This window comes from Lynx canadensis, chromosome A3, assembly GCF_007474595.2.
Source record: "Lynx canadensis isolate LIC74 chromosome A3, mLynCan4.pri.v2, whole genome shotgun sequence".
NCBI classification, from domain to species: domain Eukaryota; kingdom Metazoa; phylum Chordata; class Mammalia; order Carnivora; family Felidae; genus Lynx; species Lynx canadensis.
The window spans coordinates 72,799,720-73,335,360 of NC_044305.1; the positions used below are offsets into that span (position 1 = coordinate 72,799,720).

At 40.1% G+C, this 535,641-nt stretch overlaps 3 protein-coding genes, 1 long non-coding RNA gene, 1 other non-coding gene and 2 pseudogenes across 8 annotated transcripts; 3 read left to right on the forward strand and 4 right to left on the reverse strand.

Annotated features, from left to right (window-relative positions):
- Nucleotides 1-22,869: 22,869 nt before the first annotated feature.
- Nucleotides 22,870-22,975, reverse strand: LOC115511369. The gene has a single exon (XR_003968030.1). It is a non-coding gene; the product is annotated as a small nucleolar RNA SNORA1 (small nucleolar RNA).
- Nucleotides 22,976-137,034: 114,059 nt separating this feature from the next.
- On the forward strand, nt 137,035-306,677 carry EML6 (EMAP like 6). Its single transcript, XM_032592775.1, has 41 exons — nt 137,035-137,165; nt 139,230-139,389; nt 143,080-143,178; nt 145,786-145,854; nt 153,019-153,204; nt 155,037-155,172; nt 189,848-190,049; nt 192,615-192,752; nt 194,482-194,738; nt 197,160-197,372; nt 201,930-202,097; nt 203,184-203,290; nt 206,981-207,099; nt 209,563-209,749; nt 211,006-211,111; nt 218,000-218,093; nt 228,201-228,301; nt 229,594-229,796; nt 232,201-232,312; nt 232,576-232,703; nt 237,092-237,233; nt 240,194-240,346; nt 240,510-240,641; nt 247,308-247,396; nt 251,716-251,892; nt 260,469-260,670; nt 260,778-260,904; nt 284,327-284,405; nt 287,066-287,195; nt 288,664-288,762; nt 289,773-289,946; nt 293,791-293,999; nt 294,296-294,453; nt 295,084-295,198; nt 296,775-296,963; nt 298,645-298,817; nt 299,240-299,402; nt 301,006-301,109; nt 302,022-302,175; nt 302,578-302,678; nt 304,900-306,677. Exons 1-41 carry the CDS (start codon nt 137,035-137,037, stop codon nt 304,922-304,924), a joined length of 5,811 nt encoding a protein of 1,936 aa, XP_032448666.1. The 3' UTR covers nt 304,925-306,677.
- A 281-nt stretch (nt 306,678-306,958) lies between these two features.
- RTN4 (reticulon 4) lies at nt 306,959-380,985 on the reverse strand. Of its 4 annotated transcripts, XM_030310594.1 has the most exons (9): nt 380,203-380,985; nt 357,579-357,635; nt 354,517-356,907; nt 322,606-322,813; nt 318,225-318,363; nt 309,384-309,453; nt 308,600-308,646; nt 308,333-308,391; nt 306,959-307,954 (listed from the first exon to the last, which is right to left on the reverse strand). In XM_030310594.1, exons 1-9 carry the CDS (start codon nt 380,759-380,761, stop codon nt 307,912-307,914), a joined length of 3,573 nt encoding a protein of 1,190 aa, XP_030166454.1. In that variant the 5' UTR covers nt 380,762-380,985; the 3' UTR covers nt 306,959-307,911. The 4 variants fall into 4 exon arrangements, with proteins under 4 accessions (XP_030166454.1, XP_030166455.1, XP_030166457.1 ...); XM_030310595.1 differs by lacking the exon at nt 354,517-356,907 and having other exon boundaries at nt 380,203-380,969; XM_030310597.1 differs by lacking the exons at nt 354,517-356,907; nt 357,579-357,635 and having other exon boundaries at nt 380,203-380,968.
- Nucleotides 380,986-448,407: 67,422 nt separating this feature from the next.
- LOC115511236 lies at nt 448,408-449,247 on the reverse strand (annotated as a pseudogene).
- Nucleotides 449,248-464,259: 15,012 nt separating this feature from the next.
- LOC115511402 lies at nt 464,260-464,456 on the forward strand (annotated as a pseudogene).
- A 1,662-nt stretch (nt 464,457-466,118) lies between these two features.
- Nucleotides 466,119-472,991, reverse strand: LOC115510586. The gene is made up of 3 exons (XR_003967771.1): nt 472,789-472,991; nt 468,716-468,792; nt 466,119-466,135 (listed from the first exon to the last, which is right to left on the reverse strand). It is a non-coding gene; the product is annotated as an uncharacterized LOC115510586 (long non-coding RNA).
- Nucleotides 472,992-529,779: 56,788 nt separating this feature from the next.
- On the forward strand, nt 529,780-530,275 carry LOC115509718 (40S ribosomal protein S18-like). The gene is given in 2 exon segments (XM_032592748.1): nt 529,780-530,178; nt 530,180-530,275. Coding segments are annotated over 2 exon segments (456 nt in total). The 5' UTR covers nt 529,780-529,818.
- The last annotated feature ends 5,366 nt before the right edge of the window (nt 530,276-535,641 follow it).

Consider the following 535,641-nt stretch of genomic DNA (forward strand, 5'->3'; position numbering starts at 1 on the left):
AGGTTTTGGGGATGAAATGCTCCTGATGTGTTTGAGCAACAAAGTAAGGCCAGAGTGGCTGGAAAGAAGTGAGCAAAGGGAAGGGAAGGAGGAGGAGGTAGACAGGTAAGAGAGGCTAGGCCACAGGCAAGATAAAATTAGTACAATCCACCCACTTTGCAATCCAAACCATGTTTTTATTTCAATAGGCCATGGTAAGAACTTGGACTTATATGCTGAAGAAGAGAGGGGATCTTGAAGGATTTTGAACAGAGAAGTGGTTTGGTTTTGTAACACAGCTTAATTCTAGTTGCTGTAGGGAATATCAACTGGGAGGAGGTGAGGCAGAGCAGTGAGGTACATACGTAGCCCCTGGAGAGCACCGCCGTTCTAGTGAGGAGGATCAAAGCAGGCTTTGGGCTTTTTCTCTTAACCTAGAAGTTACTTCAGTGTGTTGGAAAGCTGAGAGAGTCATCAACACAGAGAGAGGCTGCTTGACTGCCTTGCTGCAGAAATGAAAGGGGTGGGTCTTGGAAGGTTGAAGTCTCTGATGGGTCCAGTAAATTTAGCCTCCTCCCAACCATGTTCCAAACCGATGGGAAAATAAGAGGTATGTGGAGAAAGGCCAAAATATCAGGTATGTTACAGGGTCAAGGGTAGGTTAGAAGAAGTGGCTTTATGTTAGGGCACATGGGCTTTGTAACGGAATCTGAGCATTAGACAGATGTACCTACCGGTTACAGAAAGTGCTGGACTTTCTCAGGCCTCATCCTGTGAGGGCAAGACATTGTTGTGTTTTGTTTTGTTTTAAAATGTTTATTTATTTTTGAGAGACAGAGTATGAGCTGGGGAGAGGCAGAGAGAGAAGGAGACACAGAATCTGAAGCAGGCTCTAGGCTCCGAGCTGTCAGCACAGAGCCCTATGCGGGGCTCAAACTCACAAGCAGTGATATCATGACCTGAGCCGAAGTCAAACGCTTAACCACCTCCAAGCTCCACACAAGCAGACTGGGTTTCTAAGAACAAAATGGGTAGGGAGGGGCTGAGCTGAGCTTGAATTCAGACAGAGATCAAAAACGATACTAATTTAGCTCCAAGAAGAGGCGGGGCGGAGGGAGGGTACATGTCCTCTTAATATTGCCCAACTTTTCATTCTGTTGACCTCTCAGGTTTAATGACTGATGTACTGTGTAATTTAAGTTCTTCAGAATAGGCACTGTGATGTAAATATGTTCTTTAATCTACACTCTGTGAGTATTCAATTTTCCTAATTCAGGAATACACTCCATGGGTCATTTTGCTACTAAAAATGCTTCAGCTCTCTTAATCTCTGATTAGCAACAGAGGCTCTGTTAATTAGACAAATGGATGTCATCAATCAAATGAGAGGTATACAAGATGTGGGTTGGAAATTACAGACAATTCCACTATTACCTAAACAGGTTTTAAAATTTTAGTGATAGTGGATCATAACTCATTGTACAGCCCAAATAAAAATTTCATGAGTTCATACTGAAACAAATAAATAAAGTTCTCCATTTAATGGAAATTAAACAATAAAGATAAATGATTGAATTAGAAACTCACCAATGTTACCCAAAATAGTGGGTGAGTTTCATGACAAACTGTATTTTTACATAGTCTCAAAGGTCTTTCCTGGACATTGTTTATTCATCCCGTGAGAGGAAAGTGGTGACTTCATAGTGAAGAATCTTGGAGTGCCCCATTGTAACCAAGCCATCAAAACTAATATCACCCAATATTGGGGAAAAACAATATCATGTGCTTCCTGATATGATGCATAGCATCATTTCTGTAGCACCAAAAATATATAATCTTAATTTAATCACAAGGAGATATCAGACAAAGCCAAAATGAGGAATATTCTACAAATGAACTGGTCTTTACTCTTCAGAAATGTCAAGGTTGACAAAGGCAAAACAATAACTGAGAAACTGTTCCAGGCAGAGAGATTTCATGACCACATGCAATCTGTGATCCTGGAATGGGTCCTGGACCAAGACAAAAAAATAGGTATAAAAAACATTACCAGGGGGCACCTGGGTGGCTCAGTCGGTTAAACATCCAACTCTGATCTCGGCTCAGGTCATGATCTTGTGGTTTGTGGGTTTTAGCCCCGAATTGGGCTCTGTGCTGATGGCATGGAGCCTACTTAGGATTCTGTCTCTCCTCTCTGCCCCTCACCTGCTTGTGCTCTATCTCAAGATAAATAAATGAACTTAAAAAAAAAATAAAAGAACATTACTGACACGATGACAAAATTTGAATATAGACTATGGATTAGCTAATAGGTAGGTGTCAATGTTAAATTTCCTGATTTTGATATTAGTACTGTTCTTGTGTAGGAGAATGTCCTTGTTCTTAGGGAGAAAAAAAAACCACTCTGAAATCCTTGGTGGACAATCCTTGGTGGATCTGAATCGACTATATCTTGTCACCATAATATTGTCATATTTGCATCTGGTTAACCTTCCATGCAGAGAACAGAGATGGGACTTCATAGATCCCAGAACAGGTTGTAGGACTGTGTCATGCCTGCTTGGTAATCAACATTTCCATGAGTGGAAGAATTCTATCTAAGACTCACTTTCCTTATAACTTGGTAGTGAGGTTACAGTGGAGGCCACAATTATTGGTGAAAGGAGTCAGTTATGAATAACAGCATCGCTTTATATGGGTTTTCCACAGCTGTTGAGTCTGTGATCCACCAGGGGGTGCAGCTATCTGGGGAGAGGTCAGCAAGTCTTCCGGGAGGCTCCTGCTCCTGTCCTTGTGGACTAAGCCAGTTTCTTTGGGTGTCCTCAAGACCACAGGTGGGCAGGGGGGTGGATTTAGCAAAACTAAGGGCACTGATGCTACAGGACCCTCACTATTCAGCTCCTTCCATGGCCCTATATCTAATTTTGTAGTCATCATTTTATGTTCCTTTTTCCTTAAACTGCTCCCTCCCTACACATTGTATAAGATTCAGGTCCCCCTAACCCTGCTGGGTAGTTTAGGTGTTGTCTTCAGAAGGCTCTGAGATGGATCAGAACTGCACACGAAGCCCCAAGGTTACTCTACACAGAGCTGGAAATTCACATCTGTCCTGTTTCCAGCCCGCATTTAAGTCAGTCACATTGTCTATCACCAGAGGTTCTTTGATGAGGGCAAATGCTGACAGTAAGATATGCCATACATAAAATGCAAACATTATGAAGAGGCCCCAGATGTGAATATAAATTCTTCGTCTGTTACAAATTGTCAGGGAGAAATGAAAGTTTAAAGAATAGACCTAGGGATATGGTAAAGTCCAAAGACAGTAAAGTCCAAAGGAATTAAAATTCGAAATCAGATAACCCTCCCCTTGAGTCAAAGTCCAAATAAATGGAAGTCTAAAATTGAAAACAATACATCTCTGCACCCCACTCCCAATTCCTAACAGCTCCCTGACAGATGGAGGTGTCTCTAGGCCTGGGTGAGTTGAGGCCCTTGTGGAAACTCTAACTTGGGCCGTCTCTACCAGGAACGGAGGCAGTTCCACAGGGCACAGCCTTGGTTTCCAAATTGAGGAAATTAGTGACTCTCCAATCCTGGATCCATTTTCCCAGGAAAAATAAATAAATACATAAGTTCTTAGTGTTGACGGAGATCACAGCTGAGACAGTGGTATCTAAGGAAAGGAAGATAGAAGAAAATACTCCCTGCCTCTGTAGTGGACCCCAAGTTCTAAAACAACATTCTGAAGGATCAGAGTTCCTGTGGAGCTGCAGGAGAACAGATGAAAGGTTGGAAATATAGTTAGGCGTTGCCTTTATTCAACAATTTACTGTGACCCATGGTGCCATACACTGTGTCAGGGTCTGGGGTGCAGTTGTGAACGAGGTGGGACTGTGCATCCCCACATGCATGTGGTCAGATTTCGCTTCTGGCTTGGAGGAAGAACAGCTTTGCCAGAACAGGATATCATCGAACTCATCTCTCCCCCTGCCCCTGTAACCAGGAATGATAGTGCATCCTAATTTTATACCAGAATAATCCACAAAGAGAGCACCTATCTAGGAGGAAAAAGGGAGAGAGTCACTGGGTGAGAACATACAAATAAAGAAGAAAAGCAATTAAATATTTGTGTCTTCTGACCTTCCAAACACTAAGCTGTGGCAGCCTGAGGGGGCTTCTCCAAGATGAGGTGTGCCTCTGTCCATCCTGACACCGATTTTCAGGATAGGGGTTCTTTATTACAGATCTTATTAAAGAGATTGCCTGCTTTACTCTTAATTTACTATTGTAAAAAAATGACCTTTTTCCAGACGCCTGGGTGGTTCAGTTGGTTAAGCGTCTGACTTTGGCTCAGGTCATGATCTCACAGTTCATGAGTTCAAGCCCTGCATCAGGCTCTGTGCTGACAGCTCAGAGCCTGGAGCCCACTTTGGATTCTGTGTCTCCCCCTCTCTCTCTGCCTCTCCCCCTCTCACACCCTGCCTGTCTCTCTCTTTCAAAAATAAGTAAACATTAGGGGTGCCTGGGTGGCTCAGTCGGTTGGACGTCCGACTTCAGCTCAGGTCATGATCTCACGGTCCGTGAGTTCAAGCCCTGCGTCGGGCTCTGTGCTGACAGCCCGTTTCAGATTCTGTGTCTCCCTCTCTCTCTGACCTTCCCCCATTCATACTCTGTCTCTCTCTGTCTCAAAAATGAATAAACATTAAAAAAAATTTAAAAAAAGTAAACATTATTTTTTTTTTTTTTAAATGACCTTTTTCTATCATCTTCCTGCTGCTTCTCAGGGCACAAGTCATTTCTCTTAGCTCTTTGCCAGCTGTATTGCTTTGAAACGCCTACCATGTTACTGGCACTGCTCAGTGAAAACACTCCTAACGCATGTGTCTCACTTGAACATTTATCCTCTGCTACACTGCTGCTCCATCTTGACTTTCTGCTCACTGATCTCGACTGCGAAACGGAGTTATAAACAAATGCAGCTGTTTACATGTTAAATCCTTTCTCTTCACCTTTTTCTGGGCCTTGGAGATACACATTGTTAGGTAACTCATCAACCAGGTCTTTAACAGGAAGGAAGTTGCAACAATTATCTGAAGGAAAATTGGATGTTAGATGCTGGAGCATACACAGAACACGGAGAACATAAACAATTCTTAATTTACCCTTAAGACATCTGTTAGTTCATATCAGGCTTTCCATTTCCCTCCGTCCCATCCCCCCTCCTAACTGCTCTCTCAGTGTTTGTATTCCCTGTCATCCCTGTGGGTCTTCTTCACTGGGGTAGAATGCCCTGCTCCCATCCTTATAGTCAGGAGCTTGGGTAAGGTGGCTTTTTGCACCAGAACACTGTTGGCCACGTTGGTCAAAATGAACCAGCGCCCACTTCTATGTGTATCTACAGGAGGCTTGCAATGAAGAGGACACAGAATGACCTCATTTCTTGGCCAGGAGGAAAGGAAAGTAATATGGGTAATCTCTGTAGCAGCACCAAGGGATAAATCTCCACGTCTTTCCAGTTCTCTTAGGAATCTTTATCTGTACAAAGGTAGTATGATAGAACCAATTAAATATGGAAAGTACTCAGACATCTGGGCAGGTAATTAAAACCAGCCACTGATTCAGGCATTCTGCCGATTTCTTCAATTTCCTTTCTATTTTAGGATTCTCACCTTTCCTCACCTGCGATTGTCAAAACAGAGTGAGTTAGCTGGGTGCACTGCTCACATCTAAATCAAGGACTGTTCTTGTATTTGTAATTCATCAGCATACTTTCACATTTCTATTTTTACAAGGTCCCATGGTAACATCCCTAAAATAGGCTGTGTCCACAAAACAGTAAAACTGATGGGAAGTGAACATTTAGGTCACCCCATTAATTGGCCATTGTGACACCATTAATGATTCCCCCCCGACTTAACAGTTTCAGGCCAATTTAAGTGTTAAAACAACCTGTATCCCCAGAAAACCTCAACTGGAAATTGTTTTCCAGGATAATAAAGCCACCAAAAGAACCAGATGTGATATATATATAGATAGATAGATAGTCACTACCATGCCTCTAGCTGAGGTATAATCAGCTAGAAAGATATAACAAAAAAGAGACCCCATTCACAAAACAAAGCACATCAAGTACTAAGGAGTGCTTTTAATGTGAAATACAGGTGACCTACAAGAAGAAACCTAACCAACCAATGAAATTAACAAACAAAAATGGTGGCAAGCTGCAGGAAGTGCTGACTAAATGGAAATGAGAAGCATGTTCCTTTTGGAAGCAAAAATATTAACAACAAAAAACAAAAAACGAAACACCAATTTATATTCAAACTACTTCATAAATTTGACAAATTTCCAACAAAAACCATGGAATATTTTTGAAAGATAAAATGATTTACCTGAGGAAGCTGATGAATAAACCTCCAATTAAGAGGTGGCATCAAAGAAATGACCATAATAATCATGATGGGTTGGAGCACTGCCATTTGTGAAAAGATATTCTCAAACTTTCATAGAGAGTGTGATACTGATGTAAATCAGTGGACATAGTATCTATTATAGAAATGGACACTATTATGCATAATAGAACCAAAATATTATAGAACCAAAAATATTATAAAGAAGGCCACATGATCAATGGGAAAAGGAAAGATTATTCAATAAAGGTTTGTAAGGAATGTGAGTAGCCTTAAAATTACCTATTCAAATCTTCCAACATTGTACACAGCAATTAGTTCTAAATAAAGAAAAAGGTTTTTAAATAAAAATATATCAAATTAGAAGAAAATAGAAGTGAATTTTTATTAGACCTCTGATGCAAGATGAGCAATGTCAAGGCATATAAAATAAATATGAATAGGGGCACCTGGGTGGCTCAGTTGGTTGAGGACCCGACTCTTGATTTTGGCTCAGGTCATGATCCCAGGGTCATGAGATTGAGCCTCGCGTCAGGCTGTGCACTGAGCATGGAGCCTGCTTCAGGCTCTCTCTCTCTCCCTCTCCCCCTTCCCTGCTCACCTGTGCTCACTGTCTCTCTCAAATAAATAAAATTTTAAAAATTAAAAAAAAAAGATATGAATAAAAACCTAATACTCTAAATGCAATAAAATAAAACAAAATGCAGATGACAGAGGAAAACTATTTCCAATGAAAAGGACACATAAGGTGGTTCACACTTGCTAATGACTAAAATATACTTAAAAACCTGTAAATAAAGAAAATTCTCTAAAATCTCCATATGGGCAAAAGACTTGAAAATGAAATTTTAGGGAGGAATTGAACTTGTCAACATATAAGTAGAAAAATGTTCATCTTCATTAGTTGCAAAAGAAATAGAAAGACAAGTTATAAAGAGATTCAAATTTAGCCTATTAGCAAAGATTCTTAAAATGTTAATCAATGCTAGTGATACCTTAATGAACCTGGAGTTCTCATAAATTTCTATGGGCAGCAATCCCTTTGGAAAACATTTAGACAGTACATATCACACGTCTGAAAATGTTTATACTGTTTGAAGCAGAATTTCATTTTTGAAGATCTAACGCACAGATAGAAGACTTTTTATATAAACAGATGTATTGCATCATCATTTACGAAAGGATACAATAAAAAAATACTGAAGTGTTGGTGCACCTGGGTGGCTCAGTTGGTTAAGTGGCTCTTGATTTCTGTTCAGGTCATGATCTCTCAGTTTGTGGGTTTGAGCCCCACTTTGGGCTCTGTACTGATAGCACAGAGCCTGCTTGGGATCTACTCTCTTTCCCTCTCTCTCTGCCCCTCCACTGCTTGCAATCTCTCTCTCTCAAAATAAATAAATAAACTTAAAAAAAAAAAAGACAATCATCTCTTTTAAAAAATGTCAGAGTGTTCACCTCCAGGGAAATGGTTAAGTAAACCTTGGTATATTCAGATAAGGGATACATATACTTTGTGATTACAAAGTTTATGCATAGAAAAATAATAATTATGGGGCATCTGGCTGGCTCAGTTGGAAGAGCATGCGATTCTTGCTCTCGGGGTTGTGACTTCAAGCCCCATGTTGGGTATAGAGATTACTTAAAAATAAAGTCTTTATTTATTTTTTTAAAAAAATTTTTTTTAACGTTTATTTATTTTTGAGACAGAGAGAGACAGAGCATGAATGGGGGAGAGTCAGAGAGAGGGAGACACAGAATCGGAAGCAGGCTCCAGGCTCCGAGCTGTCAGCACAGAGCCCGACGCGGGGCTCGAACTCACGGACCGTGAGATCATGACCTGAGCTGAAGTCGGCCGCTTAACCGACTGAGCCACCCAGGCGCCCCAAAAATAAAGTCTTTAAAAAAAATTTAAAAAATAGTTGTATCAGGATTGAATGGTGAGACTATCAGTGGATTTTGGTTTTATTTGGTAACTTTTAGATAATGCTTTCTAAATTACATGGATGGTTTTTCTTTTTGCAGAAAAAATAAGATATACAAATAAACAAAAAGAAAAACATATGTGAAATCTTATCACCCAGAGGCAATCACTGTTAACATTTTAGTTCATGTCTTCCCAAACTTAAACAACTTACTTTATATTTTGAATAGGTGGCACATTAATATGGTTTAAAAACCAGAAAGTATAAAAAGGTATACAGTGAAGTTTCCTTCTTGTGCTTATTCCTTCCGACCCCAGGGTCAGTTTCCTACTCCTGTTCTTAGATTTTTAAATCCATTACACATACACGCAAATACAAATATAGATTTTTTCCCTTTTAACCCAAAGAGTAACATACCATACTCGCTGTTCTGAAATTGCTTTTTTTTTAATTTAATATTGTATCAGGGAGCACTTTCGATATCAATATTATAGAACTTACTCATTTTTGTATAGGTACATAGCACTCCATTGTGTGGACATACTGGAGTTTATTAAACTAGTCCACTGTTAATGTCCATACTCTTTTTGTAGGTAAACTTTTTTTTCTTTTTTTTAGTTTTCTACAGTTTCATAATTACCTTTTGTAAATTTACATTTGAAGAAAAAGGAAACTTTGGAGTCATAGGAATCTAAAAAGATAAGCCCAAACCCTGCAGAAACCTGCTACCATGAAGGCAACTCAATGTTCAGTGACATGGTATTATGACAATGTTCTGTGGAATAATCTGTCAGCATTTTCCGAAATAGGATTTGCAATGCCTAGAGCACTAGCCAGCCAGGCTTCCTGGTGGAGATGTCATTGAGGACAGGGCTGCACTGGGTGACATGTTTTTAAATAGCTCAAAGGCCAAAGCACAATGCAGGGTGTCAGGCATCATTCTGACATTTCAGCTGGATATAAATTTAGACCTGAATCTTCATTAAAATGAAATGTGTACACAGTGATGCTGCCCTTAGAGGAAACCTAGAGTAAATGCCATGTGTAATTAAGAAAGTACTTTGTTACCATGTGTCCAAGCTATCTATTGCTGTGTAACAAGCCATCCCCAAACATAGCAGCTCAACAACAGCTTGTTACTTGTCATAATTCTGTGGGTTGACCTCCACTCCATTGGGAGGAACTTCTGCTCCATGTTGTCTGGCTGAGGTCACTCATGCTCTTTTACTCCATTGACAGCTTGGTTGGAGCTGGAAAGTCCAAATGGCTCCCATGGTTTCCCTCCATTTGGCCTTTCAAGGGCTCTAAATGAAGCATTCCAAGAGGACAAGACCCCATGTGCAAGTACTTATTAAGCCTCTGGTTGTGTCACACTTGTTAATGTCCCATCGGCCAAAGCCAGTCACATGGCCAAGGCGAGAGTCAAGGGCTTGAATACACAAGGGTGCAAATACCAGGAAATATTTCACTGGGGGCACCAAAGTAACAGACTGCCATACCATGTTTTTCTCTAATATTTTGTTTGAAAGGATGGGCTTATTTTCTTTCCCCTCTCTAATAAAGTTGCAAGTAGGAAGCAAGTAGGAAATAGTACCAGAGATCACACAAGTCAAGTTTCTCTGACTTTAAAAACCATTTGTCAAAAATCTTAGCGTGCAGCCAAGTAATGTTGATTACAAAGTAAAATGTGTAAACTGCAGCATAATTTTAGAAAGTGTCAGTTTATACAGTTAATGGGAGACAAGCTTTACTATATAGATGGGTTCTTTTGTCTCTCCTTGCCCAAGGTTCTTAGGAGGATCTCTGCCTGTGGTTCCATATTTCTCTGCAATTTCTGCCATCAGGCTGAAGCAGGGAGACATGAATATGGATGGATGACACAGGGCCAACTGTCATGCTATGAAAGGGCTTCAGTCTCACTGCTAGTAAGTAGAAAAAAATGAGAAATGATTCTATCAAAAGCAAAGCATTTTCAAAAGCAAACTCAAAAAACAATGCTGTGTAGAAGATAAACAACTAATTAGCTGAGGGAAGCTAGCAAGAAACTTGGGATTTTGTAGATAAATTGAACTGTTTAGAAGGAAAAACAAAACAGATCAACCAGATCAACAGACTAACTGAATCTTGACCAGCTGGGAGCAGGCATGTTGATATGGAAAGTTATTTTGACGATTAAAAAAATTAATGACAGTGGAAAGAATGAATGTTGAAAGAACTGCTTAAACCCTGAGAAAGTTAGCAGTATCAAGAAGGAAAGACAAAAGGAGGATAGTAATAAATTAAAACCAAGCATCTCCTACAAATATGAGGAGATTAAACTTGTTCATGAAGGCTGTGTAATTTGGAATGATAATTTGTTAAGGCAAAAACTAAAAAGATTCTAAATGACAGTTAAACAAAATGAAGTGATTCATTGATCAAATTATTTGATTGCAACAGAATGAAAAACTGAGCAATCTGAGTTTTTCAAAATGTTTTTTCATTTATTTTGAGAGAGAGAATGAGAGTGTGTGTGCACTTGGGGTGGGGGTACAGATAAAGAGGGAGAGAGAGAGAATCCCAAGCAGCCTTCATGCTATCAGTGCAGAGCAAGAAGTGGGGCCCAATCTCATGAATCATGAGATCATGACCTGAGCTGAAATCAAGAGCCAGACGCTTAGCCGACTAAGTCACCCAGGTGCCCCAACAATTTGACATTTTAAGCAATAAGCCAGATATCCAAATTATACTGCTTAGCCCGAAAGTATTCCTCCTTGTCTGGGGTTGGCCAATACCAAGTACCATGCTTCTTCCTAAAAAAAGGTGAAACAAATGTTTCGATGAGTCTTTAGCTCATGTAGTTGTTGCCATGATGGTGGTTTGGTGGTGAGTGCTGATTTATTGAATGCACGATATGTGCCAGGTAGTGTGCTAAGTGTTTTACATGCTTATTCTCAGTTTATCATCATCCTCATTTTACAAATAAAGAAACCGAGACACAGGGATAGATGTTAACTCCCTTGGTGAGAGTCACATGTTTAGTAAATGGTGGCGATAAGATCTGACCCAGGCAGTCTGACTGCATCCCCAACATTCTACTGATTTCAGAGCCCTATTAAAACAAAGACTGAGTAAATGAACCTGGGGTTCCCATAGCAACCAAAGAAAGGAATCTGAAGAGTTGTTGACATACCCATCTCAATACATAATCTGCAACTCTGATTTTCTTCTTTCTACTCCCAACCTTTTTTTTTTTCCTTCCCTTGGTGCTACTTTTACAAAGCACACAAGCTATCCAAATAATTCACTCTTTAAACCAACAGGATACTAGAGAAATGTAGCCCTGTAGATGTCAGTTATTTACACTTTTTTTTTCATGTAGATTTGGTAAGGAAATAAACTCTTGAATGTTCCATTTATTTAAACAGCACAGAGTTAGGACACAAGCTAGATCCCTGTTTTAAAGACACAGTCCTATGTCGCCATCTGGAGGAAGATGTATAAAAACCTCCTTTATCTGTATTTGGGCGGTCAGTCTTTAGCACCTTCATGACTCAACTGCAGATTATTATTTATTATGTACAGAGAGATAAAAGCAGAATTAAAAAACAAATTCTGTAGTTTACTTCATTGAATCCCAGTATGTCAAGAGGTCTAAAAACTAGACTATAGTTTAGAGAAAGAAGAGTGTTATGAAAAGTTGATTCTCACACTTTTAAGGAAAATGTGTGGTTTTCATCAAGTTCTAATGTATTGAGCTACTTTTTCATAAAATACTCCTGTAAGCACAGTCCTTGCTTTCTAAAGGTTTATGTTCAAGGAGGAGATGAAAAACCACATCTCTTTCCAAGGCTATTTCTGTTGGCATGAGGCCCCCTCTGTTCCTTTAGAACACACTTAGCTCTTTGCTGGCAGGACCCTGTCCATCTGGCTCACTCTATCCCTAGCAACCAGCAAGGTTTCTGGCCTGTCTTAGGCACTCAGTAAACACTTGTCAAGTGAATGTTTTCTTTTCTGTGTTCTCTTAATTAGCCTTTTCTGTATAACTGTGCAGATAGCCTAGAATATACCAAAACTCTTGGTCAGGCCCTGCCTGCTTGTTTTTTATCAGTGAACAAAATGAGATTTCTCCAAGGCAAGTCAGCCTCCAGGATTAAAAAAGTAAATGCCCCTTGATTTTCACAGGACCTAAAATTCCATTATGGGCAACTCGCCTTTTTGAGTGTTACCCTTTAAGAATATCTTATGAAAATGTCACACTTCCTAGGAAAATTAACATCTTGAGTACTGTTAACTCTAATTTTGTCTGGGTCAAGGACAGCCTTAACCCCTGAGTACTCTAGGGATTGTGAAAGACGATTGATTGAGGTATGCGAAGAAAATACTACAATAGTATATGTATATAATTTACCTTTCTGTGTTTCCACATACATTGGCGTATTCACTCAAAAATTTTTACTAGTAAGTTTGAAGACCAACTGGTGAAGACATGACTTTGGAATTAGGCCTCAGTGTGAAGTTCTTTAACCCCTTGAAGCCTTTATTTCCTCTCTCATAAAATAGGGATAATAATTTTACTTTTGCAAAGTTGTGGTGAAAACGGAAAGAACTGCCTGTGAAGTGTTCTGCCCTGGGCCTAGAAAATCTTAACAATTCAGTAAATACAGTTGGCTCATAGGCCTGTGACCCATGTGGTCACAAAGGGTCCCATGACCAGAAGGGGCACGAGCTTGTTTAACGCTGTGCTGTCACTATGTGGAAATTATTCACAATTTTTGACCAAGGGCCTTGTATTTTCATTTTGTCCTGGGCCATGCAAATTTTGTAGCTGGTCGTGGTAAAGGGTGATTTTCACTGTTGGTCTAGCTAAGTTGCTGCCCTGGTTTTCTTGGTTATGGTATGAAGGTTCATACTCTGGTTCACGTCACTATTTAAGCTTCTTTGGGCTACCTGAGATGCTCATGGAAGATGAGCAGTCTTTTTTTTTCTTCTTCTTCAGATGTAATTCACATACCATAAAACTTAACATTTGAAAATATACAATTCCACTGTTTTAAGTCCCCCCCCCCCAGTTTTATTGACCTATAATTGACAACACAATTTTACGTATATTCACAAGGTTAACCCAGTCTTTTTTTTTTTTTTTCAACGTTTATTTTATTTTTGGGACAGAGAGAGACAGAGCATGAACGGGGGAGGGGCAGAGAGAGAGGGAGACACAGAATCGGAAACAGTCTCCAGGCTCTGAGCCATCAGCCCAGAGCCTGACTCGGGGCTCGAACTCATGGACCGTGAGATCGTGACCTGGCTGAAGTCGGACACTTAACCGACTGCGCCACCCAGGCGCCCCAACCCAGTCTTTTTAAAGAGCCCACAGTGGGAGTGAATAGTTCAACTCTGCCTTGTTTTCACCACTCTCTGAAGTAGGATGTCAATCAGTGATGTCAAATGACACGACTTCCCTAAAATACATATTGCCAAGAACAAACTAATGCTTTGAATTGGCCATAACGTTTTAGCGGTGGAAGAGGTCCTACAGGTCAGTCTGGCTCCTTCACTTTACAGTTGAGCAAACCAAGACCTGAAGAGACCGAGTGCCTTGTCCAAAGGCATGCAGAAAGTGATTAGGGCAGGACCCCAGGTCTTGTTTCATTCCGTGTGCCCCTGGCTCAGTAATTCTGCCCCCCTCCCCATTCAGATTGTTCACCTTTTGTCCAAGGAATAAAAACTCCTCACTAAAATGGAAGATCAGGTTGGTATTTGTAGGCACCAGAAGGGCCCTTCACAAAAGTAAGTTTTTTAGTTTCCTTTCCATTAGTAAAGTGTTTTCAGAAATCCGGGGTTTCAGGGGCCAAGCCATTTGATTTTAAATGTGTCTGTGGTTTCCTAACTCCAGGGCACAACTTCTTGGTTCTGAGGACTCTGCTGCTGTTAATTTGATGACATAGTACGGTGCCGTCTGTGTACAATTTAAAACCTTTTGGGCTACATTCAATAACGGTAGCAACTTAATGAATTTGTGGCATATTATTCAGCTCATTGAAGTCTTTGCATATAAGTAATGTTGATGCTTTTAAGGCCGTGGAGAATTTTTACATTGATGCAGCATCAGTTCTAACATATTCTACAGCTTTATCCGGAAACTTTGGTTCCATGAACAGATGCCAAATTCATGGCCAGGCAGCATATAAACACAGCAATAGTAACTCAGGCAATCACACAGGCTTGGGCATAACTAAGTTAAAATCTTATTTTAAATTCTTTGGTGGGAAACTTCTGTGGGCAGACATTTTAAATGTTGGTTATATTTACTATTATTGGCAGATATTTTAAATGTTGGTTATATTTACTATTATTAACAATAATAAATATTTTGGGTATTTACTATGCTCTGGGTATTCTCAACACTGCATGCATTATGTCAATCGCTGAATCCTCACATGTTTATGAAATGGTTATCAGTATTATCTCCACAACTTGCCCAGGGTCTCATATCCAGATGGCAGAGCTGGACATGAGTGCAGCCATCTGACTCCGGAGCCTGAGTCCTTAAGTCGTGCTGTATTTGCTGTTTCTCGTTGGAGGAAATAATAACCCAAGATTTTACTTGACCCATTTTAATGGGACCATAATAACAAAACACTGTGCACAGGGAATGGATAAACGCCTTCAGATGGAAATAAATCCAAAAGAAGATTCTGTAGAGGATGCTGTTTTTCTGATGTTCCACTTAGAATCTTGGCTGTGACAATCAGAGAGGAGGGGTCCTGTCCAGAGTCCTGGCTCTAACAGTATTCAAAGCAGTTTTTTAATTGGAAATATGAAACATATGGAACATTTCAAACATTTAAAAAGCAGAATAGGGGGCGCCTGGGTGGCTTAGTTGGTTGAGCATCTGACTTTCAGGTCATGATCTCGCGGTCTGTGAGTTTGAGCCCCGCGAGGGGCTCTGTGCTGACAGCTCAGAGCCTGGAGCCTGCTTCAGATTCTGTGTCTCCCTCTCTCTCTGCCACTCCTCCGCTCATGCTCTGTCTCTCTCTCTGTGTCAAAAATAAATAAACATTAAAAATAATTTAAAAAACAGAATAGTATCGTGAACCAACTTGTAGCCATAACCCAGCTTCAGTAATAACCAATTTAGGGCCAATCTGATTTTACCTATAGCCCCACCCACTTCTCCCTATCCTCTCCAGATTATTTTTAGCAAATTAAGCAAATTCAGACCTCAAAACTTTTCCCACATAAATCTTTCAGCATGTATCTCTAAAAGATAAGATTCCTTTTAAAAAGCATATCATACTGCCATTATGACACTTAAAAATTAATACCTTTAAAACCATCAAATATTAAGTCACTGCTAACATTTCTATGGTATCTCACAGAGTTTTTTTGTTTTTGTTTTTGTTTTTTTTTTAAGTTTGTTCAAATCAGAATCCAAATAAGCTCCATGAGACTGGTATGTCTTTTAAGTATCCTTCTAATATACAGTTTCCCCTTCACCTCTCTCTCTCTTTTTTTAATGCTTATTTATTTTTGAGAGAGAGAGAGAGAGAGAGAGAGAGAGAGAGAGAGAGAGAGAGAGAAAGGGAGGCACAGACAAAGGGGGAGACAGAGAATCCCAAGCAGGCTCAGCATGGTGAGCCCAGAGCCTAAGGCAAGGATCGAACTCAGGAATTGTGACATCATGACCTGATTGGAAATCAAGAGTTGGTTGCTTAACCAACTGAGCCCCCCAGGGACCCCTCCACCTCTCATTTTTATTTCTTGTCATTGATTTTTTAAAATACCAAAAACAGGTTTTCCTTGGGAAATGCCAAAAGTCTGGAATTTGCTGACTGTATTCTGGTCATATTATTTATTATGCTCCAATATGACAACTGAAAACATTTTAATTTTTTTTTTTTTTAACTTTAGACTCTATCCTCCAGGACGTGTCCATTTTATTCTTTTCATCCTTAGGTATCCTTGAGACTGTACAGTTGATCTTCCATGTTTTGAAATCTGTGTAGTTTTTAATTTGCATTTCTCTTATTTTGACCATTCCTTTTTTCACATGATTAAGGGCTATTTTGATTTCTTTTTTTTTTTTTTTTTCAACGTTTTTATTTTATTTTTGGGACAGAGAGAGACAGAGCATGAACGGGGGAGGGGCAGAGAGAGAGGGAGACACAGAATCGGAAACAGGCTCCAGGCTCTGGGCCATCAGCTCAGAGCCTGACGCGGGGCTCGAACTCCCGGACCGCGAGATCGTGACCTGGCTGAAGTCGGACGCTTAACCGACTGTGCCACCCAGGCGCCCCTATTTTGATTTCTTATGTGAAGTGCCTACTCACTTTTTTCCATAGAGTGAGGGTTCTTATTTTTGTCAAAATATTTTATCAAAATTTTTATCAAAAGAAGCTCATATATTAGAGATATTTCCCCTTTCTTTGTGATATTGATTACAAGTATTTTTCCTAGTTAATAATTTTTCTTTTCACTGTCATATGGAATTCCCTGCCATGCAAAAAGTCTTCATTTTTTTGGTAATTGAATGCATCAATTTTTGCCTTTTTTAGTTCTGGAGTTTGCATCATGATCAGAAATGTTGCTCCAAGTTGTAGATGAATTAACTCATGTTTTTGTTTTATATTTCCACGGTATTATTTTTCCATTTATATATATATATTTTTTTTAAGTTTATTTTTATTTATTTTGAGAGAGGAGAGAGAGAGTGAGAGAGCACAAGCTGGGGAGAAGCAGAGAGAGAGAATCCCAAAACGTCTCAGTTCTGAGTCGGTTCTGCTCAATTCTGTCAGCGCAGATCCCAATGCAGGTCTTGATCTCATGAACCATGAAATCATGACCAGCAGGTGTGAGGTGTAAGGATTGGATCAAATTCTATCTTTTTCAGAACACGTTGTAAAATTCAGGACTTTATAAAAATAACAAAGGAATCTATTCGGAATGCCTGGAAGCACATTCTCTGCTATATTCAAAGTAGATAGTGAAAGACAACAGTAGGGTTCTGTTCCACTTCCAGCTCATCCTTACTGAGGAAATGGTGCTAAGGCCTAGCCTAGCCCTGGAGGCCGGGAGAATAATCCATGCTCTGCTCTCCTCGGGTCTAGCTTCCTCTTCTGTCAGATCTGACAGAATTTGTCACTGTCTTGTCCTCTCTAGGATCACTCTCTTGTCCTAAGGACAGTTACCCTGTGCAGCTCTGTGCTGGGAGTGTGGTTTCGTTGTTGCACAGGCCTTCCCTGGAAGCTATTCTTCACATTTACAAATGCTGATGCTCAGTTCATGTTTAGTATGGAATTTCTGTCAGTTGATCTTTGCAAAGGGCTTTGCTTACCTCTCTGTTGTACTTGCTAACCTGAAAAGTGGTTTTGCCTCTCTGTTTGGGCCTTAAGAAATCTCTAACCTGAGAGTGCTTGTACATCAGCATTCTTTTGGCAGGCTGTATTCTCTCTGGTGAGTGAGGGAAAGGAAAGATTTTATTTTGCTACCTTTTGTGATAACAACAGCAATAATAATGATTAAAATGTATCGAATGCTTACTATGGGTAAGGCACCAGGCTTACCCCTAACACCAGTTGGGGCAAGGCAAGAATACTAAAGGGGTCCATGCTATATGTCTATACACTTAAAAGTTAGATATTGAGTAGACTATCACATATGTTCTTTCCTTTTACCTTGTCAAATGTGCCTTCATAATAACCTGGAAGGACAGATTTAAATGCAGAATTCTTAGAATTCCTTGAGTTCCATGCCAGAAGGTGACAGTGTGAGAAGAATTCGTCCCCTGCCTCTAGGCTGCCTCTCTTCTCATCCTACCTCCTCCTGTGTCCACGATGGGCCTTGCATACAAGTTTGTGGACATTCAGCCCATGTACCCAAGTTTCAGATACATGCCTTTCACTCCACAAATAGCTGTCCCTTCGGGTCATCCTCTGACCCAGGAGAGTACACTCCAGCGGAGCAGTCCAAGGTAACCCTATAAGTGGGCTCAGGGCCATTTGTGTTGATAATTCCAGTGTGTTGGATATCTGGAGTATGGTCTAGAAGAGATGGGGGAGGTGATGAGTTCTGGGTGGGCATATCTTCGTATTCCTGCAAAATCTGCTCCACAAGGAAAAGGAGAGTCCCTATGAGACTCCAGGTTGCTTTATATGTATTTAACTCATTCAATCCTTAACAACAATCCTATGAGGTAGGTGCTATTATGTCCATTTTACCAATGAGGAAACTGAGGCTTAGAGAGATTAGGTAAACTGCCCAAGGCCAAGAGACTATTAAATGGAAGAGTAAGGATTACAATTTGGGCAATCTGGCTCCAGAGCCTTGTCTTCTGAACTGAAAGGATTTCCCCCTCACACTGTTCCATGATACTTTCTGTGTAGCATTATTAATCCCTCCCCATAGCAGTACTAAGGAGTTATCTGCTTGACTATACAAGTACTCAACAAAGTTGTTAGGGATCTTCATTCTTGACCATCACTTGAACCTCCTTTACTAGTAAAATTAAGGTATCTCTAAGATGTTTTTCAGCTCCAGAATCCTGTGATTCTAGACATGATTACAAATTCCCCTTCAGTGTAAGCTTGAACAATGCTCCAGAAAGTGTACCTGAAGGCATTACAAAACTACTAATAACAATAATTAGTAATAATATTATAAATTATAATTATAGGATCCTACCTACCATTGAGATTACCACATATTTAAAACTTTGAAACACAAATTAACATCTTCTATAGGAACTTCTCATTGCTCTTAATAGGAAACACTGCAAAAATTTTACAGAAGACATATTAATTAGCCTATAGGGTCCACTTAGGAAGAATATATAATGATGTCAGATACAGTGATCCACATTTAACAACTAGATGTTACCCCTATTATAACTGACCTAAACCATTTCAAGTGTACTGAAAGTATGGCACATATTATTTGTTGTATGACTAATTTTTCATAGTCTCTCTTTGAGATTAGAGATCTCATGCAAAAGTTTCAGTGGAGGCTTTAGTAGGAAGGAACACTGCAACTGAATTATTACCAGGAATAGAAAAAAAGAATTATACCAGGACCCATGTTTGGAGTACGAAATATCAAATGTGCTCAAGTTGGATGTCTGTACATTGCAAGTTGGTCTTGAGGTAAACTAGACTTTACATAGAATCATAGCTAATTACAATTTGAAAGACAGACTCTCTCTGGGTATCTGGGAATGCTTTTTAGAATAGTTCCTTTTCAAACATGGATTAAAGAGGCCTTTTCCTACTTGTCTGATCTAGTTCTTTCATGTTATCCTTATTGAATAGAGAATATAGAGAAACTCTACCTTTAATGAAAAATCCTGGAAACTTTTTATTGATTTGATCTTAGACTGTAGTGTCTATTACAGCTCAATAGAGCTTCTTTATCCTTTGTTAGAAGTGTTTGAAAAGAGGTGGGGAAAAAACTTGAGAAGTTCTTTTCTCCACAAATGACTGATAAATTCCCATTTCTTTAGCCTTAGAATTTGTTCCTTCTGATGTGACTTCTATAGTTTACCCAAAATGTTTGATATTCCTATAAAAATATTTAACATAGGATACATTCTGGATGATAGTCTAAAATGATAAACTTAAATTTTAAAATCAATCTTTTCCTCTATAAATAATAATATCTTCTCTAAAAATGAATGACATTTAAGGAGTTGCATGGAAATGGTTATTATGTACAATACACAGGGAATCAACATGCAACAACCAAATAAAATAAGTGAAACACTGATTTTATTTTTATTAGTCCTATTGAAATTTACATACTATAAATTCACCCATTTAAAATATACAATTCAATGCTTTTTAGTATATTCAGAGTTGTGCAACCATCATCACAATATAATTTTAGAACATTTTTATCATCCACCCCCAAATCCCATACCCATTAATAGTCACACACATTTCCCCCACCTACCCATTCTTTCTTGTAGAAAGCCAGTACTCTACTTTATGTTTATATAGATTTGCCTCTTCTGAACATTCCATCTGTAAATAGAATCATCCATCATGTGATCTTTTGTGATTGGCTTCTTTTGTTGAGAATATTTTTAAGGTTCCATGTTGTAGCTTGTATTAGTACTTCATTCCTTTTCATTGAGGAATAATATCTCATATGGTTATACATATCTTATTTGTCAATCAGTTGATGGACATTTGGATTACTTCCACTTTCTGGCTATTTATGAGTAATTCTCCCATGAACATTCATGTACAAATTTTCATGTGGATGGATGTTACATTGCTTGGTATATGTCTAGAAGTGGAATTGCTGGGTCACATGGTGACCCTATGTTTAACTTTTTTGAGGAATTGCCCAAATGTTTTCTAAAGCAGCTGCACCATCTTATAGCCTCACTAGCAACATATAAGAGTCCCAATTTTTCCACATCCTCTCTGATGCTTGTAATTGTCTTTTTGATTACAGCCATTCCAAAGGGCGTGAAGTGGTATCTCATTGTGGTTTTGATTTGCAGTTTTGTGGTGCTTAATGATGTTGAGCATCTTTTAATGGCCTGTTTTTAAATCTTTTACTCGGTTAAAAATGTGGACTCTCTGGGGCACCTGGGTGGCTCAGTCGGTTAAGTGTCCAGCTTCGGCTCAGGTCATGATCTCACCGTTTGTGAGTTCGAGCCCTGCACTGGGCTCTGTGCTGACCACTTGGAGCCTGGTTCGGATTCTTTGTCTCCCTCTCTCTATGCCCCTCTCCCACTCCTTCTCTGTTTCTCAAAAATAAATAAACGTTAAAAAAATTTTTTAAATGTGGACTTTAACCCCATTAGTTGATAGCTGGTAAAATATCATTGTCAATTTTTAGTAGTTCATTTATGATGAGATCAAGACTGCAAAGTCTAGCTCTAATAAATTGGTTAGCTTTTACAAAGAAAATGGTAGTTAAATAGCTACACTCATTGGTCCTAACTCTGTTGTGATCTGACAGGACTTTGATCTTGCCAGTTAAGAGGGTGTGCGTGTATCAACCAAAGGGTATGTCCTAATGACTCCAAATATTATTCCAATAAAAATGTAATTTATTATCAACACATATTTTCAAGAGCAATGACCTATTGTTTTATTGAAAATGGTACATGCTCATTTCAAACATTTTTGAACCATCAAAAAGATATAAAGAAGAAAGCAATAAATTGTTATTAACCTCACTTTTCCAGAAATAACCAGTTAGGTTTTGGGGAAGTATAATACTTCCAAACAGATACAGTTAGATTCAGGGTCAGATGGTTGAATGGGTAGAAATAATTTCATGAGAATGGGATCATATTATATCTGCTTTTTAAAAATAAAAAGGTTTTAATTTTACTTAACAATAAAAAAAGAAAAAAAAACACAAGTGAAACTGAGGAATGAACAGAGAAAACTCTTTCTCTATAAAATTGATTCAAAGCTCACCTCCCATCTTTTTATCACGACTTCTCTAGTTCTGACCCTCTTGTTCACTTCTCGAGTTGCTGAATATCATCAACAGAGTTTTTTTCATAAAGGACCCATGAGTGTGATAGTAGAAACTACTGAACGGCAACATTACTTTTCCACTGTTCAGTATAATAGTCCTGATTTTATTTATTTTTTTTAAGTTTATTTATCTTGAGAGAGAGAGAGAGAGAGCGAGTGCTCACATGTGCACATGGGGTAGGGGCAGAGAGAGAGGGAGAGAAAGAATCCCAAGCAGACTCTGTGCTGTCAGTACAGAGACCAACTTGGGGCTCAAACTCATGAACCATGAGATCATGACCTGAGCCAAGATCAAGAGTGAGATGCTCAACCAACTGAGCCACTCAGGTGCCCTTAATACTCCTGATTTTAAATGTACACATTGCCCCCAAGAATACAGTGTTTAAGCATAGCCTCCCTTGCAGCTAGATGCTAAGTAAGTTCTGGCCAATGAGATATAAGCAGAAGTGTTGTATGAAAATTACAGAAAATATCCTTAGAGAGGATATGCCCATCTTCTGCTCTTCTTCCTGCTAGCTGTTACCGCAAATGTAAACACTGAAGTTTGATTTGTCATCTTCAACCATGAGGTGGAAGATCTGTACTGAATGTAGTATAACAACAAGATAAAAGGATTCTGAGCAGCCGACCATTTCTTTAAGCTGCTATACCTCCAGACTTTTTATGAGAGAAACTTTTTATTTTTGTTCTTTTTAAAGTCAATTTTTAAGGAATTTCACATGTGATTCCTTCTACTGCCAATCACTTTGGTTCCTCCAAAGTCAGAATCATAATCTTCAAAACAGCCCCTTTAAAAAGAACTTTTGTTCAATCCGCAATTGTCACTGTCAGTCAGTCCACAATTGTTTCTTTTGGGCTTCTTTTGATCTCCACTTGAAAATGGACATACTTCAAAAATTCCTCCCTGTAATCTTTGGAATCCAATTTCTTCAAGCAAATTACTTTAGGGCCCTAGAAGTCAAACTGTAGGAAGCACATTGATTGCTATTTTGGCAAATGACCTAAAATATAAGTATTCTTTAATTGCTTTTAATGTTGAAAAGTCTTGTTACTTCCACTCTACCCCATGGGCCTAGCAGAAAATGTTACAGGTCTCATTGTCACCACTGCAATAAACTTGCTGTGATGGAAGAAGCATAACTTGTATTTCAATGTAGCCACAAAATCTCTACCTTTTTAAATGGCTTATTTGGGGTCCTTAGTCATTTGCCATTAAAATTCATTATAATTGTCACAAGTGCTAAACAATGCCATTAGGTTCTTTAATGCTAAGAATGTCTGTTGCCTTTACACTTACACAATTTAGCTGTGTATAATTCTGATGTTATACTTTGCTCCTCTATCAGTATATATAGATACTATTTCATTTTTTCTGGCATTGGAGGTTGCAGGGCAGATAGCTGAAGCCAGCCTAATTTCTTTCCGTACCCATCCTCCATTTTTGTTTCTGGCTAGATCAAAAAACATTCTTTTCCAATCTTCTATTAAAAAAAATTCAAACATGAAGAAAAAGTTAAAAAATAGCTAGATTTAGCAATTGCTAATATTTGCTTTATTTGCTTTATTTCTCCTTATGCATATGTGCATGTGTGTGTTTGTATGTATACAGATAACACTTCTTTCTGAATCTTTTGAAAGTAAGTTGCCGACATAACATTTTACTCCTAAATACTTCAGGATATATCTCCAAAGAATAAGATTTTCTAAAAAATAACGAATTCCCTAATATCCTCTAGTGTCCACTTTGTGTTCAGATGTCCCCTATTATTCCTTCTACCCACACTATCTTTTGTAGCCTTAAAAAATACCAAAAGGACCCAAGATCTAATCACATTGTATTTAGTTTTTGTGTCTCTTTAGTCTCTTTTAAACAAGAATAATTCTGCACTTTGTTTTGTATTTTTTGTTGTTTCATACATTTACTTTTTTTGATGAGGCCAGACCAGTTGTGTTGTATCCTCTCCTATCTTCTGGCTTTACCTGATTGTTTCTCCTTGTGGTTTCAATTAACTTGTTTGTTCACCTATCCCATATTTTCTGTAAACTGAGTTAGGTGTTAAGACATGATTGGACTTGGGTTCGATATTATTTGGCCAAAAATATTTTATGCAGTATTTCATATTGCATCATATCAAGAGGTAGAAGATGCAGTTTGTTCTGGTATTGGTGATACTAAACTGTTTTTTGTGTGTATGAAAAATAACTATATTTTCCAAAACAAAACAAAAACTTAGTAAGAAAAGTGACCCTGTTTTACAGTTTTGCAAATCTCTGAATATCTGGTTTAACAGAAGATGGAAGGAAACTTACATCTGCCTTGGCAGTCAGTCCACTGAAATATCACATATCATGCAGCCTCTGGAAAACATCACTACACTCTCCTGCAAGAATGAGATTTCAAAGACCAAATAGTGTCTTAATATTAGTATGGAAATAGTTTTGACCTTGCGGACCCCTTAAAAGCCCCTCAAGTACTCTCAGGGGTTCCTGGACCACACTTTGAGAACCTCTGCTTTACATTCAACAGACTGAGAAAAAAATTTTTTATACTAAACTGTTTTTTTTAAGATTTTATTTTTAATTAATCTTTACACCCAATATTGGGCTCAAACCCACAACCCTGAGATTAAGAGTTGTATGCTCCACTGACTGAGCCAGCCAGGCACCCCACTGATACTATAATTTGTTTGAGATTTTGACCTCCAGATCTTTCCATTTAAATGTACATAATCTGTGAGTGACTCTTTAGCATTACTCTTTCATCTAATCATTTTCGTGTACATTTACGACCTTTGTCTGCATCAATTACATCATTGAATAATTTTCTAAATCTACCATTTTTCTTACATTTATTAGCTGGTATCCTTAGGTAAATAGCTTTCCTTTATCAACTGAGGATAAACCTCAGTTCCCCCCAAAACACACAATAAATGCTTAAACGTTTCCCTTTAATTACTAATTGGCAGAGTTGGTGCAATAGTTCTCTCTAAAGTTCATGAATGATTTTGAAGTATTATTCTTGAAGTTAAATAATTTTGCCTCCATGGAGACTTTATCATCTTTTTTTTCCTGGTATACACTGTATGCCTTTAATGTGCAGATTCAGTTAATATATTACTTTATTTCTGAATACTTTTTCTGTTCCATTTGTTGACTTTTCTAATTTAGGAATACCAATGATCTATATGCTGGATTAGCTTTGCTCTCTTAAGCATCATCTATTTCATTTTTTTAATGTTAATTTATTTTTGAGAGAAAGAGAGACAATAGCGAGTAGGGGAGGGGTAGAGATAGAGAGGGAGACAGTGAATCCCAACCAGGCTCCACACTGTCAGCACAGAGCCTGATGTGGGGCTTGAACCCACAAACCATATCATGACCTGAGCTGAAATCAGGAGTCAGACATTTAACCGACTGACCCACCCAGGTGCCCCTCATTTCTCTTGAATCTCCTTTTTCTCTCTGCATTTCTTGTGATAATTTCCAGTGTTTTTTCCATACTGGTAATTTGATTTCCTTTTTTTTGTTGTTCTGTTGTTTCAAAGCTATTCACTAGATCTGAAACTGTGTTTATATTTATTTTTTTAGCTTGGCTTTTATTTTTAGTATCCATCTTTAAGCTCTTGGTATTTTGTTATTGTGTTACTTTTATTATTTAAAATAAATTAAAGTTTATTTATTTACCTTGAGAGAGAGAGAGAGAGAGAGAGAGAGAGAGCGCGCGAGAGAGCACATGAGTGGGAGGGGCAGTGAAAGAGGGCAAGAGAAATCCCAAACAGTCTCTGTGCTGTTAGCATGGAGCCCAACTCAGGAATATCTCAGTAACCAGGAAATCATGACCTGATCTGAAATCAAGAGTTGGATGCCACCCAGGCACCTCAAGCTCTTGATATTTTGAGTTCATACTATAACTAAATTCTTCTTTGGTAGACAATCTGCTTTTTTGACATAAATTTTCTTCCAGATGGGGTTCTACATAATGTAACTTTCAGGATCTTGTTTGCATTGGTTATGCCCTGTTTTGCTGCTTGTTTGGTGGGACAGCTCTTTCCAGAATCATTTATTCTGATACGCTGTGCATGAATTTTTGACATACTTCCTACTTTATCTAGGAATAAGTTGATCTTCTTAGAGTCATAGTTTGGTGGCTGGGCATTGTTTTGTCTACTTTTCTATAGTCTAATATTGGAAAAGGATGGAGTAGGGACAAGGGTGAGATCTATTGGGATTCAGTATAGCCTCTGCTAGGGGACAGGCCTTTGCTCTTTCTTGAGAGCCTATGAAACATCCTGTTCCACAGCCCTTTCCATGCAGCCAATTATGTATCTTAGTTCCATATATTTTGGCTTATTCCCCTGGCTCTGCAGTCCCCTGATAATGGGCAGGTCCTGATGAAACTTTTTATTCCTATTGAAGACTACTGTTTTTATTGTTTTTCTCCTTGTCAAGGAAAAAAAAAATCAACAGCTCGCCATTATTTTAAGGATATAGTGGAAACCTTTAGGTTCAGCTCCATCCACAATCTAACCTTTCAGGTTTATGTCCCCTTTTCATCTTACGTGAATTCTCTCTCACACGGATTCTATTCACTGTTTCTAAATCCATGTTTTCCTACATCTATCTTTTTATTCCATAGACCCATGTAGAGTGTTGTTTATCTTGATTGATCTCAATTCTACCCGTGCTTCCTATTTCCTCCATGAAGTCTTTCCTGACTTATTATAACTGGAAAAGCTCTTCATCTTTTGAATTCCTGTATAGAATCTATTGTCTCTACATAATTCATTGGCAGTGTTTTATGGTAAGGCATTACTGGTCATTTATATTTTTGCTTATGTCTTAAATCTTCAGGAATTTTGTTTTTGTTCTTGGTAGTGCCCTTATCTGCACAATGCCACCTCACATATTTGTAGATTCCTGTTCCCTTAAAAATAACATTGAAACCAATTCACATCTTCATTGTTGCAGGCAGCAACTGCTCTTCCAAACTCTGGCACTTCTAATCTTCTGGAGGTTTTCCTACTGCTCAGAGGGCTGTATTAAAACTTGAGGTAGTTGGGGGCGACTGGGTGGCTCAGTCGGTTAAGCGGCCTACTTCAGCTCAGGTCATGATGTCACGGTCCGTGAGTTCCAGCCCCGTGTCGGGCTCTGTGCTGACAGCTCAGAGCCTGGAGCCTGTTTCAGATTCTGTTGTCTCCCTCTCTCTGACCCTCCCCCGTTCATGCTCTGTCTCTCTCTGTCTCAAAAAATAAATAAACGTTAAAAAAAAAAAAACAAACAAAAAAAACTTGAGGTAGTTGAAGAACTAGTTAAGTGGTTGCAGGAGAGCTCAGAGAGGAAAATAAACGATATGCTCCCAATATCCCTTCTATCATCCTTTGAGTCTTTAGTCACTGGAATTTTGAAATCTCTTTCCACAGGTCTGCTGTGGTCCCAATACGAAAATGGGCTACTCCGGAATTCATAGTTCACTTTGGGCAGTGGCATTCACAGACATCCGTATTTGAAGGCCAAGGCTGGTTCTCACCTTCCCATTTTCAAAATCTGGTTGTCCTTCAATTCCCCAATCCCGTCGTAATTTAGGAGGTAGCTCACGGAAGGCTCTGGTTAAGGCAGAGTGAGCCCACATCCCCCAGCATTTTTCTTAAATGTGGCAGCACCGCACTTTAACAGATTAGAACCCATCTGAACAAAAAGGAAAACTGAAGTAGGAAACAAACTTGGGCTCCAGTCGGCTAGCTAGAGTAACCCTCAGGCACTGGTGCAGAAGAAATTCTCGAGGCGGGCCATAGAGATTATCTCTACTCCGACTCCACTGCTCTTCTCCATAGATACACACGCACGCACGCCACCGCCTCAGTCACTTAGGGATCGCAGGGCGGTTGACAAGCGTTCGCCCTTGATGCGCCTTCCTCTGCTCAGCGGGAGAACGGGAGGCACCACCGACGCCGGTAATGGCCTCTGCACGGCCCCCTCTGGGCGTGCGGAATCCTGGGACTTGTGGTCCAGCTCCGAGGGCTCCCTGACCGAGTAGGCATTGAAAGGACTACAATTCCCAGAATGCATCGAGGAAGGGAGAAACCTGGGCGGGGAGAGAGAGGGGCGGCCCCAGGCTCTGGGGCGTCGCGGTTTCCAAGCGCCGTGATCTCGCCTAGTAACCGGCCGCCGCGGTTCCCGAAAGCTGCGCTGTGGCCCCGCCCCCGGAGCGCCCGCTGGAGGAAGAACCCGTCTCCCGCTGCGCCCCAGTGACGAAGCCCATCCTCGGGTGCGGGAGGTGGGGAAGGGAGGGCAGGCAGAGGATTTCGCTCGCCCGTGCGAGATCCGGGACGTGCTGGCGGCGCCCGCTCCGAGCAGAGGTTAGATGCGGAGAGAGCGGGGATGCTCTGCAGACTAGGCTGGATCCGGTGTGGGAGGAGTGCAGGACGTTGACAGGGAGGCAGTGCGCGCGGGTCGGGCTGTCCCTGGGGGCTGGCATTCCCTCGGACCTGCGGCAGCCGAAGCTAGGGTAGTGTGGGCGCACGTTGTTGGGAGGTGGGGGGCGCGGAGTGCGTCCCGGCCCCCACCCCCCGCCTGGCTAGAGGCTGACCTTTGAGCCCACGGGTCCCCGTAGCTAGTTCAGACCTTCGTGAAGCGGGGCACTCGATTTTTGCCACTTGTTAATTATTTAATTTCTTCGGGACCAGGAGCGTTAGTAGGTAGCGCTTTCCTGCCTCCAACTGCACTAGTGTCTCGTTTCCTCCAATTCAGAAAAATCTTTCATGACGCTTGCACTTGGAGTTGCTGATTAGTGAGAACTGCTAAGTTTTTCATGATTTTTTTCGGTCAAGAGAGGTTTCACGGAGGATGTGATTTTAAAATACTTACATGACAACTAATTGAAGCATCTAAAAAAATGACCGTTACATATTCACCCTGATTTAATGGGGAAACAGCAAGTAGTCTCTTCAATCATATCAGCAACCAGAAGCATTTGGGGCATATTTCATATCATTAAGGAAATGGATCTGGAGGGAGAAGGAGAATAGTTGACAATTAAAAAAACAAAAAACCAAAAACCTTGGTTTAGTCTGGGGATCATTTTCTTGGACTGGTGACTTATACAAAAAATCTGTTTCTTTCTTCCTTTCTCCTGCATCCTGGGTATAGACTGTCAGTTTCGGATCCAAGGATGGTGATGGCAAAGCTTACCCGGGTTCTCTGTCAAATCAAAGCTGTCACAGAATAAATCCCGTTGCCTGCTGCGAAGCCCCCACGCACTGCAAACTTCAGTGAGCGAACTGGGTAATCAGTGTTTGGATATGCAGATCCCTGATTTAAAAGGCGGGGTGACCCCCCCAAGAACCTCTCCTGGGGGACGAAGCCCGCAGGTGCAGTGAGGCGTGTGCGTGCGGGTGTTGGCGCCCGCGAAGACGCCTTGCCCGGGGAGAGGGAGCCGGGGCGCCCGGCGGGGTCTGGCGGCCGCGCACTGGCGGCTCATCTCCGGCGGCGGCGGCGGATGATGGTGGCGGCCGGCGCACTGGGCTGTGTCTGTGCGTCGCCGCGGAAATCAGCGCCCAGCGCTGCACACTGAGCCCTTGCAGGTCCTCCGCAGCCCGAGTCTTGGCGAGGACAGACCCGGAGCGCAGGGGCCGCGGACCCGCGCGCGGGGGGGCCGGGGGACGAGTGGGGTCGGCTTATCATGGCGGATCGGACAGCTCCCAGCTGCCAGCTCCGGCTGGAGTGGGTGTACGGGTACCGGGGTCACCAGTGCCGCAACAACCTGTACTACACGGCCGGCAAGGAGGTGGTCTACTTTGTGGCTGGGGTCGGGGTGGTTTACAACACCCGAGAGCACAGCCAAAAATTCTTCTTGGGACACAACGACGACATTATCAGGTAAGGAGGTGGCCCGAGGTGGTGGGGAGGGGTTGGTATGGAGATTGGAAGCGTGGGGAGAAGGATGACCAACCTGGCTTTGCTGGGGTCAGATCTAGGAGCCCTGTGGAGTAAAGGATTCTCTCTGGAACTGCATGGAATTACATGGCTAGGGCACACACAGGGTGGGGGGTGAAGGTGGGGAGGGAGAGATTTCTTTCCTCTTTATTCCTCTGGAAGTCTTTTAAATCTCTAAGGAGTTGAGTGTCCTGATGTTTTTTTTCTTTGGTGTTCATTCCTGCTACAAGTGGAAGGATCCTGGGTAACCATCAAACACTTCTTCCTGCCCTAACTAGGTAAATGTAGGACCAATAATCTGAACTGTGGGTGTCATCTTTGGCAGGCTCCTCAGTAGGTTCCTCAACAAGCAAGAGGATTTTAAAAAATCTAGAAGAAATTTTTGCTACAGGTAATTTGGAATCTTCATCCCAGATGCTTTGAAACTGGAAAATTTCTGCACTGGGTGGGGAGTTTGTTCTCTAATATTTCACTTGGCAGTGTTTTAATGCAAAAAAAAAAAGCATATTTATACACTAAATGGATGCTTCCACAACATCACTGAGGTTATGAAAGGCTGGCAGCTGCAGGACCACAAAATCCTACCAGTTAGTCCCCAGAATGACCAACATCTGCCGGTGAATGGCCAAGACTGATTAGAAAAACATGACTGGATAAATAGCCTTTTTAAGGGGCCCTCCCCATCAAATTTTAGAGGGGCATATTTGATTCTTGGCCCTGTCCTCTCATCTCTGGACCAGACGCATTTTCCTCCAGCTCTTGTCAGCTGCTTGTGTGACCAAACAAGGTGTGGTCCAGATGCTGTTCACAGGGAATCCCATGCAGCCTTGGGCAGTCAAGGAAGATTTCCATATGGGAGCCTCACCCACAGGGCTATTGACTTGCTGGGGGCAGACTACAACTGACAGCGACCATATTTGTCCCTTCCAAACTTGTATGTTCACTGATGTAGAACTTCTATGACATTTTCAGAATATTACCACTGTGCTCTAAGTTTGCCTTGCAGAGTGAAATAAATGGTTATGTGGCATAATGTAATGGTTTTGATTTCTCCTTGGGGAGAATGGTTCAAACATCTCACTGCCTCCCCCAATGTTCTGCTTATTCTAGAGCCTTTTTTTTTCTGAGCCCTAAAGTTGAAAAATTGTTACAAAATGTAAAAACTTAATATTTACAAATACAGTAAGGTATATATTTTAAGAAAATCTTTTGACTTTTAGAAAATGAAGATTTTAAGTGCTAGGAGCTCTATTCTTCCCAAGATTGGGTGTTACTGACATGTAAAACTTTCTTCGTGTCACATGTGAGAAAATCGCTTTCTTCTTTGCTCCTTAATACAATAATGGTTGTGATTGGGGCATCTCTCCTAGATCTGTCCTCTGATTGCCAGGCTGATGATTAAAGTCACAGGTGCAAATGATTAAAAGTGACTGGTGAAAAGGTTAGATGTTTAAAAATTTAAACCGATTATGTTTTCTCTCTGTCTTTCTTAATGCGGTGCTTTCCATTACACCATTGAAAGAAGATGTAGCCCTTTGGGGGAAGGGAGAGAGTGGCAATTAAACAGAAAATTCCCTGGGGTTAAATGATATTATTGTGACAGTTCACTGAACTACTTTGAGGATTGGAACTCTTCATCTTAATTTTTTTCTCTGATAGGAAAAAAAAATGAAATGCACTGTTGAAGCTGAAGGTGGGAAAAGGGTGGAGTTGCAGTAAACCTCTGTTCTGACAGACAGCTGGAGTAGAGGGGTTGCGATGATCTATGGCTTAATTAAACACTCAGATTTGAAGAAAAGGTGAAGGAAGTTGTTTATATGACTGGGTTTGCAGGAAGCCTCAAGTGATGCAAAGAAAAAAAAACGATTTAGCTTCTGTCTATTATGAAGGCAGTTGTATCTTTACACTGAATAGTGGCGTAGTGGTAAGCCTGCCTTCAGAGACTGGATTTTACTGCTAAATGTTTCATGATATTTGGGTCTGAATATGCACAGGTGAGCAGAATTCTTTAATATCCACGTATGTGTTTGCACATAGAAATAAAATTAAATCCAACAGATTAAAAAACACAAACCACAGATCATTATGTAATTAAGAGCTGTAAAATTAGACTTTTTATGCTGTTACTTTGCTTTATCATAAATATGTATATATGATGTATAGACATATATATGTATGATATATACACATATATATAGACACATGTATGTATATACATGTGTCTATATATACATCTTTTTTTTGGTGAATGCAGTACACAAACCATGTTTGTTTTTATCCTTAGTAAGTGAGACTCTAAGGTGCCATTTCTTTCATAATTTTATTCTCAGAAACACATTTGATATTTCAAATTAATATTGTAAATTGTTGGGAATATTCATGTATTAACTTGTGGATTTGGACAGGAAAATTATACTCTTTTATCTTTATGAATTTCAACTCTGCGTGTTCCTGTTCTACTACTGATTTCCCACTGAACATATTGCAGTTAGCTATTGAATGAGGAGCACTATAGCTAAGGTTTTAATGCAAAAGTGTTTTGGGTTTTTGGAAAAATTACATGAATGTCCAAGCTCCTAACTCTTAATTCCGAAAAATGACATAATGTTAAGTAATTGTCTATTTAGCTTTTGCCTTAGCTTGAAAGATATATTCATAAAGCATGTATTTCCTACTGCTTTATTATGCAACTTTCTCTAGAATATTAACTAGAAAGCAGCCCAACAAATATTGATACCGCATTCCATTTTATAAAAATGTGTGACCTCTGAGCTCAAGATGAACTTTAATAATAATGTAGGATTTGGCAGAGCTCATTAGAGCTTAAGCGTATGTGTCCTCCTGTTTTGACAGACTATGTGTTTAGGTCAGATTTTTTAAAGCGTTGATATGTGAAGCATAATGTGATTTATTGGATGTGGAGGCTTAGTTTTATTCTTTTGAATGATTACCCTTCAATACAGATAACAGATTAGAGGATGATGCCATATTTTAGCCCTGATAACACTGTGACGGGACAGGTAAATACTAAACGCAGTGTTCGCTCTCAGGCTAACAACAGGGCTCAAATCAGGCTTACAGGCAAGGCTGGTAATAGAAACTGGAATAATTACTAACTTGGTTTCTACTTCAGGGAGCAGATCATGACACAGAAATGGAGTAAATGAAAGAAAAGGTCATGAACACATTTGCTCTTTGTCACCTCCCTTCCATTTTCAGTGACTCCATTTAAGACATTTGTCTCCTTACTCTGGATTGGTATATTGTTTCAGACTAGTTCCCTCTGTTTTTCTTTTTCTTTTTTTCCCCCACTCTCTTTTGCAAGGGAGGTTTTTCTGCAGTACTCTTTTAGAGGGAAGTGTATTGACTTTGACTTTGCTCACACTCACTTATGAACCCCACCATGCTGGAGTCATCCCAGTGAGGGGCTTGACCACTCAGGGCTTTGTTTATTTGTGAAATGGAGGTAATAATACCTCAATTGCAAATTGTAACTTTTGGAAGTAATGTATGCAAATGGTTTAGCCTGGGACCCAACCCTTAGTTGGTATTCCATAAATGCTCTTGGTAGTGGTGGTGGTGGTAGTATTTGATCAAACGCACACACTTAAACCACAAACAAAACAGATTCTTCATTGTCCACAGGCTGAAGCTCAAACTCCGTAGCTTTCCATTCCCTGTGGCTCTAACCCACCTTTCTACCCTTATTTTCTCTTTTTAAATTACATATTGTTTGCTTCCCACTTGCCATTTAATAAGATTACTTTGTCCCTTCCTGCCTCACAATGGAATGATTTATCTTCCCGTCAACCCTTCTTCCCAACAATGGCACAGTGATGGGTTGTCAGATGGGCATGATTTTAAACTTCCATCTGCCACCGGTTGGGTGACTTGGGGAAATGACTAAACCTGTGTGAGCTTCAGCCATTATCCGTAAAACAGCTTCTCATCTATAAATTGGGGATTTAAAGGTATCTACCTTGTAGCTTGTGGCGATTACATACAAGGTGCCCCACTGTGTTTGGCAAACAGTAAGTGCCCGCTGCAGGGGGCCTGTAGTCCTGCACGGCCCCATCTGCTTTGGTTTTACCACTCCCAGGAGACCTTCTACCATCCCTAGATGAAGGGGTGCCTTGCATTCCTAAAAGTTTTGCATCTTTCGTGACCAGTACTGCTCACTTAATATGTATCATTTAGTACCATTCTTTCCTTCTGAATATTTTCATTGATAAGTGTATATAAGATCTTTGAGGATGAGAATCAATTTAATAACCAGAGCCAACATTTTTGAGTGCAGACTCAGCACTAAATGTGTGTACAGATTTACCTTAACCATCTTCTCAACAACTTCCTGACATCAATACTGTTGTTACCCTAGTGTACTGATGAGGAAACCAGGGCACAGAGATGTTGAGGATCTTGCCCATGGTCACTGTTTAGCAGGCTATCAAATGGGAATTGGAACCCAAATCTGATTCCAAAATTGCTTCACTGTTTTACAAACTCTTTATTTTTCTCAGTTGCTGTGGTCACTACCACTGTGCCTTGTTTCTAATGAGTACTTAGGGAGCTTTTTGCTTCTTGTAACTCTGTTTATCAGTCCGGTGCTTTATTCAGGAGCATTTGAAGCAGATTGCTACAACTCAGTCTAGAAATGGAACCATGTTCAAGTTCACCTCAGGAACATTACCAGCTTTGAGACAATGACCTGAAACAATGATCTACTGGAGGTATTCTTTAGAAATTAAATTAAGTCTCAATTGTGATGTGGCTGAAATAATTGGTGCTGCAAACACAGTTGAACTTGCTGAATTTAAAAAGAGGGTTCTAACAGCTATGGCTGGGTCTAGAGTGTTGAGTAAACAGGTTCACATGAAGGCCTGGAGATGTGATTTCATATTCATTGACCAGTTTGAATAAGGGAAGCACGGGGGTAACTATAAAGGATGAAGCCCATATTGAGTTGAGTGCCTGTTTTGCATCAGAATATATATATATATATATATATATATATATATATATATATATATATATATATTTCATCTTGCATTTCCCTCTCCCCCAATTCTGAGATATAGTCTTCTCGTTTCACTCTGAGAGGGAATGGCTCTGAGAGGGAAGAGGCTCTGAGAAGGAAAAAGATTTAAGCAAAGTTATCTCGGTAGTACTATCAACTATTTGTTGGATCCTGTTCATTTGCAAGAGCATGAAGTGAAAGGTTCTGATGCAAGTTTATGATCTGTTCACAAATGATCTTATTATTGTTATTCTTACTAATAAGCTATAGTATATTTGGTGATTTTTATTAATATTTATTTATTCTCTAAATTGGGTACATTTTACTTGTTTATTCATCAAAAACTCATTTAATTTCTAGAAGGCACCAGATGCAGGGAGTGCGTCAGTGAACAAGACCACATTCTTGCCTCCGTTCTGGTGGGGGAGGCCAACAGTGAAAGAACAAGAAGACATGGCGAATAGAGATTGTAAAAAGTGCTGAGAAGGGAATGATCATAGAGAGGGGCTGGGTTGGTGGGTGCTACTTGTCATAGAATTCCAGAGCTGGAATTCTCTGTTCTCTAGGGAGATGGCATTGGAGCGGAGACCTGAAGGATGAGATGGGGCAGACAAGTGAAGATGGCATGGCAGAGGAGAGGTTACATACAAAGCACCAGGGTGGGGAGCAATGTGGTGTACCCAGAATTCTGGTGTAGATACCCAGAGAAGGATCAAGGTCGTTGTAATTCTCATCCAGGTCATTAATGCCTCAGGGGTCTTGGTACCATATGTCCTAGATTTCCCTGGACAGTCACAAATATTCCATTCCATTATTGTGATAGATATCTTTGTTCTTATCATATCATGGGTGTCTATTTTTAATTCAGAATATATGACTATGTTTTTATTTAGAAAATATGGTTACTCCATAAAGGGTCATTGTTTGAAAAACGTAATAGCAGAATATACTCTCTTACAAAGAATGATATTGGTCCCACAGGCAATGGCCAATTGGAATGTGGATTATACTGTGGTAATTGAAAAACTGTCCCGTGACAGCATCTCTAAGCAGAGTTGTCCTAGGGCCTCTCCTACCCACCAGGATTTGGATCTGAACACTCTTGCAATGTAGGTGACATTTTTGCCACCAAAAGAAGGAAGCTGCTGGGAAAGCTGACTTGCTGGCTTTGCTTCTGGGACTTCCTCTTCCTGAAGCCATGTGGAAAACCATCCGTAAGCCACCAGACTCTGTACAACTTCAGCAGTCAGGCTCCTCTTGTAGGTTTAACACAAGTTTGTCATATGTGGATTGGTCTTAAGTGTAATTAAAATGTTTGAGAGCAAACATTTCTTCTCAAATATCCTTGTTCATAGGAGTCACCTGAGCACTTGCTAAAATCTAGATTCTGAGTCAGTGAATCTTATATGAGGGCTGACAGTCTGCATTTCCAACCATCTCCCAAGTGATGCCATTGTTTCTGGTCCACAGGCCACAGCAAGATTTTAGGGACCTCACTGGTGTGTTTCAGAACTCAGTTGACCAGTGTTTTTTTCAACCCACGTGATATTTTCAGCTGGTGAAATAGACTTTTTAAAAAAAGTTTATTTATTTATTTTGAGAAAGGGGAGAGAGAGCACTCACATGTGCACAGAGGAGAGGCAGAGAGAGAGAGAGAGAGAGAGAGAGAGAGAGAGAGACAGAGAGAGAGAGAATCTCAAGCAGGCTTCTCACTGTGAGCGCAGAGCCCAACATGGGGCTTGAACCCATGAACAGTGAGATCATGACCTGAGCTGAAATCAAGAGTTGGACATTTAACCAATTTAGCCACCCAGGTAGCCCGTGAAATAGACTTTTAATAATATATGTAATCTATACATTTATTAAATTCTTAAATTAAGAGAATTGATGTTTTCATTAAGGTGATTCCTAGCCCCGTGTTGTAAATTCTCCAGAAAGAACCAAGCAGGCACTTGTTGGCTCAAGTTAAGGAAATGGTGAGCTTGTCCCTGCAGGCAGTGGAAGAGTGTGTCCACTGCCTTCATGTAGACATACATTTTTCTAGTCTCTTGAGTATATACCTAGGAGTGGACTTGCTGAATCATATGGTAACTGTGTGTTTAACTTATTGAAGTCCTGCCAGATTGTTTTCCAAAGCGATGTGTAATCCCACCAACAATGTCTGAGAGTGCCAGCTCTTCTGTGGCCTTGCCCACAGTTATGTTCTGTCTTTTTTGATAATAGTTATCTTCCTGGGTGTGAAGTGGTATCTCTCTGTGATTTTGGTTTTCATTTCCCTGATGACTAATAGTACTGACCATCAATTCATAAATGTATTGATGATTTGTATATTTTCTTTGGGGAAAATGTCTACTCAAATCCTTTGTCCATTTTAATTGTTTTTTATTGTTGGGTTGTAAAAGTTCTTTATGTATTCTGAATATGAGTCCTTTATCTGCTATGTTATTTGCAAATATTTTCTCCCATTCAGTGAGTTGTCTTTTCACTTTCTAAATGGTGTCCTTTGAGGCACAAAGTTTTAAATTTTGATGATGTCCAATTTCTTTTTTTTCTTTTGTCCCTTGTACTTTTGGTGTTAAACTAATAAACCATTGCCTAATTTAGGGTCGTGAAGATTTAGGCCTGTGTTTTCTTCTAAGAGTTTTAGCTTTGACATTTAGACAGATGATACATTTTTAGTTAATTTTTATGTATTGTGTGAAGTAGGGGTGTCTAGCTTCATTCTTTTGCGGGTGGATATCTAGTTGTCCCAACACTATTTGTTGAAAAGCCTATTTTTTCCCCATTGAACTGCCTTGGACGGCTCTAACCTTTGAATTCCCCTGGTAGAGGGCCCATTGTTTTCATTTAGAAGATACTGAACATTTGGAGACCCAGAAACCGTGAAACAGTCATTAAAAAGATTAACCCAGAAGTAATAGAAATCTGAGGCTTTGGTTGCTATCCTGTTTGAAAAGATGGTGTTAGAAACTATAAGGATATTAAGATTTTTAAATATTTAAAGAATATAACTATATTTATACTTTGAGGAACCAGTGCAGTAGTTAGTAACTGCTGGTTTAGGAACCACCGACAGTCTATATACGTTAGCTTTGTTTACTCCCAAAGATTCTTGCTTTTTAAAAATGAATTTTCAGCCTTCATCCTTGCTGCTCAAGACAGATCTATTGAGGCAGAAGAAGGGAAAGCAGAGGGAATAGTCAGAGAATGTGAATGTGCCCCTTGACCTCTACTCCTTTTTCAGTTCATTCCTTTTTTCCCCCAGTGGGAGGCAGGCACCTGGATGACCTAAACACAGAAATTGAAGTATTCCACAGTTACCCCCTGGTGTGTTTGTTTGTTTGTTTGTTTGTTTTTTGCCACCTCTCTTCCCATTAGCATGAAGGAGGGGAGTGGCGGGCCAGCAATACCTCCCTGAGATGAAAGAATCTTTCTCCTGACTGGCAGTACATAATACGTTGGTCAGAGAATTTTTCTAAAGCTATTGAGAATTGTTTTAAGGCATGAGGATTCTTGTTAAGTTTAGCTGCTACTCAACAATGTCATTAAAACATTTTTCTGTGTTCATTGTGAATTGATTCTATTGGTAAGATGAAAACAACATCCACAAATGACAGGATGCCTTCTAAATAAGCGATCAGTTGCAAGACTGAAACTTTTTCAAAGAAATCCAATTAAGGAGAGGATCATAAGGTGACAAGAGAATCTTTTGGAATTCAATTAGAGGGAGTGTGGCTGACCTTTTAGGCATTGTGCGGTTATTAGGGAGCTAGTCTTTCCCTAGTTCTTTCTCTTGTAAGAATCACAGGGATTCATACCTCTGCCTCTCTCTGGATAATATATGCTTTGATTTTTTTATGACTGCAGACTGTCTTCTTAACTCAATGATCCATTTTGCACATAGTCACCCCTCTCCAAAATTCATCTGGGCCCCTCAGCACACATGACTATCCAGCTTGGGGTCCTATAATACCAGTTGAATCGATTGAACTTTTGAATCTTAATTCCAAATTCCCAGGAAAGAGAATCTAATTGACCTAGCATTGGTCACCATGTCCACCCAGTCCAATCAGCTGTAGCCTAGAGGGTGGGACCATGTTTCAAAGGGCTGCCCCTTTAATAAAGTTTGTCTAAGACAACATCATACTCAATGGGGAAGAACTGAGAGCTTTTCCCCTAAGGTCAGGAACAAGACAAGGATGTCCACTCTCATCACTTTTATTCAACATAGGACTTCAGCTGGAAGTCTTAGCCAGATTGCAATCTGACTAAGATTACAATCTTAGAATACAAAAAGGAATAAAAGGTATCCAAATTGATAAGGAATAAATAAAATTTTCACTACTTGCAGATGACATGACACTATATATGGAAAACCTTGAAGACTCCACTGAGGAACTATTAGAACTGATAAATTCAGTAAAGTTTCAGGATCAAAATTAATACACAGAAATAGGTTGTTTCTGAAATACACTAATAACAAAGTACCATAAAGAGAAATTAAGGAAATAATTCCATTTACAATTGCACCAAAAATAATAAAATACCTAGGAGTGAACTTACCAAACAAGTGAAAGACCTGTACTTTGAAAACTATAAAGCACTGGTGGAAGAAACAGAAGATGACAAAAACAAATGGAAAGACATTCCATGCCATTGGATTGGAAGAACAAATATTGTTAAACTGTCCCAGTAACAATACTGGTAGTATTGTTAAATACTACCCAAAGCAATCTACGTATTTAATGCAGTCCCTATCAAAATACCAACAGCATCTTTCACAGAGCTAGAACAAACAATCCTAAAATTTGTGTGGAACTACAAAAGACCCTGAATAGCCAAAGCAATCTCGAAAAAGAAAAAACTGGAGGTACCACAATTCCAGACTTCAAGTTATGTTACAAAGCTGTTGTAATGAAAACAGTATGGTACTGGCACAAAAATAGACACATAGATCAATGGAACAGAATAGCAAGCCCAGAAATAAACCCACAATTATATGGTCAATTAATCTTCGATAAAGGAGGCAAGAATAGGTAGTGAGGAAAGGACAGTCTCTTCAACAAATGGCGCTGGGAAAACTAGGCAGCAACATGCAAAAGAATGAAACTGGGCCACTTTATTACATCATACATGAAAGTAAACCCAAAATGGATAAAGAACTTAAATGTGAGACCTGAAACCATAAAAATCCTAGAAGAGAGCATAGGCAGTAACTCTCTGACATTGACTGTAGTAACATTTTTCTAGTTATGTCTCCTGAGGCAAGGGATATCAAAACAAAAATAAAATATTAGGATTACCTCAAAATAAAAAGCTGTACAACAAAGGAAACAACTAATAAAACTAAGAGACAACATACTGAATGGGAGAAGATATTTGCAAATGACATATCTGATAAAGGGTTAAGTATCCAAAGTATATAAAGAATTTATACAACTCAACACCAAACCCCCTACTATAATCCAATTAAAAAATGGGCAGAAAACATGAATAGACATTTTCCAAAGAAGACCTACAGGTGGCCAGTGGACACATGAATAGATGCTCATCACTCATCATCAGGGAGATGCAAATCAAAACCATAGTGAGATGTCATCTCACACCTGTCAGAGTGGCTAAAATCAAAACACAAGATAATGAAACACCTGGGTAGCTCAGTCAGTTGAGCATCTGGCTCTTGATTTTGGCTTAGGTTATGATCTCACAGATTGTGAGTTTAAGCCTCACATCAGGCGCTATGCTGACAACATTAAGCCTGCTTGGGAATCCCTCCCCGCCCCCCCTCTCTTTTTCTCCCCCCCCCCCCCATTCAAGGTCCCTCGCTCTCGCAAAATAAATAAACTTAAAAAAAATTCTCTCTCTCCCTCTGCCCCTCTCCCCCACTTATACTCACTCTCTCTCTAAAAAAGCCCAAAAAACAAAACAAAAAGGAATAAAAACAAACAAACAAACAAAAAAACAAGACAAAACAAGTGTTGGTGAGGATGTGGAGAAAAAGGAAGCCTCATGGACTGTTGGCAGGAATGCAAACTGGTACAGCCACTGTGATAAACAGTATGGAGGGTCCTCAAAAAATTAAATATAGAACTATCCTATGATTGATCTAGTAATTGCACTACTGGTATTTACCTAAAGAATATGAAACACTAATTCACCAGGATATTTGCGCCCCTATGTTTATTGCAGCATTATTTACATTAACTAAACTGTAAGAGCAGCTCAAGTGTCCATCAACAGATGAATGGATAAAGAAGAGGTGGTATTGAGATACAATGGAATAGCATTCAGCCAAAAAAGTAATGAAACCTTGCCACTTGTAATGTCATGGGTGGATCTAGAGGGCATAATGCTAAGTGAAATAATCCTGTCAGAGAAAGGCAACTGCCATATGATATCACTCATACATGGCATTGAAGGAAGAAAACAGCAAGCAAAGGGGGGAAAAGGAAAATTAAAACAACAGACTCAACTATAGAGAACAAACTGATGGATACTAAAGGGGGGTGATTGGGGGGATGGATAAAATAGGCAAAGGGAATTGGGATTATACTTAATCTTGATGAGGACTAAGTGACATGGAAGTGTTGAATCACTGTACTGTACACCTGAAACTAATACAACAGTATGTTAACTGTACTGGAATTAAAATTTAAAAAGAAAGATTGTCTAAGAAGGGAGGTATGGGCTGAGAATGAATAAATGGCAGCTCTCCTAGAGGAGGTAGGTAAGAAAAGGAGGCAAATGATTTCTTGATAGATAGAAAAAACAGGAGAGTGATGAGTCGAAGGTGAGAAAAGGCAAGGAAAGAGGATATGAAGAGGGCTTTAAATACAAAATATTGGTGATGAAGGGGCACCTGGGTGGCTCAGTGCGTTGAGCTACCGACTCTTGATTTCAGCTCAGGTCGTGATCTCAAGGCTGGGGGATGAGCCCCGCATCGGCTCCATGTTGACTGTGGAGCCTGCTTGGGATTCCCTGTCTCCCAGTCTCTTTGCGCCTCCCCCACTTGTGTGTGCAGTTGCTTGCTCTCTTTCAAGATAAATAAAATTAAAAAAAACCCAAAATATTGGTGATATGATACATCATGGGATTTTCAATTCTCATCTGAGGTGATGCCAGGGTGTGCTTAGGGAATGCTGTCCGATGGCTGGCGACCACAGCCTCGGAGGGTAAAGTGGACATCAAACATTTTCCTCCTGGAGTGTCAGTACTACTATCGAGGGTGTTGTCTCCCTGCTGGGGTCTGGTGGTAGAAGGGAGAGGGACGTATATGGGAATGGGGGCTGATGCCAGCAGGTACCAGCGAGGTGGCCAGATGGCACTCATAGGAGGGGCCGGTGCAGCCTGCAAGATGATGGAGGTGCAGCTCTTTGCCAATTGGTGAAGAAATATTTTCATACTATTTACCTGACATACATACTGTTGCACATCTGCTGAACACCAGCCCTGGCCATGAGTGACATGAGTGGATCCTTAGATGATTTTGTGAGGTTGGCCATCTAACAGGTACTGAAATCGAATCTTCCTAAAGCCAGACTTGGACTCTGCTTAAGGCTCCCTGTTGCACAGGACAGGGTTCAGACTTCTTTCGCAGAGTCTCCAAGGCTTATAACAATCTGGTTCCTTGCCCCTCCTTCAGGCTGATATCTCTCCCTGTCCTAACATCCTCCAGCCACAACAAACTCCTTGTTGTTCCCTGAGCCTGGCTGCCTATTTTGTGTATCTTCGTCTTTGCATGTGCCATGTTGGCTGCCTGAAATGACCCTCACTTCTCTGCTTGTACAGTCTCTTTCTTCCTTCAATCTCAGTGTAGTGTCCTCTCCCCCAAAGCCTTACCTGACACTAAAGGGCCTATTTTAGGCCCTTCTTTCTCTATACATCCAGGCAACAATGCAAGTACCTGCCTTCTGGAGTCATTGGATTGTGTTGTGTTTGTTGGCTTATTCATCTCTCTACCTTACAGATCTTGACTTATAGATCTACTCTGATCTGAGTTCTGAGTGTGTCCCCTTGTGTCACATGCGTTGTGGGCTTAGTAAGTGCTTAACATATTTTTACTTGTGGTTCTTCATATCTCAAATTATTTGGAAGGAGTGAGGTGTAAAACAGATGATATTTCTATAGAACTCATTCCATACATACTTTGCAGAGAGAAAATCCTGAAGATATACTGTCAGCTGGCATGTAGAGGCAGGATGCAGAATCTTGTTTTTAAAAAATATTTGGGTGACAATAGTGACCTTCACTGTTCTTAAGTCAGACACCAAATCCTATTTATCTTCTTCCTCCTACTGTTTTCCTGGTCTAGATGGAAAATCTAGCCATTGAAGACATAACGTGTTTTTCTATTGAAATATATCCATGGATCTTATAATGAATGAAACACTTTTTTTGAATGACTTAAGATTTTTGACTGTGTTATGAGGAAAATCTTGATTTATATCCCTTTAGCTTTAGGAAACATCGTGATCTTTTAAGCAACTTTTGAAAACATGATGGAATGCTTGTAAGAAACATGTTTGCAGAGATTGTAAAGTAACATCTGCTGGCTCTTCGTTCCCATTCCAGAAGAGTTCCCCCCCCCCAAAATACAGAAGTAGGTGTTCAAGGGCAGGCCTCCTGGGGCAAGTGACTTTTGAAGGATGAAGAGCAATTTGGCAAGCAGGTGGAACAGGACTAGGGAGGGAAGGAACACCAAGGAGGGCACAGCTTGTGCAGAGGCCCAGGGGCTTGGGAACAAGGTCTCCTGAAGGGAGAGGCAGTGGTTCAGTATTGCTGGAGTGAGGAAGATGTCGCGGGAGATGAAGCCAGTTACGTGGCCTGGGACTAGATCACGAGGGCATTTGCAGTTCCCCCCACGAATTATGGGGACCAGTGGGAGGATTTAAACAGGGTGAGACAAGGCCAATTTACATTTTAGGAAGATCACTGAAGGCAGAGAATTTCTACTTTATTTATATTAACCTTTTCTTTGAGATTCCTCCCCACTGAAGGCTTTTTTCCTTCAGTGCCAAACTTCTCAGAAGCGGGAACACGGCATCATACGGTGGATGGAGTCCTGGGGGATCTAACACAGCACTGGCCCTGTCTCTAGCCAGATGAGTGAGTTTAGGTATGGTGCTTAATGTGGGCCTCATCTAAAAATGAGCTGGCAGACTGTGTGATCTCTAAGACCCTTCTAAAATCTTTTCTAATCAAAGTGCTGTGATTCGGAGTTGTCTCCATTTACTGCCTTCATATCCTTACTCACTCCTTAATGTAAAGAACTGGTTTCTCCTTCTACCAGCCACTGCAGTCATTTCTGAAGCAGCCCCAGTGACCTCCAGTGCTGAAGGAGGCCGCATCAAGTTTAACCTCTTCACACCATTGGGTACTGCTAGCCAGCCTCTACTTGACAGTCTCCCTTTTCTGTTCCAGAGGTTGTAGCCCCTGTTTTTCTCTTATCTCTCTGTCTGACCTTGGTCTTCTCTTCCCTAAACCCACCTTTTATGTGTAAGGACCCTCGACATTGCTCACCAGGTGTTCCTGCCCCAAATGCATGATCTGAGGGTAATCATGAGGAATACAAAATAAGGGACTTTCTTCAACACGGCTGGCCTGTACTTTGCAAAAAAAAAAAAAAAATGTCATTCTCATAAAAGACAAGAGATTGTAGAGTGGTTCCATATTAAGGGGGACTAAAAAGATCCACCGTAGTGCAGTGTGAGATCCTGGATTGGAGTGGGGAGGATGGTTACAAATGATGGTATTGGGATAATTGGTGAGATTTGAAGATGGGACCACATTTTAGGTACTAGCAGGATTCGACTCTAGCAATGCGGTTATGTAGGAGAAAGCAGCAGGATTCTACTCTAGCAATGCAGTTATGTAGGAAAAAGCTTTTGTCTTAGGAGATACATGCTGGACTATTAAGGAGTGAAGAGTCATGAAAGCTGCGAATTGCTCTCAACCATTTAAGTAACAGCAGCAGCAAATATGACAACAATAATGTGTCTGTGTGTGTTTGAATGTGTGTCTGTGTCTGTGTTCCTCATGGCATCTGTTCTTTCCTCTTCTTATTCTATGCTCTTTCCCCAAGACCTCTTACATTGCCTCCTCCCTGCCTCCATTCTTGCCCTCACATTCTGTTCTCAACATGGCAGGCAGTTGATCTGGTTGCATTAGGAGTCAGGTCATGTCAATTCTCTGCTTGGAATCCTCAGACTACAAACCAAAGTCCTAATAATGGGCCTCTAAGCCTCTATGGGGGAATTTGGCCTACTGTTGTTACCTCTGTGATCTAAACTATTTTTTCCCCATGCCTTGCTTCACTCCAGCCTCACTGACCTCTTGACTGCTGCTTGAAAACCCAACTGCTTCTCTGCCACAAGGCCTTTGCACTAACTGTTCTTTCTGTCTGGTTCCTTCTTCCCCCAGACATCCATGTGACTTTACTCATCTCTCTTAGTTCCCTGCATCAATCAGTGAGGCCTTCCCTGATTACCCTATTTAACATTCAGACCCCTCTTCAACACATTCTTTATTATCCATCCCTGTTTTATTTTTCCCCTTAGTTCTTATTTATTTTGTTACTTGTTGTTCTCTTCACTAGAATCTAAGCTCTCTTTGGGCAGGACTGTTTTGTTCACTGCCCTGCCTGCAGTGCCCAGATTGGTGCCTGGTATGTAGAAGATACTTAGTAAGTAATTTTTGAATGAATAAATGAACAAATTGTGTTTTCTCATTTAATATAACCCCTTTGGAATTTCTGCTTAGAATAGGACTTCTTTTTTGGATCCCCTTTGATAGATTGTGAAGCCTATGGATTCCATCTTAGAATAATGGGTTTGTTTGTTTTGTTCTATCCTTTGATCAAAGTGTAATATAGGTACTGAAAAGTTCACATTTGGATCGGTCTTCACAAACTAATGCACCTATAAACCTCACCCACATCAAGAACCAGAACATTACCAGCACCACAGAGAACCTCTGGTGCCCTCTTCCAGCCGTAACCCCCATTGCAAAGGTAACTTCTATTCTGACTTTTAACAGGGTAGATTAGTTTTGCCTAATGTACTTTATTATTTTTTTTTATTTTTTTTTCAACGTTTATTTATTTATTTTTTGGGACAGAGAGAGACAGAGCATGAACGGGGGAGGGGCAGAGAGAGAGGGAGACACAGAATCGGAAACAGGCTCCAGGCTCTGAGCCATCAGCCCAGAGCCTGACGCGGGGCTCGAACTCACGGACCGCGAGATCGTGACCTGGCTGAAGTCGGACGGGACGCTTAACCGACTGCGCCACCCAGGCGCCCCGCCTAATGTACTTTAAAAAGGAATAGTACAGTATGCATTCTTTTGTGTCTGGCTCCTTTCAACCAACATTACATTTATGAGACGCATCTGTGTTTCTACATGATTATTCTCAGTTCGATACTATAATTTATTGATCCATTCTACTGTATCTGGGCACTTGTGTGGATTTTTGTTTCTTTTGGCTACTTCGCCATTCTAGTACAAGTAAACATATACATGTAATTCCACACAGGAGTGGTATTTCTGGGGCACTGGGTGCACGATAGGTCAGTGTTGCTAGGCCCCCCATACAGTTTTCCAGAGTGCATATATCAATTTATACTCACACTATCACAGAATAATGTTTCTTAATGCATATAATATAATACATAAGGAGGATTATAAAGAAAATGAGCTGTTTTGAAATATAGTTATAAAACTGTTTTTAATATGTCATGGTGTATTACATGTGCTTTATTAACTCACACAACTGAAAGGTCTAGCAGTCTTAATAATTATGGATTTCAAAGTAGTGATGAATATACATGGTGTTTTAGGGATCTGCTACAGCTTTAATGTAATATGAAAATATCTGTGATGTTATTGGTCTCAGGGTGACAGGTGCTGCTAATACTACTCTAATTTGTTGCCTATATTCTGAATGATAGGCAATACTAAAGTCTGTTGCAAGCTGGTAAAAGTAAAGATTTTTAGTAGTTTTTAGTCGGAGTACATAAACCTTCCTGAATTCTATTAAGGGGTATTTGGACTCCAGGTTAAGACCCTCTAGCTTAGAGGAACGAAAGTGATTTACAGCAAAGATCTCTTGAGTGTTTACTATGTGCCATTCACTGTGCAAGGTCCTGAAGGCCCATCAGTGAAAAATATGCATCTCCTCTCAGGAAATTTATGATCATGAGGGCAATATTCATAAATGAATGAGCGACTGGATATGGTGTGTTTAGTTCTATGATAGGTAGCTCAAAGTATATGAGAGCCTTAGGACATACACCTAACTCATTCATGAGAGGGGGTGGTGGTCAGAGAAGGTTCTCTGGAGGAAGGAGCATCACTATATTTAGGCTTTGGGCTGATTACTATACAGTGTGGATAATGGATTAGTGCAGAGAAGAGGCACTTGAAGTTATTCAGGGGTGAGATCATTATGGTGGTATGCAAAAACACAGTGAATATATTCTGGAGATTCTAGATTCCTGGTGATTGGAGATAGGCAGTGGGAGAGAAAGAAGGTGTAAGGAAATGGTCTAGTTTCTGTCTTAGTCACCTAGTTGGAGGGTGGTTATTATTTACTGAAATAGATTGAGGAACAGATTCAAGGTCAGGCGGTGACGAGTTCAGCTTTGGACATAGTTAAATTGAGGTGTCTGTGGGACATCCAAGAGGTGATTATACATATGTATGGGTCGCTTGCTTAGGAGAGAGCCATGGGAGTTGCAGTGAGTATGTAGGGGTGGATGAGGTGTCTCAGAGGCCACAGGGAGGAAAGAGAAGAAGCCAGGGTCAGGATTTGAGGACAATCAACTTTAGTAGATCAGCAGAGAAAGAAGTGCTTGTGACAGATGGGAACAGTCACAGGGGTAGGAGGAAAACCAGGTAAGAGGGGTGCCCTGGTGGCCAAGAGCAGAGAGGGTGTCAAGGAGACCTCAGCAGTCTGGAAAAGGGCCCCGTGTACTGGCTTTGAAAGATCAGTGTTGAATTGCTTTTACTACACCAACAGTGGAAATGATTATTTTTCTCTGGGTTGTACTTTTATCTGTATTTTAAACTTTCTGTTATAGCAGTTAGAATTCAAGGGTCATTTGCTTTTAGCTCTGCTTTTCTTCTTACATCTTCTTTATGTATTTTGCTCATGCTCCAGTGAGTTTTATGCTGCAGTGATAGTAAGCAGTCATCTCTGCTTAATGACTTCTGTCCTATCTGGAGCAGACTCTAGCTCTCTCTCTCTCACTTCCCCCCCCCCTTTTTTTTTTACTATACGAGATACTATTATATTGCTTCTTGGTAAAAAGCCTTCCGGATCTATTCTGCATAATAGACATGAATGCAATCACTTGGGCCAGGCTATGTTTATCTGTCCAGAGACTGCCCTGCTGACAATGAATTCATGAGTCATCCTTCTTGCCTGGAGTAACACTCAGCTTTTAGTCCATACGATACAATGTAATGGAAGAGATATAAACTCCAGAATGTTTTATAATTATTTTCATCCTGAAATGTCACTTGGATTTTTATATAATCTATAGGAGGAAAGTGAGAGGATGTTCAATTAAATAAACATGTGTTTAGTGCTCACTGTGTAAATGACAGTGTGTGGGCCTCAGCAGTGACATTTATCTAAGCAGGAAACATTGAGTGCCTCTCCCTCCCCATCTCATCTCCATTATCCAGCCGGCCCCAAGTGAGGTTCCTCATGTCCTCTCTATCGTGCTGCTTCCGCCCTAGTTCATACCACTGTTAACCTTTGTCTGGACAGTTGTAGTGGCCTCCTTGCAGGTCTGCTTGCCTCTGCTGTCACTCCCCTACTCAATCCTCTGTTTAAAAACCTGGCTCAACTTTTAAAAAATACAGATTTATGAGCCCACTTCTAAAAATTCTGATTTAGTAGGTCTGGCTAGGAGCCCTCCCAAGAAATTTTAAAGAATTTTCCCCTAGAAATACAGATGCAGGTGTATACAGACGTGCACACATGCACACACCATTTCCTTGCTCTCTCCATTAAGAGGACTGGCAAGCAATGACACACCGATAGCAAGAACACATCTGGCACCCAGAACTTGTTTCTAAATACCATTCCCACTCCCCCCTCCCCCCCACCAAAAGTGAGAGGTTTTTTTTTTTTTCAAAAAGAAGCTGAGTCTAAGCCTAGGGCAGGGAAGATGAGTTTGGAATATCTTCTTGTGCCAGAAAGTACAGCAATGCTCAAAGAATAGGGGAGATATTAAAATGACATAGGAGCCAGCTTAAAGGAACTTCTATTGGCCACATCTGGGAAAATTTGAGCATAAATTATAAACCATTGAATAAGATAAAAATGCCTGCATCTGTAATGTTATTTTAAATTTTTTTTTCAACGTTTTTTTTTAATTTATTTTTGGGATAGAGAGAGACAGAGCATGAACGGGGGAGGGGCAGAGAGAGAGGGAGACACAGAATCGGAAACAGGCTCCAGGCTCTGAGCCATCAGCCCAGAGCCCGACGCGGGGCTCGAACTCACAGACCGCGAGATCGTGACCTGGCTGAAGTCGGCCGCTCAACCGACTGCGCCACCCAGGCACCCCTGTAATGTTATTTTAACTAATGAGGAGAAGAGAAAGCTCTTATTCTTTTTTTTTTTTTTAATTTATTTCTGAAAGAGCAGGGGAGGGGCAGAAAGAGAAAGACACAGAATCTGAAGCAGGCTCTATGCTGTCAGCACAGAGCCCAATGTAGGGTTCAAACCCACAAACCGTGAGATCATGACCTGAGCCAAAGTCGGACAGTCAATCTGCTGAATCACCCAAGCGCCCCAAGAGAAACCTCTTTCTTTCTTTCTTTCTTTCTTTCTTTCTTTCTTTCTTTCTTTCTTTCTTTCTTTCTTAAATGTTTTTATTCATTTTTGAGAGAGAGAGAGACAGAGAGACAGAGAGACAGAGCATGAGTTGGGGAGGGGCAGACAGAGAGGGAGACACAGAATCCGAAGCAGGCTCCAGGCTCTGAGCCATCAGCACAGAGCTCGATGCAGGGCTCGAATTCATGAACCTTGAGATCATGACCTGGGCCAAAGTTGGACGTTCAACCGACTGAGCCTCCCAGGCTCCCTGAAAGCTCTTTCTTGAGTAAAACATCAACTATTAAATATAGATGGAATGATGTATTTAGAAAATCAATAGATGTTATAACTAGTGATGAAAGTTTGTTGAAGAACATGATGTTTACATAGTACTTCACCACAAGATACTTAGTGTAGAAAAAACTTGGCAGACACCACCTTAACCAGATGATCAAAGTTAACATTAATTATCAAAGTTAAAACAATAATTAATAATCAAAGTTAATATGATAATAATCAAAGTAGCTAACACAACAATGATACAAACCAAGTTATAAAAAAAAAGAAAGAAAAGAAAAGAAAGAAAAGAAAAGAAAAGAAAAGAAAGAAAAGAAAAGAAAAGAAAAGGCTTCCCAAACTGGTTCTGGGTTCCAGAATTCCTGCACAATCCTAGCACTGAGATTATCCTTCAAAAGCACTGATCTGATCTGTTCCTGCCCTGCTTCAAAATTCCCTCTGGCTCTGTTGATTCTGGAATGGGATTCAAACACTCGAGCATGCCCACCCCCTACCTTTTTGCCATCGTCTCCTACCACAACTCCATTACCACCCCTTCCCCACCTTTACTGCCATCACATCATACTCTTTGCAGTGACTCAGATGGTTTGCTCTCCGTTACTGCTCATGGCATTGCTGCTTAGAATGCCCTTCCCAGTCTGTCTGTGGGGCAGATTCATATTATCCAAGAGGCAACTCCAGCACACCATCTCTGGGAAGCTGGGGCTTCAGAGCTGGTCAGACCTAGGTTTGAATCTGTTTCTACCATTTATCGGTTGTCACCCAGCCAGTCTCAGCTTCTTTCTTGAGACCTGCTGGTAGGTTACTGTGAGAATTCAGTGAGATAATGCATGTAAGGAACTTTGCAAAGTAAATTAAAGAGAAATAGAGAAAAGAGAGCTCACTAGGTGCTGAGTAAGTTTTAGAAACCCATACATGTATTTTACATATAAACATTTTCCTGATAATCCTGCAAAAATTTAAAGGTATAGTCACATATCTCATAATTAACAGACCCAGTTTGGAGCTCATTTCTATTGGACTCCAAAGCCACACTCTTTCTGTTAGGTGGAGACAATAAACCAGGAAGGACAGGACAGAGAGTCACAATCACCTTAGCTAAGTAGCCGAATGTGAAAATGTTTAAGTAGAGTTGGAGTCTCTAAGTCACCCCTTCATGGGAGCGTGGACTGGTCAGAGCAGGTAGGCAGGTGGAGACCCAGAGTAGACAGTGTGTGAGTGGCTGGCAGAATGGATGAGGGTGAGAGTCCTGTCACAGACACTGACTGAGTGCCTGCCAGGAGACACTTGTGATTACCATATTTGCGACATCAAAGGACAGCACGTGAAGTGAAAAGGACAAGGGCTTGAGATAGAACCTGTGAGACACCCTTACCTTCAAGTTAGGAGCAGAGGACAAGGGGCACAAAGGCACATGCAAAAGAGTAGGCAGACAAGAGAAGGCAGGGAGTGCAGGGACTGGGGATCAGATGTGTTGTGGAAGGGCTCTGAGGGGATGGCAGAGGGGTCCGCTTTGAAGCTCAGCAAAGAAAGGGACCAGGATTAGTACTCAAAAGAGGTCAAGGGGAGAGCATTTTCACTCTAGTAGCGTGGGGACAGGACCCAGATGGCTAGAGCAATGAGTAAGAATAAACATGTGGAGGCAACAGCAAAATGTAGCCTAATTAGGGTACATACTTGGGCAGACACTTCCTGGTACCTGGGGAGATTAGAAGAGCCATCTTGCTCATAGGCACCTATTCCGGGAGATGAAACACCCCCAAGATGCTATCTGTTTCAGTAGGGAATACTGAATGAAGGTACGAGTGACCATCAACTGTGTCTCTTCCTCCCAAACTGTCCTTAACCAAGAGGCATATCTGCTTCAGTGGAGCAACAAATCAGAGACTTGAAAATCCATGTATTGTTTTCTTTAGGACAGGCTTGTGATTTCATAGGCAAATATTATTTCAATTCAAGACTGTACAATATTTGATTTAAATGCTTTAGAGAAAAGGAGGAAAAGAAAACAGTTTTTGTTGTTGTTGCTTGTCCTTATAGTCTGTCAAACTGCAAAGACTAAATTAAATTACAGGCTCAAATTTCACAAAATTCAGAGCTTATTAAAGAGAAAAGTAGCTTTTCTCTTTAAGTCATTGCTTTTTTTTTCTTGTTATTTTACAGATGGAAAATGATTATCTGCTTACAGGTATTTTGATTCCATACATGTCCTAGTTTCATCCAAATCTCAGAAGCTAATTCAGCAGCTTGGTTTTTCCTTCTGGGTGCCACAAAAAAGTGGAAATCATATTTCTAGCAATAAATCAATGAAAGTATCAAGCAGTAGCATGCCGTGAGGGATCTCGCAGAGGAGCCATATCAAGGAGGCAATCACTCAGGAGATCTTCCAGAAGAGCTTACAGGTTGTCAGTTAGTGGAAGTCTGAGTTATGTTTTCTCCTGCTCTATGTGCATTTCAGAGAGACTGCAATATAGCATTGTATATTTTCCAAAACCTGTGCTCATTTGAAATGAACACAAATCCTTGGTCTTTTCCCTTAAACATTTTTGGGAATTGTAATTACAGGATTTTGAAAAGTAATTTCATGAAGTATCGAGATACACAATATTTTGATAAATATGTAAATATATAAAGAGTAAGTAATAATAATTATAGAACTTCACCAAATGTCTCCATTATGTAAGTGAATAAAATGCTTCATTTGTTTTCATAATAAGGCCACCCTGTACAGTGACTTGAGAGTCTAAGGTCTTCACATGTTCAGAGCAGTCCTCTTTTTTTTAATTTTCTCTTAGAGAGCTAGAGAGAGAGAAAGAGAGCACGTGCAAGCTGGAGAGAGGGGCAATGGGAGAGAGAATCTTAAGCAGACTCCACCCTCAGCATGTAGCCCAAAGTGTGGCTCAATCCCATGACACTGGGATCATGACCTGAGTGGAAATCAAGAGTCAGACACTCAACTGCCTGAGCCATTCAGGTGCCCTGCCACTTTACTTTTCTTTCCCACAAAAGAAGCACATCTACCAAAGGGCATCTTTCTTTTCATAACAAGTGTGCTTTCTGAATAATAAGGTAAAAGGTCTGCTAGATTGATATTTGGGTAGTGGCGGATGAAAGCCAGAAATTATACTACAAGACAGAATCCCAGAAATTCACAACAGTTCAAATTAATAATGAGATCAAAAACTCTATTTAAATAAAATTAAATTAGTTTGTTCGGGGTTCCAAAAACCCTGATATAGGAGCTAAACAAATATTTGTGAAATGACAGAAAACCAAACTGCTAACTCTTTATGTATTTCTGCTATAACCTTGCTTATTGCTATGTTATGAAAAAACTAGCATGTATGTCTAAAGCTCACACAATGAGTGATCTTTTCTTTTTATGTTTGTTTTTGAGAGAGAGAGGGAGTACAAGCAGGAGAGGGGCAGAGAGAGGGACAGAGAATCCAAAGCGGGCTCCTAGCTGACAGCTGTGAGCCTGACATGGGGCTTGAACTCACTAACCAAACCATGAGATCATGACCTGAGCTGAAGTTGAACACCCAACCAACTGAGTCACCCAGGCGCCCCTAGTGTGATTGGTTTTATGGCATGTTATTTATCCTTGAGATATGTGGGGGGAAAAAATCTTTGAGGCATATGTGGAAGAATGTTAAAGAGTTCTTGTTTTCATTCCTGTACTTATTTTAATCCTATTTATTCATAACTTACATTATAGAAATTTATCTAGGATTACTACTTCATATTGTTACCTGGATTACAGAACTGAGCCACTATTACTCATCCTAATTTTGTGCCTGGTTATATTTTCTATAATTTATAGGTTAAGAATACTTCACTTTAATATATGCAAGGTGTTCCAGTAATTCTAGAGAAAACAGATTCCTTTCAGCACAGTTTATTACAAAAATTGTAAAGGGCAAATTGTTTATTGATTTTTGGCAAGCTACCAAAAAGAAATTACAGCTATTTGGCAGAAACCTCAGGAGAAATAAACAGTAAGATGACATAAGATATGATCAAAACTGTGATTCTTATAGTGCGAAAGAAAGACTCAATAAAGATTTATTTCCTTTCATTGTCCCCATGCTTTCAGTTGGCATCATTTTTAAATGAACCTTAGTTGAAATTACAAAATAAAATCACAGTGCTATTAGAAAGTCTTAATAAGAACTTACATGTATTAGGCAAATATGGAATCTGGTTTGGGTTTTCTTCTTCTAGCTAAAGGGTCAGAATCTCTTATTCATCATTGTCCACACATGCCCAGCACAACATCTGGCACGGGGCAGACACTGAATATATTTTTTTCGACTAGAATGGACTCAGAGGCCAGAATCTCCCTGAATATGGATATCAGAAGGACCCTTGGGCTTCTAGTTCATCAATTCAGTCTCTGTTTTGTATTTCTACATTCCTTTTTTTTTTTTTAATGTTTATTTACTTTTGGACGAGAGAGAGAGAGACAGAGCATGAGCCGGGGAGGGGCAGAGAGAGAGAGAGAGGGAGACATAGAATCCAAAGCAGGCTCCAGGCTCTGAGCTGTCAGCACAGAACCCATGTGGAACCCACAAACCATGAGATCATGACCTGAGCCGAAGTCGGACGTGTAACCGGCTGAGCCACCCAGGCGCCCCTCTGCATTCCTGTTGATGGGCACTTTTATTGTCCACTGTTGCAAGCAATACTGTAGCACACATCCTTATATCTGCTCTCTAGAGTATTTCTGTAGCTGACATATATAGTAGAGTGGCTAGGGTCAGAGAATGTGTACTTTGTATATTGTGATAGATACTGGCAAATTACATTCCAAAAAGAGATGCACCGATATACATGTAGAGAGAGTGACCTTCCTCTGCAGCTTCTACTGATCTGCATGAGATTCACTTGAACTCCTCTGAAATCAGAACGAATGTAGACATTTTATAATTTAAGAAAGTGAGACATTCTGGGTGAAGGTAAACATAAAGTTTCTTCTTTTCTGTTTGGTCCCTTTTTTTGAGAGACAGAGACAGAGCACAAGCAGGGTAGGGGCAGAGAGAGAGGGAGACACAGAATCCGAAGCAGGCTCCAGACTCCCAGCTGTCAGCACAGAGCCCGACATGGGGCTTGAACTCACAAACCATGAGATCATGACCTGAGCCGAAGTCTGACGCTTAACCAACTGAGCCACCCAGGTGCCCCTGTTTGGCTCTTTTAATGGTGATGTCTACATGTATAAACATGTGAAGACTCACAGAAATAGATTCAGTTAAAATATTAATAATAAATATTCAAGTGTTTTTGGCTTGATTTAATATTATTTTATTGATATCATAATATTATAATAAGAATTTATTTATGATATTGTCTGCAGAATACTTCTACTAATATATATTGTTGATGGAGAGAGAAGATAAAAATCAAGTTTTTGTACATGTACTACATTGGTTAATAATACATTATTATGTGCAAGCACATTGCTGGGCATTTTGTATACATTATCTTATGTATTCTTCATAACAAGACTTTAAGATAGATGCTCCTATTCCCCTTTTACTGAAGGAGAACGTGAGGCCTAGAGAATTTAGTAATTTGCCTAAGAACAATAGCTAAAACTGTCAAGTTGGGATTCAAACCCAGCCTCTCTTACCCCAGGCTCCAGTTGCCTAGTTTATCATTTACCTAATTGCCTGGCCTTTTCAAAAAAAGTTTTTAAAGATTTTATTTTTAAGTAATCTCTATACCCAACATTGGATTTGCACCTACAACCCCGAGATCAAGAGTGCCATGCTTTACTGACTGAGCCAGCCAGGCGCCCCAAGGATATTTTCCAAAGAAAAATACTGGCATGCATCTAATACGAATACCCATTAAGGATACTTCCTCATGGCAATCAGAGTGGTCCCAGTTGAGGAATCTAGGTCTCCTCTCCCAAGAACTTGCTGGGCTCTAGGTCCTGAACAACTTTTTTTCCTTGATGGATCTGCTGAAAGCAAAGGTAACAATCCCCCATCACCTATCCCTTGAACAGGGCGCCCATTTGCTTTACCCAAAAAAGACATTGGTGATGACAGAAACACCGTGCTTGGGCACAGAGCAGGCCCTGCTGCAGTGAGCTCCAAGACAATTCAAAGGTGTCCCTGCATCCCACATTCCCTGGCCCTGCGGCCCAGCTGGAAAGCCTGGGTTCTGGCTTCTAGACGTGGCCTAGGGAAAACTTCGGGTGACATGCAGATTGATAATCCTTGTCTCCTGGGACTGGATTCATTTTTAGACCCAGAATAGCTGACCTGGAAATCTACCATTCAGAGTGGTTCCATGGTCACTTATTCAGCCATCAGACACACCCTGAAATACTCGCTCCTCTGGTAAGCCATAAGGAGTTGATGTGGGCAGCTAGTGGTTGGCATCACCACCACTACAAGTTTGTGATGTTTTCAGACTTTTGGGTCAGAGTAACAGGACCTAGTTTAAATTGGCCTGAGGAAATAAAGGATTTTAGTACCTTATGTCACCGGAAAGTTCCAGATGGTGCTGACATCAGGGCCTACAGGGACTCAAATGACATTGTCAGTACTCTCTTAGACTCTTTGTCCAACTCTTGGCTGTTTCTCTCTGGCCATTGGCCTCCTTCTCCTTTTGATGACAAATTTCTTCCAAGCCAGGGGATGTGGGCAGAAGTGATGCCATGGCCATGGAGGGCTGCAGATTTTCGGCGTCTCAGCTCTGAGACCCTCAGAGGAAACAGGGAGTTTTTCCATATCAGATTATAACATTGCAGGGGACACTCTGTGATTTGCCTTGCAGGAGTCATGTGTCCATCCTTTGGATCTAGAATCTAGGTATCATGGTTGTTTAGCCAGTGTAAGGAATTGTGATTGACAGTCCCTCAGAGCTATGTGGCCGGGGAAAGGTTAATACCTACAAAAAGGTAAAAGTGTTAGTACCAGAAGGAGAAAGAAATGTTGGGTTGTCTCTCCAACATCTTTCTAATTTAAGAATAAAAGCCCTTTTTATTTTATTTATTTTGTTTTATTTTATTTTATTTATTTTATTTTATTTTATTAAGCCATTCTTAGTTCAAAGGGCAGATGATACGGGCATGTGTAATAGGGAATATGAAACCTACCACTGGTGTGGAGGACAGGGCTCACTTGCTTGGTTTAATTCCTGAGAAATAGACCAAGGGATGAGGGAGTTTGGGCACAAGCTTATTCTTGTCAGGGCTCTAATGGAGTAAAATGGAAGCTGCTTAACAGAAAAGTACCTTACATTACTGAGCAGAAGTGTCACAAGGAACTTAGTTATTTTATGCAAATCACAAGGGAACAGAGAGGATTAAATTAGCGGTTCTACATCTAGGGAAAAAAATAGGATTGGGTTTAAAGAAATTCACAAAACGTAGGACAGATGCTCTGCAACACACAGTATACCCACACCGTCCCCCACCTCCTTATTAAACTTTAGGTTCACTTTTAAAAATCGCTGAAGCTATTTTGTGGTGTCACATTTAAAATTTATTTTCAGGGGCCCTAGGTGGCTCAGTTGGTTAAGCATCCAACTCTTGGTTTCGGCTCAGGTCATGATCTCATGATTCATGAGTTTGAGGCCCCACATCGGGCTTTGTGCTGCCAGTGGGGAGCCTGCTTGGGATTCTCTCTCTCCCTCTCTATCTGTCCCTCCCCTGCTCTCTCTCTCCCTCTCTATCTGTCCCTCCCCTGCTCTCTCTCTCCCTCTCTCCCTCTCTCTCTCTCTCTCTCTGTCTCAAAATAAATAAACTTTAAAAACAAAAACAAAATAAATAAATTTATTTTTTCAGTTCAGACAGAATGTTATTCCATGTTGGCACACAGTAGCCTAAATGTTTTCCTGGTTGATCATGCAAGGTTGGGATGCAGAGTGTTCTGTGCCATTTATTCTTGCCTTTTAGCTAGTAAGTACCTCCAGTTTGCTTTCTGAAAAGAAAGGCAACAAGAGAGTATCAAAAACAGGATGTGAATTTTGTAATCAAGTCCCAAGAAATAAAGGCAATGGACCTTTAGGGTCTCATAATGATGTCTGAAATGTTTTAAGTATGTGTATCCCATGGTGAGCTGCTTTTAAGGAAAACTTTCACATCCTCTGTTTGTAACTTAAGCTTCCAAACTTTTTTTCCGCTTCCCCACCTTAAGGATGAGTTCATTCTAGGGCATCATTTTCACCATGTCTAGCAGCCCAGTTACACTGTGTTTTCAGTTACACTGTGTTTAAATTACACACTGTACTTAGATTGTCAGGAACCTCACAGAATCTCAGGTTCTTCTGTTTTCTAAGAGTTGCTCTCCTTTCCCCATTATAATATCTATATATGCCCATTAGACACAATTTGAAATAAGACAAGAAAGAAAAAAATTGCCCATAGTTGGACTCAATGTCTGTCTAGATTTTTGTAAATGTTACAGTTTAAGTATATATATATAAAAGGCACACAAATTGTCAGTGGAACTTAGTAAGTGGAATACACCCATTTAACTACCCTAGAGATCAGAAATACAACATTGCTATGCTCCAGAACCTCTCACCTGCCCCTCCCATCTTATCCCTTCTTGAAGATAATCACTGCTCCCTCCCTTCACGTGGAGATGTTTCACTTGTCGAGGAACGTTATGTAAAGTGAATCATCATACAATGTGTACTCTTTGTGCAAGGCTTGGCTTGCCCAGCAGCTTGTCTAGGAGATCCATCCCTGTTGCTGCATGTGGAAGTAGCTCACTCTTTTTCATTGTTGTATAGCATTCTATTACATGAATATAATTTTCCTCTGTTCACTAGTGGACATCTGGGTTGTTTCCAGTTTGGGGCTACTATAAATACTACTCCGTGGACATTCTTTTTTTTTTTTTTTTTTTTTTTTTGAGAGAGAGACAGAGCATGAGAATGGGGAGGGGCACAGAGAGAGGGAGACACTGAATCTGAATCAGACTCCAGGCTCTGAGCGGTCAGTAGAGAGTCTGACACGGGGCTTGAACTCAGGAACGCAGGATAATGATCTGAGCTGAAGTTGGACACTTAACTGACTGAGCCACCCAGGTGCCCCCCATGAACGTTCTATATATGTCTTTTGGAGGATGAATGTATGCTTTTCTTTTGGTATGTACCTAGACAATAGAGAAAGCATGTGTTCAGCTTTATTTAATACATATGCTACTGAACAGGTTGCCCGAGCGAGTGTGTTAATTTATGAATCAGCCATATATAAGAGTTCTAGTTTCTACACATTCTAGCTAATGCTTTGTATCATCTGTCTTTTTCAGTTTTTCAGTTTTAGCCATCTTTGTGGGTAGCAGCACATGGTACTTATGTTTTCTCTGGTAATCAATAAAGCGAGTACATTGTAGTCAGAATAATGTCGCTCAAAAGATGTCCATGTTCTAATACCTGGAACTTGTGAATCGTGACCTTCCATCACAAAAGGGACTTTGCAGATGTTAATTAAATTAAGGAGCTTGTTAAAGCTCAATCTTAAATTGAGGAGCTTGTTCTGGATTATCCCAAGGGGCCCAATGCAATCATAAAGTCCTTACATGTGAAAGAGGGTGGCAGGAGAGTATGGGAAGGGAGTGTCATGGAGGAAGCAGCCATGTAGTGTGAGAGGCTCTGAGTGGCTGTTGTTGGCTTTGAAGATGGAAGGGGCCCACTAGCCAAGGATGGGAGGCAGCCTCTACAGAGTTGGAATGAATTCTTCGCTAGAGCCTCCAGAAAGAACACAGCACTGAGGGTATCTCAATTTTTGCCCATTGAGGCCCACTGTGAACTCCAGACTTCCAGAACTGTGAGGTAATACATTTGTGTTGTTTTAAGCCACCAAGTTTGTGGGAACTTGCTGTTAGGGCAGCAATAGGAAACTCATGTAAGCACTTTTCATATGCTTGACCATTTGGATGCCCTCTTTTGCAAAGTGCCTGTTCAGGTCTTTTGAGCATTTAAAATAACTGATTTTCTTTTTCTATTGATACACAGGAATTCTGTATATATTCCAGAGATGAGACCTTTGTCAAGTCTGTATTGCAAATATCTCCTTCCATCCTGTAACTTGCATTTTTACTTTTTTTTTTAAGTTTTAAACATTTTTAAAATTTATTTTTGAGAGACAGAGAGAGACAGAGCTCGAGCAGGGGAGGGGCAGAGAGGGAAACACAGAATCTGAAGCAGGCTCCAGGCTCTGAGCTGTCAGCACAGAGCCCACACAGGGCTCGAACCACAACTGTGAGATCATGACCAGAGTTGAAGTCAGACGCTCAACCAACTGAGCCACCCAGGCGCCCCGCCAGCAGTTTTACTCTTAGTGGTGCCTTTGATAACCCAAATTCTTAATTTAATGAAGTCAATTTATCATCCTTACACTTTATGGTTAATACCTTCTATGTCCTGTTTATACAAGTTTGGGTCCTGATTTTATGTTGTTTACAAATAGATTGCTTAACTATTTCTCTTAGGTGGTTTCTTTTCTTTTCCTTTTCATAAATGAGGCTCCAATGAGCACTTTTATATAAAAATCCTGTTCTGGATTGGGATATTTACTTAAAAGTAGAATTATTCATTTATTGCTGTTCATGTTGTTATTTTCTCTGAAACTTTTAGGAACTTCTCTTTATTCTTTCATGCTGAAATTTAATAATCATATGCCTGTTTAAGTCTCTTTCTATCCATTGTTCTAGCCTCCTGTCTTGGGACCTTTCAGTTTGCATACTCATGAGCCTCAGTTCTGGAATGTTTTCTTGCATTGTTACTGTGATAATGTCTGTCATTCTCTCTGATCTTTTTTTTTTTCCCTCCAAAGTCCTTTTAGTAGTTTTGAGACTTTCTATAGATTCATCTGTGATTGTAATTATATTTTCCTTATCATTGTTATGTTCCCATTTTCTGGTAGATTTTTTCAGTTCTATCTTCTAAAACTTCTATTGAATTTTTATTTCGGTTACCATATTTTGTATTTTGAGAAGCAATTTTAAATTTACTGACTGTTTCCTTTTTATAGCTTCTTGTCCTTTTTTTAAAGATTTTAAAAATTATTGTTTAGAGAGAGAGCACAGGGGGAGGGGCAGAGAAAGAGAGAGAGAGAGAATCTCAAGCAGGCTCCATGCTCAGCACAGAGCCCGATGCAGGGCTAAATCCCACGACCCTGGGATCATGACCTGAGCTAAAATCAAGAGTCAGATGCTCAACCGACTGAGCTGCCCCAGCATCCTACAGCTTCTTGTTCTTGTTTCAGTATATTCCAAGCATTTTCTCTTATTTCTCTAGGGATATTAATTATTGTTTTTTCTTCTGTCCCTTTCATGTCTCTATACTTCAGCATATTCCTTTTTTTTCTCTCTATATTTGTATTGGTGTTTATCCTTTTAGGTTCGAGGCTTTTTCATCACATGTTGGGTAACCTTTGGTTCCTTTTATATTTAAGAGCAAGACTCTGAAAGCTTAGGGGAAGCTCTGTCGGGGGGTGGGGGGTGGGCAGGGCTGTTCAGTGGCCTTACATAGGGTGCTGAGGAGGGTAAGCCTGTTGTTTTCATTGAAGGATGATAAAATGCCAGAACTGAGAGGTATTTTCTCTTGCATTGGCCAGTTTCCCAGAAACGTACCTGAATCTCTTGCCTGGGGGTGGGATAGGTGGGCCCTGGGCTTATCTGCCAGGATTCCAATAGCCAAGTGGGGAGGGGTTTTACAATTAAGCAGACACACTTAACCCTCTGAATCGGCATCAACCCTCTGCCCCGTGGGCAACCTCCCCCAGAGAGGTAAACCTCTAGACTTCTGTGGGTGGGAGGAGGGTATCTGGTGGTCTAACTACTTTATTAGACAAACTCTCAGCCAGTCCCTCCTCTTTTCCCTCACCCTATTCCTGCCTTCAGGGTGATCTCACACTGCTAAACCCGAGCCTTTTCCAGATTCTGGCTTCCTCACACTCCTCCTCTCCTGCCCTGTAGGCTTAGATTTCAACGTTCTTAAGGCTCTCAAATCAGTTACCACTTTATCATTTGCTTTTGCCCCCTCCCCCCTCCTTTTTTTAAAGTTTCTCTTGGATATTATTTCCTTCCTGTTCTCTTGTGAGTTTGTATCTTTTAAAACAAGTACCTATCTTTTTAGTTTGGTTTTGCGAAAAACATAGATGATACTTTAAAAACTAGAAGTCTTGTGCTGGACTTTTTTTTTTATATGTTTATTTATTTTTGAGAGAGAGAGAGACAGACAGAGCATGAGCAGGGGAGGGGCAGAGAGAGAGAGGCACAGAATTCAGAAGTAGGCTCCAGGTTGTCAGCACAAGAGCCCAACACGGGGTTCGAACCCACAAACCATGAGATCATGACCTCAGCTGAACTTGGACACCCAGCCGACTGAGCCACCCAGGCGCCCCAAGGACTTTAAATGCCAATGACTGTATTTTTCATTTCTACAAGTTCTATTTGGTTTTCAGTTTTCTGTGTTCTGTTTTATTCTCTATTATTCTTGCCATGTGGTAATTATACCTCCTTTTATCTTTTTATCGACTTTAAGTATATTAGAATCTTTTAATTATTCTATTATTTCCAAGTCTTTGGGTTTGTGTGTGTGTGCTCATCTCGTTTGCTCTGTTTCCTGACTCTTCCTTATGGTGGTTTGTTTCCCTTTGTGGTATGTTTTTGGTGGGAATATTGTTTTTTCTGGAAGTCCTGCCTGTCCTGGTTATGGAGACATCCCTACCAAGTCAGCTTAGCCTTTGCTTCTGTTTGGCCAGAATGTGCCCTATGGTTTCTCTTATTTCTGGGCCTCTCTGTATACATGTGGTTTCTGGAATGTTCTATTTTCTCATCTTTGCTTGGCTCTTACTCATCTCTCATGTCTCAGTTTAGAAATGATTTTCCCTGGGACTCTTTTCCTGATCTCCGTTCCCTATATTCTCCCTCAGTAGCCTATACTTCCTCCATCATAGCACTTCTTACCCTGTACTATAGTCACACATTTATTTCTCTCTCTTCTGCATGACTAGACTAAATTCTGGGAGGCCAGGATCATGTTATCTTATTCACCATTAAATGCCCAGTTCCTACCAAAATACCTGGCTGAACCAGGTGTCAGTAAATATTCTTAAATGAGTATGATGCTGTATCTTATTTTAAGAGGCTTTGCAGGAATGATTACAGGTTGGTCTGAGAGCATTGTTCTTTGTCCTGGTTTCACTGTACTCTAAATGACAGTCCTTCATAGAACAACATAGGGTGATTCAGGGAGGCTACTGTCCAAGCAGAAACTGTGCATGGCTCATAGGTGCCTTTTGGAGCTATAGACTTTCTTCCTGTTGTTATCACTTCCACATAATAGCACATAAATGGATCCCCTGCTTGAAAACAAAAAATTGTGGTGGAATGCTTGGCACTCAGCGTATGGTACAGCTTTCTACATGGCTCACTCTTCCCACCCACCAACAAAACCTCTCAGAGGGCATCACAGGGAGAGCATCCTGCAGTTCAGTGTGACTGCAGCCCTGGAAGATGGACAGACTGCTGACACTGACCAATGCAAGCCTGCAGCAGCCTCAGGCAGGTCCCCAAAGAGCACAGGAACCAAACCTGCAGTGTGCCCACTACAGGCAAAATGGGCCATTGCAGCTAACTGGACTGAGGGCAAACTTGGCTCAGACAACACAGAAGAGCACAAGCAGCCCACTAGGAGACATCCCTGGAGTGCCTGGTTCTGGTGCACTGTGCTCCAGGGAACCACAGGGTCTCTTCTTCATAAGGCCACTACTTTCAGATGGTGAAGATGTAGCTGACTTTCCTAATACATAGAAACAGACACAGAGTTAGACAAAATGAGGAGACAGAGGAATATGTCCCAAATGAAAGAACAGGATAAAACCACGTAACAGAACTGAATGAAACAGAGATAGGCAATATATGACCTGATAAAAAATTCAAAGTAATGGTCAGAAGGATACTTACTAGACTTGAGGAAAGAATGGAGGATTCAGTGAGACTCTCAACAGAGATAGAAAATTATAAAGGAGCCAGTGAGAAACGAAGAGAACTCAGTAACTGAAATAAAAAATACCCTAGAGGGAATCAGTAGGAGATTAGTGAAGCAGAAGAAACAGATCAGTGGTCTGTGTGTCTCACTCTTATGCACAATGAAACAGCTTCCATTAAGTGAATGTTTTCAATTCATCTCTCATTTATGAAATGTGTGACTATAGAACAGCTGTGTAAAAACCTGTTGTAGTTATAGTGCCCTCTTTTCAGGTAGTAAGAAATGACACATTCTTAGTAGGTAAATAATAATGAGCATATCTGATAATTAGGCCCACAGTTTGCAGTGGCTTTGACTGGTACTTCTTATAGCTACCCCTCAAAACTTGAGTTTAGGAATACTGCCTAAACTGCTGTGTGTGTGGTGTGTGTGTGTGTGTGTGTGTGTGTAAATAACTAAATGAATGAGTGATTTGAGTTTTCTGGAGTATTTCTTTTGGTAATACTAGAATTAAGAATAGTTGTGGTAACTTGTAAGGTTGTGGAAGAAAACTGTAAGGATCCACTTGTTTGGAAGGTAGCAATAATATTTACTATTGTTTATTGAGTGCTTAGTATGTGCCAGGCACTCTTCTAAAAACACCATGTGTGAACTTATTTAAGTACAAGAAAAAATTGGATTTGCATCAGTAAATCTTTATCATCAAGCTGTGATGTGAGTGCTCAGAAAGAGCCTCAGAATCTGTTTGGAATTGGAGACATTTTAATTACATCCAATGTTAGGCTGTGCTAAGGTGATAATTGCTGCTGTAAATCCTCTGACCGTGTTCTAGTAATTCCTAGTAATGGTAGACTGGGCACTTCGAGCCAATTCTCCCAATGAAGATAACTAAACAGTTAGATGAAATAAATAAATAAAATCTTCTGAAAAGCATCACAAAGTTAGTAATATAGTGAATAGTTACTAGAGCTGAGATTTCAGAGAAGCGGAGAATCCAGAGAGGGTTGCTGTTTTCTCCCTGGGGTTATCTCTAGAGGAGTCTGAGAAGCTGGGCTTTTGGAGACCATGCTAAATGAAGAATATCATTAGAATTCTTTTAGTGTGGGTCTACTGGTGGCAAATCCCTCAGTTTTAATTCTAAAGGATATTCTTTAGGCAGAAGGAGAATGATCCTAGTTGGAAAGCTAGAGATAACAAAGACTAGTGATACATATGTGGATAAATAAACATTGACTATATGAAACAATGGTGGTAATATCTTGTTAAGTTTTAAGAATGTGTGTAATATTTCAGGGCACCTGGTGGCTCAGTCAGTTAAGTGTCCAACTTCAACTCAGATCATGATCTCATAGCTCATGAGTTCGAGCCCCACGTTGGGCTCTGTGCTGACAGCTCAGAGCCTGGAGCCTACTTCAGATTCTGTGTTTCCCTCTCTCTCTGTCCCTCTCCTGCTCTCTCTCTCTCTCTGTCTCTGTCTCTGTCTCTGTCTCTCTCTCTCTCAATAATAAATAAATTTAAAAAATTTTAAAAAGATTATATGTAATATTTCAAAAATGTGTAACAACAATAGCATTTAAATGAAAGGGGCCTAAATGGACTTAAAGTCTTCCAAATTTTTCTGGGAAGTGGGTAAAAGTATGGATTAACATTAAGCTTTTAGTGGTGAAGGTGTATGTTGTAATTCCTGGAGTAATGACCAGAAGAATTACAAACTAATAGAGCATAAATAAATGTCATGATAAACTTCTGATCTTTTCTAGAAGATATATTATTTGCCAACCTTCTTGCCAACAAGAAACTAGCCTTCTTGTCTCCTAGTGCTATTTTCTTTGCATTTAAGGAAATAAATTTACATATGTGAGAGAATAGTTCCTTAAATTTTACTAAAGAGGGTCAAAGAAAGTTGCAAATTAATGTATCCATTTTCTTTTCAGAAATTATTTAAAATAAGTGGATCCCTTCATCTTGCTAACTGCCTGTGTGTCCTAAATGTATTTCCCTAGACTTTGCGAGTTGTTTCTATAACCGCTATTGAAAAAGAGTTGATAATTTCAACTCTCTAAAGTCTGGCAACCTCAAAGTCTCTGTAGTAGAATGTCCCCTCCCCTCTTGTTTTGTTGTTTTATTTTTTTCTAAAGTTTATCGATTCACTTTCAGAGAGAAAGAGAGAGGAGAAGGAGAAAGAGAGAGAGCATGAGCAGGGGAGAGTCAGAGAGAGAGAGAGGGGAGAGAGAGAGAATCCGAAGAAGGCTCCACACTGTCAGCACAGAGCCCAACACAGGGCTGAAAACCACGAACCTGAGATCATGACCTGAGCTGAAATCAAGAGTCAGATGCTTAACTGACTGAGCTGCCCAGGCGCCCCTATGTTTTATTTAAATCAAGGGTTTTTGAGAGAACTTTCTGCTGACATTCCTCTTCCCATCACGCAAATCTTCTACATGATCCAAGATTGAAGCTTGAAGTCATACAAACAAATTAGGTGTAAAACTTGGGGAAACTTCCTTCCCTCCATCCCTCCTATGTTCCTTTCCTTTCTTTTGAATGGTTTATTAAAATTTTTAAGTATAGATGAGGAAATAAGACAGTTAATTCTCTTTAGGAGTCAGCAGGATTCATTATATGCAAAAAGATCGAGATTCAGGCTATGATTCTGAACCATTGTTCTGATGTATTAAAAGTTAGTAATTCAAAGTTAGCCTAATTTTTGCTCTTTGTCACTTCTACCATTTTATAGTCAAATGGCCTCTGTTTTAGATTCACTTGGTATTTAATTTGATCCATCTTTTTAATCTTTGAAAATTAATTTTTAATTACTTAACTAACACATGAATACATTTTTTCTTTAAACTTAAAACATCCCAGATAAGGCTTTATTTTCTATTCGTGCTCTGCCTCCAGAATCCCCAGAAGTTAACCACTGCTATGAGTTTGATGTATATCTTTTTAGATCTTTATATTCACATATCTCCCTAAGAATTGACATAGTTCTTTGTGCATCGATTTTTCTTCTCTTTCTAAATAAATTCCCCTGCTGATAGACATTTAGGTTGTTTGCTTTGTAAACAGTGTTTTGGTAAATACTGTACACACGGGAGAATGTACTTCTAGGGAAGTATCTAGAAGTGGACCTGGGCTACCTGTTTCATTTGTGATATATTCTGCATAATTGCACTACCAAAAGGCAGCAGGCTAGAAGAGGACCATTTCCCCACACCTTCCCATATACGACACTGTCAAATGTAATTCTTTTTGCCAAATATAATTCTATGGGGTTTCTTTTCTACATAAAGAAGTAAGCCTGTGAATGTTCCATCTTTTCCTCTCACAGCAAACCCTAACAGCTAACTGCTCCTCATACCTTAGAATTAATAAGACTTCAGAAATGGTGAATGTGCACATGAGCCACCCCCCAATTCTTTCCCCTGCTTTGGACTGAAGGGACTGTATTACTAGTAGACAAGAAATAGAATATATTTACTGGGACCAATGGAAAGAATGGAGGTGCCCTCTGTGTCTGGGGGAACCCAGACATACAAACTTCCTGAATAAAGAGAAGAGATGAAGGCTTAGCCTAATGAATGGTGATCAATGATGTTTTAATTAATCGGGGAAATTCTGAGTTCAGTAACCAGTTATCTTTGAGGTTTATGCCAGTGAAATAATCCCAAGTTATTTAAAACCTAGATTCCCAGCTTCTCTGCTTTATGATTTTAATTCTGGTTATTCGCCTGAGTAGTGTAGCTGAATGACATTGAATCTCATCATTGTTATGAAATTGAGAAGTTGTTTTTCATACAGCTATTTCATCTGAGAATATGATTTTAAACAGATTACAAATGTCATGATACTCTGAGTTTGTGGAGGTGAACTTGTTCAGTGTTATAAACTTGAATTTGTATGATTTTGTAGACTGGAGAGTAGAACAGTGAATAATATGTGTTTTTAAAATAAATGCTATTGCAAAAATGCACAAATAAGGTGCCTATTTCTTACTAACCTTGGGGAAATATCCAGGGATTTAAAAAAATGTGGTTACTCCCATGTTTATGATTACTGATAAGAAGGTCAAATAAGGTATTATCCATTTTCAGAGGAATTTACCAGTTTATCTAAAGTATGCTTTAATATATGAATGTACCTGAGTACCAAATATTTGCTTCATCATTTTGAAAACCACAATGGCATAAAAGTAGATATTTATGAATCACATGCAATTTGATTGAAAGTGCTTCTTTCGCTAATATGAATCATAAACTCTGCAGATATAGCTTGACCTTAATTTGTCTGAGTTCTATTATGGAACATTTAAATGGTTTTAAAGACTAGTTATAGGCACCTATATTGTAAATTCAAAATATAAAGTCTTTTTCAGTTTTTAATTTTGAAATAATTTCTAACTTACAGAAAAATAGCAAGAATAGCCCATGGATTTCATCCATCTTCAGTATTTTGACATACCGGTTTTCCTCTTTTTTAGATACATATTAATGTTGCTTTTTTTCCCTGAATCATTTGAAAGTAGGTTGCATACATTATTCCTCTTTACTGTTAATATTAAAACATGCAACTTCAAGAATAAGGATATTCTCTTACATAACCACAGTATAGTTATTAAATTCAGGAAATTTACTATGATGTAATACTTTTATCCAGTCTATATTCTAATTAGTCAGTTGTCCCAGTAATTGCCTTTAGGCAGTTTTTTTCTGGTACAGGCTCCAGTCCACATCATGTATTGAACTTAATTGTCATGTTTCTTTGTCTCCTCATCTGGAGAAGTATCTCAGCTGTTTTTGTTTTTGTTTTTTGTCTCTTAGGATACTGATGTTTTTGTGGAACACAGGACAGTATCTTACAGAATGTTCTTTCAGTTGGGTTCATGTGTTTCCTTGTGATTAGGTTCAGTGTATGCATTTCTGGCTGGAGTGCCTCAGGAATGATATTGTATCCTCCTCGGGGCATCACATCTGGAGGTGCCTGATGTGTATTCACCCATTATTGGTGATGTTAAGTTTGATCATGTTAAAATTGATCGTTTAAAGTGTTACCCATTTTCCGTGCTGTATATTTACTGTTTTTCCTTTTGTCGTTAATAAATAATTTGTGGGTAAACACTTTAAGACTATGTAAATATCTTAGTCCTCATCAAGCTTCTCTCACCCCCAAATCTGGGATCCATTGCTACTAATTATGTCTGAATTGATAATTTTTAACTCTATCATTCCTTCTATGTTTATTACTCAGCATTCTGCTATAATGAAATACTTCCTGCTTTTATTTTATTTAGTTTGATGCTCAGATTATCCCCAGGCAGCTATTTCCTGCATCCTTTTTCACATGCTCTTATAATTTTTTAATATTTTATTACTCTTTGGCATAATTAGATATTTGAGGTCCATCTTGTACTTTCCATGCCCCAGTACTGGAATCAACCATTATTTTCCGAAGGAGCCCTTGTCCTTTTATTGGGGACTGGAATTGAAAGTCCAAGATTGTGATCACTGCTGAACTGCACTGCATTGCTTCTGATCTTTTCAGCAGACAGATATGGGAAATAAATATACATACATATTCTCATAGATGCAGCTAAAAATGAAGATATATTAAAAATCCTGAATTTATACTGTACTTCCAATTCCAACGTAGCTCCTACCCTGGGTTCCTCCTTGTCTTCCCCCATCCTTATTTGTATCTCCTTCCTTCCATAGTGAAAACCTGGCTCACAAGAAACATTTAGTCCTTTGATCAGGTCTGCAATACATATAAAATAGTTTCAGGACTGCTATATACTGACTAAAAAACAGACCTACTAAAAGAATTCAATTATTTGCAATTATTTTACTTTCCTTTATATTGGAAGTAGAGTTCTGTATTCAGAAGTTACTTGGGTAAGTTCTGTTTTTTAAAATTTAGCATGGTAATGTTATTTATTTTAAATATAGTTGGGTTCATTTATTTTAATTTGCATTCAGTTTTAGGATCTTCCCCACCTCTCTGTGGATCTAATTTAATTTTTTGAATATATAGAACATAATATGATTTTATTTTATTTTTTAATTTAAATTTAGTTAATATACAGTGCAATTTTGGTTTCAGGAGCAGTAATGTGACTTTAAACTTGACTATAGAAAACAGTGTATACTCAGAAAGTATGACAACTTCTTTACTTTTTTATTTTTTAAGTTAGTAATCTGCTCTTAAGGATATGATAATTTAAATAGCATAAATAGCATAGCATAATGATAATTTAAAATCAAGCAAGGCTAAAGGCCTTTGTGTTTTTTGATCTGAGTAGAGGATATTGGTGTCTCTTCTCTAAGTCATAGAAAAAATGTAGAAGTGAAATACTAGGAGCCTAAAAAACTGAATGTAGTTCAAAATGGTTAAGGTCCAGATTGGGAATAACATTAATTTCTTTGGAAAAAAAAGCCTCAGGAGGTTTGGGGACTCTGAAGAGCCATGGTGCTTTCCCGGCTAGGACACTAGGGGGCGCGTTGGCTGAGATGCACCTGCAGGCCTCCTCTCTCAGGCTGAGTGTGGGAGGAGAGGTGCAACATCCCCAGCCCTGGAGGCCTCCCAAAACTTTCTTGGTGGTTCCGTGCTGTCTGTTAGATTGACCCAGGAATGAGGCGGAAGTTGATAGGGTAATTCTCAGGCCCCGGTTCTTCTTCTTTGATCTTATCTGCGTGCTTTTTTAGTCCATGTTTTATTTTCCTTAGTTTGGCAAGAATGGCTGAGTTAAGTAATCTGTCCAAGGTCATAATTCAACCTCACGCTTTCTAATGCTTCATTCTGCCATTTAAAAAATGTTGTAAAGAACAACCATGTATACTGTGTGCCTGTCTGCATGTAAAATTAGATTGACTCCTAAAATTTCCTCATACCACACAAACTGGCACAAAGTGGCCATGGTAGAGGTATTATTAGTCATCCATTATGAAATCAGAAAATTCTAACTAGAGCCAATTAAAGTAAATATGGAATTAATGAGATTAGACCAAGAGGAAAAAAGTGAAATTTGTAATTAACTCAACATCTGATTCGCCCAAAGTAATCATAAATAAATTCATTATCCCTGGTTGCCTGTAAAACTTTGGGGCACTCCACTGTATAAGGAATCTGAGGTACAGTAACCTTAATGCACTTGCTTGCCTCTTGTTGCTTATGTAGGCTTATTTGCATTGCTTACATTAATGCTTAGTCATTCAGTGGCTAAAGTGATATCCTCTGGCTTTCACTTTGAGAGAGACAAAATGGAATTGTGCCCTTATCAGTAAATACAAGGATGAACTGAAAGATGGACTTGATTTTTAAGAATATCACCTATCTCATCAGTGCAGTGACGAAATAATGTCCTCCCCATAGCAGAATTGAACCCAGGTTGGGGAAATGGGGTAACAAAAGGTCAAGGTGGCTTTTTCAGCTTCTATCAGTGTATGAGTATAAGAGACACCAGATTCTCCTATTTAACTCTTCTGTTACAAAATTGCTTATGGTAAAATTCATCTATGAGTGCTTGCATAAAGCTTTTACAGGATTTTCTTCCTCTGGAGTTGTTGATATTGATTACTGGGAAATGGTGAAGTCACACATATGAATGCTTAGCTAATGTATGTGTTGGCAGCGTGTATTTGTTTCTTTTTTTCTAGCACTTTATTTTTGCCATCTGAGTATTCTTTCTGTTTTCCACTTTATTATATAGTAACATTTTCTGGATACCTACTTTGAGTGGAAAAATTACCTGTATTTTAGATCCAGGTGATTACAGAAGTTTTAGAAGCAGTAAATATTTTATTATAGTTAGCCTCTAAATTCTTATGTGTGATTGTGTGCGCACATAAGCATATCTTTAGAAATTATTTACAGGGGCGCCTGGGTGGCGCAGTCGGTTAAGCGTCCGACTTCAGCCAGGTCACGATCTCACGGTCTGTGAGTTTGAGCCCCGCGTCAGGCTCTGGGCTGATGGCTCGGAGCCTGGAGCCTGTTTCCGATTCTGTGTCTCCCTCTCTCTCTGCCCCTCCCCCGTTCATGCTCTGTCTCTGTCTGTCCCAAAATAAATAAAAACGTTGAAAAAAAAATTAAAAAAAAAAAAAGAAATTATTTACAAACATATTTATAAGAACAGAAATGCTGTTAGATCTTATATTTTGGTATGGTTTGTCCTTATTTTAAGTCTTTAACAGTGGCTTAAAATTATTATGAATCAATTATGCATACTTGTAATCTTTAGCATTTAATTAAATATCTACCCTTTTGAACTGCTCTCTGATTACTTTATTGTATTAATTCTTTTTTCTCTATAAGTTTAAGGAAAAAAACATTTTATACATTCTTTTTTGTGTAGGTACTTAATACTCAATTATTATTTTTAATTCTTGGCCATTCTTTATGCACATATATTTACTTCCTTTTTTAGTTTACCTTTTATTTTGAAATAATTTCAGACTTACAGGCATGTTCCAAGATTAATACAGCGGACTACGCATATATGCTTCACCCCGATTCCCCAAATGTTAATATTTTGGCACGTTTGCTTTAATATTTTATCTTTTTCTTCCACCTCCTCCTTTCATCCATTCTTTCCACCCTGCCTCTCCCCTTCCTTCATCTACCTCCCTTCCTCCTCCATACCTACTTAGCTATGTATCCAGCCATCTGTTCTCTACCCATAATACACAACACACACACACACACACACACACACACCACGCATACACATTATACAAGTATGTATATGTATATACATTTTTGGAGCCATTTAGAATAAGTTGTGGACCTGTTCTATAGCTCTTTTCCCTGATTACTTCAATGTGTAGTTACTAACAACAAGGACTTTTTTTAAACCTAACTACATACAGTTCTCAAAATGAGTGAATTAACATTTAACTGACCATTATTCTCTGATCTACAAATCTGATTAACATTTTGGCAGTTGTCCCAATAATATTCTTAAGAGCAAAAGAAAATCCCAGATCACGTGTTACATTTATTTAATTTTACTGTTTATTTATTCATTTTGAGAGAGAGACAGTGGGAAAGGGGCAGAGAGAGAGAGAGAGGGAGGGAGAGAGAGAATCCCAAGCAGCCTCTGCACTGTCAGCACAGAGCGCTATGGAGGGCTTGATCTCAAGAACCAGGAGATCATGAATTGAGCCAAAATCAAGAATCAGATGCTTAACCAATGGAGCCACGCAGGCGCCCCATCTTGTGTTATATTTATATATCAAGTCTCCTTTGTCTCCTTTATTCTAGGACATTTGCTCCATCTTTCCTTGTCTTCCATGAGCTTCACATTTTTGAAGTATACAGGCCAGTTCTTTTGTAGAATGTCTCTCAGTTTGGCTTTGTCCAATTTTCTTCACAATTTGGGTTATACATTTTTGGCAGGAATATCACAGAAGTGATATTATAGTCTCTGTACCTGTTATCAAGAGGCACATAATGTTGATTTGTACAATTACTGGTGATGTGAACTTTGGTGACTTATTTAGGTGGTACCTGTCAGATTTCTCATATAAAGTTTACTATTTTATCCTTTGTAATTAAGAAGTATCTCTTGGGAATATACCTTGAGACTATGTGAATATGTTTCTCATCAAACGTTCACTCGGGAATTTAGCATCAATTGATGATTCATTACTATGATGGTCTCCAAATGGTGGTTTTCTAATTAGATTCTGGTTATTATTTTTGAGTATAAGTATCCTTTATTTAGCTTCAGATTCTCTCATAGTTCTCTTAAAAATTTTTTTTGTTTTTATTTATTTTTGAGAGAGAGACCGAGGGGGGGGGGGTGGGCAGTGACACAGAATCGGAAGCAGGCTCCAGGGTCTGAGCTGTCAGCACAGAGCCTGACATGGGGTTGAACTCACAAACTGTGAGATCATGACCTGAGCTAAAGTCAGATGCTTAACCAACTGAGCCACCCAGGCACCTCTCTCATAGCTCTCTTAAGTCAACACTATGCATTATTCTATTTGTGCATTACCTGGTGTTTACCACAAATAACTCATGACGAATGCTTTTTTTGATGATAGAATCATCTGTTCCCCTTATTTGTAATAGCCTGCTTTCACATCATTTTGTCAAAATTACTCTCCTTAAGTGAGGTGATCATGGTAGGTTTTTTGTAGAGCATCTATTTGCTGTCACTGTTTTCTTTTGAAGCATCTCGAATCCTCTTCAGACACTGTTGTTGTGACAAAGTATTAACTTGTGCAGCATAAATACAGTTTAGCTCAGTATTAACATGACAGTTTGACAATTGCTAACCTCTTCAGGATGCTGTATCAATGAAGAAGAATCTGCAGCTAAGAAAATCCTAGATTCTCAGGGATGCACACAGAGATACTTTTGCAGTTTTATTATAGGGTGATAAAGTAGAATCTGCTAGATAAAAATAAATAAATGTATGTAAGTATTTTTATCAAGACTGGAAGCATTTTTATTTCATCTAAAAAAACACCCAAGCTTATACTTTTAGTCTGTAGTCTAAAAAGATATTTCACATGCAGATGATTTTATTTCTACTGTTTCTATTTTAATTAGTTCTGTGTAACGCATATTATTGAATAGCCTGCCTGGGCCTATGCAGTAATTAGTAATGTGAAAAATAGGTATGTATATGTATATTATACACATTGCATGTATAACATACATACACACACACACACATATATACAGGTATGTATACATATTTGTATATGTATAAACATATGCAATTGTAGGGGCGCCTGGGTGGCTCAATCAGTTAAGCATCCGACTTCAGCTCAGGTCATGATCTCACAGTCTGTGAGTTCGAGCCCACGTGGGCTCTGTGCTGACAAGCTCAGAGCCTGGAGCCTGCTTCAGATTCTGTGTCTCCCTCTCTTTCTGCCCCTCCCTGCTCATGCTCTGTCTCTCTCTGTCTCAAAATAAATAAAAACATTAAAAAAATTAAACACATGCAATTGTGATAGCTTTAACTTGCAAAAAAATATTTAAAGAATATATTTTTTTTTTTTATTTTATTTTTGGACAGAGAGAGACAGAGCATGAACGGGGGAGGGGCAGAGCGAGAGGGAGGACACAGAATCGGAAAACAGGCTCCAGGCTCCGAGCCATCAGCCCAGAGCCTGACGCGGGGCTCGAACTCACGGACGTGAGATCGTGACCTGGCTGAAGTCGGACGCTTAACCGACTGCGCCACCCAGGCGCCCCTTAAAGAAATATTTTGATTGATTTTTTGTTTTAAGTTTTATTTAAATTCTGGTTAATTAGCATATAGTGTAATATTAGTTTCAGGAGTAACATTTAGTGATTCATCCCATACATATAACCCCCATGCTCATCACAAGTGCCCTCCTTAACACCCATCACCCATTTAGCCCATCCGTCCCCATCACCCCTCCAGCAACCCTCAGTTTGTTTCTCTATAGCTAAGAGCCTATTTTATGGTTTGCCTTTCTCTCTCTCTCTCTCTCTTTTTTCCCCTGTGTGCTCATCTGTTTCATTTCTTAAATTCTCACATATGAGTGAAATTATATGGTATCTGTCTTTCTCTGACTTATTTCATTTAGCATAATATTTTCTAGCTCCATCCATGTTGTTTCAAATGGCAAGATTTCATTCTTTTGATGGCTGAGTAATATTCCATTGTGTATATATACTGAAATACTTTTCATTTAATGTTAAATTCCCTTACAGACATCTGTATGATATTGCATTCTGGAGAATATTCTTTCAAAGATTATGGAACTGTCTTCTAGGCAAGTTTTTACATTGTTCAGGAGTGGACATCCTGAAAGGTAACCTTGTGGATGAGATCATATTTGAAGGATTCTTCCTGACTTGTGATATTCCGTTTTAGTTCTCCTCCCTAAGCAGATCAGAGAAACAAATTTTTTGATGACTCACTGGTCTTTGAGAACACTGAAAACATTTTGTTTAGCTTCAGCTGATCCCAGCAATGCCACTCATTTATATTTTAATAATATTTATATCACTTATATTTTAATTAAAAGATTCAGCAACTATCAAAGAATCAGACTGATTTAGCATTGTCTTGGCTTCTATATTGCTAGAACTTACTGAGAGATATGGCATCTCAAGGATTATATGCAAGGACCTACTAAGTTTGTCCTCACTGCTATTCTTGTCAGTGGGAGTGAAGGCATTCTGAACTGACTCTTGAAAGGTTTTCAGTGTGGCAGGCAACACAGCTATTACACTTGTAAATGGTTATTACATTAAGTAGATTATATTTCATTATTGTATAGTCAACTTGTATAAATATCTGTCTGTGAAGTGTCCATCCGAATTTACTTTTTTCATGGAAAGCAAACATAGTAGAGATATTAGGAGTCAGGAGACCCAGACCTCTAGTCCCAAGATTTGCTTTTAACTTTCTGTGTGATCTTGGACAAGCCACCATCTCCTGTCAATCTGTTTTCTCATTTGCAAAAAGTATAGATTAGATCAATTCTAAGGATTCTTACACTCTTTTCTAGTTCAATATTTTTATGTAATTGGTTCTACTCAAATTATATCTTTTTTCTCAGAAAATGAATGGAACTTTGGTTTCTATGCATATGAAAATCACACAAAATATTCTCAATCCAAAGTGTGTGGCATATTGGTTCCAACAGAAGTATGTCAGGTTTATATTTCCATAATGCCAACACATGTGGATAACGATGACTTAGAATCTTAGCATGACATGGAAAATGTGGGATGGTTGTAACAGGGTTACAGGGTTGTGCCTGTTGTAAATAGGGCTCAAATAGCTTCCCATTCAATTTCCTGCTTCTGATCACAGAGCTAGAGTTGATACAAGCTTACATATCTGTGAGAGTGGCAGGGATGTTGTTTGCATAAGATTTTGACTGTGCAGGTCTTAACTTTTAGCTGAAAGCTGGGCATCTGAGAACCACACCAGCCAAGAAGCTGGGAAATGACTTATGCTCATAATAAAAATATAATGTACAGACAAGCTGGTTGAGATACCAGAATCTGATGAGACTTTGTAAATAAACTGGCAGAGATTTATATGAGTCAGCCTAGCTGCATTATGCACCTGGTGGGTTGTCAGGAAGCTTCGATGAATTAGTGATGTCAGGAGACTTCACCATAATTCTAGGCTTAAATATTGCCATAGAGGGTTCTGCAGAGGACATCTGATTTCACTTCAATTTATCTATCAGAGATAAAAGCGTCGGGTGCTATGGGACTAGGCCTGGAGGTAGAGAGTTTAATACCGTGCACCTGAATCTACCATGGATTCTTATTCTTGAGAAATACTTAGGTATTGGTTTAAATAAATGTAAGAAATGTAAATCACAAAAGTAATACATGTTCACAGTAGACATAAAACAGTGAAAATACTGAAGTGTATAAAATGAAAAGTAAGACTTCTTACTTTTGGTGCAGTGCTGGTTAAGGAGATGGTGAATTATAATAGGGTAGCAATATAATTTATCATCCAAACCAGGACACTTTGAGAGACCCTAATAATTACACTGGAATAAGATATCAACTGGGACTATGAACACATATCATCACTCTAGGTTAACTTGGGACTACTAGCTATCCTGTTCTGTTCCATGATTCCTGGCTCCTGTTGAATTACATGGTTATGAACTCTGCTGCATCTGGGCACTGGCCCTAAACTACAGATTCTTCTCTTGCTCTTTGGTGTTTCTAATAGGGAATCTGCATTAATTCTTAGGATAACCTACTAGCACTCAGAGCTCAGACTCTTACGTTTCCTTAACTCTTAATGCAAGAATAGTCCACGTTCCTTCTTTTCCACTTTCACTTCCTCTTCTCTCTTCAGTCAGCTCCAGTGGGCATCTCTTACCACCATCCATCAAATCTGCCCTTGTTAATGTATGTAATAAAGGTATGCTTATAATTTCAGTATAGTTAACATACAGTGTTATATTAGTTTCAGGTGTGCAGTATAGCGATTCAACAGTTCTATATGTGACCCAGTGCTCTTCATGATAAGTGTACTCTTAATCCCCTTCACCTATTTCATCCATCACCCCACCTGCCTCCCCAGTGGCCAGAGAGCTTTTAAAAGAAGGTACTTTCCTATTCAAAATTGGCTTGAGGCATCACACTGCAGATAGAAAAAAAAAATCCAAACTCCTTGCATGGCTATCTGGCTTTTTGTTTAGCCCCTCTCTTGCTCTCCTCTGATTGCTGAGCACTGACAACTCACTGGTTTTGTTGGTCCTCAGAGCCACCAAACTCACCCTATGTCATGGTCTTTGCACCTGCTATTCCTTCTGCCTGGGTTTTAATGCATGAGTGGTTTCTTCTCATTCAGGTTGTAGCCTAATTTCATCTCCTTGAGAGGACTTTCCTGACTTTAGATAGTAGTAGTCCCCATCCAAATCAGTGTTTATGCCATTACTTTATGTACTTTTCTATAGGGTATGTATCTATTGTCATCTTCCACCTCCTTTGCCTACTAGAATGTAAACTTCTTACCAGCAAGGATGGTGTCTATTTTGTTTACTTTAGTGTCTCAGCACGTATAACGGTGCCTGCTGCATGTTAGGCACTTGATTCTTGTTGAATGAACAAACACGGGTCACTCTGACCTGGGATGACTTGTGTCCCAGGCAGCTCTTCAACATCATGAGTGACCCATATTCATTTCAAAGCCAGCACTGTTTATTGTTCTGTCTCCTCTATCTCTTGTTCAGCCCTGCATAGTCTTCTGGCTGCGGGGCTTTGTAAGCTTTGTACGTGCTTTTTCTTGTAATGATGTCAAATCATTATCTTCCCCACAGTGTTTATGTAGAGAGTGGCCCACTTGTTAAGACACCACTCCAGGCTGTTTGCTCCATTAAGCTAATTTGAGCATCCACGTAGTCAGTTTGAAAATTGATTCTGTAACTCCCCTCACCTATTCCTAAAGAGTTTTCATTAACTCAGCACTTTGTGGAGATGACAAAAGAATTAGTCAAGAGAAACTGAGCCCTGTCATCCATCCTGTGTAATTTATTGTGCTATCCTCATGGTATGCTACAAACTTGGCAGTTCTAATTACAGTTGGGGTTCGCTACCTACTCACCAGATTATCCCTAAGGCCCTTAACCTGCACCAGATTAAGTGTTCTTTGGTATTCTGGTCTCCAGTTCTTTTTTTCAGCATGCTCATTCTCTGTCATCTTCTGAGTCACCACGTCACTTTTTTTTTTTAACGTTTATTTATTTTTGTGACAGAGAGAGACAGAGCATGAACGGGGGAGGGTCAGAGAGAGAGGGAGACACAGAATCTGAAACAGGCTCCAGGCTCTGAGCTGTCAGCACAGAGCCCGTCGCGGGGCTCGAACTCCCGGGCCGTGAGATCATGACCGGAGCCGAAGTCGGACGCTCAACCGACTAAGCCACCCAGGCACCCCACCACGTCACTTTTAATGCCCCAGGCACCATTTCTTACTCATACCAGAACAGATGCATTAATTGTAAGTATCTCATGCTCTGTCTGCAGTTATGCAAAAACCAATATTTAAACTATGTAGCTTTTCTGCCTCAACTAATCTTTATCAAGTATTTATCAGCTGCATTTCTATTGCAAATAGAAATATGCTAATTACATAAATAAATGCAAATGTAGGTAATTCTGGATGCAGGATGCCTTCTGTGAGAATGAATTCTCTAATGACATTTTTCAGAATGCCTTCTATACATATGTGTGGTTGTGCATGTATGTTATATATATGTGTGGTTACACACACATAGACACATATGTAGTTGGGGTTGAGACAGTTCCTCACAGTTGTCCCAATAATCTGTTGACTGATGTAGTGTCCACACAGTTTCCTTGATGTACAAAATGACCGCACACTGGGCAGCAAGACTGCAGCCTAGTTTTCTACTCTGATGGTTTCATTTGTGTTGCCTCTTCAACATGAGGATTAGAATTGAATTGACTAGGCAAGCAAAGCTGAAAATTGAATTAATTTCAGGTTTGTAATGAAAAAATGGGATCTCTCCTACTCAGTGTTAACTAGGACCCTGTGGGCTATACAAATGAAATTGACAGTCTCTCATTAAAATGAAATTTTGCTCCAGTGAAATGTACTGGCACTAAGTAGTGTCTGAAATGCTTTATGCTCTAGGATCACAGTTGCCATAAGGATTATAAAACTGAGAGCGGTCTTTAGAAATACATAGAATCCACAGCATTTATTAAATTCGGTATAGTTTTGCCAAGTATTAATGGAATTCCTCCTCTGTGCCAGGCACTGTGCTAGGCAATAAGAATTAAGGATGGTCACGAATCATGAGTCTTATCATTGAAGGGCTTCCAATCTAATGGGAGAAATAGCTATCCGTAAAACCAAGTCTAGTGTCTTGCTTAGTGGTGTGAGAGAAGTCCTGTGGAAATATGGAGGGAAAGGGGAATTAATTCCACCTGCTTGTCTTGGACCAAAATGAAATAGGTAATAATAGATGTGAACTTCAATGAATAACACCAGCCAGAGAATGATCATCCAGAACTGTGGAAATTACCAAACATTCCATGTAAAGTAAATACCGTGGGACCAAGTTTAACTTTAACTGTGTTTTGTTACCTTTAGAGAGATTTCAGAATTTCATTCCAGGATAAAATTTTCCCTGAACTGAGGCTACATTTTTGTTCATGAGAATAGCGAACATTTATTGAATACCTACCATGTGCTGGATGCCTTATGCACCTTCCCAGATACTACTCAACAGAAGCTCTGTAATGTAGATAATATTATTAAAATAGTTTAGATGGGAGAGGTCAATAGGCTGGCATATAGGAGGTAAATGGCAGAGCTGGGCTTCACACCAGGTCTGTTTGACTTCAGAGACCATGCTTCCTCCCCCAGCCCCAAGAATATGGTCTCTTTTACACACAGCTGTTATACGTGTGCCTGCTGGTTGATGCAAGTGATGCTGTAGGCAGAATCCACGTGTACTATTCTGGATTAATTTAACCAAATGTTACATTTGGCCAAGTCTTGGAACCAGGGTTTCCAATATTTTGTTGGCTCAGTGATCTGAGAGCTCAAGTACTGATGGCTCAGGACAGGACAACACTGGCCTATTCCTCTGTCCCCTTGTAAGAGGGCAGCTGACTCATGGAAGGTGAGGCCCAAATGCTCGAGAGTAAAAGGGCCCCTCAGCGATCCCAGCCATGCTGCCTCAGCAAGGGTCAGCCTTTGTGAACTAACTGTGCCACTAGAGGCTAGGGGTCTTTCCAGGTGCTGATGCTGCAGGCCTCTGGCTACACTAAGAGAAACCTTTTCTCTCAAGAGAAGCTAGAGGTACAGTAAGTGACCTAAGTTCTTAGGGATCCGAAGGCACCACTTAGCCGTGAGACCAAAACTGGGAGGACCAGTCATGTCAGAGAAGCTTCAGAATTGCTTTTTCCGGGGCATATTGTGTGCCTACCTCTGTCTGCCAGTATTCTCAGCCAGGCCATCATGCTGCTTATCTCACATCCATAACTGAGCCTGGTCTTCCTCTCCTTAGCCCATAGCCAGGGATGACTCCTCCCTTCCTCCCCCATCCCTGCAGATCATGCCCGAAGGGCGAGCTTTCTTCTACCTCTCATTACTCAAGACAGAAAAAGGCATTGCTCATATTTAGAAGGAATTGCGGGCCTAGAAGATTTATGAGCTGATATCTCTGTCTGTAGGCATAGCATCATTAAATAACTGCCTCCCATTTACATTGTCTAATCTCTCAGATCTCCAAGGGAGGAGCCATATCTCTGTCCTCTCTTGTTTAGTCTACAATATTTACAACTGGGAACTTCTTTCTTGCAGCTGACTTAAAGTCTGCATACTTTATTTAACATTCGTATCTCTATTCTGTGCTCAGAAGAGATGGATAGTCATAATTTGTACTTCCGCTAAGCAAAGTTATCCCTAAATTTTTCTCTCAGAGGCAGCTCATTGTGGTATAAGATCATAAACTTGGGAGTCAGATCTGGATTCAAATCTAGTGCTGCTGCTTACCATCAGTTTGCCTTTGTGCACAGTTTAACTCTCAGTTTCTTCATTTGTAAAGTGGGAAAATATTACCTACCTCACTGGATTAAGTATGAAATACTCCTTCTGATGACTGACACAGCCTCTTTTTATCTTGTTGCTTTGCTATCCTCAAGAAGGTGGCTGCTCCTGCTCTGGGCTTCATGTCTGCATTCCGGCCAGCAAGTAGGAGAAAGGGGGGCAAGGCCCTTCTCCTCCCGGTAGAAACAGTCCTGGAAATTGTAGGACTTCCATCTTCACGGTGTTGGGCAGAGCTTGGTTACAGGCTCTCACTGGCGCCAAGGGAACCTAGGAGATATAATCTTTATTCCTGGCATTGTGCCCAGCTGACACTTGGATGTCCTATCTCTGAGAAGGAAGGGAAGTAGCATAGGTTGAATTCCCCAGGGAGACAAACTTTAGGTTGTGGGATATTTATTAAAGAAGGGTGCTCTATGTGTCAGTAGTGATTGAAGAGAGGCAGAAAGAAGAGTCCCTGACAGCCTCAGTGGGCCACACAGGTTGCTTTAGAGATGAGATGGCCAAGCCTTTATATTCCTGTATTGATCAGTTGTTGGTTATGGCTGGCCTGGCAGTAGGTGTGACCTTGGGCAAGGCAACTCTTGTCAGTTAAAGTGACCCCTGAAGACCAGTAGCTGGAGGTTGTCTGCCAGCAGCACTACCGGCAATTGGGCCCACACGTGCTTTATGGAAGGGGATTCTGGATGACTTCTCTTGTTGTCTACCACAGGGAGAATGAGGGAGCTAGAATATCTGCCACACTACATCACAGAGTGGTTGTGAGGAACACACAAAATGTCGAGGGCTTTTGCAGAGGACTAGACTTATGGTAAGTATCCAGTCAGTCCTAGATGTGGTATCAGCATTTCCCTAAGTTATTTTTTATTTAATTTTATTTAAAAAAAATTTTTTTTTAACGTTTATTTATTTTTGAGACAGAGAGAGACAGAGCACAAGCAGGGGAGGAGCAGAGAGAGAGGGAGACACAGAATCTGAAACAGGCTCCAGGCTCTGAGCTGTCAGCACAGAGCCCGACACGGGGCTTGAACTCACGGACCGTGAGATCATGACCGGAGCTGAAGTCGGACACTTAACCGACCAAGCCACCCAGGCGCCCCTCCCTAAGTTATTTTAATGGGATGTTTTTCTCCATAGCATCCTGTGGGACTAAAAGAATTGACCATCCCTAGTCTAATGATCAAATTTAGGAAATATTGGGTTGCATAATCTTTGATTTCTGTGGTTGATGTTTAGTCAAGGCCTCTTCTAGTGAGTTGCATTAGAAAAGAGTGTTTAGGGACATCTGGGTGGCTCAGCTGGTTAAACATCCGACTAACTCAGGTCGTGATTTCACAGTTCGTGGGTTCAAGCCCTGCATCAGGCTCTGTGCTGACAACTCAGAGCCTGGAGCCTGCTTAGGATTGTGTGTCTCCCTGTCTCTCTGCCCCTCCCCTCACTGTGCTCTGTTTCTCTCAAAAACAAATAAACATTTAAAAACTTACAAAAAAAAAAAAGAGTGTTTACATTGCTTTTGATTTTGGTTTTCACCAAAGTGGAAATTCAGAAAGAGCTTTTCTAAACTTAAGATTCTGTATCATTGATATGCATTGTTTCTGTTAGCAAATGTGTAACATAGAAATTTACTGAAAATAAGATTAGGAAATGAAAAAAAATCATTCGTTAAACAAATACTTATTGAGCATGCACTCTGTGGGTGGGTCTGCCCCAGTCGTGCAAGCCAGGATCTCTCTCCCGTGCTCTGCCGTGCTTTCCTATCTGGTGTCAAGTGTTTCCACTTCTGCTCTCTGTAGGGTGTTCTTGCAGCAGCCGGAGTGATCCTTTAAACGTTTAAATCAGTCTTCTCATTCCCTTTGTTCTCAATCCTGCGATAGCTGCCCAGCGTATTTCCAATGAAATTCAAAGTATTGGCCATCTCTTGCCAGGCCCTGCGGTTCTGGATCTTGGCCACATCTCTGATCTCATTTCCACCCAGCCAGTTTGCTCCAGCCATGCCGGCCTCTGTCGTCTGGCAGATATCCTAGCAAGTTCCTGACCCAGGACTTCTGTCCTTGTTCTTCCCTGTGCTGGAATGCTCTTTCCCTCTGTCTGTGCGTGGCTTGCTCCCCCATTTCATGCAGGTCTCTGTGCCCTGCTACCCTATCAGAGAGGCATTTCCTGAGTCCTCTGTCTAAGGTGTACCATTTGTCTCTCTGTCTCCCTCTTTCACCCCACTTTACTTCTCTTCATGGTGCTTATTATTTCCTGAAATTGTCTGTTTATTTGGTTATTGTTCATTGTTTGTCTCTGTAACCAGACTGTAGGATCTGAGAGAACAGGACTTTATTTTTCATACTGCTTTTTCCTCAGAAGAGTGTCACCAAGCAGGCACTCAATACATTTTTGTGAATGAAGGAGTGAGTATGCTAGTTTCTGGGAATTCAGTGATAACTAGGACAGTTGTGGACTCTGCCTTCATGGGATATATAGTCTACAACCAAGGCGCATTTGAACGGAAGGTGCAATGAAAATGATAGAATTTTCTCTTGTAATATATTATAGTACTCAATAATTTTAATAGAGCTTCTAATGTTGAACTATCCTTGTATTCTTATGACAACCCTACTTGGTCATGATATACAACTTTTTATAGAATTTTGTTGCTTATTTTGAGAGAGAGAGACAGACAGACAGAAAGAGAGCATGAGTGAGAGAGGGGCAGAAAGGGAGACAGAGCATCCTGAGCATGTTCTGCGCTACACTGGGAGCACAGAGCCTGATGCGGGGCTCAAACTCACAAGTCATGAGATCATGACCTGAGCCAAAATAAGAGTCAGATGCTTAACCAACTGAGCCACCCAGGCACCCTGATATACAACTTTTTAAAATGCTCTTCTTGGGTTTGCTATTATGTATTTTATTTAGTATTGGCATGTAAGAACAGTTTTCTGTAGCTTTCTACTATCTTTATCCAGTTTTGATAATCATTAACATTGTCATGGTTATATCAGCCTCATAGGAGGACTTGGGATACTATCTATCTACTTCTGTTTTCTGGAACAGTTTAAATAACATAGGAATCCCTGTGTTATCTAGGTTTGGTGAAACTTGCCTATAAAATTGACTTGATATCTTCGTGTTGGGTAGAAGTTTGATTATCTTTATAATTTTTATGATTTTTGGCCTATTCAGTTAGTTTCATTTTTTTGAGTACATTTCTATAATTTTATTTTCAAGAAAAGGTTTCATTTCACCAAGAGTTTTGAATATATTTTACATAATAAGTTCCTCAAGTTTTCTTGTATCTATAATTGTGTCTCCTTTATCATTCCTAATATTGCTTATTTGTGTTTTCTTTCATTGGCTTTAATCAAGCTTGACACAGTTTTACCTACTTTGTTGTTATTTTAGAAAACCACCTTTGATTTTATTAATCAGGTATGCTTTGTTGTTGTAACAGTTGTTCTTTCTCTATTTTGTTGGGGGCCTCTTTTTATTCTACCACATTTGTGAACATAAGGACACATGTACTTCTGGACACAGCATTGCTGTCTGCCTCCATCCCTACCCGTAGAGACCTGGCATTACCACAGTCTCCAACTTCCTTCTCTTTGATCTCAACACTTACAGAAGGGAAGTTTCCCAGCCCTGAAGACGCATTTGGTGGACATCTTAAGGTTTTAGCATGGAGCCAAATGTCTTTTCATTGTCGGCTAAGTATTGGGGTGGGGGACTTTGTTTTGCAGGAGGTCATTTAATGGAGTATTTTGATGACTCCTGCTTCCTACCTTTGTTTGACTCTAAGCTTGAACTTTTATGCCCATATCTAGTTTGCAGTTTTTTGCTTCAGGTTCCATGTAAATTTGAGCCCTTTGCTTTCCGTATTCCAGATATGCCTCAAAAGGTTTAGTCTACTATTAGCACCCTTTTTCAGTATTTAATGTCAGCAAAATAAGACTCTAGTGTGATCTTTTTTATTTTTATTTTATTTGAGAGAGAGAGAGAGAGAGAGAGAGAGAGATAGCATGAGCCGGATAGAGGGACAGAAGTAGAGGGAGGGAGCGCAAGAGAGGGAAGGAGAGAGAGAGACAGCATTAGCTGAACAGAGGGACAGAAGGAGAGGGAGGGATAGAGAGAGAGAGAGAGAGAGAGAGAGAGAGAGAGAGAGAGAATCTTAAGCAGGGTCCATGTGCAGCGTAGAGCCAGGTGTGGGGCTCAATATCATGACCCTGGGATCATGACCTGAGCTGAAATCAAGACTCGGATGCTCAACCACCTGAGCCACCCAGGTGCCCCAACTCTAACATGATCCTGACAATGCAGAAAAAGCTCTGGAAATCAGAAACACAATTATTGTTTTTGTTGTGTCCTTAAGAGGCCTCATTTAACTTCTTTTGTTGTAATTGGCTATTTGGGAGAGACAGAGTTGTGAGTTCCATCCAGCAACTAGAATCCTTTACTCACCCTGAGAGTGACAATGACTCTCAGTGCAGTGATTCCAGTGGCAGAAGGAGCTTTCTCCATGCTTGGGATATTGGCATGGAATGTTATATTAATGCAAACTCACTTGGAAGTACTCACATTTTCTTCAGTGAAGAAATTATTTTATAGTATGATTTATTTATAGGTTTCTATTGCCTTCAAAATAGACTTTCTAAATGCATTTAATAAAATGATTGGGCAATATTTACATGTGAACTAATACTAATAGGAGTTCTATTTTCAAATCTAAGCTTATAACTAGGAGGAAAAATTATTTTAATGCTTAAATGAAAAGATAACCTGTAGTTTATCATGTAAACATACAAAAGATTAGAAATTTCAACTTGAGCAGACTTTCCTTTTTTTCTCCTCATTTAGACATGTTGGAATAAGAGTTCTTTTCTATTTATATGTACCTGGGAATCTCAAAATGTTTGATTTGTTTGGGATTATGTCAGAGTGTGCAAATCCAGCATTAATTTTCAAAAGAAAATGAGATAAAATCAATTTAAGACGACAGATGAAAGGTTTGTGTTAGATCCCAGTAAAGCTTATTAAGTGCTAAAATGTATTACTAAAGAAGGTTCTGAAGAGAGAGAGAGAGAGAAGATAGTTTTCTGTCAGGAAAGTTCCATACCCGCTCCCAAGGTGGGGCTGAATCATAATTTTGACTCCTAAAGCTGCTCTATTCCCAAGTGATGGTAATGATCATAGTCCATTTTTTTTAGTCTGCTTGAGATGTGGAAACCAGGCTCTAAGTCAGGTCCCATGTATCTCTTTTTATTGTTTTCAGAGAGAAGAGAGAGAACTGAAATATAATTAGAAGTGCATTTTAAATAATAAAATTTATATTTTTTAAATGTATAAAAGATCCTACTTTACACTCTTTATAATTGCGATGATAAAAAATGGTGACTACTTCATGCTTTTACCTGAGAAATAACAGAGCTTTGGAATTTGATTTCTTTAAGTACAGTGTAATAAAATCTGAGTAGGTGTTCTAAATGGTGGAGCCAATAGGTGAGGAAAACCATTGTGGTCACAGTCTCATGAGGTCATCAGTGGTAGAATTCAGGAAGAGAATCCAAGATCTTGACATGTTTCCCTTAGCCTTGTCTGACGTGGCACTGCTTTGCTCTTTTAGAATATCCTTTAAAAAACCAAATCTTTACAAAAGTTGAAAAAGTTACACGAGATGATTGTAAAACTTTCAAATAATACAGAAACGTACAATGTGGAATGAGACTCTCCTGTACCCCCCAACTCCTGATCTTGTTTTTCAAAGGTCACTGTTCTTCAAGTTGGGAGTATATCCTTATAGGCAGTTATCTATGTGGATGCCAGCATATATGCATTTAACTGAGGGATGTTTTGTTTTTACGGTTTTTCACTGTTATAAATATTACACAACTAAGAGCCTTTTAACCCAAATAGCATAATATTTATTGAAATGTAATTGGAAATCAATAATTAATTAGATATGATAAAAATTATTTCAGTCTGTGCCACTTAAGCCTGAACAATTTACTGGACTAGGCTGTTGAAAATGACATTTCAAAAACCAGAGTGATTTAATATCCCTTAGTATTTAAAGTGCATTGGCAGAAATGATGGGTATAGCTTTAGGTTTACACGAGTAGTTGGTTGACTGTACAGGAAAATTATTGACTTTCGATGCAGAGAACTTCTTTGCATGTTCTTGCTCTCCAAAGAGGGCTGCTCTGGGTGAGTGGTTCAAAACGGCTCTTCTTCCTATGCTATTTCTTTTCCCCAGAAATTAAGGAAATGATAATATCGGAGATCTGGAGAATTCAAGGTTGAAAAAAATACACAGTGGTTATGTCTTTCTCTAAGATAAGGAATAATAATTACAATTCTTTAGGAAAATACCACAAATCCTACCTAGTTTTCCAGTGGAATAATTGAACCATAGCTTTAAATATGCAATGGTGATCTGAACAAGGTATTTTCATGGAAACATGGTTAACGGATGGTGCTTAAGAATAAACTGCATTTTTGCTTGTGCATCACATGAATAGTAGTTTAAATTCTGTGAATGCTGGAATTGTTGCAGGAGTATGGTAGATGGTTGGTTCTTGCCTCTAAGCAGTTGGCATGCTACTTGATTATAAAGGTCCAAATCCTATACTTGTTTACAATTTTTATTTAGGCAGTAGGAAAGCAATGATCATCTTTGATATTATGGGTTTGTATTTAAATTTTTTTAAGTTTATGTATTTATTTTGAGAGAGAGAGAGAGAGGAGGAGGGGCAGAGACAGAGACAGAGAGAGACAGAGAATCCCAAGCAGGCTCCCCTCTGTCAGGGCAGAGCCTAATGCAGGGCTCCAAATCACCAACTGTAGGATCATGACCTGAGCCGAAATCAAGACTTGGATGTTTAACCTACTGAGCCAGCCAGGTGCCCTGTATGTGAAATTTTTAAAGGTAATACTAGTGTATAGTTTTCTGTACATGAGGAGATACTACCAAATAATAAAAACGATTTGCCTTTATTGATTGCTAACTATGTGCCTGCACTTCTCCGAGCACTTAAGCATTGAATGATCCCCAAAACCCTACTAGATAAACCTATATTATCCTCACTTTACACATGAGGCATAGAAGGGAAGTATCTTACGCAAGGAAAGAGAGCTAGTGAGTGGCGGGACTGGCTAGGTGGTTTCTTAATAAGAAGATGCAGCTTGTGACTAGGAAATGGAAAACATTTTCATTCCCATAATTGGCTCACATAGAAATTAAAATATTACCACCATGCTTAAACAAAATGTCTGAAACTCTTGCCCAAATGATGGCAGTTTTCCTCTACTGGTGAACATTTTGAAATATAACTGTATCTGGGCAGTAGTGACAAATTATTGAGGTTAGTGAATCCTAAATATGTTTTAAAGCTTATATATATCTAATACTAAAAGCATACAAATGTTATAGTAAAATACATGTATAAATTTACAAACACATTTAAAAATATTAAAAAATTGGTTCATATTGAGTTATCTTTGCTACTTTTGGTAATAGTACATGTAACAAAAGGTTATGTCTTTCATGCCAACAGATTGCATTCTATGTTGTATAGAAATCAGGCATAAAATAATAAAACATTAAAAATAAATCTGTGCTTTTACCAACTTATATTCTAAATTTCTGTATCACCTAATAAGGGTCTTTCTGCACCTATGTTAAATTTTAGCTCAAATATTAAATTTTCTTTTGTTGCTAATCTTGTTTGATGATTAGTTTGGTAATTAGTTTCCTTTGGTATTCCTCTAGTAAATGAAACCTTTAAAATATTTATAAAGTGTCATTTCATTTGTTGTGAAATATTATTTGGTGTTTTAAAAATCAAATTAAATATTGGGAAGCATGTTAAAAATGAGATGTTAGAATAATTGACATAGTGTTTTGAAATATTAGGAAGGTTTCTTAGGGAAATTGAAAAAGACATGCATTAAAATGCTTTTCCCAGAAGATTGGGATCATTTCTTTTTTCTTGATCAAATTCAGGGTCTTGCTTTTAATTTCAAAGGTCCAGTTCTTCTTGCTTCTAGAGCCCACCTAAGATACATGCACTGATCGTCCATTAATTACTATGGTCTTCTGGATGCTCTTTCGACTTCTCTAACAAGTAAAATGAACATGTCTAATCAAAGCATAAGGGGTTACAAATAACTCTACTGGATCAACTTGAATTTTTTTTTTCACTAGGTTCTGTCTTTCTGTCTTCTTCTCCAAGATGCTTCACCCTTCCTGCCTTCATTCATTGCTCATCTCCCCAACTCCATCTCCATTTTGTAAACTCCTTACCTGATTAAAAGCCATAACCTCCACTATTGAGAATGTTTGCAGGGGATATTAGAGTGTTCTGATTAATTAATTTTAAGTTAATTGAGAGCCAATATATATATATATATATATATATATATATATATATATATATATAAAAAACTTATTGCAAAAACCAGGTTTGAAGTTTTTCTAAGCTGTATTTTTACATTCTTCCCCAAGAAGTATATTTACTGAATATAAACATAAAGGTTATTATCTGTAGGTTGAGACAATGTTATGTTTCAGACCTTTACTACCATCTGTCTATTGTGTAACCCATGGTAAGCCCCAGGTGTCTCATTTGTAAAGAGAAGATGAGGGTAGCACCTGCCTTAGGGCTGTTGGGATGATTAAATGAAATAATCCATGTAAAGGGTTTAGCATCCTGCCCAGCACACCGGGAAAGCCCAGTAAATTATAGATATTTTTATTGCTGTCAGTGACCGTTAGCTTTGTCCCTATGTATTATTCTACATGATGGGGAAGTTAATATATGTATATATGCGGGCATACGTTATGTCAATCAGTAAATAGTAACCGAGGAGAGCCTTATACTACATCATATCCTACATGTTACATGGAAGGATACTTTTTTACAATGCCTGAGAAATGTCACTTACAGTCCTCCTATCTTGTCTCATGAAACAAGATATTATTCATATATGATAGCATATGATGTATATGCATATTTTTTGTTATGGATGATATATAAGTATGTAATGAAACAGTATAATATATTGCAAGCAAAAACCAAGCTTAAGTCTATATTTTAAATTTATACCTTATAATCTTCTCTTTAGTCAATATTTTCAGTAATCCTCTGAACATCACAAATAGTTTTCTGTATTACCATGTGGTCAGTTTGTGTCCAGCTTGTAAAATCTTTTTTCACATCTTGAACAAAATTATATTTGATTTTAGGAGCTTTTCTAACTAGAAAGGAGATGAAATAGAGACATATGCCTGTTCTTAATCTAATTTTTAGAATGTAGTTGAATGTGGGTATCTGGTGTTGCACACAAAAATGTCCATAAAGTTAGTTGCTGTTTATAATGAATTGAGGCTAGCTTGACCCAACTGTGACAGAGTCATATACACTGAAAAGTTTTGAGGCTTGATTTTTTAAGTTAGTTAGTTAGTTTGTTAGTTAGTTAGTTAATTAATTAATTTATTTATTTAGTGAGAGAGAGAGAGGGAGAGAGATAGAGAATCCCAAGTAGACTCCATGGTGTCAGCATAGAGCCTGACGTGGGGGCTCGATCTCATGAACAGTGAGATCATGACCTGAGCCAAAATCAAGAGTTGAACGCTTAACTGATTGAGCCACCCATGCTCCCCAAGGCTTGATTTTTCAAAAAAAAAAAAAAAATAGATTTGGGGAAGACAAGGCTTTTAAATATGATATTAAAATTAGTCATTTTTTTACCACCCTAAAAATATTGACTATTTTTCATTTTGTATAAAATGAAATATGTCTCTGTTGGCATATATCATAATATAGTTGTAATGGGACTGTGATGCTATTTTATATTCTGCTATTTCATTTAATATTAATATAAGTAAATTCACATTGCAACATAATTATTTTAAATATTTGCATTCTAGTGTATCATGTTCATGTCCCATAATTTATTAAGCTGTTTCCTTAATGTTCCACCTTTATGTAGTTAATGTTTTTAAATCAGTTACCAGCAATTAACTCTATTATGGCTCTCTCTTTTATGTTAAATTAGGATAAATAGAAGTAGAATTACCATGTGAATTAGCATAAATAGTAATAAAGCTTTTGCCACACATTACTATGTTTCTAAAAGTGTTGTAATGTTTTACTATACCACCAAGAGTGAATATGTATAACCCTGCTTTGGCATCATTGGATGTTGTATTTTTTTGCACTTTAGGAATGTAACATGGCTTTTAAAAATATTCTAATTTTGTGAATCAGGAATAAAAACACCTTCAGTTTTCTCTTGACCTCTTCTTGGGCATATTGTTTGTCCAGAATCCCTGTTCACCTTCAGAGCTGTATCATTTCTTGAAGTCCTTTGTCATGTTCCAGGCATTGTACTAATAATGCTCCCAGCAGCCCCATGAGCTAGCAATTCTTATGTCCTCATTTACAGATGAGGAAACTGAGTTGAAGGAGAAGTAACTGGCTCAAAGTTACCCAGCTAAATAAGTAGTAATTAGAAATTTGAACTCAGGCCATAGGATTCTAAAATTAAAACTAAAGTCTTCCTCCATATGTACAGATTTTGACATTGGTTCCATGTAATGCAAATATTTGCAGGAGTCTTTGCCCTCTTAAATGTTTAAATGTGTTCATTTTTAAAAATGCGATCTTTTTCTTTTTTTTTTTTTTTCAACCTTTATTTACTTTTGGGACAGAGAGAGACAGAGCATGAACGGGGGAGGGGCAGAGAGAGAGGGAGACACAGAATCGGAAACAGGCTCCAGGCTCTGAGCCATCAGCCCAGAGCCCGACGCGGGGCTCGAACTCACGGACCGCGAGATCGTGACCTGGCTGAAGTCGGACGCTTAACCGACTGCGCCACCCAGGCGCCCCTAAAAAATGCGATCTTTTTCTTGATGTCTGTTGCTTCAAAGCTAAGAAAGTTATTATCTTTAACATATCTGATAGTCTGCATTTTTTGCCAGTAATTTCAATTATTGTATTTATTTAAGATTTTGTGATTCCTCTGTAGTTCATTTTGGTGAATAGATGCTTTTGAACTCCCCTACCCAACATAATGTTTTAAACAATCCTTCCTTATTCTTTGTCTTAGAAATAAAAATTTATGAACTGTTAGTTTATGTGTATATATTTCTGTCTCTATATTTGGATTATTTCTCCACTGTCCATTTTTTCTCCTTGCTGTATTTGTCACTTATTTCTTATTCTGGTGATTGGTTATGGTTTCGATACATGTAGACTACCATGCCAATTTACAGAATTTGTGTATTTACAGTTCATCATTGCTTTTGGGACTCTCTTGCTGGGCCACAGTGAATTAGATTCCTGGACCTTTTTGTTATTTTAGCTCTACTGTGGTCTTTGTCGAGTCAGACAGAAGGCAACAGGATGGTTAGTATGTCATAGACAAAATTCTGTCACCTTCCTTCCATCAAAGATGCTATCTTTCCTCAGCAGAAGTAGGGAGTGAAGGACAGGACCTATGTGGCCTGGACACCCCTTACCACATTGTCTTGCTTATTCCAAATTAGACTTAACGTGACAGGAACTCACCTTTGAGAGAGCACTGCACCAGCGGTAACACGTAGACCTTGGACTGGGTGGAATTATTTTGGTTTCTTTCCAAAGACAAGTTCAATTTTGAAGGCCCTCACTTTTTCTAAACTAAGACGTAAACACTACATAACATGTTATTTTAATTTTAGTTTTAAAAACTAAGATCATGAAGAAATGAAGCATCTTGATGAAATTTTGGGGGGATTTTCTATAATTTTACCTCAATTTGTCTATTTTGCGCTGTCATGATTAAGATGACTAAATGTTGGGGCGCCTGGGTGGCGCAGTCGGTTAAGCGTCCGACTTCAGCCAGGTCACGATCTCGTGGTCTGTGAGTTAGAGCCCCGCGTCGGGCTCTGGGCTGATGGCTCAGAGCCTGGAACCTGTTTCCGATTCTGTGTCTCCCTCTCTCTCTGCCCCTCCCCCGTTCATGCTCTGTCTCTCTCTGTCCCAAAAATAAATAAACGTTGAAAAAAAATTTTTTAAAAAATAAAAAAAAAGATAACTAAATGTTGTGTAGATTATTGCATAATTGTGTCATTTGTAAAAATATAAGCTATTAGAGGTGTAAACAGAATAACTGTTGGGCTCGAAACCTGCCTCTACTTCCTGGCCTATCTAAACCTTCTTTCTACCACCACCCTTCCAAAATTAAATGCAACTCTAGCAGCCTTGCAGAATAATGTAAATCCTGGTTATAGCTTTCCTTAAAGAGGTTATACAGAGCTTTACACAGTATACCATTGAGCAAAATATCCTATTTCATCTGTCTTCCCAAAGTGCTTCCCCAGTCCTGCTCCTCTTTGTTCACCATTCACGTTTGCTCCTATCATATCCTCTCTCATTCTCACTTTCCCTCTCTTCCCCCACTTTCTCCATGGCATCTGCTTTTTCCTCCTTTGTTTCTACTTCTTCCCTACAACTCTCTCCTGACTCATGAACCTCCCTGCTGGGTGCCGCCTCCTCGGAAGTATAGTCTGGTTTCCAGTTTTACCTGCTTTTCTCTGAGGAGAAGCAGAGCAAACCTCCTGGATAATAAAATCTTCTGTCTTACAGGGATGGAGCTAGAATGTATTGTGCTAAGTGAAATAAGTCAATCAGAGAAATACAAATACCATATGATTTCACTCATATGTGGAATTTAAGAAACAAAACAGATGAATATATGGGAAGAGAGGGGGAAGAGAAGAGAGGGAAACAAACCACAAGAGACTCTTAATGATAGAGAACAAACTGAAGGTTGAAGGAGGGAAGTGGGTGGGGAATGGGCTAGATGGCGGATGGGCATTAAGGCAGGTACTTTGTGATGAGCACCGGGTGTTGTAAGTGATGAATCACTGAATTCTACTCCTGAAGCCAATATTGCACTGTATGTTAACCAACTAAAATTTAAATTAAAAGCATATTTAACTAGATGAAACAAACAAAAAATCCTCTGTCTTATTAAAGAAGTGACAAAGAACATTAATAAATATTCAGGGAGACTTGGTTTTATAAGTGATCAGCCCACATAAGCCAGTTGCTTCCAGGAAGAAGCCAGGATGGTTGCGACCAGGAGAGAGGAGCTGGTTGGGCCTGTGCAGCAGACACAGGGAGCACTGGCTAGGATTAGCAGTGACTGGGGATGGAGTGGCTGTCGAGAGTGCTGTGGTAAAGCAGTTAACTGAGAGCATTTAAAGAACCTTCTGTTTCTCTAGTATAATCAATTTGAGATGTGCAAGGTTGGCAACAGAGAAGGTGAGATGACTGGACCTTGTGGCTCCTCTGCTTTTCCTAAAATATTTCTCCCTGTACTGCTTGAAGGAGGCTGCTCCCACCTTAAGTCTTTGGTTCCAGCCTTCCTTTGCTGCTCTTGTCTTCATTACCCTATGGCAGTAAAGAATGTCCTGGGCTGAGGTGTCAGAGTGCTTGGCAACAAACAGAATTTATTCTTGGTAGTATAAGCAGAAAAGTCACAGGTATTGGGATGTTCAGTGAGTCTCTAGAAGAGCCAGAGACCACACAACTCAGAACAGAGCCTAGCCACACTGGGCTCTCCCGCTCAGTTGCCATATTGGACTCCTACCCATGCCTGTAGTGAGTTGTGGTGAAGGAAGAGTCTGTTGTGCCCTCTCAGGGGACATCGGGGTGAGTGAACAGTTTGCACAAGATAAAACCCACCACACACATATCAAAGTCTTTAGATTCCTTCCTCTCCATTAGAGTAAGAATTTTCTGGCAAATAGTATAGGTCACCATCGAATCCAGATTTAAGTGAAGAAATAGAGCAAACAATTGCAATTACTCCCAGTTGCTAGAGAGTTGAATCGAGAAGCTCTGTTAAGACAACTGATCTGTAAAGCCTAAGTTAGAATCATGTTCTTCCCTTCCTTTAGAACGCTTTCCCACAAAGATTCTCCAAGCTTATACTGGCCAAGTGAAACTTGTTCAACTTTTACAAGTTTGTAAGTTTATAAAAGTATTGCCATTCTTTTGGCGTGTTAGCCTTTTTCTCTAGATTTTACTTTTTCTTTGGTCTCTAGTACAGTTGAGATCAGGCTGCGATTGTGGGTTCTATCTCAGGTAGCTTGTGCCCTTGGGCAAGTCATTTCTCTGGCTTTGGCTTATCTATGAACTATGAGTGTGGGATGAGATTGTATTTGGGTTTTCTTTTAGTTCATATTCTATGGAGTAATAAGTCTTGTTTCACCCAGAAAATCCCATCAGATCTCTTTAAGGTCTAGCATAGAATTTTTTACAGGGAGCTCTTCAGAAGCTTCCACATAAGCAGACATCAGAAGTCACCAGGACCTCCCAAAGTCATCCCCATTCTCTTCAACAATCTTTTTAAAGTTCAGAAATGTGATTTGTAAGAGGAGTAATAGAAGGAAGTTTAAATTACAGCACTGATGGGAAACATTAATCTTAAAACCATGTATTTCCTTACTGCTTTTCAACATCTAATATTTCCTCTTATTTCTGTTGTGTTGGGCAGAATGAAAAATGGATCTTGATACGTTTTGTCCCTTCACTTCTAGCCTACTTTGTTAATGTCCCTTGGGCTGTCTCTTTTAGTATTGGTGCCAATTTCTCTTTTTAGTAAGTTATTATGCACATCTTTGGGGATGACTGTCAAAATGCTTAATAAAAAGTTTATATCTAAGCTAACTCTTGCTTTGGGGCTTTGAGTAGGGAACTGGTGACCCAGCAATACTATGCCTACATATTTACCTAAGTGAAATAAGGACTTCTGTTCACACAGAAACCTACGTCACAAAGTTTATAGCAGCTATATTTATAATTGCCAAATACAAGGGGAAGAGTCAACTAAAAAGGGGCAAAGACAGAACTGTGGAGGGTGGCAGAACTGTTGTGTGTGTGTGTGTGTGTGTGTGTGTGTGTGTGTGTATTAATGTTTATTTATTTTTGACAGAGAGAGAGAGAGAGAGCGAGCAGCAGAGGGGTTTAGAGAGAGGGAGACACAGAATTTGAAGCAGGTTCCAGGCTCTGAGCTGTCAGCACGAAGCCCAACACAGGGCTCAAACTTTTGAACCACAAGATCATGACCTGAGTCGAAGTTGGCACCCAGGTGCCCCAAAACTGTTATGTATCTTGATTGTAGTGGTGGTGGTTATATGACCACAGGTGTTTGTTGGAACTCACAGAACCATACATTAAAAAGGTTGAGTTTCCCTTTATTAAATTATAGCTCAATTTTTAAAAAAAATGAATTAAAGTTACTGTTAGAAAAGGATCTGGAAAGACAAGAATATTTCAACTATTTATTGAGGTGTTTTTTTATGCCTGATACTCTGTTGGGCACTTTGGGATAATACAGAAATAAAGATTTTATAGACAAAGAAGTCATTGTTCACAAGCAATTTATACTTTATTTAGGAGATCAAAATTTAGAATTTTTAAAAGGTATATTATTAGGACACAAAGATTTATTGGAAGCAGTCACTTTTTGCTGTTGTTGTTGCCAGACAGCTGGAGTTAATGTAGGAGTGGGAAACCTGAAACATGGTTAAGAAATAAACAAGACATAAACAATGTTTAAAGTATGGCATCTGGGTTTTTTTATATGTTGGTTTAAATTTTTTTACTTTTCAACCTTGAGGGACAGGAGAGAAGAACCAAGTCATAAAATAAATAATAAAACACAGATTAGCCTTGTTTTTCTGAAAAGGTACAAGGTCAGTATTTATGAATTTAATTTTGGTGACAACACCACCTTTGATGACCTTTATTTCAAAGAACATTTACCTTACGAAGCATATCTATATATATTTAATTTTTCTGTGCAATTTAAGAAAGATGAATGATTACTATAAACACTAAATCCTGTTGAACTTCCTCACGCACACTCAGCACAGGCAATTATCATCTCAAAGACTTGGAAAGACTGCTGGTTGCCTACCAAATATCTTTTCTCACCCTCCTTAGCAACAGAACCCCATTTTTTTCAGGGTAGCAATGTATCCCTGAAAAATGGCATTTACCAGCCTTTATTGGAGTCAGACATGGCTGGGTGACACTGCATTAAGTGTTGTGTGGATTTCCAGGAAGTCACTCATGGGGGAGCTGGCTCTGCTAGGGTGGTAAGGGCCATGGGACCTCTGCCTCTCCCCTCCTCCTGCTGCCTGGAATACAGGCATGATGGTTGGAACTTCAGACTAGTTTACTTCTCTCCCCCTGCCCCCTCGATGAACCCCTAGAGCACCACACTGTCTCCACACTGAGAGAAAAATTCTTTTTTTTTAAATGTTTATTTTGAGAGAGCCAGAGAGGGAGAGAGAGAATCCCAGGCAGGCTCCATGCTGTCAGTGCAGAGCCCAGTGGGGGCTTGAATCCACAAACTGTGAGGTCATGACCTGAGCCAAAATGAAGAGTCAGTCACTTAACCGACTGAGCCACCCAGGCGCCCTGAGAGAAAAATTCTCTACTTAACAGTTGATGAACAGTCCTCATCACTGGTTTCCTTTAAATGGCTCTTCGACCCTCTCTCTTCACCTGCCATGACCCAGTAAACATGAAAAAAGCTGATCCTTACTGAGCATTTAATACTTCCCCGGCAGTGCACTAAACACATTCCATACATCTTTTCATATAAGTCTCACGTCCCTCGGAAGCAAATCCTGTTAGTACCAACATTTCACAGATAAAGAAATTAAAAGGCCAGGACAGATTACCTAACTGGCCCCATAGCTTCGTTGCACAGCATGGGAGCTGGGATTACAGCTGAGGCCTCTTTGCTTCCAGACTGGCCCATAACGCCATGCTGCCCGTTCATCTTCACTCAAACTTTTGTTACTATAGATCATTTAAATACATTAGAGACACCAATTCAGCACTGCAGAATCTATCCGTCACCTCTTTCTCTGCCACTGAGTATCATTAACCTATATTTTACAATTTTTTTATAGCAAAAGTCTAAATTTGACCACTTGCCATCTGTGTGACTTCATTATTAAAATATTAGTTCTCAATCCTCTTCTCTGGCAGAAATGTCTGAGAGTATATGTTTAAGGGGTGGAGAGGAGAGGGCAAGAGTCAACTCAGTTCTCTTTAATCCAAACCCCTCCCTCTACACCCCTCTGACTCCTTAAACTGGTCCACATGCTCTACTAGGGATCCTGTCTGTCTAATGTTTCCCCATAAAACCTTCTTAATGCCCAGCAGTCCCCTTTTCCTTTAAGTGGAGTAAGGTCTTGGTTTTCTATAAACATTTGGTGAGCTCAGGAATTAACTTTAATAATAAAAGGTACTAAGCATTCTTACATGACAAATGCCATATTTGTTGTGTTTTGTAAATGCCTAAAGGAGGGTCACTGTGTCAGTAGGTTCCAGGACTGGAACTGGCTCTATTATGACAGCAGCTAAATTCAGAATGCTGATTCACTTGTTAACTCTGCTTTGACCACACCATCTGCCATTGACCTATTCTTCTTTAAACTCCTTCATCAATGATAGCCTTTACCCCAGACTTTTGCCATATCATTCAGTTATTTGGCAACTGTGCCTGTAGGTTGGTTTTCCTTCTTCAACGAGGTTGTAAGTTTCTTGAGGGTATGAAACTAACATAGTGAGTCTTATCAAACACACATTTAGCTCACATATCCTGGAAAGAGAGAGGGTGGGGTGGAAGCACGGCTGGCCTCCTACCACTCCCTGCAAGGAGTGTATATCCCATGGAATGGTTTGGTTTCTTCAGGGGACCTCAGCGCTGTTACAGAGTCATATACACCAGCCACATGCACTGCTGTTCCTGATGGTAAGCTAAGGGACTGACTAGAGCAAGATGTCAAATCCAGCCCCTTGTAGCAGATGTGACTCCACATATTCAGTACTTGATAACTGAGTGAGCCCGATTCCCTGGTCTCTGGAGGAAATAGTGATGAAACAGAGGAGCAGGTTAGTGAGGTACATTTTCAATGTTTAAGACAAATGGTACTCATTTGGCTTCAGAGGAAGCTGCTTCTGTGGAATTTGCATAATTTCTATTTCATGGACAAACTTAATCAGCAGGTTGCAATCGTCAGCATTAAAAAACCAACACTAAAATGTAGATGAGATGCTCTCATTATCTAAATTTATTCAAAGCATTGGATACTAGATAAAATTATATAAATAAATGAAACTTCTATCTTTCTATATATGAAAGTTTAAGGAGATAAAGATTTCGAAAGATTCCAAAAAAAAAAAAAAAAAGGCAAGTATGATACATAACCCATCTCGTGTATAATTAAAACCTCTAGGGTATCATATCTATATATGACATCTCAATATCTCTATATCTATATCTAACTTTAACCAAAAGTAGTCCCCTTGGGAATCAGTCTGATTAATGGATTCTAAAAATGACTGATGAGAGAGAAAATATCTCCTCCTGAATTTCCTATTCTCTTCATTTCTTACTTATTACACTCAAAATAACATAATAAGGGCATAAAAAAGCTAAATGACCTATTTCTTTAGAGAATCTGTTTCTTAAAGGAGAAATGAAATATTCCCACTTCAGTTGGAATCCACGTTTATGTGATTTGTGCCTTTTTGAAGAGCATTGAGTAAATTGAGAGTTTTCGTTTTGGTTTTAGTGGATTTTTTGGTAAATTAAATCCTGTTTGAAATATGCTTGGAGATTTCACTATTTTATTTTATTTTATTTTATTTTATTTTTTTTTTTTTTTTACGTTTATTTATTTTTGAGACAGAGAGAGACAGAGCATGAACGGGGGAGGGGCAGAGAGAGAGGGAGACACAGAATCTGAAACAGGCTCCAGGCTCTGAGCCATCAGCACAGAGCCCGATGCGGGGCTCGAACTCACGGACCGCGAGATCGTGACCTGAGCCGAAGTCGGCCACTTAACCGACTGAGCCACCCAGGCGCCCCAGAGATTTCACTATTTTAAAGGAAGATTTTAATCCTTTTATAAGAAAGGTTGAATATAATAAACATGCCTGAACACACACACACACACACACACACACACGCACGCACGCGACTATCATTGGCTCAGCACCAAAAGACTCAGTTACAGGGCTTTAAGCATACTAGGCATACTAGGCACAACCCCACTTAGAAGAAATTTTCGGGGCGCCTGGGTGGCGCAGTCGGTTAAGCGTCCGACTTCAGCCAGGTCACGATCTCGCGGTCCGTGAGTTCGAGCCCCGCGTCAGGCTCTGGGCTGATGGCTCGGAGCCTGGAGCCTGTTTCCGATTCTGTGTCTCCCTCTCTCTCTGCCCCTCCCCCGTTCATGCTCTGTCTCTCTCTGTCCCAAAAATAAATAAACGTTGAAAAAAAAAAAAAAAAAAAAGAAGAAATTTTCAGTTTGTGTTGTAGTGACATGATGTGAATGCATAGAACAAGCCATTTTAGAGCACCACCAGACCATATAGGATCCAGTGCAGGAGTAAGTGATTCAGACCAGCACTTTTTGCCTTTATTATGCTTCTTACCCTGACGCTTGAGTTATGAGGTGGGAGTGGGGGGCTGGGGTGGTCATAAGGGGGGAGGGGAGGTGTCTGGGATCTTTTTAAAAGGTAAAATCGGTCTGAAGGGGGACCCGAGGCTCTACATTTATAAAAAGCTTCACCTGTTGTCAATGCTACTGGTCTGAGGACCACGCTGGGGGCTAGTGTAGAACAATAATAACCATAGGAGTTCAAAGAAGGAAGAATTGAAATGGTCTGGTATGGAGACCTCTCTCTGATCCTCTTTACCTTTAGTAATATGAATAGGTATAAATCAAATAAATAAAGTACTGAACTTTAGATTCTGAGTTAATTTTCTACATTTGCACCACAGTTGACTTTCTGAAAAATAATGGTATTTATTTGATTGCCCTATTTTTGAAAACATCTTTTGTCAGTCATTGTAAATCTACATTTGTGCATCACATCATGCAATGTAATCATGGGTCTGGATGTCTTGTTTATTTAGTGAGAAAATAATTTTAATCTCTAAGTTTATAGGAAATCATTTAGTGACTTAGAATTTTCTTGGGAGTTGTTTGCAGCTTGGTTGTCAGTGTTCTGAAGTTTCTTAGTGACTGTCTCAAGGATTTTGGATCATGTTCACATTTGATTTCATTGAACATGATTGTCTTGGGGAGTGCATGGCATTTCAGGCCCAACTGTACAGTTAGAGGACAAAGGTTTCACATAAGACCACCCTTACCTCTGACACCAACTGCCAAGTTTGAGGGTTCCCAAAACCACTCTGGATGACTAGCTAGAAAGACTCATAGAACTCCCTGAAAGCTGTTATACTCACTGTTCTATTATAAGGAAAAGATACAGATTAAGATCAGCCAAAGAAAGAGGGGCATAAGACAGAGTCTAGGAGGTTTCTTTTTCTTCCTTTTTTTTTTTAAATGTTTTTTATTTATTTTTTGAGAGAGAGAGAGAGAGAGAGAGAGCATGAGCAGGAGAGGGACAGAGAGAGAGGGGACAGAAGATCCGAAGCGGGCTCCATGCTGATAGGCTAACAGCTGCAAGCCCGATGCAGGGCTTGAACTGATGAACGGCAAGATCACGACCTGAGCCCAAGTCGGACGCTCAACCGACTGAGCCACCCAAAAAAATTTTTTTTAATGTTTACTTATTTTTGAGAGAGAGAGACAAAGTGCAATCAGGGGAGGGGCAGAGAGAGGGAGACACAGAATCTGAAGCAAGCTCCAGGCTTTGAGTTGTCAGCACAGAGCCTGACATGGGGCTCAAGCCCACAAACCAGGCAATCATGACCTGGGCCAAAGTCGGATGCTTAACAAAGTCCACCCAGGCTCAGGAGTCTAGGAGGTTTCTAAATGCAAAGCTTTCATTGTCCTCTCCTTGTGGAGTGAGGGCATGTTACTCTTTGGATATTGATGTGTCACAATACATACAGAATGTTGACAACCAGGGAGGCTCACCCAGGCTTCAGTATTCAGAGGTTTTACTGCGTCTCCATGATTGATTGAGTGATTGCCCATGTGTTTGATCTCAGCCTCCAGATGAACTGTATGACCTAAATCCCCATTGTTGGTTGTATTGTTAGACTCTCTGAATGACCCAAGGGCCCCAAGCAGACAAAGACATTCTTATAAGGCATGACATTTTAAGGGTCCAGAGATTATCCCCAGTAGCAGAGGGCACATGCCACATCTTTTTGGACAAGACCACATTTTTTACTACACCTGGGAGTATTTAGATTCTACATATAAGTGAGATCTTATGTTAGTTGTCTTTCTCTGACTTATTTTGCTTAGCTTAATACCCTCTGGGTCCATCCATGTTGTTGAAAATAGCAAGATCTCATTCTTTATTTTATGGCTGAGTAGTATTCCAGTGTGTGTGTGTGTGTGTGTGTGTGTGTGTGTATCACATCTTCTTTATCCATTTTTTTTATCCATTCTTCATTCATCCATTAATGGACACTTGGGTGGCTTCCATATCTTGGCTATTATAAATAATGCTGTAGTAAACATAGGGGTGCATTTATCTTTTTGAATTAGTGTTTTTGTTTTCTTTGGGTAAATACTGAGTACTAGAATTACTGGATCATAGGGTATTTCTGTTTTTGATTTATTGAGGAAACTCCATACTGTTTCCACTGTGGCTGCAGCAATTTACATTCCCACCAACAGTACATGAGAGTTCCTTTTCTCCACATCCTCACCAACACTTGTTATTTCTTGTCTTTTTTATTCTAGCCATTCTGGCAGGTGTAAGGTAATATCTAATTGTGGTTTTAATTTGCATTTTCCTGATGATTGGTGATGTTGAGTGTCTTTTCATGTGTCTGCTTGCCATCTGTATATCTTCTTTGGAAAAATGACTGTTCAGGTCCTTGGCCAATTTTTTAATTGGATTCTTTGTTTTTTTGTGTGTGTTGTATAAGTTCTTTATGTATTTTGGATATTAACCCCTTACTGGTCATATCATTTGCAAATATCTTCTCCATTCAGTAAGCTGCCTTTTCATTTTGTTGATTGTTTCCTTTGCTGTGCAAGAGCTTTTTATTTTGGTGTAGTGCCAATAGTTTAATTTTGCTTTTGTTTCCCTTGCCTTAAAAGACACATTAGAAAAATGTTGTTAATGGCTGATGTCAAAAAAATTACTGCCTGTGTTTTCTTCTAGGAGATTTATACTTTCACATCTCACATTTAGGTCTGAAACCATTTTGAGTTTATTTTTGTATATGGTGTTAGAAAATGGTCTAGTTTCATTCTTTTGCATGTAGCTGTCCAGTTTTCCCAGCAGCAGTTATAGAAAAGACTGTATTTTCCCCCATTGTATATTCTTGTCTCCTTTGTCATAGATTAATTACTTATACAAGTGTGAATTTATTTCCAGGCTCTCTGTTCTGTTCCATTGATCTGTGTCTATTATTATGCCAGTACCATGCCATTTTGATTACTACAGCTTTGTAGTATATAAATCTTAAAATCTGGGATTGTGATACCTCTAGCTCTGTTCCTCTTTCTCAAGATTGTGTTGACTATTTTGGGTCTTTTGTGGTTCTATAGAAATTTTAGTGTTTTTTGGTTCTAGTTCTATGAAAAATGTTGGCATTTTGATAGAGATTACATAAATCTGTAGATTTCTTTGGGTGGCATGGACATTTGAACAATATTTGTTCTTCCAATCCATGAGCATGGAAATGTCTTTGAATTTGTTTGTGTCATCCTCAGTTTCTTTCATCAATGTCTTATAGTTTTCAGAGTACAGGTCTTTTACCTCCTTGGTTAAATTTATTCCTTAGGTATTTTATTATTTTTGGTGCAATTGTAAGTGGAATTGTTTTCTTAATTTCTCTTTTTGGTATTTTGTTATTAGTGTATAGAAACACAACCAATTTCTGTGTATTAATTTTGTATCCTGTGACTTTACTGATTTATTTATTATTTCTAGTAGTTTTTTGGAGGAGTTTTTAGGATTTTCTATGTGTATTATCATGTCATCTGCAAATAGGGACAGTTTAACTTCTCCCTATCAAATATAGATGCCTTTTTTTTTTTCTTTTTCTTGACTGACTGATGTGGCTAAGATTTCCAGTACTATGTTAAATAAAAGTGATAAGAGTGGACATCCTTGTCTTGTTCCTGACCTGAGGAAAATCCCTCACTTTTTCACCACTGAGTAAGATGTTATCTGTGGGTTTTTCATATATGGTCTTAATTATGTTGAGGTATATTCCCTCTAAACCAGCTTTGTTGAGAGTTTTTATTATGAACAAATACTTAATTTTGTCAAATGGTTTCATTGCATCTATTAAAATGATTATATTATTTTTATCCTTCATTTTATTAGTGTAGTATATCATATTGATTTATTTGCAAATATTGAACCATCCTTCCATCCCTGGAATAAATATCACTTGATTGTGGTGAATGATCCTTTTACTGTATTGTTGAACGTGTCTTGCTAATATTTTGTTGAGGATTTTTGCATCTGTGTTCATCAGTGATATTGGCCTATAATGTGTGTGTGTGTGTGTGTGTGTGTGTGTGTGTGTGGTGTCTGTCTGGTTTTGGTATCAGGGTAATGCTGGCCTCATAGAATGTATTTGGAAATTTTCCCACTTTTCCTATTTTTTGAATAGCTGAGGAGAATGAGTATTAACTCTTCTTTAAATATTTGGTAGAATTCGCCTGTGAATCCATCTGGTCTTGGACTTTTGATTATTTGTAGTTTTTGATTACTGATTCAATTTCATTACTAGTGTTTCTTTCTGATTCAGTTTTGGAAGATTTTTTGTGTCTAAGAATTTATTCATTTTCTAGGTTGTTTAATGTTTTGGCATATAATTTTCCATAGTAGTCTCTTATAATCCATTGTATTTCTATGGTGCATAATGTTATTTTAGTATTCTCTTATTATCTGTTTAGTCTGCAGGATCTGCAGTGATATCCTTTCTTTCATTCTTTATGTTGATAATTTCTTTTTTTGTTGTTGTCCATTTATTTTGAGAGAGAGATCATGTGCATGCATGCGAGCAGAGGATGGGCAGAGAGAGAGAAAGAGAGAGAGAGAGATAGAGAGAGAGAGAGAATCTCAAACAGGCTCCACGCTCAGTGCAGAGCCCAATGCGGGGCTCTATCCCACGACCCTGGGATCATGACCTGAGCCAAAATCAAGAGTCAGATGCTTAACCAACTGAGCCACCTATGTGCCCCTATATTGATAATTTCTGTTCTCTCTTCCTCTTTTTCTCCCTCTCTCTTAAATCAGTATTTCTGGTGGCTTGTCATTTTTATTAATCTTTTCAAAGAACCAACTTTTGAACTGTTAATTTTCTGTATCATTTTCAGTTTTCTGTTTCATTGATTTCTGCTCTTACCTTTGTTTCTCCCTTCCTGCTTATTTTTGGTATAGTTTGTGGAAGCCAATTTAAGGGTAATTTATTCCAATATTTTCAATTCTTTCTGCTTGCCATGATTTAATATTTAGGTAGTTCTGAAAATTTGTAACTTTTGAGAGCTTTTTCATTTTCTGATAGGTGTGTTCATTCATCTTTAAGAGTGTTATCTACTCCCTGTACACTGCTTAGATTTTTAAATAGTAGACTTTTTTTCTATTTAAATTAGCAATTCACATAAAACTTCAGTGAGTAAAAAATTTTCCATTTGATAATTATTTAGGACTCCTACATTTTTTTTTCCTGCAAATGGAATCATTAAAGAGAATACTACTTTTGGAGAAATGGCAGTGAATAAGAAACTTGGCCCAATATTAGGCTTCAGATGTCATGAAAATTCCATGCGAATCTGTAATAAATGATTAATCTCTGCCAGTAACATTAATACTTAGATTTGAGTTTAAAAGAATATCTTGAGTTCACTCCTAAATTGAGTTAACTTTAACTTCAATTAATAACCCTTCTGTGAGTTCCTGTCAGCCCTTCTTTTCTCCTTACCTCTGCAGTACCCATGTCTCAGCCCATAGCTAAGACCATTGTATCCTCTACCTGCAGACTATTCTGGCTGAGCTCCTGAGACAACTCTGATGGAGGTAGTTCTAGCCCCTTTCTTGGCTCCCTGAAACCCCTGCCTATGGGCTTGTGTATTGTTCCCCACTTTCATACCTGTGAGTTGAGGTTGCTAGTATGTACTCCGTTCTTAAGTTCCCTTTAGGAACTTGTTAGTTACCTTCTATAAAATGTTAAAACCAAGAGGGTGAGGCTGGTGAGTCTGAAGACGTATCTTTTGGCTTTGGCCACTTCATCATGTAACTTCCAAATCTGTGTCTTTAGTCTTAACCTCTGCGCTTATTAGTTATCTTCCCTAATATGGGACCTTGCTCCTGGGCCTCCCCTAGTACCTATGGCATCGCTAAACACAGCTGATCCTTCCTCAGTCCTGCTTGGCTGCCTAGATTCTGAAACATTGTGCCTAGCTGTTCTTCATCTACCTCCCCATCTGTCAGACTATAGACCCCAGGGAACCTGGTTTCCTCTCCTCTTCCTGCCTGTCTGTCCCCCACTGTGAGCCCCTGCAGTGTGTGCATAGCTCCTAGTCCATGTGACTGAAATCCCAGGCTGAATCACACCTTTCTGTGCACAGTCTTTTCACTTCAAGTAAATGGCATTGCTTTGCTATATCCTGAGAAATGGTCCTTCCAAACTGTTTGTACAACTTTAGAATTTTGAAATCTAACGGTGTACTTTGATGTTGACATTACAATAATGTGTCAGTTGTTTAAAATTATACGGATTTTTAAAAATTTGTTTGTTTATTTGTTTACTTAGAGAGAGAGAGGGAGAGCAAGTGTGAGGGGAGAGGGACATAGAGAGAGGGAGACAGAGAATCCAATGCAGGGCTCGAACTCACAAACCTTGAGATCGTGTCCTGAGCCGAAATCGGATGCTTAATCAACTGAGCCCCCCAGGCGCCCCTATTTATACTGATTTTGTATAATCTTTTCATGCATATGAGAATTTAATTTTTGTGCATTTATTCAGGTATGTAAGTGTCTGATGCCCGTACCCAAAAGAGATACTCAATAAATAATGTTTATTTTAGTTTCCTTTATTATGTGAGGTAGGAAGGTCTCTCAGGAATTTGCAATGGATAACAAATCCCTTTTCATAAAAAGTAATTTTATAAATATTTTGTTAAAATATAATAAAATACTCTAAGCATTGTATAACCCAACATACTAGTCTTCTCAAATCTAGTATTTCAGTAAACACAAGCTCACAATATTTGCAGTAATGATAATAATCCTAAGTTAATTGATGAAAATTTTTCATCCATATATGTTCATTACTGGAGGAAAAAAATAAACCATTGTCATTTCATAACATATCATAATCTTCCTGGCTTAATGAGAAAGAACATTCTCCAGAGAGCCAGAATGCCTCAGTGTATAGTGAAAGTGTGTAGATTGAAAGAACAGTGCCCTGGCATCTTCTACAGTCAGGAGGAGAGTATCTGCTGTGGAATAACTGAAGAGGACTTATTAAAGATAACCCCAAGGGAGAAAAGTGAACCCAGGAATGTTAAAATTACTGAGAATGCCAAAACCAGGAAAGCAAGGCTGGTGAGACTGGATGTATCATTTGGCTTTGGCACTGGCGTGACCTTCATCATGTACCTTCCAATCCATGTCTTCAGCCTTAACCTCTCTCCAGAGCACCAGACAGAGATTTCCAACCCCTTGCTAGACCATCTGAAGCTGCTCAAATCTCAGTCTATCCAAAATGGAAGTATTCATTATTTGAGCAGTTTTTCATCAGATCCCACTGTCTGTCAGGCACAGTGAACAGAAGAGACATATTCCCTGCCTACAGTTCATCGTCTCTCCCCATTGGCTTCCTTCCTGGGTTCCTTTGCTGTCCCACCCTGAGAACTGTACTCCATCCCATCCATTCCTCCTGCTGTTCGTCAGTCGGCTGATCCCATCTGTGAGGTCTGCCTCCATGTCTATCCTCCCCTTTGTGTCCCTGCCCACACTGCCCTGGTTCAGTGGCCTCCTAATAGTTTTTTTAAAAAATTGTTTTTAAAAATTGTGGTAAGAACATGTAACACGAGATCTACCTCCTTAACAAAAATTTTGAAGTGCATATTACAGTATCATAGGCACAGTTTCGTCCAGCATGTGTCTAGAACTTGTTGATCTTGCATAACTGAAACTGTGTACCTGTTGAACAGCAACTTCTCATTTCTCAATAGCTTTCGGAAAGGTCCCAGCATCCCCTCTGTTGATTGTTCATTCTCCTGTGCTTCTTATGCATCCCTTAACTCACTGTATTTGCTTGTTTGTCTGTCTCCTGAAGTATACTTTGGATGATGTGACATTACAGACTATCTTATTCTTTAGTATATCCCCAGTACCTCCCACAGTGGCATTCAGTAAGTATTTGTTGAATGAATGAATGAATGAATGAATGAATGAAAACCAGTTTCATTCATGTCTTGGTAATGTGATTTAGTGAATATAGCATGGTATTTGAATTTGAGTCCCCTCCTTACCTGTGTTGTGATCTAGGCCTCACTTTCCTTATATTTATAATGAGTATGTGGGGCACCTGGGTGGCTCAGTTGGCTGAGCATCTGGCTTTGGCCCAGGTCATGATCTCATATCCATGGACTCAAGTCCTGCATCGGGCTCTGTGCCGACAGCTCAGAGCCTGGAGCCTGCTTCGGATTCTGTGTCTCCCTGTCTCTGCTCCTCCCCTGCTTGTGCTCTTTCTCAGTCTCTCAAAAAATAAAATAAAATGTAAAAAAAAAATTTATAGTGGATATGTCAATACTACATCTTGTCCAGGTTGGTGTGAGGGTTAAAAGTATAATATATATACTTAAGTGATATAATAATATCACTTAAAAAATTATCAAGCTGCTTAAATGTTGTTATTAATACACAAAACATTTTTTCAGTGGCCTCCTTCTTTCTATTTTATTTGATTTTTAAAAATCTATTTGTTTATTTTAAGTAGGCTCCACACCCAATGTGGGGCTTAAACTCATGACCCTGAGATCAAGAGTTGTATTTGTCACCAACTGAGCCAGCCAGGCCTCCTGCTTTTCAAATTGAAATTTTTCAGTATAGTATTTATGCTAAGCATGGTTTGATGGTCAGCTTCTTCTTCGTCCTACATGCATGTGAACTCTGTCTATACTTCCTGGTTCTCATTTCCTGTACACTCTGGACACCCCCTGCAGGTAGGTGCATGCCTCGGTATCTTTGCTTATCTTGTTTCTCACCCTCAATTGTCTTCCCACCCCACAGCCTTTACCTAATACAGTCCTCCTAGGTCTAACTTAAGTGCCACTGTTCCTGAAGACCTCTATATCCTTCTATTCTTTAGCACCATTCAACACCTTGATTATTTTTCCTTTTATTATACAGCCATTGGTTCCTGTGTTGTCATTAATGCTATTCACAGATATTCCAGTTGTCTCTCCTTCCTGGCACAAGGTCTGATTGCACCTCCCCACCCTCTTAGAGTTAGGTATGGCCATGTGACTTGTGTTAGCCAATGAAATAGGAGTAGAAGTAATATGTGTTGCTTAAGTTTTAAAAGCCAGTGGTACTTTACCATGTTTTTTTCCTTCTGGCATGTTCAAGATAGTGGCCACTTGATCAGCCTAGTCCCTGAGAGAGCCCTTCTGCTGGACTCACAATAGCCAGGTAGCATGAAGAAGGACTAAGCCACTGAGACTATAGAGTTCTTGGTTACTGCAGCACAACCTAGTCTATCTTATACCTTGTTTACATGCATGTTTTTCTTACTGAATTTACATGTCTTAAAGTCAGGTTCTTTAACTCGCTGTATACCCACACTTACTTCTAACTTCCCTGTACCTAGTGGGTACTCAACATAATTACACTTGAATCTTCCTGGAATCCTGGAGAAAGATATTGGGGAAGAGCTGTGTGTAAATAATATTTTAGAGTATTACATTATATTTAGAATATTCATAACATTATGTTGGAGTAAATAGCGTATTTCAGAATCTTAGAAGGAAAGAATTTTGGGGAAGAGAGGAAAAGCTCCAGGGTGTAGCCATAGAAATAGATGAACTCTGCCACAGGGTTAGCCATATTGTCACTGGGGTGTGTCAGCTTTGTGCTTTTTAACATTGGCAAACAGGTTCTAGAAAGACACTTGAAGTTTTAGCTGTATCCCAACATATTTTCCATGAAATTATAAGATGTACATGCCATATTTTATTCTCTTGCTTTTTATTTCTAAGTACATTTTTTCATTTCTAGGTCAATCAGTAATTTGCAGCGAATTTTAAAGTCATTAGTATAAATTAATGCAACAATGTTGTACGGATACTTTTTCCTAGATTTATTAGTGAGAAATCTTGTTTTAACATTAATTTACAGATGTATTTTTTTCATAAAGGACCCGAGTCATTCTAGTTAGATAAATATACAATTTCAGTAGCATTAATAGGACTATTCATTTTATTGGCACGAAAAGAAGACTGGTGGTTCACATCACTTGAGTTTCAATCAGTCATGTCTATGATTCACTGGTATACCTTCCAAGCAGCTGAATTTGGGCCTCCATGCATAACTCTGTAATCCATTTTTCTAGAAGAGGAAATACTTTCAAGCAGTGAAAATTTGCCCCACCTCGACTCCTGTCACCACTATTACACTCTCCGAAGGGATTCACTTGCAGCCTTTCTCTCTCTCTCCTGCCCTCTCTCTCATCCGTGAACTCTATGTATGTAGATCATATTTGAGATTGATAACTTCCCAGAAGATACGTTTTTATTTAAAGAATTTTGGCATTTATTTTTAAACATCAATAGACTATTTGAAATCTAATTTATATTTTTAGTTAGAAATCTATTGTTCTTGTTTGTTTTTTCTTTTTACTTTTTTTCCCTCCATGTTTCCAGTTACACACCTTTGCTCTTTTTTTTTTTTTTTTTTGAAACAAGGTTCTGCCTGGATCCATTCGGAGCCAGTGTCTCAGAGTAATATCCTCTGTTTTCAATCAGGGAGTCTGGTCGAGTCCTTGTGACTCTGGGATAAGTTTTGCCATAAGGCCCCTCACCATTTGGTTTCAGAAATCTATTGTTTTTATTTTATTTAAATTTACTGCTGAATCAATTCCACATACCATGATGTCATCATCCATGCTCTTGTGGGTAGATATATTGACTGCTTTCTTTCTTTCATTTTTCTTCTCTTCCTCTTCCTCTTCCTCTCCTTCTCCTTCTCCTTTTTCTTTTCTCGGTACAGCCATGCCCAATGTGGATGGAATCCCACAATGTAATGTTGAATGAAAGAATGTGAGTCCTAGAAAAATACATATAATAATACACCATTTAAATAAAGTTCAAATACAAACTTGCATACATGCATAATCAAACTATATATTAAAAAGACTAATGAATGATAAAGACAAAATTCAGGATACTGGTATTTCCTTGGGGAGGGAGGAGATGTGATTGGGGAAGGGTAGGCAGGAGCATCATTGTTTGGTAATGTATTTCTTAAACTGGATAATGGGCCCATGGGTGTTCATTTTATTGTTTATGCCTTATATATACATATTATATGTACATATGAGTATATATATATACATATTTATATGTTTGAAATATTTTATAAAAAAAATTATTTTCCCTTGTAAGCCATGTGCATAACATCAAAATTAAGGATTTTGGTGCTGAGAAGTAAAATAACCCTTTGACAAACTAGATTTTTAGGAAACCTTCTTAATTGACTGTTGGCATCCAGTAGATACTAAAAGAAGGATAATATAACTCAGATTATTAAACAACATCCCACAGGCCAAATCCAGCTGACTGCCTGTTTTTGTATGGTCCATGAGCTAAAATGGTTTTTGCATTTTAAAGTTCTTTTTAAATGAAATTTTCATTTTATAGAAAATCTTTTTTAGATGTTTATTTATTTTGAATGAGAGAGAGAGAGAGACTGTGTGGGCATGCAAGCAGGGGAGGGTGCAGAGAGACAGAGAATCTCAGGCAGGTTCCAGCTGTCAGTTCAGAGCTCGGCATGGGGCTTGATCTCACAAACCGTGAGATCATGACCTGAACTGAAATCAGGCATTGGATGCATAACCAACTGAGCCACCCAGGTGCCCCTAAATGAAATTTTCATTTTGAATGAAAAAGATCCAGAGAAGAATAATATCTCATGACATGTGAAAATTTTATGATATACAAGTTTCAGTGTCTGTAAATAGAGTTTTACAGGAACATAGATGTGTTCATTCATTTACATATTGTTCTTGGCTGCTTTCACACTACTATGACAGGGTCAAGTAGTTGCAACAGAGACGCTATGGCCTTCAAAGACTAAACTGTTTACTATCTGACTCTATAGAAAAAGTTTGCTGGCCTCACATGTGATGGAAAGGAAACTGGTGTGGAGAGGTAAAATTAATTGGTTCTAAACTCACTTTGAATCTTGGCTCAGCTCCATATTATATGGTGTTCTCTGCTCCTCAATAGAACTTCTTTAAAAGGACAGTCAGTGTGAAAAGCACTTGCAAACCACTGGCACACATTAAAGGCTTAATTGTTTCTTTCCTTTTGAGATCAAAGTCTGTCTTATAATCGCCTGAGGAATCTGAGTAAGACTTTTCTTGATTCCTTGCAAGTTTATATTAGTCATGTTTGGATAATTTGCATCTATGGACTGAACTTAGACAAATCACTTTATATTTTGAGCCTCACTTTCCCCATCTGTAAACTAAGACCATGACAACTATCCCCCAAGGTTATGGGGGGATTAGCAAAAGCAATCGTTGTTAGTTCAAGTCCTTTGCTTACAATCTGGTTATTTATATGGTACCTTTTTCCAGAGAGCATGTCATTCATTTGAAATCCAGCCTTTTTTTGTTTTGTTTTTGTTGTTGTTGTTTTGTTGTTTTTAAGGCCAGCAAGGGAGATGATCTAGAGGTATAGTGGTCAACCTGATCTAGGGCTTTGCCACTAATTGGGAGATTTTGGGCACAACACTTAACTACTCTGTGCCTTTTTTTTTTTTTTTTTTTTGTCTTTGAAGAAAGATCAGATAGCTGCCTAGAAGGATCAAATAAGCTCAGGACTTAGGTGTTAAAGGTATCCCCCACTATTCCATCGAAACAAAGCTTGAATTAAGGCGTATACTTTAGCCAAAATTTTTGGGGGGAGTACCCGTTTTAAAACTGTGGACATTTTTTTTTATCATCAAACAAGTCCTAAAATAATCACCATATTCAGAGATCCCCACCACAGGGTGCTTTCATTATTCTTAAAACTAACAGACATCACTTTGCCTTCCAAGATGGTAAATTCTTTTCTGGGCCTGTTGACACATCCCTTGCATTCTCATTGCACCCCCTGACATATCAAATATTGGGATAGGGAGATAGATGGACCACCATTCTGGACAGAGTGCAAAATTTTTGGCCTCAAACAATTTTTTTTTTAATTTTTTACCGTTAGTGGATAAAATCAGATATGGTAGAATGTGAGGGAGGTAGAGTACTCTGCACAGTACATGTATAGGACCCGTAGTTCCAGGCCAGCTAGACCCTTCTTTTTTTTTCTTTTAACTTAAATTTTGTTTTGTTTGTTTTTTTTTTTTTTTTTTTTTTTGATAGAGAGAAAGAACTGGGAAGAGAGAGGGACAGAGGGAGAGGGAGAGAATCTCAACCAGGCTCCACAGTCAGTATTGGAGCCTAACACAGGGCTTGATCCCACTTCCCTGGGATCATGACCTAAGCTGAAATCAAGAGTCAGATGCTCACCCAACTAAGCCACTCAGGTGCCCCCAAGCTAGACCCTTCTTGGAGGTTAAACCTGACCATGCAGGCAAAGCCTCTGGAATAGGAGCTGGCAGGGGACTCCCATTGCATTAAGGATTGAGGAGTCAAAATAGAGTTTTCCTTCATGTACTTTGTTTTCTTGAATTTACTTAACCCTGGACATTAATTTCTGCTCTGTAAAAATTGCTCATTAGAGTTGAAAATCATTTCCCATGACATATCTGAGATTATGAATTAATGCAAGTGGGCTAGGTTGGCCTGGACACTGAAAGGCTGCTTGCATGAATTCCTGTCTCTGGAGGGAGCCTTCTTTTAAAGTGGGAGTTTATTCATGCTTGACTCTTCTCTTGATTCATCCCTCTGCTCGGAGAAGGGCACGATTCCTTTCTGTAGAATAATACAATATCGACAAAGCTCTTTTTCTCCTGGATGAACCACTTGTGCTGAACTAATATACAAAAGAAAATCATTGACCTTGAATTAGGCTTGTTTGCTGTGTTCTTGGCTTTCAAAGACCCTTTCTTCATCTCCGTTTAACATTTTTGCTATACAAACTCTTGTAAGGAATCTAATATGCAAGTTTTCAAAACCAGTATCACAAACATGGTTATTTTAAATTTTGTACCTAATTTAGTCATAAAAGCTTGAGGCCCCATGAATTAAAATGTTATGCCATAATTCCCAGAATGGCACTTACAAAATTGGATTTTAATCTTCTGGATAATTTTAAATAAATATTTTGGGGGAACTATTAATCTCAAGTACAAATTGCATTTTTCATGATCTTTCTTCTCTGCAGAGTTTATGACAGGAGTTATATGCATGAAGGGTGCCTCTATCATTTATGTATTCGCATACCTGTCTTCCTCTTATTCAGACATTTAGAGCTATGTGTGTAGATGTATTTACTGATTCAGCAAGTATTTATAAAGCATCCATTAGGTGCCAGGCACTGTGCTGATCCAGTGTCACTGATGAGAAAACAAACTAAAATCCCTATCCTCTTGTAGCTAACATTCTTTAGAAGTAATGGTAGAATTATAACGAGTCATCCCTAGAAGAGAAAGAATGAGAAAACATGTTCATTTCAGTTTTTATTTCCCACATCTAAAAACCAAAATAAATAACTTATCTTACATGTTTAAGGCTTTGTATTTAGTTCACTAAATTTAGTGATAATTTTAGTGGTCACTTATAACTTCTATTTGTTGAGTGCTCATTGAGTCCCAGACCCTGTGCTAAATGTTTACATTTACCCCATTTAACAGATAAAAAAAAAATTGAGGCTCAGAGAAATTACTTAACTTTTGACATTCCTATAGTCAGTAAGTGGTAGAGTTGAGATTCAAACCAAACGCAGGTCTATAGGACTCCAAAGTCAGAGTTCTTATCCATCATGCACATTTCTTCCATTGAGGGTCACAGATCAGGAACCCAAATCAATGACATTACAATATATACTCAGAACAAGATCCTAGATGACCACCAGATCTAGAAATCACAGAGTTCACAAAAACTTGATATAAGTTGGGCATCATAAGTTAAAGATATGAAAATAAAATGTGATTCACCTAAGCCTGTATTGAGCATTTCCCATGCAAGGTACAGTGCCATGCAATGTGTGTGTGGATGAAAACATGTGAGTCTGTGTGTATGAGGGTAGGTGGATGAGTGTATGTAAGGGGGTCAGTGTGTGTAAGTGTATTTGTATTTGTGTGCTTTTTATGTGTAGTGGATGGTGGCATTGTGAAATAATAATCAATAATCAGACTGTCCTTGTATAGCTCACAACATGAGATGCATGTTCAAAATAGGCCTAATTATGATTCTAGATAGACTGTAGTAAGTGAAGCAGTGAAGGATTACAGAGTGATTTCTAAACATTAGCTAGGAGTAATAGTGAGATTGCAGAAAAAGGGACAGATTTCATATTTTTAGTGATGTGCAAGATCCGATAACCTGAACAACTCTCCCACTGAGAATGATTGAAAATGCTAGATAAAATATTTAAAATATATTTTATTTTATTTCATTTTTTGCTCCTGGACTTCTTATTTTCACATCTGATTTTTTTTAATTTAGTTAGCATACAGTGTGATATTGGTTTCAGGAGTAGAATTCAGTGATTCATCACTTACATAAAAAAAACCAGTGCTCACCACACCAAGTGCCCTCCTTAATACCTATCACTCATCTAGCCCATCTTCCCACCTCCCTCCATCAACCCTCAGTTTGTTCTTTATCACTAAGAGTCTCTTGTGGTTTGTTTCCCTCTCTTCTCTTTCCTTGCCTTTCCTATGTGTTCATCTGTTTTGTTTCTTAAATTCCTTATATGAATGAAGTCATATGGTATTTGTCTTTCTCTGATTGACTTATTTTGCTTGGCATAATACATTCTAGCTCCATCTATGTTGTTGCAAATGGCAAGATTTCAATTTTTTGATGACTGAGTAACATTCCATTGTGTATATATATATATACATATATATATATGTATATATATATATATATATATATATATACCACATCATCTTTATCCATTCATCAGTCAATGGACGTTTGGGATCTCTCCATAGTTTGGCTATTATTAACAATGCTGCTACAAACATTGGGGTGCATGTACTCCTTCAAATCTTTATTTTTATATACTTTGGATAAAAACCTAATACTGCAATTTCTGGATAATAGGGTAGTTCTATTTTTAGTTTTTTGAGGAACCTCCATTCTGTCTTCCAGAGTGGCTGCACTAGTTTGCATTCCCACCAACAGTCCAAAAGTGTTCCCCTTTCTCCACATCCTCGCCAACACCTATTGTTTCTTGTGTTGTTAATTTTAGCCATTCTGACGGGTGTGAGGTGATATTTCATTGTGGTTTTGATTCGCATATTGTTTTCCTTTTATTCTCTATTTTTTATGGTTTTTAAAATTTATTTTATTACTTTTTCAATTATTTTTTTTTACTTTTTACTATTATTATTTTTATTATTTATTTATTGTTAAGTTTATTTCTCTATTTTGAAAGAGAGAGAGAGAGAGGAGAGAACGAGCCAGGGTGGGGCAAAGAGAGAGGAAGAGAGAGAATTCTAAGCAGGCTTCATGCCCTGCACTGAGTCCAATGTGGGGCTTGATATCATAACCATGAGATTACCCTGAACTGAAATCAAGACTTGGACACTTGGGGCGCCTGGGTGGCGCAGTCGGTTAAGCGTCCGACTTCAGCCAGGTCACGATCTCGCGGTCTGTGAGTTCGAGCCCCGCATCAGGCTCTGGGCTGATGGCTCAGAGCCTGGAGCCTGCTTCCGATTCTGTGTCTCCCTCTCTCTCTGCCCCTCACCCGTTCATGCTCTGTCTCTCTCTGTCCCAAAAATAAATAAACGTTAAAAAAAAAAAAAAAAAAAAAAAAAAAAAAAAAAAAAAAAGACTTGGACACTTAACTGACTGAGTCACCCAAGTGCCCCTATTTTTTATTTTTATATATACATTTTATATATGTACATATTCTTTTAATTTTTATTATTTATTATTTTATTTTATTATCTAAATTCTTTTAATAAACAGACTAAACACACCCATGATCTACTTTTTTTGTTTTTTTGTTTGTTTCTTTGTTTTTTGTTTGTTTTGTTTTCTTTTCTGGGCAAAATGATGAAATGGAGAAACTCACCCTGAAAGAAAGAATGGGCAATAGAACTCATGGCCAGGAATTTAATCAACACAGATATAAGTAAGATGTCTGAACTATAATTTAAAACCATGATTATAGAATACCAGCTTGGGTTGAAAAAAGCATAGAAGACACCAGAGAATCCCTTTCTGCAGAGACAAAAGATCTAAAACCTAGTCGGGTTGAAATTGAAAATGCTATAACCAAGATGCAATCTGAAATGAATGCCATGATTGTGAGGATGAACAAGGCAGAGCAGTGATTCAGTCGTATAGAAGATAAAAATTATTGAATATAATGAAGCTGAAAAGAAGAGGGAAACAAAGGCAGAATATCATGATACAAGACTTAGAGGACTCAGCAACTTATTAAAGAGGAATAATATTTGTATCGTAGGAGTCCCAGAAGATGAAGAGGAAAAAAAAGGGGCAGAATGTTCATGTGAGCAAATAGATAAAAACTTCCCTAATCTGGGGAATGACAGAGACATCAAAATCCAAGAAGTCCAGAGAACTCCCATTAAATTCAACAAAAGCTGACCATTACCAAGGGATATCATAGTCAAATTCATAAAATACACAGGTAAGGAATCATGAAAGCAGCAAGGGAAAAAAAGCTCTTAACCCACAAAAGAAGAAAGTTCAGGTTCATAGCAGATCTGTCCACAGAAACTTGGCAGGCCATAAAGGAGTGACAGGATATATTCAATGTGCTGAACGGGAAAAATATGCAGCCAAGAACTCCTTATCCAGCAAGGCTGTCATTCAGAATACAGGGAGAGATAAAGAGTTTTCCAGACAAACAAAAACTAAAAGAGTTCATGACCACTAAACCAGCCTTGCACGAAATTTTAAGGAGGGGGATCTTTGAGTGGAGAAAAAACAAATGAAAAAAGACCAAAAGCAACAAAGACTAGAAAGGACCAAAGAACATCGCTAGAAACACCAACTTGATAGGCAACACAATGGCACTAAATTCATCTTTCAATAATCACTCTCAGTGTAAATGGACTAAATACTCAAATCAAAAGACATAGGATATCAGAATGGATAAAAAAAAATAAGATCAATCTATATGTTTCCTACAAGAGACTCATTTTAGACCTAAAGATACCTGCAGATTGAAAGTGAGGGGATCTGTCATGCTAATGGGCATCAAAAGAAAGCTGGAATAGCTATACTTCTATCAGAAAAACTAGACTTTATTTTATTTGTTTGTTTGTTTATTTATTTATTTAAAATCCAATTTAGTTAACATGTAATGTAATAATGGTTTCAGGAGTAGAATTTAGTGATTCATCACTTACATATAACACTCAGTGCTCATCCTAACAAGTGCCCTCCTTAATGACCATCACCCATTTAGCCCATCCCCCCACCCAACACCCCTCCAGCCACCCTCAGTTTGTTCTCTTTATTTGAGTCTCTTATGGTTTGCCTCCCTCTCTGTTTTTATCTTATTTTTCCTTCCCTTCCCCTATGTTCATCCATTTTGTTTCTTAAATTGCATATATGAGTGAAATCATATGATATTTGTTTTTCTCTGACTGACTTATTTCACTTAGCATAATTCATTCTAGTTCCATCCAGATTGTTGCAAATGGCAAGATTTCATTCTTTTTGATCGCTGAATAATATTCCGTTGTGTGTGCATATGTTATCCATTCATCAGTCAATGGACATTTGGGCTTTTTCCATAATTTGGCTGTTGTTGATAATGATGTTAATAAACATTGGGGTGCATATGCCCCTTTCAATCAACATTTTATATCCTTTGGATAAAAACCTCTAATACTGCAATTGCTGGATCATAGGGGAGCTATATTTTTAATTTTTTGAGGAACCTCCATACTGTTCTCCAGAGTGGCTGCATCAATTGGCATTCCCACCAACAGTGCAAGAGGGCTCCCCTTCCTCCATATCCTTGCCAACATCTGTTGTTTTCTGAGTTGTTAATTTTAGCTATTCTCACAGATGTGAGGTGGTATCTCATTGTGGTTTTGATTCGTATTTCCCTGATGATGACGAGTGATGTTGCGCATCTTTTCATGTGTCTGTTAGCCATCTGGATGTCTTCTTTGGAAAAGTGTCTGTTCATGTCTTTTATCCATTTCTTCACTGGATTATTTGTTTTTTGGGTGTTGAGTTTGATTAAGTTCTTTATAGACTTTGGATACTAACTTTTTATCTGATATGTCATTTGCAAATAGCTTCTCCCATTCCATTGGTTGCCTTTTGGGTTTGTTGGTTGTTTCCTTCACTGTGCAGAAGCTTTTTTATCTTGATGAGATCCCAATAGTTCATTTTTGGTTTTGTTTCCCGTGCCTCTGGAGACAAGACAAACTAGACTTTATAACAAGGACTGTAACAAGAGATGAAGAAGGGCCTTATATCATAATTAAGGGGTCTATTCATCAAAAAGATCTAACAATTGTAAATATTTATGCCCCAACTTGGAATCACCCAAATATATAAATCAATTCATAACAAACATAAAGAAACTCATTGAAAATAATACAATAATAGTAAGGGACTTTAACATCTCACTTACAGCAATGCACAGATCATGTAAGTAGAAAATCAACAAGGAAACAATGGCTTTGAATGACACACTGGACCAGATGGACTTAACAGATATATTCAGAACATTTCATCTTAAAGAAGCAGAATACACCTTCTTCTCGAGTGCACATGGAACATTCTTGAGAATAGATCACATACTGAGTCATAAATCAGCCCTTGACAAGTACAAAAATAACCAGATCATACCATGCATATTTTCAGATCACAATGCTATGAAACTTGAAGTCAACCACAAGAAAAAATTTGGAAAACCTTCACATGCGTGGAGGTTAAAGAACATCCTACTAAGGAATAATGGGTTAACCTGGAAATTAAAGAAGAAATAGAAAGAAATACATGGAAGCAAATGAAAATAAAAACAAAGTCCTTTGGGATGCAGCAAGGGCAGTCCTAATAGTAAAGTTTATTGCAATTCAGGCCTATGTCAAGAAGCAAGAAAGGCCGTAAATATACAATCGAACCTTACATCTAAAGGAATTAGGAAAAGAACAGCAAGTAAAGTGTAAAGCCAGCAGAAGAAGGGAAATAATCAAGGTTAGAGCAGAAATAAACAATATAAAAACAAAAAAACCCAGTAAAACAGATCAACAAAACTAAGAGGTGGTTCTTTGAAAGAATAAACGAAATTGATAAACCCTAGCCAAACTTACCAAAAAGAAAAGAGAAAGGGTCAAAATAGATAAAATCACAACTGAAATGGAGATATCACAACCAATACCACATAAACACAAACAATTATAATAGAATACTATGAAAAATTATATTCCAACTGGAATTATGTTCAAACTGGGCAATCTGGAAGACATGAACAAATTCTTTGAAACTCAAAAAGTATCAAAACTGAAAAAGGAAGAAATAGAAAATTTGAACAGACCCATAACCAGCAAAGAAATTGAATCAGTATTAACAAATGTCCCAACAAACAAGAGTCATGGGCCAGATCCCTTCCCAGGGGAATTCTGGCAGACATTTAAAGAAGAGTTAAAAACTGTTCCAAAGAAAAGAAATGGAAGGAAAACTTCCAAACTCATCCTACAAATCCAGCATTACCTTAATTCCAAAACCAGACAAAGACCCCACTAAAAAGGAGAAATACAGGCCAATATCTCTGATGAACATGGGTGCAAAAATTCTCAACAAAAAACTAACAAACCGATTTCAAAAGTACATTAAAAGAATTATTCACCATATTCAAATGGGATTTATTCCAGGACTGCATGCTTCAATACTGACAAATCAATCAACACGATATACCACTTAATAAAAGAAAGGGTAAGAACTATATGATCCTGCGAATAGATTCAGAAAAAGCATTTGAAAAAATACAGCATCCATTCTTTATTTTTTTTAAGCTTATTTATTTATTTTGAGAGAGAGAGAGAGGGAGGAAGGAGCAGAGAAAGAGGGAAAGAGAAAATCCCATGAGGGTCAATCCCACAAACTGTGAGATCATGGCCTGAGCTAAAATCAGGACTTGGATGCTTAATTGACTGAGCCACCCAGGTGTCCCTAGTGTCCATTCTTTTTTTTTTTTTTTTTTTTTTGAGACAGAGAGAGACAGAGCATGAACGGGGGAGGGGCAGAGAGAGAGGGAGACACAGAATCGGAAGCAGGCTCCAGGCTCTGGGCCATCATCAGCCCAGAGCCTGACGCGGGGCTCGAACTCAACGGACCGTGAGATCGTGACCTGAGCTGAAGTCGGACGCTTAACCGACTGAGCCACCCAGGCACCCCAACCTAGTGTCCATTCTTGATAAAAACCCTCAACAAAGTAGGGGTAGATGGAACATACTTCAATATCGTAAAACACATTTTTAATTTATTTCTGCATAAGCTGGTAAGTCAAGGAATGCTTAGAGGCCAAAAATGAAGTGGAGGTCAAGACCCAGAGAGATTAGTCAGTATTCAAGATGATCTTTTCTCTGGGGCATGTGCTAAACTCTGATGTTCTTGAGCTTCCATTTGGATGACCTCATGGTGACAGAGGAAAAATTGTCTAATAGCAGATGCTGGTGTAACTAGAACCCCAAAGACCTGGACCCACATTGTAATAGTAAACTAGAAACAAAACAAAACAAAGCCAATCCCTTGCATAAGAGGTTAGTAAGGAAGAGAGAAATAAAATCTCCTTTTTGAAAATTTATGATCATGTGATGGCTCTCATATAGGCTTAAAACACAAATTCACACTGCTGTGCGGTCTCACAAAACCTCACACAGTGATCCTTGGACAGTGGTGTTCCCAAGTGCCCAGAAAAGCAAGTATAAGTACTCTAAAGGAATGTACTTTTTCCCTGAGTCTCAAAGAAGTCCCACAGGTAAAATTCCAAGAACCACGAAGCTTCAATAAAAATAAATAAATAAGTAGGGGCTCCTGGGTGGCTCAGTTGGTTAAGTGTTCGACTCTTTGGCTCAGGTCATTATCTCATGATTTATGAGTTCAAGCCCCATATGGAGTTCCACACTGACAGTATGGAGCCTGCTTGGGATATTCTCTCTCTCTGTCTCTCTCTCTCTCTCTCTCTGCCCCTCCCCTGCTCACACTCCCTCTCTTTCAAAATAAATAAATAAACTTAAAAAATTTTTTTAAATAAATAACAAAAATCACAATATATATAAGAAAATAAGACATCATAAGTGGAGATAGGAAAACGTAGGGAATAGAATAAGGTCCATGAAGACTTTATATATTAAAAATGAGTATGATTAATGTTTAAAGAAATAAATAAGGAATTAAAATATGAATTAGGAGCAAGACACTATTTAAAATAACTAAGATTTGAGGGGTGCCTGGGTGGCTCAGTAGGGTAAGCATCTGACTTTGGCTCAGGTCATGATCTTATGGTTCATGGGTTCTAGCCCCCCGTCAGGCTCTGGAACGTACTTCAAATTTTGTCTCCCTCTCTCTTTGCCCCTCCCCTGCTCATGCTCTGTCTCTCTCTATCTCTCAAAAATAAATAAATGTTAAAATTTTTTTCAAATAACTAAGATTTGAAAAAGAACCAATTAGAGCTTTGAAATAAACAGCAGAATAAACACAATTGGATAAAGAAGGTATATCTGAATAAATGGTTTAGGACAGAGAGGTTTAGAAATGCCGAGAATAGAGTGACAAGTCTTATTAGAATTATGTATCTGGTGAGACTGAATTTCAAGATCAGGGACAAAATAAAGAATTTTTCGGGGCGCCTGGGTGGCGCAGTCGGTTAAGCGTCCGACTTCAGCCAGGTCACGATCTCGCGGTCCGTGAGTTCGAGCCCCGCGTCAGGCTCTGGGCTGATGGCTCGGAGCCTGGAGCCTGTTTCCGATTCTGTGTCTCCCTCTCTCTCTGCCCCTCCCCCGTTCATGCTCTGTCTCTCTCTGTCCCAAAAATAAATAAACGTTGAAAAAAAAAATTAAAAAAAAAAATAAAGAATTTTTCAGGTAAAACAAGAATCTTTTCAGACCTCCACTAAAAGAATGTGAGGGATGTACTTAAGATAGAAAGAAAATGATCTGAAACTGAAGTGTCTTAGAGGCAAGACAAATGTGAGCAAAGTAATTGGTCAATGTATATGTTTACAACTAAATAAACATTGACTGCATGAAACAATAATAATAACGTCTAACTTGTAAGTTAAAAAAAAAAAAACAAAAACTAAAATAATGGTAGAATTAGAATGTGAGCCAGGACAGACAGGAGTTAAAAAGTGTTCTCAGGTTCTTCCATGATTAAAGAAGAAGGTACAGAAAACTCTTTTAACTTTAGATTTTTGTAAGAACATATGTTAACATTTCTAGAGTAATCAGTAAAACAATAGAATGGAGAAGTATAATGAGAAAGAAACACACTTTAAAAAGATTAAAAAGGGAAGAAAAACTAGAAAACAAAAAAAGGATGAATAATGCATAAAATAAGTGGCAGAAATAAATCCAAAAATCTCAGTGATTATATGAAGTACAAATAAGCTGAACTTTTCCAGTTAATAGATACAGATTTTCACTTGAGGTTAAAAAAATCCAGCTATATCTTTTTTGAAGAGATACCCCTAAAGGTTAAGAATGCAGAAAGGTGGACGGTAAAGACAGGAAAGATATACCAGGCAAATTCTAGCCCAAAAGAAGCTTATGTAACTCAATATCTTATAAAATATAATTTAAAGTATGATCAAATACTAGGGATAAAGAGAGTAACTACATGATGATACAGTTGTTTACCAGGAAAATAAAAAGTTCTAAGCTTGTATGTACCTAATAAAATAGCCTAAAAAATGTAAACCAAAACTCAACAGACCTACTTGGAGAAATTGATCCATTCACAACCAGTGGGAAATACTGGCACTCCTTTCTGTGGTTGATAGATCAAGCAGTCAAAAAAAAAAAAAACAAAAAACAAACAAAAAAAAAAAAACAGCAAAGGAAGGAGCAGCTTGAAAGACTCTTCTTTTTTTTTGGTCAGTCTTTTGAGAGTCCAGTCATCAGAAGAGTACTCCTCCTTTCTTCTCTTTTAGCCCTGTGGAGTCCAAGCTATAACCAGTCGTTTCCCTGGACTGAAGGTCAATAGTGCTCTTTGGCACCTGGTCTGCTAGAGGCAGAGGCACTAGACATTTGCTTAGCAGTTTTTTATGGAGATCATCCCTTCTCTATCCTAATTCATACCCACATGAAAAAGCCAGTTTGCTGATTCTGGCCCCTTCTAACTGGGCCTCTGGGATCACATATTCTTGCTTTACCATAGAGCACAGGTGGTTCAAAGATAGATGATCCCAAAACCCATTTTGAATTTTTTAAAATGTTTTATTTATTTTTGAGAGAGAGAGAAAGAGACAGAGCTCTAGCAGGTGGGGAAGGGGGGTGTGGGCATAGAGAGATGGAGGGAGGAATCTGAAGCAGGTTCCAGGCTCTGAGCTGTTAGCACAGAGCCCAACGTGGGGCTTGAACCAATGGACCATGAGATCATGACCTGAGCCAAAGTCAGATGCTTAACTGACTGAGCCACCCCGGTGCCCCCTGAATCCCATTTTGATCTTTCCAGCTGTTGCCCACATTACATTGAAGGTGTCGGCAGTGATGAGAGATAATGGTAGTGGTAGGGGGCATTGCTCTGCAACCATCTCTACTCAGTAGAAACAGATACACATGCAGATCTTAAAAAGATTTTAATTAGTCATTATACCAAGTTCAGTGTTAGCTCTACAATGATAGAATCCCAGCTGTTCAAAATTGAGGGTGGTGGTCAGGAGTCAAGCATGGACTTGCCGTTCTGGCAACATATGGGACTGAGGTGACAGACACATACCTTCTCACCCTTCCTGCTCCTCTCCAAACACCTAGAAATGCTGGAAAAAAACCTAACACCCCAGAGTAAAGATAGAGAAAAACTTGAAAAGGAGGGAAGTCAGGAAAGGAAGAGGAATAAAGTAAAAACAAAGGAAAGTGCTGTCAACAAAGCATAAAATAAAAACAAAGCTCTAAGTGCAAAAGTTGCCATAGTTCCCAGATGCTGAGGGGTTGGTCTTGGTAGCAACGTTTCCATGAATGTAAATTCTGATTACAGTCAACTCAGTCAATTAGATATGCAAATATGGCCTTTATTAGGAGAGAGTGGGGCTTCAGCTCAACCTAATGCTTAGCCTTAGAATAGACTTGAGAGGTTGGAGGTTGAGAGTGGCAATAAAATTTGGGGCTCTTTTCTAGCTTTATCTTTGCCTCATGTCTTCATCAAGCCACCCCTTACTCTTCTCCAGCAATTCCAAGTCCCCACTTATGATTTGGGCTTAATTATTTACTTTAGACACCAACTGATGAAGTGATCTTATTAAATTTGCCATTGTTAGGGTGTCTGGGTGGCTCTCACAGTGGAGCATTCGACTCTTGATTTTGGCTCAGGTCATGATCTTGCAGTTTGTGAGATCAAGCCCCGCTTTGAGCTCTGTGCTGACAGCATGGAGTCTACTTGGGATTCTCTCTCTTCCTCTCTCTCTGCCCCTCCCCCCCCTCATAAATATCTCTCAAAATAAATAAATACACTTTAAAAAATGAAATAAATTGCCATTGTCAATGTGTTGGAGAATACCTTGCATTTTGACCCAGCTGGTTGGGAAATTAGTAAGTCAGAGGTTAACTCTGCATGGTCAAAGAATCAAAACAAAGTTAAATTAGTCATTTTATGGCACTCTCACAGGGCTGTGTGACTCTGTAATTTAAAAAAATCAAAACTGGCCACTTTTCCATTTAGATAACCATCTACATGGAGGAAGTACTTCCAGGGTTCTCCTTATCTTGTAGTATTATAATATCATGGATGTGAAATACATCTGGTTACCTCCCCCTGCGGTTTTGACTCTCCAGTCACGAATGAAGCACCATCTGAAACGCTTGGCAAAGAGCATTTTAAGGAAACGGAAATGACGAAATCATTTAGAATTCAACAATGCAACAACAGGCTGTTTAATACAGCCTTAGGATCTTGTGGCTCAGTTGGCATGGTGTTAACACAGTCGTGAAGCTTGCCTTCCACCTTTCAGATCCCTTGAGAATATAAACTAGCAAATGAAGACTTACCCTGAAAAGAACTGCATGCTATTTTACAATAGAAGTAGAATATTCCAAGAGCAGAACAGATAGAGGTAGTAACATTTTGCCATCTGGCAAAGCCACTAGACCAGATGGATTCACTAATGACTTCTCTAAAGTATTTAATCAGACCTTACTGAAACACATGACTGGCATATTTAATTATCCTAAATTAACAGGACTTCTGCCAAATATAGCCCTCAATGCTTGAGTCATGCTCCTTGCTTGAAGAGGAAAAAACAAGATGAATAGCTCCAGAAAGCTGGGTTTCACATAGACCCCTTTCATTAGTGAAACTTCTCATTACCAAATTGTTGCGTTGGAGTCTTAAGGCGGTATTTCTCCTTTTTCAAGAATGAATTGTAAGACAAGCCATGCTGATCAAATTCATTTTATCAGTAACAATTGTACTTGATGAGAACATCTGGGGGTTGATAAATCTGACAGAGTCATCAGATATCCCTTCCTACTTCCTGCCTGTGGAAGACTTCTAAACCACCAGATACATTCTTTTTTGCATAAGTGAATCCATTTTTATTTCTCTGTAAGTGCTTTTTTGTTTTTGTTTTAATTTTATATTTGTATCAAAGCAATATAGATACACAAATCAAAGAGTACAGAAGGTAATTTTCATTACATAATGAAAAAAATGTAAATGTAAAAACAATGTAAATGAAAAAAAAATGCCTCTGCCTTACCCTTTCCCATCCGCAATCTACTTTCCAAAGGAACACTTTTAACTCTTAGGACTGGTTTTTTTTTCTGATGGTTACCTCCACATCTCAAAACAGTGGGATTAACTGCTATTTTGTGCTTAATCTATTTTAGATATAATCCATGATTGACTTCCTTCTAAAATACTTGAGGATGTAGTTTACATATACCATTCTTATATTCCTTTCCTTCTCTACACAAAGGGTTATTTTACTTTTAATACTCTTAACATTTACCTTTGTAACTTTAAGTTATATTTTTATACCTTTATTTTTGGGGTCATCAACTTTGGACAGTATCTCTTGGCTGCCACCTTTGTATGGTGAAGATACTGATGTGAATACTCTAGGATTCTTTCAGTCACTGTAATGTTTTTGAGTCATCCATGTTGACATGTATGTCAGTAGTTCGTTCTTCTTTGTTCCTGGGAACTATTCCACTGTATGAATGTATAATAATTTCTTTATCCATTCACCTGTTGATGGCCATTTTGTACATTTGTATAGGTCTTCAGATGCACTATTTCTCTTGGGTAAATATATGGAAATGGAATTGCTAGATCATATAGTAAGTATATATTTAACTTTATAAGAAACTGCCAAATACTTTCCAAAATGATTTATTATTTTATATTCCCATCAGCAAAGTATGTGCCTTCCAATTACTCTACATCTTTCGCATCACGTAGTAATGTCAGTCTTACTAATTTTAGATGTCTTTGACAATGTTCAAGTGTTTTGGCCATATTTTAATTTTGGTTTTCTTCATACTATTGAATTATAAGCATTCCTCTTGTATTATGGGTAAAAGTCCTTTGTGAATTTTCTTTTCCAGTCCTTGGCTTGCCTCTTCCTTTTCCTTTTCCTACTGGTGTCTTTCAAAGAGCAGAAGTTTTAATTTTAAAATCCAATTTATCAATTTTTCTCTCTATGGCTCATGTTTTTTGTCTTCTCTAAGAAACGTTGTCTTTCAAAGATTCCAAAGGTTTAGCTATGTGTTTTTTTTCTATCAGTTGTAGACTTTTAGCTCTTATACTGAGGTCTCTGGTCTTTTGAGATAATTTTTGTGAATAATGAGATGTAAATGTTAAGGTTCTTTTTTTTTCCATATGGATGTCTAATTGTTCCAGCACTATTTGTTTAAAAAACTATCCTTCCCCCTTTGAGTTATCCTAACACCTTTGTTGGAAATCAATTGACCATAAAAGTGTGGGTCTATTTCTAGACTCAATTCTGTTCCATCAATCTATATGTCTATCCTTACGCCAATACTATACTGGCTTAATTCTGACTCTTTCCTATAGAGGATTTACACAGAACTTCCCCTTCTATTAACATTTTTACTCAGATTTATTGATTTCAGTAGTGGAATCTAAATTATCTGTTGATCATGAGCGGATTAGATTTTCAAAGTCTGTTCTTGTCTGATATATTTTCTCCTTAGGATAACTTCTTTAGAATACCAATCTTGTCCATTTTATGTGGTTCTTAACTGTTTAATTCTCAGAGGGTAGTCTTATTTTAAAATTTTGCAGGTTAGTTCACAATAACTTCTCTGGGGACTAGTTTCCTTGGCTTAGAATGTCAATCCTCAGGGGTGAAGGACAGGCTTCATATGTGTTTGTTTTGAGCAGATTCTATCACATAGCAGTTAATTAATAATAATATCTATTTGGTGCTCACTAGGTTTTAAGCACTACTGTTTTAATTACTGCCTTAGGATTTATTAAATCCTCACAGTTATTCCTACCTTCTTTCAGGTAGGTACTGTTATTATTCTTATTTTATGGAAGAGAAACTGGGGCACAGAGAAGTTGAGTAATTTGCTGAAGATGATTTGTGAGGAACTTTATGTGCCAGTGAGTAGAGGAGATATGCTTCAGTGATGTATTGATGACTGTTTAACAACCAGCTCTTAGAAAAAATGTATGCATATGCCCTCAAAGGTTTGTGATAAATTTTACTGGTAAAAATGATGGGTGGCACACAGTTTATAAGTAAAAAAATATATATAACCATCTGTTGTAAATCCCATACAGCCAATCGATTCCCTTAGAATGCTTTCATTGATTTTTGTTGAACTCATGTATCTGTGGCCAAACTTTGCAGTTCAACTATGATCTGACAAAGTCAGACAAGGAATGAATGCTTGATTACTATCTGGTTCAGAAAAGAAGTCTCTCACATCATTGACAAATGAGTGTAGTTCTGACATAAATGTTGGTATTTTCGACTATGTTACTAAGACAAAAGTGAAACCACAAAGACATATATCAGAACTTGAATCATTTGCCAATGATATGAGCGACTCCTTTGCTGAACTGGATGATATTTTTTGAATACTGGAAGAATATTTCTCATTTTTTGTGTTATTCAGAATGTAACAGCTACAGACATGACACCCTTTTAAGTTTATTCTGCATTATTAACATTTTATCTTTCTATGTCTTAAGTGCAGACAACCAACAAAACAACAAGTCAATCCTTAATTTGAAGTGTTTGTTGATTTCCATGATGTAAATGCTCCCGTAGCGGTACGTCACTCTATAGTATTTCTACCATAGAGAGAGGATAGTGGTAAATAACCTCAAGATAAAGTCAAATGTAGTAAAATAATTAGGAAATAATTAATTTTAGTATATATATTTTTGTTTTTAATATAATTTCTTTACTTGTAAGTTTATATAATTTACTATCTAACAGTGGTCGTGTTTAACAACTGATTCTCAGAATTGCTAACATTTAACAGCTCTGGCTGGTCAGTCTGAGCCGGCTTCAGCATGCCACTGCACGCTTTGATCCCAGGCAGCAAAACCACTATGCTCTTAACCACTCTTTGATGCGGTATTAAAGTATTGCTAGAATATGCTTCCATACCAATACAGGTATGGTGGTACTAAGCATGCAAGATATGTTGCATTTCTTCATTTTTCTAAATTGCATTAATTCCTATTAGATGTACCACTCATCAAGGTTGTTGAGAAGTCCAATGTGAGGGACCGTCATGCTCAGTCGTGGATTATACAGGTACCCTGAGGCTCACACAGGTCAAGAACATGGCAATGGACGATTGGTAGTCTGTACGTGTTGCCATCACTTCCATTCATCCTGCTCAGTCCCACCTAGAAGGCAGGGCCCTCCCTCACAGTCCCAGTGATGGTACTCCAGTGCTAAGGGTATCCTGGGGTACAAGGACTAGAGCACAGCCACCTCCGTTTGTGGCCACACTACCTCCAGACGACTGTGTTCAAATAAAGCCTTCCTTTGCCTTTTCTTCCTCCAGTGCCCATCCACTAAGGCTGGCCATTCTCTCTCCAGCCCAGAAAGCAGCCACCTCGCTGCTGTTCTCAGACAGTTCAGCCCAGTCACCAGGATGCACTTATGCCTCAACACTGGCAAACTTCTCTCAGTGTTATCTGTAGGGTAGGCAAAGAGAAACCTTTCATGCTTTCCTGGTGAGGGTACTTTAAAAAAGAGATAATAACGTAAATTTATTACTTAGAGAATCACTGAAGCAGCCTGGGCAAAAATGAAATGAGGCTTTAAAAAGTGAAGTCAGAATAATGAACATTTTTCAAATGCTGGACTTGGAACAAGTACTCAAATATAATTTTTTGCCTTTAGGAATGATTAGTGTTGATTAGTGTTTTCTCTTTAACCTATATAAGCAAGCCTCCTTCTTTCCACAACCCTATTAATTCTCATCTTCTCCTCAGACAACATATTTGGAAATCTTCCTGATTTCATTTGACATCAGAAAGACATGGTTTTGCCCTCCTGGCATGCTGGAGAAACAAATCAATTCCTTCTCCCAGATAGGGTGATGAAAGTCCTTCTCTGCAGTGCTTTCTATTGCTATGGTAACAGAAGATGGGATTTCCTAAGGGAACCAGATTTTTATATACACAGAGAAAAGCAGTTCTTTAAAAGCTTGATCCCTTTTTTTGTTGCTGTGTGTATAATATAATCAATGTAATAAACTGAGCACCAAAGAAAAAACAGAATGACACCAACCCTTTTTATATAGGTGTGGAATGAGACCTTTAGTGAAAGAGTCAATTTTTAAAGTTTTAATATTGTGGCATTGCTATTAAAACGATTTGAAAAAAAACAATTTGTAAAATTTGCAAGTTTTCTTAGAAAAACAGAAGAGATGGGAATTTATGGTCTCTCTAATGGCAGATAGACTTAAAATATAGGTAAACAGCATCAATACTTTCTGTCACCAAGACTTACAACACTGTGATATGGTAAAGAAGATGTTGGGAAGTTCAACGTCAAACAGGTATTTTGTGTAATGACGGTACTTTCCACTTCTGTCATTTTCTCCCTGGAAGTACATAATAGTTGACCATTTCATAGATGAAATCTTATCAGAAGGAACTCAAGAGGCATGATTCTTTCCGTGACAGACCCTTAATCGGATAAGGGGACCTAACCTCTTTTAATCAGTTGGCTCATCTAAAGGCATTACTGTAGGGTAGCTTTTTAGGCTCATGGCACTTCTGTGGAAGGAACAGATTCTGAAGTATGCAGCAGGGGGTGGGTTTGGTCTTGATGTGAGGAAAATGCTACATATATACACATCTGTCACTTGAATGCCTCTGAACTAACATTCCAAACATGTTTTGGGATTTAAACAAAAGCAGATCCTGCTCAAAATGACTTTTCATGAAATTCTTGAGTTCCTGAATGCAAAGATGTGAGAAAGGATTAGATACTTTGATGGTAACTTCCAACCTGCTTATGCTGTCCCTGCTTCTGCAACTGCCCTATTACAGATACCTTTAACACTATGCTCTTGCAAATGCAGGGATTAAAGTTTGTTGGTTTTCCCCCCGGAAAAGGTTGTTTAAAAGTGCTGTTGAAATGATATGACAAATTTAAAATAAAAATAAAGTGCCACTTGGCTGTGCTCTAAAAGATACATGGATACTGTTGTTCTCTTATCAGGTAGAAGGAGTGATGTTTCTGGGGAGCTGACCGCGAGGTAACAAACGGCAAAGTGAATAAAGTCTGTGTTCCCTGTTCTCTTTATTCTTGATATGGACATGGATAAACAGGAACATTGGGAGTCATTTTAAGCAATCAAGTGGCATGTAAGCCAGAGAGGTCAGGTCAGAGACTCTCGGCTTACAAAAGGAGAAACTGATAACTGATAATGTATGCAAACAGCAAAGGAGGAAGCTAGATCGGTGAATATCATGTGCTAGGATGAGAGGATATCAAGAACAGCATAAAGAAACTTCTGGCAAAAAATCCAAAAATGAAAATTTCCAATGTGAACTTTTTAATGAATGTGATAAATTTATGGGCTTTGGTATGAGGGAAAAGAACAATTAATAACCCGAGTAAAAATACTTGAAATCCATAATGGAATGTTTTTGGGTCACACTACTAACTGAGTAAGACTGGGAAGTTATTTTGAAGGCCTCTTTAAAGATTTGTTGAGGGCTCCTGGGTGGCTCAGTCCGATAAGCGCTGGACTTCAGCTCAGGCCATGATCTCACAGTTCATGAGTTCGAGCCCCGCATCAGGCTCTGTGCTGACAGCTCAGAGCCCGGAGCCTGCTTCAGATTCTGTCTCCCTCTCTCTCTGCCCCTCCCCTCCTCGTGCTCTGTCTCTTTTTCTCTCTCTCTCTCAAAAACAAACTTCTAAAAATTTTTAGAAAAAAAGAAAAAAATATATTTGTTGAAAGCTGTCTCTTTCACTACCCCCCCTCCCCCCCCCCCCCCCAATTCAAGGAAGTGAGAAAGGTCAGGAATCCTGACATTATAGTAAGGACAACTGCCTGGAAGAGTGATTTTTTTTTTTTTTTTAAATTCTGAGTGCTTCAGGACCCCAGGAGTTTACCAAATATCTCAAGCATTTTAAAACAGAAGAAACAGGGGTGCCTGGGTGGCTCAGTCGGTTAAGTGTCTGACTCTTGATTTCGGCTCAGATCATGATCTCATGGTTCGTGAGTTCAAGCCCCACATCGGGTCCTGTGCTGACTGTGCAGAGCCTGCTTGGAATTCGTTCTCTCCCCCCTCTCTCTCTGCCCCTACCTCACTTTCTCTCTCTCTCTCTCTCAAAATAAATAACTTTTAAAAAACTTAAAAAAAAAAAAACAGAAGAAACAGAAGCTGTGATCACAGCAAGAGTTTTGTTTGTTTCTTGATAGCGTCTCTGACCATCTAGGGGGAAAACACTCATTCCTCTTCATTTTCTAGTTCCTGTATAGAACTTACTGTCAATGTTGTCTCTTTAACAAATGGTGCTGGGAGAACTGGACAGCAACATGCAGAAGAATGAAACTAGACCACTTTCTTATACCATTCACAAAAATAAACTCAAAATGGATAAAGGACCTGAATGTGAGACAGGAAACCATCCAAACCCTAGAGGAGAAAGCAGGAAAAGACCTCTCTGACCTCAGCCGCAGCAATTTCTTACTTGACACATCCCCAAAGGCAAGGGAATTAAAAGCAAAAATGAACTATTGGGACCTCATGAAGATAAAAAGCTTCTGCACAGCGAAGGAAACAATCAATAAAACTGAAAGGCAACCAACAGAATGGAAAAAGATATTTGCAAATGACATATCAGACAAAGGGCTAGTATCCAGAATCTATAAAGAGCTCACCAAACTCCACACCTGAAAAACAAGTAATCCAGTGAAGAAATGGGCAGAAAACATGAATAGACACTTCTCTAAAGAAGACATCCAGATGGCCAACAGGCACATGAAAAGATGCTCAACGTCGCTCCTCATCAGGGAAATACAAATCGAAACCACACTCAGATATCACCTCACACCAGTCAGAGTGGTCAAAATGAACAAATCAGGAGACTATAGATGCTGGAGAGGATGTAGAGAAACGGGAACCCTCTTGCACTGTTGGTGGGAATGCAAACTGGTGCAGCCACTCTGGAAAACATTGTGGAGGTTCCTCAAAAAATTAAAAATAGACCTACCCTATGACCCAGCAGTAACACTGCTAGGGATTTACTCAAGGGATACAGGAGTACTGATGCATAGGGGCACTTGTACCCCAATGTTTATAGCAGCACTCTCAACAATAGCCAAATTATGGAAAGAGCCTAAATGTCCATCAACTGATGAATGGATAAAGAAATTGTGGTTTATATACACAATGGAGTACTACGTGGCAATGAGAAAGAATGAAATATGGCCCTTTGTAGCAACATGGATGGAACTGGAGAGTGTGATGCTAAGTGAAATAAGCCATACAGAGAAAGACAGATACCGTATGTTTTCACTCTTATGTGGATCCTGAGAAACTTAACAGAAACCCAATGGGGAGAGGAAGGAAAAAAAAAAAGAGGTTAGAGTGGGAGAGAGCCAAAGCATAAGAGACTCTTAAAAACTGAGAACAAACTGAGGGTTGATGGGAGGTGGGAGGGAGGGGAGGGTAGGTGATAGGTATTGAAGAGGGCATCTTTTGGGATGAGCACTGGGTGTTGTATGGAAACCAATTTGATAATAAATTTCATATATTAAAAAAAAAAAAGAACTTACTGTCAGTGTGGAGAGGCAGTATGGCAGCCATGATTGGTGGCATCATTTGCTCCCTCTTTGGCAAGCACTTTGTTAGTGAATACTCTGCCGCGTGAACTCTGCCTCAGGAACTATGTGTAGAGTGATGGAAAGAGCCCCTGCCCTCGTGGATCATACTGTCCAATCAGATCCTCTTTTTTTAGCACTTAGGACTCTAGGTGTGGTGCTAACTTGAGGGGGGTCTCCTTGGTTTCCCACTAAAAATTGGGTTAAGGCCATCTTTTCCCAGAATCAGGCCTCATAGGCTTTAAACTCTAGTGCTACAAGTTCTGTGACTTTAAAAGTTGCCCAAGCAAAAAATTTCAGTCAGCTCTGACATGCTCAGCCTTTTCCTTCGCTTTTGGCATTTTCAACCTCTTTACCTCTTTCCCTTAAATATCTCTTAACTGATCCTTTTTTCTGCCCCATCTACCTCTTCTTACCTCACTGTCTGTCACCTGTTCCCTTCCTGGCCTCATGGCCTCCTCTCCTAACATTTCCCACCCATCTGTCCTTCCCACTGCCTCACTGCTGTTAGAGTTACCTTACTAAAATACGTACCTGTTCATGTCACATCTTCTAATAATTGTCAGTGGTGTCCTAACTTCCTGGCCTGCTTAAAAAGACTTACAAGGCTGCCCTGGCTTACCTGACCCATCTCATTTTCTGCTATTCTCTGCAAGACTAACTGTGAGTACCATCTTTTCACCTGGATGCCCTCTGCACCTTTTATGTATGTTATTTTTCTCTGGTTCTCCTTATAAAGATTCCTGAGGATACATTTGCCAGCAAGCACTTGTTAGATGGCCACTCAGATCTGGGGCACCCAGGTGTTTCTTATCCCAAGCCTCTTCTTACCAGTTTTTAGAATTCCCTAGATCTGGTGAGGAGGGGCTTCCTCTGGGGAGAGTGGTGGAGGGCAGTACCAGGGCACCTGATATCTGCACTCTGAGCTGCTCTGGCGCTCAGCGCCTACCAGTGCATCCCCTCCCTGCTGGTGCATCTGGGTCTGCACTCACTCCCCCCACGTCGTAAGCCGCAGAGCACACCTGCCCCTTGTTTGCCGTTATGGGAAACGTGCACCACTCCCACCCCGCACAGGCTTATGGGCATCCAGAGCCCATTCACAGGAGAACATTTGCTGATGGAGGGGGCTGGGGTGGAGAAGCCAGCTGACCCATCGCAGAACACTGGCAGAATGCTTGCAGAACGCTACCTCAGAGAGAGGGAGACCAAAGCCCTGAGAATGTTGTTCAGGGAGAGGCTCAAGGAACAGGAAGCACTGATCTCCTGGGACAATTCTAGACACCTTACTGCTGCCAGGAGAAACCACTGGCCCTGAGGATGTACGATGATGGTGCATTCTTGTTGCTGTGGGCTTGGACCTTTGCACTTGTTGGATTGGGCCCCAGGGACCCCTGCAGAAGAAGATTGCTGTCTGAGCCCTTCTTCCTCCTGGAAGGTGGTAGACTTGTGGCTGGGGTATGTGCATTTCACTCCCTAGCTCTGGCCTCCAGCAGTACCTCCCAGCCTTTGGGCCAAAACCAGGTCCCCAACACCAGGACTGGCCCCTGGGACAAGTGCCCTACGTTGCAACTCTGAGTGGAAGGGAAGGGGCAGGAGGCATTGTGGAGGATTGGGGTTTGGCTTGACAGGTGATGTGAGCCAAACTTCTTATAGATTAATCCTTCATGAGGGGCCTCTGGCACCTGGGGCGCCCAGGTATTACTCCCTGTACTCCTCCACCGCCTCCTGCAGAACTCTTGAGCTCCCCTTAGATCAGACTTCTGGCAAGAGTAGTTGTGGCAGCAGCACTTGGGGCCTGATTTCTGGTCCTCTGGGCCCCTGATGCTCAGCGCCTCCCAGCCATCCTCTCCCTGCCCCTGCATCTAGCCCCATAATTGCACCTTCCTTCCCCACAGCGACAGAGCACCCACTGTAGGCTCCACCTGCACTCTATTTGTCTAAGAAGACAAAAACCCCATATAGCACCCAGCCTGGGAGGAGAGTGCAGATAGGAGGCACCTCCAGTCTAGGGAGCAGTTCCAGGAACAAGGACGTGTGCAGTGACAGGTGTTGGGAACTCCTGGGAAGACCAGCTGCACTCCAGCACCAGGGTGCAGGAGTCTGGGAGGACGCTCAATGCTGAAAGGGTATAGTACTCCCGGTCCCGTGCAAAAGACACTAGGTTTGGTGGAGGCCCAGGAAGGGAGCATGGTGGAAAGAGTGCCGGGGGGGATAGTTTAGGGGCTTGGTTGCTGCAGAATTTGTGGAGAACACACGTGGGCCCTGAAAGAAGCAGGAAGTAATTTGTGTTTGAAAGAGGCACTGTATCCACCTAGCTGTGCATATGTTAATTGTATCTAGATGTCAGTTACACAAAACAATGATGATAATGATACTTGCTTTGAGTGCTTACTCTGAGCCGGGTGCAGTGCTGAATGCTCTGTGTTCTGTATATTGTCTACTTTTATGTAATAACTCCATTTTCTAGATGAGGAACCTGAGGCAAAAGAGATCAACAGGCCCAAAGAACCAGAGGTCATAGGGGCATTGAGTGCAAATTCAGGTATCTGATTATAGAGCATTTACTTGTATTAAAATCATGCTGAAGTTGAAAAGTAAAAACAAAACAAAACTCTGCTAATTGTGTAAATAGATGCTGAAATCGGAAAAAGAAAAAAAATTCCGCTTCTATTGTGTAAACAGTAATCTGCTAGTTTTTCATATAGGTATGTGCCCTTTTGTTTTTTTCAATTCCCAACACCTGTTTTTAGAAAGGCACAACTTCTTTACACAATGATTATATAACATGAAGAGTCCTTGCTCATCTAGGAATAACAATAATGACATTTCCCCCTCTGGACTAGTACAGACTCCCTGAAATTCTTGTTGGCATTTGACAAAGTTTTATTTTGACTGGACTACAGAGGAAAAATGTTACAAAGACCACAAGCATAGTAATTTGTGGTTCTCTTGGTGTTACAGTGATTTGTGTAAAATAGGAATTGTCATTGAAAATGCATAATCTGTGGTAACAGACACAGAAACAGCACTTGACTCTGGGACCCCTTCGTGGTTTGAAATCCTAATGAAGTTGGGATCCAGCACTTGTGCAGGCAGGTTTAATTAATTCTGAGCAGCACATTGTCTCCTAGCAACAACGTTTTTTCCCCCTCAAATTAAAGTCAAAAGCTAACTTGAAAAAGCTGAGTAATACTTTGAAAGTCATTAAGTAAATATCTTGACATAAAACAATTCTAGAACCATGTAGGTTTTCTAATCCTGGAATTATAATAGTGTCTGATTTTCAAGGTAACCAAATGGGTAAAATCAGATGAAATTATTGTTAAACTGTGCTAAGCCTCTCTTTTCCATTCAACATTTCCATCAGACCAGTCAGGTAACTTACTACTTTGAGGACAGTTCAGACTTTTTCTCTTGAGATTATCTTGCTAGATGATTGAGAAATGTGGATAAAAGAAAATCAATATTTTTCCTAACTTTGTTCAGGAGGAAATGAAAAGAGGCTTTTTTATTTTTCAGCCTTGCCTTACACCCAGATAAAACTCTTGTTGCAACTGGCCAAGTTGGAAAGGAGCCATATATATGTATATGGGATTCCTATAATGTCCAGACTGTGTCTATTCTTAAGGATGTCCATACACATGGAGTCGCCTGCTTGGCTTTCGACTCAGACGGACAGGTATGTATCTTTTTCCATTTCTGTTTTCTGTAATGACTTCTCACGAGTCACCTGGAGTTACAGTGCATGAAGCTTATAGGCTCAGAAAGTCTATTAACCCTTGCCACCTCCCCTTGTCTGCCTCCTAGAATCATGTCGGATCCTTTTCCAAGCTGTGGCACTGATACCCAGCTCTGGGTAGGCCCCAGTTTTGGTTCCCCCAGTCTTAGCGTTGGTTGAAAAGCTTCCAGAAGGAAGTCATGAACTCATGCTGATTGGGTCCATCGTGACCCAGGTCCAATGTTAGCTTCCTATTTGGAATTAGTGTTGGCCCAAACGTTTTTCATATACTTCAAGCCCTGAGCATCTCCTTGGTTCCCTTTGCTTTGAGAATGTCCTCTCTTGATAATTCACCACCTCCTAATAATTCACTGAGAAAATTCTCTTTGACTTTTTAAGTTCCTCTTCTAACTCCTCCTTCTCCCTACCCACTCCCCACAGTTCAAGCTGCCACTGATTCATGAGTGTTTGTGAGTATCTCTACAGTGACCCTTACATGCATTCTCCCCTCCCATTCTCTGCCACCATCCTGTAAGTTACAAATCCATGTCCTGCCTGACATTTGAAGTATCCTCTGACTGGTCTCCACACAGTTTCTTGCTAATGTATTTCACCAACTAGAAAAAGTGTGAGAGCATTATTTTAAAAACAACCAAAGCTTGGAGAACACCGTGAATAAGTCTATAATTTGTGTCTGGGTGTTGTAGGCTGACTCTTCTAGCCTTGGCTTCACTATCTCCTTGAAGTCAGATTGGACAAGGCGGTGAGATTCCTCTACCAGACCTTGCACTTTGGCTCCTCCAGCCCCTCCCTCATGCTGTGTTTCTCCGTCTCTGGTGCCCTACTCACCTTCTTTGCCCCTTAAAATGATTCATTCTTCGAAGACATTTCAAAGGTCTTTAAGGGACATACTTCATGAAGCCTTCCCAGGACCCCTAACAAGCTTTCTTTCTTGCCTTTGACTTCCAGCAACCCTTGGCAGAAAAGGTTTGTTAACGTTACAGATGTCAGTTACATGTCCATTTTAAAAATATGTTACAGAAAGGGCAGTGCACACAGAAAGGCACCTTTCCTGGCTTCCACTGCCTCCACCTCCTAACTAGGGCTGTGACTTTTCCCCAGCCTTCTCCATGATCCTGGGCCACCCTTCCTCTGTATTTCTGCCAGTTAATATTTCATTCCAGGTTTTGTCAAATTTCAGCGTTCATTTTGTAAGTCCTTGCTGTGTAAAGACCTGTGAAATTCTTCATAGAGGCTTGACAGGCCTGAGAGTTTGGGGCAAGTTGAGTGATCACGGGACTTGAGCTGGTTTGAGTCACTTTTTAAACAGCTTACTTAGTGTTTCCTGCTGTTTTGAGAGGTTAATGATCACTATTGCATTTTTCTTTCTTGGACTAGCTTCACTACATATGTAGACCCCTGGAATGTATAGTTTTTTTATTTTACTACTCTAATCACATCTACTTTAGTTAGGATAATGCATCCATTCCACTGTGATTCCATGTATAAGGAGAAATACCTGGGTAGTCACATTTGTCCAGATTTGTAGTTCCGGACTTCCTGACTAAATCAATGAATACCAGAATGCATATACAAGTCTAAGTGTAAATGTATGCTTAGATGTGTACTTATATGCACGTTGTCTGATTGTGTTTTTCTAGCAAACATTGTCAAAAATGTGTTCAGAAGCATCACAAGAAAATGCCATGCAGCAGAAGGAAATCCAGCTTTAATGTTTAATTCTTTGTCCATGTGATTTGTGTTGGAATCTTACTTGTTCACTTGTAGGTTCCATTTGGAAGAGTGACGTTGGGGGTGGACTGCATGGCACTTAACTGTCAGTTGAGAAGAATAACCTATTTGCTTGCTGTGATGAATTTCTTGGCTTGTTGATGCCTACTGCTTCAGATCTGCCTTATTCCTTGGACAGAGTTCACTGGAATCAAGTGATATTTAGAAAATGACAAATGGCCCATCACCTCTCCAACAACAAAAGGCAATAGAAATGCTTTTTAGGTAGCTATGGGGCCTGTCACTGTCTACAAATGAACAAAATAGATAACTTTTGGCTTTTTTTTTTTTTCCATCAGGAAATGTGGATTTTACTTTAGTGCCTGTGTTTATTAAAAAAAAAAAAAAAAGCAAAAGAATAAGCCAAATGAAATTCACCACTTTAAGTTTTTTTATATGGATAAAAATGCAACCACATATTACAGTTTTCATTGCTTGAATGCACAATTAAAACAGGGGAAAAAACACCACAAAGACCCTCTTTCTTGAGGGCATATTTTTAAAACTTCCAACTATATATTTTTTATACTAAACATTACTAATAGAAGCCATCTTTACTGAAGAAACCTGAGTAATCCCTGCATAACAACACATATATACATGTAGCTATATGTGGCCATATGTCATCCCACATATATATACACACATAAACACACACACTCAAACATAGTGAAACACATAAGCTCAGATACTCTTAAACTTGAGTGACACTGTATTTTCAAAACACTTTGACTTACATCATTTCACTGATTGCATTGACCCATACAATAATCCTACAAGGTAGACATAACAGATATTTTGCATTTATTTTACAAATGAGAAAACCTAGGGGCGCCTGGGTGGCGCAGTCGGTTAAGCGTCCGACTTCAGCCAGGTCACGATCTCGCGGTCCGTGAGTTCGAGCCCCGCGTCGGGCTCTGGGCTGATGGCTCAGAGCCTGGAGCCTGCTTCCGATTCTGTGTCTCCCTCTCTCTCTGCCCCTCCCCCGTTCATGCTCTGTCTCTCTCTGTCCCAAAAAATAAATAAATGTTGAAAAAAAAATAATTATAAACAAATGAGAAAACCTAATTTAATGAGGTTAATTAATTTTTCAAGATCTGGTTCCTCACAAGTCAAAACAGAAGCCAAATCTCATTACACCCATTCCAGACCTCTATCCATGACACAGGGCTGTTTCCTTAGGTGTGGCATCCTACTAGGTCCTCTGATGTTGGTGTTTCTAATACATATTTTGATACTTTTGATGTTGTGTATACTTAAATGTGTTGAATTTTCTTTTTCCTTGAGAACGAGTTCTGAAATGAACCCAAAGAATGTAGACTGGAAGATGAAGTACCAGATTTCTTTTACCAGCAGTATATACTCTCTTTAGTCACCTGAAATGTTTGTGAAACTATGAAGATTAAGAATGAATGTAACGTTCATTTATGGGTTTTTCTTCCCTATGTGTTCGTCAATCCCTTTGATTTTAGCAGTTGGGCAAGGCTTTTAGATTATGGAATCCTAGATTATCTTTAATCTCACATTAACATTTTAAATTTAAAAATTAAAAAATCTGAACCTTGTCTTCAAGTTGTGTTCCTCTGATTTCACCTGCTTAAATCAGAGGCTTTGTGACAAACGAGTCACAGCTTTTGGGTTTTTGAAATTGTAGTATATGCTAATGGAAGTCATCTGTGATGCCTTTAGCAGTGGACTTTAAATAGATTTTGAGAAATCATTTGTTTGTTTTTTTTTTTTTGCATACATTCAATGCCTGGCCCAGAGTAGGTAATCAGTGACCATTTGTTGAAAGAAGACATGGATAGTCAGGAATGTGCCTGTCAGTTTCAGCTATTAAATTATTGTTCTTATTCTTAGCGTTTGGCCTCTGTGGGACTGGATGCAAAAAACACAGTCTGCATTTGGGACTGGAGGAAGGGAAAACTTCTGGCCTCAGCCACCGGCCACTCCGACCGGGTAAGAAGAGCTTGTTGGATCAAGCCACGCAGTTTTCATAACTATGAGCGAATTGTGAAGTAGCTTCCCAGATTTGTACTATTTTTAAAAATAAATTCTCCATGTAAAGATTTCTCCTACATATTCAACCTAAAAACTGACTTTAAAAACAAAAATCAATTCCTGACTAATAGCTGTGTTGGCATGATCTCTTCTGGTGATTGGATGCTTTCTTTAAATTGTTACTACCTTTCATAGGCAAAGCAAATTTTTGATACTGGCATCTAGCTTCTTCATCATAAAGTCAAAATAGAATTGAATTTTAAATTGTAAAGTTTTGATGTATTCCTTTAGAAATGGAATTAGTTGTTAGAAAATAATACTCACAAAATATGTTTACAGGTGTATACATTTTAACTTCAAATGAGTATAATGACAACTTAGGGATTTTTGTTATATTTGAGAATCTTAAGATTGTGCCTTGCTTATCATATTGAAGTTAGTGTGCTCAGAAATAATTTCATACAGTCATAGCAGGCAAGGTAGGTTATGAAGCAGGTCAGAAATCTATTTCTCCATTCTCTTGCATAATTAAAATAATGTGACCACTTTATTTTTTATAATTTCAAACAAAGTGAATTGGCATAATTATCTTACATTGATTAATAGTTTTGTATTTCTTCTCAGTGTAAGTGAGAATGAGGCCTGAATTAAATATGAAATTCATCATCTCTTCCTTAGTGTGAACTCTGAAAAATTTTTTTCAAATGAACAGTATATTCTTTGAGGGAGAATCATAATTTTAAGGTGACCCGATAGTTGTTACAGCACATTTGAGCAAATTGTACTCAAGGATTAAGTTCTCAGAAAGTCCAGAAATGACCAGCCTTGGAACTTTAGTGTTGGAGGAGCTCCAGCACCCTTTTGTTCCCAATGGTTCCTACCCCTGGCAACATGTAAGAATTCCTTAGGGAGATTTTATAGTGCAGTGATGCTTGGGCTCCGCTCCCAGATTATTAACTTACTGGTAATTAATCAGTATTAACTTAGTACTTAATGAACAGTTTGAAAATATTTGTAATGCTCACATTTTGTATGTTACTGTTTCTGCTTATGTGATAATCCCATCGTATCATATAAAGTAAGTTGAGTTAGACTAGATCAATGTGAATTTATTTCTTACTGTTTTGTTCATGTACTTTATACCTTCCACTTAGAAGTAGATTATGAAAAGTACAATGCTACTCTAGTGCAAATGTATAATTTTCAGATCCTAGAATGTTTTAATGAAATACTGTTCTTTTTGAACACTGTTCTTCCAGACTCCATGATTTGTCTGGGAGAAACACAGTGTCTCCCAAAACTGGGAGAACACAGTTTTGTTCTTTATTACTGGTGCCAGTATGAATTATTAATGTCTCCTTATGGGCAAATGATTATCTTCAAGATTATTTTAGTGGAGAAAATACTTAATCCCTAGCACTCATTTTTGTAATTGAGTGCTCATAACACTCATTGCCCTCATAACAGAACTGAGGTGGTGTCATGTATTTTAGAGATGATGAGACTAGCCTGAGGTTGCATAGCTAAAATGGGCACTGGACCTTATTGAAACTTGGTACTTGGACCAAGTGCTCTTTCTTCAGTGCTGTTTCTGTAGTCCTCCTTTTCTCTCTGATGATTGATCCATATTGCTCCTTCCTATGTGATGAGAAATTAGTGTCATGAGCTCTTTATCTGGCTTAGACATTGGCCCTAACAATTACTCTTTTTTTCTATTAGAGCTTCACAGAATGCGGTCCTTGGACTGACTGCATCAGAATCTCTTGGGGTCTGTTTAAAAATGCAGCTGCATGGACCAAATTTCAGACCCACTAGATACGAATCTTTCAGTTTGGCTGGTGAAATATGTACTTTGCCACAGGTGATCTGACCCTCAAGGTTGACTGTCTTCTCTTCCTTGTTCCAAAAATGGAAAAAGAACTGCCTGCAAACCGTCTAGTAGCTTTCCTTAAAGAACATTCAGTAGTGTTAATGGATATGTTTTCAGTTCCTTGGGGAATGCAAAATAGAATAGTATTTTGGGTCAGATTAAAATGAGAGGCTAAAGGACTATTTTTAGTGGGCTAATTTAGGTGCCAAATAAATGCCCCTGCCCATGATTACAAGAAAGTGTTGGCCACATTGAATTGCATTTGACTGTTAAACATTTTCCTACTCCAAATAAAACACTTCATACTTCTTTTGATTTTTTATTGTAAAGCTATGTCAAAGTATGTTACTAGCATTGTGTACAGGTATAGAAAAATTGGATCAAAAAATTATTCTAAAGCATTCCAATTTGTTTACCCTGGATGAACCAAGTTAAAAATATGACACCAGTTTGTCTCATTGATTGCGGTTAATTATTATTTCTTTATTCAGGTCTAAGGTAAGTAGATAGGAGGCAACAAAATATGTGTTAGCAATTCCTGAACCAACCCCAGAGCCAAATCGCCCATTTTTCAGTCCATCCAACTAACAGTGTATTCTAAATTTTGGATAGAGTCTTGGCATTTGAACTGATATCTGAAAGAAGGCAAAAACACATATATTACCAACAGAGTAATTTTTAATTCTTTTAAACAGATTTTTGATATTTCCTGGGATCCATATCAGCCAAACAGAGTGGTTAGCTGTGGAGTAAAACATATAAAGGTAAAGTAGTTATTTAAAAAAATTTTTTTGGTAACTTTTATGTGAAGAATTTAAGGTGTTTATATATATATATATTTTTGATGTTGAGGAATGGCTCTATTTTTCTAAAATTTGGACCCTTTTACTGTATTGATCTTGAAGCAAGCTAACATCAGCTGAGGGGGCTCTCTTTCAGAACTACAGTGTAAGGACCATCGGGTGAAGTGCCCAGCAGGCAGCTGAAAAGAAAACTTTGTGTTAATCAAATGCTAAACCAAATACCCCTAGTATTTCAAGGATTGCATGCTTTAAAACAGTTCTGATTTTAATATTGTAAATTAAGTTTTTACATTTTGATGAATGTTTACACATACTGCATATCAAAACATTTTCTGTCATGTTGAGAAGTTATTTTAGAAGGAACAGCGTTGGGTTGGACATAAAAATAGAGGGATACACAGTACGAGCCTACCTGAGCCATTGATTTTTAAATGCCTCTGTCTTCCCCTAGAGTACACAACCTCAAATAACACAGGTAGCCCAGGACCTACCTTTAGCTATTTGCTTCTTTCTACTTTGTTAAATGGGTAGCACAGTTAACACTATTAACTTTCTTTGCTCCAACATAGCAGAAATTTCCTCTGGACCCTGGGATGTGACCCAGAATCTTCTGTCTACAGATTTGTACACAATAGAGATTAAAGTTCATAATTGAAAGAGTGTGAGGATTACTTGCTTGACTACAGCATGTTTGGATCTCTGCTAGTACCAAATTGCTGCATTTTTGTATGAACGGAATAGGTATCTGTATTATTTCCCCAACCAACTCCTCCTGTTTCCCTGTTCTTTTGTTCTTTTTTCAGTCTCATTTTTTATGATCCTTCCCATTGTTCTTACTTAATTGTTAGAAAGGGACAGATGATCAGATGTCCAGAAATAAATATAACAAGAGATATGCAAGACTTGCTTAAAGAATATTACAAAACTTCACAGAGGAATACAAAAGGCTTGAACAAATGGAGAGACAACCTTGGTTCTGGATGTGAAGTCTAAAAATTAAACACATCACTTCAATTATATTCAGTGCAATTTCAGTTAAAATCTGAAGAAGTTTTGTTATTGTTATCTGACATTTCCTTTTAAATTATTCTGAGTTAGTCTAGATGGATAAAAGAATGAGAATAACCAAGAACTTGAATAAAAAACGGATAATGAAGAGGAAAATACTGTATTTACTAAAGCATATTACGAAACTAAAATAATTAAAATGTATCAGATTGGGATAAGGATAAATAACAATACCCCCCCCAAAAAAAAACAAAGCTGAGAAATAGAGGTTATTATGTGTAAGAATTTAGAATATAATAGCATCTTGACCAGTGGGCCCTAGGACAGTTTGTTATCTATTTGGGAGAAAAAAGTTATATATCATTACTTCATACCATACATTAAAATAAATTCTTTATGAATTAAAGAGTTAAGTGTTTAAAAAACTATAAAATAATTATATGAATATCTAAGTAAATGTTTGACTGCTCTCAAGTGGGTGAAAGGCCTTTCTGAATGTAGAAGCAAAGTAAGAAACCATAAAGATAATATTAAAGATTCAATTATATAAACATTAAAACTTTCTGTCTACCTGCCCCCAACTGCTAAGAAACAAGAGAGACAAACCACACATGAGCAAAGTATAAGCCACAAGCGTGTTAGATAGAATTTTGGTTTGTTCTTGAAATGTAAAGACCTTCAGCAAACCCGTACAATGGAGAAAGGACATGTATAATTGACAAAAATGGAAACGTTGGCTACCAGATAGATGAAAATGCTAAATCTTCTTAGTTAGAAATAACAATTTTTAAATAACAATGTTTAATCCATCAGAATTAGGATTAAAGTGTATCCAGTGTTGACAAAGATTTAGTGACTGAACACTGTCAAACCTTGCTGGGGGAGATGTAAATGAGTACTATAAATGAGTATTTCTAGTCTTTCAGTCCAGAAATTTGATAATATCTATCGATAGCTTTAGAAATGTTAGTATCCTGGGGTGCCTGGGTGGCTCAGTGAGTTAAGCCTCCGACTCTGGCCCAGGTCACAATCTCCTGGTTTCCGGGGGTTCGAGCCCCACCTCTGCCTCTGTTATGATGGCTCAGAGCCTAGAGCCTGCTTCAGATTCTGTGTCTCCCTCTCTCTCTGCCCCTCCCCCACTCGTGCTCTGTCTCTCTCACTCTCTCTAAAAAGAGTAAACATTAAAAAAAATTTTTTTTAATTAAAAAAAATGTTAATATCCTTTGAAGTAGTGATTTTTTTTTTCAGTATTAGTATATGTGCTGCTGTGAAGAGAACACAGCCCATATTTTCACATCTTGGAATTTATCTCAAGGAAATTATTAGGAGTGTGAACCAGGATAGGTTCATTGCTGAATAACTTACCAACAGCAAATAAAACCAGACTAAAGAAGGCCTGAAGCCACCAAACCGCCCCCAGGTGGTTAAATACAATATGGTAGATCCATAGGAAGAAATACTATACAATCATTATAAGTCATGGTTTAGATGATTATTTAATGTTATTAGGAAATATTCAAGATTTATTTACAGTCTACTAGGTGAGGTAATTTTTTTTTTTGATTTTTTTCTTTTTACTTTAGAAGTAAAGTATATTTTTGTATAGGAAATAAATTGGAAAGATACCAAAAAATGTTAAGCAGTTAACACTGGCTACGGAGTTTATGATTAAATTGTCTCTTTATTTTTAAAATTATTTTACAATAACATATTTTTTCCAAAATCAGAAAAAAGTAATGAAAAAAAAAACAGAAGAAAAAAGATAAGCGTATAGGTTCTATTATTCAAAGGTATCAAGTGTCCTACCAATAATTCCCTTTATAATTTTTATTAATCAAAGATATATATCCATCAACATGAATTTCTAATCTGTCTGACAAATGGCAAAGGCACTGAATTGTTCTTTTACCCACAAGCAAAGAATTATGTGAGTTCATGATGAGACTGGTTTCCATCAGGTGATGGTGGCTTTATGGAAGTCTAGGACTCTGATCACAGGGCCATCATCCAGTCTGCATATTCTACAGTGAGGAAGCCAAGACCCAGGCGGTTATTTGACTTGGAATCCTCTTTGTATCTCCTGCTTGTCTCTGGGAAAGCTGTTCAATCTCCCTGAGGCTGAATTTCTCTCCCAAAAAACACCCCCATGAAACCAGGGGGTTGTGGATCACTACTTTATGAGTGTGTTAAGAGTTACATTACACAGTGTGTGAAACCAGTAGGGGCACAATGTTACTTTCTTTTCCCATCTTCTGGGATCACAAAAATGGTGGTACAGATAAGATTTAAACTCAGTCTCTGGCTCCCTGTGTAGAGGTCTTTCCATTGGAAATTATTTCTTCAATAATCTATTTTGGCATGATTTTCCCCCAAAAAACAAAATATTAAAAAAATAGATTAGCTGCTTAACTGATGGAATTCTCCAGCTTCTTCCCTGTTTGTTTTCATCCTTGGTTAACTCTTCTAATCAGTTAATTCCAAAAACAAAGACATATAAAACCCAGGAGCTTCATTTGAAAACACTAAGAGCTGTTTATCCCATTAAATTTGTTAATTATGGGGGCACCTGGGTGGCTCAGTCGGTTGAGTGTCTGACTTCGGCTCAGGTCATGATCTCACTGTTTGTAATTTCTAGCCCCACGTTGGGATCTGTGCTGACAGCTCAGAGCCTGGAGCCTGTTTCCGATTCTGTCTCACTCTCTCTGCCCCTCCCCCACTTGCAATCTGTCTCTCTCAAAAAATAAACATTTAGAAAAATAAATTGTTAGTTATGTTTTAGCAGACAGGCACTTTTTTTTTCTAAGCAAAATTAAGTATTTTTACCTCAAATGGAATAATCTCCCAATGCCCATCTACCCATCTTTATTAATTTTGTTTAGAAAGAAATCCACAACAGGGGCACCTGAGTGACTCAGTCAATTAAGCATCTGACTTCGGCTCTGGTCATGATCTCGAGGTTCGGTTCGTGAGTTCGAGCCCCACATCAGGCTCTGCACTGACAGCTCTGAGCTTGGAATCTGCTTCAGATTCTGTGTCTCCGTCTCTCTGCTCCTCCCCGCCTTGTGCACAAGTGCTTGCGCTCTCTCTTTCTCAAAAATAAGTAAAAACTTAAAAAAATATTTTAAAAAGAAAGAAATCCATAACAAATTTTAGCAGGCTTCCAACAAATATTTTCACTATCTTTATTTTCTACAAGCAATTCCAGGATCCCCACTCCCCCCCCCCCACCCTGCAAAAACCTACCTAACAGCAAATGAATGATTCCAGTCACAAGCTGAATGCAAAATCTTTGATGTACTCCAAGAAAATATGTTTATGTGGCATTTTTGTAGCTAGGGTAAAATCCTTTGTGTTTTTGCAAATCCCCAGTGTTGGCAGACAGGCAAATAACAATTATCTGAAATGAAAGCTTGAAAACAGTAGCAGTTGATCATTGTCATGCTTGGTTGGTTTTACAGCAAATGAGCCTACCAGGTTTGTGGATATTGTTGATCCTTCTCTAGTCTCTAGTCACAGACAGAAGGGACTTTGGAGATTACCTAGGGCCAAATGAACTCCAAGGTATCTGCCAGTTCTAACAAAATTTGCATTACAATCTGGGAATGGAGACTGGGAAAGATAAACTACATCTGTTCTTTTGATGTGGATTTCCTGGTATGTTGCTATCCAAAATTGTCACTGTTTTCCAAACAGGAAGCGCTTTTCAGGAACCGAGAATTCAGAGATTTGCCATTTCTACAAAAACTCTCATACCTATCCTGGTGTTACATCTATATGTGCCTTTTTAGAGAGTCATTTGATTATTTGGAATGTTTCATGTTGGCCTTGTTCCGTCTGACTGGGTGATTTCATTAGAAACCTTTGTGTCTGAGAATAATGGTCTCTCTATGCTTTGTGGTTTTTCATTAGAATATTTCAGTAACTCACATCAGAGGTGCACATTCTAGAGTTAGATAAATAATAACTGCAAAGTAATTACCCTTCTTTAGGAATAATGATTTTAAAATTATTGTCCTTTTAATCTTCGTATATGGTGAGAAAAGGAAACATCTGCCTTTGGGTTTTGGCATGTTTATACTACCAGTAGGTGTTTACATTTAATAGTTTGTTCAGGTTCAAAATTATTTTATTTTTTTTTTAAGTTTATTTATTTTTGAGAGAGAGAGCGATTACAAGCAGGGGAGGGGCAGATAGGGGGATGGGTCAGAGGATTCAAAGTGGGCTCTGTGCTGACAGAAGATAACCCGATGCTGGCTCAAACTCAAGAACCGCAAGATCATGACCTGAGCCAAAGTCCGACGCCCAACTGACTGAGCTTCTCAGGCACCCCTGTTCAGGTTCAAAGCTAATACTTAAATGTTTTCCCAAAGCTAATACATACTCCTCTTTTCCCCAAATCTTTTTGTTCTTTCCGTATTATACTTGAGTACCTTTTCATAGAAATAGTAAATACCCAAGAAACAAATCACTGGAGTTGACAGAAGAGAGAAGAATTGCTCCTTAATGAGAGAAGAATTCTATATTGTCTCAAGTGGTTGCACACCTGCCTCTCATCCTCCATAAGGGCCGTCACCTCCATAGCTGCCAGAGTCCTACACCTCCAAGGTAGTACAATCAGCCCAGAACTCCTTCCCTCAATACTTAACTAAGAGAGCCACCATTTTTCCTCTCCTAAGGCACAAAATATTTGGCTTGTCACTGATTTTTCCTCACACATTTGTCACCTGGACTTGCCTGATCCTGCTCTCCTAATCCCAGATGCACCTTGTTTCTCACCACTGATCCAAATCCTAGCTTTGCTCATTCCCGTTAATTCAACATGGTTCTCTCTGAATTTTCTTGGCACTTGTATTAGGTCTAAATATGCTGCTTTGAAATTATTTCTGGTTTTACACGTATCTTCATTAGATTCAAAGTTCTCAAGGCAGGGGTGCCCAGGTGGCTCAGCTGGTTAAGCATCTGACTCTTGGTTTCAGCTCAGGTCATGATTTCACAGTTTGTAAGTTTGAGCCTGGAGTTGGGGTTTGCACTGACAATGCAGAGCCTGCTTGGGATTCACTCTCTCCTCTCCTTTTGTCCCTTTCCTGCTCTCTCTCTCCTCTCTCTCTCTCGTTCTCTCAAAATAAATAAACTTTTAAAAATGATTGAAATTTCTCAAAGCAAAGATCAAGACCTCAGTATTTTCTCATGTATAACCCCCATTGAATCCTTACCTTCAACAAACCACTTAGGCCCCCTTTCCCTCACTTCCAGGTGGGGATGATAAGAATAGCTGGTTTAGCCTGTTCTCAAGAGTATTATGAAAATCAAATAAATGTAAAGAGCCTTTATAAATGTTGAGGGGCTATATACTTAGCAGTAAAGTTATATCAGTTCATACATTTTAAAAACTATGGCAAAAAAAAATACTTTATTTCTGTATAGCCACAGAAGTCTACTTGTTGCTTTCTATAAAGTGGCTCAAGCTTTATGCTTAAGGTCTTTCACATGATAAATTATTCAGTGAAAATTGAAAAGCTTAGTTATTTGGCTATATGGGAAGATAACTCATTTAGGAAGCTTTTGAGTAAGATTTCTACAGTGAAGATATATAACATTTCAAGTTAGAAACACATGATATCCAAATACATGCATACACACACATGCACGCACACCAAAAAAACATCTGGAAGATACATCCATGTGTTAACAGGAGGCTGTAGATACTTCATTTTTCCTCTTTATACCTTTCTTTATTTCTAAACTCCTCTACAATAAACCTATACTGCTTTTGTAATTTGACCAAAAGTTAAAGACATGATGATTCACTCACTTTATTCCAACTCTGAGAACATTGAGCTTTTGTATTTAATCACCGTTAAACAATTAGCAAAGTTTGGAAATTTTGGAGCTTGGAAAGTTTTAATAACACTGCTAAAAGTGTTTATTATGCTGCTAGTAGTTGGCTAAAAGGTTTTGCGATTCCATTGGTTGCCACAGAACAAGTTAAATTACGTGTGCCTAGTTCAGCTATAGCAAATTATATGAAACGTACTCAAATGTAAGCAAATACCAATGATGTGATGCATCAGGATGAATACGTTATTTTTGGATCTATGTATTTTAATCACTTTCCAGTTTTGGACACTCTGTGGAAATGCCCTGACTGCAAAAAGAGGGATATTTGGCAAAACAGGGGATCTTCAGACCATCCTTTGCCTTGCATGTGCCAAAGATGACATCACCTATTCTGGTGCTTTAAATGGCGACATCTATGTCTGGAAAGGGCTCAATTTAGTCCGCACCATTCAAGGAGCACACAGTGTGAGTATGCCCATGTGGAAATTTGGTGATTATTAAATAAGTTGATATCACAAATAAGTGTGTTTTCCTGTTGTATTAAAATCAGCAGAACTCTGCTGAAAACTACCTAAACATTCATCAAAGATTTCCCCAATTATAGCTATTTTTGTTCACCTTAAAAGAAATAGTTCAAAAGCTCAATAATTTAATTAACCTTCACCTCAATCATTGATTGGTTGATTAGTGTTATTCATCCACATCTAGAAGAACAGGACTGTTTAATCATCAGTTTTATCTTATAGATCAGTACTTCTCAAATTTTAATGTACCTGTGAATTTCCTGGGGATCTTGTTAAAAATGCACATTCCGATTCAGTAAGTCTGAGATGATGCCTTTGCTGCTGGCCTGTGGCCCATATGTAGACAACTCTTGTTTTTACATTTGTTAGTAAGAGTAGATTTTCTGCACTCTGAGTAAGTAACCTCTAAATCCAAATCACAAGTTCTTAAAATGCAAACAGAAACCATTGACACACTTCTTTTTTGATGATCTGCTCTGTAAGAACATGGGCAAACTTTACTTCTGACCATTCTGCTCTTTTGACACCTATGATAATGGTTACACTGCTGTATCTATAGATGATAAAATGGAAATGCCCAGAAGAATGGGGAGATGTGAAAGCTAAAGCCTATTATAGTAAATGGAAATTTGGTAAACAATTTTTAGAAACTCACCAGACCTGTAGCTTAGGTCCTGACTCCAAATTGGTCCCCATTACTCTTAAATAAAGAAAAGTTTAAGCACGTCTTAGCAAAAGAGCTGTAAAATTTTAGATCTTTCATTGGCTTGTATGTTGAACCAATTTTCTTGGCTTCACTAATTATGAAACCGATCTTGAAACCATTCAGAGGTCAGCATTTGTCCCCATGCATAAAAGCAGCTGCCTTAGTAACCTCATTTCTCTTCACACTGGATCTTAGGTCAACAGTATATTCTTAACAGCACTTCTCAATAGACCAGGTAAAATATTTTCCTGTGGAGAAGCATCTTTAAGTTAAGGGACTATTTCAGGTGTGGGAAAAAAAAGTATCTTCATATAATGCTTAACAAATTAACACAAATGTAATTTGTTTTCAATTAGGCTCAGGTGTTGCCTTCTTGAACTCATTGAGATGCATTTCAGGCACCTGTGTACCAGTAAAAGTGTTTCTGTTCCTAGCTCAAATATCTTTGCCTGATTATTTTGAGAAGTGATTTATATGAAACAGATCTATTGTTGTCTTTTCTTTATAAGGATCAGTTGTCACCTAAAGGAGTTTGATCTTCATATCTACTTTAACCAAGGAATTAGTGAATAATATTTTTTTCAAATTGCCATCAGTTTAGTAATGGTAAAGGAGCATTTGAACTGATTTGCTTTGGTGGTAGTCATGATTAATTTTTACTTTAGCCAAAATGAAGGATATTATAAATGGCTACTTGTTCTATTGTCAGGATTGCAATAGAGAACAAGGTTTTTTGTTTGTTTTTTTACATTTATTTATTTTTGATATTGTGAGACAAAGTGAGAGCGAGGGAGGGGCAGAGAGAGAGGGAGACACAGGATCGGAAGCAGGCTCCAGGCTCTGAGCTGTCAGCACAGAGCCCAACGCAGGGCTCGAACCCACAGACTGTGAGATCATGACCTGAGCTGAAGTTGGACGCTCAACCGACTGAGCCATCCAGGTGCCCCGGGAACAAGGGTTTTTAAAAACATTTTTGTTTTTGCTTTTTTTTTTTAATCATGAAGCTCCAACTATAATGACTATTTAGAATCCTTCAAGTATTGAGTATAATCTGCCTTACTCAACAGGCTGGAATCTTTAGCATGTATGCTTGTGAAGAAGGCTTTGCCACTGGTGGACGAGATGGGTGTATTCGATTATGGGATACTGATTTCAAACCAATAACCAAAATTGATCTCAGGGAGACAGAACAAGGATATAAAGGTAATGCATGTGGTAATAATTACCCATAACTCTAAAAATGTTAAATAACAATGTGAAATTCTGTATTTGTATTTGTTTCTGTACCCATCTTATTCTGGAAAGGATTTAAGGCAGTTTACATAAATGGATTGCATACACGATCAAAAGTGTGTTAAAAACAAATGGATACCCCTTCTTTCTCATTTGCATGAAGGTATCTGTGTACTAGCAATGGTCCTGCTACAAAGATCAATAACATAATGAGAAAACCACCGAGTGGTATCTTGGGAAATGAGACTTTGAATTATAAAACTGGGAAATTCTGGACAAGTTGGTGACCCTAAATGAGACTGCACCCAGCCTCTGAAAATAAGTAAATAAATAATTGCTAGGTAAAACAAGACCAAAAAATTAGCTTTAAAGTAGTAGCTATCATAGTAGTAGAAGTTAACTTGGGATCAGGGCTGGGGACATGGATTCAAATCCAAGTTTTGCCTATGATAGATTTGAGTCAAATGTTTAAAAATCTCTGGGTCTCAGTTTCCTCCTCTCTAAGATGAGGATAATACTAGCAACAGCCACATAGAGTTGTGTGAGGATTAAAAACATGTACAGAGTGCTTAGACTAAGTCATGGTATAATCAGCCCTCAATAAATATTAGCTATTATTACAATATACTGAGTATGTGTACCAGGCAATACAAAACAGTTTATATACATTTAAATTTTCATCATAGGTACCAGGCAATACAAAGCAGTTTATATACATCTATTTAAATTCTCATCATATTATAATCTCATCCTTACAGACAAAGAATTGGGGTTTGAGAGAATTTAAAGTGGAAATGTAAACAGAAAAGATAAGATGAAGTCCTAGGCGATGTTGGTACACTAAGTATGTGGAGGGGGGGCTCTACTATTTGCTGCAGAGGGGCCCCAGACGCTGCTCTTGGCTCCTCCAGCCATCGCTGAGGGAGGGGGTGCTCAGTACCGTGACTTATGCTGTCCACAAGATGAAAACTGACTCACTGCTCAGGTGAAGGGGAATTTCTCCCAGTGCTGAAATGAGAGAGAAATTTCCCAAGGATCTTCCTAGAGAGTGTTCTGTGACAGGAGACCCAAGTCCTCGAAAGGCCTGAAGTGAGCCGTTACTCATCATGTTCTTTTCCACGAAGCCCCTTGATGCAGGCTGACAGCAGTGTGGCTACAGAGGTTTCTTCAAAGGCCAAGTGGGTCTGGTGGTGCTCAGAGCTCTCTGCTGACCTGAGGTAGATTCCAGAGGACTGAGAGAAGAATACTACCTATTCTTTAGGCCATCCTCTTTGAATAATATTGTTGTCAACCAAAACTTTCTTGAAAATTATGCAGTACAGAAGTGAGCTGGATCTTGTACTTCCTATATGTACTCAGAGTCCGGTTTCCTAAAATATCTTTTAAATACAAAAAGCTAATCTGGAGATTGGATTGTTATTTTCTTATGGAAGCTCAGGATCATGTTTGGATGCATTTCTGAATACCAGGTACAGGGGTCACCATACCAGGTTGTAAAATGTAGTGTCCACTTCATTGCATTGACAAGGAGACAGTTGAGGCCCTTTAGTTCTCTGCCATAGTGCATGAGCCAGTATAACTTTATTCAGAAAAATACTTAAAACAGATATGAGCAAGCAAGCATCCATAAGAGCAATGTAAAAAATATTGGTAAAGCAGCCAAAAACGTTTGACTTTGAATCATGAAACTTCTTGGTATATATTTCAAGGTAAATGGAGAGAAAATCATGTACTTAGACAAGAGATGAGTTAATTTACTAGGTGGGATTATTGACCACAAACTGGCTAGATGTTGGGGAGCATAAACCAGCAATGATGATTCCTTTTTGGCACTTTATCCAGCTCATCCAGAAACTATATCACAAAATTAAAAGATAGATTTTAAAGTGGATATCGTAGCAGAAGCCATACTTACCGTGTTGTACTTTTCTACCTGATACTGAGTCCCTGACTTAAGGGTCTCAAAGGAGAGTTCACAAGCCAGTGCATAATGTGCATCCAGGTAAGTGGGGGTTTATATTGATTGCATGGCCAACTCCTGTCCCTGGAGTCAGAGGAAGATGGTCAGGAACAGCCTGCATTTTTTTCCACTCTCAACAGATTCCTACATACATGTCCCTGCCAAGGTCAAAGCAGATAGAGGTGGTGCATGGTAGACAGGAAGTGTGCCTGTACATCGTAAATGTGGCCTGTGGTGCCTGGACTTACAGTTTATCAGGAGACAGACTGGCATGCATGCATTTGTAGATGGATGACCAGTGAGACAAGATCCCTATTTCCATGGGAGTAATGGACTGTGCTTTCAAAGGATCTTAAAGACCATGCTGCAGTTTGAACCCAAGGGAGCCTTGAGAAGTTGTGCCATTCCTCAAATGGCAGCCACTTTCCTGTCACCTTCTTGATTTTTACAATCACTGCTTACTTCCAATACTCTTATTTTCTCAATATTTTATTTTAAATTTATTTTATTTTATTTATTTACTTATTTTAATGTTTATTTAGTTTTGAGAGAGAGAGAGAGACAGAGAGGGGCAGAGAGAAAGGGAGACAGAAAATCAGAAGCAGCCTTCAGGCTCTGAGCTGTCAGCACAGAGCCCTACGTGAGGCTTGAACTCGTGAGCCATGAGATCATGACCTGAGCTGAAGTTGGACTCTTAACCGACTGAGCCACCCAGGCACCCCCAAATTGATTTTAATACATCTCTTTTTTTACTTCTCCTTACTATAAACAGTAAAACACTTTTTAAAAAATATGCATCCTTTATAAAGCCTTCACTACTTTTTTAAACGTTTTATTTATTTTTGAGACAGTATAAGTGGGGGAAGGGCAGAGAGAGGGGAACTGAAGATCTGAAGCAGGCTCTGTGCTGACACCAGCAAGCCCAATGTGGGGCTTGAACTCATAAGCCCTGAGATCATGACCTGAGCCGAAGTTGAACACTCGATGAACTGAACCACCCAGGTGCCCCACCTGTCACACTTTGACAATGTTGTAACAGAAATCCACTATGTACTGCCCAACTTGAAAAGATTTTTATTTGAGTCCTCTCTATCTTTTTTGGTGAGTGGGGAGGTGAGACTGACTAAAAGTTAATAAATATTGTTGCTCTTTTCAAGGAACCAGCTCCTGGTTTCTTAATCTGTTCTATTGGTTTTTTTAGTCTGTTTCATTTATTTCTGGTTTAGTCTTTATTATTTTCTTCCTTCTACTGGTTTGGAGTTTTGTTTGTTGTTCTTTTTCTAGCTCCTTTAAGTGAAAGGTTAGGTTGTTTATTGAGATTGGTTTTTTTGTTTTTTGGGGTTTTTTTGCTTTTTGGGTAGACCTGGAATGCTATAAACTTCTTTCTTAGAATAGCTTTTGCTGCATCCCAAAGATTTTGGACCTATATGTTTTCATTTTCATTCATTTCCATGTCATTTTGATTTTCTCTTTGATTTCTTGGTTCACCCATTCATTGTTTACTAGCATGTTATTTGACCTCCCTGTATTTGTGTTCTTTCTAGATTTTTTTCTTGTGGTTTATTTCTAGTTTCATAGAGTTGTGGTCAGAAAAGACGCATACTATGACTTTGTTGTTTTTTAATTTGTTGAGAGTTGTTTTGTGGCCTAATACGTGATCTATTCTGGAGAATGTTCCATGTGCACTTCAAGAGAATGTGTATTATGTTTTAAGTTGGAATGTTCTGAATATTATCTGTTAGGTCTATCTTGCCCAATGTGTCATTCAAAGCCACTGTTTCCTTGTTGATTCTCTGTTTGAATGATCTGTCCATTGATGTAAGTGGTATGTTAAAGTCCCCTACTGCAACTGTATTACTATTGATGATTTCTTTTTTGTTTATTATTAGCTGCTGTATGTATTTGGGTGCTTCTATGTTGGGTGCATAAATATTTACAATTGTTATGTCTTTTTTCGGGATTATGCCCTTAATGACTATATAGTGTGGTCTTTGTCTCTTATTACAGTCTTTGTTTTAAAAAAATTTTTGTAATATTCATTTTTATTTTTGAGAGAGAGAGCATGAGCAGAGAAGAGGCAGAGAGAGAGGGAGACACAGAATTTGACGCAGGCTCCAGGCTCCAAGCTGTCAGCACAGAGCGTGACACAGGGCTCGAACCCATGAACCATGAAGTCATGACCTGAGCCAAAGTCAGATGATTAACTGACTGAGCCACCCAGGCACCCCTTATAGTCTTTGTTTTAAAGTCTATTTTGTCCAATGTAAGTTTTGCTACCCCAGCTTTCTTTTTACTCCCATTTGTATGATAAATGCTTTTCTGTCCCTTCCCTTTCAATCTGCATGTTGCTTTTAGTTTGAAACAAGTCTTTTATAGGCAGTATATAGATAGGTCTTGTTTTTTATCCATTCCATCACCCTATGTCTTTTGATTGCAGTGTGTAGTCCATTTATGTTCAAAGTAATTACTGATACGTATGTACATAATGCCATTTTATTGCTTATTTTATGGTGGTTTTAGTAATTCTTCTGTGTTCCTTTCTTCTCTTGTTCTTTTGTCTCAGTTTGTTGGCTTTCTTTACTGATATACTTGGATTCCTTTCTCTTTGTTTTTTACATATCTATTAGTGGTTTTTTATTTGTGGTTACATAGCATCTTGTGCGTAGAGCATCTTGTGCATTGATTTGTGGTTACATAGCATCTTGTACATAGCATCTTGTGCATAGAGCAATCTATATTAAGTTGGTAGTTACTGAAATTTGAATCCATTATTTACTCCTGTCCTCTCCTCAGGTTTTAGGTGTATTGTTTCATGCTTTATATCCTTTTATTTTGTGAATCTCTTGACTGAATTTTTATAGATATACTTAATTTTACTCCTTTTGTGTTTCCTACTCTTTGCACTACTGCTTATGGTCTTTCCAATCAGTCCCTTTTAACATTTCCTGTAGCACTGGTTTAGTGGTTGTAAGTTCTTTTAACCTTCTCCTTCATTTAAAAAAAATTAATGTTTATTTATTTTTGAGAGAGAGAGAGAGACAGTGTGAACAGGTGAGGGGCAGAGAGAGAGGGAGACACAGAATCTGAAACAGTCTTCAGATTCTGAGCTGTCAGCCCAGAGACTGACGTGGGGCTTGAACTCAGGAAATGCAAGTCATGACCTGAGCTGTAGTCAAATGCTTGACGAATTGAGTGGCCCAGGCACCCCAACTCTCTCCATTTTGAATGATAGCTTTGCTGGATAGGATATTTTTGGCTTTAAGTGTTTTTTTTTGTTTTGTTTGTTTTTTTTTGTTTGTTTTTCAGCACTTTGATTATATCATGCCACTCTCTTCTGGTCTGCAAAGTTTCTCCTGAAAAATTAGCTTATAGTCTTATGGAGTTTCCCTTGTATGTAACTTTTATTTTCTCTTTCTGCTTTCTTTTTTTATTTTAGAGAGAGGGAGTGCAAGCAGTGGAGGGGGAAGAGGAGGGGAGAGGGAGAGAGAGAGATTGAGAGATCTAGAGATCTTAAGCAGGCTGCATACTCAGCACAGAGCCCAACACAGGGCTTAATCCCATAACCCTGGGATGATGGCCTGAGCCAAAATCAACCAACTGAGCCACCCAGGCACCCTTCTCTTTCTGCTTTTAAAACTCTCTCTTTATGACTGCTTTTCACCATTTTAATTACAGTGTGTCTTGGTGTGGACCTCCTTGGTGTGTGTGATTTTGTCAGGGCCTCTCTGTGCCTCCTGGATCTGGATTTCTGTTTCTTTCTCCAAATTGAGGATGGTTTCACCTATTATTCCTTCAAATAAATTTTCTGTCCCCTTTTCTCTCTCTTCTCTGTCTGGGATACCTATAATGCAAATGCTATTATGCTTGATGGTGTCACTGAGTTCCCTAACACTATTTTCATTTTTTATTATTTCTTTCTTTCTCCCAGTCAGCTTGCTTGCTTGCTTTCCATTACTTTGTCCTCCAGATTACTGATCTATTCTTCTGCCTCCTCTAGTCTGCTATTTATTTTTTCTAGTGTATTTTTAATTTAGTTATTGAGTTCTTCACCTCTGATTGGTTCTTTTTTTGTTTTTGTCTCTTTAAGGGTCTCACTGAGGTCCTCCATTCTTTTCTCAAGTCCAGTGAGTATCTTTGTGACATTTACTTTAAATTCTATATCAGGCATATTACTTACCTCCATTTCATTTAGCTCTTTTGCTGTGATTTTGTTCTGTTCTTTCATTTGACACTTCTCTGTGTCCTCATTTTGTCTAACTCTCTTTATCTGTTTCTCTGTGTTAGGCAAGCCAGCTATTTCTCCTGTCCTTGAAAGTGGTGGCCTTATGTAGAAGAGGTCCTTAGTACCCTGAAGTTTAATGTCCCCTGTTTTCCAGAACCTGGCACTTCAAGGGTGTCTCCCATGTTGTTGCATGTGCCCTGCTGTTGGGGCTGAGCCACTTTTGCTTTCATTTTTGTCATCTGCATTAGGTCTCTTGCCTGTTATAAGCAGTGTTTGTCCCATATGTTGTTAGTGGTCCTGTCTGGATCCTTCTTGGGCTTGAGTTCAGTCAGACCAAGCATTTACCAGAGATGCGGTAGCAGTGAACTGCAGAAGAACATGGGGGTGGAGTGCGTGGTGTTAGCAAGGTCTGCTTGGGTCTACTGTGGAAGGGAACCTGGAGCTGAGGCCTTTCTGGAGGGGTAATATCCACAAGGGAACACAAGGGTAGGATGCAGTATTAAGCAAGGTAGGTAGAAATGTTCGTGCTGTTCTGGTTCCTGCAGGTGTCCATGTGTCTGGTTTGGGGATGGATGTAAGAAATAGTGCCTGTGTTCCTGGAGAAGTCGCCCAATGATCCTTGCCCCTCCTGCATGCTCTGAGATTAGTAAGCAAATTTCCTTCCTGTATACCACTGGCATTCTTCAAACTGCTCCTTTCATGCTATATCTCCACAGGGCTGTTTGTTGTGCTCTTTAAGGGTGGGGACTCAGTTTCCTCTCATCCTCCTGGCTCTCCCAGAGCCAAGCCTGCTGATTTTTAAAGTTCCAGGTTTTAGGCCCTACTGATTGTAAGAACTCACAAAATTTGGCCCCTCTGGTTTTTGAAGCCAAATGTTATGGTGATTGATCTTCTCTCAGTGGGTTCCCTGGTGTCAGAGTCTATTTTTCTGTTTTCTGTTCCTGCAGTATCCCTCCCTCCCATGAACAGTCTTGTGGGTCCATTTAGCTCCCAACCACATCTCTGCTCCTCCTATCCTCTTTGATGTGATCTCTTCTGTATATTTAGCTGAGGAAAGTTTGTTCTGCCAATCTCTGGGTCCTTTTCTGGGTTCCTTACACTGATGTAGGTATTATCTAGTTATATCTGTGGGTTGAAGTGAGCTTAGGATCTTCCCACTCCACCATCTTCCCCAGAAGTCTTCCACTTTAACCATTTCTAAGTGGATATAATCAGTGGCATCATTTAAGTCCATTCACACTGTAGTACAACCATCATGACCATTATCACCAAAACATTTTTCATCTTCTTAAACTGAAATTTCATACCCATTGAACAGTAACTCTCTTTTCCCCTCTTCTCTTGGCCCCTGGCAGCCACCGTTCTACTTTGCATTTCTATGAATTTGCCTGTTTTAATTACCTCATATAAATGAAGTCATACAGGATTTTCTCTTTTTTGACTGACTTCTCTTAGCATGTCTTCTCTTAGCAACATGTCTTCACATGTTGTAGCATGTGCCAGAATTTCCTAAGGCTGAATAATACTCTGTTGTATATACTACATTTTGTTTATTCATTCATCTGTGAAGGATACTTGCTTCCACCTTTTGGCTATTGTAAATAATGCGGCAATGAACATGGATGCATAAATATTTCTTTGAGACCTAACATTCAGTTCCTTTGAATATGTAGATAGATAGATCTAGATAGAAGTAGAATTATTGAATCGTATGGTATTTCTATTTTTAATTTTTTTGAGAAACTGCCATACTGTTTTCCATAGCAGCTGCACTATTTTACATTCCCACTAACATGGCACAGAATTCCAATTTCTCTACATCCTTGCCAAATATTATTTTTTTTTTACTAGCAGCCATTCTAATATGTATGAAGTGTTATGTCATCATGGGTTTGATATGCATTTCCCAATGATTAATGATGTTGAGCATTTTTTGATAAGCCTGTTGGCCCTTTATATGTCTTCATTGGAAATTTCTGTTCAAGTCTTTTACCCATGTTAGAATCAGGTTGTTTAGTGTTTTGTTGTCATATCTTAAGAGTTCTTTATATATTCTAGATATTATCTCTTTATCAGATACATGGTTTGCAAATATTTTTTCCCATGCCATAAATTGCCTTTTCACTATGTTGATTATGTTCAAAAGTTTTTTTTTTTTTTATTTTGATGCCCAATTTTTTTTGTTACCTATGCTTTTGGTATTATATCCAAACAGTCATTGCCATAGATACTGTATCATGAAGATCCCCCCCCATATTTTCTTACAATATTTTATGGTTTTACCTTTTATGTTTAGATCTTTGATCCATTTTGAATTAATTTTTTTTTTTTTTGGAAAGAGAGAGAGAGGGAGTGAGTGAGGAGCGGAAACAGGGAGAAAAAGAATCTCACAAGGGGCAGAGAGAGAGAGAGGGAGAAAGAAAGGAAGAGAGAGATGCAGGGTTCACTGTACATGGGGCTCATGCTTACCTGAAGCAGTGCTTGTGCTCACCCGAACAAGGCAGGGCTCAAGCTCACCAGGGGTGGGGCTGGAACTTACTAACTGTGAGATCATGACCTGAACTAAAGTCAGATGCTTAACTGGCTGAGCCACCCAGGTGCCCCTTGAGTTAATTTTTGTATATGGTATAGGGCAAGGGTCTAACTTCATTCTTTTTTTCTCTAAAAAATTTTTAATAACTAATTTAGCAGTGAAACTTGACCTGAACTTAAATGAGGCTCTTTGTCTTCAGATGTGTGAATATTCTTACACATCACTACAGAAATATTTGATTTCAAGGTGCTGCCCCAGACCCCATTGGATGTATTAAATGAGTCCAAAACCCAAAATTTTCTGAATTCCACAATTCCAAGTGCAACCTGCCCCAAGGAATCTCAGATATATGGGATAGTGGAACCCCTAAATGTTTTTCAGTGAAAAATTCTGGAATTTGCAAGCTGGTAGAGACATTGGATTTTGGAGTGTAGAGCTCTCACCTTATGGATGAATACAGTGAGGTCAGAGTCCTTGGCATTCAGCTAATTGTAGGATTCAGGCTCTAACTCCTATCTCACTTTAAACTTAACAATGCATTTTGAGTTTGATCATTTTTATTTTTTTTTTATTTTTTATTTTTTTATATATATATATGAAATTTATTGACAAATTGGTTTCCATACAACACCCAGTGCTCATCCCAAAAGGTGCCCTCCTCAATACCCATCACCCACCTTCCCCTCCCTCCCACCCCCCATCAACCCTCAGTTTCTTCTCAGTTTTTAACAGTCTCTTATGCTTTGGCTCTCTCCCACTCTAACGTCCTTTTTTTTTTTTTTTCCTTCCCCTCCCCCATGGGTTCCTGTTGAGTTTCTCAGGATCCACATAAGAGTGAAACCATATGGTATCTGTCTTTCTCTGTATGGCTTATTTCACTTAGCATTACACTCTCCAGTTCCATCCACGTTGCTACAAAAGGCCATATTTCATTTTTTCTCATTGCTACGTAGTATTCCATTGTGTATATAAACCACAATTTCTTTATCCATTCATCAGTTGATGGACATTTAGGCTCTTTCCATAATTTGGCTATTGTTGAGAGTGCTGCTATGAACATTGGGGTACAAGTGCCCCTATGCATCGGTACTCCTGTATCCCTTGGGTAAATTCCTAGCAGTGCTATTGCTGGGTCATAGGGTAGGTCTATTTTTAATTTTCTGAGGAACCTCCACACTGCTTTCCAGAGCGGCTGCACCAATTTGCATTCCCACCAACAGTGCAAGAGGGTTCCCGTTTCTCCACATCCTCGCCAGCATCTATAGTCTCCTGATTTGTTCATTTTGGCCACTCTGACTGGCGTGAGGTGATACCTGAGTGTGGTTTTGATTTGTATTTCCCTGATAAGGAGCGACGCTGAACATCTTTTCATGTGCCTGTTGGCCATCTGGATGTCTTCTTTAGAGAAGTGTCTATTCATGTTTTCTGCCCATTTCTTCACTGGGTTATTTGTTTTTCGGGTGTGGAATTTGGTGAGCTCTTTATAGATTTTAGATACTTAGCCCTTTGTCCGATATGTCATTTGCAAATATCTTTTCCCATTCCGTTGGTTGCCTTTTAGTTTTGTTGGTTGTTTCCTTTGCTGTGCAGAAGCTTTTTATCTTCATAAGGTCCCAGTAATTCACTTTTGCTTTTAATTCCCTTGCCTTTGGGGATGTGTCGAGTAAGAGATTGCTACGGCTGAGGTCAGAGAGGTCTTTTCCTGCTTTCTCCTCTAAGGTTTTGATGGTTTCCTGTCTCACATTTAGGTCCTTTATCCATTTTGAGTTTATTTTTGTAAATGGTGTAAGAAAGTGGTCTAGTTTCAACCTTCTGCATGTTGCTGTCCAGTTCTCCCAGCACCATTTGTTAAAGAGGCTGTCTTTTTTCCATTGGATGTTCTTTCCTGCTTTGTCAAAGATGAGTTGGCCATACGTCTGTGGGTCTAGTTCTGGGGTTTCTATTCTATTCCATTGGTCTATGTGTCTGTTTTTGTGCCAATACCATGCTGTCTTGATGATTACAGCTTTGTAGTAGAGGCTAAAGTCTGGGATTGTGATGCCTCCTGCTTTGGTCTTCTTCTTCAAAATTCCTTTGGCTATTCGGGGCCTTTTGTGGTTCCATATGAATTTTAGGATTGCTTGTTCTAGTTTCGAGAAGAATGCTGGTGCAATTTTGATTGGGATTGCATTGAATGTGTAGATAGCTTTGGGTAGTATTGACATTTTGACAATATTTATTTTTCCAATCCATGAGCAGGGAATGTCTTTCCATTTCTTTAAATCTTCTTCAATTACCTTCATAAGCTTTGTATAGTTTTCAGCATATAGATCCTTTACATCATTGGTTAGATTTATTCCTAGGTATTTTATGCTTCTTGGTGCAATTGTGAATGGGATCAGTTTCTTTATTTGTCTTTCTGTTGCTTCCTTGTTAGTGTATAAGAATGCAACTGATTTCTGTACATTGATTTTGTATCCTGCAACTTTGCTGAATTCATGTATCAGTTCTAGCAGACTTTTGGTGGAGTCTATCGGATTTTCCATGTATAATATCATGTCATCTGCAAAAAGCGAAAGCTTGACTTCATCTTTGCCAATTTTGATGCCTTTGATTTCCTTTTGTTGTCTGATTGCTGATGCTAGAACTTCCAGCACTATGTTAAACAACAGCGGTGAGAGTGGGCATCCCTGTCGTGTTCCTGATCTCAGGGAAAAAGCTCTCAGTTTTTCCCCGTTGAGGATGATGTTAGCTGTGGGCTTTTCATAAATGGCTTTTATGATCTTTAAGTATGTTCCTTCTATCCCGACTTTCTCAAGGGTTTTTATTAAGAAAGGGTGCTGGATTTTGTCAAAGGCCTTTTCTGCATCGATTGACAGGATCATATGGTTCTTCTCTTTTTTTTTTGTTAATGTGATGTATCACGTTGATTGATTTGTGAATGTTGAACCAGCCCTGCATCCCAGGAATGAATCCCACTTGATCATGGTGAATAATTCTTTTTATATGCTGTTGAATTCGATTTGCTAGTATCTTATTGAGAATTTTTGCTTCCATATTCATCAGGGATATTGGCCTGGAGTTCTCTTTTTTTACTGGGTCTCTGTCTGGTTTAGGAATCAAAGTAATACTGGCTTCATAGAATGAGTCTGGAAGTTTTCCTTCCCTTTCTATTTCTTCGAATAGCTTGAGAAGGATAGGTATTATCTCTGCTTTAAACGTCTGGTAGAACTCCCCTGGGAAGCCATCTGGTCCTGGACTCTTATTTGTTGGGAGATTTTTGATAACCGATTCAATTTCTTCGCTGGTTATGGGTCTGTTCAAGCTTTCTATTTCTTCCTGATTGAGTTTTGGAAGAGTGTGGGTGTTCAGGAATGTGTCCATTTTTTCCAGGTTGTCCAATTTGTTGGCATATAATTTTTCATAGTATTCCCTGATAATTGTTTGTATCTCTGAGGGATTGGTTGTAATAATTCCATTTTCATTCATGATTTTATCTATTTGGGTCATCTCCCTTTTCTTTTTGAGAAGCCTGGCTAGAGGTTTGTCAATTTTGTTTATTTTTTCAAAAAACCAACTCTTGGTTTCGTTGATCTGCTCTACAGTTTTTTTAGATTCTATATTGTTTATTTCTGCTCTGATCTTTATTATTTCTCTTCTTCTGCTGGGTTTAGGCTGCCTTTGCTGTTCTGCTTCTATTTCCTTTAGGTGTGCTGTTAGATTTTGTATTTGGGCTTTTTCTTGTTTCTTGAGATAGGCCTGGATTGCAATGTATTTTCCTCTCAGGACTGCCTTCGCTGCGTCCCAAAGCGTTTGGATTGTTGTATTTTCATTTTCGTTTGTTTCCATATATTTTTTAATTTCTTCTCTAATTGCCTGGTTGACCCACTCATTCGTTAGTAGGGTGTTCTTTAACCTCCATGCTTTTGGAGGTTTTCCAGACTTTTTCCTGTGGTTGATTTCAAGCTTCATAGCATTGTGGTCTGAAAGTATGCATGGTATAATTTCAATTCTTGTAAACTTATGAAGGGCTGTTTTGTGACCCAGTATATGATCTATCTTGGAGAATGTTCCATGTGCACTCGAGAAGAAAGTATATTCTGTTGCTTTGGGATGCAGAGTTCTAAATATATCTGTCAAGTCCATCTGATCCAATGTCTCATTCAGGGCCCTTGTTTCTTTATTGACCGTGTGTCTAGATGATCTATCCATTTCTGTAAGTGGGGTGTTAAAGTCCCCTGCAATTACCACATTCTTATCAATAAGGTTGCTTCTGTTTATGAGTAATTGTTTTATATATTTGGGGGCTCCGGTATTCGGCGCATAGACATTTATAATTGTTAGCTCTTCCTGATGGATAGACCCTGTAACTATTATATAATGTCCTTCTTCATCTCTTGTTACAGCCTTTAATTTAAAGTCTAGTTTGTCTGATATAAGTATGGCTACTCCAGCTTTCTTTTGGCTTCCAGTAGCATGATAAATAGTTCTCCATCCCCTCACTCTCAATCTGAAGGTGTCCTCAGGTCTAAAATGAGTCTCTTGTAGACAGCAAATAGATGGGTCTTGTTTTTTTATCCATTCTGATACCCTATGTCTTTTGGTTGGGGCATTTAATCCGTTTACATTCAGTGTTATTATAGAAAGATATGGGTTTAGAGTCATTGTGATGTCTGTATGTTTTATGCTTGTAGTGATGTCTCTGGTACTTTGTCTCACAGGGTCCCCCTTAGGATCTCTTGTAGGGCTGGTTTAGTGGTGACAAATTCCTTCAGTTTTTGTTTGTTTGGGAAGACCTTTATCTCTCCTTCTATTCTAAATGACAGACTTGCTGGATAAAGGATTCTCGGCTGCATATTTTTGCTGTCTAGCACCCTGAAAATCTCGTGCCAATTCTTTCTGGCCTGCCAAGTTTCAAAAGAGAGATCAGTCACGAGTCTTATAGGTCTCCCTTTATATGTGAGGGCACGTTTACCCCTTGCTGCTTTCAGAATTTTCTCTTTATCCTTGTATTTTGCCAGTTTGACTATGATATGTCGTGCAGAAGATCGATTCAAGTTACGTCTGAAGGGAGTTCTCTGTGCCTCTTGGATTTCAATGCCTTTTTCCTTCCCCAGATCTGGGAAGTTCTCAGCTATGATTTCTTCAAGTACCCCTTCAGCACCTTTCCCTCTCTCTTCCTCCTCTGGGATACCAATTATGCGTATATTATTTCTTTTTAGTGTATCACTTAGTTCTCTAATTTTCCCCTCATACTCCTGGATTTTTTTATCTCTCTTTTTCTCAGCTTCCTCTTTTTCCATAACTTTATCTTCTAGTTCACCTATTCTCTCCTCTGCCTCTTCCATCCGAGCTGTGGTGGTTTGCATTTTGTTTTGCATTTCATTTAAAGCGTTTTTCAGCTCCTCGTGACTGTTCCTTAGTCCCTTGATCTCTGTAGCAAGAGATTCTCTGCTGTCCTGTATACTGTTTTCAAGCCCAGTGATTAATTTTATGACTATTATTCTAAATTCACTTTCTGTTATATTATTTAAATCCTTTTTGATCAGCTCATTAGCTGTTGTTATTTCCTGGAGATTCTTCTGAGGGGAATTCTTCCGCTTGGTCATTTTGGATAGTCCCTGGTGTGGTGAGGGCCTGCAGGGCACTTCCCCTGTGCTGTGGTGTATAACTGGAGTTGGTGGGCAGGGCCGCTGTCCGACCTGATGTCTGCCCCCAGCCCACCGCTGGGGCCACAGTCAGATTGGTGTGTGCCTTCTCTTCCCCTCTCCTAGGGGCGGGATTCCCTGTGGGGTGGTGTGGCCCATCTGGGCTACTTGCACACTGCCAGGCTTGTGATGCTGGGGATCTGGCATATTAGCTGGGGTGGGAAGGCAAGGTGCACGGCGGCAGGGGGGGCAGGCTTAGCTCGCTTCTCCTTAGGTGATCCACTTCAGGAGGGGCCCTGTGGCAGCGGGAGGGAGTCAGATCCGCTGCCGGAGGTTTGGCTCCGCAGAAGCACAGAGTTGGGTGTTTGCGCGGAGCGAGCAATTTCCCTGGCAGGAACCGGTTCCCTTTGGGATTTTGGCTGGGGGATGGGCGGGGGAGATGGCGCTGGCGAGCGCCTTTGTTCCCGGCCAAACTGAGCTCTGTCATCCGGGGGCTCCGCAGCTCACCCTCCCTTTGTCCTCCAGCCTTCCCGCTTTCCGAGCAGAGCTGTTAACTTATGACCTCCCAGACGCTAAGTCGCGCTTGCTGTTGGAACACAGTCCGTCAGGCCCCTCCGCTTTTGCAAGCCGGACTCGGGGGCTCTGCTTGGCTGGCGAGCCGCCCCTCCGCCCCGGCTCCCTCCCGCCAGTCCGTGGAGCGCGCACCGCCTCGCCGCCCTTCCTACCCTCTTCCGTGGGCCTCTCGTCTGCACTTGGGTCCGGTGACTCCGTTCTGCTAATCCTCTGGCGGTTTTCTGGGTTATTTAGGCAGGTGTAGGTGGAATCTAAGTGATCAGCAGGACGCGCGGTGAGCCCAGCGTCCTCCTACACCGCCATCTTCCCTCCCCCCTCCGAGTTTGATCATTTTTAAAACAAATTTATGATCTGCATAAAATAATGAAGCTTAAATGACTTACAGCGATACCAAAAAAAAGCCAAAAATAACTCTTAAGGCAACCAAAATGAATTACATCAATGGTAATAAAATACTTGGATATAGTGGTTGTAAATGATTATGTCTAAAGAAATAGGGTAATTATTCACACAGTATAGGATGTATTATATATTTACTCATTGAATAAACATTTATTAAGCATTTACTAAGTGTCAGATACATGCCTAGCAACTGGATGAGCTCATCTAAAAAGCATGTTTCAGGCATTTTACTTAGGAATTTTTTGTGTATTTATTTTAACTTCAAACACATATTTGTTGAATCGTAGCTCTTTCTAATAAACTATATAAACTTCAAATCCAGAGATGTCTTGTATTAGGTTAGGCAGCATTACCTCAGCATTAAGCAAGAGTAGGAGGCTCATGTCCCCTTACAAGATAACCCTTCATAGACTTTTCATCACATCTGCTGCCCCTTTGGTGGCCCGAACCACTGTCTTTAACATAGATTTCTGCAGTTGCTTTATATTTATACCTCGTGTCCCTGCTTCTCAGAATAGCAGCTACAGAGATTGTTCAAAATTTATGTGAGCCAGGGGCACCTGGGTGGCTCAGTTGGTTAAGCATCTGACTTCAGCTCAGGTGATGATCTCATCATGGTTCATGGGTTTGAGCCCTGTGTTAGGCTCCACACTGACAGAGCAGAGCCTGCTTGGGATTCTCTCTGTCTTCCTTTCTCTCTGCCCCTCCCTGACTTGGACTTTCTCTCTCTCTCAAAATGAATCAACAAACTTAAAAAAAATCTTACATGAGCCAAATCACATTATTCTTCTCGAAAAAGAGTCAAAGTCCTCCAGATGGCCTACGAACTCCTCCCCTTCATGCCTTCCTCCTTCCATTCTGCCCTCTGCCCTGGCTGCCACTGTCTCCTGTGACCTCTGAGCTCCCAGGCTGTTCTCTCTGCCTGCAACACTGTCCCCAGGGGTCTGCGTGACTACTGCCCTCCTCTTTAGGACTTAGCTCAGATGAACCTGTCCTAATGTCTTATTTAAAATTGAAATCCCCTCAGCCTCTACTCCCCCAGGCACTCCCCATCTCCTTCTGCCAGATGTCCTTCTCACCTTGTAACAAACAATATAATTTGCCTTTTATTATGTTTACTGCTCTTGTCTGTTTCCACAAGAGCAGGAAATTTTGTTCACTGATGCTTCCTAAGGGCTTAAAACAGTGCCTGGCACCTGCAGGTGCCCTGGAAATAGCTGCCAATGAGGGAATGAAAGGTGCGTTATGTGAGTGACTGGGGTGCAGAGCCTTGGGAAGGAGCACAAGTGACAAGGACACAGAGGGGACACAGAGCTTGGTTCCTTTCTTTGGTCAGCCTGCTGTATTCAAGCTTAAGCCCTTAAACACCAGTGATCGGAGGTCAGAGAAAGGTTTAGGGAGGCACATATCATGCCCATCACCTCAGATAGGTCACCCTGTTCTGGAGCACAGAGGGAAGGGTGGAGGACAGGATTGAAAGTGGCAGTCCAGGTTATTCTTCCCCACTAATCTTAATGCCCTTTGGCTTCCTCAAAGTACACTGAGGATCATAGAGTGAAGTGGTTCTCAGTCATGGCTGGTTCTGTCTGCTAGAGGACAGTTGGCATTGCTTGGAGATGTTTTTGGCTGTCACAACTGTGGAGTGCTACTGGCATATCTGAGTAGAGACCAGGGATACTGCCGAACATCTTACAGTGACACCTTGCAATGATCACCATCACGAGGAAGAACTATCCAGCACTCAATGTTAAACAGTGCTGTGGCTGAGCAGACCTGGTATAGAATATTTAAGAGACCAACTCTCAAACCTGTGAGCACCCTGGTTTACAATAGAAACAGAGAAAGCACCTTCTTTTGTTCTGGTGGTTCCTTGGCTGGCTTTCTTACCTCCCTCTGTCACCTCTCCCCCTGTCTGCCCACCATTGTCCTTGGGGCCAGGCCACCTGCTTCACTGTTGTTCTGCTTAAGAACTGGAGGTACTACAGGAGACCAAGCATGAGCAGAAGGTGGGATGGTGAAATAGGCCGCCAGGGGACATGTGCGGTGTTGTTTATTCAGACTCGAGGTGGAATGTGCTGTCACACGAGCAGAAGCTGACTGTCTGGTTTGTTCTGATAGTAATTCCCCTGTGAACACTCTTCTTGAACGTGTCTTAGATAAAAACCAGCCTGGGAGTTCCTTTGCTGTGTGGATTTGGTCATGTGTTTCTGCCTTCAGAGGTCCTGTTAGGCTGTGTGGATTCTTCAGAGTTCCTATGGCCACAGGATTTGGAATCTTGTGGACTGAATTTTGCAATAGCCAAGGATTTAGTAAAGAGTAACTTTCATTATGAAGTCTGTTGGAATTCTCAGGCAGAGAGCCCTTAGAGACATGAGCAGCCGGCCATGAGTCCTTCCTGCTGCAGGAAGCCTGCAGACTAATTTAGGACTAGCCCCTGCCCAGCCTGTGGCAAGGCCTGACAACTCATGCAGCAGCTCCCAGTGTCCATGGAGGCCTTTGTGCTAAGTGCTCTGCAGGATCCCATTTTACATTTTTTCAAAATGTTTATTTATTTTTGAAGGAGAGAGAGACAGAGTGTGAGGAGGTGAGGGGCAGACAGAAAGGGAGACACAGAATCCGAAGCAGGGTCTAGGCTTTGAGCTGTCAGCACAGAGCCCGACGTGGGGCTCAAACTCATGGACCACGAGATCATGACCTGAGCCAAAGTTGGTGCCCAACCGACGGAGCCACCCAGACGCCCCTGCAGGATCCCATTTAACCCTTAACCGGGGTTCTCCAGGCATGGCAGCTCCCAGGGCATGAGATCTGTGTGGTCACAGGGACCCCTTCTCAGAAGGGCTCAGCACTTGGTTGAGTGCTTTTCTGTGGCCATCTTTGAAATTCTTAATGATTTTTTTAACAAGGGGTCCCATGTTTGCATTTTGTGTTGAGCTCTGAAAATCATAATGCCAGGCCTGTCACTTAGTTGTCTGTGCTCACAAATCCCTGGAAGATGCACACCTTCCCTCCCCCTAGTTTCCTCCAGGTTCCCAAACTCTGCCTTCAGCATTATTCTTAGGACATCAGGAGTCCCTGGCCTGCTCCAGACCCCTTTGGTGGCCTCAGCCACTTTATCCTAAGATGAATCAAGGGGCATCAGAGGTCCTTGCTGTCATGTCCCCATCCTCCCCCTACATTCCCTCCAACTGAGTGAATTCTCTCTTGTGTTTTTGTTTTTTTTTTATTACCTTTTACCTCTTTACTTAGGGTGCTCCTTAGTAATCCATCTTTAATAAGGTTAGGTTTATAGGTGAAAGCCATCACCATATCTTGTTTCATTATTGGTACCATGTCCTGGAAGCATATCCACGGAGAAGGGCATTACCTTTGTGGGGAAGAGTGTTTGCTCCAGACTTGGTCTGCCCTAATCCTCATTTTTGTTCTCTGTCGCATGATCACTCTGGGACTTTGGGCTATTAATATATATGGTCATTGCTGTAATTTCATCATTTATTCAACAGGTATTTACCGTCCCCATTTAGGGCCTGGTGCTGTCCATGGGGCCTCCTCCCGAGTCGTGAACATTCCCAGCATATATGTGCGATTCTGGACACAGGCCTGGGTAATGCCAGTGAGGATCATGCCTGCCCATCTACACAGCTGGCTTGTTTGACTCAGAATTGACTTCTCATCATTGCACTTTCTTTTGCCTTCTGGTCATCAGACTTGGACTCTCTAATCCGCTAGGGCAGAGTTTTCCAACCTGTACCTGAAAAACCATTGCATTAGAATCAGCTGGTGATGTAGCTGGAAATCTGAATTTTCAACAATGGAACTAAATCTGATGACACACGCTGGCTTGGCAACCACTTGGTAGTGGTTCTCAACAAGCAGTCCTCTGCCCTGGGGTGCTAAAAATACCTATGCCTAGCCCCACTCCCGGCCAACCAAGAGGAATTTCTTGTTGGGGCTTAGGCACCCATATTTTTAAAAAACACTTTTTACGTAGCCTGCTTGGGATTCTCTTTCTCTCTCTCTCTCTCTCTCTCTCTCTCTCTCTCTCTCTCTCTCTGCCCCTCCTCTGCTCGCATGCTCTGTCTCAACATAAAAATAAATAAAACATTTTTAAAAAATGCTTTTCTTGTAGATTATAATGCACAATGAGGACCGAGCAACTGCTCTTGTCCCTTTGCTGTATAGCAGACCTACGAGCCCTGGATTTAAGAACACAAATATCCCCCCACTCCCCCATCCACACACACACTGTCTTCCCTTCTTGGACCAAATAATTGGTGGAAAAGACCATTTTATTCCCCATATAGTTTGTTCTGTCTTTGCGTGTTGGACCATAGCCTTTCCTTCCACCAGTCTGTGGTGCTAGCACATCAAAACAACAACAGCACCTAAGATATAACACAAGGAAGTAACTGCAACTTCTTTGTGGCTCCTGGTGTTAAATCTTCCTGGAGCTGGACTCGAACTGCACATACAGTAAGGTGCATTCCACTGAGACTAACAAAAACTTGCTGGTTAAGGTAACAACTCAGATTTATTAATTTCTTAAGTGCCAAACACTAGGTGAAGTGTTTAAATATATGATTGCATGGATTCCTCATAAGAGTGCTGCAAAGTATGAGTGCTGATATTCTCTCCACTTCACAGACAGGGACACTGAAGATTTGAAAGATTAAACAGCTTGCCATGGTCACAGCTGGGAGGGGTTGGGGCTGGCATATAAACAGCCCAGATACTCAACCACTTGGTGAACTAATGGAAAATAAGTAGTGTCCTCTAGGTCTGTATGGATATTCATGTACTCATGGACTAGATCTACCCCTGCCCTGGTTTCAGGACATGCGCCAAAAGGATTAGAAGGATGCTGTTTACCACTCATTCTCTGCTCTGTGTATGAAACTGTGCGAAGGGTTGGCGAGATTTTGGTCTTTGCTGTAGATTTTTGTTTAGGTGGGTGGTTGCTCTTTACTGCCATCTGCTGGCTATCTGGACCAAGCACAGGCCAGAGCCCCACATTTCTCATAGAGTGCCCAAGAAGGCAACCTCACCAGTTCACAATGCCTTCGGCCCATACTGTCAAAAGTCTCTGAAACATACACTTGTCTAGAAGAAAAGAGAACTGTGATTTTAAATACTTAGGATGGTTTTTCCTGGAGCTCTCTTTATTATTAGTGGATTTCTATCCGTATTTAAAATAATAGCTTATGTTTTTCTGACTCCCATAGCAGAAGACAAAAAGCAAAAATAGCTTAGTCATTTCCCAATGCAATGGCAATCTTGGCCAGTCTGGCTAGGAAACCACGATTACATTACTGTTCTCTGCATTTGTGTCAGAGAAGGTAAAACCGAGTCTTAGTAGACAATAGAAGAACAATACTGTCAGAATCCTGTCAGGGATCTGCCACAACACCAGGGACTCTCCAGAATGTACCCAGAAGAGACTTCGCTGTTCTCTTCACCAGTCTTGCATGCAGAACAGCAATTAGGCTCAGAAATGATGAAAATAGGATATTATTAGGAAATTTGAATACAGTTCTATGCCTGCTGAGGTGTTTTCAGGAAGTGATTCCTATTTTAAACAGTTACCTTGGATGTCAGAGTGGTCCAGTATCCTATCCATTTTTTTAGGTAGACTCCTGGGATTGACCTATCTGATGTGGCAAAACATAATTTATCTGTTGGAAGAACTAAGTATTTGTGGAGAGACTGAGTTGGTCTCTGAGAGAAAATGTTCACATCTCATTAAGTTTATATTGCAAACAATGAAAATGTAACAACTCCTTTCCTCCTTCTTTCTCCTCCCTCTGCCCATATTTAGTCAGAAATTATCCATATCAACTTTATTCTATTGCTTTTGCCTTCTGTAAAGCCTCTCCCATATGTTGATTAGTTGAGTGGAATCTTTTTTATCAAATGAAATCTTCTATGAAACAAATTGTGAGGTGCTGAGGGAAGACAGAGGTGGGATCCTCAAACTCTGACTCTTGGTCTCTTGATTTCCCACCCTCTCCTTGCCAAACCCTGTAGGCCCTATGGAGGAATCCAAGAACCCTCTGGACACAGTCTGAGAACACAGTGGGCACTGTATAACTTGACAGGCTCATCAGTCTTCATTGAGTTGGAAAGTTTTTCTTTGTTCCTAAACCTCTTTTTAAAAGACAAATCAGGGGCGCCTGGGTGGCGCAGTCGGTTAAGCGTCCGACTTCAGCCAGGTCACGATCTCGCGGTCCGGGAGTTCGAGCCCCGCGTCAGGCTCTGAGCTGATGGCTCAGAGCCTGGAGCCTGTTTCCGATTCTGTGTCTCCCTCTCTCTCTGCCCCTCCCCCGTTCATGCTCTGTCTCTCTCTGTCCCAAAAATAAATAAACGTTGAAAAAAAAATTAAAAAAAAATAAATAAAAGAAAAATCAAACATTGTAAAAATGTTAACATATGTCACTTCCAGGTGGCAGATTGTTTTTTATAATCTTTAACCTTTCTGAATCTGTTCCCCAAAATAAGTAGGTAAAAGAATAGTCGGGGTGGTGGGGAGAAAAAACTGTTTGTATACTGGACCAAATAAAATGCCAGATCTCTGGGAGAAATTTCAGTTTTCGAGCCATTTAGCCTCATGGAAGAGGACGTGCTGTTGGAGGCCATGGGGAGAACTGGCATACTCAGGCTTACGGGACAGCCACAGGTGCCAGGCCTGCTCAGAAAGGGGGAGTCTTGAAGACAGTGGAATTAGGAGGGGATTGGGGTTTGGCTCTTTCAATAACAGTTAAACACACTGCTGAGACCTGTGCATATATCTGTACGTGTCCATCATTTTTGTTGAGATGTAATTGATATGACATCATCTCAGGTGTACATAATGATTCAATATGTGTATATATTGCAAAATGATCACTGCAGTAAGTGTAGTTAATGTCTGTCACCACACAGTTACAGTTCTTTTCTTTTACTGCGAACTTTTAAGATCTACTCTCCGATCAAGTTACAGATACACAACACAGTGTTGTGAGCCTATAGTCATCATGTTGTTTGTTACATTCCCAGGACTTAACTTATTCTAGAACTCTATGTTTGTATGTTTTGACTACTTCTTGCCTACCTCGCACCCCCACCCCACACCTGAACAACCACCAATCTGTTCCCTGTATCAGTGAATTCGGGTTTGCTTGTTTGTTTTTTAGATTGCACATAAAAGTGACTTCATACAATATTTGTATTTCTCTGACTTATTTCACTTAGCATAATGCCCTCAATTGGTGTCTCCTTTTTTATGGCCGAATAATATTCCTGTGTGTGTGTGTGTATGCATGTATGCCACATTTTCTTTATTCCTTTATCCACCGATAAACCCTTAGCCCGAACATGGAAGCAGCCTATTGTAAATAATGCTACAGTGAACATGGAGTTTCATTTTCCTTTTGAATTAGTGTTCTTGTTTCCTTTGGGTAAATATCTGTCTGTGGAATTGCTTGATCGTGTGTTAGTTGTATTTTTAATTTTTGAGAAACCTCCATGTGGTTTACTACAGTGGCTGCGCCAGTTTACCTTTCCGCCAGCGGTGTACAAGGGTTCCCTTTTCTCCACATCCTCGCCAACACATGTTATTTCTTGTCTCTTTAAATGATAGCCATTGTGCAGTGGTATCTCATTGTGGGTATGATTTGCATTTCCCTGATGATGGATGATATCCAGCACTTTTTCATGCATCTGTTGATTATCTGTAGGTCTTCTTTGGAGAAATGTCTATTCACATTCTCTTCCCATTTTTAAATTGGATTCTTTATTTTATTTTATTTTTTTTTGCTTGAGCTGCATGAGTTATTTATGTATTTTGGATATTCACATCTTATCAGATATTTGATATGCCAATACTTTCTTCAGTAGGTTACCTTTTCATTTTGCTTTTGCTTTTGCTTTCGTTTGCTGTGCAGGAGCTTCTTAGTTTGAAGTAATCTCAGTTGTTTATTTTTGCTTTCGTTGCCTTTACTTTTGGTGTCAGGCAAAAAAATCATTGCCAAGAGTCACTTCAGAAAGCCTACGTTTCCTTCTAGGAGTTTTATGGTTTCAGCTCTTATGCTCTTTTTTGTTTTTAAATGTTTATTTATTTGTTTTGAAAGAGAGTGTGTGTGAGAGTGTGAGTAGGGAAGGGAGAGAGAGAGAGAGGGAGAGAGAGTCCCAAGCAGGCCCCATACTCAACATACCACAATCACCATGAGATCACAACCTGAGCTGCATTCAAGAGTCTGATGCTTAACCAACTGAGCCACCGAGCTCATATATTCTTGAATCCATAAGGAGTTAACTTCTATGTACGGTGTAAGATAGTGGTCCAGTTACATTCTTCTGTGTGTGGCTGTCCAGTCTTCCCAACACTCACTATTGAAAAGACTGTCCCTTTCCCACTGTCCCTTGATTCCTTTGTCATAAATCAATTGACCATATATCTATGGGTTGCTTTCTGGAGTCTCAATTCTGTTCCACTGATCTGTGTATCGCTGTTTATACCAATATCATACTGTTTGGGTTACTGTAGCTTTGTGATAGAATTTGAATTCAGGAAGCATGTTGCCTCCAGCTTTGCTCTTAAGATTGTTTTGTCTATTCAGGGTCTTTCGTGGTTCCATACAACGAATTTTAGGGTTGTTTATTCTACAAAAAATGCCATTAGAATTTTGATAGGGATTGCATTGAAACTGCAAAGTGCTTTGTGTCATATGGGCATTCTACTTATTTTAACAATCTTAATTTTTTTCAGTTCATAAGCATGGAATATCTTTCCATGGATTTGTGTCATCATCAGGTTTTTTTCATCAATGTCTTATAGTTTTTAGTGTACAGGTCTTTTACCTCCTTAGTTAAATTTATTCCTAGGTATTTATTCTTTTTGATGCAATTATAGGTGGGTTTGTTTACTTAATTTCTCTTGCTGATAGGTCATTTTTAGCATATACAAATGCAGCTGATTGGGGGTATTGATTGTGTCCTGCAACTTCATTGAATTTGTGATTAGTTCTAAATTTTTTGTTATCCTTTAGTGTTTTCTATATATCAAATCATGTTATCTGCAAATAGTGACAGTTTCACTTCTTCCTTAACAATTTAGTTGCCTTTTACTTCTTTTTTTTGCCAAGTTGCCCTGAGTAGGACTTTCAAATACTACACTGAATAAGTGGCAAGAGTAGGCATCCTTATCTTGTTCCTCATCTTAGAAAAAAGCTTTTAGCTTTTCCCCATTGAGTATAATGTTAGCTGTATACTTGTATGTAGCCTTCATTATGTTGAGTTACATTCCCTCTTTGTGTGCTTTGTTGAGAGTTTTTATCATAAATGAATAATGAGTTTTGTCAGATGCGTTTTCTGTATCTATTGAGATGATCATATGACTTATATCCTTCACTTTGTTAATGTGGTGTACCATATTGATTGGTACATAGATGTTGTACCATTCTTGCATCCCTGGAATAAATCCCTCTTGACCATGGTGTAATAATCTTTTATGGTATTGTTGAATTTGATTTGCAAAAATTTTTTCATGACTTTCAAATCTATGCTTATCAGGCAAGTGGCCTATATTTTTTTTTAATGTATATAATTTACTGTCAGATTGGCTTACATACAACACCCAGTGCTCATCCCAACAAGTGCTCTCCTCAGTGCCCATCAGCCAGTTACCCTCTGCCCCACCCCCTCATCCACCTTAGTTTGTTCTCTGTATTTATTTATTTTAATTAATTTTTAAAATTTACATCCAAGTTAGCGTATAGTGCAACAATGATTTCAGGAGTAGATTCCTTAATGCCCCTTACCCATTTAGCCCATCCCCATTCCCACAACCCCTCCAGTAACCCTCTGTTCTCCATATTTAAGAGTCTCATGTTTTGTCTCCCTCCCTGTTTTTATATTATTTTTGCTTCCCTTCCCTTATGTTCATCTGTTTTGTATCTTAAAGTCCTCATATCAGTGAAGTCATATGATATTTGTCTTTCTCTAATTTCGCTTAGCATAATACCCTCTAGTTCCATCCACATAGTTGCAAATGGCAAGATTTCATTCTTTTTGATTGCTTAGTAATACTCCATTGTATATTTATACCACATCTTCTTTATCCATTCATCCATCGAGGGACATTTGGGCATTTTCCATACTTTGACTATTGTTGATAGTGCTGCTATAAACATTGGGGTGCATGTGCCCCTTCAAAACAGCATACCTCTATCCCTTGGATAAATACCTATTAGTGCAATTGCTGGGTCATAGGGTAGTTCTATTTTTAATTTTTTGAGGAACCTCCACACTGTTTTCCAGAGTGGCTGCACCAGTTGGCATTCCCACCAGCAGTGCAAAAGAGATCCTCTTTGTCTACATCCTCGCCAACATCTGTTGTTGCCTGAGTTGTTAATGTTAGCCATTCTGACAGGTGTGAGATGGTATCTCATTGTGGTTTTGATTTGTATTTCCCTAATGATGAGTGATGTGGAGCATTTTTTCATGTGTCGGTTGGCCATCTGGATGTCTTCTTTGGAGAAGTGTCTATTCATGTTTTTTGCCCATTTCTTCACTGGATTATTTGTTTTTTGGGTGTTGGGTTTGATAAGTTCTTTATAGATTTTGGGTACCAACCCTTTATCTGATATGTCATTTGCAAATATCTTCTCCCACTCCATTGGTTGCCTTTTAGTTTTGCTGATTGTTTCCTTTGCTGTGCAGAAGCTTTTTATTTTGACAAGGTCCCAATAGTCTATTTTTGTTCTTGTTTCCCTTGCCCCTGGAGACGTGATGAGTAAAAAGTTGCTGCGGGCAAGGTCAAGGAGGTTTTTGCCTGCTCTCTCCTCAAAGATTTTGATGGCTTCCTGTCTTACATTTAGGTCTCTCATCCATTTTGAGTTTATTTTTGTGTATGGTGGTAGGAAAGTGATCCAGGTTCATTTTTCTGCATATCGCTGTCCGGTTTTCCCAGCACCACTTGCTGAAGAGACTGTCTTTATTCTATTAAGTATTTGTCAAAGATGAGTTGGCCATATGTTTCTGGGTCCATTTCTGGTTTCTCAATTGTTTCATTGATCTGAGTGTCTGTTCTTGTGCCAGTACCATACTGTCTTGATGATTACAGCTTTGTAATATAGCTTAAACTCGGGCCTGTAAATTTTTTTTGTGAAATCTTTGCCTGGTTTTTAAATCGAGTTTATTGAGGCCTCATACAATCAGTTTGGAAGGGTTTCCTCCTCTTATATTTTTTGGAAGCATTTCAGAAGGATTGATAATAATTCTTTAAATGTGTAGTAGAATTTGCCAGTGAGGCCATTTGATACTGGGTTTTCCTTTGTTGGAGGTTTTTGATTACTGATTCAATTTCCTTACTCAGTATTGGTCTGCTCATATTTTCTACTTCTTCATAATTCAGTCTTGGTAGATTGTATGTTTCTAGGGATTTTTCCATTTCTTTTAGTTTGTCCAGTTTGTATGTATATCTCTTTATAGCAGTCTCTTACAATCCTTTGTATTTCTGTGGTATCAGTTACAAGGTCTCCTCTTTCACTTCTGATTTTATTTAAGTCCTCTCTTGTTTCTTGGTGAGTTTAGCTTAAGGTTTGTCTATTTTGCTTTTCTCTTAACAAAAAAAACCAACCAAACAAACAAAAAAACACCCAACTCTTAGTTTTGTTGTTATTGTTGATATTTTGTTGATATTTTCTATTGTCTTTTAGTCTCTTAATTTATTTCTGCGATGCTCTTTATTTCCTTCCTTCTCCTTACTTTGAGCTTCATCTGTTCTTCTTTTTCTAGTTCCTTGAAGTATAAAGTTAGGTTGCTAATTTAAGATCTTTTCTGTTATTTAATGTAGGTTTTTATCTCAGTGAACTTTGCTCTTAGAACTGCCCTCGCTGCATCTTAAAGGTTTTGGTATGTTGTATTTCTATTTTCATTTTTAAAAATTTATTTTGATTTCTTGTTTGACCCATTGATTGTTTAGTAGCATGTTGTTTCATCATCACATATATGTGAATTTTCTAATTTTGTTCTTGTCATTGACACCTAATTTCATACCTTTGTGATCAGAAAAGATGTTTAGTATGATTTCAGTCTTCTTAAATTTGTTAAGAATTGTGGCCTAATGTGTGATCTATCCTGGAGAATATTCCATATGCACTTGAGAAGAACTCACCTTCTGTTGCTTTTGGATGGAATGTTTTTTAAATGTCTTTTAAGTCCATCTGTCTAATGTGTCGTTTAAGGCCATTATTTCCTTATGATTTAATGTCTAGATCATCTATCCTTTGAGGAAAGTAGGGTATTAAAGTCTGCTACTGTATTGTATTGCTGTACATATTTATCCATTTAGGTCTGTTAATGTTTGCTTTATATATTTAGGTTTTCCTGTGATGTGTGCATAAACATTTACAAATATGTCTTCTTGCTGGATTGACACCTTTATCATTATATAATGACCTTCTTTGTCTCTTACTGCAGTGATTGTCTTCAAGCCTATCTTGTATAGGTATCCCAGATTTCTTTTGGTTTCTGTTTCCATGGAATATCTTTTTCTATCCCTTTACTTTTAGTCTTTGTGTGTCCTTAAATCTGAAATAAGTCTGTTGTAGGCAGTGCATAGATAGGTCTTCGGGTTTTTTTTATCCATCAGCCACCCTGTGTCTTTGGATTGGGGAATTTTTTCCATTTACATTTAAAGTAATTATTGATCGGTATTACTGTCATTTTGTTCATTGTTTTACGACTATTTTGTAATTCCTTTGTTCTTCTCTTGCTTTCTTCCTTTGTGATTTGATGATTTTCAGTAGTGGTATGCTTAGATTTCTTTGTCTTTACTGTATCTATTACAGTTTTGCTTTGTGATTGCCATGAGGCTTTTACAAAACAACTTATAACAGAATATTTTAAGTTGATAATAGTTTGAATGCCTAATAAAGCTTAACATTTTTACTCCTCCCTGCCCCCCTATTTTGTTTTTGATGTTACAACTTATTATCTTTTTTCTTTTGTCCATTAACAAATTATTATAGTTATAGTTTTTATTACTTTTGTCTTTTAACTTTCATACTATCTTTATATGTAATTAACCCACCACCTGTACAACATTAAATTATTCTGAATTGTACTCTATATTTGCCTTTACAGATGGGATTTAAACTTTCTTATGTTTTCCTATTATTGATCAGTGCCCTTTTATCTCAACTTGAAGAAGTCCCTAGAACATTTCTTGTCAGACTGTTCCAGTGGCGATGAAGTCTTTGAACTTTTAATTGTGTGGTGAAGTCTTTCTCTCTCTTTCAATTCTGAAGGACAACTATTACAGGTAGTATATTTTTAGTTGGCAGTTTTTTTCTTCAGCAAGTTAAATATATTGTGCCACTCCCTCTGGACTGCAAGGTTTCTGCTGAAAATCTGCTTTAAGTCTTAAATTGTTTTTCTCTTGCTGCCTATCAGATTCCTTGTCTTTAACTTTTGACACTTTAATTATAATAAGTCATAGTATAGGTTTCTTTGGGTTACCTTATGTGGAATTCTCTGTGTGTCCTGGATCTGGATGTCTGTTTCCTTCCCCATGGTAGGGAAATTTTCAGCCATTATTTCTGCAAATGAGTTTTCTGCCCCATTCTCTCTCTCTTCTCCCCTAGGACCCTTATAATGCCAATGTTAGTCTACTTGATATTGTTGCATAAGTCCCTTAAGCTGTCTTCACTCTTTTTCATCCTTTTTTCTTTCTGTTGCTCTCACTGGGTGAGTTCCACTGCCCTGTGTTTGAGTTTACTGATGTTTTTCCCTCCTCATCTAGTCTGCTGTTGAACCCCTCTAGTGTATTATTCAGTTATTATATTCTTCATCTCTGTGATTTCTCTTTCGTGCTTTCTTATAGTTTTAATTTCTTCATTGAAATTCTCACTTTGTTCATGCTTTGTTCTCCTGAGTTTAGTAAGCATCTGAATGGCTGTTATTTTTGAACTCTTTATCAGGTAGATGACTTATTACCAATTCATTGTGGTTTTTTCTGAGATTTTTATGTTGTTCTCTTGAGCATATACTTCTGTTTGTTCATTTTTTCCTTGACTCTAATTCTTGGTTTCTCAGCTTTAGATAAAACAGCCACCTCTCCAGTCTTAAAGAGATGGCCTCATGTAGATGAATCTTATTGGTTTTTTTTTTAAGTTTTTTCTTTGTAATGTTTATTAGAGACAGAGCATGAGTGGGAGAGGGGAAGAAAGAGAGGGAGACACAGAATCTTAAGCAGGCTCCAGGCTCTGAACTGGACAGAGCTGGACATGGGACTCGAACTCACTATCTGCCAGATCTTGACCTGAGCTGAAATTGGATGATTAGCTGACTGAGCCACCCAGGAGCCCCTGAATCTTACTGTTTAACACTGCCCTAGCTCTTGATTGTCTTTCAAACCTTTATGATGGTATAAACAGCCTACTTCGTTCTTTGTCACTTCTGGTAGTTGAAGGTAAGCTAAGACCTGTCAGTGTCCCAAAAGGTAGGATCTTAGCACCTATATTCAATGTGACTGGGAGCCAGACCTCAGACAGCAGCTTTTAAAGTAAATACATGTAGGGGCACCTGGGTGGCTCAGTCGGTTGAGCGTCCGACTTCGCCTCAGGTCACGATCTCGCGGTCCGTGAGTTCGAGCCCGCGTCGGGCTCTGGGCTGATGGCTCAGAGCCTGGAGCCTGCTTCCGATTCTGTGTCTCCCTCTCTCTCTGCCCCTCCCCCGTTCATGCTCTGTCTCTCTCTGTCTCAAAAATAAATAAATGTTAAAAAAAAATTTTTTTTTAAGTAAATACATGTAGCTATTTCAGAGGAAGAGCCAGAGATGGGCATTTTTGTTTGTTCTCTCTGCACTGAGCCCTGGGGTGATAGCTAGTTAAGAATTTTTTGTTTGTTTGCTTACCCTGCCATTGCATCTGTGAACACAAGCTCTGGTGGCTTTCAGAACCAGGTTATCAAGAGATGTATCCTTTGAGGGCAAGGTACAAAAGCTGGGGTCCCAGACCTGTGCATAAGCTCCTTTCTTGGAGACACTGATGACCTGGTAGGACAGAGGGACAGTGTAAAGATGGTACCCACCGGCCTCCCTGATCTCTGGAGAGGATTGCATTCAACCTCTAGATGTGTATTTATTTAGAAGTTGGCCCTTCAGGCCACAGCTTTGAAGATAAAGTAATTGGCCTTTTCTACAGAAAGATGGTACCTCAGTCTTCTTTGTCTCTGCTGCCTTAGGGGGTAGTTGATTAAGAATGGTTTCTCAGATTTCTCCATTTGCCTCCGGGTGTTGTATGTAAGTGATGAATCACTGAATTCTGCTCCTGAACCTAATATTGCACTGTATGTTAACTAACTAGGATTTACATAAAAGTTTGAAAAGGAAAAATAAATAAAAGTAAAATATATTTTATAGATAATGGAAATTTTATAGTGAACTGGACGATACCAAATTTTGTCAAGTATGGTTATGGTACTATGGCTATATCAAAGGTCCATATTATTAGAGATGCCAACTAAAGTATGGGAGGTACAAAATTATATGATTACTGAAATTTGCTTTTAAAAGAAAAAAGAAATAGAGGCTTATGTGGGAAAATTTGATAATTATTAAATCTGAATGAAGGATAAAAAATAAAACTGTTTTTCCATTTGTTACAGTCCTGTAGGATCAATGAATGTAGGCACTGCTGGCGGAAAGTTCAAGGGGTGACCCTTGGGCAGTAGCCACAAAAACCATGGTGTCTCTTGTATCTTTCCTGGAGGTAACAGCAAGCTGGAAGGCAGAGGGAAGTGTCTATGTGGCACCCTCCAGCCTCTTCAGTCTTTGCAGAGTATTTCAGTAGGCCTCTAGATGTGTGTTAGGTTAGATGCCTGCCCTTCAGACTGAAATTTTAAGCAAATAGGCCTGTTTCACAGAAAGACTGGGTATTTCAGCTACCCCTGCACCAGACCCTGGAATATAGGCACAGTGAACCCACTGTTTTTCAGTTTGCTATAACCTTGTGGATCTTGTGGATACAAGCCCTATTGGCTTTCAAAACTAGGTATTTGGGGGGTTCACCTCTCAGGTGCAGGTCTTAAGTAGTGGAGTGCCGGATGTGGTGTTCAAACCCTCCACTTCTCAGAAAGAAGCTCATAGTTGTGAGCTTCCCAATCGTGGGTTACTGGCCCAAGGGTGGGATTTATATTGAGATTATGTCTGAGCCTACCCTACTCATTTAGATGTGAGGGTGTGTGTGTGTGTGTGTTTTGTTGTTTGCCTGATACATAGGAATTGTTCAAGTACTTTTGGATTTCTTTCAGAGGGAATTGTCCCATATGTAGCTGTCGATTGGGTGTGACCATGGGAGGAGGTGAATTCAGGATCCTCCTACATTCCATCTTGAACCAGAACCTTGTATATATCATTTTAATTGATTTTTGGTGTATAAATGTCTGCTTATAAATGTCTTGCTCCTCTTTAGAATGTAATTTCCAATAGGGCATGGGCTGGCTTGTTCACTGTTCAAGCTCTGGTCTTGGGCACATGGTAGGCACTTAATAAAAATTGTTTGAATGAGTGAGTCAATATATCCCTCCTTTAAATGGTTTCATTGAGGATGAGGATATTCTTTTATTTCTTGGTTATCTCCAAGGACACAAGAAATGTTTGTGATTCTAATGTTTTATTTTATTCAGCCATTTTCATTGAGCATGTACTACATGTCAAACACTGTGGTAGGTACTGAGGATACAACAGTGTATAAAACTGAGAAAACTCCTGTATTCACAGACATTAGTGAGATGAAACGGACAATAAATATAACAAAAAGTAAATTATTTGAGATTTTACTGATACTGCAGTGGAATTAACATCCCTCTTTACTTCCTGTTTTCTGAAGAACAAGGTGTTGTACCTCTTCTGGAATAAAATCATAGGTGATCCTAAGGGAGGATCTGTTGGGAGGACAGCAGGGAGACAAATTGACTCCCCTCCTGGAAGAAACTGGACTGTGTTAATTAGAGAGTGGTAACTAAACCTCTAGAAAAGCGTGAGAAAGAGATAAGGACAAGAAAGGGACAGGGCAAAGAGATTGTTGCTATAAGGCAGAGTTGCCTGCCGCTAAGCTGCCCGCCCTGTCATTCTGCAGTCTTCCTCTGGCTGCTTTCACCACGTCCCTGTCCGTCCCAACCTTGAAAGCCTGTCACGATGTTTGCTAGAAAGGTTTTGAATGACCCTGAACTAACCGTTGCCAAGGTATCTCTACTTACTAAAAGCAGGAATAATAAATCTGCCGGTGTGCTTTCTCCTTCCATTTCAAGACATGTAACTGCATTCAGAGCAAGGGGTAAAGAGAGTTACTGCGTGTAAAAACAGGCTTGTGCCTCAAAAAAAAAAAAAAAAAAATACTTTTTTTTTGTAAATAAATGCATCATCTCATCGGATCCTTTTAAGGCCACTGTGAGTTGATTAAAGTGAGGATTACAAAGTGTGCCCATATACCCCCAGTTAACCCTTCTTTTGTCCCAGCATCCCATTTGCTTTAGCATTTGTCCTGGATTTTTTTTTTTTATGGACTTAATTTTTTTAGAGCAGCTTCAGGTTCACAGCAAAATTAAATGGAAGGTATAGAGATTTCTCCTATCCCCCCTGCCACCATATATGCCCCGCCTCCCTGACTATCCACACCCCCCACCAGAGTGGTACCTTTGTTACCATGGAAGAAGCTACATTGATGCATCATCACTCAAAGCCCGTAGTTGGCATTAGAGTTCACATTCAGTGTTGTATATTCTGTGCATATTACATGCATAGTAACATGTATCTACCATGATAGTGAAGAGTTTCAGGGCCTTGGAAATCCTCTGTGCCCTGCCTATTCGTTCCTCTGTTCTGGACTTTTCATTTTGTAATGCAGTGTCACTATAATTTTATCTTTGAAAATATTTTGATAGAACTTTTTATTTTAACATGGTAAAGCTGCTTTCTTGGGGAAAAAAATAAACATTTTTGAAGTATGTAAATTTAATTTGACTTTCAAAGTAGTCACAATTTGGATGATAAATTACATGGTCTCCTTAATTATAGTCTGCATTTAATGCAGAGAAAAAAACGGTCTCCAGAGAGAAAGGGACACTCCTGGTGTGTCTGGCCAATCAAGTGTAGAGCAGGACTAAAGACCTGTGCTCTGACTTCTGGTACTTTCTACGCCGAAGACACGAAGCCCACTGGGGAGACGACTCAGATCTCAAAGCTTACCACATCCCTGCCTTATTTACAGTACTTATGAAAGTGGGATTCTATCTGTATTTCTAATTCAGACCTGAGAAAACTCACCAAGTGAACAATTATTGTACCTGGTAAGCAACAAAACTGACAAGAAGTTCAAGAGATCACAAATCAGACAGGCAAATAAAGACCTGCCTGGAGAGTATGAAGTACTCCTGAGGTGGAAGAAAAGAAGTACTGTGCCTTTAGAGAGCATTGTATAAAATGTTAAGTGGGGGAAGAATAACATCTTCACTGACAAATGTTTGATGGTATTTTGAGACTGAAATCAGTTTCATTTGCATATTTCTGGGACATGGTACATCTGTTTATCCAGCAAAATGAGTCTAGGTTCTGATCATAGTAAACTTACCCGACATGACAATTAGCCATTCTGGAGTATCACCCACATAGAATTTTAACATAGCGTTAGGGGCGCCTGGGTGGCTCAGTCAGTGAAGCTGTCCGACTTTGGCTCATGTTATGATCTCGCAGCTCATGAGTTTGAGCCCCGCATGGGGCTCTGTGCTGACAGCTCAGAGCCTGGGGCCTGCTTCTGTGTCTCCCTCTCTCTCTGCCCCTCCCCCGCTGGTGCATGCTCGTTTGCGTGCGTGCTCTCTCTCTCTCTCTCTTTCTCTCCCTCTCTCTCTCAAAACTAAAACTAAACATTAAATTTTTTTTTTGTTTTTAAGTTTTAATACAGTGTTAGCATCCTAAAGACTGAAGTGACTGTTAACTTTTCCGTAGTAAATCAGAAGTACATTATTTCAAAAAGGGATAGGTTTTCATAAAGACCTATTTCTTCTCATACTCATTTTAAGATGTAGTATTTCACATGCATCCTGACGTAAAAACACATGGTTATCCTAAGTCAGACAGGAAAGAGTGACTACTCATGTGTAAAATCCAGATGGTGAGGGGTAAGGAAATGGTAAATAATACAGGATGGCGTGTGGTGTTGGTGTTTCTCCTTCAGGAGTTTTTAAGATGTGTTACATCAGATGCTATCCTGGTGAAAGGACATGTAGGTGTTTTCCTTTCTTCGTCAATGGTGTGAATACACGCTTTCATTTTATTTAATTGCTTGTTTCCCTCAGGCCTCTCCATCCGGAGCGTGTGCTGGAAAGCAGACCGCCTCCTAGCAGGGACCCAGGACAGTGAGATATTTGAAGTGATTGTGCGCGAACGAGACAAGCCAATGCTGATCCTGCAAGGCCACTGTGAGGGGGAGCTCTGGGCTCTGGCCCTGCACCCCAAGAAGCCCCTGGCTGTGACGGGAAGTGATGATCGCTCTGTCAGGTGAGGCCTTGGCATTGGCGGTCGTCATGCACTGACTGCCTTGGGACAACACAGTTACTGTGCCCAAATTGGCTTGTTACGCAAGAGACAGATAAACCACAGTGTAGAACCACACGTGTTCCAAACAGAACATTGAGACACTGAGCCCAACCACACTTGGCTTCTTAGCATTTTGGTGTTGCCGCCTTTCTCTGGCTGTATCTTAAGTCGTGAAAGTGCTCTGAGTGAGTGAAAATACACTGCTTCTGGTTAGATAGGCTCCCAGTTCTCTTTCAATCAAAGATGAGAGCTCAGCGCATTCATCTGTGCTAAGATCATATTTGCCCCTCATATGCTGGGTCATCTGCAGGGGGCTGCACATGGCATTTCCATTTTCTCCTACCTTCATCTCCACTGGTGCATTCATGAACTCGTCTTCAAAAGAACTTAAGTTCTGATTTTCAGAGTTGCCTTCAGTATGTGAGTAAACAGTTCTTTCTTTGCAAATTCTCGAATGGAATTTTGGACATTGTCCTCAAATCAAAGTAAAGTGCTGGTTCCTGAGAAAATAGGCAATTTTATTAGGGCTTCAAGGATTCTTGCTGTGGATCATTTGTTATTCTTTGAGAGCACAGCATTGCATAAAATGAGCAATACGAGGACACCTCTGATGTCCTTGTGACTGTTCAAGGACTGAACACAGGGTTTAGAAGTGTGTGATGAAGTTTGTTACACTGACTTCAATATTTTTGTATTTACTGCTGACCTTTAAATGTGCCCAATGACAAGCAGGCCAGAAAGAGTGTATGCCAGTGGGAGGGAGAGGCTGGTCCATCAGTTTGTTGATTGATTACTGCTTCTGGGCTCTAGTAGCTAAATTAGAATTTTGTAGACTAGAAGCAGGTTCCTGCTTCTCCCTTGCTCTTACTCTGTATGTCTGTGAATCTGATCAAGACTCGGTGTGCTCATTACTGAGGTATAATTTTAAAAGTAAATCCATTTTGTGATCTTTACCAGGCCCTGAAGCCCCATCAATCTAAAGATCAGTGAAAACACAGTGTGTCTCCATGTGGCATCAATGTTTATTTGGCTTAAGTTTCTCTTTACCCAACTTCCTCCTCTTCTCTTCCTTTTCCTTCCTTTACTCTGAGCTTTCCCCGAACAGGCAAAATGGTACCACCAACTCAAACACCTGAGATACTCGATTTATATTTATCCAGGTAGAAATGATTTCAAGAAAGTCTTTGGCTTTTGTATTTTGACAAATTAGTTGAGTCTCAAAATTGCAAACATCTCCAAGGAGCCCTGGCTGTCAGAATTTGTCTTATTCCTCTTAACCATTAATTTGGCTCAAATGACAAATGTTATTTTACACGGAGTATTGAAATTTAAGAAGGGTCTGACTCCTAATTTCTTGAGCAAGATCAGCTTAGTGACTTTATAGGATGGTACAGTCTACTGGGGAGTGATGGTTTCTGCATGCTAGTAAAGCAAAGCTTACGTTGCTTAAAATAGTACAAGGCTAAAAGCAGCATGAGATTATGAATAATGGACGAGGTATTGAAAGACTACCATGAGCTTTAGGCTGAACAGTGCAGGCTGCCTAAGGGATCAGTAAGCTCTTCACTGTGCAACTCTCCATTTTAAGGAGCATGCCCCCGTCCGTCCTGATGGCAGAATGCATTTAGAGAAACCGCACCACATGTGACTTATTCTTGCTTCCCTATGGCGGAACTCGAGATTCTCTGTCCCCTCTGGCAGATACTAATGTTTGTATGTTAAGAGAAGCCTGTCTTAAGAGTACTAACAGATAGAGGTCAGTTACCCAATCACAACTGACATTTAAATGCTTATTTGCATCTTCAAATACCTAGTCCACGTTCACTCAGTCTGAGGTGCCTGGATTAGGTGTTCCAGGAGCTGCTGCAAACTGTGTTAGGGGCACGTGCCCCTTGACCTCCATTTCTCCAGCAGTAGCTGTGCCCATCAGCCAGGGGCACTTAAAGTATCTGCCTCAACCAGGGCGAGTGGATCTATCTGCAGTGGGACACCCAGAGGCCTTGTGAAGCATGACAGCAGGTGACTGTAGACAGATACTCTTTCTTGCCAGGGAGGCCAATAAATGTAATGTGTGTTTCCATTTATCTGCACTTAAATAACACAGTTATTAGAAGGACACTCATATTATTTTAAACAAACTAACAATAACACCTAGTAGTACTTCTTTTTCTCTAAATGTTATTAACAATTCTTGGTATAAATAAAGAACAATGTTTAATTTCCAAAGAGAATAGCAAGATGTTGTGTGAAGTAGTGTTTAAAATGTCTTTATTTGATTAATCTCAAAATCTTTGGAAATGGTTTTCTGGTCTTAGAGTTCTTGCTGGGGATTTCAAATGGTGCAAATGACCCAATGATAATCTAAACACCTTCTTAGATTGCCAGACATGCCGTGAGGAAGGACACTAGTATGAAATTAGTGCGTCCTGTGTTGTCATCATCATCAGAGTGGTGAACAGCCTTTCAGCCTAGGGCTGGCTGATGGCTGAGAAACTGGTTTTGTTTTTACTTTGTCCTTGTGCTTAGGCTATGGAGCCTGGCTGACCATGCCTTGATCGCCCGCTGTAACATGGAGGAAGCAGTTCGCAGTGTGGCCTTCAGCCCGGATGGATCTCAGCTGGCCCTGGGCATGAAGGACGGCTCTTTCATTGTTCTCCGAGTCAGGCACGTGCTGCTAGGGAAAATGATAATCAGAAATGCTCTTGTGTTAAACTAGTTCTCCTGGTCACAATGTATGCCTGGACTTTAGGAAAAATGCATTTATTCTTTCAAGTAGGAACATTCTAGATTCAGTCACCGATCTGTAATTCCCAAATCCAAACACTCTGAAAATCCACCGTTCTTTGGCAACTTCTTTGACAGCCCGTCTTGACCCAATGAACTGATCTGAGACTGTTTATTGCCTATTAATCTCCTAGTAGGAATAATTCTCTATAATGTGATTCACTACAAAAATATTAATGTTTTTAATATGGGGTGTTGCCCTAGCTCCTGTGGAGGGTATTACATAATATATTGTATATGAACCTTTCTAAAATCCACTGAATAATGAACTCCTAAGCTCATCTGGTCCCAAGGGGGTTTGGGCTTATAGGAAGCCAAGAAAAGAGAAAGAAATGAGAAAGCAGTCTCTAGCAGTGCCAGATTTTTAGAGGTGAGCTTGAGTCAAAATTTCTTCCACCTATAATGAAAAATAAAATGGGATATTTCATATTTATTAACACGCTATATTTACTGGACAAAAATTATGACCCACGCTTGTAATTTCTCTAAATAACACTGGTTGTTTTTTATGGCTTCTACAATTTGTGATTACAGAAAGAAAATGCAGCTGTAAATTAGATACTGCATGTTTTGCACATAGAAAATTCTATATAGGTTTGAAAAATGATCTTGGCACAGTTTATGACACTAAATTCTCCTTACCAACCACACATAACTTAATGCTGGGTTGATGGGCAACGTTTTCTTTCTCTGCTTAGTGATGGTATGGAAAGATGGCCAGTTACCAGATTTTCTTTTCTTTTTGATGGATTTCCCAAGCCAAAACAAACAAAAATCCAAAAAACCTATTTGATGACATTAAACATTGTATTATATAATAAATTGCTATTAATAAGTGATAGCTGGTGAGGGGAATTACCACATAGAAGCACATATTTGCCATCATGTATGCACTGATTGTGTTGGCAGTGGGTGAAGTCTTCGGTGCTGGCCTAGGAGACTGCTAGCCACAATTCTGTCTCATGGTGGCAGCTTTCAAATGCAGGCAGCATTTCTTACCAGCACCTGATCGGAAAGGATACAAAATATTCCAGTGACATGACGTATGCATTGTTGACCTTTCCTGGTAACAATTAAATAATGACATAAGAATTTAATATTTAAAAAGAAATTTTCCTCTTATGCTTTTCGGACTTGCTCTTTTTTGCAACAGTAAGCATCAAGCTTCACAGCCACTGGTTACTTGATCTTAAAGTATAAAAAAGATGGTTGATGTTTATGCTACCCTTGGTGGACATTTACATTTCTCCAGGGCATGTTTTGAAAACAATTTTACAAACCCCAAATTTTTGAAGCACAAAGTTTTAGGGGAAAATAACAATTAAACCTGAAAGCAAATATGCATTTCATTAAATTTTGTTTTGTTTTGTTTTTACTTTGGAAGCCCAGATAGTATTTAAAATGTTGGTTAATTTTGCCTAAATTGGCCACAAACTAAGTAAATAGTTTTATATTTTTCCCCAAAAGTTATTCCTTTAATTCTTACACGTGTTCTCTCTCTTTTGAAACATTTTTTTTCTCTGACATACAAATTTTAAAACATGGCTTGGGGTTCCTATTTCTAGATTTGCTGCTTATCACTTTTTATTGCTGGTTTTTATTCTTATAGAGATATGACAGAAGTGGTTCATATCAAAGATCGAAAAGAAGTCATTCATGAAATGAAATTTTCTCCAGATGGCTCTTACCTCGCGGTGGGATCCAATGATGGCCCAGTGGACGTGTATGCCGTTGCCCAGCGGTATAAGAAAATTGGAGAATGCAGCAAGTCGCTTAGTTTCATCACACACATTGACTGGTCTTTGGATAGCAAATACTTGCAGACCAATGACGGCGCGGGAGAACGCCTGTTCTACAAGATGCCATGTGAGTCACGCAGGCCCTGGATGGTGGTGAAAATCAAAACTTCGAACCAGAGTCAGCAAATGTATGAGAATGTCATCATGACCTCAGGGCAAGGAATGTTTTCAGAAACACGACCCCCCAAATCTCACACTCCCAAAGAAAAGATAACTAAATTGGAACACGTTAAAATTTTAAAAAATACTGCACAGTGAAAGAGATCATGAAAACATGAGGCGCAGACTGGACGTAAATACTTGAAATGGTTATAATGGGCAAAAGATATATACTTAGAAATTAAAAGAATGCCTAAAGATAAGTGAAAGGAAAAATAGCCTAGAAAAATACTAAAAAAAAACGCTAAATATTTGAGGATCACAGTCCTTATTTACTATGATGATTTTATTCCAAAATCTGTGTTCTTCATAATTGGAAGCCCTTAAGGTATTATTTGGTGAAATATGCTAATTAGGATTTAAAAAACACAATTTCTATTTGTGACCTCCACTGTCTCTTTTAGAAGAGATTCATCAGACTTTGATAACATTCAGTAACATTTAGTTTGTAATACTAAAATGGTAGAAATAAAAGACAAGTTTCTGTATTGTAATCTGTGACTAATGATTTTTTAATGTAAGTGGAAAAGTATAATATTTAACATGAATCTTGTCCTCAAGTAATTATATTTCATCTTAAAATTTTTATTGAATAATTAATTTATATGTAAAATAATATATACCATCTAATGTAACTTCAGCTTTTTAGAGTTCTCTGCCCTGTCAAATCATTAGCACACCATTACTAGGAACATATTTCTTTTTTTTTTTTTTTTTTTCAACGTTTATTTATTTTTGGGACAGAGAGAGACAGAGAATGAACGGGGGAGGGGCAGAGAGAGAGGGAGACACAGAATCGGAAACAGGCTCCAGGCTCCGAGCCATCAGCCCAGAGCCTGACGCGGGGCTCGAACTCACGGACCGTGAGATCGTGACCTGGCTGAAGTCGGACGCTTAACCGACTGCGCCACCCAGGCGCCCCACTAGGAACATATTTCTGTGTGTCTACTTTCTTTGCTTGAAATTATTTCATATATATTTTCTGTATGTGAAAAATTAAGGAATACACATTTCTCACCTGCAGTAACAAAGTAAAATCCTCTCAGTGATAATATCACAATTTGCTATCTCATTCTCCCGTTAGTGAGCATTTAGGTTTATTTCCTGTTTCTTTGCTGGTACAGACCGTGCATCTCGAAATATCTTGGTACAGGTGGGATTTTCTCTTCTGAGTCACTTCCTTGGACGATATTCTCCAAAGGGGGAATGCTGGGTCAAGGACTATGTTCTGTCAACTCTCTCATTTTATGGTCATCTTAATGAATTTTTATGTCATGCTGTTCCAGTCCAGAATTTCTGCATGCCAGTTTGGCAGTGCACCAGTAACGCATAAGAGCACCTACTCTCACAGATGATTCTTTATTTGAAAATATTTATTTTTGAAGAAGAAACTCTGAGGTGGTACACTAAATTGTCTTGATTTTGAATTTTAAAACTGTGTATGGCTGGACATTTTCCCAAGCATTTCTGTATCAGTGTGGTTCTGCCTTTGCATGCCCTCTGGGGACATCCCTCACCTGCTTTTGGTACAAGCCGGGAGTTGCCACACATTTGAGAACATATCGAGCACACTGTCAAGCTATTTTCCCCAACCACTTACAGTTTTCATTTTCTAATGCTTTTAAATTTAAAATCCATTAACTTTTCATACTAATTTTTGAGCCTAAATTTTTTTTTAATTTTTTTTTTAACGTTTATTTATTTTTGAGACAGAGAGAGACAGAACATGAAGGGGGGAGGGGCAGAGAGAGAAGGAGACACAGAATCGGAAGCAGGCTCCAGGCTCTGAGCCATCAGCCCAGAGCCCGACGCGGGGCTCGAACTCACGGACCGCGAGATCGTGACCTGAGCTGAAGTCGGACGCTTAACCGACTGCGCCACCCAGGCGCCCCATTGAGCCTAAATTTTAAAAAATCACTTCTATGGTTCCTTGAATTATGAAAGGTAGAAGTCCAGAATAAACTTAGAAATCAGGCAAAATGTTGGTGACTAAACGTGATAACATACGATTGCATAAAAGTCAATATGACTTTCAATAATCAAAGCATACCAGCTGTGTAGTAGTTTCAGATATTACATTGAGTACAGTGATCATTTTCTTTCTTGTCTCCGTATCTGAGTTTTGATCATCCACTTTCTTTAAACCCTGCTGGAAGAAAAAAAAATCATAAATTTGGTAAAGAGATTACAATCTACAGTTTCCTTGATTTATGGAAGTTTTTTTTTTAAACCCTCATATAGACCTCTATATGGAAAAGGAATAAAACAAATTAGAATATGCTTTTTATTTAAATGTAACATTATGTTGCTATGTATTGATTATTTTCAGCTGGGAAGCCTTTAACAAGTAAAGAAGAAATCAAAGGGATTCCCTGGGCCTCCTGGACATGTGTGAAAGGCCCCGAAGTGAGTGGAATTTGGCCTAAATACACCGATGTCACTGACATCAATTCGGTGGATGCAAATTACAACAGCTCAGTGCTGGTGTCTGGAGATGATTTTGGACTGGTTAAATTGTTTAAATTTCCTTGTCTCAAGAAAGGTAAGGCCAAAAGAGATATTTCATTGAATAAATATTTAATCTAGAAGGCATACACAGTGTAAACCAGACTATTTGATATTCTAAAATTACTAATTTAGGGGCGCCTGGGTGGCGCAGTCGGTTAAGCGTCCGACTTCAGCCAGGTCACGATCTCGCGGTCCGTGAGTTCGAGCCCCGCGTCGGGCTCTGGGCTGATGGCTCGGAGCCTGGAGCCTGTTTCCGATTCTGTGTCTCCCTCTCTCTCTGCCCCTCCCCCGTTCATGCTCTGTCTCTCTCTGTTCCAAAAACAATAAATAAACGTTGAAAAAAAAATTTTTTTTAATTACTAATTTAAGGCAGAATTTGTTCACAGTTATTACTAACCAGTTTGTAATTCATAAGCTTCATGTTTTACATTTTAACCAAATCATAGTTTGTTTTGTTTTTATTTATGTGAATAAATACTCATAATTTAAATCACATATTACATTAAAATATTGTAATTAAAATTCTCTTAGGCTTCACTGCTAATTGTGCTTATACATGGAAAGCAAAGCAAAATCTTTTTAGATAAAATCTAAAAGTGAATACTCTGGTGATAACACAATTCGTGGACTGCTTGTTGTAGTGCTTATTTTGCAAACCCAATTTACATAACTGGTGAAATTTTTGAGAGTGAAGATTGGTTCAAAAGAACTCTTCCTCCTCTCACATTTTGTTGTTTTGTCTTACTGTTGTTAAAATGTTGTCGCTTTAATTTTTGTTGCACCTTTAGACTTTGTGGAATGTGACTGAGTTAACCATGTAATGACCCTGTCTTCTTTTTCCTTAAAAAGTTTAGACAAAGCCCATACACAGGCTTTTCTGAGACTCCCCACTAGCACCCTGAAAATCAGATGTTTGGAAAGTAATCATCAGGGACGTGTTATTGCTTGAAAATTCATTCACTTGAACAATTTTTAAATTAAGAAAGGGAAGGGATGGAAAAATGTAATCAGAATGTCATTTTCGGCTAACTGGCAGTTTTGAAGCAGCAACAGTTATGGTAGAGAATTGAACATAAAATGCACAGCAAACCATCATTTACGCTTGACAGCATGGCCATCAGTTTAAAATGCTTGAGGCACAAAATTACCTCCCCTGCCTAATTCACACTCTCCTCTCCCTAATGGGCTTTTTGAGTAATAGGGTGTGTCCTGTTGGATTGAGTAATGTACTTGCAGAACGTGAGTTAGGCAACCGGTCTGGGAACTGAGAAGAAACATACATCCCTGAGGCCAGAAACAATACTGTTGGCCTCACATGTGAAGACTAGGAAAGAAGGTAACTCACCCAGAATTGTTATTTCCTGCGTATTCCCAAGCCTTGTAGAGTGGATTTGGGTCTAGAAATGGAGATCCTGAATGTATTGATAAGAATGGGGGAAGGGGGGTGGGAGGTGATGAATAGTGTTGCCTGTCCAAACAAGACCCCCTGATGGGTAAACTGACCCTGAGGATGATGGAACCCAGGAGACACCTGCAGAGTAAGGGGAGGTTGACTGCTGAGTGATGGTATCATGGGAATAATAAAACCCACCTCAGCAATCTGTGGAACTATTCGTATTCTCATAGCAAATTTACTTGTTCTACTCTTCATGGCAAGTGGTTTATAAATCTTGCAATTTGTCTCAGAGCCATTCAGGCTTTTGTGGCCTTTCTGTGCCAGAACTACTGGCAGGGAAGTTTCTAAAGGGGGATTGTTGAAGGGAATGGTGACAATTGGTAGCTCTTGTCTCCCTGTAGCCCAGCGTATCAGTGGTGGGTAGTCCCCCAACTTTTGAACCTGTAAACAGCCAAGTATGAGAAGGGGCTAGTGACCATGAGAAGTGTAGAGACTGAGCAAATATTATAGTTCTCTGTGATTAAATCAAACTCTCAACCAAGTTCATTGACACATTTACAAGTACTTGTGTATAGGATTCTGCTGTATAGTATTGAGATGTAAATGTTCTGCAGTTAATGAAAATGACTACAATGGTTATTATTTTTACATGGTCAAACCAATTTTTCTCATTTCGTTTTGACAGTTTTCAAATCTTTTCATATAACTAGTATCAATCCTGATCATTTTCCCTGGTGTCGCTTAGACTACATTCTGTTTAACCATCATCGCACAGACACTTCCATGAGGTAAAAATCCAAAGCCTAGCTCATTGACATTTGCCGTGTCTTACCACCCCTTCTCCAAAGGAAGGCTCAAGGCTGAGGATCTCCTGTTTCACCTCTGTGCTGCTGCCCCATTAATCCTTCACACAAACGTGCACATGCACACACACACACACACACACACACACACACACACTCATACACACTCCTTGAAGAACTCCCAAGAAAAATGTCCTGGATGTTGTAAGACATGAGTTGCATAAGGTCTGGGCCTTGAAGGAAAAAGCATTGGCCTCCAGTAGAGCTTGAACGAGCTTGAGGCAGTACAGAAACAGAAAGGTCAAGGTGGCCACAGCATGGTGAATGAGGGGAGCATTGTGTACTCAGAGTCTGCAGAGGGCAGTGGGGACTATGTCACAAAGGCCTTGTAGCCATTGTGAAAAATTTGGGTCTTCTTTTAAGTGTGGTAGGAAACTATTGAAGATTTAAAATGGAGGAGTGACATGACCCATCTAAGTTGTTAAAAGGCCACTTTGATAGCATGTGGGATGAATTAGGGAAGTGAAGGCTCCAAGTAGATTTTCACATAAGTCCAGGTGAGAGATTTTGTGGCTTGGACAAAGGTATTAGGAACAGATGTGAATACAGGTGCATGAGGTTAGGAAACAGTGTCAAGGTAGAGCTGAAGGTATTGCTGATGGATTTGGATGTGGGAATAGAGGCAAAGAGCCAAGGATGAGTTTTGGGCGTGAGCAGTGGGGGGGTGGATGATGACACCACTTATGAAGATGGAAAAATGAGCAAGGAAAAAGGTTGTGTGTGAGAGAGAGAGAGAGACAGACAGACAGACAGACAGACATGGGGATAAGAGAGAAGGGTAAGGGGCACTCCTTGGTCTGTGCTGTCCATGATAAGTTTGAGGCGCCTGTTAGATATCCAAGTAGACATGGCACACAGGCCAACTGCAGTCCAGGGAGAATTGAGAGCTGAAAAATGAATGTTCAGCAATTGAGGGCATATTGACAGTATGTAAAGCCGTGGGAGAGAGGACCAGCAGAGAGATAAGAGCCTTCCCTGTGGTTCAGAGAATAAAGAGAGGCCTTAAAAAGTGACACTGTCCTAAGGAAAGCCTGGGAAGAGATGGATGTGGTTTTCATGTATTCAATAAATATTTGTTATGTGCTATTCTAGAGGCTGGAGATACATCAGTGAGTAAAACAAGCACAAATCCCTGTCCTCATGGAGCTTTTGTTCTACTGAAGGGACACAGTCAATAAACAAAATGTAAACACATCTGGTGAGAAAGGCTATGAAGGAAACAAAAGCAAACAGTAGCAGGAGCGCTCAAATCAGGCAGCTTGGTGGTATATTTTAAATAGCATGGTCATTTTCACCTTCATATAACTTTATTTTTTTAATATTTTTTAATGTTTATTTATTTTTGAGAGAGAGAGAGAGAGAGGGAGGGAGGGAGGGAGACGCAGAGAGAGGGAGACACAGAATCCAAAGCAGGCTCCAGGCTCTGAGCTGTCAGCACAGAGCCTGACTCAGGGCTCGAACTCACAAGCTGTGAGATCATGACCTGAGCTGAAGTTGGACACTTTATCGACTGAGCCACCCAGGCGCCCCACCTTCACATAACTTTAAATCATTACCTCTCCAATGGGTTTTTGAATTTTAAACATGTTTTAGTTGAACAGGTGGCTTTCTCCCCCATTAAAGAGGCTCCATTACAGGGCCTGCAATAGGTAGAATGATTTCTGAAGGAGGATTGCCGGCCCCTGAAATCTCCCGTGGCCTTTGGAGTATGAGGCCTCCAAACGGTAGCATGGACCCTGCTTACTTCCCTGACTTCCTTCATGCTGCCGTGTACCAACTACATACTGGATACTTTACTGCAGTAGTTCAGCTACAACCATAAGTGCAAATAGCTTTTCTTCTGCATTCATGACCTTGGGGATGGTGTTTACTAAGTAAAGCAATCAGGGAACCAAATTTAATTCTTCCAGCTCTATATCCACATGACCCTGAGCAGTAATTTGACTGTTTTTTTTTTTTTCCCCACAGAATGATTCTCTGTTTCCCTATTGCAAAGGACCACCTGTCTTATCTTGTATTTAAATAAGAATGTGTAAGATAATCATGCTTAAGCATTTTAGTTGCAGAATCAGTGAAGCAGTAGGCATTACTGGAAAAGGTTCAGATGTGTCTTCAGCTGCAGGACTTAAATTTTAAGGCCATTTTTAGCTTAATCCATACTGGAATAATTGAGATAATTTTTGGAGGCTTTGCTTGTTAAGATATATAATACTGAAAATTATGTTTTCTAATGTATTTAAAGATTTCACTTTTCAGCATGAATCAAAATGTAATATTTTAATCAATGAATTGTATTTTTTGCATTACTAATCTCTTCAAAATATCTTTTCAGGAGCCAAATTTAGAAAGTATGTGGGCCATTCTGCACATGTCACAAATGTCCGCTGGTCCCATGACTTTCAGTGGGTATTGAGCACAGGAGGGGCTGACCACTCAGTTTTCCAGTGGAGATTTATTCCAGAAGGTGTCAGCAACGGTCTGCTGGAAACTGCACCCCAGGGTAAAACCAATTATAATTTTTCAAGCTTTTTTTTTTTTTGGCAATAAAAATTTCAAAGAATGTTCTAACATCTCTCCTGGACATAAAGAGTTAAAGCAACTTTTGAAAAATTCATCCCTATAATAAAATTTAAAATTAAAAGTAAAAACAAAACTTTTGAGTTATATGTGAATTAGTAGGTTAATTTCCTTCAAAAGATTTTGTTTATACCAGATGCCAGTTGAAGATCAAAGGTTTACATGAAGAATTAGCCTTTGAGAATGTCAGGAACAAATCTACCTCAGCCTCCTTAGGACAACTATAACTGTGGTGGGTCTACTCAGGCTGCAGGGGGACAGAGGGACAGAGTGACCTTAGGAGTTGGCTCCAGAGTGAAGTTCAAAGAATGGTCCACAGTTGGGACTGAAGTCTTCCAGTTCACTGGATGTGTAGTCTTTTAATTTACTGTCATGCCAGCAGGAGTAATCAGGTAATAAAATTTGAAACCATGTGAGGAAATGTTTTCATTGGGACAGTTTCTGCAGGGGTTTTGACCCTGGCAATTACTGCCACTTGGTAGATGTGGCAAAGGCTAAGAACTAAGTGGTTAGATTTCCCTTTATTTCAGCCTTCATTTTGGTAAAACGTTCCCCTGGCCTTGCCTTTTCTTTCTCTCTCTCTCTGTTTCGTTCTTTCCCTTTCTTTTTTTTCTTTCTTTCTTTCTTTCTTTCATTCTTTCATTCTTTCATTCTCTCTCTCTCTCTCTCTCTCTCTCTCTCTCTGGCCCTTTTCAAAGCAAGATTTAAAACACAAAGATTTGTTACAGAAGTGTGGCAATGAGTTCTGTCTGCTGGGGAGGGGTGGGGGAGAATTGCCCAGGTCTGTTAATGCTACTGTAAGGGGTGAGATGATGTGCTGAACTTAACCAAAAGATGGAAGGGATGGTGGCGGGGGGAGACGTTTTAAGAACCTACATCAAAGGAAAACTAAGCTATATTGATTTTTTTAATTTACTTTGCTAGAAGAAAGAAAATATTTTAAATAAATGTATAAGCTATTTTGGGTCTCAGAACTTTTGCTTGTTTCTCACGGGTTGTGTTTCTGCAGAAGGTGGCACTGATTCTTACAGTGAAGAGTCTGATTCGGATTTATCTGATGTGCCAGAGTTGGACTCTGATATTGAGCAAGAAACTCAAATCAATTATGATCGCCAGGTCAGTAAGCAGAGGGCCTCCTAACAAATGCTTTACAGCCCAGAATGTCGATCTCCCTGGATTTGGATGTTGCACTAAGAATGGCTGGTACTTGAGCAGAAGAGACTCCAGACAAGAATAAGGAAAATTACCTACTTCTTGTCTTTAAGCACAGATTGAAAATAAGGCATTTACCCATTCACATTATTAAAAAAAATTTTTTTAGTGGAAAGTAGTACCAAATTTTTAAATTGAACCCATGACAGAGTTTTCTGCCTTTCGAGCGCCTAAAACTTAAAATATTTTTTTGCAGAAAAATGTGCAAGCAAGCTAAATAATTCTTAATTTCCTTAGCAGATCTGAAAGCATATGTTTTCTGGGGTGCCTGGGTGGCTCAGTTGGCTAGGCATCCAACTCTTGGTTTTGGCCCAGGTCATAATCACATGGTTCATGAGTTAGAGCGCTATGTAGGGCTCTGTGCACTGACAGTGTGGAGCCTGCTTGGGATTCTCTCGCTCTCCCTCTTGCTCTGCCCCTCCCTCATTCATGCACACACTCTCTCTCTAAATATAAATAAATAAATAAATAATAAAATTTTAAAGCATGTTTTCTTTACAGAATTGGTAGCTTTAAAGCCATGGTAGTTTTCAAGATAACTAGCATCCTGGTTTCTCTCTCAACTTCCATATACCGTTATCCATTTAATTGAAGTTAAAACCCAAATACAATACGTATGATCTCTCCAGTCCGAAATTATCGCTAGTAGAAAAGTTACACAATTTCAAAAAAATTGGGTCCTAGTTTTTTTAAAGTAGACATTTCATTTTAGTGCTGAACAGTGAGTGTTAAAGAGAACATTCCTTCATAGGAATCTGGAGACATCTCACCTTTTTTATGGTTGGTAACTGAAGGTGTTCTATTTTCTTTCTTGTCATATCATGAAAGTATGTGAAGCAGACTCTGTCAGTGAACATGGAGTAAGATTTCCGGTTTCAGACATAGCAAATGTCACTGTTGCCCATGGAGACTTACCATATAGGCCTGTGGCAGCTGCTGTGTATTACCTGTCTCTACAGGGCCGGATCCTGCTCTGTATATACACCAAATCCAACCTCACAATAACCCTGAGATGTTAACTATTTTGCCCAAGTCCACCTCACCCGTAGTATTGAGATAAGAATGAGGATCTGGGCTGCTCTCCAAAGCATACATTCTGCATATTGCTTGGCTTTGCCACTGCGTAAGCACTGAAACTTTCCAGATGATAATTATCACTCATTGATTTAGTGTTTGAAAAATTAGAGGCAGTCTGACTGATGGTTTGGGTCAACTTCGTGACTAAGTCAGCTTGACCATGTGTTGATACAATGAATTATGCAACAAAACTAAAGATGAGGATTGAAAAGAAATTATTAACGTAGAAATGTATACACAGTGAATAATGTTATGTCCTCATATCCAGGGGACATGGAATTTAAGCAAAGTGAACATAAAATTTAGGAAAAAAAGAAAAGCAATATCTTAGTTGGGATTTTTTTTATGTAATAAAAGGTGTTAGTCAAAGAATGAAAAGACTTGACTATACTGAAATCCATGCCTAGGATTTATATATTCTCCCTGGTATCTTAGTTTCTGAAGCTTTTGTCTATATTACTTGATTTACATTATTTTTTTGTTCTTGAATTACTCCTGAGCAGAAAGTTTTATTCTATTCTACAAATGAGAATCTTAGGTCCACAGAGTTTATGAGACTTGTTCCAATAACCTGTAGAAATGCCAAGACCAGAATTCAGTGCTCTTGAGGAGTTGATGAGCTGAAGAAAGCATCATGGACTCAGATGGATAATTAGCTTAAGATTTTACAAGCTTAATTCATTGTATCTGCAGTAGACAAAGCAATAATGAGGTATCTTCTGAATCCTTTTTTTTTAATTTTTTTATTAAATCTAAAACAGACTTAATTATAATTTATCATCTTTCTAGTTACATAGCTTTATCAAATGAAAATTTTCCCTATGAAGATGAGCAATTACTAATAGATTGTACTTCATTTTGAATGTGTTAAATTGATACCTGTTGATAGTAGGGCATATATACATGGTAGCAAAACAGACTAATTTTTTATCTACATTTAAATTGTAGGAAATGTTCTCTGAATCAGCAGCACATTTTAGGTCCTAGGTTAGACCAAACTTTGCTCTAAATCTCAGAGTCTAATCTGTCAAGATGCATAAGATTATGACTGAAGATAATTCCAGAGAGTGATCACCATGATTCATGAGGTCTGTGTTTTGCAAATGAATCAAGAGATTTCTCACCTTAGAAAAAATTACAACAAAATATTTTATTGATTTTTATTGATGATTTTATCAAGTAATTTCCTTTCTTATTTACCAGAAAATTAATACCATATTTTCTGAATATGTATTATTTAAACTTAAACCCCAGTGATCTTAAACCCTTGATTAAAATCTTGAACCCAGTGATTTAAAAGATATTTCAAGTTAGTTTTGTTCATTAGGAAGTAAAATGCAGTCTCATGTAGGTATTCAGTTCGGTTTATCTTTTCAAAGAAGCCACTCTTGTTTGTCTTTTCTATTGTCTGTTTTCTATTGTCTATTTCATTTATTTCTAATGGTTTAAAAAAATTTTTTTTGATGTTTATTTATTTTTTGAGAGATAGGACAGAATGCAAGTTGGGGAGGGCCAGAGAGAGAGGGAGACACAGAATCTGAAGAGGCTCCAGGATCTGAGCTGTCAGCACAGAGCCCAATGCTGGGCTCAAACCCACAAGCCATGAATGAGATCATGACCTGAGCCGAAGTCGTCACTAAACTGACTGAGCCACCCAGGCACCCCTCTACTCTAATGTTTATTATTTCCTTCCTTCTGGTAACTTTGTGTTTAATGTATTCTTTTTCTTGTTCCTTGAGGTACATTGTTCCGTTGTTTATCAGAGAGGTTTTTTTTCCTTAATGTATGTTTATATAGCTACACACTTTGCTCTTGGAACTGCTTTTGCTGTATCGCATAAGTTTTGTTACATTGTTTCCATTTTCTTTTGTTTCAAGATATTTTCTATGTTTCTATGTTCTTCTTTGATCCACTGGTTGTTCAAAAGTGTGTGGTTTAATTTCCACATACTTAAGAATTTTCCAGCTTTCTTCCTGTTACTGATTTTACTTTCATACCACAGTGTCCAGAAAATATACTTGATATGATTTCTATATTTTTCAATTTATTGAGACATGTTTTGTGGCCTAACATATGAGGCATCCTGAGAAGAATATGTATGTTGCTACTGAGACATGGAATGTTCTGGTTATGTCTGCTAGGTTACTTGGTCTGCAGTGTTCTTCATCTGCTGTTTCCTTATTGATTCTTAGTCTGGATCATCTATCCATTATTCAGAGTGACTCTTCCCGACTATTACACATTGATGTTTATTTCTCCTTTTAGTTCTGTTAGTTTGTGCTTTATGTATTTAGGTGCTCTGATGTTGGGTGCATATTTAAAACTCTTATATCTTCTTGATGAATTTGACCCCTTTATCATTATATAATGACCTACTTTGTCTCTTGTGACCATTTTTAGCTTCTCATGTTCTCAAAAACTTGATTTCCTACAGTTAAAGACCTCCTGAGAATGCCAAGATATTAATAATTTTGAAACCTGAAGAGTCTCAACTAAATGTTTCTGCTATGCTTTAAGGTTTACAAAGAAGATCTACCTCAGCTAAAGCAACAAAGTAAAGAGAAAAACCATGCAGTGCCCTTCCTCAAAAGAGAAAAGGCTCCTGAGGACAGCTTGAAACTCCAGTTCATACACGGGTGGGTGCCTGTCACCAGCCTTATCAGCAGAGCAGTAGGGTCCTCTCTTCTTGGTGCTGACCCACTTCAGGCTGGCTCTTCTCTCCAGTGTGTACTTACCTGAACTTGATATTTTAACCATGATTATCTGTCCAGTATTCTTAGTTGATGTTCTCTGGCCATAACAGTGTGCGTATCTAGATGTTTCCTGCTTCAGTGACTTCCATGATGGGTATGTTTCTGTGGCCCATTGTTATCATGCTCCATTGTCTCTGCCATCGCTGCTCCCATTATCCCCATATCTCCTGTTCTATTTAGTTGACTCCACTCTGACAGTATTTCCTTTAAACAATTTTGCTCACATATGGCCAAAATAATTTTGAATTTTGAAAATCATATCATACACAACCTATCACCCTTGAGGTTGACATCTAAAATTTTTTGGGGTGCCTGCGTGGCTCAGTTGGTTGACTGTCCCAACTCCAGCCCAGGTCATGATCTCACAGTTCATAAGTTTGAGCCCCACATTGGGTTCAGTGCTGACAGCTCAGAGCTTGCTTTGGATTCTGTGTCTCCCTCTTTGCCCCTTCCTGGCTCATGCTCTCTCTCTCTGTCTCTCTTCCCTTCAAAAATAAATAAACATTAAAAAAATAAAAAATTTTTTTTCAACATAAGGTTAAATGATTGTGAAGAATATAACATCTAGTGTTTTATTAATACATCATTCATTTACGTGGATCAGTTGGAACCTAAATGTCATTGATATTTGTTTCTCACCATCATCAATTTTAAAAATACATGAGCTCATATTTCTGTTCCACTTCTCTCATAGAATATTACATGAATATTACACTAATGTAATATTTTTATGCTTGAAAACCTTTTGTTGATCACCCTATCATACCTTCTGCGAGGGAAGAAATGTATATAAGTGCAGTTTAAATTTAATTGCCTGCAATCCTAAGTCTCTAACTCGTGTTATCTAGTATGGTACCCACTAGCCACTGAAAGCCACTGAGTGCTTAAAATGTGGCTAGTGTCAATGCACACGTGTTGTACGTGTAAAATGCACACTGGATTTCGAAGACTTAGCATGAAAAAAGAAAGAAAGAGATTTCATTAAATGTTTTCTATTGATTGCATGATAATACTTTAGACATAATGGGTTAAAAGTTCTTAACATTTTTCATCTGTTTGTCTTTATCTTTTTTTAATATGACAATAGAAAGTTTTCACTTACCCACACGGTTTGCATAATATTTCTATTGAACATTGCTGCTATGAGTGTTAATTTTTTTCTGGATTGAATTCTTGTTACAACTATTAGTATTACAAAGTTTATCAGACCAACATAAATATAGTACAGATTCTAATAAGTAGTTACTAAATGTAAAAAATTTTATTGGAAAAAAATTAAGTTTTTTTCACTGAGTTCAGATATGCATGTGTGTGTGTGTGTGTGTGTGTGTGTGTGTATTATTGCTAGATTGTGACAGTTTAGCATTGGTTCTATTCCCATTTTTCATTTTTTAATAGTTACAAGCACAGAGAGAGTTTATTTACATGAATAAGTAAAAGAGAATGGAAGCAACTTTATCATAGCAATGTTACTCACTTCTTTAATTTTTCTTGCAATACAGATGATCTATTTCATGATTTTGATACATCACACAATAATATAGTTTAATCTGCCACCTGTCAATTCAATCAAATCACTCTTCAATTTTGTTAAAAGCAAAGAATTGGAAATGACTTGACTTACAGAAGAATTTCATACCTAGTTGTTGGAATTATTCACTTTCAACATCCACACTTGAGTTTGTTTTGGTGTCCCTGGATGGTTTGATGCCCCAGGGTAATACACCACAGTGAAAGTCCAGGTGGACAAGAGGAATGACTTTCTAACATGAGAGGAAGGTGATTGAGAAAGGGGAGGTGAGAAGGGAAACCTCCCCATCATAGATGTGTTCTCAGACTGGTCAGTTTTAAGAAAGAGCACATACATACAGGCGCACCTGGGTGGCTCAGTTGGTTGAGCGTCCAACTTGGACTCAGGTCATGATTGCACGGTCTGTGAGTTTGAGCCCCACGTGGGGATATGTGCTGACAGCTCAGAGCCTGGAGCCTGCTTCAGATTCTGCGTTTCCCTCTCTCTCTGCCCCTCCCCAATATGCTCTGTCTCTCTCGCTCTGTCAAAAATAAATAAACATTAAAAAAAAAAAAGAGCACATACAGTAGTTGAGGATCTAGAAACAAGTTCTGTTAAAATTATCAGCACACATTAGCCCTGTTAGAGAGTTGCCACATGTCCTCAGACGCCCTCACACCCGTGTTGAAGACAACTGTCCTAGGCAGCTATGGAGATCCCTGGGATTCTCCTTGTGCATGTCCATATCAACATGTTAGCTTTACCTCCTGACCTCTCCTGCTCTGTTCGTTCACTGTTCATTCAACTACCATGCATGTCTTGGACCTGTGCTTCAGTTACAGGGGCTACGACTGTAGAAACAATCTGTTCTACACGCAGACCGGAGAAGTGGTCTATCACATTGCTGCAGTTGCTGTTGTGTACAACAGGCAGCAACACTCCCAGAGGCTGTACCTGGGGCACGATGATGACATTCTCAGCCTGACCATCCATCCAGTGAAAGACTACGTGGCCACCGGGCAGGTGTGTAGTTCTCCTCTAGGATGGTGGTCTAGCCCAAGAGGATTTCATTTTGAGTCCACTTTACATACTAGTTCAAGAAATACTTGGTAGAAACAAACAAGAGGCAATAAGCTGAGGATTCAGTAAATGCTGCGTCATTTCATGATAGTAGAAGAATTAACCAGTACATTACACAGCACTGTTGGGAAGACTCTGAGAGATTTCCTTCTGACATGAGATCCATAAATAGGATTAGCTAAAACTAAAGTAAGTTCCATGGATGCAGTCTTAATATATTTTCCTCATCACTGTATACCCAGTACTTCGTATATCCTAGGTAACCAGTGAGTGTTTATTGAATGAACCATCTTTTAGTGCTAGTATAACATCTAGTGAATAGTTATTTTTATAAAACTTAAAGTCATGCATTTTGCCTAAATCATTATTTTATATTTTAACCGATATATTGGCTAACTTTGCTAGCCAGTGCATGTGTGTATACTTAATACACCACATTCTATACTGTATTGGTGTGAGGCAGACCATTGACAAACCAGTGCACCAGTAGCCATTCCAGGGGTAACTGGGGCTCCAGACACCAGTGAGGCAGTTGGCTGGATTCTGCCCAGTTATGTGCATTGTTTTATGTCCCATTTTCCCTTTTATAGTCACTACACCCAACAAGGTTCTTCTTTCCCTTACAATTAAGTGAGGAAAACCACTTTATTAAAATTTTGTTGTTGGGGATTAGTGTCAGAGAAGCTTGTATTCCCTCAAGGAGAATCCATCCTACCAACAGGTAGGCCATGAAACTGTCATTTCCTGGGAGGAAAAGCAGAGCCAGGCCTTCTTGGGATGAGTAAAATATTTGAGATGGTGAAAGAACTCTGAAGATATTGCTGTAACAACACACAGGTGACTTGCTTGACCAGGAAGTGGAATCTTATGCGGAGTTGGAAAGGCAGGAGAGAAAAATCTAGAACTCATACAAAAAGCACAGTGGACGTTTGACTTGCAGTTTTAAAGTACCTTGCCTGGGAGCCATGTACCAGGTTAGGCTGGACTGGCCCCCAATTTGATGCCCAGAACAAGCCTCTTGGACTCTTTGTACCTCAGTTTTATCATCCTGAAAACAATGATTTCCAAGTGTCTTCCTGCTCCCCAAATGTGTGGATGTCTGGGCAGCACTTGACTCTAAGGAACTCTGAAAGTGATTCTAAGGCATCATTCTTGTTATGATTTATAAGTGGTTAATTACACTCATCCTATTATTTCAGGTTGGAAGAGATGCTGCTATTCATGTGTGGGACACACAAACTCTAAAATGTTTGTCACTATTGAAAGGACAACACCAGAGAGGAGTGTGTGCACTTGATTTTTCAGGTAAGCACCAGTTTTCTGCTGAAGTCATTGATGGTTCTGCTTTACTTAGGGCTGGGCTTTGTTTTGTTTTGTTTTGTTTTGTTTTGTTTTACAACCTCCTATTTAGTTGAGTTCTGTTTGTAATAAGGTAAGTAAGCCCTTTGTATGTTAGCTACCCATTCTTAGACTGGAAATCAGATATGTGAATACCTCACAAAAAAAATATGTGGCCTTTGGATTATATGAAACGCCTTTCCCAGTCTTGTTCATTTCCTCTCTCCCAAGTCATTACCCAGAGCTCACACTGTGTTCTGCATTTGCTTGAGCAATTTGAAATCCAGAGCAGCTGTTGCTGTAGATAGTTTTAGTTGCAAACGTCTGGCAGTGACTCAGAACATCAATTTCATCTCTCCAAAGAGGCGGGAGCACAGCACTTGCAATTTAAAATATAAAGAACTAGAGGGAGGGCTGCAAATTCTCTGCAAAAGGCCACTTGACAACACTCGTGTTTTGAAAATAAATTTCATATTTGAAAAATATAACTGGATTTTCCATCTCTTTAATTTAGAATTTGAACACAGTGCTAGTAGAATACTAACTGATGAATGTAATTTTCTTTAGGGTGAGGCCGTTTCTTTAAGCTAGAAAGGAGAATAAGGGCCTGTTACAGAAGGTGTTTTTACCTAGAATTTTTAATCCCAATAGTAGAAGTTAGTTCGGTAGAAAAAAAAGTATAAACTTTTTACTGAAAACTGATACTGTAATTTCTTTATTTCTAAATCCCATTCAAATGTTTAATATGTGCAGTGTGTGTAATGGTAGTCATTAAATTCCATGACTCCACAACCGCATTCTCTTTCCTACATCCCTCACTCTCTACTCTCCTTGCTCAAGCCCAGACTCCCTCTCATCTCTGCCATATTGGTCTTTGATTCCATTCCCATGTTCTCTGGTCCATCCTACCCAGTTCTGGAATCTTCTGGAAGCACAGTTACATTGCCCCCCTGTAGACTCATGTCAGTTGACTGACTCAGGGCCGAGCCCTTGGTTGGACATTCATGACCTTCCATGATCTGGCTTCAACCTTCCTTAGCAGTGTTTCTACCCACTTACCCATTCGTGTTCCTTTACATCTCCCTAAATGCAGGACTGTCCTTCTTTTTGCCCGTGTCCCTTTGTTCATGCTGCTGCCATGTGTCTGTTCAAGTTCTACCATCCTTTAAGACCAAGCTGAAAGTTTCTCCTACAGCCTTCCAGGGAGAAATAACCTTGTCCCTTCTTCTACATCTCTTAGCCCATTGTTGTCATTGCTCTCATGCTACCTGTTGGAGTCCATGTGGTACAGTAGCTGTCTGGGTCAATGTTTCTCATTCAATAAGCTACTTGGGCAGTAGAGCCCATGTCTCTCTTCCCCACTGCACATATTGTAGTGCTATGGACACAGAAGCTCTTCCAAAAATGTGAAGGCATGAATGGAGCTTTGCCTAATATACTTTGTCTTGCCTTTCACTATTACTACTGGTACTTCACATTGTAAACTGTGTTGGGGTGAAAATTAACTTTATTTTTTCACCTATAGCAACATGGAACGGTTTGGGGCAATATTTTTGTGACATGCACATCCTCACATACTGTAAACTGCTGTAGAAATCTGAATTGTTACATCATATTAGAAGTTGCTCAGTACTCTCTGTGGTTATTGAACCAGTAAAACTTAAGGCTAAAGAGTTCCTACTCCACACTGGCAGGCATGTGAGGTCGAGAAAGCATGTGAATACCGAGGAAGCGAGAACAGTGGGAAGCCCAGATAACACACCAAGTCACAGCAAATACAAAGTCCTAAACTTCCAGAAGTTTGATGGACATACAGTTTTAAAATGGAAGTGTCATACATCCTTGATAAAGCAGTAAAATCTAAAAGGAAATCATAATTTGAGTTCAAACATGGTTCTCTTCTAAGGATGTGAGTGAATTTCTTCTGCTTTTTTCCCTCAATAGCCAGACCTCCCTTTTCCTAAAATTAACTTTGCTAGCCAATACATATGTGTATACTTAATGTAAAAATTGTGTTAATAAATATACTCTGAAAAAGTAGTAAGACACCCATTAAAGTAGCAAAACTAAATAAAATAATAAAACCTAATTGTGCACTAAATTATGGAGAACCTAATATACAGTATTCATATTTTTGGCAACATTAAAAATTGACTCAGTAACTCCAGCAGACAATTTGACAGCATATAATAAAAGCTGTAATTCAAAATGACAAGTATGTTGACTGTGTGTATTTCATACATATTTCTATGTATCAAGTGAAAGAGAAAAATAGAACTCAAAATAGCATCTATTCACTGATTTCCACTGAAAATGCGTGTATGTAAATTAACATATAAACAGAGGGGCAGGAAATTTAGAATAATATAAATAGAATTTAATAATCATTAGAATCTTTTCTCTGTAAAATTAGTTTCTTGGTTTTTACATTTAGATACATCAAAAGGTTACTTACATACCTTTTAGGGATGGCATTAGAGGATCAAAGACATTGAATACAGATACACTGGTACCCAGTAACTTGACCTCTGTATTTCCAGGAAGTAAGTTCTCTCTCTTCCGTACCTAGTAGTTTGTAGAAGGAAAGATCAAGAGAGTTAAGTGAACTTTGAAATCTTTCCCTCATAAGGTAGCCCCTCACACCAGTTGCCTGGGGAGAGAAACCAGATGTTTTAGAAAGAGGTTGAGAAGCTGATTCTGTCATTGCTTCTAATTCCCATTTTGGGCAAATAAAGGAATATTGTGATACAAATATTCTCTGCATAAAAAGGATATTTCAGTCTCAACAATATAGTCTCTGTTGCCCAGATAACAATGACTGGGGTGGTGGTGGGGGGAGGGTGAGCCATATTTCTTCAGCAACGATGTACTGGAAGCCCTATATCACCTTACCAGCCAAGAATGGGAGATCCACAGAGTTTGGTGGTTTGGCTGTGGTAAAAGTCAAACCATGGCAGATCCTGAGCTAGAACCCACATCTCCTGGCCTCAGTGCAGGGAAAAGGCCACTAAGCCTGGGGTTGTGAGCTGGCAGAAGCTGTGCCTAGAGCCCTCCCCGCTGAGTCCTCTTGTCTGCTGCTGCCTCTGTGCTCCACCAGGGCTAGTGTGAACTCTTAGCATGAGAGTCCTACCTGGAGCCCTCATTGTCACCGACTCCGCCCAAAGGCACGTGTCTCCACCTGCCCCATCCCCATTCGCCAGTGTAAAGGTGGAATGGACAGGTGGTACAGAGAGGCTTCCACATGAACATCCCCCAGTGAAAAGAGAGTCTTGTCCTAGAACAGCCTCAGATCACACATGTATGTGAATTGGAACAGGAGCAGCTCTACCTTTCTTTTGAAAAGTGATAGAAAAGTGAGTAGTCAAAACAGGAGATTATTAAGATTTCCCTACTTAACCATGTGAACAGGGCACCAACATTGGTCATTACCTAGCTGGTGGCACCATCTGTGTACTCTGGACCCCATATCCAGCCATCTCTTATAAGCCAGCTCGTTTGAGGAGGTTCTGTGGAGACCTGATAGTACATTTGCCCCTTATTAGAAAAAGAAATTATCATGGAAATACAAAACAGGCAAATGATGTGAAAAATAGACAACAAATAAGCAATTATACATTGGGGTTTAGATTAATCTATACTTGCCACTGTTCCACAGCAAATGGAAAGACATTTTTAATGAAAAGCATTTCTTACAATATAATCCGTAACTCTCTGTGAACAGGAATGAATGAATTTACATTATCTCACTTAATTGAGTGACTCCTTAGCTTTGTGAACGTATTAGCATTGTCTAGGGAAAATGGGCCCATCTTTGTTTTTGTGCTTACAAGATAGAAGGTGCTTCCACATGAATAGAAAACCAGAGTAGAAACAGAAAGGTTCAGCCATATAAATCTTTTTTAGTTTAATATTATCCTCATATTTTTTAAAATCTTCACTGAATAATACTGATTTCCTCAAGGACACCTCTAAGACTAACTGGATTTCACTGTGTTCAATTCTGAAAATCTATGCATTTTTTTATGAGCCCTGAATGCAAGGACCAACTTGTAATTGGGTAGAAATTCTCTCTTTCTAATATGCCCTTTACTATTGACATTAAGTACCTTAGAATTATTTCTGGACTTTGTCACTATCCATAATTAATACATACTGTGACTGGAAAGATTTAAAAGGACATTACCTCGACTCTAAAAACATGGCAAACCCCCCCCCCAAAACCTCCAACTGGTCAAGGAACAATGGATTTTCAAAGCTAAAGCCAAGTCTCTTTGGGGGGAGGGGTTGGGGTGTGAAAACTGGGAAAAAATAAAAATGTAGCCAATTCTATTTCCAAACCAGGCAGAAATAGCCTCCACCTGCAGAATTTTAGAAAAGGTCACTATCTTAAAGAAGAGGTGTGATTGTAGAGGCGCCCCTGGATTTGTGCTATTTCTTTGTTTCTCGTCATAGTCACAGACTGGAGTAGAAAGCTGTATAATCGTGAAGACGAGCTGATGAGGCCTTGCAGAAATTCCAATAAAAAGCCAAAAAAATTAATGTACCCTGAGAACTTCTTTAAAAGACATAAAACTTGAACTGCCATTTTAAATGTGTGGATGCTTGCCATCTAAGGACATATTAATAGAGCTACACAGGTTACAAAGGAAAACACAAAAGGTAGACTTAATAAATGGAAAAAAGACACTGAATACCAGTGCCATGTTTTTTAAAGAACTGATCATTAAAACAATTAAAATTTGTATAGCTAGATAACATAGCACATTTCTTTCCCTTCATAGCATCCATACACACATTCTATCTTTATCTCCCTCGTCATCCTCAGTGTCACCAATCTCCTCCACGCTCATTGGAAACTAGCTTAGTGGGAGGATCACAGAGGAAATGTGATATGATTACTATAAGCCTTAGCAGAGCTTATAATCTAAAAACAGAGAGAGGAAGCTCCAATCTGTCAATCAAATCACAAAAATACAGAAGCATGCTAATACAGAAGCACAACCAGGCCATCCCAAAAGGTATGGAAAGAGTGAGTAATATTGGTAATGAATAGGAAGCCATTACCAGTCCCCTCTCCCAAACGTATAGAGAAAAGAGGCCTTGAGGACACCAGGGTGACTCAGTTGGTTAAGGGTCCAACTCTTGAGCTCAGTCAGGTCTTGATCTCAGGGTAATGAATTTGACCCCCAACTCTGTTAAAAAAAAAAAAAAGAAGAAGAAGAAGAAAAAAGAAACCTCACACAATTTAAAGCCTGATAACGGTTCAGCGTAAGGACATATCATTCATTGTGATTCAGAAGACACATTTGTTTATAGTAATCACCTGATGATCATTTAGGACTTGTGGAAAGCATGAAATGTCTCTTCTAATACTGAGCCTAGTAGCTTGAAATGGTTCATGTAACTTCCAAATCCTTGCCTCATACTTACCAGCAGTCCAGGATTGAGGAGGATCTGTTAGTGAAGCCAGGCTCTTCCTTCCTCTGACTCTGCTCCTTCCTCTGGAGAAGGAGCAGACCATGGTTCCCAGTAGCTTGGGGAATAGTGTCTGGCCCCAGTAAGGGCACTCACAGTTTGGGCATTGGTTAGCATTTGGGGAGCGTTGCCAGATGTAGCAAATAGAAATACAGGAAGTCAAATAAATTTTAATACAAAGTATGTCTCAGGCCATATAAGTGTAAATACATAATTTAAATATTACATGGACCTACAATAAGAAATTACTCATTACTTATCTGAAATTACAGTTTAAGTAGGCTTCCTTTATTTTACCTGGCAACTCTAATGTGGCATTGACCCCAGACTTGGAAATAGTTGATCACATACTTGTGTTTCTTTATCCTCTCATATTGTGGGTCCTCCGTAGACCAGGAAGACACTCTGTTCAACTGATACGTCTGGTCACCTATATCCTAACCAGCACGAAGCTAGGGTAGAATCGCTGACTCCATATACTCCTCCTATGAATCTGGCTTGTGAGGAGGCAGCAAAGGAAAGACTGACTGCACGGCTTCTTTGGTCTTGAAGGGAAAAAGCAAGTTAACAATTTTGGTTTTCAAATTTAATTGTACATACAAAGTGTTTTTTTTAAGTTTTTTTCTTGGAAAACAACCCAAGTGTCTACATTATAGTAACCATTGGTAATCTTATAAATAATATTTAATACTAAGGGAAAATGTTCACTATATAACAATTGAAAAAAGATCAGGAAATAGGATGTTCATTATCATCCTGGTTTTGTTTTTCAAAAGCACATTTATGTAGAGAAAATGACAGGAAATACACCAAAGGTAGGCCTATAAATTGAGGTGATTTATAAATTTCCTTTATCTATATTTTCTAAGTGTCCTATAACAAGCCTACTACATTTAAAATAGGGAAACAAAGAGGTTAGGATTTTTTAATTATAAAATCATCTTGTGAAAGAATTTTTGAGATTAAATTTATTTTCTACAAATGCTCTTATCTTGGAGGTTTAAATAGAACCCAGTTTTTTTAAGCTGAAAATATAGTCACAAAGCCAAATGGTTCTTTGAATAAATGTCATGAGATTTGTCATAAAATAGACAAGGTTTTTGAGATATAACTGAGAGGCTTCTCCCGGCTCCGTGTCTGACACTGGAATGTTAGATCAGTGATTTAATTCATCAACCAGTTGTTGTACATTAAGAAGCTCAGCTATCACTGTTACACATTTCATTCAGTGAGGTCCCTTCAGCATATGATACTTCTAATGTATTGGAGCCTAAATAATATTCTTAAGGTCAATTTTGTATTCATCATTACAGTGAATGAAATGTTTTGGTGTTTCATCGAAGAAATGAGTCACTTGACATTTGTGTTGTTTTCATACAGCTGATGGAAAATGTCTGGTGTCGGTTGGTTTAGACGATTTTCACAGTATTGTGTTTTGGGACTGGAAAAAGGGAGAAAAGATAGCCACCACAAGGTAAGAAGGTGCTGAGGTCTTGCAGCATCCTGCTGATTATCTTGCTCCAGTAAAGGTCACTAGTTTTCATTTTCTAGGGAGATTTCTTTCATCTTCAAACTCAGATGGAATTCACACAGAAAGCTTAACACCTGAGGGAAAACATACTGCAATATTTCCTGGTGACAAACCTGACTTACAGCAGTTAATGTTTGTTTCAGGGAACTGGAAAATTCTGAAACACTTTCCGGGGAGTTACTTGTCACTTGGGTTTTAGTAATACATGTGCTGTCTTTATCAAAGCTTTTTCCAGCAGTAGAAAAGCAGCTTTTCTCAGACTTGGGCCTTGTCCCTTGTTTTTCTACAGTCTTGCATCTGGTGAAGGAGTGTCAATGTCACTCTAGTCAGAGGTACCATTTGTCATGAAGCTGTCGCATGCTGGAAAAGGAGGCCCCATCGTGTGCATCTGCCACTCGCTTTCAAAGCAGGCAAATTGTTTCCCTAATCTCCCTGTCTTATAAATAGACTTTTCTAAGACCGTCTGCTGTTTATAGACCACCTGTCCTCCGTTACCCCAGGCTCCCTCCCTGCTGAATCAGCCTGAAGTCTCAACACTACTTTCTACTCCTACTTACATAGGGCTTAGCTGTGTGCCCAGCCATGATCAGAGGTCAGCACGGTTGGCAGCCAAGGCCCAGTGATCGAATTTGTTGCCCAAGACAGGTTATCACTTTCCCTCTCCACTAGTTCTTGTCTACATTAACCAATTTCCCTTCTGTCTTTCGGTATAAAATCATTTTTAAGTTAATGGCTTTGAACCCCAGTATTCACTTTGTGAATTAATACTTCCCTTCACAATATTACATAAGAAAAAAAGGGTTTTTTGCAATTTGATTTAGTAAACGAAAATCTCTCCGTTGCCGGGGACTCAGAGGAGGAGCAGATGGAGCCCTGAGGACTCCAGCTGACTGTCTTAGGAGAAAAAGAAAAGCTTTTCTGATAAGTGTGGTTGAGATTAAATTCTTGGCAGCAAAAGACAGCTCCCAAATCTGCCTGCCCAAGTGGGCCTTCCTGGTATCTGTCAAGTATTCCTCACTGTTCTATCACCCCCAACTGGCACTCGGATTCCGCTCTTAATTAGAACTCTCCTTTCCCTTTAGACTCATGTACTGAATTTTAGTTTAATATTTCTGATAACATACCAACTGCAGTGCAGATTATTGCAGGCAAAGCCTTTGTCTGCATCTCCAAAGCAACAGAAAAGCAATTTTCCTGCTAAAAAAAAACCCTGTGCAACCTTCTGTGTCTCCCCTGTTGTATGCCAGAAACATTCATAGAAATGGAAGAAAGAAATTTTTATTAATATGTCAAAGGTATCTATTCGATATGCTTGGTAGTGTCACTTCTATTTAGTTAACACAAAGTGACTTAACATCATTATGTTAGTAACACACTTTATTTGTGGAATTGCTCCCAAGCCTTATGTCACATTCCTAAAACAGGACACCTGCAAAATTGCCCTCCAAGAATATTTTTGCATTGTAATATTAACCAGGGCTCTTTCCAAGAAGGAATGTCAAGGATTGCTAAAATTCTTTGAAGACTACTAGATTTTAAAATAACAAATAAGTAAATATTTCCATAAATGCCTATTTCCATCACATTTACACATATTTATATGATCATATAAATATACACATAAATAAAAACCTATTTATGACATTAAGTTACATACTTAAGCAGATAGAAACATTAAAAACTGAGGCATAAGGGTGTCTGGCTGGCTCAGTCAGTAGAGCATGCAACTCTTGATTTGGGGTTTATAAGTTTGAGCCCCATATTGGGTGTAGAGAGTACTATATATATATATATATATATATATATATATATATATATACACACACACACACACACACACACACACACACACACACACACACATATGGGACCTGAAAGAAGTGACAAAGGAAAACAGGTGATACTTTACTGATGGTACCTTACTGGCTTCAAGGAGTCTTCTTGGTTCCTGAGAGGGCTTAATTTACTCTTAGAAAGGCCAGATTAGTGACACCCCTCCTTTGCACTTTTGTGTGTCAAATCATTGCCAGCGTTGGGCACTAGCAAGGCTTAGCAGTGAGCCTGCTTCTGGCAGCTGGCACTGCTTTGGCCAGACGGTCTTCTACAATAATCCCTCTCTCCCAGGATGTGAGAGTTCCCTGTGGAGGGATGGACAAGTCAGTAGCCATGATGGTGTCACCACCAATGCTGCAGGTGCCCAGTGGGAAGGTGTGCCTCCAGAACAACACTGCACTCTCCAAACCCACCCCTCCATTGTGAAAATGTTTAATCGAAGCTTCTTTTTTATCAGCTCAGAGAAATTAGAAAAACTCAAGATTGGCATGTAGAGATCTTATTGCACGATCTCTCTGAGACTTGATTAAATCTCTTGGAACAATTTTTTTTTCCTCTTTGTTAACTTTCATAAAAGATTTCAGTTCCCTCCATTAAAAATGAATTTTTAAGTCTTTTTTTTTCCTTTTGAAGTTTGTTCATGTTTTAGTGTAACCTACAAGTAACCCATTTAATAACCAAAGTCAATCTCTTACGGGCCATGATTAAATGGCCTAATGTCAGTGTCAGAGATGAATAATGAGATAATCTGGTACCTTTCTTTCCCTTTACTTGCATTTCTAATGCACCAGTAATAGGGCTATGGGGGACAGTGGCTAATTATTCTTGATATGTTTCATCTCAAAAGTTTGAATGCAGTAGATGAAAGATAGAGTTATCAAGGTGCCTAACAAGAATAATTGGGCTGTCAATGTGAAATAACTATGCTACTGGAAAGCCTGGGACACCATGTAGGCCCAGGATGAGCAGGTGTGTATGTACTTCCGTTTTAGCTTTGTTGCTTTATTTATTATAGGTCCCTACCTTTACACACCTTTAGTGAATATGACGAAGCCTCCTGTATACCAAATTGGCACATTTCTTTTCTCACTTTCCTTTTTAAAAATGTGTATTTTTTTTTTAGAATAACATTTCTTAAAGTGAAAACAGAGAGTTTTCAAAATAGTGTGTGATCCTTACAGAAATTCAAAGTCCAAAAAAGCACTGAGAAGAAAATGAAAATCACAATTACACTGCCCACAACATAGCCAACATTTTAGCATACATTCTTCGGTAAACATTGGTCTAGTATTTTGATCCATTTTTATTCATAGGTGAGATTGTATAAACACAAAACAGTGTTCATGTCTGTACAGGGAATGTAATTCGTTATACCTGCTCTCAATTTTCCTGTCAGTTTTCTCTAGCATCTTTTCTTTAAAGTTTTTATTAATGATTTAGAATCTGTGGGGATTTTCCTCCAATCAAGAAATCTTTGGATGCTTAAAGTCTCTTAGGGTTATCTGGTTTATTTGTCCTCTTGGTGTTCAGCACATTTTCTCTTCTTACATATCTAAACTTGTATCTCTGTCTCCTACTTGTTTCTAATACTCCCAGTGATGTGTCTTGGCCTTAGTGTCCATGCTTCACTTTGGACTTTGATACAAACGAAGGGAGAAAGTTCAAAAATCAATTCCTTCTCCTTTCCCTGCCTGTCATTCTGGGGCCCATGCAATGGGTATGGAGATGTCTGTCCTGTTCTTTTAACTTACTATGGAAAATTTCAAAGTTACGCAGAAGTGGAGGAAACAGCATAATGGACTCCCTTCAGCCCTGTTGCATCAACCTACAGATGGTACAGATCTCTCCCCCCTCATTTTTTTCTCTTATTACTTATTTGCTAAAATATTTTAAAGAAAGTTTAAGACCACTTGTCATTTGACCTGTATATACTTCATTAAGCATTTCTAATTTTAAAAGCATATTTTTATTTTATTATTTAATTGAAGTAGAGTGTACAATATTATGTTAGTTTCAGGTGTACAACATAATGATTTGACATTTATATACATTATGAAATGCTTACCATGATAAGGGTAGTTATCTGTCACCATACAAAATTTTTAAAATACTACTTTGTTTCTTGCTGTCCTTTGCATCAGTGACTTAGTTATTTTGTAACTTTAAGATTGTACTTCTTAGTCCCTTTCAGCTATTTTGCTCATTCCCCACCAGTATGTTTTCTGTACTTATGAATCTTTCTATTTTGTTTGATTTGTTCATTTGCTTTGGTTTTTAGATTCCACATGTGAGTGAAATCATATGGCATTTGTCACTGTCTGACTTTTTTCACTTAGCGCAATACCCTTTATGTCCATCTATGTTGCCACAATGACAAGATTTCATTCTTTTTAATAGCTGAGTAGTATTCCAGTGTGTGTGTGTGTGTGTGTGTGTGTGTGTGTGTGTGTGTGTGTTTGTACACACCACATCTTCTTAATCCATTCATGTATGGATGAACACTTGGGTTGCTTCCATAGCTTGTTTATTCTAGTATATGTGCTGCCGAAGCGAGCACGATAGCTTGTTTATTCTAAATAAAGCTGCAGTAAACATAGGGGCACATATATCTTTCAGAATTAGTGTTTTCATTTTCTTTGGGTAAATACCCAGTAGTGAAATTACTGCATCCTATAATATTTCTGTTTTTAATTTATTGAGGAACCTCCATACTATTTTGTCAACAGTGGCTGCACCGATTTACATTCCTACCAATGGTGCATAGGTTTCCCTTTTCTCCATATCCTCACCAGCACTTGTTATTTCTTGTCTTTTTTGATAGTAGTCATTCTGATGCGTGTGGGGTAATACCTCATTGTGGTTTTGATTTGCATTTTTCTGATAATGAGTGATATAGAACATATTTTCATGTGTCTGTTGGCCACCTGTATGTCTTCTTTGGAAAAATATCTATTCAGGTCTTCTGCCCATTTTTTTTAAAACTTACTTATTTATTTTGAGAGACACAAAAAGTATGAGAGCGGGGAATGGGCAGAGAGAGGGGAAGAGAGAATCCCGAGCAGGTTCCATGAGGTCAGCACACAGAGCCCAATGCAGAGCTTGAACTCAACAAAACTGCAAGATTATGACCTGAGCCGAAACCAAGAGTTAGATGCTCAACCACCTGAGCCACCCATTCATGCCTGTCCATTTTTTAATGGGATTTTTCTATGGTGTTGAGTTGTATAAGTTCTTTATTCTGGATATTAACCTGGATATGTCATACTGGATATGTCATTCGCAAATGTCTTCTCCCATTCACTGGGTTGCCTTTTTGTTTTGTTGACAGTTTCCTTTGCTGTGCTAAAGCTTTTTATTTTGGTGTCTTGATAATTTATTTTTGCTTTTGTTTCCCTTGCCTGAGGACACCTATCTAGAAATACGTTATTGAGGTCAGTGTCCAAGACATTACTGCCCATGTTTCATTTTAGGACTTTGATGGTTTCAGGTCTCACATTTCGGTCTTTAATCTATTTGTGTTTACTTTTGTATAAGATACAAGAAATTCCTTTTGGGGCGCCTGGGTGGCGCAGTCGGTTAAGCGTCCGACTTCAGCCAGGTCACGATCTCGCGGTCCGGGAGTTCGAGCCCCGTGTCAGGCTCTGGGCTGATGGCTCAGAGCCTGGAGCCTGTTTCCGATTCTGTGTCTCCCTCTCTCTCTGCCCTTTCCCCGTTCATGCTCTGTCTCTCTCTGTGCCAAAAATAAATAAACGTTGAAAAAAAAAATTAAAAAAAAAAAAAAAGAAATTCCTTTTCGTGTACCTTTCCAATTTTCCCAGCACCTTTCATTGAAAGGCTGTCTTTTATCCATTATAAATTCTTGCCTCCTTTTTCATAAACTAATTGACCTTATAGGCATGGATTTGTTTCTAGGCTCCTTATGCTGTTCCATTGATTCATGTGTTTGTTTTTGTGCCAGTACCATACTGTTTCGATCACTATAACTTTGTAGTGTATCTTAAACTCTGGGATTTTGATAACCTCCTGCGTTGTTCTTTCCCAATATTTCTTTGGCTATTCAAGGTCTTTGAGGTTCCATACAAACTTTAGGATTATTTGTTGTAGTTCTTTGAAAAGTGCTATTGATATTTTGATAGGGATTGCACTGAATCTTTAAAGTGCTTTGGGTATTATGGGCATTTTAACAATATTAATTCTTCCAATCCATGAGCATCATGTATTTTTCCTTTAGTTTGTGTTGTCTTCAGTTTCTTTCATCAATATCTTACAGTTTTCAGAGTGTAGTTCTTCAACCTCTGTGGTTAAATTTATTTGTAGATATTTTATGCTTTTTGGTGCAATTATAAATGGGATCTTTTTAAATTTCTCTTGCTGCTGTTTTGTTATTGGTGTATAGAAATGCAACCGATTTCTGTGTATTAATTTTGTATTCTGCAACTTTATTAAGCTCATTTATTAGTTCCAATAGTAAGACCATATATGAAACACCCACGGCTAACATCATACTGAATGGTGAAAAACTGAAAGCTTTTCCTCTAAGATCAGGAACAAGACAAGGATGTATACTCTTACCACTTTTATTCAACATAGTACTGGAAATACTAACTGCAGAAATCAGGCAAGAAAAAGAAATAAAAGGCATCCAAATTGGTAAGGCAAAAGTAAAACTGTCACTATTTGCATATGTCATGATTGTATATAGAGAAAACCCTAAAAGACTCCACCAAAGGTTCCTCCATGTCTTCTCTTTGCCAATTAAAGCTGCTGTAAACATCCATACAGATTTTTGTGTGGATATAAGTTTTCAAGTCCTTTAAGTAAATACTGAGGAACACAATTGCAGGGTATCATGGTAAGAATATATTTAGTTTTGAGGATTTTTTTTGTTTTGTGTGTGTGCGTGTGTGTGTGTGTGCGTGTGTGCACATGTGCGAGGTCGGAGGGGGGGTGGTTCATTGCTTTTTTTAATCTAAATTTTAGTTAGCTAACATATGGTGCAATATTGGTTTCCAGAGTGGAATTCAATGATTCATCACTTACCTTCAACACCTAGTGCTCATCCCGTCAAGTGCCCTCCTTAGTACCCATCACTCATCTAATCCATCTCTCACCCACCACTCTCCATCAACCCTCAGTTTGTTCTCTATTGTTAAGAATTGGTTGTGGTTTGTTTCCCTCTCTCTTCTCCCCTGCCCTTCCCATATGCTCATCTGTTTTGCTTCTTAAATTCCACATATGAATGAAATCATACGGTATTTGTCTTTCTCTGATTGACTTATTTGGCTTAGCATAATACATTCTAGCTCCATCATTCTAGCTGCCATCTAGCTCCAATACATTCTAGCTGCCATCATTTCAAATGGCAAGATTTCATTTTTTGATGGCTGAGTAATATTCCATTGTATATATGTACCATATCTTGTTTATCCATTTAACAGTCAATGGACATTTGAGCTTTCTTCATAGTTTGGCTATTGTTGATAATGCTGCTATAAAAATTGGGGTGCATGTACCCCTTTGAATCTGTATTTTTGTATCTTTTGGGTAAATACCTGGTAGTGCAATTGCTGGATTGTAGGGTAGTTCTATTTTTAACTTTCTGAGGAGCCTCCATACTGTTCCCCAAAGTGACTAGTTTCCACTTCTACCAACAGTGCAAGAGGTTCCCCTTTGTCTGCATTCTTGCCAACACCTGTTGTTTCTTGTAGTGCTAATTTTAGCCATTCTGACACGTGTGAGGTGGTATCTCATCATGGTTTTGATTTGTATTTCCCCGATTATGAACGATGTGGAGCATCTTTTCTTGCATTTGTTAGCCATCTAGATGTCTTCTTTGGAAAAGTGTCTATCCATGTCTTCTGCCCACTTCTTTACTAGGTTGATTGTTTTTTGGGTGTTGAGTTTGATAAGTTCTTTATAGATTTTGGATACTAACCCTTTATCAGATATGTGGTTGTAAATATCGTCTCTCATTTCATAGGCTGCCTTTTAGTTTTGTTGAGAATATGTTTAGTTTTGTAAGAAACAGCCTGTCTTCCAAGGTACCTGTACCATTCTGCATTCCCATCAGCAATGTACAAGAGCTCCTATTGCCCCACATCCTCCAGCATTTGGTGACATACACCAATTACTTTAAAAGTTCATCTTTTCCCCCTTGATTTGAGATCCTATCTTTGTTATATACTACATTTTAATATTCATTTGGGTCTCTTTACACATGTTCTATTTTGCCATTAGTTTATCAATTTGTGCACCAATACCCCACTGTTTTAATTATGGAGGCTTTATAAATTATATTAATACCTAGGAGAGCTACTCTTCCCACTTTTCCTTTTTAGAGTTTTCCTGATGATTACTGCTGGTTTATTCTTCCATGAGAACTTTAAAATCAAGGAGTCTAACCCCAGATTAAAAAGCAAATAAACACCAAAAGCTCTTTTTTTATTGCAATCAAGTTGAAAAAAATTTTTTTAAGTTAGGGAGTATTTACACTTTTATGATTGAATTTTCCAACCAAGAACATAGAATGTATTACCATTTTTTAAGTCTTTTTTTCCATCTTACAGATGTGGAGTTTTGTTTCACTCACTTATGTTTGATACAAATTTCTTGTAAATTTATGCCTTGATTTTTTTGCTGTTTATAGAGTCATTTGTTATTACTTTTTGGTTGTTTCTTTTTTGTATATATTAAGGTTATTGATTGTTTAATTTTATACACTGCAGCTTGACTAAATTATCTTGTTTGTCATTGTTTTTACATTACTTCTTTTGAATTTCCTAGGTAAATAATTATATTATCTGCAAATAGAAATAGTATTACCTCTTCCATTCCAGCTCCTAAGCCTTTAATTTTAAAATCTTACCTAATTGCATTTGTTAATATGTTCAATACAAGGCTAAATAGCAGTGGTAATAATCTTGTTCCTGATTTTATTGGGAATGACATTAAGTAAGAATCTGACTTTGCGTTCACACACACAAAAACACATCTTGAATAAGCTACCGTTTCAGCACTTTATTCTTCTAAAGGATAATGGCGCATAACATATGGAGAGTCAGCCTGTGTATAGTTATTCTTGAATGAATCTGGGTTTTTCAATGAGAGCCAAAGACTTGAGGGAAATATAAATGTCTAAGAGATAAATCTCCATTAATTCCTACTTTACTGAGTGTGAATTGACTATTTTTTAATCACACATGAGTGTTAGATTTTTGTAAAATAACTTTTCAGTATCTGTGAAATGACATAATTTTTCTTAGGCATGTTAATATGATGAATTGTACTATTTGAGTCCTTCATAATAAACTACCCTTGCATTCAGTCATAAAGTCTGATTGTTTGATGTGCTAGTGGATTTTCTTGGCTAGAATTTTATTCAAGGTATTACTATTTATATTCATTAGAGATATTGGTCAGCTGTGCTCTTTTTGTTAACTGTTTTAATTTACATAATGAAGGTTTTGTCATAATATACCAAAGAAGACCATCAAATAGTCCATTAAATCCATTAAAATCTATTAAGTCCAGTAAATCCTTAAATTCTAATGTGATTATAGTCTATAGCAAAATTTTCCTGGAGCTATGGAACACCAGGTCTAAAGCTCCAGGTCTACAATCAGTATTTTTTTATTTGTCCTTCTGTATCTTTGGTTATCAACTCGTATTTCTGAATGCAGAGCATCCTAAAGTACCTTGAATCAACATACAACATCCTTTCTCTCCCCATTGGTATGAGCCAAGGGCTTCCATTCCTAGTTAACAATTTCTAGCTGAACTTTCATATAACCTAAAGTTATGCTGCCCACAGCAAAGAACATTATATTTGAAGCTTCTCATTAATATGACTCCAGTATCTTCCCCTTTTTCCTGTACAAGACCTCTATATCCTGAGAATTACAATCTTATGCTGGTGGCATGAATTTTATCTTGTGGAGACATTCTGATCCATTATAAATACTTTGTTAATTTGTTTAAAACATAACTGAATACACTTTGGTAGCAACATTAGAGTAAGAAGAGAGGGCTCAAACGTGCAAAGAAAAGCAAAGCTCGTGATTTTAATATAGACCTCATGTGTATTTTAAACTATTTTCTAATTTACTTGTCCTGTTACATGTGTTTGATGAAAGTTAAACCAAATGTATACTTTTAATAAAACTCTGTATCAGTGCTTCCATGAAAACTGGATTTTTTTTTCTTGTCGGTCTCTTGCAGAGGACATAAGGATAAGATATTTGTGGTAAAGTGTAACCCACACCATGTTGACAAACTGGTTACAGTTGGGATGAAGCACATCAAATTCTGGCAGCAAGCAGGTACTGTTCTTTGGGTTTATCGTTTATGTGGTTGAAGAGCTTTAAAAAAAAAAAACAACCAAAATCCAACTGAAAAAAAGGCCACCACCACTACCGAGCAATTTAAAATTAAAATGTGTCAGGAAGACATGCTATCCCATATTCACTCGGCTACTTGATGTCTAAGTTTTAAAACACTTTATATGTTGCTAAGCATGTTTATCGATAACTAGAAAGCTTTGGGAAATGTTCTACTGTGAAAATAATTATTTTCATAGTCATCTGTTCTGAAAGCAGTCATTGTGTTAGACTACTGAGCAGGAAATAAAATAATCACTTTGACTGGGTGGATAAATTTTTCACTACTTTGAAGGTTCTTTTATTTATCACTGAATTTAACACATGAATTAATCCCTGACACTATACACAGTAGGTGATCCGAATAAATTTTTATGCATCATAATGTTGATAAGGATGAGTAAGTAAGCATGTCAGAACATGCACGCACATTTTATTTTTCTCACTAATAAACCAGACCTGTTATTGGGATTGTGAATTCTTAGTATTGGCTTTGATACCAGGCTTAATCTTACACTGAACAAAACATAAACAACTGTTCCAGTGCTTTCTACTTTTAAAGAAGAGACAATGGCATCCAACATGTCTGGAGAACCAGCCTGTGCATAGTTTTCTGGAATGGGTATGGGCTTCTCAATGCTAGTTGGGAAGTGCAGGGAAATGTGAACATTGCAAGGACAAATCTGAAGCATGTACCTTTTCCTACACAGTGATTCATTCTCTTACCCTAAAGGTCTTATGATAATAATTGAGGTAAGACATACGTAACATGTTTACGTTTTACATTCCTGCCAGTGCTGTTTTCATTCTCCTTGGTCAGCATGCATGTAGACTTTCCTAGTTACCCCTGGCACTTAGTCACTCCTTCCTCTGTCTGGCACAGAACTGGCACTGAACCTTGGTTAGCCACATGTCTTGTTGGACCGAGATGGCGTCCTCTCTCCAACCAGAACCTAAATCCATCGAATGAAGAAACTTCTTCTTCTCATCTTTATACCCCATCATCAACCACTGTATCTGCCGCAAAGGAGGGATTCAGTAAACATTGAATTAATGAATGTGTAAATGAGAAGCCCTCTTAAAATATTTTTATGACTCTTCTGCCATATTTATACATCTGTACATATGTATATATAATGTAGACACCCTGGGTTTTCATTGAAGACAGTCATTCCAAATGCTCATAGAAGGTGTCAGTTTTTCAAAAAATAATACATATTCTTGGTCCACTTCAGGTGGGGGCTTCACCTCTAAAAGAGGAATTTTTGGAAGTGTTGGAAAATTGGAAACAATGATGTGTGTTTCTTATGGGCGAATGGAAGATCTAGTGTTCTCAGGAGCAGCTACTGGAGATATTTTTATTTGGAAAGATATCCTCCTACTGAAGACAGTGAAAGCCCATGATGGGCCTGTGTTTGCTATGTATGCATTGGATAAGGTATGACATATTTTCATCATTAGCTTTCAAAAATTATAAATTAGTCTTTGGAAGGCCCACGTCAACAGGATGCTTGTTTCTAAAACCAGTCCTATCTGAATTGGGAAGTAGTTGTCATGAATGTAAATGAGTACAAATATTTTTAAAATTTCACTCATTTATAATTATTTCTTTACATGCAGTTTCTCTCCACTTTATTCACACTCCTTCTTCATGGCTCTCACCTCTGAAAATCCCTTAAGAAGTGTTGGGATAATGTACACACCCAGTAGCAGATGAGTCCTGAGGAATATTTCAGCACTCTCTTCCCCCTTTGTACACAATAAGGAAAGACCTCAAAGTACCGACCAGTTCAATTATTATCCTGCTCAGCAATCTGACCAAAAGTCAAGTTGATAACCAGTTTGTTCCTGTGTGGACAGGTTCAGCTTTCACAAGAGTGTTGGAGTGAAAGCTTTTCACTGGCTGTATAAGGGTTTTCCAGAGAAACAGAACCAGTGGGATTACAGATTACACATACACAAAAACCAGATGTACTGTAAGGAGCTGGTCCGTGCAGTTATGGAGACTAAGAAGTCCCACTCTGCCCTTGGCAAGCTGTAGACCCTGGAAAGCTGGTGGTATGATTCACAGCAAGTCCAAAGGCCAGACAATGAGGGATGCCAGTAATGTAAATCTGTCTGAGGGTGGGAAAAGATGATATGATTCAGCTCAATCAGTGAGACAGGAAAAACAGGGATGAATTCCCCCTCCTCTGCCTTTTTTATTTGGGCTCTCAAAGAATTATCCAATTCTCACCCACCTTGGGGAAGGCCATCTACTTTATTGAGTCCACCAATTCATCGCTTCTCGGCCTTTTGGCTAAGGCCAAGTGTGTTGAGTCCACCAATTCAAATACTGCTCTCATCTGGAAATACCCTCATAGATACATAGAGAAATAGTATTTGATCAGAGCACCCTCTGACCAATCAAGATGACACAAAATTAATCATCACATCTGCTATATCTCCACTTAAGTTCACCTTTGTCCTGATCTGTCCAGCTACCTTCCTGCCTTGCAGCGATTTTATTTGTTTGTTTTTAAGAAAGATCACACTGTCAGTACTGCTAAAATACTTTGTTCAACCCATTTGCCAGAAAAACCTGTTTTTCAATCACCACCAGCTTGCTGGTGGTACCAGTTTATCTGTATTCTCTGACCTCCAAACAGTGGAGGCCAACAAACCTAAGCCAGTCCTCATTTTGCATTTACCTGTTCCCAGGAGGGAACTCCTGATCCAGGTACAGAAGTAGGTCCTCATTAGATGTGCAATTATAATGGTTGTTTTAGTGGTTAAGCTGTTGCTTATTGGCAAATTTGTTTTGTGTGAAAGTGCACATTGGATAAGATTAAGGTAGAATGCAAAATTTGTGCAGGTCTAGAAGTTCATGTGCAATAACTTGTTTGAACTCTTTTATTGCTTGGTAAGTTAACCTGAAACATCATGGAAAAGATGAGGATGACACAGCATAATAAACCGGATTTAAGTTTAATTTGGGAATTAAATCTTCCCTACAAACCTGTAATGAGAATACAGAATTTAAGGTAAAAAACTTTAAAATATTATTTCCACGTGAACTTCGCTGAAGTAAAGTAAACTAAGTCTCCAAGAAAACAATGAATTACTGAGTATTTTTCATCCGAAAAAAGGATTTTCCTAAGAGCAGTTTGGTATATGTATTTGCCGGAAAGGAAAACTAGTAAAGCCAAGAAATCATAAGCCTAGAAGACAATAAAAACCACTGTTCAGTAAAACAAACAAACAAACAAACAAATACTGTTCAGTAAAACAATATGTTAGGCATTTTACTTTCCAGGTTTTATAAAAATTAACCTGGAAATTGATGTTCACTGAACAAAATAGGATAGTTTTGTTACATGAACTGCCTAAGTTACTCTTAGTAAATAATGGTGTTCTCTCCTGGAAGTAAGTGTTTAATTTTAAAGTATTTAATAATCATTTTTAATTGTAACATTAATTCCAGTTCATTCACTAGGAAGAGATGAGGTACCAGAAACTCTGCCAGGCTTTCAGGCTGGTCCTATTCCCCAGGTACCCACATTGAAATAGGGGGCTGGGCACAGAAACGGCCATCCATGACCCGGGGTGCCAAGTGCCAACCAAAGGTCTGAGGAAAATGTCAAGAATACACAGTGAGAACATGCTATCCACTGCAGAAGTAGGGGAGCGTGCTTCCAGCCAATATTATATTAATATTCTATGTTACTAGGTTTTTCAGTCTCCTATACTTAGGAAGAAAACACAGACAAAGCTGCTTTTCCCAAGGGGGACCCCTTTTGAGGCCAGGTGGGTAACTTGTCATTTTGATGTATATTTAATTCTTCCCACGTGTGTCTTTGCAGGGTTTTGTAACAGGTGGAAAGGACGGAATTGTGGAGCTCTGGGATGACATGTTTGAAAGATGCTTGAAGACTTATGCCATTAAAAGAGCAGCACTGTCAACCAGCTCAAAAGGTGCCACTCCCAAATACGTAATAGGAATCTTTCTTTTCATAGGAATGGAAAAGATGGTACCAACATTCTTAGACGACCGTTACCAAATCACTTCTCCTTCTTCTGCATTTAGAGCTCTTAGCCCCTGGTAGAAATATCAAGGGGGATTGCCTAGTATCTGCTTTTGAACTACAAAGACAGAATGTATATAATAATCAGGCTTCTTGTTGTTGTTCTACTAAATATAATATTTGCAATATTAAGTACTGTATTTCCCCCCTCAGGCTTGCTTTTGGAAGATAACCCTTCAATTCGTGCCATTACTTTGGGACATGGGCATATCCTGGTGGGAACAAAAAATGGGGAGATCCTGGAAATTGACAAAAGTGGCCCAATGACACTGCTCGTTCAGGTACAGTTTACAGATTCTAAAGCACAGTTCCCATCAGAGCCGGGACTAGGGTGAGGCAAGGAGGCCACTTAGGGTTCAGTGTGTAAGTAGGTACTCAGTCTCAGGGTTATGCAACTGCTGTGTTAATTACCTCTTGCTGTATAATGAATTACCACAAATTTAGCAACTTAAAACAATACATGTTTATTTGAAGGTTTTTGTGGGTCAGGAGTCCAAGTGTGGCTTAACTGGGTCCTCTGCTTAAAGTTTCACAAGGTTACAGTAAACGGCTGCAGTCTCATCAGAGGTCCACCTGAGGAAGGATCTGCCTCCAGGATCACTCATGTTGTTGGCAAAATTCACTTCCTTGTTGTAGGACTGAGGGCTCCATTTCTTAAAAAAAAAAAATTTAATGTTTATTTATTTTTGAGATAGAGTGCGAGTGGAGGAGGGCAGAGAGAGAGACACAGAATCCAAAGCAGGCTCCAGGCTCTGAGCTGTTAGCACAGAGCCCAAAGCAGGGCTCAAACTCATGAACCATGAGATCATGACATGAGCCGGGGTCAGACGCTTAACCAACTGAGCCATCCAGCGGCCCCAAGAGTGCTTCATTTCTTGTTGGCTGTTGGCCAAAGGCCACCTTCAGCTCCTAGAGGCTGCACACAACCTTGCCACAGGGGATTCCCCAACATGGCTGCTTGCTTCCTTGAGGCCACCAAAAGAAAGAGGAAAAAAAAAAATAGGCAATATGGTCTTATATGACATAATTATATCATCAAATACATGTAATCTTGAACATCCATATCCTTTGCCATATTTTATTGGCTGGCAAATAGCCACAGGTCATGTTACACTCAAAAGGAGGGCTTACGCAGGAGTGAAAACCAGGAGAATCATGAGGGTCACCTCGTGAATGTGTCCATTGCATTCTTTTCTCTGGTCACTGATTATTACTATCCCTACCACATGCAGAGTACATTCCTCTCCCCCAGTGTCCCCAAGAGTGTTATCCCATTACAGTATCTGTTCAAAGTCCGTAACCTCATTGTCTAAATCAAGTCCAGCTATGGACAAAGCTTTTTAGGTATATTTCTTCTCAATCTCTCAATCTAGAAAACTGTCAGAAAAAATTATTTTCTCGACTCACGCCAAATCTGCAAGTGTCTCCTTAGATTTTATGCCTCAGTCTAGTCTCAGTCTTGAGGCATGTAAATGTATGACCTACTTCTTACCCTCCCTCTCCCCTCAAGAATTATATGCAGGTAAAATCACATTAAAATAAACATCAACAGAGTCTTCAAAGATCAGTGAAGTGAAAAAATCTCACTTGAGGGGGTGGGAGTGTGTGGAGATGACAGATAGTCCTGCCCAATTTGGTGATGGATGGACCTTATTTATGGGTGGAAGAGGCTCGTGGAAGAGGGTGGGGGTACATTCAGAAGGTGGAGTGAAAAAAAATACGCACTGATTATATAAGTTTCAGGACTTCTGTGGGTCCAGTGGAGGAGCTCCATCTCTGTCTCCTACAAGCTTGCTATGTTAGAGATGAACCCCAAAATCCCACTGAGAGTGGCCCTCTGATTTGCTGCACCTTGGAGACAGGTGTGCACACATAACCATGGTTTAGAACACTGTGAGGTTTTAAAAATGCATGTACCCAAGCCCCACTCAGTATGTCCCGAATAAGAATGTGTTTAAAAAAGAATTCCGTGTTAAAAACAAACCTCCAAAGCTCTGTCGCTGATTGTGCCTCAGAGACAGGATTGAGAATGTGCTGGAGGTACATCCAGGAGGTGTCACTTCTCTGTTCTCCAGCTGATCTTGATTTTGTTTCCTTCCTGATGAATCTCTTTTTCTTTCTGGCCATGACTTCTTATTGAATTTTATTGAAAAGTGACTATTTCTTTCTAATGCCCGAGTGTTTGAACTTTAATTTGTTTGCACACATGCTGTATTGCTAAATATTTGTTCACATCCTTACTATATTATGACTTAAACAATACTGTAAGATTTAAATTGTTTTCTAATTTAAAAAATATTACAGTTGAGCTTAATTTCATTTAAATATCTTTTAAACTTGAAAATAAAAGCTTTTAGCCTTTCATTCTCTATAATTCTGTTCTTTCCCCTATTTGTTTCTGTTGCTCTAATAATAAAAGCAGCCACGAGTACCACTTACTGAGTGCCTACTATGTGTCAGGCAATACTGTTGCACAGAATTTATTTCTCCACAACAGATTTGCTCAGTTGAAATTGTTTAAAAGATGAGGGACCGACTGCCCAGTAAATTGTCCACATCCATGTGCTAAGAACTATAGAGCTGGATTTCAAACCGAGGTTTGTCAGATACCAGAGCCTTTCCTTTTGCACTACACCGGGCTGTTCTCCAAATGTCTCAGCATGGAGACTGCCAGAGAGCCATGCAGAAGGCGTGGCCTCCTGATCCATGGGCAGGCAGTAATGCTGGTGGAACCTTCAGAAAAAATGTTGGTTACCACCATCTTGTCTCCTTACGCTTGTACCATTCTTTTCCTTTTCTGTCAGCATCTCTCTTTCCTCTTCTTGTCTATCACTCCTTTGCCATTTCCTCCTAAGCAGAACTAAGTAGTTCAATTCAATCAGTGTTTGTTGGGCTCCTGCTGAGATCAGCCTTGTGCTACGTGCTGTACACAGTGGAATAGGGCTTCCTATCCTCTTGGGGCTCACAGGCCTGCTCTGAGAGAGGTTGGACACTGAGGGAAAGTTAAGGAACAGGAAGCATGATTAAGACCATCAACTACCCTGCTGTGGGAAGATGTCAGAACCACTTTGCCAGTTTCAATAACATGGCAACTCAATGTCACTTGAAATAGATTCCTTATTTTTTTTAAGAGAAGGCAGTCTGGGTTGGGGGAGAGAAGTGATAGGAGATGAGTTCTGAAAACTCCCATTGTGTATTCTTTGAATATAATCGACTCTGAATTATGCACCTATTTACTACCAGCTTTATGGGTGATCAGTAGGAAGGTAAGATTCCAAGCTCATTCCTCTGCCACTTGAGATACTTCCAGCCTGTCTTGCTCACTGTCCATTCCTATGTTACACAGAAATTTAGTCCTGTCACGTTAGGGAAATATGATGTCTAAGTAAATATATGAGACAGTTGTTGAAAAGGATCTCAGAGGTGTGTCCTGTCCTCAAGCCAAATGTAAAAGGAACTTGGTCTGTGAAATGGCTCCAAGCAGATCCATTCTGGGGGAACACTGGGGTTGACACCTGACCTGTCCTCTGACCATGACCTTTGTGGTAGGAGGCTTCAGATGGGAAGACAACTAGAAAACTAATGAGGTGCTCCAGATGCAATATATTCACTCTTTGGCCCTTGTCAGCTAGTTGAATGTCAGCTCTATTTGGAACTTTGTATCTTCTGCCAAATTACTCTTTTGCTCAAACAATTTCCCTGTTAAACCAGAATCATCCAGTTTCTCTCTGGAAAGCCACCTGTTCCCTGAAGCATTCCAAGTACAAACACCTTTCACTTGCCTGTATGGTCTTCCTTTTTGCTTTACTAAGCAAAGCCTTTTTATAATTAGCCACTAAAAGCAGAAATTCAGTGAACAGTCTGGTCTCTTTTATTGTTCTGTGCACTAATCTATTCTCTACACTGCTTTATCAAGTAATAAATTGTAGGAATCAGAGTCATTTTCTTCCTAATTGTTCATTTTTAAAATCATTTTATCTCAATATTTCTAATCCAGTTAGGTGTGTTTGTGATATGATATAGGTATATGGAATTTGTCCAATGTCAATTAAGCACCTTTCAGTTTTCTGATATACACTGGGTAGAATAATTTCTGAACCAACACTGAACTTGAGTTATTCCCAGGACGCTTGATTTGAAAACTGAGCTCTCTTTACTTTTGTTTTGCCAAATATTATGCATTCACAGGACTAAAATGGAATTAAATGAACAAGAATATTGCTCTGATAGAGATAGGTGGTACCTATATCTTTTAGAAAATGAGTTTATCGAAAAAGGTGCTTTATGTCATGATCAAGCTGTTTTCCAAGTATATTTGTATCTATATATACTGGGTTAACTCAATATCAAGCAAGAGGATAAAATGATGGCATTTCCTTATTCATCCAGAGGTTTCTAAAAGGAAAGATGTTTGGCCTCATATGAACAAAGCTTATGAGCAATGAGTCCATGTTTTGCTTTACAGTGAATGCTTCAGCATCATGTAGGACCAGCTTTAGACTCAAGTTCAGATGAAAAAAAAAAAATTAGTGCCTTCATCTTGGCTCAAGGAAGCTCAAACTGTGAGCTGTTTAAGATCCTCTTCGGCTGGGTATGCAGCGCAGTGCCACCAAAGGGCTAGCCAGGAAGCGTGAGCCACGTTTGTCTTGCCCTGTTTCCTCTCCCACAGGGGCACATGGAAGGAGAAGTGTGGGGGCTGGCAGCTCACCCTCTCCTGCCCATCTGTGCAACCGTGAGCGACGATAAAACTCTCCGGATATGGGAATTATCCTCCCAGCACCGCATGCTGGCAGTGCGCAAGCTCAAAAAAGGTACATGCAATCACCTTACACATCTGTAAAAGTATTTACAAACAACAGAATGTGGTGTGTTCGTTCATTCGCTCAAGTAATATTTCCCGAGTGTGCCTGTCACATGCCCCCAGATCTGCAAGGGAATGGGAATTCAGTGTTCTTCGCTACAGACGTAAATTCCAGAAGGCTGGCCTCATCTACTATTTCCTTCATTTCCCTTGCATTGCACAGACGTTTGCCACCTGGGGGCAATATGTCCTTCTTCTTCTCATGGAGAGCTATGGGAATCTGTTGAAACACATCAGATTTCCAGAATGCTGTTTATCTTTATGTCTAACAGATTCTAACAACTGATTTTGTTACTGAAAAACAAAAGTCAGTTTTATTAAAAAAAAATAGTTAATATCAAAAAAATGAGTAAACCTGTATTTAACCCCTATGTGCACCAGAACAGAGAGGTATACCGGGAAGTACAAGTTAGTGAGTAGCTGCTATGTGTCAGGTACTGGGGATCCCACAGTGAGTGGTCCCATCTCTAGTGTCAGAGGTGGACAAGAGTTGAACAGAGCCCAGCAATAGACGGTCCATTCAAATACAGCAATCGGAGGAGAGTCTCAAAAGGAGACCATTTGTTAGAGGAGTGGGCAGAGTGGTGAGAAGTGACCAGGGATAGTGCAACACCAGTAACAGCCTGGTGCCTTTACCAGCCCTGGGCCTGAGGAGCAAGAGGAGAGAGAGAGCAGTGCCGGAACTTTGAAAGTTAGAGCTGTATGAGATGATGGGGCTGGCAGGAACTAGGACCATCCGTCAGCCTGGGGACGCAGCCAGCATGCAGTGGGCCCACAGGAAGGCTGCTGGGGGGGCACATACCCCAGACTCTCTGTTCTCCCTTCTTTCCTCGTTCCCTCCCACGAGCCTGCTGTCCATGCTCCCCCTTGGCCAAAGGCAATCAAAGCCAGAAGGCAAAGGAACCTGTCGATGCCATCTACATAGGCCTGCAGAAGACACAGAGTGGGGTGGAGAGTGCTGTGGAGAGACTGGTGAGACTCAGAGGAAGGCATGCTGCCAGGGACAACTTCATCAAGGAGGAAACATGAGAGCTGAGGCTCGGAGGATTTGTAAAAGTTCTCAGGAAAGGATGCGATTGGGGTCTGGCCCTAAAATACTTGTACCTGGTAGCTTTACAAGTGAGAGAGATGTGGAGAATGTACTCTAGGGGGATAAAATGAGAGAAGATGTCAAGACGATAGTAACAATGGTGGCTAATATTGTTGGGCCAGTGACTACTAACAATTTGCATTTGGTCTTGCACCGCTAGTAGGTGACGGAACTGAATTCAAACCCAGGCAGCATGGCTTCAGAGAGCACACCTGTGGCTACTGCTTGAGGCTGTTTTTCTCTGCCATACTATAGCCTGTCTTTACAGTGGACTTGTGGACCCTTAGTAAGTGGTGGAGCCGGGATTCAGACCCATGTCTGAGTCCAAAGCCTGTGCTGTTAAACCACTACCTGATTGAATCATTTGACCACTAATTTATACTGGGAAAATGATACACCAAGACCTCCTTGTGAGTGACTTCAATGTCAGACAGTGGGCTTTATTCACTAGGTTAAGTCCTAGTTCAAAAGAACATCTACTAATGTATCTTAGATGGGCTGACCTTTCCACCCAGTTTACTAAGCTTGTCCCTGTGTAACTATTAATAGCTTTTCCTTTCACTCTCAGAAGTGTCATGGTTTGTTCACTAAAATATATGGCTAACCTAATCTTGATGACTCTCCTCAAGGACAGGTTTGTCTTTTGTCCTCTTGGCCCTAGCACCGTGCATGACTCATAGCAGTACATAAATAACTTATTACTGAGTGAATGAATGAAGATACAATTTAGATAAGTCAATTTGAAGTTACTGGTATAACATGGCTTTCAGCATACCATGAACAGTGATGGAGGGGAGTGTGTGGAAGCTGACTTTGGAATGCCTTAGCACAATGCTGTGTGACTTTTCCATGCCCGGAGCTCTGCTTACCAAAGCCTTGACAGTAAGGTGGGGGGGGGGGTGCTATTCTTAAACAGATATCCTATTAAATACCACTCCCCCAACAGAGTCCATACTCATTCAGAAATATCTCCCTATGACCCTGCAGAGAGCAGTATAAAACATTGCTCATGGAGCCCTGTCAGCCCATACTGTTTAGTTTTGTAGACACCTCTTGAGAGAGTGTTACCCAGTACAAAGAGGCAAGATAAAATCTTTCACCTGTAGAATCACACATTATGATCCGTGGATCAGACTTGGAGTGACTACAAGATCCACAAGGTCTCTGAAGCAAGTTTTGGGTGTAGGTCATGATAACCAAAAAACGGTTTCTAGAAATTGAATTCCAGAATTCCCATTTGTAAGTATCATCTCTTTTCTTGGGAACAAAGATACTGGTTTTCTTAATCTTTCGCTCCTTTCATCCGTTGACTCCATGTGTCTTTTGAAAATCCCAGTATTCAAGTAGTAAGAAATGAATGGATAAACCTCAAAGTGAAAATGTTTTGTTTTGTTTTTTAGCATTCTGATCTTTGTCCTTGGGTTTGAAGGGAAGATATGTTTTTTAAATTGTTTTTAATGTTTATTTTTGAGAGACAGAGACAGACCCTGAGTGGGGAGGGGCAGAGAGAGGGAGACACAGAATCCGAAGCAGGCTCCTGGCTCTGAGCTGTCAGCACAGAGCCTGACACGGGGCTCGAACCCACGAACAGCGAGATAATGACCTGAGCTGAAGTCGGACGCTCAATGGACCGACCCACCCAGACACCCCAGGAAGATATATTTTAAATGACCAAGTTTTAGTTTTCCTCACAAGTAGTGTTAAAGGCACAGTAACATGTCTATGCATAATGCACATAGGCACATTTCTCCATCTCTTCATTGAATATGTTTGATAGTAGAATCCTGGTTAATAACTGTTCTTTGTGGATTCTTTTGTAGGTGGAAGATGCTGTGCCTTCTCACCTGATGGGAAAGCCTTAGCAGTTGGCTTGAATGATGGGAGTTTCCTGGTCGTAAATGCTGACACTGTTGAAGACATGGTCTCCTTCCATCACAGAAAAGAAATGATCTCTGATATTAAATTTTCAAAAGGTAAAGATTAAAGCAGAAACTTTCTAGAATGTGTTTGGGGCAAAAATTTATGAGAGTGGACTCTTTAAATACTTCCTTGACCTTTTCCCCATTTGAAATAAGTTCCTGGAAGTAAATTCTTGTCTAAAATGTTTGGGTGTTAATTGCATGTTTTTCTTTACAGATACAGGAAAATACCTTGCCGTGGCATCCCATGATAACTTTGTGGATATTTACAACGTACTGACAAGCAAACGGGTGGGCATCTGTAAAGGTGCTTCTAGTTATATTACCCATATTGACTGGGACTCTAGAGGTAAAGTATGTTGTGGCTTTCACGACAAAATTTTTGTTTCAAAAAAGTCAATATCCATTCATACATGTTTCCAGAGAGAAGAACAGTGGAGCTTTAGAGAGAGACAGAGTGGAGAACCCACAGCAAATATAAGCAATTGTAATTTTACAACGCAGGGGCACCTGCTGTTAACATTTTGCGTAGTTTTTCTGTCTTATTACCACCACCACTACTCCTACTATTATGATTGTTAATTCAAGCCATTGAGTTTTAAGACCATTGAAGATACACGATGCCTTCTGTTACCCTGGCAAGCCACCACTTCACCTTTGGGTTTGGCGTTCCTTGTCCTTGCCTTGTATCTCCTCCTTACTGTTTTCCTTTTTCTACCAATGCTTCACCTCCCCGAGAACTGCCCAAGAAGTCTCTAGCAATTTTCGTCTTCTGACAGAGGTAGAACTCTGCACGCAGCTCACCTGAAGTTACCCTGCTCTCCAAAACTCCCAGCCGACCCCCTACCTCCTGCAAGTCATGCCCACAGATGCCATGGGAATTTGCCTGTTTATTTAACAAATGTAGTTTCTACATGTGCAAAGTCTTAAGGCAGGAAATGTGGATGATTCAGAAGTGAGACACAGTTCCTGTAGTAGTCCACAAGAGTTTATAATTTAGTGGGGGAGACATACTTGTGCTTGAAAAATATAGACGCCCAAATGTTAAGGCATGGGGACAAGAACTGGAGAGTCACAGGGAGGTGTTATGCAGGGCCTCTGAGTGGGCCATGTCAGCATTCAGCACCCAAGATGGAGCATTATTGCCCCAGGGGGGGTCACTTTTAAATCTCATCCCAGGGACTTAGCTGTTGTTAGAGTTTGGAGTAGGCATTTAGGAATGGGCAGGGTCCCAGTTTTGAAAGGAGTTTTAGTTGACCATGGTAGAAAGCACCAAGCCCAGTGGTGTCTCTAAGGGAGGAGCTCACAACAGGGGAGTCCATGGAGCCTCACAGAAGCAGTGTCCTTTAAGGTAGATCTTGAAAGATGACCAGAAGTTCACCAGATGGTGAAGCATTCCAGGCTCAGAAGGAACATGACATGTCAAGATGAGGAGGTGGGAGAAACAGGGGAAATTAAGAAATAATAATATTGAGTGACTAAGGGCGAGAAGAGAGATGAATGTGGAGGGAAAGACCAGGACAGGATGCAAAGGAACCTTTACCTCCTACTAGGAAGCTGAGCACTGAACTTTATCCTGGAGGTAATTAAGTAATTCTAAAAGATTTAGAGGTGGGGCAGGAGGGGGGGTGTTCTCTGCCATCTTTGGAAGGATGAATAAGCCTGGAGTGGAAAAGCAACTAAAATCAGCCAGGAGAAAGAGGTGCTGAGATCTTCCACCAAATAGAGATTATTTCAGAGTTGCCAGAATATTTTATTTCAAGTATTTTTTTTGAAGTACTGGCCATAGACTGATCCTTCTGCCAAGCAGGTATTCATGTGTAACTGTACTTGATGCATTGGAATTTGGACTTTATTTGAGCCTTACAACTTTCAGGCACTTTATATAGTGCAATAGATGGAAGAAAGCATGCTCTTTACTGCGAGAGGTGCAAGTCCCAACAAGGGCAAAAGGGAGATCAGATAAGTCTCTCTCACTTTCATGTCGGAGCCCTCCCTGCCAGACACAGCGCCGAGGGCTTAGGCTGGCATTTGTGATCAGAGGTGACACTGGTGGCCTGACAGTCCTCTAGGAACCATTGAGGCCAAACAGATAGAGGGAGACAGCTGCTTCTCAGCCACACTTCTTGGACGTTCTCTGCTTCATTGTTAAAAAAAAAAAAAAAAAAAAAAAAAAAAGACAGTGATTTCCCCTGTAAATTCTCTTGCTAATGTCCCGATTTATGTCATGTTGGGAGGAGAATTTAGAACAGGCAGGGGCAGCCTTATGCATCTGTAGAATAGAGTACGGTGTGTTTTGTTGGGAATCCAACACCCACAAAATACATAGCACAATATGTGAAATCCCACCATGACAGTGGTCACTGGAGGCTACACTTGGTTCTTATTTACATGTTACATATTATTTATAAGAGAAAATGGGACATAGGAAGAATCAATTTCAATGGGGAAGACTCTTTTACATTTGTTTTAATTTTGGTAAAATACACATAAAGTTTACCATCCTAACCATTTTTAAATGTACGGTTCAGTGGCATTAACTGCATTCATACTGTTGTGCAACCTTCACCACTGTCCATTTCTATAAACCGAACCTCTATACCCATCAGACAAGAACTCCCCTTTTCCCCTTCTCCCGGACCCTGCTAACCACCATTCTACTTTATGCCACTATGAATTTGACTCCTCGAGGTATTTCATGTAAGTGGAATCATATGGTATTTGTCTTTTTGTAACTGATTTATTTCACCTAACATGATGTCCTCAAGATTAATCCATATTATAGCATGTGTCAGAATTTCCTTCCTTTTTAAAATTTTTAAAATTTATTCATTTATTCTGAGAGAGACAGAGACAGTGCAAGTAGGCAAGGGGCAGAGTGAGAGGGAGATAGAGAACCCCAAGCGGGTTCCTGTGCTGCCAGCACAGAGCCTAACGCAGGGCTCGAACTCACAAAAACGCAAGATCATGACCTGAGTGGAAACCAAGAGTCAGACTCTTAACTGACTGAGCCACCCTGGCACCCCCTCCCCTTTTTTAGTATTAAAAAAAAAAAAAATTCTTGTTTATTTTCCGTCCTTTTTAAAGCTGAATAATACTCCAAAGTGTGTATATGCCACATTTTGTTTATCTACAGACAGATACGTGTGTTGTTTCCACCTTTTAGCTATTGTGCATAATGCTGCCACGAACGTGAGTGTACTAGACCCTGCTTTTAATTCTTTTGGGGCATCTACCCAGAAGGGGAATTGCTGAATCAAATGGTAATTCTATTTTTAACTTCTTGAGGAGCCACCATACTATTTTGCACAGCTGTTGTGTCACTTGACATTCCTACCAACAGGGCACAAGTGTTCCAGTTTCTCTACGTCCTCACCAACACCTGCCATTTTCTGGTTTGGGAGGAGGTCTTTTTTATAATAGCCATCCTTATAGGTATGAAATGGTATCTTATTTTGGTTTTTATTTGCATTTGGGGATTTTTTTTTTTTAACCTGCAAATGTGTAGGTCCTGTGTTGGATGTTAGGGCTATAAAGAGGAGTAAGTCCTAGGTGGAAAGAACAAGATCTTGGCCAGGATCAGTGGGTTGCAATCATGGAGGCGATAGTCTTTATATATAAAGGCCCCCAATGTAGAGCCATCACTTTGCAGGCAGAGGAGCAAACCTCACTATTTCCACAATTTTGCCCTAAGCCAGCTTCTGTGGTCCAACCAGAGCTCAGGGTGATAGAAAAGGCACTGGGAGTAAGGAGGCCGAGGTCTTTGAAAACCTACCTCATCTCCTGTCCTATGTGGCCCCTTTGGTCAGGTGAGAGCGTCAGACCAAATGTGTTCTATGGACGGAGAGGAAAATAGAATACTTTTGATTTTCAGGGAGGAGTTATATTACCTGGAGAATCAAAGCAAGTATGCCCATGGACCTTCCCTGGTTTAACTCCAATTTGATTACCATGAGGCATGTGTCATGTTGGTATTGTGCTCCTGATATCCCAGTTCCCAAAGTGGCTGACCTCAGGAATGTGCCATACTGCCTCAAGATCAGCCTAGTTTTTCACAGCAGGGCCTTGAGGGTCTGGTAAGGGCAGAGAGCAGAATTTAGGAGCAGGGTTCTATTTCATGCCTTTGATCTTGTCAAAAATAGTGAACACATTTGCTAGAGCCAGCTGGCTCATCAGGGGTGGGGGGTGGCACAGCCTTTCGTGTCCATGGCAACCATGGGTCCTAAGGAACCAAAAAGCCCATCAGCCTTTTGCAGGAATGTCAGCTGCCCCTGAATGAAAGCTGCTGAGAAGGGGGAAAATGTGGAGAGAGATAAAATTTGGAAGAATATTTCCTAGTTGATATTAGTTCATTGCTAGAAATATCAGGACTATAAGTCCAGTCAACAGTTTGGGCCATAATAGAACTCTCATTCCCATTTTCATTGCAAATGATCTGATGTATTTGGTACATTTAGTATGAATTTTGGAATTGTTCTAACTTAAAAATTATATAACAACTAGAATGATGGGTGTGAATCATTTCGTGGATTATATAGCTCTATCCACCTTCAGGGTGTGTGGTTTCCTATACCTGCTTAGTAGTGAGGACATCTGGCTCTTCTGATTCTCTTCCACCTTGTGAGTAGACATTTCTAGTGAATAAAAATGTGACACTTCTGAAAGAATAGAGTTATTGTTACTAAGTGGCAATTATACATGGATTATACAGATTTTTTGCTCTTTGCTTCTGTTCTCAGAATATTTCAGTGCCTTTATGACAGAGCAGAGGCAGCAGAAAAAAAGAGTGGTGACCTAAATATTTTCTGTGTGCTTGAAAAAAAAAAGTAGTAACTGCAGTAAAGAATATGGTAGGGGGTTGGGGTTGGGGGTGGGAATCATACCCATAATTCCTCTTTCCTAATATAAGAATAGCTGCAGTTTTAAAAATTTCTTCACATCCTTGGTTGCAAGGAACTCAAACCCACTCAGCTTAAATTTTCTAAATAATAGTAAAGAATGAGGTTATTTGGAAGATATAGGGATAGCTCATAGAATCTAAGAGCAGGAAGCAACATCTCCTGAGGAACTGGCTTTAGGAATGAACCAGAAAAGCAAGCAGGCACTTCCCTCCTCTCTCTTCTCCTGCTGTAAGGCAGCTCATTTCAGAGTCTCCTGCTCTCCTGGGTCTGGTGTCTGTTTTCGGCCCCTGTCTCTGCAGGACAACTTTCTTTCATTCATTTGCACGTGGTCTGTTCTGTTGCCCCCCAAAGTCACCCTAAGTTCCAAAGTCCATCTTATCCCAGCTAGGCACCCACTGATTGAGTTTCCCAGATCCTAAGTTTCCAGGAAAGAGAATTTGAGTGCCCACTCCCATCTGCAGCCTGACTGGGTCAGGCTCTGGGAACGTCTGGGGCAGCGTCTTCTACCAGAGGACAAACACAACCACAGGGGTCCAGGCAAGGTGGGAAGGAAGTTCTTAGGGGTGGGACATGAGCCAGGTTGGTACCCCACAGGTGTCTGTGGTGCTACACAGCATTCTGGTGCCTGTGTCTTGTGTTTAGATCCTCTAATAATCTTGCAGTCTTAAAGTATTTCACTTTACTATTATGATAATTTTGGAGTTTTCTTTAAAATACTAAAAAATACTTTGTAGGTCTGTTAGTTCATTGGAGAAATATTATTCATTTTCTTACAATACTAAATAGCCAAAGCTAATTTAACTACCTAGTTTGTTTGTATATGTTCAGCCATAAATTCAGGGAAATGTGCCCATTTCAAAAGAAACTTTTTCAAGTTCACTTGCTCCTCACAGTCGAGGCCCCTCATCACCATATTATAACCCAGCAAATTAGAAACAATTAAGGTTTTCAGTTACAAAATTAGAGAGCCTTATTTTTAATTATTCACTGAGAAGTAGACCTGTAACTTCTGAAGGTTAGCCAAACTAGATTTCAGACCCAGGTGGCACCCACTTAAACGTTAAAGACCATGACAAGTTATTTTGATATTACTTTTGCAAGAAAGACATTTCAAGACTACTAGATGTACAGAGTTATGGGGGGAAAGAGAGCAGGGGAAGAAATAGTATGATGTAAATGTACACTGAATTTTTTACCAATGAAGTATTGGGACATCTGCTTCGAAATCATGTGGGGTGAAAGCCTTGAGTGGAGGCTCATGAAACAGTGGAGGCTGGCCATGTGCTAATAACTGTTGAAACTGAACATTAACTGGGCGGTAGGGTTTTTTTTTATATTCTTCTTACTTCTATATGTGTTTGAAATGTCCCATGATTTAAAAATGCTGAAAAAAATACTAGAGTGTGTGTCTTTTGAGTCATTTAAATTTCAAGCCATAAAGGATCAATGAGGTGTAAAGAGGAGAATCAGGGTGTCCATTCTTCTTCAACATTAATCATAGTGATTTACTAGATTTTAATTTTACATCAGACCGAAAGACTGTTTTTGCTCAACGTGTTGTTTTGGGAAAATCTTGGATTTCTTTACAATTTTTCAAGTAAGATAGGGGGAGAGGGCAAGCATTTGTATGTTGTTTTATGTGTCACTATCTTCTAGTTTCTAGGCTTTAAAGTACAAATTTAGAATTTAGACCTGGGTAAATGTGAGTGCTTACCACAAGGTTCTCACTTATGATGCCACAATTCTTGCCAAAGCAGTTTCCTTTTACTACACATTTGTGCAACCAGGAAAATGAGCAAAAAGCCTAGATTTAGTCAAGCTTTTGAAAAACAGATATTCCTTTTATAACAGAGTAAAACCTAGCAGGCTTGATTCTATGAGGGGTGTGCAAGGTCGGATTTTATGAGGCCCACATTAAAAAATCCATAGCTTTGGGGTTTCTGCCCTGCCATATAATTGACTTTACGTGCACTTCTGGATAATCCAGCATTCGTTTGCTCAGTTTATGAGCCTGATTAAAATGAATCAAAATAGTTGCAACCGTGTTTGTATCTTTACAACAGAAAGATAAATGCAGATGTTAATTGTCTTTTTGCTTCATTCTATCACACTAGGAAAATTATTGCAAGTTAATTCGGGTGCCAAAGAACAACTCTTTTTTGAAGCTCCGAGAGGCAAACGGCATATAATAAGACCTTCGGAGGTAACAGTCATACACAGAGCTTTTTAAAAGTGTTTCATGAAGATTTAATATGTGCATTTTTAATAAAGCCTGTCCATTATTATCCATTAGTATGGGTTATATTTAGTGTACCTTTAAGCTTGATTGTTTCTTAAATCTGAGTGCTTAATCTGGTTCCCTACATTCTGAGAACCTACAAATTCACTGGTCTGCTCATGGAGCATTGGACAGTCAGCCTTGTGCTTAATCTTCCTCTGCTGCAAGACAATGACTAAGCTTATAATTTGAATGCTACATATTACTTCTTCCATTGGACATGCCCTGTCCCTTGGTGCAAAGCTTTCTGTGAACATAAACTTTTGAAACTTACTTTCTCAGTAAGTATTTGTAACAACACTATCTTCTGCGGTAAGAAAAATTACTTTTTAAAACAAAAACTATGTACAACCTGACCATCCATTTGTATCACACTGTTTCCCTTTTCCCTGTTTTCCTCATGTCTTTGGCCACATACATAATTTCTTAGTTGTTGAAATCAAAGCCTCTATACAACTTTTGAATCCATGAACTAATGCCTTTCTAAAGGCTAAGGTGCTTTTGTGGCCAGGGTGCTTTTGCTTCTTCCAGGGTCTGTATGGAGGTTCCACAGAGTGAACATGGATGGCTGAAAGGTGGTTGCCTGGTTGAGCATTAAGGACCTCTTCTTAGCCCCAGGAGACAACCTGAGTCATTTATTTGCTATATAACCTTTGATGAACGAAAAGGAAATAATTGCTTCCTTAGAGGGAAAGGTGTCAGAGGGTACACCACTGAGGGATAGGCATCTGCCTCTAACTTCAGTCTGTCATTAAGAGAAACCGTCCCATCATTGCAAAGTACTCCCAGAAACATTGGGATATGTGCCCATTCATAATGTTTTCATGGTTTCTAAAAGAAGTCTATGTGCGGTACTTAAGAAGTATAAGTTGTTAGAGATGATGGCATTATATTAATGGAAATTGTTTGCTGATCAATCGATCTCACTCCCAGATTCCAATGTATTTATCTCTGATCAGTCGTCATTCTAACTTTTTTAAAGAAACTTCTGTAGCCTTGAGTAAGAGATACTTTAAATTAAGTCCTTTATTCACTGGACACTTCGTACGCCTGTGTTATTGTCTTGTGAACATTCTTGTGTGATGGCTGTCAGTCTCATTTTATAGACAGGGAGATTAAGCCTCCAGGAGAGTAAGAGGACCATGGAGCTGTGGTCCCAGTCTCGAGGGGCCCACGTGTGACTACTTGGCAGCCTAGACCATGGGGCCTTTTGGATTTTTCCTGTGTATTTAAGCATCATTTTACATCACTTCATCTGTGTTTTCCCTTCATGTTCTGGTGCCCCAAAATAAGTGCACTAAAATAAAATTCAGTCGAACCAAATGGTGGAGGGGGCAGGATACCAACTTGGGACCAATGAGCAATTACTGTGTTTAAGAATCTGCACAAGAGGAAAATTTGTGTTATAAGAAGGCTTCTTCACATACCAGACTCTGGCTCTGAAGAGTTCATCTGTCACTCTGAGGTACACAGTTGGTATTCCAGAGGCTGATCTCTGGTGCTGCTGTTTGCGGAGGCCATCCAGCTGATGTTTTCACGCCTGGGATTCTCTGGTATTGCCACCTAAGGGCACTGGAGACGCAGCTCAGCATTTCTTCCACCAGTAGTGTCAGGCCCTTCAGCTACCTATGAAGGATGAAAAAATCCTCTTAAAAAAAAAAAAGTTTATTTATCTTGGGGGAGTTGGAGGGGAGAGAGAGAGAGAGAGAGAGAGAGAGAGAATCCCAAGCAGGCTCCACACTGTCAGAGAACAAAAATGTTCTTGCTATAATAAAGCCAGTGAGGCAGAATTGAGTATTTTCTTTTTTCTTTTTTAAGTTTATTTATTTATTTTGAGAGAGAGAGACAGAGAAAATGAATCCAAAACAGGCTCCTCACTGCTGTGCAGACCCAACATTGGGCTCGAACTCAAGAACCACGAGATCATGACCTGAGCCAAAATCGAGAGTCAGACGCTTAAACAACTGAGCCACCCAGGCACTACAGAAACCCTTGTCAAAAAAGGGTTTTTGTTTTTTTGTTTTTTTTTTTTTTAACAGCCATGGTGAAACTAATACAAACCTTACTCGGCAAATTGTTAAGTATGACGAATACTAAAATGCCCATTTAAATCCATCTGGTACAGCACAGCACAGTCAAAGCATCACTAAACTAGGAGGCCGGCTCTCTTGAGCCCATTTCCCTCTGGCTCCTAAACCAGCTGTGATTTAAGTGACTCACCTGTCTGGATCTTCCTTCCCCTGGAAAATGATGATGGCAATGACACATCTGCCCAAGGCAAGGTGCTATGGAAGAGACCCTTTGAGGACCCCTCTTCCATCTAAGGTTCAGGATTTTTAACAAGTTTGCCCCTTTTGGGTTTTGTGGGTTAGAGGGATCATTTTTTAATGCTCCCTTTTAAATGCAATTTCTGTAGCTTCCAACAAATTGGGTATTTGCTTGGGGACCTCAGTGTCCAGATCTGGCCAAGGATGATCTGCTGGGGTGATCTCAGGGTGAGCAATAACAGCTCACCCCCACCCCAACCGCCCACTTTTGTGCCTAGATAACGAGGTCAGGGAAACTGCCACCTAGAGCGCTGGCACTGGGGATGGACAGGAAAGTCTCAGAAACAGAATCTGGAACGTGGAAGGGAGTCAGTGGCCAGAAAGCCTGCTTGCAGAACCAGCAGGAGCGTTTGCCTTCTCTTCCTGCAAAGGCCAGTTTAGTGGATAAGAACCCCAGAAAATGGAGATGATTGCTGAGGAGGCACCTCAAGTCAATTCAGTCTGTGGTCCTGCCTGAGGCACCCCAAATCACCAGGGCCAGCGCTGCTTTTTGGTTCCAGTTCTGCATGGTTCCAGGAGGAGCACAGAATGTTAAATGAGGAGAAGTTTGAGTGACTAAAATACATTTAATACCTCCGCACGTTATGACTAAAACCCAACTGCATCTTTATCTTGCCATTTCTCTGTAATGCGTAGGTGCGTTAACAGATCAAATCCCCCAGGAAAGTCTAATACACAGTGTTGTTACTATTGTTTATTTTAAAAAGGAAAGCCTAGATTATATCAGGATTTCAGCCTATATGAATTTCAAATCTTTTGTCCATGAATTTCAGAGAAAACAGTTTTAAAGGATAGAATATAGTCATAGTAATGCAATATGAACAGCTCTTCAAGTTTGTAAGGTAGTCTCTCTCTAGCATACAGGATATTAGGCTAGCTGCAGAATCTTATTACTCATTCCTTCTAGAAAGCACTCCTTCAAAAAAAGTTACATCTTGTGAGTTTTTAAAATAATTTGCTAAATAATCAGCCCCATTGATCAATGCAGCTCAGTGGTTCTCATTTGGGAGCAATATTGCCCCTTCCCCCAGGGATATTTGCCAATGTCTCGGGAGAGCTTGGGGAGGAGGGCTGCTGACTTCCAGTGGGTAAAGGACAGGAATGCTGCTAAAATACTACCATGCACAGGACAGCCCTTGACAACAAAGAATCAACTGTCCTAAAACATTAATAGTGCTGACACTGAGAAACCCTGACCTAGCGTATGGCTTAAATGATGCTAAAACCTACAAGAACTAAAAAACTATTTTTTTAGATTTTCTATTCTATTCTATTCTATTCTATTCTATTCTATTCTATTCTATTCTATTTATTTTTTGAGAGCCAGAGAATGAGAGAATCTTAAACAGGCTCCACAGTCAACCCAGAGCCTGATGATAAGGCGTTCGATCTCACAACCATGAAATCATGATCTGAGACGAAATCAAGAGTCAGATACTTAACTGACTGAGCCACCCAGGCGCCCCCTAAGAAACTTTCTTATTGTCAGATTTCCACAATTCCAAAATAATGATTTTATACATAGAAAAATGGTTATCTGACTGTAGTGTTTACTTAGATAATCCGTATGCCACTTAAAAACTGCATCTTAGAACTTACACACCTCAGATCACAACACAATTGCCTAGTGCTGGCAAAGTCATCAGTAAGAACTATTCAGCTGCATTTTTTATTGCTGTTTATTTTTTTTTAAATAGTATGGCATAAGGAATATAGTCAGTCATTGGTAGTGTAACAGAGTCACGTGGTGACAGGTGGTAGCTACACTTTTGTTGAGCGTACCTTAATGAACACGTAGACTTGTCGAATCATCATGACGTACACCTGAAATTAATGTAACGTTGCATGTCAACTACAATAAAGAAAAAGGTCTCTAGGTTGTGCAAAAATATATTGATTTCTTTCCTTCTTTTTAAGATTGAGAAAATAGAGTGGGACACGTGGACCTGCGTGCTGGGGCCTACGTGTGAGGGAATCTGGCCTGCACACAGCGATGTGACTGATGTAAATGCTGCCAGTCTTACCAAAGACTGTTCCCTCTTAGCCACTGGAGATGATTTCGGTTTTGTTAAGCTTTTTTCATATCCTGTCAAGGTAATACTGCATGTTTATTATATTTACTTGCTCAGTCTCATTAATAACCTAAAATCTATGCATAGTATCTAAATGGATATTTATTTTTATTTTTTAAAGACTTTTTTTAAGTTTATTTATTTATTTTGAGAGAGAGTGTGTGAGTGGGGGAGGGCAGAGAGAGAGAGAGAGAGAGAGAGAGAGAGAGAATCTCAAGCAGGCTCTGAGCTGTCAGCATGGAGCCCAACACAGGGTTCGAACTCACGAACCATGAGATCATGACCTAAGATGAAACCAAGAGTCAGAAGCTTAACCTACTGAGGCAGTTAAGGTGCCCCTCCAAGTGGATTTTTAAATATAAGCAATCAATAATGTTATCTACATCACCATTGTTATTTATGCTATCTAAAAACCTTTATGACACTGTTTACTACTAGGTGTCAGATTCTCATGATATAGAATTCCTCCTTGAAAGGCCTTCACTGGTCATCAAATCCAACATCTCACAAACTGCAGAGGAAGAATTTCTTTACAACATCTTGGGCCAGTGCCTTCCAATAGGTACTTCCTTGGAGAGAGGAAGGTCTTACTACCTCACAAAGCAGCCCAATTCATTTTTAAATAGTTCAGTTATTAAAACGTTTAGCTCTATATACAGCTGAACAGCCTTCATATGGAGCAAGATAGTCCTCGACTCCCTGAAATCTCAGTTTCTCCAGCCTAAACGTGTCCAGTTCTTCAGCCATTTCCCACAGGACATGGTTTCCTGCTGCCCCTCCCTCTAGGCACACTCCATGTTATCAATTCCATTCTAAACTGTCTCCTCTGAGAAGGAATTCACCATCTCAGATGTAATCTGACGAGTTCAGGGTCAGTGGGAATTTTACCTTCTTGTTTTGTTTTTGTATTTGTGTTAAATCAAACTAAAATGGCACCAACTCTTTGGGCTGCCACACTATGCAACTGAATCCTAGATTTCATTCTAAAGAAATGTTCAGCTTATCCCTCATCTTGTCCTTACACAATTGATACTCTAAATTTGAGCACAGAACTTTATATTTGTACCAAATAAGATTTATCTTACTTCACCTCCTTGTTCTAACCTGTCAACACGTTTTAAGTACCTTTTAAAAATGTTTACTTTCCCTTCCAGCATCATGTCATCTTCTCATTTCACAAGTGTAAGTTTTAAATCACGGGAAATAAAAAAAGACCAGGACAACCAAACATCACCGTCAGGAGCCCTATTCAGTTATTCTGTTTATTTTTTTTTCAACGTTTTTTATTTATTTTGGGACAGAGAGAGACAGAGCATGAACGGGGGAGGGGCAGAGAGAGAGGGAGACACAGAATCGGAAACAGGCTCCAGGCTCCGAGCCATCAGCCCAGAGCCTGACGCGGGGCTCGAACTCATGGACCGCGAGATCGTGACCTGGCTGAAGTCGGACGCTTAACCGACTGCGCCACCCAGGCGCCCCAGTTATTCTGTTTATTAATGTACACATTGAGTTCTAGTTCTTCAGTCAGGATCAGACATTTACATTTACCCGACTGTGCTATCTTGGAGCTCACGTTTCTATCCTACTCCGGATAACACATCATTAATGATTTGGCAGATATCTTGCTGAAAGCAAGCAAGCAAATCTCCCCTTTTAATAAACCAATCGGTAAAAGACACGTATTTCACACGGAACCCTTGTTGCTGTCTAGTGATCATTACTTCCTTTTCCAAGTGCTTATTGACCTTTTGTGTAATAATTCACCCTAGAATTTTCCAGGGATTGCATCAACTCATGAATCAATATTTGCCAGAGTCTGCTTGTTTTCCCTTTTGGATACAGGAACCTTTTTGTGTTTGAGGCCACCTCTCCTGGCTTCTAAACTCCTCAGCTATTCCTGACTTTACTTGTGTGGTCATGTTAAAAGAACCTGCACTCAAGCACATAGTTCTTTTTTGCCCTTTCTGGTTTGAAGAGCATTCTCTTTACAGAGGAGATAAGTAAATCTCCTTTCCGTTTGTATGAAATCATGTGATCTAAGATGTGTTCTAACTTTTGCCTTTTTTTTTTTCTAGTCCTCCCTGTATCTTTGAATTCTTTACGGTTATCTTAGTTTTTGACTTTAGCATTCCTGAAACTATATTAAAGTTTTCTGTGCAAGACTTCTGCATTCATCCTTGGTTATCCGCTCCTCCATCATTTGTGCGCTTAAGACGTTGAACACACCAGTTCCCTCGGCAGCAACTTTGGTTTCCTTAAATGCCTTCCTCTTTAATTCTTCATTTGTTAACATCCTGTCAGGGTATGATTTTGGTAGTTTTTCTAAGATACGCTTCTGAGTATATCCAGTGTTCCCTTCATTGTCCTTCCCATCAATTCACCATCACTTATCGGCACCCCCTTCCTGTGTGGTCACAGTTCAGTTCTCTGTAGCACTTTTCCTTCCTACTTTTACATTTTTTGGAAAAAGATTGCTTGCAGGACAAGTCAAAAAGTTAGTGATACCCTGGCTTTAGTAAATGGGTTGTGGCAGATCTTTAAGTAGCTAAAATCCCCATGGTACAACTCCATCGTGCTCCTGAGCTACATTTGTTGTTGGTCCTGGGAATTCATCATCTGCATCCCCAGCCTGCCCAGGTAGGCTGTCTATAGCAGAAATTTCAAGCTGTGTTCCTCCAACTCCCAGAGTTCCAAGGAGGCTCCTCAAGGACAACCTCAACAAAGTAGGGGCCAACTGAAGGGGCTCTGGGACCCCACCCCTTCTACCCCAGAGCCATTCTGCATTTTATATTTTATACATTGAGTTTCTGTATAAGATTTTTTTTCCCAACATTTTGTTATGAAAATTTTCAAGCATACAGGTAAGGCAAAAAATGATACAGTGAACTCCTGGAGTTCTATACAGAATTCACAGATTCTATACATATTCAAACTTAAAATTTTTTAAAAACGTTTATTTTTGAGAGAGGGAGACAGAGCACAAGCAGGGGAGGGGCATAAGGAGAGGGAGACACAGAATCTGAAGCAGGCTTCAGGCTCTGAGCTGTCAGCACAGAGCCCATTGTGGGGCTCAAACCCACAAACCACGAGATCATGACCTGAGCTGAAGTCGGAAGCTTAACTGACTGAGCCACCCAGGCGCCCTGATTCTATATATAATTCAAAGTAAATTGTAGGGGTGCCTGGGTGGCTCGGTTAAGCGTCCAACTTTGATTCAGGTCATGATCTCTCAAGTTGACCAGTTAAAGCCCCACATCGAGCTCTGTACTGACAGCTCAGAGCCTGGAGACTGCTTTGGACTCAGTGTTCCCCTCCCACTGCCCCTCCGTCACTCACACTCTGTCTCTGTCTCTCAAATAAATAAACATTTTTTAAAAAAATGTTTTTTAGGGGCACCTGGGTGGCTCAGTCGGTTAAGTGGCCAACTTCAACTCAGGTCTTGATCTTGCAGTTCATAAGTTTGAGTCCCGCATCAGGCCCTGTGCTGACAGCCCAGAGCCTGGAGCCTGCTTCTGATTCTGTGACTCCCTCTCTCTCTGCCCCTCCCCAGCTGGCACTCTGTCTCTGTCTCTCTCTAAAATAAACATTAAAATTTTTAAAAAAAATTTTTTTAAACAAAGTAAATTGTTGATATAAGGATACTTACCCCTAAATGTTTCAGCATGTCTATCATTACCTGTAGTTCAACATTTGCTTATGGTGTTTTTATTTTAAGTTTATTTATTTTGAGAGAGAGAGAGCAGGGAAGGGGCAGAGAGAGAGAGGGAGAAAGAATCCTAAGGAGGCTCCACACCATTAGCGCAATGTGCTTATGGTGATTTTTTAAGTAAAATTTATATATAGTTGAATTACACAGGTTTTTTTTAAGGTTCCTTTTGATGAACGTTGACAAACACATGCACCTACATAATCCAAACACCTGTCAAGATACAGATTCAAGATATAGATCACTATCATCACCCCAGGAAGTTTCCTCATGCTAAATTCTGGGTCAATCCCCCCACCCCCCATCATTCTCACATGAAAAGACTATTCCATTGTTTTCCACAATAGATAAGTTTTACCTGTTCTAGAACTTCATATAAATGATCAAGTAGGTACTGTTTTGTGTCTGGCTTCTTTCACGCAGATAATGTTTCTGAGATTCCTCCTAATAGTCTGTTCCTTTTTATAGCTGAGCGGAAGTCCATCGTATGGATAGAACAGAGTTTGTGTACCCGCATGGCTGTCAAAGGGCATATGCTTTTCCAGTGTTTCGTTGTAAGAAAGCTGCTATCAACATTTTTTGGACAAATCTGTGGACATGTTTTCTCCTTATGTAAATACATAAGAGTGCAATTTCTGGGCCATAGGGGAAAATGCATGTTTAACTTTTTAAGAAACTGCCGGACCTCTTTCCAAAGTGGTTGTATCATTTTATATTTTCATAATGAATGTAAGAGAGTTCCAGGTGCCAACATTCAGTATTGTCACACTTGCAAAATTTAGCTGTCCCAGGGATCTCACTGTGTTTGCAATTTATGTTTCCCTGATGACTAATGACGCTAAGCACTTCTTTGTTTCCTTACTGGGCATTTGTGAAGTGTTCATACAAATCCTTTGTCCACTATAATAAGTTGGATTGTTTCTTATTATTCTTGAGTTCTATGTAAGATTTGATGCAAGAAAGAGTTTCATAATTTAAAAGCATTTGAAAACCACTGGTCAATGTAAACAACTTTGACAGTGTCACTTCTCTTCCTCTTCTTAACCTGATTTTTCTGGCACACTTTTGCTCCCAAATATGTGGACCCAGGCTGATGAATAGTTCTAGCTTTGTAGTCCTCCTCCTCCAATGCTTTGAATCTGTTGGACAGAGCTCACCGTCTGTTATAGACTGAATGTTTCCCCACCAAAATTCATGTATCGAAGCCCTATCATCCAATGTGACTGTATATGTAGAGAGGGCATTTATGGAAATAATTAAGGTTAAATGAGGTCACAGGGTGGGACTCTGATCTGATAGAATTAGTGTCCTTCTAAGAAGAGACACCAAAGAGGGGCGCCTGGATGGCTCAGTCAGTTGAGCATCCGACTTTGGCTCAGGTCATGATGTCACGGTTTGTGAGTTCAAGCCCTGTATCACGTTCTGTGCTGACAGAGCCTGGAGCCTCTTCAGATTCTGTGTCTCCCTCTCTCTCTCTCTGCCCCTCCCCCCCCCGCTTGTACTCTGTCTCTCTCTCTCTCAAAACTAAATAAACATTAAAAAAAGAAGAAAAAGAAGCAGAGACACCATAAAGCTCATATTCTGTCTCCATGCGCACTGAGGAAAAGCCATAAGCACACTTTCTATGTGCTCATGCGTGGTATGAGGCCAGGAAGAGAGCTCTCACCAGGAACCAAATTGGTCTTATACTTTCCAGCCTCTTCCCAGAACTGTGAGAAATGAGTTTCTGTTGTTTAAGCCTCCCAGAATGTGATATTTTATTAGGACAGACTTACCACTTTAAGACACCATCCCACTGTAGTGTTCTAACATTGAGTTCTATGTCATCAAGTCTTAATGATACTTATGAGATCTCAACACCACACAGCAATCTCTTTGCCCAAAATTCAGGTTGCATTTGTTAGACTCTAATGTCACATCTTCTTCTTGACCCTTTTCCCTGTTCTCCTTTGCTAGGAGTTACTCTGTCTCTCTTCCAGGCAGTATTCTCTCAATGACAAAAAGGTGTTCTTTTCAGTTTAAAATATTCTCAATGAGGTCATTAGTCCCTTGATAATCACATTATTGCCAGCCTCCATAAAACAGACTCTCCTTCCCAGAGCCCGCCCATTTTTCTAGTACCTTAAATCATGTATCACAAGACCCAGTTCCATCCTTGGACACCTGGCCCATTACTCCCATAGCCTCCCTTCCCTTGCAAAGCTGTGCCTCTCCACTATACCAGAGCGGTTAAAATGCCACCATGTCATTAACATTTCTAAAACCCACCCTCACGTTCTCAAGTCTCCTCCCCAGAAAGTCAAAGACTCTGGAGAATGGTTCTTCAGAGAGGAACCTTCTCTCTGTTAAATGTTACAGACAGAGAAACTATGTAAAACGTTGTGAATGTGGGAGAGGATACATAGGTTTCCATCAAACTCTCAGGAATTTCTCACCTAACAGCAGTTAACACCCAGCCTTGTGGAGACATTCTCTGTTCTTTCATGACTCAGTGGAAGAGGAAAGTTGTGGTAGTGAATCTCTAGGAGTGTTACAGAAATGCGTGGTTTGACATGATGACCCAGAAGGACAGCTCATCTGACCATCTGTGTCACGTCTTCACGAGACTCCTTCCACAGGTCCTAAGGGAGCCACCAAACATCCCTGCTGGCCTTTTCCTCGTGGGGGAGCAGCTGGTTTCCTAGAAACTTCTAGTAACTGCAAATTCCCTTTATTGTTCTACCCAGCAGTTATCTTGTTCCTATTCTGAGAATCTTGAATCCCCCTCTGCTGCAAGAATCCCAGCTTTGTTAAATAGCTTCAGTGACTCAGAATTTTTTCCTCTTTCTCCTCTGTTCCTTTCTTTTCCTTCACAACCTGATTATGATCAACTTAGGATAATTTTTCTCTGAACTTTTGTTTTTGGATTTCTTCTTCCACCCTGTCTAGAAATCCTGTAATGCTTTAAATAAGTCAGGGCTTGGAGAGGCATTTTTCAGGCTCTTTTACTTTTTCCTCCTCAAGAAACCGGCTTGTGTTTGTAGTAGATATAATGGGTAGGTTCCTGCTTCCAGCTGGAAGACCAGCAGGACACATGGCTGCAGCCACTATGACTGTCCTCTTTGTTTCCATGCCTTCTGGATCTCACATAGTCACGTAGTGGTTTCCCTTGGAAATCCTTATTTTGCTCTGCCTATTTTCTAGCAAACTAGTGGCTCTGGAGGGCTTCCTGAAAATATGGCCTGCCTATTTGCCTCCCTAACCTTTCTACACTCACTACTCTGCGACAGAGTGGGCATTTCCACTTTGCTGTCAGGTAGATGTCTGCTAAATACAGAGAGATCTTGAGTAAGAGAATTTCAAAGTCATGCAGTCTGCTGCACCTGTCTCCTGCCATGTATCTGTGCTGGTTTCGGGTTCCCTAGCATGCCAGTCCAAAACCCTCTGGAAGTCTCTTCCGTTATTGAGTCAAGTTTTCAGCGGGGACACTGATGGCCCTCTCACAACCTCAGAAAGAACATGTGGCTACCCACATTGCTTAAGGTATTCTCCAAGAGTCGCTGAGAGGATGGAAAAAAAAAAAAAAAAAAAAAACTCCCTCTTTAAATGGTCTCACTGGAGCTGTTTTTGCCAGGCTATGGCTCATGAGCCAGAAATGGAAGCTGGTTTCTGGTGGCAGCTTCGGCTTCCCCCCACTTGTCAGGATTGCACAGTGTGAGCAGCCAACTGCTATTCCACCTCATCCTTCCCCACCTGGAATGAATGTTGTATGGCCCTGTGTGCAGTGCTGAAGAGCTTTCCATAATTACTAATAAACCGGACCTTTTATTTGGTTTGTTGAAAAGAAGCTTACTAGGGCACCTGGGTGGCTCAGTCAGTTAAGCGTCTGACGTCAGCTCAGGTCATGATCTCTTGGTCTGTGAGTTCAAGCCCCACATCGGGCTCTGTGCTGACAGCTCAGCCTAGAGCCTGCTTGGATTCTGTGTCTCCTTCCTTCTCTCTCTGCCTCTCCCTTGCTCGCGTGCGCGCTCGCTCTCTCTCTCCCTCTCTCAAAAATGAACATTAAAACATTTTGTAGTTTAATTTTTTTTTTCAGCGTTTATTTATTTTTTGGGACAGAGAGAGACAGAGCATGAACGGGGGAGGGGCAGAGAGAGAGGGAGACACAGAATCGGAAACAGGCTCCAGGCTCCGAGCCATCAGCCCAGGGCCTGACGCGGGGCTCGAACTCACGGACCGCGAGATCGTGACCTGGCTGAAGTCGGACGCTTAACCGACTGCGCCACCCAGGCGCCCCAAAACATTTTTAAAAAGAAAACTAACTCACTTTGTTTTAAAACCAATTATTTGTGTTTCCAGTATCCAAATTTGTTTCAAACATCTGTGGCAGCAACTGCTGTGTTTGTTTTAAATCTTACTTGAGGCCCCAGAATTAGAAGAAGTCCCTTGCTCTTCTGTCTTAGCCTGGGCTGTGGTACAACTGTGGGGCTGTGGGGATTACTGGGAAGACACTTGTGATGTCAAATGTCAGCCAGACTCACCATCAGGAGTTTACACAGGAGACCTATGGAGAATGTACGTTTCATATTTGAGAGAAACAGAATCAAGCTGCTTCTATTTTGTTAGGTTCTCAGAAATAGGTTCTGTAATCTAACATTTCATTTGTTTCCTCACAAACCACCTACTGAGGACCCATGATGAGCCAGGTAATGTTTTATTAAAAAAAAAAAAAAGACCTAGTTCCTGCCCTCATGGAGCTTACCCTCTAAAGAACGGGAGGAAAATTGCTGCTTGGATGAACTGCTTAATTGGTATCCACTAGAAGCCGCTCTGGAAAATAATATGGATGAAATAGTCTGGAGACAGGAGTCATGAGACTGGTTGGGGTAGTCACCAGTTCCTGGGCTTTACAGGGCCAGCATGCAAGATTCAAGAAGTATGTGGGGCACAGCGCACACGTCACCAACGTGAGGTGGCTGCACAACGACTCTGTGCTGCTCACAGTTGGTGGTGCCGACACAGCCTTGATGATCTGGACGAGGGAGTTTGTGGGGACCCAGGAGAGCAAGCTGGTGGACAGCGAGGAGTCGGACACCGATGCCGAAGAGGACGGAGGTGAGTGAGCCCCATGTGCCAGCTGCCCATTCCACACATCCCACCCCACCCCCCAACCCCGTGCCACTGCCGACCAACCCCATGCCCATCTCTTTCCGTTGTTTGAGGCTATGACAGTGACGTTGCCAGAGAGAAGGCCATTGATTACACCACCAAGATCTATGCTGTGAGCATCAGGGAGATGGAAGGCACCAAACCTCACCAGCAGCTGAAAGAAGTTTCAGTGGAAGAAAGGTATGGTGTCACCAGGTTTGCATTTATTATACCTGATTTCAACAAGAGTTCATTTTCTTTGCCCTCAGAGTTGTTACTTAAGCTAGTCTTTTGTGTCTATGCGCAGAGTGTTAACCTGCATACAGAGTTAAGCCGCTGAAAATCATCCATGGCCCTTGATATGTGGCAAAGGGTGGGTTACGCTTTGCAGAAGTTGGTTGTGGAATATGACTTGAATAGACATGAGGTTTGATTGGACCAGGCTTATCCTTGCCCAGAGAGGATGTCAGGGTAGCCTATGCACTGTCTGAAATGTGATGGCCAACAGGAGACGTGCTGATCAGCGAGGGAGGGTAGGCTTCTAAGGTCCAGAAGGAATGTCTGTGGGTCCTGAGAAATAACCCTCTGTTCGAACCAGAGTCTGTGATTACACGGGGTCACTTGGTGGTACCATCTCATACTGTGTTTTCACCTGCCCCAATTTGTTCCGTTGGGTTTGGTGACTCCAGACCTAACCAATTTGATTTGGCTGCCTTGGGATTCTTATACAGAAAGAAGGTTTCAGATGTTATTTTAGGCCTTTTTGATATGTTATTGTAAGTATCAATAAGAGAAATAGCCAAATATTTAGGCTTTTTTTTGGAAAAAAGCTCATCGTTTCTACAGTTATTTAATTTACCATATTCATACTAGAAAGGATAAATACTCAGTAAAAACTCTCACATCTGAAGAGAATTTCATGGATCCCAAAGATGTTTTGCCATGGGTTGGTTGTTCACAGGTACCCTGGATCCACTATAAGAAATGAGATTCAGGTTGTTTTTTGTTGTTGTTTTGTTTTGTTGTGGTTTTTTGTTTTTTGTTTTTTGTTTTGCATTCAGCATGGCTTTCTTCCTAATAGTAATTATTTCAAAAATTTATTCTATCACTTTTTACTAGTATGTAGGAATATAAATATAAAGAAGTAAAATATTTCTTCCTCTTGCCTCAGTTCAGTGCCACATGTTAAAATAAGCTTGATAGGGGCACCTGGGTGGCTTAGTCAGTTAAGCATCTGACTTTGGCTCAGGTCAGGATCTCGTGGTTGAGTTCCATCTTCGCATCAGGCTCTGTGCTGACTGCTCAGAGCCTGGAGCCTACTTCAGATTCTGTGTCTCCCTCTCTCTCTCTCTGCCCCTTCCCCACTCATCTCTCTCTCTCTCTCTCTCTCTCACTCGCTCGCTTTCAAAAGTACATAAATAAACAAATAAATAAATCAGCTAGATAAAAAGTGGGTGTGCTATAGGCAAAAAGAGGGACTCTGATGCAAAACTCCCTAACTCATCCCTAGCATCTTTGTTAGATGTCACTACGAAGGTTCAGAATTCTCTTTTGATGAAAAAAAATTATTGAAATTTTCTTTTTGCAGTAGTCTATAAATTACAGTTTATCTTGCTTGCAACATAGTTTTTTAGTGGTCACAAAGATGAAATAATTTTAAAGGACCTAATTTTAAGAGTAAAGAAAAAAAACCCATATGCATGTTAGTGCCTAAATAAGCCTCCCCCTTAAATAATGAACTCTTAAAAACATTTGCCCTAAATTAAACATTCTTTTGAAAAAAAAATTACCCAACCTCTCCAATGTCACATAACATTATGAAATGAGTTGACTTGGCTATTATTCCAAGGTTGTTTCTGGCTGATTTGTACAAGCCAGTGCTTTGTCATGCTGAGACTTAGGCCAGCCACTAAGATTTAGAAATCTAAGCAAAGTCCCTGGCTGCCAGAGGGCATTGATGGGGAGTGACAGCTAATGGGTACCAAGTTTCTTTTTGAGGTGATGGAAATATTCTAAAATTATAGTCATGATTGTACAACCTTTTACATACTAAAAAAAAATCAAAACTGAATTATATGCTTATAGCGGGTGATTTTCATGGCATGTAAATTATATCTCAATAAAAGTTGTTTAAAATGCAAATAAATCTATCTATCTATCTATCTATCTATCTATCTATCTATCTATCTAAGCAAATTCACAATTCCAAACACTGCAGCTGGTTTCTGACCTAAACTGAGGGTCATCTTAACCTTTCTGTGTTGTGATGTCTCTTTGGGTAGGTCTGTAAAGATCTCAAACCTGTTCAGCTTAGGAAAAGTTATGAGAGGTGAAGGTACAGAGGACCCTAAGAATTTTCAGTCTTAAACTCCAGAATTCTGAAGCGACCTCATCACATCAGTTGGGGAACTTGCTGTACATACATTAGCATCCACAGGATTGACTTTCTTATATATACAAAAGAAAACTAAATGCTGCATGGTATTAAGAGATACAGGGGTAGGCCTTTCAGTACTCTGTTGGCATTTTAAAAAATAATTCACACCAGGGTGTAGTGAAGAAAACATGTAGCGAACAAAACATTTTTTGAGATAAATATAGGGTCTGGAGGAATAATCAAGCCTTCTTTACAGAAAGCAACATCCTTGATAACTTAAAGGCCTTGATAGCTTCAGTTGCTAGAGTGGGCTGTAACCAGAGAGCAGGGTGCCAGCTGCACAGCATGCTGGGAGCAAAGCTCGACCACAGCAGGAAGGGGTGAGCGGGGAAGGAGCAGCAATTGGTGTCTGAATCCACAGCCTCCATGGAGGCAAATCCTAATCAGAACCAAGAATCGTCAGTCTCCACCAGTCCTCCTCAGTAATTTTAGGGGAACTTGAACCTCAGAGATAGGATGGTAGACAGCATCTAAACTGCAGAAGAGGGAAGAGGGTACAGACAAGGTGGGTGTTCAGAGACTTTGTGAGAAAGCAGGATGAGAGAAGGAAGGCGGGGTAGGAAGGGCTCTTGGCAATAAACTGGGAAGACACCTCACCTGAGTCCTCATCTGGGATAAGAAATGGGCTCTGTGGATTCCAGCATCCCAGGCAGAAGAGAGAGGCAGGGACAGAAATGCTGGGGTCCTTCAGACCACAGGAGTATGGGGGTCAGGCAGCACCTGCCTTTTCCCTGACAGTATTCAGGACTGTCAACCCTGACACTCTAACCTTTGACTACTTGACGCCCTCCTGCGTGGAGAGACAGAGGCTTTTCTTGACCTGTCCTTCATTGTTCCCTCCTGTGTGTACCTGACGATACCTACGTATACCTGTGTGCCTTTTCTAAACACCTGGGCCAAGACAAGTCCCAGTAAGACTAACAGGAGACAAACACTTGAGGATTGCAAGAGAAGTGAGCTTGGAACAACCACTCAATGCACGGACTTACTTTGCCTCTTACCAGTGTTCCAGAAAGTTCTACTCCCGGTTTAAATCCTTTTCCTCTTTAGAACCATGTGATGAGCACAGGATCCATCATACTGAAAACAGTGCCTTGCAGACAGCTGTACATTATGCATCGGTTATTTTTTAAGCAAATGCGTTTCTAATTCCTAACATTTCAGATAGTCCTAAATTGTTTCTAATTAGACTCAGTTATTTGGTTTTAAAATAACTGTGAGGCTTTGGATTGTGCTTCTTTATACAATGTCTACACACACGAGTTGTTATTTTTCAGAAGTCGTAAGATCTTTAGTTCAATTCTTCTGAGAAGTGGGAAAGTGGAGAGAAGCGCGTAATTGCTCTCAAAAGAATACTGAGTTTTACCTACCAAGCATGTAATCCCTTGTGGGTGTGCACCCTGGTCACCCACTTCAACTTTGCTCTAGCACCCTTGCCTCTTTCCCGTAGCCACACTTGGCTAGCCAGTGCCCAACTTGGCTGAACCCTTGGGTAATCCTGCTGGTCAGCTGCCCATGTGTGGCATGTGGCTGAGGAAAGCCGTGGAATCTTTTCCAGTGCGGGGAACCAATGCTTTAGGCCTTATCTGGACGCTCAGGCCTGCCCCATAGTGCTTTCCTTCTTCCCCTGCTGTTTCCAATTCTGGTCTACAGCAACCTTTCCAAACCTCTCATGTCTCTCAAGTTCCCACCTCTACCCTGACACAGCTTTCAACTTTTGACCTCATTCCTACTTGGCCATGTTTTCTCAATATTACAGCTGTCGCCTCCATCCGCAAACTTAAATTATTACTTAATAAGTACTTGAAATGCCAGTTCTTTTTCAGAAAAGGAAAAACAGGAAGGGGGAGATGTAGTCTTTTAGAGCAATTTAGCATATAAAATGCCTACCACTGTCACAGCACAAGGGATAGTACCCAAACACTGGGTTCTTACTTCAGTAAAAAAGACTTCTTCTGAACTCATCAGATGACACATCCCTGAAATTTCCTCAGCATCAGTACTAGAGTTGCCTATAAAATTAAGAAGTTTCTTTCACCACTTTACCAAGGACACACCAAGTTTATATGTCATTTTTTTTTTAATTTATAAGGCAGGACTTTTAGTTTCAGGGAGCTCCCAACACAAACTGGCCTCAGCAAAAGGAACCTATGGGCTGAGACACCTGAAATCCATGGATAGAGTAACTTTAGGTGTCACTTGATATAGAAACTCATCTTGCTATTCTCTCTGTTCTCTCTCCATATTTCGGTTCTGCTTCCTCTAGGTTTTTGCAATTCAGGCAGCAAAACGACTGCAGTGCCTGGACCTTACAAGTGTCTGTGGCTCAAAAGAACTGCATCTGATAAGTCCTCACAAATGTTTTATGATGTGCTACTGGCTCTGGTGGGTCACGTGACCACCCTTGAAGCAGTCACCGGTGACCTATAAAATATGAGCCTTTTATTGACTGTTCGTAATTAGTCACATGCCACCTGTAGACTAGCGGTGTAATCACCTCCACCAGAAGTAAAAGTCCAAGGTGGCTAACAAAATTTGATTTCTGGATAGACCCAAAAGAACACACGTCTACTCCGCTCCACCTTTTTTTTTTTTTTCATATGCACACTCTTGAAATGCTCTAATTTAGGGGTGCCTGAGTGGTTCAGTCCGTTAAGAGTTTGCATTCTTGATTTCAGCTCAGGTCATAATCTCACAGTTTGTAGGATCAAGCCCCTCACAGGGCTCTGTGTTAACAGTGCAGAGCCTGCTTGAGATTCTCTCTCTCTCCCTCTTTCTCTGCCTGTCTCCTGGAGTACGTGTACTCTATCAAAACAAATAAAAATAAACTTTAAAAAAAGTTCCAGTTTAAACTATCTACATGAATGATTGAAAATGCAGGTAGCCCCTCCACAAAGAGTCTTGGTCAGTTACTGTATCCAGCCTCACGTCCAGAATCTTAGGGAGTTGTGAAGTCTTCTCATCCAGGTTGGGATAAAGCTCTTCACAGTCCTGTGACTAATGATAGTGTTGACCACCATCACATACCAAATAGACGGTGGTGAAGAGAGGACAGAACGAGGATAGTTTGTTGGTTTGTTTAATTGCCATTTGGAAAGAGAGAGTGAGACACAATATGTAGTAGTCACTGGTCCATGTCCATATAATCCTTTGCTGGCTGAGATGGTCACAGACTCCTGCCCTTGCCATGCGCGTGTTCTTGCACAGCTCGACAGCAATACAAATGTTGGAAGATGTCAACAATCGGAGGATGTAAAGCTTGTGTTGGTGATGACAAAAGATACACCAAGTGAAAACATAAAGTAGGAAGTGACACAATGTCCTCTAAGAGAACCAGCTTCCCCAAGCCTCTCAAATACCTCCTGGAATGTAAAGGATGCCCCTGTGGGGTAAGAATTCTCCCAGGCCAGAAACTCCTTAGTCATTCCCATGGGAGAATTGAATCCTCCCACCCTCCCCTGAATTCCCTCCCTACCCACACCAACTCTTGCAAAAACTCTTTCTCTGTGCTTGGAACTCCCCAGATGACTATGACCGGTGCACACAGTCAGACAGGGAGGGGATGGCCAGTTTTTAGAGACATCTCCCAGATGGCCCAAGCTTCAGGTCCATCTAATTCCATTTTTACCATTTACCTTCTGGCCTAAGATTTGGCATTTCATAGCACACCTTAGCAAGAAAAATACTTTTGACATCTCAGACTGGTAACTACTTGAGTTCTTAAAGTATCAAGTAGTTAAACTTCATAATTAATTATCATATCAATTAAAGAAAATAACTGTTTTCTTTTTAAAAATCAATTAAATTATTTTTCATTCTTTCCTCATTTTTTTGATGATAAACTGAGCACCAGCTAATTGTTCACTGTTGGTATGTATTCCCTTTTAAAAGCATACTTATTATTTGTATAACCTTGAAGTAATAGTATAACCTTTTTAGGTTCAGCTGATTCTGATGGTCTGTTATTGTTGTCATTGTTTAATGTTTAAATTGTGACTGTGTGATCTTTAGCAGACCTTTCTTTGGGTTGGTGTATGTGGCCTTTCCACAAACACTATCATGTACTTCTGAAATCGTCCTTGTTTTTTGACAAGAGGTCCCATGATTATCGTTGATTTTCCTGTCCCAGCAGGGAATCTGGTTTCTGTGAGGGCACATTAGTTCCCCATAACTACTGGAAGTTGCTTAAATTATTGCAGAACTAAAACAGAAAAAGAAAACACTTTTTTAAAGGTCATCAGGTATACTGATATTTTATTTTATTTTATTTTATTTTATTTTATTTTATTTTATTTTATTTTATGTTATTTTATGTTATTTAAAAAATTTTTTAATGTTGGGGCACCCAGGTGGCTCAGTCGGTTAAGCTTCTGACTTCAACCTGGTTCATGATCTTGCAGTTTGTGGGTTCGAGCCCTGTGTTGGGCTCTGTGCTGACAGCTCGGAAACTGGAGCCTGCTTCTTTTTCTGTGTCTCCCTCTCTCTCTGTCCCTCCCCCATTTGCCCTCTGTCTCTCTCAAAAATAAAAATAAACATTAAAAAAAATTTTAACAAATTTTTTAATGTTTATTTTTATTTTTGAGAGAGAGAGAGAGACTCTCTTTTTGCCTTGTTTTAATAGGAGCTTTGTCATGCTATCTTTTCCTCATATACTGTATTTCTAAAGATTATATTGGATAGCATGTTGTCTAAAAGATGAGAAAGCTTCTTTTCCTTTTCTGGTTTTGATTCTTGGTTCTAGCTCTCTAGCTTCAAAGAATGTAAAAATGCAGGGCAGCTAGTATCTTAGAATTTCTTAGAGTTAGTGGACAGTGAGAGGTATAACCTAAGTCTTTTAGGTTTGACCCAAGTCCTCTGTTGGTTGTGGCCCCAGCAGGAGATAAAGCACTCTGAAAAGAAAGTAATGTGGGGAGAGTTTAATGAAAGGACTAGTAACAAAGGTGTGGGCAGGATTAAGAGACAATAGGGATGGGGTAGCACCTCAGAAATAGCAATGGCTGGAAGCCATCACCACCCTTGGGTCTGAAGGGGCCATGGGGGAAGCTGTTGCCAAATGTGGGGAACATTAGCTGTAGGAGCAGACTACTTACAGGAGCTGAGATCTGAAGGGGAAGGTTGAAGGTAAGGGCAAAAGAGTCTATTGATGTCATCCCTGAAGGCCAGCTGTGGAGGGCACAGCGCAGGAGGAGAGAAGGGTGGAGAGTAGACATGGAGGGGTGCATGGAAAATATCCAGCTCATGCTCCTTACTTTTTTTTTTAAATGGAAACTGATATTATTATCACAGAAAAGAACCTCTTGCCATTTTAACATTTGAACAGTAATTCCTATCATTTATAAATGCCTTTGAATATATACTATCAATTAAAGATAGGACTAGATATAACCAAATCGATATCAAGAATCATTAGAGACATTTAAAACTCTACCCAATTTAAATGGATCAGTTTTGATGACCCATAGTTTTACACCACTGTCTAGGGGTGCCAGAAGAATTAACTTATAGAAAACATGAAGTACACTGAGAATGGTAACTTTTTTAAACTGATATTTTATATTAACATTACATTTTTGTATTCTCACATATCTTCAAAAATAATGTGTAAACATCTTTGGCCTATGTCCAGAGGTCTTTATTTTCACATTAAGGGAAAAAGCAAATTAGAAACTTAAAACTGTGCACATGTCTAGTGCAAATACCCATTTTTTGTAAGGGTCAAATTATCGTACAACCCAGTTTTGGATGTGTGATCACCACAGCGGTGGATGACAAAAGCATCTTTTTCATGACGTATAGATAGGATCTAATAATGTCTCCATGTGGCATGTGGTCTATTAGTAAAATCCAGATGAAGTGACCAGCCACTGGTCTTCCAAGTTTCACCTGGTTGGGCCATGGTTCATAATTTATTTTTAAATATGTACTGTTTGATACACTTAGCGCATCTCCTCCTCCCCCAACTGCTTAGATTAACCATCTGAATAGGGAACAGAAATAATGGAGATTTTTTTTTTTTAATTTTTTTTTTTCAACGTTTATTTATTTTTGGGACAGAGAGAGACAGAGCATGAACGGGGGAGGGGCAGAGAGAGAGGGAGACACAGAATCGGAAACAGGCTCCAGGCTCCGAGCCATCAGCCCAGAGCCTGACGCGGGGCTCAAAGTCACGGACCGCGAGATCGTGACCTGGCTGAAGTCGGACGCTCAACCGACTGCGCCACCCAGGCGCCCCAAGGAGATTTTTATTTGATATATTTAGCTATAACATGCATTCAGACAAAAACCTAACTCTGTGATGAAAGAGACAAAATAAACACCAATTGAACTATTTTAATGGAAACTGGCATATAAATATTCACCAACTTATGTTTTTCTAAGTGGATGTGATCATTAGCTCAGGGGTTGCTTTCTCACTGCACCTCAGTCAGCAGTCTGTATGTTTTCAAGGTTCTTCAGTAATAAGTGCTGAGGCTTGCAGCTTTTGGCTGCTTGTCCAGGGGTAAAGAGAAGAATGTGGGATTAACCCTTCCAGGTTCTATCTTTATAACATTATGTTTTCCACCTTTTCCTTAAAGAAGGAGAGGTTCGAAACCTTCCCCCTGACCTCTCACCTCAGAAGCTGCATAAGTTATGGCCACAAATCTGAATCCCAAACCGACCTAAACCATGTTTTCCCTTCCACAGCAGAGCCCTAGGCTTGCTCTCCCCTTTCCTGCCTGTCTCATACTGGGAAAATCATCTCTCCCTTTAAAAAAATGTCCAGGGACGCCTGGGTGCCTCAGTCAGTTAAGCGTCCAACTCTTGATTACAGCTCGGGTCATGATTTCACAGTTTGCAAGATCAAGCACCGTATTGGGCTCTGCAGTGACTGCTAAATAAATAAACAAATAAGTAAATAAATAAATAGATGTCTGAGGTAGAAAAGTTCACTTTTAATACTGATATTATATTGTCTTAGCACCAGTTTAGTGTAGCTTACTTAGGAATTATGGATAACTAGAAATTGGGACATTTCTAGTTGTGGTCATCATTTTATTAAACGTATTTAGTCTAGATGTTGAGCTGTTTTACCTGGGACTAGGTAACAAGCACACAATCATGTTGTAAAAAGAAGTTTCAAGAAACAGTGCTTTCATACTTGTATCAAGCAAGCTTTGTGTCTTAATTAAATACTATTTGTTTTCCAGAGAAGGGGTATGGAATATAATTTAAAAACTGTTTTTAAAGTTGAATATCACCTTTAGTGGGATGTCTCTAAATAATATCAAATTACAAGGTCCAGCTGCTGTCAAGGGAAATATTTAGTACACACACATATACATATATATTTTTTCATTTCCCTGTCATCCAGTATTGGGTAAATATCAACATACCTCTTTTTTGTTTTGTTTTTTTCCTCCAGTTTTATTAAGAAATAATTGACATTACTGTATAAATTTAAGACCTGCAGCACAATGGCTGATTTACATATATTTTGAAATGATTACCACAGTAGGTTCAGCTAGCCTCCATCCTCTCATAGAAATACAGCAAAAATGAAAGAAAGAAGAAAAGGGAGGAGAAAAACCTACTCCTTGTGATGAGAACTCTTAGGATTTCTTCTCTTTCCCATTTTTCATACAGAGGTATTCACTATATAGTTCCACATGCTCCACGTGATATCCCTAGGACTTACTTATAACTGCAAGTTTATACTTTTGATCACCTTCTTCCAGGTTCCCTTCATCTCCCCCTCTACCTTTAGTAACCAAAAGTTTGTCTCTTTTTCTGTGGGTTTGGTTTGTTTTAGATTCCATGTAAAAGTGACAGCACCTAGCAAATGCCAGGATTCCCTCGGTTTTTAATGGCTGAATAATATTGTGTGGTTATACCACATTTTCTTTATCCTTATCCCTTGAGGGACACTTAGGTTGTTTCTGTGCCTTGGCTATTGTAGATAATGCTGCTGCGCACGTGGGGGTGCACATATCTTTTTGAGTTAGGGGTTTTGGCTCCTTTGGATATAATTCCCAGATATAGAACTGCTCAATCATATTGTAGTTGTATTTTTAATTTTTTTTGAGGAACCTCCCTACTGTTTTCCATAGGGCTGCATCAGTTTGCATTCCCCACAACAGTGCATGAGGATTCTCCTTGCTCCCCTTCCATGCCAGTATTTATCTCTTGTCTTCCTGATGATGGCCTAACAGGTGTGAGATGACATCTCATGGCAGTTTTAATTTGCATTTCCCTCATGCTAGTGATGTTTACCATCTTTTCACATACCTATTGACCTTTCATATATCTTTTCTGGAGATATGTTTCTTTAGGTCTTTAGCCCATTTTTTTTTTAAGGTTTTTGTTTTTTGCCACTGGGCTGTATGAGTTTTTTAAAATATATTTTGTATATTAACCCCTTATCAGATACATGGTTTGCAATTATTTTTTCCCATTCCGTAGGTTGTCTTTTCATTTTTTGATGGTTTGTTTTGCTGTGCATTAGCTTTTCAATTTGATGTAGTCCCACTTGTTTATTTTTTAGTTTGTTGTGCTTGTGTTCTATCCAAAAACTCATCACCAAGACCCATGTCAAGGAACTTTGTTGTTCTGTTTTCTTCTAGGAGTTTCAAGGTGTCATGTCTCCCTTTTCAGTCTTCAATACATTTGAGTTAATTTTAGAGAGTGGTATAAGATATGGGTCCAGTTTCATTCTTTTACATATGAATATCCAATGATCCCAGAACTATTTATTGAAGAGACTGTCTTTTCTTCATTGAATATTCTTAGCTCCTTTGTCAAATGTTAGGTTGACTACATATGGTTGGGTTTATTTCTGGGCTCTTGATTCAGTTCCATTGGTCTGTTTATCTGTTTTTAAACTGGTACCATTCTGCTTTAATGACTGTAGCTTTACAGGATAGCCTGAAATAAGGAAGTGTGATGCCTCCTGCTTTGTTCTTTTTTTTATCAGGATTTCTTTGGCTACTAGGGCTCTTTTGTGGTTCCATATAAATTTTAGGAGGGTTTTTTTCTACCTCTGACCATTGGAAAAATGCCATTGGAATCTTAAATAGGGATTGTTGCATTGAATCTATAGATGGATTTTGGTGGTATTGACGTTTTAACAATATACTTCCAATCTGTGAACATGGGATACCTTCCCATTTATGTGTATCTTCTTCAACTTCTTTCATCAAGGTCCTAGACTTTACAACATAGAGATTTTCGCCTTGTTAGTTAAATTAATTCCTGAAGTATTTTATTGTTTTGATGCTAGTGTAAATGGGATCAATTTAGCACACAGGTTTGGGGCGCCTGGGTGGCTCAGTCGGTTGGGCGGCTGACTTCGGCTCAGGTCATGATCTCGCGGTCCGTGAGTTCGAGCCCCGTGTCGGGCTCTGTGCTGACACCTCAGAGCCTGGAGCCTGTTTCGGATTCTGTGTCTCTCTCTCTCTGACCCTCCCCCATTCATGCTCTGTCTCTCTCTCTATCTCAAAAATAAATAAACGTTAAAAAAAATTAATTTCTTTACGTCTTTTTCAGAAAATGTGTTGTTATCACATAGAAATGCCACTGATATTTTGTATGTTAATTTTGTATCCTGCAACTTTACTGAATTCATTGATTGGCTCTAACAGGTTTTTGGTGGAGTCTTTAGTATTTGCTATATATAAAATCACGTCATCTGCAAATAAAAACAATTTTACTTTTTCCTTTCCAATTCTCATACATACATACATTTATTTATTTATTTAGCTAATTGTTTGTGGCTAGGACTCTCAGTACTGTGTTGAACAGCAGTGGTGAAAATGGGCATCCTTGTCTTCATCCTGAACTCAGAGGAAAAGCTTTCAACATTTCACCATTGAATATAATATTAGCTGTGAGCTTGTTCTGTATGACCTTTATCATGTTCAGATTTGTTCCTTCTGTGCCTAGTTTGTTAAGAGTTATTATGATTGGATATTGAATTTTGTCAAATGCCTTTTCTGCATCTATTGAGATGATCATATGATTCTCTTCTTTCATCCTGTTGTGATGTATCACACTGATGATTTGCATATTTTGAACCATCCTTGCATCCCCATAATAAATCTCACTTGCTCATGGTGAATGATCTTTTCAGTGTGCTGCTAAATTCAGTTTGCTGGTATTTTATTGATAATTTTGGCATCTGTATTCATCAGAGATAATGACCTGTTATTTTTCTTTTCTAGTGGTGTCCTTTTCTGGTTTTGGTATCCAGATAATACTGGCCTTGTAAAAAGAGTTTGGGAATGGTCCTTCCTCTTTGATTTTTTGGAAGAGTTAGAGAAGAATTTGTGTTAATTCTTCTTTAAATGCTCGGTAGATGTCACTAGTAAAGCCACCTCATTCTGGGCTTGCCTTCATTGGGATAATTCACATATTTTTCAGTAGAAATTTTCAGTTACAATTTTTAATTTGAAATTATTCTCCACTTTGGCCATTTTTAAAAGTAAATATTGGGGCGCCTGGGTGGCTCAGTCGGTTGAGCGTCTGACTTCAGCTCAGGTCACGATCTCGCGATCTCGCGATCCGTGAGTTCGAGCCCCGCGTCGGGCTCTGGGCTGATGGCTCAGAGCCTGGAGCCTGCTTCCAATTCTGTGTCTCCCTCTCTCTCTGCTCCTCCCCCGTTCATGCTCTGTCTCTGTCTCTGTCTCAAAAAAATAAATAAATGTTAAAAAAAATGTTTTTTAAAGTAAATGTTAATTGGTAACAGTTTATCAACTCTGTCATTACTTCCATTACCTCAAACATTTGAAACCTTTGGCATCTTTGAATTCCTCTTGTTTTTTGATTCTGGAGTCTCTAACTTTTACAGAAAGAGTTGGCTCAGTGAAAGTCAAAGCAACACTCCACTCCCTTGGGGTTTCCTTTTATATCTAAAATCTCAGTAGATGTCATGTTTATCTACAAAGTGGCTGGCTACATTGTGACAAGGGCATGAGAGAGTCCTTGGCATTAATCCCACTTCTGACAGGAATCTGCTTGGTCATCACAATAGGACAGTCATGCCAATGATGGAAAGATGACAATACAAAAGTTAGAGATATACAGTTTCTTTAATTTTGAAGTACTGGAAAGCTTTAGGCATGGTTACATAAGGCAGGAACTAACAGCATTTCCTAAGCCCAGTGTTAAGGCTTCCCAAGTCCCCAGAGTGCCCCAGTGAGACAGACAGCCATGCTTATGAGGATTTTTTTCCAAGTAGAAGAGGCTTCCCTTAATGTTCTCCTGGGGTTTTATTTTATACCTTTTTATATTCTCTCTCCGCCCTAAACACATACCCAAATGTTCAGGATAGTCTGAATCCATGCCTGCAAGCTCGGGAGGTATAACCACTATAAAACAATTCTCACACACTGCAACGTGTTTACATGAGTTCAAGGAAACTGACTTTGGCTTTACCAGAATCTTGCCTCAGCATGCTCTGGTTTCAGGTTGTGTGAGGTTATCTCCAGCACAGTGAGATAGGGTCCTTGGTCATCCTTCTGGTCTACGTGTTGTACTTGCCAAGATCTTTGTTTGTCCTTGTTCTTTTTTGCCAAGTCGAGATTGGCTTTGTGGGGGATGACCTTTTTGGGTTTCACTTTATTATTCTCCTCCTATTGGTTGGAGGCCTTAAGAGTTGGGAAACAAGCCTTTGTTGTTTGCCAGATTTGGGGCATAAAGCTCCTCTCCTGCAGCTAGGATGTCAACTCCGTGAAAGCAAAATTTCTGATACACTGACTTTTCTCCAAATTTGATAACAGTGCTAGCGTTCAGTAAATGATTGTTGATTGAGTGAATAAACTCCTTAACAATTTAACAAGATTTAGGTTCATTTCTAGTCACTGATACCCACTGGTTAGGTATCAGAATCTGAGATTTTGTTGGCATCTTGCTTGTATACCCATAATCCAGCTTGGAAATTTCTGCCTCTTAAGAATTTGGCACCCCTGGCTATCCTTCAGCTCTCAGGTTAGTCACCATCTGGCTCCTGCCTTTAGGCAATTCCAAACAATGGCGTAAAATGGAGAGGCCCTTACTCCTAGTACCTGCAGCTTTGAGGGTAACTGTCCCCTTTTTCTGGCAGGGAGTGTGTGACATAGGTGATTAGAAGGGATCCAGGGGGCCAGGCACCTCCCGTCCTCATTCATATGTGCTGTGAGCTTCCTTCCACGTGGGTGGATGAGTGGTGCCTCCAGTAGTCCCCCCCCCCCCACAAGGACTTGTCCCCAGGCACCAGGGGGCCCCTGCACTACTCACCCCCATTTGACTAACCTCAGCTGTCAGCATCTCAGTATCTTTCAGTCACCCCCACTTGTGGACCTATAGGCAAACCAGGATCCTGAAGGGCGATCCTCTCCTCCCCATCTCAGTACCCCCCCCCCACTATGAAGAGATGGTTTGGGTACCCCCAAGCATGTATGAGGGGATGTTTGGTTCTCAGCGGAATCCCTCTCCCAGTCCTCCCTGATGCACAAAATAATGTCACCCTCCATCCATCTCAGCCACCCAGTATGAGGAGACGCTGGGATGGCATTGCCAGAATTATTCTTAGCAGAGAATTATAACGAAGGAATCTGTGAATGCTTCTACATTAATATTTTAGTTCCTCTGATACATTTTTAACTTTCAATCTTATGCCATATGTTCCTTAGGAAACCAAGAAGCTTTTACCAATCCACAATTAGAAGCAGATTCTGAGCCTTTTATAAATGTTGGTTTCCTCATCTCTGAACTGATGGATCCCACCACCAAATGACCTCAAGATTGCACTCCAGCACTCGGGGTTTACAGACCTTTTCCTAAATTGTGCTTAGGGCTGAACGGGGAAGGGCCTAAAATCTATCTTCTCCTACTTTATCATATCCCTTCTGAATCCACTTGTATAGATTTATGAACTTAAGCAAAAAGAAGATCCTATAAAGAAAACCATACATTACGGGTTTATAAAGAAACATAAAGGAAATTTTATTTTTGTTTCATTGTTTTAGCCCCAAATCCTTGGATTCTTAATATTTTGGTCCTTGTATCAAGATATTTAAAGTTCTGCTGGATTGTAAACTATGTGTATGGGTGTCTTAGTTCCTTAAGGGTCAGCACTGTGACTGTCATGGTTCTCACCATGTGCCTAACACAGTGCCTTGCTCATAGCACATAGTAAACAAATATTTTTTGAATGAGTAGATGAACGAATGAATTTACTTAGCCTGCTTCTCTTAATATATACATGAATTAATCTGTTCTCAAAATGCTCTACAAATCCCTTTTTGGTCAACAACCACATTTACCTTCATTTGGTTAGCACCGAAGGGTGATCTCATCTTTGTGGGGAATGGTGTGACCCATGTAGAATCTGGCCATGAGACTGCTCTTGGTTAAATAATTTTATCTTCGTACCATCTGTCTGTTAGGAATTAAATGTCTGTTTGGTTTAAATCTAATAACCTAAGGCAAAAAGAACTGAAAAGTCTGTGTTATTGTAGCCATCCCACCTATTTTACATGCAAGGCCTTCTTTGTCAGCGGATTTACAGTGAAACAAAGATCATGCTCACAAGTGACGAAGTGTAAAAATATAGCAAAGATTTGATAGAGTTCCCTGAATTGGAAGAAACCACCATCTCTAGGTAATCCCAATTTTTCTTCTAACTTTTTATGCTATATTTAGGGAGAAAAACCTGCCCCCAGTTTTTAAGAGATGCTGTATGTAATCAGTCACTGCCCATTTCACGTCTGCCTGAAGCATGATGAGCTTGACAAATCAGGACAGTTCTCCCCTCCATGGAGAAATACACGACTAAACAGCCTGGCACTTCCCTTTCCTCGCTCCACTGGCCTCACAGAGGCCCTTTGTCATCATTGATCAGTGGCTGCTTTGTGAGCTCGGATTGTAAGGGCTGCTAAGAACTGACAATCTTGCTAACAGGTGCTTCTAAATTTACTCTAAAATTTACCATTTTGAGATCTGTCAAAACCACTACATCCTATCCTAAACTTGGTCTGATAAATGGGGAGGAACCTCTGATTCTACATTTCATTCCAATCTGTGATGATGGAGTGATCTTAACAAGCCCGAGTTCATACAGAGACCCGCCATTGCCTGTCTGTTGTGTGTAAACTAGGCTCAAACTTTCCTCCAGGACAGCAAGTGCAAGCATACAGGGCACACCATGACCTCGGCAAGGTGTGACCTCATTCACCCAGAGCTTTTCTCTCTAGGCAGAGTTTTTCTGTACTCTGCCCCTTAATTCTGTAGAGTTCTGCACTCACAGCTGCTCTGAGTAGGTAAAAGGTAGCAAGTTTCCTGTTCTCTAATAGGGTGGAAGGAAGTGAAGTTACAATATCTATTAAACCACCCACATGCTGAAATTAACCATTTCAAAGGCCTATTGTTTGGCTATGTAACTCTGCCGAAAGCCGAATAGTTGGTTTTTTAAAGGGAATTTAAAGCTACCTTCATAAATGACTTTCCTTATTCTCTTGATTTTACGTATTGTTTGAAGCAAAATAATGACTTCCGTTTAACTGATAATTTTAGGAGTTAAACCTGCCATTCATGAAAGAGTAGTTTGTTCACTTTTTATCATAAAAAGAAAATGTGCCAGGGCTTGAAAATGCAGAGGTAAAGTGACTTTTTTGAAAGATTAATAGACCCAGGAAATCATCTTCTTACAGTGTAATCAGTTGACTCAAACCCACTTGCTCCTGGGGATAAAGAATGCATCACACACAGGTGAGGGATTTTCTGATGAAAGGGAACTTCTCTTACAAGACAGTGGCAGGATTGGAAACAGTTATTTTTATCAAGTCTCTCAACATCTCTCAGATCTCCATTTGGAGGGAGTGGGCGCTACCAGGGTGGTTACTCTCCCTTTTTTCTACTCTTGTATGGTCACGAGGTGGTAACTGGGGAGGTGTTTGCAGAAGCAATTGTTGGGGTGCGTGATTTGCCCCCCCTTGAAACAGTGTCCCTGACTGTAAGGTTTGGAGTATCTGGGTGTTTTTGTGGGTGTGTGTAAAGCATATTGGCTGTCTCTTTAAGCAGCCCCACCCCAATCCTTTGAAGTTTCCATCATGCTCCATCTTCTCCCCCTCCCTGTCCCTGTCAGTTATCAACTTCCTGTCTGAGGAGTTCAGCTAATGGTCAACTTGGCTGAGCTGGCTCCTGCCAGCCATGGGTTACATCACCATCAGTAGCTCTCCTCTCCCTCAGTGACTTAAACTTCTCTCCTCTAGATTTCTCATCCCCGGTAATCCTAATCTTGATCCTCATTAAAGCCTCCTATATGCCCTGATACCTCCATTTTTTCTCTGCCTGAATGCCACTTTTCCAGTCTTCTTGGCCCTTCATCCCTGTATTTCTCCTACAGCACATACTTCCATTCTTCTGACTAGAAGGTCACACTGGTGCAGATTGCCCTCACCAGACTCCATGTTGCCAGCTACACTGAGGTGCTCTCCACTGTTCCTTTGTTTTCTTTCTTGTCTTTGATTGGCTCCCTCTGCCAGCCACTCAGCAGTCAAAGACAATTTTGCCCCTTCCTTACCTTTCTGCCCAACCCTACCCCTCCACTCTTGGTAGATGGCTTTTCTCTCCTACTTTATCAAGAAAACAGAAGCTATTGGGCATGAACTCCATCTTGGCACTTCTTTATCTCTCCTCCATCTTGTTTCCCATCTTCCAACCCATGTAAACCATTCACATCCTTTCCTCTCAGAGAGATGAAGTCCCTCCTCCTATTCAAGGTGGGTTCCTCAGCTGGTTGCTTGGACCTTAGCCTCCCAGCCATCGGTGCTCCCTGACCATTGCTCTCCTCTCCTATATCTCCTGTGCTGCTCCCTCAGGATTCATGTCCTCAGCCAAGAAATGCATTTCAGTCTTTGCCGTCCTTACCAAACTCTGTTCAGGAAATAAGTAAATCCTTTGATCCAAACATTTACACACATATTCCAACCCTTACCTTCCTTCTCCTTTCCCCTTCACATCCAGGCTTTACCAAATCTCTCCTTCACTCTCTAGTCCATTCCATCTGTCTTCTGTCCCTGCCATTCTGCTGGCATGGTGACTTTCTGATTCCCAAATCTTCTCTTTGTCTTGTTAAAAAGGAAGAACTTGTTTCTTCTGGAGTAGCATTGTGCAATAGAAATACAATGCAAGCCACATAGGTAATTTTTCTAGTAATCACATTTAAAACATTTAAAAAGTTAAAAGAGATGGTGACGTTGATTTTAACAATGTGTTTTATTTACCCAATGTGTTAAAAATATTATTTCGACATGTCATCGTGAAAATTATTGAGTCATTTTATATTTTTTAAAAATTATTTTTACTGGGTCTTCAAAATTTGGTATATATTTTACAGTTACAGCACACCTTAATTTGGACGAGCCACATGTAGCCAGTGGATACCATATTGGATAGTGAAGTTATATCTTTTTAGAAACCATCTTTCCTGGCCCTCGTCCTACCTCTTCCATCATTTCTTCTCAGTGTCCCTTGTCTGCCTCCTCTTCTAGCCATTCACATATTGTTGGGCCTCAGGCTTGCAACTCTCTTCCTGATTAATCTCCTGTATTTCACCCGTTGGCTGATGATTCTCTGAGTCCCACCTCTGACTTGCACTTCTAGTGAGTAAAGCCAGACCATAGACGTCTGAAGTTTGACATGGCACCATCTTACAACCTCACTCTTCTCCTGCCAGGTGCCCAGGCAGAAAACTGATATTCCACTTGCATTCTCTTCCTCCTTCAACCCCTAGATCTAATCAATTCAAGAGTTTTTGAAGTCTACTTCACCACTATTTCTTTAAATATTCACTTGTTTCCTTCTCTACAACCATTGCTTTAGTCAAGATCCTCATCATCCCTCCCTTGGATTATTAGAGTAGCCTCTTCAGTAGCCTGCCCACCTTACTCATAGTTCCCTCCTTTCCATCCTTTATGACCTCAGTTTTTCACCCTCTCCCCCAATAAATTGATACTCATTTAAAATGTCCAAGTCTGGGACTGTATCCCCATTTTTTCAAAAGCGTGGGGAGATGAGACTGTGTTATAGGCTTCAGTCCAAAGCATTTTCAAGATGGCAGGCTTCCCTGAGGGCATCCCATAATTCTCCTTTCTGACTCTTTTCCTTCCACTCCACTTTACTACTGAGCAGCTCTACAGGAGGTTCTGGAAGACATAGGAATACATTTAACAGAATCCAGTTCCTTTTGTTTTGATAATAGAGATCTTCCATGGCTTTGTAGCATTTTCCTCAACATGGATTTATCCTAAAGCAATGATTCTTAATCTCTTTCTCTCTCTCTCAAATCATGTACATCTTTGAAAATTTGTTTAAAACAGATTTTTGTTTTAAAAAATCTGTTTAAAATCTGTTTAAAAAATCTGTTTAAAAAATCTGTTTAAAACAGATTCTTGTTTCCCCCAGAAAAATGCACAGGTGCAAACACAACTAGGCCTGAGTACCTGAAGCCCACCTGGGCTGATAGGTCTTGCTGGAAGACAATGTTGAAATAGTGCTCAGGTCATCTGCTGGCTCCCACCAAAAGAGATCAAAAGTTTAGTTTCCCAAGATACTTTGAAAACCCTTGGAGCATTTTATGGCTCATTTTGGAATCTGAAGAAAGCTATGTTTCGAACTCCGAGGACACTTTGAACATTGTCTGACTAACAACACTGAAAACAAATCTAAACTTGCATTTCTTGGCTAAATATAGCTGATTTTCTCCACACCAACACCCCTCTTTATAGAAGCTGTTTGCAACAACTTTGTTTCTTACTAGCTTTCTGAACCTCACTCTCCAGTTGGCTTTCGTGTTGTGCTCATCTGGGGTTGTGACTGATTTTCATTACATCTTCAGTCGTTTCAGAAGCTTCCCTAAAAACCTTGGCTCCGAACCCTCTCCTGTGCATCTCAGGTAATCATGTGCTCTGCTCTACCCTTCATTCTGTCATCCCAGCACCCTGGGGAGGGGACAAAGAGGGGCAAACACTGGGCACTAGCTACCTCTGGTGGCCTCCGTGAGGTGCAAGCCCATGTTTTAAGACCCCACTCATCTTTAAGTGAGCCTAAGCTTTCTCTTAAGCAGCCCGGCTGCTGAACAACAAGATTGCAGCGTGGACTGACCTCCTCATGGTCCTTCCCTGCCCAAGAGTGTGCTGTTTCCACAGAGGACATGGGGACATGAGGTAGGGACTGTATCCACGGGTAGGGGTGCGTCTTTGGCAGCTTGCACCCCTGGCACTGGACAAGAACAGTGCTGCCTCCTTACTTAACACCAAGTCACGTGCTTGAGTCTGCAGGCCTCCCCTTGGCTTCTTGCCTCTACTCTCTTCCTTGGTAAACTGCTCTTGTGCCCTCTTGGAGCTCAAGCCAGTCCATAGTCCTCTCTCCTGATTATCCAATTTGTTTGCTCTCTTGCCACATTCCCTTCTTAAGTTTCTTGCCCAGTGGAAACTCTATTTCTTCTTTGTTTCCCTGAGTGACTTCAAAGTTCCACTTGCCCCCAGAGGTCCCTTTGTGTCTCTGCCCCTCCCCCAACCGGGGCTCCCCACCACCTTACCTATCAGGCTCTTAACCTTCCTGAGTTCCACCCCCCACCCCCCCACCCCTGCCCCCCAGCGCTAATCCTCACTGCTCTCACTCCCTTCCTGGCTCTCCCGTCCTGAGTGCCAGCTGGGGCAACCAGCTATAAAGAGTTTATTGGACTGAAAAGTGAGTGAATGTTCTCACACACCCTGCTCTTTCCCACCTCAGCAAAGCTTTTCAGAGTCACATTTCCAATGGAATCTGAATCTGGAAGGATTTAGATCTGCTGAAAAATGCCAAACCTCCAGCATTTGGCTGCGTTTGAGATTTTTGGCAGTTCCTCCCACGTCTGATGTTACAAACACTGTTTACAGATGCCTGGAAAGAAGCCTTTAATGCTTGTATTGTGTTTTAACTTGCTTTCCTTTGGAGGCAGGGAATTGTCAAGTAAGTATTCACAGCACTCTGGAAAAGCCCAGGTGTTCGATGAGCATCCAGTACTAAGCGTTCATGCAGAATCCACAACCGCGAAGGGTCTATACTTAACAATCCGCTGAATTTGCCACCATGCAGGTTTCTTCCTTTTGCCCCTCTCATCTTCAGTTTTGAAGCAATACAGCCATAAACATATGCTTGTGAAATAAGAAAGAAACATTCTGAGATTGCTTTACTTTTCAGTTCTTAACTGAAAATCAAGGTGAAAAAAAGCATCGGATTGCCTTTATGTGTATATATATACAATCTCCTGTATATATAAATACGCAGTGTTTGTGCTTGTATGCATACCTCGTATACACTGTATAATATGTGACATATTATACAACCTGTGTGTACCCTGGGAACAAGCCCTGCGTTTAATCTCCAGTTCTGCCTTTGAACCACGCTGTAGCCCCAGTGTACTGCTCCCATCTCAGACCTCGGCTTGCTTTTGTCACACACTCAAACATTCTTAGGTGAAAGAAGAAACCCACGGATTTCATTTGAAAGTCCCACTAAAACAGAAGAAAGAGCAGATGTCCTGGGAAGTGATAATTAATGTGAAGGAAGTGTCTAATTGCGAGAACTGGCATGCCCCCCAGCCTCCCGGTTTTGCTCAATTTGGCAGCGGTGACATCAGCCGGGGGTGTCGTTTTGCAGAGATGTGCTCACTCCCTATTCTTCAGTGCGGATAATAATACCATTTGGTCCAATTATCACTTATGATTACATAACATGTTTTGATTGAAGACTTTCTCAGAAAATAAAGGTAACTTGTTTTTCCCCAGCCTGAAAATGCAAGCCTTTCCAGCGGGCAAGCTGCCCTACCAAGAAACACTGGGAATTAGTAGGCTAAATTATGAGTCGAACTGGATTCGGAAACAAAGCATCCATTGTGCATAACTCCCAACGACATCCAGGAGGATGTTATTGTTTTTCTGACAACAAGTTTTCCCCCAGCACACTCTCAAATAAGCAGAGTCCCCAGGCGCATCCGCAAAGGCGCGGAGAGCGTGCGGGAAGCATTGACAAGGCTTCCTTTTTTCTCCCTATTCTGTAGGCGCTTTAGTGCAGAGTTTGCCCAGAGACGCCAGGGTATGAGCTTTCTGAATTTGTAGACTGGTGCACTCTTTCATTTCTGTTTTAGTTCTTTGCTGGCATGCTCGGGAAGCATGGTTTGTGCCACACAGGAATGTCTGTTCACTTGGATAATGCTTGTGCATGAATGAGGTGGTTGCTAATGCGGCTCTAAACTGTACTAAGTTTCTCACTTGGCTTTGTTTGCTGCTTACAAGGGGATCAAGGTAATCCTTTCTCTTTGCATAGCCCAAGAGCAATAACTAATGGATTTGCAACATGCAGCGGGACCTGCTACAGGTCTCCCTTACCCATTTCCTAAACTCCGAGAAGTCTGATTTAAGGGAGCCCCGTGTTACAAAGCCTTGGCCTGCTCATGTAAGAGTAGAGAGCTTACCCGTTATAAAAACTCTTTCCTAAGTTTGGAGGCCCAGATCCAAGACTGAGAAGGGAAAGGCAAACTTTGGGATGATGATAGCAGTTTAATGTAGACCATAACCCTAAGGTATAGGGCAGAGTGGGTGCTCTTTCTGTCTTTTATTCCCATACTTCCTACTTGCCCTTTTGTGTAGCATAAATGACCTGGGCACTTGGCCAGCCGAGCCTTTTCCCAAACCTGGCTTGTAAGGCCCACTTCACACCGCGGCATGATCTCTGACCACCTAATTCTGAACAACATAAGCATATCCCTGTGTGAAAAATGGCCAGTAGACTCGGGAAGCACAGCCCCTTCCTTCTCATTCTTAAGCTCCTCTTTAGTTTTAAAACCAGCCTCTCTGGCCCAGGCGTTCTTCCTGGCTCCCAGGAGGTAGAGGGACTGATCCCTGACTATGATGCCTTAGGTGTGTGAGGAAGCCCACCCCAACACCGATAAATCCAGGCCCCATCACATGGGACCCTGAATGTCAGAATCTACTTTTTCTGGGGGAGCGAGGGAGGGAGCAGGACCAAACAAACCCAGTGGAAGGTCCTCGGAGTGGGGGACAAGAGAGAGGGGAGCCTGGCTCTGGCCTTAGCTGAGCACACTGGACAAGCAACCTTGCTGCCTTTTGTTCAACACTGTGTTTTTGTTTTTGTTTTGTTTTGTTCTGTTTTTGTCACTCTCTGCTCCAGACCGCCTGTTAGCAGAGCAGCCCCCCAGCCTGAGAAACTCCAGAAGAACAACATCACCAAAAAAAAGAAACTGGTTGAGGTGAGAAAGTTAAGCTGTTTTGGTCTTCGTCTAAGATCAGTGTTCTAAGACCTGCCCAGTGGACACTATCATCTGCTTATGGCGAGATACCTTCAAGTAAACTTGAGTGCAGTTGATGGGTCTCTCTTGTCTCCTCTCCCTTCTACAGAGTGTTGTGTCCCCCATCCCAGAATCACACCCACCGGGTCATATTCCTTCAGCCCTGCCACCAGGTCGTGTCAGTCCTGACTTGCAAATGTCCCATGTCCTTCAAACCTGTCTCCTTTCCCCTAGACCAGTTCCACTCGGGGGCAGGGAAGACACAGGGAGAATGCAAGCTTGTTCTTTGTCTCTAACGTTGTTTGAGCACCCACCATGAGCCAGGTACTACGTATGTACTTTCCATGAAGTATTTCATATAATCTGTCAAGCCCATGAGGAAGGTACTGTTATTTCCATTTTACAGATAAGGACAGTAGCTCAGAAAAGCTAAGTGACTAATTAGGTCCTGTGCCCAAGATCTCCAAGCCAGGAAGTGCAGAGAGATTTAAATTCAGTTGTTCATACTTGAGGATTGCAGCTTTGTGGACCTTCTCTTTTCTAAGAGAGGCCTCTTAACTGTTGTATCTGCCTCCAGAGTCCCCTCCCTCTCTGACACATGTCTTGCTTCCCACAGAATTAGCTCTCTCAAATAGAATACTTCACACTTCACCTCAGCTTTAAGACCCAGGAGATTCCCACATTGCCTGTGGGATTCAAGTGCATGGTTTCAAAACCTGACCCAGGAGCCGCCTTTGCAGCCTCAGCACCTGTGATTTGCCACTGCATCTCAAATCTCCAGCCCCCAAGCCCTATACCTAATGTTTTCTGAAGCTGCCATGGGCTTTCAGGCCCCTGTGTTTTAGAAGTCTTCTCCTCTTCTATGCCCACACCGTGGTCTTTCCAAGCTTTTCTCTGGCATCTTCTCAGTGTAGTCTTCTTGATTCTCCTCATCCTGAACATTCCTACACTCCCTCACACACACCCCTCACCCACAGCCCTTGTTACACACACTACTGCCATTATTTCTTACTCATCTGTCTCTCCTACCACACTTTGAACTCACTAAAGACAGAAGAATCCATCTTAAAACTTTTTATTAGAAAAGGGGGACTTGGGGCGCCTGGGTGGCGCAGTCGGTTAAGCGTCCGACTTCAGCCAGGTCACGATCTCGCGGTCCATGAGTTCGAGCCCCGAGTCAGGCTCTGGGCTGATGGCTCAGAGCCTGGTGGAGCCTGTTTCCGATTCTGTGTCTCCCTCTCTCTCTGCCCCTCCCCCGTTCATGCTCTGTCTCTCTCTGTCCCAAAAATAAAAAATTAAAAAAAAAAAAAATAAAAAAAAAAAGGGGGACTAATTGGGGAATTTATCATGAAACAGAGCACAAGCCAGAAGATGCAGGATCCGGAAGGTGAAAAGCCATCATAAACCAAGATGGCACCACTCTCTGCCCACTGCGGTTGTCTGTCTGATGCATTCTTTTTCTGCACACTTCCTGAACTATTTTGGTAGACAAATGGGTATGACCCAGCACCTGAGTTTATATCTCCTCACTTAGTTAAACAGCCCAGCCTACCAGTGTCCTCAATTCTTAATTCCTGGGAGAAACCATGTGACTGGCCCAGCTTGAGTCAGTTGTCCACTGGGATGAGGGGTCACATTTTACATAGACAGTTTCTGGGAAACACGTGGGGGTAGGGGAAGGCTGAGATGAAAGGAGGAGAAATGCTCTTCAGGCAAGGGCTATTTTACAAAGCAGAATTATAAAGGTAGGAAAGCTCATGATGTATGGGCTAAATAGACAATGCAGCTTCACCGAGGGTATAGAAGATGTGTGAGTGGAAGTAATTCTGCCAACTTAGGAGTTTGGGCTTTATCCCAAAGGCAGTGAAAGTCAATGAATGTTCTGGAGTAAGGAGGGGTGGTTGTATTTTAGGAGCTTTGGGGAAAGAAATCAGGGAACCTAGAATCAGGGACCCACGTCTTCTTAACCTTGTATCCCACTAACCAACACAGTGCCTGGCACAGAAGTGCTGGCAACAGGAAGTGTGCATCAAATCGCATTAATAGCTGATCCTGAACTTAATCATGGAAGATAAGACAGGAAGAAGAAAAAGACTATAAACCCAGAACAGCATCTAGTTGTTGGGGGAAAAAATGCAAATTATGTTGAAACTCTGTAGGGCAAGCACCAAGCAACAGAATGAACATGGCATTTGCCTCAGTATCCGGCCCCTGCCAGGCCCAGTGGCATTTGCGGGAATCAAAGCAAACCTCCAGGCCACCATTCAGCTCCCCTGAAGAGTGCCTGCCAAGGGACAGACATACAACTTCTAGGTGACCTTTACAGGGCTTCTAATCAGTAGACCTTGACTCCCCTGCAGTGCCTGGAAACCTATCTAGCCTATTTAGAAAGTTCCCTGTAATTCTGTGTGTTGGCCTGTCCCCCTAGCTTTTCAGGGAACTAAAGAAAGGGCTGCATTGTAGCCTCAGCTAGTCAAGAAGCAAAATGCTTTTTGTGGGGTATTGGCTGTCTAACCAGCCATGCGGTTCCCATGAGGTAAGTGGCTGCTCCCAGAGTGTGGGTTTGTGCCTCTGCGCTTACTTCCTCTGAGAGCCACTTTTATCTGTGTGTGGGAACGTAGGAGCTGGCTCTCGACCACGTGTTTGGCTACAGGGGATTCGACTGTCGCAACAACCTGCATTACCTGAACGACGGTGCGGACATCATCTTCCACACCGCGGCGGCTGGCGTGCTCCAGAGCCTCTCCACGGGTAACTCAGCCAGAGAACCCCCCTCTGAGGACAGGACCCCACTTTAGTCCCTTTGTGTGTACTCCCCCACTCTGGAGATGCCCCCCAAACTGACGCATTCTTATCCTGATAGAGCCCTTTCACTCGATTCCAGACTGGTATCATTTGGTCCTAGAAAGTGTGGAGGCCTCGTTCAAAGGTCACAGCCATCTTTCTTTCGAACAACACCCTGCTGTCAGCCCTCTGAGGGAGGTGTCCCTGTTTCCCATCAGCTGCTCAGATGCTGGGAGGGATGGACAGAAGCCAGAAAGAGGGTGTAGGGAGTGGAGAAATTCCTTGTGGCAGGTTACCAAGAACAGAGCACAGGGGAGATTTTCTTGCTAATTTGTTAGGGGCGACCAATTTTTTAGTAGCTCAAATTTTCAAGTTTTGCTTGTTTTGAGTAGTTAACCAGATTTACCATAAGGATGAGAACACTTAAACTGTAAGCACCCCAAAGTGTCCCTTAACTGGTAGGGTGAGTCACATGAAACAAATAGTTTGAAAAGAAACACTGCAAGGCAAAGGGAGCATGTAGAAATGAATTTGACACGTACCTTTGCCACCAGATTTAAATATGTTAACATCTTGCCTTATTTGCTTTATATCTTAAAACAGACCCCCTTTCTTTTTTTCAAATTTTTATGCTCCTTCCCAATTCCACACACTTATTTAATGCATACATTTTTAGACAGGGAAGTCACTGAGCACATAACGATCTCTTTTTGGGGAGGAGGACCTTGAAATTTTCTATACATTTTCTCCTTTTTTTTTTTTTTTAGACATACTATCATTTTAGCAGCAATGTGCTGTTTCCTTGTCTATCAGTGCCATCACTTACCTCCTAGTAGTGTTGGCTACTTGGATGGGTTTACAGTGGTCACTTTGGAAGTCAGCAAACCCATTTTCCATAGTAGATAATAAATACTTCCTGTGATTTCTTCTATTTTCTGTGTTACATGTCGAGTTTGGGCATTTAGGGGGTGAATACATCACCTGTGCCATCCAGTAGGCTCCCAAGTGGATTGGCACTTTGAGAAATAACAATGGTTTAAAAGAGATACCCGAAGTATTTTCTTATTCCACAGACTTCCCTTTCAGATGAGTAAGTGGTGCCATTTTGTTCAGTTAGTATTATCTCCATTATCACTTTGGACCCTGGAAGCCTTGCACTTGGACTGTGTTCTGGACCCACACAGGCTGCGGGAGGGATGGCAGGGGAGCTGGTGTGTGCTAGAGAATAGATACCAGCTCTTCTGCCAGGCCTGGAAGAGAATGTGTAAATGTAAAAAATGATCTCCCATCTCCCCAAGGATGATTCTAAAATTGCGAGCCTGTGGCCTTGATCTCTCACTTTGACAAGGCATTTCCAGACCCTATGTAATCCTTCAAGTTTGTCCTGAGAGGTCTCGAAGACTCCCCTGCTCACCATCCCGTGTCTTCCCCCTAGGGAGCCAAAGCTTCTACCTGGAGCACACGGATGACATCCTTTGCCTCACGGTGAACCAGCACCCCAAGTACAGGAACGTGGTGGCCACCAGCCAGATAGGTAGGAGGGTCGTGCCCTAGCTGAGCTTTTTCCCAGCTGAGCAGGGACATTGACTAAATAGCAAATATCTGGAAAGGGGGTTGGTGGGTTGTGGACATCTACCCATTCTGGACATTGCTGTTCTTTTTTGAGCACTCAGTATATCTGTGTCATCTCAGTTGAAATAGCCAGTGATTGTTGATTCTTAGGGATCATAAAGTCAGACCAGAGCCCGATAATCCAAATAAATGGATGCCCCTATCCCTGTGGACTTGTGGAGAATAATTTTTCACCGGCCAGGTGTCAGTTAAAGAGCCCTGTGTCCGAAGCCTGGTGATTGTCCTTGGCAAGGGTAGCTTGTCTGTGTGCCCAGCTCTTCTGCACCCTAGCAAACTGCCAATAACAAATGTGAACTGATTGACACTTCACATTTGTGAAAAGTTGTGTGTGTTTTTTTTGAACTTTGTCGTTTCAAAGGCAGTTTTTTATGAACATACCCTTCTGCTTGTTTTCATTGAACCCATGTCCATTTTTAAATTTAATTTGGAACTTCCTGATGCTGGTGTTAAGTGCTTCACTATCAGAAACATGACTTATTTTAGCTATTGTTTTCCCTTGACGCTTCCTCATTGCCATTGCCCACCCAATGCAGTTGATATTACGGAGACCCAAGGTAAGGCTGTTCCATCCGTGAGTAGTTTGAATCTTCACAGCAAAATCGTGTCGCTGTATCGTGTTTGCTGCTTGTATCTGGCCAAACTGCAGATACAAATCACTGATCTCAGCAGTTGCCTCTGTGTAAACTCCTCCACAAGTGTGTGTGGACATAAACGCTCTTAGGCCTCTGGCTCTAAAAGCACAACAGATGTTTCTCGTTGCTTCACCTCCGGCCAGGTCAGGCTATAGGTCTCTTAGGCCCAGTAACTGTAACACCCCCAAGTATTTGTCTTAAAAAGTCTTCTGGGTGAACGTAAGCTTTGCCTTGGCCCCGCCATTCTTCAGCCTTAGTGTGTCATGCCTCCCACATTCAGGAACAACACCCTCAATCCACATCTGGGACGCCATGACCAAACACACGCTCTCTATGCTGCGGTGCTTCCACTCGAAGGGGGTGAATTACATCAACTTCAGCGCCACTGGGAAGCTCCTTGTATCGGTGGGAGTGGACCCTGAGCACACCATCACTGTCTGGCGTTGGCAGGAAGGTAAAAGGAGCCGGGCTGTCTGTCCATCTGGGAGGCTTGCTTGTGTTGCGTGCTGGGCTCAGACTAGATGGGCCTCACCCCGAAAACCATCAAGGGCACTGCTGCTGGGTCAGCTGAAATGGGCCATCTCTGGTTCCTGGAGAAGCTGCCTATCAGGTCCCTGGACTCCATGGCCAGGGGAGTGCTGTGCTAGCTAGTGGAGGGTCTGTGCACTCTGGAAAAGTGCCCCAGTGCAGGCAGCCTTCCTCCTCACAAAGAAGACCTCAGCCTCCCCCTTTTCCATCTTAACTCCCTTTCTACCCAAGTTTCCTTGTCCTTGGTATTCCTTCTGTGACCTCCAGATCCTGGCACAGCCTTATCACCCTGGTTCCCTTATTCCAGGAACTGGGACAAGATCTTACCACCGTAGTCTCAAAAACACTTTATATGTGAAATGGGGATTCACCTTATAATCAAGGTTTACGTTTCCCGTAACAGGATTTCTCTCTTGCCTTCGCCCGACACACACACACACACACACACACACACACACACACACACACACAGGCTGCTGCTAAATTTATGTTCATGTTAGAATCAAAGATGTGTAATCTTTCAAGTGTATTCTCAGGTTGGCAGAACAGATCCAATTAGTTAGGACATTAATGAGGTCTGTCTCCGGCAGGGCAGCCTGTATCTAGGGCACTCAGAGCCAGGTGCGCACAGAGGTGGCTCTTCTCCAATTCAGGGCTTCTAGAGACCCATTATCTCAGCACCTCCCCATGGAGGGAGCTGTAAAGAGATGGCAGCTAAGTTCCAATCCCTCCTGAGCCCCCATGTGAGAAAAAGAGGTTGGGGACCTGCAGACATTTATAATGAGATTCCTTTATCATATTCAGTCCCTTTCTCATTTTCTTGTTCATCAGTGCATTGTGTCCAGAGGGCCCCACAATCTATGTTTTGGGGATGCAGCTTCATTTCTTGTCCTGTCGAGTTGGCCTGAAATAGACTCGGCCCCGGATGAGACGCTGAGTGTCTTAAACAACAGACTCATAGCCTCGTGGTGTTGAAAGGACTGGAGAAGTCTTCCCGCCTGGTCCTGATCCGTCCCATGGGGCAGTTCCTACAAGTGCATTCCTGACAGGCTGACTCCCCTCCTCCACCAAACCCTTGCAGGGCTGTGGCCTGCATCACTTCCCAAGGCAGCCACCCCCTGCTGGAAATGTCTCATAAAGCCCTTCCTTATAAGAGAGCCTAACTTGCTTCCTTATGCCTTTCTTGTACTGCACTAATTCTGCTTCTGCAGTGGCCAAGACCAGGTCTGTGCCTAGTTCCTCGGAAGAGGGTTAATCCTGTTGGGCCCTGTGCACAGGCTAGTCTTTCCAGGCTCGCTGTCCTCACTTCTGCCATCTGTTCCTCTGGGCAGTTCCTGCTCTGGACCTGCCCCAGCACAGACCCCTTCTCACCCTGGGCCCCTTTTGACCACCGCAGGGCAGACTGGTGGAGCCAGGACTTTTAAACCAGCTTCTAAACATGGTCAACAGATGCCTTCTCTTTGGTAACTTTCTTCCCTTGTCTTTGCTGGAATCGGCCCGTGGCTGTCTGCAGAAGGGTTCTGAGCCATTGATATCTAATGGTATGTCACCAACCACCACCTCTCCTGAGATGGTTGTGTGAGGGCCTCCCTTAGCTTCAAGTTCTGCTTATAAATGAGACAGTTTTGAGAGAGGTTTATATGCGTGTTACTCTTCTTTTGTTAAAGGACTGTTTTGTCGAACTCCAGGTATGTATGTGTGTGTGTAGTTCACAAACAAAGTTGAGTAAGAAATGAGCTTATTATGTATAAAATGAATGTTGTCAGGTCCTAGATACTTGTATGAAACTTGTTCTGAGCAACATGGAAGCCAACGTAAGGCAAGATACAGGCATCTCCACGGTCAGAAGTGTCCATAGATTAAGACCAGGAAAAAACAAACACTTGCTTAGAAGAAAGTGCAGGGGCGCCTGGGTGGCTCAGTTGGTTAAGCGTCAGGCTTTAGCTCAGGTCCTGATCTCAGGGTTCGTGACTTGGAGCCCCGCCTTGGGCTCTGTGCTGATGGCTCAGAGCCTGGAGCCTGCTTCGGATTCTGTGCCTCCCTCTCTCTCTGCCCCTCCCCTGCTTGCCCTCTGTCTCTCTCTGTCTCTCAAAAGTAAATAAACACTAAAAAATTTAAAGACAGAAGAAAGCGCAAAATAAAACAGCATACCCCCCTTGGCTCCCAAGAATGATCCTCTATGTCTTTAGTGGCCACTTGGGCCACTTCTTCTGTAATCCAGTCATTGGAATCCTTTTTCTGCTGGGGAAGGGAGAGTTGTTTGTGTTTTCCTTATGTGTAGTTTTTTACTGATCTGGTTACTTCTTCATCTCCTGTAAGTGTTGTAATTGTTTTCCCCCAGTGTGGTATTTGTCTCTTAACTTAGTTTACAGTATCCTTGAAGAGCATGGGTTTTTAAACCTCTGAGCTCTCAGTATGGATGTATTTTCTGGTAAGTCGAACTTTCCATATGTGGAGAGAGAATGACTGTTGTGAGAGGTGACATGCAGCAAGTCCTGGGAAGGACCTCCAGGAGGATGAGTCTGAGATGCCAGGCCAGCTATGCCAGAACCCACCACCACTCCACTGGGGAGCCACTTAAAAACAAACACATAGTGAAACAGAAAAAGGGGATTAAGAATACACTGACCATGATGAGCACGGAGAAATGTTTAGACACCATATGAGTCACCATATCGTACACCTGAAACTAACATAACACTGTACGTTAACTATACCGGAATTTTTTAAAAAGGTAAATGATGAGGAGGGGCAGGGAAAAGTACACATGAGGTAATAGGGGAGATAATTAAGAGGAAATGGGAACTAAAACATTAAGACTAAGTTAGAAGAAAATGGAAAGAAAAGTTTAAAATAAAAATTAAACACTCGAAGGCAGAAAAATAATGATGAGGTAAAAACAGATGGGTTTACAATATAGGCTGAAAGACAACAAGGCAGGAGGTGTAGAGGGTGGTGACACTAAGTGGATATTTGCGGAGAAGTCGTGGCACCAGGCTCGGCTCCTGGGGGCTTTGCTTGCACCAGATCGCTTAATCCTCACAACACCTTATAAAATGGCAACTGTTATTATACCCAAATTACAGATGAGCAAACTGAGGTACCGAGAGATGACAATAATTTTCCCAAAGTTGCTCTACAGATAAATGGTGGAGCTGGGATTTGGTGGGGACAAAAGTTAAAAAGCAAATGAATCCAAAAACATAAATGAATGGGCTTGAGGAAAAAAAACCTGGTAATTAAATATTAAAGGTAGAATTTGTAAACCTAAAAGCCATGAAAGACAAAGGAATATGAAGGATTTTTTTTTCCTTAGGAAAGTAAAAGCAGAGAATCTTGGAAAGAAATTAAGAACAGTCTAAAGGAATGCGAGTCTCTAATTACACTCGAGGGGAAGGTTCAACTTCTGGTAGGCAGGAATCCTGTGATGAGGTCAGAGACAGGAGATAGGAAGATGAAGGGTGTCCTTTGTCCTTTTCTGATATCTGGAGGCTTATATCTTCAGGGCCATCCCTTCCTGCACATTCATGGGTGCCTGGATGTGGCTTTGTGGGGGTGGAGCGAGATTGGGGTTATGTTAGCAGCACCTGCTGTTCTGGAAATTTCCCAACCTCTCTCTTCCCCACCTTGGGGGTCATGCCTGAGGCAGGGAGGGTACCGTGGAGGAAGAAGGAACACCTGAAGTGTGCCCTGGGCTTTGCTGGATGGAGAGCCATCCTGAGCTCAGAGTGTGGGAGGACCCACCTCACCAGACTCTCTCACCCATACAGGCGCCAAGGTTGCCAGCCGAGGGGGTCACCTGGAGCGCATATTTGTGGTGGAATTTCGCCCTGACTCGGACACGCAGTTTGTGTCTGTCGGGGTCAAACATATGAAGTTCTGGACCCTGGCAGGCAGTGCCCTGCTTTACAAGAAAGGGGTCATTGGATCCATGGAGGCTGCCAAGATGCAGACGATGCTCTCTGTGGCCTTCGGTGCTGTGAGTTCCAGCAGAAGCTTCCTGAGAGGGGACCCTGAACCCCAGGCATGGGCATGGGGGGGCACAGATAGCCACAAAGCTACAAACAGCAAGAAAGCTATTTCCACATTTTCACCTTTATTGGCTTACTTGCAACCTTTATTCCTTTATCCCTTTCCTTAGCAAAGAAGGTCAATTTGAGTGTGTTTCTCTTTCTCTAGTTCTAGTTCCCTAACCAAGGAGCAGGTGGCTGGGAGGGGACCCTCTTGAGAGGTGCGGTGAGTGTCCTAGTGTGGAAGGTGTCCCTTTGTTTACAGAACAACCTCACTTTCACGGGTGCCATCAACGGAGACGTCTACGTGTGGAAGGACCACTTCCTCGTCCGACTGGTGGCCAAGGCTCACACGGGCCCGGTCTTCACAATGTACACGACCCTCCGGGATGGACTCATAGTGACCGGTGGCAAAGAGCGGCCGTAAGGCGAAACTCCTCTGGGAACAACTGATCTTTTCTTATTGAGCTGGGAGAAACTGACAGAAGCATCTCCCACTGGGAGAAAACGCAGATTTTCTTTCCCCCATCTTGCCTGCATCAGGGAGACGAGTCTGCCATCTCTCCAAGAGGGCCCTGGGCAAAAACCTTCAGAGTACAAGTCAGAGAAGGAGAGAGGTGGTTTAATGGTAGTGGAAAATCCAGAGAGGTATTCTTGAATAGACTCGAGTGACTATGCTCTTCATCGAGTGGTACTTCCTGTAGGTCTCGGGGACGGGAGGACGGAGAGGCGGGGAGAGAAGGTGCCCTGGGGACAGAGATGTAAGAAGGAAGCAGAGCAGCAGAGAAACGTTTCTCTTCGTGTTTGATCTGATCAAGACACGGTTTGGTATTTTAGATCGCAGTCCTCTTTCCTCCTGCCATAGTGGCATTTGAAAGTATTCTAGTGAAATGGTTGTCACTACCCGTCAGCAGGGCCAAAAAAGAAGCCACCCTGGAGGGTCTGTCCTGCTGGGACCCGGTGGCCTTGATGATAGGGACAGGGGACATGGAGCATCAAGGGCAAGTCTTAGGACAAGGCCCAACTTGCCAAGGTCCTCTCACTCCTTTTTAGGACCAAAGAAGGAGGTGCTGTGAAATTGTGGGACCAGGAGATGAAGCGCTGCCGGGCCTTCCAGCTGGAGACGGGGCAGCCGGTGGAGTGTGTGCGCTCTGTGTGCCGCGGCAAAGTGAGTGGGCGGGCCGGTCCCTACGGGGCTGGGCCCGGAAGGGGCCCAAGAGAGAGAAGGAGTTCAGCCATACTCTTTCCCTGTGCCCGGGTGCTAAATCCTTAAAACAGGCTTCCAAGGTGCTACTTGCACTGCGGTGGGAGTCGGCTTAGCAGGGTCGCGCAGACTCTTCTGAGTCAGCACTGGCTGTATGACCTTGGGTGTGTTACGTACCCTTTCTGTGTCCAGGCGGGTGGTTGTGAGGGTCGCGTGCGTTATAATGTGCGATGCCTTCCATTATGCCTGGCTCAGAGCCACATTCTGTGGATGTCAGCTGCTACTGTTATAGATGTGATTATTACTGTAGGCACAGAGATAGTAAATAATTTGCCATGCTCACGGTTACATGGTCAGTAAGGGGGGACAGTAAAGGGCCATCAAACTGTCTGACTCAAAGCCATAGGTTGTCAAGTCCTACCTGGGCTGAATGTCAGAAACAACTGTGGAGTTGTTTCTTGTTGTTGTTGTTTTTAATATATGGCTGTCCATGTACTTACCCAGAGCTGCCAAATCAGAGTCTTAGCCATGACTTGTGTGTTCCTTTTCTTCTTTTCTTTTTTTAATTCCCCAAGAAATTCTGAGGTCCTTAAAAAAACAAATCTTAACCTCTGGTTCATACCCTGTGTCTATAGTTTTGAATTGTTAGCAGTCTAAGAATGTGACTTCTGGATGTTCCCCATTGAAAAAGGCAGACCTGACTTAGAGTCTCCATAATTAGAAATCGAGAGCTTTGTTTTTAGATAGATAAATACCAGTCATCTGGTAGGTAGGCAGACATCTGGGAGATGAAGGCAGAGGTAGGCCCAGAATGTGGAAGTCCTCGAGAGATGGCTCGTTGTTCAGTGCGAGGAAGAATTTGGGAAGACATTGAACGTCCAACAACAGAAACGGACTACCCCGCTCTGTCATGAGCTTGCCGTCAGTGGAATGTTTTGGCAGAGACCAGATGATGGGAGTCTCTGTGCCGACACTCTCATCCATGGCTGAGGGAGAAAAGGAAAAGTGAGGAGGTCACGGAAGGGCGGGCGATTTTGTTGTTAACAACACAACCTGTCCCGGCTCTTCCGGCGTTAATACCATTGCCAGCAAGGGCCACTTTCCCACGTTGCTCTAATAGTGTTTGCCTTTAAGTTATTATTTAAAATACAAATCTTATTTTTTTTACCTATTTTCATCCATTTGCCTACCAATCTCTCACCTACTAGATTCCTAATAGATCATAAAAATGTTTCATTTTAAATTGTAGCAAAATATAAGTAACATAAAATTTACCATTTTAGCCATTTTTAGGTGTACACTTTAGCGGTATAAAGTACATTCCCACTGTCATGCAAGCATCGCCACCATCCACCCACAGAACATTTTGCTTCTCGTAGAACTGAAACTCTGTAGCTATGAAGTCCTCACTCCCCTTGTCCCTCCCCCTCCGCAACACTCAGCAATCACCGTTGGACTTTCTTCTACATGTTGGACCAGGTGTGCCATAGGAGTACTATCATACAGCGTCTTTTTCCTAATAATGTTTTTATGACAACAGGGGAAAATTTTAGTAGGAACCAAAGACGGAGAAATAATTGAAGTTGGTGAAAAAAATGCCGCTTCTAACATCCTGATTGATGGGCACATGGAAGGGGAGATCTGGGGTCTGGCCACACACCCCTCCAAGGACATCTTCATCTCTGCCAGCAACGATGGCACAGCCCGCATCTGGGACCTGGCCGACAAGGTGAGGGGTCCACTGTGCTCTGATGCCCACAGGTGGGGCCTGGCCAGAGCCCAGAGTGAGGACGGTTGGATCCAGAGTTGGGGGGTGCGGTGGGTCTGCAATTAAGTTAGAAAGCCTGGTGATGAAAGTCCCACTCACACACGCCCAATCTGTCTGTCTGTTAGCTGCATATACCCACGTGTAACTACAGGACAGGAATAATCTGGAAATGAAGTTTCTTTGTTGTAAAAAAAAATCCACAAAACCTAAAAAATAAAGAGATATGTCTTCCCTGGATGGGAAGACTAAAAATGACTTAAAATTTCAAATGTTCCCAAATAGGACATTTCAGTCAAAACCCCAACAAAGTTCATGGGGCCCCTGGGTGGCTCAGGCGGTTGAGCATCCTACTTCAGCTCAGGTCATGAGCTCAGAGTTCCTGAATTCGAGCCCCGCATTGGGCTGTGCTGACAACTCAGAGCCTGGAGCCTGCTTCGGATTCTGTGTGGCCCTTTCTGTCTGCCCCCTGCCCCACTCGTGTGCGCTCTCTCTCTCTTTCTCTCTACTCTCTCAAATATAAATAAACATAAACAAACAAGCAAAAAAATAAATCCCCAATAAAGTTCCTCTTGGAGTTTGGAAAAAAAATAATTTAAAAAATTCATCTTGAGTAAAAAAATAGCAGGAAATAGTCGGGGTTGGGCCCGGGGCGGTAATTGTTACCATGTCGTATCTGATATTTAAAAAAAGTAAGTTCTAATCATTAAAATAGTTGGGTTCATTACAAAATAGCCAGTAAATATTTCAGTCATATTTTTAGTGTGAGGATCAAAGAACAGACTCACGGTATAGTTGTTTTACTCAAGTTACTTTTCAAAATTGTTTGTATATTATGAACACTGGCTATCATTTATTGAATACCTGCTATACACCAGATGCTTCATATACACGATCATTAATGCTTACAATAACCTTGCAAGACTGGTATTGATATCACTTCTTTTCAAGTGGGAAAATGGGGGGGGGGTGCCTGGGTGGCTCAGCTGGTTGGGGTCTGACTTCAGCTCAGGTCACGATCTCACGGTTCGTGGGTTCAGTCTGCATACCGGGCTCCACACTGATGGTGCGGAGCCTGCTTGGGATTCCCTCTCTCTCCCCACTCTCTCCCTCTCTCTCTCCCTCTCCCCCTTTCATGCTCTCAAAAATAAATAATAATAACAAAAAGTTCAAATGGGAAAATGGGGAAGTAACTGACACAAACACACCCAGCCAGTAGTGACAGACACGATTCAGGATTTGAACCAAGAGGTGCCAAAGCTTAAACTCTTTTCTCTGAGCAAGAGGTCAGCAGTCTAAGACTGGAGGATCCAGTCGGGCCTGCCGCCTGTTTCTACAAAGTAAAAGCATGCTCACTGTTTACATAGTGTCTAGGTTGTGGGAGATCATATGGACCACAGAGCCTACAATGTTTACTGCCAAACCATTTACAGAAAAAGTTGACCAACCTCTGCCCAAGCTGTTCTGATGAAAACGTACTGCCCGTCTTGGTTCCTCAGGGACAGTTACTATAAGAAGCAAGACGTTTGGAGGCCCAAAGTGGCAGCAGAGACGGCCTGACTGCTCTGGTCTGGGTGCAGGATTTCCCTTGGAGACCAGCCAAGAAGGCCTAGGGCTTAGGTCATGCTACTTTGTATCTATGTAGAAACTGCTTAACAAGGTGAACCTGGGCCACGCGGCCAGATGTGCAGCCTACAGCCCTGATGGGGAGATGGTGGCCATTGGCATGAAGAATGGAGAGTTTGTCATCTTGTTGGTGAACAGCCTGAAAGTCTGGGGGAAGAAACGAGACCGGAAGTCTGCTATCCAAGATATCAGGTACATAGCAGGTCGTCTGGGCAGGGAAAAGAAGGGCACCTCCTTCATTCTCCTTCTCTGTGGTTACCTTTCTGGAAGGGTCATGACTGGAATGAAGAATTCAGTTGTGGGAGGGTCCCTTTCAACGATCCAGCCGTGGAAGGAGACTCCCTCACACATTAATTCCCAGACATGTCTTTGCTAAGTTCCACGAAGAGTGTGGTTAAAAACTGCGTGTACGACGCCATTCTGCATAAGGCTGCATGCATCCACTCCCGTACTTCCATGGGATTGGATGCAGAGAAATTGCTGAACTCCCTAGAATGCTAACCACGTGTGAGTCATGAAGTGAGATCTCATTGCCTTTGAGCTTGGGAGGCCCATTCCAGAGCAGACCTGACTAGCCTGTCTTACAGACCATGCTCTTGGATTGCTTTTTCTAGAATCAGCCCAGACAGCAGATTCTTAGCCGTTGGTTCTTCTGAACACACAGTTGACTTCTATGACCTCACTCAGGGCACAAGCCTGAACCGCATTGGCTACTGCAAAGATATTCCAAGCTTTGTCATTCAGATGGATTTTTCTGCGGATGGCAGATACATCCAGGTATGTCTCAGCTTTGCTAATATCTGGGGCAACCAAGAATCATCACCATTATCGTAACAGCAATAGCGGTGGCTTATATTAATTGAGGGCTTGCTTTGCGCCAGGCTGTGCACCCATCTCCTCTTTATAGGAATGTTTCCAGTATTGCAACTTTTCCCCTACCTTATAAATGAAGAAGCAGGGGCCTAGAGAACTTAAAAATGTTGAAGAAATAGAATTTTTAAAGTAGAGTTGTCCTTCAGTAAGAGACGCAGGCAGCTCAAGCCCTGATAACTTTAACCCTCCTTTTACTTCCTCCCTTTGAAAGCTTCCTAACCTCTGGTTCTCCAGGGCTACACCTAAGCCCACGTGGCTTCTCATATTTAGTCATTTCACTTGCAAGTCTGGGAGGGGGGTGTGTGTGGCCCGTCCACACTTGGGGTCTGGATGCCAGACACCAAGCCTGGAGTGGGGGCTCCTCACTGGGTCCCAACTGACAGGTTGGAAGGGATAGAGAGGGGTCCCACCATTGGGACTTACAGCTGACAAGAGAACAATGTCTTGTCCAGCACTCTGAACAAATATTGTGCATTAGTGAGCTGGCCTGGAGTGGATAACCCATTGTGAAATGAGAGGGGACCCATTCATTGATTATTTACTGAACCAGGCGCTGTGCTAGGCTTTTGGATGGACAGGATGGGCCTGGTCACTGCTCTCCTGTAGCTTCCCTATAAGGGAGAAGACGAGCATCGAACAGATAACCACAAAATATACCTATAATTACAAATTGTGATTATGTGCTGCAAAGGAAAAGTACAGGGTGCTGCGGGAGCATTTAACAGTCGCTGAATTTAGATTCACTTCCTCTCCACACAAGTGATATTTAAGCTGAGGCCGGTGGGATGTGTAGGAGTTAGCCAACAAAGAGAGGTGGGAACATTGTTCCGGGCCATCTGTATGAAGGCCCTGAGGTGGGAAAGATCTCAGCTTTCCATGAAAAGCAAGAAAACCTAGGGTGGCCAGGCTAGAGACACCCACAGGAGTAGATGGGGCTGGCGATTTTCTAGAAAATGCTTATCTCCCCCTAGAACATTCCCAAAGAAGCAAAGGTCAGGTCCTAGATGGTTCCAAACTCAGGTACATCGGTTGCCGTCTGTGAGAAAACTCACCTACATCTGTACCAAAGGATCTGTTTGTCCAAGAACAGGGACTCCCAAACTTAAGTGAGGATCACAGATCACCCGGCGGCTTTGTTAAAACACAGATTGCTGGGTCCCACCCTCAGAGTGTCTGATCTGGTAGGTCTGGGGTGGGGCCCAGGAATATGGATTTCTAACAACTTTGCAGATGATGCTGAAGCTGCTGGTCAGGAACCACATTTGGGGAACTGCTGCCTTAGGATTTTGGAAAAGAGCCAGAAAATGAATGGAAAACCGTCCTGCTCATGTGAATTTCGCTATAGGCTGACCACAGGTTTTGCAGCCTCAAGCTGAACTTGGGTTTGTTGAAGAGTCCTAGGGATCCAGAGGCTTGGCCAGTGTTCTGGGGAAATAGTACACCCAAAGGGGGGCCCTTTGGCCTGGAGAGAAAGCTGATGGACATGGTTGCCTCTTTCTCCTCGCAGGTGTCAACAGGAGCCTACAAGCGCCAGGTGCATGAGGTACCCCTGGGGAAGCGGGTCACTGAAGCCGTGGCCATTGAGAAGATCACCTGGGCCTCCTGGACAAGGTGACTGGAGGAAAACACTTTTTTTTTTTTTGTAATGTTTATTTATTTTTGACAGAGAGCACGAGTAGGGGAGGGCAGAGAGACAGACACAGAATGCGAAGCAGGTTCCAGGCTCTGAGCTGTCAGTACAGGAGCCCGACACGGGGTTTAAACTCACGAACTGTGAGATCATGACCTGAACCAAAGTCGGATGCTTAACCGACGGAGCCACCCAGGTCCTCCTGGAGGAAGACACTTCTTAAGGAAAAGATCACAAGGAAGTTTCTTAGGCCAGATTCAGCCTCCAAGTTTGTATGTGGCCCAGATGTAAAAAAAAAAAAAAAAAAAAGCTCAGAGATAGAGCTGTCTTGTCTTTGGGGACTGGGGGCTGGGGGCAGGAGGCTTCTTGAACCTGGGCTTTTGAAATGCAAAGCCCTCCCTTTTGTGTAATCCCTTGGTCCTACATCTGCAAACTCACCCAGCATGTTCAAAGGGAAATTACCTCCCAGCTTTTGGCTCAGCCCTGGTGCACTGCAGTGGAGGCCTCCAGTCGCCAGGAGGGACGGGAGGGTGGGAGGGCCGGCATTGCCACTTAGCAGGATAAGGAGCAATGCGTTGCCAGTTCAAGGGAAAGGACACCACCAAGCTGTGAGCTTGAAGGTGCTCAAGCATATACACATCCAAAAGGACTAGAGGGCGGAGGGAGTGAATAAAAAATGGAGGGAACTTTTCTCTTGGGGTGCAAAGGAGGGGGGCAGAGCAGAGCAGTAAGAGCTAGGTCAGTGCACAGGGGGGCAGGGGACAGAAGAGACACATGATCATAGCCAATGATGCAAAATAGCCCTCTCTTCTCCTTATCCCTGGGAGGGGACACCTGACCACAGGAAGCCTTCTCATGCATCTCCTTCTGACACCTCTTCTTACTCAAAACAGCATTCTGGGGGATGAAGTCATTGGCATCTGGCCACGAAATGCGGACAAGGCTGATGTCAACTGCGCGTGTGTGACCCATGCTGGCCTCAACATTGTCACAGGAGATGACTTTGGGCTGGTGAAGCTCTTTGATTTTCCATGCACAGAAAAATTTGTGAGTCTTCCTCAGAGGAACTCCCTACACGGCCTCCAGGCTCTTTCCTGTAGTCTGCAGGAGGCAGTGGCCATATCTAGATGGCCATCGAGAATCTAGAGCAAGAGGAATCTTGTTCCAGTCCTGTGGAGATTTGGGGACCCCTAACTTTTGCATCTCCCTTTGGAGGGGAAGTTCTGGAAGCTGGGAGAAGGGAGGTTGGGAGGGATACAAATTGGCCATCCCAGGCAAGAATGGGACAGGAAAACCCATCAGTGAAAGGCTGGCTAAAAGAAATGTGCAGACGAAATGGGAATCCCAGGAGTGGAGGATTCTGGGACGGGGAGATTTGAGTCCTGGAAGCAGTCTGTGGTTTCCAGGAGGAGCAGGGTCTCAGCGGTCTCCATTCACTTTTGCTCACAGGCCAAACATAAGCGTTACTTTGGCCACTCAGCTCACGTGACGAACATCCGTTTCTCTCACGATGACAAGTATGTGGTCAGCACTGGAGGAGACGACTGCAGGTATGAACATGACTCACCTGCTCTGGTTCCCCGGGCCTGGTTGTTACTCCCTCTTCCTGTCCCCACATCAGGTGTCCCATGGGACACAGGGAGGGGCTGACATCATAGTGACAACAAGGACTTGTCATGTATGGTCTGGTGACTCTGAACCCAGGTCTTGAAGGGCCCGTGTCCCCAGTAGAGCTGCCCTGGGATTGGTGAGAAGGGGAGGACAGGATTCCTCCTCTGAACATTGCTGGGTGGAGGGACAGATGAGTAAGGGACTCCAGGTGGCTGATTTCAGTAGGACAACCCAAGGCATCATTGCATATAATCAGGTTAAAATGGCCTTGATCCATAGGTCTTTTAACTCATAACTTCCAGCTGATCACCAGGGTTCTTAAGATGGGTGATTAGGGGGGCCTGGGTGACTCAGTCAGTTAAGCATTGGTTAGGTGTCCCAACTACTGATTCTACCTCAGGTCATGATCTCACAAGTTGTGAGATCAAGCCCCATGTTGGGCTCCATGCTGAGCATGGGGCCTGCTTAAGACTCTCCCTCCATTCCACCCCTGATGGGGAGCACTCGCAGGTGCTCTCAAAATTATTAAAAAAAAAAAAAGACTCAGTCACCGTGAGAAACAATAAGGGTGTCACCCAGTTTTACGTGAGATCTGGTGAGAAGTCAAGTCATTAGGCCCAGTGCTAGTTAGTAGCAGGAGATCCTCAACCAGCTATTTGGACTGGGCTGCTTTTAACCTTAACTGCTGCTGGTGTTAAACAGGCACATGTTCTGTGCGAGGTGTGACTGGCCTTCCAGTGATTTGGAAGGACCCTTACCAGTCTGCTCCAGAGATGACATCAGCCTCTTCAGCCTTTCCAAAAAGGCCACTTTCTCTTGTCCCTCCAAGTGCATTCCTTATTTGGATTGTGGAGGAACAGGACAAAGTCATTCCTGAATCTCTCATTCTCCACCTCTAATGTAGTTGAAGGGCTTTACTGCAACATGAATATAGGTTTCTGTTCAGCCCAAGCAAAACTCTTGGGGGGGATAAAGAAGTGTAGCAATCCCGATATATATGTATTTTTAAAGTTTATTTATTTATTTAGAAAGATAGAGAGCCTGGGAGGGGCAGAGAGAGAAGACAGAATCCCAAGCAGACTCCGTCCACACTGTCAGTACAGAGCAGAGCCCGAGGTGGAGCTCAAACCCATGAGCTGGAAGATCATGACCTGAGCCAAAATCAAGAGTCGGACACTTAACTAACTGAGCTGCCCAGGTTCCCCCAGATATTTTTAGTGGTCTCAGAGAGGTTGTGGAAAAGGCACCTGTAGAGAATGTCAACCCACTTCCTATCCAAAAGCATGGTGTAGAAAATGGCCCCCAAGGACGCTGATAGCCCGTGGGAGAGCACCATCTCCAGTCCGCTGTGCCAACAGTGGCTGGCACTTAGAGCCCTTGAGATAATACTGCCAGCAGCTCCCTGTGGAGTGGAAACACCCATTGAAAGCAGCACCCGCCAGACTGTGAACAAGCCAGCAATAAGTGAATTGAGATCCGAGGTGACTTTTGATTACGATGAAAGGCTTAGAAGTAACCTTTAAAATGCAGGACCCCTAGGCCTTTGTAGTCCTGGGAGCCTATTCTGATCCCTGGCTCTATGTTGAACACTAGAAAGGGTTCTCCTACTCAAGTGGAGTTGATAAAACCTTTTCAATAGTAACAAGAGAGATAGTGTGAAGTCAAATTGCCAAAAGTGCTTACATTCAGCACATTCAGGCTGCTGAGAACCAAACAAAACAGAAAACAAGAACTTTTTAAAAAAGCAATAGATCTTTATTTTTTTTTTTTAATGTTTATTTATCTGTGAGAGAGAGAGAGAGAGAGAAAGAGAGCGCACACGAGTGGGGAAGAGACAGAGGGAGACACAGAATCTGAAGCAGGCTCCAGGCTCTGAGGTGTCAGCACAGAGCCTGACGTGGGGCTCAAACCCACAAACCGTGAGATCATGACCTGAGCCGAAGTCAGATGCTTAACCAACTGAGCCAGCTAGGCGCCCCCCAAAAACAAGCAATAAATCTTTAATTGGTGACAAGATCCCCGATTTGCCTTTAGAAGTTGAAATGTCCAACACATATCAGCTAAGCTGGACTCGAGAGCACTTGGTAAGATTGTTTTTTGTCACTTGACAAAGTTATGATGCCCAGCCACGCAAGATGATGGTCTGATCTGCCTTTTCAGTGTGTTTGTGTGGCGATGTCTGTAAATGCCGGAACCCTCTTTATTGCTGCTGCTGCTACCACCCAGCAACTGCAGGGGCACTGACGAGGCCCCTCGTTGCCACCAGCTGCTGGGAAAGGCCTACGCTGCGGGCCGCACAAGTTCCAAGTGCTAGTGAAGTGGGGTGACTGCTCCCAGACTCTGGAATCTCCAAAACTGTGATGCCAAGAAGGTCAGTTCTAAAATGTTAAGAGTGCTTTCCTCTGTTCCTGAGACTATACTGACCACAATGACAAAAAAATCCTGCTAATGTAGCCCACCAACGAAATTTAAAGCCTCAGTTACCCTGACCAATATGTAGCTTTTAATTTGCATCAAAACTTTTACAAAAGATGTTTTGCTATTATGTTTCTATATACTTTAAAAATGTTCATTTTTACAATTGAGTTGAACAAGACAGCTTAATTTAGATGCGCCTAAAGCACTAGAAATATTGATAGCCTCAGTTCTCCACATTTAGCTTTCAAAACCAAATGAGCCATGTACAAACAAGTTGAGAAACTTAATTTTTTAACGTTTCGTTTGCAGAGTTTTATATCCATTAAGTGCCTTTGAAAGTTTCCAGTTGTGTGGGCTGCTGTCTCCCCTCCCACAAATTATCTCCTTTCTACATATGGTGCTAAAACTTCAAAACTGAGGAGGGCTACAGGACCCTTAACAGATTCCTGGTCTGTCACCCATGTCATGTGTTTATGTCGAGGCTTCCTAAATGACATCAGTTCCCTGCTTGAGAAGTAGTGGCAGGTGAGCAGCAAAGAAACTTAAATTCAGGAGGGAGGGGGTAAAAATGTGTTTTCACTGTTTAGTGCCAAACCTACAAAATCCAAAATAGAAGTAAAATTAACCTCTACTACAAAATAGTAGGAAAAAAAAGAAAAAAAAAAAAAAGCTCAAGTGGGTCTAGGATTAACGAACTCTTAATCCTAATAAATGCGGGGACCCAAGGCTGCACTGGGTCTACCACCCAGTGGGGCTGACTTGACACCACGGATTTGTTCAGGTGAACTGATCTAGGTCAAGTCCAGATAAAAAGGAAAAAATCTCAGCAGAACAAATTCCTAAGCCCAAGCAATATTTGGAAGATTATTCAACAAAAACAGGCTAGCTTGGCGTTCGTCAGAGCTGGCTAGATGACACAATGTGACCTGGACAGTATTAACCAGACGACATCCCTGACCTGCCTCACTCCTACTTCACACTTGGCTCACCACTGACTCCAGGAGGGGCTGACAGCACACACCGCGAGGAAGGCTGGTGAGGGCCTGGGGACTCTGAGCACACGTGCGCCCATCAGTCCTTCCCATCAGTGAACCAAAATTCTGGGTCTTGAGTTTCTGGCTATTTGCAGTTGTCAGTTTAGCGACAGTGAAATGAAGCATTTTCAATTAAACAGATTACTAACATTTACCCCAGAAGTGCTTCAGCATTCTAAATGGATTAGATCACCCATGAAGCTATTTTTATATGCCAAGTTATGAATGCCTTACATTAATCCCCTGATAGGCTGTCGGGTCCCCAGTTAAGAGTCCCTGTGCAGTCCTGATTCTGTTTTCTGTAACCATGTAACTGGCGATGCTGAGTGATGACCATGTCTGCCTATACTGTACCACCGACCTTTCATAATAATCAGATCTTGTATTGAAATAACCACGTGGAAATAAATTGATCAATGAGGATATGTACAACTATATTTAAAGAGCAATAGTGTCTGTGTCAAGAAAACTTCTTAAATCTTATTTGTAAACATTTATATGGTATGATTTTATGTATGTTTATCCTGCACTGTGTTCTATATGTTAAAATATTGGTGCATGAATTTATTTTCAATTAGCAAAGTATAAAAAATACATAATTTGAAAACATTTTGTATGTGTCAAATAAATTTGATTATGTAAACACAGCTGCACTACGCACTGGAAAGCTTTCTAAGAGTACAAGCCACGGCTCACTAGTTGAAGCAAAGTCTACTGTGTGTATACTTTTAATCTGGTGCAGTTTCATGGAGCCAAAATACCAAACATATTTTGTCTATAAGCTTTATTGATACTTTGCTTTTACAGTTCACAATGCATTCCACAGATTCAGTACAGCTTAAACCACAAATGTATAAATCTTCATTTTATAATTTTTTGCATAACAAGGTTTGATATTTGCAAACAACGTTTTTGGAAGCATTAGATTCAGTCCATAGATTCAGAGTCTGTGACAAAATGAACTACAGTAAGTCTGTGCAATGAAGTTTATGCTGAGGAGTTCTATGTGCATGGCATCGTTTCATGTTGAAAACAGATGGTAGTGCTCCTAGAAATAGATTTTCTTTTTCTAGCTTATGTGCTTTGGAACTACACACGTATAACCAATGACTCTCTGAAATATCAAGCACTGTGGGGTAGCCGGAAGGTAAAGGTCTAAGCTTTGTGAAACACTATATATAGATATATATATAATCTATATTTACTTATATTGGCAATTAATATAACAGTAAGATTCACAATACACCTAGAACATACCAGAAAGGCAAGCTTTTTCACTCTTGCTTTAGTGGTATGATCTCGTCTAAACATTTCATTTCAGAAAATCTGCATCAATCTACACAGACCATACACAGTGCACAAACTGTGAAAAGGATTATTTTTTTCAGCTTCACTTTCTCTGCAATTCCCAAAAAACAGCAAGACTACCTGCAACAAAGTGTAATATACAGCTTTCTCAGATCTTTTTCTATTCACCAGTGCCTCGTATCGGAAAAACAAGTATGATTACGGTTTAAATCCATACATAGCAGCTTACAATACTTAAGATGATGAACACATGGCAGTCAAGACAGGTAATTTTCCTCAGACACCGCATTGCTAAAAATAAAGATCTGTGAAACTGCAATGTCAAGGTTTCCTTCTTCCCTGACCCTCCCCCATGTAATCAAACGAATATCCCCTTTTAAAGATAAACTATTGTTAATGATTTCTGGCTTTTTCATTCAGCTTTGCGCTTCAATCCAGGGATTTTCGCTTGGATTCTACAAATGGAAAGGTTGGGACAAAAGGTCAATATAAATATTTTTAAATTTTAAGTATTTTAAAACGCTATCCTTCAAGAACTACTTGTATATTGCTCAGCTTGTACAAGAAATGAATCTTAAGGCTGTCAAACTACAAGCTGTAATTATGCCACTTTGCCTGATGAATTAGATTTAAACAAAGCCTTAAATACAACAAAAAGCAAACAGAAATCAACGATTCCAAATGTAGAGAAAAATCGTGTGGCAATACTGTCGCACTTTTTAAGTGTGATTAAGATTTGCTACCCATTATGTCTAGAAGATGAAAATACAAAGTCCAGTACACCTTGTCCTTAGTAAAAAAGAAAACAAAAGTTGCAGATTTTAAGTACTTACTTAGCCATAGCATCTTTAACATTCTTGTTTGCAAGTCCTAGATAATGATCTATCTGCGCCTGAAAGAGAGGTATAAAGGAGTTACTAGAAAATTAACGTTGGTAGAGTCTTATTAACCGTTACTCTGTTCCGGCAAATTAAGGGCTTAATAAAGGCTTAAGAAACCACATTTTTCTTATTTATAAGGCTATGGAAACTGACAATAATACATCTGTTTGAAGTAATAAAGTGAGACTTGTATCCTGAAATCTATACTTAAGAAATTACCTGATGCCGTTCATAAATAACAGGAACGCTGAAGAGTGAAATCAGAGCTGAAAAAGGAAATACACAGCCTTTAAAATCGACTGGGAGGGTTTAGGGAACAAACACGGAAAATGGTAAACTCTTAAGATAGCTAGGCAGTGTTCCTAACGAATGAATAAATACACAAGGATCTCCTGGAGGCACCTGCTGGTGGGGAACAACTGCAGAGCAGTGAGTGAATTAACCAAGGGATGCTGCAGGAACCACTCCTAGCTTAAAATCACGTCACACAGACCTTATAAAATACAGGCATCCCAGGTTAGTGTGATTTATGCCTGCACCATCAGATGAGGCCAGCCCCCATCTGGTTTATCACTATTAACTGGAGCATTCTTCAGGAACTAAAGTAGCAATTCAATACACAGTATCAGTATCAGCAATTTAGCTGAAGAGATCACAACCTCAAATATATGTCCTGTCTTCCCCACAACATAAGAATTCTCTCCACTACAATGTCTCTTGGGGTGCCGGGATGGCTCAGTCCGTTGAGTGTCTGACTTTGGCTCAGGTCATGATCTCATAGCTTGTTGAGTTTGAGCCCCTCATTAAGTTCTGTGCTGACAGCTCAGAGCCTGGAGCCTGCTTCAGATTCTGTCTTCCTTTCTCTGCTCCTCCCCCACTCTCACTCACTCTCTCCCCAAAATAAACGAACATTACAAAAAAATCCTTTAAAATGTTTTTAAGCTCCTACACACAATCATCTTTTATTGTACAGTTTTTCATTCAAATAGTTTTATAGACTTACCCAAAATCAGTAGTGTCAGACCATTGAACAAGGCACCAACATAGGTAAATACCCACATCAACACTGCAAACTGTAAGAAAATAACATTAGCCTATTAAAACCACAATTCACATGAAGTTGAAGCTTTCAAATAAAAGCATCCCATCTAACGGCCAACCTACTAGAGGCCTAATCGTTGGAGCTTTGGTACATATGGAGATTTCATCTTGAAGTCACCAGTCTCAATTCAAAATTTCAGAATCCTAATTAAAATAGATTTGATTCATTTTGTCTGGACTACACTACCAAGTAGTTGATTCAATTTTCTCTGAGATCAGAAAACATGCCAAAGGTATACCTTCCTCCTTCAACTTTAATACAGCATTTAGCTTTTTACATGGGAAGACTGAAAAGGGATGAGAATTTGCTATTAAACCTGATTTTAAAGCACTAAAAAGTACTTCAGATCCACATGAGCTGAATAATTCAGACATTAAAATCTCAGACATCTGAATAAGTAACAGTGAGGCAGGAGTACTTATGATTAGTGAGAATGGGTTTCAGGTACCAAAATTACCAGCTCCGGCATTTTATAAAGGAACAGAAGCACTGGCTGCCGAGTGATACATGTTTTAATAGCCACAGTTAACCCTGGGAATGAGGATGTCTCAAACTTGTATATGTATTAATAAAACTATTATTATTCTTTTGGTCATTGCTTTCTTTATTTAACAAACACCAATATAGTTCTTACTATATTAGTGCCAGGCACAGTTTTAAATGCTTTACAAATATTAACTCATTTATTCCTCTTAACTTGATGAGGTGGGTGCTATTATTACCACAGCAGATACAGACAACTAGAGAATAAAGAGTTTTAATACCTTGCTAGCAGTCAGATTTCACTGTCCTCTTTACGGGTAGGGGACTGCAGTGAATTAACTAAACTCTCCTACTTCAGTAATCATGGTCTTAAAATCTAGGTGTGTGTGTGTGTGTGTGTGTGTGTGTGTGTGTGTGTGTGTTTTAAATCATCAAATAAAGCAGTTTGGGAAAGGCTCTTCTAAAAAGAGATTTCATTTTGAGAAGTCCTTTGTTTCCTCTTCATACTTTATTCATGAAAGGCTGGACAAGAGGATTGCAGAGTTTTCTTTCCATTCTAAAATTTGGTGACATCATATAGTACAGACTCAATGACATGATAGAAACAGTTCTTGGAAGACTTAAAACACAAAGTCAGTCTGGATTTTATTATTCTTAATCAGTAATACCTTTGCTTTCTATTAAAAGCCTTCATCTGTCTGGCATTAGCTCTGCCCTAGTCAGCAGGTAACACAATATGATGCCACCGTCTACAGTGATTAGTCAGGGACAGACAACAGCCCTCCATCTCCTAGAGGAGGGATCAGCACACCTTTCCTTTCAAGTAAGATAGTAAGACAATAACCATGTTTGCTTTTATGGGCCATAGTGGCGGTGGGGGGGGTCTTTCATATATTCTTGGAATGTTGTCTCTGAATAGTTTTTGAATACTATCCTTTAAAAAACATATAAACCATTCTTCGCTCTCAGGCTATATCAAAACCCGCCATGGGTCAGACAGTAGTTTGCAGACCCTTGAACTGTCTTCCTCCAGATATTCATTCAACAAAATTCGATCGCCTACTAAGAGCTGAGTACCACGCAGTAATTAAGGTGTTGAAGCTCACATTTACTACAGGTTAGGAATACAATCTGGATTCCTCCACCAACTTGAGTTCTACAAATAGCAACACTCTGGTTACCTCTACAACTGAATTTAATGTTCAAGTGACCAAATGCCAAGCATTCTTAATACCTGCCAACTGAAAATCAAAAATTAAGTGCTACCTTCCTCCTCTCCCACCACCCCCCTCCCCACCCCACCTCAGTCTTAGCAAGTGCCAAGGTAAGAAAGGTCTGCAGCATGACTCCAGTTAGCAAGGCTTTTCCGTCTCAGAGTTTTACAGACTCCTATTGCAGAAGCTAATTTTAACTTCTGCATTTAAGCAAGTTTGCTAAGGAACATTTTCATGTTTTCATCCATCACTATCGACAAGTCTAAAAGGGAAAAGCATCAACCTTCCACATTTTAGAATAAACTGCTTTAGCAGTAAAGACACCTTTGTCATGACAGAATTCAGATACTAACACACACACAGGCTAAAAATAAGTCCTAATTTGGTCATTAAGTCACCCACAAGGCTCCACTCCCAGGTCAGCAAGGAGAGAAGCCCAAGACTTCACACCTAGGCTATCTAAGGGACTCAAATGTCACTGGACTTGCTTCTTGCAGGACACTCTTCCTAAAAGCCACATTACCCAAAGGCAAAGAAAAGAACAGAGGGAGAACTAAATGTGGAACAAGTGACCGACAGGCACGAAGAAGCATGACTAAGGACGGAGGCAGACAGATAGACATGCACATTCTCCCTCTCGGGGAGGCATGTACACCCTGGCTCCACAGAATATTGCCGTGCAAGTATGTCAGGCCAATGTTGCCCAAATTTCCCATTTTGAGAGAGAAACCAGAAATTCACATTTTTATGTATCACAGAATTTTTAAATATTGCAAAAAATTTTACATTTCAGGGGCTCCAAACAAAAATGTTAAGTAAGGTTTTCCAGAAAATACACCATCAGAAGAGAAAGGAATGGTAGTTAAGGACATGCATCTAGCAACTGCACAATTACTGGAACTGTTATATAATGAAAGCAACTAACTTTTTTTTCCTTTGGCAAATATATTAGGTCAGTTAATCTCATCACAATGCCAAAAGTTAAGTGCTATTATTATCCCCAAAGAGCAAACCAAGACAAGGAGCAATTAAGCAAGTTGCCAGACCAGAGGTCACAGTGATCTAAAGTTTATCTGATTCCAGAATCTATCTGCTGTGCCATACAGTAAAACCGCCTGCAGAGTAACCATTATTAATGGAAATTTGTCACGAATGTGCATGCTGTCATTTTTAAACTCAAAATGATTGGACCTTTTTTTGACATCTACAGCCTTATTCATTGGTATCACTTTGCCTACATTTTCCCTAGCCCATTTCCCAATTTTTCTGTGAGCCAGAGAAAGCAGAAACTGTCAAAATGTGTATGTTAATAACTATATAAGAGCCCAAGAACTAAATTTCAAAGTTCTTCTGGGTCAGCTATTTCTGGAGTGCAGACCTTTTTTGGCTCACTTTCAGATTTAAGAACTGTATTCTGGAACATTATGAATGCCTGATGGTCGGACAACTATAGCTAGAAATTTTCTTACAATTTTAACATATTTTCACTGAAAGTCACGGAACTGTCATACTGAATCCAGGCTTTATCACCCAAAGCTGTGTTACAGAAAAATAAGAACCTTTGCCTAAAACACATGGCATCTGGTAAATAAAATTATTAGATTTTTTTCTTGAGATTTGAGGTTTCAAAAGCCAGGATCCCACTAATGAAACTTGGAGCCTTACTCATGAAACTCCAAAGCTGAGCCCAGTGGGGACTGTCAAATATCCTCCTTTTACAACAGGCCTGGTGGTAGTGGGAGGAAGGAGTGGGGGAAAACAATAGCCTGGGGCTTAGAGTTTAATGCCACAACTTTCAAAAACTGTGATTCTCCAGGCAATATCCACAGATTTCCCAATATTCCTTCCTTTCCCCAACCCCCCTTCCTAGTAACGAGTAAATTTTATAGCTCCCAGGTGGTTCCAATCTGCAGCCCAGACTGAGAACCACTGTTTTAAAATGAACCCGATCAAAGATCCCTCACACATAAGAGCAATCACAGAATTAAACCTTAACTAGGTGGTCTAAATATGTTCAACTACCTTAAACTTGTTTTCTTGTAGTCATGGATCTTATTTAAAAGTTAACAAATATCAGTGGGTTAATAAAATTATCCTGCCTCTTTCTGACTTCTCAGAGACTAATAACGTACACCAGGCTAAGAAAAGGCTACATACACAGCTTTTGCTACTTAATTTTACTACAGAACATTCCTCCTTTGCTTTCCTTTCATTCATTCTCCTTTCCCCACCTGATGTCTGGCACTCAATGGAACAAACCCCTTTAAGAAATATAACCTTTAAAACAAATCCTGAACGCTGGACAAAACATTTGGCTGCAGTGAAAAACTAATGTTTGAAATAAGTTCTACTGAATGGAATTAGATATATTTTGTTAGTAATTCTGCCATATTTGACTAAAATTAATCCTTTGGGAAATATATTGTTGCTACATCTGTGGACATGTGAGATCTTCTCTAGGACTTAGAAGCTTGTAATTCCCTGCAAAGGAGCAAAACAAATTGAACTACTGCCCGGGAATTTAAAAAGGAGAAATTGCAAAAACATGTCTTATTTGTATCTGTCCAAGTCAACTGCCAAAAGGAGTCTTAGGCCAGGCACAAAGATAACCACCATCTCACATCAGGTCTTTTTCAACAGGCCTGATTGCTCATGAACCTTGAGAGTTTTGTTTTGTTTTTAATCACATTTGAAAGAATAGGCTCCTCTCTCTCACTGTCAAGGAAAAAAAAAAAAAGTAATGAGCAAAGGGATGAAAAAGTTTCACATGCTAAGAATAGTGGCTCTAAAATTTTCTAAGGAAGAAGGTTTCAAATAAAAGTAATGGTAACTGTGACCCAGAATCTAGAAATGTAGATTATATAAATTTGAGGGCACCAAATTTATGAAGGCAGTGAGTTATAGAAAAACCTCTTTCAAATTTTTGTTTGAAAACTATTATTTTAAATATGCCACATAACTTGATACCGTGTGTATTTAAGAACTACATTTAAGAACTTGTAAATGAGACTCCCACTCATTTTCTTGAATTTAGGGTGGTATCCGTTTTCCTAATGATGAATCATACAAAATCAAAGTAATTCCAATTAGAAGCTGGTGCTTATTTTGGGATGAGCACTGGGTGTTGTACGGAAACCAATTTGACAATAAATTTCATATTAAAAAAAAAAGCTGGTGCCTCTAAGGTTTTTTTTGTTTGTTTAATTTTGAGAAAGAGTGTATGCACACAAGCAGGGCAGAAGCAGAGACAGACAGAGGATCCAAAGCGGCTCTGTGCTGACACCCAACGTGGAGCTCAAACTCAACAACCATGAGATCATGACCTGAGATGAAGTCAGATGTCCAAATGACTGAGCCACCCGGGTGCCTGTGGTACTTGTAAGTTTTTGAAAATTCAGTGTTATTTGGGGCGCCTGGGTGGCGCAGTCGGTTAAGCGTCCGACTTCAGCCAGGTCACGATCTCGCAGTCTGTGAGTTTGAGCCCCGCGTCGGGCTCTGGGCTGATGGCTCAGAGCCTGGAGCCTGTTTCCGATTCTGTGTCTCCCTCTCTCTCTGCCCCTCCCCCGTTCATGCTCTGTCTCTCTCTGTCCCAAAAATAAATAAACGTTGAAAAAAAAAATTTAAAAAAAAAAGAAAATTCAGTGTTATTTAACAAATTCATCTGGAAACTGGAGAGACCAGGACTATTTATTAGCAAACTTTCAAAAGACTGAAAATCTAAATATAGGAAATACAATGAATCAGTCTAATAGGGCCAACATTTCTCTTTTATACTGAAAAAGTAAAAAAAAACAAAACAAAAAAAAAAAAACTGCTTGCTTTAGGGAGAGAGAATAGGGCTCCCTATTAGCTGCTGTGGCTAAAAGGGAAAAAGTAATAGAAGGAAAATCATTTTCTTTAAAAAGAAAACGCTCTCTATATAAACAAAAACTGTGGAGGACTAAGAGTGGTAAATGCTCAAGAATCTATCTATAGAAAAGGAATACTATTAAGTATTTTTTATAAAGAGCCAAGAGTGTCAAGATTTTTGTCAGCTTTTTTCAATAAGAGACATTTTAGGCAAGTATCCTGTGTTTCGACATACAGTACCCTTATTCAGTGGAAACAAACAAATGGAATGTGTACCACTCACATACAATGACATTAAGATTTTATTTTAATTAAAGGGGGTCAATTTTTAATTTTTAATTTTAAAGGGGGTCAAAGGGTAAAAAGAAAAAGTTTATTGGCTTTGGAGTTACCCTACTTACCCCAGGACAGGAAACAAAAAAGAAAGAAAAGGTTTAACTGAAGTCCCCCAAATAATAGAACCACCAGGCTTATCAAGGAAGACCCTTTGTGTGTATTATCAGAATTTACAACTGAATTACCAAGTGCTTCATACCCATCACCTTCGCAAAGGTAGGGAGAAAAAGACACACCCTGCCTTTTATTCTTTTGCCTCAACAGGTTTTGAGACCTAAATGCAAACAAAGTTCATTGTATATGTTAGTATATTGAAGCACCAGTTATTTGTTTGGAGCCCAGAAGAATCACCACCTGGGAAGTCATCAAGCAGCTTTCCTTGAGCTCTGGGATTGCCAAAAAACACTACTAAAGGAAACCATTCAAGTAACTTTTCTTTTTCTCTTTTCAGAAGTACTGCTAATCTGTAAGGACAAAAAGTAGTAAACTATAATTCTAACACATGTCCTTTTTTCCCCCCAACATTAAGAAACAATGTTTGTTTTAAAAAAATAAAAATAGCTCATAAAAATAAAGTGTTTCACAAACTAAATCTGCCTCATTATGTGCCATTTTCTGCTACAAAGTCACACATATAACAAAGTCACACATATAAAAGTCACTGAAGGCAAAAATTTATCAAGTTCAGTTTCTCTCGCTTATGCTAGCTCCATCATGAATAACATACCTGCTTAAAAAACAAAACAAAACAAAACAAAAAACCAATGACCTGAGGTAATTTTCAAAGGAAATTAAAAATTGAGCTTTAACAGCAAAATGAAATAATTCATCTTCTAGAAGTAACTTATTCATAAAATTTCCTCATCCTATTTTCACGTATCTGTAATTTAAAAGGTGTTTAGAGTATTTCATCAAGCCTCCTCTAACGTTTTCATGCTCCTCTAGCCTTTGCCAAGTATTGCCACACATAACTGTCTACGCCTAGAAATGTATATAGATGACAATAAAATCTGAAAGAACAGAATTTTCTTTTGACTAAAGACATTTGGAAACTTTCAATTAAAATTTGTAAAAACTGGAACATAACACATCATTCCCAGATCAATTTGTTTTATTTTTAAACAGATTTCTTTAAGAACATCTTTTAGACATACAGAGCGCTGCCTTCATGGCTAAACTGTGTAAACATGAAGGATGACTTTTGGTTTCTATCTGTTGCAATTTTTATTAAGTCTATAAAAACAATGACTCTCCTCTATCAAGCTTCATAATGCTTTTGTTTGAAGTCACCCCCCACCACCAATTTTTGACTGCTAACTTCAGAGATGGTCCTTTGCTGTTTGAAACTTTTATCACTACGTATAGTGTGTTTTCTCAACCAGTTCCCACCCACAACCACTTCCTCTTGAACCACACTAGTACCTTTCTCCTCAATGGTTCACATGTTCTACCCCAGCTATAAGCTATATATAGCATATATCACTTCAATGAATAGGAACTGGCTTTTTGTGGCACTCATATGTACAAGGTTCTATTCCACTTACTCCAAAGGATTTTGTTATTTTTTCCCTTTGAAAGTAATTAATCAAACATCCCAAATAACACAGCCATCATAGTTTCATTTACAGACTGACATCAGATAATATCAAAGCACTACTACAGAATGTCACTAAAAGCAAGCACTCTATAGATACAAAAGAAATATTAATAAAAGGAAACTAAATGATTTTCCATTAATGCCGTTAGTAACTGAGATTCCCAGTCCGAAGCTGAAAGGACACAGCTGAAAATAATGTCCATCTACTGGCTTATTAAAGCTAAGATGTTTGTCAAAAGCACTGAGCATTTAAACCTGTTGTAACCTGTTCAGAAATTGCTTCACTGAGTCAAAAGGCCCAATCACGGTATTGCTATAATATCCTTGGTCTGCATGATAAATTGCTATCTCGTACATATCTCTCACCAAAGAAAAATTACAAATACCACCGTAGTACATTTCTACCCAGGCTTAGACTGGAAATGAGTCTATCTTAAGCATGATCACAGACAGTAAAACACAAAACACAAATGGTAAGTTCTATGTAAAGAACTCAAGTCTCAGTGCTTAGAACTCATGTTACAAGGTGATTTAGTGCTTGCTTTGAGTCAGTGAACTCCAGGAAAGTTTATTTGCAAGGTGAGACTCTAACAGTCACTCTAGCAAAATCCAAAAACTGAAGAAAGACTTCCAGTAAGTACTAACTGAAGATTAGTTGAGGTGTTCCAAGTATCAGAACTTTTCCAGAATAAACATTTTGGGAAAGAGTCCAAGATATAAAATAGCTTATGTGTGTATATAAATCACACATAAGCTAAGAAATTAAGTGCTAGACTCTAAAAGAAAGGCAAAGAGATTAAATCACATTCTGGTATCAAATCTAATCTTCATTCCTACAGTGAAAATTCCCTTTAATGTTCTCACTTTTTTTGTTGTTGCATTTTTTAAATTTAATTTTTTATTTTAATTCCAGTACAGTTAACATACACTGTTATATTAGTTTCAGGTGGACAGTACAGTGTTTCAACAACTGTATACATTATTCAGTGCTCATCATAAATGTATAATTTTCCCACTTCTCATCTTTATCATCTCCAAAAGTATGAATTTCTAACTTATTTTCCTTTAAAAAAGAATAGTACTTTCTTCCATCTCAAATAGTTGATTGGATTCTAATTTTTGACACTTAAGTTGACAGTACATCTTTGTCATTTGATTTCACTACATACTTGTCATTTACTTTTAATATGGAAAAGTAGAATTTTACACTCCAGTCTTTTGATATTGAATTCTATGTCAAAAATGAAGAGCAAATAAACTTACCTTCAGAGAATCAACTAAATCATCAACTAAAAAGAGGCGTCTCAGTTCTTTTATCGTGCAGTTCACATGACCAAGAGCAGAATTACTGTATTTCTGAACCAACTCCTCAGATATAGCGACTTCAGATTCCAAATATGCCCTGGAAAACAAAACACATCCTGTCACTGATCAGAGTGATTTTTCCTGGATGTCTGTCAATCAGCAATTACATATCTGTAAAAAAAGACATTAACAAAATACTTTACCATAAAAAACCTACTCTTTCTAAATGAAGCACAATGTAAAAATTCACCAAGCAATGGGTAGATTTCATTGATATGCACGCTGTCAGCTGATGAGCACAGAAAAAAGCATTTGCTTTCAAGTCAGACTGATCTGGGCTTGAATCTTAAACTCTGCCACTTACTTGTCTTGTGTCACTTTGGAAAGTTACTATCATGAGGAGTCACTGAATAAAGTGCTTCTTAACACAAGCAGGCACAAAGAAGCACTCAATAAATGGTAGTTATTATTAGGGACTTGGTTTTTTTCTTCAAGCTGACATTAGGCTGTCATTGGGTTTTCCTAACAAAGATTCTATCTGTTCCCAAATACTACACTCTCGCAGCCTAACTTTCAGGGGAAACTACCCAATATCTCAAGGCCCAGGCTGTGAAATGGCTGCCGGAAGTATAGTGCTAATGCTAGTAAAACATTATAGTTACTGCCCTTTTAGATGCCCTAATCTATACTAAGATAGCTGGAATTGTTTTATTTAAGAAGAGAACTGTAATGAAGAAGAAAAGTCATCTGCAGGAATGCAAGGAACTGTTTTATCAGTTATTGTTTCAAAGCAGCCATTTTATCTTGGCAGAGTACAACCAACTCAGAAATGCTAAGAACTTTTCTATCTGTCAGAAATAGCTACTTACAACCCCAGTCTCTCCTCATCACTCCCCCATGTCTATGGATACTAGCTACTCATACTGGAAACAACAGTCCTCTGATAACTCCTTATCCTATAGTTTCCTTCTGTAGTATGTCCCAACTATGTCCCTTCATTTTTACTCACGATGCTAGCACTCTAGTTCAAGTGTTCATTTATTTACAACTGGGGTATTCTTATCTGTCTCCAAACCAATCTCTAATCTGTCTGCATCCTAATCCATTCCTTCAGCCAATGCCAGATCAGTTTTATTTGAGCTATCCTAAACAGTGCTATTTAGATTGACCTCAGGTAGGAGTTAGGACACTTGCTACTATCTAGATAAGGTAACTTTGTGAAGTCATTTGACTTCTCAGGGTCATGATTCCCACTTGAAAATTAAAGAAACAGACCTTCTTAAATCTCTTCAGGCTCCAACGTTTTGTGATTCTATGGTTCCAAATTTTCAACCAGAGCTCTCCTCAGCCTTTCCAACCTGATTTCTCACTACTCACTATGATGCAGCCAAATATGAGCCATTCATCAAACATTTTTTAATCTTACTGCCTTTGTTCACCATACTGTTTTCCCAATCCACACTGCTCTCCTCTCACCTCTAGTAATAGCATATCTAGTCAGTTAGCCTGTCCGAAATCTCACCCATACATGAAGCCTCCGTGGCTCTTTCTTCTCTAAGACACTATTATGCAATTCTAATGCACTCTTTTGTAGCTTTCTTTTGTAGCAGTATTATAGTATTGGCCATATCCAGCCCTGGAAATGTGTATACTTGTACATTTTCCCTACTAAAGTATAAACTATTAACAACCAGGAATATATCTTTATTACAATGGCATAGCACTCAGCCAACTTTTATTGATTAACCAGCAAATATCAAATTGTTATTATCAAGTTAAAAATTATCAAAGACTCACATCTACCCTTAAATCAGCAATAATTTATTTGTATAGCTTTAAGAAACACAGAACAGAAGCAGATAGAGCTTGAAGTTGGTATTCTGTTCCTTTGTACCACTGCTCTTATCCTTGCTGAAGACAAGATGCCTGGCAGGCAGGCACACATGTGGCCCTCTCAACCAACGAAGTACCATGGATACTTACATTCATTCAACCAGCACGGACGTGATAGTATAACCCCACACCAGCACTGCCAGCATCTTGTCCAGTGACCATAGGTATCAAATACAATTGAAGGGTGCCACTGCTAGCAGTGTGACTGGGAGGACTTAGAAAAACTGTCCAACAGGATTAAACTGGCATGTTGGCTGAACTTATAATGACTATAAAAAAGGCTTCTGAATGAAAAATAAAGTGTTTCTAAAGAAATAAAGAAGGAAATCACTAGGTTTTTCCCCCAAAAGTCTTCTTTAAAATCAAACAACGTCTGAAATTTATATCGTAGATAATTTAGAAGTTTTGGCTTGATAATGTTTTTATATATTTCAGTATAACTAACTAAAAACCATATTCCTCTATGATTTATGGCATGATATGGCTCTGCCATTTATTTTGAAGCTGCAATTTCAAGTTACTGAACTTCAAGTATGTTTCCCTCTCTGTGAAGTGAATAATACCATCAGTCTCATTGAGTTTTGGGGAAAATTCAGTCTGTACATAAATGGCTAGGGACATAAGAACCATTCATCAATGTTGGTCTCTCCCTAAAACTTATGTAGCATCATTACTTAATACGAAGACAGCTAGAGAGAAACAAATAACCAGTCTTTACAATAAGCAAAATGATGGAGCTCTCTTCTGTAAAGTGTGAAAATCAGTTTACATTTACATATTAATACCAACTAGATAACGTTCTAGGTAGTTACATACTCATTCATGCCCACATAGATACTTGCCTTACCAAATAGTCTTTTAAATATTCAGGATCCATTTGAGAAAAAAAAATTCCATATAAAAAAACAATCAGAGACCATTTCAAAGCCATATTTAGTGAGATAGGAAATCAATCAATCCTCAGATCATTTGGACCTAGTGTTAGAGAAGCCTTCTTCAAAAAGTTCCATCTTGATATCAAACACAGAACCAAATAAAAAAACGTAATATATAGGGTCATCTGAGAAGCTAAAAAGGCAGCATCAATGGGCACAAAACCCTAGAAAGGGCACATGAGAGAGAAGATAAAGATATGTGGACTTCATCCTGTAGTGAACAGGGAGCCCATATGCCTAAAAATACAATAAAAGTGGTATTTGAGAAAAATTAATCTGACAACATCCATAAAAGTCAAAGTAAACCAAAGTAACCAGAACCCAATTTGGTAACAAGTGAAGTCCAGCCAGAGTAGGCAAACTTTTTTGTAAATATTTCAGGCTTTGAAGTCTGTATGGTCTCTGTCACAAGTATTTAACCCTGCTATTAGAGCATGATGAAAACAGCTAAGTGATGGAATATGGGTATGTTCTAATAAAACTTTATTTACAAAAGCAGGCAGCAGACTGGATTTGGCTACAGCTTATGGACTTGTGGTCTACACTGAGGAAGCAGGGGGGAAACAACACAACATAGTTATCTTCTTTATGTGAGATGCTAACAAAGATAACATCAAAATTGGGAGCCTGACATGAGGATAATAGTGGTGTACTGATAGAAATTGACAAGTCTGAGAAAAAAAGGTTCATTTAAAGACATAAGGAGTTAGTGGTTGTCAGGAGCTGGGTAGGAAGTGACTACCAATGGGTACAAAATATCTTTTTGGTGTGATGAGAATATCTGGAATTGGATGGTGATAGTTGTACAATTCTGAGAACATACTAAAAACCACTGAATTTTATAGTATGTGAATTAAATCTCATTTTTTTTTAAGTGAGGGAAAAACATGGTAAATCTGAAGTGAGGGCAGAAGACCCAAACTGAGGTTTGTCCCATTACCAGTTAGATATGATGCTAGAGTGTACTTGTAAAAAATAAGGGCAAAAGATGATAGTTTAGAGACAAGAAGCTAATACAGATGCTCACCAAAGGGTAATACAAAAGTATGCCTTAGGGAACAAGAAGAGGAAACTAGATAGAGAAGGGATGGTAAGACAGCATCACATAAAAACATACACTGTTGGAAAGAAAGGTATTTCTAATATCAACATGAAAAGTATGCAATAAAGAAAATATAACTTTCATCAATCCTTACCATGTTAAAAAGATAGCTTCCAAAGTAAAATTAGGGAACCAATACCTAGTTCTAATAAATATATATTACTAACACACAGCAGAGTTAAGCAAGTAACACACAATCCCTGTTTTCTCCATCATGAGCCCGTGAAATGACCTTTAATCTCAAAAATCTCAAAAGCAGATGCTTTTGGAATAGGTTTTGAGCAAAAATCTACAATTATCTTTAAACAGTAAAAAATGCATGCCTGTAATTCTACAAATAGAATGAAGTCTCAAAATTAATCCTGTTTACAGCGTTGCCAACGTGTGCCTTGTTTTCCAGACATCTCACCTGAATGGGTGGCCTTCATCTGATTTCTGGATAGCTTGGATCACACCCTTATATATCCTAAAGCTGATAGTCACAGAGAGCAGGGCCAAGACAATGTAGGCCGTTACACTCACAATGCTGAATACTGTCAATGAAAGCAGCAGGAACAAGCTGGCACCAAACACTACTCCAGTCTTCTTAATGTCTCTCCAGTAGAGGAGGTCAACAACTAAAAATTAAAAAAGAAGAAATCTGAAATTAGAACATTATTTTATCCATTTGGATTTGGCACACTTATATTTGCTCCACCTATAAAAATAAAAAGGTCTCTAAAGTACAATCAAAACCTAAATTGTTAAAGAAAAATGAACTTTGTAAGCTGCATTTTAAACCCATCTAAGTTGTAAATTAGAATCATACCTACATCGATTTCTATTTACCATCAATTTTTCTCATGCAAATCTATTTCCCTCATGTCCAAATCAGTCTGGCTAGACAAGATTGTTCCATTCTCAAGCCCAGTACAGCAGACTTCTAATCCAAAACAAGGGTTCTTAAAAACCATCTTGAAGGCTTTCAAACTTTGACAATGCAGGATATAAATACAACTAATTGAAAAAAACCTTAACACACACTCACTAAAATAATAGATACTTCAGTGATGTAAAAATGTATTTATCTGCAGAAAAACCACTAACTCAAAAAATATTAATTAAAACTACGAAAAACTACGCATAGGTGTTCTACAGTTCTTCTTTTAAGAAATCTCTCTTTGAGGGGCACCTGGGTGGCTCCGTTGGTTAAGTGTCCGACTTCAGTTCAGGTCATGTTCCTGTGGTTTGTGAGTTCGAGCCCTATGTCACAGCTCTGAGGTGTCAGCACAGCTACTTGGGAGCCTACTTGGGATTCTCTGTGTCTCCCTCTATCTCTCTGGCCCTCTCCTGCTCATTCTATGTCTCTCTCTCTCTCTCTCTCTCTCTCTCTCTCTCTCTCTCAAAAATAAACATTAAAAAAAATCTGTCTTTGGGAAACATAATAAAATTGTAACCTAACCTGGCTATCATTAAAGCAAAAATTTCCTATAAAACACTAAAGACAAAGGGAAACAGCTTTTGGATTACCTGAAAAGCTACTTCTCTGTGAGTGTAGATAAATATAATGCCATAAAAATTTAGGTGTAAAGAAAAAGAGAAAAACTAAATGTGCTACACGGTTATATAATGTTTATTAATAGTAAGGAGTCAGACAAAGCCAAACTTAGCAAGTTTGCTCTTGGCCTATGGTCAGAGAGCCACTGGGGATCAAATAAGCATAGGCCCACATTCTTAAGGTCAGGTTATGTACAACCCACAGAGAATTCTGCAGTGTGCCCAAGAGCTCTTGAATTCACAGGCAAAACATAATTTGTCTATGGATTGTGAACAGGGGGAGGGGTGATATTCTTACAGTAAAATAAATATGGATATATTCTTGAGTAGAATTTTTTTTAAATTTTTTAACATTTATTTATTTTTGAGAGACAGAAAGAGGCAAAGCATGAATAGGGGAGGGGCAGAGAGAAAGGGAGACATAGAATCTGAAGCAGGCTCCAGGCTCTGAGCTGCCAGCACAGAGCCCAACGTGGAGCTCAAACTCACAGACCGTGAGATCATGACCTGAGCCGAAGTCGGAGGCTTAACCGACTGAGCCACCCAGGTGCCCCTTGTTGAGTATAATATTAAATATCCATTAGTTAGTTAGTTGTTAGTTTTTAAGTGTATTCATTTATTTTAAGGGGAGGGGCAGAGAGAGAACCACAGGCAGGCCCCCTGCTATCAGCATAGAGCCCTAGGCAGGACTCAAACTCACAAACTGTGAGATCATAACCTGAGCTGAAATCAAGAGTTGGACACTTAACTAACTGAACCTCCCAGGAGCCCCTTAAATATCCGTTAATGTTTAATGTAAAGAAGGTAACAAAGAAAAACCACATTTCCAGGAGCTGCTTTGGTCTTGAGGCTCTCTAAAGTATGTAACTGTCCTTTACTGTTAGCAGTACTTCTGTGGGGAAAATTATGCATGTGAAATGTGAAATGTAAAATGTTAAGATCATCTTGAAGCCCTGAATTCCTGTTAGTATATATATATACCATGAGTACTGATGAACAGATTTTAAATGCCCATCACAGTCTCTGACACACAGTGGGAGCTCAACATTCATTATGGTTGGGAAGCATTTATTCTACTCTCCTAACCATGATTTGATTCAAATGCTATTAATTTAATATTCTATATATGATTTACAGCTTTGTTTTCAGACTTTGATTTCATTTATTCATTTTCCCCATCTCAAGTTCATTCCAACCCTGCCTAAAACATCTGCATCAGTTTTGTTCTATTCAACTTGTTTCTACTATTGTACCAATACATTAGCACAACTGAGAAATAACCAGATCTTGAAGCAGTGTACCTATGCTATCAAAATGATGTCATGAATAATATCATACTGAATAAAGAGATAGCAAGTGATGCTAGGAGTTTTATGACATTCAGCAAACATTTATTGAGCTGATACTGTTCAAGAAATTCAACCTAGTAGAATGAAATAAAAACCTAAAAGTGGGGATGTGGACTTTTCTTTAACGCCCTGTCTAACTCTACAACACTACAATTCTAGGAAGATCAGACATATAAAACAATGAAAAAATAATAAAATAACTATTGCACCACCATGAGAATTCATCAGTAAAATAAAAAAAAAAAAAAAAACAACTGGAGGAAACTTTAAAAGACTGTGAAAAAGAAACTGAGCTGGGTCCTAAAGAATGGGGAGATATAGAACATATAAACATGCAGGCCTCACTGCAAGTCTCTGCTAGGAATGGTTCTCATAATTAATGCAGTTTTTTAAAACAGGGTACAGTGAAAGAGTAGAGAAAGCAAATGATAAAGACTGCCCTTGGTAATGTAATTCTTTCCTGTGAGGCTCCCCTGTGCCCCAAGCCAAGCAATTAGACTCTAGTATTGTTATCACCTACACTCCGTACATTAGCTATATGACCTCAGGCAAGTCACTAAAATCCCTCTGTACCTCGTTTCTCCATCTATAGAATGTATATACAAATAGGAATGATCTTATTGAGATATTGTGAGAATTAGGTGAGAAAATGAACTAACAAAATTTTTCATTAATAAGATAACAAATATAATGGACATAATATAGTGCACAGCATATAATAAATTCTTAGTAAATGTAGGGCTGTTATCTGCTGTTATTATTATGAACACCATCACAGTCACTATCACCAATCTTATCCAGGTGTTAAATATGAACAAAAAGAAAAGAAAATTTCAAACTTATGGTTAACTTGTAAGTTAATGAATTGTATTGCTGTTACTTTATAACAGCATGTTACTTTATAACCCACACAGAAAAGGATTTTCAAACTTATCTAAGATTTCACTATTACTGAACAAATAAAAAGCATCCTAGAAGAATCAACAAGTAAAGTACTTTATTTTTCTACTAAAGCACTCAAATTTTTAGATGAACAAATGCTGCTTTATAAAAATGTAGGATTCTCAATGTGTTCCAACATTTATTAACCTTCAAAATCACCATTGGTGATAAGCTAAAATAAATGCATATATCTTCACTATTCCTTACCATCATTAGAAACTATTCAGTAAGACCTGATTTTATTAAAAGGAATGATTTCAGATTTGAGATGTACAATATCAATGACTAACCAAATTACCTAATATAAGAGTTACTGTCTGAACAGTTTCAATGACTAGATAAGAATGATTTCTAATTGGTCTATAATTTCTATATAGATATGGCGGAAGAAACTGCCCGTGGCTGGGATTCAAGAGAACCACAATCTAGTACTGGCTCTGCAACCGTACAACTTTGGATGAGACTTCAAGTTCTCTGGAGCTCAGTTTAATCATTAGTAAACAGGGCATTAGATAAAAGATTTTTCTTTTCCCTTCAGAAACTAATACACAGTACAAAGATATACATCAGTCCCAAATTCAAATTCCCAATCAGTGGGTCTGAATTAATGAGATTTTATTCATGTACTATCTGTGCCAAATATAAATTTTAAAATATCTTGTTTTTTAGATCTAGATTTTCAGGAGGGGCTTAAATATGTTTATTCATACCAGTCTTTTAAAATGAATCTTAACAAAAACACTTTGCTTTTATAAGTGTCAAACAACATTAAAACTTTAGGAAAACAATAAATTCATATTTCTACAATTTTTCAAGCAATTATAAACCGTATCATTAAGGTCACAGTATGAGAAAGGCTAAAAAAAGAAAAAAAAAAAAAAGAATGGAAAGCTACAAACCTTTTAAGGCTGATAGACTGAAAGATGTTTCAGAAATCTCTTCCAAGTTGCTGGTCTACATTCTCCACACCTCCCTTTATTTCCAGAGTCAGTATGTACCAGGCACTTACATTGTGCTAAATACTATCTATAGACTATATAACATTATCTCTTTCAATTCTTAAAACCCTAAAAGGCAGGCTTTCAGACAAGAAAGTGAGAGCCAAGCTCTTATATATGACTGGACGGATATCACTTAATTAGTAAATGGTAAGAACACCGATTTCAACACAAACTTCCTATTGATAAAACTCATATGCCCCATGTATAATGCCAAAATGAGGGTTCAGCACATTAATGTCCTTCAAAATGTCATGCATTTGCACACATAATGAATAAGCAGTGTTGGCAAATAATCACATGTGAGATGAATAACAAAGGCCAGGAAAGTCAAGATAAGACTAACAAGAGATGTTGTTAATCAATGAGACAAAAATTTTTTTTTAATTTTTTTTTTAACGTTTTTATTTATTTTTGAGACAGAGAGAGACAGAGCATGAACGGGGAGGGGCAGAGAGAGAGGGAGACACAGAATCGGAAGCAGGCTCCAGACTCTGAGCCATCAGCACAGAGCCCGACGCGGGGCTCGAACCCACGGACCGCGAGATCGTGACCTGAGCTGAAGTCGGACGCTTAACCGACTGAGCCACCCAGGCGCCCCAATGAGACAAAAATTTTAATGTGAATACTTAACCAACAGTTAAATCCAAAAGGGAGGAAAGAGCTCTATTCCAACATACCTGAAGGTACCTTCCCATAGTAGAAAACTATAATTAATCAAGTTGTGAAAAACAGCTTTTAAAAGCCATGTGAATCCAATTAAGTAAAATTAGAAAATGCATCAATGCAAAAGAACATTATGTAGTCCTTAAGTACAGTGATGCAGAACTATATCACCAAAGAAACATGTCCATATTGATAAGTAGAAACAAAATGCTAAAAAAGATTCATCAAGTAAAATTTTAAAAACTTAGGGTAACCATGAAGTCTGAATGGGTATCTAGCAAACACAGTTTTTACCCCCGGGTCTAGACTTGCTGCTTTATTCCTTTCTATACCATTTGAAATTGTCTCCCTTCAATGGCAAACATGAATTACTATTATACTTAAAACTTTAGCAGTATATAGCTAAGATGTTAACATGGGGCTTTGGGTTGAACCAAGTCAATTTCCCCCCAAAGTTCATCATCTTGAAATAGTCATGTATAAGGTGTAGTAGTATTCAGTGATTACAGCCTAAAATAAATTTAACTGCATGAAGGTACAGTAAACCCTAACCTATTAGTTTCCTTCTGCCTATCATGATTCCTAGAAATAAGGTCTTTTCAAAAACTGGAAGAGCTTTGAAAATCACACATGCAAGCCTCCACATATTACATGAACATATGCAAATAGCTATACAAGAATACTCAAAAGTAGATATTTTGAAAGCTTTGTTGAAATAAGCCCTAGGGATGTGGTGGTGGAGCTGCAGACCCTCAAGGCACTGAGGAGGAAAAAAGGGAAGAAGAGCCAAGAGAGTCAAAGACAACTAGGTACTGAAAGTCACACGGAAGACAAAAATTAATATAACCTACACTAGGAAGGGCTGAGAGGCAGTCTACACTGTTACCGAAGTCATTGGGCAAAATAAATTTTGTGCAAGAAATAAAATTTGTGTAAAGAAATTTTAAAAATTGTTAATGAAATTGCAAGGATGAAAAAATATTAGATTATAAAAATATTAGCAAACAGGGCTGCCACCTTAAGTGACATTCTTCAGTATTTCTAGTCTCTTGGATTTCCTTAAATTGGTTTTAATGAAGAAACTTTGGAAGATTAAGTTTATCCAGGATTGTTTATTTTCAATTATAAGGGAGTAGTCACAAAGTTTTAACAAAATTCTGAGAAATATATTCAAATGCTATTGCGTCTAATATTCATCAAAAGACTTATATCCATTAATTAATTTAGACTACAGACCAATATCCCTTATGAATACAGACACAATAACCCTCAGCAAAAAACAGCAAACTGGATCCAGCAACAAATAAAAAGCTTTATATACACCATGGCCAAGTGGTATTTATCTCAGAAATGTAAAGCTGGTTCAACATATGGAAACCAAGCACTTTAACACACCATATTAATAAATAGAATTAAGGTTAAAAAACTGCATGATCATCACAACAGTCAAAGAAAAAGCATCTGACAAAATCCAACATCCTTTCATTATAAAAACACTCAACAAACTAGGAATCGAAGGAATGTCCTCAGGCTGATAAAGAATATCTACAAAAACCCTACAACTTACATCATACTTACTAATGAGAGACTGAAAGCTTTCCCCCTAAGACCAGGAACAAGACAAAGACACTCATTCTTTCCATTAGTCAACACTGTCCTGGAGGTATGAGGTAGAGCAATCAGCCCCCCACCCCCAAGAAAAAAATAAAAGACATCCTGATTATAAAGGAGAAATTAAACAGGAGCAATTAAACTTTCTATTTTTATGTATACAGATAACATGATCTTGTATACATAAAATCGTAAGGAATCCACAGAACAGCTACTAGAATAAACAAGTCCAGAAAGGTTGCCGAATGTAAGATTAGTATCAAAAAAATCAAGCATACGTCTATAAAAGCAATGAACAACCTAAAAAACAATTAAGAAAATAATTCCAGGGGCACTTGGATGGCTCAGTCAGTTAACCATCTGACTCTTGATTTTGGCTGAGGTCATGATCTCACAGTTTGTGAGACTGAGCCGTGAGTCAGGCTCTGCGCTGACAGCACGGAGGCTACTTTAAATTTTTTTTTTTCAACGTTTATTTATTTTTGGGACAGAGAGAGACAGAGCATGAACGGGGGAGGGGCAGAGAGAGAGGGAGACACAGAATCGGAAACAGGCTCCAGGCTCTGAGCCATCAGCCCAGAGCCTGACGCGGGGCTCGAACTCGCGGACCGCGAGATCGTGACCTGGCCGAAGTCGGACGCTTAACCGACTGCGCCACCCAGGCGCCCCGGAGGCTACTTTATTAACTCTCTACCTCTCTCTCTCTCTGCCCCCTGCCTCTTTCTCAAAATAAATAAACAAGCATTAAAAAAAAAAAGAATTCCATTTACACTAACATCAAAAAGAATAAAACACTTAGGAACAAAATGAAAAATGAAAAAAAACCCCAAGACTTAGAAACTTAAAACTACAAAATATTGTTGAAAGAAATTAAAGATTTACGTAAATGGAAAAGACATGCTATGTTTATGGATTAGAAGGATTATTAAAATGGTAATACTCCTCAAACTGAACTACTACATACAGTGCAATCTCTATCAACACCCTAAATGCCTTTAGCAGAACTTGGTAGACATCGTATGGAAAAATGCAAGGTATCCAGAATCGCCAAAACAATCTTGAAAAGGGACCACAAAGTTGAAGAACTCATACTTCCTTTTTCCAAAACTTCTACAAAGCTAAAGTAATCAAGTCAGTGTGGTAGCGCCACAAGGGTGAAGGACAGATCAATAGAATAAAATTAAGAGTCCAGAAATAAACTCTTAGTATTCATGGTCAGTTGAATGACAAGGGTATCAAGACAATTCAGTGGAGAGGAGACTTTTCAAGAAATGGTGCCGGGACAACTGGATAACCAACTGCCAAAAAAAAACCCCCAAAAAACCACTATTTCAAAAGAGTAAGAAGACGGCCCACTGAATGGGAGAAAATATTCACAAACTGAACATCTGATAAGGGGCTTGTGTTCATAGTATATAAAAAACTCTTACAACAATAAAAGACAAATAAGGCAATTAAAAATGGGCAAAGGATTTGAATAGACATTTCTCCAAAGAATGTATACAAATGGCCAATAAAGCAATGAGAATATGCTCATTACAAAACAACATCATTAGTTATTAGAGAAATGTAAACCAAAACCATAATCAGATACCACTTCAGACCCACCAGGATGGCTAATATTAAAAAGATGGACAGTAACAAGTGTTGACAAGAAGGTCCCAAAGACTGGGACCTTCTTAAATTGCTGATGGAAATGTAAAATTCAGCCATTGTGAAAAAGGTTGGCAATTCCTCAAAAAGTTAGAGTTACCATACTACCCAGCAATTCTACTCCTAGAAATTTCCACCCAGAAGACTAGAAAACATGTGTCCATACAAGAACTTATGTTCATAGTAGCATTATTCATAACCAAAAAGGAGGAAACAGCCCAAATGCTGAAAAACTGATGAGTGGATAAACAAAATATGGTAGATCCATACAATGGAGTATTACTGGTCCATAAAAAGGAATGAAGCACTGATATATGCTACAACATGGATGAACCTTGAAAATATCATGCTAAGTGAAAGAAGCCAAACACAAAAGGTCACACATTATATGTTTCTCTTTATATGTAATGTCTATATGTAATATAGACTAGGTGATGCTATAGAGACAGAAAGTAGTGGTCGTCAGGGGCTGGGAGAAGTAGATGGGGGAGTGACTCTAATGGGTATGGGGTTTTGGGGGGTATGGATAAAAATATCGTGGAATTAAGATAATGATGATGATTATACAATTTTGTGAATATACTAAATATCAATGAATTTTATACCTAAAAGAATTTAGAAGTAAATTTAAAAAATTCTTGTTTTAACATCTGTTTCTCTTTTAGGTTGTAAACCCCACAAGACAGCATGTTGCCTTTATTTACCATATCCCCAGAGCTTAGCACAAAGCCTCAATCAACTAAACTTTCAATAGATATTGCTGATTGATTAGAATGAATGCATACTTTATGCCAGTTTAAAACAAACTGGTGTAAATTAACTTATTCAATTTTTTGGGGGGGCTTTGGATTTCACATTTGTTTTATTTAAACTACTTTCAGATATCTATACTTATTCAGTAACAAATAGCATTGCTGTCTGGTAACTTATAAAACAGCAAATACTGTTTTACAGGCTTGTCTCTTCTTACTAGACCCTGAAGGACTGATGAATACCTCTCATCTTTAAATTCCCATTACCTGCTTCATTAATATTTGCTGCATTGTCTGAATACAGGCCAGATTATTCTTAGGAACAGAAACATTTAAAGACTATACTATTTTCAAATTAAAATAAAGGACATCTTTAAATAAGAACTCTAAGTTCACTATAATGCTGATTTGGGGTTCTTCTGTACTTATTAGTTCTGTTTATGAATAGAGTTTAATGGTCTCTTTATTCTTGAGATACCAAAATTAAGACAAAGGGCTTGTGCAAGAAAAACTTAATCTTTCATGGATTCTGAGGTCTCCTTCTACACTGCAAAATAAAATGTTAATCATGCAAGGTAACCTACTGTAGCCTTAACTTTACTCTTTTATAAAATATTCATGAGGGGCGCCTGGGTGGCTCAGTTGGTTGGGCGTCCGACTTTGGCTCAGGTCTCATGATCTCATGGTCCTGAGTTCAAGCCCCGTATCGGGCTCTGTGCTGACAGCTCAGAGCCTGGAGCTGCTTCGGATTCTGTGTCTCCCTCTCTCTCTGCCCCTCCCCTGCTCATGCTGTCTCAAAATAAATAAAAATATTTTTAAAAAATTAAATATTCATGAAATATCCTTTTAAAGATCTGAGATTAATTTAACAGTGCCTTTCCTCTTATAACTGTGGGAAATGCTTATGGATTGCTGTACCAAAATAATGCTGATTAACTTCAATACATTCTGGTTGTTTAGGAAAAAAGTGATTTACTCCCTGCAGTGCCTACCCACTTTTATTTTCAAAATAAAAATGTGAAAACTTTTTAGTGTTTTGTGCAGTGGGCAGAGCAGCAGCATCTTTATCAAACTAATATTTTTATTTAAAAACAACTCTCTACACTACAATCTTTTCTTCAAAATAAAAACCTCTGGCCCAATCTAGAGTAAGAAGAGTTGCTTGCCTACACTGGGTAATCATAAAGTGTCATCTGTCAGAGCTAAAAATAGTGCTACCGTCCATGCCTTACATGCAAAAGTCATCCAATTACATTTTGCCTCAAATCAAATTCTTACTAGCTCTTTCTTGAATAGCCTGAAGCCAGGTTTCAATTTTAAAATCTTTTGTCTAGGGGGGAAAAGCTGAACTATTTGGTCCTAAAAATACTGTTAGGTACAGGGAATGGCTGGGCAGGACAATGCCTCTTCCTAAGCAAAAGCAAATATTAAGTTTTCTTTAATAAAGTCAGGCAGTTAAATAAGAAACTAATAAACATATATTAAAGTTATAATAAAAATTGTTATTTTTCACAACCATAAGCTTTATATAAATCATTATGTATTTATTAGGAACCACAACTTTAAACCAATTTCTTCCCAATTGCCAGGAAAAGCTGACTCAAACTCAGAGTTGATCATTTAGCCCTATGTAATAAGCTTTTACCACCACCAAGTGAGCACTCACCAAGCTAATAAATGACAGGTGGAGGTCCAGAAAAAGATCTGTGCAGAGTGGGAACTTAACTCTTTAAACAAAGACAGTTAAGATGGGCTTGCGTCCTATTTCTTCCTTCGATTTACCATCAGTATGACCTAGACTAGATCACTTAACCTGGTTTCCCCATGTATAAAATTAGAAAACAGACATCAAACTAAGTAGTTAGTTGAAGCCGAAAAGAGATTTCACAGATGAACTAACTAGTTCATTAGCCAACAGTGGGGCAAAATGATCCAACATAAAGCCTCTTTTACAATAAAGTGTTGAATATCTCATGTAATTTATTGAATACTGTACTGAAAGTGAAAAACAGATTGCTTGTGTAAGTTGCTTGATGAACTAACTAGTATGAGACAAAGTCAAGCTGGGCAATCAAATATTACATGCAATGCTTATTAACTAAGCCCAGAGTTTTTTAAGGGTGATTCAACTTTCTCTGAAAGCACTGCTAATTTAGTTTCAGTGAGCAGTTCAGATTGATGGATCCCTACTATTGCTACCAAGTATCTCAACCAAATAGTTGGCAAAAATACTAGCATCTCTCTTGGCCATCTCCTCTTCCTATAACTAGAGTTTCTGAGAAGATCTCACACAATTTCAGGTCCTTGTCTCTTTTATCATTAAATCTTTCCTGCTTTACTTCCAACAACATTACAGTATACTGACCAATTTCAACCACCACACACCTGCAGAAAAAGCATTTCAAGTAAAATCAGCATAAACTCTATACCTGCTTTTTCTATAATAATTTAGTAATCCCTTATTCTGAGCAAGGAACTGTTCTGAGTAATTTGCATACATTATCACTAATCTCATTCCTCTATTAAGTATTTACACATGAGGCAGGTAAGGCTTAGAGGTATTAAATTATTATGTAAGGTCATAGATTGAAATTCAGCTCTGACCATGAAAGTCTCACTTTTTCCACCATACCACATTTTGTGTTTAAAGGAATATGTCAGTACTCGTACAGGCCTCACTTGTAAGTTAAATTCACCAATTAATTAGTTCATGTATCTTTCAATACTTCCTTTAACCCCACATTCTATTTCTAGCTTTATTAAAAGGCAAAAAATACAGCAGAAGATAGATTCTAATTTCCCACTTCCAATTTCTCTAAACCATGATAATTTTCCCTCCACAGGAAAATTTATATAGCTAATTCCATTTTCTCTAAGGTAAAGCTAAATAAATATCTTCTCTCTGAGCATGTTAAATTTACATAATCCTAACCAATGATTCACCCTGCCTGCACAAACTTAAACAATTCCCAGTTGCAAAGTATGTAAAAATAAGGACTCTTCCTATAAAACACCTGAGTTCTGGTAACTTTGGTAAGTATGGAGTCATTATTTTAACGTTTATTTATTTTTTTTTTTTTTATTTTTGGGACAGAGAGAGACAGAGCATGAACGGGGGAGGGGCAGAGAGAGAGGGAGACACAGAATCGGAAACAGGCTCCAGGCTCCGAGCCATCAGCCCAGAGCCTGACGCGGGGCTCGAACTCCCGGACCGCGAGATCGTGACCTGGCTGAAGTCGGACGCTTAACCGACTGCGCCACCCAGGCGCCCCTGGAGTCATTATTTTAAATTACTAGAATTGATCCAGACGTACACAAATGTAAACCTAAAATTAGAACAGACATTGGTTCAATGCATAGTTTACTATAGTTTAAATTTTATTTCTTGTTGGCATCTGAGCATTGCAACATTACAAGAAATAGGAACCAAACCTTAGGAGTAAAAAATCACTGCTCAAAATTCTATTTTCTACTAATAAACTAAATGGAAAACACACTATTCCCTAACTCTAGAAACTTGAAAATCTTAACAGACTGGAATGGCGGAGGGCACCCAAAGCAAATTATTAGTACAAGGAAAGAAAATGAACTTCAGTAGTAGGTAAGCCAATGATATTTAAATAGTCCCTGACTTAGATGGTTCTACGTTGGATGGTGCGAAAGCAACGCATATTCAGTAGACACCATACTTTGAATTTTGATCTTTTCTTGGGCTAACGATATGTGGTATGATACTCTCACGTGATGCTGGGCAGCAGCAGTGAGCTGCAACTCCCAGTCAACCATGGGATCACGAAGGCAAGCAACTTACACAAGCAATCTGTTTTTCACTTTCAGTACAGTATTCAATAAATTACATGAGATATTCAACACTTTATTGTAAAAGAGGCTTTGTGTTGGATCATTTTGCCCTACTGTTGGCTAATGTATATATTCTGAGCATGTTTAAAGTAGGCTAGGCATTCTGGAAAACACTATGGAGGTTCCTCAAAAAACTAAATATAGAACTACTCTACGACCCAGCAATTGCACTACTAGGTATTTATCCAAGGGATACAGATGTGCTGTTTCGAAGGGACACATTCACCCCAGTGTTTATAGCAGCACTATCGACAACAGCCAAAGTACAGAAAGAGCCCAAATGTCCATCAATGGATGAACGGATAAAGAAGATGTGGTATACACATACAATGGAGTATTACTCGGCAATCAAAAAGAATGAAATCTTGCCATTTGCAACTACATGGATGGAACTGGAGGGTATTATGCTAAGCAAAATTAGTCAGAGAAAGACAAATAACATACGTTTTCACTCATATGAGGACTTTAAGATACAAAACAGATGAACATAAGGGAAGAGAAGCAAAAATAATATAAAAACAGGGAGGGGGACAAAACATAAAAGACTCTTAAATATAGAGAACAAACAGAGGGTTGCTGGAAGAGTTGTGGGACGAGGGATGGTCTAAATGGGTAAGGGGCATTAAGGAATCTACTCCTGAAATCATTGTTGCGCCATATGCTAACTAACTTGAATGTAAATTAAACAATAACTTTAAAAATTTTAAATCAATTTTTAACCAGTAAAAAAAAATAATAAAGTAGGCTAAGCTATGATGGTTAGTAGGTTAAGTGTATTAAATGTATTTTCAACTTACAGTATTTAATTTATGATGTGTTTATCAGATGTAACCCTATCATAAGTCAAGTAAGATCTGTACTTCTATAACCATTTATACCTATCATTCACACTGAATATAAATGCTCAATGAATAAGTAGCTGATAGTACAGACGATTAAAGGAGGTAGTATTCATATCAGAATACTAAATAACATATCTTACATTATTTTAGTTTATATGAGAAAAATACACAATGGGAGCATACAACAAAGAACAGCTATAATTCCTGTTATTCTTATGAAAATCATAATTTTAACAAGTCTGTAGTTTGAGAGTAGAAATTACTGAATCTATGTCAATGCCTAGCTTTTAACAATGGACCTGCAGAGATACCATTATCGTTTGCTAATTTTTAATCTTTAAATTGCTTTGAGCTCCTTAAGTAAATGCTATATAGAATAAATATAAGATGGTGGTGATACAGTATTTTAGGAGAGACAACAGTATTTTAGTGTCTATCAATACCTAACATAAATGTCTGATGGTTGATTGGACTGAAATGTGAAAGCCAGTTTACACACACACACACACACACACACACACCAGTAACAAAAGTCAGCATTATCTATGATGAAGTACAGAAACAAAAAATTTGGTCTCAGAATACTACTTCAAAGATGCAAAGAGAAACACTGGTTAAATTAAATTTAATAACATAATTTGGCCTAAATTCTAGCATGAGATGAGTTAAACTGAATAAATAACAAGGGAACCTAGAGATCAGAATAAGAATTTTATTCAATGCTTAAGTATTTTTCCTATATTCAAGCATGTAATCAATCTCTAAGGACAAAGAGAAACTATACTCCTGGCTCACAGAATACTCACTAGGCTTAACATTTTGACAATACTCAACAACTAACCACACCTACCCTCTTTCACTGCTAGTGTGAAAGATTACTGCCTATTTTATTGCAGAGTAAAGACCATACAAAAAAGAAATATACACCATGTTCAATAAGATGATACAGCCTATTAAATGAGCAAAAATCAAAACATGGGTCAATTTACATTTTTCAATCTTCAGTTGTTCAAGTACAAATAGAAATTGTAAAATAAAAACAAAAGCCCCATGCCATCAGCTATGTGGTCCTGAATAATTTAATCTCTTTACTCTTCTTGGTTTTCTTACCTATAAAATGAGGAAGTGAGAATAAAACACTAGTAAGATGCCTTGTCTGCATTTTTCAAGAATATATGTATAGGGTTCCAGGCCAGGAATAAACCCAGCTGAACATCACAGCTCTCAGCCAGCCTCTTACATCACTGAGGTGTACAGAATCAACGAAGAAACCCAACGATGAAGCCACCACTGTTTCTGCCTTCACGGAGTTCACAGGCTAGATATACATGTAAATCTAGAGACACATCTATATACATCTATACACCTATCTATAGATATAGATCTCTTGACCTTTTCTAGCTTCTAAATTCCACAAAGGCAGAAACAGAGGTGGCTTCATTGATCAGTCTCCTTGTTGACTCTGCACAGCGTGCAGGAACACTGGAGAACCTCCACATAGGAGGATAAGTAAAGACCACAAGGAAGACTGGGGCTTTGGTAAGTAATACTTGGGCAAAATGAAATGGGAGAAGGGACATTCTAGACAGAAAAAAGATAAGCAAGTTCAAAGAACTAGCATATTTAGGGAACACGTCCTTCAGTGTGTCTATAGACAGAGCAATGAGAGACAGGATTATAATAGTTAGGACTAAACCACAGAATGCCTTTTGAAAGTCCAAGATAGACAGTATGAACTCAATTTGAAAAGTAAAGAAAAACTCCTTAAGTGCTATGATTATAGCGACACTTTAGGAAGATTAACTTGGCTGCAATACATAGGATTTACTGGGAAAACCAGTTAAGAGTCTTAGTAAGGAATTAGGAATACCCAAACTTGGATAAATAAATAAAAGAGAGAGGGTATTTCCACCAACGCTCCCACATATCCATAGAAGACTTTAAACCACAGATAGAGGAAAGCATTCGCAAATTTATTTTTTAATATAAACCTGGTTCTCATCAAGTGATTTAACTACTTAAAACTGACTATCTTAGAGTTAAAACCATGAGAAATGCATATGACCAAAGCTTCAGGACAGACACTTTCATACATTTGTATAATACTTTGTACCATCTTAAAATAATAATAATTATTATTTGTATCCTCTTTCTGGAGGGCAATTTTGCACCATGAACCAAAAGCCAAAATACTATAAACCAGCAATTTGGAAATAATCATGGATAAAAACAAAGATTTATATTCACTTTAGCATTGTTTATACTTGCAAAATCATGAGGAACTTGAATACTTAACTAGGGGAGATTAATTGTACATACTTAGAATACTATAGCCTTTAAAACAATATAGAACATTTTTTAAATGAAAGATATTTCCCCATTTAGTGAAAGATTACAGAACAAAATGTACCATATGTCCCCCAACGCATACACAAACACACCACTAAAATAAAACACCAAAACAAAACCACTCCATGTGAAACAACAGTTTTACTCTTTAAGACACCTAATACAACAAATATGTATATACCTGTATATTTCTCTTATATATATATCTGTATCTGTGTATATACAAATATAGTGTTGTGCTAAACCAAGATGTGAAAGAAATATCCAATGACTGCCTAAACGTTGGGTTTCAACTAAATTTAGAATGGAAAGCAAGGACCTTCCTCCCAAAAACAGGTCTCAAAATTGATTAACTCCACAGTTCCCTTCTGAGGTACTTTTTGGCTTTCACAGGAGTTAAGGGAGGCATTTATTTCACACAGCAAGATTCTTGCTCCTCTCTACCTGAATGTCAGAATGCACATATAACTGTACCCACATATCGGGTCACGTGGGTGGCTCAGTTGGTCAAGCGTCCGACTCCTAATCTTGGCTCAGGTCATGATCTCACAGTTTGTTGAGTTTGAGCCCCACGTTAGGCTCTGTGCTGACAGTGCAGAGCCTGCTTGGGATTCTCCCTCTCAAGAATAAATAAACATAAAAAAAAACCTTAAAAACAAACAAATAAACATACCCACATACTTAGTTAACATTAAGCCTCCAAAGAAACTGAAAGTGGTTTATCAGAAGTAAAGACCAGGGGGCCAACAAGAACCTCTGCAAAGAAGTATGTTCCACAAGTGGGCCAAAAGCAGTTCGTCTTAAGATCTAATCAAATTGGATTTTAATGCTAGGAACACTTCTGTCCCCACACTACAGAAACTTCTCTCAAAGATCGCCTACAGCGTGTTAACTGCCAAATTCAAAAAGCTTTAGTAACCAAGGACAGTGTTGCACATGTTCCTAAAATTCATTCAACAGGGTCTGCAACCATTTCTCAATCTTCATAGTAAACAGCTTTTCTGTAGTATTTAGCCATTCCAATTTCCAATTCTTTATCATTAAACCGGACGTTTCTCTGAGCTTCAGAGAAATTCTATAGTCGTTTCAAATTTCAAGCTTCTAAAACTGAACTTGGCATCATTTGTGCCTATTTCCATGGACACTAAAAAGCACTGGCACTGCCAGTCTCAACGCGACTGAATCTCATGTTGTCCTTTGAAAACCTCCCTCATTCTAGTCCTACAAATCTATGTCAGATGTCAAGTATTACTCGCTTGAGTTTCTCAAATCTGTCACTTCCTTTTCATTCCTATTTCAGGCCAAGTTCAGGCACTATTTGCTTTAAATCTGGGCACAAATACAGTCATCCTAACTTCTGCCTCTAAGTACTTGAATTTATCTTTTACAGCACCCCAAACCAGTCTTTCAAACCGGATAATCATTTTATCATTCTTAACTTTAAAACTTCCAAAAGCTCTTTATTTCCTTTATGATAAAATCCAAAAGCCAATGTCCTCTGCAATCTGGTCCAGGGTATCTTTTCATAAAGACAGAGAACTTCAAAACTGGAAGCCTAGAAATCATGCAAATGAGGAAACTGAATCAAGACCAAAAAGGCTAAGTGCCTTACTCTGGCCAAAATTAAATTACCAGACTAGAAACTTAAAAACCAAGATCAGTATTTCCTAAATTTGCCTGATTATAACATTACTTACACCAAGATGTTTAATATACAGATTGCCAGACCCTTCCCCTGTCAATTCTGATTCAGTAGGTCTGAGTACAATCACAGGACTCTGAATATTTAAGAAGCACTAGGTGATTCTCTCTCATCTTCAGGGAAGTTTGAGGAAACCTGACCTAAATCTTGCAAATCTTCTACATTCTTTGACTGTATCAATCTTACCTTTCAACTACTGTCTTATAAATACTGTTCTATCCAAAAAGCTCTACTCACTTTCACTTATACCTTGTTTAGAGGTTATATCACATTTTTCCACCCTACCCAACCCTCAAAACCTACTCATTCCTTTCTATTCTAACCTCTTCAAAATCTTAATCAATGCTTTCCATATAACCCCAATAATCAAGTACCCATATGGATCTCAGGTATTATGTAAGTATGGTGCTAAGAATAGAAAACTGAAGATTAAAAAACATATAGAAGAATATAAATTATTACTATTGGTCTTGGCCTGAAAGATAAAATGCCTTACTTTGCCTAATCAGCAAAAACAACCAAACAACTTTTTAAAACACTGAAATCAAAGTATCTCTCATTTTTGTCACACTATTCTACTTCATCATCGTTATGAGGCCTGATTTGTATTTTAACCCTGGCACTTGAGGTAGGGAGGGGAACAGCAGAAAAAATATGGACCCAAGTATTTTTTTAAAATGTACCTAGAGTCTAGATTTGAGCCCAGATCATAAAATGAAAAACACTCATTTCCTCACATATGAGGAAAACTCATTCTATGGCAGATTCACCTCCTCAGTGATTTCCATTTAAGTTGTAACCTATAATCTACAACATTAAAATTAGCTGCTGATAAATAATAAAATAGAACTTCACCAGTAAATCAGAAAGACAGGTACCAAGCAAAAAAACAAAAAAAACCAAAAACCAAAAACCAAAAAAAAACAAAGACAAGCACTAAAATATTAAGCCATTCCATTTAACATACAACATGAGGCTCCCGGAGAGCTCTAAGAGTAAATATAATTTTATACTGAGTATCTAAAAATAATCAAAATAAATCTCTGGCATAATATGGGCTATACTGGATCTTAATTTCTCCTGTGTCAAAATGTCCCTAAATTCAGCAAGTAAATAACTTAAGATGTTACTAAATGGTCTAAGATGTAAATTATTAATACAGAACCTTCACATCTGCAGAGTAGGCCCTGATACAACTTTTTCCCTATTTTTAAGGCTTGTTTTATTGTACTGTTATCACTACTAACAATTTAATTATCAAAAACTAGTGTATCAATTCACCTTTCTTTTGTAATGCTAATGGTCAGAAAGATGAAATAAAAATCATTCTTTTCCTTAAATTCCCATATAAAGAAACCATAAAGGTAAAATTACAAAACTGTATAGTTTTCTATTCTTTAAATTATAACTAATAAAAATATTTCTAATGTCTGAGTGTGAACTCAATCTCAAACTCACCTTTTCCCCACCTTTCTTTATTGAACCAATTTTTAAAAGGATGTTATGAACATTACTGTAATTAGCCCCACATATTGCTTTTAGAAACATTATTACCAATCCTGCTAATAATTCTGCCATAAAAGGAAATAACATTTTTTAGAAACTATAAAACTTGAATATGGCCAGAAAAAAAATTGTGTTTAGTAAGGTCTATGTGGACTACTTAAAAATAGTTCTAATAATTGTTAACAATTTATTATGAGTGGTCAGATATATAGCCTACCACCTTCTCTTTTTTAAAAAAATGGGACATTTAACCCATTTTTAAATATTTTTAATATATTAAATATTTTTATTTTTAAAAATATTTTTTAATAAAGTATTTTTAAAATATTCATTACAGTCAACGTTTTATCACTTATGGGCTTAAATTCTTACACAATGACCCACTGAGACTTGAAAGGATCTGCTGGGCTTTCAAGGGGGAGGAAAGGGGATCAAGATCACTGATTGGTTACTACAAGGACAAAGGTTAACAACTTAAATATAGACATGCATTTAAAACTACTGTGCATACATTTTAATGATTTCAAGATACATAAAAATATAATCTACTTAAAAAGTGAATGGTAATGACTTTAAAGGTTTAAACAGATATCCAAAGAAGAAACAAGCTTATTGCAAACGCAGTATTCTGCTACCTACAAATCTTGGATAGAATTTCAGCTACACCAAATCAGCTTAAAAAAAAAAAAAAAAAAAACGTAGTCACAGAAAATGTCATTATGTAATGCAAAGATAGCTATGTACATTTATCACACCAAAGTGACCAACAAATGAAATATGTTAAAATTATATTGTTTACAATGTGCAAGATTAAAGAATAGAACCTAATCAACTACAGGGCTGTGAAGCCTAAATCAAATGCCAGTGAAACAGAACAGCATGACATTTCCTCATACACAACCAAATATAAAAACACATACCAAATAGCTGTTTTAATCCTTTACTCCTAAACCTTTCATAGGTTTCATTTTCAATCCAAAATGTGTCTAAAATTGCAAAGTTTATTCATAGAAACATATTACCAGTCACACGAGAAAAACTGAAAAGAAGATTAAAAAGCAGATATACCCTTATCCTTCCAATTTTTCTTCTGACAGTCCATCTCTTGTCACGATCTGCCCCCTCCAGATGCAATTATCAATTATGCATACCAACAGAAAAGCTGCAACTGCACAAATCTACCCTGTGAGACATGAAATATCCGTTTCCTCAACCGAAGTCTGCAGTCTCTGCTGCACAACTGCAGCAGGACTGAAGTCACCTGACGTCTTCTGGGTGTGGAACAGTCTGACGCAGTGCAATCTGTAACTAGGCTACTAATACTCAGGCACTACCGCCTTCTTCCTATGTGTTTATTGTTCTAGTCTTTTGCTTGTTGCTCATACCAAAGGGAGCTACTTTTGCAGGGGGAGGGGAGTGCTACCAAAGAAAGGAAAGGAAGGTTGTTCTTGTGACACAGTTAACCATTGATTATATGCGAAATGTACTTACAGCCATATGCAAGTTTTTTCTTTTTGTACATGGGTGAATTATGCTGCTGGTTTTGTCTCATTTAAAACTCTAAAATCAATAGTTACCTAATAAGATAAAAATGGACTGATCCAAAGAAAAGTGATAGCTTAAATTTCAACCCTGGGAAATGCTAAATCTCTTCTTACTTTCTCCCGTTTATTAAGGCTTAGAGCATTCAGCATTTTGTATCCTTATGAGGGTATAAGTAGAGAATCACAAAGTCAAATTATTAATGTTTACTCAGTGTATACTACTTCAAAAGAAAAAAGGTTTTATTTTATCTCGGGAGTCTCATCTTTCTAATGTAATGTTCTTTAGTTTTTCTTCTTTTACAATTATGGAAATCCAGACTTAAGAATATACATTTATTCCAAATCATCACCTGCTACAACTCAATCTTTCAATAAATATCTATCAAACATTACTGCAGGTACTATTAATAGACCCAACTTGAAGAGAAATATTCATGTGCTAATTATATCATTTGCCTTGGGAAAATGACCTAAGACCAAACCAGAATTGAACTGAAAAATACAAAAACAAATCTATACATAGAATTTCTGAAATTTTTGCTCAACTATATAAAACTGACATTCATTCTAGTGCAGAATATTATGTCTTTACAAATGTTCCACAACTGGCTGAACTGATTCAGTGTTTAACCAAGCAAAGGGCAATACATAATGAGAAATCAGCTAAAACATTTTAAAATGTGTAATATAATGAAGTATTATAAGATATATAGTCTATGTACTATACTTCTTAAGACTACATAGCTACACTGAAATTGGTATAATATTTTCTGGAACTTCCTGTAAAAAACTCTGCAAAATCCTTAGTATCAGAAGTGGCCTGGTCAATGACTCAGTTCTTTCACTATCTGCATTTCTAACTCCATACATAAAAAAAGCGAAGTAATTTTTAAAGAGAGTCTACTATTCTAAGCTTAAAAGTTAATACCTAACTTTAAATTTTATTCAATGGACCTATGCATAATGGAGTATTTGACAACTCTGTTGCTAAGTTATACTATGGATAAAAAAGTCTGGCTTCTCCAAAAAATAGTTTGAAATCTCAAACTATTCAGTAAGTATAAAATATTTCCATAATACTTATTTTCTAACAATGAATCCTTTGAAACTGAAGACATGTAAATACTTTTGCATTAGAATAAAGCACTCAAAAATAGTACCCAAACTGTTTTCAAGTCAGAGATTACTACACAAATAGGAGAGAGGGGGGAAAAAAGATTTCTTGAGACAAAGGTATTTACCATTTATACTTTTCACCTGCGCTGGTACTTGATTTGACTCAAGATATTTAATAACAGTTGAGAGAGCAAGAATGTGTAATAATAACCATTTACCTACACAATAAATACACTTGGGGCACCTGGGTGGCTTAGTCAGTTAAGCATCTGACTTAGGCTCAGGCTGTGATCTCACGATTCCTGAGTGAATTCAAGCCCCACATCGGACTCTGCTGACAGCTAGCTCAGAGCCTGGAGCCTGTCTTCGGATTCTGTCTCCTCTCTCTGTCCCTCCCCTGCCCGCACTCTGTCTCTCTCTCACAAAAATAAATAAAACATTAAAAACAAACAAACAAACAAACAAACATTAAATACACTTAAAAGCTCCCCTGGTAGATTAAAAGTCAAAACAGGAGCCTTAAAGTTTGATCTTATATAATGATATCTAATTCTTTAATTATTAAGATCTTTGCAATTGAAACTACTAAGTTTACAGGAAAAACTAACTCATGTAAATCAAGTGACATTTGCCCATTTCTTTCTTAAAAAGTTTTAAAAGGGTTCAGTTTGGTTAGCTAAGCAAAAAAGTGATTAAATATAAATACACAATAAATAATACAAATCTGTTAAAAATATAAAACCATATGGGCTATGCTTATAGTGAGGATCAAATGAGTTAGTGTAAGCAAAAGGCCTTAGGACAGTGACCTGACAAAAAGTAGGCCCTATATAAGCCTTAGACGTTATTGTTATGCTACAAATAATAGTCAAACTAGTAGGGACAAGGTACATAAACCACATCTAAAAAAGCACATATATTAAGCCATTCAATTCTAGGGACTAACCCAAAACCTTTCTAAACAAGCGCAAGCACATGCGCACACACACTTTGCTACACAGTTCTATTATACTCCAGCTCAGAAAAATTTTTATAGGGATAGTTTATAGGTCCAACATTAAATCCCAACATAACAGACAAATAAAGGACATAAATCTGTTAGAAACTTACCTTCATTTATTTTGTTTTCCTTCAAATATTTAATATTTCGTTTTTAAAAAATGAATACTTTCAAGGACAATTTTCAAACATAAGAGATACATCCCAACTTGTAAAACAGCACTTTGATTATTTGGGACAGAAACCTATTTTTCCTTAAAAGTAAAGGCTTTCAAAGGAGGGGGCCACAGAAGATTCCTTTATTTACAATGCAAGTAAAATAAAAGTGCAGTCTAATTTTAACTCTTATAGCATATGCAGAGGAGTGGAAGGCATTTTCCTCTTTAAAACTCAAAATCAGCCTTACACAGAACTTTTGAAATAAATTGTTCAAAGTTCATATTTGGCAACTTCCCACTCCTCAATATCCACATCCCCAGTACTTCTTCCAAGCATGAGAAAAATAAATGAAAACCTGCCCAAGCATAATCCTAACTTCTTCCCAAAGGATATCATGCTCTAAAATTACCTAGATTTCTCTTCTCCTCATACCTCGAATAAAAACTCTCATTGTCTTAGTGTACTTAACCTCACCAGTAGGAGAATCATATGATTAAATCATTTCCTGCTAAAGAATAAAAATTCCTTTCTCTGTAACCTTTTAATGAATTGTGTGTGTGTGTGTGTGTGTGTGTGTGTGTGTGTGTGTGGCTTGCATCTGTAAGTGGCAAGATTTCAGACTCAAGACTGTATTTTGGAATAGGCAGCAATACCTAAGCAGTAAGCCCACTCCAGCCAGCTTTCCCAAGATATTCCTCCTTTTCCATTTCTTTCCTTCCTCTACTTCTCAATCCCAGAAAAAATCAAGTTTTTATTTGTTTTTTTTCCCCACAATATTTAGAAATCAAGGGAAATAAATGAAAAAGAGGTAGTCATTTAGATTTAAAGTGTTACTAAGTTGGGGATTGCTAGTATACCATTCTTAATAGCTAAAATAAGTATTTCTACTTTCTGTAAACAGAGAACAAGATTCTTTTTTTTTTAATAAAGAAACAATTATGGTTACACAGGAGTTTCAAACTTATTTAAAAATTTAATTATTCTGAGCTATACAAAAATATGAAACTAAACATATGTCCCATTACTGAAAGGTATTAACCAATGTTGCTTAATACCATATGCAGTAACATAATGCCCTCTATGGACTAAATTATAGCACTTCAACATTAACTACTAAATTGAATCTTAAGACATGGCAAAATACTTTAGTCTAGAAAAATGAATGACAATACAACTTCAAATGGGAAAAAAAAAGAGCATTTGAAAGTCTACAATTTCATGTAATTTGCTAAAAATGAATATGAAAGTCCACAGAGAAAGAAATTTAAAGTGACACTACTCAGAACTAAATAAATGCTGGCTTCATGTATTATAATCTAAAATAAATATACAAATTCCAAAAGATCCAAAGCATCTCTAAATTTGGAATTAAAAAATTAATAGTCACTAGGCTCTGGACAGATGTTTTAAAACTTTTCAGTTTTCACTAAAGTAAACAGGTTTAGGGGAATCTTAAAGGTCATTCCATAATGTTTAAAATAACATGATTCAAGCATTGTCTGATTCAACACAATGTGTCAAAATCCTTTTATAAAGTCATTTGTTAATGTAAACCAAATATCCACAACTCACTAAATTTCTCTGATCATCTGAATTTATTCCATATGGTCAATTACAGAACATTCCATAGACCTCACTTTCTATATACAACACTAGATGGCACCAACACCCATAGTACAGTAGTAGACTGTCTAATTTTCTAGGCATGCAATCCAACAAAAACTATGTTCTTAATTTTCTGGCTCTTTCTGCCTGACAATAGGGAACTAGAGATCAGAATATAACAGCAATAGAAAACAACTCCACCACCAAGAACACATGTGGGATAAAGGGATCTCTGAGCAGTATTCAAAATAAATTTTAAATAGGTAAGAATCAAGTATAAAAATAAAACCATACATACATACATACATACATACATAATTTTCCTCTGTGAAAACTGAAAATGTCCACTAAAATATAAAATAAAATAAAAATTGTTTGGAAAACTGTAACATAACAGGAGTTTGCATCCATTGTACAAAGAGCTCTCATAAAATCAGAAAAAAGATGAACATCTAAATTTAAAAATGGGCAAAGGGTATGAACAGGCAATTCACAAAAGACATAAAAATAGCCAATAAACACATGAAACATGTTTACTTTTACTAACAATCAAAGATCAAAACTTCAAGATACCACTTCAACCTATTAAACTGGTAAAGGTTTTTCTTTTTTTAAATGCCAAATTCAGAATGTCTGGAAGGATATCTAAGAAGTAAGTCCTAGCACAGGACTCTGAAGGAGTACAAAGTAGCTTGTTGAGACAGGAAGAAGACTTAGTGTCATCGGGCTCTTTGAATTTTGTATAATATGGAAGTATTACCTATCCAAAAATAAATAAATAGTATCAACTGTAGGTGGTAATGGAGAAATGGATGTTTTCTTACTCTTTTGGGGGGGAAAAATTAGTACCATTTTTCTGACAGCCAAGTTTTGTCAAAACTCTTAAAAATGTTCATACCCATTTACCTAGGGTTTATTTCTAGTAATTTATGAAAAATAGTAATTCAGATATGTAAAATATTTAAATATAGGTTAACAGCAGCCTTATTTATAGGTTAAAAAGTTGGAAACCACCTAAGAATCCAACAATAGCAAACTAGTTAAATTATATACAATACTAATGAAATGTAAGCATTAAAAAATCATGCAGCAGCAGAATAAGGACATGGAAATGTCAGCATTATATAAGATACTGCTGATTTTTTAAAGCTATAAACAATGTGTAGACTATGATCCCTGTTTGTTAAAACACATTTTTTTTACTCCATTCATAAAGTATCTATATGCATTGAAAATAGACAAGAAGAATATATTCTAAAATACTAACAATTACTATATCTGGGCAATATGATTACAAATTTTTTTCATCTCAATAGTTTTCTCTACTTCTCAAATTTGTACAATGAGCATGCATTACTACAGAATGTTTCATGTATCATTGATCTGACTTTACTGATAGCAGGTCCTTCAGACAAATTCTAACTACTAAGCTCAAACAGATTAAAACATTTGCTTAAGGTCATACAGCTATAATCCATAATAAAGCCAGGATTAGAACTCAGGTCTGTTAAGATGCCCAAAATGAAGTCCTTCAACCACACTACTGTCACCTAACTTTTATAGTACATATTTCATAATTATTTTCAATCTGTACTGGGCTCATAGTGAGCACTAAATAAATCCTCATTAATTTGATATTTGTTTAAGTCACATTTGTTGAAGTAAATATAATTGATTCTTTTATTAGCAACAGCGCATTTCTAATTTAGCTATATTTACTAACAGATTCCCAGCTAAAGGTATTCTACTCAATTTGTTAGATTAAGTGTGTTAATTTTTCAGGGTACTTAAATTTCTTACTTCTTAAAAAAATTTTTTTTAATGTTTATTTATTTTTGAGAGAGAAGCAGACTGCAAGCAGGGGAGGGGCAGAGAGAGAGGGAGACACAGAATCCAAAGCAGGCTCCAGGCCCTGAGCTGTCAGCACAGAGCCCTATGCGGGGCTTGAGCCCACAAACTGTGAGATCACGACCTGAGTCACTGGAAGTCAGACGCTTAACAAACTGAGCCACCCTGGTGCCCCTAAATTTCTTACTTTTATCAGATTAACTGCTCAGTGTCAGAATCAAAGTCCAACTAATAATTATCAAAGTATCCTAAATATGCTTACTAAAAATATATTTAAACCAAAATACCAAACCTTATTATCTGTAAAACTTTACTGAGAAATTGCAAAGGCTATAAATTCCTAAGTTACTAATAAAAATGTTAAGTTATAAACACTATCTAAAGAAAGCTCTTATTCATGAACACATTTAAGAAGCATATATAAATCTGCAAACGATAATTTTTAATTCTTTACCTAGATAAAAGGGCCCCTTTTAAATGAGTCCTTTATTATGGCAATACTTTATTATGGCAATACTACGTAGATATCACATACTTTAAATAAAATGAAAAAACAATCACGTTGTTGGTGGTTTACACTTCACTCACCGGAAGTTCTAGCAGGTCAGCAAAACAATCTACACTCTAATTATGAACTAAAAATACTCTGTGCATCATTGGCAAACCAACAAACCAACAAACATAGTAAACAATCAATGTCTTTGAAGCGAAGATGTCAGTGGTTTGGATGAGAGACATTAGCACCTTTCCTTACCAATAGCCTACCAACAATAAAGATGGCAGCTGTTCACAAGAGGGTTATTCAGTCTCTACATGGAAGCAAAACTGTTACCTTCATTTTGATATCCCTACATATGGAAAATCATGTGAGAAAAATGTACATGGTAACCTAACTTTCTTGACTTTTAAAACCTGTCTTAACATTGGTTACAACACAACATGTATGTAATAAAAGCACAGCACCTCAATTGCTTCAAAATTTAGCATAACAAATGCTCATTCCAAAATGGAAAACGACTGAGAAGGGGAGAAATCCCTTCTAGGTTGGAATCCGTTATTCACCTGTTGGGAAAAAGATTTTCCTTGTGGAATGATCTTCCTTTTGGAATTAAGTTAAGATTACTTAAGAAAGTTATAGCCCAATGTCTGGAATACAGAGGTTCAAAAGTATTGTGCTTACTATATAATTTGCTATGTAACTTCGAGAAATAAGACTAAGTCCCACACAGTGGTGCTGTCATTCATAAAATGGTTCCTTCTTTCTCATCATAGAGACTATGTCAAAGTGCTTGATGTTTAGAAGATTTCCCATAAATGGCAGCTCCCTTTTCCAGATAAAATGACAAAAATTCAGCTTTTCTCAGTCTTTGAAAATTCTCAAGTTAAAAACCTCCTAAATAGAAAGAAAACTTAAAACTGAAAGAAAACTGAAACAAATTGATCTAACTATATTTCAAATGAGAATTATAACCACACTGAAGGCTGGGGAAGAGAGAAGGAAGGGGGAGAAAGGAGGGGTAACTAATCCAAGTAACTTGTACTTGACTATATACATTCAATCTTGGGCAGGATTGGGGTGTAGATTTGCAAAATAACTTTGAATTATTTTATTGTGTTTACTATAACGATATTAGAAAACATTCTAAAACTATCTTAGAAATATTAAACGATCAAGTAAATGAGTAAATGTGTTAGCTGCCAGGGTTCTCACTACAGAAGGAACATACAAATATGAAAGGAGAGAAGAAAGAAACAATCTTCTGGAAATAGACTCTCAACTAAAAAGAATCAGGGATCCTTCAAGAAATGATTGATTTCAGGGCTGCGGTAGAACAGACATAGATGAGCCTATATTTTGTTAGGCTAGAAAGTCAGAAGAGCTTCTCTCTCCATCCCAAAAAGAAGGATAGCTGCACATCCTTGGGCCAACCTGAACAGGGCCCTTCTAAATCTGCGACAATTTATAAACAAAACAATTAATGAATTATAATTCAGTAATGAATTATAAACCATTAGGGGGAAAAGAGAAACTTATAAATCCATATTGGTAATTAACTAACTAATCAAATCACAGAAAAGCAGAATGCTAACAGTAGCAGAATGCCATGGAATGACTGATAAATGTGAAGGTAGTGTTGGAATTGAAAAATTATCATTTTGCAACCTTAATGGTAAACAGTGACACTAAATCTAGGAGGGAATTTTGATGGGGAGCAGGGTATCTGTAGTCTTGAAATGTCACCCCTCAGACTGCTTATTAGTTCCAAGGGAAGAAGAAAGCAATTATACAGTAAGGAAATGAGGGCCACCTTAACCAGATGATAGAAATTAACCTCATCAATGAGGGACTTAATGAATAGTGGGTACCTTCAGATATGATACCATGAGAAGGGAAAGGGGTACTACACATCTTCATTTTGGCCATGAATCCAAAACCCCAATCGAATCTCTGACAAACAGCAGACAAATGTAAAATAAGAACATTCTATTAAAAAGGGAGATTGGGGGGGGGGGGGGGGGGCGCCGGGGTGGCTCAGTCAGTTGAGCGTCGACTTCGGCTCAGGTCATGATCTCACTGTGAGTTCGAGCCCCGCGTCAAGTTCTGTGCTGCCAGAGAGCTCTATGCAGCCTAGAGCCTGCTTCAGATTCTGTCTCCCTCTCTCTCTGCCCCTCCTCTGCTCATGCCCTGTCTCTCTCTGTCTCTCAATAATAAATAAACGTTAAAAAAAAAAAAGAATGGAGATGGGGAAGAGCCTACACTTAAAAAATGTTAATGTAAGGGATAAACACTGGAAATGTAACAGACAAAAGCAGCCAAAAGCAACATGACAACTAAAAGCAAAATTTGGCCCTAGACTGGATCTTGTAGTAGATGACACTTATACAGGACACATTAGGTCACAGACACACTGGAATACAGATAGATTAGAAAAAGTACTTTCTCGGGGCGCCTGGGTGGCGCAGTCGGTTAAGCGTCCGACTTCAGCCAGGTCACGATCTCGCGGTCCGTGAGTTCCAGCCCCGCGTCGGGCTCTGGGCTGATGGCTCAGAGCCTGGAGCCTGTTTCCGATTCTGTGTCTCCCTCTCTCTCTGCCCCTCCCCCGTTCATGCTCTGTCTCTCTCTGTCCCAAAAATAAATAAATGTTGAAAAAAAAAAAATTAAAAAAAAAAAAAAAAGAAAAAGTACTTTCTCAATGTAAATTTATGAAGTTAATAGCTGTACTGAGGTTATATAAGAACATGCCCTTTTTGAAGAACTTAAGGATAAAACAATGTATATAACTTACTGTCAAATGGTTCAGGAAAAACACCTATCAACTCCCTCTGCTCTCTTCTTTATATTCAACTTAGATGCCACAGTCCATCACATCAAACTACTCTTACTATTTATTAATCCTCAATTCCTTTGATTCACTCTCCTTCCACTGGACCATCTAGCAAAACAGAAGCTTGAATCAATATAAGCATTTGCCCTCCCTGAACCTATACCCAGGATGTTGGGCAAAGTTAGAGAAAAGTCACTCTACCATACAGACTTGTATGGACTCAACCTCTAACCCTGACTGGACTCTTAATACAATGCCTCTCTCTTCCTAGTCAGACCTCCTCCACCCAAGCATGTTCTAGTTCATTCTCAGCAAATGACCTAACATACTGCTTTAAATAAACATAAACCACCATACACTCCCTCAACTTCCAGCCACAAAACGAGCAGTATCAACACCCACAGTTTCCCTTCCATTCACTACAATATCTTCCCAAACTGTTCCTCTTCTATATGCCAATTCCTCCACCTGAATTCTGGATCTCATCCTACCCCATCCCCTCCTGACTTTCTACTACCACCTTTAGACTTTCATTCCCATCTTTAAAAAAACAAAAAGGTTCTTCCTCAAGTCTATCCTCTACCTCATTCATGCTATCACTTTCTCCATGATCTCAAATTTCTCAAAAATTAGCATTCAGCATCCATTTGCTCAAGTGTCATTCCCTCAGCACCCCTAGCCCTGCCCATTTACTCTACCCGCCATTGTCATGCCAACACCTTCCCTACCTTTCAACAAGTTCTCAATCCTTATCTTAACCAAGCTCTATTGCATTTGATAATGCTGTCCAATCCTTCCACCTTTAAAGCTTCTCTTTTTCTTGGCTCTCCCTAGTCAGTATCTGTGGTTTTAATTACTATCTCTGAGCCCATGATAAACAAACACATATAGCCAAGGTCTCGCAAAAGCTTTATATGTACAACATCCATCACTTCTTGGATATCTCATAGGCACTTTAATAGCAAAATATTCAAAGCTGAATTTTTCATCTTCTCTCCTTAAACCCACTTTATTCTCTCATGTTCTCTAACTCAGTTTCTCATACCGCCATATGTGTACTTGAAAACACATGGAACCCAGGGTTCCTGGAGTCATCTCTAACTTCTCCCCTTATCCTTCATGTCCATATCCAATCAAACATCAGGTCCTATGTCTCCATGCTCATCCCACTGCCTTAATATTTATCATCTCCTCTTTCTTAAATTATAGCAACAATCTCTAACCTCGTCTCTCTGCCACTAGTACTGCCCATCTCCAACATATAAATATACTCAAGAAATAGGAAGTAATCACTACACATTTTGATAGAAAACACAACTAAATTAGAATGCTAAATAAAAAACACAGGTGCAAATCACTTTACACAAAACAAGTGTGTAAGAATATAGCATCAAAAGAAAAAAAATGACAATCCCTACTTTTCAGAAGAATTCATAACAGCATACCTCAATTTACACTTTTCAACAAAATACTCAATATGCGTGACTTTATACCTATTACTGGAAAATACACCAGTATATTGAAATATTGGAGACTTGTTACAGAAATGTTCCTTCATAAAAATTTAAAATCAAGTAATTTCTAGGAAAACAACAGTAAATGCATCTGGAAATATTTTTAGTATCTCCCAATCTCCATGCTATGAGGAAATACTGAAGGAAAAGAAAAGAAAGACATGAAGCCAATTCTAATAAAATTTTCTAGTTCCATGGTGCAATATAAAAAGGAGAAATAAATAATTGTGTGGAAAAAGTTATGAGCAAGGATGAACAGTGAGTGCAAAAAAAACAAACAAACAAAAAAAAAAAACACTGAACTTCTGAAACAGTAGTAAAGAATTCTTATCAGTGTGATATATTAGATACTAAGAATGTAATATACCACACAAAATGTAGTGGAATATTCCGTAAGTCAAAAGCTAGCAAGAAAGTACAAAACAATGTATGGACTGATTACCTGAAGTTTTACTCAGCTCTGCTGAAAATAAAGCAGATGGTGATCTGTTCTCTTGTTCTGTATCAGAAGGGGTTTTTTTCTCAGCTTCTTTCACAAGAACTTTGGGTTTCACTATACTGCCTATTTCGGTTTGAGTGGCCAAAGCAGAAACATCTGGAGGCAGTAAGGGCACCTTCAAAATATCAGACCTATCTTTGGAGAGTTCATCTGGGACATGGACTTTATCTTCATCTTTAGGTTGTACATTCTTGAAAGAAAGGTCATGGGGTAACTCTGAGCAAGGTAATGACCCAGCTTCATCCTGGACATTAGCAATCTCACTTTTGTGGGATACTTCTAGGTCAGTGGTTAATTTAGGAGGAGAATCAGTTTTAGAACTGACAAATGTAGGGAACTCATCTATAATCTCAATTGGAGATGAATCTGAGAATGTTTCACTCTCTCTTATTTTTGCTTCCTTAGCAATAAATAAGCCATCATCTGAATAAACTGCAGCACTGAGCTCCTTCATCTGCAAAGGAATTTTCTCCTTTTGGGTCAGTGTTGAAACTTCATTGGGTAAGAAGGTATCTTCTGTAGTGTCTAAACTGGGCTGAAAAGATTCCAAATAGGGCTTTCCCCCCTCAGGTGGTAGTGAAGCACTGAGTTTTTCCTTATGTTCAGGTTCTATCACTGACTGGGATGAAGTCTCAATCAGATTTTCTCTCACAAGTATCACAGCTTCATCCTGTTTTTGTGGAACTTCAGGTATTGAATCATCACTAAATAAGTCAACTGGTTCAGAATCAGGTGAGGAATCTTCAACTAACTCAGAATGATCAGGCACTGGCTGTGCAACTTTTGCTATTTCTGAGTAATCAGAGAAATCTGAAGTTGGTTCAGTAGGGAGCTTCGTTTCTTTAATTAAATCACATGCAATAGATATATAAGGAGCTTCTGTTTCTTGAACAGCTACCTTAATACTTTCAGGCTCTTTAATTTCTTCCTTTATTCCTGATACATTTTTTAGTGATACATTCATGGCCTCTTCATACGGTGGGGGATTTTCAAGCTCAGGTTTTATGCTTTCGTAATTAACTAAAGAAGGAGCTTCTAATTGTGAAGAAGTGGGCTGCACTGCAGAAGCACCAGCACTAGGAACTACAGAATTTAATGGTGCTTCCATAACAATATCAGGCAAAACTGGTGACGGAGTAGCTTCAGATTCTTCAAAGGATGGGCAAAGCTGTGCCACAGGGTAGAGGGACTCCTGCATAGCTTCTGATGTTTGAACCAAGTCCATTTTTGTTTCAAAAGCGATCTTCGTGCCTGTAGCTTCATTCAATTCACTTTCACATGCTTCCTGTACTAAATCTGGGGTTAGACCTTCAGCCATGTTTGCCACTGCTTCCTCAGTCACCTTTGACAAATTATCTGTTGTGACATAATCGGTCTCAGAATCCTGTGTTGCTACAAGGAAAGGATTTGATGCTTCGGTACTAACATTCTTCTCTGTTACAATTTGGGCCTTTTTTTCTTCTATCTTTTTTTCATCTGTCTTATTTTCTGAAGTATGATCTGCCAACAAAGGAAAAATGTTTGTTGAAAGGTTTTCAGCTGCTGTCGGGTTAAAGGGAGCACATGTGATATATGCTCCTGAACCATCTTTTACAGCTTCTGGTGTACTGGGAAAAGAAATATCATCATTACTGCTTTCACTATCTTTTTCATGATTTGTTGGTTCAGGGCTATCAGCAAAACATTTCTTATCCACTTTACTCTCCAACTTGCTCTCTATATTAACTTCAGCAGCCAACACATCACTATCTTGCTTGCTTGTATCTCTCACGTCCCATACTCGTTCAAATGGCTTGAAGTCTGCGTATTCTTCCCTCATAGGAGCTTCTGCTGCAATTCCCTTTTCGTTAAAACTATCCTTTGTTTTTTCTGGAAGCATAACTTTGTCCTCTTCTTTAACTGATTCAGTAAGGGCTACAGGTAACTCTTGTTGATTTCGAAGGATATTATCACTAACTAAATCCTCTTTTTCATCCTTATTCTCTTCCCTAGGATTTGCTATTATGGCAGACTCTGCTTTTGGAGAGCCACCGAATGATACTCTCATTTCTGAGTATTCCAATTGTGAAAACTCTGTTAAATCTCTGTCTATAAATGGATTTTTTGCCTTCTCTGTGAACTCTTTAGAAGCTTCTGCTGATGTTTCTTGAAGCGTTCCTTCAGTGGGTAATACTGCTGATAAATTACCAAGATATTCATGTTCTTTAAAAGAAGCAGCTGAGAGGGGAGACAGAGAAGGAAGAGAAGCAGCAGTTTCAAGCAGGACAGATGGAAAATCCTCTTGACCAGTGGAAACAGTGTTACCTGGCTGCTCCTTCAAGTCCATAATTTTTTCTGTGACCATGGACAGAAAGGAAAGTTAGAGAATGCCAGCGTTCTCAGAGTTAATGCAAGTTTTATGACAGATTCAAAATACTATTAGTAAAGAGTTACTGTTAACTAAACTTAAATGTAAATAACAATAAATAATAATCAAGTAGTCTTGAATCATTACGGAAAGAATTAAAGCTATTGTCAAAACGTGCATGGCTACAGAGGCAATTGCATGCTATGAAAAGACATAAATCAAGTCTAAGAAAAAAACCTCAAGTATAATCAATTGAGAAAAGCTACTTCTAACTAGAAGAGGACAAGAGAATTGAGAAGAGGGTGTGGCAGTATAGAAAAGGCACTGAATAATTAAATGTGATAGAGTGGCATTCATTTCTATGAAAGCCTTTCAGCCATAAGCAAGTAAACTGTATTTGGAGAAAAGGACTAATCAATATACAAATGTAAATCAAGGGTCCAAGAATTCCTTACATATAACCAATTATTAATCATGTTCTGCCCATTTGTCTCTTGGACATAGCATATAAAATGCAAATTTCAACTTTTTCAATAGACAAACATTCTTGGAACCATGCTAAATTTTAGTAACTGAATCCACTCTGTACAGAGTTAATAAAACTAAAGAGTCAAAGTTAGAATACACAGAAGATAAAAGGCTAGCAGAAAGAACTTGCCTGCAGAGGAGTGTATCACAGGCTCAGATGCAGCAGGAAGAGCAAAAAGTGTCTCATCTGAAAAACAAATAGAATATAACCTCAGCAGAAATAAAGACAGAGTTTGAAGGAGACTAAAGATAAGAGGAGCAAGCAAGGGTTCAGTTTGTAATAAGTTAACACAAAACTTTTATAAAGAAAAAGCCAAGATGGAAAGGAAAAAGTAGTACCATTAATTTGGATTAAATTATCATTATATATTTATATTATAAAGATGATTAAATCATATCCACAGAACCTATCGTTTTTCAAGAGGCAATAACATGTTTATGTTAAAGAATTTCATAAACCAAAGTAACCTTAAGATATTATTCTCAGTTAACATGACATCCAAAGCTTTTATTCACATTTTCAGATAGGTAACTTATTTGCCCTAGTCAAGCCTAAAATTAAAAAGATGCATGAGTAAAATTAATAATTACTTTTGCTTAATCCTTTTTTATTGGCATATGTTCAGTTCAGAAGAACACTTTCAGAGAATCATGCTTATTTTCTTATATTCCAGGTTGTCTACCTAATTTAAAGAAAACATTCTAATAGTCACTGTGCACTATTCCTTGAGGATATTAGTCCTATGCGCCACTGTCCAAATTGCAAAGAAAATACTAATTATCATTAGGAAGATAATTATTATCATCAGTCTTGTTTTGTTTAAAATTAACACTGAGGGATACTTGTTATACCAAGTTCTTTGCATGCAGGAATTCATTTTACTCCTTATAACTCTTTGTTATAAGTGGGGTTAAGATCCCCCATTTAACAGATAAAAAAAACAAAATGAAACAAAAAACACAACTGACTGACAGAGGAGTAACTCACTCCATCTATAACTAAGTAAGACTCAGGGCAATGCAACTCCAGAGCTCATTTTCTTAGCCACTATATGCTATATGTTACGGACTTAATTTTTTTTGTGTCCTCCTCCCCAAAGTTCATATGTTGAAGCCTTAACCTCCAGTGTGATAGCATTTGGAAATGCGGCCATGCAGAGAGGTCATTAGGATTACATGAGGTCATGAGGGTGGGGCCATGGCTGATACGGTTAGTGCCCTTATAAGAGACACCAGAGCTTGTTCATGCCTGTGTGACAACAGCTCCTCCACTTCCCCCTTCCTCCTCTTCTTCTCTAAGCAACATAAAGAAGCCATGTGAGCACACAGTGAGATGACAGCCACCTATAAGCCAAGAAAAGAGGCCTCAGAATGAAACCTACATTGCCCATATCTTGATCTTAGACTTTCCAACCTCCAGAGCTGTGAGGAATTAATTTCTGTTGTTTAAGCCACACAGTCTGTGGTACTCTGATGTGGCAGCCTGAGACGACTAATGCAGTACCTATTGGTATATTAAGCTTACACAGCATCACTTTATACCTGCAGCTGGGAGATCTTGAGCTAAAGGTCTTCTGTGGTTTATACTAGAGAAAGGCCTCTAGCAAAAAACAATTTGAGACAGCCTGAAGAATGGCAGGAAGGTATTCCTTTAGTGGAGAGAACCTAAAAAATTTGGATATTTGTATCTGGAAGGACAAACTAGGCAAGGCTGATCAACAACGAAACAGAGATGTGACTATCATTAACGTGGACATACCTTCTAAGGATATTCCCCTTGAAGAATAAGAGAGTTAAATTCACAATGCCATATAAATTTTAGATAAATCCATACTGGACATGACGTCATATCTAAAGGATTCTTAGATAGGGTGACGAAGGGAAAATTCATTATACGTGTTTTTTAAAAAGTCTCCTATAACCTAGAACAATAGGTTAGATGGGCAACTCATCCAAACCAGTAAGACATACCACCTTATGAGATTTTATAAAACATACACATATAGACACTTTTTTTCTTTATGTTTATTTATTTTTGAGAGAGAGCACGAATGGGGGAGAGGCAAAGAGCGAGGGAAACACAGAACCCAAAGCAGGCTCCAGTTTCTGAGCTGTCAGCACAGAGCCCAAAGTGGGGCTCAACCCCACAAGCAGTGAGATCGTGACCTGAGCCAAAGTCGGAAGCTCAACCAACTGAGCCACCCAGGCGCCCCTGTGTGCACCTTTCTTAAAGATGACCTGCTATGTGATCTTATTTGTTACATAGTTTCTCATTTGTAAAATAAAGGAATTTGAAAATTCCTTTCAGCTAAAATAATGAATTATAATCTTGTATAAAACTGAGACTTGGGGATCAAAGAGCAAAACCAAATAATTACATAGCTACTACATCTAAATAAAAGGTAGCAAATCCTTAACAAAATGGCAGTCTTCTTCACTGAGTTAATATAACTGAAAGCCACAAATGCAGGTCAGTCTTCTTGGAAAGTGAATTCAAAACATGTTACTGATTACTGTTAAAATTAGAGGGAAAACAAACTACAACTAAAATTTTGTGCCAAAAACTTAAAGTATTTTTTAAATGTATCCTTATTCCTATCTAATACCAGAACCTCTCTTATAGTAAAAACTATATTCCTGGCTCTTGACCAATTGAGAAAGTTTATAAACTGGTATTTCAAATATTCACTAAATTTTGAAAAAAAGAAAAACTGTACATTGAGATTCAATCCAAAATTAATCATGAAACAAATACTGCATTTCTAAAAGCAGTTAGCAAAAAAAAAAAAATTTCAGAAAAGATCACTATCATTTGGCCCTCAAGAAGAAGGACAGTTGTTCTGACTTCTCCTGAAGCAATCATGGATCATGGGATCAAACTGCCTGGGTTCAAATCCCAGATTCATCACTTAAAACTGTGCGACCCTGAGAAAAGTTATTACTTATCCCCTCTGTGCCTCCTTTCCTCATTGGTAAAATAAGAATAATAGTACCTCCCTCAAAATGTTGTGCAGGAGGAAGAGGAGAACAATAAGAAACAGCTTGCCCTAAGTCTCAGGGCTAGGAGGCCAGAAAGCCAGTATGCAAACATGTCTAACTCTTAAGTTATGTGCTTTATCTTTGGAGGGATGAGTTTATAATATAAGTGCAACTGGTGTGAAGTCTTCTTTCATAATCAGCCCCTCAAGTTTGATCTCCTGAAATATGATAAATTGTCATCCAGGAAATACCCTATAGTTATCTGAAATATTTGGTTATTTTCTTCTACTTCACAATACAATTAACATTTAGAGAGACAGTAATGCCAGCCAGGCATTTTTTTCAGATGCTCTTTCAATACTCAAAACCACCCTATGAAGTAGGTACTACTGTTATCCTCATTTCAGAGATGAGAAAACAGGCCTAAGAGTTTAGATAACTTCCCCAGAGTTACAAAACTGAAAAATGATGGATCTGAGACCTGAATCCAGAGTATACAGGTCCATGCTCTTTTCTTTAACTACCCTGCAGTACTTTCTTCCTGGACTTAAGTTTAAAAATTTTTATAAACTAAATTAAGGATGTTAAAGAAAAATTTTGATTGACAACACTTACATATCATAAGCTACCAAATTTTTAAGACTAAAATGCCTACTAATTACTTTCTTCCTTTGAAAAAATTACTAATTTTAGGTTAGTCTTCCTTTTTCTTTTTTAAAAATTTTTTTTTCAACGTTTATTTATTTTTGGGACAGAGAGAGACAGAGCATGAACGGGGGAGGGGCAGAGAGAGAGGGAGACACAGAATCGGAAACAGGCTCCAGGCTCTGAGCCATCAGCCCAGAGCCCGACGCGGGGCTGGAACTCACGGACCGCGAGATCGTGACCTGGCTGAAGTCGGACGCTTAACCGACTGCGCCACCCAGGCGCCCCTAGTCTTCCTTTTTCTATAAAAGACCCTAACTTTCACAAGTGAATAAACTGCTTTATAATATGGGACACTGTATTAAAAGTATAATATTCTGAATTACTGAGACATGTTATGTACATACTTATATTACTGGTCTTACAAAAACGGTAAACAAGTCCCCCTCTTTCTATGATCTTTGTCTATGACTATGTCAAATTCTAACTGTTGGATGAAATTGAAACTTTATTCATCAACTTTATTTGTGCTATTTTGAAGAAACAGAAAAAATAACACTAAGGACTTAATTATACATACACTAAGTAAAAACACAGTGGCATATTTAAATGAACAAAAACAAGTTTTCACTAAATAATACACAAAAGGGAAGCCAGAACTTTTCTATTAAGTCTCTCTACTCTGCCATCAAATTAATATTTCTAACAGGACAGTTCTATTTATTCTCTTGCTCAAAACATTTAAAAGCTCCCAGTTATCTGCTGAATTATACCTGAAACTCTCAGATAAGGTCCTGTACCTTACGGTCCTCACTTAACTGTCTAAACTTATTTCAACAATTTCTCACATGCCATCTATGTTAATCAAACATAAATAATTCTTTCCAACCAAACCCACGCCTCCACCTCCTGCATATCTGAATGCTGACATCCACTAAAACACAAATTTACCATATTCAGCTTTACTTTCTTTTTAAAACTTATCCTTATTTCTGTTCATTTTCTATAACATTTCCAGTTATCTAAGCTCAGAGAATGAAGTAACTTATTCAGTCACATAGCTAGTTAATGACAAAGCTAGAAAATTATAATTAAACTGTGACTACAAACAGATATACATTTATTTCCTTATTACCCTCAGTAAAAAGAACAGAATCACTATACTTACGACAGTATGAAAGATGAATACCATTCATAAAACTTTTTCCAAATGAGCTATTCCTCTTTGTTAGCCCTGATGCTAGATTCATTTCCTTACCCAAGCTTAAATCTAGAGTGTAAATTTAGACTAAAGCTTCAGGGCTATATGCTTTGAATACTAATTATTTCCATCACACAAGGATCAGTTTCAAAATTAAAGTTCACGAAAGAGATTTATTTTTTAAGTCACTTTTTTAAAAAGTAAAAGGTGGGTGCCTGGGTGGTTCAGTTGGTTGAGCGTCCAACTCTTGATTTTCAGCTCAAGTCATGATCCCAGGGTCATGGGATGGAGCCCAATGGCTCTGTGCTGAGTATGGGGCCTACTTATGATTCTCTCTCCCTCTGCCCCTCTCTGCCACTCACACTCTCTCTCTAAAATAAAAATTTTTTAATTTAAAAACTTTTTGAATATTAAAAAGTAAAAGTGGTATGTCAGTTTTGAATTTATTACTGGTCAATTCAAAATATGCTATCACGATCTCACCAATGTTCACATACTCTTATACTAAATATTTTCTTTGACATGTTCATTTCAAAACCAGTTTTTCAGCCAAAAGTATAACTGGTCAGTCAATAAAAATCATAAGTAATTTATAAAGCACAGGAAATAAACTTCATTTGAAAGTCACAGAAAAAAACTTTTGCTAGGAGAATAATTATATCAGACTAACTTGTCTCATATAAACAACTATAAAACTGGGCAAAATATATGAAGCAACTGTCATGAGACACTGGATAACATGAAGCACATGAACATGAAGGGTATAATTCCTGAGAAGAGGAAAGCATGCCAGATGATGCCCTGGCTTTCTACTTGAAGGCACTCTGTCTACAGCACATGGAAAAGGAGCCCAAGAATACTAACACTCCGGCCAAGTTGAGTTAACAGCTAAGCTGTCTGGAATTTGTGGGGCAAGGTAACATACAAAGGAAAACTTCACAGAAAAGGAGCTCCAGAAATCTGGATAGAGATTCCTTTTAAATCTCTGGTTGAACTATGAAACACATATACAGCACAAGACCTACCAAGGCCAAGCAGAGAATCTATGAAAGAGTTGTGAACTAAACGTATATTCTGGAGGTCAGACTCTGTACTGGAAGACACGATCGAAAGTTTTTGATAAGCCAGAGTGGAGAGATCTTGCTGAACACCCCAAGTATAAAAATGTGACCTGAGGAAAGGCACATCTTAAGAGGAAGATTACTTTAACCCTAAACTAAAGGTTACTTGGTCTAGACTTAGACCACGAGTTAGCAAACTATGGCTCGTGGGCCAAAGTTATATTGGAAGACAGCCATGTCCATTTGTGTGATGTATCCTCTATGGCTACTTTGGCATTACAAGGGCAAACTTAAGTATTTAGGAAAGAACCTACATGATGCACAAGCTTAAAATATTTACTGCTTTACCCTTAAAAAAAAAAAAAAAAAAAAAGCCAAGCCCTGCTCTAAACCCTAACTTTAAACTCAAAGTTTGAAAAGGTCAAGATGATTTGCCAGCAAACTGACTTCCAGAACAACACTAACACCAAATCCATGGCAACCAGTGTAGAATAAAATATTATTGGACATGAAAAGAAAATATGAGCATAAGTAAGAGAAACAGCCAATATAAACAAAGAAATAATGTAAACATTGTATTCATAAGCACTAAAATGAAAATTACAATAGCTATTAAAATATTCCTACATAGATACAGTAAAAGATGGACATAACAAGTGAATGGAGAGAGACTCCTGGAAGAGAAATATAGAAGAGAGAACCAAATGAAAATCCCAGGATTGAAAATTATATTAAGTGAAAGAAAAACCCACTAGATGGACTTAAAGCAGACTGGGCAGTGGAGAAGAAAAGGTCAATAAGCTTAAAGAAAGATCAACAGAACTATCCCAACTGAAGCACAGCATGGAAAAAAAAGAAAGGAGGAGTCTCAGTGACCTGCAAGACAATCAAGCAGTTAAAGTATATGTAATTGGAGTCCCTAAAGAAGGCAAAAGTGACTGAAGCAGAGGAAGGGAGGGAGGGAGGAACAAAGGGAAAGATATAAATGGCCTAAAATTTGACAACTGTGATGGAAAATACCAAATCCACAGATCCAAAAGGCTCAGTGAACCCTGGGTAGAATAAACCAGAAAGAAATACATTGTAGAGATCAAACTGTTGAAAACTAAAGATATAGAAAATCTTAAAAACAAAGGAAATAGGCAAAGAAACAGCAATAAGAATGACCTCAGCTGCCACTGGAAACAATGGAATACGGAAGATAATATCTTTATATGATGACACATCTACCAACCTAGAATTACATACAATCATTATTCACTGACTGCTATTTGTCAGCTTGTGTACTAAACTGATATTCCCCAGATCAATACTTAGCAGTGGTCATGTGCAGAGCAGCACAACATTCCAGTCATCTAAAACACGTTCCCAGGTAACGTCAAACAAGGTAACCGTATGCCTTCCTGTTTCAGCTCTCATATTACAAATATGTGTGCTTTCTGCAGTTTATTTAGTGTCATACACTAAATTTTTGTGGTTTAAAATGGCCACTAAGAATAGTGCTTAAGTGCTAGCTAGTATTCTTAACCACAAGAAGGCCATGATGTACCTTACAGAGAAAACACGTGTGTTATATGAGCTTCATTCAGGCATAAGTTATAGTTCTGTTGGCCTTGAGTTTAATGTTGATAAATCAACACTATATATTAAGTAACATGTCTTTAAATAGAAACACACATGAAACAAAGATATATTCATCAGGTAACAATACTGTGACTAGAGGTTCACAGGAATCTAACCCTGTATTTGCCCTTGAGGCAATGATTCAGGATTTGCTAATTAAGTGTTTTCTTTGACTTTAGAGAACAGAACTACCATGAACAATAAGACTGACTGTATTCATCAAAATTATCCTTCAAAAATACAGATGAATAAAAGTATTATCAGATAAACAAAAGATGAAAACAAAAACTGAAAGAAATTATCACCAAGAGACCTGTACTACAATCAATGTTAAATGCAGTTCTTCACACTGAAGAAAAATGATACTAGATAGTAACCTGGATCTTCAGGAACAAATGAAGAAAAACAAAATTGGTAAATACCTGAGTAAACACAAAATATTCTCGTTCCATAATTTCTTCAAAGAAATGATGAATATCATAAAATGATAAATATATTGTTATTCTCATTTCTTAATTTCTTTAAAGAATAATTGATTTCTGAAGCTCTAATTACTGTATGCAATATATGTGGAAGCAAAATATAGGACAATAAAAGGACAAAGAATGGAAGGAATATAGAAAAGTATAAAAGAACAAAAGCAGAAAAGAGACAAAGAGAAAATGAACATGTTTTTTAAATTTTTAAATGTTTATTTATTTTTTGATAGAGACAGAGCGCAAGCAGGGGAGGGGCAGAGAGAGAGGGAGACACAGAATGCCAAGCAGGCTCCAGGCTCTAAGCTGTTAGCACAGAGCCTGACGCAGGGCTGGAACTCACAAACTGCTAGATCATGGCCTGGGCTCAACCAGGTGGCTCAACTAACTGAGTCACCAAAGCGCCCCAAGAAAATGAAGATTTAAATGAGCCATATGAATAATTACACTGAATGTAAATGGATCCAATTAGGAGGCAGAGGTTTTTAGACTAGATAAAAACCATACTTTGGCCCTTTACAGGACACACTTTAAATATAAAAACATAGGTAATTAAAAGTAAAAGAATGTAAAAGGATATATATATCATCCAAACATATACCCTACAAAATCTGAAGTGCCTAATGTTAATGTTGAGCAAAGCAGATTCTAAGACAGAGTATTACCTTGAGATTACCAGAGATAAAGAGGGGCATCAGTTAATGATAAACAAGTAAACAGACATAACACTAAATAGATACACCAACGCTAAAGTGTATGGGAAATATATGAAGCAAAAACTAAAGAAAGACATAGACAAATCTACAAATTTTATTTTAAAATTTTAACATCCAAGTCTCACCTGACAGACTAGTCACGCATGCACATACACACACCAATCCAAGAATACAGATGATTTAGACAATACTATCAACGAACTAAACCTAACTGACTTTTATAGAGCACTATAACCAACAACAGAATTCACAACCTTCTCAGGTACACATGGTACATTCACCAATTTAACCATTTCTGGGTCTATAAAACAAGTCTCAGTAAATTTCAAAGGACTGAAATCATGAAGTATATGTTCTCTGACCACATGAATTAAACTGAAATTACAATAAGACAAAAATATCTGGAAAATCCCCAAATGTATGAAAAGTAAAGAACACAATTCTAAATAACACAGAAGAAATTAAAGATTCAATTTTAAATTGAATGATAATGGAAATTTGTGGGATATAGCTAAAGTAATGCTCAGAAATTCACAGCTCTAAACACTTTGAGAAAAAAGAGTTATATTCAAACTTTAAAGTTTCCATCTTAAGAAACTAGAGAAAGAAAACCAAGTTAAACCCAAATAAGTAGAAGAAAATAAATAATAAAAATAAGAGCAGAATCCTGTGATACAGAAAACAACCAAATAGAGAAAAATCGGTGAAACTAAAAGCTGGTTCCTTGAAAAGATGAAGATAATTGACAACCCCTAAAATGATCAAGAAAAAGAAAAGAAAAGCAAGTACTAAAAATAAAAGAATTATCACTAACGATCATAAAACCATAAACGATTATGAACAAGTTTATGCCAACAAATAAGACAACTTAAATGGGTGGACAAATTCCTTGATGTCCACTCATCAAGAGGAAAGAACATATTCCTTGAAGGGCGTACACTTCCAAAAGTGACACAAGCAAAAATAGAAAATCTGAATATCCCTATATCACTTAAAATAGAGTATATTTACAATTTAAAACCTTCTCCATAAAGAAAACTCTAAGCCCAAATAGCTTCACTGCTACACTGCTAAACTCTGTAAAGATCTAAAGATGTTTATACAAATTCTTTCAATGTATAAAGAGCAAACACTTCCCAAAACATCTTCTATAATTATGCATTAGTACCAAAACTAAACAAGGATATTACAAGAAAATTAATTTACAAAAATTATTCGTATAAAACCTCTAAACAAAATTACAAAACACTGCTGAGAAATTATAAAGATCTTAACGGAGAGGAAGAGACATCATGTCCATGGATTGAAAGATTTAATGTTAAGTGTTAGGAAAGAGTACTCTATGCTTCCTGTGTTTTTGCACATTTTATAAGCAGAAGGATTGGGTACTGAACACCTTTGCTCCTGACTATCTTTTCAAAGATGTTTATATACAGAACAATCCTGGAGACAGAGATATGTGTCTTCCTTTTGAGCACCAGGCATACTTATTACATCGTACAATTCAGTTTCCCTAAGTTCCTTTCCTTATTCAGCCCATGGCAAGAATAAGTGTCACTTGGCACTCTCCAGTGTTGCTCTATAGGAAATGGGGAGTAGGGAACGTGCACAAGAAAATGCTGATATTCCAGCTATTTACATTGCTGAGTAATAAAGTCTTCTATCTCTGACCCAGGTATCTGTGTCTTCTGCCAGCATTCAAGAAACTACGGCAGACTATCCTGTTAGCTTGTTATAATGCTTCAAACCCTCAAATGTCAACATTCCCCAGATTGCTCTTTATTTTTTTTTTCAACGTTTATTTATTTTTTTTGGGACAGAGAGAGACAGAGCATGAACGGGGAAGGGGCAGAGAGAGAGGGAGACACAGAATCGGAAACAGGCTCCAGGCTCTGAGCCATCAGCCCAGAGCCTGACGCGGGGCTCGAACTCACAGACCACGAGATCGTGACCTGGCTGAAGTCGGACGCTTAACCGACTGCGCCACCCAGGCGCCCCCCATATTGCTCTTTAGACTCAACACAATACCAATCAAATTCCTAGCAAACATTTTGTAGACATGATCAAGCTGATTCTAAAATGTATATGCACATACAATAGACATAGAAAGGGCAAAACTATTTTGAAAATAAAAAGTAACACTTGGAGTAGGCACACTACTTGATTCTAAGACTACTTAAAGCTTGTAAAACTATACCAATCAAAACAGTCTAATACTGGCAAAAGGATAGGAAAAATAAATCAACAGAACAAAACAGATGTATGTCTGGTCACTGATTTTCTTTTTTTTTTTTTTAATTTTTTTTTTTTTTCAAATTTTATTTATTTTTGGGACAGAGAGAGACAGAGCATGAACGGGGGAGGGGCAGAGAGAGAGGGAGACACAGAATCGGAAACAGGCTCCAGGCTCCGAGCCATCAGCCCAGAGCCTGACGCGGGGCTCGAACTCACGGACCGCGAGATCGTGACCTGGCTGAAGTCGGACGCTTAACCAACTGCGCCACCCAGGCGCCCCTGGTCACTGATTTTCAACAAAGGTGCCAAAGCAATGAGAAAAGATAAATTCTTTCCAAAAGATAATCTGCCGGGGTAACTGGATATCTTTATGGAAAAATGAATGTGGATCTGTAACACTTCCATGGACAAACATTAATTCAAAATGTGTATTAGATTTAAACATAAAAGCTATTTGGGGCACTTGGGTAGCTCAGCTGGTTAAGCGTCTGACTTTCCCCTCAGGTCATGATCTTACAGTCATCGGTTCTACACTGATGGCTCGAAGCCTGCTTGGGATTTTGTCTCTCCTTCTCTCTGCCCCCCTCCCCCCCCCCACCCCGGTTGTGCTTGTGCGCGCGCGCCCTCTCTCTCTCCCCAAATAAACTTAAAAAAATAAAAAAAAATTTTTTTAATAAACATAAAAGCTAAAAGAAAGCTTCTAGAAAAAAACAGAATATTCACAACCTTGAAGTAGGCAAAGATGTTTTGGACAGCACACAGAAAGCACTAACCAGATAAAAACAGAGAGGGAGGCAGGCAAAACATAAGAGACTCTTAAATATAGAGAACAAACTGAGGGTTGTTGGAGGAGTGTTGCGTGGGAGGGATGGGCTAAATGGGTGATGGGCATTAAGGAAGGCACTTGTTGGTATGAGCATTGGGTGTTATATGTAAGTGATGAATCACTAAATTTTACTCCTGAAACTAATATTATTCTATATGTTAACTAACTTGAATTTAAGTAAAATCTTGGAAGGGAAAAAAAAAATGTATCTGTAATCTGCCAAAAAAAAAAAAAAAAGCACTAACCATAAAAGAAAAAAACTGATAAAAGACTTCTTCAAAATTAGAAAATTACACTCATCAAAAGAAACTATCAATAAAAATAACAGGAAACCATAAATAAAATTAACAAGCAAGCTACAGATTAGGAGAATATATTCACAATGCATACATCTGACAAAAGACTTATCCAGAGTATATAAAGAACTCCCTACAATAAATCAGAAAAAGACATTACAACGCTATGTAACAGCAAGCAAAAGACACATCACAAAAGAAAATATACAGGTAGCCAACAGACATGTAAAAGTCCTCTCATTCATTAGTGATTTGGGAGATCTAAATTACCACCACAATGAGAAATCATTACATACCCACTAAAATGGCTAAAGTTAAAAAGACTGATATCAAATGTTGTTGAGAATGTGAAGCCACCAGAACTCTCGTATATTGCTGATGGAAGTGGAACCACTTTGGAGAACTGTTTGGCAATTTCTTATAAATATATACTTAGCCCATAACTTAGCTAGTTACTCAGTTGGTTACTCAATTCTACTCTCTTTACCCAAGAGAAATGAAAACATATGTTCACAGAAAGGCCTGTATAAGAATGTTCATGGCATTCTTTTGTTCATAATAGCCAGAAGCTATAAATAATCCATATGTCCATCAACAAGTGAATGAAAAATTAAACTGTGGTATACTCTTATCATGGAATACTACTTAGTGGTAAAAAGGAAATTACTAAGACCTGCAACATCAATGGTAAATCTTAAACACATACTTCATGCAAGTAATCATAGGAGAGTACATGCTGTATGATTCCATTCACATGATGCATTTTGCCTGTTACATAGCATCATGTGAATAGGAACAAACAGGCAAAATTAATCTGTGGTGAAAGAAATCAGAACAGTGTTGTTGGAATTGGGGAGTTGGAAGAAGGACAGAACAAGAATTCAACTGAACTGACTACTAAGGGCCCAAGGGATCTTTTGGGGATGATATAAATGTTCTACATCTTGACAGCAGTGAGTCAATGAGTGGACGCACTTGTCAGAACACAAAACTGTTGGGGCGCCTGGGTGGCGCAGTCGGTTAAGCGTCCGACTTCAGCCAGGTCACGATCTCGCGGTCTGTGAGTTCGAGCCCCGCGTCAGGCTCTGGGCTGATGGCTCAGAGCCTGGAGCCTGTTTCCGATTCTGTGTCTCCCTCTCTCTCTGCCCCTCCCCCGTTCATGCTCTGTCTCTCTCTGTCCCAAAAATAAATAAATGTTGAAAAAAAAAAAAAAAAGAACACAAAACTGTTAAAACTTAAGATCTCTGCATTTTATTGCATGTAAATTATATCTTAATAAAAAACACAAAGGGGTGCCTGGGTGGCTCAGTTAGCTAGGCCTCTGACTCTTGATTTCTGTTCAGGTCATGATCTCCTGGTTTGTGGGACCAAACCATGTGTCAGGCTCTGTGCTGACACTGTGGAGCCTACTTCAGATTCTCTCTCCCTCCTCTGCCCCTCTCCCACTTACACATGCATGTTCTCTCTCAAAATAAATAAATAAGCATTTAAAAATAAAAAAATAAAATAACATTAAAATGAAAAAAAGTATATGAGCATTCTTCAACAAATAAATTTTGGAGAGACAGTGCACACAAACAAGGGACAGTCAATAAGACTTATAAAACAAATCAATCCATTTTATTATTTTTTTAATGTTTATTTTTGAGAGAGAGAGAGAGAGAGCGCGCACGCACGCATAAGCAGGGGAGGGGCAGAGAGAGAGACACACAGAATCTGAAGGAGACTCCAGGCTCTGAGCTGTCAGCACATGGGGCTTGAACTCATGAGCCATGAAATCATGACCTGAGCCAAAGTCAGAAACTTAATTGACTGAGCCACCTAGGCGTCTGAAATCAAACCATTTTAATATGTAGACCTTCTTCAGATTCTGATTTTTTTAAGTTTATTTATTTATTTTGAGGGACAGAGAGAGCAAGCAAGCACAAGCAAGGCAGAGAGAGAGAGTATCCCAAGCAGGCTCCCTGCTGCCAGTGAAGAGCCCAATGTGAAGTTTGAACCCATGAAACCATGAACCCATGAGAGATTATGCATGACCTGAGCTGAAATCAAGAGTCAGAGGCTTAAGCAGCTGAGCCACCCAGGTGCCCTTGGATTCTGATTTCTTAAAACACTGTGATAAAAACAAACAAACAAACAAACAAACAAACAAAAAGACCATTTATGACATATAAACACAGTAGTTACAAAGTAGTTACAATTTGCAAAATACATAATGAAATATTTATGAGGGTGTGGGATTGGTAGGATTGACCATGGGTCGATGGCTACTGGGGCTCAGTGACAGCTAATCAAGTTTCTTTCATTATTCTGTCTCTATGTTTGGAATTTTCCATACGAGAAGTATAATTTTTAAAATCCCTTCAAAAAAGAGATATGGCAATGTAAGCACACTAAAATTCTATATACTGAAGCAATTTTAATCAGTTTTATCCACAACTCTTACAGCAATTAAAATATGTATATTTGATTCTATCAATGCTAACTAACTATAGCTCATGCTGAACATGTTTCACTAACAAAATTTTAGTAAGGTCAAAAGAAAGCTTGGTGGGATAAGAATGAGTAAATGAGAAAGTATGTTGGTAAAAGGTAGTTTTTCAGTCCTTGTTCAAAGTGATATCTTAAAGCCCAAATCCTTATAGCATATCTGTATTATGTAGTGTAGAACGGCCTATAAAACATTACATAATGAAATATATGATGTCCTAAGTTCTGATTTTCATAATTCACCTTATATAAGCAAAAGTACCTAAGTTTTCATCAAATTGTTTTGTATAAAAATTAAAATACCAGAATATCAGAACTTGATAGAATAGTAAACCTTTCTATAATTTAAAAATGATGATTAGTTGAGACTGAGAAGTTTAATTTTTTTTATTTTAATGTTTATTTATTCCTTAGAGAGAAAGAGGCAGAGCATGAGTTGGGGAGGGGCAGAGAGTGAGGGAGACAGACTCCGAAGCAGGCTCCAGGCTCCGCGTTGTCAGCACTGAGCCCAACGCGGGGCTCAAACTCACAAACTGTGAGATCATGACCTGAGCCGAAGCCAGAGGCTCAACCGACTGAGCCACCCAGGTGCCGCGAGACTGAGAAGTTTTAAAGGCATGGTTTAAGCATGTTTAACAACTTTCTTAGAACAAAGAAAAAGAAAATTTTTCAAAAGGAAATTCCCTTCTTTTCTGAGATCAAAGACACCAGTAACTTAAAAAAATGTTTTTAATGCTTTAGGTTGCTTTACCTAGCACTGTCAAAACACTAATATAAGTAAATTTAATAATGGCACCTTCCAACTACTCAAGTTTACAAGTCAATCTGTAAAACTGAAGAAAAAATATGCAGACTGACCTAGAACTCAATTAAGGTTCTCTTTTCACAAAAGCTGTTGACAAGTAGGTAAGTTTATGACTATCCCTATAGTACAATCACAAGGCTCCTCCAGTTTTAAGACAGCAGAAAATTCTTTACAACTAGGAACTTGTGTTTTTCCCTTAATCTGCTACCTATGCCTCTCTTAAGTACAACCTCTACTCATCTTTTTGTCCCCATATTTAGCCCTAAGCATTGCTTAAAAAAAAAAAAAAAAAAAAAGGAAAAGGAAAAGGAGTAGGCTAATTTTTTAACTAATGTTGAACTACAACCGCTAAATTTGTTTGAATAACAAAACTTTATAAGCCTTCTTCACCTATGGTAACAATTCCATCAATGGGAAGAACAAACTATTAAAGAAATCATGTTTTTCCTTAAAACTAGAGGACCACGTAAGGCCCTCTCTAAATTTAAGAATTTAGAGACTGCTAAAACAATAGTCCAATATTTAGTAGCCATAGCTCTATACTATGAGAGTATAGAAAATGTTTCTCCCCTTCTCAAAACAAGTTTTGTTTTTGTTTTTGTTTTTTTTAGAAATAAAAAAGCAAGATTTCTTTCTTTACCTGTCTATCTATAATTAACTGAAAAGAGGGGTCCAAATATCTATATAACCCAGTATATCAAGTGTCTTATACTAAGCAGGCTAGAGTATTTAATAATTACTTTTTAAAGCCTGTATTTCACATAATTACAAACTAATTTTTAAAAATACAGGTTAAAAAAATACAGGTTAATAAAAACCGTGTTTGTAGAAAAATACATAATACTGGTCCAAAAAAATATCAATTTTCCCCTAAATTAATGATTAAATGTAATGTAGCTCCACTGTAATTTCAACAGAGGAAGAGGGAATTAAATAAACAAATTTTAAAGATCAGGTAAAAAGCAGATAGCCAGAAAAAATAATTCTGGAAAAGCCCTATCAACTATCATTTCATTGGAAAGTTATAGCAATTAAAACAGTCTGATACCTATACATGAAAAGACAAAGAAATGGAAAAGAGGAAATATTTCACCGATAATACAAGTATATGACAAAAGTGGCATATCTAAATAGTAAAGATGGATGATTCAACAAATGGTGTTGGGACAAATGAGATATCATATTGAAAAATAAAATTATATCACTACTTCACTTTCTACAACAAAATAAGCTACAGATAATGAAAGGATCAAATATTAAAATGAAATCATAAAAATCATGGAAGTACTAAGAAAAAACATGGGAGAAATTTTTACAATCTTAGAGAAGGCCTTTCTAAGAATTACATTAAACTCAATGACTCGTATGATTCAAAGGCATAAAAGAAAATGATACTTAAATGTGATTACTTAAAATTTCTGCAAAAAATATACTGAAGGTCAAAATACAAACAACAAATCATGAAAAAAAGTTTTCAGGACACAACAAAATGCTAATTTCCTTACAATACATCAAGTGTTCCTACATCTGTAAGAACAAAAACCCAAAAGAATAAGCAAAAGCTGTGATCAGAAAAAAGTTACTGGCACCTATGCCAAAAAATACTCTGAAATGTAAATTAAAAAAAAAGAAAATTTGCTAAACCATTCACTAGATTACCAATACACTGTGTTTATAAAGGCATAAGGAAAAAGGTACTTTAAACACATTATTGGTGGGAATAGAGGTTGCAGTAACTTTGCAATACAATTCAGCATTACTTATCAACATTTTAAATGCACATACCCTTTGAACCAGTAATTCTACTTGCATGAATTTATCCCACAATATATATATAACAGCATGTATTCCCAAAGAAATATATATAAGTGCATAGCAACATTATCTGTAACAAAGTTGAGAAACAACCTAATTAACTATCCATAAGAGACTGATTGAATAAAATATGGAACATCCATATACCTTGTATATGTAAATAAATGCTTTCATTCATATGATTTTTATTGAGAATATATTGTACTTCTAGGACTATACATCCATAATATCAGTTTACATCCATAATATCAGATCCATTCAACAAATCTCTGAGTGCCAATACCACATCTAATGCACTGTGATCAACAGTAAAGATATGTCACATAGTCTTTTTCCTCAAGAGAAAAATGTTCAGGGGCACCTGGGTGGCTCAGTCAGTTAAGCGTCCGACTTTGGCTGAAGTCATGATCTCACAGTTCCTGAGTTCAAGCCCCGGTATCTGGCTCTCTGCAGTCAGCAAAGCCTGCTTGGAATCCTCTGTCTCCTTTTCCCTATGCCCCTCCCGTGCTCACTCTCTCTCAATCTCTCTCTCAAAACTAAACAAACATTAAAAAAATATATTTTAAAAAAAGTTATATAGCCCCTTTCCTCAAGGAGCATATAGTCTGGCAAAGAATAGAAATAAGTAAACATACTATTACCATATACAGTATGATACATATATAGAATGTTATTAGAATACTTAAAAATAATCACCATTTAGAGGTGTCTGGGTGACTCAGTTAAGCCTTGGACTCTTGATTCAGCTCAGGTCATGATCTCACAGTTGGTAAGACTGAGCCCCACACAGGACTCTGCACTGACAGCACAGAGCCTTCTTGGGATTCTCTCTCCCTCTTGCTCTGCCTCTCCTCGGCTCACATGCGCAAGGGTGCACTCTTCTCTCTCTCAAAATAAATAAATAAACTTTAGATCTACTTCTAAAAAAATAATAATCACCATTCCAAAAAACAAAAAAACCAACCACTTAAATGTAAAATTATTAACTCCTCCTTTAGAGTTTAAAAGAATGATGAAGCCATCAGTGTGAGAAGACCTCAGCATCAGTAAAGCTGCGTCCCACCATTTTGCATGCCTATGTCCTATACTAGCTAACCACAAAAGTCACATTTACCCATATAAACACTGATGAATTATGGTCTGCCCTTACAGTTCTCATTACTGGTGCTGCCACACCCAGAGGGACCTTCTAGGGTCTATATTTAGAAAAGGAACAAAAAGTATCAAAGAATATAGTATAAGAGTGATGTGTCTACAACACTGACTTCTACTTAATTAGAAGTTTCAGTAAAGGATCAAGAAATATCATCCACTTGGTACCTTTTCCTGGGCTATCAAAGTACCTTTAAAATGTGCCATTTAATTTGGGGCCTTGTATCAGCAGTGTTTCAAATAAACTGCTTTTAGGGAGATTATGAAATAACTACATATAAAACAGAGCCAATTATTAGACAATAGATAATATACTTGCTCCTTTTTAGAAATATTTCATATAAGATAGCAAATCTTCAAAGTTTAGAGGGATATAGTGCTAAAATAGCATGTTTTTAAATACTACTACTCATACTGAGGTTATTTATCAAAGGTACAAAATATATTCATCATTTCATTTTAAAATGGTTTGAGGGAGTCTGGCAGTTACTAAAAACGATTTGACATTTGACGTGGAGCTTCCTATGAGCCAACCTAAAACGTAACTTAACTTATCCATAAGGAGCATACCACCGTTACCAACTTTTATTCCTAGTCCAAAATTAGAAATGGCTTAACAAGAGTAACTATTCCGAATCTGTAAATTCATCAGTTCTTTACCTTGATTCCAATTTCAAAGTAGGATGGGGAATGGATAGGGCATGAGAGTTCCTTCTTTAGAGGCACCTGCTTCCTAGAAATGCGTATCACTGTTCAATTAGCCTTTGTATTAAGAACTAGTACTTAAGATTTAAACTATACATCACTCAAAATCTTTTAGCATTTCTACTATGTGCTCCTATGCCAATACACATGATCATATAATAAATGACTTCATAAAAGACTAGTAATTTTTAGTCCCAAGTCATAAACTATACTTATGAGCAATATTCAATTCTATATAAATGTCCACTGCAATTAACAAATTTGGACAGTCTCTGAAATTGATTTAGTAAGCCCCAACACTTTCTTTGTATTTACATCCCCTGCCTCCAAGCTCTATCAATTCTTCTTTCATAAAACCTTTTTTTAACCTAACTATAAAAATTGAGATTTGCAGGCAAAAAAATCCTACTTCTTAGAGTTTCTTATATTCTTCCCTTCTATTCCATTTTCACTGACTGAAGGTAGTAGTAAACTAGTGCAGGCTCTACTCGCCTCTTTCAAAACACCTGCAAAAGCATTCTAAATAGTTCTGTTTTTCTTTCCAACCTAACTTGAGTACTGTCGTTAATTCACTTTTCTAACACCACTTTAACAATGGCATGCCTCAGTTCAATAATCTCCAATGGCCTCACAATGCGTAAAGCAGTAATTCAGGACAAAAGAGAAAAATAATGAAAGAACTTTTACATTTTGGAAACAATAACAAAAACATTTTTTGTTTCATAATATAAATTACCAAAACCAAGAGCAACTGTGGATGGCAGAGCATGGATAAAAACAGGATAATAAAACCCCAATACCTTAATTTAGTTTCAATACCCCTCAGAATCCAGATCTACCGCGAGTTTTCAATCTTAATTAACACTGGTTTAGAACACGCCCAAAGGCCAGTGCAATGTCATTGTTAATGATGTTTACATTTCTCTCAATGCAATTTTTATGCAGCATTTCCCTGGAGTACCTTCAAAGCCCATTAACCAAGCACCTTTTCAACTTGAAGCCAAATGTTTCTCCATGGAAAATGGTCAAGTGAGAGGCTTCCATCTCATTTCATTACTGTACAATGGGGATGTTCCAAGAACAGTAAACAACAAAATTCAAAATTATTCAAAAATAATGTAAACAATGTTAAATGCACAAGTGTCAGGAGTCTGCCTAACTCAGTAAATATAACCCTCTTCCCATAGGGCTGGTCTGCTTTGAACCATGCTCTGCACATCTCTCACCTTGTCTTTACTCACATCAGTCCTCTTGGTTCCTCTTAATCTTCAAACTGTATTTTTGTTTCAAATCACAATATAATTATTAAAGAGTATATTTCTAAAATAATTTAAAAAAAACACAACTTTTTACAATGGCCTATTAGAGACCCCAAATGAGCTAAGTGTAGCCCACCTCCCCACCCTCACGTTACACCACTCTCTTTCCAGCTTTTTTCATTAGCCTTACTAGACTTTCAAACACCCAAAGCTAATTCCTGCCTCAAGGCTTTTGCCTCCTTGAGGGTTGCTTGGAAATTTTTATCTGCAGCTTAAAATCTCACCTCCTCAGAAAGGCCTTTCTCAGTGCCACACTACTTAAAAGGCACTCCCCCCCCCCACCACACCTCAGTAATTTTCCATGCCATCATCCAATTTATTTTCTCGTAACACTTACCACTATTCTGAGTTTCTTATTTATGTACTTATTATCTATACTCCCTGCATAGGGAGCATATGTGTCTTGTTCATTGCTATACCCTCATAGCCCAGAACAGAACCTGTCTCAGTTGAATGAATGAATAAACTGTTAAGAACCTGAGACTCACTAAAATGGTTTAACTATCCATGACTATAATCGTGATGTTCAGCAGTTCACTAAGGCAACTAAAGTTTCTAAACAGGTATCATAAATACAGAATTAGGGAACCATATAAAGGTAAGAGTCCCTGAGTAGGCAATATCCTTTCTCCTTTGTCTTCCAAACTTAGTATTCCAAAAGTCAAAATTCCGAGAATGCTGTCACCTCCTGAATCCCGAATGTTCAAAGATCAGAACCCTTCTCCTGTTTCCATATTGGAATACAAGACGACAAATTAGTATGCTTTTGTTAATCCTTAAACTGCCCATTTGCAAATTTACTACTTTATATTATTCTACCTCACTTTAGTTCTCTTAAATGTGTTTTTGACTCAGGAAAAGAAAAAAATCGTGTTACTCCTCATCTTCTAATATCTTTAGTGTAATGATTATTGTTTTGATTAATGCTTTGGGGTGTGTCATCAAAATGTTATTCAGAAACCTCACAAATGGCTTATTTTACTGCTGTGGAGAAACGAACTGAAAAATATATGTATTTTCTGTGATCTCAGATTGATTTTCTTCTTCTAGAAAACGAACTATTTCTAAAATCCGATAAAGCTATGAAGATTTCTCAGCAGGCAGTTAAACTACCTGATTCTTGCCCTTTTATGCATTAAGAAAGATCCTACTGCTGGTGGGACACTTTGTCCCCAAAGTAACAAGCTACATGTTAATAAACTAGTAACTTGTCTAATAAGATTTAACATCTCTAACAAACTTGATTTTTTTTCTCTTCCAAAATAAACAATTTCCCAAAATGAAAAGGGTAATAAAACAATGTTCCTTAAAAAAAAAAATACAATCAGGTACTAAAGTGAATGAAAAGATTTGGAAACTATTTATAAACTATGCAGATTTGTCTCTGTCGACCTAAAACATAGAACTTCTAAGAAATAGTATTTCTAACCACTACAAGAAAACATCTGTCTCAAAACATTGTATTAAAGGCTCCTGACAAATCTGCCACAAATTCAATTGGCCTATTCGCGGCAAAAAATCCACAGGTTTCCTCTTCTTTAAGAACGTCAACCATTTTGCCTTTTTCCTCTACGGATTCATTATAATGCATCAAGAGCCTAAACCACAGCAACAGCAATCCGTCTCATTCTGCAGCTAAGACCCTGGCAGAACTGCTCCCCTCGGGCCACAAATGCCCAGATCCCACTTCCCAGGCTCGGTTTAGCTAGGGAGTCGCCACATCACAACCCGGATAAACTGGGCGGTGCCAGGACTTTGCCAGAACTCTGGCCTTCCCAATTCTCCACGCGCCACACCACTGGAGGCGCTCTCCCGTCACTGCAGTTGGGTCAGTGTGGATGTTTTCCACTGGGCCAGCTCCCCACCAGCGCCAAGAATCGAGAGGGAGGGGGATGAGGTGCTAGGGGGCCACCCAAGCCAGGGAGGTGAGGAGGGGGTCCAGGGTTCAACGCTGGCAAACAGACTAGCAGCGAAACTGCGCCTTTTCCCTAGGAATGACCCAGCCTGGGAGACAAAAGATTAAGGGCGCCAAGGCCTTTCCATCCTCACCCGGGAACCTAGCCAGCCCAACGCACAACCCTAGTTCCTCGATACAAACCCAGCTCCTATTAGGGGTGGATGCCTAACTTCCGGGACGCAGAGGGATAGGGACTATGGGGAAGAAGCCGGGAGCCGACGGGGTGCACGTGTTCCCCGATACCGAGACAGACAATAAAGAACAAGCCCGGGTTTCCTCGGCCGCCCCACCCTGCTCCTGGCGGCTCCCACCAGCGGGGGCGCCTTCGCCCCAAGGTCCACGGACAAAGCCCCTCGGGGCCGGAGAGGAGGGCTCCGCCCGAGGCATCTGGGGGTGCACACAAAAGACAGAGGGCGCGAGGGACTGCGCGAGGAGTAAGGGCACGGCACTCACCCACTGAGCCTGAGGAGCCCCTGCGCTTGGGCGCGGCCGGGGTGGAGGGGGGCGCGGCGGGGGCCGGGGCGGGTGGGGTCCACACTGGCTCGGCCTGGGGGCTCACGCTGGCCGGGGGAGGAGGAGGAGGCCGGGCCGGAGGCTCATCGTCCTCGGGGAGCTTGGAGGGCGAGGCTGCGGCAGCGGAGGGCAGGGATGGCGCGGGCACCGAGGGCGACACAGGGCTCGGGTCCCAAGACGGCGGCCGCTCCGGGGCTGCGGGGGGCGCGGCCGGCAGTGGCCCCCGGGGCGCCGGAGGCACGAAGTCACTGCCGAAGTCCAGCAGGGGCGCGCCAGCGGCGGGGGCGGTGGGCACTGGGGCTGCCGACAGCCCAGCGGCGGGCTTCCTCTCCAGCACCTCCAGCTCCTCTAAGTCCTCGTCCTCGTCCTCCTCGTCTTCCTCCTCGTCTTCCTCCTCGTCCTCGGGCTCCCTCACGAACTGGTACTTGAACGGGGGCTGAGGCCGGGGTGGGCTGTCCGACGACGAGGAGACCAGAGGCGACTGGTCCATGTCTTCCATGGCTTGCGGGTCGGAGATGATGCTGCAGCTGCTGGCTCCACGGGACGCTTCTCTTCAGAGCCGCGGGCGGTTGTGGGGGTTGGGGAGGACTGAGAGGGGCAGGGCCGAACAAGCCCAGGGACCTGCAGTGGCGACAGCTCCCGGAACAATGAGACTGCTCCTCCTGCCTCCGCGCCCGTGATGCGCCACCCGCCCAGTCCCCAGTTGCCGCCACCGCCCAGACGAGCGAAGGAGACAGGCCAGCAGATTCTCCGCCCAGTTTGGCGTGACTTACCCTCCCTGGCGGGGAGAGGCAGGGTCTGGCGCGGGAGGGAGAGAGCCAATCGGCTACGGGATAGAGACGATGGGCAACCAGCTGGCCCAATGGGAAGAGAAAGAGAGAAAAGTGGGTGGGGCTTTTTGCACTTCCTCTCTCCTACCGGCTGGGGTGGTTTCGATGGGTGGGGCTTGGACTGGGAGACCCACCCTTCACCTTGGGTACTTGAGGGTTGGGCCGGGGTCTCTACTTGTCTTGGAGCTGGAGGTCTGCCTGCGGCCCTAGGGCTCCATAAGCGTGCGGTAGGGCTGGCGGTCTGCCCTGAAGGGTCTGAGAGGTTCTTGGCTCCGCACCCCCGGAAGGGCGTTATCCTGGGGGACTGGGGGTGGTAACTTTCCTCCCAGGAAAGGAAAATCCCAGGGTTGAGAAATGTACTATGAAGCAGGCCCTAAAGATTTATGTATACACTAAGAATTAAAAATTTTTGAAATAAAAAGATTACATTTTTTCAAACTTAAATTACCAGACCAACTCATCACTACTACCTGCAACCTCCTTAAAAGAAAAGAAATTTTTTTGACAGCTTTAAGGTTGTTCTGTATTCAAACTGCAGGCCCTGGATGAAGTAGGCAAAGCAGAGCTGGGCTTGGACAGTCTGGAGGACTAAAATCATTTCAAACTCGTCTCATCTCCTTCCAGGACGGTTTTGGGATCTGCCTGCTGCTGGACTCACATGGTAGAAAGATGAGTCACCCAAAGAGAGAGAGAGAAGAAAGTGGAAACAAAACGATGCCTTGGAAGGCAAATTTGATTCACATTACATTTCAGTCACCTTAGGCTCATGAGTCAACATTTCAGATGATTCAGGCCTTCTGGGAGTCAGGAAGCCCAGTATTGGTTTGTTTGATATGCTGAAATGAGCATGATCCCCATTCTACTTTTTCCAAAATGGGAGAGGGAGTTTAAAGGAAAGTGGTCACAGAACATACAAGTATCAGCCTGCAAAGGGGTTAGAGTCCCTTTTATGGTTCTGGTATATCTTACAGAAATATTCACTGCATTCCTACTGTGGAGGCCCTGGAGACAGGATGACCTGCTTGCAGATTGCTCACAGTCTAGGCCTGCCCTGTCCAATATCTTAGTCACTGGCCACTTGTGGCTAATGAGCACTTGAAGTATGACTACATGAAATGAGATGTGCCCTAAGTTTAAAATGCACAGTAGATTTTGAGTATCAGTATAAAAAAAATTAAAACATCTCAATTTCTGTATAGTTACATTTTGTAATTGATGCTGTTGATGTTGATGTGTTGGAAGAAGTATATTAAATTGTTTTCACTTTTTTTTCTTTTTAAATGTAGCTTCTAAAATATTTTAAATATATGTATGATCACGTATTTCTTTTGGGCAGTGCTAGTCTAAATAATTAAGAAATTCTGATTGCCATGGGGAATCATTAGGGTTATTTAAGTAAATTCTTAGCTCAAACTAATTAATATTACTCCAGGCTTAATTTAGGTATTAAAAAGGAAAGGCAGTGGTTAGGGAAGAAGGAAGGAGAAATGAATAGGTGGAACGCAGATTTTTAGGGCAACAGAATTATTCTGTATGATACTGTAATGGTGGACACATGACATTATACTTTTGGCAAAACCCATTGACTGTCCATCACAAAGAGTGAACCCTAATGTAATGGAGGTTAGTTAATAATATATCAATACTGGTTCATCACTTGTACCATACCAAGATGTTAGTAATAGGGGATGGTTGGAGAGTGGGCATGGTACTCCCTGTACATTCTGTTCAATTTTTCTATAAATCTAAAATTGCTCTAAGAAACAAAATGTGTTAATTCTTTAAGAAGGGAAGGGTAGAACGAGATTTCCTGGGAACATTACCTGATCCGGTTAGCACCACGACATTCAGGACCTGGCATATCCATTCCACAAAGACCAACTGGTTTTATTCCTACAAAATGGCTGAGGTACTTTGAGTTTATTTGGTTTTTATTTTGTGTCATTTTTGAAGAGTAGGAAGAGAAACATTAGTGTAGAATTTGGGGGTGGAAAGTTTAATGCCAAACTAAAAATTTTAAACAAAACAGATTCCTACAATGATTACTAAAAGTCATGTTTCAAGTATTCGTCAAAAATTATCAGAAATGTATATGATCTTCAACCGCATACACATACAAAAATATACTAGCAAAATTTTATGGTATGAACTTTTTCTGTTATGTAACAATTTAGCTATCAGTAGTTCAGTCTTCACTGTACTGTTTTCCCCACTATAATTGTTCTGAAACTCCTTAATAGAAAAATTTTACAGTTTTCATATATTATTTGTAAGTTGCTTGCTTATATGATATCTCCACATTCATATATATGTGTGCCTGCTATTACTAAAATAGTCTCAAGGGAATATCTTTAATTTATTAAAAGTGTCATAAAAGGATAATTATGGAAAGTGGTAGATTTACAACTTTTATAATAAATGGTAAATATTGAGGCAATAATATAAGCACTCTCCTCTGAAGCAGAAGAAAAATAACAATCTTATTGAGCTCAGGGACTTCTAAAATGTAAGTATTTGATGGATGAATTAAGGGTAAAGAGTTTACCCAGTGTTGGTAGAATGATCAACAAAGGATAAGAAAAGGAGACTGTTGCTGATATACCAGAATCAAAAGTAGAGTTAGTTACACATTAGGATAACTACATATAAATATCACTCTCGCTAACAAGAAAATTCTGATGGGCATTTGAAATGCTTAAAGGAAGAATGTAAATTCTTGATCATAATAATAGTTAGAAAAAGAATTATTCAATTAATTACTTTTGAAATTATCTTACCAGAAGTAGAAGATTAAAGTTTTCAGATACCACAAGTTAGTAACTGTTCTGTTAAAACACTACAAGAAATCCATTCATCCTGATGGAATTATAGAATCTCAGAGTTGGAAGGAATCTGGGAGATCAGTTTGACCAATTTCCTTACCATTACAAGAATTCCCTACAGAAGGTTTTTTAAAGTTGACCATCGGTGCTAGATTAAAAACAGCCACAAACTCTTTGCAACAACTCCCATTCAGAGGTAGGGTCAGTTTCCCCACCCCTTCTGAGCTGGCCTTGTGACTTTCTTGACCAATAGAATGCTCTGGAAGTGAGTTCCAAGCCTAACTAGCAAAGGCACTGCAGCTTCTATTCTCACTGTCTTGGAACACTGAGGCTAAAGATGAGATACACATGGGGAAAGAGACCTAGCTGACTCTCTGGGAGCTGAGGTCCCAGAAATGTGAGACCATTTCAGATTCTTCAGCCAACCCACAGAATCATAAAAAGTAATAAATCATTGTTTTAAACTACTACCTTTTGGGATGGTTCATTACAGAACAAAAGCTAGTTTAAACATCATCTGTTTTGTGCTTTACTCATTCGTATATGAAATATTTATTGGGTATTTACTCTTCATCATGCACATGGAATACAGCACTGAACAACTCAGCACAAATGTGCCTGGACATTTTCAGGGAGACTCACCGCTTAAGGAAATATCCCGTCCTGTTTCTATTATATTATACCTTATTGCAGAAAGCTCAATTGATACCTAATCCATGTACACAGAACAGGTTATTTGTCCTTCTATCATGTATGCCCCATGAAAGAGTTAAAAGGCATAGGATAGCTATATTCTTGTCTACATATGTAGAGTGGGTTCAGCAACCACAGGAGAAAGATGAGAGGTTAATTCCTGACAAACTTATATCAAGAGCTGTGCACAACTTTTTTGTCTACTGGAAATGACTTGCCAATATTCAAGATCACCACTGAATTACATTCAACCTTTGTCTTTAAAAACAAAACAAAACAAAACAAAGCAAAAAAAAACCTGAAACATCATGTTGGCAGTCTTAAGGGGAAAACTAAAAACTTGCTGTGTCATTGTCCCTACCATTTTTCATGAAATGCAGTTCATGGCTCTGGTTAACATCTTGACTTATACTAAGTTCATTCTAAAATGAGAATAGAAATAGAAGTATTATAAGATCAACATCTTCAGCCATGCTAGTTAAGCGTTGAAAATTAGTGGGACACCTGGGTGGCTCAGTTGGTTAAGCGTCCAACTTCAACTGAGGTCAGAATCTCGCAGTTCGTGGGTTAGAGGCCTGTGTGGAGCTCTGTGCTGACAGCTCAGAACCTGGAGCCTGCTTCGGATTCTGTGTCTCCCTCCCTCTCTGCCCCTCCCCCATTCATGCTCTGTCTCTCTTTCTCGCTCTTTCTCTCAAAAATAAATAAACATTAAAAAAGAAAAAAGAAAGAAAATTACTGTTGGACCTAAAATCAAGTTTTTAAGTTCCAAGAAGAAATCACATAAAAGCCAAGTGAAAGTCATAATTAAAATTGAACCTAGTCTTTCTCCTTTAACCTTCTTTGGTCCTCCACATTAATACTGCATTCCCTTAGGCTAAATTCAATATGCATCATTTCTCTGGTGAAATTTATTGTGATCTAATATAAAAACTATTTTTGATTCAGAAGAAAATTAATTTTGATCTAGCAGCACAAATCCAAGCAGAGAAATTCTTAAACCATCTTAGACAAATAAAAATCTATCCTCATGAGAAAAAAGAACTACAGAAAAGAGTTCATGAAATGATCTCAGTTATAAATAACTCATTCCAGCATCTCACCTATTCTTCCTAATACCTAAAAACTGAAGTATAATTTCTGCTGTTTTATTTTCAGTGGAAATAGAAACCAGGTAGTCACTAGCTTTACAATAAACATGACTCATTTACTCAACTAAAATCTATTGAGCTTCTAGGTTCTGGTGATAAAGGGTAAATAAAACACACTTCTTACCATCAAGGAACATATAATCTAGTTTATAGAAAAATATATAGGTATGTGTACACATATATGTGTAAACATATTCATATATATGTGTACATATGTATGTGAATATATAGAATATACATATATTAATATAATTCATACTATAAGTATATAATATGTATATTATATACTTACATAATTAATACAATATAATTCATACTATATATATATATATATGTATATATTAGAGAAAGAGTGAAACAGACATATTCCAGCAGAGTTTGGGAAGGCTTCATAAAAGGTGCTACTCTTTTAAGGTAAAGAAAGAAGGGAAGGCATCTAATGAAGGGAAAATAGCACCTATAGAGGAAGAGGAGTTAAACTCCAATATAGATTCAAGGCATAGAGAGACATCAGGTATGGTTAGAGAAGTAGAAAATGACTGAAGATAAAACCAAATAAAGAAATCAAATACAGACTATGAAGGGTCTCAAATGCCATGCTAAAGAGTGAAGCTATTATTCTCTACGTAAAGAGTTATTAAAAGTCTTTAAGCAAAATGGGGACACCTGGGTGGCTGATTGGATTAAGCATCCAACTCTTCATCTAGGTTCAGGTCATGATCTCACAGTTCCTGGGATCAAGCCCCTCACTGGGCTCTGCTCTGACAGTGCGGAGTCTGCTTGGGATTTTCTCTCTCTTCCTCTCTCTCTCTGCCCCTTCCCCATGCTCTCTGTCTCTCTCTGTCTCTCTTACTCTCAAAATAAATAAATAAACTTAAAAAAAAAAGGCTTTAAGTAAAATGGTGAGATGACCTGATTGCTAATTTACAAAAATAGTAGTGATAGTGTTATAAACATAGATGAGTATGGATGCTAGAATAAGGAAATAACATTTAGGATGCAATTATATAATATTACAGGTAATCTTTGCCCAGTAACTTGATTATAGCTACTATAGTTTAAGTGAAACATAATTACTGCTTAGAGTTTGGGCAAAAATTGATGAAAGCGTGAACCAATAGTTTAGGAAATAGGAGAAGATAAAATTGAAAAACACTGAAGAAGATGAATTCATAGAATTTGGTGACTAATAGGATGGAGGGGCTGATGGAAAAGAAGAAGAGCTGAAATAAGCTTTATGCTTAGGTGGCAAGGTATATTGGTGCTACCATGGTGAAAGCAAAGAAATCAGGAGAGGAAGCACAGAACTGGTGAGTAATGCTGGGGAGAATATAATGACCTTAATTTTTAGATACATTGACCTTGAGTTGCCTTTGGAATATTGAGTAGAAACAATCAGGAAGCAGCTGCAAAGCCAGGGCTGGGACTTAGGATGACGTTGTAGTCTGGACAGCAGGTACCTAAGTGTTAGTTAAGTTTCATGGGTAAAGTCTTGGGGGGAAAGTGTGGGGTGGGGGCAGTGGATCAGGTTGATGCATATTGTTTGCTATTCTCAGAGAACAGGGCCTAGAAAGGAGCCATGGGAAACACCAACACGAAATATCTCTGGATGTACTAGAACAATGCTATTTCCACATAATCTTTACTTTTCCTGGGCAAAACAAAAAACCTCCCTTTTGCTTTTCTTCATAGGTCTAGTTGTTCAGTTTCATTTTATCTTCTCCATCCTCTTTAAATATTAAACTCAGAACTCCAAATAGTATTCCGGTAAGTACTCAATATAATTACATTTAGCACTAAGTAATCTATAGCAGTAGGGACAATACCAATAATTTAAACCACAGATAATCCTTAAACCCTCATTAAGCTGGTAGCGCCAGCCTCTTAGCCAAAAACAAGTAGTAGAATTGCCTGGTGGTCTTTAACCTCTACGTGTAACTGACCACCCTCTAATGAAGGTGCTGAAGAGAAGGAAATGGTTGAAAGAAAAGCAATAAGAGATTAAGCAAGCTCCATTAAATTAAAAAATTAACTAGACAATAAATGGTTCTTTTGTATACTACTTGTATTTATGAGGTATGGGATTTTTTCTTTTAATCAACAGATCTACATTGCTCATAATCAACTTGTTTTCTGCTTTCCAGAGAACTCAGAAATACATTCATCACTGGAAATGCCATAATATATTGCCTTGCCTGTGTCTTTTTTGAAACTCTCTTTCCTTTTATTGCTACAGACTCACTGTGATCTACATTTCCATCTTATCTTAGTATTATTTATTGTCCTAGGTGGAAATTTATCCCATCAGGTGGTAAAAGAAAGGTAAGTCATTTGTGAATAAGGACCTAGCATAGTCAAATACATAGAGGCAGGGAGTAGAACAGTGGGTCTCAGGGGCTAGAGGGAGGGGCAGGTAATGGGGAGTTAGTGTTTAATGAGTAGACAGCTTCAGGATGGAATTATGCAAAATTTCTGGAGATAGATGGTCATGATGGTTGTACAACAATATGAATGTACTTAATGCTACTGAACTGTGTACTTAAAAGTGGTTAAAATGGTAAATTTTATGCCATGCATATTTGACCACACTAAAAAATTTTTATTGCAATTATAAAAAAATTAACATAAGTTAGAAGATAAACTTGAAAAATCTCCCAGAAAACAGAAAAAAGAACAAAAAGATATATCAACAATAAACAAGTAGAAATTAAAGGTTTCTTTTTTTAAATCAATATCATTTACAATAGCATCAGAAAACATGAAATATTTAAGGATGGATTAAACAAAATATGCCCACTACCATTACACTACAAATATTGCTGAGAGAAATTTAAAAAACTAAAAGGACTTCAACTTTGATTTCAACATTTATGAGAAAGCTACAATGATGAAGACAGTGTGGTACTGGCATAAAGATAGACAAAGAGATGAGTGGGACAGAATAGAGAGTCCAAAAAATAGACTCAGAGACACACACATATATAGCCAATTAATTTTTGACAAGAGTACCAAGGTATTTCAATGGGATAAAAATTGTCTTTTCAAACAAATGGTGCTAGAACAAATGGATATCCATATACAAAAAAAAAAAGAAATCAATAAATAAAAAAATTTGGATTCTAATCTCACATGCAAAAAAATTAACCCAAATGAATCATGGGCCTAAATAGAACGGCTATAAACTATAAAACAATAAAATTTCTTGAAGCAAACATAGAATAAAATCTTGGCAAGGATTTATAATAAATGCTTTTGCAAGTATAAAATGGCACAATAACTGTAGAAAATCATCTGGCAATTTCCTATGAAGTTAAACATACCTAATCACATGACCCAGAAATTCCATACTCGGGTATTTATCCAGAAGAAATGAAAACCAGAAATGACCTATATGTCTACCAACTAGTGAATAGACCAACAACACATGACTTTGGAAATCCACTCAGCAATAATAAGGAACAAACTATTGATGTATATAGCATAAAAGAAACTCCAAAGAATTATATTAAATGAAAGAAGCAAGACACAAAAGCCTACATTCTATATGATTCTGTTTATGTGACATTTTAAAACAGGCAAAACTCCCAGGGGATAGGGAAGGGAAGGAGGGTGACTGCAGAGAGGATGAGGGAATTTTGGGGGTTTGTTTGGTTTTTTTAAGTTTATTTATATTGAGAGAAGGGGAGAGGAAGGGCAGAAAGAGAGGAGAGGGCAAGAATCCCAAGCAGGCTCCACACCATCAGCACAGAGCCCAGTGCAGGGCTCAAATCCATGAACCACGAGATCATGACCTGAGTCAAAGTCAGAGATGAGGGAACTTTTTGGAGTAATAGTGGTGAAGGCTGTACAACTATATACATTGTCAAAACTCATTGAACTGTACAATTAAAATGAGTGAAATTTATTGGGTAAAAATTTTATCTCAATACAGATGTTTTTTTTAAAAAAAGACAAAGATATAATACAGAGGACAAAAGATAGGAAAGTTAGAAGATCTCAAGGATGGAACTAGACGGTATTATGCTAAGCAAAATTAGTCAGTCAGAAAAAGACAAATATCATATTACTTCACTCATATGAGGACTTGAAGACACAAAACAGATGAATATAAGAGAAGGTAAGTAAAAATAATATAAAAACAGGGAGGGGGGACAAAACATAAGAGACTCTTAAATATGGAGAACAAATGGAGGGTTACTGGAAGAGTGGTGGGAGGGGGGATGGGCTAAATGGGTAAGAGGCATTAAGGAATCTACTCCTGAAATCATTGTTGCATATGTTAACTAATTTGGATGTAAATGAAAAAAATAAAATTAAAAAAAAAAAAGAAAGAAAGTTAGAAGATCAGTTTGGAAGGCCTATGAATCACTAACAAGAGATCCACAAAGAAAGACCAGAAAAAACACTAAGTTTTCTATTAATCTAACTTGCCCTCTAGAAAGGTGAACTTGCAGTACAGTACTACATGCTCCATGACAGAGCATTATTTAAGAGTTTACATTTTAACTCAACCTTATAATTGTGTGCAGATTGTTTGAACGTCAAGAAATGTTTTAAGACTATTTCTTAAACAGTTTTCCTTCTCTAAATCAATCACCCTTTATCTCTATGAAATTGATAGTGCTGTAAATACAATCTAAGTCTACCTTAAGTTCTTATTTAGATCTTAGAGTTGGGTTTGGTTGCTATTTTCAGATGACTATGTAAGGTGCAATTTTTTTTTTTTGAGTTCTATTTTTCTCCTGCCGCCCCCCACAAAATTGAATTTATTTAAACTAAAAAACAAACAAAAAAATACACAGTTCACCCGTTTCTCCCACCCCTCACCCCCACCTCTGGCAGCTGCTCATCTGTTCCCTGTATCTATGAGCTTGGGTTTTGTTTTGTTTTTTTAGATCCACATAGAAGTGAAATCATATGGGATCTATGTGTCTCCCTCTGACTCATTTCACTTAGTGTAATACCTTGTAGGTCCATCCATGTTCTTCAAATGGCAAGATCTCATTCTTTTTTGTGGCTGAGTAACATATATATACACAGACAGACCACATCTTCTTTATCTATTCATCTATTCTATCTAATCCTTGGTTTATTTCTATATCTTGGCTATTGTAAATAATGCTGCAGTAAAAATAGGGGTGCATATATCTTTCTAATTAGTGTTTGTGTTTTCTTTGGGTAAATATCCTGTAGTGGAATTACTGGATCATATGGTATTTCTATTTTTAATTTTTTGAGGAACCTCCATACTGTTTTCCACAATGGTTGCACCAATTTGCATTCCCACCAATAGTGCATGAGGTTCCTTTTTCTCCACATCCCGCTAATATTTATTTCTTATCTTTTTGATACTAGCCATTCTTATTGGTTTAAGGTGATATTTCATTGTGGTTTTGACTTACATCTCCCTGATGATTAATGATGTTGAACATCTTTTCATGTGCCTGTTGGTTTTTTGCAGGTCTTCTTTAGAAAATTACCTATTCAGATCTTCTGCCCATTTTTAATTCAGATTGTTTTTTGCTATTGAGTTATAGCAGTTTGTTTCTATATTTTGGATATTAGCCCCTTATCAGATATGTGATTTGAAAATATTTTTTCCCATCTGGTAAATTGTCTTTTCATTTTCTTGATGGCATCCTTTGCTATAAAGAGCTTTATAGTATAATGTAGTTTGCACTTGTTTACTTTGCTTCTGTTTCTTTTGCTTTTGGTGTCAGTTTCAAAAAAAAATTCATCACTAATACCTAAGTTGAGGAGTTCACCGCCTATGTTTCTGCTAGGAGCTTTATGGTAAGTCTTACATGCAAGTCTTTAATCCATTTTGAGTTAAGTTTTATGTATGGTATAAAATTGTAGTCCAATTTCATTCTTTTGCATGTGGCTGTCCAGTTTTCCTAACATCATTTATTAAAGAGACTGTCCTTTCTATGTATATTCTTGTCTCCTTTGTCATAAATTAATTGACCATATATAGTGTGGGTTCAATTCTGGGGTCTCTATTCTGTTCTCTTTATCTATGTGTCTGTTTTTATGCCAATACCATACTGTTTTAATTACTATTGTTTTGTACTATAATCTGAAAATCAGGGATTGTGATGCTCAAAGAGATCCACAACAAAACATTATGATTAAAATGTCCAAAGTTAAGAACAAGAAGAGAATATTAAAAGCAGCAAGAGAAGAACAACTTCTAACATACAAGGGAAACTTCATACAATGAATCAGATTTTTCAGCAGAAATTTTGTAGACCAGAAGAGAAGGGCAAAATATATTTAAAGTGCTAAAAGAAAAAACTTCCAGTCAAGAATATAAACCATCACTGGAAAGGTAAATATATACTAAAGGTAGTGGATTGATCACTTGTAAAGCTAGTATGAAGACTAAAAGACAAAATTATAAAAATGACTATGATTACTATAATTCTTCAAGAGATATACAATAGAAAAAGATGTAGAATGTGACATCAAAGCAAAACCTGGGGGGAGGGGTGAGAGTAAAATTGTTGAGTTTTAGAATGGGATCAAACCTAAGTTGCTATCAACTTAAAATAGACTGTTATAGATACAAGTTTTATAGGTAAGCCTCATGATAAACACAAAGCAAAAATGTATAGTAAATACACAAACAATAAAGAGAAAGGAATATAAGCACACCAGTAAAGAAAGTCACCAAACCACACACACACACACACACACACACACACACACACACACACACAAAGAGGGAGAGAGAGAGAGATAGAGAGAGATTGAGAGAGCAAGGGAAAAAGAAAGGAACAGAGAGGAACTACAAAACAGCCATAAAACAACAGAATGGCAATAAGCACATAGCTACTAGTAATTACTTTAAATGTAAATGGACTAAATTCTCCAATTGATAGAGTAGTTGAATGGATAAAAAGACAAGTTCCATCTATATGCTCCCTACAAGAGACTTATTTTAGACATAAGAACACATACAAAGACTGAAAGTGACAGGATGGAAAAAAAAACATCCTATATAAATGGAAACCAAAAGAAAGCTGGAGTAACTATACTTACATCAGACAAAATAGACTTTATTTTTTTATATGTCAGATAAAATAGACTTTAAAAGAAAGACTGTAATGAGACAATGAAGGGTACATAATGATTAAGGGGTCAATCCGACAAGAGGGTACAACAATTGTAAATTGTAAAAGAGGGTATTAACAGATAAAAACAAACAAACTATTAATAGACCTTGAGGGAGAAATAGCTACACAATAATAGTAGGGAACTTGAGTACACCACTTACATCAATGGATAAATCCCCCAGATGGAATCAATAAAGAATCATCAGCCTCAAATGACATATTAGATGAGATGGACGTCAATATTTACAGAACATTCCATCCCAAAGCAGCAGAATACACATTCTTCTCAAGTGCACAAAGAACATTTTCCAAGATAGATCATATGTTAGTCCACAAAACAAGTCTTAATAAATTTAAGAGAATTGAAATTATATCAAGTATCTTTTCTGAACCAGTGGTATGAACTAGAAATTAATTATACAAAGAAAACCAGAAAATTCACAAATATGTGAAGATTAAACTTGCTATGGAACAACCAATGAATTAAAGAAGAAATTTTAAAAGTAAATAAAAAATACCTTGAGATAGATGAAAGCAGAAATATGATGTCAAATAGGATGCAGCAAAGCAGTTCTAAAAGGAAAGTTAATAGTGATGAATGTCTACCTCAAGAAAAAAGAAAAGTCTTAAACCACCCATCTTTGCACCTCAATGAACTAGAAAAAGAAAAACAAATGAAGCTGAAGTTAGTAGGAGAAAATAACAAAGATTTATAGCAGACATTAGTGAAATAGAGACTAAAGAGACAGTAGAAAAGATCAATGAAATGAAGAGGTAGTTATTTTAAGAGATAAACAAAATTGACAGAGCTCTAGCTAGACTCACCCAAAAAAGGACTCAAATAAATAGAATCAGAGATGAAAGAGATGTTACAACTGACACCACAGAACTACAAAGGATCATAAGAGTCTACTATGAACAATTACATATCAACAAATTGGACCACCTAGAAGAAATAGATAAATTTCTAAAAACATACAACTTATCAAGACTAAAGCATGACGAAATAGAAAATCTGAACAGGGGACACCTGGTGGCTCAGTCGGTTAAGCAGCTGACTCTTGGTTTCAACTCAGGTCATGATCTCACAGTTTGTGTGCTTGAGCCTCACATGGGGTTCTGCCCTGATGTGCAGAGCCTGCTTGGGATTCTCTCTCTCTCTCTCTCTCTCTCTCTCTCTCTCTCTCTCTCTCTCTCTCCCTGCCCCTGCCCTACTTGCTCTCTCTCTCTCTCTCTCTCTCAAGATAAATAAACTTTAAAAAAGAAAGAAAGAGAAAGAAAGAAAGAAAGAAAGAAAGAAAGAAAGAAAGAAAGAAAGAAAGAAAGAAAGAAAATCTAACAGAATAATTACTAGTAAGGAGATTGCATCAGTAATCAAAAAATATCCAACAAACAAAAATCCAGAACCAGATGGCTTCACTGGTAAATACTATCAAACATTTAAAGAAGTACTAATAGTAATCCTTCACAAACTCTACCAAAAATAGAAGAGGAGGGAACTCTTCCAAACTCATTTTATTAGACCAGCATTACTTGGATACCAAAAGCAAACAAAGATTCCATAAGAAAAGAAAATTATAGGCCAATATTCCTGATGAACATAGTCACAAAATCCTCAACAAAATATTAGCAAATTGAAGCCAGCAAAACATTACAAGGATCATATACCATAATCAAGTGAGATTTATTCCAGGGATGCAAGGATGGTTTAACACAGCAAATCAGTCAATGTGATATGCCACATTAACAAAATACAGGATAAAAGTCATATTATCATCGCAATAGACATAGAAAAAGCATATGACAAAATTCAACATCCACTTATGATAAAAATTCAACAAAGTAGATATAAAGGGAACATACCTCAACACGATAAAGGACATATATAACAAGCCTACAGTTAATATAGTCAGCAGTGAAAAGCTGAAAGCTTTTCCTCTAAGAGCAGAAGCACGACAAGGATGCCCACCCACTCTTGCCACTTTTATTCAACATAGTATTGAAAGTCCTAGCCATAGCAATTAGGCAAGAAAAAAATAAAATGCATCCAAATTGGAAAGAAGAAGTAAAAAACTGTCACTGTTATAGATGACCTAATATTTTATACACAAAACCTTAAAGATTCCATCAAAAAACTGTTAAAGCTAATAAATAAATTCAGTAAAGTTACAGGGTACAAAATCAATACACAAAAATCTGTTGTGTTTTTAGACACTAATCAGAAAGAAATTAAGAAAGCAATCCTATTTACAATTACATCAAAAAAAAAAAACAACAACAACAAAACAACCTAGGAATAAACTTACCCAAGGAAGTGAAAGATCTAGATGTTAAAAACTGTAAGACATAAATGAGGGAAATTGAAGATGGCACAAAGATATTCCAGGCTCATGGACTAGAACAATTATTGTTGTTAAATGCCAAAGCAATCTACAGATACAATGCAGTCCCTATTAAAATTTCAATGACCTTTTTCACAGAAACAGAACTAACAATCCTTAAATTTGTGTCAAAGCACTAAAGACCCTGAATAGCCAAAGCAATCTTGAGAAAGAGGAACAAACCTGTGCAATTTTTTTTAGAAGACACCATTTATTATTTAAAATAAATGTTTCTCAAGCATACTGTACTTTCATTGCTGTTGCCCTGAAAGCCAGCCATTCATCTTTTTTTAAAAACAGTTTTATGGAGATATAATTCTCATACCATAAGATTTATGCAGTTAAAGTATGCAATTCAGGAGCACCTGGGTGGCTCAGTTAAGTGTCTGACTTCACTTAGGTCATGATCCCGCAGTCCGTGAGTTAGAGCCCTGTGTCAGGCTCTGTGCTGACAGCTTAGAGCCTGGAGCCTGCCTCAAATTCTGTGTCTCCCTCTTTCTCTTCCCCTCCTCTGCTCACACTCTGTCTCTCTCTCTCAAAAATAAATAAACATAAAAAACATAAAGTATGCAATTCATAAGACATACAGATGGCCAATAGACACATGCAAAGATGCTCAACATCATCCATCATCAGGGAAATGCAAATCAAAACCACAATGAGATAGTATCTCACACTAGTCAGAATGGCTAGCATCAAAAGGAGAAGAAATAACAAGCATTGGCAAGGATGTAAAGAAAACAGAACCCTCATGCACTGTTGGTGGGAATGCAAATTGGTGCAACCATTGTGGAAAACAATACAGAAGTTCCTCAAAAAGTTAAAAATAGAAATACCATATGATCCAATAATTTCACTACTGGGTAATTTCCCAAAGAAAACAAAAAATATTACTTGGAAAGGATATATGTTTATTGCAGCATTATTTACAATACCCAAGATATGGAAGCAGTCCAAGTGTCCATTAATAGGTGAATGGATAAAGACGATACACACACACATACACACACGTACAATAGAGTATTGCTCAGCCCTATAAAAAAAATAATAAGATCTTACCATTTGCAACAACACAGTTGGACCTAGAGGTTATGCTAAGTGAAATAAGTCAGATGGAGAAAGACAAGTACCATATGATTTCACTTATAAGTGGAATCTAGAAAACAAAACAAATGAACAAACAAACGCAGAAACAGACCCAGGGGCACCTGTGTAGCTCAGGCGGTTGGGCATCCAACTTTGGCTCAGGTCATGATTTCTTGGTTTGTGGGTTCAAGCCCCATGTCAGGCTCTGTGCTGACAGCTTAAAGCTTGGAGCCTGCTTTGGGTTCTGTGTCTCCCTCTCTCTCTGCCCCTCTCCCCACTCATTCTCTCTCTCTCTCTCTCTCTCTCCCCGTCTCTCTCTCAAAAATAAAGATTAAAAAAAATTTTTTTTAAAGAAATAGACTGATAAATACAGAACACAAATTAATGGTTGCCACAGGGAAGAGGAAGGGGGAATGGGCAAAATGAATGAAAGAGAGTGGGAAGTACCATCTTCTAGTTATGGAATGAATAAGTCATGGGGATGAAAAGTCCAGCACAGGGAATGTAGACAATGGTACTGTAGCATTGCATGGTGACATATGGTAGCTACACTTGTGGTGAGCATAGCATACAGAGAAGTTGAATAACTATGTGGTATACCTGAAACTAATATAACATTGTGTGTCAACTATACTTCAACAAAAAAGTAATTCAGTGCCAGCCATTGTTCACCTTTGTACAAGGTCTGAATACGATATGAAAGAAAAGACAATGTGATTCTGTAGAGCAAGATTTTAGAGTCAGTTCTGCCATGCTTCAGCAAAGTGACCTTCAGGAACATTTGGGCCTTGATATCTCCACTGTAGATCAGGGAGTTGAACTAGATGACTGCACTAGCTCTGATCTACCTTCAAGATTTTTTTTTTACTGTTGTTTATTTTTAACCTTAATTTCTCTTTCGAGCCAACACCAAATATTGGGATGACCAGTTCAGAAAGATCTATTTTACAAAAGGACATTTGCAACAATGCTCTAAACTAAAGATGGTGCTGGCAGACTTATTACAGCATTCAGAAGGCTTTATAAATGTAACAAGATCTTTTAGAGACTTTTTAGAAAGAAGGCAATTTCCTTTTACACATTTCAATGTCAAAAAATAAAGAGATAGAAGATAGTCACACAGTGTGTTTAACTTAGATGAGCTTCTTTCCTCAAACTTTATCTTTCTCATTTCTAGAAGCAAATATGAAACTATGTAGAAAGCTGAATAGACTTGGAAATACACTCAAGTAAACCATAGTAGAGTCAGTGACTCAGCCAAATTTCTTAAGCAAATATACTGCCTGCAGAATTTTTATTGAAGTAAAAAATGGAGAGTCACCATAAAGACCTAGTTGATGTACAATATTTCGTTCCTGAAGATTTTAACAGTATATTATTTCATTTATCTCTTTATTTCAAATAGAGTTCAGGTTACATTTTTATTTACTTTTATTTTTTATTTTTTCAAAGTTGCACTTTTATTTATTTTTTTGGAAACTACACTTTTAAATGAATTTGCACATATTCCTAAAAAAGTAACATGGGATCTCTTAGTAAGTAATTAAGTGTTGTTTTGAGTTGAATTGTATCTCCCTCCAAATAAGTATTTTGAAGTTCTAATCCTCAGTACTTCAGAATGACCTTATTTGGAAATAGGGTCATCATAGATGTATTTGGTTAAGATGAGGTCCTACTGGAGCAGAGTGGGCTCTTAATCCAATATAACTGGTGTCCTTCTAAGAAGAAAAGACAAAAACACACAGAGAAGTTGGCCATGTGAAGACAGAGGCAGAAATTATAGTGTTGGAACCACAGCCAAGGAATACATGTGGCTTCCAAAAGCTGGAAAGGGAAGAGTGGATCCTAGAAGATTCAGAGGGAGCACAGCTCTGTCAACACCTTGATTTCCTACATTTAGTCTCCAGAAGTGTGACAGAACAAATTTCTATTGTTTTAAACCATCCAGTTTGTGGTACCTTGCTATGGTAACCATAGGAAACTAATCCAAATATACAGCCAAATGTTACACATGTATGCGCGCACACGCGCACACACACACACACACACACACACACACACACACACAAAGAGAACCCTCATTTTAACCAAATTACTGGATTTCTAAAAATCTAAAATAATGATGATTTGGGGATGTGAACCTGAGTTATTAATTATAGTAATGTATGATGCCTTATAACATTTACACAATTTCTTTAAGGTACTGCATTTCCAAATATTTTTAACTGTAAGGGTACTAAGTAAAAAAAAAAGCAAATATTTACAACGGAGAAATAACACAGTACCTTTGAGAGAAGCAAGGCAGCCTACTCAAAAGATAAAAACTCAAAGAAAAACAGCTACTAGAGAATTATTTTTTTTCTTTCTCTCTTTTTTCAAGAGAACTATTACAAAATGGGCAGCTGAGTTACAACACTTGATATTACTAAACCATTCAAGTCTCAAAATAAGAATTTGACAGCAATAATAATTTCATAATTTTATGATGAAACTTAGATGGAAAATTTTCACAAGACAACTTTAGATATGAAAACAATGAGCAAGAATGTGATAAACAATTTCTTTCATGTCTACTGATACTAGATTTAGTATCTGAATGTGATTAAATTTTTTTGGAGAAAAATTGAAAACTTTACATTAAAAGAGATTATAGGGAGGGGTGCCTGGGTGGCTCAGTCAGTTGAGCGTCCAACTTTGTCTCAGGTCATGATCTCACAGTATGTGGGTTCGAGCCCCGTGTCGGGCTCTGTGCCGACAGCTCAGAGCCTGGAGCCTGCTTTGGATTCTGTGTCTCCCTCTCTCTCTCCCTCTCCTTCTCCATCTCTCTCTCAATCTCTCTCTCTCTCTCTCTCTCTGTCTGCCCCTCCCCACTAGTGCGCTGTCTCTCAAAAATAAATGTAAAAAAAAATTTTTTTTTAAGATATTATAGGAACTTATAAAGAGGAGACTCAATATCATAAAGGAGGTGATTAGTCCCAAATTGATTAGTATGCTCAAGGGAGTTCAAATAAATTCCCAAGACTTTCACATGAAGGGTGACGAGAGGTTTACAAAATTTACACTTAATGAGTAGTTGAGAATAGCAAAGTCTCCCTCAACTCCCTTCCCTTATCTGGCTCTGGGAAACCACAACCCCAGTTAAATCCAACTCTGCCTTCTCTAATTTTGCACCATCAGAGCTGAACATGGCTTGAGAAAAACACACCACGACGCTGACCAGTCTGAATTCACATTCATTATCACTAATCTCACTAGGCTGTCAATCACATTAGGTGTCTGACTTCATTGGAAATGTTCTTGAGAGTCATGAGCACTGCAGAGTCTTAATTTGCAGATGAAGATTCAAGCATGGCATTCCTGCCTGTTATCTTTACAGGGTCATACTGATTCTTCTAAGCCTTACAGACAGTTTATAATCACTCTCCATATTTAGATCAAAACCTCTCCAAAGCAATAACCCATTTGTCCTATTGCATTCTCAAGCTTCATCCAAGCTTAGTTATTAACTTTACTTTCATCTCTTTTGCCACTTCCAACAGAGCTCTGCCATAATAGCCCACGTGGATGACCACCACCTAGGAAGACAGCATTCAAAGGAGCAATACAATTACCAATAATAAAAAATTGGAAGAGAACATATTGGCTTAATTTGAAGCCACAATCCTTTTAAAGAATCTTGTATTCATAGGTAACTTCCAAACCTAAAACTTGTGAGAAAGGTGGCATTTACCAAAGGTAAGTCCTCAAAATAATGGCTACAAAAATAAATGACAACCAGGCCCACCAGCCCAGTTCAGATCCACTTAGTTCTGCAGCCCCACAAATGAGCTGCACCAGCACATTTGTCAATCCTGTTAAGTATGCCAGCAGCATATATTCGAAAACATGTTAAACAGGGGCGCTTGGGTGGTTCAGTCACTTAAGCATCTGACTCTTGATCTCAGTGTATGGTTTGTGGGATCAGGCCCCCGCATTGGGCTCTGCCCTGCCAGCGAGGAGTCTGCTTGGGATTCTCTCTGCCCCTCCCCTGCTCACTCTCTGTCTCAAAATAAGTAAATAAACATTTTTTAAAAAATAAATAAAAAGAACATGTTAAACATTTTGGTAATCACTGTTTTGAATACAGCCTTCACTATGACAGTGAAGGTAGGAGTAAAAAGCATAGATTCTAAAGTCAAACTTACTTAGGTTTACATCCCTACACTACCACTTACTGGGTTTGTGATTTTCAGCAATTATCTTCTCTGTGCTTCATTCCTCATCTGTAAATGGGGATAATAATTGTGGTCAAACTCATAGGATGGTTTCAAGAATAAGTTGAACTTTAAGAGTATCTGGCACACAAAAGTACACTATACAGGTTAGTTTTTTTCATAAACATTCTTGAGGATTTTCATGCAGAGAAATAAGAATTTAAGACAGTACAAGTTCTGGGGAGTTCTGAGAAGGTACTGCTAGACTTGGATGGATGGATGGATGGATGGATGGATGGATGGATGGATGGGAAGGAAGGGAGCTAGGATTGTTCTGTTTTTATCTTTTCTTCCATTCCCCTATGTTCATCAGTTGTGTTTCTTAAATTCCACATATGAGTGAAATCATACGATAATTCTCTTTCTCTGACTGACTTATTTCACTTAGTGCAATACATTCAAGTTTCATCCACACTGTTGCAAATAGCAAGATTTCATTCTTCTTCATCACCAAGTCATAGTCCATTGTATATGTATGCCACATCTTCTTTATCCACTCATTAGGACATTTGGACTCTTTCCATAATTTGGCTATTGTTGACAGTGCTACTATAAACATTGGGGTGCATGTGCCCTTTTGAATCAGCATTTTTGTATCCTTTGGATAAATACCTAGTAGTGCAATTGCTGGGTCATAGGGTAGCTCTATTTTTAATTTTTTGAGAAGCCTCTGTACTGTTCTCCAGGGTGGCTACACCAGTTTGCATTCCCACCAATGGTGCAAAAGTATTCCCCCTTTCTCTGCATCCTCACCAACATCTGTTGTTTCCTGGGTTGTTAATTTTAGCCATTCTGACAAGTGTGAGGTGATATCTCTTTGTGGTTTTGATTTTCATTTCCCTGATGATGAGTAATATTGAACATGTTTTCATGTGTCTATTAGTCATCTGGATGTCTTCTTTGGAAAAGTGTCTGTTCATGTCCTCTGCCCATTTCTTCACTAGATTTTTTGGGTTTGGGGTGTTGAGTTTGATAAGTTACTTATAGATTTTGGATACTAACCTTTATCAGATTTGTCATTTGCAAATATCTTCTCCCATCCTGTTGGTTGCCTTTTAGTTTGTTGATTATTTCCTTCATTAGGCAGAAGATTTTTATCTTGATCAGGTCCCAATAGTTCATTTTTGCTTTTATTTCCCTTGCCTCTGAAGACATGCTTAGTAAGAAATGGCTGCAGCCGAGGTCAAAGAGGTTGCAGCCTGCTTTCTCCTCTAGGATTTTGATGGTTTCCTACCTTACATTTAGGTCTTTCATCTGTTTTGAATTTATTTTTGTGTATGGTATAAGAAAGTGGTCCAGTTTCATTCTGCACATTGCTGTCCAGTTTTCCCAGCACCATTTGCTGAAAAGACTGTCTTTTTTCTGTTGGATATTCTTTCCTGCTTTGTTGAAGATTAGTTGGCCATACATTTTTGGGTCCATTTCTTGGTTCTCTATTCTGTTCCATTAATCTATGTGTCTGTGTTTGTGCTAGTACCACACTGTCTTGATGATTACAGCTTTGTAACACAGGCTAAAGTCTGGGATTGTGATGCCTCCTACTTTGGTTTTCTTTTTCAACATTATTTTGGCTATTGGGGTCTTTTCTGGTTCCATACAAATTTTAAAAGTGTTTGTTCTAACTTTGTGAAGAAGACTGGTGTTATTTTGATTGGGATTGCATTGAATGCGTAGATGAACATGGATGCAAAAATTCTCAACAAGATACTAGTATATCGAATCCAACAATACATTAAAAGAATTATTCATCATGATCAAGTGGGATTTACTCCTGGGCTGCAGTGTTGGGTCAATATCCACAAATCACTCGACGTGATATATCACATTAATAAAAGAAAGGTTAAGAACCAAACAATCCTCTCAGTACAGGCAGAGAAAGCATTTGACAAAAGATAGCATCCTTTCCTGATGAAAGCCTTCAAGAAAGTAGAGATAGAAGTAACATACCTCAACATCATAAAGGCCATATATGAAAGACCCACACCAATATTATCCTCAATGGGGGGAAAACTGAGAGCCTTCCTCCTAAGGTCAGGAACAAAGATGTCCACTTTCACTACTGTTGTTCAACATAGTACTAGAAGTCCTAGCCTCAGCAGTTAGACAACACAAAGAAATAAAAGACATACAGTTTGGCAAGGAAGAAGTCAAACTTTTGCTCTTCACAGATGACATGGTACTCTTTGTGGAAAACCCAAAAGACTCCACCAAAAAAAATACTAGAACTAATGCATGAATTCAGCAAAGTTGCAGGATATAAAATCAACATACAGAAATCAGTTGCATTTCTATATACAAATAATGAAGCAGCAGAAAGAGAAATAAAGGAATCGATTGCATTTACAATTGCACCAAAAACCATAAGATACCTAGGCATAAATCTAACCAAATAAATCTTCTTGAAGAAGACACAAAGAAATGGAAAAACATTCTATGCTCATGGATTGGAAGAACAAATGTTAAAATGTCTATACTACCCAAAGCAATATACACATTCAGTGTAATCCCTATCAAAATAATACTAGCATTTGTCACAGAGCTAGAATTTTTTATTATTATTATTATTATTATTATTATTATTATTATTTAGAGAAAGAATCTTAAGCAGGCCCCATGCTCACTGTGGAGCCCAACGTGGGACTCAACCCCATGACCCTGGGATCATGACCTGAGCTGAAATCAAGAGTTGAACACTCAACCAACTGAGCCACCCATGCGCCCCTGGGATACTCTATTCTTAAATAAATTTACTTTTTGTTTATACTGGTTTGAAATAAATTTCTGTTGCTTGCAACCAAAAAAGCCTTGGCTAATGAAGCTACAGATATTATTATATTATCTGACTATATTCCTTATTCAAAAAATATTTAATTTAAAAATTATTGTTGAAATAAGTTCTGCATATAATGATTTATGTTTTTCACATCAAAATTCAAGACACCTCATGTTTAATGCAGAGTAAAACAACAGTTCAGAATTTTAACACTCAGTCCCATGCCCCTTAGAATTTTTATAATGGAGGATCAGAGGACATGCAGTAAGACATAGATTTCTTATGTTTACTTAAGAGGCTTGAACTAAAAGTATGACTTGGTATCCAGAGAGTAACTCAACCTTTTCCACAGGCCTCTCCACAATGCCATAAAAATTCCTGACCTAGAAAATAATGCACAAATGTAAAGCATGCGGTTCCAAACAGTTCATGCATGCTTTGAAGCCAATCCATGGATACCAGTATATGACAACTTAATGGGTGGTGAATTTGCATACCTGAAAGGACTAAACAATCATACAGTGGTTCTAAATATCATAGTGTGTGGCATAGAAAAAAGTGTTAAAAATTTAGATATCAGAGCACCTTGGAGGCTCAATTGCTTAAGCATCCAACTTCAGTTCAGGTCATGGTCTCACAGTTTGTGAGTTCTAGCCCCCTGTTGGGTTCTGTGCTGATAGCTCAGAGCCTGGAGCCTGCTTAAGATTCTGTGTGGTGTGTGTGTGTCTCTCTCTGCCCCTCCCCCACTTGCACGTGCTCTCTCAAAAATAAACAAACGTTAAAAAAACTCAGATATAGAAGAGATAAATGGGTCTGAATAATTTGAGGAGAATTTTGGAGGAGCTGAGAAATTAATTCACTCTCAAAATACTACTAGGATTTGGAGGGCGCCTGGGTGGCTCAGTTGATTGAACGTCTGACTTAGGCTCAGGCCATGATCTCACGGTTGGTGAGTTAGAGCCCCATATCAGGCTCTGTGCTGACAGCTCAGAGCCTGGAGCCTGCTTCAGATTCTGTGTCTCCCTCTCTCTCTGCCCCTCCCCACTCGCACTGTCTCTCTCCCTCTAAAACATAAATAAACATTAAAAAATATATATTAGTAGGATTTGGGGACAAAAGGGACCTAAAAAATAGAGCGTGGACATAGTGTTGAGAAGAGCAAGGCATATTGGGGAACCAGGTCTAGTTGGAGCAGGAGTTTGTGTTCAATATGGACAGCACCCAGCACAGAGTTTGGGACTTGGGTGCTCAACTAGTAATAATAATTATTGTTGTTGTGACAATTAGAAGAGCAAGATAAGGTTATATGGTACGTGAAGACCATATTCTTTTTTTTTCTTCCAAGATTTTATTTAAATTCAAGTTAGTTAACATATAGTGCAGTATTGGTTTCAGGAGTAGAATGTAGTGATTCGTCACTTATATATAACACCTGGTGCTCAGCACAAGTGCCCTCCTTAATGCCTACCATCATTTAGCCCATTCCCCCACCCAACACCCCTCCAGCAACCCTCAGTTTCTTCTCTATAGTTAAGAGTCTCTAGTGAAGATCATATTCTAAAGGATTTGGACTGTCAGAGAAGTTAAGACTTTTCAAGTCATTGTGTGTTTTTAAACAGAAAACAATTTAATTCAGTGAAACTGTTTGGAACACATAAAGAATGACTTGGAGAAAGTAAAGAGAGAATGGGTAGTAAGGGTATTCATTGGACTTTATAGTACTAAAGGCAACTAGTATTTTAACAAGGGTGGTAGAGTAGAAATAAAAGATATATTGAAGGGACTTTAAAAATATGGAAAGGCTGGGGTGCCTGGGTGTCTCATTTGGTTAAGTGTCTGACTTCAGCTCAGGTCATGATCTCGCAATCTGTGAGTTCGAGCCCCACGCCAGGCCCTGTGCTGACAGCTTGGAGCCTCGAGCCTGCTTCAGACTCTGTGTCTCCTTCTCTCTCTGCCCCTCCCCTTCTTGCACTCTGTCTCTCTCTCTCTCAAAAATAAATAAAACATTAAAAAAAATTTTTTTAAATACGGGAAGACCTCAAAGACTGATTAGTGAAATATAGGGGATAAAAGAGAGGGAATAGCCAGAAAAATATTTTTAAATATACTGTATTATTATTTACTTATGAAATATTACTAAGTAAATCTATTTTATAGATTCTCCAAGTGTTGCCGTACTGGAATGTTTGTTCTGGGTAAAGGGTACAAACATTCTCAAGGAAGCCACCCATAGCTCACAGCAAAAAGAGGCAGAGAGGTGACGTAGGAGGGAATCAGGTTTCTCTTCAGCCATGAACAGCTTTTTAACTGAATGTGTAGGTGGTGATAATGCTAAATGTACCACACAAAATCACAGATTCTTTTCTCCTCATAAGGAATGCCTATGATATACGTGCCAGCTACCAGCCATTTTCAGCCTTGTCTATGCTTTTCACAGCTTCTGCTATGTAGATGAAATTTTAAATGAACTTGTAGTAGGATCCAAAACATTCTCGTACTGTGTTACGCACGATTCATGGTAGTTGGAGGTTTTCCTTCTCTCTTGCTGATCACAGTGGGTCTGTTGCTGCTGGAGCTCAGCAGAAAGAGAGAAGATAATACAGTACTTCTTGGTTGCTAAGAAAAATAGGGGGGAGGGGCGGGAAATTCCAGAAATGAAAGTCATAGAAATCATTCCCGCAGTCAAGGTGTACTTTAGTCCATCACAGGGTAGCACAGTTAATTGTCCTTGGCACACTGTAGCATCAAAAAGGCAACACTGGCTTATGTTTTGGTTTTCAGAAGGTAGTGTAATCTGTAAAGAATGTGGCACAAGAAGTCAGACAACATGGGTTCTGATACCAGATTTATCTTTCACTATGGAGATGACCTTGAGCAAGACAATTAATCTTTTTTTTCAAACCCAGCCTACAGCAAGGTATCATTTGGGGAATAAATGAAATTTTGTTGTCAAACCTGTTTGTAAATGTAAACCAGCACAGAAAAATAAAGTATCGCTGGGATTTTTTAGTTTTGTTTTATCTGTGTTGATCCTGACTCCCAAGAACAAGATCTATGATTTAGACTGAATTGGTTTTCTTTTTTTTTTTTTAAATAATACATATGGTAAAAACTTAATTATTTATTTTTTTTAATTTTTTAAAAATGTTTATTTTTGAGAGAGAGAGACAGAACATGAGTGGGGGAGGGGCAGAGAGAGAGGGAGACACAGAATCTGACACAGAGCCTGGAGCCTCTGAGCTGTCAGCACAGAGTCCAACTCGGGGCTGGAACTCAGGAACAGTGAGATCATGACCTAAACTGAAGTTGGATGCTTAACCGACTGAGCCACCAGGCGCCCGCCCCCCTTTTTTTCTCATAATTATTGCTTTTCAACTAAAGATGCAGGGAAGGGGGAAACTCTCTTGTAATGTAGTTGGCTAATAGGAAGGAGCTGTAGTAGGCAAATGAGTGTCTTGCTATCTCATCAGGGCAGTAGTAGGAGAAAGAAAGAACGTAGGAATGAAGAAGAGAAAAAAACAGTTACTTGAATTTCTAATAATATCCTGAAAAACACATAGAATTTAGTTTCTTTTTCTTTTTTAATGTTTATTTATTTATAAGAGAGAGAGAGAGAGAGAGAGACAGAGCACAAGTAGGAGAGGGGCAGAAAGAAAGGGAGACACAATCCAAAGGAGGCTCCAGGCTCTGAGCTGTCAGCACAGCGCCGGACACTGGGCTGGAACTCACCACCATGAGATCATGACCTGAGCCAAAATCAAGAGTCGAACACTTAACCAACTGAGCCACCCAGGCACCCCAAGTATACATCTTTTAAACATAAGAACATTTTCCTACATAACCAAAATAACAGAATCACAGCTGACATTAATAATTCCTTAATAATTCCTTTTTAAATTGAAGTATAATTAACATAGTGTTATATCAGTTTTAGGTGCACAATATAATGATTCAACAGTTCTATACATTGAATAGTTTATCATATCATATCATATTTGGACATTTTTCCAGTTGTCTGCACAATGTCCTTTATAGCTGGTTAGCCCAAACCAGGATCCAGTTGAGGATCTCACATCACATCTGGTTGTCATGTAACCTCAGTCTCCTTAAAATAAATCAGTCCTTATATTCATGAAACTGAAATGTTAAAGAAACAGACAGAGACAACTGTCTTACAGAATGTCCCAATTTCTCAATCTGTGTGATTGCTTCCTCAGGGTATCATTTACTTTCTCTTTTCCTTGTAATTCCTGTAAACCTGGAAATTATGACAAAAGGCCCAATTAGACTCAAGCATTTTTGGCAAGATTACACCATACACTGTATCATGTACTTCATGTTGCATCACATCAGGAAACACAGCATAGCTGACTACTGGATTAAGATGATGACAGCTCGACTCCTCCTATGAAGCTACTTTTTTTTTTTTCTCCAGTGGAAAAAAAGTAACCTGTGTGGAAACGGGGGGGGGGGGGGCGGCACATGGGGGGATACTTTAGGAAGGTTCTTTTCTTATTAGCCATTCTCCTAATAGTTTTAACACAAACTGGTAATCCTTGCTCAAGCAATAATTTCATTAAGGAACTAACCATTTTTAACTGTGTATATAACTTCCTTCACCTTGAATAAAGACCACATTTACCTTCCTGATTCCTGTTGGATGGAAGAAAAGCATGATGGCTGGAGGTCAATCAACCATTTTGGACCATGAGGTGGAAGCCACATGCCGAATTTGGTGGAACACTTAGAGAGAATGAACCTAGGTCTCTTATGATCGCAGAGCTATCAAACTAATCTTGATCTACATACCTCTAAACTTTGTTTATATGGGCGAAAAATGTACTATCTTTTCCAGCCACTGTATTTTTGGTTTTCAGCAGTTGAACCAAATTCTAACTGATGCAACAAAGAAGAAAATAAACAAGAAAACAAATATATATTTACAATTTTGGTAAATGTTATTTAAAAAATAGAATGGGGGCTAGAAAATAGTGGGGTACTTAGATCGGGTGATGCAGAAAGGCCACTTGAAAGAGGTTACATTTAAGTTGAGAGTGCAATGCTGAGAAAGAACAAACCGTGTGAAAGCGAGGGAAGTATCCTAAACAGAGGAAACCATGTGTGGAAAGTGATGAGGTGAGAAAGGGCTTGTTTGACGTGTTCAAGGAATTAAAAGGAGGCAATATGGCTAGAGCTTAATGGCACCAGACATAGTAGGACAGGTTAGCAGGTGCCTCATCATTCTGGATTAGTAAGTCGTGTTAAGAGTGGGTCACAGTTGGAATTTTTTTCAAGTGTAATGTTGAGGAGAACATTGATTTATGTTGTTAGAAATGATTGGGGCGCCTAGGTGGCTCAGTCCGTTGAGCGACTAACTCTTGATTTCGGCTCAAGGTTACAATCTCACGGTTTGTGAGTTGGAGCTGCACATCCAGCTCTGCACTGACAGCAGGGGCCTGCTTGGGATTCTCTCTCTCCCCCTCTCTCTCTGCCCCTCCCCTGTGTTCTCTCTCTCTCTCTCTCAAAAATAAATAAACTTTTTAAAAAAGTGAAAGCCTCATTCTTATAAAAAAAAATTATTCTGACTGCTGCGTGGAGAACAAATGGAGGGCATCAAAATTGGAAGCACTGCCACCAGAAAGGAGGCTGTGGTAGAGGTCTGGGCAGGAGAAGATGGGCTACTGTGGCAGCACTGGGGAGGGGGAGGAAGACAAATGAGAGACGGATGTGAAGGAGGAAGGGCAGAACTTGCTGCTGGGTGGGATGTAGGAAGAGGGAAGAATCAAAGATAAAACTCCAAAATTCTGGCTTAAACAACTGGATAGGTGGGTGTGCCTTTCTCTGAAGTGAGGAAGACTGGGGAAGAAGGGGTGTGAAGCAGGGAGAGGAAAATAGCACAGCAGAGACGTGGGGAGTCAGGATTCCATTCCGGGCACATGCAGTTCACAATGTTGAGGCAGAGGTGTCCAGCCAGCAATTTGATATAAACATCCAGAGCAAGAGAGCGCTTCCAGTGTTTTCTAAAGCTCTACATTAACAAATTACCACCATCGATACTTTTTAAAATATATATATACCTTGGTCACTCAGTACTTAATCAAAAGAAAGAAACCACACTAATGAATCTCTTTCCAGTAACATTAACTTAATAATGGTTTCAGGCAATGAATAAATAGACCCATGTTTATTATCTGGAAACATTCTAAATGTTAACATGTCAATTAAACCAAAAACTACTTTGCTAATTACTATTGGGTGTCATTTTGGTAAAATGATATGATAGATTACCTTCAAGCTTTATCTGTTTTACTTATGACATACTACATGAAATATTAATGCTTGATTTAAAAGATCTGAATTAGGTAAAATATTAATTAATGATAAACCATTAATTAGAACTTTGAAATAGTAAAGTGTTTTTTTTTTTAAGTTTATTTATTTTGAGTTAGCACCTGCATGTGCGTGAGTGGGAAAGGGGCAGAGAGAGGGAGAGAGAGAATCCCAAGCAGGCTTTACGCTGTCAGACCAGAGCCAGATGCCAGACTCAACCCCACGAATGGTGAGTTCATGACCTGAGCCAAAATCAAGAGTTGGACACTTAACCAACTGAGCCACCCAGGCACCCCACAAAATGTATTTTTAAAAGAAACTTGCAGAGTCCTCTCAGGTATAGACCATCTATAGCACTTTTGCAACAATAATTAATATTTAAAACAATAACACAGGAGTTTTTAAATCATCAAAGAATGAATTGAATATTTATACCAAAACCAAGACTGGGAAAGTATGATTATTTACTTAAGAAATGCTCATCAGTGAGAAATAAAAAGAGTTTTCTAGTTGGTCCTTAGTTAACAAGAAACAAAATTAATTATAACATAAAGTTCCAATTAATTGAGGTTTTTCTCATTTTAAATTATATATTTAACTGAACATATAAATTACGTCCTAATAAAAATTTCCTCTTTAGGAAGAATCATTTATCTGAAAGTGATTTGATACCAAATTAGATTATTACAGATAAACAACTTTAGTTTTTCCATTTAGAGTGCATGTATTATATTCTATGGATTTTTAAATAGTGCACTCAAAATAAGCCAGTAAGCATCTGACGGAAAGAATGCAAATGAAATCATAGAGATAAGTTTAGCTAGTATATTACTGATTGATATCTTTAGCCTGAAAAAGCCAGTGGTTCTGCTCTTACAGAATATCCTCTTTATCTAGCATTCTATTGGCAGAGTTTCTTCATACTAGAATCCACCATCATACATCCAATTCATATAGATTTTACTAAAACATCTATTTTTATTTATACCACATTTTCTGCATCTGAAAGGTTTTTTCAAATCTCACTCATAATTTCTGTATTTCATCCATTTGCCTTCTACCACTATTTGTTAGCATGATGGGTGTGTTGTACTGCCTTTACAGGCATAGTCAGACATTTAAACCAAAATGAAATCAGGTAAGACTACCTCGAGGAAAATTAATGAAAATGTCCACCAGAAGACATGTAAAGAATGTTCATTAAAGCTTTATTCATATCTAACACTTTAAATATAAAAAACCTAATGTTCATCAACAGTAGAAATGGACAAATTCATAGAATGGAATACTATACAGCAATTTAAAAGAACAAACTACAGCTACACACAATATAGGTCAATCCCAGAGAACTGCTATTGAGCAGAAGAAACCAGACACACACACACACACACACACACACCAAAATACAGTAACATAGTATAATTCCACTTATACGAAGTTTAAGAAAAGACAAAACTGATCTATGTATTAAAATTCAGAACAATGGTTGCAGGTTTGAGGAGGTGTTATTGGCTAGGAAGCAACTCGATGTGGCCTTCTTGGGTGCTGGAAACATTCCATACTTTGATCTAGGTGGTGCTTATACAGTTAGATATACACATATATACACGTGCATGTAGAAAACTTTAAGATTAGTACATTTTAGGGGAGCCTGGGTGGCTCAGTTGGTTGAGTGTCTGACTCTTGGTTTCAGCTCAGGTCATAATCTCACAGTTTGTGAGTTCAAACCCTGTGTTGGGCTTTGTGCTGACAGCACAGAGACTGCTTGGGATTCTCTCTCCCTCTCTCTCTGCCCCTCCCATGTGTGCTCTCTCTCTCTCCCTCTCTCTCTAAAAAATTAATAAATAACTTTTTAAAAAGATTAGTGCACTTTACTAAATGGATATGTACCTCAATACTTTTTTAAATTCAGCAGTAAATTATGGTACATCTTCCAATAGACTCATAGAACTTTAAATTTTAAAGGAATAGAACTACATGAATTGAATGGAATGACACCCAAACATATTTAGCAAAAAAGGCATAATAGTTTGTTTAGCATGATCCCACTTGTGTGTGTTTGTGAGTGTGTTTGTGTTTTAATAGATATATGTATGATTGTATTTGCATAGACAATTTCTGGAAAGATATATAGAAAATTGTTGATAGCAGTTACCTTAGACTATTAGCATATGGGACTAATGGTTAGATTGTGTACATAGACTATTTTTTTGTTTATACTTTTTCATACTTTTGATATAATTTCTAACCTAATTTAAAAGCCTTCTTTATATTTTCCTTGTTTTTAAAATTGCATAGTTCAAGCCATATGAAAATTGTCATGTTTTTAAGTCAAAAAATGAGAGAATATTGAGTTTTATAGTTCAAAGTAATACAATTAACACAAAGAAATATATATCAATGATATAAAGAAACTATATAAAAACATTTATTTAGACATTACTAATGTGGAATTTGAAATAATTTGCATATCAACATAAAGAATACAACTCAAAACCAATACAATTTGATTATATATTTGAGTTTAATATTTGCTCAAAAGTAACTTTTCAAATTGATTATAATTTGTGATTATATTGGTCACATACCAATAATTTCTAATAGTTTCTGAACCTATATAGTAGTATTACAGAAATATGATGAAAATGCTATGACAGTGGAAAATCTGGGGGCAGATTCCAGTTCTTTCACTGGCTATCTTATCTAAGATAAGCTGCTTGATTGCTCTGAACTTTAATTTTCTTTAGTATAACATGGAGAAAATAATGCCTAACCTATAAGATTACACAAAGGATTAACTTACTGATGCACGTAAAAGCTGTTTGCAAAGTATAAAGCACTACCCAAATGTAATCACTATTGTTTTAAATGAAGAAAGGAAATAGCCCATATTTGCTTTGAAGAGATCAAGTTTGTACTACCCATATTGCAATTTATGTTCTTCTAGACCAGCCGTTCTCCTTGATCTCAGAATCTTTTCACACCCTCTCTGATGTGGATTTTGGTTATAAATACTTACTACAATATAAATGTAAACAAAAAATTGTTTAATATTTATTTAAAAATAATATGAATATACCCATTCATGTTAACATAAATAACTTTAATGAGAAATAGCTATTTTTTATAAAATAAAAATTAGTGAGAAGAGAGACATCATTTTTGTTAATGTTTATTTATTTATTTTTGAAGGAGGGAGAGAGAGAGGGGGGGGGCAAGAAAGAAAGAAGCGAGAGCAAGCAGGAAAGGGGCAGAAAGAGAGAAAGTCAGAGAAAGTCAGGCTCCACAATGCCAGAGCTGGGCTCAACGGCAGGGCTTGAACTCATGAACCATGAGACCATGACCTAAGCCAAAATCAAGAGTCAAATACTTAACCAACTGAGCCATCCAGGCATGCCAAAAGACATCATTTTACATTTTTGCAAAGGTTTTGAAGTCTATCTTAATACAAGACAGTTGGATTCTCAATTCTACTGCATTCTATCTGTTACAACATACTGTTTTGGTTGAAGAAAATTTGGCCTCACGCAGTAAGTAGCTGGAAAGGAAGGAGTATTTTAATAGCCTTTTCAGGTAATTATCGATTTAACTATTTGATACTATATCAAATAGTAATAGTGGTTCCGTAAAGGTTATTTACAAGGAATCTGAAACCAATGAACTTGGTTCATTGCTTTTTTGTGAAAAGTTATTATCAATGAACTGCTCCTCTGCTATATTAAAATCCACTGGTCTGTCTTACACTTCTAATGGCTCTTTCACCCATCCGTAATTGGGTAGCAATATTCATTGGTCCTACTGAATATATCAGTACATAGACTTCAGGTCTTTCTGACACACTTCCTTATATAATACTAAAATATCACATGAATTGATATCACTACTCATCTCGCCAAAAATGTCTTTTAGTAGTGGGAACTGTCAAACTCACAGTGGTAGATACAAGTTTACCAAAATTCTTATTTTTGCTTAAAAACCCAGAGTTCAACTTTAGAAAATACTGTAGTGTTTTCTCCCCCTTAAAATGACAGGCTCACTTCACCTGCTTTTCTGAAAACTTCTATCAAATGCCTAAGTTTAATCATAGTTTGTATTTCAGTGATTCTTTCAAGTAAACGTGATGTTTCATGGAAACAAAGTGACCAGTTCAGTTTGCACTCAACTGAACTGCACTCATGCTTTTCCTTCGGACAATCGTTGCATTCTGTACCTCGTATACAGCCACAGCGCTTTACGCACACTTCCTGTTTGGCCACCCAGTTTATTAAAAGTACAAATTTTCAGGGCACCTTGGTGGCTCAGTTGGGTAAGCATCTTGACTTCAGCTCAGGTCATAATCTCACGGTCACTGAGTTTGAGCCCCACGACAGGCTCTGTGCTGATGGCTAGAGTCTGGAGCCTGCTTCGGGTTCTGTGTCTCCCTCTCTCTCTGCCACTCCCCTGCTTGTGCTCTGTCTCTCTCTCTCTCTCTCTTAAAAATAAACATTAAAAAGAATTTAAAAATACAAATTCTCAGGGGTCAAGATTTAACAAAACATAGTAATTTTTACTGCTTCAACGAGGACCTTCCTAAGTGAAACTTTTTTTTTTTTTTACTGTGAGTACAGAAGCAAAGAATACAATGACAACTAGCACACCTTAGAGCCACGGCTTAAGTTTCGCCAAGACAACCACACTCCTCTTTGCCATTATGTGTGCAGAATCGGTACACAGCCAGGGAGGAGAATGGCACAGACAAAAGGCAAATAACATGTTAATAGCATTATTTGGCAAATTTGGACCTTTCAGACTCTCTGAAAGAGTCTCAGGAGCATGCAGGGTCTGGGAGGCCACACTTTGAGAACTGCTGAGCTAAGATGATAGTTCAGCTGAAGATGATGGATTCATTTCACCTAGCTCAGAGCCAACCCTAAGGAGGCTGATGAAAATAGTTAGGATATATAGTCCCAATCTTTATTACTGAGATGCAAACATTGCTTCCCATCCCTGTTAGCACCCTTCTGGAAAGTTAAAATTAACGTTACTTGGCCCTCTGCACCTCTTTCCTCACAAAAAAATCAGCAAGTCCCTGTAATAGCCTAAGTGATCCTCTTAATTAGTACGTTCAATCTACCCATTGTCTAAGAGCTTGCTGAAAATGTCTGCATGGCCTGAGACTACCTATGCATAGTTCATTACTATTAGGCAAATAGAGTTACAACACATAGGGGAATGTGGGGTCTACTTTTTACCTTCCTTCTAGGACAAGAGTAGTTTACTCTTCCTCTAGAAAAATTAGCCTGTGGGTTTTATTTAAGACACTCAGGACAGACTTCTGCTTCCCCCACCCAACCGTTCTTCCAAAAATAATAGTTGAAGTTCTGAGATAGGCAGTTCCCAAGAGAGGCCCAACTGGCATTCCTGGTGGCCTCCAGGGCCTGCAGCCCCACCCATCAGCCAGTCTCTGCCCAGACTCAGTGCTCACTTACAGAGCACAAGAAGAAGGGGCCCAGCCCAGAACAGAGAGGAATCACGTCAGATTGCTGTCAAAGAGGATGAGGTTGGAGAAAGGCACAGGAATATAAATTTAGCCAAGGAGTTAAGGAGGGTGACAACGAGGGCCCAAGAACTAGGAGAAGGGAGGAAGAACAAAGAGGAAACACTACATATGGGGTAGAAGGAACACAAGAGCAAACTCTTTAATTTAAAAGTTTTGTCCATTTGTTTATATAGGGGCGCCTGGGTGGCTCAGTCGGTTAAGTGTCTGACTCTTGGTTTTGGCTCAGGTCATGATCTCACAGTTCATGGCTTAGAGCCCCACATTGGGCTCTCAGCTGACAGTGCACAGCCTGCTTGGGATTGTCTCTATCTCTCCCTCCCTCTGCCCCTTCTCCCCCTCCCTTTCTCTCAAAATAAATAAACTTAAAAAAATAAAAATAAAAGTTTTGTCCATTCATTTATATAATTCCGATGATGGAGACTGTATGTGTGACAAATTGAGAGCTTGGCAATCACCATTAACCAAGGCAGAGAGACATGGAGAGCAGGGATCCTCAAGCCTTGGCACTAGTGACCTTATGAACAGGGTAATTCTTTGTTACGGGGGCTATGCTGTGCACTGTACGATATTTAGCTGTGCACTGTACGATATTTACCCACAACATGCCAGTACTACTCCCTCCCAGTGGGGACAACCAAAAATGTCTCTGGAGATTGCCAGATGTCTATGGGGAGAGCAGTGAAGTGAGTGGGCAAAGTTGCCCCTACTTAAAATCCACTGGTCTGGATGTATTATTATCTCAACCTATAAAACTCTCCATCCCTTTCAGGGCACCTGCATGGCTCACTTGGTTGAGCGTCTGACTTCGGCTCAGGCCATGATTCCATGGTTGCTGGGTTCAAGCCCTGCATCAGGCTCTCTGCTGACAGCTCAGAGCCTGGAGCCTGCTTTTTAGAGTCTGTGTCTCCCTCTCTCTCTGCCCCTTCCCCTGCTCATGCTCTGGCTCTGTCTCTCTCTCTCTCTCAAAAATAAATAAACACTAAAAAAAAAAAACAAAAAAAAAAAAAACAAAAGAATAAACCCTCTCCATTCCTTTCACAGACAAACAGTATTCTGATTTTTTTTTTTTTAGTGTTTATTTTTATTTTTGAGGGTGGGGGAGAGAGAGAGAGAGAGAGAGAGAGAGACAGTGTGAGTGGGTGAGGGGCAGAGAGAGAGGGAGACACAGAATCTCAACCAGGCTCCTGGCTCTGAGCTGTCAGCACAGAGCCCGATGCAGGGCTTGAACTCACGGACTGTGAGATCATGACCTCAGCCGAAGTCAGACACTTAACCGACTGAGCCACCCAGGCACCCCTTCTGATTTTTTTTTTTTTAATGGGACTTTAAAACTCTAAGCTCAGGTTGAGTTCCTGGGAATAGTTTCAAATGCTGCCTAGTTTCTACAGTAACAACTAATCAGCTACCAAGGGACTCCCACTGGTGATGTACAAGATAGAGTGTCTAGGCTGGAGTCAGCCATCCTGTGTCCTATTGCTGCTCTGCAATTAACTCCTTGCACCTCAGTTTCATCATTTCCCAAGCGGGTGCAAGAGCATCTCACCTACTTTCTGATTATAAGGGTACAATAAAAGGGGATGTAAAAGTGCTTTGAAAAGTTAGGAGAAACTATAATCAGACATAATTAACTCCTCATGACCTTTGCAAAAAACGGAAGCCCATTAACAAATGACTTTAAAGTGTTTGATGCCTTTTCCCACTTTTAACTCCTTATGGTTTGCCTTGCTGGTATAGGAGTAGGGCCATTTGCCACTAAAATACCAGTCACTTAATTGCTACTGCTAGTGCAGAGAATGAGTGCAATCTGATTCTATGAAAAATACTGCAGGCAATCGTTGACTCCAGACACTTCATTTGTAGATTAGCTCTTCCTTGCAAACACTAGTCCAAACGTTTCACCATAGTCCCTACATGGCTGCCATGGCTGTACTTGTAACGAAAAAAAAAAAAACAAAAAACAAAAAACAAAAACCCCACCCTGGCATCTTTTGAGAGATTCTGTGGATTTATTAACGAAGGCAGGGAAGCAATTGGAAAAGTCATAAACAGTTCAGGAGAGGTGAGTTCAAATAATTTTGTGACAGAGAGGTGTTGTAGTGACTAAGTTAGCTTGAGAATTTTAGGATCCTAAAGAAGAGAGAAGAGCAGAAAGGCAAGTTGGAAGATTGCTAAGATAAACTCCATTTACTTGAGAACTTTCCAGAATAGAATTTTCCAGAGTAAAAGAAAGTAGAAATGTTCACCATCTTCCTCCCCCTGCTTCCTGCACTAAATGGTTCCCATCAATACCCCATGTCATTAAAATATTCTTCCTTTGCATGGATGTGTACAACTTATATAAACAATTCCTTATTGAAAATGCACTGTTTCTAGCTTTTCCCTTTCTTTCTTTCTTTCTTTCCTTCCTTCCTTCCTTCCTTCCTTCCTTCCTTCCTTCCTTCCTTCCTTCCTTCCTTTTCATCTTTTTCTCTTTCATTGTAATTATAAATAAAACTGAGTAAATATCATCAAAAAATTGTTATACAGGGCATCTGGGTAGCTCAGTCAGTTGAACATCTGACTTCAGCGCAGGTCATGGTCTCACATTTTGTGAGTTTGAGCCCCACATCAGGCTCAATGCTGTCAGCACAGAGCCTGCTTCAGATCCTCTGTCCCCCTCTCTGCCCCTTCCCTACCTGCACTCTCCCAAAAATAAATAAATATTTTAAAAATGTTATATATATATATATATATATATATATATATATATATATATAAATTTCCTTAGATGCTGTGGAGTTTCTGGGTGAGGGGCACATTTTTTAAGATTTCAATTTTGATAAGTTTTTAAGGATTCCTTCTCTTTTTTTTTTTCTTTTTTTTCAACGTTTATTTTATTTTTGGGACAGAGAGAGACAGAGCATGAACGGGGGAGGGGCAGAGAGAGAGGGAGACACAGAATCGGAAACAGGCTCCAGGCTCCGAGCCATCAGCCCAGAGCCTGACGCGGGGCTCGAACTCACGGACCGCGAGATCGTGACCTGGCTGAAGTCGGACGCTTAACCGACTGCGCCACCCAGGCGCCCCAAGGATTCCTTCTCTTTAAGTATCATGGTGCCATCTCTCTGTTCTAGATATATCTGTACCATTTAGCCCTTGAGCACATGCCTAATGATACTTGATATACATTCTAATTTTGAAAGTATCTGAAAGAATGCCTATGTGATCTTCAAATTTGAAAAGTCCCTAAATATAAAGATCATGATAATAATCATTCTTTTTCTTTTTCAGGATCACCATTTGTGCTTTAGATATGTTTATTTCAAATAATCAAAAGAGAAATTTTAGTGTTCTTTCTGTAACTCTACCCATGAAAACCTTCACCAGTTGCTGGGCTTCCTTAATGTGTCCTCTTCAGTTGCCTCCTCTAATTTCCACCCCTTCCCCATACAATTATTTATTTCTGCAATTATATTAGGCAATTCTATCAAGAGGCTAAGGCTGGTTTTTACATATTTTAAAATTAATTACAAGCCAGAGCTTTACTGTATATACCATGCAACAAAACAAGACCATTCTAACTAGCCATCTTTTCTATAGAAACCATTTTTATTCAAATGTTTGTTTGAGAGAGAGAGTGCATATGCTAATGTGCATGTGGCAGGAGAGGTGCATAGGGGGAGAGAGAGAGAGAGAGAGAGAGAGAGAGAGAGAGAATATCCCAAGCAGGCTGCACACTCTCAGCACAGAACTCAATGCAAGACTCAATCTCACAAACTGTGAGATGATGATCTGAGCCAAAGTCAAGAGTTGGATGCTTAACCAACCGAGCTACCCAGACACCCCTAGAAACCATTTTTAAAATAGAGTTTCTTGCCACATGTAAACTTAGATGATCTTTTTCTTTCCTGCCAGAGGTAACCTTTAGATCAATCTCATTCTTTCTTTCTTTCCATAAATTATCAAACAGCCAAGAGTATTCATTCCATATCCTAGTGAGCATCTTGTCATATGAAGCCGTTTATAGGGGCGCCTGGGTGGCGCAGTCGGTTAAGCGTCTGACTTCAGCCAGGTCACGATCTCGCGGTCCGTGAGTTCGAGCCCCGCGTCGGGCTCTGGGCTGATGGCTCGGAGCCTGGAGCCTGTTTCCGATTCTGTGTCTCCCTCTCTCTCTGCCCCTCCCCCGTTCATGCTCTGTCTCTCTCTGTCCCAACAAAAAAAAAAAAAAAAAAAAAAAAAAAAAAAACGTTGAAGCCGTTTATAATGTCTACAAATAACTCTATAGGAAACATAAATATGCAACAGCATAGCATTTGGTTGTGACTCTTATAAGCAACAGTAGCAGTAGCTCAGTTTTCATGCGCTGTCCAAACAGTGAGAGCAAAAGGCAAAAGGGGACTTTGGCAGCAAGTTGGTACACCTAAGGGAATGGCTGAAGACTTCCCCAGTATTTTCTGGGAAGAATTCTGGGAATTACAACACATTGCTAATACGTGCCATTTGCATGAAGCTACATTGTTATGTCAATATGCAAAAATACCAGGCATCAATTAGGTGCAACTTGAAAATACAGTTTCCAGAATTCCCATTTGTCTTCCAGCTGCTCACATCGATGGCTTTCTGGAAACATTTGCTGTTTCAATTTATTGAAAATCATCAGCTCACAGCCTGACGCACAGGTGTTGGGAACCAAAAAGAACATTAGAAATAAGGAGCGATTTCTTCCCTTACGAGCAAAGAGACTGATAGATTTGTCCAGGTCACTCACTGGTAAGTGGCAGCACCAGGACCTGAGCCTCCATCTCTGACGTGAAATGTGGTGCACCACCCACATGTCCACGCTCCCTAGGGCCACCTGCCCCAGCCACATCACAGGGTTACATGAAATCTAAGGTTAGGCCAAAGCCACAGCATGTCCCCAAAGCAACTCACATACTTACACAATCAAAGAACTTATGTGGCAACTAGTAAGCACAACCTAGCCTTCTGGTCAATTTTAAGTCCTTTCTCTCTAATGCACACATTCTTGTATGTGATATGTGTCAGGAATTCACCTGTCTTCCAAGCTGTTGTGGTAGTTAGTGATTCTAAAGCTAGCTCATAGATGACTATCATAAAATAAGGAAACATCAGTGTAGAAATATTTTTGCCCTATTTTTCTCAGACGGAATGATGTAGATTTAGAAATGATATTCCAGTTCTTCTTCTACTGGAATGATAGAGGTGAGGCTGCAATAACCAAAAAAATAATTAATTTCCTGTTACTAAATACATTTTTGCTCTGTAGGAGATTTTAGCCTGTCTTCCTTTAACAAATATTGAAAACCTGCTAAAAAATACTCACTAGAGGGGCGCCTGGGTGGCTCAGTCGGTTTAGCGTCCGACTTCGGCTCAGGTCACGATCTCACGGTGCGTGAGTTCAAGCCCCGAGTCGGGCTCTGTGCTGATAGCTCGGAGCCTGGAGCCTGTTTCAGATTCTGTGTCTCCCTCTCTCTGACCCTCCCCCGTTCGTGCTCTGTCTCTCTCGGTCTCAAAAATAAATAAAAAAACGTTAAAAAAATTAAAAAAAAAAAAACTCACTAGAAGGGGCACCTGGGTGGTTCAGTCAGTTGAGCGACCAACTCTTGATACCAGCTTGGGTTGTGATCTTGCAGTCATGAGATTGAGCCCTGTGTTGGGCTCTGCACTGAGCATTGGGATTCTCTCTCTCTCTCTCTCTCTCTCTCTGCCCTTCCCCCTCTAAATAAGTAAACATTTTTTTAATACCTGCAATATACCATTTTTGGACACACAAAATCATAAAAAAAAAAATGAGCTCGACTGTGAAAAGACTTGCTGTCAAGTAGGGACACTATTTGTAAACAGAGTGGTGGTGATAAGTGGTGAGGGTGCACCAGGCAGGCTGAGAGCAAAATACAGGCTGGCATACCACCCCCACTCCCAGGTTGAATATGTGTGATATTCCTCTGACACTCCCAGCTACCCAAGAACAAAGGAAAGGGGTTTAAGTGCTCACCATGGTGATGTGGGAAACTAAGGCAAATGAAAAATTTAATTCCCTTCTGCCTACAGCCCAGGGACAAGTCCTTGAAACCAGCAGAATGACTTTCCTCCAGGAGCTCAGCTGTCTTGATAATGACACTGTGCTAGGGGCAAAAGAGAACCCTGCTTACGTTGTCCCAACCTCCAGGATCCTGTAAATCTACTCTCTTTATCTCAACTGCCCCAGGATATATGCTGGCAATCATGCTCCAAGCTTAGGCCCCCTGATATGCATCATGACTGGGGTTTTATTAAATGGTAATAAATGGAATCCCCTAGCAACAGTTAGCCCCTCAAGGTCCTGGAAACCTTGCTTCCAAAATTCCTTAGAGACTAACTCTATCCCTGACCCCCTCCCAACCTGAGAGCATATAATGAGTTACCTGTCAGAACCCCTGTGCAGCTTTAACCTGCCCATGGGTCCTGTCCCCATGGTTTAATAAAATCACCTCTTTGTACCAAAGATGACTTCAAGAATTCTTTCTTGAACCCACCATCACCCCCAAACTTCATCAGTAAATGCTTAAAGAAGGTACATGAAAAATGCTGTGGGAACTTAGAGGGGGTAATTATTTCCATTGAGAAAGATTCCGGAATAAAGTGAAACTTAAGGCCACTGAAAGAGAGGTAAAGTTTGAATAAGTGGGAAGACAGGAAGGGAATTTTAGATTGAAAGAGTGGAATGATGATAGAAGTAGAAAAGGCCAGTGCAGGTACTGATGAGGGAGCATAAGGCAGGCTGAGGGACAAGCACAAGCTAGCACAAACCCCCTTCCCCCAGGTGAGATATGTGTGATATTCCTCCTCAAGTAGGCCTGGCTGCCTAAGAACAAAGGAAAGGACAGAAAACAAATGAGTTAAACTGATAGAGTCTCCATCAGCTTACAAATATCTTAGTAATATTACAAGAAAAGGGCAATCTTATCAATAGCCTAATCTCCAGGAACTCTTTACTGTCTTAAAGATAATGCTTTGCTGGAGGGAAAGACAACTTTACCTTGACAATAGCTAGGTCTCCAGTAATCTGTAAGTCTTCTTTAGCACATGGAGGGATGCCTGGGTGGCTCAGTCAGTTGAGTGAGTGACTTTGGCTCCCAGCATGATCTTGTGGCTCATGGGTTTGAGCCCATGTTGGGTCCTGTGCTGACAGCTCAGAGCCTGGAGCCTGCTTCAGATTCTGTGTCTCCCTCTCTTTCTGCCTCTCCCCCACTTGTGCGCTCTCTCTCTCTCAAAATTAAATAAACATAAAAAAAAAAGTCCTTTAGCACACAGAAATCCCTTTAAGAAGCTTCCTCTTGACTTTATCTCCCTCAACTCCACAGTCACTCTTCACAACCCCAGGGCAGATCTTTCTGCCCACAGGTCCTGAGCTTTAATAAAATCACCTTTTTTTGCACCAAAGACATCTTCAAGAATTCTTTCTTGGCCGTCTGCTCTGAACCCCCAACACCACTCCAAAACCCCATCAGGTACTGGGAAAAAGAGAGGTTGAGTTCCACCTGAGCAATGGGGATAAGGATGGGACACATAAAGTGGAAAATAAAGTAAAAATATCAACCGGAGCCAGTAGACCTGGTAAGAAGTCACAGATCAGGATGTTCCAGGCAACAGGTGAGGAGAGTCTGTGTTAAAGTGTTGGAGAAGTGGATAAAGTACACCAAAGATGGCTGATGGGACTAAAACAAACTCTGGTCTCTAGCTTAGGGACCCCTCCTCCAGGTTCTTCTTCCTTTGTTTGCTGGGCTCGCAACCCCCCCCCGCCCCCCCACACACAAATATGGAGGCTTATAACTATAAATTACCCTTCCTGCTCGCATTCGGGGCTCAGATCTTTGGAGAAAAGGTCTCCTCTGAGCCCGCCGGTGTAAAATAAATCTCCGATCCACCAAGATCTCCGAGTGGCGCTTGGTTTTTCCGTCAGCGTTCCAGCCTGGTTCTGTAACAAATTTGATCCCCTGACCGGGAAACCCAACCGCACTGGCCCATTGTTACCACCAGTTTGGGAGAATGGTGAGGCGGTGACGGAATGAGGAATCACAAGGGAGAGTGCGCGCCCTGCCTGAATTTTGGCAGTCTCCTGCTTTGTCACCTCTGGCCAGCCCTGCTCTGCCATTCCCATCGGACTTGAGACTTGGCAGGTGAGGACCTGGACCCGACATCGGAACTGGTAAGGTTGGGGCCCAATCTAGTCAGGCCCACTTGCAAGAGTGGAAGGGGAACCTGATCACTCCCCGAGATTTCAGAAGTCTCACAGGTAGGAATTCTGTGGGAGGGAATGTAATAACCTCTGGTGTGTATGTGAATGTGAATGTGCAACTCGGTCTAGCTTGCCTACTGAGTTCAATTCCGTGGCTCCACCGGCGGGAGCCCTTGGGGTTCCCAGGGGCCCACGGAGTCTGATTGGGCCCGTCTGCAATTCCATGATGGATGGTGCTCATCTGTGGCAATATCAGAGTGGTTTCTGATCATGGGTCACAGGGCTGGGACCTGTGGGGCTGAGCGTCACCTGGGTCCCTTCGGACACGGCCAGACGGGCAACTGGCTGGTCTCCTCATTGGAGGGGGCGCCCCTGTCCCTCTGTCTGTCTTTGTGACTCCACCTCATGGGAACATTGTGGGGTCGGGGCGGAGCAAGGAGAGCCAAGCAAAGGTTTTAGCCACTATCCGGAGACTCACCCAGGGAGCCAAAGAAGCAACCCACCGCTCCCCTAGTGTTCTGCCTCCTCATGACTCATTAGGCTCCCTCCCCCTTTCCTGAGCTCGAAACTCTTCCCCATCTGTCTTGCCACTGCCGCTGCCACGGAGCTGCCGCGGCAGCCTCCCATCTCTCCTCCCCTTCCGGGCCAGAGAACCCTCCACCGCAAGGACCACCGGCCAGACTGCACCCTCGGCCAGGCTCAGGCACTCTCCAGATGCCAGTCCACGTCTGCTGGTATCAGAAGGGTCTCTGGGGGATCAGAGCAGGGGGCTGAGAAGGCCATAAATATGAACCTACTGCAAGGAGAAAGGACATTAAAAAGAATAAGTGTCCCAACAAGGCAAAGTCCCAAAACTCCAACCAAAATCAGGAGGAACCTCGAGAAGGAGACCTTACTGGTCTAGCTGAGATAGAACCAGACTAAAAGGGGACACCGACTCTCTCTCCCTGTTCCTCTGCTTAATAAATGTGAGGGATTATCCCTCATTTCCCAGGTGAACGGCTATAATTAGAACCAACTGTGGTTAGTCTACCTCAGGACAGGGACTTTAAGGAATATTCCCAAGCAGTTGCTGCTTCTGCCTTCCCCTCCCCCTCATGTTTCTGCACTAACTTGGGTGTGGTCCTATACCATCCTCAGTGTCTCAGGCACCATTGGCTCCTCCTCCCACCCTCCAAGTCAAGGAGCAAAGTGCACCCCCGTTGGACCACCCATTTCAGATATCTCCACTGGTGCCCCAAATGAAAATTGACAATGGGGAAAATTGATTGACTTTTAGGTGGATGCAGGTGAAATATATTTGATGTTTAAACTAATTTAAGTTTATTGGACCTGTCTTTAAAGGTATCGGCAAAGGTCAAATAAGTTCATGTTAGCTCTGTTGCAATTTGTTAATGATAGTTAACTTTGCCTGTCTCAAAGTTTTCACGGGTAATTGTTAACTTTCAAGGTCCTTGGTAACCTGAAACTTTCCAAATAGGATGGAATGCTAAAGCTTTGATCATTGAACATACGTTTGTGTTTTTAACTTCTTATTGCTGAGAAATAAAGGCTATTCGGACCTATTGGAAAACATGCTTTGTACTTAATTGGTTCATGAATTTACTATCTAAAAAATTATGATGTAAACACCTCTCAATTGGTTACTAAGTCCTCAACTGGAGGCTAAGGTTTCCTAAGAGTTAAAATTCTGCTAAATGTACTTAAGACTGATGAAAATAAAGAAAGCAACCCTGTATATAGGAAAATAGGAGATATATAAGAAAGATATAAGGAATGGAAATACAGTTTCGTTGAGGGTAGAAGAAAGTAATTTTGTCGTAAATGAAACTGGTTATTTGGAAAGAAATGGCTTTGGGACAAAATTTGGAAGCAAAAGAAAGTTGTAGAAGGTTGAGATAAATGGAGTTTTAAAAGTACACTGGTATAAGGTTGAAATTCTGCTTTTCTCTCTGCTCAAATGACAACGTTTTCTTGAACTGTTGATCTGCTCTTGATAAGACAATGCAAACAAAGGTTTATCCTCTGGGAAAGTCAGAGTTTTAGGTCTCATCTCTATTAGGTCTTTGATTAGTTAAAACTTCTCAATGTTTTTTTTTTTTTTTAATTTTTTTTTTCAACATTTATTTATTTTTTGGGACAGAGAGAGACAGAGCATGAACGGGGGAGGGGCAGAGAGAGAGGGAGACACAGAATCGGAAACAGGCTCCAGGCTCTGAGCCATCAGCCCAGAGCCCGACGCGGGGCTCGAACTCACGGACCGCGAGATCGTGACCTGGCTGAAGTTGGACGCTTAACCGACTGCGCCACCCAGGCGCCCCAAAACTTCTCAATGTTAAAGGAGCTAGGTTTTGATAACAACTGTGTAATGCTATACATTCACCTTTGGGATCTTTTATTGCCACTTTGATGGAATAAATAAAATTATAAGATTTGTAATGATCTGTAATCCTATTTAGGATGCACTTATGACTTCTGGGGTTTTAACAAACTTCTCAGGATTTAAATGGTAAATGAAGTCTTCTTGACCAATTAGGCCCTTTTATTTGGGATGCTGTTACTTGGAAAAGCACTGTCATACGATGATAAACCTTAAGTTGTATTGCACAGGTAAATGCTGTAACTGCCCTAATATATGCAATTCCTAAAGTTTTAATGTTTTGATATAAGGTCATAACTTAATATTCTGATTACTTGAGATGTTATGTGTCACAGAAATAACAGAATTTTTTTGTCAATTGCATCATAATGAACTTTCATCAGATCTTTAACGATGTCTATTTCTGAGATTTTGTCATTTATAATTGTTCTTATTCTCTCACAAAATGTGTTTCTTGTTCAAGGAGATTTATAAAAAGGACTTTGGGTATAAATACAGGTATTCAACATCTTTAAGATTAATACTAAAATGGGTAAGAGTTTCCAGAACTAAAAAGCTGCATTCAAATTGAACAAGAATTAGGAACATGGGATTAAATGAACTGAGGTAGATGATAGTTTTGTGATTCTTGTTGAAAATATTGCTGGTTCTCTAATGTTTCCTCTTCCAGATTAAGGAAACTTTCTCTTAAGATATCTATGATATACAAAAATGTCATAAAGTATGCATTTGTATACTGAAGCATTTATCTTTTCTCTCTACATAACTCCCCTCAAATTCAAAACTCTCAATGAGTATTCTTTCTTTCATGGCAATTACAAATGTTTGCATAAGTTCATTAAGAATTTGTTCATCTTGTAAAAGGTCACCATTGGAAATACTGGTTATTTTACCAAGGCTTTGACTGGAATGTCATATTTGAGGATGACATTCATAGACTCAGATATAACCAGACAGACTTAAGGAACTTAAGGTTCCTTAAGCCACTTAGGGTTGGCTTTATAAAACATGGAGCCATAATGTTGGCTTGGTGCCTTGCTTACAGAGTTCCAGCAGCCTCACCAGGTAAGTAAAGAAGGTCACTTCCTGGCAGGTGCAGGAACCTCAGGATATCTTGGGCACCTCATGAAGAGGAATTCACCCAATTCTACAGGTATTGCAGACCTGTCTGATGGCAAGTATTTGGTTTGGCTTCTGGCCTGGAGAGGCTACTAAAATTTCAACCCAGAGATCCTTATAAAAGGTTCCAACAAAGCAAACTTTAAAAGATCCTCATGATCAATCGCTATTCTTGCTGAACTTATGTAAATAATTAGGCCAGATTTGTTAAGACTGGATTTGTTCTACAAGTGCACTGGTCTCAATTTGGCTATCTCTGGAAAGGGGGAGGGTGGGGGGGCTTAGAGAGAACAACTATATTTCAACAATACACCATTATGGATGTTAAATTCTAGTTATGATTGCCTTTAAATGTTTGTTGTTTGCCTAAACTAGACAACTTGAGGTAAACTTCAGAAAATTGTCACAGTATTTCATGTATAGGCAATCTTATATGCTTGTTACTCTATGAGGATAATAATAAGACCCAATGGGCATACGATTATTTAAACAGCTGGAAAACAGGATGGATCTCTAAATATGCAAACCATATCTTCCCTAAACCTGATCTGACAGTTACCAAACACCCACCTCTTTCGAAGATTTGGAGATGGACTTTACAGATATACAACCAAATAGAGGACTCAGTTTTAGATATCACCCCATGGGTCCATTACTCCAGAGTTAAGAAGGCCAACAGAGGAACCCTCAACCTGGTGAAGTGATCCAGATCCAGTCAACCCACTTAAACGGACCCTCAAAAAGACACTGGCCCCTGAGATCTCCAGCCCTGCTCCAGCCACACCCTGGAAGCTGGCTGGCCTGCACATGGCAGAAGCTTGAGGAATCAACATGTGGACTGAGCCCAGGGGTTTGGATACAACTCTGCCAGCCCTTGCCCCTTATTGGTATCATAGTCCTGATCTTAATTCTTACTGTTGGGCTGAGAGAGACTGCACCAACAAGCTGGACATGGGACAAAAGATGCATGCTGGGTCTCACATACTTCCTCTGGATGGGAGGATTATTAAGTATTGCCTGTATATTAATGATAACTTCTCTCACCCTCACAACTGCCACTTACACACTTTGCCCCCAGGATTGTTATACGACAATAAGGGGGGGTCAAGGGCGTTCAGTGCCTTCATCTCCCTCCACAAAGATTGCTACAAGGGAAAAACACCCACTCTCTATCAGTCATCCAGTGCCCCAAGGACTAAGTATTGGACCACAGAGATAACCCAAAATATCAGGAACACATGTCACAACAAGGGCCTCCAGAAAGGGAAATGAGCTTGCTACACTTACCTTCCTCAATGGGGGATCTTGGACGGGGGAGGGATGCAAGACAGGGCCCTCCAGAATGTTATAAAGGATACCCAGGACAGGGTAATACAAGCCATAAAGGTGACCACTCCCCCGGCAGCCTACCAGGGTTTGAACCTTTCGGCCCTCATTCAGATGCTTACCAATTCCCCACTCCAGCGTTGGGCCAACACTACAAGTCCTCATAAAATAGATAATCACACCCAAACCTGCTGGGTGCGCTTGCCCCTTAGCTGGAGGGCTTACTTAGCCACTCCTATCCCTTTGACCTGGGAAGCTCCTGAAAATCTCAAAACCAACACCTCTGTCTTAATTGGACCTCTGGCCACTGGGATCCGTCTCACAAATGCTGACAATCTAATCTGTACAGTCCCTGAAGGTATGAATAGTACCTCTATACGGAAGAAATATAACCTTAAAGAGAAATACAACCCTATGTTCAACCCCTGGTGTGTTCTGTGTTCTAATTTGGCCTACCGATGCTTAGAGGCCAACTGGACTCAGATATGTTATCCTGTTTTCCTAACCCCAGAGATATCCGTGTACAATGAAGATCAGCTCCTAACAGCCTCTAGCCACAAGTCCCAGGCTAAACGGGCAATCCTGCTATCCATTCTGATAGGAGCAGGAATTGCGGCAGGAATAGGAACTGGAATAGGGGGCATAGGTTCATCCATAGGACTATGTCACAGACTATCTCAAGAGCTAAATGAAGACATGGAACAAGGGGCAGATTCTCTGGTAACCTTACAAAGCCAAATAAACTCTCTGGTGGCAGTGGCCCTTCAAAATAGGTGAGCCCTTGACCTCCTCACTTCAGAAAAAGAGGGACTTCATCTTTCTGGGGGAGGAATGTTGCTATTTCGTAAACCTGTCAGGAATAGTTACAACTAAGGTTAAGGAACTCAAGGAAAGAATTCAACATAGACAACAGGAAAGTATCAATCAATGGAAAGGATGGGATCTCACAGATTGGGCATCCTGGCTTCCTGCCCTGGTGGGGCCCCTCCTCTCCATAATTTTACTTGTATCCATTGGCCCCTGTATACTGAATATCGTGGTACACACTGTTGCTCGCCAAACTACTGCACGTATCTTAGCCTTTCGAGCGTACTAACCTGCAAAACTGAAAGGTGATGCCTACTCAAGGTTTTTTTTAAAAGGCATGAAAGGGGGGAATGTTGGATAAGTGGATAAAGTACACCAAAGATGGCTGATGGGGCTAAAACAAACTCTGGTCTCTAGCTTAGAGACCCCTCCTCTGGGTTCTTCCTTTGTTTGCTGCATGTGTGAACCACCACCCCCCACTCCACCCCCCCACACACACACAAATATGGAGGCTGATAACTATAAATTACCTTTCCCGCTCACATTCAGGGCTCAGATCTTTGGAGAAATGGTCTCCTCTGAGCCCGCCAGTATTAAATAAACCTCGGATCCACCAAGATCTCCGAGTGCCACTTGGTTTTTCCATCAGCATTCCAGCCTGGTTCCATAACAAAAGTAGCATCTTGGAGGTGGGTGTGGGGGATACAGATAAGGTTGTGGGCACAAGAGCTCTGGTGGAAGAATCTAGGTTTGGCAGCTGATAGAACTATTTGGCAAACACAAGGGAAGAGCCACAAAGACTGCCAAGGCTTCAAATCTCAGTGCCTAGGGAGATGATGGGGAAACCCAAACCAATCTTGTTATTTATGGAGGCAGAAATTTATACCAATGCCAGTGAGAAATTAACTGTGTCTAGGGGGTTGACTCATCATGAAGGAACAAGTAGTATTTCTTCTTCCACCTCTTGGGATGGCAAACAGGGCTTTGTTTCCTGGAAGGCTAGGTTTCCTTGCCCCAGGGGAGGGGGAAGTGACCTTTGTTTTTTCAAGTCTGATCTACTGAGTCTGTCAGGTGACCTAGATGAGTAAAGAGCCCAAGTATAAAAACAATTTGTGGTTCAGTGGGAACCTTGAGGGCATGGCCAGATTTTCTGATCTTTCAGTGAAATCTTTTGGTCTTAAAAAGGAAAAAGAGGGGCGCCTGGGTGGCGCAGTCGGTTAAGCGTCCGACTTCAGCCAGGTCACGATCTCGCGGTCCGTGAGTTCGAGCCCCGCGTCAGGCTCTGGGCTGATGGCTCAGAGCCTGGAGCCTGTTTCCGATTCTGTGTCTCCCTCTCTCTCTGCCCCTCCCCCATTCATGCTCTGTCTCTCTCTGTCCCAAAAATAAATAAACGTTGGAAAAAAAAAAAAAAGGAAAAAGAGAGGAAAGCAATTTCTTTTGGAAGAAAGGGATGTTATACTTCTTTTTCTATATTTGGAGTTCTCAAAAGGGTACATTGTCTCCATCTTCTTTTAAGCTACAGCACACAAGAAAAGGAACCGCAAATTTACTTTGTCTAAATTAAATGGCATATATGCAACACAGAATTATATGTGTGAATACACAGACATTTTGAATATTAAACATTTCTGATTATTGTATTGTGAATCCAGAGAGTTTATTTATTTCACCTAGGTGATAGAAAAAAATGTATGGAATGCCCCTCATCTTTGTGCTAATCAAGAATGCTAATTGAATTTATCAGGTATGGGGAAAAGGAGACCTGAACACACTTAAATTCTTCCTTTTTCTTCATGCTGATTTTAAATATGACAGCCATCTTATTCTCCATAGATGGGTAGTTTACTTGGTAGAAGGCTTAAATTGAATTTCAATCTTTGACATAATCATATGACATAAGCATAAATGTGCAAAAATTTGTATCTATTATGATTCCATCTGTAACCTCAGAAACTATGAAGATTATTTCTCATTGGCTCTACCATTTCCTGGTTTGGAGTACAAATATAGGAACCAAGATGTATTTGTCTGATGCCTTGATCTCCCTTGATTTCCATAAAACAACAATAAATGAACACTTCTGTAAGTGTTTTTTACACACTCAGAAGTTACAACCCAACTGTTATTGGTGATACATTTATCCCCCAAAAGTCAAGGACTCAAGAAAAGCCAAATCAGGACGAACCACCAAAAACTAAACTACCACACTCCCAAATAATCTCCTTCAATGGGCAATCCCCTGGCAGGCTGCCTTATTAGCAAACCCAGTCTTGTGATTAGCCCCAGTGCACCCACTCCTGGCCAGGTGTTTTTTTTTTTTTCCCTTTCCCTATGGGACAGGACTGCTTTGGTGCCAGCAGTACTCAAGGTCACACTGGTTATGACAATAGTCATGACTTACGGCAGATGAGGTCTGCTGCTTTCATGCATAAATGTACTCCCTGTTGGCATAACAACCACTTAAATTGATAACAATCCTTCTAGGAGACCAATCTGTAACATGTTTCAAGAGCCTTGCTTGTCTCTATCCTTTGATCCAGTAATTCCACTTAAGAAAATAATCCTAAATTTTGGCAAAGCTCACTAAAGCAGTCAACAGCTCCGCAAATACGTCCTGTACTGAGTACTATACATCATAAACCAGGATAGGCGTTGGAAATAATAAAATCATGCCTTGACCTTGGGGATTTAACAGTTGACTTGAAATGTATTTTTATCATTTACTGAATGCCTACCATGTGCCAGGGACTCTACCGGCATTTTTATGTTTTCTCAATCATTAAAACGTGTAAAGTAATACCACCCACATTTCACATTTTGTGATTAAGTAACTTCCCTAAGTCATGCAGCTAAATATCTTTTCTGAAATTCAAACCTACATCTAGAGATCTCCAAACTTTGTGCTTTACCCACCACACCTTGCTGCACTATAATTTAAAATGACAGTAACAACAATCAACATATCAATAACTACCAAAGGTAAACAATCAAGAGATAAGTAAATAAATTAGTATCAATAGATTGATGTGCAGCCACTAAAAGTGATGCCTATGACAGTTTGTCACAACACAGAAAAATGCTTGCATGTAAACATAAGAATAAAAGCAGGATGTGAATTTCCACATGCAGAATGATCTAAAGTATGTTTAAAATAGATGCACATACACGTGCTCTCTCTCTCTCTCTCTCTCTCTCTCTCTCTCTCTCTCTCTCACACACACACACACACACACACACACACACACACACACAGAGGAAGGAAACACACCAGTTTTTTCTTTTAATAGGCAAACTATACCTTCACTTCAATAGTACCGAATTAAGAGGAATTGTAAGGGGAAAAGCTGTGCTTCCATGTGTAATCCAGATAAAGCAGCCCACCCAAGCCTACAGAATTCACTTTTTAAACAGGGCACTGGATCCAGGGCACCTGGGTGGCTCAGTTGGTTGAGCGACCGACTTCAACTCAGGTCATGATCTCACAGCTTGTGAGTTCGAGCCCCACATCAGGCTCTGTGCTGATGGCTCAGAGCCCGGACCCTGCTTTGGATTCTGTGCCTCCCTCTCTCTCTGCCCTAACCCGCTTACATTCTGTCTCTGTCTCTCTTCAAAAATAAATAAACATTAAAAAAAAATTTAAACAGGGCACTAGATCCTCTCTTTTCTAACGGCCATGCAAAATTTCCTCACCCTCCTCTCCTCTTCCCTCTACCTGACCTGATAGTCAGGGTTCTTCATAGAAATAGAATCAATAGGATGTATAGAGAGATATATAGATTTATTTTAAGGAAATGGGTCATGCAGTTGTGGGGGCTGGCAAGTCTGGATTCTGCAGAGCCAGCTGCAGGCTTGAGACCCAGGAAAGAGATGATGTTTGCAGTCTTGAGTGAAAGGCAGTCAGGAAGCAGCAATGCTTTCTCTTGTGGGATCTCATTTCCTCTTCAGGCCTTCAACTGATTAGATAATGTCCACTCCCATTATGAAGGGCAATCTGCTCTACTCAAAGTCTACTGACTTAAATGTTAATCACATCTAAAAAGATATTCACAGCAACATCTAAACATACTTGACTAGAGGACTAGGCTCCAGTCAACCAAGCTGACACATAAAGCTAACCATCATATAATCCTTCCCCAATCTACACAGAAAAAAAAAAGAGAGAGGAGAGAGAATTTGTATTTCAGAGCCTGTAATGCATATTAGTAAAGGCCCCAGCCCCTAGCAATAGACATTATGAGATGTGAATACCATCTTGCTATACATTTATTGGATCATAACAAAGTGAATTTGTAGCTCCTCAAGATTTACAAAATATGTTCATGGATACATCTTGTGTGATCTTTACAACAATCCATTACTGTAGTCCTCATATGGCCAGAATTAAGGCCAGAGAATTATTTTCACGTGTCCAGGACTGTAGAGTTAATAGATAACAGAGCCAAGAAGTTGGGTCTTCTGAAATCAAGCTCCTTGCATCAAATATATACCACAGACAGAAGTCCCACAGGTCCTCAAGGATAGCAGCTCTTTAACTTAATTCAATTTCCCAATTAATCTACATTGAAAACACATAAAGATTAAGTTACCTGGTTTATTGCCCAAGATGGAAATATAAAGCTATGTGACAAACAATTTTACGAGAGGGAACAGGAAGACTTGCGTGTTTACAGATGATGAAGCAGGAAGTAGAGTTCCCACCTATTCTCACAGCAGCATCCTTGCTCTGTCACAGGAGCCCTAGTTCATGACTATGATCAAGATCTTCTAACCCCAGGGGCACCAGTCGGTTAAGCGTCAGACTTCAGTTCAGGTCATGATTTCACAGTTCGTGGGTTCAAGCCCCATGTCAGGCTCTGTGCTGACAGCTCAGAGCCTGGGACCTGCTTCCGATTCTGTGCCTCCCTCTCTCTCTGCCCCTCCCCCACTTGCACTCTGTCTCTGTCTCTCAAAAATAAATAAACGTTAAAAAAAAATTTTTTTTTTAAAGAAATAGCTTCTAACTCCTCTCCTTACTTCCTTCAACCACTGTGTAGCCCCTCAGGGTAGGGTCCTTAACATAGGTCCATTTTAGTAGCATGATCCATGTATGCTCCGATATATTCACTTTTCTTGGGTGAGGGTCCATAGTTTTTCTCACAGTGTTTGGGAAGCAAAGCAGGTAATAATGACTACTTGGATTTGGTGAAAGTGAGAAAGAAAAGAATCTTCTGAAAGCAGAGGAACAGAGACAGAGGGAGGAACTGGGAAGAGGAGAGACAGCTAAAAAGGTGGAGTTATGAAACATTGGCACCACCTATCAGGAAGGGATCCTCATTAGGCAATATTGTTTTAAGGAGAAGCTTATCTGGTTGCCCATCCTCTGGCCAGAGGACAGCATAAGAATAAGGTTATCTTTGGGGTTCTTTTATCTCAGGATACCTCAAAGAGAACAAAAGGGTTCAGAAGAACTGAATTCATAGCACATTACTTATCACTAATTTAAGCAGCAGTATGAATACTAAAACCCAGCACTACAATAGCCCATCTAGCATTAAAATACCCACCCCATCCAGGACGGCACTGTTAAACCCTACACTCTGGGCAGGAAGTTCTCTGCTTTGGTACTGAAATCACAGAACCCGGAATGTGTCTTTTCTGCTTTTCCAGTTCTTTCTGGTCACATAACATTTTTATAAACCCAGCCACTTTCTCACATTATCTGCATTAAGGGACCTATCAATTGCATATCTTTCTCTTTGTCTGGATGTGCTTAAAATTCAGTGTTTCAACAACAGAGATATTCTACAGTATCAAGGGCATGTCTAGTGCTTTAGCTATTTCTGGTTTGAGTTGTCATTTCCTAAATCTGTGAAATGCAGAAGCACTTGAGGTACAAGTCTCCCCCAGGACAAAGTGCTTCTGCTGGCCCCTGCTACTCCGCCAAGTCCTGTGGTCCTGCTGCCAACGGGTCTTATTCCAGGTATGTGGTAAAAAGATGCCTCCTGGGACACCGGAGCTTGGACTATTTTCCCCTACCGTTATCAGTGACTGGGGAGGGGCAACTGCCTGAACCCTCTCCCTCTTCCCTGCCCTGAGAAGCTGTCTGGGTGCTTCAGGGATTGTCAAAGTTGAGAAAGGCTGACTTTTTACAAACAGCAAATGTTTTCTAAAGAGAGATTTTTCTCAGTTCTTGGTGGATTTGAATATATAAATGTGGATCTGGAGCTGCCTTGTGGGGAGAGTGGGGCATGGGTGGAGAGAGTTTAGTTCCTCTGCCAGGAAAAGTCTAGGTGCTAAGAACGAGAGATGCAAAAGGGCCACAGAGATACCCTTAAAAAAAAAAAAAAAAAAGAAGAGCAAATGGGGCACCTGTGTGGCTCAGCTGGTTGAGTGTCCAACTCTTGATTTCAGCTCAGGTCCTGATCTCTCAGTCCCTGAGATTAGGCCCCGAGCCAGGCTTAGTGCTGACCACACGGAGACTGCTTGGGATTCTATCTCTCCCTGTCTCTCTGCTCCTGCCCTTGTGCGCGCTTTCGCTCTCTCTCTCTCTCTCTCTCTCTCTCTCAAAATAAATAAATAAACTTAAAAAAAAAAAAAAGAAATACCCTGAAATGTCCCTCACATACAGCGATCTAAGACATTTTAAGAACATGGAAGACTAGTATTCCATTTAATAGTACTTCTGTTATTAAAAAATAGTATTCGTAGGCTTGCTTGGGTGGCTCAGTTGGTTAAGTGACTCTGATTTCTGCTCAGGTCATGAGCTCACAAGCTGAACATCGAGCCTGCTTAAGATTGTCTCTCTCTCGGGGTGCCTGGATGGCTCAGTCGATTGAGTGTCTGAGTTCGGCTCAGATCATGATCTCACGGTTTGTGGGTTTGAGCCCCGCATCAGGTTCTGTGCTAACAGCTCAGAGCCTGATGCCTGTTTCAGATTCTGTGTCTCCCTCTCTCTGCCTCCCTCTCTTGTGCTCTGTCTCTCTTTGTCTTAAAAATAAACAAAAAAAAATTTTAAGGTTGTCTCTCTCTCTCCCTCTGCTCCTTCCCCAGCTCAAACTCTCTCTCTCTCTCTCTCTAAATAAAAAAAAAAAAAAAATGAGTTTGTGTTAGTATAGTACGACCCCACCTTCTCCCCAAACATGCACACTCACCTCTGTTTCCAGCAAACACTTGACAGCCTGACTGAATATGGAAATCAAGGAAGTGGCTGATTTCCTTCTCTGAGGGAAGGGTGATGCAGAGGAAGAAGATATTGTCCATAAACTGCACTGATTCAAAAGAAGCAGAAGCTGGAGCTAAAAGTGACAAGGAATGAAGCCACCTTTCCCTCCCTGTCCACCTGGAAATTCCCCCAAATCATCCGTGAAATGTGGGAAAGGCATTTGAGCCTATTCTACGCGGCAAGGAGACTGCAGCCAGTGGTTCCAAAAAAACCTTCTCCAGGCCTGACCTTGAAGCCAATTGCCTACTCAATCTGTCCTCTTAGATGTCTAACAGATAACTCCAGTTTAAAATGACCTAAAACCAAACCTGACTCCATCTCCAAGGGCATTCTTCCCTTAATCTTCCTTATCTCGGTTATCAGCCCCATATCTACTCAGTAGCTCAGGCCCCAAACTGCAAGTCAGCTTTGGATTCTCTAGCTCGTCCCCCACAGCTAAGCCACCAGCAGGCCCCGTCAGCCCCACCTCCAAGACATATCCTAAGTCTGAGCATTTGGAAAGAAGACTTCCACTTCCTCCTTTTGACCTGAAACTTTCTAATTGATGAAGTTCTTCTTTCCACTTATCTCTTAACTCGGGTAAAAGATCCTAGGGGCAAAGCATCCCCTCAAGCACTGACTGCCCTGAGCCAGCAAGACCCCACCTGTGATTGACTCCAAGACAAAGATCCTCCTGACCTTTACTGCCCTCCGGCACACACCCACTGACCTTTGTCCCACATTTTCCTTCCAGAAACCTGGAAGTATTTTCAGGACTTTGGAGACAGTCTTCAAGATGCTAGCTCCCACTGTCTTCCTGGTGTTGGCTACTGTTTCCACTGATCCCACCTAAGTATCAGCCACCGTTTCTCAACTGAATTAACATAATCCTGTCTCTAATCTGGTGCCAGTGCCCTTTTTACTACATAGCAATAGCAGCCAGATAAGACCACGTTTGTCCAAGTCAGAACCTATGACCCTACCCTTTAAAATCATCCGTAGCTTCCCACTGCAATTCAGACTCCTCCCCATGGCCTAAGGGGCCCCATGTGTTGTAGCCCTGCTCACCTCCCTGACCTCATTTCCTTCTCTTTCTGAACTCTTGGGATGTCATGCACACTGGCCTCTTTCTACACACACACATAACACACGCACACACACATGATGTTCCTTCTCACTTCAGAGCCTTTGTACTTGCTACTCTACTTTTTTCTTTTTCTTTAATGCTTATTTTTTGAGAGAGAGAGAGAGCACACTAGGGAGGGGCAGAGAGAGAGAGAGAGAGAGAGAGAGAGAAATCCCAAGCAGGATCCACCCCGCTGTCTGCACAGAGCCCAATGCAGGGCTCAAACTCACAAACTGTGAGATCATGACCCAAGCTGAAATCAAGAGTCGGGTACCTGACCCACTGAGCAGCCCAGGCGCCCCTGTACTTGCTAGTCTTCTGCCTGGAGTGTGTTCCCCTAAATTTCTGCCAAGCTGCTGCCACCTCCAAACTTCTGCCCCCAGTCACTCTCTACCTTTACTTTGCTTTATTCCTAACAACTCTTATTGTTTGATTACACAGTTTTCATCTTTCTCTCCACATTAGAATATGAGCTCCATGAAGGGAGAAACTCTTACCTTCTGCTCCTACAACAGTACCTGGCACAGAATAGTACTCAGTAAAGCCTGTGGAATGAATGCATCTGAGTCGCCCTTGTTTCCTGCTTTCTCTCTGCCCCAGACCAGCCTGAACTACAGCATCTGGTTAAAGCCTCACTTATTACAGTTTTGTCATTTGGCGGTTCCTCTAAGTCGGGTAAAATGGGCACAGTTTCATGTGGATGCCCTGCAGGCTCCCGGAGGCAAAGCAGGGTCCTCACTAGGGCTGGCCAAAGCCCTGGGGAAATTCACACAAGAGGGAAGTTTCATTCTTTCCAAGTATCCAGTTTTGAACCTTTTCAAAACCTCACAGAAAATTCCTGCTCCTGCCATTTTCTTTTCTCTTCAGACCTTTCCCAAAGGGTAAAACATTTTTGTTTGACCCTTAGTCACTAATCACTATTAATGACTACAAAGTTTATTTTTTCAGTTATCAATGCATTGTTGCTTACTGAGTCTGAGAACTGACATAAATAAATGAGTGTGTGTGTGTTGAACAGCAGATGATGAGGGCCTTGCCTTATTCTGATTGATCTAATAGCTTGTGATGCATTTCAAGAGCCTGCTAATTGCCATAATAACTCTTATAGTAAAAGAATGTTGCACATGTTTTTTACATGAACAGAATTCATATGTGTTCTTAGTAAATACCTGTAAATGCTTATTCAATAGATTCTGCAGTTGAAGTGCTCACAAGTACAACTGAAACGCCATTGAACTCAAAATGGCAAAAAGCATGTGTCCGTGTTTGTTGTTTTATTTACACATACACACAAACCTTGAATAAATGAACCAGTAACATCCTTGGGCCCCAAGAGACTGTTCTTCATTCTCCTGATATGCCAGGAAGGCATATAGTTGAGGGAAGTTATATATAGTTATATATAGTTGAGGGAAGTCCTGGCTCTCATAACCCCAAAGTTATGTCCCTGCTCAGCTTAGAGGTGCCGTTTCTCCTGGAGCAAGCCCCAACTCATTTCCCACATCTCCCCTGAGATCTGGGGCATGCCAGAACACCCACAGCTCTCCCCCACCCAGACCAGGGGAATTAGGAGAGAGTCAAAGATGAAGAAGGGAAGGAAAGAAAGATAAATTGGTAAGAAGAAAAAGATGAAAGTTGAGCACCTGGGTGGCTCAGTCGGTTAAGCATCTGATTTCAGCTCAGGTCATGATCTTGTGGTTTGTGAGTTTGAGCCTTGCCTCCGGCTCTGCACTGACAGCTCAGAGCCTGGAGCCTACTTCAGATTCTGTGTCTCCCTCTCTCTCTGCCCCTATGCCCTGCTTGCTCTCGCTCTCTCTCTCTCTCTCTCTCTCTCTCTCAAAAATAAATAAATAAATAAATAAATAAATAAATAAATAAATAAATAAATAAAACATTTGAAAATTAAAAAAAAAAAAAGGAAGAAGAAAAGGGTAAATGTGGGCAATTCTTCCTTTTCCTGATTCCAGCCAGAGAAAGACAGTCTGAGGGCTCTTCAACCTAACTCTCTTTTAATATCAGTCAAGGAAAAAATGTATTTCATTTAGATATGTGTCTGTGGTCTGCATGGTTTGTTTTGTCTAAGGAGAAAAAGAATTGGGGTAGCAATCATAAAGGAAAAAAATTCTTGCTTTTAATTTTTTTTAAGGAATATAAGAGGGAAATGGAAATACCATAAAAGAGTCCATTCTCCTGCAATCACTAAAATCCTACACGCATGTGTCTGGGTAGCAGAGGAGATGGAGTCACAATGGATGGAGTTATAATCTCTCTGCCTGTCTGTCTGTCTGTCTCTCTCATTCTCTCTCTCTCTCTCTCTCCCTGCTGTGTAAGGACACAGCCAGAAGAAAGGCATCTGCAAGCCGGAAAGAGCGCTTTCACGAGGAACCAAATCAACAGCACCTTGATCTTGGACCTCCCAGCCTTCAGAATGGTAAGAAATAAAGGTCTGTTGTTTAAGCCATCCAGTTTATGGCATTTTGTTATGGCAACCTGAGCTAACAAAGACAGTGTTTTATGTGAATTCATTCAGCAGAGATTTACTGAGCATGGGCAGGTACTGCTCCAGAGCTGTGGAAGAAAGCATGGGTAAAGTGGATGAGTGAGATTCTACCTTCATGGTGGGACTTTGACTCTACTTTCTCTCTCAAAAAGGAAGATTAGCCACAGACAATAAGCAAGTAAACAAACAAGTGCATTTTAATTTTTTTTAATGTTTATTATTGAGAAACAGAGAGAGACAGAGCATGAGCATGGGAGGGCCAGAGAGAAGGGGAGACACAGAATCCGAAGCAGGCTCCAGGCTGTCAGCACAGAGCCTGACACAGGGCTCAAACTCACAAACTGTGAGATCATGACCTGAGCCGAAGTCGGACGCTTAACCGACTGAGCCATCCAGGTGCCCCACAAACACATACATTTTAGATTAGAAGAGCCATGAGGAAACACAACAGGGAATGCAATGCAGAGTGATAGGAAGGGCCGCTTTAGATCTGGTGGTCAGAGAAGGCTTTCTGGGGAGGGAACATTTGAGCCAAAGGATAAAGAAGAGCCAACTAAGAGAAAACTTGGTGGAATAACATCCCAAGTACAGGATCATGGTGTTAGTTTGTGCCTGTGTAAGACCTGACAGTTACCTGTGAGTTAGTGCAGGCAGGGAATGAATAGACTTAAGACAGACTTCAGTATTAATACCCAGAAATTGAAGTAAGAGATACATGGCAAGAAAATTCAGGGGTGCCTAGATGGCTCAGACAGGTAAGCTTCCAAATCTTGATCTGAACTCAGGTCTTAATCTCTGGGTTGTGAGTCCAAGCCCCACATTCCCCACATTGGTCTCCACACTGGGTGTATAGCCTACTTAAAAAAAATGGTTTCATGGGGCACCTGGATGGCCCAGCAGGTTGAGTGTCCAACTCTTGATTTTGGCTCAGGGCATGATCCCAGGGTCGTGGGATGAAGCCGCAGGTCAGACTCCACACTGAGCGTGGAGCCTGCTTGGGATTCTCTTTCTCTCTCTCTCCCTTTGCCCCTCTCCCCTGCTCATACTTTCTCTCTCAAAAAGAAAAGAAAAGAAAAGAAAAGAAAAGGAAAGGAAAGGAAAGGAAAGGAAAGGAAAGAAAAGAAAAGAAAAGAAAAGAAAAAGAAAAAGAAAAAGAAAAAGAAAAAGAAAAAAAGAAAAAGAAAAGCATCAGATTTTAAATACCAATGAAAGAACAATGGTCTCAGAATGACCCTCTACTCCACACAAGGCATCCTTGTGTGGGCAAATTGCAAAGGGGGAGTCTGGACCAAAGCCCTGCATGGTGGCTGTGGTACTTAAGGGAGATTACACAAGGGACATGGTATCTTACCATGTCTTAAAGGTAGAAAAAAGTTTGCCAAGCAGACAAGAGGCCGAGGGAAGGCCTAGACAGAGGGTACTTCATGCACAGAGTAAGTCAAGGCCACTGAGAAATATAATATGGAAGTATTTGCAAAACATGAATATGAACTAGAATGCGACCAAACAAGGACAGGGGCACCTGGGTGGCTCGGTTGGTTAAGCGTTGACTCTTAAGATCCGCTCAGGTCATGAGATCAAGCCCCAAGCTGACTCTGTGCTGATAGCGCAGAACCTGATTGGGATTCTCTCTCTTCTCCCTCCTCTCTCTCTGCCTCTCCCCATGCATGTACTCTCTCTCTCTCTCTCTCTCTCAAAATAAATAGACATTAAAAAAAAAAAAAAAACTACAGGACAGTGTTTTTAAACTGTTGGTCTGAAATCAACTTAGTGAGTCCCTGACTATCATTACTTTAAAGTGAAATAGAACATGTGAGAAAACTTGGCTGTGGACATTTTGTCTGTTACTACATATATAAATATTTGCATGTCCTGGTTTGCAATGTAAACTGTTTCTTGCTGGAAATCACCTTTAAATAAGCATTTTAAAACACTGCTCTATGCAGGTTTTACAAGGATATGTAGCAGGGATATGTATTCAAACAGTATTTCTCAAATTTCCCTGAGGATAATACCAGTTCAGAGTCCTTGTTGGAAATACAGGTTCCTGGGCCCCAACCTAGACTCATAGAATCAGAATGTCCAGGGGAAGCCTGGTAGTCTGTATTTTAATGGGCATCCCATATATTTATTATGAGGGAAACTTAGGAACACTGATACTCTGACAGCAGACTAGAAAATAGGTTGGAACGAGAAGACCCCGGAGGTGGAAGACAGCTACTGGTGTCTGAGAGACGGTAAGGCAAGGGAAAAGGAGGAGGTGGTGACTGCTGAGACCTCTAGAAGGTGGGCTGTCCGATGTGGAGGTGTGGGTCTCCAAGGTCTGTCTCTTGGATGCCTGCATAGATAGTCACAATAGGGGAAAAAAGTAGGTATCAGGGAAAAATAATGAGTAGAGTTTTGGGACATGGTGAATTTGCAGTGAAATCCATAATGAAGTGTAGGCATTAGGACATACAGCACTGGAGCTCAGGGTAGGGGTCGAGGGTGAAGATAAGAATTTCTGAGTCACTACCATGTGGGTTAAAACATGAAAAATAAAATTCCCAGGGAAGCAGGTGGGGTCTGCCGGGCCAAAGATGACAGGTGGAGGACTTGCGGCACTCCCTACTCTTGCTCATTGCTTCCATCTCGCATCATTGCCCTCCATGAGAGACCCTTCACTCAGTCCCCTTCTCTGCCTAACACAACCTCACAAGCTATCTGTCCAACTCTCGCCCCCAGATGGAACTAACCCCAGCACTGAACTACAGTATCCCGTTTGCTGACAGCACAGAGTCCAATGCAGGGCTTGAACCCACGAACCGTGAGATGGTGACCTGAGCTGAGGTTGGACGCTTAACTGACTGAGCCACCCGGGTGCCCCATTTCTGATTAGGGTTAGTGGTGTCCCGTTTTCTTTTTTCTCCTGTTAGAGGTAGAAACATTTCTGGATTTCCAGCACCTAGCACAGAGTAGATGCCTAATAAATGTTTGTGACATCATGGTGAAGATTTAGCGGTAATTCATCAACTTGAACTTAAAATTCTAGCATTTAAATGGTAAATGAATGTATTCAAACAAGAGCTACCAAGCTATTATAAATTATTGCTGATGATATTTTTTTGACACAGTACCATCTGGTTTTTATCTTCCTATTTCTAGCTCAAGGTTCTCACATTTTATTTTAACAATAGCTATTCAAATGTATCTCTTTATACCATTGCATAGCGCAGGAAAGTCATACATTAAAGTCATGGGTGTGAGGTTCATTTCGTCTTAACACCTAAACTATTTGGGGCTAAATCACTCATGTATTCTTTGATCAGAAATGGTGTGTACCTTGTGCAACCCCAAAATCAGTTATTTCATTTAAAAACAACATTTTAGGGGGCACCTGGGTGACTCAGTCGGTTGAGTGTCCAGCTTCGGCTCAGGTCATGATCTCACGGTTCGTGGGTTAGAGCCCCGCTTCAGGCTCTGCGCTGACAGCTCAGAGCCTAGAGCCTGCTTCTGATTCTGTGTCTCCCTTGTGCTCGCTTCGGCAGCACATATACTGATTCTGTGTCTCCCTCTCTCTCTCTGCCCCTCCCCCATTCATGCTCTGTCTCTCTGTCTTAGAAATAAATAAACATTAAAAAAAATTAAAAAAAAAAAAAGAGGAGCTTCACTTCATGCCTTATTCAGTTACCAGTCACATCAAAAGTTCAGAAAAAATAATATAATTTCTTTACCAGTTTTCAAACCAATAATGAGTTGTTTCCCCATCATCTTCTAAATGTGACCAGTTTTTTGAGCATCATTATAAACTCATAGACTTCAACATATTTGATGTTTCCACCTATTACCACTATTATCCCCCCTAATGCTCAAGTAGTCACACCTTTGGCCAATGGGAACCTCTCTAGATTGGTTCTTGGGTTCTTTTGGAGCAAGCCTAGTAGTCTTTGGTAACTTCCTCAACTATGTGACAGGATGCTTCAAGTCTCTCTTGTTCACTTCCTGCCCCAGACCTGAATCAGCCTGGCTCCTTTTAATGGGAGAGGTATTACAAGACCTTTATCAGGGCTCTGGGGATGTTCACTGACCCTTGGTTGACCTGACCTTGACTCTGAAGTTTTAAATTTCTCAGACATACTAGTTGCTAACAGTGCAGACTCCAGGGGTAGACTGACTACCTGGGTTTGAATCACAACTCTACCACTTATTAGGTATTCACTGGCCAGTTTATCAACTTCTCCATGCTTCAGCTCCTTCAATTATAAAAGGAGAATAATAACGCTACCTCACGTCATAAGATCCTGGTGAGATTGAAATGAAGAAATGTATGTAAAATGCCTCGAATAGAGCCTGGCACAGAGGGCTGTGTAAAAGTTGGCCACTAACATTCTTACTACTGGGGGGCTCAGTCAGTTAAGCATCTGACTCTCAATTTCAGTTCAGGTCATGATCTCATGGTTCACAGGTTCAAGCCCCATGATGAGCCCCATGTTGGACTCCACACTGGCAGCACAGAGCCTGCCTGAGATTCTTCCTCTCCCTCTCTCTGCCTCTACCCTGTTTGTGCTTGTGCTCTTTCTCTCTCTCAAAATAAATGAATAAACTTTAAAAAAAATTCTTATTACTCATTTCTTTGTAGCCTTGTCATTTTGCCTGCTCACACCGTAGGTCATCTGGGATGTAACACAGACTTACGTTTTATTCATATCTAGTGACACAGTGATTTATTAAAGAAAATTATTCTAACATTCCATCTGCAGCATTGGTCCCACTAATGTGTAGCTCTAAGTGATGCAACACTCACACATATTAGAACATTTCCTATAAAGGAATCCAAACTCAACAAAGCTAATGGCATTCATAAAGTTCCCAAGCACCCGTGTACTTCCTGCTTTTTATGCTCCTTTGGAAAGGGGTAAATTGGCAGAAGCCTGGCTGGGAGTGGCCCAACCGTGGAGTTAAGTTCTTATTTTGCACTGGGGGCCTTGCCAAGTCACATTTGTCTGGTCTTTCTTAGTTGAGCACAGGGAGCTATCAGAGATGGCATTCCCCAAAGTCCTCCAGCTCCCTTTTTAATCAAACTGGTAGAGCTTCAAGACGTATTGCAGATCACATAAATCTTAACACCGGTCCTGCTCTGGAAGCTCATCCTTATTAAAATCTTGATCCATTTAGCCATTTGCAATACAACTCTTTCTTCAGGTTTGAGAGGTTAAAGGCTTCAGGGCTGCTACCACTGACTGGTCAAATAAAGACAGCGAAAGGGAAGCAGAAGCCCAGGGGGCTGGTTCCTTAGATCTCAACAAAGCCTCCTGGGACCTCTCTGAACCTGAAGATACTACAGAGCCCTAATGTGAACAGTCTCTCAAGTGGTGATGCCATGAGTTCTTTAAGACAAAGACATTTGTTTGCAATTTTACACACTTGCATCACTGACATATAATTGCACTGTGACTGCATCAGCCCTGGCCAGAAATTCCCAGGATGCTCCAAGATCTATCACTGCTTAAACAAAAATTTACTCACTTGCTTTAATTTTTTTTCCCTCTTTTTGTGTCTTATTGCATTGTCAGCATTTTTCAAGTAGCTGCTTGTCAATAAGATGGCATGCCATTCAGATGACATTTGAAGCACTTTAAAAATAATGATTGTAACACAAATGTTTGTCAACAGGGAAGTTGTAGACAAAAAAATGGTGACTGACATAATGGAAACTATTTGGTCACTAAAAATAATAAAGTGGATCTTTAGGTATTGATACTTAAAGATATCTTTAGGGGTGCCTGGGTGGCTCAGTCGGTTAAGCGTCCGACTTCGGCTCAGGTCATGATCTCACAGTTTGTGGGTTCAAGCCCCGCATCGGGCTCTGTGCTGACAGCTCAGAGCCTGGAGCCTGCTTTGGATTCTGTGTCTCCCTCTCTCTCTGTTCCTCCCCCGCTCATGCTCTGTCTCTCTCTCTCTCTCTCCTTCAAAAATAAATAAAAACATTAAAAAAATTTTAACAAAAAAAGATATCTTTAGGTATTAAGAGAACCAAAAGGAGTTTCAAAACAGTATGTATAGTAGGATCATATTTTAGTAAGATAATAATTCTTATACACCTGGGTATAAAAATCTGAAGAAAGATAGCTCAGGCTGACAATAGGGGCTATTTTCAGGGATGAAATTATAATCGATTTTTCTTATATATTTCTATACTCTTTAGAATTTCTTATGAATAAGTATTACTTTTTCAATCAGAAAAAAATATTTTTAAAAAACCAGTGTTATTATAATATGTGCAAAAGAGCAAAAGACTGTATCATTAATTTTATTAATTATATATTAATTTTAATATTATTAGTGAGATTTTTCATGGTAGTTTCTCAGTTGAGTAAGCTTCTGTGAAAATAGCAGTTATTATTACTATAATAACTGGTGTAAAAAATAAACTCAAAATGGATGAAAGACCTAAATGTGAGACAGGAAACCATCAAAACCCTAGAGAAGAAAGCAAGCAACAACCTCTTTGACCTTAGTCACAGAAAGTTCTTGCTCAACACATCTCCGAAGGCAAGGGAATTAAAAGCAAAAATGAACTATTGGGACCTCATCAAGATAAAAAGCCTCTGCACTGCAAAGGAAACAATCAACAAAACTAACAGGCAACCGACAGAATGGGACAGGATATTTGAGAATGACATATTGGATAAAGGGTTAGTATACAAAATCTATAAAGAACTTATCTAACTCAATACCCAAAAAACAAATAATCCAGTGAAGAAATGGGAAGAAAACACGAATAGACACTTTTCCAAAGAAAACAAAAGACACATGAAAAGATGCTCAACATCACTCATCATTAGGGAAATACAAATCAAAACCATACTGAGATATCACCTCACACCAGTCAGAGTGGCTAAAAGTAACAACAGATGCTGGCGAGGATGTGGAGAAACAGGAACCCTCTTGCACTGCTGGTGGGAATGCAAACTGGTGCAGCCGCTCTGGAAAACAGTATGGAGGTTCCTCAAAAAATTAAAAATAGAGCTACTCTATGACCCATCAATAGAACTACTAGGAATTTATCCAAAGGACACAGGAGTGCTGATGCATAGGAGTACATGTCCCCCAATGTTTATAGCATTGCTTTCAACAATAGCCAAATTATGGATCAACTGATGAATGGATAAAGAAGATGTAGTTTGTATATACAATGGAATACTACTTGGCAGTGAGGAAAAATAAAATCATGCCATTTGCTTCAATGTGGATGGAACTGGAAGGTATTAGACTGACTGAAATAAGACAGTCAGAGAAAGACAAATATCATATGTTTTCATTCATATGTGGATCTTGAGAAACTTAACAGAAGACCATGGGGGAAGGGAAGGGGGGGAAATAGTTACAAACAGAAAGGGAGGGAGGCAAACCATAAGAGACTCTTAAACACAGAGAAAAATCTGAAGGTTGATAGGGAGGTGGGGGAGAGGGGAAAATGGGTGATGGGCATTGAGGAGGGCATTTGTTGGGATGAGCACTGGGTATTGTATGTAAGCAACAAACCACGGAAATCAAACGCATAAACCAAGAGCACACTTTACACACTGTATGTTAGCCAATTTGACAATAAATTATATTTAAAAAGATTACTGTAATAACTGGTATAGGAAAAAAAACAGTATAACTAACCCTCACTGAATCCAAAACAATTTAGTATAGGGTTTTTTGGATTGTTTTGTTTTTTTTTTTATGTTTACCAGCTTATGAAAGGATGTGATAACTACGAATCAACAGCAAGATGAAGAGATACATAGGGTGAGGACCAAGGAAAAGAGTACACTGCCCTCTCCATACCTCTAAACCACAGTACTGCAACCAGCTACTCTGATGCCTAACTCAGTTGAGCCCCCAACTGAGGGCTCAGAATGGCTCAGTGCTCAGAATGGTCATAAAGAATAGAGGCTGACAGGGGTGCCTGGGTGACTCAGTTGGTTAAGCAATGGACTCTTAATTTAGCTCAGGTCATGATCTCACAGTAGTGAGCTCAAGCCCCATGTCCTGCTCTGGAATGAGTGTGGAGCCTGCTTGGGATTCTCTCTCTCCCTCTCTCTCTGCCCCTCCCCCACTTGCACTCTCTCTCTTTCTCTAAATAAATAAATAAACGTTAAAAAAAAAGAGCAAGAATAGAGGCTGACACCATTTGTCAAGCAAACACTCTATTTTATTGGAAGTCCACATATACACATACATTGCACTTTACAAAAAAAGCATCTATCTGGATCTCTTGCTTCCCTCTAATTCAATATAGGAGGGTTCTAAGGGAAATAAGAGGACAATGTCCCCCTTCCAAATGCTGGGGCTGCCCTGTGCATCCCCAGGCCCCTGGCCCCATGCACAAGAGGTGGGGTTAGTGGAAACCCCGCTGGCAGCCAGCATGGGGCACCCAGAGCCTATCCAGAGCCCTCATCACCACCCCAGGAGAGGCCTCTGCCAGGACCATGAACACACTGAAGCACAGCCTGAGCCCTAGTTGGACACAGAGACAGGCACCTGCCTCAGGAGGAGGAGACAGGGTACCCGGGTGGTTGTGGTCAGCCTCACTCAGGGTCAGGGTCAGGGTCAGGGTCAGTGACAGTCTGGGCTTCAGTCCCAGCTCCTCCTCCTCCAGGCAGTGCTATGGAGGCCAGGCCTTGAAGAAGTTAGAAATGTAGGTAATGGTGAGGCCAGCCACCAGCATCCCCTGCAGGAGGCCAACGAGGACATAACTCGATTGGTGCTTATGGTCAGACACACGGCTGTAGCCAACATAGGGTGCAAAGGCCACAAGGAAGAACTGCACTGTGGGCCCCAGAAGCTGTGCTCACTTGGGGCAGAGCCATGCCTGCCTGCTCATAGAGCACCACAAACATCCCAAAGGAGGAGTGTCCGGAGTAGAAAGACATTCTGGACTCGGTGATGTTACTAGGCTTTCCCTGCACATCTTCTCCACATGCAGGTAGACAGAGCAGTTGAAGTGGCTCAAGTCAGGGTCACACTTAGCCAGGAAGTTGGGCCACAGATGGCCTATCGTGACCTTGGCCAGGTCTGCCAGTGACTGACTCATTGCAGCCCTGAACAGGAACTTTCTCAGCACCTTATAGAAGTCAGCCACTCTGTTGTTGAAGTTGGAGTGGGAATAGAGGCAGTTTGTGTGCACCAGGCAGGCCTCCTTGGTTGAGACAAGGATGATGGTGGCTGTGATGGTGACCTCTGGCCATGAACTCATGGGTGATGGTGTCTGGACAGTAGGGGTACTGGATGGAGTCTTCTCTGCAGTAGAGGCCGTGCTTGTATGGGGCGTTCACAAGAGTCAGGATGGCAAAAGGCAAAGAGGCCCCATTCCATGCCACCTCCATGACCCCCGATGCCAGTCCCAGTGCATCCCATAGTACTCTGACCGGCCACAGGGTCACATGGCTGCTGAGCCAGTAGTATATGCTTTTACATATTTAAAACCAAATGGAATTTAAAACTCTGGTATCTGTAGAACAATGAACAAACCATACTTATTCATTAAACATGTATTTCCGTTAGAAGTATGTGCCAGGCAATGTGTTACGTGTGTAAGAACTAGGTATACAGTGGGAGAAAAGATAAACTTGCTTCAGAAGATGGCGGAGGAGGAAGATCCTGAGCCACCTCTTCCTACAGACACACCAAGGCTACAACTTCATACAGAACACCTTGCTCCGAGAAAACACCTGAAGACAATTAAAAAAACAGTGGTGCTGGTAGGCACCGCTTTTCTTGCCCTCCTTCAGCCTTCCTGGCCAGACACTGGTAGGCACCAATTATGACACTCTCCATCACCTTGTTAGCACCACTGGCCCTGCCCTGGCATTCCCCTGTGGACCCATCCTGCCCAACATGCCCACTGTAGGTACCCCTCCAAAGAGGCTCCCATCCTGCCACACCCAACAGGCAGCCTTGGCCAGGACCAGTACCCCTCAAAGGTGACACCTGCCCCAGAGAGGAAGAGCAACAGTAATGGCCTGGCCTCATGGTCGGACCATACCATGGGCTAACGCCACCTACTCTCATGCCTGCAGCAGCCATAACTGGGCCTCTAAGCCATCCAGGCCAGGGCCAGTCCTGCCCACCAGTGTGCCTGCAGCAATCAGCCCAACCACAACAGGAGGGCTCATGCAGCTCATATAGGAAACACTCCTGGAATGCTTCATTCTGGTGACTGGGAGGATTGGGCTTCTGGGCCCCACCAGACTCCTATGTAAGGCCACCACCTTCGAGACCAAGAAACATAGCCAACCTACCTAGTACATAGGTATCAACAGTACAAGTCAGACAAAATAAGGAGACAGAAGAATATGTTCCAAATGAAAAAAAAAAGAAGACTGAAAAAAAAGAAGACTGGAAAAAAAAGAAGACCAAAAAAAAAAAAAAAAAAAAAGAAGACCATGGAAAACAAAACAAAACAAACAAACAAAAAAACCCACAAACAACAACAACAACAGAAACCTAAATGAAACGAGTTCAAAGTAATGGTCATAAAAATGTTCACTAAACTTGGGAGAATAGATGAATTCAGTGAGATATTCAAGAAGAGATAGAAAATATAAAAAATAACCAATCAGAGCTGAGGAATACAATAACTGAAATGAAAAATATACTAGAATCCACAGCAGATTAGAAGGATGCAGAAAAACAGATCAGTGATCTAAAAGTCTATGTAATGGAAATCATCCAAGCTGAACAGCACAAAGAGAAAAGAATTTTTATTATGTTTTAACATTTTAATTTATTTTTGAGAGACAGAGCACGAGTGGGGGAGGGACAGAGAGACAGGGAGACAGGGAGACACAGAATCCAAAGCAGGCTCCAGGCTCTGAGCTGTCAGCACCAAGCCCTCCGAGGGGCTCGAACTCACAAATCGCAAGATCATGACCTGAGACGAAGTTGGAAGCTTTAACCAACTGAGCCACCCAGGTGCCCTTAGAGAAAAGAATTTTTAAAAAAATGAGGATAGGTTAAGGGACCTCTGGTACAACATCAAGTGTATTACCATTCTCATTTTAGGAAGTACAGAGAGCCCTACACAATCATGAACCCAAAAAGACCCACACCAAGACACCTAATAATTAAAATATCAAAAATTATAATGAGAGAATCTTAAAAGCAGCAAGAAAATGTAAATAGTTACATACAAAGAAGCATCCATAAGGCTATCTGCTGATTTTCAGCAGAGATTTTACAGGCCAGAGGGAGTGTCATGATATATTCAAAGTGCTACAAACCCACAACCAAAAATACCCTACCCAGCAAATTTTTCATTCAAAATTGAAGGAGAGACAAAGTGTGTCCCAGACAAATAAAAGTTAAAGAAGTTTAACACCACTAAACCGGCCTTATAAAAAATGCTAAAGGGACTTCTTTAAGCAGAAAAGGAAAGGAAGTAAGAAAATTATGAAAGAAAAAAATCCACTGGTAAAAGCAAACATATAGTAAAGGCAGTAGATTAACCACTTATAAAGTTAATATGAGGGTTAAAAAACAAAAGCAGTAAAACCAACTGTATCTACAATAATTAGTCAAGGGATACACAAAATGAAAAGATATAAAATATGATATGTATATGTAAAATTATAGTGCTTTTAGAATGTGTCTGAGCTTACATGACCATCAACTTAAAATAGACTGCTATATAATAGGACATTACATATAAACCTCATGGTAACCACAAAACAAAAACCTATAATAGATCCACAAAAAGTAAAGAGAAAGGAATCCAAGCATAACGCTAAAGAAAGTCATCAAATCACACACATACAAAATACAAAAATAAACACAACATACAAAAATAAAGCCAAATGGATTAAAGACCTAAAGACCTTTATACCTAAAGGTATAAACTTAGACCTTATATAAAGATACAAGACCTGAAACCATGGAACTCCTAAAAGAAAACATAGGCAGTAAACATTCTTGAACATTGGTCTTCCCATTGTTTTTTTGGATCTGTCTTCTCATGCAAGGGCAACAAAAGCAAAAATAAACTGCTGGGACTACATCAAACTAAAAAGTTTTGCAAGTGAAGAAAACCATCCACAAAATGAAAAGACTACCTACTAAACAGAAAAAAATATTTGCAAATGACACATCTAATAAAGCGTTAATATCCAAAATATATTAGGAACTCATACAACTCAACATCCCCCAAAAAACCAATCTGATTAAAAAAAATGTAGAGGATCCTGGCAGACATTTTTCCAGAAAAGAAATACAGATGGCAAACAGACACATTGAAAAGATGCTCAACATCACTAATCATCAGGGAAATGTAAATTAAAACCACAATAAGATATTACCTCATACCAATCAGAACGGCTACTGTCAAAAAGAGAAGAAATAACAAGTGTTGGTGAGTATGTGGAGAAAATGGAACCCTCATGCACTGTTGGTGGGATTTAAATTGGTACAGCCATTATGAAAACAGTACAGAGGTTATTCAAAAAATTAAAAATAGAAATACCATATGATCCATCAATTCTACTTCTGTATATTTCCCAGGTGAAAATGGAAACACTAATTTGAAAAAATATATGCACTCGATGTTTACTACAGCATTATTTACAATAGCTAAGATATGGAAGCTACCTAAGTTTCCATCAATAGAAAATGGATAAAGACCAGGTGGTACATATATACAATGGAATATTACTCAGCCATATAAAAGAATGAGGTCTTATCATTTATGACAACGTGGATGGAGCCAGAGGGTATTATACTAAGTGAAATAAGTCAGACAGAGAAAGACAAATATCATATGATTTCATTTACACTTGGAACCTAAAACAAAACAAAACAAAAACAAACTCATAAATACAGAGAACAAACTGGTGTTTACCAAGGGGATGGTGAAATGGGTGGAATAGATGAAAGACATTCAGAGGTACAACTTTGCAGTTATAAAGGAGATAAGTCACAGGTATGTCAAGTACAGCACAGAGAATATAGTTAATAATGCTATAGTAATGTTTTATGATGATAGACTGTAACTACATTAATCATGACGAGCATCTCTTGATATACATAAATGTCAGATCATTGTGTTATACACATAAAACTACTATAATATTATCTGTCAACTATACTTCAATAAATAAAAACAAACTCAGTTTCATACCATATTATGGTATGAACCAGCCCTGTGCATATCCTGAAGCATTGTGTCAGAAATAAACTAGAATTACTGCATATGAATAAATAATAAGCAAATAAGTTAACTGTACTTCTACTCAAATTTTTATTACTAAGTGAATTTTTCCTTTCAATAAGGGCTAAGTGACTAACATGCATTATCTCATCAGCATATTCAAATTTCACAAAATCATCACTCACTGTGATATATAGTTTGATACTTATAAATAAAATATAAAATAAGAAGAACAGAAATAGACGAGAAGACTTATCTTCTTTCCTGTTAGTGTTTCAGTCATAGATGTGACCTCTGGATACTAAGGACATTTTTTAAAAGTCTCTGGTCTTATTTTGAATTACAAAATTAACAAATCAATTTTAAAAAATCATTAACACCAACTTCCTTAAAAATGAGATGTTTTAGGGACACCTAGGTAGCTCAGTCGGTTAAGCATCCGACTTTGACTCAGGTCATGATCTCAGTGTTTGTGGGTTTAAGCACCACATCAGGCTCTGTGCTGACAGTTTGGAGCCTGGTGCCTACTTCAGATTCTGTGTCTCTCTCTTTCTCTGCCCCTCCCCTGCTTGTGCTCTGTCTCTCCCTCTCTTAAACATACATAAAAAAAATTTTTTTGGGGGGGGGCGCCTGGGTGGCTCAGTCCGTTAAGCGTCCGACTTCAGCTCAGGTCACGATCTCGCGGTCCGTGAGTTCGAGCCCCGCATCGGGCTCTGGGCTGATGGCTCAGAGCCTGGAGCCTGCTTTGGATTCTGTGTCTCCCTCTCTCTCTGCCCCTCCCCCGTTCATGCTCTGTCTCTCTCTGTCTCAAAAATAAATAAAACGTTAAAAAAAAATTAAAAAAAAATTTTTTTTTAAATGAGATGTTCTTATTTCATAACCTACGGTTCCAGGGGCACCTGGGTGGCTCAGTGGTTGGGTGGCTGACTACAGCTCAGGTCATGATCTTGCCGGCTGTGAGCTCCAGCCCTGCGAAGGGCTCTGTGCTGACAGCTCAGAGCCTGGAGCCTGCTTCCAGTTCTGTGTCTCCCTCTCTCTGTCTCTCTCTCTCTCTCAAAAATAATAAACATTAAAAAAAAAAATTTAAACATAACCTATGGCTCCAATCATGTCCACATTCCTCAGTCCTTCCTTTCGAACAGATGACAATTTAGGGGACAAGGGAAGGGAGCATGAACGTGTCAAGTGGAATAGAACTGAATTTAATATTTGCAGAATTGGACTTCCTTGCAGATGCTCATCTGCTGTTACTCTAGGCCAAGGTTCAGCGGACTTTTGCTATAAAGGGCCCAGACAGTAAATGTTTTGGGCTTTGTGGGCCAGGTAGTCTCTGTCCTGATGGGGTTCAGGACACAATGCTCTAAAATACGGCGCCTTGGCCTATCAAATATCTTAAGCTGAAGACATAATTTAAAAAATGGCAAGAGCAGGAAGGTCCCTCAGATCTCCCCCCACTTGTATTTCTTTCATGAAACAGTCATAAAATTTATTTCCAGGAGGAAAGGAGACATTCTTATCACCAGCAGCAGGGAATGTAGGACCAAGAAGCCTGTATACATAAACCTTGTTAAACTAACTCTTACCTTCCTAGTTACTTCTTCCCCCTTTACCACCTCTAGCCAAGCATCTCTGTCTCCTCAATTCTTCACAAATTTACTGGGTTTTTGTCTCAAAGTTGTAAAGTCTTCCTACTCTGGTCACGCTGGGTCTTCATTCTCCTGTGAAATCTTCCATGTAAAGATTCGATAAAGCCTGTATGATTTTCTCCTGTTAATCTATTAATCCTAACAAACATCAGTTTAATTTGCAGACCTAATCAGGGACCCTAAGAAGGTCAAAGAAAACTTCTTCCTTCCCTACCATCAAAATGGCTTAACCCTGCTCTTGTAGCACAGAAGCAGCCATCGTCTATACATAAACAAATGGCCATGACTATTTTTCAATAAAATGTTTTTTACTGACACTAAAAATTTAATGTTATATAATTTTCACATGTCATGAAATCCTCTTCTTCTTCTTCTTTTTTTTTTTTTCAATCCTTTAAAAATGTAAAATCCATTCTTCGCTGGCAGGCCTTATAAAGATCAGGCGGTAGGCAGATGACCATGGCCATAAGTTGGTGGCCTCTGCTCTAGGCCAGCACTTGATACTTAGAATCTGTTGCTTCTCTGGAGTCCTGGAATTGAGGGCTAGGGAATAGTGGAAGGAATCCAAGATATTTGGAAACAAAACATCATAGTGTTACTTTTCTAAAAACAAATTTAAGGGGTACCTGGGTGGCTTGGTTGGTTGAGCAACCAACTTTTTTTTTTTTTTGCAAGCGTCTCTCTTTTTTTTTTAATTTTTTTTTTCAACGTTTATTTATTTTTGGGACAGAGAGAGACAGAACATGAACGGGGGAGGGGCAGAGAGAGAGGGAGACACAGAATCGGAAGCAGGCTCCAGGCTCTGAGCCATGAGCCCAGAGCCTGACGCGGGGCTCGAACTCACGGACCGCGAGATCATGACCTGGCTGAAGTTGGACACTTAACCGACTGTGCCACCCAGGCGCCCCAACGTCTCTCTTTTTTTAATGTTCCTGAATTTTATTTTATTTTATTGTTTATTTATAGATAGCTTCTTAGCCTTTTGGCTAAGATCAAGTGTATTTATTTATTCTGACTGGGGCGGGGGGTGGGGGGGGGAGGGACAGAGAGAATCCCAAGCAGGCTCCTTGCTGTTAGCAAAGAGCCTGACATGGGCTCTATCTCAGGAACCATGAGATCATGACTTGAGTCAAAATTGAGAGTTGGACGCTTAGCCAGCTGAGCCCCAGGTGCCCCTTAAGCATCTGACTCTCGATTTCAGTTCAGGTCATGATCCCAGGGTCATGGGATTGAGCCCAGCATTGGGCTCCTTGCTGAGTATGGCATCTGCTTGCAATTCTCTCTCTCTCTCTCTCTCTCTCTCTCTCTCTCTCTCTCTCTCCCCCTCTCACCTGCTCTCACTTCTGATCTCTCTCCTTCAAAAAACAAATAAAATTTAAGCAGCTTCATTAATCCAAAAGTTTACTATCATAACACCTGTTTTTAAACCAAGTTTAGAAAGCATTTAAAGAAATAATGAGTTTTTAAAAGGCAGCTCTAGGGGCATCTGGGTGGCTTAGTTGGTTAAGCATGGGACCCTCGATCTCTGCTCAGGTCAAGATGTCACAGTTTTGTGAGTTCAAGCTCTGAGTCAGGCTCTATGCTGACCTCGAGGTGCCTGCTTGGGATTCTCTCCCTCTCTCCCCGGCTTGTGCTGTTTCTGTCCCTCTCAAAGTAAATAAATAAACTTAAAATAATAATAACAATAAAATAAAAGTCAGTTCTGAATGAAAGAGCTGTTCATTCTTCCCCATTTTTCTTGCTGGACATGGGGGAATAGTCATTAAAAAATAAAAACAAAAACAAAACTTTCCCTAATTAATAGGTAAGAAATTCCATATCCTTGTTATTTTCATTTAATTTTCTTAATTACTACTCATATGGAATTTTTTCCTACTCATAAGCCATTTATATTTCTCTTTTTGTTAATTGCTCATTGCCTTTTGCCCATTTTTCTATTAAAATATGTTTTTTTTTCTAATTTATTGTGAGATCTTCATGTTGCCATTAACCTTTTATCTCTATAAGTGACAAGCATTTCCCTATTCTCCCTTGCTCTTTTATTTTGTGTAGGATGTTTATGATAGTTCATCTTATTATAGTCAAAAGCAATCTTTCCTTTTACATTTTCTTTTTTAAGTTTTTTTAATACTTATTTATTTTTCAGAGAGAGACAGAGAGGCAGAGTGCAAGCGGAGAGGGACAGACAGAAAGGGAGACACAGAATCCAAAGCAGGTGCCAGGCTCTGAGCTGTCAGCACAAAGCTAGATGCGGGGCTCGAACTCACAAACCATGAGATCATGACCTGAGCCGAAGTCAGATGTTCAAATGACTGAGTCACCCAGGTGCCCCACATTTTCTCTTTTTTATGTTTAAAATGAACTTACCCATTTCAAGATCACATAAATATTCAATTATATTTTCTACTATTTGGGGAACTGCATTCTTTAATGTTAAGCTGCTAGGATTTGGAATTTAGCTTGGTGTATATGCTGGGGAGCTACAGTAATATTTTCCCAGATAGCTCACCTATTTTCCTCTCAGGATTGCCCCACTTGGGAGAGGGCTCACATTCCTCTCAATTCCTAATTGTTCCCTTTGCCCCTCATCCCCTATGGTTCTTCTTTCTTTCTCAAAGCATAATTCTCTGTGTAATCCCCTCTATTGTACCACACTGTAAGCTCCTTGAAAGCTGGCACTGAGTTTTATTCATCTTTGTATCCACCAGAGCCCTCATCCAGGGCCTCACATTTGTGGAAAGAAAGAAAGAGTGATGGCAGCTCTGAGCCCTCCCCCCATGCCTCTGCTCCTTCTCCCAGAGGGAGGGCAGATCAAACCTCACAGCAAGGAAGGGACCGCCTGCCCCCATGCATCTGGGGGATTTGCGGTAGCCACAAGTCCAAGGCAGCTCTTATTTAAACACAGCTGGTATTTATAGAAAGAGGTCATGTACTCCAGGCTGAACAGATACTGAAGTGAAGAGAGATGTCAGTCAGGCTCTGGGTAGACAAAGGGTACTCTGGGCATCTACAGCCCTCATGTCTGTATCAGAAATGTCCATGCCACTCCCTGGACAAACACAGATCCCAAGGCAGGATTCCTCCCCCTGACCAATTATGATCACAAAACCAGAGATTGTGAGATACTTCTGAGTGACTCAGGAAAGGCTACATGGGGTGCACCCAATTCGGAACAACCTCATCATGACTTCTGCTACCTTAGAGCTTGGGTTTTAACTATAAGTCCTACTTTTCTTATCATGTTAAATTCAGTTACATATGTATGTATGCATATATACATACATACATACAGAGTTTTGGGGAAGTGTGAGTAAGCATTTAAAAATATTGGCCTATTTCTGTTGTATTCTCCAAATTCCAAGCTGTTGAGCACTTAGTAACTTGAGTGCCTATTTCCTGCCACAGTGGAGAGGGAGCAGGGTAGAGGATGAACCTGGAATTCTACTGGTGTGTGTGTGTGTGTGTGTGTGTGTGTGTGTGTGTGTGAGAGAGAGAGAGAGAGAGAGAGAGAGAGGGAGAGAGAGAGAGAGAGATTGAGAACCAAAATTTATTGGTGGCAGAGAGTCTCTTGCTAGCTATGGGTGGGTGGTGGTGTTTTTTGTTGTTGTTATTGTTTTGTTTTTACTATACTTTGAAATTTATTTATTTATTTTGAAAGAGAGAGGGGGAGAAGGGGCAGAGAGAGAGGAAAGAGAGAATCACAAGCAAGCTCTGTGCTGTCAGTGCAGAGCCCAATGTGGGACTTGAACTCATCAACTGTGAAATCACGACCTGAGCTGAAATCAGGAGTTGGATGCTTAACCAACTGAGCCACCGAGGCGCCCCTATTTTTACTGTACTTTGAGTACAGGGGTCAGGAAGAGCAGCTCCAGGGGCGGATGGTGATTGGGGAAGCTAAGCTAATATAAGTGGATTTGGAAATAAAAACCATTAGGCCTTGTCTCTACCCTTACCTATCTCACATGTCTTATTACTCTGATCCCAAAAAGAAAGAAATAACGGACCAACTTCTAAAACCAGAATTGCAGAAAATACTAAGAATAGAGGATCTACAGGGACAGTTATATTCCCCAGAGAATAGCTCCAGGAGTTCTCTGTTAAATATGTTCTTAAGAAAATGGCAAAGACAAGGTCAAGGCCAGAAGCTTTTTCAAAAGTGACAACAGGCTCTGCTCCAAGTACCATTTCTGAATCATGAGAAGTGAAGTTGCTTAAAGTCTACAAGTTGAACTATTATTTTTAAGTATTCCCACTATATGAAATGTTTCAGCCATAATTCCTTTTTTTATATACTTTATTTATTTATTTATTTATTTATTTATTTATTTATTTATTTTAATTTACATCTGAGTTAGCATATAGTGCAACAATGATTTCAGGAGGAGATTCCTTTAATGTCCCTTACCCATTTAGCTCATCCCCCCTCCCAAAATCCCTCCAGCAACCCTCTGTTGGTTCTCTATATTTAAGAGTCTCTTACGTTTTGTCCCCCTCCCTGTTTTTATATTTTTTCCAGCCATAATTCTTAAAACATCGATAAACTATAATCTCCTAGAATCTTGAAATTAAAAAAAAAAAAAAAGCTATATACAAAAGAGTGCTAAATTCCTTTTAAAATGTAGTAAATATCCATGGGGCTCCTGAATGGCTCAGTCATTTAAGCGTCTGACTTCAGCTCAGGTCATAATCTCACGGTTTGTAAATTGGAGTCCCGTGTCAGGCTCTGGGCTGACAGCTCAGAGCCTGGAGCCTGCTTCAGATTCTGTGTCTCCCTCTCTCTCTGCCCCTCCCCTGCTCAAACTCTGTCAATGTCTCTCTCAAAAATAAATAAACATTAAAAAAATAAATAAAATGCAGTAAACGTCCAACATCACAAGCCATAATGCAAAGTTTACCAAGTGGATACTGCCATGGGAGAAAGTCCCGGAACAGCTTGGGGCCTTCAATAATAGATGCAAAGTTAGGGAAGTGTCAACACTGACAATAAATTGCTCAGGGCAACTCAAGCCCAGCTTCTACTCCACTGCTCGCTTCTGGTACTGCCCATTCCTCACATTTCTCCCATGCTACAGAAGAACCAACACATGCTGTATCAAGTAGCTAGGTGGGCCCTGAATAGAAAATACACAGCCCAGCTTCAATGAGAATGTTTGACCCTGGAATTTTTTATTACAGATATTCACCAACCATTCTGATGAAACATGTTTTAGAAAAGGAAGAGCTTGAGCAGGATGAATATTTTGCTGGGGCAAGAGGGTCTTACTGTGTAGGCCCCACATTAGGAGTTCATTGGGAGAAAAGCAACACCCAAGAAGTGACTCAGAGCATGTGTGGCCTGGGCGCCTGGCAGGACACAGGATCTTCAGACAGAGTAAATATCCTCTAAACATTTGAAAATGAGAATTACTCAGTCAAGGAAAGAGGAGACTGAAGGAATGCCCAAATAAAACCTCAGACCTGGGGAAGGATATTATTTATTCCCTGGTGGGGGTGGAGGGGGACTGTTTGCCTCTTCACTGAAGAGTGAGACATTGAGCTTACACCCATAAGCAGTAACAGAAAACTTCGGGTAAAGAAGGGATGTTAAATAGTGGAACAAATTATCAAAACAATAATCTGGAATCTCAGTTTCAGAGGGTCTCTCTCATCAATAGTAAGTACAATTATAGAGGTGCCTGGCTGGCTCAATCAGTTGAGCATGCAACTCTTCATTTTGGGGCTGTGAGTTTGAGCCCCATTTTGGGGGTAGAGATTAAAAAAAAATTAAGAAAGAAAGAAAGAAAGAAAGAAAGAAAGAAAGAAAGAAAGAAAGAAAAGTAGAGAAAGAGAGAGAGAGAGAGGGAGGGAGGGAGGGAGGGAGGGAGGGAAGGAAGGAAGGAAGGAAGGAAGGGCAAACAATTGTGGCTATAAATGAAGCAGAAGGGTAGACCAGATGACTCCTTAGCATTCCTTCCCATCCTCCATTTTTTCATGATAGGTATTTACCCAAGGTTACAATAATATCAAAAGAAGCAAAACAATCAGGAATGCCTTGTGACCTATCAGAGCCAATAAAGGATAGAAACAAATTCTTGCTGATGAAGAAAACAAATGTTCCCAAACAGCATTTCCTGATTACTTATCAATAATGCAGACCAATGTCAATCTATCTTAAGAGACATATACATCCATTTGGATCCTTTTTTATTTGCCTCATTCTTTAAATAAATGCCAAATGTGTTCACAATAAAATCAAGAGCCAACCTCAAAGCAGGAAAAATACATATTATTCAAAGTATATATATATATATATATATATATATATATATATATATATATATACACACACACATATATATATATATACACATTATCTTTCTCTTTTCTCTTTACTTGCTTGCCTGCAAACCTTGGAAAATTTGCTAGTTGCAAAGTTGCTTTTTATTTTCCCCTAATTTTTCAGAGAATATTGAAGTATTTGTGTGAAAGAAACCACTTCACTTTATCCTTTCAAGATTTTAAATCAGAAAATAAGTACAGAGATGTGGGAAAGCATTTTTTGACAGCATCCTCATACCCCACACTCAAATAGACAGTGGAAGTAACAGAAACAAATATCCAGAGCAACTATGGAAAACAGATCTCACGGCACAGTCCTTATTGTGGGTCACTTCCTTTTGTGACACCCCACTCAGTCTCAGGCAGAAATAAGTGTTTTCCACTCTTGTTCCCATAATTTCACTTTGAGTGCATGTGCAGGTAGGGAGTGGGGAGGGGAGGATTGTCCCCCCCCCCCCATCCAGGACCACTCTAGTAGCTTTCCCTTCACAGCCACCTCCCTCCCTCTGCTGGGTGTCAGACACTACCCACAAGGACCCACACAAGAGGGTGTCTGGGGCTATTCAAGAGGTAAGAGTCCCCGCTGGGTAGTTTGGGTGGGGTTCAAAAAAATTAAAGCCCAATTGTAGGGCCAGGTGGGTGGTAAGAGTTTAATAAATGTTAACACCCACCCCACCCTTCCTTCTTCCAGACACATTGAACAGAAATATGCACTAAAATCCCCTTGAAAAATATTCTGTACGCCACGGCCATTCATCTTCCCGACTGCTGCCTGCCTTTTGTCTTGGTGACTGGCTTAGACCCTGCAGTATGACTCAGCATGAAGTCTGGCTTTGTGGGCAGGCTCAGCTCTAAAAACTGCTTTAACTACCAGAGGCAGCTGATTGCAATGGGCCTCTGGGGACCCTGCTCCAAGGGTCAAAAGAAAGTGAACACTGGAGCCATATCTTCCAATTCAGTGCTACTGAAATCAAGAAAAAGCATACCTAGCCCTGGAAAGAGCTCAGGCGCCAGTCCCGAGAGGCTGCTGGGTAAGCTTGCTTAGGACTCCATCAGGCCCATCCTACTAGCTTCCGACTGGGCTGTCATGATGATGATGGTAACAACAAATCTAGTAACAAAGGCAGTACTGACTGAACGCTTATTATTTGCTAAACCTTTGGCATAGGGTGCCTCATTTACCACCCCCCATAGCAACCCTGGAAGATGGAGAGTGAAATTCTCATTTAACAGATGAAGAAAGTCAAGGTCATAGAGCCTAAAGTCAAGCAGTGATTAAGCAGGATTTGAGCTCAGACCTGGAAGGTTAGGAGTCCAGACACCTAACCACTTCAACACCACTGGCTTTAGAAAAGCTGTGCTATCCACACCAGTATGGCTCTAAATCTAAGCACACAGGGGAAAGGATAGGAAGCAAGCCCCCCCCCAACCCCCCAAATTGACCTGTGAGCTTTTTATAGAGTAGCATCTCCCCAGGCACTGTCCCTTCAGCAAACTTGGAGCCAGGCTGCCTAGGTTATGTCTGCAGCAGCCTTCAGAGGCTCTTCTGGAACCTGACCCTGCAGTTCACTGTATCCATGCTGCCGCTGGCTCCAAGCCCAGCCTTGCAGCTCGTGCTGTCTTGTGAAAACAGATTTCCAAATGGATAAACCCTGGAGGCTCAGGGATAGGCCTGCATTTCCACAACAGAGTAAATATGGGTTGAAGAAACAAGGATAATTATAACAGATAATCCCCAACTCTCATTTAACCATGAATCAAAGTTCTCCTCTGCTAGAGAAGTCATCAGAGCTGTTCGTGACTCCGGCTTCCTTGTTTGATTTCTTCTGCCAACACATAACTAGAGTTTGTGGAGGAATAAAATACCTAAAAGCAAAAAAGGGGAAATGGGAAGAGTCTGACACTTACAAAGATAGGGAAAGTGGTTTCTGGAAAACAAACTGTAGAATGAAAAACTGTGGCCAGAACAATGTGGGCATCCGGGTGCTCAGTGGATGGTCCCTAGATAACTGGCCTGGGCACACCAGGATTCCAGGACCCGGGGGAAACGTCAAGGCTAGCATGAAGAAGAGGAAGACAGTGGCCTGACAGAAAGAGAAAGGCTCTGTCCTGTGCTGTCACTAGAAAAGTAAGAAGGTCCACCAGCAAGAGGGCTCTCTGCTTCTTTTAGGAGGAGGGGAAGCAGCTTGGGCCAACCCTGGGATGGGGAAGGAACATTCTCTTCTCTGTCAGAGGAGCACTGCTGACCTATAGAAGATGGCCCCTCAGAGCTCCAGTACCATGGTTTCTATAGTCTGGAGACACTATGGAATTGAACCCAAGCCCCATTGAAACTCACTGACCACAGAGAAGGAGCTCAGGTGAGGTTATGGTGACCTTCCCCTCTCATTAGCATCCCTGACTATGCAGACCTCCCTTGGGAAGCTTCTGTCAGTCTGCCTACAGTGGGGAGAGGAGACACGGGGCAGTGGCAGCTGCTCTGTGGGGAGAAGTTGCTACAGTGGCCATAGGTTGGACAACATTATGGGTTTCCCCCCAGTAGATGACTTTTCACCCCAACCTGTAGAACCCAAGGGCTCCAATGTAGGTAAACTGGCTCATCAGCCTGCTTTCATCACCCATACTGCCCCCCACCCCATCAGGAGCTGTAGGAACACTTACTACCCTCATAGGAAGGGGAGGGAGGAAGACTTCCAGTCCAAAGTGGTTGGGGACCATGACTGACCAGCCGAGGATCAGACGGCCAAGAAGCCTCCTGCCTAACTCTAGTGCCAAATGTAGGAACTTCTCTGCCCCTGGAAATGGTCTTGGCCACCCCTACTTGGCACAAACCAGAAAATCAAGTCCTTCTGGCCTCTAAGGAACTAAGCCAGGTAGTGAAAGAAACACTTCTATGCTCAGGCTATTGGCTCCTGAAATGACCTCACAAACTTGCTCAGGAAAACTCTATTTTATTTAAAATTTGATTTTATTTGTTCTTGTTGGAAGTTTTTTCTTTTAAAATTCCAAATAAAATAAATAAATAAAATAGACAGGAGCACCTGGGTGGCTCAGTAGGTTAAGGATCCGGCTCTTAATTTCAGCTCAGGTCAAAATCTCACAGTTCGTGGAATTGAGCCCTACATTGGGCTCTGCACTGACAGCATGGAGCCTACTTAGGATTCTCTCTCTCTTTCTTTCTCTCTGACCCTCCCCCTCCTCCCAAAATAAATAAACATTAAAAAAAAAAAAAGAGCTTTGCGCAGTGGCAGTATCGTAGCCAATGAGGTTTATCCGAGGCGCGATTATTGCTAATTGAAAAAAAAAAAAAGAAAGATATATGCTGGAGAGATGTGGAGAAACGGGAACCCTCTTGCACTGTTGGTGGGAATGCAAACTGGTGTAGCCACTCTGGAAAACAGTGTGGAAATTCCTCAAAAAATTAAAAATAGACCTACCCTATGACCCAGCAATAGCACTGCTAGGAACTTACCCAAGGGATACAGGAGTGCTGATGCATAGGGGCACTTGTACCCCAATGTTTATAGCAGCACTTTCAACATTAGCCAAATTATGGAAAGAGCCTAAATGTCCATCAACTGATGAATGGATAAAGAAATTGTGGTTTATATACACAATGGAATACTATGTGGCAACGAGAAAGAATGAAATATGGCCTTTTGTAGCAAAATGGATGGAACTGGAGAGTGTTATGCTAAGTGAAATAAGTCATACAGGGAAAGACAGATACCACATGTTTTCCCTCTTATGTGGATCCTGAGAAACTTAACAGAGGACCATGGGGGAGGAGAAGGAAAAAAAAAAAGTTAGAGAGGGAGGGAGCCAAACCATAAGAGACTCTTAAAAACTGAGAATAAACTGAGGGTTGATGGGGGTGGGAGGGAGGGGAAAGTGGGTGATGGGCATTGAGGAAGGTACCTGTTGGGATGAGCACTGGGTGTTGTATGGAAACCAATTTGACAATAAATTTCATATTAAAAATAAATAAAAAAAATAAATTAAAAAAGAAAGATCTGTCCTTTAAAAAAATAGAATACTAAATATATAATTTATAGAAAAATATAGCTAGACTTTTTTCCAGTCTGCAGTTTGGAATTATCTATCTTTACATTAATCTATAGTAAGTCGGGCACAGTTAGAACATTTTGTGATGTCACTTCTTTGTCTGGGACTTGGTGCATCTTTTGCGATGATGCTTTTGTTCTTCCTCCTGGCTTCTGTGAATTAGTCTGCAGCTCCACTTTGCAGTCTGAGACATGAGTCAGCACAGGGAAAAAAACTCACTTCTCTAATCAGGGGCTGGAGCTGGAAAGGGACAAGGAGGCTCCAAAGTTCAGGTCATGAATGATTAAAGTGACTCCAGAGAAGCATAAAAAGTTAGCATACTGTTCATGATGCCTTTGAAAAGTGGTCCTACTACATTCTCCTCTGAAGCTTCTCTGGTTGCAGAGGTTCAGGGGTGGTGACAGCGTGAGGAATAGTAGTCCCCATGCACTTCCCCCCTCTCTATCCCAAGGCACCTCACAGGGTGCATCATCTGACAAGCAGCTTTGAAGACAGCTTCAAAAACCAAGGTACTTATTCACTGTTACTACTGTTCACACCACACTAACACATACGTCTGAGCTTGTGAGTCTCATGAACTTGGGTAAGAGAAGGCAGGCTAGGAAGGGCTCCTGGGTAGCTCAGTTAAATGTCTGACTCTTGATTTCAGCTCAGGTCATGATCTCATGGTTAGTGAGTTCAAGCCCTGCATTGGACTCCACATTGACGGTGTGGAGCCTGCTTGGGATTCTCTCTCTCTCCCTCTCTCTTTGCCCTTACCCCACTTGTGTGCAAGCACTTGTTCGCTCTTGCTCTCTCTTAAAATAAATAAACTTAAAAAAAAAAAAAAGAAGGCAGGCTGGGAGAAAAGACTAAAAATCCCTCCCCTCTAGTGGTGCCTAGGTGGCTCAGTCAGTTGAGCATCTGACTCAGCTCAGGTCATGATCGCACAGTTCATGAGTTGGAGCCCCACATCGGGATTGCTACTGTCAGCACAGAGCCTGCTTCCAATCCTCTGTCCCCTTCTCTCTCTGCCCTTCTCCTACTGGCTCTCTCTCTCTCTCTCTCAAAAATAAATAAACATTAAAAAAAAGCAAAAAATCAAAATCAACCCCCCTCAATCTACCATGTTATAACTTCTGTAACAAATCACCACAAACTTAAGTACCTTAAAACAACATAAATTTATTATCCCATAGCTCTATAGGTCAGAAGTCTGACATGGATCTCAAGGTGTCAGCAGGCCTGCGTGTCTTTCTGGAAGTTCTAGAGGACAATTTATTTACTTGTCCTTTCCAACGTCTACAGATGCCCACATTCTTTGACTTATGCTCCTCTTCCTTCATCTTCAAAGCCAGCAATGACTGCCAGAGCCTTTCCCACATGGCATCCCTCTGAAAAGGACTCCTTCTACCTCCCTCCCCATAGAAGAACCCCTGTGAGCACGGTTCTAGCAACAGGTTCCAGGGCTTGGGATGTGGACCTCTTTTGGGGGCTGCGATTCTGCTTACCATCCTCTAGAAGGTCTTTAGAAACTTGAGAATGAAGAGAACATGTCCTTACCACAAAACTGTGGAAAAAGAAGGGAGGGTGTCTGCCCCTGTCTGAAGTTGCCGAGGCTACTGCTCAGGAAAGCACAGCGTGTTTCTAACAGCCCTTCAATATTCTATCCACTCCAGGGCAGTGAGTCTTTGTCATCAATAGAAGGAAAACATCCTGTCAAGCTCTTCCCTTTCTATATGCTGGGGCTTCTTTTACCACCTGTGGGCAGGGAAAACTGTTCAAAGTTAGAGTCACTAATATGTCACTACCAAATGACTATAAATTCCTGTAAGCTGTCGTTTACAGACCATTTTCCAACACTTGGACCATCTTGACAGCTCCCTGCCGCAGAATCCCAATCCAGTGAGGCACGACGCTTTTGGAGCAAGCCAGTGTTTTATAAAGGGACAGCTAAGACCTCTGGTATGCATCTAACTTGACTACCATCATTGTCACCAGCTTCCGTTGTGAAGGACAAACGAAAAAGAGCATCATATAACAAGCAGACAGAACCATCCTCAAATTCCAAAGCCAGTCTCATGTGTTGTCTCAGATCAGTCAGGGAGGAGCCTGGCAGCTGGGAGGACCCTGGCTGTGCCAGAAGGCACAGGAGAAGTATGAAACAGATGAGAGAAACATGCCAACAATACCAAAGCCTACACATAAAACATGACAAAAATATGTAACAGTAGGGGCACCTGGGTAGCTCAGTTGGTTAAGCATCCAACTTTGGCCTCAGGTCATGATCTCACAGTTAGTGGGTTCAAGCCCCGCGTTGGACTCTGTGCTGACAGCTCAGAGGCTGGAGCCTGCTTCCGATTCTGTGTCTCCCTCTCTCTCTGCCCCTCCCCTGCTCACACACCATCTCTCTCTCAAAAAGACAAAAAAAAAACCAAAAAAACAAAAAAACGAATAAACATTAAAAAATATTAATAAAGCATAATGTTAAAAAAATACGTAACAGTTATTGAGTCACACACAGGGTGGTTTAGAACAAAGACTCTGGCATTAGACTACTTCCACCACAGATTAGCCATGGAATCCTGGACAGGTTTCTTAACCTCTCTGTACCTCTGTTCCTTCATGTGAAATTAAGGGTAACAGCAGAACCAATCATATAGGATTACAGAACCTGGCACATTGAAAGTATTCACTGTTAGCTGGAATTATTATTAGCCAGATGCTATGTTAAGCATTTTTCAAGCAATTCTTAATTAATCATCAAGATAGCACCATGAGGTATGTACTATTCTCATCATCTCTGCTTTTAAGATGGAAATGAGCTTCAGATCACATAGTTGGGCAGCGGCAGAGCCAGGTCCAGAAGCCAGGTTGGTCTGACTCAAAAGGCCACGCTCTTAACCTCTGTGGGAGACAAGAGTCCAGGGGGAAAATGCTGACAGTAACTGGGTCTTGGATAGTGTGTTTCTTCTATACTTTCTATCATGTGCCTTATGCACAGTTGCTGTTTGTGTGATGGGTTAGAAAACCTGAGTGAAACTACCATGAAGACAAACACGCGTTAGCCTTGAAATAGCCCTGAGTCATCCTGCACCTGATCCAATGCCACACACTGGTTGAACGTTGGGGCTTTTGAGGCCCCTGGGAGCTCACAGTCTGAGCATTTCCTTTAGTGAGGTGTCACCTCCCAACCCTCTCTTCAGCCCCATCCTCACCACAGAGAAGACGCAGTTGGAGCCCTACAGCACTAATTCCCAGTCCTCATTCAGCAACATCCTGGGGAACCAATGGTTGGCTCAAGGAGCACCATGAAATTCCTATTAAGCAAATTAATTTAAGTTTGCTGTGGTTTTAAAGGAAAATCTGTAGCTTCTCTGAGGTGTTGCTATGGATCCAAACAATGAGAGGGCATTGCAGCTGTATGAAGGGCAAGAATTGTATTGAAAACTTAAAGAAATCTTGCAGACAAAACGTTGAGCAAAAGAAACCAGACACCAAGGAATATGTACTTTGTGATTCCATTTAGATAAAGGTCAAAACCAGGCAAGACTACCTTTTGCTATTTAGGGATGTATTTTTAGATTGTAAAAATATAAAGGAAAGAATGGCAGGGATTACCACAGAAGTCAAGAGAGTGGTTACCTTCGGGACAGCAACGAGGGTTGGAATTCCTTTGGGAAAGGGGCTCCTAGGGTTCTGGCAAGGTTCTATTTCTTGACCTGGGTAGAAATAACATAGGTTTACTTTTTGTTATAATTCATTTAGATTTATGGGGTCCCCTTCATAGAATTCATCTATGCACTTTTCTGTGCATTGTATTTCACAATTACAAATGTTGCATTTGGTTTTGTTTCATTAGTAAAATTTGCAGCAACCCCACCTGAGAAGACATTTTAAAAGCTATAGGAACTGGGGCACCTGGTGGCTCATTCTGTTAAGAGCCAGACTTTGGCTTAGGTCATGATCTCACAGTTCACAAGTTCTAGCCCCATGTCAGGCTCTGTGCTGACATCTCAAAGCCTGGAGCCTGCTTCAGATTCTCTGTCTCCCTCTCTCTCTCTGCCCCTCTCCCACTCGTGCTCTGTCTCTCTCACTCTCTTTCTCTCTCAAAAATGAATAAAAAGCACTAAAAAAAAATTTTTTTAAGCCACAGGAAATAAGTCTTAGTTGGATAGAAAAGACCTTGAGATATCATGAAGTTCCGTGATTTTTAGCTTTTGCATGCATAATGATCACCTAGAGAACATGGCAAAAGACAGATTTCCTGGACCCCACCCTCCCGAGATTGGGATTCAGTAGGTACAGAGTCTGGGGCCCAAGATCCTAAATTCCTAACAAGCTCTCAGATGATGTTGATGCTACCACAGTTTGAGTACCACCTGTCTGCTCCTAAAGTTTTGCCCTGTCCTTTAAAAGACACACAAGGAGACAGTCCACATGAAAGAGGATGTAAGATATGGTCCTCTGCCTGTTTGTCAATGTAGACATATCTAGCTTCTAGTCTTGATAGATCACTGAATCTAATGAAGTATTTTTATGTGAAATAATCCTCCCTGCTTCCCAAATACACACACACTCATATCCTCAACATAATCAATTATGTGTCAGTTTGAACTTCTACAAAACCAGGAGTGAGTGTAGTGGTTTCTGAAGTCATGCAACCAGTCATGCACACAGAGGGAAAAGGATAAAAAGCTTCTAGCTCATGGGATCCTTAAAAGAAACTGCTCTCTAATGCAGATGAAGGCACAACCATTTTGCTGTTCCCTGTTTTACTGACTGCCATCAGCCTTCAGCCATCAACTATGGATCGCTGCCAGTATGAGGAAGAAAACAGCCTGACTTCTCCTTGTCTAAATTCTGCATTATATTTCCTTTGCTGCACAAAATGCAAAACAGAAGCTAAAATTAGAAGCTGAGGTGCTAGTGAGGCTGGTTTGTGTAGAGAGAAGGCAGAGAGGAGATGTCACAGGGAAGGACTCAGAGAAAAGCTGCCTGGGGCCCCTTCCGGAGCTGTCACAGACAGTGGCAGGGAAAAGAAACACAAAAGAAGGGGGCGGAAGGCTGGAGACTGACAGACAGCCCAATTACCATACCTGCAGAGAATACTTGTGGGCTTTTGGGTTCCCTAAAAGGGCTCTGACCTACTTTCTGAAATGTTTTTAACTTATTTATCAAAATACGTTCTTAGTGAATTACAGGCAAGTTTTCTGCAGTTTTCCAATAAAAAGTTTTAGTTTCAACATTGGGAGACTGCCGTCTGTGTCTCTGCAGAGTAGTAATATATCCAGCAGTATCAGACTGATGGCGGACATGACGAATTTCTTAAAGTGGCAGGGAAGCTGCACTTTTAAACGAATCCATCTGAAAAGCTTTAAGCAAAGCCTTGAGCCTATTTAAGAACAGAGAGCTCATGTGTGATAGCTGGCTGGCTCCTCGCTCAACTAAGGAACACAGACTTTCTGGATGTGAGTATAAAAGCCTTAAAGCAGAAGTAAATACAATAATGCCTTGGATTTATGGGACACTTTTCTTCAAGAAACCTCAGGGATTCCTGCTTACAGGGTAATACCATATTCTCTGGGAAGAGTGAGCCGCCCAAGTCAAAACCTCACAGAGCTGTTAGTGAAAATTGTGCAAGTATTGCAGGGAGCAGAAACATAGAACCAAAAACAAACAAACAAAAAAACTAGAGACCGAGGTCAATGCTGGGGGGGGGGGGGGGAGGGCAGCGGGGGGGGGGGGGGGCAGGGGGGGGCGCGGGGGGAATCTCCCAGGACAGCCTAGCTCCTAGGTTGGTGGAGTGCCTAAGCCCCGGGGCCTGTGGTTCCGGAAGCCCGCCTCCTCCCCCCTCACCTCACAGAGCTGCTGAGAAAATGAGACGGACCGCGTGGGCACCCCCTAATTATGCAGGGGCGTGGGGATCAGGCACTGGCTGAACCCGACGGCGGGGCGGATGGGGGTGGGACTGTGGGAGCTGGGCCTGCGGCTTCTCGGGGGCCGCAGGGGTGCAGTCCGCGCCGGCCTCCCTCCCACGGCCCCCCTCCCACAGCCCCTGCGGAGGGGCGGAGCCGCACAGCACCGCTCCGAGGGGCAGAGGCGCAAGCCGGAGCAAGCCGCCCGGTCTCCGAAGGAGGGCAATCCTCCCTGGCGCCGTGACTTCAGCTCCCTGAGGTGGCACCTGCCAGCCGGCCCCATCCCCGGCCCGCACACGCGGGGACAGACCGCAGGGCCGGGCCTGCCCCTCCGGCCGCCGCTGCACCGCAGCTCCGCCTGCCCCGTCCGGGGCTCCGCTGCCAGAACGCGAGCAGCAGGGGAAATTCGAAAACTGGGACCTGGAGCAGAATAACTCCAGGAGGTGGTTAAATAAACGTCCAAATGAGTTTGCTGTTTCTATGCTCTCCGGCTCCTGTTCTAAAACAAGTGAAAAATGTCTATCCGAGTGAGGCCCTGGAGCTCTGGCTAAGAATATAGTGTTATTATTAGAGCAATTGGGAGGGAGTCATGCCACCTCCGGGCAGGGCTCTCTGGGCCGTGTGGGAGGCGACTGTCAACAGCTGCTGGGAGGAAAGCTTGTTTATTGTCAGCAGCCTGGCGCAGAGATTAAGACAAACTTGGTCTCCAGATCACACCCACGTAGCTGCAGGCGATGACTGCTGCAGACACTGCCTCCAGCCGCAGGGGTCCCCAGGGTCTCCGCTCAAGGATGATTCAACCAACAAGGAAACCCAGGAGGCCCCCAGGATAGCTGGGAAAATTCCAACGAACCCAAGACTCCCGGTAGAAAAATGCAGTACACAACAATGCCTTCCTTGCCCAACAGACTAAACCCAAGAACCAGACAGGTTACGAATCCCACACAATAGCTCTATGCCTTAAGAGTTTCTTTATTCAGTCACCAAATACAGACCGTGCACCTACTCCAGCAGATGCATGGAACAAGGAATAGAGCAGTGAAGGAGACAATCTTAATCCCTACTGTCATGGAGTTGACAGTCAAGAAGAAATCACCTGCAATTAAGCTGGTTATTATGCGATGAGTGTTGTAATATAGTTCAAGGAACCAAGAGCATAATGGTAGGGAATATCTAAACTGAGCACAGGAATTGCCTTGATAAGGAAACTGTCACTTAGAGAGACAGTGAAGTTCAAACTATTGGGGTCTCAGGGGTTGTTAGCCTAGGCCATCCCTACTTTTTCTTCAGCTAATTAAACTTGCAGCTAATATCTACCCATCTGGTGTGTGTTCTATTTCATTACCAGTCTCTTGAACATAAAGCTCTGGGAATAAATAATTATAATCATAAAGCGTCAAAGAGTCCAGAATTCTCTGGGAAGCACAACAGATCCCTTTATCCACTGAGGTCATTATAATCAGCATGCTATTATCATCTGCCATTATTCTTACTCTTCCCTCTGACAGTAATAATCTCCAGAAGCCTCTCCCCCAAGAAGGCTCAGCCCTTTATGGCATCGTATAAGCAGCCTCATATCAACTAAGAACATAGGATGAGTTAGACATCTTCAACCCCAAAGATAGAAAAAGTGAGGTGATGAGAAGTTTCATGGACTTCCCCCAGCACAGCAACCAGGGTGAACCTTATAAAACATTAAGTCAGATAATGTCCTCTTCTGTTTAAAACCCTGCACTCACAGTAAGAGCCAGATTTCTAACAACGTCCCCCAAGGTCTTCCATGAGCCAGCTACTCCTTACTTGTCTGACATCGTCTCCTGGCTTATTCTGCTTCCCATGTGGATCTCCTTGCTGGTTTTCTTGAACATGCCAAACACACTCCCTCCTCAGGGCCTTTGTACTGATCATTCTCTTTTCCTGGAACTTTCTTCCCACATCCTTACTCTTTCACTTCCTTTAAGTCTCTCCTCAAATGTCACATTGCCAGTTTGTAAGTAACACCTTCCCTGGCCACCTTGCATATGAGAACAATAGTCCCTCCGCAATCTTTGTCCTCCTTATCTGCTTTTTCTCCATAGATGGTATCACTATCTGATACACAGTGTACTTTCTTTGTTTACTGTCTGTTTCCTCTGCTAGAATGTTTGCTTCTTGAGGACAAAGGTTTTTTTCCTGTTTTGTTTTGTTTCTCTGTTTTCCAATGCCTAGAACAGTGCCTGGAACATAGTACAACCTCAATAAATACTCAGTGAATAAATGATTGAATGATAAATTAGCTGGGAAAGGAAGAACATCAAAAAATGGTGTTGGGATTTTTGGTGTTTCCAGATAGAAAATAAAATTCAACGCACACACAATACACACAAAAGCAAATTCTAGATTTAAAAATTTTAAATAATAACAGGAGTCTATATGATTTCAAGATAGAGAAAAAATTGTTAGATAAGAAGTAAAAAACACAAACCATATGGAAAAAGATTGATGCATCTGACTACAACAAAAATTAAAATGTTTATACATTAAGTGATACCATAAACAGTAGAAAGAAAAAGAAAAGAAAGACAACAAAGTAGGAAGGGAGGTTTGTAACATATAAAACTCACAAAAGGTTAGAATTCAGAATATATAAAGAATTCCTACAATAATAAAAATAGATAAATAATCCAGTAGAAAGAGAGTTAAATGAAACAGAAAGGCAACTCACAAAAGAAGAAACTTGAATGGCTAATAAGTTTAGGAAAAGCTGCCCATCTTCACTAGAAAAGAAGAGAGACACGAATAAAAGCAGTAAGGCACTCACCTCCATTAGATTCTCAACAATTGAAAATCAGATAAAAATCAAATGTAGATGACATTTTTAGGGAAAAAAATAAGACCTCTCATTTACCACTGGTTGGGGTCTGATGTGCACAGCAACTGTGGAGGGGAGTCGCAAAGGCACCCACCATTCTGCTCAGCAATGCCACGTGTTCTGTAGAAACTGTTGCATGCACACACACACAGGACGTATGTGAATATGTTCGTGGCAGTTCTGTTTCTAAGAGTGGAACACTGGAAGCAATCTCAATGGCCATCAGTGGGGAATGGATTGTTATATAGACACAAAGGAATGCTATGTAACACGTCTCAGCAAACTTGTTCTGGGCCAGATAGTAAATGTTTAGGTTTGTAGATCACCTAAGTCTGTACTGCAGATTCTCCTCTTCTTCTTCTTCTTCTTCTTCTTCTTCTTCTTCTTCTTCTTCTTCTTCTTCTTCTTCTTCTTCTTCTTCTTCTTCTTCTTCTTCTCTTCTTCTTCTTCTTGTGTCTTCTCTTCTCTTCTGCTTCTTCTTCTTCTTCTTCTTCTTCTTCTTCTCTTCTCTTCTTCGTCTTCTTTCTTTCGTCTTCTTCTTCTCTTCTCTTCTTCTTCTTCTTCTCCTCCTCCTCCGCCTCCTCCCCTGCCTCCTCCCCCTCCTCCTCCTCCTCCTTCTTCTCCTTCTTCTCCTCCTTCTTCTCCTTCTTCTTCTCCTTCTTCTTTTTTTAAACAACCTTTACAAATGTAAAACCATTCTCAGCCAGATTTGCTCACAGGCTAGATATGCTCGCAGCCACAGTTTGCTAAATGCTACAACGGCAATTAAAATTAGATTAGGTCTATATGCATCAACTTGAGTAAGTCTTAAAGATAAAATGAATGACAAAAACAAATTCCAGAAACAATATATACTTTTAGGTAAATCTTTAATACCTCACAAAATATAAATACATGTATGTAGTAAATCTATAAAAATGTGTATAGAAATGATATACATATAAATTTACAATAGTTGTTTCCAGGGAAGGAAGAAGGAAAACAGCATTTGAGGGGAGTACCAAGGGAACTTGAACTTTATCAGCAATATTTCTTTTATATAAAATAATCTTAGGCGAATATGACAAAATATAAATTTTTATCCAGAGTACTGGGTACATAAATGCTTATCATGTCATTCCCTGTACTTTCCTATAGTTAACACTTTTTCCTGAAATACATACAGAAAAACAAACAAAAAGATTGCTAGAGTATTTGTCAAAATTTTAACAGTGATTTTTTTCTGCTAGGTGATATTTCTTCGTTTTATTTCTCCATATTTTCTAAATCAACATCTGTTTAAAAATTGGAACTGATTTTGTAATGAGAAGATAGTCATAAAAACTTTTCAGGCACCAGCTTAACTGCAGAACCTGTCCTCTTTGTAGGATCCTGAATGAAGAGGAAAATCCCATTTTGAGCTGCAGGGTGTGTGTTACCCTAAGAAAGCACTTGCGGTAGAGCCAAAACCAGATCAGTCATCTTGCCTGGACATAAGGCCAGATGTGCTTCTCTGCCTCCTGTTGCTCCATCCAGGGAACATTCTTCTTGGTGGGGAAGAGCCTAGGCCATTGCCCAGGGCTCTCTAGCACCAAGAGGGGATGAAGGCTATGATGATGGTAAAGCGCCAGTGGCCACCCGAGGTGCTCAGCTGACCTCTCACTGGCCTAGGTCACCAGACTTGGGGCAGAAGTGGGGGAAGTAACAGGAGGTACTTAGCAATGGCTTCCTCTTGACCCTGAGAGAAATAAGTCTTGCAGCTATTTATCAGTATGGGACACCTACTTTACAACCTGGGTTTCCCTTTTTATTTAATTTTTTTAGATGTTTATTTATTTTTGAGAGAGAGAGAGAGAGTGTGAGCAGAGGAGGGACAGAGAGAGAGAGGGAGACACAGAATCTGAAGCAGGCTCCAGGCTCCCAGCTGTCAGCACAGAGCCCCACTCGGGGCTCCAACTCACAAACTGTGAGATCATGAACTGAGTGGAAGTTGGAAGCTCAATAGACTGAGCCACCCAGGCACCCCCTGGGTTTCCCTTTTAGAACACAGTCCTGATTATCAGGAGTCCCCTGCTTTCTGGCTTGCCACCCAAGGATGCCACTGCTTCCCTACCAAGGTTTGCACACAAGCCCTGAATCAGGGCTCACCCTGTGCAGTCCTACAGAGTCCAGCTCTCCTATTTGGTTTAATAGCTGTGGCCGCTATCCTGAAATTCCAAATGACTTTATTTTTTCAATTTGTGTTTTGTGAGCCAAGGCTGATGAGACAACTAAACATGTGTGAGCAGAGGAGGTAGGCTGACAGCGTGCGTGTGTGTGTGTGCATGCACACACACACACACACACACACACACACACACACACACACACAGAGCTTTGGGCCTGTGGGCAGCAGGGAGTGAGCCCGGCCCAGATCTGAAATCACATTAGTGACGTGGCTGTGCTTGCAGCAGAAGCACCGATGGCAGCAGCGGCCACAGCCCCCAAAGAGGGAGGGGCCCGTCATGGAAGCAGAGCGGGGGCAGCAGTGGGAGGCCAGTGTGCCCTTCCATCCCCAGCAAGTCCCTGCAACATCTGCACAAACCAGAACTCTCCAGTGTGAGACTGGAGCTGCCTGAGCACTGGAACGGCCAGTCCTCAGGCAGCAGACGGTCAGTAAAGTACCACAAAATGAAAGTGCACATGTGGACACTGCAATAAAAACTGTCAGAGTTATTCAAATTCTTAAAAGAGTGTAGAATCTCTGGTTTTGAACACTGTTAGAGTACCATAAAGCAAATACCCGCAGGCTGAGAAACAGAAAGTAAACTTTCTGCTTTCAACAGAAAGGAAATTATCTTCATATGATGTTTGAGACAAGTCAATTATTAACAAGACAATTTAAAATTAATTTTTCTTATAATGGAAAATAAAGCAACAGAATGCATAAAGAAGCGCGTTTAATTATACACTAATTATGAAGCTGCTTTCAATTTCTTGTACGACCTCTACAAGTTACAGGAAATACCAGAGGAAACATTAAAATGGCATTACATAACTTTGTATTTAAAATTAAATTCAGGGGCACATGGGTGGCTCCCTGGTTGAGCATCTGACTTCTGCTCAGGTCATGATCTCATGGCTGTGAGTTGGAGCCCAGTGTCGGGCTCTGCGCTGACAGCTCAGAGCCTGGAGCCTGCTTCAGATTCTGTCTCCTTCTCTCTCTGCCCCTCCCCCACTCATGCACACACAAGCACTCTCTCTGTCTCCCTCTCGCTCTCTGAAAAATAAACTTTACAAAAAATTTTAAAAAATAAAATTAAATAAAATCAAATTCAGACTTACATGAAGCTCATCAGCTCTACATGTACTAAAATTTCTATTGTGAAATAATTTACCAGAAATTTACCCCAATGTTGTCCCAGCCTCTAAAACATACCTAACATTTGCAGCAACCTTTGTACCTACAGAAAGATCCTTCTCAAAATTAACAATTATCAAACATTTATTTGAAATGTTGCATTTGCCAAGAATGACTAATGTCACTTTCAATTATATCAATTGAAAATGAAGTTGCTGGAAGTGTAACTCTTGATGACCTAATAAATGAATTTGTAAAAAAGTAAACCAGAAAAATCTTATATTGGAGATACCATGTTAATAAAATACAGTCATCGTTGTATTATATAACATTATATGATACCAAAAGCATTACTATTTTTGCATTTGTAACTTTGTGCTGTTATTTATATAATACATTATGCCTTATGTTTGTAAGTAACAAGTTTTTTTTAAAGAAAAAGTTTTCTATTTTAAAACCTTTAATGGAACTTCTTTCCTGCTTTTTGAACAAGGGCCCTGCATTTTTATTTCACATCAGGCCCTGCAAATGATGTAGCCAGCCCTCTCTTGGACTGTTTTCCAGAGGTAATTGAGCCACCATCACCCTTTGTAAGGAGGGCTGAGCATCTATCTGTTAGGCAGCTGGTCTTGGGAAGGAAAATGGCCCTTTCAGAGATGAACTGGGGATCTCATGCCCTCACTGCACTGGCCCACAGGCCAATAATGCACAGGCCTCTTCTCTGCCAACCACAGTGGAACTGCCAGCCCCCTACACGTGGACTTGGCAGCAAGTCATGGCTGAGAACATCACCCCAACCCCCCTTTTTTTGTTGGTGTCCTTTCCTTCTAAGGTGAACATCTACACTCCTTTGGGGATACGGCATGGAGAAAACTGAATTCCCGTTGAGGAACTCGGCACAGGACATCTTACATTTTTGTGATTCAGATGCCAACAGCCAATTTCTCAGCCTTTCCCTCTGAATACTATTTGGTGATTTTTGGTTAGATACCCAGCTTTCCCAGGCCACTTCACCAAGGCTGGTCAGAGTCTTCAATGGATAAAAGCCCCATACGACTGATGTCTAAATCGAAGGAAAACAAAGTCAACCTTACAGTGGGAGCCTGGGGACAGAAACTACCCCAGCTGATGCTCCACTGTCCTTCACTGAACAAGGCAGGACGTGGATTCTGCTGACAAGGTGATCTCCTTGGGACTGTTTCATTTCATTTCACACCAAACACATTTGGCAGCTTTCATAAAAACACAAACACAAATGGGATTGTCCTTGGGTCACCCAAACTCTAGACCCTTCTCCAATTTCCACTACTGTACAAGTTGACAACTTAACCATTTCCTGCCCTGCCCTGTTTTCTGTTTCCACATGAGTATATCACAAGCTCCTTGAGGACAGAGACCATATCTTCTTCTTCATGTGTCACCCAGACTCCAGGTGTAATGACAATACTGTGGTTCTTAAAACACATACAACCCACTTTCCCATTTATGAACTCGGCAGTCCTCACAGCACACTCCTCCAAGCCAGAATAGTGCCCATTTACAGAGGAGGAGATAGAGGCCTTGAGAACTTCATCAGTTTGCCCACAGTCCCACACTACAGCTGCTCAAGGCCAGGGCTAGGACTCAGTCAGAGATGGGTCTGATTCTGTTCGACCACAGCTTTGTGGAGCGGCATCTCTAAAAGGGCAGGCATCACCTCTTCTTGCACACCACCCAGCACAGTGTGTTACAAAGGCAGATAATTCAGGAGACCTTGTGCTGATAGATGTTTCCATGTTTAGCATCAGAACCACAACCCAGTGGTACTACATGGCAGCACATGCTGTGAGTATCTCTCCTGTTATAAACCATCTGCATGGTTCTGGACTGCTGAGCATGTCAAGGACTTTGGGCATGAGGTGATAGAACCCTCCACAACTCTACTCTTCAAGGTGACCTGACACCTTCTGCACTCTTCTGAGGTAGAGAGGGCAGCAACAGTCCTTTTTAAAGGCACTCTGCCTAGACTTGCTTCATGGCGGCAGTGACTACCCACAAGCCATGGCTTCTGTTTCTTGCCCTCTTGGAATGAGGAAAATGAGGAGTTGTAGGACTCCAGATCATAGCTCCCCTACAGGGTCTTCTCTAAGCATCTGAGGCCAAGCAGATTCTGGCTCCATAGGACAGTCCCAACTCATTGCAATTTTAATAAATGGTTTTCATGTTTATAACCATGGGGTAAAGAAGGCCTGCTTAAGGTACAAAAACACAGAAGCCATGAAGAAAAAGACTCAAGCAGCATAATAATCCAAAATTCGGAATAAAATATATCACAAAGTTCAAAGAAAGTGGTATATTAAAATAGCTGCAGCAGGTATAACAGAGGATTAATAGTATGAAACTGCTTAAAAGCATAAAGCTGAACAAAACTCAAAATCGCTGCACTAGTGCTTCTGTGAGCCTTGATTTAAATTTTTTTTTCATTAATCCTTATTTTTTTTTGAGAGAGAGAGAGAGACAGCATGCGCAGGGGAGGGGCAGAGAGCAAAGGAAGAATCCGAAGCAGGCTCCAGGCTCTGAGCTGTCAGCACAGAGCCCAACCTGGGGCTCAGGCCCACAAACCAGAAGATCATGACCTGAGCCGAAGTCAGAGGCTTAACCGACGGAGCCACCCAGGCGTGTGAGGCTCAATTTTAAACTAAGTAACCTTTATCCTCTCTTCTGCAGACCTCCCTCCCTCCTCCCTTCTTAGCTTTTTGTTTCAGGAACCCAGTATCACCCTCAAGACATGATGACCTATGATCAAGGCTGACAGCATGTACATAATCTCTGTCAAAACCAGCTACATCCTGTATTTCCCTGTAAAACCCACCAGCCCCTTCCTCTGGGGGGCTTGCAGTTTAAAGGCCTTAGCATGCTGCAGCCTCTTGTGGCCCACAAAATAATAAACCATCTTCCTTCTTTATACGCAAACTCCATCTTCGCATTATGTATTTCAGCTCTGAGGCACAGAAGTCGATTTTCAACAAGTATATCAACAATTCTTACAATAAGAAAAAGGGAAGGTGAGCAATTTAATAAAAAGGGACAAAGAATATAAAGAGGTACTCACAGTAAAAGAAATATAAATGACAAATAGCAAAGGAAAATATTCCAAATCTCACCGTAAACAGAAATACAATTAACATACTAAAATATAACTTTTTTCAGAGGACCTGGGTGGCTCAGTTAGTTGAATGACTAAATTTTTTTTTAAGTAAGATCAGAGGTTTTAATAAACCAAATATACCTGCTTGGTCTTAGGGCAAGTCCAGGAGTCAAAGAGCCATGAGTTCCCTCACCTGTGTTCATGGATCTGCCCTAGCATTCACTCCTACACTGTGAGAGTAGCACTCCACTACTTTATATTTCCTTTTTTTTTTTTTTTTTGGTTTTAAGTATTTTATTGTTCACATTTTTGATGACTTTCTGGTTTGTTGTGTTGTTGTTTTAGTTTACATCCAAGTTAGTTAGCATGTAGTGCAATAATGATCTCAGGAGTAGATTCCAGTGATTCATCCCCTATGTATAACACCCAATGCTCGTCCCAACAAGTGTCTTCCTTATCGCCTCTGACCCATTTAGCCCATTCCCCAACCCATAACCCCTCCAGCAACCCTCCATTTGCTCTCTATATTTAAGTCTCTTATGTTTTGTCCCTCCTCCCTGTTTTTATATTATTTTTGCTTCCCTTCCCTTATATTCATCTATTTTGTATCTTAAATTCCACATATGAGTGGAGTCATATGATATTTGTCTTTCTCTGACTGATTTCGCTTATCATAATACCCTCTAGTCCCATCTATGTTGTTGCAAGAGTGACTTAATCTTGATATGATCCCAGGGTCATAAGATCAAGCCCTGCATCAGGTTCCACACTGAGCATGGAGCGTGCTTGAGATTCTCTCTCTCTCTCTCTCTCTCTCTCTCTCTCTCTGCCCCTCTCCCCAGCTTGCACTCTCTCTCCTCAAAAAATTTAAATATATATATATATTTATTTAACAACTATATATATATATAGTTGTTTTTCATCAAATTAGCAAGCATTGAAAATACTACTAATATCCCTTGTTGAATCTTTAGCTAGACTTACCAAGAAAAAAAAAGAGCAAAGACTCAAATAAAATTTTAAACAAAAGAACCCATTACAACAGATGAAAAAAGATCATTAAGAGACTACTATGAACAATTACAAACCAACAAACTGGACAACCTAAAAGAAATTGATACATTCCTAGAAACACACAACCTACCAAAACTGAATCATAAAAATTAGAAAATATGAACAGACCTATAACAAGTAGGGAGATTAAATCAGTAATCAAAAACTCATGACAAAGAAAAGCCCAGGGCCAGACAGCTCCCCTGTTGAATTCTACTAAACACTCAAAGAAGAATTAATGCCAATCCTTCCCAAACTCTTCCAAAAAAACAATTTTTTTTTTACCTGAATAGACTTCAAAGAAGACTTCCAGATGGCAAACAGACACATGAAAAGATGCTCAACATCATTCATCATCAGGGAAATGCATATCAAAACCACATTGAGATATCACCTCACACCTGCTAGAATGGCTATTATCAAAAAGACAAGTGATAAAATAAATACTGTATGGTCTCATTTATATGTGGAATCTAAAAAGCCAAACCCACAGAAACAGAGTAGACTGGTGGGTGCCAGGGCGTAGGAGATGGGAAAATGAGGAGATGTTGGTCAAAGGGTACAAACTTCCAGTTATAAGAGGAATAAGTCCTGGGGATCTAATGTTCAGCATGGCAACTACAGTTAACAATACTGTACTGTGTATTTGAAAGCCGCTGACAAGAGTAGATCTTAAATGTTCTCACCTTAACAACAACAAAATGGTAACTCTGTAGGGTGATGGATGTGGTAACTAACCTTATCGTGGTAATCATTTCACTGTAGATAGGTGTATCACATCATTACACTGTACATCTTAACTTAAAAAATGTTATATGTCAATTATGTCTCAATAAAGCTGGAAGAAAAGAGAAACAAACATCCAGTGTTGAGAGTTAGGAGGGCAATTAGGTTGCATCAAATTTTAAAATGTATGTGCTCTTTGACACAGCTTTCTACACACAACAGCTAACCTAGAGAAGCACCTGAACTTGTCAATGAGGAATCGTGTACACAACATTAATTACAACACTGTTTGTAAAAGCTTAACATTGGAAATAAACTTAAATGCCCTCCACTAAAAGCATGGCTTAATAAGGTTTGGGATGGTCAGAGTAGGAATCATTATGCAGCAGTTAGAAAGCAGTCATGCTGAGCACTGACATAGATTTCTAAGACTTATGAAGTAAAAATAAGTGAATTGTTCAACATATGCATAAGTAATTTGTTTTTAAACATGTACACTCAAAAACCACCTGTTTCTATATGTACCTGTGTATTAAATGGATAGAAATTCATCTGAATAAATACATACTAAGCTGACAATAATTGTTTACTTTGGGTAGCAAAGTGGGCTTGGAACACAGCAGTGGAAAGACTTTTGCAATGACTGTTCTGTTAATTGACATTATTACAACAAGAATGCATTACATATTACATGTGCAAGTTTAAAACGAGAAGGGAAACTACCATGGCCTCAAGGCTGTTCAAGGACAGATCTATAAATCCATTATGTCTGCTTTCCTTTGAGGGGACACAGAGAGCCTGACTAGGGCATGGGGAGAGGGGACAGGGTAGAGAAAGGGAACCACCATGTGTCCAGTGTCACCCCCACCCAAATGCCAGATGCCAGCCTTGTTTCTGATACTCGCCCTAGCCAAGACCTTTCATAGAAACCCCTTCATGTGTCCTCCTTCCCTTTCCTGGTTTGATTCCACTGTGTTTACTTGTTTGAGTTAGGCCATTCTCCCTTCTGTTTTTGTGTTCCCTCAATTACAATTTTTGTAAGACTTGGAAAGTTATTTGTCAATTACATGGCATACCAGGACTCCAAATAAATTCCAAGAATTGACAGATGCTATTCTACTTTCTGCTAATGCCTTAGGTCAAGCTTCCCTGGGAAATAGCCTCTGAGACTCTGTGATTTGCATGGAAGAAAAAGGCTAAGAGAAGCTCTTGCTGGTAAGAGCTCTTGGGAACACCACCTCTGAGGGAGGTGAAGCTGAAACTGAGCAGAGGAAGAAATGGGGCTGTTAGTGCAGGCACAACAGAGGCCTTGGCAGATCCCAGAAGGAGCTCTGGAGCTGAAGGGACATCTGGAGTCATCCCAAAATGAAGAATGGGCCTGAACCTTTTTACCTCCACCTAGACCAGTCATTAAGTGTGGACTTATCTGGGAAGGGAGTGTGGCTTTGGCCAAAGCCACTTGCTTCAGCTGAGGGCGAGTCGCTGGAGACACTCAGCTGTGGGAGGCATCTGGGGGAATGGGTACCTCAGTCCTGAAAGGGAGTCTGGGAAATTTGCTGTGTCCAGAGGAATCTGGAGCTAAGCGACCATCTCTGAGGGTGGAAGAAATGAGGCAAGGCTACACATTTTTACAGGTGGGGAAACATCTGGTATGTGTTCTGGGATGTCTTTCCTGGAAGTTGGTCAACAACAGAAGCATGGAACTGGGTGTCCAGGCTGAGGCATCGCTTATCAGGCTTACCTGTATCATCTCCTTCTGTAGGACCCACGAAGCAAGTTTGAGGGGAAAAATACCTAAATTTGGGAGGGGGGATGGTTTGAGCAGAAAAAGGCAGCATGCTTTGAGTTTTTAAATGCCCTGGTAATGGGGTGCCTGGCTAGCTCAGTCGGTGGAGCATGGGACTGTTGATCTTGGGGTATGAGTCTGAGTCCACATTGGGTTGTAGAGATTACTTAAAAATAAAATCTTTAAAAGGAAAAAAAAAAAGCCCTGGTAATGATCTGATCTCAGTTTCAGTATCTAGAAAGAACTTAATTCACAGTAAATCAAATCCATTGCTTGAAAAGTAACGAGAGGAAAGAGGAACACCACATTTTGGGTGGCGCTAACAAATCCCAGCAGTCTAGAGTTGAGTCCACAGGCTCCCTCCCATTCTTGTCCCATTGCCTGTTAGGTTTAAGCCATTGTGCATCAAAGTCCTTCTGTAGAGAGTCAGAGGCTTCCATCAACCCAAAGAGCTGAGCACAGCAAGGACCCCACAGTTACCAACACGGAACCGTTTATCTTTATGCCACTCCTATTCACAAAGGAAATAGTCGCTCTTTCCTCCCCCAAACTCTGAAGAAACTGTATAGCCTGGTTTAGGCCTTATGCTTTCATTTGGCAGTTCTATATCACTAGATGGCGGGGTGGGGGGTGGGGGTGGGGTGGAGAACAAAAGGCCATGATTCCTTCAAAGATGTCAGGCTGCAAAAATGGAGGAAGAATTCAGGACATTGCACTCTGAAAATCTGACTTATCAAACTCTTGCTCTCTGGCAGGTCCAGAGCTAAGCCCCTGACATGCATGGTCTTCTTCAAACCTCATAACTCTGAGGTGCTCCCTAATATTATCTATTTTACAGATACTACTATTTCTTATTTTACATATGAGGAGGAAATCAAACTCAGAGAGGTAAAGTAAGTTGCCTGAGGTCACAGAGCTACAAGGAACACAGAAAGGTTTTGGTCCAGGTCTGGGTTGATTCCAGGGCCACCGAGAAGGGAGTGGCTTGCAAAGACTCAGGTTAGCCAGGACAGATGAAACAAGAGAAACATTGGAGAAGTATTAAGAAGGTAATTATTACGATTCTTCTAAATAGCAGGTTGGAACGGAAATATCCAAGAGCTATACAAAAGTCGTGGGCCCCATATTCATCTTCACTCTACAAAGAAAATCAAGCATTTAATTCCCTACAGATTGTATAATGCTATTTTTAGCACGGTTTAAAACACAACTATTTTACTATTTATATTTATGAATACTTATTATTACATAATATGATATATATTTTTTAATAGAGACAAATTAGTATAAACATAAAGACATGCAGGAGAGGGGCGCCTGGGTGCCCTCGGTTTGGTTAAGTGTCAGACTTCGGCTAAAGTCATGATCTCACGGTTCATGGGTTCAAGACCCCCATCAGGCTCTGTGCTGACAGCTCAGAGCTTGGAGCCTGTTTCAGATTCTGTGCCTCCCTCTCTCTCTGCCTCTTCCCCCCTCACACTCAGTCCCTGTCCCTCTCTCAAAAATAAATATTTAAAAAGAAAAAAAAAAGACATGCAGGAGAGACATAAACATGTGGGGTGGGGAGTGGATGAGGAACACTTTAAGAGGCTTCAGTTTATATTATATTAATTCTTTTTTTTAATTTTTTAATTTTGTTTTAATTTTATTTTTGAGAGACAGAGAGTGAGCAGGGAGGGGCAAGAGAAAAAGGGAGACACAGAATCTGAAGCAGGCTCCAGGTTCTGAGACGTCAGCGCAAAGCCCATCACGGGGATTGAACCCACAAACCGTGAGATCACGACCTGAGCCAAAGTCAGATGCTTAAACCCACTGAGCCACCCGGTCTCCCCTATAATTATACGAATTCTTAAGCTGAGTGATACGTATAACAGTATCATTATATTATTGTCTCCACAAAAAGTAGAAAGAATAATACCCTTTGTATTTCAAAACAGTTTACAACTTTGTCAAAAGAAAAGCACTTAGATAAGAAAACTTATAATAGCCACACAGTAGCACATTATTTAAACTTTGTCATTGGCGTTGCTTATTTTGACTCTTAGTCTAATGGGGGGCATTATGTGGCTTAAAATAGACAATATGCATTCATAAATGTGCAGGTCCTAATAAAGACTGATGACAGGAAAAAATGACTGGGTGTGCACAGGACAGTCCACATGCCATATCTGTCTTTAGCCTACTCTAATGACAGAAGTACTTATTACTTTTTTTAAGTTTACTTACTTAGAGGGAGAGAGAGAGAGAGAGAGCACACAAGCAGGAGAGGGACAGAGAGAAAGGGAAGAGAGAGAATCCCAAGCAGAATCCACACTGTCAATGCAGAGCCCAATGTGGGGCTCAAACTCACAAATCATGAGATCATGACCTGAGCCGAGATAAGAGTCAGACGCTTAACCGACTGAGCCACCCAGGCACCCCTGTACTTACTACTTTTATTGTGAGTCACCTCGATCTTTCATGGAAATAGGATAGAAATTAGAAATACATGTAAAGGAGCACCTGGGTGGCTCAGTCAGCGTCCAACTCCTGACTTCGGATGGGGTCATGATCTCACTGATGGTGAGTTCAAGCCCCACATCAGATTCTGTGCTGGCAGTGTGGAATCCTGCTTGGCATTCTGTCTCCCTCTCTCTCCTCTGCCCCTCCCCTGCTCTCTCTCTCTCTCAAAATAACTGAAAACAATAAACTTAAAAATACATACATAATGCTACGTACAGATTGACAAGGTTATTCTTCAGTGGTGCAGGTTTTAACTTGCCAGCCCACTGTGCCTCCCCTCCCCCTTGCACCCCTGCTTCACCGCCTTTCGTTCTACTGTAACCTTCCCTCATGGGGTGCACAGGACCAGGAGGCTTGCTAAACATACAGGCTCCACCTAGCCCCATGCTGCCCCAAGGCCTCCTGTTCACCCCTAAGGACACCCCTAGCTCTCCCAGGCTATAGAGGACCCAGCTTCCTTCTCCTAAGATTTGACTACAAAAGTATAAAGGGCAGTGAAGAAAGCATACAGAAACCAGAGGTGAAGAGTACACCCCACAAGGCTTTTAGGGAGGTAAAAGCCCCTGAAGGCCTGAATTTCTGAAGCAGCCCATTCCCTTAAGAATCTGGAACATCAGGGACACCAATTCCCCCCTCCGTAGCTTCTTTTGGACTCAGGCAGGCTTCCTGTGCAGGTCCCTCCCAGAAGGCCTGGCTGGGAGCTGTGCAGTCACCGTGTGGCCTCTGGCTCCACATCCCGCGGACTGTCACCAGCGGTGAGCGCTGCACCTGAGAAGGCAGGCCCGGGAGAGGAGCTCCAGGCAGCACAGCTCATGGTCCACCACCAGAATGACACTTTTCAAAGTATTTTTTAAAGTACTTTTTTAATTTTAGACAGAGAGAGAGAGCATGCATGAGGGAGGGAGAGGGGCAGACGGACAGAGAGATGAGAGAGAGAGGATGGAGAGGAGAGAGAGAGAGAGAGACAATATTAATCAGGCTCCTCATGAGAACGCACCCTGCTACCATGACCCTGGGATCACATCGGAGTGGGAATCAAGAGCAGGACGCTCAACCCACTGAGCCACCCAGGCGCTCCTTAAAATACTTTTTAAAAGGTTCAAGTATTCTTTTACTAATTCCAACAAACAGTGGGGAGAAGATACTTTTAAGTCAGTCGGGATAAAGGATGCTTTATTATATGGTATTTTAAAAATTACTGTTCAGGGCACCTGGGTGGCTCAGTCGGTTAAGCCTCTGACTCTTGGTTTCGGCTCAGGTCATGATCTCACAGTTTTTTTGGATGGAACCTCACATCCAACTCTGCGCTGACCATGTGAAGTCTGCTTGGGATTCTCTCTCCCTCTCTGCCCCCGGCTCATGCACATGCTCACTCATGTGTGCTCTTCTCACTTTTCTCTCCAGATAAATACATAAACTTTAAAGAAGTTACTGTTGGGTGTGCTAATAGCATTACTTTATTCTGACAAAAGTCCTTATCTGTTACAGATTCCTACTCAAGTATCTATGAGCGGAATGATACCGATATCAGGAATTTGCTTTTAAAAACCACCAGCACAACTAAGTGGATTACAGGATGAAGCAGTGTGATAATTATTGAAGTTGGGATGGCCACATGGGGTTTCGTTATACCAGGCTTCAACCTTTACGTATGTTGAAACTTTTTTTTTTTTTTTTTAATTTTTTTTTTCAACGTTTATTATATTTTTGGGACAGAGAGAGACAGAGCATGAAAGGGGGAGGGGCAGAGAGAGAGGAGACAGAATCGGAAACAGGCTCCAGGCTCCGAGCCATCAGCCCAGAGCACGACGCGGGGCTCGAACTCACGGACCGCGAGATCGTGACCTGGCTGACGTCGGAACGCTTAACCGACTGCGCCACCCAGGCGCCCCTGAAACTTTAAATAAAGGTTAAAAGAAATATACTCATCACTTTAGGGGGTTAGTTTCTCATACACATAGGACACCCACATTTTTTTTTTTTTTTTTAGCTTTTTCCCTTTCTCTGCCTTTACTTGTAAAAGTAATGTATTTGTGTCAAATGTCAAACGATACAGAGAGCTATAAATCCACCTTCCATAATACAGGCGTAGATTGTGTCATGTGTGTTTCTCCATAACCTTCCCCTTATGCAGGACCCTGCGGGCACTGGTATGAGCTCCATTTAATGCAGTTGAATCAATGTTCCTCACAAGACTGGAAGCGACCCTTTCAGATGTCTATTCCAATTAATTCATTTTACCGATGGGGAAACAGACCCTGAGAAGAAGGGGTAACTTGGTCAGCCTCCTTGAGCTGGTTTGTGGCAGGACCATAAAAAGCTCTCACTACCCTCAGGCAGCCCTTTGATGCCTAACCATCAAGAGGACCCTGCAACCACAGGGCTAGTGAAGTCCCTGTCTGTCCTGCCACCAGCACCTCCCGTTCCTCCACCCTTCTTAGCTCTGTTGACAGAAGCTGAGGGAAATGGGGGCGGGGTGCAGATCCCAGGCTGGAGATGGGGGTGGTGCAGATCCCAGGCTCAGAGAAGGCTTGCAGGGAGTCCAAGGCTGCTGGTGCACCAGGACTCTCCCAGGCTGCCAGAGGCAGCGCCCAGACTCACTCCATCTCTCAAAGGCTGATGTTCACCCAGCAAATGCCCTCCGTACTCTGGCAGCTCCACTTCCTACCCCAGCACCAACCCCTGCACATGAAATAGACTTGCTTTTTTTTTTTTTTTTTTTTGGTAACATTTATTTATTCTGAGAGACAGAGAGAGGCAGAGTATGAGCAGGGGAGGGGCAGAGAGAGAGGGAGACACAGAATTTGAAGCAGGCTGCAGGCTCCGAGCTATCAGCACAGAGCCGGACGCGGGGCCTGAACTCACAAACTGCGAGATCGTGACCTGAGCCAAAGTCAGACGCTCAACTGATTGAGCCACCCAGGCGCCCCTAGACTTTGCTTATTGATGCAAAAGGGAAAATAAGAAGGTGTTTTCTTAAAGCAAATAGAGATGCAAAAAGAATGCTATTTCTCAACCTTAAATATAAGAGGAAAGGGAGAGTGGGACAGGAGATGGGAATTCATGCAAAGTTCTAGGTTTATGATCTGAATTCTCCAGAGCCACTCTCTGATCCACAGCCCCAGAGAGCCTAACACTTTCAAGGCCACAGAAGGGGGCTCTTAAGGCAGCCCCAAACTATTCCACATATAAATTTGAGGAATAATTTGCCACAGTTTGTCCATTCTGAGGAGAAAGCCACTCTTGATCAGGGGAGGAGGTTTCACTAGAGGGTCGAGATCTGTGCTGTCCGCATAGTCACTACCAGTCACATGCAGCTACTGAGCACTTGAAATATGGGCTCCAAAGTGAGATATACAGTAATATAAAATGTACACTGGATTTCAAAAACAGTACAAAAATAAGAAGGCAAAAAAATCTATTAATAATTTTTATATTGATTATATGTTAAAACTATATTATTTTGGATATATGGGATTAAAATATATCAAAATTATTCTGTTTCATTTTTACTTTATTGAAGTATAAGTGACATACAATAAACTACATACATTTTTTAACATATATATGTGTATATATATATATATAGAGATGAGAGAGGAGAGAGAGAGAGAGAGAGTAATGTTTATTTACTTTTGACAGAGATACAGAGGCAGAGTGCAAGCAGGGGAAGGACAGAGAGAAGGGAGGACATAAATCTGAAGTAGGCTCCAGGTTCTGTTCTGAACTGTCAGCACAGAGCCCTGATGTGGGGTTTGAAGTCACAAACCAAGAATTCACGACCTAAACTGAAGTCAGACACTTAACCGACTGAGCTACCTGGGTCCCCCTTCATGAATTGTTTAAATGTTTATCTACTTATTTTGAGAGAGAGAGCATACACAAGCAGGAAAGGGGTAGAGAGCAGGAGAGAGAGAGTCCCAAGCAGGTTCCACGCGGTCAGTACAGAGCCCAATGCAGGGCTTGATCCCATGAACCAAGAGATCATGACTCAAGCCAAAATCTAGAGTCAGATGCTAATAGACTGAGCCAACCAGATGCCCCAAACTACACGTATTTAAAGAATACAATTGATAAGTTCTGGCATTGTATACCATGAAACCATCATTAAAATCAGTATCATGAACATATCCGTCACCCCGAAAAAGTTTGTCATGCCCTTTATATTCCCTCCTCCCATCCCCCATCCTGAGATAATCACTGGTCTGCATTCAGTTGCTATAGAACTTTGCATTGTCTAGAATTTTATGTGAGTACAATCATACAGTATGCATAATTTTCTACTCTGCACTCAGCATAATTATTTTGAGCTTCACTCATACTGTTCCATGTATCAGAACTTCATTCCTGTTTACTGCTGAGCAGTATTTCATTATATGAACATATCAGTTTGCTTATCCATTTACCTGTTGACAAACAGAGGTGTTTCCATTTGGGGGCTATTACAGATCAAGCAGGTATGAACACTTATCTTTGTCTTTTATTTTCTTTAAGTTTATTATTTTGAGAAAGAGAGAGCATGAGCAAGCAAGTGAGAGAGTGGGAGAAAAGAAGAGAGAGAATCCCAATCAAGTTCCATGCTGTCAACACAGAGCCTGATGCAGGGCTCACTCTCACAACCATGAGATCATGACCTGAGCCAAAATCAAGAGTCAGATGCTTTATTGACTAAGCCACCAAGGGGCACCTCTATGTCTTTTAACTTTACCTTTTTTTGTTGTTTTTTAATGTGGCAACTAGTGTATGTTAAAATGTGCTCACATTGTATTTCTATCGAATAGTGCAGTTCTGTGCTAGGCCCTCCACTTTCCCAGCTCAGGTTGGCTGCCTACCTAATTAAGCTTAATTCAACAAACTGGGCCAGGTGCAGAGTGAGGAACTATTGATACAGAAGTGAAAGGCCCAAGAAGAGAGGGACACTGGGTACAGATTCCAAATATGTGCCTCCCAAACTGACCTTTCCAAGAACCGCCCCAAGGCAATGGCCATCTGGAGGGGAAGGAGGTAGATGCATAAATAGTCACCTCAAACCCAACATGAGAAGCCAGAGAGAGAGACATAAAGGCTCTGGTGTGGAAAGGAGGAAACTGATGTCTTTGTGGGGAGCTCAGGGAGGTTTCCCCAGGAGATAGTAATTGAACCAGGTATTAGAGGAAGAGAATTTTACCAAGTAAAGTTGGGGGAGGGCTTTTCTAAGTGCAGGAGAAACTCAGAAATCTCCCAGGGCAGGGCAGTTTCCGGGAGAGTGGGATCTGTGAGCAGAGAGGATGCATGGGATGGGAGTGGAGGAAGAAAGGGCCAGGATGAAGGGCCTGCTATGCCTTGGTGAGGGGTTGGTCCTTGTCCTCCAGGCACAGACACGAAAGCCAGGGAAAAGTGCCAGCCCAGACTGTACTTCGGAAGAACACTTGGGGGGAAGAAAACAGGAGTGATGCATCCTTGGATGATGCCACTGGGAACAGACAACAGGGACTACATTCTGGAGAGTTCCAAAGCAGATTTCACAGGAATTGGCAACGGAATGTGAGGCACTCAGAAGAGTCAACTCCGGTGTCCCTCATGGCTGGTGCTCCTGGGTGGACGTCATCCTGTCTTTCTCCATTCTGGCAACAGCCTCCCCACAGGTGTCGCTCTCGCTCTGCCCAGACCACCGAGCCCATTGTTGGCACAGAGAGACTTAAACTCTCTGTCTCCTGGCAACTCAGTTTCCCCTGTGGCTTTCCACTACCTCCAGAATGAAATCTCATTTGCCTTAGACGGTCACCAAGACCTGGGAGAGCCAGGCCCACTCACTGGCCTGTGTCACATCATCCTGCCATCGCTGCCAGTACTTCCGTCTCTCCCTTCCTCCCTGTACCCCTGCCTTACCGCCTCCCCCCAAACACATGCACAGTACAAGAGTACACTCTGTGTTCCCTCACCTGTGTGCCTTGTCACAAGACTCAGCCTCAACTGATCTGCAAAACCCTCCTTTTTCTTCCAGGTATAGCTTGAGGCTCCTTCTCCAGAAGCTCCCCCTGAGGACAGACTCAAGAGCGTGTCCACCTGGTCCCAGGGCACTCTGTGCACTGCCCCTCTATAAATTCCTTCACTCCTACTAAACTGTCACGTCTTCAAGACAGCATCCTTGTCTTTTGTTTTTGGAGCTGGAGAGCTGGAGATAGAGATTTTAGAGTCATCTGACGTAAGCAGGAGCTGCCTTAAGAAAGCTGAGATAAGAAGAGTGTGCAGAGGGATGAGGGCATGCTCTGGGCATGCACCAGGATTCTGACCCAACACAATGTGGAAAGAGTACCAGAGGTGATCTCTCCAGACTGGACAGTTACTCTGTTCTCTACTCTGAAAAGTCCTGGGGAAGTCTCAGTTTATCAAGGGGGATAAAAAGCTGTATGAAAATAAGAAAAAAAAATAGCCAAAGATTCCTGTCCTTAACATATTAATAATTAAGATGAAGACAGGGGATGCCTGAGTGGCTCAGTCAGTTAAGTGTCCAACTCTTGATCTTGGCTCAGGTCACGATCTTGAGGTTTGTGAGATCTAGCCCTGTGTCCGGCTCCTTGGTGGCAGCATGGAGCCTGCTTTGGATTCTCTCTCCATCTTTCTCTATTCCTCCCTCTCTCTCTCTCTCAAAATCAATAAATTTAAAAAAATATGAAGACAGAATAAACATACATAAAAGGACATCAAAACATTGGATGTCCAATATTGTGTCCAATATTTTTAATTCATTTTTAATTTTTTATGTGTATTTATGTTTGAGAGAGAGAGAGAGACAGAGTGTGAACGGGCGAAGGGCAGAGAGAGAGGGAGACAGAATCTGAAGCAGGCCCCAGGCTCTGAGCTGTCAGCACAGAGCCCAATGTGAGGCTCAAACTCACAAATGGTGAGATCATGACCTGAGCCAAAGTCGGATGCTTAACCGACTGAGCCACCCAGGTGCTCCTGTCCAAAATTTTTAAAGGAGCAATAAATAAATGTGACTGCCCTGGAATTAACCAAGTATTTATTGAGATCTTACAATGTTTTCAGCATGGTCCTCGAGCTATTAAAGATATTGTAAGTGAACCTAAGTCAACTGTTCCCATCTTCAGGTGTTAACATTCATATTAGGGAAGCAAGATGCATACACATGAAGACATTTGGGAATAAATGTATTACCAGGTGGGTAGGACAAATTGATAAATGTCACAGGTATCTAGAACAGGGATTCCAAATTTAGTGTTCAGGGGTCTTGTTCAAATGCAGATTCTGGTTCAGTAGTTCTGGGGTAGAGCTTAAGATTCTGTGTTTCTCACATGTTCTGAGAGAAGGCCAAGGCTATTGGTCTAAGACCCATTTTGAGTATCAAGGACCCTAGTAATGGAGGGAACCATGTAAGCTTTAGAGAAAGCTCCATAAACAAGGAAGTTGGGGGCTAATGGCAGGGACAAGGTGGACTGGACAAGGCAGGAGGGGCTTTCTGGGCTGGGTCAGCCTAACCAGTGCTTCTCCAGAGCTAAGCTTACAGGTGGGGAGAACCACAGGCATGGGAAGTTCATGTGCTGGAACCAAACGTTCTCATCAGGCAGGGCACCAACTAAAAGGAAGTAACTTATGTGTAGTCTTAAGTGCCACACTGAGGAGTTGCAGCTTACTGGAAAAGGGAATGGTGAGCTGGAGATGATTCTTGGGTCAAAATTTGCTGATACATTCAGGCTAAGTAGGAGGAGATATAGATCCATGCAGAAGATAAGGAGAACTGGAGTATAGCTTCTCTCACTTCTTACTTTCAGACATTCAGTTCAGCTCCTGGATGCCATGTGTCCATCCCTTACCCTCCGTCCCCTCACCTCAACCCAGGCCTTGCTCTCTGAGTCCTGGGCCCTAGCAGCCCTTCACCAGGAGAGGTAAGTCTCAGATGATCCAGCTAAAGGAGAAAGAACCCTTCTTCTGCAGTTCCGTGGAGGCTTTCTTTCTCTCCACGGATGTATGAACAATTCAACAGCACATGATCAAAGTAGGGGGAGGGGGGATTCACATTAATTTCTTCGAGGCAAATGATAAGCTGGCAGGTCTGGCTCTATGGAGGAGATAAAAGCTCCAAACACAGCCAAATGACTCTTGGGATCCGAGCCTGGTACGGATGCAAATTAAAATAAAAACTATATAAACAGCAGCACAATCGTACCATTCAGGGCTCCTTCATTAGCAGCCAGAGCTCCAGTGCCACTGTCCACAAAGACAACTTCCCTTTCTTCTCCCTTCTAACTAATTTCCAAGCTGGTCAACAAAAGGAGGCTAAGGACAAAAGCAGTTCTAATTGATGAGGCTCTGGGGAGAGGGTCGCTGGGGAGATCATTTATGTGTGCAAATCCCAAGCAAATGTGATGTGTCAGACTAGCTGAGGACAGGCCTCCTGCTGGGGAGTCTGGAGGTGCCAAGTTCCTCCTCTCAAAGCTCACCACAGCACGATAACAACCCAACGGTCACATCCACCAGCAGGCCTTCCCCCATGCCTGACAGAGCCAACTCCCAAAGTGCTGCCTTGTGTAGGGGGAACTCATTCACGGTCAGGCCCGTTGATGCAAAAACTCACTACCTCAGTGGCCTCTACTCTTTACTGTGGAGGACAGAGTTCATTCATTGTATTACTATGAAGCATCACTGTGTGAGCAGTCATTGGTTGTGAGGAGACACAGTTTTTACCAAAATCCATCTCCTACTGAATGTCAGGCTTCAGGAGGGAACCTTGTTCACAAACCACAGATTTCCCTCATTGTCTTCCATTTGGCTAGCATCCCCACTCACCTCCTCCACTCCCAGGAACCTCTTCAGATGTCTGAGCCCTCCAGCTGTCTCCTCACCCCACATGCCCTGCTCTCTAACCATGAAGGTATCTTACTGTTCCAGATTCCTTCACACTCACCCCCCACTTCTGCACTCCTCTGCATGCTTGGAATTTCCTACTATTTTTCTGAAAATTCTGTTAGCCTCACGAACCTCATGTTTTTCATTTGAAAATAGAGTAATAATCCTTGCTCTACTCATCTCATGAGTTGTTGGAAGGTTCGTATGAAATGAAGAACATGAATGCGACTCTAAGTGGCATACATGTATTAATGGAATATCTTCATTGAGGCTATAGCACTGGACATTTAGTGACTGCCAAAACCTCTCTACTGTTAAGTGAGACAGGCGTGGGTGTTTTGTTTTGTTTTTTTCCCAGCCAGTAGAACAAATGAGGTTCTTGCACATTAACACCAAAATGAACCTCCAATATTTTTAAATGATAGAAACCAAAACAGCCAAAGTGAACCATCTCCTACCTTGGCCCCTTAGTGGTTCCCCAGAGCATCTCGCCTGCACATGCCTGGGACTCACTCTTTGCTTCCCCCAGTTTATGCTTCCGGTCACATTGCTGGCATCATGTTCAAGGGCAAGTGCCTGGGAGAAGGAAGGATCAAAGAGAGTAGTGAGGGTGGGAAGGCTGCTTTTCTCTAATTTTGAAGATTGCTTTACATTGTCCCTTTAGGGAAGATTCCATTATTTAGTTTCTAGTCTAACCTGCAGGGCATTGTTCTTTTCCAGCTTATACGCTAAGAGGCAAATAAGGAACAGAGACAGGAAAGAGATATGAAAGTCCCATGAGCAGTCTGCACTTTCTACCCTTCCTCAGCCAACTAGGTGGTTGCTAAGCTGTATGGTTATTCTTTCATTTTCCCAGCTGATAAGGAGAAAAGAGGTGTTATCTGCTCTATGCAGCCACTGGCTTTTGGGGAGGAGAACCCCAGGGCTGGTGGTTAATAGCACCTGACCCAGCACTGTTTCCCTCAACACTTCCAAGCTCTGGCTGCATCAGACTAGACAATGCTGTTGGAAACATGACAATATGGTGCCGTAATGCTCAGATCTTGAGTCTTTTCCAAACCACACTCATATCACCACTTGTGTTAGTTTCCTAGGGGTGCCATAACTGGGTGGCTTAAAACAAGAGATATTTGTTCTTGCACACTTGTGGAAGTTAGAAATCCAAAATCAAAGCATTGGTAGGGTTGGTTCCTTCTGGAGGCTCTGGCAGAGAATCCATTCCATGCCTTCACTAGAGGCAACCTTCGTCATTCCTCGGCTTGTGGCTCTATCACTTTAATTCCCACCCAACTTCACATAACCTTTTTCCTGTGTGTCTGTGTGTCCTTTCCTCTTCTTCTAAGGATACTTGTCATTGGACCTAGGACCCACTCTAAGTCCAGAACGATCTCATCTCAAGGTCCTTACATTATATCTGCAGAGATCTGTCTTCCAAATAAGGTCACTTTTACAGGTTCCAAGGGTTAGGACTTGGACATATCTTTTTGAGGGTCCTCTGTTCAACCACTACAGTGCCCAAACAAAGGGGAAGAGAGAAGAGGAAGAAACCACACTGAGCTTCTATTCAAATCTGTAGGAATTCATGGGACAAGGTGGGGACTAGAGCTATTCAGCCAAGTGATGGTAGTAGAGACCATGGTGATTGAATGGGCCTTCAGCATGGCTGTAGTAGGGAAGAAGGGGCAGTGACTTGGGACCTGCCCTCCACTGAGACCTGCCAAGGTCACTAGCTGGCTGGAATAACAGTCACAGGAAAAAGCTAGGTCATCAATCTCTTTCCCCACTCACTGACCCCCTTCCTCCCACCTCACTGACCCCTACAGACAAACCTATCGATAACCCAGAGGTTTGGATCCCCCTGGGGGTGTGAACGCAGCAGCCTGCCCACCCAGCACTTTGAAGCCTGTCTTGTGGAGGTCAGCCAGCTCTGTCCACTCTGGGACTGCTCAGATGCCTGCACTTCCATGGCTGGTTTGTGAACACAGGATTCAGCAGCACTTAGCTTTCTTCCACTGTGGTTAGAATATACAAAAGGAAAAGCCTTCCAAAACTTAGTTAACAAAATTCAATTTAAAGATCAGAAAAGAGCACACCAGATTCAAAAATTCTAAAAGTACTTTGTCTAAGAAAGGAAAGGAAGAAAATATTGAATGAATCACCATTTCTAAATTTCAAAGGAACCATTCCTTGAGTTATTAATGTTAACTCCCTACAAGAAATGTCTGGCAATTGTGTAAACAGCAGTTGTGTCAGTGATAGTTGCCAAGAAAACTTTTGAGGCCTAATATTATAGGTCTTTGGTTAAGACCACGCCTATGATACACTTCTTATTTTTCAGGCCTGGAGTCCATGAACTTTCCTCCACAGTGTTAGGATGACAAAGTCTAACAATGTTGTCTGAAAAAATTCTGTGGATTAGAGGCTGAACTGGAGTAGGTATTTGTGGAGTGGGTACCCTGTGTTGGTCACTTTGCTAGATGCTAGGGCTATAGCCACAAACAGCAATTCTAACATTGTCCTGACTTCATAGAGAGGGACATCTCTTCATACAAGTATTTCTATGAAGTATGAGGATGGGGTGTCACAGAGGCCTCCACAAGGGCACTCAGCACACGTAACAAATGATTTACATGGAAACATGAAACCTAGGTATTTGCTCCCAGTGATAATGAAATCTCCCGTGGGTCTGCTCTAAAGGTTTGTGAGTTTTTTTAAATCTTTTTTTTTTTTTTAATTTTATTTTGAGAGAGAGAGGGAGGGAGAGCATGAGCGGGAGAGGAGCAGACAGGGAGAAAGAGAGAATCCCAAGCAGGCTCCAGGCTGTCAGTGCAGAGCCCAATGTGGGGTTCAGACACACAAACCAGGAGATCATGACCTGAGCCGAAACCAACAGTCTGACGCTCAACCAAATGAGCCACCCAGACGTCCCTGCTCTAAAGGTTTTGTGCACTCTACAGAATAGTGGATGGAGGTCCCTACCTCTCCAGGAGCTACAACAATTTGAAGCAAATCTTCAGACAGGTTTTGCGGCTATAAGCCCAGTGACCCCAGAGAGGATCCTAGAACCCCTCAGGTAAGAGAGAGATGCTTCTGGAAAGATAACTGCAATAGAAGCAGATCCCCAGGGCTGAGATCAGGAAATGAGGCTCTAACCACCTTATGGTTGTTAGAATGGCTAACATCAAAAAACAAAGAACAAATGTTTCAAGGATGTGGAGACATTGAAATTCTTGTCCAGTGAAAGTAGCTGCTACAGAAAACAGTGTGAATATTCCTCAAAAACTGAAAACTGAACTACCTTGTGATCCAGAAATCCCACTTCTATTTATCCAAAAGCATGAAAATCAGGATCTCAAAGAGGTATTTGCATTCCCACGTTCACTTCAGCTTACTCACTATAGCCAAGTTGTAAAAATAATCTAAATGTGCATCAGTGGATGACTGGATAAAGAAAATGTGGTATATACAGACAATGGAGAATTTTTCAGCTTTTAAAAAAAGAAGGAAATCCTGCCACATGAAACAACATGGACAAACCTTGAGGACATGATGCTAAGTGAAATAAACCAGCCACAAAAAGGCAAATACTTCATGGTTCTACTTATATGAGTTACCTAAAATAGCCAAACTCATAGAAGCAAAGAGTAAAATGGTAGTTGCCAGGGACTGGAAGGAGGTGAAACAGGTAGTTGCTGCTCAATGGGTATAATGTTTCAGTTATGCAAGATGAGTAAGTTCTAGAGATGTGCTGTACAACATTGTGACAATAGTTAACAACTCTGCATATAATGCCCTTCAAAATGTGTTAGTGGGTAGATCTCATTTGAAGTGTTCTTACCACAAGAAAGAAAGAAACAGACAAAATAAGGAGGGACAAGGACGAGGAAGGGAGGGGAGAAGAGAGGAGGGGAGGGAGAAGAGGGGAAAGGAGGGAGAAGAGAAGGGAGAAGAAGTCTTTAGACTAGGGATTGACTAACTATGGCCTGCCTGCTGCTTGTTTTTGTAAATACATAAAGCTTTGCTGTGACACAGCCACATGCATTCATTTATGCATTTTCTAGGACTACTTTCACACTACAACAGCAGAGCTGAGTAGTTGTGACCATGACCGTATGACCTGCAAAGCTGAAATTCCTGACTACCCTCCTGAGCGACTGGTCATCTTAGTTTTCTCCACAGTTTTCTTCTTGTCATTCTCCTACTGCAAAACTTGAAACACATCCTACTACCGGTAGTCTTTCACTCAATCCATAGACTGGGCTTAACTTTATTTGCCACATGCTCCAAGGTTATTATGTTCAATTAAGTAGTCACCAGACACGTGGCTATTTAAATGTGAAGAAGTTACACATGGCCCTTTACGAAAAGAATCTTGCCACTCCTTGACTTAGATTCCTCAGGGCTCGCATTACCACCAGAACGTGTCAAACACATTGACCTGGACTGCTTTAGAGGAAGGAGGGCCAAACCCCAACAAAAAGTCCCTGTGCTAAGAACATCAGAGGGCACTCATAGGCACCTACTGTTTTGAAAACATCATTGCATTTAGTCCTCACATCAACTTTGTGAGGCAGGAATGATTTTCATTTGATACAAGAGAAAACAGAGACTCAGAGATGTAAAGCAAACTGCTGAACTGGCAGGGCCATATTTGAAATTAGATCTGCCTGTCTGCGCACTTTATCACTGCATCCAACTTCCACACTGTCTGCTGCTTAGACATTTCTATACAATTACTAGGAAGAATCCTATCACTTTGGACAAAGAGATGATCAGTAGGAAGTATATACCAAGTGAATTCACTCCACATGACAGTTATCAACCTGCTCCCACAACCCGATGTCACCGGGGTGGTTCCTTGGAGAGTCAGTTACCATCGGGTTCCTCTCTGAATTCTTACAATTGTGTGCTGCAGTGAGGGTGCAGGGAGCAGGGGGCACTATTCAGGGCATAGTTTGCTCTACTGTAAGACTATGGAAGATCTAGCTGTTCCCTGCCAGTTTATTCTTACTCCAGCAATCATATTATAAACACTCATGCTCCTTGCCCAAAAGAGAAAACCAAGATTGTGAGGTGGCTCTGAAAACGACATCCACAAAGGACAGTTACAAGACCAGGGGATGTTTAGTTCAGAGAAGAGAAGCTCTGACAGAAGCATGCTAGCTGTGCATTATTTTTTTCAGGAAGCCCTGCTTATTGAGAACAGCAGCCTTCTGTGTGTTCTGCCAGAGTTGAGAATGAAAACCAATAGTAGGAAGTAAAATGGAAGGAGATTTTGGCTCAAAAGCTGAAATAATGTTCCAACAACTGCAAATGTCTAACAACGCAATGAGCTGTTGAGATGATGAGCCCACCCAACTCTGCAGATGTCCCAGCAAGAGCTAAATGAAATCTGTCCTGAATGCTGTGGCCTGGAGTTGTGAAAAGTGTCAAAGATTAGACTAGCTCACCACCACAGCCCCCCCTCCAATTCAAAGAGCCCACAATTCTGTGAACAGAGACCAGTCTGAGGACCACCAGGAAAATCAGTGCTTTGAACCAAATCTGCTTCATCTAACTCCTTCCACATCCTAATTCCAAAATCTCACTAAAAGCTAGTGCTTATTTTCAACCAAGCCCCAGTCACCTACGGGCACAATACAGGACTAGTCAATATTCATGCTGTAAGAAGAATGATTTCTCCATTTGTCAAGAGAAACTGAAGGTCTCTGACTTTGGAGTAGGCATCCAAATACTCCATTTGTATTTGTATTTGCCTGGTTGCCCCACAAATACAAATGGCTACAGACCCGAATGATACCTCAAAGATGGCAGGGACCGTGATGGTAGACCATCGTGATCAATGCCCTGTGGAGAGTCGCTGAGACCTGAGGACTATTTTTTTAAAACTTGTTTGTGGTTTTCATAATGAAGGCAGTCATTTTAGCACATGGAACCAGACAGAAGTAAACACATTGCTCAGAATATCTTGTACTCACAGTATATATTTTCTACAAGCCTTCCAGTGTTTTCCAGTGCCTAAATTATTAGAATGAGTTTCACATCCTGAGGATGCATTCAGCTTGGGAGGCTAGATACTGCAAGTGATAATTATCAAGGCTCATGCCATTTAAAAATAGGTTGCCATTATTGTTCATTGCTCACATCAGTGCTACTGGATTTTATATCCTGCTTTCCCAACAGGTGTGAACTGAGTCATCCTCTCTTCTGTCACAACACTTGCCTTTGGAGGCTCCTGGAAGGAAAGCAATGTACAAAGGTTAGTTAACCTATGTGCTGATTAGAGGATGTTTGCCAGCGGTCACCTGGAGCAGCCCTTCAGTGCTGCAGAGGTGATTAGAGTGATCAATGGACATGGGAGTAACTGGAGATCCCCATCTCTGCTTCTAAAACTAAAATATCCATCATCAGAAACATGTCTGCCAGCATTTACAGCAGGCAAAACTTTTAGGTGGAGAATTGGGCAGATACGGGGGAGAGTGGGGAGGGCATTCCAGGTAGAGGAGGCATTTGAGCAAAGGCAGTAAGCCATGAAAACGAAGCACCTCTTCAGCATAACCAGAGCACAGAGTGTGCACAGGGAAGCACCGGGAGGCTGAACAGGTGGCTTGGGGGCTATGCTGTGAAGTCCCTTGATGGCAAGCTCTCAAGAGTACTTCGTGCTGGAGTCCAGTGCTGGTCAAATGTGCTGGTCCAAATCACTACAGGGTTTGTGGCACCCCTGCTGCAGAGTTTCTGAATCAGTGGGTCTGGGTGGGGTCCAAGAATTGGATTTCTAACAAGCCCCCAGATGATGCTGAAGCTGTTGGTCCAGGGACAACTCTATAGTCATTCAGCACTGTTTTGGGTAGGAAAGGGAGGTGATCAGAGATGTATGTTTATGGTCTTTAATTGACCAGTTTGAAGAGCCCATAATTCTGTGATAAGACATGGAAGGAAAGGAAAAGGAAAGACTTAGCCCAGGCAGTGGGTGTATGTTCAGTGGTGAAACCTGATCCAAACTTCTCATTTTCACCCAGTGCAGGAAGGCACATGACCCATGTTCCTCACAGAAGAACAATGGAACCTCAACATTTTTTTAAATTTCCAGATAAAGGATGTCACTTACAAAACTCTAGAATGGAGTTTTTAAACACAGAAAATGCTTTTTTTTTTTTTTTTTTTTTAGTGTCAGTTTTTCTAAAGGCATTTATCATGCTGGTCATCAATGACCCCATTAGCTGACAGAAGGAATGTTTCATAGTTTTTCCTCCTCTGCTCCTCATCTCCTAGGAGTGAAGAGGGAATGCGTTTTTGTGAGATTTACTAAGACATCTTCAGTTGCACTGCCATCACAGAAATGGCAACTAGAAAAACACAGGAAGAGCCCAAAGCTTTGCCTCCTCTACAGAGAATCATGACATGGCCCAAACAAGAAAGGCAACATGGCATTCTTCTAGGCTAATCAATAATAATCGATAATCCATAATAATCAATATCCTCCTGCCCTGACCAATATGGGCACATGCTTTAGGGCAGAGCAGGAGGAGGAAAGAAGGGGGAAGTTTTTTGTTTTTGTTTTTTTACCAGTAGTAGGATGGGGAGCAAGTTAGTCTTAAATCCTAGCTTATTGGCCTGGTTGATTTAAGAGAAAGTTATCACCATCCACACCAAAGCATTATTAATGATTAGAGCTTAATGCATGGCTTTATTTTCTAGTTCACCAAGAGGCTTCTAGAGTCAAGTGCTTTAGTCCAGTCCAGGTGGAGAACATTGTACTTTGAGGCTATACTGCAGAAGAGGTAACACATTGACCTAGCAATTGAAGGACATGGATTCTTTTTCTGGTTCTGCAACTCTGAATTTGAGCAAGATCTTATCTTCTCCAGATCTCAGATTTCTCATGTGGGAGAGGAGCGAAGCTGTGCCTGGTTATCCATATGATCCCTGCCATCACTGATCTCCAGGAATTCTGTACCTCATATGCTGAAACCAGCTTTATGGAATAAGAATGTCCTGAGCAGTGGTCATGGCACCAACCCCCCTTGGATAGTTGGTTTTACTTGAACCCAGCTAAGCTTAATTTCCTGGCTCCATTAATATTTACCCCTGTGCTGGCCAGAGAACATCAGGGTGGAGAAGTTTCAGTATAAACAAGTAAGAAAATGTTCTAGGAAACTAATGATCTTATCTGGTCAGAATGAATGAAGAAGGTTTAGTGTTCATCTCTTCATCGGCATTATTGACAGCATTTATGCCACAGAGAGAAACAAACACCAGTCACTTTAATTGATTTCCATGGAGGCCACAACACTCTTCCCATTTGGATTCACTAAGGTTGGCCAATCCCACACCCAGCTCACATTCAACACTTTCTCTCCTTACCCGTCACCCCAACTCTGTTCACTCCCCCATATCATGTACATATGTGCCCATTTCTCTAACCATCCCATCACAATGTGATCCTCTCAGAGGGCAAGGGCCATAGTTTGTTCTTTACCTAATCTTTCTGTTGTGCACCCATCAAGTCTGGGGGAGACAAATAAGGAACTGTAATGCCTTTGAATCTTAATTCTCCACCAGAGTTTTTCCTGCAAGTTCAATTGCCTGTGGAGTCCCCATCATCCCCAAACATGTCCCTTGAGTCCCTGGCCTGAGGGGCTGATAGTCCTCCTCTGTAGCTCTTCACTGCTACCACTGGTGGAAGACAGATCCACAGAGCTCACTGCTGCTAGCAGCAGGAAACCAGGGCCCTGCTCCCTTTGGCTTCATTGCTCACCATGTGGACTCTCTCAAAGTTTTTACTCCTGCCTCTAATCACAGAAGGGGAAACTTCTCTCTTCATCAGTGTTAACAATTCCCTTGAGACTCCTCCCACCTCCCAAGGGAATCTGATGCTCTCCATTTACGTCTCTGTCTGCAGGTGAGCAAAGCATTCCCAAAGCTAGACAAGAGGACATTGACTGATACCACGCAATGTCTTATTCCCACCAACCGTGAATGGATGTCCAAGGTCAGGATGGATAGGAATGTAAGTTTAACCTACATCCCAAATTCTTTTATCTTTTTTATCAGAAAGTCTTAAGAGATTCGCAGGAAAAGATAAATGCCAACACAGTGTTCTAAGTTCCTGGGAAGGTGAATCTTCATTATGTTACTTTTCTAGGGAGCGTGTCACTGTTGATTATAGAAGGTAAATGTTTAACACGCAGATAAATGTACTGGAAAATTCACTCTCATCTTCAAAAATGCAAAGTCTAGCCCAGAAGTGATGGGCCATGGAGATACTTAGTTTGTAGGCAAAAGCATGGGAAAGGAGATGTGAACAGACTCCCGCTTAAGCAGTATGTGTTCAGATGAGCAGCAGCGTGTGGGGAAAGGAAGACTGGAAACCTGAGAGGTGGGACAGCAGGAAAGGGCACGTGAAGAAAAGTGGAATATTGGAGCTGGAAGAGGCAAACAATGACATGGCAAAATGAGACCAGGAAGGAAGAAATCAAGGTGGGAAGATGCCCCATACCTATTACATCCAGCCTACAGCTGTCTCTCCAGAGAGGCCCAGGATGGAGAAGTGGCAGTTTAAACAAGCAAGCAATACGGAATACTGTAAAGTAACGGTCCCACAAAGACAGGCAGAGGTAAGAGACTGAGTCACCCAAATATCAAAGACTCAACCATGGGAGTCCTAGTCTTACCTCAGCCTCCATCCATCTCTCTGTCCTCTCCGAATCCCACAAGGCTTACGAGCGCCTAACGTACTCCACCCACGGGGCTGCCATTGCCTCCCTACCTGGAATATAGACTTGTTTTTGGCACATGCAAAGTCACACAGTGGGTTTCCAGCCTTCATAGCTGAGCAAAGGGTAGCCACTTTGCGATGGGACTGCAATCCCAGGCCAAAAACCAGGAAGATGGCACAGACTTCCAATCAGCCCTGCAGGGGAGAACCTTTCCTCAAGCTCAAACACCTCATCTGAAATATACCTCTGCCTGGTGAATATTCTTACAAGGCTGTTCAGATGACAGAGTTGATGAGGGGCCCTCACACACTTAAGCCAGCCCAATAACTACTCCCTGAGTGCCCACTATGTGTCTAACATTTTGCAGGGGCTGGGGCTACAGGCAGAAGAGACACAGTCCTCCTATTTGTTGGAGCTCAAGCTCACAGTCCAATGGGGAAGATGGGCATTTAAGAAGAAATTACACGTGTTATGAAGTTTACCAAAGGATCCTCGGAAGTGCTCAGAAGTTGGGTGGCTGGTTCTCTGCTTTGGTTTTGTGTTGGCATCTCCTGCCCATCCAAGGAGTGGAACATAAGGCAAAACGGGTCACATTTCCCTCTGGAGACTGATGAAGGAAAACCTAGGTCGTTCCACTAAGCATCCACTATTTGCTAAAATAGAAATCAGAGCAGTGGCTTCTGTTAAAGGGAGGACCGGAGATAAAGGACACTAGTCTTATCATACACGTGCTGGATCCATAGCCTGTAATGTCCTCATATAGGCTGACATGCATTTTCCAAAGGGGCAGCTCTGCTCAATGCCAATGCCAGTAAACACCCTGGAGTACTGGAGGCTCTGACTTCCTGCACCCTCCACCATCTACGGCAGAGCTGTGAATTCTGGAGTAAATGAAAAGGACCTCTGAGGGGCGCCTGGGTGGCGCAGTCGGTTAAGCGTCCGACTTCAGCCAGGTCGCGATCTCGCGGTCCGTGAGTTCGAGCCCCGCGTCAGGCTCTGGGCTGATGGCTCGGAGCCTGGAGCCTGTTTCCGATTCTGTGTCTCCCTCTCTCTCTGCCCCTCCCCCATTCATGCTCTGTCTCTCTCTGTCCCAAAAATAAATAAAAACGTTGAAAAAAAAATTTAAAAAAAAAAAAAAAAAAAAAAAAAAAAAAAAAAAAAAGAAAAGGACCTCTGAGCCACAGGGCTGCTGTCACAAAATCCATGTGCTGAATGTGTCCAGGAAATAGAAGCTATTTTCAAGTCCTCATCCTACTCTAAGAAATAAGCTTGTGGATTAGAGGCAGTGGGACGTAGGCCAGTAGGGAGAAAAGAAAGTGGAGAGTGCTAAAAGTTCAGATAAATAAAAACACATAGCAATATAACTATTTGGGGAACAAAAGGCCAATCCCATGAATCTCAGCATCTTAAGAGAGTATCACTGAGTTACAGCATTACTATATAATCCCTGATATTGATTGCCCTACAACATTAAAATAAAAACTGCGTTCCCTTAAATATGTAATATTTAAAAAACCAGGACTAGGGGCTCCTGGGTGCTCAGTCAGTTAAGCGTCTGATTCTTTATTTCAGCTCAGGTCATGATCTCCTAGTTTATGGATTCAAGCCCTGTGTCAGGCTCTGTGCTGACAGCTTGGAACTTGCTTGAGATTCTCTCTATCCCTCTCTCTCTCTCTGCCTCTCCCCAACTCTCTCCCTCTCTCCAAATAAATAAACATTAAAAAAAAAATTGAAGGGGCACCTGGGTGGCTCAGTCGGTTAAGTGTCCGAAGTCAGCTCAGGTCATGATCTCACAGTTCATGGTTTCGAGCCCCACATCAGGCTTTGTGCTCAGAGCCTGGAGCCTGGTTTGGATTCTGGGTCTCCTTCTCTCTCTGCCCCGTGCCCTCCTCGCACTCTGTCTCTATCTTTCAAAAATAAATAGATGTTAAAGCAAAAAATATATATAATTAAAAAAAAAAGATAGGACTATACTATGAAAGTTAAGAATCTTTTAATTTTTTTTACTTCAAGAGGTAAATTTTAGATGCTAGAAAAAATATGCTATTGGAATGCATCATTTCCTGAGAAGACTATGGAAAGTTGAAAAAATAGAATAATACCATGTATAAGAAATGGCTCTAAATTTCTGCCTTATTGTGCATCCTTCCCTAAATAACTAAGCATCAAGGTAGGGATTACCACAAAGAAGAAGTATACATATACAGTATTGATGAGGATTACACAATATGGAAATTTCACAAGGATTCTGGATGTTGTTTACAAAAACTCCTCTGAAGAGCTAATGATAGACCTGGGAAGTTCGGTCCTGGCAATCCATCAATAAAACAAGCAGTTACCCTCCAGATATTCAAAGGCTAGGATGCCCCCCAGAGGGGTTAGTGACAGCCTGGCCTCTGAAAGAGCTACCAAAAATCAATACTGATTACTCAACAATGACATTTAGAGGACATGGAACACTAGAATGATTGTGTCAGGCCACAGCGTGCCGAAGAAGCCAAGTGCTTGCATTTCCGAATGGCAAACCCTGTTCAGCAGCAGATGTACGACAACGCAGGCCTGGCTGTGCTGAGAGCCATGGAAACTGTTTTGCAAGCTGTTGTCATTAAGCAGGTAATAACCAGCTTCAGTGGATAGTTAAGACAGGTTTCAACTCATCAGCCACCACACCCACCGTCTGAAGGCACCACAAAAAGGATAAATATGAATGCAATAAAATGAACTAGGGCAAAGTTAACAGCTTCCAAGTAAGCCATGTTGCCAGAAGACTGGGCTTTCTGGAAGCCAAGGGACAGAGGCCCAATCCCCAGGGCCCAATGAGACCCTTGCCTTGCCTTGATGCCTTAACAAGCAGTCAGATGGGATACAGAAGGCTTGCTGCATCCCTCGAGTTCAAGAAGGGAGAGGGACCTGGGTGTGAGAGGAGTCTTCCCCAGACAAATTCTGTCCTTTTCTGAGTTCTGTCACCGTCCACAGCTGGGAACTCTGAAGGTGCAGGTTTCTACACACACCACAGCCAGCCTAAACACACATCACTGGGTTGAGCACTGGTACTGACAGCATTGTGTTTAGTACCAAGCATTCTGTGGTCACCTCTTCTGCCAGGAGCTGCTTCCTCTGGGCAGATTCTGCTCTCGTGCCCTCAGAAATCTGCAAAGAGTAGCCAGGAGCCTGTGGGGTGTAGTGGAGAGGATAGGACTTTGCACTAGGTGGACCTGAGTTACAATCCTGGCTCTCCCACTTCTTTGTGGGTCACCTCTACCCTTTCCACAAATCTCTTGGAGCCTCAGTTTCCACAGTATAATGGGAGACTAATAACACCTCTCTTTTGTATCTGTTTTAAGAATTCAAGATCATGTAGGGGCACCTGGTGGCTCAATCAGTTGAGCTTCTGACTTCGGCTCAGGTCATGATCCCACAGGTTCATGGGTTCGAGCTCCACATTGGACTCTGTGCTGACAGCTCAGAGACTGGAGCCTGCTTCAGACTGTGTCTCCCTCTCTCTCTGCCCACCCCCCATGCTGTGTTCCTCCCTCCCTCCCTCCCTCTCTCAAAAATAAACACTTAAAAAAAATTAAAAGAATTCAAGATCAGGTAATATCCAGCAGAATGACTGACACCTAGGAGTTGTCCGGTCAATAATAGCTTTTATTATTAGTTACTAATATTATCATATGAGGTTCATTACTATGGGGGAATGATAACAAGGAAAGTAGGAAGAAAACATTGACACAAACAAGGAGACTGGCTTCTTATTAAGAAAGATTTTGGGGGATGCCTGGGTGGCTCAGTCAGATGAGCAATTGACTCTTGATCTCAGCTCAGGTCTTGATCTCAGGGTCATGAGTTTGGGCCCCCTGCTTGGCTCTGCACTGGGCAGACAGCCTAAAAGGAAGGAAGGAAGGAAGGAAGGAAGGAAGGAAGGAAGGAAGGAAGGAAGGAAGGAAGGAAGGAAGGAGGGAGGGAGGGAGGGAGGGAGGGAGGGAGGGAGGGAGGGAGGGAGGGAGGGAGGGAGGGAGGAAGGAAGGAAGGAAGGAAGGAAGGAAGGAAGGAAGGAAGGAAGAATTTTCAGACCACCCTGTAGCTTTCCTATAGAAAATCTTCACCAGGCCAAAATCCTGCCTCCCTCAAAGGTATTAAAGAGCATGTAAATGTTCCTTATTCTCTTTAACTTTCCCACAGCCCTATACTGCAGTAGGCGAGTTTCATCCTGTTTTTGTGGGTAGGAGAAACTGAGGTACAAATGATCACCTAATCCTCTGAGTCAGAGGAACCTCCCAAAAATAAACCCAGGGGCAGCACAGTCTCCACTCTTTCTGGACCCGAGCTCTTCTAACAAATGATTCATATCGATAGGTATCTTTACTTAAAACAACAGTCCCACAGTAGAGTCCCTGTGTTTTTGCAACCCAGAAGCTAACCTTCAGAAGCCCCGGGCCAGTCTTCCACAGAACATGCTCTGACACCATCCTGTGTCAATCCCTCTTCTCTTGGTTCTGTCTGGTTCTCAAATAAGGGAGCAGGAAGAAACACAGACAGATTGAACTCCCACAGCACACTTTCTCCCTAGGGCCTTCTGGACTCAACCAGCAGGGGCCCACCCTGTCCCACAGGGGATGGGGTCGACTCCAGGCATCTACACGCTCAGATCTTGGCTCTTGTACCTCACCCCCAGTTCTTGGGAATACACCTTCTCACCCAGCAGGCTAATTCCAATGAGGTTCACCAACCCTGGGTTGAGAACATGCAGAGCGTGCCTGCTTGTGTAAAGGAAACAGCTTCTTCAGAGGTGAGCCCCCGCTTTGCAGGGCTCCACATTGGGTTTTATCCCCTGTTTCATTAGATTGTTTTCCTGTCTCTCCCAGAATTATGTCTCCTGCATACACACGTCTGGACTGAGGCCTTTTCTTCTGAAACTTAGTATGCTCCAAAGTTCCAAGGCAGGGATGAAGTTGAAGCCTCTGTGGTCAAATGACTGCCAGAGACCATGTCCCTCCTATTTGGTAGACAGTTTATGCTTGCACTGGAAGAACAGTGCCTGAAATTCCTTGTTCACTCAGCTGAGGAGTGTTCTGACCTTGTGCACTCAGGAGGATAGTGCAAGTGAGGCTTTTATTAATAGGCACTTAGTTTTGTACTTAGCAGAGTGACTGGAACATAATAGGGGCAAAAATGCCTGTTGAATAAATGAATATTCATTGTATCGGCACTCCTATGTGTTTATTTCATGCCTTGCTACTTTTTGATTGTACTTTAAAGGATGATATACCAGCTTTTGTAAAAGTTCCTTCAGAGAAACCATTAGAATTTAGCTATGTTCAGGACATGCTCAGGTGACCAAAGGCAAGGACAAAAAATCATCTATCTCCTCAGCAATTTTTCCAGCTATAAGGACACAGAGATCTGTCAAGCATTACTCTATTTCAGAGACCATAGACATTCCTCTGCGTGCAGTGAGAGGAAACCAAAGCAACTTCTTGTGATAAGTTCAAAAAGCCAAAGAATCTAGCAACCTAGAAAAGCCTCCCTGGGCCCGTAAGACTCTGCTGCCAGGGTCACCAAGACAATAGCAACATAACAAACATCACTAGCAAGAGCCCCTGCTGGAGAGATTGCTTTAAAACTGGGGTGCCTGGGGTGCCTGGGAGGCTCAGTTAGTTAAGTGTCTGACTTCAGCTCAGATCATGATCCCATAGCTCTTGAGTTTGAGCCCCACATCGGGCTCTGTGCTGAGAGCTCAGAGCCTGGAGCCTGCTTCAGCTTCTGTGTCTCCCTCTCTTTTTTTTTGCCCCTTTCCCATTCACGCTCCATCTGTCTCTCAAAAATAAACAGACATTAAAAAAAAATTTTTTTTAATACAAAACACATTTGTGCCTGGCCCCCAGCTGGTCTTCTTTCCTCTTTTGCTAGCTAATTCTACCACAGCAATTCAGAAGCTCCACATTGCAGAGCCGCTCCCCCTCAGTGCACATTCCTCATGCCAATCCTCTTTGTAAATGTTTGCTTTAAATGTAATCTGCAGCTTTACTAAGATTATATCCTGAGCACACATTTTTTAGACATCCATACCTCTGTGCTGGGAGAGTGGACACTTTCCTGGTCCCTCAGTTGTGGTCTCTGCTTTATTCCTTAGGCACACCCAGGCTTTTCTGTCCTGATGGGAGCACTTCTGATTCAGAGCCCTACGGAATCCCAGAGGACAGAGATCACTCGTTACCCTTTCTATCTTCTGTGTGTCTCGCACATAGGAGGAACTCAATAAATTTTTTAGCAAACCCAGTCTACTCATTGCTCCCTGAACTTGTGAAGCACATTTCCATCCCTGAGCCATTGCTAAAGTCCTGTCTCTTGCCAAGAATGCACTCCCTTCTCCTTTCCACTTATGCAAATCTTGACTCTCCCTCAGGACTAAAACCAAGGCCTTGTAGAGTTTACAGAATTCTGTTCTCTTGGAATTAACATAGTATTTTTTCTTTATTAGTTTGTTTCTAGTCTTACCTCCTCAATTAATCTGAGGTCCTGTATGCTCCATCCGAGCTGAAGTCGCTTACCAGAACCAAAACCAGTAGACTGGTTAAGGTGAGAAAGGGGGCTCAGTACCAAAACTTTTCCTTAGGGGTGAGGTCAGGGGTCTTTCCAATTCAGACACTGGGATAATCATGGGAAAGACACCTATGTGGAGGCAGAATCTATGTGAATGATTTAGACTCAAAAGCAGGAGCAAAGGAACAGAATAGGTAAAGAAGCAGAGGTTAGGATGTGGTCTGTCTAAAATGATGTGCTTGGATGAAGCTCATTTGCCCTGAAACTTAGTTCAAGTCCACATCCTGCCCCTTCAGGCAGGATAGGTTGGCCCTTAAGGTAGTACTCCCCAACTCTGGCACAGACACTCTTGCATAGGAACTATCGAATCCCTTATTATAACATCTACCTCCACCCAGGACCTAGCAGGTTTTCCATTAGAAGGAAGGGAGGTAAAGAGGGAAGAAGAGAGACAAGCAGATTGTTAATCCCCTCCTCTCTGCCAGTTCAGAAGGCCAAAGTGAGCCCAGGTAAGTTGCCATCCTCACACCTAACCACTCACACTCAAACCCACACACCCAGTTGTTTGGTAATAATTGCCTCATCTTTCATGATTTGGAGATTGCTTTTTTTTTTTAAATGATTTTTTAACATCCCTATGCCCAATGTGGGGCTTGAACTCACAGCCCCGAGATCAAGAGGTGCATACTGTACCAACTGAGCCAGCAAGGCGCCCCAAATTTGGAGATCACTTTAAGCTCCCTGGTAGGTCCTCAGGGAGTTTGAGTTCCTCAAACACAGGGACTTTATCTGCTATTTTTTGTATCTATCACTGAGGAACAGGCATGGTTTCAGCCTCCAAGGTAGGCATGGAGGGTCCCAACGCACTGCTCACAAGGGGCTTGGGGCAAGATTCTGCTTGCAGTAAAGCATGAATGGTTGGGACACCTCTGTGGGTTCAGCCATTGTGTCATTGTGTAGTTTACTGCAGTTCTCTCTCTCTCTCCATTCCCATCCACAACACCCAAAGCCAACATGCCAAGAGAGAAGGAGAGTTCCCCACTCCAATTAGACTTCCCCCGGCCTCTGCCTTTCAGAGGCAGCGGTTAAGTGTGCAAGTGTGCCCTGAGGGTCCTTCCCATGGCCATCGGCAGAGGAATGGGGCCTAACACCATAGGCCCATGTCTGCGGCCCTGGAACAGACTCAGGAGGAGCACCATCGGGATTTGAAATGGGTCTGCCCTGTCTCAGTCTTTACTATTTTTCCCAATGGAATCACACTGGGGAGGGGAAGGGAAAGTTACTATCATACTGCTGTTCTTACAATGGCCTCTCCTTCTAATCACAGGCAAAATCAGAAAACTAAGTGTATCCAGGGGGAATTCTGAGCAGTAAAAACAAAACAAGATTAAAAAACAAAACCCACACTCCTCACCAACAAAAGAATGAGAAATTCTGCTCCATTAGGTGAAATCTGATTTCAGATCAACAGAATGTAGATGGAGGAAAAAGCCCCTGTGACCCAAGAGTGAATTAAAGCTGCCAAGCAAAATCCAAACAGCAAAACAGACGAGGCGTGTGGTTATTTTTATGATCAATGTGAAAGAGAGGCTATGGGAGAGAGAGGGGCTGACCCAGTCACAGCTACACAGAAGCAAGCTTTCTGACTAGGCAGGCAGGCCTCAGCTCACCTTTCCTGTTCCAGGCCCTGGGTGTTATCTCTGAGCAAACAAAATCTTGTCTCTTATCAGGTGGAGCACACCACAGGGTTGACCCAGCACTTGACCCACACAGAGCCTGCCTCTCTGGACCTGAACTACGACCCTGTGGGTAGGCAGGACAGGGACTTTTCCATCCATTATACAGATGAGAAAATAAAGTCCCAGAAAGATTTGCTCCAGGTCTTCTCCTTAGAAAAATAATATAACCAGAACTTGAATTTGGCTGTTCTAACACCAAGCTTAGAACTCCTTGCAGTGTCCCACGGGCCTTGGGCCTCTGCAGGAAGGGAAGGAACTCAGCTGAGTAGTCAGTGAAGTCCCCTGGGCTTCTTTCATCCCTTTCAAACAGGAAGTGAGAGTGCAGACTCCAGTCCAGCCCCCAACCAGCCCTATTATTCCAGTTACCGCCCCCCCTCCCTGGGCTCAACACACTTTCAATGGGTTCAAACTGGCCCTTGAACCAAAGGCATCCAGTCAGCCACACTCTTTCATGCCAAAGCTTTCTCTGGTAAAACAAATCTATAAAGAGAGATTTTTACTGAGGAGGCCCCACCCAGCTCAGCCAAAGAGAGATAATGGGTGGGTGACAAGGCTTCCTATTTTAAGAAATCTGTCAGTACTCTATCAGCAGAGCCTGGGCCTTTGGCCAACAAGGCCCTGGAGAGAAGAGTGAGAAGTCAGGGAAGCTATTGTGAACTCTGTGTCCCCACCACGGAGGGTCTTGGGCTCAGTGTGTGTTGGGTGGAGGGGGTGTGATTCAGCCCCTCTGAGCTCATGCTAGAGCAGTACCACTATGGCCTGGTCCTCCCCCAGAATTGCGCCTCCACCTCCACAGGACAGAGACGTCCTTCCCACAGCCTGAACCGCCCCCCCCCCCCGCCCGCCTCCTTCCCCTGGGAAGTGGGTGCTAGGAGGCTGCCCCGCCCCTACCCAGTGTTCACAGAACAGGCCCAAACCAGTCTTCTATGTTCTCCTCAGAGAGGAAGAGGTGTCACCCCCTTCCCACAGCAGCTCTGTGCAATTTCCTCCTGGGTAAAAAAGTGACAGCAACACCTTCTTCCTGGAATACTGTATCAATTAAATGAGAAAATGTGTGTAAAGCATCATACACAGTGGGCACTCAAGTAAATCATTTGCCCCTTCCTCCCAGGAACAGTTCTGATTCTCCGGTAGCCTGGGCCCCCCAACAGGTCTTGCTCTGTATCACCAATTACAACTTCCCCTAAACCCCAAAGACAGTACTCTCCACCCCAGCTGCATATTCCCATGTCCTCCAGGCCCATCTGTGGCCCACAGTTCTGGATATTTTCCTTACCAAGCATGTATAGCATTTGCCACAAGCTCAGAGCTCTAAGACCCTGCAAGACCTAAGAGTGCATGGGGATGGAGAACAAAGGGAAGGTTCACAAAGCATTCAGGCAGTGGGTGGGAGCAAACACAGCCCCTGGGCGCGGTCCCTCTCCTTTGACCATCACAGCACCCACCCAATGCTATCAACAGCATGCACGAGGTACTCATTTTGCAGGGTACTAACCCTTATTGCCATTTCCAGATACAGTATACTTCTTTTTATGGGATGTTTTTCAAAGTCTTACTCTGCAGATTTCTGATGTTAATGCATGCTATCTTCCTTTGAGAATTTTCTTTGGCTCAGCCCCTCCCACCCTACATCCCAAGACTGAAGCAACCTCAGGAGCTGAAGCCAAATTGCCATGCCTAGCAATTATGAGTGTGGACACCCTCTCTTCCCAGACCTTTTCAACTGAACAGTAAGGAGGTCAGTGGCAAGTTGGGGGCCCCAGCAGACCTGGTGGGAGCAGCCAAAGGACAGAGCATCAGCAGCTTCCAGAGAATCAACCAAGACATTTCAGGTTAAAATCTCTGCACCAGCCCCGGGCCAGTGCAGCATAATGGGGAGTGACTACAGGAAGCAGTGTAAAAATCAATACTGAATGGACAGCTGACACAGCACCTATGAAAACAGACAACCATCGGGTCCTCTCCTCCAAGGATCTGGTGGCCACCACCAGCTGCAGCACAAGCAAGCAAACTTTCTAAATCAAAATAGTATCCTGGGTCTGAGAAATAATACAAGACAAATCACCAGGGCTCAGGGGGAGGTTTTAACAAAGTCCTGACACACCTGAGCAAAGAGTAGCTAAAATAAGACCAATCCCCTGAAGGGCTGTCAACCATCATCACCATAATGGCCACTACTACCTAATGATGGGGGCAAGGAGATGGCAGCCAGGAGGTGGCTGGCTGAGGGGCCTCATCACCCTCATCATCCAACACTGGCTCACCTTCCCCAGGGACACAGCTCCTACTCTGGGTCTGCCTGTGGTTGATGAAGTGAATAAGGAGACTAGATTTGTTTGGAGATCACAAAGCAAGCTAAAATAGAGGCGGAAGCACAAATTCCTGGCAGACAAGGCCTGCTACCAAGTGTTGGAGATTCACACTGAGCCCACCAGGAAACAGGAAGTAGTGGGGTGGCCCCATGCAAGGTGTTCGCTTATGTCTGCTCCCCTACAAGCACCTTCCTTCCCTGGGACCTTGAGTAGGAACATATTTTTAAAGTACGCAGGGATACCATGTCTCTGGGAGGACCCTGTCACACAGTTTTCCTTTTGTCTTTCAGCAAGGGCACTCTTTTCTCCTTATTTAGTGATACTATGCAGATAATGCTCTTCAGGACCAGGGCTGGTTTTGTCAGATAATCCAAACACCTACTGGGTGCCCACCAACACGTCCTATTAAAAACTGAACACTTTGGGGCACCGGGGTGGCTCAGTTGGTTAAGTGTCTGACATCTGCTCAGGTCTTGATCTCACAGTTAGTGGGTTCAAGCCCCGTGTCGGGCTCTGTGCTGACAGCTCAGAGCCTGGAACCTGCTTCCCATTCTGTGTCTCTCTCTCCCTCTCTGCCCCTCTCCCACTCACACTCTGTCTCTCAAACACAAATATAAACACTAAAAAAATTTTTTTTTAATGAATGCTTTATTAAGTAAAGAAAGGAACAAAAAAGTATATCACACACCCAGAGACTATGGGTCCGGGACATGGGGGCTGTGTATGGTTTATCTAGGAGCAACTCAGGATGGTTCCCCTTCAGGACAGGCAAGGAACCCTAAACTGCCCAACCATGTGGGAGCCCTTCTACCCCTAGGCTTCTTGGTCTCAGAGGACATCCCGGTATTTAGTAAGCCAAGCCAGGCATCTGTGCCTTTCTCTGCTGGAGCCCAGCCTCCTGCTTTCCCAGCCAGCAGAGGTCCTGCTTCAAGTGAAAATCCCAGCCTGATGAATGCAGCTTGTTGACAGTGGCCTGCCCGAGCTGTATCTGGCACACCTGCCTCTCTTCCCCTTTTTCCACCTCAAAGAGTGGGAAAGGGTTTCTTTTCTGTTGAGCCCACAGCTGATGAGCTGCAAGGCGCCACCTGACATGAACTCCCTGGTGGCGGTCCTGTGTGGTTGCCATGGCGCCCTGAGGGCCACTCAGCAAACGGAGCAGACCCAGCCTGCGACTCCACAGGCAAAAAAGGCAGAAGGTCACTAAGATGAGTGAATGAGCAGGGGCAATGAAATCTCATTTCAGCCAATATACTTCTCATCAACCCAAACAAGCATTCGACTTCCTTTTATACTGCCAACCTTAGAGAGCAGAGGTTAAAACAAAACCTTAAAGGACAGGTAAATGAAGGATATACAAAGAAGCCAGCCAATCCATCAGGCAAAATATAAGCCTCTGGCACAGGGCAGGGGCTAGATAAATATCTGTTAAATGAAGAAGGCAATAAAAGCAACTCAAATGTGATTTAGGCCTCTTAAGGAATATTTTCTGAAAAGGCACAGTCAGCATTAATAATTAGCATATTAGGTGTATCATTTTCTGCCCTCCAAAATGCTTTCATGCCTTATCACTTCTGATCTTTGCAACAACAAAAGGCACTAGAGCTGGGCTGGGACATCATTTCCATTTTGCAGCTGAGAAAACTAAGACACAGAGAAGTGGCCTGACCAAGTGACTCAGCACATTGGTGGAGGCCATGGGAGGAGAACTCAGAGCCCTGGCTGCTGACCCCCCCTCTCCCACCTCCTCTAATGGCTCAGCCACAGGCTCTCCTCCTCCCCCTTCCCTGGGCAGTGGACATCTGAGAGGGGGCAGGGGACTCAAGTCCTGTCCATGCCTCGGCTCACCGGGGCCCAAGAATGATGAAATATTTATTTGGTGATAAGACCTTGCCTTTCAGATCAAATGGCCGCTCGGGCCTGGATTACCTTACAATAAGGTAGACCCAATGTCAGTGTCTGCAGCCTACTGGCCTGAGTGGCTGAAGGGTCCCTCACTCCAGCTTGCACGTGAGCCATGGCCAACAGCTCCCCACCCCAACCCCTCATGCAGGGAAGCAGAAGGACCAGGAGGAGAATCTAGAGACACAGAGCATAGACTAAGCGCCTCTCATCCCCAACCACAACCCCTTCCCTGGATCATCTGGCTTCTGGCCCTTCTGCTTCCCTTTCCTCCCTCAGTGATGTCACCAGGGAGCCAGCCTCCTCTTCTTTCCTCAGAAGAAGGAGGAAACCCAGAGGATCTCTCCCCTCAGGGCTGCCTGTTGATCAAAAGACAACGTTCCTACTACTGGGAACCATTCAGGATAAAATGCACAAACGTGGGGAAACTACAAAGGCTGTAGAAAGTGGACAGATTGCCCACAGACACTGTCCCAGTGACTTCCTTCCTAGTTGGCGTTTTAGAGCCCCTGTCACCTCGAGCTCCACGTGATAGGCTCAGCACACTTCCCCTCTCCTCAGCCCAGCCCGAGCTCTCAGACGTGAGAAAACACTGTATGCACCAGCCTCTGGTGTTCTCCAGAGCCCCCAGCTCAGACTTGCTTTAGTGTTGAGGATTAAATGAGGTAACACAGGGGTGCCTGGGTGGCGCAGTCGGTTAAGCGTCCGACTTCAGCCAGGTCACGATCTCGCGGTCCGTGAGTTCGAGCCCCGCGTCGGGCTCTGGGCTGATGGCTCGGAGCCTGGAGCCTGTTTCCGATTCTGTGTCTCCCTCTCTCTCTGCCCCTCCCCCGTTCATGCTCTGTCTCTCTCTGTCCCAAAAATAAATAAAAAACGTTGAAAAAAAAAAATGAGGTAACACATAAGAAGCTATCTGAAATGTTTTAAAATATATATGCCAAATGGTAATAAGGTTTGTTGTCGTGTTTTTCTCCTTTTGACTCACCCCCATGTGCTCCCAGCCCCAGGAAGCTGACCTCTGAGAAAGTCATCCTTCTGGGCACCCTCGCTGATGGTCTCCGGTTTGAACAACGGGAGACATCCAGCAGGAAAAGTGGTTCAGGGACCAAAATTCCCTTCTCCCCTTTGCCCTTTAGCCTCAGGGAGGTAATGGTTCCCAGGTGATGGAAGTCTCTGGGAACCTCCCTGTTTCCTTAGCCCTGCTTGCATCTCTGTTAATCTCTTAAAGTTTTTCATTTGAGCCACCTGGGATAAATTGTTTTCCAATTTATCCTGATAATTGATAATCCTGATTAATCAGGCCCGTGACTGATAAACTCAGACACATCCACATCTGTGTCCAGTCAGCTCAAAGGACCACCCTTGTGTTCCTCCATCACTGGGAGCAGAGAAACCACAGTGTCCATTGATGGTTAAGCTGTCTTCAAGACAGAGCTTCCAAATTCCCAGCAAGGCGACCTTGCCCTTCCTTCCTCCTCCTGTCGTTCTAGCAGCACATTCTTACACAGCAGCTCGGCGTGGGCTGCCAGCAGTGTGACATCAGGATGGAAGAATACAGAGGCCTAAGAGGTTCTGCATTTTCTGGAATCTAATGATTCTGCTGATCCTCTGGTGTTTGGCAATAGCTCTTTCAATGTCGAGATGCTTAAATCACTTCTTTGTTCTTTCTGCTGTGTAACTAGGGCACCACTAGGAGTCTGGAGGAATTGTTGTTTGAGGTAGGTATTTTGGGGGTGGACAGGATGGTTTTTCCCCTTGTTTTGGAGGACTTAAACCATGCACTTGGAAGAAAGTCAAATTTGTTTGGGATTTTCTCCTGCAGTAGGTTCACAGCTGATCCCTTCTTCTGTCCCTTAGTCTCTAACATTACTTCCCCCTCTCCCTCAGGGTGGGTGTCTACTTTGCGAAACACAAGTCCTGCCTTCTTCTTTTGCGTTTATCTCACTCTAACTCCCAAGTAGCTGTAAGTTTCACTGCCAAGTGTCTTCCATTACACATTTATTTATTAAAGGCCTGCCACGTGCCAGGTGAGATTAGGGAAACGGGAATGATAGTGACCAAAGACAGGAGGTCCAGGACCTCACAGTCTAGCATAAGGCAAGGCTAGAAAAGGCTCAGGGAATTCAAAGAAAACCCGGAAAGGGGAAGCAATTGAGGATGGCGGTTCCCCCTAGGCTGTGCCTCCTGACCATGAGTGTTCTAGGGCAGGGATCGGGTTCACAGCTAGCCTATTTTCCACACCTCAGAGAACATGTGCTTCATCAATAAGTAACCACACCTGAGTTACTATGCAAATAAGCTCAGCTCTACTCTCTCAACAGCCAGGTTCCCTTTTCCACTAGCCTTTTCTCTCCAGCTCCCAGACTCTGTGCTATCTTGACTCTGTGGCACTCATTTATCATGGCCTGTCATTACCGAATGAGACACCAAGCATGAAAAGACAGTTTGAAGGGTCTTATCTGGTCTCCCTCAGCCTGAGTCTGTTTGGAGGGCCAGTGTTATCCTGGCCCAATCTCCTGCTTTTGCCAGAGAAACTACCAGCAGTGATAGCTAAATCCATTTAGATTAGGAAAAGGCAGAGAGAAAGGAAAAGCCAGCAGAATGAACCCAGCGGGGAAACCAATTTTGCTGCAGTGAACTAACTGCCTTGCGCATTTCAAATGCAGCTCAATGCTAGTCCTGGTTCACCTTCACTCACCCCACAGCCACAGGCGAAGTTCAGCTGCTAGGAACTTTGATTTCAATTCAGACTGATTTCCAAAATGTCCTGGGGATTCTAAACCTTCACTCCCCCAAACACTTCAGGGTAGGCCATAATGAATCCTACATCTTGCATTTATCTGAGAGAGGAGGTTCCAGTAGTCTATGTGAGGGAGACAGGAAGCAAAGACTAAATAGGAAATCTGCCATCCCTTTTTGTTCCCATTACCTTTCGTGAAAACCCTTCGAATCAAAAAGTCATTGGATGTGGGAGTTAGGAGAGATGTTGGGGATCGCTCAGGCCAACGGCCCCTCCTCATTTTAGAGAGCTAATGGAGAACACAGGCCGTGATCAAAATCCCAAAGCCAGTGGCTGAGCTAACCCCGGCTCCAGGCCAGCCTTCTGCTGGCTGCACTACTGCCCTGGGAATTCGTGCGCAAGGCACGGGCAGAGGGGGCCATGGGCCCACTCACGGAATAATGAAGAAACTCTGAAGAGGAAGAAATCAGCTGACTTTTAGTTCGCCATCCAGGCTGGCTGTCACGAGGCTAAAATTGGAAGCAGGTGAATCTGCCTGATAAGAGCTGAAGGAGGAAAGTGAGGAAGAGGGAGGGCAGGAGGCAACGAATATATTTCAGAACAAACAGAATCTGTGACTGCATTTACTCCGTGTTCTAGGGTGGCCGCGGTTGGCTCGGACTGAGGTAAGGGCAATATGTCCCTGCAACAGGGAAAACGCTTCTTGTATAAATAAAGGTCAAGGCAAGTCTCAGATGTGAGTAAAGGACAGGGGAAGCTGCTTGTGGTGATTGCAGTGATACACCCCCAGATTTCCCTTCCAGAAGGAAGGATTTGTTCCCCCACATGTGAAGCGCTGCTAGAAGACTCCTGGCTGTCAGACCTCTTTGAGAGTGCCTGGGACAAAGGAAGCTGTCCTGCCCAAGGTCCTGCCTTCTGGTGGCAGCCCCCAGCCAGGGACCCAACCACAGGAGTGAAGACCTGACCCTCTAGCCCCATCTGGGCACACCTTCCCAGCTTCAGAGCTTTCCTGGCAAGCTGAATTCTTTGTTGGGATTGCTTCAGGGCTTAACTTCTCCCCTGCCCATACTTTCTCCTCCTGCCTTCCACACTGTTGATACCAAAAACACTCCCTAGTGAACAGCAGCCTGCACATAGATCCTCATCTCAGTCAGCTTCGGGGAGAACCATATGGTAACACTGCTCATTAAATCAATATACAGAAGGCACAGTGAAAACCCTCCATCCACTGAATCTGATCAATAACCCATCTCTATGGAAGGACATTGCCCAAGTCCTGATTTAGAGAATGAAGTTAAGGCTCTGTAGGTTACAGGCTGTCACCTCACTGCTGACTGCAACGTGTGTATGGAGCCATTCAAGTGCCAGAGCAGTGAGTCTGACAAGGCTATTCCTTCCCTTGTAGGACCACACCCTATCTGAGCCAGTCAGCCAGAACCAAGTCCAGGCAATTCTTAAAGACTTTTAAAGAAGATTCCAGAACCACCTCTGGCACCCCTTGTAAAGCTGATAAGCCTTAACTATCAGAAATGTTCCCCTGAAATAAATTTAAATTCCTCACACCCATATTAATTTCTTTTTGTTATCTTAGGCAGAGGTAGAAAACACTTAGAAGCTTCTTTGTTTAGTGACCCTTTGGGATTCATCTCCAATCTTTTCTTCAAGGTGAATGACCCATTCCCACTAGTTTTCCCACCAAAGATCCTGCTTTCAATCCTATTATCTCTATGGCTTTCTGTGAAAGCCACAAAAAACCCTCTTTCCAACCTTCATTTGAATGTTGGTCAATTTAGGGGCAATGCCAATTTCTCACCTATTAGAGTTAATTTGATCATCCTCTGTGAAATATGGCACTCAGTACTTAACAATTCACCATCCATAAGCAAGCAAGGGCACTTTCCTTAGATTTCCACTCTTCGAAGCAGACATTCCCACAGCCTGGAGATCCTACCAGAGCTTCTCACTGAAGAAGTAGGAAGACATCAAGAGATGAGAAGAAAAACGTTAAACCTGAGGCCCCATGGTTCCTAAGAACCAAGAAGCCACTGTGCCCCAGAGAACAGGAGGGAAGAGAGACTCTGCAGAACTTAGCCAGAGGCAGACATCTCATGTTTGACAGTAATGAACCTCTGCCTATGAGAGAAATCTAAGCACATTAGTTATTTCCTTCTTGCCAAAACTCCGTGAGATATTTAGATTTCTGAGCTATGAATTGAAAGCGAAATAAGCCCTTTTTTTGTTTCCCTGTTCTCACTTCAGGATGCTTTCCAGATTTGCATGGTAAACAACAATTTATAAAGGAGTGCATTCGCTTATTTTGCTGTATCTCTGATCCTCTTTTCCAGAGCACAACCCAGTAATTATTATGTTTTAACTATGGATTGGTAGTTTTTATACTCTTGAGGAAAACTCAAACCAGTGATTTTCAACCATTTGGCAAGACCTGTAGACATTTCTGTTAGTCATGACTGGTTGCGGGTGAGCAGGAAACTCTACCGACATCTAGTGGATAGAGGCCAGAATGCTGCTAACCATTCTAGAGAGCCCAGGATAGCCTCATACAACAAAGAATTATTTGGCCCAAAATGATGATAGTGCTGAGGTTGAGAAAAACTCTGACTCACAAATAATTCTGTGTCCTCCTAAATTGACTTACCTCTTCAGGAAGTTTCATGCATTGTTTCTCCTCCTCTGGCCTGGAGAAATTACAAGCTGCTTGACCAACAAGGTCACAGTCTTTCTGTTTTATTCTTTTTTTTTCCTTGATGAAGGCAGAGCTAAGGAACAAAGACAAGTAAAACCCCAAATATAAGGTGAAAACAGCTTGATCTTGGCTCATGGACTACCTTCAAAAGCTATGTGTTGTGTGGGTACCTTTGAACAAGCAGACCAAGTCAGAAAATAACAAGGAATTATCACCAAAAACCATAAGATACCTAGGAATAAACGTAACCAAAGAGGTGAAAGATATGTATTCTGAAAACTATGAAACACTACTGAAAGAAATGGAAAATGACACAAAGAAATGGAAAAACAGGGGCACCTGGGTGGCTCAGTCAGTTAAGTGTTCGACTTCAGCTCAGGTCATGATCTTGCGGTCTGTGAGTTGGAGCCCCGTGTCGGGCTCTGTGCTGACAGCGTGGAGCCTGGAGCCTGCTTCAGATTCTGTGTCTCGCATTCTCTCTGCACACCATCCCCCCCCCCAGCACTCTGTCTCTCTCTTAAAAATTAACATTAAAAAAATGTTTTTAAAGAAATGGGAAAACATTCCATGCTTAAGGATCAGAAGAAATGTGTATATGTATATGTGTGTGTGCATGCACACACACACAAACACACATACAATGGAATATTATTCAGCCATCCAAAAGAATGAAATCTTGCCATTTGCAACAATGTGGATGGAGCTAAAGTGTATTATGCTAAATGAAATAAGTCAGAGAAAGACAAGTACCATATGATTTCACTCATATATGGAATTTAAGAAACAAAACAAATGAACATGGTTGGGGGGGAAGAGAGAGGAAAACCAAGAAACAGACTCTTAACTATAGAGAACAAACTGATGGTTACCAGAGTGGACATGGATGGGGGGATGGGTTAAATATATGATAAGTATTAAGGAGGGCACTTGTGATGAGCACCAGGTGTTGTATAGAATCACTAAATTCTACATCTGAAACTAATATTACACTGTATGTTAACTAACTGGAATTTAAATAGAAACTTAATTAGAAAAATAACAAGGACTTCCCAGAATTACTTCCTAGATCAAGGTCTTATTCTGAGGCACAAAGAGATGCCTCTTGCTCTTAACTGTGTAATAATCTCATCTTCCCACTTTGAATCAAGGATTGAATACTATGTAAGTAGAATAATCAGGTACACTCTTCACTTGATTTTGAAACCATCCCAATGATTTTGAGAAAACAGACTTCCACAATATGGCTGTAAATTGACCAGCCCGGGCTGTTTCTGTGTATACATTTCTTACTTTTCTGAAGAATAGATTGAACATGTTAAAAATTTTTGAAGGTAAAATTATGATATAGGCAACAGCTTTGCAGGCAGCCTATGCTACAACCTAGAGTAGCACAAACAGAAAAGTCAGCCAAGTCATGAGGGCCCAGTCAAACATATAACAGTGTGGGATCACTGCACAATGGGCAGGATCCTATTACAATATGGCCTTTGAAATGTCTTGAAAAGAAATCCTATGTCTAGAAAACAAAGCCCTTATTTCCAGGCCCCAACTCACCCCACTCATCCCACCCTAATCCCTGCTTCAACTGAATGAAAAAAGGTCAAAAACAGAAAAGGTGCTAGGATTTTATAACATTTTAATACAGAGTAACTTTTTTTTCTTTAAAGGGCCATCTTCTAGGGGTGCCTGGGTGGTTCAGTCAGTTAAGTGTCCTACTTTGGCTCAGGTAATGATCACGGTTAATGGGTTCAAGCCCCACATCAAACTCTGTGCTCACAGCTCAGAGCCTACAGCCTGCTTCAGATCTGTGTCTCCTTCTCTCTCTGCCCTCCCCTGCTCTCACTCTGTCTCTCTCTCTCTACTCTCTCTCAAGAATAAACATTATAAATAAATAAATAAATAAACTTAAAAAAAAAAAAATAAAGGGCCATCTTCTTCAGAATGCAAATCCCCCCAAGAATGGTTTTCAAGGAGGATTCTGGGAAGGGTAAAAAGCACCAGGAATCTATCTTTCCACCTAATCAACAATTGCTCTGGCAGAATCTGTCTGACAGTCTAACTCTTTGGGGACTCTAGAATCTACTGAAGGCTTATAACTTCCAGGGGAAGACTTTAACAGTAAATTGGTTACTTTGAGTCAATTTCAGTTACAGTACAGTAGCAACTAGCCCTCTCACATCCCCGGTCCCAAAGCAGGCAGCTGTGCACCTTTTCCTGGAGCAGTGTGCACAGATTGCAGAATCCAGGTGGGTAAAAAAGGATATATCTTCCAAATATAGGGTATCTGTTCTCTGATTACTGATTGCTGCTTCTGATCTCAGAGATGCCAACAAAGAGGAAGTTGGCCATTGTTGTTGCACTTCCCTCCATTGTTGCAAGCTTCTCCCCCTTCCAGCTGAAGTAACTTCTAGAGGATTGAAAGGGTCAGTATTCTCTTTTTTCCTCCCTCCATTTTTCTCATTTTCCCTTTTTGGGAAGCAGACATGGAAGAGTAGGATGTTCAAAAGCAACTCCATATACAAGGAAAATTAGAAAGTCATCATGCACACCCAGGGAAAGGTGCAGGCTCAGAAAAGACTTGAGAAGATATTAAGTTTACACCTCAGGCAGGTTCTTGGCACAGAGCGTACAACAATCAAAAACCCCAAAACAATAAACAAAAACTATAAAGCCTTAGGGAAGGGAGAGAATCTGATATCCAGGGTTACCACATTATTAGATTCAAATGTCCAGTTTTCAACAACAACAAAAAAATCACAAAGCATATTTTAAAAAAAAGCAAAGTATGGTCCATTTAAAGGAAGAAAGAAATCGACAGAAACTGTCCCTGAAAAGAACTGATAGCAGATCTAGTAGACAAGGACTTTAATACCACTGTCTTAAAGATATTCAAAGAACTAAAGAAAGATTTGAAGAAAGTAAATGATGCCTGAACAAAATGGAAATATCAATGAAGAGATAGAAAAACTAAAAAGAGGAGCACCTGGGTGGCTCAATTGGTTAAGCATCTGACTTTTGATTTCAGCTCAGGTCATGTTCACAGTTATGTTATCTAGCCCCATGTCAGGCTCTTTGCTGGGCGTGAAACCTGCTTAAGATTCTCCCTCTCTCTCTGCCCCTCTCCCCAACTCCTGCTCACTCTTGCTCTCTCAGCAGAATAAAGAACCAACAAACTTGAAGATGGGAAAACAGAAATTATTAAGTCTGAGTAACAGAAAGGAAAAAAAATAAAAGTGACCAGAACGTAAGGCACCTGTGGAATACCATTAAAGTGGAACAACATATGCATCATGTGAGTCCCAGAAGAAGAAGAGATAAAGAAGCCAAGAGAATATGTGAAGAATTAATGGCTGAAAATTTCCTAAATTTGTTGAAAGACATGAAATAAATATCTAAGAAGACCAATGAACTCCAAGTAAGATGAACTCAAAGAGACCCACACTAAAACATATTATTATTAAATTTCAAAAAACAAAACCAAAGAGAGAATCTTGAAAGCCACAAGAGAAAAAGGATTTGTCATATACAAGGGGTCTTCAATAAGATTATCAGCAAATTTTTTATCAGAAAATTTGGAGACCAGAAGGCAGTGCTATTCAAAGTGCTAAAAGAAAAAAATTGTCAACCAAGATTCTATATCCAACAAAATTAACCTTCAAGAATGAGGGAGAAATTAAGACTTTCCCAGATAGGGGTGCCTGGGTGGCTCAGTTGAATGTCCAACTTTGGCTCAGGTCATGGTCTCACAGTTCATAAGTTTGAGCCCCACATTGGGCTCCATGCTGTAAGCCCAGAGCCCACTTTGAATCTTCTGTCTCCCTCTCTCTTTGCCCCACTCCCACTCCCACTCTCTATCAAAAATAAAAATAAACATTAAAGAAAAAAAGAGTTTCCCAGGTAAATAAAAGCTGAGGGAGTTCATTACCACTAGGCCTACCCTGAAAGAAATGCTCAAGGGAGTACTGCAAGATAAAATAAAAGAACACTAGTCAGTAACTTGAAGGCTTATGACAAAATAAAGATCTCAATAAAGGTAAATACATAGGCAATTATAAGAGTTATTATTACTGTAACAATGGTTTGTAACTCTACCTTTTGTTATCCACATGAATTAAGAGAATAATACATTTTCTAAAAATTATTAGTCTAAAAGCTAATATTATTGTAACTTTGGTTGTAAGTCTAATTTTGTTTTCTGATTAATGCATTTACACAAATTAGTTTATGGTTTGTGGCACACAATGTTCAAAGATGTAATTTTGTGACATCAACTATGTGGGAAGGGGACAGAGCTGTTACAGGAGCAGGGTTTGTTTGTTTGTTTGTTTTAATTTAGTAAAATACACATAACAAAATTTACCATCTTAACCATCTTTATGTGTCCAATTCATTGGTGCTAAATACATTCATAATGTGCTACCATTACCACCATCCATCCCCCTAATTCTTTCATCCTGTAAAACTGAAACTCTATACCCATTAAACAATAAATCCCTGTTCTCCCCTCCCCTTGACTCCTGGAAACTAACATCACACTTTCTTTTTTTATTATTTTTGACTACTCTAAGTACCTCCTACAAATGGAATCATACAGTATTTGTCTTTTTGTGACTGTGATGTTATGTTCAGGAACTGATCAGTTTAAGTCCTCACCCCAGAGAAGCTGGGCAAAAATAAAATAGCATACAGCCTTTACAAGCAGACTGTTTGTTCTCTGGACTGGTCAAGGCTTGCAATTCAAAACCCATGATTGTTAACCCATAAATGCTTAGATCTTTAAGCAAGTTGGCAGAGATCTTTGAAAATTCTATCCCATTGGTGAGCGCTGTTTCCAAAGTACATTCTCAGGTTGATTCTGCACTTTCAACCTGTGTGAGCATGTGTGTGGTGAGGAAATGGACAAGGGTTTGTTACTAGACATGTTGATCTGTGTATAACCAAAGAGTTTAAGGCTGATATATACTTCTTGTTAAGCACAAATTCAACTTAAGCTGGCTCTGTATGATCTGATGCAAGAACACAAGGTAACAGAATATAATTCCTTAGATGAAAAAGGCAGAGGCTCCTCAGTGGCCTTAACACATCAACACATGTGGGAGCTTGATGGTAGAGTATTAACTCAATGGAGGACTGAAAACATTTGGTGGTAATTATTCCCATGGGCAGTTTGAAAATACAACATGATAATGGCAGCCTCGCAGCCACAATGGAATTTATACTAAAGAGCCAACTAAATAGAAACAGGGATCAATTTAGGGAAATCTTCAAAATGTATCTTAATAGCCTCTTTTTTAAAAACAGTAATACTGCCTTTTTTGTTTTTGTTTTTTACCATCCTATGGCAATGCAACTGAGGGAGGATACTGACAGATTCATTATTTAGCATGGGAGAAAAGGGCATCAAAATTACTTAAGGAGTATGTGTCTTTTCCTCCTTTTACATACAAATTACATCTGTGCTACTTTCCAAGTTCCTCTGCATTAGAAATTAAAATGGCCTCTATTCTAGACCAGCAATACATATAATAGCTCTAACTTTTAGATTAAAGAATCCTGCCTTCTATAACCAGGGCATCAGTACATTAGGCATTCTGCAGCAGCTTTTCCTCAATAAGGAAACATGGTAGCTCTTTACTTCCTTTATCTACTCAAAAAGCTTCATTTAAAATTAATGGAAACAAGAAATTCAATCTGGCCTCCCGAGTTTAGGAAAGAGGTTTCAAATTGGAGGCCTACAGGTAAAGTTTGGTCTGTAGATGTGTTTTGTTTGGCCTACATAGTACCCTGAAAATCAGGACTGCTCACATCAAATCTACATTGCCAATTTCTGATAGGGTAATTCTGAGTCCATAATCCTGCATGACAAAAATTAGCTGGAATTTACCATAATCCCTTTCAAAAAGTCACCAGATCTTTCTATGCCTAGTTGTGAAATGCCTTACTAATATATAGTAGTACCCGGCTTCTATAGATACTTGAGTGACCTTCAGTCTGGAGTCTAAAACATCGAGGAGAGATTGACACAGATTCCAAGACCTGTAGGGTACCTGTAGATAATTGACCTTACAAAAAAAACAAGAAGAAATTGCTACATAAATAATAGTACATTTATTAGTTATCTAATTTTTTTTTCAAGAACTCAACAAATTGTAACTACTAGCAAATTGACAATTTTATATGTTCAGTAGTGCTACTCTAGTTCAACTTTGTTAAAATGCTATTTTTCCCCATGAAACTAATATTACACTATATTTTAACTAACTGGAATTTTTAAAACATGCTGTCTTCTTCCAAGAAGGAATGGAAGAAATTTCTATGAAATAGAGAAAGTTCAAGAAAATAACCAATGAGGCTGTTACTTTGATTTTTAACTCATGCTTTAGCAGTCTAACAAAATTGAAGGCTACTAAAAAGTAATATTTTCATCTGTCAAGATTAAAAAAGTGATTAGATACAGTGATTATTTCTTAACTAATCCAGGATTTAGAAAAAGTCCTAAATGTTAAGAAAACTTTTCATTAGATTAAATTTTTGTTTTAGAAAACCTCTAAGCCTTTCCAAACAAATAAAAATAATGGAAATTCATTTTGATAAATGCTTAACCACAATAATTAAACAGAAATGCAAATACATGTTAGTACAATGAAATATTTCTGACTCTGGAAGAAACATTTTCCTCTCTTTCATTGGTATGGCAGAAAGAACACCTAACTTGAAGTCAAAGATTAGTTTATCGAGACCCTTGCTACGTGATCTTCAGCATATCGCTTTGCCTTCTAGTCCCTTTCCTTTGCCTATAAAAATGGGGATCATAATCTCTATTTCATAAAATTATTGTAAGGATTTTAATGAGAATATATATCAAAATAGTTATCACAGTGTCTGGCACAGAGAGCACTTAAAACATTTGTGTTCCTCTTCTCTTCCACAGGAGGTCTACACACCACCACTGGGGCTGCCACCATGTCTCTAGTGATCCCTGAGAAGTTCCAGCACATTTTGCAAGTGCCCAACACCAATATCAATGGGTGGTGGAAAGTAACCTTTGCCATCACTGCAATTAAGGGTGTGGGGCAAAGATATGCTCATGTGGTGATGAGGAAAGCAGACAATGATCTCACCAAGAGGACAGGAGAGCTCACTGAGGATGAGGTGGAATGCGTAGTCCCTATTATGCAGAATCCACGCCAGTGTAAGTTCCCAGACTGGTTTTTGAATAGACAAAAAGACGTGAAGGATGGAAAATACAGCCAGGTCCTGGCCGATGGTCTGGACAACAAACTTTGCGAAGACCTGGAACAACTGAAGATTTGGGCCCACAGAAGGCTGGCACCACTTCTGGGGACTTCATGTCCAAGGCCAGCACACCAAGACCACAGACCGCCGTGGCGGCGCCATGGGTGTGTCCAAGAAGAAATAAATCTGTAGGCCTTGTCTGTTAATTGTTTATATGCCTATAAAAAATTTTCTGTTCTTTTCATACATGGGAGGCGAATGAGTTCCCCATATAAAAAATGAAAAAGCCATGCGGGATGAATAGGCAAAGCACTGAGGATTTTTAGGGCAGTGAAACTATTCTGATACTTGTCATTATAAATTTGTCCAAACCCATAGAACGTACACCAAGAGTGCACCCTCATGTAAACTATGGACAGGGTGATAATGATGTGTCACTCGAGGTTCATCAAATGTAACAAATGTATCACTCTAGTGGGGGATACTGATAATGGGGGAGGTTGTGCATGTGTGGGGGCATGGGGATATATGGAAAATCTATGTATCTTCTGCTCAATAATGCTGTGAATCTAAAACTGCTCAAAACAAAATCGAGTTTTTTTAGAGCCATGGGTTTAGAAAAATGACTAATCTTGAATATTTTTAACCAAATGTAGAATTTCTATTATAGCTATTTCAATATAGCTGTCAGAGAATAATGTTATAAATCAAACATTAATGTGGTGCTGACCCTGAAAATTATGGCTACTAGTATAACTCAATATACAACCTAAAAACAAAGCAGGAATCTAACAACAATGCACACATATGTTCGTGTACAAGACACGTATAAGAATGTTCGTGGGAGCACTATGTGTATTAGCCCTATGCTGGAAACAACTTACATGTCCATCCCTGCTACATCTGTGGTGTACTTATATGATGGAATAATAAGCAGCTTTGAGAATGATTAATTGCAAACACACATGGTGGAAAAAATCTCACAAAAATAATAAAGGGCAAAAGAAACAAACACACAGAAAAATTCATTATGATTTCTTTTGTATATAATTCAAAATCAGGTAAAACTTATGATATGAGAAGTCAGAATAGAGGCTATCTTTGGGAGGGGATCATAGTGACTAGAAGGGCCTTCTTGGATTACAGCAGTATTCTGTTTCTTCACTTTGGAGGTATACAACGTGTTCACTTTGTGAAAAATTATTGAGCTCTAGAGTTATAATTTGTGCATTTTTCAGGATGTATTATTGGGTATATGTAGTTTATAAATCAATAAGATTTACCATAAATAAATAAAGCAACAGTAAATTCACAACACGAACATTAAATATGGGAGGTACTAGGTCCAGCCTGGTATTTACTCATGCAGCTATTTATTGAAATTTACTTTGTACCCAGTACTGTTTGATTTTGGTGATACAGTGGTAAATGTTATAGGCTGAATTGTGTCTTCCCAAAATCCCCATGTTGCAGCCCTAACCCCTAGTACCTCATAATGTGACCTTGTTAGGAGACAGGGTCTTTACAGAGGTAATCAAGTAAAATGAGGTCATTAGGGGGGCCCTACTCCAATATGACAGGTGTCCTTATAAGAAGAGGAAATTTGGACACAGACACAGGCATAAAGGGAAGATGACATAAAGACAGAGGAAGATGGCCACCCATAAGTCAAGAAGAGAGGCAGAGATCTGGAACAGATTCTTCCCTCACAAGCTTTATAAGGAACCAGCCCTGCCAACACCTGGATCTCCTCAACTTGTAGCCTTCAGAACTGTGAGACAATCCATTTTTGTTGGTTAAAACACTCTGTAGTACTTTGTTTCAGCAGCCCTAGAAAACAAATACAGTTAACCCTAGCTCATTTCCCATACCCTCAAAAGGTACTGTCCTTGCCCTCAATTACAGTACTGTTCCCAACTACAACGATGATAACTGCAATAAAGGGAAAATTCGCCTAATTGAGAAAGTCATGAAAGGCTTCCCTGAGGAAGTTTTAACTAAGCTAAAAACTGAAGTAAAAAAAATATATTTTTATTTATTTATTTACTTAAAATTTTTTATTTTATTTATTTTTTTTTTGAGAAAGAGAAATACAGAGTGTGGGGGGGGGGGGAGGGGCAGAGAGCTGTCAGCACAGAGCCCCATGCAGGGCTTGAGCCCATGAACCATGAGATCATGACCTGAGCTGAAGTCAGATGCTTAACTGACTAAGCCACTCAGGCATTCCTAAAAGAAATGACTGACTACGTAAAAAGAAAGGGACAAGGCTTCCAGGTAAGAGAAATAGCATATTTTAAAACCCTTTATGTAGAGACCACTTTTAGGCAAACAGGCTTGAGCAGCATAATGTAGAAAGGGCCCACAGCAAACCCCTGGCTGAATACAGACAGGGCCATCAGGAGACTCACCTCAAAATATCTATAGGCCTTAACTGATGAATGGGCTACTTACAACCAGCAGTTACCAAAAAGGGAAAAATTCCATACTTTCCTATCTCACCTCACCTTCCAGCTTTAAATACAGCACCGCTCCGTCAACTGGCTCGTTGCACCCTGCCTTTCCTCTGCTGTCCTGCCTGCTGCTCTTTTGCAGTGTATTCAATAAACTTCTATCTCCTTTGTTCTGCCTCGAATGAATCCTCTCACCTCCCCCACCAATGGCTTCCACCCAATGGTCACCCCCCATCTGGGAGCCCCCATTCGATCAGGGGAGACACGTTTTTTTCTTTTAACTTTTTTAATGCTTTATTTTATTTATGAGAGAGAGAGAGCAGCGGAGGGGCAGACAGAATCCGAAGCAGGCTCCAGGCTCTGACTTGTCAGTACAGAGACCAATGCGGGGCCCCAACCCATGAACCGCGAGATCAAGACCTGAGCCAAAGTTGGACGCTTAACTGACTGAGCTACCCAGGCACCCCAGAAGAGACACACATTTAATCACCACACATTACAGGAGAAACAAAAAGAAAGCACACATCTGGGTGAAGAAAGTGAGGAGTACAGTAGGAAAGAGGCTAGAGAGGCAGCTGGAATCCTGATCATGCAGGCCATGTTAAGGATTTTGGACTTTATCTCAGGAGGCACTGAGACGACCAAACACTTAGTGCATCATAATATGATAGGATGTGAAGTACTCAACATACTTGCGAGTATTCTTGTCAAAATAGCTGAACCTAAATCTAGTCAAGTCTTTATTATTTTTATTTATTTATTTTATTTTATTTTTTTAACGTTTATTTATTTTTGAGACAGAGAGAGACAGAGCATGAACAGGGGAGGGTCAGAGAGAGGGAGACACAGAACCTGAAACAGGCTCCAGGCTCTGAGCTGTCAGCACAGAGCCTGATGCGGGGCTCAAACTCACGGACCACGAGATCATGACCTGAGCCGAAGTCGGCCGCTTAACCGACTGAGCCACTCAGGTGCCCCTATTATTTTTTTTTAATATATGAAATTTATTGTCAAATTGGTTTCCATCAACACCCAGTGCTCATCCCAAAAGATGCCCTCTTCAATACCCATCACCCACCCTTTCCTCCCTCCCACCCCCCCCAAAACAGTTTGTTCTCAGTTTTTAAGAGTCTCTTATGCTTTAGCTCTCTCCCACTCTTCTTTTTTTTTTTTTCCTTCCCCTCCCCCATGGGTTTCTGTTAAGTTTCTCAGGATCCACATAAGAGTGAAACCATATGGTATGTGTCTTTCTCTGTATGGCTTATTTCTCTTAGCATTACACTCTCCAGTTCCATCCACGTTGCTACAAAAGGCCATATTTCATTCTTTCTCATTGCCACGTAGTACTCCATTGTGTATATAAACCACAATTTCTTTATCCATTCATCGGTTGATGGACATTTAGGCTCTTTCCATAATTTGGCTATTGTTGAGAGTGTTGCTATAAACATTGGGGTACAAGTGCCCCTATGCATCAGTACTCCTGTATCCCTTGGGTAAATTCCTAGCAGTGCTACTGCTGGGTCATAGGGTAGGTCTATTTTTAATTTTTTGAGGAATCTCCACACTGTTTTCCAGAGCAGCTGCACCAGTTTGCATTCCCACGAACAGTGCAAGAGGGTTTCCGTTTCTCCACATCCTCGCCAGCATCATAGTCTCCTGTTTTGTTCATTTTGGCCACTCTGACTGGCGTGAGGTGATATCTGAGTGTGGTTTTGATTTGTATTTCCCTGATGAGGAGCGACATTGAGCATCTTTTCATGTGCCTGTTGGCCATCCGGATGTCTTCTTTAGAGAAGTGTCTATTCATGTTTTCTGCCCATTCCTTTGCTGGATTATTTGTGGAGTTTGGTGAGCTCTTTATAGATTTTGGATACTAGCCCTTTGTCCCATATGTCATTTGCAAATATCTTTTCCCATTCCATCGGTTGCCTTTTAGTTTTGTTGATTTGTTTCCTTTGCTGGGCAGAAGCTTTTTATCTTCATGAGGTCCCAATAGTTCATTTTTGCTTTTAATTCCCTTGCCTTTGGGGATGTGTCAAGTAAGAAATTGCTATGGCTGAGGTCAGAGAGGTCTTTTCCTGCTTTCTCCTCTAGGGTTTTGATGGTTTCCTGTCTCACATTCAGGTCCTTTATCCATTTTCAGTTTATTTTTGTGAATGGTATGAGAAAGTGGTCTACTTTCAACCTTCTGCATGTTGCTGTCCAGTTCTCCCAGCACCATTTGTTAAAGAGACTGTCTTTTTTCCATTGGATATTCTTTCCTGCTTTGTCAAAGATTAGTTGGCCATACTTTTGTGGGTCTAGTTCTGGGGTTTCTATTGTATCCCATTGGTCTATGTGTCTGTTTTTGTGCCAATACCATGCTGTCTTGATGATTACAGCTTTGTAGAGGCTCAAGTCTGAGATTGTGATGCCTCCCTCTTTGGTCTTCTTCTTCAAAATTACTTTGGCTATCCGGGGACTTTTGTGGTTCCATATGAATTTTAGGACTGCTTGTTCTAGCTTCGAGAAGAATGCTGGTGCAATTTTGATTGGGATTGCATTGAATGTGTAGATAGCTTTGGGTAGTATTGACATTTTGACAATATTTATTCTTCCAACCCATGAGCACGGAATGTTTTTCCATTTCTTTATATCTTCTTCAATTTCCTTCATAAGCTTTCTATAGTTTTAAGCATACAATCTTTTACATCTCTGGTTAGGTTTATTCCTAGGTATTTTATGCTTCTGGGTGCAATTGTGAATGGGATCAGTTTCTTTTGTCTTTCTGTTGCTTCATTATTAGTGTATAAGAATGCAACTGACTTCTGTACATTGATTTTGTATCCTGCAACTTTGCTGAATTCATGAATTCATTCTAGCAGACTTTTGGTGGAGTCTATCAGATTTTCCATGTATAATATCATGTCATCTGCAAAAAGTGAAAGCTTGACTTCATCTTTGCCAATTTTGATGCCTTTGATTTCCTTTTGTTGTCTGATTGCTGATGCTAGAACTTCCAACACTATGTTAAACAACAGCGGTGAGAGTGGACATCCCTGTCGTGTTCCTGATCTCAGGGGGAAAGCTCTCAGTTTTTCCCCATTGAGAATGATGT

Coding starts and splice junctions, on each gene's coding strand:
- RTN4 (XM_030310594.1), bottom strand. CDS start 380,761: ATGGAAGACATGGACCAGTCGCCTCTGGTCTCCTCGTCGTCGGACAGC. Junction 322,814..354,516: donor AGAGCTGAGTAAAACTTCAG/GTAATCAGTCCA, acceptor TTTAATTTTTAG/TTGTTGACCTCCTCTACTGG. Junction 308,647..309,383: donor TCTGACACTACTGATTTTGG/GTAAGTCTATAA, acceptor TTCCTTTTTCAG/CTCTGATTTCACTCTTCAGC.
- EML6 (XM_032592775.1), top strand. CDS start 137,035: ATGATGGTGCATTCTTGTTGCTGTGGGCTTGGACCTTTGCACTTGTTG. Junction 207,100..209,562: donor AAACTCCAGTTCATACACGG/GTGGGTGCCTGT, acceptor CCTGTGCTTCAG/TTACAGGGGCTACGACTGTA. Junction 218,094..228,200: donor GAAAAGATAGCCACCACAAG/GTAAGAAGGTGC, acceptor GGTCTCTTGCAG/AGGACATAAGGATAAGATAT.